General features: G+C 38.0%; 6 protein-coding genes, 1 long non-coding RNA gene, 2 other non-coding genes and 3 pseudogenes across 24 annotated transcripts; 6 read left to right on the top strand and 6 right to left on the bottom strand.

Annotated features, from left to right (window-relative positions):
* Positions 1–15,228: 15,228 nt before the first annotated feature.
* Positions 15,229–24,941, top strand: TOR3A (torsin family 3 member A). Its single transcript, XM_045547274.1, has 6 exons — positions 15,229–15,525; positions 15,994–16,107; positions 17,689–17,954; positions 20,021–20,199; positions 23,107–23,231; positions 23,704–24,941. Exons 1-6 carry the CDS (start codon positions 15,246–15,248, stop codon positions 23,952–23,954), a joined length of 1,215 nt encoding a protein of 404 aa, XP_045403230.1. The 5' UTR covers positions 15,229–15,245; the 3' UTR covers positions 23,955–24,941.
* LOC123635262 lies at positions 18,295–23,188 on the bottom strand. The gene is made up of 3 exons (XR_006734087.1): positions 22,948–23,188; positions 21,568–21,664; positions 18,295–21,330 (listed from the first exon to the last, which is right to left on the bottom strand). It is a non-coding gene; the product is annotated as an uncharacterized LOC123635262 (long non-coding RNA).
* Positions 24,942–32,774: 7,833 nt separating the features above from the next.
* ABL2 (ABL proto-oncogene 2, non-receptor tyrosine kinase) lies at positions 32,775–143,818 on the bottom strand. 6 transcript variants are annotated; one of them, XM_045547270.1, is made up of 14 exons: positions 143,397–143,818; positions 63,587–63,649; positions 62,093–62,263; positions 56,702–56,997; positions 53,046–53,318; positions 51,882–51,966; positions 50,694–50,871; positions 49,883–50,067; positions 48,360–48,512; positions 47,010–47,099; positions 43,054–43,227; positions 42,265–42,498; positions 40,592–40,692; positions 32,775–34,789 (listed from the first exon to the last, which is right to left on the bottom strand). In XM_045547270.1, exons 1-14 carry the CDS (start codon positions 143,551–143,553, stop codon positions 34,739–34,741), a joined length of 2,211 nt encoding a protein of 736 aa, XP_045403226.1. In that variant the 5' UTR covers positions 143,554–143,818; the 3' UTR covers positions 32,775–34,738. The 6 variants fall into 6 exon arrangements, with proteins under 6 accessions (XP_045403226.1, XP_045403224.1, XP_045403225.1 ...); XM_045547268.1 differs by having other exon boundaries at positions 32,775–41,955; XM_045547269.1 differs by lacking the exon at positions 143,397–143,818 and adding an exon at positions 69,062–69,200 and having other exon boundaries at positions 32,775–41,955.
* A 12,451-nt stretch (positions 143,819–156,269) lies between these two features.
* LOC123634659 lies at positions 156,270–156,708 on the top strand (annotated as a pseudogene).
* A 45,599-nt stretch (positions 156,709–202,307) lies between these two features.
* Positions 202,308–273,841, top strand: SOAT1 (sterol O-acyltransferase 1). Of its 5 annotated transcripts, none has more exons than XM_045547260.1 (16): positions 202,308–202,372; positions 216,792–216,914; positions 243,779–243,837; positions 257,913–258,064; positions 259,277–259,336; positions 261,588–261,695; positions 262,842–263,124; positions 264,584–264,662; positions 265,153–265,234; positions 265,889–265,934; positions 266,629–266,758; positions 267,854–267,951; positions 269,088–269,186; positions 270,575–270,710; positions 271,320–271,465; positions 273,446–273,841. In XM_045547260.1, exons 2-16 carry the CDS (start codon positions 216,800–216,802, stop codon positions 273,500–273,502), a joined length of 1,650 nt encoding a protein of 549 aa, XP_045403216.1. In that variant the 5' UTR covers positions 202,308–202,372; positions 216,792–216,799; the 3' UTR covers positions 273,503–273,841. The 5 variants fall into 5 exon arrangements, with proteins under 5 accessions (XP_045403216.1, XP_045403215.1, XP_045403220.1 ...); XM_045547259.1 differs by lacking the exon at positions 202,308–202,372 and adding an exon at positions 202,676–202,838; XM_045547262.1 differs by lacking the exons at positions 202,308–202,372; positions 216,792–216,914 and adding an exon at positions 242,596–242,657.
* Positions 229,168–229,900, top strand: LOC123634141 (annotated as a pseudogene).
* On the bottom strand, positions 230,226–230,332 carry LOC123636134. Its single transcript, XR_006734345.1, has one exon. It is a non-coding gene; the product is annotated as a U6 spliceosomal RNA (small nuclear RNA).
* Positions 241,787–241,927, bottom strand: LOC123636108. Its single transcript, XR_006734326.1, has one exon. It is a non-coding gene; the product is annotated as a U4 spliceosomal RNA (small nuclear RNA).
* Positions 273,842–281,601: 7,760 nt separating the features above from the next.
* On the top strand, positions 281,602–401,062 carry AXDND1 (axonemal dynein light chain domain containing 1). Of its 5 annotated transcripts, none has more exons than XM_045547251.1 (25): positions 281,602–283,303; positions 283,644–283,848; positions 285,239–285,411; positions 285,844–285,947; positions 295,644–295,764; positions 296,360–296,445; positions 297,906–297,962; positions 298,611–298,713; positions 299,590–299,711; positions 304,303–304,443; positions 305,129–305,233; positions 316,107–316,227; positions 322,951–323,126; positions 324,363–324,438; positions 326,384–326,618; positions 347,841–348,042; positions 357,961–358,054; positions 363,294–363,493; positions 364,322–364,418; positions 374,910–375,020; positions 379,229–379,345; positions 381,135–381,239; positions 386,423–386,505; positions 387,353–387,570; positions 400,784–401,062. In XM_045547251.1, exons 2-25 carry the CDS (start codon positions 283,752–283,754, stop codon positions 400,795–400,797), a joined length of 2,958 nt encoding a protein of 985 aa, XP_045403207.1. In that variant the 5' UTR covers positions 281,602–283,303; positions 283,644–283,751; the 3' UTR covers positions 400,798–401,062. The 5 variants fall into 5 exon arrangements, with proteins under 5 accessions (XP_045403207.1, XP_045403208.1, XP_045403211.1 ...); XM_045547252.1 differs by having other exon boundaries at positions 281,602–283,551; XM_045547255.1 differs by adding an exon at positions 321,616–321,717 and having other exon boundaries at positions 281,602–283,848.
* Positions 294,475–295,021, bottom strand: LOC123634140 (annotated as a pseudogene).
* Positions 397,255–422,117, bottom strand: NPHS2 (NPHS2 stomatin family member, podocin). 3 transcript variants are annotated; one of them, XM_045547256.1, is made up of 8 exons: positions 421,770–422,117; positions 417,885–417,988; positions 411,116–411,188; positions 409,161–409,243; positions 403,398–403,601; positions 400,754–400,809; positions 399,351–399,429; positions 397,255–398,164 (listed from the first exon to the last, which is right to left on the bottom strand). In XM_045547256.1, the coding sequence occupies exons 1-8, from the start codon at positions 422,041–422,043 to the stop codon at positions 397,886–397,888; spliced, it is 1,152 nt and encodes a 383-aa protein (XP_045403212.1). In that variant the 5' UTR covers positions 422,044–422,117; the 3' UTR covers positions 397,255–397,885. The 3 variants fall into 3 exon arrangements, with proteins under 3 accessions (XP_045403212.1, XP_045403213.1, XP_045403214.1); XM_045547258.1 differs by having other exon boundaries at positions 398,022–398,164; positions 400,750–400,809; XM_045547257.1 differs by having other exon boundaries at positions 397,255–399,429; positions 400,750–400,809.
* A 10,213-nt stretch (positions 422,118–432,330) lies between these two features.
* On the top strand, positions 432,331–511,812 carry TDRD5 (tudor domain containing 5). The gene is made up of 18 exons (XM_045547250.1): positions 432,331–432,435; positions 432,834–433,071; positions 433,589–433,996; positions 435,794–435,984; positions 447,545–447,628; positions 449,989–450,045; positions 459,775–459,928; positions 462,409–462,581; positions 463,862–464,082; positions 468,855–469,067; positions 469,589–469,655; positions 475,734–475,934; positions 476,431–476,589; positions 478,732–478,890; positions 487,697–487,879; positions 488,624–488,764; positions 499,351–499,561; positions 507,592–511,812. Exons 2-18 carry the CDS (start codon positions 432,840–432,842, stop codon positions 507,837–507,839), a joined length of 3,102 nt encoding a protein of 1,033 aa, XP_045403206.1. The 5' UTR covers positions 432,331–432,435; positions 432,834–432,839; the 3' UTR covers positions 507,840–511,812.
* Positions 511,813–524,760: the final 12,948 nt, after the last annotated feature.

The raw sequence follows: 524,760 nt of genomic DNA, 5'->3' as shown, positions 1-524,760 counted from the left end.
TGTCTCTGTTTCTAGAGAAAATACATTTATAACCCAAACACGATTTTCTTATGGAGACTAATATTTTTTCTTTTTGCTTAAAGCCGGCAAATCCTTTCTAAATTAACAAAGCAAACTGAAATAATACCTTGAATAACAGTCAGGTCACCTGTGATCTCTGCCATCCTCATTTCTGTCTTGAAATGAATTTCCACCTCTGCCTTTAAGGTATTTGGTCATTGCAAATTGCTGTTCTCAAGATGACGTTGGCCACCCTGTTTGTGCCTTTCTTGTGAGGAAAGGCAGCTCAGTCCTAGATGAGAATGTACACCCTGCTGGCTGGACGTATCTTGTGATTTGGGCCACACAGAAGACTGGAAACAAAGATTTTAAGCCTTCTGAGCCTTGAAATTAAGGACGTTACCAGGAAGAGCCTTAAGATTTTGGTGAGCACTTACCCACAAGCTTCTGAGAGCAGCTGGCAGGAGACAGTAGGAAGGGTATCAGCTCTGCATTCCTTAGTAAATCTTACTTGAGCTAAATTCTGGCTTCGTGTTCTTTCAGACACATGGTGTCTTTAGTATGCCACACTGAAATGAATAAGAATTGTTCTCAAACTGGGAACTTCATTCATAATGTTGAAGGCAGAAGATTCTGCTAAGGAAAAAAGCAGGAAGGAAAGCTGCTTTGAATATTGTCTCATCCTTTCTTCAAAGTGATTGAAGAAAATGTGTCATTTTATTCTCTCCCCTACTATTTTCAAACTCATGATTGTTTGTAAGAGATATTTTGATTCACAGCAGTTAGAGTTAGAATTAAGCTAACAGAGTGGCATGGTGTGGCACTGAGAATGTAAGGGAAAGTATGCCCAGGCAAGTCTTGGAGAAAACCAACCATTACGCTTACAGCCTGAAAATTCAGAAACACTAAATTCTGTTTGAAAACAGAGGTGGATATCTTTTTTAAAAAGTATTATAACACTGTTCTCTTTATTAGAATCTAAGGCTGTTACAATCAGGTCATTAGAGGGTTTTTGGTAGCTCTAAGTTAGGTGTGCCAACCAAACATCCAAAGGTAGATGTGGTTACATTTTTATAAAACTAGGAAAATCAGAACTGATTGCCGTTTCCTGCCTTCCTCCCACTTCTAAAAATGTTTATTCCAAAGTTTGAATGTAGAAATTTCTAAAACTGTTCTTGAATATGAGGCTGTCTTTTGGGTTTGGGAAGGGGTACAAATAATTTTCTGTGCAAAACAAATTAATAGGATCTGATTTGCTCAGACTATTGTTCAATAATGTATTACTAAGACATTTCTCCCTGTTTACACTCAGGGTTAATATATCAAGTGAAATTTAAGAAGGAAAGGGAAGAATTCAGGTCCACCTATTGCATACTATTTGGGGAAAGATGAATTCTTCACATGGCAATTTCATTGTCACCTGAAGTTAGCATTGTCTCCCAAAGAAATTCATCTTTTCCTTTCTTAAAAAAATGCCTCGGCTAGCCCTTCCCATCCACCATATTCCTTCAGCCTTCCTTCTCGGTCACCCGCGTGTTCTTGTGCGGTAGCTGAGCACGCGTCGTGGGAAGGCGGCACGTAGCAGTGAGCTATCTTACGAGTCATCCTGTGAGCTGAGCTTCAGGAAACATGAGTAAAGGTACATGTATGTATGTAGCCAAACACGTATTCTAGCAAGAAAAATATATTTATTTTGACACAGGGGAATGCTGACTTACGTTGCTGAGGGACTTGAAGCTAGTAAAAGGTTCTCAGTCTCTAGGAGTGGACCTAAGCGACATAAAGATGATTCGTTCAGCAGACACCTACTGAGCCACTCTGTGTGCCAGCACGGGCTGGGCACACCCGTGAGCCAGGTACACCTGACTTCATGGAACTCATTTTACAGGGGAAGGCCAGTTTTTCTCACTTCAATTCTGGGTGGTGAAAAAATAGGGGATAGGTACTATATTGCCACAGGTTTTTAGGAACTGAGATGTTCCTCACAAACACAAAATATTGAGGGAAACTGGGAATAACTTACTGGGAAACTAATTTATTCGTTGAAACAGGAGATGTAGGAACCCTCTGTTTTGATCTGCCAAGGATTTTGTCTCAGGACTGTTGCACAAATAAAGGCTGTGCTTGGTAAGACACCAAACAAGACAGATGTGCATCTGAATTTCTAATGTGTTCATTCTATGGGTTTCAATTCTGAAAAATTAATAAAGATTTTAATAAATATTGCTGTATCATCTTTTCCTTTTTTTCCCCCTTTCAGGATATTTCCAGGGTTCCCTGTACCAATTTCCCACCTGTTTTGTTAAGGGACAGAAGATTACATCTTTTGCACCCACTTAAATTTCAGCAGGGATTGTTTCACAGTATCTGATGGACGTGACCTTTGACTCCCCATACCAGGTTGTAATTGTACCAAAATTTTCCATAGGATCATTCTTAGGTGCTTTTTCTGTATTTAATGGTTAACTCCTTTCTTGCAGCTTTCTCAGAGATAAAGAATTATGAATCCTGAAGAACTTGTCAGCACAGTATCATAAAGGCAGGAGGAGAAAGCCAGTTGCCCTGATTATAATCCTTAGGACACCCAGGTTTTTAACTTTTGCAATGGAAATCCAGCATCATAAACCTCAACCAGACAACTGAGCAGAGTTCTTGAGATTTTTGTTTTTTTTACAACATATTTGTGCTAACTTTTGTCTTTTGTGCTTGCACACATGTGGGAGGCCAACTCGCATGTGTAGACCCTGCTCCAGGCCACATCGCAGGGCTCCTTTGCTTCTCAGCACACAGAACAACTGGTATTTGAGCTCGAAAAAGGCAGCCTGGAGTGGCGAGGGTGGGAAGTGGAGGGGAGTCAGTTACTGGGTAGTTTTGCCCAGTGTGTTTGCCTATAAGACTGATTTTTAGCAGCCCTCATTTTGTAAAATAGACAAGAATGCTCATCATCACTAGTTTTCCACAGGTGGGGTTTTGTAAGGTAAATCCAGTATAAATCCCAGGGAAGAATGGTGTCAAATCACAATTTGTGAGATGTTTGCTTTTTCTGCAGTAGATGTTTGGGCATTGTGCTGCAGGCTATGGATGCCACTGAGATGACAGTGACTGTCTCTTCCCTTAAAGAGCCTATAGTAGTCCTGGGAGACAGAACTGCTTGTGAGGCCCAAATGCCTCAGGAATGAGGTACATTAATTACATCACTAAGTGGGACTAAGGAGCAGGGAAGGATCACTGGGAGGGAGGGTAGACAGGACCTACTCTGAAGAAGAGCTTGATCCAGGCTTGACAAGTGGTGTGTAGAGAATCCTGACTCTGGAAAGGCAGAGCTGTGTGCTTAGAAGGTGCAGCGCCTCCTGGGCCTGTCCTCTGTTTCAGTACCTGGTCACCAGAACCATCCCTTCAGGGCTTTCCGGTGGCCTTCATCAGGAAACCTTGGTGTCCCCTGTCTCTTGAGAGGACATTCTCAGTCCACTGTGATGCTTCACATGCTCTATGGCATAGGTGTTAAAGGGAACCACTGGCACATAGCTGAGCTGTGAAACATTTATTTTGTTTGCACAGTTTTTGTTTTTACATGCCAGGTTTATTTATTTACTCAAACATTGTTTGCAAGGCAGAAGGTTCTGATTGCCTTCAGCAGGGTTGGGAAAGATGTCTACTGTAAAGCTAGGGGCCATTCAGATGAACCGCTATAAAGGTGTTATGTGCCTATTGTCCCTCACAGAGGCCTTCTTAAAGTGCAGGCTTTGATTCAGTAGGTCTGGGGCCTGATATTCTGTATTTCTAACAAGCTCCTGGGCATCGCCAGTGCCAGAGTCCTTGGACCACACTTGAGTAACACCGTAATGATGTTTCCTAAGGAATCATAGCTGCCTGTAGTTTCCCAACAGCCTCTAGATGTCCACGCTATCCATGAGATCTTGCTCCTAGAACTTTGCAGCTAGCAGCCTCCAAGCCCTGAGACTGAAACACCAGCAATTTATTGAAATATTCAAAAGACTTGTCCCGAAGCTGGTGTTTGGATTCAATGCTTCTATGTGGGACTGACTGGTGAAAAAAATGTTTACCTATATTTTTTTTTTTTTAAGGAAAAAAATGTTCTGAAATCAAGTTGGTTGTCTAAGAACTTCCCAGCTACCTACTTGATTTACCATGAAATGCTAAATCCAAATTAGAACATCTCGGAAATTAGCAGTTAGTCCTACATGAAGGGTACAAGTAAAGCGATAATTCTTTCCACCAAGTCTTAAAACTTAGATTGTTAATAAACTATTGTTACTATTAGTAATTTAATCACCATAAATTCACCTATAAACCACCAGTATTAACTAAAGCCATCCAAACCTCCTGTGTAGACCACACAGAGCCTCCTCCAGGGCTGGGCATATACAAAAATAAAAGCGAACCAGGGTAAGAAGGGCAAGTGCAGTGGCTCACCCCTGTAATCCTAGCACTCTGGGAGGCCGGGGAGGAAGGCCTGCTTGAGCCCAGGAGTTCAAGCCCAGCAAGAGCAAGACCCTGTCTCTACAAAAATAGAAAAATTAGCCGGGCTTGGTGGCACACACCTATAGTCCCAGCTACAAAGAGGCTGGGGCAGGAGGATCTCAGGAGCCCAGGAGTTTGAGGTTGCAGTGAACTAAGATGATGTCACTGCACTCTAGCCAGGGCAACAGAGCAAGGCTCTGTCTCAGAAAAATAATTAAAAAAAAGTGAATGTGTATTGTTTATGATGCACTCATTGAATTATCTCATTTAATCTTCACAGCATCCCCATGAGGTGGACTATTTTATTATTCCCACTGTCAACAGAAAAAAAAAAAACAAACTAAAATAATTTTAAAGAGATTTACTCTGAGCCAAATTTGAGGACCATGACCCGGAGCCACTGCCAAGAAGCCTTGAGCAAGTGGACTCACCGTGGCTGGGTTACAGTTTGGTTTTATACATTTCAGGGAGACAGGGGTTACAGGTAAAGTCATGAATCAATACGTGGGAGGCATACATTGGTTTGGCCCCCAAAAGGTGGGCCAGCTCAAGGGCGGGGGTGGGGGGACTTACAGGTTATAGGTGGGTTTAAAGACTCTTTGACTTGTGATTGGTTAAAAACATGAAGCTTTGTCTAAAGGCTTGGAATGTTTTAACATAAGGAGTTGTTTATCAGAGATATACCACCAGACATATATTTGTGGTGTAAACTGAGGACCTGTAATACCCTTAGGCCTGTTAATGGGTTAAAAACGATGTCCCCCAAAAGGGAGGGGGGCATCATTAGGCATGTCTGACCTCCCTCCTTCTGGCAGGCAATTTAGTTTTAGGATATTCCTTTGGCCACAAGGGGGGGGGGTCCATTCACCCAGCTGTTCGTGGGGGTGAGCCTTAAAATTTTATTTTAGTTCACAATTCCCCACTTTTGGCCAAGATTTGTCAGAGGCAGCATCTATGGCCAAGCTCTTATTTTGTCCCATCCGTTGCCAGGGTGGTGTGGCTACCTGCCCTGGGTCCATCCAGTCCCTTGGTGGGACCCTTGTGGCCAAGAGGACTGAAGAGCCCAGAGGGGGCTTGCAGTTAATTAAATACTTTAGGCCAAACAGGACTGGAGGCAGACAGGCACTCATCAACACTTTAAAACCTAGGTGGGCTGTGTGCGGTGGCTCACACCTGTAATCCTAGCACTCTGGGAGGCCGAGGCGGGTGGATCGCTCGAGGTCAGGAGTTCGAGACCAGCCTGAGCAAGAGTGAGACACCCCACCCCCGGCCGCATCTCTACTAAAAATAGAAAGAAATTAGCTCGCCAACTAAAATGTATATAGAAAAAATTAGCTAGGCATGGTGGCGCGTGCCTGTAGTCCCAGCTACTCGGGAGGCTGAGGCAGGAGGATCGCTTAAGCCCAGGAGTTTGAGGTTGCTGTGAGCTAGGTTGACGCCACGGCACTCACTCTAGCCCGGGCAACAGAGCGAGACTCTGTCTCAAAAAAAAAAAAAAAAAACCTTCTAGGTGACATAAGAGTAAAATCCAAAATGTCAAAGGCAAGGATACAAAACTAATTTCCCTATAAGTGTTGAGCTACTATATTTTTGGGTTTAGTGGTAGACTTGTAGCAAATATAAACATCATTAATATTTAAGCTAAAGGAATTTAGAGACTTATTGTGTCAAAATATTTTAGTCTCTTTAGTAATTTAAACTAAGGTGGCTAATAAGTTACTCATTATATTTCCTTTTGTATAAATCCATAACTGAGAAAAATTATACTCAGGAAGTTCTAAGTCTATAGGAAGCAGGAAAAAAAATTTCATGATTGGGATGGATATCTGCAGCATGTGGCCTGAAAAGACAAAGCATCTCAGTTAGTTTTCCTTTAGGCTGCTGTGTGCCCCTCGTTGATCTGGAGGCTCTAAACTAATTCCATCCCTTACAATTTCACATGCCCCCTCTTCCACGATAGTCCCTGGTCCTAGAGGGAGGATATTTGGACAGAGCTTTGGCAGATTCCATGGTTCTAGGTCCCAGAGATCAGGGAAACTTGTTATTTACTTAAAATTTGTCAGGACTCTGAAAAACACAACGAAAGAATTAGTAATATTTTAAATAAACAGTCTTTTTGTGAAAATTTAGTTCGGTCTCATGAGGTTAAGTTAGCTATACTGATGGTCATGTCAGTTTTCTGATTAAAATTCAAGTCCTAGAAGTTTGTTTTGTTTTAGTCCAATGATACAAAATGTCCAAAGTTATCAGAAACCAGTATTCAGGCGTATTTGTCAGTCCTTTCCGTGACTTTACTTGAAGAAGCCAACTTTGGACTTAGCCAGGAAGGACCACTTTCTGAGATGAATCAAAGTAAAATAATTTTCTAAAGATGATAAAACTTGGACTAGCCATGGTCAGAGATAATTGACAAACCAAATTGGTTATTTTGTGACATACAGTAATTTATATAATAACCATAATTATTACTGATAACACCAAGACATGTCAATATTTTACAATACTAGAGCTATATTAATAACATACTTATACAAGTATAGCCCAAAGAAAGTTAAATGCCATTTCATATTTGACAATGTTCCCTGGATGGTTTTGACATACTGAATAAATCTAATGTCTGCCTTAGACTTTCAGTGGCCCTAACGTATAAAAAGCTAGTTTAAGGTCAAAGTCTGGATTTAGAATTTAAGTTTTGGAAAGTTTGTCACATATCAAAGGCTTAAAACATTTGTTCAAATACAATCACAAACCACTATATAATAAGGGTCATTTATTTAACCAAGAGAGATAGTCATCAAAAGATTCTAAAGGTGATAAAGTTACATGGGTGTAAACCTTAACCCTTTCAAAGTTTAGTTTTTTTACTTAGTCAAAACCTAATAAAGAGAGTACAGAGATTATCTGATAAAGTATAAAATCTTTGCTTCTTTGAGGTCAGTTACCAAAATTAAAGAAAAACCTTCAGTAATGATATTTTTTAAATTAAAAAGGAAATGTTATTGAATCAAAATGAGTACATCATGTCATTTCATTAAGAGTAAATTATCTACAGAAATCTGTTTTAGCCAAAATATATATATGTGTGTGTGTGTGTGTGTGTGTGTATTTTTAATTATAGCCAACTGGACCACATACAAAATTCCTTAAATTCCCTTTCAGAAACTTTATCCTAACCTGCACGTACCATACACTATCTACAAACATGCCTTAAAACTTCTGTTTTGTCCTAACATTCTCTTTTCCTAAATAACCAGTCATTTTAGGATAAAAAATTCCATGCAAGATTCTTTCTTTACATTTTTCTTTCTGTTTAACCTTTCTTACCAAAAATATATTTCTATATTCATTGCCTTTTTACATCTTTTTCTTACTCACAAGTGGAATTTTGATTTTATTTTCTTTCTAAATTTATTTTGATTTAATCTTTAAATAACCCTTGAATTAGACAAAGATGTATATTTTAATAAGAACACATTCTTTTTCTTTTATAATTTTTCTTTTTAAAGACGTTATCTTATTCTTTGGTACACCTTATATATAGAATTACACGCATTGACTAGAATTCTTATTTTTTATTTTATTTTATTTTTTTTGAGACAGAGTCTCACTCTGTTGCCCAGGCTCGAGTGCCGTGGTGTCAGCCTAGCCCACAGCAACCTCAAACTCCTGGGTTCAAGCAATCCTCCTGCCTCAGCCTCCTGAGTAGCTGGGACTACAGGGATGCACCACCATGCCCAGCTAATTTTTTCTGTATATATTTTTAGTTGTCCAGATAATTTGTTTCTATTTTTGGTAGAGACGGGGTCTCGCTCTTGCTCAGGCTGGTCTCGAACTCCTGACCTTGAGCAATCCACCCACCTCAGCCTCCCAGAGTGCTAGGATTACAGGCGTGTGCCACCACGCCCGGCCTAGAATTCTTATTTTTACTAACTTTAAATTTTAGTGAAAGCTTAAAGAGCAGTAAGTAATGAATTGTTCATCATAAGACACTTGTTATGAAGCAAGATTGCAGGTTACTATAAAATTATAGCCAAACTGATAATTCAAATATTTTTTAAAACATAAAAATTCTATTTTTCTTTTTTTTTTTTTGAGACAGAGCGTGAGCCACTGTGCCTGACCAAAAATCCTATTCTTTGAGGAGACTCAGTTTCTCAAACAAGTATAAGACCTAATAGACAGACTGAAGTACAAGTTAATAAGGAGGCGGAATCTGTCTCTTTCTTTCCTTCCCTTCCTTTTTGCAGTTTATTAAAAGGTGAATAAAAAAATCTTTTGTTATTCCTATTTATATCATATGAAAATCTAGTTCAAAAGAGAAAACCAAATTTCACTACATTAGTGTATTAATGATAAAGTTAATTTTAATAAAATCTTATAAACAAATACATCTAATTTTAACCAATTTGACTGTAAGTTAAGACTTTTATAAATCTTTTATAACCTTTAACTTTTACATCCACTTAATTTTTAATGATCATTTACATATTGAATTTAAGTAGTTTCAAAAACCAATAAATTAGACAAAATTATCTTTTAACAAAACTAATAACATTTTTATTAAAAATTTTTGTATATAATTGTTTTCCTTTCATCTAGAAGTTTCATAATGTCAACTCTTAGAAAAACCTAGGAAGTTAAAGTAACTTTGAACTGTTAGTCACCAACTTTATTAGCATTCCTAAATATAAAAATAAGATATCAAGGTATAAGCTTAAACTTATGCTTAAGAACTAATGTTTTAGTGTTTCACCTTATAAATGACCCAGACATTTTGATTATCTTTTAACTTAACGACTTTAAGATTTCAAATTATATGAAAATTTCATTTGTATTTATATCTAACTAATTTATCTTATTTATCTTAGCAGTTCACTTAGATTCCAGCTATGAGTTTAAGTTACTTTTCTGTTAACCATTTTTATACCCTGTAAATTAGATATGTAACACAGAACAGAGATCAAAATACAGTTTTAGTTATTGGTTTTTTAATTTTAAACTCATAAATCTTACCAAGAAAAAATAAATATTTCAATAAGACTTGTTATTTTAAACAAATATAACCTCACTTCTAAATTTTACAAACATAGTACACATTTTAGAATATCCTGTTTGTAGATATTAGTTAATTAGATCCTTCCAAAACATCACATCCCAAAACAAAATCTATTGACATCATAGGGATCAAAGTGTCTCTGGCCCCCAAAAGTTTGGGAGGAAAGGCCCATAAAAACTTGCTGAAAATTTACTGACATGAAGATTAATAGGATTAATAGGAGAAAGAATTAAAATTTATACACGGACACCTTCAGAATGGACACTCAAAGATGCAGGGGAAATTGTCCATTTTTTTTTCATGTTTAAAGCGTGGACAGCCATGTAGAAATATGATTGGACAAAGAGGGTGTGAACTAATTCTAACAGGCTGAGTGGCAGAATCCCACATGGCTTTTATATTTAGATTCTGCTTGGCCTCTCTGAGTGTGCATTCCTCCCTTCTCAGTGCAGGGCAAGGCCCTTTCTGGAATAGGGTTTTACAGTAAAAGAAAGTAAAAATGAAGTAGATCAGATAATTACTTTATGGCCATTTTACATAGAATAATTTTAGGTTTTATCGCTAGCTTTCAGAAAAAGGGGTTCTGGCCTTTATGACACGCCTTAGGTCGAGGGATTCTTGTTTTTATGGCCAGTTTCAGGGAAGATTGGTACAAGAGGTAGGCAGACAAGGCAAGGTCAGAAAATTTTTGCTCCTGAAGCCTTCATTTTAAGTTAGTTTTCTGAATCTCATCAACCGGACTGTAGACTGAGGAAAAAACCTTCGGTGCCAAACCTTAGAACCTCAAACAATGATACACAGTGGTAACGTGGTTTTTACATGAGGATCAAGATTAAGCTGTCTTAAAAACAATCAAATAGTCTCAAAATAATTTTTTTTCTTGGATGTAAACTTGAGTACATGCAACATTTATAAGGAGATTCTCTTTGGATTTTAACCATTATTCACTTTTTATCTTAAATTACTACACAAAAATTAATAATTTAGAATTTTTTTCCCTAGGCACAAACTTTGTTATAGCAACATAATGTACACATAACTGGCTAGCTTGTAAAGAGTGGGACAGAAATGGACAAGACCAAGGGAAAACTGAAGCTTCCAATTTAAGTTCTTCTAACTACAACTTCTAGGACAACTTTGAATCCCTAACAGTACTGTTAATATCAGATGATAGTGAGTTAGAAACACTTTCTGTGTACCTCTCTACAGACATTGAATCGGTGGAAGTAAACTATATCTGCAGTTAGGGTTAAAAGACCAAAACCAAAATATTTTCATAAACCTTTGACCCTAAGTTTGGTTACTGTGCTCTACTTGGTGTTTTATTTATTCCAATTTGCTGACACTTAGGCACATTTGCATTTTTACCTTAAAGTTAAACACATAGGTATTTTTTGTTGGTAACTCAGATTTACCTTACTTATCAAAAATCACACACTATTTTGTCTTTGGCTGAGTTTATATTTTTGTGACCTTTATGTCAAATCTTGACACGTCAAGAACATAAAACGTCCAGTAAAACCCAGGTAAAAACAAATGTATGCTGACAATTTGAAAACATCTTTACTATTACTTTACTAATAACACCTTTTTAAAAAAAATAATAACCCAGTTTATTTACCAAAGATTACTAAATTCATGTGAACCATTTGGGTTTAATTTATGAGTGCTCTCTTATTTTTAAGCCAGTCCGGAACCATATGAGCACAAACATGTAATACATGACATACGTAAAACATACGTAAACATTTACACTCTCTCTCACACACACACAAAGTTCTCACAGATTTTACCCTAGAACTCTAGCCATGAGATGGTAACACAAACTCACCAGTCTGTAAAAGACAGCTGGATCCAAATTTCTTCTGACAAAACTGAACTTGTTCAGATGGCAAACTTTAGTTGCCCTAACAAGTAACCTAATTAGGCCCGTGGATCAAAGTTTTGGGTAAAGCAGTTTCCATGGCAGTTTGATTAAAAAAAAAAAAAAACCTTTACCCTTTTTTTTCTTCAGTTTAAAATGAGTTTTTAATGTTTGCATTTTAGCTACAACTGGCATCAGGATCTCCAGGTAGCCTTTCAATAGTAAATACCATAAACAATGAGTTATTTTAACATCAACAGAAAAAGCAGGTTTTAGAGTAGCCAGAAGAGAGAGAGAGAAATAGCTTGAGACATTGTAACTCTACAGTGGTAGGTCAACCATTTGAGCTCTGAATTTTCTTTGATGTAATTTGCCCTTTCGTAAAAATTTGTGCACAAGAATTAGCTATAACCCTAGAAAAACCCTAGAGCCCTGGAGCCCTAGAAACCCTGGAGCCCTAGAAAACCTGGCATGCCTTTGAATCTTTTCATTTACAAAAATACTTGCAAGTAGAGATGCCACAAACCAACTGGGGTGCCCAACGAGGGTCATTCTCCTTGTCTTTCCTCAATTTTAAAAGATTTCTCATTTTTCTTTAAAAGAAGCTACTGAACTGTAATACAGGGTTTGGTGTCATGGATCAGAGTGTGCCGACTGTGGGTGGGACTCCTCAGTGTCTCACCACTGAGTCGGTCCCACCCTCTTCGTGTCTCAGTTTCTCTCTTGGAGGTCTAGTACCTCCGAGAGGGTTCAAAACGCTGAGTGATCAGCTCCTATAAGCGTTTCCTGGAGGAGCCTTCTTTTAATTAATTTGTTGGGGGGTTCCCTATAGGGCCACCGGCGCCTCGGGGAATTGCCCCAGGCAACTCCCACTCAGTACCCCGGTCACCCAGGGCTGCTGAAGCTGGGAGGAGTAAGATACCCCTTCTCTTCGGAGATTAGGAACTCAGTTTCTCATTTATCTACAAACAAGACAGTACAGTTTCCTCTTTCAAAAATGTACAGAAAAGCCAACCAAGATTAATTGTAGGATAGAAAGACAATGGAGAAGACCCTTTAGAATGCACCTCCAAATCAAAGTTAGGATCCCAAACAACAATTCCTAGGAAAAGAACCAGCTCAGAGTAAACCAAGATCATCAACCAAAAACAGGAGGTCCAGAGCTCAGGAGGACTTACCAGTTACGCCAGAGGAGAAGCTCGGAGTCGGAGGGGCTAAAAGGGCCATGTCGGTACCTGGCGCCATGTTCGGGCTGCTCCTTCGGAGGTCCTGAGTCTTCTCTGAGCCCCACACCTGGGCACCAATCTTGTCAACGGAAAAGAAACCAAACTCTGTAAAATAATTTTAAAGAGATTTATTCTGAGCCAAATTTGAGGATCATGACCCAGAGCCACACCCAAGAGGCCTTGAGCAAGTGGACTCACTGTGGCTGGGTTATAGTTCGGTTTTATACATTTCAGGGAGACAGGGGTTACAGGTAAAGTCATGAATCAATACATGGGAGGCACACATTGGCTTGGCCAGAAAAGGTGGGCCATCTCGAAGGGGGGGGGGGCTTACAGGTTATAGGTGGGTTTAAAGATTTTTTGACTCGTAATTGGTTAAAGACATGAAGCTTTGTCTAAAGTCTTGGAATGTTTTAACAGAAGGAGCTGTTTGTCAGAAGTAAGCCACCAGACTTAGATTTCTTGAGTAAATTGAGAAGCTGCAGGTGTGTCTTGAATACCCTTAGGCCTGCTAATGGGTTACAAAGGATGTCCCAAAGGAGCGGGGCATGATGAGGCATGCCTGACCTCCCTCCTCCTGGCAAGCAATTCAGTCAGCTGTTGAGGGGTGAGCCTTAAAATTTTATTTTAGTTCACACTACTTTATAGGTAGGGAGACAGGTATAGGTCAATTAAGTAACACCCCCGGTTACAGATAAAACACAGCAGGGCCCATTCAGCTAATCACTGTACTACACTGCCATTCATGCTCAGACAACATTTGTTCAGCGAGTTCTCAGTTTTCAAATAAGCACAATGGTTTATTCATTGTTTACTGTCCTCTGGAGGATTACAGGAGCTTGGCTGCACATAACGCTGTACCGGGGCCATGGCCACTGCTCTACGAAAAGTTTGGATTCCATTTTACATCACCTTGAGTGGCTAAGGCACAATATACAAACATCACATTATTTTTTCATCTTAACTCTCATGGTGTTTTAAGAGAGGTGCTTATCTGGTTTCTGTAGCTGAGTGAAAGGCAGGGCAGAGTTGGTGAGCTGCTGAAGATGGCGCAGACCTGGCACTGACTGGGATGAGCACATGCGTCAGTTTGCCTGTGGTCTGTGAGACAGGGTGCTAGCATTCTCCTCACGGTCTGGAAAGCGTAGGGGGGAAGGGAAACTTGCTCTTTCCTCTGAAGTTCGCTGAAGCATCAACTCACAATTAAGGCAGATCAATGAGAAGGCTTCATTTACCACGTGCATGGGGAGAAAAATCACAGAGTGATTCCTCAGTATCCCAGTGCAGTTCACATATTGTTATACATGCCTTTCAGAGTGGAGGGAGGAAAATGAGTGTAGGTAATTTTGTTTAGGGGTATAAAGGGTTGCTAGGGAAGATGAATGGATAGGGAAAACAGATTGACCTATAAATTAACCTGAGACACAGGTGTTATGTTTTAAAGGATTTGGGCCAAGTCTGGGTGCCTTCTGCAATACATTGAAATAACAGGGAGAGGAAGGGAAGTCAATTGCCCCCTTTGATCTTTGGATGGGTAAGTCAATCCGGTTTATGCTGATAGAGGAAAAGCCCCCTCCAATGCTTTGTTGATCTCTAGGGGCCTGCAATTCAAAATACTCTTTATACCAAGGAGTCATATTTTGGGGTAGAATTTTCTGAGCTCCTTCAAAAGCCCAGCCTTGAAGCCACTAAACAGGGCATTAGTGAAGTTCTCTAATCTCTCTAGACAGCAGTTTCCTCCTAGGACAAGATGGCTCTTTGACCATTGGCTTCAGTAGCCCAGACGATTTGGAAACATGCATTTAAGCTCTTCTGAAATTTAACAGCCTTGTCCACGCTCTATGTTACGGAGAAGGGAGTCCGAAGAGGCCCTCAAGTCTCGCCAGTGGCATCTCATGGGCTGCTTACAGTCACAAGCACTTGAAAGTTGCAAACCTAACCAAGAAAGTCACACAGTAGTTAGCCTTTTTTTTTTTTAATGAGCTATAATTACATTGACATGAGACCTTACGACTTACTCATGACTGGGGGATTTCCAAATTCCAAATACTTCCAGACTGGAGCCCATCAGCTTCCTCTTGCTTTTGGCGGACTCCCAGCTATGGCACCCGCTGGTTACTGGCTGCTGTTTCATTTCCCTCAGCAGAAGAGCCGGGCCACCCGGCCACACAAGGGGCCCCGCCGCGCTGGCCTCCGCCGGCTGCTCTCCCGCCCACGTGGGGCTGCGCCTCCCGCGCGGCGGCGCGGGCTTCCCCAGCGTCCTCGGACAGGTTGGCGGGAAGCTGACTTGCAGACGCGGGAGGGGCCACAACGGGTGTCCTTATTTGGTAGCCTCAGAAGGGCCACCAGAGCTGCCCGAAAGTAACAGCGGAGTAACAGCTACAGTGGCCATTTCAAGACCTGGCTTCATCTTTGAAACCACAGTCACGCCCCAGACCCAGAAGAGACAGCTTCCCGGAGGCCAGCGGCGTGGACGGGGTCTGAGCCCGCCACCGGACGCCCTCCCAGACTCCACCACAGTGCCAAGCCCCGCCCCGGTCACGTGCCTGGCGAGCTCGGCCGGCTGCCGGTCGCCATGGCAACGCCCGCCCCCCCGGCGCAGGAGGGCGCGGCGGCCATGATTCCCCGGCGGCGGCGCCCGCTCGGGCTTTGCCTCCTCCTGCTGCTGCTGCTGCTGCTGCTGCCGCTCCCGGGCGCGCCTGGGCACCGCGGCGCGGCGAAGCCGTGGGAAGGGGCCCACGAACCGGGTTCGGCCTGGGCCTGGCCCGGCTTCCAGCGCCTGCGGGAGCGGCTGCGGGCGGCCGGGGCCCTCTCCAAACGGTACTGGGCGCTCCTCAGCTGCCAGGTGTGGCCGGACGACTGCGAGGACGACGGGGAGGCAGCCGCGGGGCCCCCGGGTAAGACCCTGTCCCCGCGGGCGACCGCCCGGCCCTCCAGCGGGGCGGGGCTGTCAGGCCTGCGCTCCTGCCCGGGGCCATCTCAGCAGCCAGCCGGCGGCTGGGCAGGGGCAGCCGGGCCGGGTCAGGAATAGGCCCGGCTGCCCTCCCCCCCACCGCTTCCCGACTCCTTGCAGACATACTGTGGCGTTATTCTAGGACGCTGCTCTTTCCCACTTTCTTGATGTCTTGAAGGAAATTCCGCTGTGGACACACCTGGTGACGGTCCCCCACCCTCAAGTGCCTTCTCCTTCCTCTGCTGCTTATGGAGGCAGTGCTTGACGACATGCCGTGGGCGGAGCGTGGGCTGGGAGTTGGGACTTGAGTTCTGATCTGGCTCTGTCCCTAACAAAATGTACAGCAGGGTTGTCACATCACTGTCGTGGAGCAGATGGTCTGGTCTCTGTCTCACAGCCCCTCCTTTTTCAGGCTGGAGCCTTCCCCTGTTGGGCCAGCAGTACCTGGATGTCCTGACCACATGGTACTGCAGCTTTCGGGGCTGCTGCCACAGCCGGGATTGCAGGATCTCCAACAACTTCACAGGTTGGACCCCACGAGGCCGAAAGGGACTGGGGATCTGTGGGGAGGGCAGGCCATTCAGGGGAAATGGCTAGACTGCAAGGGACCTTTCATCATTCTGCCCAACCTCACACCAAGCAGGAACTGCCACAAAAAGATTGAAGTCTGTTCTGCAATTATTTGAGGATCTTCTTTGGGCAAGACTTGGAACTTTTAGGTTTTCCAGAAATAACACCCTCTAACAAAGGGAACAATGTGACACCAATATTAAATTAATGGTGCCATTAATTCTGCATTCTTCCACCTAGGAACAGAAGCCAAAGCACCTCCATCCTGGTGTTTGAAGGAGCACCAAGATATTCGAACCAGGGTCTAGAAGCCCCTTTAGCCTCTAGTTGAATCGCTCAGGCAGACAGAACTTGTTTCATGGATCTTGGGGATCCATGGGAATGTCATGACCTTGTTACACCCAGCTAAGAGATGTAGGACAGGCTCCTAATTGTCACTGTCTGTCCCTCGTCTACACTGAGGTTTTCCGCTGCTCATTTGCCACCTACCCCCTCACCATGTCCTCCTGCCACCCCTTGGAGTATGTCCAAGGAGGAAAGAATAGCTCAGATCTGTTGAGTCCCTGCCATATATTAGGCCCTGTGCTAAGAGTTCTGCAGGGATTAATTCCTAATCCAACACCTACAACCCTTTAGGAGCATCAGGCCCAGAGCACCTTTCTTTCTAAACAGAAACAGCAATCTCTCAGAAGGTAGTTGGAGCATCTAGTGAGAGAACTGATCAGATATTGTAGAGGTTGTGATTAAAAGTGTCCCTTTCTAAGCTTTAGCCAACAAACGTGTTTGTGATGCAACATGGGCTTCCTGGTTTATCTGGGGTCAGTGGGAATGCCTCCGTGGCTCCATTCCCTGAGAGAAGTTGGAGACTGGTCCTGGTTATAAACTAACTCATATTAACCACCCAGGGATTGAAAACCGCATGCTAGTTCGATGTGCCTTCTGCCGCTGCATATTGCTGCAGCCGCTTCCGCATATTGTAGTTGATTTGCATGTTGCCTCTCAGAGGGTGATCTTTAGCCCCAAGTGCTGAAGCTATTCTGATAAAGGACCATGCACCCCATCCCCAATCTCCAAATCCTGCAGCCTCATGGCTGACAGGAAATAAGGCCTAGCAGAGGGTTTTGCACACAGTAGCTGCTCTCAAGTGTTTGCTGAATGGAATTAGAAAGAACGAACTGAGGCTTCTCCAGGAAGCTTTTAGAGAGCCCTGAAATGGGTGGGAGCAACCTAGGGTGCGGGGGAGGGGGGTTCCTCCTCCAGACAGGTCTGTGCCAGCTGTTCTGGGATAGCTTCAGGGTCTGTGGAAAGGGTGATTCCAATTCTCCAAGTCCAATCTTGATTTCTCAAACTCTTCAGAAAATAGTCCTTGAATCCGTTCTGCTACAAGTTCTGCCCTCTGGCTTTGTGGTCTAAGGCCAAACAGGATGAATAACTGATCCCACCTCCGAGATATTCAGAATTTTGGTTTCTGGGCTGTTGGCAGGGAATGTACCTGTGTGTCACAGTCTCACTGTGACTTTCTCTTTCCTACCCCTAGGCTTGGAGTCAGACCTGAATGTGCGACTGCATGGTCAGCATTTGGTCCAGAAGCTGGTCCTAAGAACAGTGAGGGACTACTTAGAGTTGCCCCGGCCAGACAAGGCCCTGGCTCTGTCGTTCCATGGCTGGTCTGGCACAGGCAAGAACTTCGTGGCACGGATGCTGGCGGAGAACCTGTATCGGGATGGGCTGAAGAGTGACTGTGTCAAGATGTTCATCGCCACGTTCCACTTTCCTCACTCCAAGTATGTGGACCTGTACAAGGTGAGGCCAGGCAGTGCGGGGCAGCTCTCCCCACCAGGACTCGAGGGAGGCCTCTGTGCTGGGGGCAGGGGCAAGCAGCTGTTACGACAGACACTGTCACAGATGGAGACGCGCTCCATGCACCCCTCACAGAGGAGGCCCTGAGCATCCAGAAGAAAGACTGATGTTCCAGACACCATCCCTGGCTCTGCCTCCCTAACAGCCACACACGAGAGGCCAGGTGCTAGGCTCAAACAGAGCAGCCGCGTGATTTTTCTGTTAGAGAAGTAGCAAAACATCGCAGGAAACATGGAACAGAGAAAAGCAAAAACTTTATTATAATCTCCCCACACAGACACAATCTTGTTAGCTAATAACTGCTAGGTCTGGAGCCCAGAGAGAAACACACACGACGCCTCACGTGTAGCAAATACTGTTTATTTTGAGCATCTGGGTGCAGATGGGTGGAGGCGAAAAAGTGTCTACGAGAGAAAAGGGGAGAGCCTTGGGTTTTATAGAGGGTTTCTCGGGGGGAGTAAGTGGCCAGAACAGCTGCTTGTGATTAATTCTTTTTCAAACCACCAGCTCCTAGGACCCCTGCCCCAGTGATGTCTATCCTGCAGCTCCGTTGTCGTCCTCATCAGGAGAGAGAGGGAGGGGTAAACTTGTCCCTACGGGAGCAGGGGAAGGAGTGCTGGCTGGAGCTGTCTGCTAGATTTACAATATCTGGGGACTCTCCAGACTCCTGCTGCTGTTGTTTTATAAGCTTAAGTTTTACATTAACTGTATTTTGTCCTATACATACTTTTCAGGTTCCCACCTGGAACTAACCTAACAATACCAGCATTTTTAGTATACTTCCTTTGTTGTCAAACTTTCCCCATGCTGTTTATGTCACTGTAATTATTATAATGGACAGAAAGTTGCACATCCTGCCTTTTAAAAAAAAATAGGCACTTCATGTCGTAAGTGATTTTCCATGTCCTCCTATATCTGCTGATTATATAGCAGCAAGCAGATGGACAGAAATTTCCTTTGCTGTTCCCCTATTTTGGGTTTCTTCCAATGCAGACACATGGTATTTAAAATTCTCCAGAAGATGACCAAACCCCCATTGCAGCATGACAGAGATGACTGCACCTCTCTTTGGCTTTCCAGAAGATTATACAAGCCTTTGAGGATGGAGTCTCCTGGCAGTTTCAGTATGGCCTTAGAGGGCAGGGGCCGGGGGAACTGCCCTGAAGCCCAGCTGTCTTAAAGTCAGGATGCCGGTCAGCTGGGCCTTCGCAGGAAGAACTGTCTGGCTCTGACGGTGGCAAAACTGCTGTGGATCTAAGCATCTCCACTGTGAAAAGTGACACACACACACTCTCATACTCAAGCACTTGGGTGCCTGGGAGCTGAAGTCAGAGTCCCTGGACAGGGAGTGTGGGCTCTGGGGTGAGAGTTGGCCCCAAGTAATATATTACTTGCCCAGTTCTGATGAACACTGCAAATAACCATGTTTTCAACGTTCAGTGTCTTTTCTGGGGGATTCAGCACAGCCCCCTGTGGGGGCCCCTAAGTTGCGGGTTGGCTGGGCCCCAGACAGGCCCTCAACAGGCTTGCTCCCCTGAGATCTCAGCCCAGCCACGGTGCCAGTGGGCACTTTTTGTTCCTGGGAGTTCAGGCCAGGGGACTGTGGCTACCTCTGGGCACATGAACCTCTCTGCCCATCACCCCTAGATTAAAGCCTGACTCCTACCCTCTGGGGCAGATGAGTTGGCAGTTAGTTCCGAGATGGGACCTAGTCCTGGAGAGGAGAGAACAGGCTGCAGCTGGGACCTTTTCCGAAGGCCAGAGGCCTTCTCCCTCCACCCAGGCTAGCTCCACCTCGTTTGGCTTTCAAACCTCAGAGTGCATGAGAAATCACCTGTGAAACTTGTTACATGCAATGGCCTAGCTCTGTCCCCAGAGGTTTGGATTTGGCAGTTCTGGGGGGGTGGGGTGAAACCGGGCCACTAGCAATCTGCTGCAGAAGCCACGCCCTCAGGCTGGGGGTGGAACTGTGTCCACCAGTTCCCAGCAGCTCCCTGTATCCCCTGCAGGAGCAGCTGCTGGGCCAGATGCAGGAGACGCAGCAGCTCTGCCCCCAGACCCTGTTCATCTTCGACGAGGCTGAGAAGCTGCACCCGGGGCTACTGGAGGTCCTTAGGCCATACTTGGAACGCCAGGTCCCTGAGGGCCACAGGGCCAAGTCCCCAAGAACCATCTTTCTTTTTCTCAGGTGAGATGAGGTCTGAGGAACAGCAGTCAGGAGGGCTAGATGAGGGGAGCATATTAGTGGGTGGGGGAGGGTTTCCATGCTCTCCCAGGCTACAGATGCTCTTCCTCAGGACAAACCAACACAAACTCTGATAGAGAAAATGGAAGCCTCGCTGCTTGGGTGGAAGCAGGGTGGGAAGCCTAAGGTCTCCCTGCTCCTGCCTAATTCTACCCCCAAGGCACTTTTGGGGGACTCTGACCCCCCCAGCACAGGCTGGCTAATTAACTCACAGGCCAGCCTGGAGCCACAGCAGTGTCCCTCTTCTCGCCCTCCACCCTTAGGGCGTGGCTCTGTAGGATTGGGAGGCTCCCCCAGACTGTCCAGGGAGGGACCGCTCATACACTGAGAGTTCCCCCTTCGAAGGACATTCAGTTTCCCAGTCAGTCCATTAGTTGAAATCAAGTGCCAACTATTGTTGGAAATTCCCAAGGAAGGCACGGTCTCCCACTAAGTCCAACATGGCCAGTTCTTCCTCCAGCCATAGATGGTCTGCTGCTTCTCTGATCATGAGAGGAAGTCACTGGCTTGAAATTCAGGGCATAACGTGTTGAGTGAATCACATTCTGAGTACCATAGTGAGATTGGCAGCACTACCACGGCAGACCCAGTCACTTCGCCACACTGCTTTTTCTGTGCTTTTGTTTAAATGGTTTTGCAGGAATTAAACTTAGAAGTAACTTGTCCAACTCCATCTTTTAATGGAGGCTTCACCTGGGAGAGCCCTACATCAGTCAGCAGTCAGGCTGGGGCCCCTGTTGGTCCAACTTGAACGCTTCACAACAGCTTGTTGCAGACTCGGTGGAAGTCAATTTCTTCCCCCACACCCTTCCCCAGCCAGCACTTGCTTGCCAGAGGGTTTCCCAGGCTGCAGAGCACACACTGTGAGGACAGGGAAGTGTGTGGTTGGGGAAGTGTTGCTGATTTTCATCCAAGCTTGGAGTGTGTGAAGGGGTGAGCTGTGGAAGGCAGATCTTGTTTCAATGTGGACCCGCAAAAAAGATGGCAGTCGGGTCTTGCCTCGGCTGATGCAGTTTTGGCCACTCCTGTGTGGCCTGGCAGGCCTTCCTGCAGCAGTGCAGAGTCGGGTGGCAGCTGCAGGAAGCAGAAGTGTTTTGTAAGCAGCTTTTCCAAGTGCACGTGTCAAAGGGAGTCTGGCTGAGCAACTGCCCTTGTCAAGGGGTGAGGACTGTTCTTGTTCCTGTGGGGCTCCTCCAGCTGGGGGCTCATGGCCATTGGTAAATTCTGGCTGTGAGGGACACACTGGCTCCTTCGCCTCCAGGAAGGAGCCATGGGACCACTTGGCTAGACAACTTTGCGTTCCTGCCTTACCTGCTTGGCCTCTAGACTGTGGAAGGAGGCAGGGAGAGAACCCACTCAGCTCTTCCCCTGTACTGGGGGCCTCCAGCTCACAGGATGCAGGCACATGCTAAAAGAGCAAAGACGTGAGTTAGTGTACCTGCGAGTGTCAGGGGGACTTGCAGAGCTTGGTGAGCGAAAGAAAGGGAGATACTACATCCCCAGCCCTAACGTGCCACCACCTTCCCCCTCTTTCCCCCTCCCTCCCCCATTCCACCGAATCTGAGGACGAAGCAGGGGAGGGAGTACAAGAATGTGGAGGTGGGCAAGGCCTCAGTTTCTGAAGGAGCTGGCCGAGCCGTGAGGCCAGAGCCCAGGAAGGGAGAGGAGTGCCAGGAGGTAGGGGAGAAGTTCGCACAGGCTATCGAGGGCAAGAGGAGGAAGAGTTCCCAGCTGCAGGTCTCTACCACCTCCCTCCCTGCTCCTCTGTTGGTGGCTCTACGATTTCCTCTTCCCTCTTTATCTGTGCTTTCCCTCATATCTCTAACCCAGTCTTCTTTCCTGTGCTTCGGACCCATAATTCCAGTTGCCTAATGATACTACAACCTCTAGAGAGAGCACAGGCAAGCATAAAACCAAGCTTTCATCTCTGCCCTTCTCCTACATTCCACCTGTGTTGAGGGGACAGCAAGCAGCTCAAGGCAAGCAAACACCTGTTCTCTTTGACCTCCTTTCCCTCAATTCTCACACTCATCAATTACAGGGTCCTCTCAACTGTACCTCCAAAACTAATTCTTAAATCCTCCTTTCCATCCTTTCTCCATTGCCACACCACCATTAAACACGGACTGTTGGCAAAAAGCTCTGTGACTAGCTTTCTGCAGCCATCGTGTGCCTCTTCAACCTCTGCAGCCCTGGAATGATCTTCTTGGGACATAAAGCTGATCAGGTCACCCCATACTGCCAAGCTCGGAACCCTCCCATGGTTCCCCATGGCCCATAAGCTAGAATCCATGTACATGGCAGACAAAGGCCTCCTCACCCAGCCTCGCCCTGTGTTCCTGTAGCCCCTCAGCCGCTGAGCCCTGCAAGCCTCTGGTGCATCTGTGCCTGGCACACACCCCTCCGTGCCTCGTGTCTGATGGTGACTACTCCGTCTGTGTCTGTCCAGCAGCCTCATCCTCCCTCTGAAGCCTTCTCCCTAGACCTTACTCGCTCCAACGTTAGCACTTGCCACACTGCCTGGAATCACACACATGCCTGTCCCTCTGACAACACAGAAGTCAAGGGAGAGACCATGTCTTACCATCTCCATGCTCCTTGCACCTAGCATAGTCTCAGTAAGTGTTTTCCAAAGGGAGCAAGAGAAGGAGGTTGGGTGGCAAAGCAGGACAGTGTCTTTTCTGCACAGACCTTTGGGTTATGACAAGATCTCCTGGGAGAGAGAAGGCCCAAGACCCTCAAGTTACATCCTTCCAGGCACCGATGCATCGGCTTCAGTGGTCAAGCAGCCCATTCGGAAGCTAAATATAAAAATAGAGAAATCTGTTAACAAGCTCTTATCTCTTTCAGTAACCTTAGAGGCAACATCGTCAATGAGGTGGTCCTAAATTTGCTTAAAGCTGGATGGTCCCGGGAAGAAATTACAATAGAACACTTGGAACCCCACCTCCACGCTGAGATTGTGGAGTCCACAGGTAAGTAACATTTCCAGCCACACAGAAAATAAGCCTCTGGTGAGAGCCATATTTGTATTTTTATGTTGGGTTTGTGTTTGCTTTGAAAGAGAATTGTTCGCACTGGCCCTAGAAGTACAGGCAGTGGTCTCCGAAGCCTGCAGAGACTGTGAGAACCTTGATGGTTCAGCCTCCAGCCAGAGGTCTGACTGCTCTAGCTTCTGCTTTCTGTCATCAAACCAAACTGTGAACCTGGCAGGCAGGCTCCCAATCGCCCTGCTCTACCTGTGGCTATTTCCATAGTTAACCCTGGCCCTCCTTACCTAAAGGACACACAGCTGTAGAGACACATGCTGCAGATAGCCCTCCTGGAGTTGCTGGCATACGAGATCAAGATCTAACCTTGCCCAGGCCTTAGGCTTGGGGACACCTTAAAACTCCAGCTGGGTTCAGCCCCAGGTCAGACTCCATGTAACTTTGCTCTTGATTTCAGACAGTGGCTTTGGCCACAGCTGTCTTGTGAAGGACAACCTGATTGACTACTTTGTCCCCTTCCTGCCGCTGGAGTACCGTCATGTGAGGCTGTGTGTACGTGATGCTTTCCTGAGCCAGGAGCTGCAGTACACTGAAGAGGCACTGGATGAAATCTCCAGGATGATGGTGTATGTCCCCAGGGAGGAACAACTCTTCTCTTCTCAGGGCTGCAAATCTATTTCCCAGAGAATTACCTACTTCCTGCCATGAAGGCTAGATAAAGACTTCTTGGAGCTACCTTACTTACACTAATGGGACCCGGGGACCTGTGAGAGCACTGCTTGGGACTGTAAGGTGTGGGAGGGGCAGACTGGCATCCAGCGATTACCAGGATACAACTGGTGTGTAAAAGGAAGTCCTTATGTTAGAAGCAGAGCCAATTCTTAAGCTCACTTGGTGCCTTAAAGACACACATTACAAAATGGCTAGGTGGTTGGAGCAAGCCTTATGGGAGATCAACAAACCCCAAGGGCTCATTACAACTCTGCAGATAGTCTCCTTTGCACCTCAGCTCCTCCTTGCAGATGCCTGGACTTGGGCTTCAGAGGCTGCAGGATTCTTGGGTTACAGAGCAGGGAAGAATGCAATTCTGTCACCTAGGAGTACAGAGTATACCTCAGGTTTGCAAGCTGGGTGGGCTGGCTTTCAAGTGGTTGCTCCCGGAGGAAAGTTGAGCAGCTTCTGTTGTGAGCAGATCAACAAAGCCTCAGGCTGAAGGGAAAAGTGCACAGAGGAAGATATTTTTAACATCAGGTCAGTGTTGGCTAAGACTTACTCTGCTCTACAGATTGAAAAAGATTTTTTAAAATTCAGGGTCTTGACATGACTATGTCATATATAGAGATTAAAATTTTGTATTTTTCTAGAGTCCTTGGCCTGCTTTCTGAGACTTAGTAATTGTGCTCACTTAGCAAAATTTCAAATGCCAGGTAATCCTGCTGGGGCCTGGTGGAGACAGGGTGAATGCTGGCACTCACGCAGCTGGCAGGGATGTGCTCGTCTTCCAGTTTACGCCAGTTTGGTTTGGGGCCACATCTGCTGAGCTGGGTTGCACCAGCTTCTTAACGAAGAGGCTTCCACAGCATATTGCTCTTCTGTATGAAAGCATTCACTCCTGTACTCTCAGCTTTAAAAAGGAAAGCAGTCATTTTGTGAATTAAATGGCATTGTGTAAACGTGAAGCACTGGGCTTATGCACATAGTGTTCATTATGTGTTTTTTCCCTTGCGTCTTTTCCTTCTCCCACACTTCTAGAATAACACATGGGTCTTTTTATTTGTCATCATCTAATGTTCCTCCTTATTTGTTTTTGAGACAGAGTCTCATTCTGTTGCCCCGCCTAGAGAGCAGTGGCATCATCATAGCTCACAGCAACCTCAAACTCCTGGGCTCAAGCAGTTCTGCCTCAGCCTCCCGAGTAGCCGGGACTACAGGCGCTTGCCACTATACATGGCTAATTTTTCTATTTTTTGTAGAGATGGGGTCTTGCTCTTGCTCAGGCTGGTCTTAAACTCCTGACCTCAAGCGATCCTCCTGCCTGGGCCTTCCAGAGTGCTGGGATTACAGGCACAAGCCATGGCGCCTGGCCATGTTCCTTCTTATTTAAAGCCCTCTCCAACCCCCTCTCCTTTAGCCCTTGCGAAACTGAACACTTCTGTCTCTCCCCCATTCAACACTTTACTGTGTTCATTTACTCAATTAACTGCCTCAAGGTTTGAAAGTATTAATACCTAGCCTGAGCCACATTAGGCACTCAAATAAATGAATTAAAGGAACTTAGTTTCATACCACTCATGGGACAAAAGTAAAGCTAACTGCACAAATGGGGGCTAGGTTAGCTGCTGTCTCACTGTCTGTCTAGAGCATCTCAAAAAGAATACGCAGGACACCTGATCTTCTTACACACCAGGTTCTAAGCTCTGTAAGTACACAGTATAAAAGGTATGTTCTATATCTTTCAGTGTCAGAGACACAGAACAGCTGACATTCTTTTAGCACTGGCCAGTCATGTTTGGCATCAGAAATATAAGATCTGAACCTCCCACCTTGGGAAGCAAGAGAAGCAGCAAACAACAGTGGTTCCAAACATGTTCTCTGGAGCCAGACTGGCTGGGCTGGAGTTGTGCCTCTGTCACTTACCACAGTGAGACTATGGGAAGGCAGTTCAACCTGCCAATGAGATTTAGAAAATATAATTAAGTGTAGAATTCATTTGCAGGCAAAGCTTGAGGATGGACAGCTAAGAAAGCACTAACTCCAAATGAACTGGGTTAGTGCTTCCAAAGCAGAGGAGTTAAGGTTTCACTTATATAGGCAGAGACAGACAACTTTTAGCAGGATTCCAACATTTTCCATACAAGACCAGGTGCACACACCACAGGGATTTGGTTGGTTACAGATTGCTACATTCCAAGAAAGATTACTTTGTTACTCCATAAGAAGCCCTAGCAATCTGAGGGGTCTTTTCATGTTAATCATTCACTGGTGGGAGGCAGAAGTTGCAGCTGCAGCCTCAGGTTGGGTAGCCACGCGTCTTTAAGGCTCAAGATAATTTAAAGTTCCAGTACCTTTAAGTCTGAGTTATAAAGATCTTTCAAGAAAGCATCCTAGATGAACTCAAACAGTTTGGGTCCCTTTATGTTCAGGAGCTTAGTCCCATGTCACTAGGAAGACTTATTTCTAGAGTGTCATGTCCTGTGGTGTGGGGAATTTGTCGGGCTACAAAGTTGATGGGGTATAGGCCGAAATTAAATCAGTGTAAGGGAAGTGGCTCAGCTGAGTCAGGCTACACAGCTGTATCTTCAGTTAATGTCATTCTCTGAGCAACTATTATTTCAGTTTTCTTAGCTGTATGTTGACTTCATTGCAAACAAATCCCACAAAAGCAGTGAAAACAAAAACAGGACAAAACACAATGAATGATTATAACTTCTGGAAAAGTAAAAGCTTTTGTCACCACATTTCCCAAGATCCAAACCAGCTGCTTGGCCAATTGTTTACAGATAGAGTTGGATCTGAAAGTCTATTTGGGTTTTCATATTAGCCATTAATTTAGTTAATATGATTCATTTGAGATAGAGGCATAACACTCAGTTTTTATGATAGCACAGGTTATTCCTTGGGCTGCAGTATGTCTAAAGCCATAGAGTTTTGTAATACAGCCTTTTTTATAGAAGTAACTTCATTGTTTAGTAACAAGACAACCAAGCAGCTATCATTTAACAGAGTTTTTTGTATTAATATAATTAGTTAGGGCCTCTACATGCCAAAGGACATCCTCAATACCCAGCTGTCACAAAAAGATAGCAGCTAAATGATCACACCAATGGAATACAGAACTACCCCAATGAGTTTATCAATGAGGAAGATTTGTGGGCTTTGAAAGGGTATGAATTATTCGACCTTGTGCCCAGGTATAACCTAAAGAACACCATCCTAACCATCCTGGAGGTAACCATGGCCATAGATTGGTGTTACACAGCCAAGACATTCCATTCGGAGCTGGCCAATAACCATGTAGTCCCTATGCTCGTTCAGGGGCATGCCACTCAGCACTTTGTAATATAACAATGTGGATGCACTGTTCTTTGGGTATCCATCCTGTATGTCTAATGCTATCGGCCCATGTATCTTTGGTGTGATATTTTTGTTCCCAATTCAAAGGGGCAAGCTAAGTTGAACAAAAGAAGGGTAAGCCAGATAAAACCACCCCAAATTCATGTTATACTGTCCCCAAATCAAGCTGTGTTATTTCTCAGTTGGGGTAGCACCAGTGTGAAAGCTAACGAACTAGCGTCTTTTTCTGAAAAGCTCTTTCCATGCCTTTTGCTTTGTAAAGTGTTATTAAAAGGCCAGTGATGCACACCATCCTTAGCTATACTAGTGTCAAGTACCAATGACTGTTTTGGAGAGGCATGGATATATTTCTGATATTCTATCCAGTCTTATCCTTGGAGAGGAGATAACCACCATGGTAGGCCAGAGCCACTGGAAAGGGACACAAGGCTGCACACCCAGCAAGGACTGTTTTGTGATCCATCGGCGTGGTCCTGAGCCCACTGTAAGAAGAGCTTTGTTTCATGGGCAACAGCTGGTAATAGTAGCAACAAAATAAGAACTAAGGACAAAAAGACATTTAGTGGGAACTTATAAAGGAAGATCTTTCCCATTTGTTAGCAATTATTAATATTAACTATTTGTTTAGGTACAGGCCTGGTCCAGCGTCTTGGGAAAGCTGATTACCTCACATGTCATTGTCTTCTCATCCTTGTTGGTTCTGAAGAATTTCAATTTCAGAGCACTAGTTTGAGATGAAGGCCTAATTAGTGAAGCAGCTTTCTTTAAGTGTATGAATGCATCCGGGAATTGATTCCTTTTAGTTTAGCAGCACAAGGGTTGATTAGGAGCACCTGATAACATCCCTTCCACCTGGTTGGGGAGAGTCCTTTAAAAGATGCTGTTCCAAATGGACAAAGTCTGGTTGAAATCCGTGGTCCTTGAGTTTTTTGTTTCCTGGAAGCCCACTGTGGAAAGAATCTTTTACTAAATTACTGTTTCTAGTTAGTTGCCTTTAAAAGTCTCTGCAATGATACAACATAGCCCCTTTTGATATCATAGATTCACAATTTCCTTGAGACAGTTTCATAGGTCTGCCTGTTGTAATTTCATACAGAGACAGCTGGTATTTACCAAAAGGGGTCAATCTTAGGTTAAGCAAAACCAATGGAAGAGCTTTTGGCCACAGAATTTTAAAAACTTCAGTTAATTTTGCCAGCTGAGTTTTGATTAGTCTGTTTGTTCCACTAGCCCAGATGACTGGGGGCAATAGGTACAACAGAGATGTTAGAGAAAGGGCCAGATTTTGCATACTGACTGGATAGCAGGAGGAGGGCTGGGGGAAGGGGAGGTAAGTCTGGACAAGGAAGTTCTGACAAAAGAGAGGGAGGAGCCCAAGGAGGGGAGAATTTTTGGCAGTCTTTTTCAATTTAGAAATTGCTTTAGACAATTTTTTGTTCTCCTCTTGCAAAGAAATGACTTTATTAGAACCTCTTTTATAATCTTGTAAGTGCCACTGAAAATAACTCTGTTATTTTATTTTAGAGCTGTTTTTTTTCTGCACTCAAATGTTCTACCCTGAGCTACACCCCCAGCGTTTTCTGATTGAGCAAGTAGATAAACTAGCTATTTCAAAGGTACCCCATTTTGGTCATTGTAATTTGGGGCCTTTGCAAGTTACGTGAGACTATTTTTCTAAATATTTGCATAAAGAGGTGCTTTAAGTATTAAACATAAATTCAGCTAGTGTTTTTAATGGTGGGTTTTTCCTTAAGCAGGAAGACTTGGTTTTAGAGATATAATTGCCCATAATTTAGATTTTCCTTCCTGAATGACCAGAAACCTACTGTGTTTTGGACTGAGTGTATTGCTTCTAGGAGTAGCTCCTCAAGGTGTCACCTTTGAGTAATTTTTTCCCTCCTATGTGTCTCAGTGATCCCAAGAAACTTGGGTGCTTAAGGGACCAGGTAATCAACCTTTCTGTGTGACCACCGGATTAAGCAGGGTTCCCTGTATGTTCTTCTTTCACATCACAAGCGAGGATAAGCTCCAACACTCCCTCAAGACCTTTGTCGCTTCTTTGGTCACTTGAGAAGAAAGTTTAGATTTGTCAATTGAACTGAGCTTCAAATTCTGGCCTTTTTTTTTTTTTTTTTTTTTTTGAGACACAGTCTTGCTGTGTTACCCAGACTAGAATGCTGTGGTGTCAGCCTAGTTCAAACTCCTGGGCTCAAGCAATCCTTTTGCCTCAGCCTCCTAAGTAGCTGGGACTACAAGCATGGGCCACCACATCTGGCTAATTTTTTCTATTTTTAGTTGCCTGACTAATATTTTCCTATTTTTAGTAGAGATGGGGGTCTCGCTCTTGCCCAGGCTGGTCTCGAACTCCTGAGACCAAGGAGTGATCCTCCCGCCTCAGCCTCCCAGAGTGCTAGGCTTACAGGCGTGAATCACTGCGCCAGGCCTCTGGCCACTTTTTAAGATAAATTTTTTTGGCTTAAGCCACAAAGATTCATTTCCCCCTTTCAGAAAGAAAATATTTTCCTCCGACCAAAATTTTGCAAACAAGAGAAAAGGCTGTAAAAATTCTAACAAGTAATTTGAAAAAAAAACCTCAGAGAAAAGTGAAAATCACAAATTTGCTATTAGTAAATCTCTAGAGAATAACAAACAAAATTCCTACCTTACAGCAGAGGTTCAATTCTAATCCCATCAAGTTATGAGTGTGTGTAGCTCGAATAAAGTCGGAATCCTCAACCAAGCCTGGGAAGATTCACACCTAGAGGGGCCTTACTAGAGATCCCGGTGGACTCCAGCAAGGCTGAAGAATGAGCCATTCCTGCTGGTCCAAGGCTGCTGGCAAAGCTACAGGGATTGTTGGAGGTCCACTTTGGTCCCTTCATTAGTTGTCAGAATGTCTTCCTTAAATAATGAGATTTAGAAAATAATGACTAAGTATAGAGTTTACTCTAGTGCAAAGCTTGAGGATGGCCACCTGGGAAAGCATCAACTCCAAATGAATGGGGTCAGCATTTCCAAACTGGAGGAGTTGAGGTGTCACTTAAGCAGAGGCAGAGAAGTTCCAGCAGGACGACGTGTTCCATACAAGACCAGGTGCAAACACCACAGGGGATTTAGTTGGTTCCATATTGCTACAGACCAAGGAAGATTACTTTATTACTCTGTAAGGAGGCGTATTTATCTTGGGTGCTATTTGGTCTCAATTACAGACAGGAAAAAAGGCAGAAGCTGCAGCGGCATGCCACGCAACTCAGGCTGCACAGCCACGTTCCTTCATGGCTCAGGATAATTTAAAGTCCCAACAGCTTTAAGTTTGAATTATTTTATTTTACAAACCTTAGTGTCTATTTGGCATAACTGTACCTACCTCAAAGGATTGTTGGGAGGATTAAACGAGTTAATCTTTATAAAGTGCTCAGGACACAGAACTTTAGATGTTTAAAAAAAAAAAGCTTTCCTCTAAACAGTCACATCAAATGTGTGAGTTTCCCACATCAAGCAATTCTCCAATTCTCTGCAGACACCAACTGGGTGTTCCACAATTCAATTCTGATATTACCTGGAGTTAATGCAAACTCCACTAAGGGCTCAGTCCCCCAAGACTACCCCACTTCTGACCAATTTCAAGTAGTGGGTCCCCAGGTTACCCACACTTACGTCCGACTTAGCTACAAATTGGGAATTCCTATGGAACTCAGGTTCCATAATTTGCACAGAACTCTGAGAAACACTTTACTACTACGGCTATATTGTCAAGGATACAACTCAGGAACGGCCACATGGAGGAGATGCGTGGAGCAGGGCACTCAGGCTGGGCGGGGGCAGCACAGAGCTCCCATGCCCTCTCCAGGCACGCCACCCCCTGCATGTCAATGCATCACCAACCTGGAAACTCTCTGAGCCACATCGTTTAGGGCTTTTGTGGAGGCCTCATTACATATACATGACTGATCAAATCATTGGCTATTGGTGATTAAGTCGGTCTTCAGCCTCTCTCCCCTCCCCAGAAGTCAGGGAGTGGGGCTGAAAGTTTCAACCTTCTCATCACAGGGTTGGTTCCTCTGGCAAACGGTCCCCATCCTCCAACAGTCACCACATCAGCACAAATGCAGGTGCGGTAGAAAAGGGATTGTGGGGATTGTTAATAACGTAAGATGCTTCTTTCATCCTTATCCCCAGGAAATTTTAAGGGTTTTAGAAGCTCTGTGTCAGGAACAGGATGAAGACCAGATATATACTTATTATATCACAATATCACAAAGATATAAGAATAATAAAATACAAACTTAATAAAGTGGCTGTTCGATTTCCTGTTCAAAGTCACAAAGCTAGTCAGTGGAGGAGTCAGGATTCAACCCCAGGCAGTCTGACTCCAGCCACTACACTTTAATGATTTCCTTGTTTCTAGAACTGACTTTCTCAGCAAATGACAAGAGTCTCAGGTATGGACATGGTACAAGTATAGATGCTCCTCAATTTATAATGGAGTTCTGTCCCTGTAAACCCATCGTCAGTTAAAAATATAAGTTGAAAATGCATTTAATATACCTAACTGAACACCATAGCTTACCCTAGCCTACCTAAAACATGTTTAGAACATTACATTAGCCTATGGTTGGGCAAAATCATCTAACACAAAGTGTTACTATCTCATGTAATTTACTGAATACTGAAAGTGAGAAACAAAATGGTTGTATGGGTACTTGAAGTATGGTTTCTAAAAGTAAAAAAACTGTAAGTTGAACCATTGTAAGTCAGGGACTGTCTAATACAATGAGGGAGATCACAATGGGAGAGTCTTCATGGAAGATTCTAAAAAACGAGACTTCATAAACTAAGTAAAAAATGGGTGGGAGGAAAGGTAGCGTGTGAAGAGGTATATAAACTGATCTCTAACAGCCATTCTAATTGGGCCTCTCGGAAGCACTGCTTACATATATTCTATTCATACTAAGTTAAGGTTACCTCTAAAAGCAGTAATTAATTTTAAAAAAAAACCCCAAAGACCAAACAATAGAATGTTTCCTTGTGAGGATCCATACTTACTCTATTAATGCTACCCTGACTCCAAACATTTTTAGAATTTATATGGAGTTGTCCTCAGCATGGATTTTGAGACTTTACACTCACCTCATGTTGGAGACACACACACACATATTTCCCACCTTATGTACAGCAGCCTGGGCTCCATATGATGCCTTTTGTCCATTTTCAAAAATGTAATTCTTCATCCCCAGAGAGGACATTCTAAAGAATTTGCCACAGGTATGCTTGCTAAAGCCAGTTTCTTCACCCTTACAGACATCTATTTTATGTAGCGATAAATTCTGTCCATTAAAACCATGTCAGAAACACTCCAATCTCAAGCCTACTTCACCAATAAAATATTGTAACCTTTATTTAAAACGAAACACAACTTGGCAAACCTTGTGAGACGACAAGCAGAGAGAACAGTCCCTTTCAAGGGCCTCATTTATTTACATCAAGTTTAACACTGTTAGCAGTTCACAGTCAGACAACAGAGTGAGAGAATTAAATTAGAAAAACAAAACTGAAAATATATTACAATAACATTAAGAACAAATACCTGACAACACTAGTAGTGTGACCCATGATTGACACATTTTCAGTTAAATCCCACATTGTCCCCTTAGCAATGCACACAGTGCCCGACGCACCAGGCCTCACCTCTCTGTGTACGACGCATACACCTGCAGTGCGTGACCTTTGGTATAAACGTTAAACGAGTTGTAAAGAATCTGAATCACTATGCTTTAGGACAAAGTTCTGTCAACCACCATGAAATGTTCAAACATTTTTAGGTGAGCTTTAATAAAATTGGGGTTTCTCCACTGATAGTCATTAGAGAGTTAGATTTTAAAGAAGGAAAAGTGTGAGGTCTACGAGGGAGATGGGGTTTCTGAGTGTGTGCCAACAGCTCAGCCTGTGCACGGCCAGCTTATCAACCACACTACTGCTTCTGGTCACCATACGCCACGAGGGAACTGACTCCGCTTTCACTTACTCCCCCTTGTGTTATGGGCACGACGACAGTGCATGTGCGTGCGGTTATGGATGTAAACATGTACCCTCTATACAGATCTGAGATGTGAGGGCTTTCAAATATATGCCCAAAACTATAAAATGAGTACCTCATTGTCCTTTCTAGTTTCTGAATACTAAGTGCCCTGAAGGACAATCAGCTTAATCAAGATGATTTCTCAAGATCTCAGAAAATTCCTCTTTAATGAGTCTGAGTGTCCACAGTGAGAAATGGCTGTCAAATGGAAGAAAGCTAGTTTGACCCTCACCTACCACAAGCATCTCTGTCTCCTGGCATTCTTGCTACTCACAATACTTGGTACAATACTTCTGAACTGTACAGAACAGTATTTGGGATTTACTACTGATGACCTTAATGTACTGCAGGGTCCTGCAGTATCTTTCAAAACAAGAATAAATTTATTTGGCATACCTTTATATCTTTTTTATTATTATAATTGTTGAAAATTAAGTATCTATATATTTAAAAATTTTATTAACCACACGTCCCATTCTTCAACTAAATTTTATGATGCCTAATTACACAATTTAAAACTCCTAGTCTGAGACTAGTTCCGACTATACAAACTCCCTGTAAAGCCTCTAGCATTTGATAGTTCACCTCCAGCATGTACTAGAGGGTTAAGTGGCATGCTCAGAGACCTCAAGCCTTGTGGAAAAGTGGAGTGTCACGTAGGACCCCAAAATCTGCTGTTGCGAGTACAAGGATGAACAAAGAATCTCACAGAACAGACAGAGTGCATGTATCACAATTCTTCTCCACATATGGTGCAGTCTAAGGACACTGCTGTGCCCAGCCTTTAGGCTTTAAAGACCTTGAATAGTCTGCAGGTTTGAAGACCCACTCAGCATGCTATCTGCTACCTCTGGCTGAGTTGACAGGGCTTTGCTACTGTGTTCAGGTTACCCAAAAATGGGGAGATTAAAAGATACATAATTTTTCTAGGAGAGGTGAACAATTTCAAATTTATAATTGTACACACTGTACATGGGAGCAAAGAAGCAAGTGCAATTGGAGGGAAGGATTCAGTGACAGCATCCTCCCCCAGCTCACCAAGTCGGACGAAGAACATCAACCTGCCAAATCAGCACGCCACGAGGGGAAAACATTTAAAGTGGGGGAATTCTCACCGATGAGGCCTTTGAGCTTCAGCCATCCACGAAGCTCATTTCTACCAGTTCTAGTTCAATGATCATGCAAAATTAACCCAGCTGATGTGTCTTTTCCTCCGCAAGACTCATGAAACCCATCTTTGAAGGTACAAATCTCCAGGGATGACCTCTGCCACTCCAAGCCAGCTTGGAACTAAGATGACATGCCACAGGCCTCCATACCTGGGTTGAAGTAAGAGATCTCACACCGATGATGCAGGGTGAAGCCTTCCCTCATTTCCTGTCCTGTGGATCTAGGATATTGAGTCAGAAATGAAGGTATCATCTTGCATACACTCCAGACAGAACATATATCTCAGGTGGGCAGCATGAAAAGCAGCAGCCCCAGAACAGAAACGCATCCTTCTGGACATTAAAATAAACTTCACAAAAGATAGGCTGGAGCTAAGAGAGTTACCTGGATGAATGCTCTGGAGCAGGATGCAGCTCATCCAGAAACCCACTTACCCACGCCTCCCCAGTAACAGAGAAGCAGAGGGGATGGCGAATAGTCTAGGCGAGCTGCAGCTGTGCTAAACAGAGCAGGGAACAGTAACTGTTACCCCAGGCATTACTGGCTTGCCAAAAAAAAGCAAGCCTTGTATTAGATTTTTTTAAAGTCTAATAGTTGGAAAACTGGAACTTTATCAAAACAATGCAGATATCCTGACTGCTAAGAGTAGGAAAAGTTTCAGACCAGCCTGAGGCCTCTGTTCTCTCACTAGAGGCTATGGCTTGCAGCACTTACCCTGGCTTATCACAGGTGCCCTTGGGCTGCCTTTGTCAGCTTGTGGCAGAAAGATACAATCTCCCTTGGAGCTTCCTTTCTCTAGTTCTCTCACCTTCCCACATATCCCCAACTGAAGGAGGCATGTACAAAGGAACTGAGCTACTGCCTTGACAGAGGCTAAGGGAGAGATACACAAACAGCTGGAATCTATGAGTACTTCAAGAGAGGAAACTTAAGCCCAGAGACCTACCTACCTTATAAAGAGGACTGACCATAACAGATACTTAGGGCACAGAGACGAACCCCAAATCCAGGTGGAGCAAGTTAATGCAAGCAAGATGATGAAACTCAAAAATCATCAAGAACAAAAATACAGATAACCCTGTCAACCCAATATGAACCCTTATAGGGACACAGCCTGATAATAACAATGACATCAGTAGCAAAAACAGAAGGGAGCGGGGGAAGTCAGAATGATGTATAGCTATAACTCCAAAGTGGACACCAATGCAATTTACTCTTGAGTATTTTATAATCCAATAGGTGAATTAAGTTCAGCTACTCTTTTTATTAAAAAAAATAAAGATAGACAATAAATGACAATGCCATTTATAACTGGTAGGAAATCCTAAAAAGTAATTCCCAAAGTGCACTGGCTCTACGGCTGTCCAGCAACCTCTGTCCCCCACCCTGCCCCCCAACAACAACCCCAACAAAACCACACAGGACATAGGTTTAAAAAGACACTGTCAACAGCAATAGGTAATGAGTCTGCTCCCACCACATTTAGGATAAGAAATGGCTGAACATGTAGGGGACAAACGAACAAATGTTCCAGAGTAAGAGGGCCTCATTCTTCTTGAGGTCCCTGGAAGAGCTTCTGTATTCTGGAGAACATTACACATTACTACTTTTTAAAGATCAAAGTTAACCAAAAAGTTGGTCCCTAGTTTTCTGAAGTTACTTACCTCTGAATTACAACTTTAGTTGCAGCAAAACACTTATTATACCTGCACATGTTCATTTACCAGTTTCATATTTATAAATGTGATAAATTACAGAGGTAATTATATATCTGCATTTTCAGGTCCCCCACAAATAAGTCTTCAGGTCAATTAGCATCTAATCATCTCTTTTATCTTCTAAACAGACATTAATAATACAACCTTATAGTTAGACTACATTTGATACTTTCTCAAAGTGCTTTCATATACATTATCTCATAGTCATTAAAATGATACAGAATAAAATTTTTTTAAGAAAAAGGAATGTTAGGACTAGTTTTTTTTTTTTTTCTTAAACTGAAGTTGGTATTTCTCTACTACAAAGTGCACATTGCTGTGTTGCTGAGGTCTGTCCAAAAGAATGACCCCATATAATTTTAATTATTGAGTTCCACAGAATGCTTGCTTTACTCGTGTTCAAATTATTCAACATGCAAGCCCCTTAAGGTCAGTGCCCGGAGCATGTGCTTTAGAAAGTGTGCAGCGCCAATGTGGGCTGATTGTCAATCTGAGCTACTTTTTTGCAGTGTCTCACAAGGCAGCAGGTATGGGGGAAAGACCCCACAACCATAAAGTCAGGAGACCCGAATTCTAGCCTTGGCTCTGCCACTAGCTAACTGTTCTGAGATAATGGGCAAGTAACTTAACGATCCCCTCCTCTAGTTTCCTAATCTGCAGATAAATGGGTTGGGGTATTGACAGTTTTCAGATGGCACTGGGTGTCTGAAAGACCTGGACAGATTATTGGAAAATACATCAGCTGAGACCCTACCCCACTGGGAATTCTGATCTGGAGTAAGGCTAATTCATTATTTTTTGAACTCCACCTCGGGGATTCTGTTGTACATCCCTGGACTAGGTGTTAATGATAATACTAATAGTTAACATGTATGGAGTGCTCACTGTGTGCCAGGCACTTGAGCTTAAGTCTCCTACAAACATTACCTTATTTAATCCTTACAGCAATACTGAGACAGTTACTACTCTATCCCTGTTTTACTATGAGGAAACAGAGGCTCAGGAAGGTTAAATGACTTGCCTTCTAGACTGGCATTAGAGCCTGTAAACCACTATCTATATCGCATCTCTTAAACTCAACAGCTCCGTGACTTTAGTTAAATAAACATGGGCTGTGCCTTAGCAAAGTCAGCATGTTTTATTAACTATTTTGCTAGCAAACATTTAATTGAATTGTAAGATAAATTTCTACTTTAAACCTTAAAATGCTACTAGTAAAGGGTCTCCACTATAATGACCTCTATGTACAGAGGTCATGTAGAAAAACACTGAATGAATTTCTTACGGTCAAATTTTTTTAAGGCTATATCTCTGAAAATCACGATGGAAGTCTGCAGGAGAATATACACAATTTTACACAAAGCCTTTTAAGAAAATACTTTAGATGTATTCAACACAAAACACTGCATTTTAAGGTAGGAAGTCTACACTGGAATCATATTACCTGTATATGAAAGGAATCAAGCTGTGGCAGCCCAAAGGCATGCGTGTGTGTACACACACACATATATACAGTTTAACCACTTTAGAAAAATTGTCAATATCTTATACAAGGGACTGTTCTCTTGCTATTTGCTTTGCTTTTAGACTAGATAAAATTAAACTATATTTTTAGTTTCTAGAAGTAGTTTTCTCTGCTTTGGATTCAAACCTTTTAATTTACATGAGGTTTTTTTAAGTAGAAGGAAAAACCTACATTATACTTGATAGTAAGTTGACAGTGCCTCTTTAACCTGAACCCTGAGCCCTCAACCCCTGAAATTACACGGTTCAAGCATCATGTTGATGGGGTGTGCTACAATAGTCAATGCTACTCCTGACAGTGTTAACAAAAATCAATTTAATGTATGTATTGAGCACCTACTGTAGGCAAGACAGAGCTAGGTGCTGCCCCCTGAGTAAGACACAGCCCCCACCCCCTACCCTTAAGATTACTGTTCAGTGAGAAAACCAGGGAGCTTAAATATACTCAGTAGTGTTTCTCCAATGCTTATTTTCAGAACTCTTGAGGAAAAATGGAGCACTTGCTTTAAAAAAAAAAAAAATTAAAAAAGTACTCCTAAAAAATAATTATAATCCCTTAACTTGCATCCCACAATGACAGGGATAAACTTAAAAAGCAGCATAATAATATTCTACAGTTTTAGCTGTCCCCTCCCCACCCTTAAAAGGCTAACTGCTAAAACGAATTCAAGTTTATGGACATGTATGATGAGGGGAGTGGCAGGGAAGGTGGGATGATTGTGGGTTTTTAAATCCAAGTTCTCTTCCAACCACTACAAGGAAATTCACCTGATCACTAATTCCCTGTGCTGAAGCTGGAGGTAACACACTGGCAGAAATCGCCCAACATCTGCCAGGAATGCCCAGTACTGTCTGCTCTCTTCTAATCCTTCTCTTAACCTGGGCCTCTTTTGGAGCAGCAGTAAGAATCAAGGTTTCCTTTCTTTCTAATGAAAACTCAATTTCCTGCTTGGTCAAAAATGCCAAACTCTATTCAAAACATAGCTTCCCCCATAGTATGCTAGCCCAATTAATATAATCTCAGCAGTTTTAAACTTTACTAATATCTGGTACTCATCAAAGAAGAGAATGAAAAACAATTCAACATAACAACACTGCACTAAAGAGCTTTCCAGAGACTCTCAAAGGGATAACTATACACTTATTTGCAAAACACCTTAAAAAACATGTACTATTACCTTTATTTACTAGCTTAAGAGATGGGGCTGTGGCTTGACAGTGGATCATGACAGAGCCAAGAAGAAAACTCATTGCTCGACGCTGAATTCCTGTCTTCCTAAGCTAATATTCCTTTGAGGGAAAAAAATATATTATGTATTGGGTTTTTCTTGGGGAGAGAGGGGGAAGTGTTCATAAAGTTTTAAAGTGTTCATGAAGCAGTAATTGAAATTAGACCTAATACCAAAAACATTAATAATATCTAACCCATTAGATTCACTTCTGTGTGATCCTAGTTTAGCTTCCATAATAATAAATGAGGAAGGAAGGAAAAGGCCTATTTTTCAAGGGCAAAACATATTTGGTGGTTAAGTTATTAGGTTTCCAGGGTCTAACTGGTGCTTCCTGAAAATGACCTACTCCTTCAATTATGCATTCTTAAAATAGAGGTGAAATGGCAAAATAAAGAATATTCCCAACAAGATCTGCAAAAATAAGCACAATGATTGGATGGGGGGTGGGAGAGGGAATATGTGAGAGGAGAAAAGCACGTGAGAATCATTTTGGGGTAATTCACTTCAAATCCACAGAGAGAGAGAGAGAGAGAGAATGCCTCTCCCTACTCTCTACCTAGATGGGGCTCAAGGTGATAAGGAAGGGGAAGATACAGAGAAACACCAATCAGTATGAGGCCAGCTTCTCCTCTCAGTCACAGGGCTCTGGGCCTGGCTATTAGGTTTCAAGGAAAGACCATCTCCTTGGTATTTTAGCTGATAAAGAAACATACAACTGCTTGAGTCACTGGCCAATATGCCAGCATGCATGGGCACTGTATCAGAAAAGGATTCATTCCCCGGTAAGAACCTGCAGGGACCACTATTTTCAAAATTAATGTCAGTTAATGCAATGAATGCTGCCAGAAATAAAGGAAACAGCCTGCCCAGCAAGGGACAAAGAAGAACCACTAAGGAGGCCTCCCTATACTATGGTTTACAGACAGCCACCAAGAAGCAGGAAGCTGATCCTGGTCCACTAGGAAATAATATACTAGACCGGGAGAAGTGACTTCTGCTAATCAATATAAGATTCAGGAGGAAGTTTCAATCTCCCTGACTAAACTCCTCAGCATTCTTTACTTCCTGCACCAACTAATACACCAATGGAAAATAGGACAAGAGCATACACATAGAGCCACACTTTCCAGTTGTTTTCTAGCACTTTGATTTGCAGTTATTTCAGCAGCAATGACCTTGTGGAAGCAAGGCTAACAGCTGCTTCCAACTGCCTGGAATACAACCTCTTCTGGTACATTCCCAGCTTTCCTTTTTTCTGTCCCACCAAATTCGTTAGGTAACCTGGAGCACAATCATCATGAGCACCTACCAGAGCCCCAGTCCATTCCCTTTCCCGTGGTGCAGAATGAGTGGCAATCCACTGTCCGGGCACAGTCCCTGAAGCCTTGCTGGGAGTGGCCCTGTCTAGCACTTCACATCATTCCAGGTAGGGATGGGCTGCATTTCTTTCTTTATGACACACACATGTTCTCCGATTCTCCAATGCAGTTTCCAACCCTGTCCACTACTGCCTCGCCCCCACCTAATTCGCCTCTCCTATATACTTACGTGGTTTGCTTTTGTTCTTTTTGAGATGAACCTGTAAACGTGAGAACTCAGGGATCTGACGTACTTAACATAAACACACTCAAGTATCAGTCTTTCATTATCTGAAAACAAGAACACAGGAAAACAAGTCCCTTTCCCTCTCCCCTCAGAAACGTGTGCATCTTCCCACTAGGCCAACAGTGGCTACCTCTGCACGACATCACTGATTTCCTGTACACATGACAGTAGGTTATTAAGGACAGGGTTTGCCCCGGGCACACCAGCAGCTGCTGAAGACACCTGTAGCTCCTGTAGGCTGAGTTCCAGTTTGCTCACGGCCTCGCGGAAGGCAAATTTGTTGCGAGTTTGAGGGATGCAGTCCACGTAGCCTGAGCAGTAGTCGAGCAGCTGGTGTCCAGTGTCTACCAGCTGGCTGTTGGGCACAGGTTCCGTGATTGCACTGGACAGTAGGTCAGCACATTCCAACAGGGCCTCTTTGCTGATTTTGTCTGCTGAGATTTTCTCAGCTGCCTGTTTAGTTTTTCTCAGAGCCACTTTAGTACCTGCTGTGCCATTGGCCATTTTGGCTGGCGAGATGGAAGATGTGGGCAGAGGCACTTGAGGCGGAAGCATCACAGGCCTCCCAGCTTTCCCACTGACGGGCACTGCCCCTGGAGCTGCCTTCTTCCCTCCTTCCTGCGTTTCTGACGTGGGCTGTCCTGCAGTTGGGGCAGTCGGCTCTTCTGTAGGGTCTGAACATACGGACGGATGCTGCAGTAGTCTCATCACTGGTGGGGGGGGTGGGGCACACTTTGGTTTTACCCGTCTGGGCCGATCCTTGTCTCCAGAGGATGTGACCTGATGCTCAGATAAAAGCTTGAATTTATTCCCCTGAGAGTCTGTGCCAATAAGCTGCACGTCAGCTGGAGTGTGTTTCAGAGTGGGTGAGATAAGGACGGGCACTTTGTGGTTGTGAGTGGTTGGGAGGACTGCTACAGCCTTGGCTGGAGAAGACCAGCCTGGCTGCTCTCTGTCCTCTGGGACTCCAGCCATTCCAAGTCGTGCCCCACCATTCCTCTCCTTGCCCTTGGGAACAGCTGCCACTCCAGCCACTCCCACCCCTGCAGAGTCCTTCTCGGTAATGGCTGGATCCCCAGAGGGGTTTCTGAGAGGAAGAGCTGGGGCTCCTCTGGGCAATAGTTTGGCTTTTGGTCTCTCCCTGGTTGGAGCAGCACCTTCCTCTGATTTTTTTGGAAGCATGTCATTGGCCCTGTCCACATTCTCTTCTGGCTGAGAAGAGGTGGACACTGTCCTTTCCAGCTGGAGTTTGGACCTCTGGCAGTTCCTGGGAAGGGTCATTGCCATTCTATCCTGCTCTGGAAGCCCTGAGGACATGGAAGATGTAGAGTTTGACCTTGGAAAAGGCTTGGAAGTGTCATCACTGGCTGTGGGTTTACCTGCTCGTAAGCCCAGTGTCTTTTTGATTAAGCGTGGCGTAAAGAAGCCTGTGAGGCCAGACCACCCACCCCCAGCAGTGCCACTGCCCCCACCCCCACCACCATCGTCATTACAGAGATTCCTCTGTGCAAAGCTCCCCCCATAGCACTTGGCTGGCACCAGATTCGCCTCTTGCTGGGCAGGAGTGAAAGAGAACCCATCAGCATGCTGTAGAGAAGCAACAGAGGAGAAGTTACCCGTGAGTTCATATTTCTTGTGGGGCTGATTCTCCATTTCTCGGAAGGAGCTGCTGCGTTTGGGGGGTGTGGGAGCATTTCTCTTTTTCATGAATGAGCTGAAGAAGCCTCCCTTCCTATCCCTGGTGAAGCATGTCTCTTTGGCATCTTCCAAGAGGCTGCTGGGTGACTTGTCTCTTTGCTTTCGAGGCAGTGCTGGGGACTCACTGGAGGCCTGTGCACTTCTAATGAACCCTGATGAGAAACGGCCAATCAGTAATGTGGAAGACACAAAGTGAATCCATTACATTTGAGCTGCATTTGAGCTATATTAAGACTGAATTATAAGTGTTTTTTTGGCATTTATTAAATGTCAGGTGTTGGTGGGACTCAGAGGGAATTAACAAATACATTGTCCTTTCAGAGTGATTAGTTTTCCAAATGCAATGTGGGTTATAAATGGGGCAAAGTAACCTGCTGGTTATTACTCAGCATTCACTCTTTCTTTAAAAATTTCTGCACAATCTGTCTCATCTATAGGGCTCAATGAAGTTTTTGCTGGAACTGTAAAGGTCACTATCTGGGAATCAGGGGTTGAGGAAATGGAACTGGAGGCAGAGTTGTGTGCTGGATGGATAGATCGAGACTACTAACTGGCAATGCAGAAGCAGGGACTAGAATGGTAGGCAAAACAGATGCCATACTTTCCCCAAAGAAGATGGGCATGAAAATGGCATAAAAGCATCATACTCCATGTTTCTTTCAACAAGGCAGTTTCTGTTTTGATTCTATCTGCGTAGGGACCCATACCTGGTGCTGAATTGGAAGCAGAGTTTTCTGTGGCATCTTGTAACCCTTCAATGTTCTCCTTGTTCTCCAGCTGTTTCTTCAGTGTCCGAGTCTTAGAAGGAAGCATAGGTAACCGGGGCAGATATGGAACGACAGACGATGACGAGGCTGCTCTCCCAAGCTCCTCAGCTACCTCTGTGAAGACAACAAGGAAACTGATAAAAAGAGCAATTTTGTAACAGAGAAAAGGACATTTTCTTTTCAGAAAAGGCACATAGCAGAGAAAGAACTGGAGAATAGAGTACTAAGACATATAAAAGGAATCATAATATATGTACTCTTTTGTCTGGCTCCTTCTGCTCAATGTTATGTCTGTAGATTCATCCGTGTTGCTGCATGTGGCAGGGGTTCCTGCTCATTGCTGTGTAGTATGCCAATGTGTGAACACACCAAAATCCAACTGTTCTCCTGATGGGTATTTAGGTTATTTCCCATTTTTGGAGTACCGATACATTGCTAGGAACATCCTGCTACGTGTCTTTTGGCTTACAACTGTAGGCACATGTGTTTGGTATAGATTTTGGAGAACTGGTGGGTCACAAGGTATAGTTTTATTGGGTCCTGCCAAACTTTCCCAAAATGTACCAATTTACACTCCCACTAGCAGTGTATGAAAGTTCTGGTTACTCTGCATGCTTGCTAAAATTTGATGTTATCATTTTTTTGTTTGATTCTAATTTTAGCTATTCTGGTAGGCACATAGTGGTATCTCACTGTGGTTTTATTTTCTCTGTCTCTGATGATCAGTTATGTTGAGCATGGTCTCATGCTCATTGGTCATTTGGATATGCCTATTTACTAAGTGCCTGTTCAGAGGTTGAACAAAGTGGACAAATATCTGCATATATTTTGATTTTAAGTTGCACTGCACACTAAGAAGGAGGGTAGATACAATTCACTCCATTTCATGCAAACAAAGCAAATTAGGCTCTTACAAATGTGTTCACCCGATTAGTAAGCCTTGGCTAATTAAATCTTGGCCAGGGGTTTTGTGGCTTTTACTGAGGCAAAGACATACTTTGCTATTCATTTCTGAGCAAAAATGAAGCAGGTAGGATCAATTAAATTGTGAAATTTTGTGATTATTTTATAACTTTTTTGGGTTTTTTGCAGGGGAGAATGGGAGGACAGGGTCTCACTATGTTGCTCAGACTGGCCTCAAACTCCTGGGCTCAAGTGATTCTCCCACCTCAGCCTCCTGAGTAGATGGGACTAAGGCACATACTACTGTGTCTGGATCCTTTTTCTGGTAATTATTTTAAAAATTAACTTTCCACAAGACTGGGTACATGACACATAACCCAAGCCATGCCAGTGAGGTTCCTTTCTTTTGTTTTCATTTTTCTTTTAAGAGATGGGGTCTCACTCTGTCACACAGGCAGGAGTGCAGTGATGTGATCCATCATAACTCACTGCAGCCTCAACCTCCTGGCCTCAAGCGATCCTTCCACCTTGGCTTCCTAAGTAGCACCACCACACTTGGCGAGATTCCTTTCTTATGGGGCTATGTACAGCAACTGGAGCCAGACATTCTCTTTTTTGGTCATGAGTTTTAAAGATATGACCTCAGGGATGCTGGCAACTGTGTCCCGTGCTACTTGGAGGATTCTGAGGATGAGGTTGATGCAGAAGTAAAGAGAAACTAGATAAGGATGGGTGCGGGAAGGAGGGAGGGAGAAAAAAGAGAGGAAGGAGGAAGACCCGAAGCTACAAGAGTCCTTCAGCTTCTGAAGTTAGCACCATCCCTGCTTACATGGTTTGGTTATAAATCTTCCTTTTATTGCTTAAGAAAGTTTGAGCTGGGTTTCTTTCCCATAAAACTGATTCATAAATACATCCTTTTAATTAGGGACTGTGTCTTATCTCTGTGTCTCCAGACCTAGTATAGTGCCTGACTCAGATTAAATGATCAATACAATGTGGGCTGAATGTTACGTTTCTTATTTAGCAATTTTGAATTGAAATTAGCTTAGATAAGGGATTGGTTTTCTTAAGGAATATATTTTCAAGAGAAATAGAAATATTAAAATAAGGATTCAAGAGGAGTTAATAATTGAAACAAAAGTACCAAAAAAGTGGACCCTACTCTTTGGCTAACACCCACGGCTAATAGCACTTTGATGCCATAGGAAATAAAGCACACAGAAGAAAGAAGAGTGCTATACAGACAGCTGTGCCCTCTCCAGCCTGTAGAAGCTCCATGTACCAAAGGTCTAGGAAGAAGTATTTTTCATTAAACTTCAGTGTTATACTTCCCTTTTCCCTTTCTTCCTAACTGATATGATAAATCACTAAGGGAAGTGGACAAAATCCAATCTGCTTGATTTTCTCTTCTAATATTTTAAAACTTGAACTTCAGTAGTCAACTCTATTCGATTATGAAAGAAAGGAAAAAATTGAAAAATATGTACAAAATTCCAGAACTATATCACAGTGTCTAATAGGCAGGTGAAACTAAGAATTCTGTATTTTTAGTTCTCTAGGAATAGGCCTCTCTCTCTTTGTAACAAATATATTGTTTGACTTTTGCAGATAATTATAGAGGCTTTATATACAAAAGTTAAGAAACTGCCTGTGGCCGGGCATGGTGGCTCACACCTCTAATCCTAGCACTCTGGGAGGCCGAGGTGGGAGGATTGCTCAGGAGTTTGAGACCAGCCTGAGCAAGAGCGACACCCTGTCTCTACTAAAAAAGAAAGAAATTATCTGGACAACTAAAAATATACATATGGAAAAAATTAGCCGGGCATGGTGGCACATGCCTGTAGTCCCAGCTACTTGGGAGGCTGAGGCAGGAGGATTGCTTGAGCCCAGGAGTTTGAGGTTGCTGTGAGCTAGGCTGATGCCACGGCACTCTAGACCGGGCAACAGAGCGAGACTGTCTCAAAAAGACAAAAAAAAAAAAAAGAAACTGCCTGCATGTATCTATACACTTGTTTTTTTTTTAAATTAAAAAAAGGGGTTTATCTCTATTGATAACTTAACCTGTTTATTCTAAACACCTTTCCATGTCAATATATTTGACAATATCGTTTTAAATATATTCAATTATATGGACATAATAATTAAGTCAACTAGATATCTAATTTGTTCTTAATTTCTCATTATAAACTACACTCTGACGCAACATACTTGCAGCTAAATCTCTGTATATACTCTTAGTTATTTCATTAAGATCTAGTTCCAGAAATGGAATTTCTAGATACTGCTTTTATGACTTGGTTTTGCCTTTGTATATGTGGTTCAGAGTTGGAATTTTTTTTTTTTTTTTTTTTTTGGAGACAGAGTCTGGCTCTGTTGCCCATGCTAAAGTGCTGTGGCATTAGCCTGGCTCACAGCAACCTCAAACTCCTGGGCTCAAGTAATCCTCCTGCCTCAGCCTCCGAAGTAGCTGGGACTACAGGCATGTGCCACCATGCCTGGCTAATTTTTTCTATATATTTTTAGTTGTCCAGCTAATTTCTTTCTATTTTTAGTAAAGATGGGGTCTCGCTCTTGCTCAGGCTAGTCTCGACCTCCTGAGCTCAAATGATCCACCTGCCTCAGCCTCCCAGAGTGCTAGGATTATAGGTGGGAGCCACCAGAATATTTTTTATATTTATTTTTTCCTTGTCTCTTCCTTGCATCATGAGTATTGATGTTTAAAGAACTACCAAATTACTAATTTTCTTTATGGAGAGATTAATTTCTAATTAAAAAATAATTACAATATTATAATAAATATGAGACACAAAGACACATTGAGAAATAGCAAAAAAAAAAAAGCAACCAATAATAATAAAGGCCAAAAATTAATTCAGTATCTTGAAATGGAGCCTCAAACTATAAGAATTGATCATTTTTGAAATGTAATTGCCATAATTACCACGGCCAGCACCCAGAACTAGCCACCAACAGTAAATCCACCAGATTCTCACCTTCAGAAATGCTGGAGTCATGGAACATGGTTTCAAAAGCTTGATGCGTTTCGGCAAAAGAGGGCCTATCAGCAGGGCTCCACTTCCAGCCTATGTAACAGAAGAAGAAAATATTAAAAGTTCTTTGAAGGAATTATATGTCTAGTGGCATACCTAATAATGAATGAGTCCCATGCATCATGATGTGTGCTTATTAAACCAGAGTTAAAGCATGTCTACAATGATAGTGATGCAGCCACCTCTCAGCTCTAGCTCAGAAGCGTAATGAACTGATTTCCCAAGCCTGGTCCTTCTATTTACCCTTAGCTCCTATTCCCTCTACTATAAGGAGAGACGGTTTAGAAAATGGCAAGTTTTCTTCCACTTGAAAAATGAAGTAAAATCTGTCTTCAAACTCAGTCAAACCTTATAAATAATTTTGTGTGTGTGTGTGTGTGTGTGTGTGTGTGTGTGTGTGTGTGTGTGTATACGTACGTATTTTTTTTTTTTTTTTTTTTGAGACAGAGTCTCACTCTGTTGCCTGGGATAGAGTGCCGTGGTGTCAGCCTAGCTCATAACAACCTTAAACTCTGGGCTCAAGTGATCCTCCTGCCTCAGCCTCCCGAGTAGCTGGGACTACAGGCATGCGCCACCATGCCCAGCTAATTTTTTCTATATATATTTTTAGTTGTCCAGCTAATTTCTGTCTATTTTTAGTAGAGACGGGGGTCTCACTGTTGCTCAGGCTGGTCTCGAACTCCTGAGCTCAAACAATCTGCCCGCCTCGGCCTCCCAGAGTGCTTGGATTACAGGCGTGAGCCACCGCGCCTGGCCATTAACTGTATATATTTAGAAATACAACAGGATATCAGAAAGGAGGAGCTTGGAGTTCACATTTGACAAAGGGCAGTAGCCAATGCTCAATGAGAAAAGAACACAAAGTCTTATGTTCAAACACAACTGCAATGTAATTTATGGCTCACCTTCCTACTTTCTCACCTTCAAGCACTCAAATGCTTCTGTTTATTCATCACAGAGGTTACTTTGGGGCATTTGCCTTAGTCTTTAAGCAATCATTCTTATCTAGCTGAAAGCAGCCCTTCCCCTACCTTAATCTCTAAACTATGTTCTTATTAAATACACAAATGTTTTTGAAAATTGGGTCAATGTTTAGGCCATGAAAAACTATTCTTGGGTTCCAGTAAGACTCAATGGTATGTGATATGAAAACTGGCTAATCAATGACAAACTCTTTAAATGTCATAAGGCTAGATTCAATCTAACAACACTGAGAGGAGAAATGTTTCTAATTTTAACTCTTCTGAATTGCTAGCTTAAACTTTCAAAATTAAAAAATGCAAAAATACTCACATGCTCTCATAAGTTCATAAACCTTAGGGGGGCATCCCTCAGGCTGTTCCATTCGATATCCTTTTTCCAGCAGATCATAGACCTGAGACAGGTCAATACCTGGATATGGTGACATTCCATACGTAGCAATTTCCCACAACAGTACCCCAAAAGCTGCATAAGGGATTAAAAAAAAGATCTTAATGTTTCCTCTCTGATTTATTATTTATTTTATATAATTAATTCTCTCTCAAATTTTGGATGACATTCACACAGTTATTAATACAATAACATTAACATACTCTTGTATTGATTCTTACCGCATGACTTGTCCTTCTAAGATATCTGCCACAGGAATGCTGCAGATAATCTCAAAACAGTTCTATTTAAAATTCCCAATTTTCATTTAGGTTTCCTTTACTACAGTGGGGGAGAATAAACTTTGACCATTTAAGGAGCGTGAGGAATAATCCAACTATTCTTAGAATACTCTTTGATCCACCCCAGTCCCTCCATTATCTGTGGTTTTGCTTTCTGTGGTTTCAGTTACTCAAAGTCAACCTCAGACCAGAAATATTAATATTAAATGGAAAATTCCAGAAATAAATAATTCATAATTTTTAAATTGCATGCCACTCACTCTTGAGTAGTGTGATGAAATCTCAAGCCACCCTGCTCCTTACTGCCTGGGATGTGAATCATCCCTTTGTTCAGTGTATCCACTCTAGACTCTACCTAACCCTTTAGTCACTTAGCAGCCCCTTCGGTTACCAGATCCAAACACAGTATATAAACACGGTATATGTAGGATTCAGCACTATCCTCAGTTTCAGGCATCCACTGGAGGTCTTGGAATATATTTTCTTGAGGACAAGGGGGAACTACTGTATTTAATGAGTTTAATGGTTTTAAAGTCAGCTAATATTATAGGAGTAAGATAAAAACAGATTTACTTATAATTAAATAAAATTCACATTAGAAAAAAGAACTTGCTTGATTATGTCACAATTATGTTATTTCTGAGTTTGAGATTTCTGGTTAAAAAGTGACTTAGAATCCTACAGCTATTTCTATTGGCACACAATCCAAATTTGCAGACTTTTTTAGTCTACTTAGCCTCTACCAAGTCATACTGCTTCTCAGGGCAGTAGAAACAAGATCAGTTACAAGGACAAATTCAAGATGAAACCTCATCATGCCTTCTCTGTAAAGAGAGCTCTCTATCACAGAGCTCTGGAAATGAGCAACAAAACCTACTGTGGAAAACAGGGAGCTTTACAGAGAGAGGATCATTAGAACTGCAATGCAATATGAGATCTAGACTGTGAGTTCTTTGAAGGCAGGGACTTTTAAAAATTTTCTTGTTTATACTTCTTTCTATGCTAAGCACAGTATTGGCAGATAGCTTGCTGTATGACTGAAGATGGATGAGGGTAAAGGCAGAGAATACTGAATATCATATAAAAGAGAAGCTATAAAGAATTAAGGGCATTTATAAAGAAAATAAAAAGACATACTCAGGACAAAGTGCCTTTCAACCTTACCCCAGACATCAGATTTAATTGAGAACGTATTATAGGCAAGACTTTCTGGTGCTGTCCACTTAATAGGAAATTTGGCTCCAGCATGAGCAGTATAGGTGTCTCCAGTCATCAATCTACTCAAACCAAAGTCAGCCACTTTTACCACATGGTTTTCTCCCACTAGGCAGTTACGAGCTGCAAGATCTCTGTGGGAAAGAGAATCTTAATGTGATTCCATTGAGATGGTGAAGAAAATGGTCATGAATGCTCTATTCTTACTTAGTTCTTTGTGCTACAAGCAGAGTTGATAAGTAAGTGCTGACAAATGTGGTAGTATTTTATGATAATCACTAACATGGTAGAAAGCCACTAATTACGTATCATTGATAGAGTACTCATCAAGAGGCAGTTATGTGATGCCAAATAAAGCAGTCTTTATAAAATGGGTTTCTATTTATAAGTACGTTGCGATAGGTTTCACAGGTAAGCAGGAGACCAATGCTTTTCTACAAGGCTTTAAGTTCTTTACTAAGACAGAAAGCTATTTTTAAAATTCAGCCGCTAGATGGAGCAAAAGGATCTTGGATACAGTGCTGGGCAAAATAAAGAGATGGTTCTCTGTTTTGAGACTAGCAAAGGCCCCTCATTAACATTTTAATCAGAGTACAGTAAATTTACAAGTTGAAAATGACATTATAATGGGCCCTGTGAAATAGAGAACTACTTTCTTGAATCATCTGAAAATTTCTGGGAAGGTTCTCAAATTATTCCTTTACATGTCAAGCAAGATGGCTTCACTGTTAGTCATAGGCAACAAGCAGGTTTTACACACCTATGGATGAAATTCTTCTTCTCTAAATACTCCATTGCAGAAGAGATCTGAGTGGCCATGTAGAGCAGCACAACTGCAGTCACCTCTTCTCGGTTGCATTCTCGGAGATAATCAAGCAGGTTCCCATACGGCATATATTCAGTCACAATGTAAAATGGTGGCTCCAAAGTACACACACCTGATAGTTGAAGAATAGAGTTTGTTTTATTAGTATACATACATTCAAACACTCCCAATCATGTCGGCCAAGAACAATTTGACAATTTTTTAGGTCTAGTTCAGCAGTAATCTTTTCCCTTCTTACTACCACATTCTCTGAAATTAATATAGCAAAACTTAAGAAGTTGGTTGATAAGGGAATCTTTGCTTCCATTATATTGTTCTCTGGAAATTCATATGCCTTTGAAGTATTTGCCTGTTTGAGCAAAAGCAAAGTTACCTGTATTAATTCCATAAGGGGCCAAGAAGACCAAAACTTCTAGAGTTCTCTAAGTGCCCATGATTCTCCTCCTCGACTGTATACTAACAATATGTACCTAAAAGTAACAGCCATTGTGCACATGCTGAAGACTATGTGAGCCCTGCAATAATGCTTTATCAAAAGATTTTGTTTCCAGAGCCAAATATTTAGCTGATATATGGCAGATTCCTTACAATGAACCAATGAGAAACTATTTCCTTTGGAATAGATTGGCTCAATTTGAACATTCAAAGAAACTGGTCCTATTTATAAAGGGAACCGGCTTTAGTGAAAAGTCTCTTTGTGACTTGAACAGGTGACAAGAATCTATCGTAGTATATATAGCATTTCCTGTTTGTAAAAAGTAAACTGATGGGTGTGGTCACAATTTTTAATCGCTTCTTTTCAATAGTCCCTTGTTTAATGTCTATTTTGTAAAACTATTTTGTGACAGTTTTTGGCTTGGTACCATTTTGAACATTTCTGAACTTTTAATCTGGGGCAACTACCACAAACTGAGCAGTTTTATACACTGAAATCAATCCAGACCACTGTTTCTTGGGCAGTTTTTAAACACAGTGCCTCCTCACTAAAACGACAGCCATTTATTGAAGTGGATTCACATTTGCAGGTTCCACCATGGTGATTCAAAAGAATGATCTGGTAACAAAGGATTGAGAGGTTAAGTATCTTTGAGGAAATCTATGGTTCAAGGCAAGCTTCCTCACCTAATAGTTGTACCAGATTCGGATGTTTGATTTCCTTCATCACTGCAGCTTCTTTTAGGAACTCCTCCACCTCCATGGTATCTTCCTGGAAAAAGGGAAAGGGAAGAAAGAAGGAGGAAAGGGACAAACCCCCATCTTAATCATTCAAGTCAACTCACCATCCTAAAACATCAGCTTTAAAAGTAAAAGAGAGTATCTTTTGAATATTTTAGCATATTATTTTAAGAAATTTTATCACAACTTAATACGCTCTATAGAAATCCAACTAAGAAAGAAAAAATGCCCTTGAATTTATCCAATATTAGAAACTGGAGTAAAAATTAGCAGGATGATAAAAATTCAGCAATCACGTCCTGTAACCAACTAAAACACAGGTGACTTGGATTGGATAATTCAATTCTCTGATAGTTTACTTCTCTAGATATCTCAGCCTTTGAACAAGGAGAAAGAGCAGTTAACTGTTTACATGTTTATCTCCCTGATTAGGCCATCAGCTTTTTAAGGAGCAATGCATGTTTGCAAGGCTTCATATATTGTTTCACATTCAGAATATACTTAATAAACAGAACTGACTACTACTCATAGCTTAAGAATAGCCCTTATGAATGATACACCAGAACTACTGAGGCTCTGAGAGAAGCTTCAAAGAATCAAATGAGTGAAAACCCTACAATCTGATACCAGGATACTTAAAGATGAGACAGAGTAGCATCAGGAAAAAGACTTCTGTGAATATCAAGAACAAGAAGAAGTGATCTAATTGCAAAGACATGGGAGGAGCAAAAAAGCAGGGAGATAAACGACAGAACGAGCCCCAGGATTCTCCGACAATGCACAAAGAATTCAGTCCAGCAGGGTCATTCTCAGGAAGCAAAACAACTTGTTTTGCTTTTATAACTTGCAATTTGCTTCTAACCTCCCACTAAGATTTACATCAACAGCCTCAAGAGACAAACCTTTCCCACACGTGGGTGTCACCCCACTGCAGTGAATGATCTGCCCCTGCACTGCCAGCAATGGCATGAGGGCTAATCATCACATTTGCTAATGTGCTTGGCACCCGTGGGTGGAAAGTGTTCCAAAGTCAAAGAAGGGCACACTGATTCCAAGTGACTAAACACAAAAGAAAAAGATGCCTGAAAACTGTAATTCTCAGCAACCCACCTTCAGCGTTTTCACGGCAACCGTAAGGCTGTACTTCTTCCAGACGCCAACGTAAACCTCTCCATACTGACCGCCCCCAAGTTTGTGCTTCATGGTAATATCTGTTCGTTCCATTTCCCATTTGTCATGGATGGGGGACACACCATAGACTGTAGGCTTATTACACTTGGGTGCTGGGTAGTGTAATGTTGTCACCAGCCCATCAGCCACTGTGGAGTGATGGTGAACAAGCTCTGCCAAGGTGCTGAAGCGACTCTCAGCAGTCACATATACCTGGTGAGAAAAGGAGAAAAGCTAAACAACTTGAAAATAGATCAAGATTTTTTTTTAAAAAAAAGTCCTTACCTCATTGGTCAAAATATATAAAGATAGGAGGTTTTCTTTTTTTTTTTGAGACAGAGTCTCACTTTGTTGCCCGGGCTAGAGTGAGTGCCGTGGCGTCAGCCTAGCTCACAGCAACCTCAAACTCCTGGGCTTAGGTGATCCTACTGCCTCAACCTCCCGAGTAGCTGGGACTACAGGCATGCGCCACCATGCCCAGCTAATGTTTTCTATATATATTTTTAGTTGTCCAGATAATTTTTATTTCTATTTTTAGTAGAGATGGGGTCTCGCTCAGGCTGGTCTCGAACTCCTGACCTCGAGTGATCCACCCGCCTCAGCCTTCCAGAGGGCTAGGATTACAGGTGTGAGCCACCGCGCCCGGCCTATTTTCTTAATTGAGGTAAATAAAAGAGTTCAGTGATGATGGCAAGGGGAAACACAGAACTTTAATCTTATTTAAACAACTCTTCCTATTCTTCCTAAATTAAATTAGCTCAGTGCTGGGGGGAAAGCTTTCAAAATATCTGTCTGGGCCAGGTACAGTGGCTCACGCCTGTAATTCTAGTACTCTGGGAGGCCCAGGCAAGAGGACTGCTTGAGCTATGGAATTCAAATCCAGCCTGAACAAGAGAGAGACTCTGTCTCTACTAAAAATAGAAAAATCAGCTATGCATCGTGGCATGCACCTGTAGTCCCAACTACTCAGGAGGCTGAGGCAGGAGGATCCCGTGAGCCCAGGAGTTTGAGGTTGTTGTGAGCTACAATGATGCCACTGCACTCTACCTGGGGTGACAGAGTGAGACTCTGTCTTTAAAAAAAAAAAAAAAAAAAAAAAAGGCATCTGTCTGGATTGTCAAGCTCATTGGTCTTCGAATATTTTTAAGCAACAAGACAGTGGAACTCAAATGTATCAATAGGCCAGGCACGGTGGCTCACACCTGTAATCCTAGCACTCTGGGAGGCGAAGGCAGGAGGATCACTGGAGCTCAGGAGTTTGAGACCAGCCTGAGCAAGAGTGAGACCCTGTCTCTACAAAAAACAGAATTAGCCAGGCCTGGTGGCATGCACCTACAGTCCCAGCTACTGGGGAGGCTAACGCAGGAGTATCACTTGAGTCCAGGAGTTTGAGGTTGCAGTGAGCTACGATGATGCCACTGCACTCTAGCCAAGGTGACAGAGTGAGACTCTGTCTATAGAAAAATACATACACACACACACACACACACAAAGTAAAAAGAAAGAGATGTTCTGATTAAAGTAGGCAAGCAGGGACTTGGTTCTTGTAACATTTTTAGAAATACCACCTCACAATCCTGCACAGAACATAATTTGAAAACCACTTATTTAAATTTTTTTGATAGGAGGAGGGTATTCAAATGTCTTATAATTTTTTATTACGATGTGCACTTGAGTGTCCAGGCCATTCTTTTAAAAAAGAGCCTCAATTTGATTTCAGAGAGTTGTTAACAAAATAGTTTTTAATTTGTGATAAGCAATTAAGAAGTATAAAGTAAGAGCAATCTTTGGCCATACCTCCTAAGGGAGCTTGTTATTTTTTAAAAAGAAACTTTTGTTTTATTATATACAGAAAGGTATGTGATTCATAAATGGAGAACTGATGATTTTTATAAAATAAACTCACCCATGTAAATATCACCCACATCAAGAATTATAACACACTACATGCCTCCCAGATATTTACCCCTGCAAAGGTAACCACTATTCTGACTTCTAATGCCTTAGATTAGCTTTGCCTGTTTCTGAACTATAGACAAATGAAACCATACAATATGTATTGCTTGTGTCTGCTTTCTTTCACTCAACCTTTTTTTATTGCAATATAATTCACATACCATAAAATTCACCATTTTAAGGTATACAATTCAGTGATTTTTAGTATATCCACAAGGTTGTCCAAACATTACAACTCCAGAACATTTTCATCACCTCAAAAAGAAACCCCATAACTGTCAGCAGTCATTCCCACTCTCCCCATTCTCATCCAGGGCAAATACTAATCCCTTTCACTCAACTTTACAAACCTTTTTTGTAAAGGGCCAGATAATAAATATTTTAGGCTTGTGGCCGTAGGATCTCTGTCACGACTACTCAGCACTGCCTAGTAATAAAAAGTAACCAAACAAATGGCTATGGCTATATTCTAATAAAATTTTATTTACAAAAGCAGGCAGTTGATAGGCCATAGTTTTCCCTCATGGTACTATGTGTGGCATTACTATGTTCATTTCTGTTGCTGTATGAGATTCCATTTTATGAATATACCATAATTTATTAATATTAATAGATTCTACTGTTGTTAGATATTTGGGTGTTTCCAGTTTTTGGCTATCACAAAATATGCTGTTATGAACATTCCTGTACATATCTTCTGGTACACATATGCACTCATTTCTGTTGGGTATATAACTCTCTTACATTATTATTTATCTTATTCTATTTGGTTTAGTCAAGAGACAATATACTATGTGTGTAAGGTGGTGCAAAAGAAAGAGAACTAATAACTTACTTATTTCCTACTTTGTACCAGCTATTATGTTTTATAGAAACTATTTCATTGAATCCTTACAACAATCCAATAAAGTAAGATTTAATTATAGACAGGGAAATTGAGGCTTATATAAGGTCACAAAGTTAATAAATGGCACGGTTACAAAGCAAACCAGGTCTACTTGCTCCAAAGCCTGTGCTTTCTCCCACTATGCATATCACATAGAGGGGAAGAATGGAAGAAATGATTCAACCTAAGTTCACTGTTCAATAGAAAAACAGCTGACATAAAATCATGCTTTACAGTTTATAACACATAACAGTTCCATTCTAACACTTCCATTCTAACTAACATGATTGGTCCTTCCAATATACAAATTGCTAAATCACTGAACAATCTATTTATATTAACATACATTAATGATCAACACCAGTCTCAGAAGTCTAAATTCTTACTCTGTAAACTTTCTAGTAGAGATTATTATAATTTTCAAAGAGGCAAGGTTAATTTACAAATTTTATGCCAAGGTAATGGGTACATATTTGTGTACTGATGATTAGAACAGCTAACTTACATAGTAGTTCCCTCATTCTTCACCTTCAAATTTAGCTTATCATTAAACTATTAATATAATACTGTTTTAAATTTCCATTACTGTATCTTTTTGAAAAAAGCAAGCTCTAACATGTCAAATAGTCCAAACCCACAAAGTTAGCAAATATTTTATGTCAGACATAAAACTATATTTCACTTCAGTCATTCTGAGTATTATTTCTACAAAGCAGCCAGTCTACACCTACAGGTGGTTACTGGCAAGTCTTACCTTGCCATCTGTGGTGGTATTGATCCTGTAGTGATACACACGCCCCTCGTACCTGAGTGAGATTGATAGCTGCCCAGGGCTGCTCTCACTTTCTCGCACCAGGAAACTACCATTGATAAGACTGCTGAGCAGATACTCTGCTGCACTGCGTGACACAGGTCCATGGTACCAGGAATGTTTTTCCAGGCTGTTCACTGGGGTGATGTAGTTGCTTGGCACCCAACCCTGTCCATTCTTAGAGCGAACTTCACTCCACTCACCATTCTGGTTGTAACCAAGGACTCGTAGCTTTTCACCTAGCCATGAGGTCATTACAGAATGAAAGAAAAGACATTAAGACTTTATTTCAAACTGAAGCAGTGTATTGTCAAACTTTAAACTCACTGAAAAATGAATCAGGAACTTTTATGTCCAAAAATGATTTCAAATAAGGAAAATAAACTTTGCTGCTCATCATATACTGTACTCGCTTTAGCCTGTAGCTTAAACCACAGAAGCACAGTCAGAAATGGTTTTTTGTCATTCACTACATTTTTTAAAGGTTTATACACTGTCTAAAAATATCCTTAGGAAACTATGTATGGTAGTAAAATGGTATACAAAGGTAGAAATGGCTGGAAAGGGAAACAGTGTTCACTATTCAAAAGAAAAATAAAATTCACTTTCCCACAAAACAGTTTATCAAGGAATATATCTTATATATGCCTGGTTCAATGTTAACGACAGTCAAGCATTAAGGATAAGACATATGAAACAAAGTTACTTGGCAAGTGAACTACAAATTTCACTTGGCATTTAGGCAACAAAATCATCCATGTAAAAAACAAACAAATAAAAAAAACCACCACAGGCCACAGAGTTTTCAGCAAGAAAACTATTTGGGGTGGGGGGGTTGGGCAGTCAGGACTTCCAAAGCACAATCTTTACCAAGACTCAAGTTTTAAAACAGTAATAGCTTTGTAATTTCCCTTCTATTCCCCACAGGAAGAATGAATCACTCCCTTCTATTCCTCTAAAATTAGTCTAAAATGGGAAGCTGACTCAGAAGTTGGAACCCAGAACCCAAGTCACTTAGTACATCTTTGCTATCAACTTCAATGTCCTTGACTTCTCTATTCAAGTTGTGAATATCAAGGTTAGACTTCAACATACGTCTTGCCCCCTATTCTTGCAACACAGATTAGAAGCTTCTTTGGCAAAACTAGAAAACTAAAAAAGATATCCTTAGTAATAGGTAAATGTTAATCTGAAGAATCGTTGTAGTACCTTATGCTCCTATCTCTAAGAGATGCAAGCATTCCTACAGAGTTCATAACTATTAATACTTCCTCAGCATCAGAAAGCAGCAGCCAAATCAATCAAAAGCACATGACCCAGAAATCATCAGGCAAAGACTATTGAGGAAAAACCCAAAATAATTATTGTGGTAACCATCTATCTTTTCCCAGTGGCCTACACAAGTGTTTACCACAAGATAGCTTTCTATGAGCCCCTACTATCTCACCTGACACACCTCCATATGAGACATTCAATGAGAAAAAATGTAGGAGTGTACATACACACACACATGTATTAAAACAAACACGTACAGACAAAGGAGTGCGTTGGGGTGGTGACAGATACACACACGTGCACAGATAAACACTCGACAACCATATTCACAGGGGGAAAAAGAATCTTGCTAGAAAAACTGAAGAAAACTTGTTGCTCTGTAGTTTTTCTCTTAGTCCAAAAGAACTAAAAGTAAAGACTAAGTACTTTATGTATTTATATATATATATATTTTAATATTTTTGCTTCCTTAAAAAGAACCAGTAATGACAGGCCATCATAATTAGGATACAAACACCCTAGTTTTTGTCTGTTTTCCTCTCTTTGTGGCAGTTATAAGGAGAATTTCCTCCTCTGGAAGTTTTAACTGCCATGGAAGTTGACAGAGGTACGACGAGCAGAGATATAAACACTGGCCCAACTGGCAGGAATCCTATGGAGAACTTTTCTTAATTCAAGCAAAATATCACCTTCAAAGAAAAAGGAACTAAAACCAGTACTGTTGTTTTATTTTTTAAATATATTTTCTTGTCTTTTAAAATAATAAAATGGCTTTAGCATGACATCATTTCATATTAATAAGAACCTGATTTTAATATAAAAATATGGCATTTTGTGAATTTTAAGAGACACAGCTGTCGGCCATAAGGTAAAGGGAATCCTAGTCCTTGAGCTGCACACTAGTGGTTGCTATAACTGGTTAACTGAGGGATCAACAGAATTTCTTTGTCAATAATTTCTTAGTGACTGAGCTATCTTAAAAAATATTAACAAGAAAATCATACTTACAAAAGAATGTTCTGAGTCTCTGCTTCACAAACTTCTCTACTGAAGAATCAGTAAAGGTAAAACAAAGTGTATTATAGTCCAAAGAGACTACTGCACAGTATAAACTTTCTTTGGAGTCTTTTGTTTTATCCTCAAACTCTGTGTAAAATTTTCCTTCAACTATATAAACACAACCCCCCCACCCAATATAGCACATATCATCCATCTTTAAGTAAAATTGACACTGGGAGATGATACCCTTTTACTTTTCCTATGCCTGTAACAACTCCTGACACATGCATATGTGCAATCACACCTACTCTGGGACATATCTATACCACAGTACAAGAAACTCAGTTTTAAGAACTACTGCTTTCATAGGCAACCAAAGCAAAATTTGACAAATTAAATTACATCAAGCTAAAAAGCTGCTGCACAGCAAAAGAAACTATCAACAAAATGAAGAGACAAACCCACAGAATGGGAGAACATATTTCCAAACCATCTGTCTGACAAGGGACTAATAACTAGGATATATAAGGAGCTCCAACAATTCAATAGGAAGAAATCAAATAATCTGATTAAAAAATGGGCAAAGGATCTGAATAGACATTTCTTAAAAGAAGACAAACAAATGGCCACAGGTATATGAAGATCAGTCATCAGAGAAATGCAATTCAAAACTACAATGAGATATCATCTCATCCCAGCTAAAATTCCTTTTATCAAAAAGGCAATGACGAATGCTGGCAAGGATGTGGAAAAAGGGGAACCCTTGTACATTGTTGGTGGGAATGTAAATTAATGCAACCACTATGGTAAACAATATGGAGGTTCCTCAAAAAACTGACAAAAGAGCTACTGTATGACCCAGCAATCCCACTGCTGGGTATATTAATATATCCAAAGTACAGGAATTCAGTATATCAAAAAGATATCTGCATCCCCATGTTTATTGCAGCACTATTTACAATAGCCATGATATGGAATCAGCCTAAGTGTCCATCAGTGGATTAGTGGATAAAGAAACTGTGGCACATACACACCATGGAATATTATACAGCCACAAAAAGAATGAAATCCTGCCATTTGCAATAACATGGATGGAAGTGGAGAACATTATGTTAAGTGAAATAAGTCAGCCGGGCGCGGTGGCTCACGCCTGTAATCCTAGCCCTCTGGGAGGCCGAGGCGGGTGGATCATGTGAGCTCGTCAGGAGTTCGAGACCAGCCTGAGCAAGAGCGAGACCCTGTCTCTACTAAAAATAGAAAGAAATTATATGGACAACTAAAAATATATACAGAAAAAATTAGCCGGGCATGGTGGCGCATGCCTGTAGTCCCAGCTACTTGGGAGGCTGAGGCAGGAGGATTGCTTGAGCCCAGGAGTTTGAGGTTGCTATGAGCTAGGCTGACGCCATGGCACTCTAGCCTGGGCAACAGAGTGAGACTCTGTCTCGAAAAAAAAAAGAAAAAATAAGTCAAGCATAGAAAGACAAATCCCACATGTTCTCACTCATATGTGAGAGCTAAATATTAAAAAACAATTGATCTCATCATGGACACAGAGAGTAGAATGATGGTTACCATAGGATGGGAAGGGTAGCAGGGATGGAGGGATAAAGTGGGATGGCTAAAGGGTACAAAAATGTAGTTGGATAGTTAGATAGAATGAACAATATTTGATAGCACAACAAAGTGACTATAATCAACAGTAAGTTAGGATATACTTTAAAATAACTAAAAGAGTGGAATTGGAATGTTCCTAACACAAAGAAAGGTTAAATGCCTGAGGTAATGGATACCCCAATTACCCTGATTTGATTAATTCACATAGTATGACTGTATCAAAACATCACATGCAGCCTATAATGATATACACTATTATGTACCCATAATAAATATTTAAAAAAATGTTTAAAGAATTCCTGCTTTTGATTAATCTGACTGGATTTAAAAATTGATACATATAAAAATTTTATATAAAGGTAATATTCCTTGAATGGAAGGTGGCTTGTCTTCCTAATTTGGTGTATCTACTCCTGCTTACTTAATTCTGAACCTTACAAATAAAAAGCGTCTGTGTGACAAATTAATCATTTAAGTTATGATTTCATTTAGTTAAAAATTATCCCAAAATACATTTTTTTCCAGTAGGAGGCTTTCACAGGTTCAAAAGGCTTAGGCAGACTAGCAATCCAATTTACGTACACAAGAATGTCCCCATACTCCTATTTCTTTCTCATAAAAGTTACTTTTGTTGCCCTTGCTGAAAAAAATAAAAAATGGGTGATTTTACTGGTCATGTCCTTAGTGTTCCCTTTTAAAAGAAAGAATTTACCACTCAAATAAACTAGTACTCTCTCGAGAATATTACTATAATAGAAACCGTTCCTACTATTCTTTTAACTAACCCATGTAAATAGGAATGATAGAAATTTAAGTTGTCTAGGCCAGTGCTAATCAAAGTTGGTCCATAACAAGATAAGAAGCTTATGCCAGAATGTTCAACAATGGACTATCTTCATGCAGAAAATCTTGATCCAAAAAAATGAAATATTAGCTGAGCTAAATAATAAATAGTATGCTTAGTGATGCAGCTGGTTTACATTTTGGGTACAAATTCTTAATCTCATTTTGGATTGGTAATGCCACAATCCTCAGATAAGCAGTCAAGCCCTCAGACAATACTTGTGAGTAACACTGGGGTCTGGCAACTTGACTCACTTAGCCACCGTTCACTTAGAACAGACATATAGTAAGTCTTACCTTTGTGGTAGATAAATGTGCTGGCAAATTACATATGGTACCGAATTCTGAGAATAAGGAAAGTTTGAGTTTTTCCTAAGGTACTTTATCTCATTTCACCTTTAATATACCCTAAAAAGTAGAGTTATACTTTATAGGGCATTATCTCATACATAGGTTAAAAAAAAGAGACAAGAGAACAAAAGTATCAGGGCTCATGTTATCTAGCTGACTTTAGTTAGTGGCAGATGCTAGAACAGGTACTTTATTCCTTAAGCATAAATGAAAACTGAAAAGTGAGAGGATATTACATAAAAGCCTCACCTTTAGTGATGCTGAGTGTGTTATCACCACTTGCTACAAAATCATAAAGTGCAACGAAGAGATTAGGGTCACTCTCAGTGGCTCCAAGCAAGTTCTCCTTGGAGCTCCACCTGATAGCTTCATTCAGTGCCTGGGGTTCCACATCACAACTGTAGGGGCGATGCAAGGCTTCTGAAAGACGTACCAAAAGAAAGGAATTCACAAGTTCAACAACTAAAACTTCATTTGATTTCAGTACATGCACAATTCAGCTGCTGGCTCCAGAATGAGACAGAACTGTACAGTTTGTGGAGTCAGGAAGAATGAGCAAATAGACACTGTATCTCCTGAGCATGAGAAAGCAATTTACTTGTTGAAAATATAACAAAGTAGTCAGAGAAAAGAACACAAACTGAGAGTGTACCCTAATTTATATGCAGTCACCAAAATCAGACATAAATGAATAGGAAAAGCACAGTTTTCTCAAAATGTAAAAAAAAAAAAATCTCAAAAAGAAATGGCTACTAGCTTTATAAAACATAAGCTATTTTGTTGTGGTGGTGGTGGTTTTAAAGAAGAAACGGTTATGTTTTATAAGTCTTCCCAAACTACCTGTCTTTCCTTACTCTCTTCATAAAAAAACAAATTATAGAACAGACAAGAGATTATTTTTCAGAACTATGTACATATTATATAAATCCAGGCCCTCTATTTACATGTAGAAAAAATTACAGAAATAGTGCTCCTGGAAAAAAAAACCCTATAATTATCTGCAAAGCAAAGGAAACCTGTTGCTTGCTTTTTTAAAAAACAAAAACAAAACAAAACAAAAAAAGGCAGAAGGAGCCTCACTATGGTGCCCAGGCTGGAGTGCTCTGTCTATTCACAGGCATGATCCATAGAGCACTGCAGTCTAGAATGCCTGGGCTCAAGCAATCCTCCTGCCTCAGCCTCTGGAGTAGCTGGGACTACAGGCTGTTCATTATTTCATTGACAATTTTTCTTACTCTATTTTGTTTTCCTGGGCAGTGGACTTTTGTAAGATATTAATAACTTAATTGAAAGTCCTAGAAAATATCACCATCATTGCACATTTATTGAGTTTCTGCAATGCGTAGTGGTTGAAGCCTTAAAGATGTTTCTTCCTCAAGGCTTTACAGTTCCTAATTCGTACTACATAAACAGGTGAACCCTACACCATCTTAAAGATCACCTGCTTCTCACAGCCCAGGTTGATTATACAAAAAATACACTGTTCTTCTAGTAGTAATTATTCTTGATCATTGAGACTATTTTTAATGGTTGTCTGCCAAGGCAAACTATCCAGTTGCCTATGCACATAACAACATCTTTCCATTATGTTTCTCTCCCTCCACTCATTTTTAATGTAAAATTGGTTTTATCATATATGAAGCAAAAAAACCTTGAATCTGTAGTTTTATTTTTTTTCAAATCCATTCCCTCTTCTCCATCTCTATTGCCAGTGACTTGGTTCAGATCCCCAGCATCTCTCACCTGGACTACTGCCTCCAGTCTTGTCTCCCTCAAAGCCATCCTCCACACAGCTGGCAAAGTGATCTATTTAAGAAAAGAATTTGACCACGTCACTCTTCTTAAGCCCCTTCAGCAGTTCACCATCAAGCTAAAGTCTCTTTATCATGACCTTCAAGACCTTTCATGATCAGGTCTCTGCCTACTTCTCCAGCTTTGCCTTCCCCCACCTCAAATTGAAAACTGTAACATACACCAGGCTGGCTTTCCCATCTTTTGGACTTTGTTCACACACTCTAGCCTACCTGGAATGGGTTCTCATCCCACATTTCTTTTGACTGGCTGACTTCTACTCATAATACTCAGCTCTGATACACAGTATTCCCCTTTATGCCCAGGGAATACATTCTAGGACCCCCCCAGTGGATGCCTGAAATTATGAATACTACTGACCACCCTACATACCATGTTTTTCCTGATACATACATATCTGTGATAACGTTTAATTTACAAATAAAGCTCAGTAAGAGGTTAATAATAACCAATAATAAAATAGAACATTATAACAATATATCATAATAAAAGTTACATGAATGTGGTCTCCCTCTCTCCCTGTCTCTCAAAATATCTTAATATTTTCAAACTGAGGTTGACCATGGGTAACCAAAACTGCAGAAAGTGAAACCATGGAAAAGGGGGGGAACAACTGTAATCTCCCCTAGGAAACCTAACATTCTCTTCTTCCCTCTGACCTCAAAAGCATTACACTGGCTACATTAACATCCTCTATCTCTATATTTATAATATACTCTATGTTTGTTTCCTAAACTTCATAATGTGCTTCCTGGAAATAAGAACTGTACCTTTTTCCTGTCAAGAGTTATATAATATCAAAAGAGAAGGGAAGAAGATAATAAAAAATAAAGTTAAATTTAAAAAAATTTTTAAAAGAGTTACATGTGTTCAATAGCTGTTAGCTACTAAATGAATGCCCAAATTACACAAAAATATAAGTGACAAGAAACAATGAGATGTATCTTAATCTTAAAATCATATTGAACAAGGTTTAAAAATTAGCTTCATGACTGTCTATATGACATGGACAGAAATTGCTGCTGTCGGCTAGACCTGTGATTCTCCTAACAGTTGTAGTTTCACTTCATCACATTCCTTCCTCCCCTCAAAAGAAATACATGTTTAAAATTCTAGTTAATTAAGTTTTGTTTTACACAAGAATATCATGATAAACTTCAAGATATGTCCAGACATCCTGAAAATTTAAAGCAGATATGCTGCTCCTTGTTTAAATGAAGTTATAATAAATGGGAACAGTTGTATTACATACCAGGATAACCAATTTAGGATTACCAAATAAACAAAAATCCACATTATAAGAAACATTCTTCAAATTTTGTCTTTATTCCAATGAAAAAATTATCTACCCTTACATAATTTCCACTGGGCTACAAAATACCAATCCTTTACTAAAATGAAAAGAATTGCCAAAAAGAAGTACAGAAAATATCCATATTTATTTGTGTCCATACTGAATACTGCTCAATCCACATTAGGTGTTTTTTGTGCCAGTGGCAGTGGTAACACATTACAATGGTTTGTAACTATTACTCTACTTAATGATTATCAAACAGTTTAAGTACATGTCACTCTTTTTAGACAGAGGAAGAATATCCCTCTTTTGAAATTGTAAGAGGAGGCCAGGCATGATGGTTCACGCTGGTAATCCCAGAACTTTGGGAGATCAAGGCAGGAGGATGGCTTGGGACCAGGAATTTGAGACCAGCCTGGGCAACATAGTGAGACTTTGTCTCTATCAAAAACAAAAAAGAGAAATAAAAACTCAATAGTAAGAACTTTTGTACTATCAACCACCAAGTTAGAAATAATATTAAGTAAACACTAAAGCCAACTTTTAAGCCCTACCAGGAAGAAAACAGCAAAGGCCATACATTTATATCTTACTTTGTGAAACTCAGTATATTAAAATTTAAGGTTTACAAACTAGTAATTTCCACAAACACCTATTGTATGTACAAGGCGCTGTGCTGGGCTTCAGAATATAAAGATAAGATATTACTAATAACACCATTTGGCCTTTTTTTTTTTTTTTTTTTGAGACAGAGTCTCACTCTATTGCCTAGGCTAGAGTGCCGTGGCATCAGCCTAGCTCACAGCAACCTCAAACTCCTGGGCTCAAGCAATCCTCCTGCCTCAGCCTCCCCAGTAGCTGGGACTACAGGCATGCGCCACCATGCCCAGCTAATTTTTCTATATATATTTTTAGTTGTCCATATAATTTCTTTCTATTTTTAGTAGAGACGGGGTCTCGCTCTTGCTCAGGCTGGTCTCAAACTCCTGAGCTCACATGATCCACCTGTCTCGGCCTCCCAGAGTGCTAGGATTACAGGCGTGCGCCACCGAGTCCGGCCACCATTTGGACTTAATATGCAAAACTACTCTACATCCTTCCCTCCAAACTTGCTTTTCCCACAGATTTCCCCAACTCAGTTAACAGCAAACCCATCTTTTCAGGTGCTAAGGCCTAAAACCTTGGAATCATTCATGATTCCTTTCCTGCTCTCACATACTACTTCTAATCTGTTCAGAAATTCTGTTGGCACTGCCTTCAAAAACATATCCAGAATCAATCCATTTCTCATCTACCTTCTCCACTACCACCACCCTGTCACCACCATCATCTTTCAGCTAGATTATTTCACTAGAGTACTAACTGGATTTCTATGCTTCTATACTTGCTCCCTATTGTTATTCTCCACATACCAGCTAACTTTTAAAGCATAAATCAAATTGTGTTACTTCTTTGTTCAAAATGTTTCAATGGCTCCCCATTTTAAAGTAAAAGCCAAAATCCTTAAAGGGCCTGCAGGGTCCTTCATAATTTGTCTTGCCCAGTTCATCTCCTCCTACTATTCTACCTCCAGCTTACCTCATTCTGGCCACTGGCCTCCGTGCTATTGCTTGAACATGGCAGGCACACTGTGGCCTCAGGACCTTTGTACGGGCTTCCCCTTCTACCTAAAATACTCTTCCCCATGACATTTCGCTCAAACGTTAAACTCTCAGTATGGCGTTCTCTGACGGTTCTATTGTAAAGTGCATCTATTCCTAGTGACACTCCCACATCCCCATGTCTCCTTTCCTGATTTATTTCTCTCCATAGCTCTTATTACCACCAAACATACTGTATAATTTACTTGTTTTTATATTCATGTTTATTATCTAAGTCTCCCCACTAAAATGTAAGTTTCATGAGAACAAGCATTTTTGTCTGTTTTGTTCACTGAACAGAACAATGCCTATATTTTAAGAGACTCTCAAAAAATATTCGTTGAATGAATGAATGAATCGTGCATACTGCCATACTCACAGAGGATGCTCTGAGAGAACAGAATGTAATACAAAACTCTGGAGTTAGGCAAGGTTTCAGACTTTAAATTGGATAAGCATTTAAACTGGATGAGCAGGAATTCTGCACTGATGACAGTAGAGTGACAGACTGTCAATGTGCAAGGTTATGTGTGTCCTTCATCTCTACTGAGGAGGAAGTCTAGCCCAAAGGAGGATTGCTAAAGACATGTCTGTGTCTTAAAAATCATGTTATTTTACAAAAGGAGAAAACAGAATGAGACATACAGCACAAGTTTACGTAAATTTAAAAGATATATACAGGCCAAATAATACTATATACTTCTGAAACAAAGTGATAAATGTAGGCTGAAAGTCATTTTTGAGGCCAAAGTACTTAAAGAACCACAACTTGGGAAACAATCCTTTTTATTCCCGACTCCCCTTCTTCCCATCCCTAGTTTTATGGTCTTTTTGGGTGAGTCAAAAGATCTTATTTCCTTCCTTTCTTCTTTTCTTCCCACTCCTCTTTTGTTCTCACAGAACTGAGGGTCAATTTCCTATACAATCCATCTGCACAGGATATCCACTTAAACGCCATCCTACCCACAAGCACCAAACAAAGGAACGGAAACTTTTTCAAAGAAAAAAATATCCTAACATTTTTCTGAGGCCAAGAATGAACATGTGTGGAATTACAGAGTTAAAGAACTAAACAGGGGAGAACAAGCTAAGCCATAAAGAAAAACAAAATGAGACCGGGCGCGGTGGCTCACACCTGTAATCCTAGCACTCTAGGGGGTGGATAGTGTGAGCTCAGGAGGTTGAGACCAGCCTGAGCAAGAGCGAGACCCCGTCTCTACTAAAAATAGAAAGAAATTATATGGACAACTAAAAATATATACAGAAAAAATTAGCCTGGCATGGTGGCGCATGCCTGTAGTCCCAGCTCTTCGGGAGTCTGAGGCAGGAGGATTGCTTGAGCCCAGGAGCTTGAGGTTGCTGTGAGCTAGGCTGACGCCACGGCACTCTAGCCTGGGCAATAGAGTGAGACTCTGTCTCAAAAAAAAAAAAAAGAAAAGAAAAGAAAAAGAAAATGAAAATGAAAAAAAAGCCCATGGGAAGAACAAGTAAATGTCAAAGCATTACCCAGTGGGTCTAGTCTATGCCACTGTCCTCACCAGTTCAGATAGACATGTCTGGATGATTCAGATGTACTACACCCGCCCAAATGCAAGTGAGTAGGCTGAGAATGTTTTATTTTTGAACAAAGTAAAGTGACTAGTATATATTAGGTACCTTAGATAGCAAGCTAACTTATCTTCCATTAATCACTGCTATGGAGGTAGATCATGGACTTAAGATGAGACAATAAAAGACTCTGATTTTCACTTACAGTACGTAAAGGACCCAGGTAGCAGGTACATCTGACAATTAAGAAAAGGCAATTTTATTATTTTTTTCCTATTGCTACAGTTGTAGGATACGAAAACAAAAAGCAAAATAGAAATAGCAGCTTCTCCAAAGTAAATTATCATGATTAAACAAGTTAAAATCCCTAATAACAAAACTCAAAATCAGAGAAAATTCCTAAGTTTAGTGTTTAATTTTATTAAAAACTTTTCACCAATTACTCATTCAATAACTTTTATCAGTTTAATGAGAAATCTGTCAGGCAGTAACTGGAGAAATTAATATACAAAATTTTCAGTTTAGCTATTTTCAAGTATTTTATAAACCCATATCTTGTCAGAATTCTACTTTATCTGATTGCATATTCCCTAAGAAGCTAATAGCTTTTAATTCCTCTTTTAAAAACTATGTAAGGTAGTCAGATAAATTATTCAACAGTCCTCAATATAGCCTAAATTCTTCACATCAAACCATATATATCTTATTATCACAAAGTATTATATATTATTCATATATTCTTCTATTCAATAAATATTTATTGAAATCCTATTATAAAATACCAGGAAAAAAAGCACATAAACCTTGACTGACCAAAAATGAAAACAGTAACAGCAGTAGATAAGATTAATTTTTTGAAATCTCCATTCACACTTGATTAATATGGTTATCTAAGCTCCCCAAACTATCTACTCTGAACCATACCTGTTAGGTCCGGAAGAGCAGATTCCGAGGCCTCGCTGTACAGGCAGCAAAGTGAGGTGTCCTGATCTCTACCATAACTATTAGGTGGAAGCAGAACTGTCCCAAAGACCATACCTCTTCCCAGAAGCACAAAAGTTAAACTGTTCTATGGAAAGAGGAAGTCTTAGAATTCCATGCTCTGACAAGCAATACCACATGCATGTGACATTTACTCATGTACTCAGTGGCCAGAGGAAACCAATAAAAGGGTAAGCATTCGTAACTCCCAAAAGTGGGTGGAGAATGACCCAAAGGAAAATGTCCAGTAATCAGCAAAAGACTAAGTCAGAATGAAGTTGCTTCAAAAAACCCTGGAAATATTTTTTAAATATCCATAAATAAAATAAAAACCAACATATACATGAGTAACAAATGGTTTAATAAATGATGTAGGGATCAGTACATATAGTTCTCATTCCCTAAGGAGATGACCAAGTAAGAAAATGTAGAGAAAAGTTTCCTTGGAGAAAACCTGTTTACAATAAAACACCAAATCTACTTTTAAAAGAGAGGGAACGCCTAGCAAGACTCATCTTTTACATCACTTAAATAGTTCAAGAAACCACAAATCCAAAGTGAAAGAAATAGTTACGATCTGATTCATAAGCACAGAAGCCAAGAATAACTACATTCACTAACATTTTGGCTCTATAACTTAATAAAGGTTAAAAACATGGCACATAATGTTGAAAAAATTGAGAGTTAAAACTTTTAAAAACAAAACCCAAATCTCTGTTAATACATAGGAACAAAGTTAAATAAAATTTAAGAACCTGAAAATGAGTACCTATGAGAATTAAACTAGTAAAATGCACAAATAATACATAACTTTAGTGGTATAATATATAAAAATAATACAAAAGAGTGTAACTGTGTAGTGGAGAACATTCATTGACTCAATAAATATTTATTTATTAAGCATCTACTATGTACCAACCACTGTTCTTGGTCAATAAAAGTAACAGGGTAAAAGTACAGGATAGCAGGACTGAAATAACCATCAATAAAGTTGAAAAATAAAATGAGAGTTTAACTTTATTAGAGAAAGAGTAACTTTGATATGGGTAATTATTAACAGTTTAAAAGAATAAAGCTTATGTTTTCAAAGAGATTAACCTTTATAAAGCTAGTACTGTCAACATTATAGGGAAAGCAAGAACTAAATGACTAAAGGTTACCTCAATTATGACTAAGAGTTAAATACCAGATTGAATTTCTCATTCTCTGGATTAAAAAATGTATGGGAAAGGAACTCCATAATCCATGGTCTATCCATATGTAGATTCTATATCATTTGATTTATTATTTAACCAATAATCTGCTATTTAAACTACCAATATTAATAGTTACATCTTCAGTTGCTCTTATATTGTACCTTGGAGTAAAGCGGAGATAAATGGATAAACAAAGCATGGTATATGCACATAATGAAATATTACTAAGCCACAAAAAGGAGTAAAATTTTGATATATGCTACAACATAGGAACATTATGCTAAGTGAAATATTTCTGCAAAAGGATGGCTGTATAATCTTGTGATTTAATGCTACTGAAATGTATACCTAAAAATAGTGAAAATGGTAGATTTTATGTTGTATGTATTTTACCATAATTAAAAATTAAAATTACTGAGCTCTCTAAAGACCATTTGCTTATGTGGGTTATTTCTGTCATTATTTACTATATTTGAAATTAAAACTGATAAATTTTAAGAACAATTTAATTCTATAACAATAAACCCATTATGTTAATATAAATAACACATTAATTAACAAATAACTACTTTTCAAAAGAGAATTAAGAGATAAAAGTACCATTTTCATTTTTTGCAAATCTCTTTAATAACAGGTTGAGGCAGGAAAGTACATTACTTTAATGGTGACACTAAAAGAAGAATCTAGGCAAAAATGGGGGAGGGGGTGGCAAAGGGAGGGAGCATTCTGGACAGAGAGAATAAAGCAAGTGCAAAAACCCTGAGGTAGGAAAGAACCTGGTATGTACAGGAAATGAAAAGTGTGGCTACCATTAAGGAAGTCAGAAGAGGAGTGAAACAAAGTTAGACAGGGGGTGACAAGATCAAGTGCTGAAGGATTTAGGAATCTATTCCAAGTGCAATGGAAATCCAGTGAACAGTTTTAAGCAGCGAGGTCATATGGTCTGACTTCCATGACATCCATTTTTTAAAAGACCACTATTATGTGGGAAGAAAATGAATTACATGGAGAACAAATAAGAAACAGAAATGCAGTAGTTCACGAATGAGATCATGTTGGCTTGGAATAGAATGGTGACAGTGGAGACAAAGAAAAGTGGAAGAACTGAAAGATAAGGTTTAGAGATGGAATTGATAGGGTTTGAGGACTACTTGAATCTAACAAAAGAGAGAGGGAGAAAATAAAGAATAGCTGCCAGATTTTAGGCTTGTGTAACTGGGTAGATGGCCACGTAATTCACTCAGAAGCAATAGTAGCACAGGTTGAGTATCCCTTATCTGAAATGCTTCGGACCTGAAGTGTTTCGGATTTGGGATTTTTTTCAGATTTTGGAATATTTAAAAATACATAATGAGATTATCTTGGGGCTGGGACCCAAGTCTAATCTCGAAATTCATTTATGTTTCATATACACCTTATACACATTACCTAAAGATAACTTCATATAACATTTTAAATAATGTTCAGAACCATTCAGAACCATTTTGGTTATTTCACTACTGGTCAATAAATGAATAGAGTCCCATTATCAATGTCAAAAACTTCTTCGATATCCACTTATTCCTGCTTAATGACAGACTCTGAAGATATAATTTTTGCATGTATAAAGAAGTCAGATACCATTTTTTTCTCACTTCACATACAGAATCCTTCAAACTCACCACCTTGTTCATTATCATCACTGAACATAGTCACAGGCCACAGGCTGTGCCAGGCATGCACAACTGTGTCTGCAGTCACTATGTTCTAAGCACTGGCAACAGCACATATGGCAACCTTCATGCTAAACTCCTTTTGAAAACCCTCGACACCAACACTTCTGTTCGCTGCTGCTAACATGCTGTTCAAGAAAGTGTTTTTATGTTCACTCTTCATTGATCTAAGGATACCCTGGTCACATGGTTGAATTAATGAAGTCACATTTGCGAGAAAGTACATGGCATAAGCATTACATATGATAAGATTTCAGCTGGAGGATGGGCAGAACAGTTGTCAAGGCATAACAAAATCTTCCAGTCATCATCCAGTCCAGCTTCCCTGTAGTGAGAACGAGCCATTGGCACAAAATGTTTGTGAAACCAATCAGAAAAGATGTCCCTGTGATCCTTTTTTTTTTTTTTTTAAAGAGACGGGCTCTCACTAAGTTGCCCGGGCTGGGGCACAGTGGCTGATCACAGGCATTATCATAGCTTACCAAAGCCTGGAACTCCTGGACTCAAGTGATCCTCCTGCCTCAGTCTTCTGCGTAGCTTGGACTACAGGCATGTGCCACTATACCTAGCTGATCTATGCCTTTTTGTTAGCAAAATAATGGACTGGTAAGAAATTCACACCTTGGAAACAGTAGAGATGCAAGCTTTTGCCTATCATAGCAACTCTTACACGTGCCCACTGCACTAGCATATCCCACCACAGTTATTCTATCTGGCGCATCCTTAATTCCTGCAGGGGTTGCTCATCATCTGTATTCAGTGTCTTTCTGGGGCAATAATGCCAGAACAATGATGTTTCACCAGTATTATAGACTTGTTCTGGCATCAGATTTTCATCAGCGACGACCCTGGCAAACACTTCAATGAATTTCTCGGCTGCTTTGTGATCAGCAGATGCTTCATCACCACAAATCATTAAAGACTTAATGCTATGTCTTTTCTTAAATTTCTGCAACCAGCCTGTTGAATATTCACAATTCCCTTCAATTTTTAGTTTATCATTATAGATGTTTGCTTGTGTGGTGAGCTGCATACCATAAGGCACAGGTTCACTGTGATACTAATGGATCCACTCTCTCAATATAAGATCGAGATTTTCATTTGTAGCTTTATACAGTTTTCTTCTATTTTTCATTAACTTCTGTTCATCACTTTCAGCATAGAACTTCAACAGTTTATCCTTCTGTTCCTTCAGGTCACATGTGGTGGTCATTCCTATACCATACTCTTCTGTAAGACATTTTACACTTATACCACTTTTTGGTTTCTCCAACAGCATGGCTTTCTGTGCTGTAGAAAAACATAAATGCCTCCCGTTTTTCTTATCACTATCACTCACAGAGGTATCTGCAGGACTTTTTGGCATTTTTAACAATATCTTCACACCACAGAGCAGAGAATAGGCAAAAAAAACATAGGGAGTAATGCATTCCGGTCTTGGCCCCACATGGGGCATGTGGGAAACATGCCGTTGGTGCATCAGCCTGCACACGTGCCATTTCTATTACCCTTTGTAGGCATGCTTGCTGGGGGGAAATATGGGCATGCATGGAAAAGATATATCACAGCTGAAGGGGGCTGGATCTTTTTTCCCTTGGGTATGATGAATAAACCATGTTATAAGCCTGCATCTTGACTGCAACCTATCATCACATGAGGCCAGGTGCAGAATTTTCCACTTGCAGCTTCGTGTCAGCACTCAACACGTTTCAGACTGCAGCAATTCAAATTTCAAATGTTCAGATTAGGGATGCTCAACCTGTATAAGTTCCACCATAGAACTTAAATTTGGGAGCTATAATTAAAGTGCTTTGATATAAAAATCTGGAGCTAAGAGAGGATCCTGGGCTGCAGTCATCAGAATGTAAATGGTACATAAAACCATGGGTCTGGATGAGATCACTTAGTGAGAGAATAGTCAAAAAAAAGTGCTGGATGATACTTATAGGGGAACAATGGTTCAAATCACTGCAGGTTTCTCATCTGAAACCACGGAGAACAGAAAAACATTATCTTAAGTGCTAAGGAAAAAAAAAAAAAACCTGTCACAATCCAAAATTCTGTATCCATAGAAAATATCCTTCAGAAATGAAGGTGAAATAAAGAAATCCTCAGTTGAAGGAAAAACTTGTTGCCAGATGACCTGCTGTAAAAGAATTGTTAAAGGAAGTTCTCCAGACAGAATGGGAATGATCCCAGAAAAAAAAAATTGGAAAATAAATTTGAATAAAGAGTGAGCTACACAAATGGTCAATATCTGGATAAATAAAATAGACTATTCTTCTCCTCTTGAGTTCTTTAAAATGTGTTTGATAGTTAGAAGCAAAAGTATAACACCATCTATACAAGCCTTTCAATGTATGTAGAAATGCTATATAACTATAACAGAGAGTGAACCATATGATGGTAGAGTTTCCACATTTCACTTGAAGTGGAAGTAATGGGTGAAAACTTCAATATGTATATTGAAATCCCTACAACAACCACTAGAAAACCTAAACAAAGTAACATAGCCAAACACACAATAGATAAATTAAAATGGAACACTAAAAACTAATGTTCCAATAATCCTAGAGAAGGCAGGAAAGGGAAAGCAGAAACAAAGAAAAAAATAAAACAGTAGACCTAAATCTAAACATATCAGTAATTACATTAAATGCAAATGATCTAAACACAGCTATAAGACCGATTGTCATGATGGATATACAACACAATCCAACGACAGGCTGTCCAAAAGAAACTCACTTCAAATCATATAGGTAGCTTAAAAATAAAAGGATGAAAACACACACCCATCCACACAAAAACTTGTACCTGAATGTTTATAGTATTATTCATAAGAACTAAGAGTGGAAATAATTCAAATATTCATCAATTAATTAAAGTATAAATAAAATTATTCAGCACTAAAAAGGAATCAAGTACTGATACATGCTATAATATAGATGAACCTTGAAAACACTATGCCAAATGAAAAAAGTGAGTCCAAAACTAATACATATTGTGTGATCCCATTTAGATTAAATGTCTAGAATAGGTAAATCCACAGGGACAGAAAGTAGTAGCCTAGAGATAGGGTGGGAGAAGGAACACAGATGATTGCTAATGGCCATTAAGATTTGTTTTGGGGATGATGAAAATATTGTAAGATTAGAGTACGCTCATGGTTGAAGAACTCTGAGAATATACTAAAAACAACTGAGTTCTACATTTTAAATGGTTAGATTTTATGATATATGGATTATATCTCCATAAAGCAATAAAAACATTTATGTTATGTGAAAGAAAACTCTACATATTACATGATTCCGTTCATATGAAATGTCCAGAAAGAGCAAATATATAAAGACAGAAAGCAGATTAGTGGTTACTTGGGACTGGGGGTAAGAATGCTGACATACTACAAACTAGTACAAGGGATCTTTTGATCAAAGTGACAGAAATGTTCTAAAACTGGATCATGGTGAGGACTGCACAACTCTATACATTTACTAAAAAAAAAAAAAAATCACTGAATTGTACATGTTTTAAAACAGATAAATTTTATGGAATGTAAATTATAACTCAACAAAGCTGTTTTTAGAAAAGCATAAAAGGAAGGGAAAAAATTTTTTAAAAACTATAGCTGTTACTTCACATGCAAGGGTGGGGGTAGAAGGAAAGAAAAGCACAAAAGATGAAAAAAAAAAAAAAACAGGCCAAGTGCAGTGTAGCTCATGCCTGTAATCCCAGAACTCTGGGAGGCCAAAGCAGGAGGACCTCTTGAGGCCAGGGGTTCAAGACCAGCCTTGGCAACACAGTGAGATTTCATCTCTACAAAAAAAGAAAATTTTTTTTTAATTAGCCAGTGCAGTGACACATGCCTGTAGTCTCAGCTACTGAGGAGGCTGAGGCAGGAGGATCACTTTAGCCCCAGGAGTTCACAATTACAGTGAGCTATGACTGTACCACTGCACTCCAGCCTGAGAGACAAAGCAAGACCCTGTCTCAGTAAATAAATAAATAAATAAATAACGAAAAGCAAAACTACTCTTTTGCTTTGTGGAAGACACTGTTTAAGAGAATGAAAAGACAAGCTATAGAGTGGGAGAAAATATTTGCAAATTACATATCTGACAAAGGACACACATCTAGAATATATAAAGAACTGTCAAACTCAACAGTATGAAAATAGCCCAATTAAAAAATAGGTAAAACATTCTCTTCATTTAAGAGGATACAGGAATGACAAATAAGATGTTCAACACCAGCAGCTATTAAGGAAACACAAATTAAAACCACAATAATATACCACTATATATCTATTAGAGTGACTAGCATAAAAAATACTAATACCAAGTGCTAACTAGGATATGGACCAAATGAAACTCTCATACATTGCTCAGTGAAATACGAAATGGTACAGAAAGCTGGAACACAATTTGGCAGCTTTGTTGAAAGTATAACATATACTTGCCATATGATCCAGCACTCCCACTAGTGAGTATTTATCCTGGAGAAATGAACACTTATGTTCACACAAATGTTTGTAGCAGCTCTATTCATAATTACTCAAAACTGAAAACAACCTAAATGTTCTTCAACAGATGATCGGATAAACAAACTGTGGTACATCCATACAATGGAATACTACTCAGCAATAAAAAGGAACAAAAACTATTGATATCTCAAGTTATTAACACACACAACTCGGATGACTCTCAAAAGCATTATGCTTAGTTTCCCAAAGAAGCTAGTATCAAAAGCCTATGTTTTCCAAAAGACAAAACCATTGTGTTTGCCAGGGGTTAGGAATGGGGAAGGTGTAATGACAAAATGAGTCTTATGGTGTTTTATAGGGTGATGAAACTATTCTGTGTCCTGATTGTGGCAGCAGTTACACAAATTTATGCACAGGTTAAAATTTATAGAACTGTATAGCCAAAAAAGGATACATTTTACAGTATGTTAATTTAAAAAATAAAAATTTTTTAAAAGTGGAGAATCCAGGACCTAAGCCCTGAAGAACTCCCAAACAGAAAGAAGAACCAGCAAATGAGATTAAGAACAGTCAGCAAGGAAGGAAGAGAAAGCTACCAGAGGTTGAGAAGGATAACTATTTGAGGACAGAGGAAATGATCAAAAAAGTCAACTACTGTTGAGATGTTAATAAATGAGTACAAAAGAGTATTCATTGTTTTAAAAATTATATTGTAAAAATTTTCCCATTTCTTATAAATCTTCAAAAACTATTTTTATTCTATTATTATTATTACTTATGTTGTCATCTTGACTGGAGTGCAGTGGCATGATCATAGCTCACTGCACCCTTGAACTCCTAGGCTCAAGCAATCCTCCTACCTCAGCCTTCTGAGTAGCTGGGACTATAGGCACATGCCACCACGTCCAGCGAATTTTTCTTACTTTTTTATAAAGACTAGTCTTGAACTCCTGGCCTCAAGCAATGGTCCTGCCTCAGCCTCCCAGAGTGCTGGGACTACAGGCATGAGCCACCATGCCTAGCCAGAACTTTCATTTTTAATGGTTATATATATGCCATCTTGCAGAGGTACCATCATTTCCAACTTGGACCTATTATCAAATAAACTTTATATGTACTCTGTACCCTCAAATTTCTCTCAATTCAATATTACATCATTGGAACTAATTTCCAGATCAAAGGGCATTTTTAAGCTCATGATACATCTTCCTAAAAAATTTACCTCTTTATACTCATCAGCTATGTGGAATACTCACTTTACTAGGGTGAAGTACAATTTGAAGGGCAAACAACAGAAACTTGTTTAAATTCACAACTCACTGCTAGTAAGGTGAAAAAAACAGATGTATCACCCCAAAATATGCCTCTTTGACATAAAATTATTTTTGAGCTAAAAGCAACTAAGAAGCAACAAACAGGGGGAAAGCTCTCCATATCCCCCTGCTTTTCTGCCCAGAGACAGTATATAAATTCTCCTTTACTGGTGATAACTCGAGGCTTTTATCAATCCTAAGATGACATCAGAGGATTCTCTGGAAAAGAAACTTTACTCCATTGGTTTCCTTCTATATATTTACTTCCCACAGTTTCCCACCTTTGGAAGCCTACAATTGCTTTCCTTTGTCCTGTCATTTCACTACAAATTTATTACTCTCTATTGAAGATGTTATATAAGCCAGGTTCTAAGCCACTGCTTTGAGTTTTCACTGAGGTTTCTCCTGCATGATGTACGCTGTATACATTAATAAACTTGTTTTTCTCTTGTTATTCTGTCTTCTGTTACAGGGGTCCATCCCAATTTGTGGGGTCCGTCTCAACTTGTGGGGCTGAGCAAAAATTTTATTTCCTCCCTGACAAAGGTAAAATATTTCCCATTTCTTTTGCTAACTATATTTCAAATTATTCCTAGTGAGTGAAAACACTTTCTCATTTCTTTTGATGTTTATATTTCCTATTTTGCAAGCTGTTAGTGACATACGCAATAAATCAAAATCAACAAATGAGGCCAGGTGCAGTAGCTCATGCCTGTAATTTTAGCACCCTGGGAAGCCGAGGTGGGAGGATTGCTTGAGGTCAAGAGTTTGAGACCAGCCTGAGCAAGAACAAGACCCCCATCTCTACTAAAAATAGAAAAAACTAGCCAGGCATGTTGCACACCTATAGTTTCAGCTACTCGGGAGGCTGAGGCAGGAGGATCACTTGAGCCCAGGAGTTTGAGGTTGCTGTGAGCTATGATGACGCCCACTGCACTCCAGCCAGGGCAACAGGGTGAGACTCTGTCTCAAAAAAAAAAAAAAATCAACAAATGAAAAACACAAAATACAACTCCTAGTGGCACTCTTATCACTAGATACGACAAAGAAAAAAGTATGATTCTTCCCTATGCTGGTCCTCAATTTTAAATAGCCTCACAACAGAAGCTGCCATTTTTATAATGCCACGTATCTCTTGAAGTTGGAGAGTCATCTCAGATGAACTATCCCACCACAGACCATCTACCCCCTTTTCACCTCAGCATAAAACAGAGATCATTACTGAGATCTTGGCACAGAAAGGTATTTCTAAAGCAGGAGTCCTTTAATATTTCAGGATCTAATGGTAGACTTTAAAGTTATGTTCAACTCTATTATAAGTGGGACGAAGAAACACAGCTAGTGACAGAACAAGATGATCTCTAAGCTGGCAGCTGTCCTGTCCATTATAATCCTCCCCTTTGGGCTTCCAACATAGCAGCTGACTAGAATTCTAAAGAAAGCACCAATTCTGCATTGTGCTACTTTCTTTTCACCTCTTCCTTTCCTTTCCTGAACTTAAGACTTTAGGAATAAAAATTGGCTCTTCATTACAAAAAGACTATAATCCCTGATTTGTTAATAAGCCTTCTTTCCTTTTCCTTTTTTTTTTCTTTTAATATAAAAGCTCAGACTCTGTTAAGCAGCTCTGGGCTTTGCCCTTCAAAAAGTTAGGCATTTAAGCTTACAATTTCTATTTGTAAAACAAGAAAACAAATAGTAAGTACTTCATGGGGTACTTAAAAGAGATTAAATGGATATAAAGTGCTTAGTGGAGATCTAGACACCATAACTTAAAACCTTACTTCTTTCTGGAGCCTAAAAGGGGTGCCTTCCTACTTTGAAAATAAATCTATTAAGAGGTAAAAATAACCTTGTTGGGCTAAAGTTAGAAGAGCTGGTATGACTAAAAGGAAGTCAAAAGTAAAGAAATAGAAGGGCTGCTAAACTTTTGCAAGATTACCTCTGTTTAGGTTAGTCAATAATAGTATAAGCATACATCGTTTTATTGTGCTGTGCTTTATCATGATTCAAAGATACTGTGTTTTTTTTACAAACTGAAGGCTTATGGCAATTCTGTGTCAAGAAAGTCTATTAGTGTCATTTTTCCAACACATGTTCATTTCCTGTCTCTGTGTCACAATTGGTAATTCTCACAATATTTCAAACTTTTTCATAATTATCGTATCTGTTATGGTGATCTGTATCAGTGATCAACGTCATTATTGTAATTGTTTGGGGGTACCACAAACCATGCCCATGTAAGACAGAAAAATTAATCAATAAATGTATGTGTCAATGGAAAAGAACCTAAACTCTGTAAAATAATTTAAAGAGGTTTATTCTGAGCTGGATATGTGCGACCATGGCCTGGAGAGCCACACCCAAGAAGCCCTGAGTGAGTGGTCTGACTGAAGCTGAGTTACGGTTTGGTTTTATACATTTCAGGGAGACAGGAATTACATATAAAGTCATAAATCAATATATGTAAGGCGTATCGTGGTTTGGCCCGAAAAGGCAGGAAATCTCGAAGCAGGGAATTACAGGTTATAGGTGGGTTTAAATATTATTTGATTTATAATTGGTAAAAGAAATGAAGCTTTATCTAAAGTCTTGGAATGTTTTAAATTAAGATAAGAAAGTCTGTTAATCAGAGACAAGCCACTGGACATACACCAAGACTCAAGAAACCTGTTAAGTAAATTGGTGACCTGTAGGTGTGGTTTAAGCTTTGTCTTGCATAGCCTTAGGCCTGTTAATGAATTACAAAGGATATTTCCAAGAATGAAAGAGGGCATAAAGAGGCATGTCTGACCTCCCTTCTCATGGGCAGCTTTAGAGTATTTCTGGGGTCCCCTTGGCCAAGAGAGGTTCCATTCAGTTGGCTAGGGGGCTTAAGACTTTATTTTAGTTCACTTATATGTTCTGACCACTCCACTGACCAGCTATTCTTTTTCCTTAGGCCTTCCTATTTCCTGAGATACAACAATATTGAAATTAGGCCAACTGATAACTCTACAATGGCCTCTAAGTGTTCAGGTGAAAAGAAGACTTGCACAGCTCTCACTTTAAACCAAAAGCTAGAAATGATTAAGCTTACTGAAGAAGGTACGTCAAAAGCCAAGACAGGCCAAAACCTAGGCCTCTTGGACCAGTTAGCTAAGTTGTGAATACAAAGAAAAAGTTCTTCAAGGAAGTTAAAAGTTCTACTACTGTAAACACGTAAATGGTAAGAAAGCAAAACAGCCATATTGTTGATATGGAGAAAGTTTCAGTGGTCTGGATAGAAAATCAAACCAACTACAACATCCCCTTAAGCCAAAGCCTAACTCAGAGCAAAGCCCTAACTCCCTACAATTTTATGAAGTCTGAGAGAAGTAAGGAAGCTGCAGAAGAAAAGTTGGAAGTTAGCAGAGGTTGGTTCATGAGGTTTAAGGAAAGAAGCTATCTCCACAACAAGGAGAAGCAGCAAGTGTTGATGTAGAAGCTGCAGCAAATTATCCAGAAGATCTAGCTAAGATCATTGATGGTGGCTAGACACTACAGATTTTCAGTGTAGATGAAACAGCCTTCTATTGGAAGAAGATATCGCCTAGGACTTTTATAGCTAGAGAGAAGTCAATGCCTGGCTGCAAAGCTTCAAACAACAGGCTGACTCTTGTTAGGGGCTAGTGTAGCTGGTGATTTTAAGTCGAAGCGAATGCTCATTGACCATTCCAAAATCTCTAGGGCCCTTAAGAATTATGCTAAATCTACTCTGCCTATGCTCTAGAAACAGCATAACAAAGCCTGAATGATAGCACATCTGTTCATAACGTGGTTTACTAAATATTTTAAGCCCACTATTGAGACCTATTGATTAGAAAAAAAAGATTCCTTTCAAAATATTACTGCTCATTGACAATGCGCCTGGTCATCTGATACATGTCACGAAGTGTTGCTTTCATGCCTGCTAACACAACATCCATTCTGCAGCCCATGGATCAAAGAGTAATTTCGACTTTCAGGTCTTATTATTTAAGAAACACATTTTGTAAGGCTACAGCTGCCATAGATAGTGATTTCTCTGATGGATCTGGGTAAAGTAAATTGAAAACCTTCTGGAAAGGATCCACCATTCTCTATGCCATTAAAAATGCATGAGAGGAGGTCAAAATATCAACATTAACAGGAGTTCGGAAGAAGTTGATTCCAACCTTCATGGATGACTTTGAGGGGTTCAAGACTTCTGTGGAGGAAATAACAGCAGATGTGATGGAAAACACAAGAGAACTAGAATTAGAACTGGAGGACTGCTCTGACCATTTCAGATCAAGTAATCTTTCTTGGCCTAAGCTCTAAACACCTTTTGCCTAAAACAGCAATTGTTCCATTAACTTGGGACATTTTTTATACTGTATTTACTATAATTTACTACTTCCTGTTTTTAAGTCTTTTTTTCTCAAGATTAAGTTTCTACAGGTACAGAATATGCTTTTCTGTCTGATGAAACCAGCCAAGTGCTTTGCTAATAAATAATGATAAAAAGGATGAACTCATTTTAAAGTGTGACACTTTTTGCCACAAAAAAATAAAAGCTATAACAGTATCTTTTCTTTTTTTTTTTTTTTTTTTGAGACAGAGTCTCGCTCTGTTGCCCGGGCTAGAGTGAGTGCCGTGGCATCAGCCTAGCTCACAGCAACCTCAGACTCCTGGGCTCAAGCGATCCTACTACTGCCTCAGCCTCCCTAGTAGCTGGGACTACAGGCATGTGCCACCATGCCCGGCTAATTTTTTGTATATATATTTTTAGTTGGCCAGATAATTTCTTTCTAACAGTATCTTTTCTTTTTCTACACAACTTTTTTTTCATAATCACTACTCTAAGGAATAAAATTAAGCTTAAATTAATTTAAATAAATTTAATTGACTTTAATTCAATTTCTCCCTAATAAGAGAAATTAAATACCAAAAGGGTAAGATTTTTTTAGAGTAGCACAAGCTTTGGAGAATCACAATCCATTGTAAATGTCTAAGTTATTATCACCCCTGTTGAAAATGCAGGGTCTATACCTATCAAAATCATAGACTTGAAGGTGAAGTTCAAACAGGACACATTTGCTTCTGTCAGGAGTAGGAGCTTTTTCTGATTATGTAACCATAGCTATCAACCTGCTTTGGATTCAAACTGCTCTGTTACACAGAAAGGAAGAGCATATTTTGTCTCTTGATTAAGGCAATTTGAAATATTTGAGTTCAGCCAGCAGGAAATAGCTTGTAGTCAATACCCAAGTTTATAACTCTACACTGTATCACAATCACGTGGGTTTTTATTACTGTTATTTGGGGAGAGGAAATATTGCACAATACAGAAAAATACAAAGTACTATTACTTATTTATCTGACCCCACCCATTCCCACCTCTGTCCATCCACACTCCCACCCACTTAAAGGCAGGGATTACATGCCTTATTTATAGTCATTTTCCTAGCATATGTTGACACATCATTTTTTTCCTACTTATAGAAACAATATACTTGTCCATTTTCTAGAATCCTAAACACATTGTAAAGAGGACAATTAAAAGCTGTTATGATCCCACCACCCAGAAATAACTACTGATAATATTTCTGATATATTTTTATCCAGTCTTTAATTTGTTTTTAAAGAAGTTCTGTAATACACAGTCTTATAGCAATTTTTAGCCTTAAGGCTAAAATTAAAATAATTACCTGCTAATTCCTATAAAGCTAGCTTTAGAATTGGCAATAGAGGAATTTAGTCTAGATTGTTTGGGACATGCACAAATTTGATTATTTCTTGTAGCTTTTTGTTTTAGATATTCAGATTCCCAAGATCCACAATTTAGAAAGGTGATACAGTTTAAGAAATTCAAAGCAAACTCCATCAGTGGCTAAGTAGTTATTTCAACCATCTATCAATTTTTTAATGAGCAAAATTTTAAATAAAACATATGTTGTGATCCATCCCTAAAGTTATCTTACCCATGTTGTGGCCAAAATACCAACTGCCAAAAAGTATAAATAGTCCTCACATGTTCCCAAAGTCAAATTGCAAAGTTTTCAAAATTTGAGTATTTCAGAAATTTATTCTAATGAGCTTATAACTTTATTTTTAAATGTCATGCTTAATTATGTATTGGTCTCTATGAAAGAGAAGTTGAATGTCTCCACTCTTCTTATCTAGTTCTTCATTCTTCACAAGGTTAAATCAGGATCTTGTCTTTCAATTCTACCCTGAAGAGAATGAAGGGCTTGCTCTGATTTATTATATTCAGAGACACTGATTGGGCCATATTTCCTCTATTGTGTTTTCCTCCTGTGAAGTATGGTCTTTTCATGCAACTAGAGAGGTAAGATCTATAATTCGGTCCTAGCTAACTGTGTTTCTTCAATGGGACTTGACGCCAAACCTACTGCTGATGATAGAAAGTGTTATCCTGCCTTTCTTAGTCCCATATACAGATGTCATCCTTGAAAGAGGATCTTGGGTGAAGGAGTGATCTAGAGTGGGACTTACGAATTCTTGTGTTCCGGCCAAAAGAACCTTTTAATATCTTTTCCCTAACAGCACCCCCTTCTCATTATTTCTTCATTTTCCCTCTTTTTGAAGGTGTAGTTGTTCTGAGACATTAAGCTACTTGCATTTGGGAAGGACTTGTTTAGCCATTTGCAGATAAGATTCTTTACACAACTGTTTGCATTTGATAATGTGATCACTGATTTTCCTCTGCATTGATCACTGCACCTTGCATATAGCAGACACTCAAGTATTTTCATATATTATAATTTATAATACCATTATCTACAGCCCTGAGGGACAGGCATCATTACCACCGACGTACAAATGCATGGAGAAGTCAAGGAGCTTGTTCAAGCCCCAGAGCTAGTTGGTGAAACTAGCATTCAAAACTCTAGGTGTCATCTAACTCCACGGTTCATGCTCTTCTCACTATACCAGGTTGCCTCTCTAAGGAAATAGAGAGTGGTACTAAAAGAACTGAAAAAGTGAAAAAGTCCTTTTCTTATATTCTAGATAAGAATTTGAAGATTGCCAGGCTCCCAAAGTGGGCCGCTCTTGATTGATCTCCCCATACCTAGGATGACATTTAATACTCAAACCTAAGAGACTAATGTGAATGATATGCATGTACTTACCAACCAGTCTCTTCCATCACAGGAAACTGGAAATGTTTGCCATTTACTCCCAGCAGCAAAGCAATCACAAACTTTTCCAAAGTTGACGCACAATGACTCAGAAAAGTTTTTAAAAGTTTGTATAGGTCATAATACAACTTAAAATCCATCCAAAAAAATATAACCTTTTCTCTTTTTGGAAAAGAAGATTCATCTCTTCTTGGAAAAACCTTATTTGGATGAAAAATGGAAGAGACTGTGTCTTTCCCTTTGATTTTTCCTCAAAGAAAGGATGCGCTGAATAAAAAGTCTTCCCTGGCCCGGCATGGTGACTCACATCTGTAATCCTAGCACTTTGGGAGGCCCAGGTGGGAGGACTGCTTGAGACCAGGAGTTTAAAACCAGCATGAGCAACATAGCAAGACCACGACTCTACAAAAAAACCAGAACAATTAGCTGGGTGTGGTGGTTTACCCTTTGTATTCTCAGTTATGCAGATGGCTGAAGCAGGAGCATCACTTAAGCCTAGGAGTTTCAGGCTGCAGTGAGCTATGATAACACCACTGCACTCTAGCCCTGGCAACACAGCAAGACTCTGTCTTTCTCATTCATTCATTCATTCATTCATTCATTCATAAATAAATAAATAAATAAATAAATAAATAAATGTCTTCCTTAACGAATGGCTCATCTCACAAACATCTCACCAAAAAAAATGTATATGTAGGTATTCATTAGGAAATATTTCTTATGGTTATAAAGTTTTTCTAACTTCATTCTTTTAGGACACCTGTCATTGCCCTTTAGATAACTTAGTAACATAACAATTCTTTCATGTGATGCCAAAAATAAAAAAAGCTGGTTCTTTCAGTTTCAGACCAGTGGAGTTAGTTCTCCAATATCTACTAGGTTGGTGCAAAAAAACTGCAGTTTTAGTATTGTTGAAGTTTGCCATTTGTTATTGGAATACCTTCTTAAATAAATGTGGTTATGTTATACATCATTTTAATGTGCATTTCTCGCTTTATGTTTTTTTGCTAATGACTTGTTACTTGCTGGTTATTTTATATTTATTTTAGACTATGGAAATGATGCTAGACAAAAAGCAAATTCCAGTGATTTTATTCAAGTTGAAAATGGGTTGTAAAGCAGCAGAGACAACTTCCAACACCAACAATACATTTCGCCCAGGAACTGCTAATGAACATACAGTGCAGTGGTGGTACAAGAAGTTTTGCAAAGGAGACAAGAGCCTTGAAGATGAGGAGCGCAGTTGGCTGGTCATCGGAAGTTGACAATGACCAATTGAGAGCAATCATCGAAGCTGATCCTCTTACAACTACAGAAGTTGCCAAAGAACTCAACGTCGACCATTCTATGGTTGTTCGGCATTTGAAGCAAATTGGGAAGGTGAAAAAGCTCGATAAGTGGGTGCCTCATGAGCTGACCAAAAATCAAAAAAATCATCATTTTGAAGTGTCGTCTTCTCTTCTGGTACACAACAACAACAAACCATTTCTTTAGCGGATTGTAACATGCGATGAAAAATGGATTTTGTACGAAAACCGGCTCAGTGGCTGGACAGAGAAGAAGCTACAAAGCACTTCCCAAAGCCAAACTTGCACCAAAAACGGTCATGGTCACTGTTTGGTGGTCTGCTGCCGGTCTGATCCACTACAGCTTTCTCAATCCCAGAGAAACCACTGCATGTAAGAAGTATGCTCAGCAAATCGATGAAATGCACCGAAAACTGCAAGGCCTGCAGCCGGCACTGGTCAACAGAAAGGGCCCAATTCTTCTCCACAACACGCAACACATGTCATACAACCAACACTTCAAAAGTTGAATGAATTGGGCTAGGAAGTTTTGCCTCATCCGCCATATTCACCTGACCTCTTGCCAACCGACTACCACTACTTCAAGCACCGCCACAACTTTTAGCCAGGAAAACACTTCCACAACCAGCAGGATGCAGAAAATGCTTTCTGAGAGTTCGTCAAATCCCAAAGCACGGATTTTTACGCTACAGGAATAAACAAACTTATTTCTCGTTGGCAAAAATGTGTTGATTTTAATGTTTCCTATTTTGATTAATATAGCTGTGTTTGAGCCTGCTTATAATAATTTAAAACTCACGGTCCGAAACCACAATTACTTTTGCACCAAGCTAATATGAAGAGTTATGTCTATGTGTATGTATATACACTCCCTATATATACTTGGGTACTGACTCCAAGTTATTTCCTACTAGCTTATCTCAAATATTTCAAATGGCCTTAACCAAGAAAAATAAAGGATCTATTATTCATTACCTTTATTTCAGTGTCTACTGGCTACCCAAAGCAACAAAATCCTAACCCTCCCTACAGCATGTTAGAGGTAAAGAAGAAAAAAACATTCTTCAAATTACAAAATTCTTTTGACTTAGGACATGTTAATACATATTTTGTTGCTGTTGTTATTCAAATAACCTATAAAAGCATGCTCAGCATCCAATCCCTGTGCTTTTATTGCTAACTTTATTTTCCAGCTTAAAACAAGACTATCACTGAAACAGCAAAAGAACTGGAAAATTTCATGACATATCTTCGTTAATAAAGCTCTCTATTAAATTCATTTTTACTAGAAGATCTGTCAGTATCAAACAGTGAATGACTCATAGTAAAGTTCACTATTAACATAGGCTTAATTTATGATGTGAGGTGAAAACCATAGGGCAGTAAAAAGCTCTGCTTTAACTCCTCCACCACTAGGTTGAATATTCCCAATCCAAAAATCTAAAATGCTCCATGCTCTGAAATTTTTGAGCACTGACATGATACTCAAAGAAAACGTACATTGGAGCATTTCAGATTTTTGGATTAGGGATCCTGGACAAGTATACAAATATTCCAAAATCCAAAGCACTTCGGGTCCCAAGCATTTCAGATAAGGGAGACTCAACCTGTAATGTTTTTCCAGCACACTAGTCCATAGGTCAGGTGAGAGCTGTACGAGATTAAAAAGAAAAAAGAAAAGGAAAAGAATCCTTTAGAGATACCCAAAAGATTAAATACAGAATCCTTAAGAGAGGAGCTAGTAGGATTTCTTCACCAGAATAGATTGGCCCAGGCTAAGAAAGGAATGACTGCATGTATTTAAACCATCCCAAAAGTGTGATTCATTTCAGTCTTCCTAGATTTCCACTGATACTCTCTTAATGGTAGAAGAGCAGAATATTGTTTTTACAAATAAAAGGAGATTATAGGAGAGTCTAAGAAAGAATGTAAATCAGACATCAAAATTCTTCCTGAATGCCAGATTGTGGGGACTAGGAATAGGGGACAAGGATGAATAGGTAAGAAGTGAAAAACAAACATACAACAAAAAACAAAACAAAAACCAATGTGATACTAACTCCATAGTAGCAAAACTTAAATTTCTGGACTTTTGAGCACCACACCATCCAGGAGCAATTTAGAAGACAGAAAATGAGAGAGAATTAACATACAACAGTTGTTGAGTACTTGGTTATATAATCCAAGTACTTATATATGTTATCACTAATCCTTACAATAACTCTGCTAGAAAGATACTATTAGCTCATTTCTCAGATGACCAGACCGTGTGGTACGATACAAATAAAATTGCAGAGTAGGATTTGGAATTCTGCCTTTGGCACTTATGAGTCTTTAAATCCTGGGCAATTAATAACTCTGAAAACAACTAAACCCTCTGCTAACAACAGAGAAAAAGAAAACCATTAATAGTATTGTAGAAGTATACATGCCTTATTAAATATCTTCCTGTCCAGGGATCATTTGTCCTGAACTACCAAAACCAGCACATTTTAACGGCTCCCACAACCACCTAATTGTTTGGCTTTCTGCACTTAAGTAGTTAAACTGACCTCTGATCTAAGAGTAGGAATGGGTGACTAAAAGCCCTTTCCATGAGGAAGGAGTGGACGGTGAAGAATAATTTTAAGATAAGGCCAGATAAAGATATCACAAGAAAACAAAAAAAAAAACTATAGACCAATATTCCTTATGAATACAGATGCAAAATTCCTCAATAAATTACTAGCAAATCAAATCCAACAGCATATATATATATATATATATGTATTTTTTTTTTTTTTTTTTTAAGAGACAGAGTCTCACTATGTTGTTCAGGCTGGACTCAAATTCCTGGGCTCCAGTGATTGACCTTCCTGAGCCTCCCACATAGCTGGGACTACAGGCATGTGCCACTGGGCCCAGCTCCAGCAGCATATTAAAAAGATTATACAACATACAAAGTGGAATCTATCCCAGTAAAGCAAGGTTGGTTCAACATATGAAAATATAATACACTATATTAATAGAATTAATTTAAAAAAATATGATCATCTCAATATAACTCCTACTCTTATCATGTGGAAAATATTTTAAAGCATGCATTCCTGATTTAGATACGTAATTTCTAGTTTTTAAAAAGAGATGTTTAAGGCTGGGCATGGTGGCTCACGCCTGTAATCCTAGCTCTCTGGGAACCAAAGTGGGAGGATCGCTTGAGGCCAGGAGTTCGAGACCAGCCTGACCAAGAGCAAGACCCCCATCTCTACCAAAAATAGAAAACATTAGCTGGGCACAGTAGCACACAGCTGTAGTCCCAGCTACTCAGGAGGCTGAGGCAGGAGGATCACTTGAGCCCAGGAGTTTGAGGTTGTAGTGAGCTATGATGACACCACTGCACTCTACCCTGAGCAACAGAGCAAGACACTGTCTCAAAAAAAAAAAAAAGTTGATTTATTTTGTTGATGAAGATAAAAAAAAATGAGTGGAAGGAATGTACACCAAGCCCCATCTTCAGACCTTAACAATGAAGTTTCTGCCTTTTCCAACTATCAGACTGCACTGGATTGGAGGTAAGCTAAATTCAATTTAATGTGAATAAAATGTATGTTCTAAGTACAGATAACCACCCCCTACCCTTTTTTTTGAGACAGGATCTCACTCTGTTGCCCAGGCTGAAGTGCAGTGCCCTCATCATAGCTCACTGTAAATTCTTTTTTTTTTTTTTTTTTGAGACAGAGTCTCGTTTTGTTGCCCAGGCTAGAGTGAGTGCCGTGGCGTCAGCCTAGCTCACAGCAACCTCAAACTCCTGGGCTTCAGCGATCCTACTGCCTCAGCCTCCCAAGTAGCTGGGACTACAGGCATGTGCCACCATGCCCGGCTAATTTTTTTCTATATATATTTTAGTTGGCCAGATAATTTCTTTCTATTTTTTTAGTAGAGACGGGGTCTCACTCTTGCTCAGGCTGGTCTCGAACTCCTGACCTTGAGCGATCCACCCGCCTCGGCCTCCCAGAGTGCTAGGATTACAGGCGTGAGCCACCGCGCCCAGCCCTCACTGTAAATTCTAACTCCTGGGTTCAAGCAATCCTCCTGCCTCAGCCTCTTGAGTAGCTGGGACTACAGGCATGCGCCACCATGCCCGGCTAATTTTTCTATTTTTTGTAGAGACGGGATCTCACCATGTTTCCCAGCTGATCTCAAAACTCCTGGCCTCAAGTGATCCTCCTGCCTTGGCCTCCCAACGTGCTAGGATTACAGATGTGAGCCACTGCACCTAGTCCTAAGAGTTTTTTAAAAAATACTTCAATAATATTCTTCAGATTATGAGACTGACATGCTGCCTTCTGCGGTAAGAAGGCACTACTATAATATTCTTAATAATGAAACAAAGATTTTATACCTTATATGACAATTTACAACTTTTAAAATGTAATCATTTAGAAATCTGGCTTTAATATAGCTGACTAGAGGCATCCTGTATTCACCTCTTCCACTAAGAACTAAAATTTTGAGTAGATAATCACAGTTTGAGTAGATCATCCAAGAGAGAACACTGGAATTCAACAGAAAAATGACAAGAAACATCTAAAGCAAGGAGGAAGAGGGAACAAGGTAGCCTGCTTGGCCAGGATTGGCTCAGAATTGGGAGAAACTCCCCATTGCAGGGAAAGCATAAGTGAGAAATCTGTAGCAGTCCACATCCCCACCAAAAGCCCCTGTAATCCTAGCCACAGGAGAGCCCCCCGATCCCCCGCTGGCCCTGAAACTAACATAGGGAGCTGCCTGGATGGTACTGCCGCAGGGAGGGAGCTTATGCTGGGTCCCGTACTCCCCCCAAGTCCTAAGCAGCTATAGCAAGGCACCATTTTGAGAGTGCAGCTCATAACAGGCTGCACACTCTCCTGGGGCCCATAGGCCCTGGGGCTGAGGCATGAATGAAGGATGGGCTGCCAATGAGGCTGAGGCATAAGTGAGGCAAAGACTGCTGTGACAGAGGCTAAAGCACAAACAAGAAGCACATTCCCCACCTACTAGCATAGGCTGCCACCACTGAAGGCATTCCTGCCTTCCCCAGTGGCAGGGCTGCAGTGCAGCCACTGCTGCCTCCAACCCGAGCACTCTGCCAAGGGCCTGAGGATTCCCCAGCCCCTGTCTACCATGGGAGGTGACTGCACACACCATCAGGGTCTCAAATACAAGCCCATCCAGCCTGGCTTCACCACCACCCAATGACAGAGCATGCAATCCAGGGAATTGCCTGGAATTGTCCAGGCCAGTTCACAATCCTTGGCACCTGAGGACTCCTCCTGGGCACCTGCCACTACCACCACAGCTGGCATCAACCTACACATGCCACCTGGGGGCCTGCCCAACCCATCACAGCTACCACCAACAATGGCACACACCACTCAGAGCCCAGTGGATCATCCTGCCACTTCAAAGAGTCACTGTTCATGCCACGCCTGCTGCTCCAGGGCCTAATAACCTGCCTACCCACTCAGCCCACCACTGCTACTACTAGCATCTAAGCAAACCACATAGAGGCTCAAGAATTGGCTTGCCTGGACCTGCTGATGATACCAGTGCCAGCATATGTGGCCCTGGGCCCCAAGGACAGGCCTGTTGAGCAACCACTGCCACTAGGGCCCTCAAACAGGCCAATCCAACATCCCATTCCCCAGCAAACTACAGCATCCAATAACAACTGCACCCTAAGCCACTGAGGAAATCACAGATACCACTAATGTTTATAGCTGAAGAAATCATGCAGAGATTACACTACTGCACACACCCAGAATCAAAACCAAAGTGCTCTACCCTACCAATAGCACACATACTCTTCAGGAAAATGTCCTGCCCTGCAAAACCAAATCCAAAAAATTGGAAGAAGCAACTGTTACAACAGATGTGCAAAATCCACATAAGGACACAGGAAACACAAAAAAGCAAGGAAATATGACACTTCCAAAGGAACACAATTCTACAGCAACACATCCCAATCAAAAAGAAATTCATGAAATCCCAGAAAAAGAATTCAAAATATTGATTCTAAAAAAGCTCAGTGGCCGGGTGCGGTGGCTCATGCCTGTAATCCTAGCACTCTGGGAGGCCAAGGCGGGTGGATTGCTTGAGGTCAGGAGTTCAAGACCAGCCTGAGCGAGACCCCGTCTCTACTAAAAAAATAGAAATAAATTATTTGGACAAATAAAAATATATATAGAAAAAATTAGCCGGGCATGGTGGCGCATGCCTGTAGTCCCAGCTATTCGGGAGGCTGAGGCAGTAGGATCGCTTAAGCCCAGGAGTTTGAGGTTGCTGTGAGCTAGGCTGACGCCATGGCACTCACTCTAGCCCGGGCAACAAAGTGAGACTCTGTCTCAAAAAAAAAAAAAAAAAAAGGCTCAGTGAGATAGAAGAGAATTCTGAAAAATAATTTAGGATATGAATGAGGAATTTACAAAAGCAACAGATATCATAAAAAAGAACAAAATAAAAGTTTTAGAACAGAAGAATTAATTGAATGAAATAAAAAATACATTTGAAAACTTCAACAACAGACTAGATCAAGCAAAAGAACGAATCTCAGAACTTGAAGACAGGAGGTCTGAAATAACCCAATCAAACAAGAATAAAAAACCCAAAAAGAATGAAGAAAGCCTTCATGACATATGGGATATCATGAAGCAACCAAATGTAAGAATTTTCAGCATCACAGAAAGCAAAGAGAAAGCAAAAGGGGTTGAAAGACTACTTAATGAAATAATAGATGAAAATGTCCCATAGTCTTGCAAGAGATTTAGACATCCAGATACAGGAGGCTCAAAGATTCCCAAATAAACAGAATGCAAAAAGGCCTTCACAGCACATTATAGTCAAACATTCAAAAGTCAAAGACAAAGAGAAAATTCTGAAAACAGCAAGGAAAAAATGTCTAGTCACCTCTAAAGGAGCCCTCATCAGACTAACAGCAGATTTCTTAGCAGAAAGCTTACAGGCCAGGAGAGAATGGGATAATATATTTACAGTCCTGAAAGGAGGAAAAAAAAAAAAAAAAACTGCCCACCAACAATAGTATACCCAGCAAAGTCATCCCCTATAGGAGAAATAAGGTTTTTCCTAGATAAGCAAAAGCTGAGGGAATTCATCACCATTAATCCCACTCTACAAGAAATGCTTAAGGGAGTCTTTTACTCAGAAGCAAAAGAATAACACCATGAAAAGACATGAAAATATAAAAACCACTGGTAGAGCAAGCACACAAACAAGGAAAAAAAAACCCCAAATGTCACCATGACAGATTACCACCAAGCCACAATGATGAACAGTAAGAGAGAAAGAAAGCAATAAAGGACATACTTAACAACCAGAAATTGAGTAATACAATGACAGGATAAGCCTTCACATATCAAGGACAATCTTGAATGTGCATGGATTAAACTTTCCACTTAAAAGGTATCAACTGGCAGAATGGATAAAAAATGAAGACCCAATTATATGCTACATATGAGAACCTCATCTCACCTGTAAAGAAACATATAGACTAAAAGGGATGAAAAAAGATATCCTACGTAAACAGAAACCTTTAAGTGAGCAGGAGTAGCTATACTTATATTAGATAAAACAGATTTTAAATAAATAAATAGTGAAAAAAGAAAAAGGTCATTATATAATGATAAAGGGTCAATTCAGCAAGAGGATATAACAAATCTAAAGATGTATGCACCCAACACTGGTGTACTCAGAAATATAAAGCAAATATTATTAGACCTTAAGTGAGAGATACACACCAATAAAATAATGGGGTATTTCAACATCTCAGTCTCAGATTGTGCAGATTATCTAGGCAGAAAATTAACAAAGAGGCCAGGTGCGGTGCCTCACGCCTGTAATCCTAGCACTCTGAGAGGCCGAGGTGGGAGGATCGCTTGAGCTCGGGAGTTTGAGAACAGCTTGAGCAAGAGTGAGACCACATCTCTATCAAAAAGAAAAGAAAAGAAAAAAAAAAAAACCCAGCAGGGCATTGCTGCATGTGCCTGTTGTTCCAGCTACGAGGAAGGCTGAAGCAGAAGGATCGCTTACAGCCCAGGAGTTGGAGGTTGCAGCAAGCTACAGAGCTACAATGACGCCACTGCACTCTACCAAAGGCAGCAGAGTCAGACTCTGTCTCAACAAAAAACAAAGCAACTGAGCACCCCTAGGACACAAAACTCAAACCCTTCGTTAAAAAAAAAAATATATATATATATATATATATATAAAAACAAAGAAACACTGGATTTAAGCTATACATTTTTTTTTTTTTTTTTTGGAGACAGAGTCTCCCAGGATAGAGTGCTGTGATATCAGCCTAGTTCACTGCAACCTCAAATGCCTGGGCTCAAGTGATCCTCCTGCCTCAGCCTCCCTGGGACTCCTGGGACTACAGGCATGTGCCACCATACCCAGCTAATTTTTTCTATTTTTAGTAGAGATGGGGTCTTGCTCTTAATCAGGCTGATCTCAAACTCCTGAGCTCAAGTGATCCTCCTGCCTTGGCCTCCCAGAGTGTGAGGATCATAGGCGTGAGCCACTGTGCCCAGCCTTAAGCTATACATTAAACCAAATAGACCTAACAGAAACTTATAGAACATTTCATCCAACGGTAAAGAAAATAAATTCTTCTCACCAGCACACAGAAATTCTCCAGGGTAGACCATGTTATGACACAGAAAAAGTCTCAACAAATTTAAAAATACTGAAATTATGTCAAGTATCTTCTCAGACCATAATGGAGTGAAACTGGAAATTAATAACAAAATGAACTTTGGAAACTATACAAATACATGGAAATTAAACATGCTCCTAAACCACCAGTGAGAGAATGTACAAATTAAGATGAAAATAAAAAAATTCTTTAAACAAATAAAAATGGAAACACAACATACCAAAATCTGTGGGATACAGCAAAAGTATGCTAAGAGGAAAGTTTACAGCAATAAATGCCTACATCAAAAAGTAGAAAGATTTCAAATAAAAACTAACAATGCACCTCAAGGAACTAGAAAAACAAGAATAAACCAAACCCAAATTTAGTAGAAGGAAAGAAATAGTAAAGATCAGAGAAGAACTAAATAAAATAGAGACTACACACACACACACACACACACACACACACACAAAATAAAAACCGGGTTTTTTTAAAAGATAAAACAAAATCAATAAACCACTTGCTAGACTAACCAGAGTTGCTAGAACAAGAGAGAAAACGTAAATAAACGAAATCATAAATGAAAAAGAAAACATTACAACTGATACCACAGAAATAACAAAGGATCATCAGAGACTATTATGAATTATATGGTAAAAAACTGAATTCCTGGACACAAACAACCTACCAAAATGGAATCAGGAAGAAATAGAAAATCTGAACGGATCAATAATGGGTAATGAGATTGAAGCAGTAACAAAGTCACCCAACAAAGACAAGTCCAGAACCAGATGGCTTTACTGCTGAATTGTACCAAACTTTCAAAGAAGAGAACTAACACTAATTCCCCTCAAACTGTTCCAAAAATTTGAGGAGGAGGGAATTCTCCCTAACTCATTCTCAGGCCAGCATTACCCTGATACCAAAACCAGACAAAGACACAACAAAAAAAAAACTACAGGCCAATATCCCCAATAAATTACCAGCAAACTAAATCCAATAGCACATCAAAAAGATTATATACACCACAATCAAATGGGACTTATCGCATGAACACAAGGATGATTCAACATAACAAAATCAATAAACATGATATCTCACATGAACACAATGAAGGGCAAAAACCATATGATCATCTCAATAGACACAGATAAAGTATTTGATGAAATTCAACATCCTTTCATGAAAACTCTCATTAAACTAAGCACAGAAGGAACATAGCTGAACATAATGAAGGCCATATATGCCAAACCCACAGCTAACATCATACACTGAACGGGGAAAAGCTGAAAGTCTTTCCACCTAAGAACTAGAACAAGACAAAGATGCCCACTTTCACCACCCCTGTTCAACACAGTACTATAAGTCCTAGACAGAGCAATCAGACAAAAAGAAGAAATAAACGGCATTCAAATTGGAAGTCATTAAACTGTCTCTCTCTGCTGATATATCTATAAAAACAAAAACATGAAAAAATGCTCAAAATCACTAATCATTAGGGAAATACAGATCAAAACCACAATGAGACATTATCTCACTCCAATTAAAATACCTTTTATCAAAAAGACAGGCAATAACCGATGCTGGCAAGGAAGTGGAGAAAGGGAAACTCTCGTATACTGTTGGTGGAATTGTAAATTAGTACAGCCACTATGGAAAACAATGTGGAGATTTCTCAAACAGCTAAAAATAGAACTACCATAAGATCCAGCAATCCCACTGCTATTTATCCAAAGGAAAAGCAATCAGTATAACAAAGGATACCTGTACTCACATGTTTACTGTAGCACTATTCACAACAGTCAAAATATAAAACCAGCCTAAGTGTTCATTAACAGATGAATGGGTAAAGAAAATGTGGTATATATACACAATGGAATACTAGTCAGCCAGAAAAAAAGAACCAAATGATGTCATATGCAGCAGCATGGATGAAATGGGAGGTCACTATGGTAAGTGAAATAAGAAGACACAGAAAGACACAGAACAACAAATTTCACATGTTCTCACTCATATGTCAGAGCTACAATAGGTGAGTCATGAAGGTAAAGAGTAGAATGATTGACATCAGAGGCTGGGAAAGGTATGTAAGTGGGTGGGCGGGGGAATGAAGAGAAGGTGATCAGTGGGTACACAGTTAAACAAAAGGTATAAGGTCTAATGTTCAATTGCAGAGTTTGACTATATTTAATAATAATGTACTGCATATTTCGTAGTAGCTAAAAGACAGAACTTGAAATGTTCCTAAAACATAGAAATGATAAATACTCAAGGTGATGGATACCTAAATACCCTGATTTGATCATTACACATTCTCTGCATGCAACAAAATATCACATGCACTCAATATATACGTAAAATATCATGCACTAATAAAAAAATTTTAATGTGATCATTTAATCCAGGGTTTTTCGGCCATGACACTACACTAACATTTGGAGACATTCTTTGTTGTGGGGAGCTGTCCTATGCATTGGAGGATGTCACAGCATCCCTGGCCTCTCTACCCACTAAATACCAGTAGCTTCCTTTCCCAGTGTGACAACCAAAAATATCTCCAGACTTTGTCAAATATACCCTGGAGTGCAAATGGCCCCTGGATGAGAACCACTAATTTAATCTTTGCAACAATCCCATGATATATATGAATCTGACAGAAGTCATAACTGACTGGCACTCAAACTCACATTTTTAGACTTTGAATCCAGTGTGTCTTCCTCTATAATATATCTGTGTTTCCTAATATGCCCCTAACCCTATCCCACAGTAAGAAAAATAAGTGAAATTACGACTCTGCATACAAATACATGCAAAGGAAGATTCATAAAACATATTCTTACTACATGTGATACATTCTTATACTCTCTTTCCTTTTCCTCCCTATATTCTCCACTGCTGATGGCTTCCCACTGAATTGATTTCACAGCCTGCAATCTGAAAACTACTAAGGCAATAAAATGATCAATCTGTTACATTAGTGTTCTAATGTATTTTATAAAACTTTTCAACATCAACAGATAGTATAAAAGGTATTCTGGTTAACCCTAGTCAGCCCTAGATGATCTGAACCTTCTCTTTCCAGATGCTTTGCTCTGCTAACAAAACCCCAAATTGAATTGATTCCCTAGACTGGGTTCTCCAACGTTCTCCAACATCAGAATCATCTAGAGGTCACCTGTTGGAAACACAGATTACTGGGCCTACTCCAAATTTCTGATTCAAATGGTCTAGGGTGGGACACAAGAATTTGCACTTCTAATGTATCACTCAGAGGTGATACTGATGCTTCTGGTCTAGGGACCAAACTTTCAAACCACTGCCTAGAACTTTCTTTAAAAATGGGGATAAGTAGTCACAAACAGAAGACATTTTTTTTAAAAAAAGAGAATGACTTGATAAGCTACATACCCATCTCAAGATAAAAGTTAAAATATTTTTTAAATGCTTATTTCAAGACTTAAAAACTAACGTCATGCATCTATATGTTTGATAAATAATGAGTATTTATCATGTGCCATACTATTTGAGGAAACATACTGCTATGGTTTGAATGTGTCCCCCAAAGTTCATGTGTTTTTATAGAAACTTGATCCCCAATGCAACAGTGTTGGAAGGTAGGGCCTAATGGAATGTATTTAGGCCACGAGGGCGCCACTCTCATAATGATTTTTTTTATAGTCCTATTGGATAACTACTTTATTTTTGTCTAGAATTATACAAAGTCCAAATAGGAAACATTTGCTATATTCAAATTACGATAATTTAATAAATGTTTAATAAAGAGACTATTTTTAAAAGTGTAGGTGGATGCAGGGGAACCACAATATAATAACTCAGGCTACTAACTGCAGAGCTATCCTGACTACTATGCCCATAGGGATGGGGACAGCACGATTACTCAAACTAGGAAACTAGGCTATTTTGAGAGGTGTGTGATATGGCCAGAAATGACACCTCATGAAATGTTGCTAAGGGAATAAAGAGTCTAACCTTACTCTTTTTTTTCTTTTTTTTTTTTTTTTGAGACAGAGTCTCACTTTGTTGCCCGGGCTAGAGTGAGTGCCGCGGTGTCAGCCTAGCTCACAGCAACCTCAAACTCCTGGGCTTAAGCGATCCTACTGCCTCAGCCTCCCGAGTAGCTGGGACTACAGGCTTGCACCACCATGCCCGGCTAATTTTTTCTATATATATTTTTAGTTGGTCAGATAATTTCTTTCTATTTTTAGTAGAGACAGGGTCTCGCTCAGGCTGGTCTCGAACTCCTGACCTCGAGCAATCCACCCGCCTCGGCCTCCCAGAGGGCTAGGATTACAGGCATGAGCCACCGCGCCCGGCCTAACCTTACTCTTATACCTTCCTCTGATCTCATGTAGGTGCTTGCTCCCTATTGGCAGAACCCAGTGGGAAGCTAAGGGGCAATGCAGCCTGATTCTCATGAATGATTAATGCCAACTATAAAAAAGCTTGAGGCTGAGAGTTCAATCTTTTGTGCTTTCTCTCTCTCTCTCATCCTCTCTTTGCCCTTCTGCCAGGTGATACCTCCTGCCATGTTATGATGCAGCAAGAAGGCCCTCATCACATGCCAGCCCCTCAATCTTGGACTTACCAGCTTCTAGAACTGTGAGAAATTAATTTCTGTTCACTATAAATTACCTAGTCTCAGGTATTCTGTCATAGCAGCACAAAATAGAATAAGTCACATTCCAAGTAAGTCAATGTCTCCCAAAGTGTGTTCTATAAAAGCAGGTTAAATAGATGTCACAAGCCAAGCATTTCACAGTCAAATAAGATTTGAAAATGCTAAATACAAGTCCTACAACAAAGAAATATCTAACTTACTAAAGCCATTAATATACTGATGTTCATAGTTAACTCCTCAAAAGGCAGCTACAGAATGTAGCATATCTCAGATTTTTTTTCTCACAGACTCTCCTTTCACTGATCATCTCAAAAGGCCAAAATTCCAGGGAATGGACTCTTGAGATATGAATTGAGAGAAAAGAGAAAGGTTTAGATATAGCTATGTGTCAAGGACTTCATATAGACAGATTAAAATCATCTAATTCTCATAATAATACTGTCAGGTAACTAACTTGCTCAAGATCACAAGGTGACTTACAGAGGAACCCACATTTAACACCTAGCTAACTGTCTCTGAAGTCCTGCAACACTATCTTTTTAATAAGAAAATATCAAGCAGAATCCTATGAAAAAAAGTAACAGGAAAAGCAACGAGAACAAGAAACATTACATGATATACAAAGGCCAAACAAAAATGGGTTGAGGCTGGGCGCGGTGGCTCACACCTGTAATCCTAGCACTCTGGGAGGCCAAGGCGGGAGGATTGCTCGAGGTCAGGAGTTCAAGACCAGCCTGTGCAACAGCAAGACCCCATCTCTACTAAAAATAGAAAGAAATGATTTGGACAGCTAAAAAATATATATAGAGAGAAAAAATTAGCCGGGCATGGTGGCGCATGTCTGTAGTCCCAGCTACTCGGGAGGCTGAGGCAGGGGGAACGCTTCAGCCCAGGAGTTTGAGGTTGCTGTGAGCTAGGCTGACGCCACGGCACTCTAGCCCAGGTAACAGAGCAAGACTCTGTCTCAAAAAAAAAAAAAATGGGTTGAGGCACTAAGAAACCAACCCATTAAAAAAAACAGAAGAGAACTTGAACAGATATTTCACCAATATGCTACTGTTCAACATCAGCAGCCATTAAGGAAACACAAATTAAAACCACAATGAAATACTACTATACATCTATTAGAACAGCTAATATAAAAACTACTGACACTATCAAGTGGTGATGAGGATGCAGACCAGTTGGACCTCTTAAACATTGCTGGGGGAAATGCAAAATGTTACAGCCACTTTGGAAAGCAGTTGAGCAGTTTCTTACAAAGTAAAACACTTACCACACAACCTAGCAATCCCATTCCTGAGAAAACTTAAGTTCACACAAAAACCTGTACATAAGTATTTATTGCAGCTCTATTCAAAACTGCCCCAAACTGCAAGCAACCTAAATGTCCTTCAATAGATGAAAGAATGAACAAAGTGTGGTATGTCCATACGATGGAATACCACTCAGCAGTAAAAAGGAATAAACTACTGATATACATAACTTGGATGAATCTCAAAGGCATGATGCTGAGTTTCCCAAAGAAGCCAGTCTCAAAATGTTACATACTGTATGATTCTATTTATACAGCATTCTTGAAAAGACAAAACTATAGTTGTGGAGAATAGATCAGTGGTTACCGCGTGTTAAGGGTGGACGAAGATGTGACTAGAAAGGGACTGCATGAGGTAGTTTTTTGGTGTTATGGATCTGTTCTTCTGATTGTGGAGCTACATGAATTTACATGTGTTAAAATTCATAAAACTGTATAGTAAGCCAAAAAAGTAAATTTTACCGTGATAATTAAAAAGCAAAAATGCATTGAAGCACATTTTCATACCAGTTATATGAAAATAACAAAAAGTCATGCCATAAATATCACATCACAGAACACCAAATTTCAGTAATACCTATAGGATGAGAATTTACAGTTTAATTTAAATTGAGTTTCCACACTTATTTTAGATCTAAATAAATACCTTATGTTCAGAATTGTGACAAAAGTTTGGTGAAAGTAAGGTCCTTCCTAAACACATAAAATTTGTGGAATCTGGCATTCCAAGATCTTTGCATGTTAGCAGAAACACATCATTACCTATGTTGTTTAGGCAAAAAAATATGAAATATCTAAGGGATGAAAGGAATGTGCCAATCCTCCTTTCTTCATGGAATTCCCAAAGTTAATGTACTAGCACCTGGTACAATGATTTCAATGCAAGCTCAGAGCTGACATTCCTGGAGAGGGACTCTCAAATAAACCTAGATAGTTCCGAAAAATCTACAATACAATGCTTTGTAATCCAAGTAGTCAGCTGTTTGACTGAGACTATGGAAGTATGCAACAACTGCTTACACATACACTACAGTTTCTGTGCATGAAATGTATATGAATGTGTCTATGTATAGTAGTCTCCCCCTTATCCTTGGGGGGTATGTTCCAAGACTCCCAGTGGATTCCTGAAACTACGGATAGTACCAAACCCTATATATATGCTTTTTCCTATACATATATACCTATGATAGTTTAATTTATAAATTAGGCACAGTAAGAGATTAATAAAATAGAACAATTATAACAATTACAATTTATACTATATTAAAAGTTATGTGAATGTGTTCTCTCTCAAAGTGTACCTTATTGTACAGTACACACCCTTCTTGTGATATGAGATAATAAAATGGCTATGTGATGAGACAAAGTGTGGTGAATGACAGGCATTGTAACGTAGTGTTTAAAACTTATAAATTGTTTACTTATGTAATTCTCCATTTAATATTTTCATACCATGGTTGACCACAGGCAACTGAAACCACAGAAAGCAAAACCAAGGATAAGAGGGAGATTACTATATGCACACAGAAACAAAATAACTCAATCCATAAGAAAGTATAAAATGCATAACTATCATTAACTCATCAATGTATCAATTATTCAAATATTTACTGAACATCTACTTTGTGCCAAGCACTATAACAAGAATCAGGGACACATCACTAAACTAGAAAGATGAGATCTGGGCCACCACGTGTCATCTCTAGTTTAATGACACTAGCAAGTCTTTATAGCAACCATCTGAAGCAGGCAAAGTGGATGAGAGAGAAGGCATTCAGGGTGAAGGGTGACTAATGACAACAAAACCACATAGTATATTTTGGAAACAAAAAAAAAAATTAGTATGCCACCAGGGTTTCTCTTTGTCTGGTTTTTGTACAGAGGGAGTGTGTGCATGAAATGATGTGCTAAGAAAATGCAAGTAGGAGAGGTAAGCAAAGATCTGACCTTGGAATGCCTAGAATGTCACACTAAGAAGTTCAGATTTATCCTGCTGGCAATTAGAAGCTATTAAAGAACAGTAACAATATCAAGAATCTTTCCTTCAAATAAATATGTATTTTTAATTTTCTGGATTATAGGGGAGGGGACAAAATATAACAAAATAACAAATATATTAATGTAACAACATATTCACTTATAAACTCTTTTCCCAAGGAATTAAGAGAACATCCTGGTCAGGAACAGTGGCTCACCCGTATAATCCTAAGCACTCTGGGAGGCCGAGGTGGGAGGACCACTTGAGACTAGGAGTTTCAAACCAGCCTGGGCAACATAGCAAGACCCTGTCTCTACAAAAAAATTAAAAAATTAGCCAGGTATGGTGTTGTGTGCCTGTAGACCCAGCTACTCAGGAGGCTGAGGCAAGAGGATGGCTTGAGCCCAGGCACTGGAGGTTGCAGTGAGCAATGATGATGCCACTATACCCTAGCCCAGGCGAAAGAGTGAGTCTCAAATAAAATAAAATAAATAAATAAAGAAGACAGAGAGAACATCCTACATAATATTAATAATTGGCATTTGTATTAAACTTTACTCTTGGCTGGGCATGGTCACTCATGCGTGTAATCCTAGCACTTTTGGAGACTGAGGCAGGAAAATCACTTGAGGCCAGGAGGTCAAGAGCAGCCTGGGCAAGAGCAAGACCCTGTCTCTACAAAAAATAGAAAAATTGCCTGGATGTGGTGGCACATGCCTATAGTCCCAGCTACTCGGAAGACTGAGACAAGAGGATCACTTAAGCAATGATGATGCCACTGCACTATAATCTGGGTGACAGAGAACCTGTCTCAAACAAACAAAAAAAAACTTCACTCTTGGCCAGGCGTGGTGGCTCACGCCTGTAATCCTAGCCCTCTGGGAGGCCGAGGCGGGTGGATTGCTCGAGGTCAAGAGTTCGAGACCAGCCTGAGCGAGACCCCGTCTCTACTAAAAATAGAAATAAAAATTATCTGGACAACTAAAAAAATATAGAGAGAGAAAAAATTAGCCGGGCATGGTGGCGCATGCCTGTAGTCCCAGCTACTCGGGAGGCTGAGGCAGTAGGATCGCTTAAGCCCAGGAGTTTGAGGTTGCTGTGAGCTAGGCTGACGTAACGGCACTCACTCCAGCCCAGGCAACAAAGTGAGACTCTGTCTCAAAAAAAAAAAAAAAAACTTCACTCTTTACAAATCATTTTTAAGATACAATGCTAACATTCACATTATTTTATAAAGACTGAAGACGTATGTTGATTGAAAAACTGCTCCTATTCTAACATTCCAATTATATATAAATAAGGGAATATGACTAATTTACTCATTAGCCGAAAATAGTTCAAATTAGTTTTCTGTGGCTCAACATCTCTTTTGGCTCTAATTCCATTACCTCAGTTTAGGTCACCTTCACTCCTCACCTGGGTTTTTCGCGACAGTCTCCTCTTGGCCTCTGGTCTTATCTAACATCACTCTAATATGCATAAACAGCCAAAGGTGATTCTTTTTTTCTAGAGCAGAAGCACATCTGATTACCTTACTACTTTGCTGAAAACCTTCCAGTGATGTCCTCACTGTATTCAACCAAGTTAAAGTCTAAACTCGCTGATATGGTTTAAAAGGCTCTTTTGTAGTAGTAACCTCTGCATTACTTTCCTGCCCATTCTCTTTCTAGTAAACACTTAATCTCTCCTCACCTTGTGCTTTCTACTTACTGAACTCTGCAGGTCACCAAATCCTGTCTTATTTTCGCAAATGTTCCTCAGCCCCAAATGTTTTCTGCCCGTTGCCTCCATTTCCACTTTGCCTACCTAACTCCTACTGCTTTAGATCTCAATTTAGAAGTCTCATTCTACTAAAATCTACACATATAAGAAAAAATATCTCATTAGAAATGCACAGGATAAGTTAGATTATTGTTCCTAATTTTTCAGTTCCTCCCTATTATCAAACTACATACTTAAGACTTTGCAGTACTACCAGTGAATAGGCAAAGTTATTTCCCTGCCCCACTGATGTTGAGCTTAGTCATGTAGCTTTCTTTGTCAACAATGCGGGCAGTATGCCAGTTTCGAAACTAGGCCTTAGCAGGCTTCACGTGTGTGTTTTTTCTTACCCCTATTGTTCTTCTGCTATCTCCATGAGAAGATTATGATACAGAGAACATACCTGTGAGCCTGGAGCCAAATCCAGCTGAACCCCACCAAGCTCAGCTGAGATCAGCCAAATCCCAGCTGACCTAGAGACTCACGAAGGAAAAAAAAAAAAAAAAAAAGAAAGAAAGAAAGAAATCTTGTTTTAAGTCACTGAGATTTTCATATTATTTATTATATAGCATTATTATAGCAATAGCTGATATGATGCATTTCTAATAAAATTTTACCTTTAATTATTAAAAAACCATATTATATTGTTTTGACTGTGAACTAATAGGTCAAAATCCAAAATCAATAATAACAATTTTTAACACTTAACAGAAACTAAAAGAATTCAGTTTCAATATATACATCTATTTACCTATTTTAGGTACAGAAAATTATAATATGGTATTTCAGTGGTCAATAAAAATACAACATTAGGATAAAATTCTATGAGAGAAGCAGAACAGAAATACAAAACCAAAGAAAAACAGGAATAATTTACAACTTTCAGCTATTAAAAAAGAACCTATTCATATATATTTTAAAATGGATAATAGTAAGTAATAAATTGCTGTGGTATTTAGTTTCCTGGATATATTTAAAATAATGATGTAGCAATTTTATTTTAAAATGTCATTACAGTCATCCTTTGGTATCTGGGCGGGACTGGTTCCAAGACCTCCAGCAGATACCAAAATCCATGGATGTTCAAGTCCTTTATATAAAATGGCATAGGATTTACATATAACTATGTAAATAGGTTCCCATATACTTTAAGTAATCCCTAGATATAATGTAATACAAAGTAAGTTATATGTAAATAGTTGTTTTACTATTTTTATTTGTATTATTTTATCTGAATTAATTAGTTTAATTTTATTAGTTTGTTTTGTGGAATAGTTTCAATCCATGGTTGGTTGAATTCACAGATGCAGAACTTGTAGATATAGAAGGCCGATTATATAACACACTAAAAATGATAGAATTTGCAATTTTTTAAGCTTGTAATGAAAAAAGTTTCTAGATGTCATCCAAAACGTGCAAGAGAATATATTGCTATTTTCTTTCTTTTGGTGTACAGTTCTACGAATTTAATACATGTATGAATTTATGTAACCACTACCTGTTTGTACAGGACACAGAGTAGATACCCTTGTGCTATCCCTTTACAGTCACATTCTCTTCCCACCTATATAGCATTTAGAAGTTCTTTTAGGAAGTATGTGAACAAAAAATTATGAACACTGCTATATGACACTATTATAATATGACTTACTAGTCCAATTACTGAGGCTTTAAATTTTCAACCAAATTCTAGTTCACTTAGTAATATTAATAATACCAAAAACATCCAATAAACAATGGTAGAAATCTACTCTGTGAACTAATACATTCAAGTCAATCAACAGAGCTGGCTAATATACTTACTGATTCACAGTCCATTGCAATTAAAACTTAAGTTTCTCCACAATATCCACAGAGAATGCTACAGCCTAATTTCATCTGAAAACTAGTTATATTTTTAAATAGAAATGCTTGGTTATACTATTACAGATAGTATTAAAACACCTGAGTTGAAATTTTCTCCCATTTTCTGCTTGCCTTAGTTTTTTTCAGAAAGTTGAGACTCAGAAATGAAAATCATAAAATAAAACCATAAAATAGAAATGAAATTATGTAAGTGTAACACAAACAAGAATAAACCCTTTTGGACAAGAAAGGGTTTTAACCAGTCTTCCTCAAAAGACCAGGCATATCATCAATAGGAGAAGCATCAAAAGTCAAGACCAAGGGACTTTAAACAGCTATGAGAAATATAAGTGGGGAAAGTCAAATACAGGAAATAACCTGAAGTAGTTCTTGTTGAATTATTTAAGAAAATAATTTTACTGGTACCTAGATTCTATGGAGAATACTAAGCTAAAAGATACAGAAACTCTGCTTTCAAGGAGCTTAATGTCTAAGTTAGAGATTTGGTTAGAATAAGTTGATTTATACTGTTATAAAGTAAAGTACAACATGTAATTAATTATTTATGCTATACCTATTATAGATACAAGAAAATAGAAATAAAATTCTGTAAGAAACTCTGAGAAACCTCAAAGAATGACTTTTCATATTCATGTTTTCATGTATCCAGAAAACTCTTGACTAATTTATTTTCTCATTTCTGGGGAAAAAAAAAAAACCACGATAAAATCACTGGGAGAAAAAAACTCAAAAGTAACTATCATTGGTCAAAGACGTTCTTTATTGATTGTTATACTTCTCCAAGAGCAAGAGAAAAAAAAATTTTTAATCCTAATATAGGACATAAATAAATACCTTTGTCCTTACTAACTAATCACAGAGCCGCAGTCCAAAATAATTCATGGCAAGGTACAGAGCAAATTAATTCACTTTAAAAATCATAAATAATAGTTCTCCTCCACTCACAGGGCATGACCCATTCCTTCTCTAGAATGTACTAAAACAAACCAACCAACCAACAAATAAACAAATAAATAGAAAAAAAACATAAATAACAGATTATCAACCTTTTCGAATAGCAAAGACTAGAATTAAAAATTGGTATATGCTACACTTTAAGAAAAGGAAACTCCTTAATCAGGTTTTGTCCTGGGGAACATTGTAAAGTAGGCCTTGATTTAATAGAAGTATAGATATTCATATCAAATTTTATATTCATATCTAATGTTATATAAAGAAAAAAAGAAGGCAATTTTCGTTTTTTTTTTTAACATACTGACATACGTAATATGCCTTTCAAGCAGCTGCAGAGCCTCCTTTACTACTAACAGGTTCTCTTCCTTTCTTGCCCTCTGACTTTCCATTCCCCGACCCTGCATGCTCATGCATATTATCCCCCACACCTGTGTCCTCACCTTGGCTTAAAATAGAATAAGAAATTTACCCCACCCTCATACCTGCAGACCAGTGCCTTTCCAGGACTACATAGTTGTTCTTTGATACTCCTCACTGATACCACCTATATGCCTGAGACTGAGTTTGAAATACTCTGAAATACATATATATGAATATTACTTCACTTGGTTCACAATACAGTCTTTAAATCTTCTATAAACTTTTTATAGCCCTCAAATTTTCTATTGATTCTAAGCAAAAAGGAGAAGGTGGAGAAATATAAAAGGGAGCTTATCCCCTAACCTGTTAGTGCCTTTCCCCTGTGGAAATTTCTTAAGAGTACTTTTTATTTCAAAAATAAGATATGAGACAGTTTTGTGAGTTTTTTTGTTTGTTTGTTAGGGCACAGATGGGTAAGGTAGAAAACATACATGGCGCTGCAGCAATAGGATGTCAATGCCAGAGAGAGAAAATAAAGAGGAGCAAGATGTTAGACCAAGCTGATAGCTGTTCGGCTAACTCCTTTACCCTATTCCCTGGACCCCTTGAATGGACCTTCTATTCCCTGCCCTGCCTCTGAACAGAAAATCTACCACCAGTCACTTGGAACTGGTAGAAACCAAAGTTCCACTGCCAAAAATGTTTCACAACAATAAAAGCTTAGAAATAACTGAAGGTTTAATTAGAATATTAGAACAGACAAGTTTGAAGCCACCTAAAGGAAATAAATTAGCTACTTGAGAAGGGAACTACTCTTCTTAAATGGCTGTCCTTAAGGGATAAACATCTAGCTCTTAATTTTAGCCCCCTGGGAGACAGATACCCTAGGAGATTTTACTACCGTCTGGCATGCCACTGTCCGATAAGTCTAATAAATGAGAATGTGAGCTCATGCCCTAGGCAGTGAGACCAAAGGCTGATGAAAGGGAATGATGAAGCAAACTTAACAAAGGAGAATACATGCTAGACAAATTCTTACCATAGTCTCTACAGTCAAGTTTATAAGAAATTGATCAAAATCAATCATCACTCCTTTTTAACCATATGCATAAAAGATTTCTTAAAGTTCTATCTACGAATATCTCACTTTGGGAGATGAAGGCTAATATCTGATGTATTCAAGTGCTATTCAAGAAAACAAATAATAAGGCTTTTATTAGCAGCAGTTTCAGTTTTTAATGTTCTTACATTTTCCCATCGTAAGAAAAATATAAGCAGTTTTTCAAAAGTAAATCCCTGCTTTTGATGTGTAAAACTTAGGAAACAATGAATCAATAAAAAAAAATAAGCTTTAATTTAATACCCTAGCCTAGGGAAGAGATGGACAAGTGAGGAGTAGCAAGTTCCTATGTCTGACAAGAACAAGCATTAAAAACAATGTGAGAGGCCGGGCGCGGTGGCTCACACCTGTAATCCTAGCACTCTGGGAGGCCGAGGCGGGTGGATCGCTCGAGGTCAGGAGTTCGAGACCAGCCTGAGCAAGAGCGAGACCCCGTCTCTACTAAAAATAGAAAGAAGTTATATGGACATCTAAAAATATATATAGAAAAAAAAAAATTAGCCGGGCATGGTGGCACATGCCTGTAGTCCCAGCTACTCGGGAGGCTGAGGCAGAAGGATTGCTTGAGCCCAGGAGTTTGAGGTTGCTGTGAGCTAGGCTGATGCCATGGCACTCTGGCCAGGGTGACGGCACGAGACTCTGTCTCAATAAAAAAAAAAAAACAAAAAACAATGTGAGAGATAAACAAAAAAACATTATCAGAACACTGAGCCCTGGGTTGCAAGCCAAGCTGCTACACTAAGCATCCTGATTATTCCAAAGATGCCCTGAGATCCAAGAGATCCAAGAGCCCTTCTGGGTCTGCCAAAGAGGCACAGAAACAGCCAAGTCAAGTTCCAAGAATAGTCATGGCATACCATCCCCTCCCGACTGTAGTCGTCCTCAGGGAGACTGTCTTTTGGACTATCTTGTAGGACGAATAGAATTCAGGACAGTGATTTGTTATACTGACTTCCTTCCTTATCCACTGAAACCGCAAGAAACAGATTAAAGAACCTGGGATTTAACAGCAATTAATTCATTTAACTTAATAGCAATTAACTCATTTAATTGGGGGGTGACAGGGATAGGCTAAAACAGTTACCTCTTTCATAAATTTAGTATTTCAAGAGCTATTTGGAAAACCACAGGTACTAAAATCAACGTTTAAAATACTTAGGAATAAAAACTGGCCAGCCCTTTTCCTGCAAAGTTGAGGCAGACTATGTACTAACAGTTTTTATAGCCAGTTTAAAAGTAGCTTTTTGGTCAGAGAATAAGAACCTCTCCTAGTCTTCCCTCCGTTCAGTCATCAGTAGCCACGGAACAATTACTACCAAAACTGTTTTTCCTTAACAAATTGTGGTCTACTGGGACATGATGATCTTCTAATAGAATGCCTACAACATGGGATCCAGGACTCTGGTCTCCCTACTCATTGTATTATATGTTTAAATCATTCTGCTATGTATTTGAGGTGCTATAAAAATAAATTTGTACTAATACATCTTCAGGGACATAATCACATAGAATGAAATACACAAATTTTGGTAATACAAGGTTCAAGTTCCAACACGCCCAAATTCTACCAAAAGTTATTAATACAACTATATTAAGGCTTGTACTGACTTAAACCTTTGTTTATATGCCAACTAAATACACTTCTATCTCAAATTTTTCATCTTTTGCTAGGAGAACTATTCCTCTTTTAAGTTTTTTTTGTTTGTTTTTTTTTTTTTTGAGACAGAGTCTCACTCTGTTGCCTGGGCTAGAGTGCCATGGTGTCAGCCTAGCTCACAGCAACCTCAAACTCCTGGGCTCAAGCAATCCTCCTGCCTCAGCCTCCCGAGTAGCTGGGACTACAGGCATGCACCACCATGCCCGGCTAATTTTTTCTATATATATTTTTAGTTGTCCAGGTAATTTCTTTCTATTTTTAGTAGAGACGGGGTCTCACTCAGGCTGGTCTTGAACTCCTGACCTCGAGCGATCCACCCACCTCGGCCTCCCAGAGGGCTAGGATTACAGGCGTGAGCCACTGCGCCCAGCCCCTCTTTTAAGTTTTTAAATTTACAGTAATTCTTGATTGCTTTTACTTCAAGTTTTCATTACATATCTAGAAATAAGTATCTTTGTGCAAATGGTGCTACATTCTTAAAAACAACCAGCTTTCTTATAAGTGCTAAGTATTTTATTTACTATGCTTTTATATATAATACCACTAAGCTGGATAGTGTATAGCAACATCTTTTTGACATAGATCATGCAAAGGATAAATTTCTGCCCAGCTTATGATTTTTATAGCCACAGATTATAAATTAATGACAGTTTATGATATTTCAATATAAAGGGACCTGGAAAAGGTTTTGATATATTAACTTGTGGACTAAAATAAAATTTTAAGGATTACCCCCCTACCGGCTGACTGAATGGACCCCCCATGGCCAAAGGAATATCCTAAAACTAAATTGCCTGCCAGGAGGAGGGAGGTCAGACATGCCTCATCATGCCCCTCTCCCTTCTTGGGGACATCTTTGTAACTCATTATCAGGCCTAAGGGTATTCAAGACAAACCTGCAACTCTTCAATTTACACAACAAATCTATGTCCAGTGGCTTATCTCTGATTAAGAGCTTCTTATCTTAAAACATTCCAAGCCTCCAGACTTGTATTGCCAGGCATATAAAAGTTCTGTCTGCACTATACAGTTAAACCGCTCTTTAAAAAGAGGGAGAGGGGAACCACTGCAAATGTAAACATCATGGCAATTCATTGTAAAGCCAGAGTCACAGAATTTTAGAGATAGGAGAAACTTCACAGATTATATAATTCAAGCTCTACTTTTAAAGATAAGATGAAAAATACAAAGAGAGGTTAACAGATTCATCCCAGGTCATATAACTAAAGACCCTATATTAATAGATAGAATTATCTCCTAAGAATGAATGCGTGTACACTGCTGGTGGGCATGTAAAATGATGCAGCCACTGTGGAAAACAGTTTGGCAGCTCCTCAAAAAGCTAAAGAGAATTACCCTATGACCTAGCAATTCCACTCCTGGGTATATACTCAAAAGAATTAAAAACAGGGACTCAAACAGATACTTACTTGTACGCTAATGTTTGTTGAGGCTTTATTTACCATATCCAAAAACCGGGAAACAATCCAAGTGTCTATCAACAGATTAATGGATAAACAAAATGTGGTATAAACACAGAATATTATTCAACTATAAAAAGGAATGATGTTCTGATACATAGATGAACCCTGAAAACATTATGTTAAGTGAAATAAGATAGACACAAAAGGATAAATATTGTATGATTATACAAAATATCTAAAATATGCAAATTCATAGAGACAGAAAGTAGAACAGAGGTTACCAAAGACTATGAGGAGGGAAGAATAGAGAGTTATTCCTTAATGGTGACAGAATTTGTCTATCTTGATGAAGAAGTTCTTGAAATAGATAGCAGTGATGGCTGCACAACACCGTGAATGTAATTAATGCCACTGAACTGTACATTTAAAATGAATACAATGGCCAGGCGCCATGGGTATGTGCCTGCAGCCTCAACTATCCAGGAGGCCAAAGTGGGAGGATCTCTAGAGCCTAGGAAGTTCAAGACCAGCCTAGGCAATATTGTGAGACCCCCATATTTACATAAATAAATAAAGGATAACACATTTCACAACAAAAAAAATTTTTTTGCCACAGTGAATCTCATAAAAGCTGATCTGCTGTAGGCAAAAAGCTGGCCTATAGAAGAGCTGGCCTATACCAGGAAAAAAGTGATCAGATATGCCCTTAATCCCACACCCTAATTTATTGAGGTAATTTTAAAAAACTACCTAAATAAATCTAAATAAATGTCAATTTTCCCACAATTGTTTGTTTACTAAATCTTTACAGTACTTAGATTCATGCTAAAAAAATCCAAGACATTTTTAGTATGCTTACAGTTTCTTTCACTATTGTTTCACCTAAATGATACAACAACTAAAATTAGGAAAAGAGAGAAAACTTACGGTAAATGATTAAGATTCTGGATTTTCAAAGGAAGAACATCTAAAATAAAGCCTTCCTTTAGGAACAAATAATGTATCACCCACTGACTAAGTCATTAATTCTAAGAAATACCCAGATTACACAAATTTTGACGTCAAAATATAAATGAAAAGCCGCATCGATAAAAGATAGTGGAAATTAGGAAACACAACTGCATAAACAATAGTTACATCTTAAGTAAGAATATAATTTAATGAGTCACCAGTTTAAAATGTGCAAAAACTCCAGATGTACTGATCTAGAAGGGTAAGGCTTATATAATCTTGGCCGATTATTTAAAGTGCTCAGATAATTCCTCCACATGAGGATGAACTCTGCAATTCTCCTCCTACTCAACACCCCAATCCTAGAACAGGCAATCACATTATGGCAATTATGAATGTCATGATATATACTTATTGGAATACTGATTACTTCACCAGTCAAGTGTCTAAGCCATTTTCACCTTGAAAAGGCAAGGAAATGAAATTAAAAAGCCAGGAATATTCCACATGTAACATTATATAATATAAATATGAGGAAACAAGAACTACAGCTATCTTAAAGGTTTTTTGTAATAGAAAGTGCTTTTCAAGGCTAGAGCTTAGGGAGCATGTATGAGACCGGATGACCATGCACCAAATTACAAAAACCCTGGGTGCTCTACTAAGGAGTTTGCAGCTCATTCTAAAGATGCTAAGAAATCAATAAAAGCAGGTAAGAAAGGAAGTAACAAGATCAGAGTTACAAACATTTCCTCTGAGGAGCTGTCATGAAGGCTCCAGAGGGAAGGGAAGGAAGGAGTTGATATGCCCCATGTTTCACAGATACTGCATGAGGGAGGATCAGCGGCTAAGGTCTACCAACTTTCTACCACCTTGTTCTACCATCAGACTCTACTAGTGGAATTTAAGCTTCAGTACTAGTAGCAAATAGGATATAGAAGAGTAACAGAGAAGAAAGGGGAGTTCCTCTGGCCAAACTGCATAAGGGTCATCTCCAGGGAACTATTCATATTTTAAACAGAATATTACACTAACAAAATAAAACTAGAGATATTAAAACACTGTCTGATAAGATGGTAAATTTTGTTATGTATATTTTACCACAATTTATAATAACTTTTTAAAAAAGAAAAAATTATCTGAAATTAGGCATAAGATTTTTCTGCTCTGGCAAACATTAAATATGGTAAATATTAGTCTATATTATACTTACTAATTCCCTCATTCTTCCCACACATTGAAAGAACTCTTCAAAGTCTACCCCCTACCACAAAGCTAAATGTGTATGAATGCAAAGAAAAGGCACAACAATTATTATTTCACTGGGGAGAGAGGAGAATCATAGCCCAAATGGATAATATTCAATAGCCAACTATTCTAGAGACTTGCAGTGGTGCAAACTGCCACCAAAAGGAATGCACGTGGACTTGGGCAGATGCGTTCTAACAGTACAGCTATCTGCCTAGGCATGCTGCTGAAAGAACAGTACATTCCTACTTGTCTGTCCTCCCCCTTAGGAAAGGGAGTTTAAACAAAACTGTCACATTTAAGCCTCTAATGTGTTTTCAATAAGCTCAGCTAGGTAATAATTGTTAGCAGTGAACCCCTCTAACACTGCCCTTAGATAATCTCTGAAGATTTATGAAGAGGAGAAGTCTTGACTCGAGATTGCCATTTAGGTTCAAAGATAGGGAAATAACAAGTCACTAACTTACAGAAAATTGATATATTAATAGTACAGTAGAGGACTACTAAGATTCAGATTAATGGAGTCTGAGTCTTAAATAGCCAACCTATTAGCTCTGTGACCTTGGGAAAATTGCCCAACCTTTCTTAGCTTCAGTTTTCTCACCTATTAAGTATGAATGATAATGTTTACACCACCTACATCATAGGATTGCTGTGAAAATTAAAGAACTAAAATGTAACCCTACCTCAGCACACACTCCAATGCACCGCATCAATAATTTCAATTTCACACAACCCCTTCTGAATACTATCTTCTATGTTTTCTAGCTCATTCCTTCTAGTATATGAACTCTTAGTAACATGCGACCCCACCAGCACCTCCAATCTACTGACCCAGCTATCTTTTCACAGTCTCTCACCCCTTGAAATCCTCGTTTCTTTCCTTACCCAGCTTAAACTCCTCAATTCATCATTATAATCACTTGCTTCTCCCACACCTGAACGTAACTCACTTTGCAAAACCACAAGCCTGGTTAAATTCAACTGTCTATGCTGCTACTCCTAAAGTGACTATGGCTAGGGGGAAAAAAAGCACAAAACCAAGCTGACTGGCCTCACTTTTAACTCAGGACCTTTAACCTCAAAGGAGCCCTTAACACTGCCTGGTAATCATACTGTATTATTTCCCTAGTCCATTCACTCTCCCACTTCTCTAGATGACAATTACACGCACTCTCCTCTCTTTTCAAACTTCTAATACCTTCTTCCAACCCCCTTTTCTTACTTAGCTGAAGAACTGATTTAGGGAATTAAAGCAATCAGAAAAGAACTTCCAGGGATTATCACTATATCCATCTGCAGTACCAGCATCTATCTGCATCTATATGCTCTGCCTTCCTTCTTGTTATAATAAATGAACTACTATCTCTTTTCTCTAGCCAATCCATTCTCTTGTGCACTAATTCCAATCCCTATCACCAACTTGATATCAGCTCCAGCAATTCTTCCCTGCTCTTCTGTATCATTAATTTCTCTTTCCCTCTTTCCCCACTTCCATCAACATATAAAAATGCTGTAACTTCTCCCATTACAAAAACTGCACTAACAGAAACAGTGCCAGTCAATCGAAAAAGCACAGACAGTACAAAACAAAAAGGGGCCTTTTCATCCCCACATTTCTATGAGGAGGAAACAGGCTGAGAAAATGACTCCCCTGCAAACACAGGTTACATTTTCCATTCATAGAAAATGAAGACTCAAGAGGACTGAACAAAAAAGCTAAGAGGGTTAAATAACTTTTACAAGGTCATACTACTAAGTAAGTGGTAGAGCTGGGATTTGAATTCAGAAAGTCTACATTCTTAACCAGTATCTACTATCTACTATATGCCATCCTGAGCAAGAGCAAGACCCCATCTCTACCAAAAATAGAAAAATTAGCCAGGCGTAGTGGCATACCTATAGTCCCAACTACCTGGGAGGCTGAGGCAGGAGAATCACCTGAGCCTAGGAATTTGAGGTTGCAGTGAGCTATGATGATGCCACTGCACTCTGGCTAGGGCAACAGAGTGAGACCTTGTCTCAAAAACAAACAAAAAATCTACTGGCTTGAATCTGATAATACACTAAATAAGACTACTTATTAAACCCATTTACTACATAACTAACAATTCTTTTCAGTTTCAAGAATTTCTGATTGGTTGTTCATTTTGTGTTACTTTTATTGAAAACTATATAAATATTTTTAAATATTTAATATTAAAAATATTAAATATTAATATTTCAAAAAATCTAGTGCTGGGTGCAGTAGCTCACAGCTGTAATCCTAGCACTCTGGGAAGCTGAGGCAGGAGGATCAGTTCAGGTCAGGAATCTGAGACCAGCCTGAGCAAGAACAAGATCCCCATCTCTACTAAAAATAGAAAAAGTTAGCCGTGCGTGGTGGTGTATGCCTGTAGTCCCAGCTACTTGGGAGGATGAGGCAGGAGGATCATTTCAGCCCAGGAGTTTGAGGTTGCAGTGAACTATGATGACACCACTGTAGTCTAGCCCCGGCAACAATGCAAGACCCTGTATCCAAAAAAAAAAAAAAAAAAACTGTCTTTCAGGTAAATGAGACAGGCACTGATGTTTCCTACAGTAAGTTTTTAAAACTCAAATTGAATATGATTAATTACATTGTATAATTAATATGTAATGTATTACATTATGAGTGCATCACCTTAAAGACACACATACTGTTGCTTAAGAAGTGAGGTGTTCTTTCTTTTGTCATTCATGGTTGTGACTTTTCCTGCCAATTACTTATTTTATAACCAACTGTTAGTAGAGCTGGCTATGCCTGCCTCTGATCAGTATCAAACACTGCTCAGGAAAGCAGTTTTTTTCACAACTGTTTCACAAAGAACACACTTCGAATATAAGCTTTAATTTTTTCCTCCACTTTGGTTAGAATTGTGTATGTGTATCAATTTATACACCAATATGCTGCTTTACAGTTCAACATTTATTGATAGTATAATAGCCTCATTAATTCAAAGTTTTGGAAACTATTCTTTTGTTAGGAACTAATAAAGTCTTTCTACAAATCTGTAAAAATCAGGCTCCCCAAATAATGTCAGTAAGAGCTCAGTTTTGTTCTACATTTTTTAAGACCCAGCCATGCTTAAGGGACTTTTCTGGGTGCTTGGGAGGGTTTAAAAAAATGCATATGACACAGTGCCTACTCTCATGGAATTTATAATGTGGTGGGAAATAAGAACATAATAAAAAGGTGAATATATGGAAAGTGTTGTGATTAGGGTACAAAGTCCTTTGGAAGCACCTGACGGAAGCATTTCCATCAACTTATTGATGGAAATGACTGATTCCTGTTAGAAGTTAGAAAGCATTTTAAAATTATTTAAAATGTTAAAATTATTTTTACAGATACTTTCTCCACAACTTATTTAAACTATTACGCAAATTAAAATGCTATGAAAAACATCCTTAGCTATTTGTTAATCAGGTTCCCAATGATTCTTACCAGCAATACTATGGTAATACACTTTCAGTTTTTTGTACCTCAAAAAAAATAGTGATGAATATCCTAAAATATTCTATAAATCAGACATCCTACAAAGCCAAACTAGTCCTTCTTATTAAAATAAGGATTAATAAGGTTCTATAAGCTTTTAACAGAAAAATTTCCACTTGCACTTTTCATCCTTAATGCTCCTAAATTTAAATATGAAAACTGTTAATTCAAATCAAAATAAATAAGAAAGCAGTAAACACAACTATAAAGCTGGCAATAAAGATGGAAAGGTTTAGATAATTTCCTAGAAATTATAGATTGGCTTTCACTTGGTGAAAGACAATCACAAAACTGTTACCTTTTCAAATAAAGAACATCTTTCTCTGTATGCATAAATCACTCAAGTCAATCAAGTCGATTAATTATAAAGCAGATATGTAACAAAAAAGAAAAACTCCTGTCTTTGTCAACATAAAACTGAAATAATAAAAACTTATAATACAAAACCAACAAAACATAAGGCAAAATGGTATAGAGCAGCGAGAGGTCCCCAACCTTTTTGACACCAGGGATCAGTTTCCTGGAAGACAGTTTTTCCACGGATGGAGGTGGCAGAGCGGGGCACCTCAGCTCCAACTCAGATCATCAGGAGTTGGATTCTCATGGGGAGCACGCAACCTGGGGTTCACGGTCCTGAGAGGGTCTGATGTCCCCACTGATCCCTTTGCAGGCTTGCCGCTCACCTCCTGCTGTGGGCCCAGCCCCAGGTTGTAGTTGTAGAGCACTGAGCCAGAAGTCAAAATACCTAAATTCTAGTCTTTTGTCTACCATCATTAGATAACATAATTTACCACTTATTTTCAGAATTTTTATTTTCAGAATTCTTTTTGAGCATGTATGTATGACTATGCTAGCCATTTCAACATCAAACTTGACTGAATCCAGCAAATCCGTATTTAAAATTTTTCTTAAACTCTCACATCCTGGGCTTTTCCCTTTAACTTTCATTTTCTATTTCTCTTCTCCTTCCAACAGTATTTATGTTTTAATGTGCTTCACAGTGTCTACTTTGTTTTTCTATTTCCTACATCTTTACCATGTCTGGTCTTTTGTCTCCCTTATTCATGATTTCATTTTTGACTCAAAGTGCCTCCATTCACCCAGATATTAAGAGTTTTGAGATCCTCAAATTTCAGGTTTATTTTCTATGTTGCACCTCCTTTTCCATAATATCAGACATAGGAGATTTGCCAGCAAATTCAGACCTATTAATCAGTCACTGGAAAGGTCAAATTTTACACGTTGACATGTTTATATTCCATTTACTTTCACCACTAGCAACCTGTTTGCTTAAAATCTAAGGATTTTGCCTTTTAAATTCTTCTTAGCATTTTGATATATACCAGAGAAACTAAAGCAGTTTCAAATTCAAAATGTCATTTAGTCAAAATGGGCAGGAAAAAATAGCACCCAATATTTAATTTGTCACAGCTGTGGAACACAATTTTTGGAAGGCCTACAAAAATAAAATTTATTGTATGCTTTAACTATAAAATGTATTAGTTTCTTTTGGGAATCTTACCATATTTCTTCAAGATGCAAGTGATACTTGGGAGATCTATACAAATTTAAATCACTACAGAGTTTAACTGTAATTCCTAAAGTTACTACTTAAGAATATAAATATTTATTAGGAATTCATTTTTTTCTTAACCCCATTTTTCAAGGGTAGAAATCAAGTCAAGTCAAATAATGTTCTCCCCTAACTAAATTTGATAAAGCTCACTGTATCTAGTACAATGTTGTATATTCTACGGTTATTTTAAACTCGTAACTTGTCTTTCTGCTTTCCCTCTTGCCTTCAAGAGTTATTCTTCACCAAGCAGCCAGACTGAACCTTATAAATCTAAATCCTCCAACAGATTCCCATCCCCCTCAGAATAAAATCCAAATTCTTTATGATGGTATACAAGCCCTATATGAACTGGCCATCAGCAATCCCCATCACCACCCTACACAACTCTTTCACCTTCTTTCTGCTTTTATATATTATCCCCTACCATCCTCCCCAAGTCAGTCCTCTCCAGCCAGTCTAGCTTCCTCCACCATTCTGGAAGAATACACACCTCTGATTTAAACACACTGTCCAGAATTTTGCCCTTGATGGTCCTCTCCTTGGAAGGCTTTTCTCCCCGAAGTCACAAGTCTGATTCCTTCAGATCATAATACTCTGCTCAAATGTTACCCTACCAGAGGCTTTCTTTGACCATCCTATCCAAAACACCACCTCTACTATTATTCCATCCCTTTGCCCAGCTTTCTTTTTCTTTTTTCAAGACAGAGTCTCACTCTGTTGCCCAGGCTAGAGTGCTGTGGCATCAGCCCAGCTCACAGCAACCTCAAACTCCTGGCTCAAGCGATTCTCCTGCCTTAGCCTCCTGAGTACCTGGGACTACAGGCAAGTGCCACCACACCCAGCTAATGTTTTCTATCTTTAGTAGAGATGGGGGGGGTCTCACTCCTGTTCAGGCTGGTCTCAAACTCCTGACCTCAAGTGATCCTCCCATCTCGGCCTCCCAGAGTGCTAGGATTACAGGCGTGAGCCACCATGCCTAGCTCCCAGCTTTATTTTTCTTCCTAAAACTCATTACCACATTATACAATAAATAAATAGTGTCTATCTCCACCCAATACAGTGTAATCTCCATGAAGGCAAGGGCTGCGACTTATCCACTGCTATATTCCTAGTGCCAAGAAAATACCTGGTAGGTGCCCAATAACTGTTGAGTAAATGAAAATTTAAAATGTCTGACTCTAGGGCCGGGCGCGGTGGCTCATGCCTGTAATCCTAGCACTCTGGGAAGCCGAGGTGGGAGGATTCCTTGAGCTCAGGAGTTCGAGACCAGCCTGAGCAAGAGTGAGACCCTGTCTCTACCAAAAATAGAAAGAAATTAGCTGGACAACTAAAAATATATATAGAAAAAATGAGCGGGGCATGGTGGCGCATGCCTGTAGTCCCAGCTACTCGGGAAGCTGAGGCAGGAGGATTGCTTGAGCCCAGGAGTTTGAGGTTGCCATGAGCTAGGCTGACGCCACAGCACTCTAGCCTGGGCAACAGAGTGAGACTCTGTCTTTAAAAAAAAAAAAAAAAAAAGTCTGACTCTAGAATCCATGCTATCAACCTGAATTATTCATGACCAAAGAAGTCTTTTAAATAATAAATGTTAAAAGTATACTTAAACTGGGAATATTGATTGCCTCTAAGGAAAACAACTGGGCAACTAAAAGAAGAAAGAGGGATATTAAATGTATACCTCTTAAATCTTGAATTCTATGTATTAACTTTTCAAAATTAAATACAATTTAAAATTTTAATTTAATACAAAATAAGAATGATTGAATTACATAAATTTACCAGTTCAATTCTTCATTCTCAAGATGTGGAACACTAATGGCCAAAATATGACAATCTTCATGTCATATTGTTCTGAGGTGTTTCAACAAGATTCTTCAGGAATTTCTCAGAGCCCAAAAAGTTAAATGTTCCCTTCTTAAATGTTTCCTTACTCTTGCATCATATTACATCTTAACCAGCAATCATCTTGTCACTAGGAAGCTGTTAGCGACATCCATTAGTTCATTCATCTAGGGTAAAACAGCCACCAAACAGCCAGTCTTAGGATAGGAAAAACAAAATCCCAAAGTGATTTTCCTTCTTTCATACACCACTCAATACAATTCTTCTGACACCAGATGCATGGGGGGTATTTCCCCACATAACAAGCAAACAATTCTGCAGGTTCTCCAGTGGACACTAGCTGGCTGTCCTACAATTCAACTCAAGTCTGATACTATCTACATGGAGATAGCATCAGAGCCCTCAGGTTGCAGGCTCCCCCCACTTCAGATGCCAGATATGATCAACCAGCTATAAATTGGGGTTCCCATATCTTCCTCCTTAGGTTTGACTAATTTGCTAGAGCGGCTCACAGAACTCAGGGACACACTTTACTTATGTTTACCCATTTATTATAAAGGATATTACAAAAGATACAAATGAACAGTCAGATAGAAGAGATGCATAGGGCAAAGTATGGGAGAAGAGGTGCTGAGCAGCACTTCCAGGCCTTCTCCAGGAGCACCACCCTCCAGGAACCTCCATGTGTTCAGCTATCCAGAAGTTCTCTAAACCAAGTACTTTCAGGGTTTTATGGAGGCTTCATTACATAGGCGTAGTTGATTAAATCATTGGCCACTGGTGATCTGCTCAATCTTCAGCCATTCTTCCCCCTCCCCAGAGCTTAGGGGGTGGGGCTGAAAGTCCCAACCTTCTAATCATGCCTTGGTCTTTTAGGTGACTAGGCCCCATCCTGAAGCTATTTAGAGGCCCCAGCCACCAAGTCTTCTCATTAGCATACAAAAGACACTCTTATCACCCCAAAGATCCCATGGGTTTTAGGAGCATTTTTTGTAAGGAAACAAAATAAAGACCAAATATATATTTCACATAAAAGTTTCACTGTTATCAGAAACTTTGTCACCAAAGATAGCAATAACAAAGAACGTTCTGGGATATGTTCCAATATATCCAGAGCTTAAGGTCCTAGACCTGGTAATGGGAATGGTGGTAAAAGGGTTGAGAGAAGAGGAAAGTAGAAGTAGCCAACCAGGCACTTCCAGAATTATCCCTTCTGACCATAGCTAGTCCCTATTTGGACAGGAAGCCACTCCCACTTCTCTTGAAAACAAGGTCACTTTCAGAAGAGGAAACCCAAAATGATAGTTATGACATCCTTTATGGAACCACACCAGACCTAATGGCCTTCCCAGTACTTTATACTCTTACTACATCACAAGGATGAGAATTATAAAACCATAATTAGAAAGAATAAGCACTGACTATAAGCTATAAAAGGTAATAGACTATTGTACTTAACTTTCAAATTCAGATAATGCTGTATATTTTCCAGCTCTTCTATATTAAATTATTAGATGCTATATGATGATGACAACTTTAATCTTTCTGAATGAAATTACTTTACATACACATATTCTCTCATCACTTAAATAAGGTACTCTCTGTTAAGATTTTTAAAAATCATTAACAAGTTTTGCAAAAGAATTACTAAGAAAGTCTGTGTCCTGTTAAATCAAAGACAGAACATAGGTCAGGCACAGTGGCTCACACCTGTAATCTCAGCTCTCTGGGAGGCCAAAGTGGGGGGATTGCTTGAGCTCAGGAGTTCGAGACCAGCCTGAACAGGCTTTTTCTACTAAAAATAGAAAAAATTAGCCAGGGGTGGTGGTCCACACCTATAGTCCCAGCTACTAGGGAGGCTGAGGCAGGAGGATCACCTGAGCCCAGGAGTTTGAGGTTGCTGTGAGCTTGGCTGACACCCCAGCACTCTAGCCCAGGTGACAGAGCGAGAATATCTCAAAAAAAATAAAAATAAAAATCACAAAGAGGACAGAACAATTACTCCCTCAACTGAAATTAGAGAGAAAATGTGACAATCAGTTGGAAACTGTCATATAAAAATCAACAGTTTGGACCTCAACAAAAGCACTATAAATGGTCTTTCTTTTGTTTTTATATTCCCTTTAAGAAAAATACATTTTCTTGCAAACAAAAGAAGTATAAAAGCAGAAGAGTAACTGGCCCAAACCAGCCCTAAAAGTCTACTTTTTTTCATATAAGCAAATAGGAAAGCAGTGATTTTACTTAGTGGGAGATAATTTTTAAGCTATAGTGGCAACCGGATTTTCTTCGTAAGTACTGGAGTATCCCCTAGTGGACTGGTAAGGAACAGTTTTATGGCTTACTGAATCAAACTTGTAAGTCTTTGATCATAATAAATTCACCTAACAAATCTCTTTACAGTCTCACCTAATAAGTACCTTTTTTCCCATAGTCAAAGCAAAGTTAGCCTTGGTTTTCATAAATTTCATAATTTTGAATTCAATGGGGGCCCTGTAAGATAGAAATGCATCTGTTACTTGAATTTTGTTACATGCAATGGGCATGAATTTAGAAATTGGAAATCTTCTTTAATAGTTCCTAATAATATAATTTAAAGCAAAGGAAGTTATTATGGAAATTAAACTACCTCACTAATCTAAATGTCAACAATCAAATCATGAATATTAAGCAGAGTGCTTTCTAAAGAGCCAGTATCAAAAATGAATTTGAGAAACTAATGATAGAGGCTTGGAAATGATTTTTTTACATATCATATAATTTCTGCTAAGATGCAGAATAACTAAAAAACAATTTTTAAGGCAGCAACACCCTATACATAAAAATAAAATAACTCTTCATATTTCTGCAAATAATTAAAATCTACTGAAGAATACAAAGGGTAAAAAGGCCTTTTAATCATACTTAACACACTGAAAATACTCCCATACTCCCTCTATCCAGTCTTTACATGCTCTGTTCTACCCATCTGAAACACCCTTTCCATTCCTATTCACTGATACTATTTAATCCTTCCTTCAAATCTCAACTAAACCAATAAACCTCCCTAAGTAAAATTTCACTATCATTGCCTCTCATGGCACTATGTATCCCACTTATTCTTCATTCATTTAACCAATGGCTGCTAATTTTATTAGAGGGCTACTTAGAGGATTCCATTATCTTACAGGGTTGTTATGAAGATTACATGATAAATGTATAAACCACAATGCCAGTCACCATGTAAATACTACTAGAATTGACCTCATCAAAACCTGTCAGATGAAAACATGTGTTTTTGTCACCTAAGATTATTCCTTAGATTAGGATTTTATCTTGTTTTTAAAAAAAACCTTATTATCAAGCACTTTATTATCAGCATTAACACAGTACTAGAGTTATTCTAAGGTATTTCTTGTCAAATTCTTTGACACTCCTCCCTTCAAGAGGTAGAACTCAATTCCCTGCTCTTTAAATAGAATTAGGAATTCACTACTAACAAATAGAATAAGATGAAAGTAAAGTTGTGTGACTTGGACACTAGGTCATAAAAGACATTCTCTAAGGCATTCGATTCTGTCTCCGTGAGATCACTTACTCTAGGGGAAGCTAGCTACCATGTTGTGAGGACACTCAGGCACCCCCGCAGAGAGGCTGTTGTAACAAAGAACTGAGGTCTCCCACTGGCAGGCATGTGAGTGAGCCCTCTTGGAATGAACAGATCCTCTAGCAGCAGACAAGCCTTCAGATGACTGCAGCTCCAGCCAGCAGCTTGACTAGAACCATATAAGAGACCCTGACTGAGCGAGAATCACCCACACCTAAGCTGCTCTCAGATTTCTGACACTCAGAAATCACGTGAGATATAATAAATAAATGTTGGTTGTTTTAAGCTGCTAAAAGTTGAGGGTAATTGGTTACTCAGCAACAAATATAACTAATATATTGTGTTTAATATGCTTAAAGGAAAAAGGGTAATGATAGTAAATGAAGAAAACAAAAGACACTATTAAAAAAAGACCAACTCAACAATAAAAAAGCAAACAACTCAATTCAAAAATGAAATTGAAAATTTTTCCAAAAAAGATATACAAATGACTAATTAGCACATTAAAAGATGCCCAACATCACTAATCATTAGGGAAATGCACATCGAAATGACAATGAAATATCACCTCACAGCCATCAGAATGGTTACTATTTAAAAAAAAAAAAACAGAAAATAACAAATGTTGAAATGTTAGGGAGGATGTGGAGAAACTGGAACCCTTGTGCACTGTTGGTGGAAATGTAAAATGGTACAGCCACTATAGAAGACAGTTAGACAGTTCCTCAGAAATTAACCACTGAATTGCCATATGATCCAACAATTCCATTTCTAGATATACTGTATACCCAAAAGCATTGAAAGCAAGGACTCAAAGAGATGTTTGTACACCCATGTTCATAGCAGCATTATTCATAATATTCAAAAGGTGGAAGCAACCCAAAGTAGTCCATGGACAGATGAATGGATAAAGAAAATGTGGTAGATATATACAATGAAATATCATTCAGCCTTAAAAGAAATTCTGACACATGCTACATTGATGAACCTTGAGGCTATTACATTAAATGAAATGACCAAGTCACAAGAGGACAAATATTGCATAATTCCACTTATATGAGACACCTACAGTATTCAAATTCGTAGAGACAGAAAGTAAAACAGTGGGTTGCCAGGGGCCGGGGGAAAGGGGGAGTGGGGAGTTATTGTTTAATGGGCACAGAGTTTCAGTTTGGGAAGATGAAAAGCCTTCTGGAGATGGATGGCGGTGATGGTTGCATAACAAAATGAAAATACTTAATGCCACTGAACTATACATTTTTAAATGGTTAAAATGGTAAATTTTATGTGTATTTTACAATTTTGAAAAAGACCAGATAGATTTTAAAACGATTCAAACAGAACCTGCAGAAATAAAAAATACAATAATTGAAATTAGATCAATGGATGGATGAAGTAGATTAGACCAATTGAAGAGCACTCTGAAGAGATAAACAAAATGTAGCAAAGTGATACGAACACTGAAAATATGGAATAGAGGTTCTGTGACATGAGAACAGAACAGAATATCCAACATACATATGTCTAAATAACATTCAAGAAGGAAAGAACAGAAAAATAAGAAAAGCAATATTTGAAGATATAATTGCTGAGACTTTTCCAAAACTGCTGTAGTTCCAGGAAACACAAAGAATTGCTAGCATGATAAATAATAAGAAATCTATACCTAGTTACTTTGTACTGAAAATGCAGAACACTAAAGACAAAATAATTTATAAAACAACAAGACTTTGTCTCTACAAAAAACATTTTTTTTAAATTAGCCAGGTATCGTGGCACATGCCTGTAATCCTAGCTACTTGGGAAGCAGAGGCAGGAGAATTACTTGAGTCCAGGAGTTAGAGGCTGCAGTGAGCTATGATCCTGCCATTGCACTCCAGCCTGGGTGACCAAGCAAGAACCTGCCTCTTTAAAATAAATAAATAAAAAATACACACCAATGAAAGATAACAAGAAACTAAACTGAGAAAAATAGATTCAATTCTAATCTTTCTGTGCTCTATGACTAGGTCCAAGTCACACTACTTCAAAATCCAGCACCCTGGCATTTGAGAAAACAGCACAAGAAAGGTCTCTCTGACCTCCTACGCTTCTACTCTAAAGCAAACCATAAAAGAATTCTCTGACCTTCCTCTCTGAAGTAGGTCATAAGACCCTGGTTCCAGAGATGCCCTCCCTACACCTGGAGGAAAAGAATGTCCTTATCTTTGAAGACACAGGGACACTGAGAAGAATCTGAACAAACAGGACTTGCAAAGTTCCCCCAGTTTATTACCATTAGATCCCTTTGTCTAATCATTTCTCCACAGCTGTCCACTCTTCATCAAACATAAGCATATCAATATAAGGTCTCCCTCTCTCTTTGGGTCTTCATTTCTGAAGGCTCTCATGTCACATAAAACAAACAAATTTGTATGCTTTTCTCTTGTTAATCTATCTTTTGCCATAGTGGTCTCAGCCATGAACCTAGCAATGGTGAGGAAAAGATATTACTTTTTCTCCCCTACATGTACTGCTAAGCTATGTGTCCAAAACTTGTTTCAAATCCCCCAACTTATCAATTTACCCATTTGTAAATAAATACATGATTTCTAACGTCTCTTCCTGTCCTAAACTTTACACTTATGTTTGGCAGCTCCCAAAATCAAAAATTTTACCTTAAATAAAACCAGTACCCTCACACATATGCACACACTCACCCTCAGGGAAAAGAAAAGGAAACCAAACCAACAAGAGATTCAGAGATTCAGAGAAATTGGCAAGCTCTACAACTCCAGTCGAAGATTTTAAGTAATAAGAAACATGTTAATAGCACATATTTTAAAGAAGAAAAAAAAATGATTTTACAAAGAACAACCAACAATTATGAAAAAGTGTTACATTTATAGTCTGCCAGGCTCACAGTGATTCTCCTGAAATGTCCTTCTCACACAGTCGTAGGCCCACAGCAGCTGAATACATTCCAGGTTACTGGTTCTCCACCAAGGGTGATATTATCCCCACAGGCAACATCTGGAGACATTTCTGATTGTCACAACTGGAAAAGGAGTGCTACTGGCATTTAGTTGATAGAGGCCAGGGATGCTATTAAACACCCTACAATACACAGGACAGTTCCACAACAAAGAATCAATCAGCCCCAATGTCAATATTACAGAGGTTGAAAAATCCTGTAATAGGTGATGAGACCACCAATCACCATGACACTTCTGGAAATCTGAAACTGAGACTAAGAAATTAACATGTGTTATAGACTATCCTCTTGATGACAGCAGAGAGTAAAAACAAGGGGAGAGGAGTATGATATAAAGTGAATGTCTGAGAGAACAGAATAAAATGAGCAAACAGAAGCCAAAACAAGTGACAGAAAATAAATACTGCCTGAATTTCTATCAGCTTTCCACTTCCTGCTTCTGGGCCAGCCTAGCTGCATTCCTGTCCTTGAGTTCCCACTATCTCCATGTAAGTTTTCTATGTATAGTGTTATTTAAGCTGAAGTTGGTCTCTACTACTTACAACCAAGAGTTCTACCAACAACTGTTACCCACAGAAAACTGCTAAGGTAGAAGAATCAACCACTACAGAGTATGTAATAGCTCAACACAAGCAAATCAGAAATAAATTTGATGAAATTTGATAATAATGAAAAACCAATTGTGAGGTCTAGCAAAGAGATCAATGAGAATTAACCTATAAATATAAGGACATTAGAGGAAAGAGAAAAGACAAATTGTATGGAAACCAGGAAAGTATTAGCCAGGCATGGTGACACATGAATCAAAATTTTCTAAACTTCCTAGAAAGAACAAAAACCCAAAGATATAGGTGCAAAGATTCAGAAATAATCCTTTAAGACAGACTTCTCAAACTATCAAGCTCTTAAGCTTTAAAAGGAAGAATTTTAAAGCATAAAAATAAAAGGATTTCATACATTGCCAAGAAGAAATACTTAAATATAAAAGGGTAAGTATGACCTCAGACTTGAGAAAGAACAGCTTAGTGAAATATTTGCTCAGAGCTGAAGCCATCTTGACAACCACAGCGCATCACCAAGATAACTTTTCTCTTTGAAGACGGTTAATAATTTCAGGAAACAGAAGACTTAAAACATTAGAACAAAGAATTTATAAGAGAGTTCGAATTTTTCCAAACAGCAAGATTAACGACAGAACAAAATAAAATAGAAAATGAAACATATAGTGATAAAGATAGGATTTCATAAGGTTTTCCTTCTAAAAATTAAAAGTTCAATTTAGATAAAAACAGGGAAATCAAAGGAAAAACACATACTGGAGAATAAAGCCAAATTTAAAATAACTGCTTACCAATCAATAACTACAAAGAAAACTGAGATTAGTTCAAAGCACTTACATGGAATAAAATCTGCATCATTAACATGCCAAGTATAATACTCCTGAGTGTACAATAAAGAAAATACTCTCTCCCTTACTTGCTGAATGTATCAATTCATTTAAATATTTGAGACTAGAAAGATGGCGGAGCAAGAGGAAAGGAAAAAAATCCCTTTGGTTCCAGAAAATCTCCTGAAAAAGAGAAAGGCTTACCAAGCCCTCAAAGCCACCCAGGCAAAGCAAGCACTTTTGGCAAAGAAAGAGCAGAGGAAAGGAAAAGGACCCAGGTTTAAGCAACTGGAATCATTTCTACATGATTCCTGGCGGCAGCAACGCAACAGGGTGCGTCTCAGGCGACTAGAAGTGAAACCTCATGCCTTGGAATTGCCAGATAAACATTCCTTGGCCTTTGTTGTACACATCCAAAGAATTAATGGGGTGAGTTCACTGGTGCAAAAGACCATCGCAAGACTTTGCCTAAAGAAAATTTTCAGTGGCGTCTTTGTTAGAGTCACCCCGCAGAGCCTAAAATTGCTGCGTATGGTGGAACCTTATGTGACCTGGGGATTTAAGTATCTTTAGAGAAGATTATTTTCTGCTCTATCTTCAAAAATGAAGGGAAGCGTCAGGGAAAAGACAGTCGGTTATGCTCATGGCAGGAATCTCTCATCACAGTCCAGTTCCAAGGAAAAATTCCAGTGTTTTCCATTTTGGCTGCTGCTACCTCTGAAATCACATGCCATGGAGAGAGGAGTCCTGCTTTGTCAGATCTTCTATCCTGCGGTTAAATGTTGGTGAATGAATGACTCAAGCATGTGTATGAGGATCCCTAAGACTCCTGCAACAGTGGACCAAGCCCAGGGGCATACTTGAACCTGGGTATTCCCAGGGCTTTGTTTTGAAAAGACTCGAAATACAATTAGGAAGGAGAATGCAAAAATAAATAAATAAATAAATAAATAAATAAATAAATAAATAAATAAATAAATAAATAAATAAATAAATAAATGAATGAATGAATGAATGAATGAATGAATGCCTGGCACTGTTAAAGGTACAGCACCACAGTGGTGAATAAAACCAAGTTCCTGCTCTCACAGAGCTTACCATCTAAAGCAGTACTGCCCAACAGAAATCTAATGTGAGCCACAATGCCATTTTATATTTTCCAGTAACTACACTAAAATTTTAATTCATAAAATTTTAATAATATATTTTATTGAATCTGATATAGCTAAAACATCATCTCAACATGCAATCAATATATAATACATTAATGCAATATTTTACATTCCTTTTTTCATACTAAGTTTTTAAAATACAATGTGTATTTTATTACAGTACTTCTCAGTTACAACAGGGACATTTCAAGTTCTCAATAGCCACAGTGGCTAGTAGTTGCCATACTGGACAGTGCAAATTTAGGGAAGAAACACAGGTGCTGCTGGTTTGGTGGAGTTTTTTTATTTTAAACTGTCTCATATTCTTTGACTTTTTAAATTGTCTGCATGTATTTACTCTAATAAAAATAACCAAAGTTTTCTAGTCATAGCAAATAGAAACTCCAAGTATCAATTTTTTGCAAAACTAGAAACCATATCATCAATATGAAAAATTCTGAATAAACCATGGTATAGTTTAACAATGTAATACTAGAAATACATACATTTCAACACAGCTACATCTCATAAACACACAGTATAATAAAAAAAGAAAGTTGCAAGGTGGCCAGGTGCAGTGGCACGCACCTCAATCCCAGCTACTCAGGAGGCTTGAGGCAGGAGAACTGTTTGAGCCCAGGAGTTCAAGACCAGCCTGAGCAATATAGCAAGACCCCGTCTCAATTTAAAAACAGCAAAGAAAGTTGCAAGATGATATAGATGGTATAGAATTTATGTAAATTTTTCAAACACAGAAAGTTACATACTAGGACACACATATATTACAGATAATTACATACAGTACATACAGCATAACATGTTACTACAGAGAGGGGAAGGATAAATACTAACATCTGGGTAATGCTAACCTCAGGATAAGAAGGGAGAAAAATGGTTTGTGAAGGCTATTCAACTGTTTCCATAATGCTTTATTTCTTTTTTAAAAAGGGACAAAACATTAACATTTATTAAATCTAATGATGGGTATCTGGACATTCTTTTATGTTACATGCTGCACTTTTCTGTATGTTTGAAACATTTTCTTTTAGAAATACACTTTCTTCACACATTAAGGATAGACTTTAGAGTTTACTGGTTTTAGAAAGTTAATTTCTGATAACTAAACATTTTTATAAAATATTATTCCTTGAGACCTCCTTAAAGTTAAATATCAGTTTCACAGCACTAATCATTCCACACTGAATCTGGTCTTTAGAGTTAGTTAATGGGCTATCAGCAGAGTTATAAAAACATATGGATTCAAAAGCTAAATATAAGTCCAATCTGGAGAGAATCTGGAATTCCTCCACAGTATCCACAGAACATACATTTTCCATATGTTTGCAAACCCATGCTCAGAGTTCTAACCAAATGGTCTATGAATTGTCACCAAGCTCATCAACATTAGAAATGTATTTATCAAACTCAACATTCCCCCCAGTTCGAAAACACAAATTAATTGGTAATTGTATGTTTTATCCTAGATGATAACCACCAGTAATGACATTTCTTTATGCAAAATGTGGAGAAATAACCATAATTCCTCTAGCCCTACTGAAATATTTTAGTGAGTTTCTCTGAAGATACATTTGTTTTACACAAACACACAGGATGAATAAAGATCTCTTACCCAAAATGCTCAGTACCAGAAGTGTTTCAGATTTTGGATTTTGTCAAGATTTTACAATATTTGCATTATATTTACTTACCGGTTGAGCATCCCTAATCTGGAAATCCAAAACCTAAAATGCTCCTGTAAGCATTTCCTTTGAGTGTTACGTTGGTGCTCAAAAAAGTTTCAGATTTTGGAGCATTTTGGATTTCAGATTTTTGGATTAGGGATACTCAACCTGTGCATATATGTTTTTATATATATGTACATCTGTTATATATATAGATTTTAGATATATGGACTATATATACTTTATTTTACAGAAAGTAAACGGACAAAACATGTGTTGTTTCTACTGATAATAACCAGAATTCATTAAATAACAAGGATAAATGATCTCTTTCCCTGCAACCCACCCCTCCCTCTGCCATGCTTCCTCTCAACCAAGTGTTTTATAATGTATTATGTATCCATAAAGTATGATCAGAATGGATAGTAATAATAGCTCAAACACTCCCTCAGAATAATTCTTAAAATTAAAAAAGCTCTCTAGAAATGTCAGTTTTAAGAAAATAAAAATGTTGCTACAAAGTTACCACTGCAGACAATAATGACTGCCTACCTAGAAAGATAATTAAATGAAAATTTATTAGATGTAATACAAGTACTGTAAGGCAACCAGACCCAAGACTGACATACAAAACTCACTAGTCTTCCTATGTACTAGCAATAAGAAATTAGGAAATGTAATGCAAAAAGATTGCACTTACAACAACGAAAATTATAAACTGTCCACTAATAAGCCTAACAAGAAATGTCTAAACACAATATGAAGAAAATGAAAAATCTTTTACTAAGGGTCAAAAAAGATTTGCTTGGATGGCAAAAGTATGCCATGCTCTTGGACATAAGAACACAATAATGCAACAATAATGCAACCTCCAAATTAACCTATAATTCAATATAATCACTATCAATATCCCATCACGATTTCTATGTTTTAACAACATAATCCTAACGATCTTTGGAAGATATACGATTGTATTAGTCCATTTGCGTTGCTATAAAGCAAATACCTGAGGCTGGGTGATTTATTTAAAAAAGAGGTTCATTTCGCTCATGGTTCTGCAGACTGTTCAAGAAGCGTGGCACTGGCATCTGCTTCTCGTGAAGGCTTCAAGGAGTTTCCAATCAAAGCAGAAGGTGAAAGGAGAGCAGCCAGGTCACATGGTGAAAGAAGAAGCAAAAGAGGGAGGAGGTGTACCGGGCTCCTTTAAACAATCAGCTCTCCCGTGAACAAATAAAGACGGGAAGGCACCAACACTTTCATGAGGGATCTGCCCCCATGACCCAAACACCTCTGACAAGCCCACCTCCAACAATGGGATCAAATTTCAACATGAGGTTTGGAGGGGCCAAACATCCAAACCATATCAACAATGTAACAACATCCAAATAAATTTTGAAAAGGATATAATGATTGGGGGAGCTAGCCAATACACATACACACTACATAAATTTATAACAATAATTAAAACAGCAAGTTAACAATGTGCAGAAGACGACAAAGATCAATGGAATGACAGAATTTTAAAAAGACCTATGTATATATGAGAATTTAACATATGATTGGCTGGGCGCGGTGGCTCACGCCTATAATCTTAGCACTCTGGGAGGCCGAGACGGGTGGATTGCTCGAGCTCAGGAGTTCGAGACCAGCCTGAGCGAGACCCCGTCTCTACTAAAAATAGAAAGAAATTATCTGGACAACTAAAAATATATATAGAAAAAATTAGCCGGGCATGGTGGCGCATGCCCGTAGTCCCAGCTACTCGGGAGGCTAAGGCAGGAGGATTGCTTAAGCCCAGGAGTTTGAAGTTGCTGTGAGCTAGGCGGATGCCACGGCACTCACTCTAGCCCGGGCAATAAAGCGAGACTCTGTCTCAAAAAAAAAAAAAAAAAATGATAAATACAGCTCTTGAAATCATTGGGAATTGATAGACTATCCACTAATTAGTGCAATGGAAAAACATTAAGTTAGTTCCAACCTCAAACATATATAAATTTCAGATAGATTCAAATTGGAAATATAAGGGAAAAAAATACCAGAAGGAAAAAGAGGAGTTTTTAAAAAAGCAATCTTTTAAACAAATATTAATCAATAAGGAAGAGGTTAAATATATAGCTAGAATACGGAACACTACAATGCTGTCTAAAAGGATGAGTAATCCACACATACTGGCTTGGAAAGGTCTTGCAGACATATTAAATACAAAAAACAAATTTGGGAGGAAAATTCATATAGTATAATGCCATTTATGAAATGGCAAGAATTATTAATATGTATACTTGTATAATATGTAAATATATAGAAAGTTCTGGTAAAACACGCATCCAACCATGAACAGTGGTTTCCTCTAATAGGAGAGTATATATTAGGAGCAAGGATGACAAAGGGGACTTTCATGTCTAGTCTATATACTTCCATATTGCTTAGGTTTTTTTTTTTTAACATTAAGATACTTTCATACACTTTTATGCATTTGAAAAACGCAAATTTAAAATTTAATAAAAGAAAGCTACACAAAAACCTTCATGTATCAACCTTTTTTTCCTATAAGGAACAAATGAGTTATACAAATTTTGCTTGTTAGTATTGTCAGTTTTAAGAAAATATTTTCTTAGCAATTACCTGGAAACACAAAATGCTAAGTGGCAATCTTTAATCCTACTCAGTATTGTTATTTTAATTTGCTGGAATTAGCATAGAGAAAGGAACATGTTAACAAAGTTGTGTGTGTACATATTGTTTATCATGACAAGCTCCAAAACATTTCTTTGATCTTGACCACATCAAGTGAAAGGTTTCTAAATCCTTCCTCTCCCTGGAAAGTAAACCAGGGAATACAAATGGTCTGGGCTTGCTGAGCTTTGTTTTCTGCTGATCATACGCCAATACTGGCAGAGTTCACTATGGAAGATCTGGCAGTACCACCCCTGCAGACTCAGCATATTTAAATCATGAAGCAAAGTGGGGAGGAAAGCCCAATGTCATTCTTATTTTTTTAAGCAACCAAGACTCAATTTTGTATAGTATTCTATTTAATGCGTATTTATCCATGCATTTATTTGAGTGAAATTTCAACTGAAAAAAGACTGAGAAAATTTTCTATTAATAATTAGTCTAATGACAACAAATTTACATACTAAAATTATACACCCACTCCAAAAAGGCAGTGATTAGTAACCAAGAGTGATTGTATAAAATATTACACTTTCACACACATGGACACATAAAACTATCTTTTTAGTTGTTTCATAAGGATATTCATCAACCTCTATTTGAGCAGCAACATTCTTTTAGACAGCAGTTATCTAAATTATACCTAAAAATTCTCTCAGAGCCATTAATATTGGCAACTAATGTAGACTAAATAAAGAAATACAGAAAATGCTTTGGAGTGTTAAGCTAAAAAAAATTTTTTTTAATTCTCCTTCCATATTACCTGGGGAAAAAAGGTCTTTATAAGTCACATATTGCACTAATAAACTAAATATATCACTTTAAGTTGCTACATAGATTTAATACAAGATCACTGGAGTACTTCATTTTTAAAACTAACAGTCTGTAAGATGATGTGCTCCAAAATTATTTATGTTTAACCTCAAAACACTCTAGTAGATAACATCATACATCTAGATATTCTAAAACAAAAATACCTATCTACAAAGTTTTATCAAGCAAAACTGTTACTAATCAGACATACTGTCATTTAAAATGCTTTTAATTGACATTGACTATTATAGAAATATATAAAAGGAATTATACATATAAAATAAATAAGGAAAAAATTGTTCAATTACTTAAGAATACCTACTATGTGGCATGTATTTTACCTACTGTGTAGAAGATATAAGATAAAGAAATCAATTCTTGCAACCTAATATCTTAGAATCCACGAGTCATTTACACAAATATTTACGCAATCTGTACCTCACTGCTTATACATACACGATACTATCAGTCAGGAGTTCTCTAAAGACTTTGTACCAGTATGGTCAACTACTAATATTACAGGGTATATATGTAGCTAATATTTTATACTCTTTTCCACACTCATAAAGAAATATGGCTTGGTACATTCATCCTCTAACAGTAGTCCAATAATATTATCACTGATATCTGTCAATATTCTTGATAATTTTCTAAAAAGCCAAGAGGAGAAAAAGAGTTATAGTAGCCTATCAACAGAGGGAGGGGGGAATATAAAAGTCTTTAATAAGAAATATTACTAACACTAAGCCTAGAGATCAAGACAGTAAACATTACCATGAGATTCCAAGTGGCATAATGAGTGCCTACTGCTCCCTTCACTAGACCATCATATATATCTAAGTCTCAATCCATAACAGACCATATAAATCTGACCCTGGCATACCATTCTAAAAACTTCATCACTGGTCCCAAGAAAGATGGGGTAAAACAGCCTAAAAATCCTTATATATACACATATACGTAAGTATATACACACATACCCCAAAAGGTAACTAGGCACCATCATAGATATTCAAATTTCTTTGGTCTCTAACCTTTTCCAATTTGGGCAAGTAAGGTTTATGAGGTTTAAAAAAAACAAAACAAAATAGATATTAAGTACTTAGAACATGTCTGGCACACAACACTCAATAAATGGCAATTATTTCATCATCCAATTCTTCCAGGAACTGAAGCCCAAGCTACTTTAGCACAAGTCTGTCAGCAGAATCCTTCCTTATATGTTCCAGGCCTCCCTTTTCCCTGATTACTCCAGATTTTTTCAGAACTGTATCTCTCAAGAGACCTCCAACATATTAACTTACAGAGATAAAATACCAAAAAAACAGTATAAGACGGTGGTCACTTACATGCGGACACTACTAGACTGGGAACAAATGGGATTTTGAACTAGTTTTAAGAAGAGTCACTATGTTTTCTGACAATCCTGAAATCACCTTTGATCCATTACTTTTCTTAATCTCACATGACCAGGGGTTCTCAGAGAATGGCCCCCAACCAGCTGCACCAGCAACATCTAAAAATTTGTCAAAAATGCAAATTCTCACACCCCTTGTCAGACCTAATCAGCAACTCTGGAGGGAAGACCCAGCAATCTGTGTTTTAACAAGCTCTTCCACTGAAGTTTCAGAACTGTTCCATATGATTTGAAGTATCTATGGTGAGACTCCAAATTTACCAATTCCAAAGGACACCTGTTAAGACTGATGAGGTTCTCAAGTATTCCTAAATCTCTTTATGAGAAGTATCATATTGAGAAAAAGTCCAATTTGAGTCACAACTTCAAGAATATAAAAATCCGGCCGGGCACGGTGGCTCACGCCTGTAATCCTAGCCCTCTGGGAGGCCGAGGCGGGTGGATCGCTCGAGGTCAGGAGTTTGAGACCAGCCTGAGCGAGACCCCCATCTCTACTAAAAATAGAAATAAAAATTATCTGGACAACTAAAAATATATATAGAAAAAATTAGCTGAGCATGGTGGCACATGCCTGTAGTCCCAGCTACTCGGGAAACTGAGACAGTAGGATCGCTTAAGCCCAGGAGTTTGAGGTTGCTGTGAGCTAGGCTGACGCCACGGCACTCACTCTAGCCCGGGCAACAAAGTGAGACTCTGTCTCAAAAAAAAAAAAAAAAAAAAAAAAAAAGAATATAAAAATCCTACTAAAACAAGCTATTAAGGAAAAGCTTTACAACCAGAGATAAAAATAATACAGGAAGGCAAAAAAAAGGTCTTAAAGGATGTTAGATGAAGAAGGTTACAATAAATTGTCTGCAAAAAACAGCTATTAAACATTAACTAGCAAACAAATGGGCATGCTTAGAATGAGGTGTCTATCAACTTTACATAAGCATTGGCCAGTGTTTCCGGTTCAATTTCTTTGAAGGAAGAAGAATGTCTTCAGGAATCATGCACTATGTACCCTCTGACGCCTAGTTCCTAAGACAAATCATCCAGAGAGGATATCATTTTTACCTTCAGAGGAAGGTACACCTAAAATGATTTCAGATTCAGATCCCAAAATTCCCCTCTTTGCTTTCTGAAAATCCTCCAATAATCAAGAGAAAATAAATAAAATAAAAATGCTAAGGAATTCTACACTTCAGCATGCCATCACAGTAACAATAGCAGTGCTTTAGTTTATAAAACATTTTCACATATAACTCATACAATCTTCACAATCACCTTGAAGTAAATAATGACAATAAAACTGCTATTTATTGAGCACTTAGTGCCTAGCACTTCCTTAAGAGCCTTACATAAATTTATTATTTAATTCTTTCAACAATCTGTTGTGAGTGGTAAATCATGTACCAATTCAGACACACAAGGCAAGATTTGAATCCAATTCTGATTCTGAAACCTATATTATCTACACTATGGCAAGACTCAGACAAAAACTTGGGTTTCAGTCTCAGCTCTATCACTTAACAGCTATGTGACCTTGGAAAGTAACTTAATTCTCTAAACTCTTCTTCGTCTGTATAATGGGAAAATTAATACCTGCTTCATCTATTTCAGAGCAGCTGTAAAGGTCAAACGAGATGAAAGACATAAAAGGTCTTCACAAACTTTTAAAAAACTACACAAATATTATTATTATCATTCCCTATTTTGATAAAGAGAAAAAAACAACATACAATTGGGGGGGTGAGGAGATTTCTTTTGTTTGGTTTTCATTTTCTTTTTAAAGCAGGCTGAAGACACTTACAGAAAAACTTCAGGTTTCATAATTATACCTGGGATCCTACTGTCAGTTGAGATGAATAACAGATTCCGATCTGTACCACAACTTATTTTGTCACTTTGCTAAAAATATGGACACCACCATATGTGTTAACTTACAGATTTGGAGGTTAATAAAAATCTAACAGTTGATTTCTTTTTTAAAAAGTTTAGTTCTCATTAGAATCAGTGATGTCCTGGGCACGGTGGCTCACGCCTGTAATCCTAGCCCTCTGGGAGGCCGAGGTGGGAGGATCGCTTGAGGTCAGGAGTTCAAAACCAGCCTGAGCAAGAGCGAGACCCCGTCTCTACTAAAAAATAGAAAGAAATTATCTGGACAACTAAAAATATACAGAAAAAATTAGCCAGGCATGGTGGCGCATGCCGGTAGTCCCAGCTACTCAGGAGGCTGAGGCAGGACGATTGCTTGAGCCCAGGAGCTTGAAGTTGCTGAGCTAGGCTAACACCACGGCACTCTAGCTCAGGCAACAGAGCAAGACTCTGTCTCAAAAAAAAAAAAAAAAGAATCAGTGACCACTATACTAGGTCACCATAACTAAAATTATCATCAACAGCCTTTCTGTTCTTTCTATAATATCATCTTCAACCTGGGGTGCTTATATCCTTTTTCTGCAAAGATTAAAACTCGAACTATAAATCTAAAAGAAAAAATAATAAATCAGCTCACTTAAAATAATGAGTTTAAGGGAAATTTTTCATTATTCAAAACTTCATAATTTAAGGTTAATTTTTAATAGAATTTTCAGAAAATAAGTGAGAGAAGGAAGTAAAGCTGAAGTGAAATCATTCAGTTGTTGAAACGTATGTCTGATATTTAAAGACAAGTAAGTATTCAACACTAGATGACTAGTCACAAAACATCAGCTTACCAGAAAGGTTTAATAGCAGAGTTCAGAAAAGTCACACAGCACTCACTTCTTTCATACCCGAAATGGCCCATTATTTGTATTCCTTCTAAACTACATTCACAAAAATCACCTTTGGCAAGGCAACTTATTATAACAGCTTACGTATATTATTAATACATTGACTGCCATATGAGTTGTATTTAACTCAGGCTAGTTTTGAGCTTGGGGCCTCATGAAGCAAAACTCTGCAGTTGGTTCCTGAAAATCTTACTTGTTGATGTTCTTATTGTTACAATTAATATTGACAAGTTAATTCTAAAAACGTAGATTGAGTTGCATAGAACTCATGCACAGAAAACAATAAAAAATAATAAATTTGAAAGGATTGTTTTGTTTTAATAAAACACCGTGGCTCCAGGGAAAAAAATTTTTTTTCTAGTGTGGCAGTCAATTTGTTAAGTAAGTAAAAAATTACAATTTTTGGCTAAAGAGAGAAAAATGGATTCTGATAAACCATTTCTGTAACATCTGTACATTTTGACTGATTAAATATGATATTTAACTTACATTAAAACCCATATGTAAACTCAAGAGCCTAACAGACCTAACTTTCATATATGAAATTATGTGCTAATACCTTAATATCACCAAGACAGTGATTTGTGCACTAGTTCCAGGATCTAGATTTTTCATGTAGATGTCAAATGATATTATCCATTGAGGAGTTTTTGAATCTAATTCATTTATTCACTGAATTCCGAAAATACCACTTGCTTCTAAGCAGTAGTTCTCAACTTGGCGCAATTTTGCCCCCTAGGGGACCTAGCAATGTCTAGAGACATTTTTGATTGTAGTAACTAAGGGGCAGAAAAGAGGGTGCTACCGGCATGTAGTGGGTAAAGGCCAGCAATGCGGCTAAACATCCTACAAGGCACAGGACAGCCCCCCACAACAAAAAATTGTCAATACTGCCAAGGCTGAGAAACTCTGATCTACAGAAAAGTCTTTAAACACTCATACGTCTAAAAATCATTACTCAATTCACCTTTGTTTCCTATACTTGCTAATTGTATTATTTTCATGCTTGTCTTTGGCAACAAACTTGCCCTATTCCCATCCTTTCAATCAGCTTTTAACTTCCAAACTTGTCAATAGAATCATCATCATCCCTTTTAGCCAAGTTCAAAATCCTGGTGTAATTTTTGACTTAACCTTATTTTTAATAATAATGGTAATAGTAGTAATGGCAGCAGCTAATACACATTTAACTCATACTATGTGCCAGGCACTATTCTAAGTGTTTTACATGGATTAACTCATTTAATACTAAGTACTTTTATTATCCCCAATTTATGAATGGAGAATCCAGGCACAAAAAGGTTAAATAACTTGCCCAAGGTCACATAGTTCCTAAGTAGCCAAGCTAGATTTCAAATTCAGACAGAATGGCTCCAGCACATAAGTCCTTAACAAATAGTCCAAAGTGATGTCTCTTCTTTCATCTTCTTTATCAAATTATGAAGTCCTTTAAGTTCCACAAGGGCAGGGACTCCTGTTATGGTCATAGCAACATTCTCAAAGCCAGGAACACAATAGGTTCTCAAAAAAACTTCTGTGTGTTGAATGAATGAAATGTCCCCTGAACTTATCCCTATTTCCGCTGCCTCCATTCAAGGCAAGTCTTTCAGCATGTCATGCTTGGATTTATTGATATAGCCTATAAAATAGACAATCAGGTAAACTGATATAAACTTCTCTGCCAGATTCAAAGTTTTCTTCCCACTGCTTCTCAATTAGAATCATAAAACCTTAAAGCAAGAAGGTATCTTAGAAATCATCCAGCCTAACCTCATTTTACAAATAAAGAAACCCAAAGATGGTGACTAAATCACCCAGCCAGGTGGAGCCAGGACCAGAATTTGACTCTTCCAATTTTTGCTCTAGGATTTTTTTTTTCCAATTCATCATGCTATTTCACTCCTGAAAGATGTCTCCTCACTAGCACATCAACAAATTATAGCCATTCCCATTGTTCCTGGTCAAGTTGTTTCTCCTGCCCAGCCTGCTCTCTTTTTCTTGCTCCATAGATCCAAATCTTATCCATTTTAATATCTCTTCCTATTTCATTCCACATGACTTCTTTATTCTCGGAAAATCTTATGTCCAGAGTCAGATACTAGAGAAAGAGGATCAACTGTTGCCCACAGGTCCAAGTTTAATGCACAGTAACACCACAAAGCAAAGCTACTTGGATGATTTCTTCCCTGAAAACTATTAATCCATTCTTTTCTTCTATGTTCTAGGAAGTGATTCTAATAAAGACTATCTCATATAGCACCTTCATAAAATGTTCATATCCCTTAAAGAGACACTCAAGCACATCTTTAATAGTAGACATGTAAAGCTGAATGGCCCCAAATCATCTGTATGTCCTCCATTAAGAAACAACTCAGCTTATTTATAAAGTCCAAACTCAGAACTCTCTGACACAACTCACCCAGTGGGTTCATCTATTCCTTTGCATGCTACCATCTATTACTACTTCCTTCAAAATTCCACCTCTGATGAATAGTTTACATTTCTTTTTTTTCTTTCCTTCCCTAAATTGTGTAGTATAAAACACCCTTTCTCTTTTATCCTTGTTTAGTTTCTATATGCATCATCAGTGAAACTCCAGCTTGCTACCTCTCATCCCATTTCAACTATCCAGTCCTTTCTATTGAGTTCACATCTGTATCTTCGTTCCCTTGCTGGACTTAGGGTATCTCAATCCTATGAAGGTCAATTTTGTTTCTTCCCCTCTCTACTCTTCCTTCCACTAAAAAAGTGGTCCCAAAAGTACCGTGAGTACACCTCTGAGAAAGTGCAAAAGTAACCACTGGGCTGCACGAAAAACACTATTAGAATGCTAATAACACATTATTTTCACCTCATCCTTTCTTAAATTCCATTTCTGTGTATGTCTATAAATTGCATAACATATAAGTGCAGTAGTACATATATATAATTAATAAAGATACATAAATTATTAAAATACACGCTCACAATTTTTAGTGAGAAGAATGTATGGTAAGAGTTTGGAGACAACTATTCTACAAACACATAATGAGACCAAAGTAACAGATTCCAGACCATATAGAGGATATATACGTGTAAGTACATATATGCAAACACATATACACACTGTACAAAGAAAAACTTGTTCATATCCAGATAACCATGCGTACCAACCTCTAGCCCCTGCTAGCCATCACAGAATTGTGTCCTACTCAAAAGCGCATTACTGAGGTTTTGACAAAGCCCTTCATTTCTAGTTTGAAAAAAAAAAAAGAACACAAAAATGCCAGAAGTCATGAGATCCTATCCTTATCTTTCCTGTAGAAGGGTATCTTCACAGTTCACTATCCTGACACTGCCCATCACCTGCTTTATACATACACCTTTATACGCCACCACCTCCTGAGATTCAGTTCTTATTTCCCAATCCCCTGGGGTACAACTCATGTTCCCTTCACTAACAACCAGTTTATACTTCTACCTCCCGGATCGAGCTGACACCTCCCTTCATCCTCCCTCCTCTGGGGATAACATCCACTGTCCTCCTCCAGCCGCCCACTCCTGTCCCAGGGTAGAGGATAGTCATCCACGGTCCCTAAGACCACTTCTCTTTCCTTCTACGCCCCCGAAAGCTGCCAGCCAGGCTGGAGACAGGAGGGGGAGGGGTGTGACTCGCCTCCCGTGACTGGCCCAGATGGCAGCAGATTACGCCCCGACTCTCAGGCACCCCTCCACCCCCTCGACCCCCTAGGGCTTCCTGTCCACCTCCTACCCCGCTCCAGCCCCACCTCTGGCGTCCCCTACGCCCTCATGCCAGCTCCGGAACACACTCACCATGCTGGGTGAAGATATTGAAGCCGGTCTCTGTGGTGCGCCCCGCCAGGTCCCGCCTGCGGCCGGAGGGCCTGGCTGCATTGCTGCCCCGGATCCCGCGGGGCTGAGGCTGCTGGAGCCCCGGAGCCTCCCCGACGCGGCCCACCTGCTGCCCCATCCCTGTGCTCGCGTACTCCCGCGCCCCCGCCGACCCCTGGTCACATTCCTCTCAGGCTCCGGCCTCGGACTCCTGGCGCTGCTCCGGCCTCTCCTTCCCAGCACAGGCCCGGGCCCCGGCCCTGCGGGCAGCTCCGCACCCGGACTCCTCACAGCAGCCGCCTCGCTGCCTCTAGGCGACTCACAGATTCTCCTTTTCCCTCCTCCTCCCGCGACTCCGCGCCCCCAACGCCGCCGCCGCCGCTGCCGCCATCTTTAAACCACCGAGCACTGGGAAAGCGTGGGACAGAGCGTCTCCCACCCCCCCGCCCCACCAGTCACCTCCGCTACTCCGAGGGAGGGCTTCCCGGCGGCCCCGCCCCGGCCCCGGGCCCCCGCTGCGCGCCCCCGCCTCCTCACAGGATGGGTACCCCTGTGCCCACCTCTTTTGAGGTCTACTGCTGCTTCAGGTCTTTCGTTCTGTTGGTCCCTTCGCCGCACCTCGGCCTCCCACGTCTGAGTCCGCCTTATTCGACCTCCTCCCATGTTCCGCTCCACACGCCTACCGCCTTTTGGGGTTGGTCGGTCTCCAACCTTCGCTGTTCCACCTCCACCTGTCAAATCAGTCAGTAGAGGACCGAGTGCCACCAAGTGTGCAGCTCAGTTGCAGGCACAGTTGGGGCAGAGAAGCAGAAGGCATTTGGTCCTTGCCATCCAGTTGAGGATCCCTACAATGCCTTTGTCTGCGGCAGACCTAGAGTTAAAATTGTGTAAAATTCACATGAAGATAGTAATTATTACTACATTATTAGCTGCCGGGTAGAACTAGAACCAGGGCTACATTATTATTTCCTTTTAATTTTTCGAAATTATTTTGTGATGTTAGATTGCACTCACCTGGTTTGTGTGTCCTCTATAATTTTGTTGGCGAAGAACTGTAGCCCCATTCCTAGTAATATATTACCATGAATTCCACATGTGTTTCTGTTTCCTTTACAATGCCTGACAGTAAAGTTATTCTTCCCACTGACATGCTTTATATACTGTGCACGTGGTCAAGTCTTCTTTTGATGACAAAGAAGAAAAAATATATACCTTTGACCCTGTTTCTGAGTCAGAACTTACTCATCTTTAGCTTATGTTGTCTAAAGAGGGTGAATTAAGCGGAAGAGAAGCATTGTATACACATACACACACTCCCATACTATATACAATTCACTCACCATTCCCCCCACCGTGCATTCTTGCATCTTAATATTGATCCAGTTTTTTAAATTCTCAAAAAACCTGATTATTCTCCTGCTATTCCTTTGGGTTCTCTATTTGCTTTATAAAAAGTATCAGTTATTGGAGGTACCACACTGAAATTTTGCTTAAAATTAAAGTAGACAGGATGGGAATTGTTGCAAAGAAGGAACAAAACAACCACTGGGAATATAGGGTTGGAGGAAAAGGTGGATGTAGCTCTCCATTACATGTCTTTCATGAGCCACACTGACCTTAGATGAACCAACCACTGACATAGATGTTCACTATTATAACAGCATTATGAAATTATTCCATTGCCATCCAGGATGTGGCCAGAAATAACTGAAATTATCCCCCATAGGAACAGAAACACTATAACACTGGATAGAATATGAATTTTCCATTTGCATTAAAGTCTTCCTGTTTTTAAAATACTTTTTTTCTTTTACTTCCCAAAGTGTTTTCAACCACTGAAAAAAACTTATTTGCAAGTGATAAAAATGACCATAGAGCCAGAATTTGGTTTATTGTTTGATTTTTATTATCTGAGAGAATTTCAGTTTGTGGATAATAGTTTGATTTCTCTGCTAATTCATGCATGGTATATAAAAATAGATAAATATACAGATTGAGCATCCCAAATCTGAAAATCCAAAATCCTAAATGCTCCAAAATGCAAACCTTTCTGAGCACCAGCAAAGTGCCAGAAGTGGAAAATTCCACACATAAGTAGTTATAATAAACTTTGCTTCATGCAAAAAATTTTTAAAATACTGTGTAACGGTATATTCAGGCTATGTGTATAAGGTGTATATGAAACAAACAAATTTTGGGTTTAGACTTGGGTCCCATCTCTAAAAGATATCTTATTATGTGCATCCAAACATCTCCAAATCGGAAATACTTCTGGTCCTAAGTATTTCAGATAAGGGATGCTCAGCCTATAGTATAACAGTGATTAAGAGCAGGGACTCTGAAGCAGACTGTTTAGGTTCATGATTTTTCTCTGCTACTTATTAGCTATTTGTTCTTGGGCAAAGTACTTAACCTTTCTGTGTCTCAGTTCATCATCTGTAAAGTGATGATGATAACAAATAGTATTATACCTGTGGTATAGGACTATTGTGAGAATGAAATTAGTATATATAAAGTACTTAAAACAGTATTTGGCATTTAATAAGTGTCATTTACGCATATGCTATTAGTATAAAAAATATAATGTTTTCAGAGTCCAACAACTTTTACAAGCCTAACTTCTTCAAATAGTATACATGGGGCAAATTCTACAGTATTTATTCAGGTGAGCCCACTCCACTACCACCCTGCATATAACCAAAACCAAAAACAACAACAAACCAAAAATATATGTAGAATCATATATCACTTTATTAGTCATTCCCATGTGGTTATCCACTGGCTACCTGCATGTGAACTATTACATAATACCTTTGTTTTACATATGAATATTCCCCTACCATTGATTCTTAAGAGCCAAGTGGAAACTTAGGGCACATGCATGATATCTTATAAATATTTTCCACTCTTCTGTTTTCAAAGTGAAATAAATGGGAAATTTCAAAATGGAGGTGGGGAAACAGATTAGAGAGAGACCTAGTTAATTAGCTTTGGAAAACCATTTCACCTCAGTATAACCAAGCCAAAGTGATTTGCTTGAGAATTACTTAAGGTTCATTATTATAAGCAGTGGTTGCTGCCACAGCTCAACATTTAAAGCAATCCCAAGTAGTACCATCTCAAATGGAATTGAGAGCGACTGGGAGCTCTAGGCAGGGGCAGAAACCAGGCAAAGAAAGTAGCAGGGCCAGTGCATGTGGCACTGGGACAGCCTTACCTGAGTAATGGCAAGGGGTTGGCATAAAAGATGAGACATCGCACCAATACCAACGCATGCTGAAGACACAGATACTCATCATCCCTATAAAAGGAGAAATACCACTCTTTCCAGAAGCAAGAAGTTTGGGAGCAATGCCTCACTAATCTCCACCTTTACCAGTCTGCATTTCTGGACTCTTGCCATATTTTCTACAGTTTTTACAGTATCTCCAATATCTATCTCTTCTCTACATCTGTAAGAACAGTGTGATATAGGACACAGTTTAGGCTCAGGTCATCTCTCTGCTGGATTCTCATGCTACCAGCCTTTTCTTCCTAGATTCCTCACCTTTAGCACCTAGCAACTCACTAAATAGAAACTATTTATTTCTCTCATTGCTTTGACCATGCTCCCCTACTCCTTCGTTATGTACAAAGGCCAAAATTTTCACCTGTTTCCAAGTTATTTTCCAGGATACCCTGGATTATAATTGCCTAATGTTCTTTATCTGCTATTCCTCCAACCTCTGCCCTTCCTATGGCAGGCGTACATGGTTTATCCAATTAGCCTACTCCTGGGATGTCTCCTTTTTACCTATAACTTTTGCAATAATCATACTCTCCCCAATATACCTCCCAAGTAACTTCCTTTATAGTATTCTACTGTCCCCTTCAGAATTCTACTCAGATCCTGCCTCCTTCATAAGATAATCACAGATTTATCAATATAGACCTAACAGTTTCCCTGGGCTCCACTCCGTATATTCCTAAAATAAACACAGCTGGTGCAATTCTTCGCCTATAAAATTCATTTACTTTCTTCTACATCCCTCAAATATGTTTAATTTTGACACATGACTCACTCAGTGTCATAAAACTGGAAAGAAACTGAGAGGTCATCTAGGCTAATCTCCTGGAATCCCCTCTACAGTATTCTATTAAGGGAGTCTATTTTGAAGGGTTCTAATTATTAAAAAATTCTTCCTGAAGATAAATGGAAACATATCCCCTTGAAACTTCCACCTGTTTCGTTCTGGTTCTAGTTCTACCCGGCAGCTACACAGAACAAATCTAATCTTTATTCTACACAAAGTCTTTCAAATATTTGAAAGCTGTCATGTTTCCCCAAATCTTTTACTGCACACATGCATATGCTTGTATAGTTATACTTATCTGCCTATATATCTACATGGGCTGAAAATGTTTACGTAGATAAACTGAAAGAAAAAAATTTTGTCATTTTTTATAGCATTTAACTTAAGCTGTTTATGTATGCACTTCTTCAGATTTTATTTATGTGTGGTTTGTCTCTGCATTGTTGTATTAAATCTTTAAATGCCTACAGAGTGTCAAATACAGTTCCACTTACAGATTGACACTTTAAAAGTTTTTTGGATGACAATAATGAGGGGGAGGATTCTTTTATGGCTAGGTAGAATAAGTCATTCTCTTTGAAGGTAGGGAGATGGATTAAACAACTTCTTGTTGGTCCTTTTAGCCCTAAGAGTCTTTGATTTGATATTTCTTTGATTGAAAAACCTTATCAATTATTAAAAGACTATTTCAAACAATTGGCCAAGTGCTATATAAATGTTACCAGTAGCAATATCTATTCACTTAAAATTAATAAATTAGTACTCATTTCCCTTTCAATGGTAATAATGAAAAAGCTGATTAAACAATCCACTTAACATGTAGTCTATCACTAACTGTGGTTGGTGGACCTGGGCCTGATTTAGAATTTGTGTGAAATGGGGTCATTTCAGTTATCTGTTGCTGCATAACAAACCATCCCTCAAAGCCTAGTGTCTTAAAACAGCAGTGATTTATTGCTTTGTACTATTCTATGGATTGGCTGAACAGTTCTGCTGATCTGACATTGGTAACAGCACTCAGGGTTGTCTGGCCTGGAAGGTAGGTGATGATCTCGTTCACATACCTGGCAGATGGCACTGCTGTTATTGGAGTGTCTCAGATCTCCTCCATGAGGGCCCTTGTTAGATCCGAATTGTGCTCCCCACCACAAAATTCATATATTGAGGCCCTAACTTCCAGTATCTCAGAATGTGACTGTATTTGGAACAAAGTCTTTAATGAGGTGATCAAGTTAAAATGAGGCCATTAGGGTGGTCCCGAATGCAGTGTGACTGGTGTCCTTATAAGAAGAGGAAATTTGGACACAAACACAGTATATAGCTAAAGCAACCACAGATGGCAACAATTCTTTGTGGGTTCTGAAGACACAGGGAGGAGACACGGGGAGAAGACAACTATCTACAAACCAATGAGAGGTCTTAGAAGAAACCAACCTTCATCTCAGACTTCCAGCCTCCAGAACTGTGAGAAAATAAGTTTGTTGTTTCAGCCACCCAGTCTGTGGTACTTTGTTACAGCAGCCCTAGTAAACTAATACAACCAAATTACAAATAATTTGACAAAATTACTTGGAGAAAAGATAGAAAACAGTGATTTCTAATGTTCTATTTTATTTAATAAATATTTAATGAGCACTTTGCATACACCAGACACTGTACTAGTTGCTGGGGATACACTAGTGGTTAAGACCAACTCACTGTCTGCCCTCATAGGGCTTAGAATCCAGTCAGGAAGACAAGCATCAAACAAGTAATCACAATAACACGTTAATAAGTGTTGATAGGTAACAAGGATTGCTATGGAAACACATAGGCATGTGAAGGTGAGGTAACTGAGGTGGGAAACTTCTCCCAGGCCAAGGCTTAGGCTAAGAGGTAAGAGATAAGTAGGAATCAGCTAGGCAAAAGGGGAAGGGAATTGCATTTTAGGGAACACTGAGAAATAAATTGAGCTTGCCTTTTTTGCAGATAAGTGTCACAAGACATACAGTTATGAAGTTGGAGAGGAAGCAAGGGTGCTGAGGAAGATCTGTAAAGCCATATTAAAGGAAAACATGTCTTTGCACCTTCTTCATCTGCACTTGGCAGCTTTCTAGATAGCTTGATGGAAAATGCAGTGGTTCCTGAAGACACTAAAGTACTTATTCACTAACAGAAGGCCCTTATATTCACAATAAAGAGTGGCACTTCTGCAGGATTTTCAACTTTGTTTTTCTAAGTCTTCATAAATTGCTAAAGTTTTCTCTTTCTCTTTAATTGTGAGAAACCTTATTATTAATCATTTCAAAACATCAACATGCTGAGAAATGTCCAAATGAAGTAACACAACTTTTTTGTTCTACTGACACCATTCTCCAGTTTACCAATTATGTATGAGTAATTTGCATTAAATAAACATGGTCGTACCAGAGTGTTTGTAGCGATCGTATTGATTGTATGGACTATGATTATGTCAGAAAATCAGCTCCAACTAGCTTAAACAAAAAATGAATTATAAATGTTATTTCATCAAATCTCAGATGTCTTTAATTCTAATATGACCCATTGCATAGGTTGAATTGTGTCCTCCAAAAAGATATGTCAAAGTCCTAACTCCCAGTACCTCAAAAAGTGAACTTATTTGGAAATAGGGTCTTTACAGAGGTAATCAAGTTAAAATGAGGTCATTCAATGTAACTGGTGTCTTTATAAAAAGAAGAAATTTGAACACAGACATAAACAGGGATTCTGGGGTGCCAGTAATGTTCCACTTTTAGATGCTGATGATGTGGATGTGCTTAGTTTGTGAGATTCATGAAGCAGTAAACTTATGAACTATACTTTTTTTCCTGATATGTGACATATATATACAATTGTCCCTCTGAACACTTGGCGGATTAGTTCCAGAACTATAAGTTGGCCCTGCAGAATCCACCTATACAAAAAGTTGACCCTCTGTATATGTGGGTTTCACAACCCTAGAATCAATCCAAGTTTGGTGGAAAAATCCACATATAAATGGACCCTCAAACCCATGTTCAAACTCATATTGTTCAAGGGTCTACAGTACAGACATGTATACTTTTCTTTTTAAATTATTTTTAATTGACACATAAAAATTGTACATATTTATAGGGTAAGAAATGTACTTTGCTATATAAACACTAAAAGGATGGGAAATAAGGAGGCATTGGATTTCAAGTCAGAAGAAATAGCATAAGCAAGAGCACTGAGGCTTCATGAGTTCATCTAGGAACAGCTCATAAAATGGAAAGAGAAGAGGAACTCAGGGGTGGCAGGGGACAGAGGCAATTTATTCAGCAGTGAGAGTTAAAATTGGCCTGGTTCCCTTCTAGTTCTAAGAATCCATACTTTTATGATTAGCCCAAGGCCATACAGCTAGGTAATTATTTTTTATTTTTATTTTTTTTCTGAGACACAGTCTCACTCTGTTGCCCAGGCTAGAGTGCCATGGCGTCAGCCTAGCTCACAGCAACCTCAAACTCCTGGGCTCAAGGGATCCTCCTGCCTCAGCCTCCTGAGTAGTGGGGGCTGTAGGCATGCGTCACCATGCCCAGCTAACTTTTTATATATATATTTTTTAGTTGTCCAGCTAATTTCTTTTTTTTTTTTAGTGGAGATGGGGTCTTGCTCTTGCTCAGGCTGGTCTCGAACTCCTGAGCTCAAACAATCCTCCCGTCTTGGCCTCGCAGAGTGCTAGGATTACAGGCGTGAGCCACCACGCCCCGCCTATAGCTAGGTAATTATAAAAAAGTTTAAAACCCTGTGGTAGATTGAAAACATGGCCATAATATTTTTTTGGTCTTTCAAGAGGTAAAATCTATTTCCCCATCCTTTAAATCTGGACTGGTCTTGTGACTTGCATTGACTAATAGAATATGGTGGAGTGATATTGTACAAGTTTTAGAGCATAGGCCTCAAGAGGCCTTATAGCTTTTGCGCTTGCTCTCTTAGGACCTAGGACCACCATACTATGAAGAAGCTCGAGTGGCAGGTTGAATTGTGGTCCCCACAAAATTCATATGTTGAAATCCTAACCCCTAGTACTTCACAATATGACCTTATTTGGAAATAGAGTCCTTATAGAAGTAATCAAGTTAAAATGAGATCATTAAGGGGGACCCTAATATTTCTTTTGAAAATTTAAATTGAAAAATCATCAGAGGCCAGGTGCAGTGGCTCATTCCTGTTATCCTAGCACTCTAGGAAGCTGAGGCTGGAGGATCACTTGAGGTCAGGAATTCAAGACCAGCCTGAGCAAGAGAGAGACCCCCCCCCACCATCTCTACTAAAAATAGAAAAATTAGCCCTGCACAGTGGATGCCTGTTGTCCCAGCTACTCAGGAGACAGAGAGGCAGGAGGATGGCTTGAGCCCAGGAGTTTGAGGTTGCAATGAGCTATGATGGTGACACTCTAGCCAGGGTGACCAAGTGAGACTCTGTTTCAAAAAAAAAATCATCAGAGTAATAAATTCCCATTTTAGGAAATTTAGAAAATGCAGAAAATTATAAAGAATATAAAAGCTATCTATAATCCCACTACTCAGATATAAATATTTTTGGTATTTTTCCTTTCAGTATTTTTAATTTTTTGTGCATATGTACACACACATTTAAATTTTTGTTAACTTTTATTTTTTAAATAATACGTATCTTACTCTCTCATAAGAATTAAAGTAATACAGAGCATAGATTAGAAAGGTGAAAGTTACACTATAATCTCTCCTTCCCCCATTAAATGTTGGTTCATTTTTTTAAGCAAAATTAGGATCATACTATATACTCATTAGTGGTTTTCAAACTTTATTTTACCTTGATCAACTTTAAGAAATACATTTTACATTCCAATTCAGTTAATCCAATTATATATCCACACAAATGAAATTTTTAAAGTTTCGAAAAATAATCCTTACTCATACTCATACCTTCTATTCTATCGTAGTCCGTATTCTTTGGTTTATCTGTTGAGCACTATACCTGCAGAGGGACAAGGTGGAACAGGCTCTGAGAGCCCAGGCAGGGCAAAGCAGAATCCGTGCTGGGAGGACAGGCAACCAGGAGGAGGGAGTGTCAAAGCCCAGTAGGGCGACGAGGGCATCCCCACAGAGCAACAGTCTTGCACGAACTTCTGGATAGGGTGAGAAGGCAACCGTGTGGAAGGAGTGGCCCAGCATGAAAATCCCAGGTACTGGGAGACCCCTTGCCAGGACAGGAAAGCTCCCAGTGTGGAAGGTTAGGGAAAGGTGCAAAAGGCATTTGGTGTTCCTAAAAATAGAGGCTGAAAGCAACCCTCCCTCCCTCACTCCCTCCCTCCCTTCCCTCTTCCTTTCTTTCTAGACAAGGCCTCTTTGTTTCCCAGGCTGGTCTTGAACTAGTCTCAAGGGATCCTCCCATCTCTGCCTCCTGAATAGCTGGGATTACAGGCATGCACCATCAGGCCTGGCACAACATTGTTTTTAGTGTCAAATGGATTTGACATAAATTATCTGCCTTCTGTAGTCTCTGGTTGCTACCTCCTAGCACTCCGCCTCTACCAGGCTGATGTTGACCACCTTGATTATCGGTTCACAATAATGAATCTTCTCGTATTGCTTTGCTCTGAGGGATGCAATTTAAGTGGACAATTTACATGCCTTGAAATAATCCAGCTTTGACTTTGCCTGCGGATTGTGCTTTGTATTAAGATACTGCTAGTTTAATTTTTAATATTGTGACCATGTTTTTTTCCTAAGAGTTCAGATAATAAGTTGAGATTGATAGTTAGATAGAAGGACACATAGCACAGGATTAAGGAGATACATAACAAAAACAGAGCATACTGCACAATTTGCAGGCAAGAACTTGGGATTGGGCAGTGAAAGTACTAACTTAAAGACTCAAAAGGCACTAATGCTCCATCTAAAATAGTTGCTGCTGAATGAGCTTGAGCAAACCAAACAAACAAACGTGGATTAACATGCATTATATACCCAGGCTCGGTGGCTCACGCCTGTAATCCTAGCCCTCTGGGAGGCTGAGGCGGGTGGATCGCTCGAGGTCAGGAGTTCGAGACCAGCCTGAGCGAGACCCCCCGTCTTTACTAAAAAAAAATGGAAAGAAATTATCTGGCCAACTAAAAATACATACAGAAAAAATTAGCCGGGCATGGTGCCGCATGCCTGTAGTCCCAGCTACTTGGGAGGCTGAGGCAGGAGGATCACTGGAGCCCAGGAGTTTGAGGTTGCTGTGAGCTAGGCTGACACCACGGCACTCACTCTAGCCCAGGAAACAAAGTAAGACTCTGTGTAAAAAAAAAAAAAAAAAAAACATGCATTATGGTATCTATTCCTTGATTGTTCTACGAAACTGAGTAAAGTTATATTTCCTAATTCAGAGGTTGCAACTAAAATATGTTGTTGGCAAACAAAAGGGGAAATTTTGATGACAAATGGGTTGGCCCCTTATGAAGGAGAGCTGATTCTGACAGGCCATTACCAACAATCATGCTTTCTACAATATATCAAGGGATGCCTCAAATCACAGGAACAGCAACAAATAAAAATTCTTCCTAGCTCATAGATACTTTGGATTTAAAAAAAGGAGTTTCAAATCATTTTCTTAAGACCCTAGAACTGTAGAGCCATCAGCATGCAACTGCAGCTTGGAAAATCTATAGGCACAAGACTCTAATCTGTGAGAACTGCTGCATAGGCTGAATCCAGCAAAGCCATAGGGATGGGGCTGCATGAGGCCTTGGGGACCCAACTCCGACCCCAGTGTGCCCAGGATGTGGGACATGCAGTCAAAGGAGATTATTCTCCAGCTTTAAGACTTACTGCCATGCTGGGTGCAGTGGCTTTATACCTGTAATCCCACTATTCTGGGAAGTGTAGGTGGGAGGATTGCTTAAGGTCAAGAGTTGAAGAGCCGTCTGAGCAAAAGAATGAGATCCCGTCTCTACAAAAAAAGCCCCGCCAAATTAGCCTGGTATGGTGACACGTGCCTGTAGTCCTAGCTACTCAGGAGGCTGAGCTACTCCAGGAGGATCACTGGAGCCCAGGAGTTCAAGGCTGCAGTGAGCTATGATCATGCTACTGCACTCCAGCCTGGATGACAGAGTGAGACATTGTCTCAAAAAAACAAAAAAACAAACAAACACAAAAAGACTTACTGTTGTTTTCCCTGTTGGATTTTGGACTGACTTGGGATCATTTACCCCTTTCTTCTTGTCTATTTCTCCCTTTTGGAATGCGAATGTCTATCCTATATCTGTCCCACCACTGTATTTCAGAAGCGCATAGTTTATTAATTTCATAAGCTCGTAATTGGAGAAGAATTTGCCTCAGGATGAATCATGCCTTGAGTCTCACCTACAGGTGATTTAGATAAGCCTCTGGACTTCGGACTTTTTTTTTTTTTTTTTGAGACAGAGTCTCTCTTTGTTGCCTGGGCTAGAGTGAGTGCCGTGGCATCAGCCTAGCTCACAGCAACCTCAGACTCCTGGGCTTAAGCAATCCTACTGCCTCAGCCTCCCGAGTAGCTGGGACTACAGGCATGTGCCACCATGCCCGGCTAATTTTTTGTATATGTATTTTTAGTTGGCCAGATAATGTCTTTCTATTTTTAGTAGAGACGGGGTCTCGCTCTTGCTTAGGCTGTTCTCGAACTCCTGACCTTGAGCGATCCACCCGCCTCGGCCTCCCAGAGTGCTAGGATTACAGGCGTGAGGCACCGCGCCAGGCCTTTTTTTTTTTTTTTTTGAGACGGGGTCTCACTCTGTTGCCTGGGCTACAGTGCAGTGACATCATCATAGCTCACTGCAACCTCTAACTCCTGATCTCAAGCAATGCTCCCACCTCAGCCTCCCAAAGTGCTAGGATTACAGGTGTGAGCCACCATGTCTGGCCCAGACTTTGGACTTTTGAGTTGATACTGGAAAGAGTTAAAACTTCTGGGATGGAATGAATGAGTGTATTTTGCACTGTGAGAAGAACATGAATTTTGGGGGCCGAGGGCAGCATGCTTTGGTTTGAAAGTGGCCCCAAAGCTTACATGTTGGAAACTTAGTCCCCAATGCTAAAATGTTGGGAGGTGGGGCCTAATAAGATGTGATTAGGTCATGATGGCTCTGACCTCATGAATAGATTAATGTCATTATCACCAAAATGTGTTAAATATCAGTAGAGTGGGTTTGCTAAAGAAAAAAAAAAGAAAGAAAGAAACAAGTTCAGCCCACTCTTGCTCTCTCGCTGTTGCCCTCTCTTGCCCTTCCACCTTCCGCCATGGGGTGATGCAGCAAGAAGGTCTTCATAAGATGTTGGCCCCTTGATGTCGGACTTTCCAGACTCCAGAACTATAAGCCAGTACATTTATATTCATTATAAATTACTCAGTCTGTGGCATTCTGTTATAGCAGCATGAAATGAACAAAGATAATATATGACTTGTTTACCTGTGATTTTGAGGCTTTCATAATTGCTATAGTTTGAATGTCTGTGTACCCCCCCCAAATTCATATATTGAAACCTAATCCCCAGTGCAATAGTATTAAAAGGCTGTGCTTTTGGGGGGTGATTAGATCTGCTATCATGAATGGAATTAATGCCCCTATAAAAGATGCCTGAAGGAACTGCTGGCCCCTTCCACCAAGTGAGGACATAGCAAGAAGGTGCCATCTATGAAGCAGAAAGTGAGCCCTCAGCAGATACTGACTCTGCTGGCCCCTTGATCATGGACCTTCCAGCCTCCAGAACTGTGAGTAATAAATTTCTGTTGTTTATAAATTACCCATGGAGCGTTGAGTGTCCTGAGAGGTCAGATTGCCGACAGGTAAATTAGGGATTTGGTGAGAGACCTCTTTATAAGGAATCAGAGACATGGCCCATGGACATGGACATGAACATGAACATGGACATAGTAAAATGGAACTTCCAGATTATAAACAGTGGAAGATACAAGGGACACCATTAGAAACTATCCAACAGAAGCTGGCTGCGCGAGGACTAAGAGATCCATGGGGCCGCAGTGAAGCTTGGAGATACATGGGTAGCTTTTGCAAACAATGTTTCGTTTGTTGGTGTATTATTAAAAGGATTCAAATGGGGATTTGCTGCATTTGTGGTAGCTGTAGGGGTTGAATATTTCCTGAAGTCCCTGGATAAAGATAAGAAGCATCACTGAAGATAATACCTGGAAGTATCTTAGTGATTTCATAACTCTCTTATAAAAATAAGATTTCTTCACTGTAGCCTACTTGTGTCTGTTTGTCCCTTAAAGAATATAAGTAAGATTTTTTTTTTTTTTTTTTTTGGAGACAGAGTCTCACTCTTTTGCCCAGGCTAGAGTGCCGTGACGTCAGCCTAGCTCACAGCAACCTCAAACTCCTGGGCTCAAGCGAACCTTCTGCCTCAGCCTCCTGAGTAGCTGGGACTACAGGCACGTGCCACCAGGCCCAGCTAATTTTTCTATATATTTTTAGTTGTCTAGATGATTTCTTTCTATTTTTTAGTAGAGACGGGGTCTCACATTTGCTCAGGCTAGTCTCGAACTCCTGAACTCAAACATTGTCCACCCGCCTCGGCCTCCGAAGTGCTAGGATTACAGGTGTGAGCCACCACGCCTGGCCAAGAATATAAGTAAGATTTAATTTAAAAAAGCATATGCCAGTTAAAAAAATAAAAAAATAAATTACCCAGTCTGTGGTATTTTGTTATAGCAGCCCAAATGGATTAAGACATGATAAAACTTTTTGGTGGTTTTTAGTTTCCTTAAAACATATAGAAGCACTTAATGAAATTTTTGACTTCACAGAAATGGAAGAAGATAGCCTATTTAGATATGTGCCTATAAGATGACTATCCTTGTTGCCTTCCATGGAAAAGATGTTGGCATGCCCTGGCATCATGTTTTCAAAGTGTGGGACAAGAGGAATCTCTATTTTTAATTTGCAAATTACATTGAGTATGAGAATGGAGAAAAAATTACAGTAAAACAGAAATTTATATGCTGTTCCTCCAAAACTGTGTGATGATATGTAAAGAGACCATAAGGAACCTAAAAAGGGGAGGATTTGAACTGACTACCCGAGTTGCTCACTGTTACGTGTAGGTTGCAATAAAAAAAAATAACAGTGAAGAAAATGACTCATTTTTTGGAAATAAGACTGCTTCAGAACTTACAAAAAAATGTCACCAGGAAAGGAAAGCCAAGTTAAACAAGACTTTTTCAATTTTTGGTACTAAAACTGTAACTTATTTGCAATCCAACTTCAATTTCACAAGTTCTGCGCTTTGAAACCATTTTCCCTAAGAACGAGAACTTATGACATTCATGTGCTTCAGAGTGTATAGCTTATTTCTCTTTTCCTTGAATCTAAGCTGATCCTGTGGTTTGCTTTGACCAATGGATATGGCAGAATTGACTCTGTGATTTCAGAGCCTAGGTCATAAAACACCTTTCATCTTCTACCCTGAAAACCTGGAACCCACACTCTTGAAATGCAGCTGGAATGTATTAAAACCAGAAAGTGTCAGCTGTAAAACTTAAGAAAGAAAAATTGACCAACAGTTTCATAATTATTTCCTGGATTAACACAATTAGCATAATAATCTAGGTCTATAGGAATCTCTTTTACAGAAATACAAGCTAGAAATGGAAGACATTGATGAGAAAGTAAGTAACTGTAAGAGTTAGGCAAGTTAAATAGCAAGTAAAAAGGGACTACTGAATGCTAATAAAAAAACTTCAGTTTCTTTATACAATTACACATTTAAACATTAGAATTAAAAATTTTTAAGAAGTCCTGGCCTCAAGCAATGCCCCTCCCTTGGCCTCTCAAAGTGCTGGGATTACAGGTATGAGCCACTGCACCAGGCCATCAAGTATTCTTTAAAGGCAGAAAGAGAGTGGCTTGAGGGACAGAGAACCAAGAGAGCTGCTCATCTGAGACTCCCTAACATAGGGCTCTTTAGAACTGGTGCCACACCCCAAATATTAGCGTAAGAGAATGAGACCACGAACTCCAGCTGCTTCTCCCAACAGTGTCTGTCCAATAGGGGGATTTGGCGCACATGCATTTGTATGCTTACCCATGTGGAGAGCACCCAAAGGCTTACCATCCACCTTTAGACCTACCTGAAGTCTGGTTCACAGGCTGGCATGCCTCAGCAGGACCTCTGGAGCACCTTCCTAGTTACTGCTCTGGCCTGGAATCTTGGTCTCCTCCATCCCATGTAACTTTCCTATTGCCAACCCAAGGGTGCCAGTTTTTAGTTTGGCTAAAAATCAACACCAAAAACTGTTCAGCCACATCCTACTTCCCTGATCAGTGGCTTTCTCCCTACTCTCCTAATGAGTGTTTTATATGTATATAGGAGGGTTCTAGTTTGGCTGTAATCCAGTTTGGCTCTTTAAAACCCTGGTCTCCCAGTGACCAATCATTGGCCAATCATTCAGGGAGTATTTTTTTAAGCTCTTACTGTGTGCCAGCTACTGTACCAGGGACTAGACTTACAGCTGTTAAAAAAAAAGCAGACAAAATTCCCTTCTCCTCAGGGAAAGTGTAGTCTAGTCTGGGAATTCAGTCAAGAAAACAGACAATTAGAATATATTGTGCAATAAGTGCTAACACAGGGGAAATGACCAAAGTGCACAGAAGAGGGCAAGAAGACTTCCCCTGGCCTGGGAACCTGGAGGATAAATATGAGTCAGCCAGGGAAGCTGGGGGTGAGGGAAAAGGAGGAAGGAAGCACCCTCCTGGCTCCAAGTAAGAGCAAAGAGAGCCATAGCACAATTGGAGAGTTACAAAGTTTTCTATCACTTTTATTCCTAGCATCAGCAAATATTTGTTTGTTACATGTTGTATGAGTAACACAAAGAGCAGAGGATAACCATGTGAGTGATTACAATATAGTGGGAATGGAAGACATAAAAAGTTAAATTTCAGCCAGGCGCGGTGGCTCATGCCTGTAATCCTAGCCCTCTGGGAGGCCGAGGCGGGTGGATCGCTTGAGCTCAGGAGTTCGAGACCAGCCTGAGCAAGAGCGAGACCCTGTCTCTACTAAAAAATAGAAAGAAATTATCTGGACAACTAAAAATATATAGAAAAAATTAGCCAGGCATGGTGGTGCATGCCTGTAGTCCCAGCTACTCAGGAGGCTGAGGCAGGAGGATTGCTTGAGCCCAGGAGTTTGAGGTTGCTGTGAGCTAGGCTGACGCCACGGCACTCTAGCCAGGGCAAAAGAGCAAGACTCTGTCTCCAAAAAAAAAAAGTTAAATTTCAACACAAGAACAAAACAGTGTAATAGGTCACAACAGTTGAGATACAAATTCAGATAAGATTTTAAGTGACTTTGCTTAATGCTTTTGCATTCTAATTGTTTTTATTTTGAAAAAAATTAAATTTGCAGAAAAGTTGAAACAACAGTGTAATGAATACCTCCATCCTCCCCACCTAGGATTTACCAACTGTTGACATCTTGCCACACCTGCTTTGTCACTGTACGTGTGTGTACACACACCTCCCTTTTGCCAAAACATCTGAAAGTAGGTTGTAGATGTCCTCCTACATCATCCTTAAATATCTCAGCCTGCATCTCCCAAGAACAGGAACATTCTCCCACACAAGCACAATGTCTTAACCATACCTAAAAAACCAACATTAACTCAATCACGTCAACCAACATTGAGTTGACAGTCAAATTTCTCCAACTGTCCCCAAAATGCCCTTCAAAACTATTCTCCCCACTCATTGCATTTATAAGTTCTTCTGCACCCTGTAATGTACTGCTTGCCTAGAAAGTAAATGTAACCTCCTTAGGTTTGTTTCTTCCCTTAAAATTAGCTATACATTAATATTTATTCTACTTGGACTTGTTGGACCTGTATTTATGATGTCTGATGGGATCTGTGAAGATAACAGTTTGGAAAACATTTCTGGACAGGCTACACATCACAATTAGCCTCTAGATGTCCTCCTTGGATGGAGGAAACCTGTAGCTAATAGCTAACAAGAACTTTCCAGAGCAGTCACTATTGAGAAGATACATTTTTCTCTAGTCAACATAGATCACAGACTCTAACAAATGTCTCATAATTCTAACCTGAGCATAAATAAGGTCAATTTATATGGTTCTCCAAGCCTTTGGCACACATGAACAAGGTTGCAAGCTGGGAGAGCATGAGCATAAGAAATGAAGTTGACGGGGCAAAAATAGGCCAGTGAAAGAATTCACAGACTTGTTTCCACTGCTTCCAGCCCCTTTTAAAAGGATCTTTTCATTGTTCCGTATTGTGCCTTTGTTGTACTCATCAGTTAAATGGGCAGAGAAGCAGAATGGAACAGGCCTAAGTAAGAATCCATATAGGAGAGGCCTGAAACAGACCCAGAAAGGGTGGGAGTTTCGGACAAAACAAAGAAGAACAATTTGGGTGGTAATTACTATGACGAGTGGGACTTTGGGGAGAGATTTATAGAGGATTATAGGGTATTTTGCTGTGTTGGGTGGTACCATTCTCATTTAACATCTTTCCTCCGATTTATTCCAGTTATAATAATTATAGTTAATTTACTGAGTAGTGATTATGGTGTGTCAGACACTATGCTAAGCACTTTGCACACATTATCTCATATAATCCTAATAACAAACCCGTGAACTATTATTATCCCCATTTTACAGATATTAAGAAAACATGCTTAGAGAAGTTAAACAAGTCATCCAAGATCACCCAATTAGTAAATAGCAGAGCCAGCAGAGTTAGGACTCTGCTCTCGGCTGACTCCCGAGCCTGTGTTATTAGGTGTTTCGCTGCAACACAATCATTTGTCACTGTCACATGTGATCTGACTGCATCTGCAAAAGGATAAATTGGCCGTGCAGCCCACTTCCAGGTTCTGGGTTGCTGCTTTCCAAAATTCTACTTGTCTTGGGAGTTGCTACTGCGACTTTAATGTCATCAAACCCTTAACATTGCAGGGTTTTAGACAGTCCTTTCTTATTCTCAGAAAGTAGCCATTCCTATCACCACTTCTCCATTCATATAAGAGAGATAGTATACCTCTCTCTCTCTCTCTCTCTTTTCAAAGGCATGGCATTTAGGTTGCCCCTGTTATTCTTTGGGAAAAGAGCATCAGTGAGAAAATGGCCTACATTACCTGTGTATAATTCAGAGAAATGTGTCCACCACAACTAGGACAAACTACTTGCCCAGTGTAGTAAGCAAATAATGACACCCGACTCCCCACCCCAAAGATACCTACTTCATAATCTCTGGAATCTGAGATTATACTACCTTACACGGTAAAATGGATTTTGCAGATGTGATTGAATTAAGGATCTTGAGATGGGAAGGTAATCCTAGATTATCCGGATGAGCCCACAATAATCACATGGGTCTTATAGGGGGAGGCAGGAGATTGAATGTAGGAAAAGGAGATATGATGATGGAAACAGAGGTCTGGAATAACAAACATAGGGCCACAAGCCAAGAAATGCAGGCAGCCTTTAGAACTTCAGTCCCCACCCCTTGGGCTGCAGACTGGTACCGGTCTATTAGGAACCGGCTATACAGCAGGAGGTGACGGGCAGGTGAGTGAGCAAAGCTTCTTCTGTATTTATAGCCTCTCCCCATCACTTGCATCACCACATAAGCTCCGCCTCCTGTCAGATCTGACCGGTTTTCTATGCCAACACACTCTCCCTCTTCCTCTTCTGTGTTGGCCTCATTTTCCTATGTGGAAAAAGTAAACTAAACTTTTTCTTCTTTCTATCCTAACCTTTGCCTGGAAAAATCTTTCTCAAAACCTGTGTGCACTAGCTCACACCCTAACACATTTGAGTGCATTTTAGAATTTCCCTCCCTGTGTTGGTAAAACTTCATGTCCTGTATATGGGCCTGAACATTAAATAAGAATTTAAAATAGGGTTGATCCCCAAATCTGAAGTTGGTCCTTGAACCAACCCTGGCTTTAAAATATGTATGTATTTTATTGACAGGGTCTCACTCTTTTACCCAGGCAGGAGTGCAATGGTGTCATCATAGCTCACTATCACCTCAAATTCCTGGGCTCAAGCCGTCCTCCCACCTCAGCCTCCCAGGTAGCTAGTACTACAGGTGTGTGCCACCATGCCCAGCAAATTTTTTATTTTTTATAGAGACAGGGTCTTGCTATGATGCCCAGGCTGGTCTTGAACCCCTGGCCTCAAGCAGTCCTCCCACCTTGGCCTCCTAAAATGCTGGGATTACAGGTGTGAGCCACCATGTCTGGCTCGACTCTGGCTTTTTAATGAGTCTGAAGCAGGCAGGATCTAAGGCCCAGGTAGCACCCCTGTGCTGGCTCACTGAGGGAAAGGGCTCCAGGAAGGCAGCAAGGAAGGGGTACGGAATAAGGCAGAGTTGGTTGAACTGCCATCTATCTGCCTGAATTCATTCCCTTATTGATGAAGATATTTTAAAGTCAAAAGTAAATTTTAAATTTACTAGATCTGAAGTCAAAGTAATAAAATACTTTGATCCATGTTTCTGTGTTAGAGGAAAGAGAATAGGCAGACTTCAGAACTGGGTTGGCTCCAGTTTCTATCCCCATCTCTTTCTCACCTATCCCTCTCTCACTTAGACACTGGTCCTTTCGGTTTGTTTCTATGGCATTGTGAACAGGATACAAGACAGAATCATCTTCTTTCTGGAAAAAGGCATCTGTATCATTGTTTACATGGAAGCATACAATCAATCACATTTTCATCCCACACTTGACAATGCCAGTGCTTTCATTCATTCATTCAACAAATATTTATTGTGTGATTATTAGGTGGCAGGCACTATTTACGGCAGCTGGGATATAGCAGAACAAAGATCTGTGCCTTCATAGAATTGTTTTCTGTTTGTTTTATGAGTGCTAGTTACACTTATGGGTCCCTATTGTTCAATTTCTTTCTGATTGTTTCTTTAAAGTATATATGGAAAATGTGTCTTTCTTTAAAGCATGTATCTAAAATGTGTCTTTGGTGAGATGGTATTAAATTGTATTTGGTTTTATTTATATCTATGGATTTTGTAAACCATATCTAGCCTTGCTATAACATAACCATGGGCAATTTCGCCTTCCAGGTGAAATTGGGTTGCCAAATTTAGCAAATAAAAATGTTCTTGTCCAGTTAAATTTGGATTCCAGATAAACAATGAATTTTTTTTAGTATGATTATGTACCACATATCGCACATGTCCCACATATTGTAGTTTTTCTGGCAACCGTACATCCAGGTTTTATATTAATGATACCCAGAGACATTTTTGGTTATCGTAATAGGGGGAAGGATCCCACTGGCAGCTAGTGGGTAAAGGCCAGGATGCTGCTAATCATCCTACAACACAGCCCCCACAACAAAGAATTATCAGACTTAAAAAGTCAATAGTCCTGAAGTTGAGAAACCCTGCTGCCATACCTTGATTAACAAAAGAAAAGGGACATCAAAATCACCTGAGCTTTTTTCAAAACATAGATGCCCCCCCTTCAGGAAATTAAAGGAAAAGTAATCCTTATCTTTCTGTTTCCTGAATTCTCATTGTATGTTGTTCATTCCAAAGTTAAATTTGACCTTGCATCATAAAGCCAGGGTACATGTCCTACCCTCTAAGCAGGCTTCAATACTTGGGGGATGTTTAAGTGGAAGATGAGGGTCCCGCTCCACCCCCATACTGCACACCCTGCTTTGGCGAGTTGTCTGAAGTCACCTTCCTCACCTTCCCAGGGCGAATCATTCATTGGTGCTGAAACTCGCCTTCTCAACAATCACACACCCACGAAAGGGAGCATGCAGAGACCCCAGGAGGCAATCAAGCATCTGGCTTCAAAGGTGAGTGGGTCAACTGTCAGGGAAAGACGGTATAATTAGAACTTTTGTGTTTGAAAGTTGAAAATAAAAAGTCGCCTGAGCTGTTGAGCCATGGACCAATCTTGTGAGGGAAAAGGGTCTGGTCACAAGGGTGAACATTTTAACCAACACTGACTAAGGTGACCAAACATCCTCAACTGCCTGGAACTGGGTGGTTTCCTGAAACGTGGGACTTTCAGTGCTGAAACCAGGAAAGTCCCAGGCACACTGGATGAGTTAATCATCCCAATTCACAGAGTCCTTCTGTGGTGTGTGGACTATGAGGTCATGCATGGCAAGATCTTGGAAAACCAAGTACTAATAGAACTCTGTTGAAAAGCAGCCTCAAATGAGCTTATTACTAAGTGAAAAGAACCATTCTCCCTCAAGGGTCTACCATGGCCTGTGCTTAGATCAGGGTCAGGAGTGTACAAACACCTTCAGTCCGTAGCATTAGACCAGTGGTCAATAGCATCACCTTGAACCAGTGAAAAACAATAGCAACAGTGGACTGACCAACTTTAGGGGTTGCCTACTTGGGTGTTTCATTAGTTAACACTAGCTATTTTCTTAAATCAGTGGTTCTCAAACTTCAGTGTGTATCAGGATCACCCAGACAGCCTTATCCCCATGGTTTCTGATCCAATAGATCTGAAAATTTCGCTAACAGGTTGCTGGGTGCTACTGATGCTGCTGCTCTGGGGGCCGCATTTTGAGAACGCTGCCTTGCATGAATCCTCAAAATCCCAGTGGTTTAACATAATCTTCATTATGTTAGTATTCATGGTTAAGTGGTTCTCTTAGGTAGCTCTCTGCTGAGTGGTAATGTAAGTACCCAAGTTCCATCATGTGGTTCTGCCATCTTTAATATGTGGTTCCCAAGGTTGCTTTGGAGATCATCACCTTCCAGCCATCTGAAAGCAGGGAAAAGCATGAAGGATCACTCCTGGAAGGTTTTACGGACCAGGCCTGGAAGTTACTATATTACTTAGAGGCATGGCCATACCTAACTGCAAGGCAGGGTAGGAAGTGTAGTCTGGTTATGTGCCGAGGAAGAAGAGAACTCTGCACAGTTTACTCTTCTGGTGATGAAATACCCATTTCACCCCTTTACCATACATGGAACATATTCTTCTCTCTTTCCACCGAGGGAGACAACCCAAAGCCCGTTCTAGTCATTGCACCAAGCTCAAAATTTAGGATCTCTGGGTGACATGCAGTCTTCTCCATGTAGGACTGAACATGGCTCCTCATGGTCCAGTGACATGAATTGGGAAAATAAGTTTCCTGTGAATTATCTTTCTCCTTTCCCTTATATCCAATGGTGGAGCTAGGATATACAATCCACAAAAAACAAACAACCCCCCCCAAAAAATATACACAAAAAACCAAACCTCATTAAGAAGAAAGAAGAATGGTAGACACACACAGTTGCTAGTCCTTAGCAATTATGAAAAACAGCTGTGCTGACATTGTGACGACCTCTAGGTATCTTGGAGGGGGAGAATTCCTTGATTACTCCATGATCTTACCTTTTGGGAGAACTCCTTTTACCATTTTTCTCTGTGACTCCTGGCTCCATCTTTTTTTTTTTTTTGAGATGGGGTTTTACTCTGTCACCCAGGCTAGAGTGCAGTAGCATGATCATTGTAGCTCATTGTAACCTCAAACTCCTGGGCTCAAGTGATCCTCCCGCCTCAGCCTCCCAGGTGGCTAGGACTATAGGCATGCACCACCACACCCAACTCATTTTTAAATTTTTTGTACAGATGGGGTCTTGCTATGTTGCCCAGGCTGGTCTTGAACTCCTGGCCTCAAGCAATCTTCCTGCCTGTCTCCATCTTCTGAGAGGCTCTTCCTTATTCATTGTCCTTTATGGCCACATCTGCAGTAGGCATTAAAGAGCATGTTGTCCTGGAGACTTTCATAGTGTGCTTCTTACCCACGCAAATTTGGAGACTTGAGGTTATTTTTAAGTTTCCTAGGTAGGCAAAAACTCTTATGGTCAAGCTTGTGGTTTCTTTATCAAGACAATTCCCTCAAAAACTTGGTATGTTTCTGATCTTTGCTGTCAGAAAGATTCAGGTGCCAGTAACTACTCCCAAAGTTATCTTCAGGACATAAGGTTGCCAGATAAAATATTGGGTGTCCTATATTTTCATTTGCTAAATTTGGCAACCGTATCTAAATCCAGCTGTCAAGCCTATCTTACTTCTTTGTTTCTTCACCCCCATGATATGCTCTTTCACCTAAAAGGTGGTTACCTTATGGCTTGGCAGGTAATGGATCATCCTTAATCTAATTGCTACATGGCTGTGTCATTTTGTTTACTTAGATGACTTACTGCATCTTTGTCAGTCAAAGCTTTTCCAATCTTATCCCTTAATATTTGGGGTCCTGAAGAAATAGGATTTTCCAGCCCTGTAAAATCCATGATCTCTGAGTTTTCTTTACCCTTTTTGATCTCTGCTTGAATTAAGCCCAGCTCAATTCTAGCCTAAGCTCACCATTCTCTTATAATTTGCTGAGAGCAGACAATTAAACCCCAAACACACTAGCACTCATACTCTTTCCAACCACTTTCCCTAGAGCTGGGATTCTTGACCTAGGGAGCTCCGTCAACATGGATGGTGTATTAAGTAAGCTTCTCTGGAAGCGGACCTTGAGATGGGGATTCACGTGCAAGTAAGATACTAAGGAGTAACCAGGAATGAGGGAAAAGCAAAATAATGACAGGGTGCAATTTTAGACAAAGTCCCAACGTCAGCTTGATCCCACAGGGGAACTCTGGAGCAGAAGTTATAACTCATCGTTGTGCCCTCTCAAGGCAAAGAAGCTGGATTTTCACACAACCTTACCAGTCAGTCACCTGCTACGGGCTGCCTTTGGTGACTTAGATACAGAGATTAAGTCTAGACAAAGGACTGCAGTAGCCCAAGGGTAGTCCTCTGAAATAAGTCTCCAGGGAGAGCTGACAAAAGAAAGCTGGTTGAAGCTGGGGGATGGGCCCACACAGAACCCCTAAAAGAGATCTGACGGGGTCAGGCAGAGCACTAACAGTGTTCACAAGATGGGGAATAAATTATATCTTTATTTTCACTAACCTGTAGCTGAAATTTAGCATTTCCTTCATTCAGTTATGAAAGTGGGCAACAAACCACAGTAGTATTAGCAGTTCTGCAGTTCTTATGACTTTGTCACAGTTATAAGTCACGGCTATTTTCATATATTATAGTTGTTGCACACATATTGTAATGTATCTCAAGATATTGTTTTCACTCATATGTTATATCAATACTCTGAAATTATGATAGCTTTTGGCCTTGCCCTGCATCAGTCAGGGCTCCCCAAAGGAACAGAAGTAATAGGACTGCTTGTGTCAACTTGGCTGGGCTCCGAGGTGACAGCAGATTGGACAAGGCCCACCCACAACTGGGGAGAGAAATCCGCTTTCTCAGTCTACCAGTCCAAGTTTTAATCTCATCCAGAAACACCTCACCTCACACCGAGAATAATGTTTAGCCAAACACCTGGTCACCTGTGGTCCAGTCAGATTGACACATAACTGTGAGTTTGGCTGATTTCATTAAGAAATGCTTTTGAGATCCACCCATGCTGTTGCCTGGATTAGGATTTTGGACCTTAAAACTAAACAAACAAACAAACAAACAAACAAAAAAGACTTTTGAGAATATACAGAATCATCAAAACTCTCTGATAAAAAATTTTAAGACTAGACTCCAGAGAAAGGGGAATCCTCAAATTTTGAATCTTTAAGACATCATATACATCTAGAGGCTTTGCTCCCAAAACCTATCCCCAATGGATGCTATAGAAAAATCAAGTCATTAGACATTGCTCTTTTTTTTTTTTTTTTTGAGACAGAGTCTCACTCTCTTGTTCGGGCTAGAGTGCCGTCGTGCATCAGCCTAGCTCACAGCCTAACCTCAAACTCCTGGGCTCAAGGGATCCTTCTGCCTCAGCCTCCTGAATAGCTGGGACTACAGGTGTGTGCCACCACACCCAGCTAATTTTTTCTACTTTTACTTGCTTGGCTAATTTCTTTATTTTTTTTAGTAGAGACAAAGTATCACTCTTGCTGAGGATGGTCTCGAACTCCTGAACTCAAGCAATCCTCCCTTCTTGGCCTCCCAGAGTGCCAGGATTACAGGCGTTAGCCACCTTCCCTGGCTAGACACTGCTCTTAATGAAGGCAGACCTGTAGGCTAAAGCTGTGAAAACTGCCTCCAAAATTTTGGATTTAAGGAGACTAATTTTGAAGGAGGAAGAGAAGAACTAATCCTTTTGAAAGAGCCATCAAGGCCCACTTTCAGTTCTTAACAGCCAATTGGGAATGTTAACTACAGCCCAGAATTTTATTTGGGAATAATCTCCAAAGCCTCTTAAGGCCAGAAGGAACTATCTAGCTATGGCCATTGTTAGGTCCAGAGCCAAGAGAAAGACACACAGGAAGCCTCATGTGTAGCAAAAATGCTGTTTATTTTGAGCATGTGGGTGTAGATGGGTGAAGATGAAAAATAGTCCACACTGAAGGAAGTGAGAACCTTGGGTTTTATAAAGGGTTTCTCAGGGGGGAGTGAGTACCTGGGCCAGAATAGCCGCTGCAATAAAACTATTTTTTTTAAACAATGAATTTCTGGGACCCCTGCATCAGTCTCATCCTGTAGAGATGAGGGAGGAGGGTAGTTCCATCCTTATCAGGGGAGATAAGCATGCAGGCTGCAGCTGTTAGGTTTTACAAACTCCGGGGACTCTCCAGCCTCCAGTGGCTATTGTTTCACCAACCTCAGTTTTCTATTAACCGCATTCCACCTGGAACACAGCTAACAGCCATGCATATTTTTGCTCTGAAAAAGATGGGGTTTCATAGTGGGCTGCACAAAGGAGAAACATGAAAACCAAGGTATGTTTGGAAATTTTCAGGAAACAAGGGCAAGCCCAGGAAAAGGAGGATCCCAAAGCTGATATGGGCTCTCCCTCCCTTCACATAGGTAGATGCTCACAAGATATTAGAAAATGGGCAGTGTAGGGGCTGGCCACATACAAGCTAGATCTTTTCTCCTTGGCTGCCTAAAAGGTAGTTACTGCATATTCTTTGAACCTCATGGCAGGAAGGAAGGAATGTGAGAAGGAGGGTTCATAAGTGTAAACAATAAGCTGTTCCTTCCCTTCTGTGGGGACCAAAGACTTAAGGGATGGTCATGGCTCTGAGGATGAAGAAGGCTTGACTGGATATTCAGGCTAGAAAATTGGTGTATCTTTCTGTTTGGAGCTAAATTTGAAAGTGGCTTTCAGCCAAAAGCAACTAGTCACCTGCCAGGCTCCCAAGAGGAAAAGAGAGAAATTAGCCAGAACCCTGGGTCCATGAAGCGGCAAATTTCTGGGCACATCCTGATTGGGGTCTAAGGCCAGCTGTGGTCCATAAGGCAGCCATGCATGAGAATGGCGGAGACTCAATGAGTGTTCTGCCAGTGTCTGGGCAGAAGCCAGAACAGAGGACCAGCCCAGCACTCTGCACAGCCCAGCTGCCATTTTGCTGCCAGAATTCCACAGCATGATAGCAGCAAGAAATTCTGTGCATCTAGCTTGGCATGGTAGCTCACACCTGTAATCCCAGCACTTTAAGAGGCTGAGGCAGGAGGATATTTTGAGTCTAGGAGTTTGAGACCAGCCTGGGCAACATAGTGAGAACCCCATCTCTACCAAAAAAAAAAAAAATGCCACAGTACTTCAGCGTGGGTGACACAGTGAGATCCTGTCCCCCCAAAATAAATAAATAAATACAACTTTTTAAGGAAAAAAAAAATCTGTGCACTGGTGACTATGGAGACACCAAGAGTCCTAGACTATAGGGATCAAATATCCACATTCTGGGGAAAAACTAAAGCATGAGTAAATCCCAAGCTCAGGGACTAGGGAAGTAGTCTCTGGTCACTGGGATTATAGCCATGAGCCACCATGCCCAGCCTAATTTCTCATTTAATTAAATATTTATTGAATGCCTATTGATATATAATTGTTGGAGGGGGTCAAGTTCACACATTAGTCCCCTTTGCCCTAGTCTTTTAAAACACTACTACTATCAGTAGATAAGATTTATCAAGTACTAATCACAATGATCTATTCAACAAACCATTCCATAATTTCTTTAAGAATAATTTAACAGGGCCAGGCACAAAGGCCTCACGCATGTAATCCTAGCACTGTAGGAGGCCAAGGCAGGAGGATCACTTGAGGCCAGGAGTTTGAGGCGAGCCTGAGCAAGAGCAAGACCTCATCTCTACAAAAAGTAGAAAAATTAGGTGAGTGTGGTGGCACGTACCGGTAGGCCCAGCTACTCAGGAGGCTGAGACAGGATCACTTGAGCCCAGGAGTTGGAGACTGCAGTGAGCTATGACCACGCCATTGTACTCCAGCCTAGGAAACAGAGCAAGACCACATCTCTAAAAGAAAAGAAAAGAAAAGAAAAAAGAGAAAATAAGAAAAAAGAAATATTCAACAAAGATTTAATGAGATCCTACGTGCTAAGTGCCAGGCACTGGACTAGGCTCAGAGGATAAAGTGAACAGGTAGTCAGTCTTTTACCTCAAGGAATATGATATATCATATGTCCATTCTCTTTATATTTATATGAAATTTAGAACCTTGATTGTAAACACTGGATTGGCTTTATAAAAAGGAGGAATGGATATAGTAAAAATAATGAAATGTGTTCATGCACATTTTAAACTAAATAGTGGCCGGGCGCGGTGGCTCACGCCTGTAATCCTAGCCCCCTGGGAGGCCGAGGCAGGTGGATCGCTCGAGGTCAGGAGTTCGAGACCAGCCTGAGCGAGACCCCGTCTCTACTAAAAATAGAAATAAAAATTATCTGGACAACAAAAAATATATACAGAAAAAAAATTAGCCGGGCATGGTGGCGCATGCCTGTAGTCCCAGCTACTCGGGAGGCTGAGGCAGTAGGATTGCTTAAGCCCAGGAGTTTGAGGTTGCTGTGAGCTAGGCTGACACCATGGCACTCACTCTAGCCTGGGCAACAAAGTGAGACTCTGTCTCAAAAAAAAAAAAAAAAAACTAAATAGCACAGTGTCTGACACATAGTAGGTGTTCAGTAAATACCCGTTCATCCACCAAATGATTATATTTAAAGATATTCTAGTAAAAAAAATTGTTAGAGGGATGTTTGCTGACTGAAAAAAAAGCACAGATTTCAGCATGCTGTGGAAGGGATTTATTTTATACTATTTCACATTTTACCTGTAACAAGGTTTTACATGTGCTATCAGAAAGGGCAATTCTCATTTACCTCTGTAATTGTGGGGAAAGTTTTTTACAAGGGCAGGCCAGTCATGCTTATATGAGGGACTGGGCTGCCAACCAAGTAAGTGTCTATGTGGTGAGATCTCTTGGGTAACTGTCTGTTCCAAAATACCCTGATCACAAAGCTGCCAGAGTCCTTAAAATCACTCTTAGTAGATTCTTGCATTTCAAAAGATGCTATTTCAAAAAATTCCCAGAGTGCAATTTTATTAGGAACATTGAGAAACCTACACCTGTTAAAACATTAACAGTGATTAATTTATCAGATCAATTTACAAGGTAATTCAATATCTCCAAAGAGAAGGGGCAGGAAGGTGAGGGTTTGTTGGGAAAGCTTTTGCTTCTTAGGGAAGGCACAGAAAGAGGGGAGAGAGGAGACACTGAAGACAAATTATATACACTTTATGATTTGGTTTGGGGCTGTTTCGTTACTGAAGGAAGTAACAGGCAATATGTAAAGTTTATTAAGAATTCGTACTATAAATGCTGTTTCTTGCAATGAAGTAGCATTTTAAACTTGGGTTGACTTTTTGGGATTTGTTTTGTTTTTTCTGATCTGTAAGGAATTTGAGTAAATGCAAAATATCTCTTTCTCTCTTAATTTTTTCCAAATAACTATTGCCAAAAATATTTTAGGATCTGAATATTGCTTTCATAATCAGATGGTTTAAAATGTAGTTTAAATGAATTATTGACATAAGAAGACTACTCTGAGGCCAGGAGCGGTGGCTCATGCTTGTAATCCTAGCATGTTGGGAGGCCAAGGCAGGAGGTTTGCTTGAGCCCAGGAGTTTGAGGCTGCAGTGAGCTATGACTGCACCACTGCACCCCAGCCTGGGCCACAGAGTGAGACCCTGTCTTTAAAAAAAAAAAAAACAATAACAAAAAATTCAGAGCCAAATTTGATGTTCAAGCATAGTATAATAGCGATGCTGGCCGCTACCATTGGCATGTGTTCATTTTCCTGGTCCTGACTTTCTACTTCTATTCATATATTTCATTGTCATTTTATGTTTTTGATATAAAGTTATCATAGATCTTCCACTCAAGAACATGAATGAATATGAAAATAAAAAATAAATAAAACATGGTTTTGTGTTTACTGGGACAACTGGATACCCACTTGTCCCCCAAAATTTATTTATATGTTGGAAATTTAGTCCTAAATACACCAGTGTTCAAAGGTGGGCCTAATGAAAGGTATTTAGGTCCTGAGGGTTCCACTCTAATAAATGAATTAATGTCACCATACAAAGGCCTTTCAGGAGTAGATTCTCTCTTTTACTATTCTCCCACATAAGGACACAATCTTCCTCCTCTCTCAAGGACAGAGCAACAAGGCACCATCTAGGAACCAGAGACAGAACCTGCCGGTACCTTGATCTTGGACTTCCTAGTCTTTAGAACTGTAAGAGAATAAATTTCTAATCTTCATAAATTGCTCAGTTTCAGCTATTCTGTTATAGCTGCACAAATGGGCTAAGACAGACTCCATACCTCATACTACACAAAAAAATTAAATCAAAATGGATCAAAGACCCAAATACAAAAGCTAAAACTATGAAATACATGGAAGAAAACATAAAGGTACATCTTTATGACTGTGGCTTTGGCAATGGCTTCTTAGATATGACACCAAAAATACATACAACAAAAGAAAAAAATAGATAAATTGGACTGCATCAAAATTAGAAACTTTTGTGTGTTAAAGGATACCATCAAGAGAGTAAAAAGACAACCCACAGAATGGGAAATACTCTCAAATCATATATCTGATAAGAGAATTTATTCAGAATACACAAAGAGCACTTAGAATTCAATAACAAAGGCAAACAACCCAACTTAAAAATGGGTGAAGGATTTGAAGACATTTCCCCAAAGAAGATATACAAATGGATGACAAGCAAATGAAAAGATGCTCAATATCATTAAGGAAATGCAAATCAAAACCCCCGCTGAGATACTACTTCAGACCCACTAGGATTGTTATAATTAAAAAAAAAGAAAAAGAAAAAAAGGATCTCAGGCAAGGAGCACACCTATAGTCTAAGTTACTTGGGAGGCGGAGGTGGGAGGATTGCTTGAGGCTGGGAGTTTCAAGCTATTGTGTGTGATGACTGCACCTGTGTAGAGACAGTGCACTTCAGCCTGGGCAACACAGTGAGACCCTATCTCTTAAAAAAAACAAAACAAAACAAAACCCAGGTAAATAACAAGTGTTGGTGAGGATACATTGCTGATGGGAATGTAAAATGCTGCAGCTTCTATGGAAGACAGTTTGGCAATTCCTCAATAGAGTGAATATAGAATTACCATAAGATCCAGCAATTCTACTCCTAGTTATATACCGAAAGGGATTAAAACAAAAGCTTGTACAAGAATGTTCATAGCAGCATCATTCACAATAGTCAAACGGTGGAAACAACTCAAATGTCCATCAACAGATGAATAGATAAACAAAATGTAGTGTATCCATACAATGGAGTATTTTATAGCCATAAAAGTTCTGACACATACTACAACATTCATAAATCTTGAAAACATCACACTAAGGTACAACTGACCACATATTGTATATTCCATTTATATGAAATATCCAGAATAGGGAAATTTACAGAGACACAAAGCAGATTATGGTTGTCAGGGGCTGGAGGGAGCAGGGAATGGGGAATGACTACTTAATGGAAAGGTTTCCTTTTGAGATGATGAAATGTTCAGATACTGGTGGTGGTTGTGCAACATTGTAAATGTACTATATGCCACTGAATTGTATACTTTAAAATAGTAAAAATGGTAAATTTTATGTTGTGTGTATTTTACTGCAATAAAAAAAGAATAATCCATCAATTCATAAAGGGATAAACAAATTGGGGCCTACTCATGCCAAAACATAGGTACTGAGCAGTAAAATGGAATGAACCACTGATGTATGAAACAATATATTAATATATTACCCTCAAAAGCATTTTGCTATGTAAAAAAAATCCATGTCATTTATAAGACATTCTAGAAAAGGCAAAACTATAGAAATCAGATCAGTAGTTACCAGTGCCCAGGCGTAGAGGGTAGACTGAAAAGGGAGTTGTTCAACTTTTTTAGACATGTAGAAATGCTTTATATTGCTATTGTGGTGGTGATTATCCTTTGTATTTGTCACAATTCATCGAGCTGTACACCCAAAAAATGCGAATTTTGCTGCATGTAAATTAAATCTCATTAAAATTGGCTTAAAATATCAATATCAAGAAAGTATACCCACACTTTTAGAGAGATTCAGAAAATTATTAAAACATTTTCTTGAGCTAAGGAAAAAATAAGAATAAACTTAAAACAACATTTCTGGGTTTATCTAAGGCCTTTCCTCTGAGAAATGAATGTATATGTCTTTATTATTCTTACTCATGAGCCTCTAAGCTAACCTATATAAATATATGAAGTTTAAACAGAAATCCTGAAGACTTATTAAAAATTATTATCAGGAAGTATTCCAAATAAAATTCCACTGAAAAGAAAGTTCTGCTAGTGTAACATAAACCTCAGCTCTATTGTATTCAGGGAATTCCTTTTAAAAAGTATACTCTTGTTTTCAGAAATGTGGGCTAAGTATATCACATTATAGACAAAGATTACCCAGTGAACTAGCCTTCAGGTATAGGTATGTGATCTATTCCCACATCTTTCCAAGAAATACACAAATGAAAAAGTCACAAACCCCAAGGGATTATATTCTTTAATTTCGACTTTAGCACAGGCATAGCCACAAAATGCTGATTTTCCAGTATTTATCTTCTTATTCTCAAAAAATTGATGTCACAAACAAAATAATTAAAAATCAGCCAGGAAACAAATTCTGTAATTTGAAAAACAACACTTATATTTCATATCTTTCTCTCTATAGTGGGACTCTTAAGTTGAGACACTATATCCAAATCAGCTCCTCACTTCATTCACAGGCACGCATGATTATAACCTGAGTGATCTAACTGGCTATTCTGGTTTTTCTTTGAAGCTGTCAAAGGTCAGTAGTTTTTCAATGCCTAGCCCATACCTTATCTGTATTAAATTAAGGGATTTTAAATAATGATGCAACATGGTTGACATTCACCCTCTACTTATTTTACAATATAATTCCCAGGCTTATTAACATACTATGTGCCTTCTCTTCTAGGATCCTGGAAAAAACTACATTCTAGTTTTTAAAATTTTATTTCTTTAATTGACAAATAATAATTGCATATATTCATGGGGTACATAGTGTTGTTTTGATACACATAATATACAATGATTAGATCAGGATAATTAGCATATCCATCATCTCAAACATTTATCATTTCTTTGTATTGGAAACATTCAATATCTCCCTTCTAGCTATTTGAAACTATGTAACATATTATTGTTAACTATAATCATCCTACAGGGGTATAGAATACTAAACTTATTCTTCCTATCCAGCTGTAATTTTGCATCCTTTAACAAGTCTCTCCCTGGCCAGGCACAGTGGCTCACGGCTGTAATCCTAGCACTCTGGGAGGCCGAGGCGGGAGGATCGCTTGAGCCCAGGAGTTCGAGACCAGCCTGAGCAAGAGCGAGACCCCATCTCTACTAAAAATAGAAAGAAATTAGCCAGACAGCTAAAAATATATAGAAAAAATTAGCCAAGCATGGTGGTGCAAGCCTGTAGCCCCAGTTACTCAAGAGGCTGAGGCAGGAGGATTGCTTGAGCCCAGGAGTTTGAGGTTGCTGTGAGCGAGGCTGATGCCATGGCACTCTGGCCCAGGCAACAGAGTGAGACTCTGACTCAAAAAAACAAAAAAACACAAGTCTCTCCTTATTCCTCCCTTCCTGTGACCCTTCCCTGCCTCTAGTATCCCCTGTCCTACTTTTTACCCATGTGGTGTTTAACTTTCTGTCACTGGCTCATTTTGTGGGACCATATGGCAGCTCTATTTGTGGTTATCTGAGGAACTTCCACATTGTTCTCCATAGTGGTTGCATGAGTTTACATTCCTACCAGTAATGCATAAGAGTTCCCTTTTCTCCTTACCAGCACTTGTTATTTTTTGATGATAGCCACTCTAACTGGGGTGAGATGATATCTCATTGTAGTTTTGATTTGCATTTCACTGATGATTAATGATATTGAGCATTTTTTGATATATTTGTTGGCCAGTTTTAGGTCTTTTGTTGAGAAATATCTGTTCAGATCATTTGCCCATTTTTTAATCAGACTGTTTGTTTGCTGTAGAGATGTTTGAATTCCTTGTGTATTCTGGATATTAATCCCTTGTCAGATGAGTAGCTTGCAAATATTTTCTCCCATTCTGTAGGTTGGGAGAACCTACAGAACTCTATAGATTGCTTTCCTGTGCAGAAACTTTCTAGTTTGACAGACTCCCATTTGTTTATTTTTGCTGCTGTTACCTGTACTTTTGAGGTCTTATTCATAAAATCTTTTCCCAGATCCATGTTCTAAAGGGTTTCCCCTATATTTTCGTCTAGTGGTCTTATCATTTTGGGTCTTATGTTTAGGTCTTTGATCCATTTTGAGTTAATTTTTGTGTAGGATGAGAGGTGGGAGTCTAGTTTCATTTTTCTAAATATGGATGTTCAGTTTTCCCAGAACCGTTTGTCGAAGAGACTGTCCTTTCCCCAGTGAGCATTCTTAGTACTTTTGTAAAGAATCAGTTTGCTGTAGATATGTGAATTAATTTCTGGGTTGGGTATTCTGTTCCACTGGTCTATGTGTCTGTTTTATGCTAGTACCATGTTGTTCTAGTTACCACAGCTCTGTAGTATATTTTGCAGTCCAGTAGTGTGATGCCTCCAGCTTTGCTCTCTTTGCTTAGAATTGCTTTGGCTCTTCGGGGTCTTTCGTGGTTCCAACCAAATTTTAGATTTTTAAAATATTTTTGTGAAGAATGTCATTGGTATTTTGATAGGGATTGCATTGAATCTGTAGATTGCTTTGGGTAGTATTATGATTTTAACAATATTAATTGTTCTAATTCATGACTATGGGATGTCTTTCCATTTGTTTGTGTCTTCTTCAATGTTTTTCATCAGTGTTTTGTAGGTTTCCTTGTAGAGGTCTTCCATCTCCTTCATTAAATGTATTCCTAGGTATTTTATTTTTTTGTAGCTATTGCAAATGGGGTTGCCTTCTAGATTTCTTTTTTAGCTAGTTCATTGTTCATGTATGGAAATGCTACTGGTTTTTGTATATTAGCTTTGTATCCTGCAACTTTACTGATTTCATTTATCAGTTCTAAGAGTTTTTTTGTAGATTCTTTAGGCTTTTCTATATATAAGATCAAGTCATCTGCAAACAGACACAATTTGACTTCCTCCTTTCCAATTTGTATACCCTTTATTTCTTTCTCTTGCCTAACTGCTCTGTTTATGACTTCTAGTACATGTTGAATAAGAGTGGTGAGAGTGGGCATCCTTGTCTAGCAGGGTTTTTTTTTCTTTTAGCATGTTGAATCCCATTCTCTCATTTCTTGTAAGGTTTCTGCTGAGAAATCCAGTTATTCTAATGGGGATTCCCTTATATTTGACTTGATGCTTTTCTCTTGCTGCTTTAAAAATTCTTCCTTTGTCTTTGACTTTTGATAATTTGATTATAAGATGCCTTGAAGACAACCTGTTTGGATTGAATTAATTTGAGGTCCTTTGAACTTCTTAGACCTGAATGTCCATCTTTCTTCTAGGACTTGGGAATTTTTCTGCTATTATTTCATTAAATATGGTTTTCTCAACTTTTCCAACCTCTTCTCCTTCTGGAATGCCCATAATACAAATATTTGTTTAATGGTAAATTCTGTAAGTTTTCTTCATTATTTTTCATTCTTTCTTATATCTGCCTGCATTATTTCAAAAGACTTATCTTCAAGTGCAGAGACTTTTTTCTTCTGCTTGACCTAGTCTGTTGTTGAAACTCTTGGTTGTATTTTTTATTTCATTTATTGAATTCTTCAGCTCTTGAATTTCTATTTGGTTCTTTTTAAAATTATCTATCTCTTGAATTATTTTCTTGATTTTTCTGAATTATCTATACATATTCTCTTGTGTCTCACTGAGTTTCCTTAAGATCATTATTTTGCATTCTTTTTCTGTCATTTCATGTATTTCTTTATGATTATGGTCTGTGACTGGAGAATTATTGTTTTCCTTTGGAGGTGACAAGTTGCCCTGCTTTTTCATGGTTGATGTGTCCCTACAATGATTTCTACACATCTGGCGAAAAAGTTGCCTCTTCTAGTTTTATGGAGTTGGTTTTGTAGGGAAAGACATTCATATGAATAAGTCTGGGGTGTCATTTCAGTGGGGGTGCATTGGCCTTGTTTCTAGGTGAATGCAGTAATGTAATCTCCATGGAGTTTCTTCACTTGTAATCCACACTGGTGGCATTTGCATGTTTCTCAGTGTCCTAAGCTGAGAGAGTTTGTTGTAATGGTGGTGTGGTTTTGCTAGGGGTGGACTTGCCAGGCTCTTTCTCAGATGAGGGGAGTGTGTATGGACAGGGAATTGGCCAACTTGAGGTCTGGCTTGCTGGGGTTGGGGCCATGGGGCTGTTACTCTGGCAAAGAGTGTAGACTGCTCAGCTGGCCAGGTGGCATGCTTGCCGGCTGTGACTCACAGGGCTTTTTCTCAGGTCTGGGACACAGCTCCATGGTTGTTCAGTTGGCCTGGGGTGTGCCTGCCAGGGGCAGCCTGAGCAACTGTTTCTCAGGCCCTTATTGGGGGTACAGAGTCATTGAGCAGACCAGAGGTGTGTATGCAGGGAAACAGGGCACCGTAGGGCTATTTCTCAGGTCCTGAGTGTTGGCACATAGCCATCTGCTGGCCTAGGGACATATCAGCTATTCAAAGGCTCAGGGGCCTCTCCTCAGAGGAAGGCATGCAGCAGTTTGGCTGGCTCAAGGGTAGGTTCACCCTAGGTGAGACTGGCAGACTGTTTCTCTGGCTAGAAGTGTGGTGGTGGGGTTGGTTTCCCTGCTGTGTGGGACCAGAGTCACAGCCAATCCTGGGCTCAAGCTCTGTGTAGCTGGGGTTGTGGCATTCAGCATCCTGAGTGGGCTTGGCATAATGAGGATGGAGCTCCAGTGCCAGAGAGGTGCAGTGGCTACTGGCCCCCAGAGGAAGGCACACTGCAGAGGTGGGTCTGGTCTCAAGATGGTGCCAAGCTACAGTAACTTGGCTCACAGGAGTGGGTGGGGGGTGAGGAGCACACACCTTGTGCACCTAATCTGGGGTGCAGCTGCATGAATTCCCAGCAGCTCTCCAAACTGGACTCAGGGTTTTTGAGGACTATGGGATCCTCCTGTAGTAAGGAATGTAGTTGTTTTGCAGTGGCAATTGGAGCTGGTGGTGATCTTCTGCTCACCTTTTCCACACAATGGGAAGGCCCTCTTGTCTCTGGGCTGATCCCATCTGGGTGGGGGAGACAGGGCTGCAGAGACTGCTGCCTCCTGCTGCCTTCTGGACTTCCAATCACCACAGGTGTGTCTCCATTCCACTGCTCGCTTCGGCACTCTCCTGTCGACTCTCCAGCCAAATCTTAGCTGTTTATTCATTGCCTTGGTCCTTTCTTGTGGGGGAGATGATTGCCAAATGTCTCTAGTGAGCCATCTTGCTAAGTCACTCTCTGCTCTCTATTTACACATGTATTATACAATATATTTATTTCACATTCAGCAAAGAGGAAAGGTAAAGATCATGGTCATGACTCGTGATAGGATTTGTTCCTTGACCTTGGTGAGGATAACTGCAAGGCTGGGACTTTTCTCCCCATGTGGTTTCCCATCATTCAGCAGCCAGCTTAAATTTCTTTACAGGCAGCTTTGTTCCCCAAGAGCAAAGGCAGAAGCTGGCAAGGCTCTGGAACTCACACAGCGTCACTCCCATCACATTCTGTTGGTCAAAGCAAATCACAAGGCCATCCAGGGTCTAGGTGGTAGGGTAAAAAACTCCACCTTTTGATGGAAGGAGAGGCAATATCACATTGCAAGGGCTATGAAAACAAGGTATGATATTTTGGGAGTCATTATTATAACAAACTGCCACAGTTGGAGAGTGAAATTATTTTGCTACCTAGGGATTTGATCAACTAAAGATAAAATAATCTCTTTATTAGCATCTGGTTTTTCTTTTAAATTATTCAAGAAAATTCTTTATAATAACTCTAATAAATCTTTAATCAGTATAAAATATACCCCTAAGCCAACTTGAACCATTTTCATTGGACCTGGAATGCAAAACTGCTGAAAGTTCATCGAGAAATTGGCAAGAACTTTGCATTTTTCTTTCCCATTTGAATTCTGTGTCTAAAGTATAAGATTGCTGGTTGGAGTCTCAGCACCGTAAGCATTATTCAAAAACCAACTAAAGAGAGCACTTAGAAAAAAAAAGACACGATTTTTATCCTTTATAAGGCCCAAAATAGTATGAATATGAATAGTATGAATTTTCCACAGATCTGTTATTTTCTACTTTTTATTGAACACTGGCTCATCTTATACTTTGTGATTTCTTAGGAAACAATACATGTTTCCATGCAAATATTTATAGCTTCTCTTCTTATTTATTTATTTATTTTTGAGACAGAGTCTTGCTCTGTTGCCTGGGCTACAGTGCCGTGGCATCAAGCTCACAGCAACCTCAAAGTCCTGGGCTTAAGTAATCCTTCTGCCTCAGCCTCCTGAGTAGCTGGGACTACAGGCATGTGCCACAATGCCTGGCTAATTTTTTTCTATATATATAATTTTAGCTGTCCGGATCATTTCTTTCTATTTTTAGTAGAGATGGGGGGGGCGGGGGGGGGGTTTCTCACTCTTGCTCAAGCTGGTCTCGAACTCCTGACCTCGAGCGATCCTCCCATCTTGTCCTCCCAGAGTGCTAGGATTACAGGCATGAGCCACCACGCCCGGCCTATAGCTTCTCTTCTTAATTGGCCCAGCACCTGCAGATGCCTATGATTAGTTTATTTATACTCCCCTTAAGCAACGGTGAAGCACTATTGAATTCTGTGTAGCCAATTCAGTTTTAAGGTGTCTTAGCTCAGCTGATGCTAAATTCCAGAAAAGAATGAAAACAGTCTTTGCATTAAATGGTTATAAAATTATCTATAAATGTATAGGATGAAAACGATTATAGGGCTGTAATAAACATGAAATGCAATAACTGGGATATTTCTCTGGGCTCTGACTTCTTTTTCTTTGTTATGCTTTCCAAAGATTGTTTTTTCCCCCTCCTCATTTCATTAATGGCAAGACATTAAGTATATGAGAACATAAGGATTAATTTCATCAGCTATAAAATCCAAGTTTGTGTTAGGTAATCTCTTTGATTCTATGATTTTATTAGCTATCATGGGAAATATTTGTGATTCATCCAGGCAAGTTTTGACTAATATTTGATACCAAAGGGTATTTTGTAAGCAGTTTTCTTTCCTAACTTCAACTACAAAGTTATGAGTTGCTAATTAGGAGATTCCAATTCTGTTAATAACTCCTGAAGAATAATACCCATGAAGTGACATCCATCTTCCCAAGATTTCTATGACACTATAATTGGAATGCCAGAATAGTCTGTTCTCTGCTCAGTGTGATTTCAGGGGTTCTAGAAAGCTTTTCTATCAAAACAATACTTTCTTGCCCTCCACAGCAATGGATAAGCCTGGAGACACTGCCTTTCTGTCACTCTTAGAGAAGAACTGAAGTATAAGATCCAAATTATTTTAGAAAATATAATAGAGTTAAATTCACACTAGAGTGTAAAAGTCTGATATCATAATATGTTTTTTATAAGGGGTAAGATGGGCCCTGGGAAGGTAACATATTAGTTTGTGCCATTCCTGGTAATAAATATCACTGCTCTATGACCTGCAGGATGGCACAGTATTCAGTATTACCTTTCATTTGTTCAATATTTACCTACTAGTTGTTTCAAGGTGTGCCCTAGCCAAATAGGTAAAGCTGGCAGGTGGGGTAATATTGCAGGTCAGCATCACAGGTATATCTCCTTTGGCTCTAGCTTCTATTTCACATCTGCCTTTGCCGTCCAAATCCAGGCATGGAGTGTGTGGAAGGTAGGTGGAGAAATTTCAAAAGAAAAACCAGGCTTATTTTCAGGACAGGTTTCAAAATAGGTTCCATTGCTTCTCAAAGAAGGGCTTCAGGTGACACCTGGAATATGTTCAGAAAATAAATTGGTTTATTTCAGTTTTGACCTTATAAGTAATAAATTGTATGGGTCTCCTAGAAATGAAAACAGATCCCATCAAAAAACAACACTATTCCAGTCAGATAGGGTCCATACAAAAAAAACTAGTTGAACCATTAAGTACAAGATCACTAAGCACAAAAATGCTTCCATACATTTAGAAAAATAACTCATTGAAATTGAAATGTAAAGTCTTTTGGGAAATGTTAACCTGGATTTTTGAACTAGCGTGTAGTATTACAGAAACCACTTGATTAAGAGTCAAAAGTCCTGGTATTCAAGTCCAAGCCATTTCATTAACTACCTGGATGACATTGAGTAATCCATTTAAACCTACTTGTTTTCAGTTTCCTCACCCATAGGATAAAAAGGCTGGGTGAACTGCAACTCATTTCGGCATTAACATTCTGTGATGTCACTCATCGATCTTTTAGCCCTAAATCCTGTCTTAGGATCCTTAATTTTTATCAAAGTATATTGCCTACAGTCTCAGCTGGCTTGTGCATTTAGCAAAATGACTTCTTGCATTTCACAACTGCATAAGCAACTTAAGAAAAAACAATGAATCTTTACTGACACATACATGTATCTTATTATCTTTCTATAAAAGTTAGAAATAGACTTTGTTTTATTAGGATCACAATATTTCCTCAGACCAGCTTGAGGCAAGGTTTCTAAATCTGTGAGGTTTGGATAGGTAGCCTCTCACCTCTCTTTGTTCACCTCCTCTTACTTCCTCATAGTGCCTTTGCCCTGACCCCAAGTGTCTCTGCTTTCATAAAACTCTAATACCCACTTTTCCTAACCCTCTTATGCCCACCTCAATGTTCACCCTTTAATACAGTGCCTCATTATTAAAATTCTTTCTTACCTGTAAGAAGCAATGTCCATTCTTAAAGTTCCTAACTCAGTAGATATGATGAGGAAAACTATTTGATTAAAAGAATTAAGTCTGCAGCTTGTTTCACAGAGGTATAATTGGTGGAATTGCAGACTTAATAGCAATGTAAAAGAATTTTAGGGAGTGGAGGAAAATTTAGGGAGTTACAAGTCACAGAAAGGGCCTGTGTGCTTTATAGCCCTGCTACTTAAAGTTCTAGGACCAGCAGCCATGGAATCAGCTGGGAGCTTGTTAGAAATGCAGGATCCCAGTTTCACTTGTCAGAATTTGCTCTTTAACAACATAGGGGCAGGTGGTAGTAGTTTGTATGCACATTGAAGTTTGAGAGGCACTGGTTTATGGTATTCCAGGTAGTGAATACCTTCTTCCTCTTTAGGTTAAAGTGGAGTCAACTGTTGCTTATGAGAATCTGTAGTCAATGAAGACCAATTTTGTTTCTAAGCAGCCTTCCTTCTAATTATTGACCCAATGACATAAGTGCCACAAATAAAAACTCCATTGTAATTTAATACGTTTGGAGAGGTGGAGGCATTACAAAATGCTTTCATTTAATACAACATGGAAGGGAAGTACACCAACTGGAAATTAGAAAACTATCTAGGATACACAGGTGCAGCAGGGAGAGCAGAAGGCAATGGTTGAATAAAAGATTTCAAACAATATGACAATCAAAAGAAAGTAAACAAAATATATGGGAGGCCATTGTTTTGGACTGAGTTCCTGCACTAGGCCCAACACACCAGACCAAACCAGAATGGAGCACTCAAGCTAAGCACCACACAACAAAACTGAAGTTTGAAATGGGCCAATTAAGAAACAAACACGGGCCAGGTGTGGTGGCTCATGTCTGTAATCCTAGCACTCTGGGGGGTGGCCGACGTGGGAGGATCACTTGAGCTCAGGAATTTGAGACCAGCTTGAGCAAGAGTGAAACCCTCGTCTCTACTAAAAACAAAAAATTAGCTGGGTGTGATGGTACACACCTGTAGTCCCAGCTACTCGGGAAGCTGAGGCAGGAGGATTGCTTGAGCCCAGGAGTTTGAGGTTGCTGTGAGCTAGGATGATACCACGGTACTCTAGCCCGGGCAACAGAGTGAGACTCTATCTCAAAAAAACCAACCAACCAAACAAAAAACAAAAACACAAATAGGAGAGTCATAGCAACCAGTCAGAAAGGGTTCTGTTTACCTGAGTGAGCATGATAAGAAAGTTTCCTCTATTTTAATCCTTTAAGGAAAGTAACTGAAAAGACCAACCTGCTTTCTGTTTCGTTTCTGCTTTCCTTCAGCCCTTTTCTGCCTATACAGCCAACCCCTCTGCTCAGCTCAGTGGAACAACCATCCTTTTTTATAGAATAAAATGTTGCCTGATTCTAGAATTGGCAAACAAAAGCCAATTAGATCTTTACACCATTTTTTGGGTAACTTTGGTTTTTGACACAAGAACAGAATTACTATACAGTTGCTAGCCCTATTATTGAGGAGTGAAGGAGGAGATTCATTTGTATTTGTGTTAAATGTATTAATGCACATAGCCAGTCTAACTAATTCAGCAAAGTCTTTTTCAACTTCCATCTCCTGTCCTCTGTGGAGCCTTCTCTGGCTTTCTATATTCCTGTCTTTGGTAGGTGACCAGCTGTCCTGGTTTGCCCAGGACTATCCTGGTTTTCTAACTGAAGGTTCTGAGTCCCAGGACACCCCTCAGTCCCCAGAAAATCAGGACAGTTGGTCACTCTAGTCACACTCCAAGCTGGAAATACTGCTTCCTACTTTGAACTTCTTTAGCTCTCTGAACTCTCACCATTTATTTGGCACTTGCCATAGTTTGCTTTACATGGTAATCATTTGTGCACAAGAAATGTTTTTGAGATTTGCTTATAAATTACTTAAGGACCAAACTGTGCCTTTTATCATTTCTTTTATTCTATACAGTGTTAACACAGCATCAAACACATAGGAATCACTCAATAGTTTGAATGAAGAAACCAATTTGAAAAAAATAACTTTGGCAACTGGAAGTATGTCTGCCATGGAATTTCAATCTATTAAATCACAAAAGTGACAATTTGGAAATTCAAATATTCCTACATTCCTAGTTTTGCATTTAAGACTGTTTTAAATATGACCTCAATCTGATCTTTCACTCCTCCACTGTGTTCCTTAAACCATAATTGATGCAAGAATATCCAGGTGCTAAAAGAAGTGACAAGATAAGCATGGTACGTTTCCCAGAGAGTAGTGTTTACTTAAAGATTTTATTTTTTAGTTGGGATGTGTGAACTTCTGCACAATAATATGCTTTGTCAGATTTTTCATTTTGGGCATTATGGCAGAGTAAGTGTCTAGAGAAATCCTCCAGGCACAGAACACCTAAAAATGATGGACCCCCCCCCCCCCCACACACACACGTAGATATAAATACAAACTGTTAAATAGGCACATTACAATTTTAATGAGTTTATTTGAGCAATTCATGAATTGGGTAGCACCAGGGCTAATGTTCCATCGAGTGGTTTAGTGTTCCACTGATGGGGAGCAAGAGAGGGAACTTTTATGAGGTATTTGTGGAAGTAAGACAAAGAAAATTTATTTCATTGGTTAAAGCAGAAAGTCCTTAGTTGAAGGTTAGTTGATAGTTCTGATAGGTTAAGCTTAAGTTTTGTTTTACTGTTTATACTGGGCTTTAGTTTGCTTAGGTGGGAACCCAAGGTGCTGAAGCCATCACCAGCATACACCCAAACACACACATACACACACGCGCACACAGACACACACACACGCATCCATATGTGCACACACATGGAAGTTTAAAATGTATGGCTGAGTTGGTAGGGAAGTTTGAAATCAACAGTGCACTCAAGGCCGGGCGCGGTGGCTCACGCCTGTAATCCTAGCCCTCTGGGAGGCCGAGGCGGGTGGATCGCTCAAGGTCAGGAGTTCGAGACCAGCCTGAGCAAGACCCCCATCTCTACTAAAAATAGAAATAAATTATCTGGACAACTAAAAATATATATAGAAAAAATTAGCCGGGCATGGTAGCGCATGCCTGTAGTCCCAGCTACTCGGGAGGCTGAGGCAGTAGGATCGCTTAAGCCCAGGAGTTTGAGGTTGCTGTGAGCTAGGCTGACGCCATGGCACTCACTCTAGCCCAGGCAACAAAGTGAGACTCTGTCTCAAAAAAAAAACAAAAAACAAACAGTGCACTCAAATGTTGATATTTGCTCTGGAGGCATTTGTTTCTGTGGGTGGCATAAAGCTTGAGTTCTAATAGGTGCAGCAAACAGGGGAGAAAACAAAGTCTTGGCCCCTTACAGTGAAAGAGCATATGGAAATCCTTCCATGGATCTGGGAAACCCCCAAAAGATACTTCACTTCAGCAGGTAAACTAGGAAAAAACACCACACAAAAGGATTTCACAGAGCCCCTTAGGTCTATGTCAACCTATCCTTTGTCAGAAGAGAAATGTGTCTTTATAAAAACATGCAAAACAAAACAAAACACCCCCAAAATTCCTAGGTAAAAATTTAAAGTGGTCTTGGATTGATACTACTCCACCTGGCAGAGCAAATTCAAACATTCTCTGGAAGAATGCACTTTAAACCTGGACCTCAGAGAAATCCCAAGGACTATAAGCATATATATGGTAACCCTGTGTTTCACGTTTTGAGGAACTCCCAAATTATTTTCCAAACGCACTACATCATTTTACAGTCTCACCAACAATGTAGGAAGGTTTCGATTTCTCTACATCCTAGCCAACACATATTATATTTTTCTTTTTATTATAGACAGTCTAGTGGGTATAAAATAGTATCTTGTGGTTTTGATTTGCATTTCCCTAATGACTAATGATGTTGAGCAACTTTTCATGTGCTTCTTGGTCACTGGTATATCTTCTTGGGAGAAATGTCTTGAATAGACTTGAATAGATTTGAATAATCCTTAGCCCATTTAAAAATTGGGTTATTTGTATTTTTATTGTTGAATTGAGCTCTTTATATATCCTGGATACTAGTACCTTTTGATGAAGTACAATTTATCTATTTTTTTCTATTGTTACTTGTGGTTTTGGTGTCATATCTAAGGAACCATTGCCTAGTGCAAGGTCACAAAGGTTTAGGCCTATGTTTTTTCTAAGTTTTATAGTTTTAGCTCTTACATTTAGGTTTTTGTTCATTTTGAGTTTTTTTTTTAATACATGGTATAAGGTAGGGGTTCAATTTAATTCTTTTGCTTGTGGATGTTCTGTTGTCTCAGCATCATTTGTTGAGAAGACTATTTTTCCCCATTTAAGTAACTTGGCACCCTTCTTGAAACCAATTGGCCATAAATTTAGGGTTTGTATTTGGACATTTAATTCTATTCCATTGATCTATATAACATTATGTTACAATATGTTTCATAACCTAATCTAATGACATATCATCACTTCTGCCATATTCTATTGATTACACAGACAAACTATGGTACAATGTGGGAGGGACTACATAAGGATGTGAATGCCAAAGGCAGGAACCATTGGGGGCCCTCTTGGAGGCCAGGTACCACACGACAATAACCATATAATCACCTCAGTATATTTCCCAAAACATGCTCTTAGTAATCTAGTAATACAGGAGAACTTCTTAATCTGATAAAGGCTAGTTTCAAAATACCCCAAACATCATGTTTAATGATGAAACATTAAAAGAATTTGCTTTAAAACCAGGAACAAGACCAAAAATGCTCACTATCTCTACTCTTACTCATTATCGTGTTGTAGACATTAGCCAGTGTAATAAGGTAAGACAAGGAATAAAATATATAAGAATTTGAAAGGAACATATGACTCTGGAATTCTTTTTTTTTAAGAAACAGTCTCAATATCACTCCATCGCCCAGGCAAGATTACAGTGGCGCAATTGTAGCTCACTATAACCTCAAACTCCTGGGTTCAAGCAATCCTCTCTCCTCAGCTGAGTAGCTAAGGACTACAGGCGTGCACCACCACATCTGGATAACTTTTTTTTTCCCTAATAAGACTAAATTTATTCAATACCCTAGTAAAAGTTTTGATTATAAGTATCCAACAGTATAAAAAGTACAAAACAGATCTGTAGATTTCTAATATATTAATACAAAGTGCATGACTACATATAGTACATCCTACAGGCAAAGAGAGGTGGAAGGGAAAAAAAGAAGACTGTGGTTGAGGTCTAGTAATAAATAAATAAATACAGAAGTAGAGATGATCCATATTATAGTATATTCTACCACCAATACTGCAGCCAAAATGTACAAAAAAAAAAAAACATTTCAAAATAACTCAGGAGGATGATAATGGCTGGACTCTTGTAATTCACCTCAAAGGCTGTGAGAGAGCCGACCCCACTAGCTGTGTAGTCTGGTGCATATGGTGGCTTATAGCACACTCCATTAAAAACGTTAAACTGTCTGAAAAATAAAATGTTCAAGTATTCAGGATGGCACAAAACAAAGGTTGATTCTTTTAGGGGCATATTTCTTAGAGGGCTTGCCGAGTATGTAAATAATTGACTTTGTGTTACGTGACCATTTGATGACTTCATTGAAAATCTGCACAATTCAGTTTTAGCTCTGGATTACTTCAGTTGACCTTTGTGAAGGTTTTATCTGTGTGGAGTGGATGTTTGACTTGTTTTAACCTATTAGGGTTTTCATTGTTTTTCATTCTATGTTTAAAGTAAAATTTACTAAAAGAAAAGAGGTGTGTGTTAATGCTAAGTGGGTTGGTTTTGGTTTGGCTTCTTTTAGTCAGGCTTTCTGAACATTGAGATATCCTGAACTTGGAGTTCTTCAATTCTAAAGTCCTCATTAAAAGCCTCTCACTTGAACCCAAACCAAAGTACCCTTCTTGCCTCTTTTCTAAAAGTTCAGGAGAAAAATATCACCAGTTCAGACTTATTTTCATAATGAGGGAAGAGCATTTGCCTGCCTTATGATGACATGACTCAGTGCTTATTTTTTAAACTGGATTTTAAAAATTGGATGGTATAACAATAAGGAGTGAGCCACTTTTTATGGACACCCTATAGTTTTATAGTTCTTAATCTAAACATTTTATATTTCTTCCTTTTTTTTTTTTTTTTTTGAGACAGAGTCTCACTCTGCTGCCTGGGCTAGAGTGCCGTGGTGTCAGCCTAGCTCACAGCAACCTCAAACTCCTGGGCTCAAGCGATCCTCCTGCCTCAGCCTCCCAAGTAGCTGGGACTACAGGCATGCACCACCATGCCCGGCTAATTTTTTCTATATTTTTTAGTTGTCTGGTTACTTTCTTTCTATTTTTTAGTAGAGACGGGGTCTCACTCTTGCTCAGGCTGGTCTCGAACTCCTGAGCTCAAGCAATCCTCCCACCTCAGCCTCCCAGAGTGCTAGGATTACAGGCGTGAGCCACCGTGCCCGGCCTTGGCTAACTTTTTTTTAATTTTGTAGAAATGAGGTCTCACTATATTGCCCAGGCTGATCTCAAAGTCCTGTCCTCAACCTATCCTCCCACCTCAGCCTCCTAAAGCTCTGGAATTACATGCGTGAGCCACTGAGCCCAGCCTGACTCTGTAATTCTTTAGAGAAAATACGATTTTCTACATGAAAAACTGAAAACTTGTCTATGAACAAGTTAGTAAGAGCAATTAGGAAGGTTTCTGGATATAAGATTATGACAATAGCAAATTTAAAAATTTATTTTTAAATGATAGCCTTATTATAGCAACAACTTCTAAATATTTAGGAACAAATCTGGCAAAAATGTGTAAGATCTTGGTGGAAAAATTTACAAAAGTTTATTGAAAGGCATTAAGGGATACCAAATAAATAGGGAGACATGGCCTATTTGTGAATAAGAAGAATCAGGAAGAGGGTCTTGCCCTACTAGATAGAAAATCTTATCGTTCAGTTGTATAATTGAAAATGTATTAATAAAAAGATGGACAAATAAACCAATGGAACAGACAAGAAGCACAGAAACAGACCATGCTATGGGAATTTGATATACAATAGAGCTATAAGTTGAGAAAAAGACACCCAGTTGAATATATTAATAAAAAAATCCTTACTTCATTTCTAACAAAAATAAATTCCAAATGGATGATTAAAGATTCAAATGTGAAAAACAAAACTTTAAAATTTCTAAAATAAATTGTAGGGGACCTTCTCCTCTGAGACATCATGGTGGAAGGATTTCTTAAGACAGAAAAGCTCAAACCATAAGGGAAAATATTGCTACCCTTTGTTTATCAAAATATACTATAAAAAGACTGAAAAAGGCAAGCAACAACCTAGAACTAGCATTTGTTTCATACACACACACCCCCACACACTGTGTGAAAGAAAAGACACAAAGGGTCACTAAATATATGAAAATGCTCAAAGTCACTGGTAATCAGGGAAGTTCAAATGAAAACCCAAATCATATTTCCTGCCAGGTAGACCAGACAGGAAGAACTAAAGAAAGAGCGGTGAAGATGTGGAATAATGGGTGCTCCCATTCACTACTAAGGAAAGCTGGTACAATCACTTTGGAAGGCAATTTGATATTGTTCTGGAGTTCTGTGGCTGTGTACAAAACACCCCAAACTTAATGAATTTAAATAATATCCCAGTTTCTATAGGTCAGCAAATTGGAAAAGACTTGGTTGAACAGTTCTTTAATCACTCCTTTCACTGCAGTCAGACATTTGGGGGTTGGATCAGCTGGGGGCTGGCTGGGATCTCTATTCCTGTTGTCTGAGGATCCTCACAGGTGACCTCTCAACATGAGCTAGGTTGAGCTCACAACATGGGGTCCTCGGGTCTCAGGCTGGTCAGAGTGCTTACAAGGGAGCTGAGGTTTTTTAAGAGCAAGTATTTGGGCTAGTAGAAGGTGCATGGCCCTTTATGAACTAGCCTGGAAAGACACATGGCATAATTTCTGCTATCCTCTGTTGGTGGAAACAGTTGCAAAAGCCCACCTAGTATCAAAGGAAAGGGACATAGATTCCACCTCTTAATGGGAGATATGTCAAAATCACATTGTAAAAAGTACACTTGAGATGGAAATTATTTTTGTGGCTATCGTCTGAAAATACAAGTATTACTAAAGGTGAAGCTTTATATACCCTATGACTTTTCATTTCACACTTGGCTATCTGCCCTAGGGAAGTTATTTCCCACACACACCTGGAGACACAACACTTTGTAATTACAAAAAACTGAAAACAACCAAGATGTCCAGAAACACTAGATAAATTTTAAAAAGTATTCCTCATAAATAAAAATGAATGAACTTCAGCTATACACAGTGACATGGATGAATCACAAATAATGTGGAGCTGAAAAAGCAAAGTATAGAATACATATGTCATTTATATCAAGGTCATAAATAAGCAAACCTATTTATACTACTTTATGTGATATTGCTTGTAAATATCTACATTTGTGGTAACCAGTAAACTAGAGAAAAACAGAAATGATTAACACAAAATTTGAGACAATGGTTTCAGGCAGGAGAAGCAACGTGGAAGGGGCAAACAGAATTTTAAGGTTCTAGGATGCTCTGTTTCTTAAGTTGAATGGTAGTTACTTAGTGTTCAGTTTATTAACAATCTTTAAAACATATACATATGTTGTATACGTTCTTATATTTATAATAATTTTCACAAATTTTGAAAAATATGCATTTATATTATATAAAAGGCTTGGTCATATGTACGAGTAAAACCAGCAGGGACCTTTTTCCACAAAAAGTCTACTAACCAAGAATAGAAATAGGAAACTTGTATTCTCCTCTAATGACAGACCTTTAAAACATTATTTGTATATAGTACCATTAATGATAGACTAGAATATTCTATGTATGTCTCATTACCACACATCGGCCAACTCAAACCTGAGTGAGTGAACCTCTTACCTGGATAAATGCTCATTGTGCCAAAGGATGCACTTGAGGGAAGCAGATTGGGTACACTTGCTCTCTAATGGTTATGCTTTCTATGCCCTGAGGACAAAAGACTTGCATTTCAACACCTGTTGAATTTCCTAAATCCACCATGTTTAGGAGAAACCTCTTGAGGTGTACCTCCCACTTCCCATGTGACTTCATGAAATGTAAACCCCATTTATTGAGTGCAGTGCCTACAATCACTGTGATAGACACTGCACTGGGAAACCAAGAATGGGTCACACCATTTCTGTTCTTCAGGAGCTTTATAGTATTGTGTGTGTGTTTTTGTGTGTGTGCCCATGGGAGGATGAAGACGGGGTTAAAAGCACATAGAGAGCTCGGTGAGGTGGCGAATACCTGTAGTCCTAGCTACTCGGGAGGTTGAGGCAGGAGGATTGCTTGAGTTTGAGAGGCTGTGGAGAGTTATGATGACGTCACTGCATTCTAGCCCAGGCAACAGAGTGAGAACCTGTCTCAAAAAAAAAAAAAAAACGTACATAGAGAACTGTAATATAAGGCAGAACATACATGTTGTATGTAGGCCCACAATTATCATTTGTGGGATTAAGAACAAATTGAGGCCCACATGCCATATATTTAAATCTTTATAGGTTATAAATCAAGTTAACACAGACTATCAAATAAAATATACCCTCATACCTCAACATTTAAACCTTCAAAACAACAAAATGGAAAAATATGTGATGTATCTTTATAGTTTTTATGTGATTGAAAGAGAAGTAAAATGTCAAAAATAACAGAATTTAAATGTTATTGCACATGTCTAGATTTTTGGCTGATGATCCAATGATGTTTGGATGAGGAATAAAATAAAAACCTATGTAATTCATACATCATCATATATTGGGTAACTTTATCTTGCTATCATTTCAATAAAATCACTAATTATGCTATCATTAAAGCTTTCCTTTGTGTTCTACCTACAATTATCTAGATGTAGTAAAATTTAAAGCATACAAAAATTGAGTATATTGAATATATTTTCTTTTCTTTCTTTTTTTTTAAGACAGAGTCTCTCTTTGTTGCCCTGGCTAGAGTGAGTGCCATGGCATCAGCCTAGCTCACAGCAACCTCAAACTCCTGGGCTTAAGCGATCCTACTGCCTCAGCCTCCCAAGTAGCTGGGACTAGAGGCATGAGCCACCATGCCCGGCTAAGTTTTTCTATATAGATTTTTAGCTGTTCAAATCATTTCTTTCTATTTTTGGTAGAGAGGGGGGTCTCACTCTTGCTCAGGCTGGTCTCGATCTCTTGACCTCAAGTGATCCACCTGCCCTTGCCTCCCAGAGTGCTAGGATTACAGGCGTGAGCCACCGCGCCCGGCCTGAATATATTTTCATTAAGAATGTCAATGTAGGTCGGGTGCGGTGGCTCATGCCTGTAATCCTAGCACTCTGGGAGGCCAAGGCACGAGCATTGTTCGAGGTCAGGAGTTTGAGACCAGCCTGAGCAAGAGCGAGACCCCATCTCTACTAAAAATAGAAAGAAATGATTTGGACAGCTAAAAAAAAAAATATATATATATATATATAAAATTACCCAGGCATGGTGGCACATGCCTGTAGTCCCAGCTATTCAGGAGGCTGAGGCAGGACGATTGCTTGAGCCCAGGAGTTTGAGGTTGCTGTGAGCTAGGCTGATGCCACGGCACTGTAGCCCAGGCAACAGAGCGAGACTATGTCTCAAAAAAAAAAAAAAAAAAAAAAAGAACATCAATATAAAAAATGTAAAATAAAAATTATTTTAACATATTTTAAAAGCTATTTTATTTATAAAATATTCCTATCCATTAAAGTTAAATGGAAAAATAAAATTGTGACTAATGAATAGCAGTACTTTAAGTCAAAATTATTTAAGTAAAGCTGACATTTAAAAATGTTTTTCTTTTCATCTGAGGTATTACATATAGTAAAGTATACGTATCCTAAGCATATAGTTTGAAGAACTTTTAAATTTGCGTATACCCATGTAATCTCCACCCAGATCAAGACATGAGACATTTTGGCCGGGTGCGGTGGCTCACGCCTGTAATCCTAGCACTCTGGGAGGCCGAGGCAGGCGGATTGTTTGAGCTGAGGAATTCGAGACCAGCCTGAGCAAGAGCAAGACCCCGTCTCTACTAAAAATAGAAAGAAATTATATGGACAGCTAAAATATATATAGAAAAATTAGCCGGGCATGGTGACACATGACTGTAGTCCCAGTTACTTGGGAGGCTGAGGCAGAGGGATCGCTTGAACCCAGGAGTTTGAGGTTGCTGTGAGCTAGGCTGACTCCACGGCACTCTAGCCCGGGCACCAGAGTGAGACTGTCTCAAAAAAAAAAAAAAAAAAAAAGACATGGGACATTTCTAGCACACCAACAAGTCTCCCTCATGCCAGTTCTCTCAGTAACATTTTAGGAGGCTGAGTAGGGAGAATCACTTGAGGCCAGGAGTTTGAGACCAGCCTGAGCAACATAGTGAGACCATGTCTATACAAAATAATTAGCCTGGAGTGATGCACACACCTGTAGCCCCAGTTGCTTGGGAGGCTGAGGCAGAAGGAGCGCTTGAGCCAAGGAGTTTGAGGTTGCAGTGAGCTATGGTGATACCACTGCATCCCAACCAGGGCAATAGCAAAACCCTGTTTTTAAAAAAATGTGAAATGCACATGAGAGAATAGAATTATCCAAGACACAGAGCTGAGAAATCATGGTATTCTCATTCTGACTGGATGTCAGTATGGGGATAGTGGAAGTTATAAGTGAGAAAATATATTTGCATAATATTTTAATCTTTTTGATTTTATAACCATATTATAAAAGGTTTCAAATGCCGTTCTCAAAAATCTGTGCCTAATTAAGTAGGTAATGGCTAGTGTGTTCATTAGAACTGACTTCAGCTGCATTAAAAGGAGATCCATATAAATGACTAAACAAAGTTAGGATTTCTTTCTTTCTCACATAAGGCAGTCTGGAGACAGACAATCCAGGACACTATTAAGGCTCCACAGTCATCACACTCATTCTACCTTTCTGTTTCACTCTTCTTAGTCAACTTTTCATCCTCAGAGTTTCCTAATGGCTTGAATTGGTGGCTGGAGCTCCAAATATCATGATATCAATATATCATGTGAATTTCCTAGGCACAAATGAAAAAGTGTTGGAGAAGCAAAAATGTGCAATTCTCAGATGAGTCATCACCCCTTTAAGGAGTTTTCCTGGAAACCCATTCAATGGATGCCACTTGCATTTCAGTGGACACCTCAAGTTGCATGGAAAACTAGAAACTGTGATCTTTTAGCCAGGCATACTCACAATAGTCCAGAATAAAATCAGAATTCTCTTACTAAAAAAAAAAAGGGAGAGATGGATATTGAGTAGGTAGCTAGCAGTCTCTGATACAGGGAGCTATAGAAGCTTTTTGACTAGGTAATAATAATCACAGCATCATTCTAGGGAGACTGGTCTGGTTGCAGAGGAAAAAATAGATGTGTGGATACTTGTTAGAGTGCAATTACACCTGCAATTATTGGTGAGAAGTAAGGATAAATTTAACTAGAACAGTGGCAAGTGAGATTGAGAGGATGTCCTAGAATAATTAAGTCTGGGGAAGGGAATCACAGATAAAAACTTGTTTTTCGGCCGGGCGCGGTGGCTCACGCCTGTAATCCTAGCTCTGGGAGGCCGAGGCGGGTGGATCGCTCGAGGTCAGGAGTTCGAGACCAGCCTGAGCAAGAGTGAGACCCCCGTCTCTACTAAAAATAGAAAGAAATTATCTGGCCAACTAAAAAATATATATACAAAAAAATTAGCCGGGCATGGTGGCTCATGCCTGTAGTCCCAGCTAGTAGGGAGGCTGAGGCAGTAGGATCGCTTAAGCCCAGGAGTTTGAGGTTGCTGTGAGCTAGGCTGACGCCACGGCACTCACTCTAGCCCGGGCAACAAAGTGACACTCTGTCTCAAAAAAAAAAAAAAAAACAAAAAAACTTGTTTTTCAAAAAGTCCTTAAAAGACTTCTGTAGGAGAAACTATTAAAATTGCTTTTCCATAGACAAGAAAAAAAATCTTAGAAATAGAAAATAAAACATAATGTTTTCTAGGCCTAAGTTTCATCTAACATTTTAACATATGATATATTAATATATATAGAAATACATAGAGAAAAAGTTGGGTTTACACATCACCGTAAGTTTTCTTTGTAGAGAAGTATCAACCTGATGGAAATAAAAAAAATAAAGCAAATAAAAAAATAAAAAAAGGAAAAAGCTCAAGAGGCCAGGTCAGTGAGTAAAACATAAGCCTCAATGTAGAGAAGTATGAGTTAGGATTAAGGGAAAATTATACTCATAGTAGAGATAGGCTCTGAGATATAATTTATAATCCTTGAAAGATACCTTGGAGTCATTATCAACTAGCTCAATGTTTTTCTGTGGCCTCAAGGGACCCCAAAGCTAAGGAATATCGGAAAGGCACAAAAAATAAACAGAAAGAAAAATCTGATGCTACCATTGCACTATACTTTTAGTGAATCAAACCATCTGAACCTTAAAGAAAACATAATTGCCTAAAGATATGGAGACAGTCAAGAAAGGCATTTATTGGTCATGGAGGTAAAAAGAGAAGCTGTACTATGATAGTCTAGAAAGACTGGGAATTTTCTTTTTCATGCTTACATTAGCTTTTTATTGCTACATGTCTGTATTTTTCCTAATAAAGCTCTATGGAGAAAGACAAATTCTAATAAAATATTCTCAAGGTTAGCTTACAAAAATGATTCATCATCAAATACTTCCATTCCCTGAAGGAAAGCAGTTTATGACAATTCTCTTAGAAATCATGCTTATATTTGCCTTTTATATAGCTTCATATGTAAACCTGTGTGATTTGAACCAATTAAGAAAGAAATGTGTTCTAATAACATATTCTCAATGCTTGCTCACAAAGGTGTTTCTCTGTAAGACTGGGAATTTTCAATACTGAAAGAATGAAGATTTAGAAGAATGTAATTAAAGTGTATAAAATCATAACACAAGTTTACTAAATATAGAAAATTGGCCAGGCATGATGGCTCATGCCTGTAATACCAGCACCTTGGGAGGCCAAGGCAGGAGGATCACTTGAGCCCAGGAGTTCAAGACCAGTCTGGGCAACACAGTGAGACCCCATCTCTTTAAAAAAATTAAAAAATTAGTTGGGAATGGTGGCACACATCTGTAGTCTCAGCTACTCAGGAGGCTGAGGCCAGAGGATTGCTTAGGTCAAGAGTTAGAGACCAGCCTGAGCAAGAGTGAGACCCCATATCTACTAAAAATAGAAAAAATTAGCAGGGCATGGTGGCACATGCCTGCAGTCCCAGCTACTTGGGAGGCTGAAGCAGGAGGATTGCTTGAGCCCAGGAGTTTAGTTTGAGGTTGCTGTAATCTAGGCTGATGTCACTCTAACCAGAGTGAGACTTTGTCTCAAAAAAAAAAAAAAAGAAAAGAAAAAGAAAAGAAAAAGAAAATTGACTAACGTATACCTTCTGAACTCAGAAAGGGGAATACATTTGGACGAAACAAAATCAAGTTCTATTTTGCTCGGTGTAATAAATTAATACCTCAAGAAGAGCTATAGGTCACCAAAAAAAAAAAAGTGCTTAAAAAATAATATCAAGAGTGAACCCTAATGTAAACTGTGGACATTGGGTGATGATATGTCAACACAGGTTCATCAATTGCAACAAATGCACCACCGCTCTCAGGCCAAGGCAGGAGGATCACTTGAGACCAGGAGGTCAAGACCAGCCTGGGAAACATAGCAAGACCTTGTCTCTGTAAAGATTAAAAAAAAAAAAAAATTAGCTATGTGTGATGGCACGTGCCTGTAGTCCTAGTTACTCAGGAGGCTGAGGCAGAAGGGATCCCTTGAGCCCAGGAGTTTGAAGCTGCAGTGAGCCATGATCACCCCACTGTACTCTAGCCTGTGTGACAGAGTAAGACCCTTTCTCAAAAAACAACAAAAAAATAAATGTGCCACTCTGGTGGGGGATGTTGATAATGGAGCAGGCTATATGGATGTGTATGGGGGCACAGAGTATATGAGAAATCACTGTACAATTGTCTTTCCTGTGAAACTAAAACTGCTCTAAAAAATAAAGTATATTAAGAAAAATTCACAAATGTAAAATCCACAGTGAAAAAATCCAATATTTGTATGTGTCTATACACATAAAGAATTTTATGAAAGGATGTGTTACCAAAGCTTCACACTTGTCCTCAAGGTTGCATCAGAATGAGAACAAATGGTTTGAGGAGAAGGAAAGGGAAGTGTATTACTTTGCTGGCAAAGGAAGAAAAACGGTAGAGCTTCTGGTTTCAAAATCCAGATTTCCTGAACATAAGCAGAAACACAGAGCTTTCGAAGGGAGTGCTCCTCAGTTCTAGGCTATTGTGGTTAACCATTCTAATCGTCTCATCTCTGCCAAAGACAAAGCCCCATCTGGGCCCACATGGGGGGCTGGTGCTGACCTGGGATGACTGAGTTATCTCTTGTAACACAAAGAACAAAAGACTTAACCTGCCTCAGGGATGAAAAAGAGTAGGGAAAGTTTTAAACAGACAGAAAATCTTTTTTGCCATTTTTTTCAGGCCATTTCCTCTGTTACAGATGAACACTAAAATGTTAAAGGTAGTTATATCAATTTGGGGTGATTTTTATTTTCTTCCTTTACACTTTTACATATTATTTGAATTTTTTTCAACAAGCTTATGTTACTTATCTAATAAGGAATAAATCTGTTTTTCTCATGGAATTAAAAAATTCACATTAAACTATTAAAGGAAATCAGCCCCTTCCTTTTGGAGAAAATCATGGGAAACAACCTCTGGTAGTAATGTCAGAAAAGATGAGCTGGGTCATTAGCACAGCTCTGGGGCAGCTCTTCCACTCTTCCACTGGGCAGCCAAATGGTAGCAGTACTCATTCACCAGTGGAGATCCAGAAACTCTTAATGCTGTTTCCTCATGTGTGTACATCTCTTGAACTATTATCACATCTATGGCAGTGCCTGGAACGCACTTTGCTATGCAGAGCTAGAGAAAATCCATGGAGGCAAGCTGGCAGCCTACTCAACTGGCACAGACTGCTTTCTCCCTTGGATGTAAAGACTTTTGCTCATAGAAAAATAAGCAAAGATGCAGTTTGCAAGATGACTGAGTCACTGAGAGAAGGAATGAAATTGTGTCTGACCTCTGTTGTCTTTGAGACTAACCCACACCTAGGAACTCAGGGCTTCAGTTGGCTTCATTAATTCATTCAATACACTTATCCAGTGACCCATAAGTATTGTGCTCAGTGCTTCAGAAATACATGAACAAGATAGGATTCCAGTTTTCCAAGAGTTTTCAGGAACATTCCAATCAAGGTCTAAGTTCTGGTTTATACTCTTGCCTTACTGTTTTACTCAATCTCAAAACTTTAACTCTAGATGGATCTGTTTTTCTATGCCTATGTGCCAATGGCAAATTATACATACTTAGGATGGGATAAAGATTTATTGCCAGTTTGGTATCATTATGGAAGATGTGGCCCTTTAAAGAACTGAGATGTTTGTGTTTTAAACCTGGCTTGGTGTCTGTTCAGTTTCCCTTTTTGGCTTCCCTGTAAAACCCAGTGCCTTTTGGCAGTGGGGCTCAGTCCCCAGGCTCAGGCCATTGTTCTTTTCCTGCCCCACATCAACATTTAGCTACATCTCTGGGTAGAATATTAGATGGCTTTTATCTTTGTACTTTTCTGTATTTGATTTTATGTTCTGCAGTGTGTGCATTTTTGATATGACCAGAACAAGGTGAAAGTTATTTTATTATAAAAACAGAACAAAACTTGATTGCTTCTTGTTCAGTTCCTTCACATCTCAGTAGGAGGTAGACTGATGCAGCTTAAATATTAACCCAAGTAAAGCTTATTCTGCTTATTTTCCAGGATGTATTTTCTTATCTCAGTCAGCATTAACTCCAGCCACCCAGCCTGCTAATTCATAAATCCTGGATATATCCTTAACACCCCCACACATACCCATACAAATTCTGTCAATTGTCCCTTTAAACATCTCTCAAATATGCCCCTTTCTTTTCATCCTACTTGCTACTGCCTTAGTTTAGGCCTTTGTCACCCCTCACATGTATTACCAACTCACTCTTCTTATTGATCTCTCCACCTCCAGTTACATAGCTCCTTCCAGTACAGTCTCCTAAACCATGACTTCCCTAATTAACATCTTTCACTGGCTCCCCACTGTCTATGAAAGTATGAATCAGAATGTTTCAGCGTGGCCTACAAACTCCTTAAGTCCTGACACCAGCTTCACCTCTTGTCGCTTTAACAATACTCAACAACATAACTAAGCTCCTACTTAATGCTCTAACCTCAGCCTCATACCCCCTACTCACCATGCTCAAGCCTCCTAGCCTTCTGTTCCTCAGACAAGCCAAGTTTGTTCAGTATCAGGGCCTTCAGTCTAGAATGTTCTTCCTCCCCACGGTTGGCCTGGCTGGTTCCTTCTGCTCATTTAGGTTTTAGTTCAGGTCACATCCTCAGAAAGTCTTTCCCTGACCACTCTGTTCTGTTTTCTTCTCAGCAGTTATCACTACCTGCAATTATTTATGTGTTTTATTACTTATCTTCTCCACTAGAAACATAAAATTCCAAGTGCAGGAGCTTCTTCTATTTTATTCATTGCTCTATTTCTAGCACCAAGAACACACAGTAGATATTTTTGAATTAATACATGCAACAGTGAAAACGTAAGTGTATTCTTGGTGCACATACAGGGTGGCCAGCAGAGTATAGAATTGATTCCCTGTGTTCCTATTATTCTTTAACTGGTGGGAGGGGAGAAGGGAAGCACAAAAACAGCTGGGATCCAACAGCCCCTATTGCCCACCAGTTGGCAGAAGTAGCAGTCACAATTGTAGAAGAGGCAAAACTGGACAGGTCTGCCAATGACAGCTAGTACTGAACTCAACTGATTGCTGAGGCCGGTTCCACTTTAGGGTGAACAGTGCAGCCTGCTGTGGGAGGCCAGGGGAACTTGCACAAATCCACTTTGTTAAAAGGTCTACTTTGTTAAAAGTCAGTTCCAGTAACTCTGATCCACTTGTTCAGGGCATCCTGACCTGGAGAGGCGTGTCTACCTGTTTAGAGTAGGGATCAAGCAATTAGCCAGGCCAGCTTAGCTCACACTGGTTTGCAGGCTGTGAGTGCAACTCTTCAGTCTCTGCTCCTCTCGCATGCCCTCTTCACCTACCTTTATCCTAAACTCACCTACACCTTCGCCTTTTTAAAATCTAAGCGATTAACTGTTGTACCTAATCTATGTCCTAAATCTCTCTGGGTCATTTTTCCTTTGATTATGAAGTCCCAAGGACCTTTTAAATTACTTAATTGTCCCATTGTTTCATGTATTTTTTTCTGTTTACAAAGCATTCCATGACAAAGGCATGAGTCTTCTTGGTGAGCATACAAGCATGCTAGCTTCCGGCTAGCAGGTCTATCTCGTTCCTAGACGGTCAGTTCAAACTGCAATGATCCACAGTTCCAGAAGCGGCTTCTGTGAGTCTGCAGAAGAGCCAGACTCCTCAGTTCCATGCTACCGCGCAGGGTACTGTTTTGGACTTGCAGGAAGTTGTCACGGGCCCGTTTTTGCCGCTGGGGGTGGAAATGGAAAGCAGGATGTTGCTGCCTGTGTCAAGGCCCGCGGGTGTCACGACCCGCGGGTGCAAACTTCCCCCGCAGGGCTCCAGGGCCAGCGGGGGGAGCCAGAGCCTAGGACCCGCGCCCGGGAAGGGGCGGGTCGCCGTGGGCGGTGGGCGGAGCCTGGCGGTCGCCGCGACCACCAATGAGGGCCTCAGCCGGCGCTGGCCGTGCGCGTGACGCAGCGGAGCTGGGAGGTTTGGGGCGGAGGGGCCGGGCGGTCGGGCGCTTTATCTTCCTCTGCGGCTGGGAGGGCGTCGCTGTGGGCCCTGGGCACCGGGAGTGCTGCCCGGAGCCGACTTTTCCGCCCGCCGCGCCGGCTTCCCGGATCTGCCCTCTTTGCGGGGGTCCCCGCAGCCTCGTTCGGGCCCCAGGTAACGGCCGTGCTCCCGCTCCCTCCCTCTCCTCCCTAGGTCCGCCCTCCTTAGCCCGAGAGGAGGGGAGAGAGGTGGCGGCTGCGACTCCGGCCCCGCGGGCCTGGCCTTGTCCGGGGCTGTCCCGCGGAGGACGCGGCCAGCGGCCGGGGGAGGGGAGGCCCCGCGCGTCCCGGGGAGTTCGGGAGGGCGGGAAAGTTGCCGTCGGGCGCCCGCATGCCGGGCAGCCTTTCAACCGTGCACGCGAGTGTGGTGTTCCCCAATCTCAGGGCATCTCTTGAGCGGTAGTAAAGAAAGTGATGGATTAGAAGACATTTTATTCTTTAAAAAGCGAAACCAAAAATGCACTCAGGAAGTCGGCTTCTTAATGATGTAGGGAAAAAGTGTGTAAAGGGAAGAATGGCACTAAGAAGATCAAGCTCATGTTTTATTTTAATATATCAGGATGTAGTTAAGTTTCTTTCGTTGTCCTTGACTGTTAATGGCCGTGCAATTTGTGATCTGTATATTTAGAAGTTTTTTATGAGGAGCAGTTATAAACTTCATTCTCTATATTTACATATAGGTTAAGTTCCTTGGTTACTTTTTAATATTTAAGTGGCCACCTGTTTAAACTACCTTCTTTCTCAGAGTACTTGTGTTCTCCCTTGAAGTAGAATTTAGTTTGAAGCATTTTTTCTTTTTTAAAGCTGGGCAGTATCGATGAATGGCTAGTTAAGGAAGCCTAGGTGTTGTCGAGACATGAGAGTGGGTTTTGGAAGGAACTCTGACGCACTGAAGAGGAATCGTTCAGAAACGCACGTGTCTCAGTGCATCACATGCTTAGAACCCTTCAAAGATTTCAGGTTCTCTGAGGATAAATACCAGAATACTGAGTAAGCCCACTCATCTTATCTCCAGGTCATTTGGGCCACTTTTCTCCTGGCTTTCTAGGCTGAAGCCAGCTGGCTTTATTTTTGTTCTTGAAAAGCTTCATTCTCTTTCCTGTCTCCTGGCCTTTAGGGGTTTCCTCCACCTCTCATGCTCTATTCTCTCCCTTCTCGCAACTCCTGCTTTCTCAAAATAATCAGCCTAAATACCTTTTCCTCTGGAAATCACTCTGTCCAGGTTAAGCCCTCCGAGCACTCTGTAGTCTCCTTAGCAGCAATCTTTACTTGTAATGAGTTGTTAATTAGATGTTTGTTTTTTTGAGACAGAGTCTCACTCTGTTGCCTGGGCTAGAGTGCCATGGCGTTAGCCTAGCTCACAGCAACCTCAAACTCCTGGGCTCAAGCAATCCTCCTGCCTCAGCCTCCCGAGTAGCTGGGACTACAGGCATGCGCCATCATGCCCGGCTAATTTTTTCTGTATATATTTTTAGCTGTCCATATAATTTCTTTCTATTTTTAGTGGAGATGGGGTCTTGCTCTTGCTCAGGCTGGTCTCAAACTCCTGAGCTCACATGATCCACCCGCCTCGGCCTCCCAGAGGGCTAGGATTACAGGTGTGAGCCACCGCGCCCGGTCTAGATGTTTTAATTTTTCCCTTTACTACTAAATTTCATGAAGGCTGAGCTAGTCTATCTTATTTATATCTTAATTGTCAGAATCTGGCCCAGCACTTGGCCCAGTGAAGAATGAATGAGTTGGAGGACAGAAGAAGGAACTTTTGGATGAGGAGTACAGTAGTTCTTCCTTACCCACAGTTTCTGGATAAGTTACCAGAGGTTGGAGGTCCAAAACAGTAAAATAAAATTTTGAGAGAAAGACCATATTCACATACCTTTTATTATAGTTTATTGTTGTAATTGTTCTATTTTATTTATTGTTGTTTGTCTCTTACTGTACCTAACTTATAAATTAAACTTTATATATGTATAGGAAAAAACAATATGTATAGGGTTTGGTACTATCTGAGGTTCCAGGCATCCGCTGTGCGTCTTGGAATGTATCCCCTCTGGGTATGGGGGAACTGCTGTATTAACGAGGAAAGAGTGCCTTTTTCCTATGTGAAAGAATCGGAACATTACTCAGGCATAAAATAGAATGAAATCTTGTCATTTGCAACAACGCTGATGGAACTGGAGGACATCATCTTAAGTAAAATAAGCTAGGCACAGAAATGGACATTTTTTTTTTTTAAGACAAGACCTGTTGGCCGGGCGTGGTGGCTCACGCCTGTAATCCTAGCACTCTGGGAGGCCGAGGCGGGTGGATCACTCCAGGTCAGGAGTTCGAGACCAGCCTGAGCAAGAGCGAGACCCCGTCTCTACTAAAAATAGAAAGAAATTATCTGGACAACTAAAATATATATATAGAAAAAATTAGCTGGGCATGGTGGCGCATGCGTGTAGTCCCAGCTACTCGGGAGGCTGAGGCAGTAGGATCGCTTAAGCCCAGGAGTTTGAGGTTGCTGTGAGCTAGGCTGATGCCACGGCACTCACTCTAGCCCGGGCAACAAAGCGAGACTCTGTCTCAAAAAAAAAAAAAAAAAAAAAAAATTTAGACAGGGCCTGGCTCTGTCACCCTGAGTAGAATGTAGCGGTATCATAATAGGTGACTGCAACCTCAAATTCCTGGGCTCAAGCGATCCCCTTGCCTCAGCCTCCCAAGTAGCTGGGACTACAGGTGCACACGAGTGCGCCTGGCTAATTTTTCTGTTTTTTTTTGTGGAGATGTAGTCTCCTTCTTGCTCAGCCTGGGTCTCAAACTGCTGAGCTCAAGCAATCCTCCCACAGTGCTAGGATTACAGGTGTGAGCCAACAGGCCTGGCCTTGGAAAAAGTTTTTAACAAAGGCCAGTTAAGCTCCATTTGCCAAAGAGGAGGCCTTTGTTTTGGAATTTGCCACACTGGGTAGGAGATTATACTAACCATACAAATGTAAATGAGGATTTGTCTGTGTTCTTCAGTTTTGCTAATTACTTCATGACTCAGTTCTGCCATATGTAAAAGTTGTAGGGTTGTACTGGGGCAAACCTCTGGAAGAAGAGGGAGAAATTTCATGCTTTGTATTGTATATTCTAACCCCAATTTGTTTTCCTTTTTCCCCCACTGAACCATAGGGTGATGTAGCAAAGTTCTTCACCTGGAATAGGCAACTCACATTTTGTGATAGGCTCTTTTGAAAGTTCTATTAATGGGAACACTGCAGGCAGGTGAAAGTTGACACTTCTTTCCACCATAGTTCATTTGTTTTTCAAACTAATTCTTTTTGTTTTGCTTTCTTAAGAAAAGTTAGATACTTATCACACTGAACATTACATAGCTGCACGTACAGATTAGATTCTTAAGAAATTCTTCAGTGTTGGTGTATTTTTAAATAGCTACCTAGTCAGCGTTAGGTTACCCAGAGGGGAAATATTTCCACTGCCACTTACTGGCTGTGTGACTTTGAACAAGTTTCTTTAAATTTCTGAATCTCCTGCATCTTTAAAAATGGAAATGTTAAATGAGGCGAGTGGTGCACCCCCCACACCTAGCACTGTAAATGTTACTGGCTCATAAACACTAGTGGTCCTTCACTGCTGGACCTCTTGAGAGACTAGTCTTTTTTTTTTTTTTTTGAGACAGACTCTCACTTTGTTGCCCGGGCTAGAGTGAGTGCCATGGCATCAGCCTAGCTCACAGCAACCTCAAACTCCTGGGCTTAAGCAATCCTACTGCCTCAGCCTCCTGAGTAGCTGGGACTACAGGCAGGCGCCACCATGCCTGGCTAATTTTTTCTATATATATTTTTAGTTGTTCAGATAATTTATTTCTATTTTTAGTAGAGATGGGGGTCTCACTCAGGCTGGTCTCAAACTCCTGACCTCGAGCGATCCACCCGCCTCGGCCTCCCAGAGTGCTAGGATTACAGGCGTGAGCCACCGCGCCCGGCCGAGAGACTAGTCTTATGATCACTGTTTTCACTTCCTCAACCCATGTTGCAGCCTACTCCAATATATTTCTTTGTCCTTCTGAAACTAACTGTACATGTAGTTAAGTAAGTCGAGCTATTAATGTCCCCAGATTGTGAAATTCCCATGTCCCACCATCCCTTTTTTCCCTCCATTTTTGTCCTACTTGCATTTTTCATGTTTCTGACCATAGATTACCTCTTCTTGAACCCTCTAATTTGGTTTTCAACATCACTTGTCCTAGATTCTCCTCTAATCTCTTCTAGGCCTTGCTTTTTTACTGTTTTTTTAAATGCCCCATAATATCGGGAAATTAACCATCTGTAAAATGGGATAACAGTATTTTCTGCATAGGTTGTTGGGAAGATCAAATGAGCCATACATAGTAAGTGCTATGTAAATGTTAGCTTTATTATTTCCTGCTCTGGGGGATTTCCTTCATGTGCCTTTGGCCTTAGCTACTGCCTGTACACTGATGGATCCCCAGATCTCTGCCTTCAGCCCAGACTGCATATTCAATAGCCTGTTGGTCGTGATTACTTGGGTGACCCACAGGCACATCATATTTAATTATCTATGCTTTCTCTTCCACCTGTAATTACTTATTAGCATAATGGTACACCTATAGCCAATAGCCTTAGTGAGTTAGAAAACTCACTTGGGATCTATATTTTCAACTGCTTTCTGCATATAGGCAGCTGGATACCTCACTGACTCCTCAGCTTAATGTTTATAAATTTATCTCATCTCCCTTATCTCGTCTGTCTTAATTTACTTATTCATTTAATAAACATGTTATTTGAGCCTGCCTTCAGGCCTTTAATGTTTTTTTTGTGTGTGTGAGCTCATTATTCTCCCTTCTAGTCTTTCCTTTCCTTAGCACATCCTCCCCATTATTTCCTGAGTTACCTTCCTAAAGACAAATATCAATTGACTTCTCATTTAAAAACCTATATTAGCTCCTTATTTATGTGATGAGTTCCTCCTTACAATGGCCCCTAAAGGCCCTTGACCTTCTGTCTTTTTCCTTTTCTTCCTTTATGATTTAACCTTGGCTGCGTTGGTGGGTCAGTTTGGTGGGTAACGCCTGTAATCCCAGCACCCTGGGAGGCCGATGTGGGAGGATCAGGAGTTTAGGTCAGGAGTTCGTGACCACCCTGAGCAAGAGTGAGACCCTGTCTCTTTAAAAAAAAAAAAAGATTTAACCTAGATTTTTACCTTCAGGAAACCTTTCCTAATTGGTCATAAGTTCCGTTGGGCACCAGGCTTGTGTTCCCTTCATGTTCTACATACATTTCAATCACTGTTCTCTAACATCACTGGGTGTTATAATTATGTTTTTGTGTCTTTTTCCCACTAGATTTCCACTCCTTGAGAGCGCAGATTGTTGTAATCATCTTTGTATCCCTAGGGCCTGGCATATAGTAGATCTCAATAAAATATTTGATTTAATGAATCAATCAGCAAGGTCTGTTCTTTTTCATACGTTCTTCATAGAGTGCTCCCTTCCTCACATCCTGTTTTTATGCCTAGCAAACTTCTGTTCCTTCTTTGAATCCTGGCTCTAATTTTACCTTCTTCATGAGAACTTGTTTGACTCTATAAATGATTAATAATGCCGTCTTCACAATGTATTTTTTTTGTGTGTAAAGAATACAATGGAGTAGACCTCTTTATTATTACATATTTATCTAATATTGTAAAATGAGATGCTTAATAATGTGTGAATTTTCAGATAGTTGACACATACTTTGTACCAAAACTGAAAAAAAAATTGATTTGAATGCAAATACATTTTTCCTTGCATTCTATGTTTACTGTAGCCTTTTTTAGATGTGCTAGGGTCATTAAAGCATGAACTTCGGGTAAAGTCTGCTCTGATACCCTTATGTGTTGGGGGACTGAAACAATTCCTTTGGTCTTATACTAAGAGACCTATTTTTTTTTTGTTTTATGTTCCTACTTTTAAAGTTTTCTTTCTTCCTTTACTGTCATCTATAGTTGTGTTTCTGGCAGTCACTAATTTTTCTGTTGGAAAATGGGAATGAGATTACCCACCTCATAGGATTATTGTTAGGATTAAAGGAGATAATGTATAGAAAGGTCTTACCAGAGAGTTTAGCAAATAGTAACTACCCACTAAAGAATTTACCTATGCTAATAACATTTATTATTCTGATTACTTGAGTTGTTTCAGGAGAACAGTCTCAAATTTGAGAGATTTTTTTCCAGTAAAGGGCAAATTGTTTTTCAGCATCTCTTAGACAACCTAAGTTTAGAATTGGGTCCCGAATGGCTGATGTTGATGAAAAATCTTAAACTCTAGAACAGATCGTTTTAGTAATTCCTATATATATGAAATTTACATCCCAAATGAGGTAAATGTCCTCATTAATTGTTTTATATTTATCTTTTAATATTAACAAGTAAAGACAAAAATGAAGAACATCAGTTCCAACTCTCATGCTAGCCTTTTTTTTTTTTTTTTTTATTTTGGAGACAGAGTCTTGATCTTTTGCCCTGGCTAGAGTGCCGTGGCGTCAGCCTAGCTCTCAGCAACTTCAAATTCCTGGGCTTAAGCAATCCTCCTGCCTCAGCCTCCCGAGTAGCTGGGACTACGGGCATGCGCCACCATGCCCGGCTAATTTTTTCTATATATATTTTTAGTTGTTCATATAATTTCTTTCTATTTTTAGTAGAGATGGGGTCTCGCTCTTGCTCAGGCTGGTCTCGAACTCCTGAGCTCAAACAATCCCCCTGCCTCAGCCTCCCAAAGTGCTAGGATTACAGGCGTCCGGCCTCATGCTAGCCTATTAATGATTGCTTCATGAACATGTGATGAAGTCTTATTTCCTTAATATATGTGAAAATACTTGGTGACTATTAATTCATCCAACAAATTCTATTAAGTGCAGAATGTGTTCCAGGCACAGCTGTAGATATTTGGATGAAATGATGAACAAGAAAAAATTGCACTTTTCATGGGGATTACAGTCTTATCAGGTAGATAGAAAATAAACAATATAATATATTGGAGGATAAGTGCACTGAAGCAAAATAAAAGCAGGATAAGGGGATAAAAGAGGAACAGGGCTCCACAGTGTTTTTTTTTTTTTTTTAAAAGATAGAAGATGAAGTCCCTGAGGAAGGGACATTTGAGTAGAGAACTTGAATGAAGTGTAAGAGAGCCTTGAAGGTATCTGGGAGGAGATGCTCCAGGCAGAGGGAAAGCAAAGGCTTTTAAGTGGAAATGAGCCTGGTTTAAGAAATAGCAGAAGGCTGAAGTAATTAGGGAATTGTGGTGGGAAGTGAGGGAGTTTGGGTGGTGGTGAGTGGCAGGTAATACAGGAGTTATTAGACCATGGTGAGGACTTAGAACAAAATCCAGTGTTCGAAGGTTTGAATAAGGGAATGACTTGATCTGACTTATCCTTTAAAAGGATGACTCTGGATGCTGTGTTTAAGAAAACAGACCAGAGTGGAGAGCAGTGGGATGCTGCTGCAGTGAGCGGTGGGTGTGGTGGGAAGGGGTTAGAACTGGACTGTTGGACTAGATGAGGGAAAGTAAAGAATTGAAGTAACACCTAGGTTCTAAAAATCTGGGCAAAGAGTGACTGCTAGTTTCATTAACTGAGATGGGGAGGACAGTGGGAGAAGTGGAATCGGAGGGAATGTCAGTAGTTCAGTTTTGGTCATGTTAAGTTTGAGATGCCTATGAGACATGGACATAAATATGTCAGATAGGCTAGGGGTCCCCAACCTATGGTGAGTTGTATAATTATTTCATTATATGTTACAATGTAATAATAAACACAGTAAATGGAATGTGCTTGAATCATCCCAAAACCATCCCCACGTCCCTGTTCTGTGGAAAAATTGTCTTCCATGAAAACAGTCCCTGGTGCCAAAAAAGTTGGGGACCACTGAAATAGGCTGTTTATGAGTGTGGATCTCAGGGAAGTCTGGGACTGATGTGGGGAGAGGGATATGAAAGAAGTGGTATGGAAGTATCAGAGTAAGTGTGGTGGTCAGAGGGTTAGATGCTGGAAATCAGAATTATGGACATGGTGGATTTATTGGTAACAGTAAGTTCTAGGGGAAGGTGTAACTGGGTTGTAAGAACAGCTTGTTGGAGACAGGAAGAAGGCAAGAGACTTAGAGGCCAGGGTGTTGGAAGGATCTGTGTACATGGATATTGAAGTAAAGGAAGTGCGACAATTAGTGGTGGGGAGAGAGGTGTTCAAATCCTCACTGAGAGAGGGCAGTGAGGAAGAAAATGGTATATACCTGCAACAAGGGAAGTATCAGGTGAAATAATCTGGCTGAGGTATTTAAGGAAGGAAAGGAGAAACAGTGTTGACTTGGAAGGATAACTCCCCCTTCAGCTCCTGTCTTAATGAGAGGATAAGAAAAAATATGATATTCCTTATATAGGGCAATGATTCATATTAGCACTTAGAAACCATTTAGTTTTTTTTTTTTTTTGAGACCTGGTCTCACTCTTTTACCTAGGCTCCAGTGCAATGGTGTGATCATAGCTCACTGGAGCCTTGAACTCCTAGGCTCAAGTGATCCTCCTGCTTCAGCCTCCTGAGTGGCTGGGACTAGGTGTGTGCCACCACACCGGCTAATTTTTAAATTTTTTGGAGATACTGGGTCTTGCTGTGTTGCCTAGCCTGGTCTCAAACACCTGGCCTCAAATGATCCTTCCACCTTGGCCTGCCAAAGCACTGAGATTACAGGCATGAGCCACTGTGCCTGCTTTATATAGCTTTCTTTATGTGATAAACATAGAATTGTCTATTTCAGTTATTGAAAATATTTGAAGTTGTGCATACCCTCAAGAGACTCCTCAGCCCCCAATTAAGAACATTTGAGTAGATATAAAGCTGTTAACAATAAAGATATGTCCATTGGCATATTCCTAGCGTATATTTTCCTTTTGATTCTGCAAGTGTAGAGCACTGTATCCTATTACAGATGCTTCTCAATTTATGATAAGGTTACATCTCAATAAACCCATTGTAAGTTGAAAATGCATTTAGTCTACCTAACCTATTGAACATCATAGCTTAGCCTATCTTAAATGTGCTCAGAACACCTACATTAGCCTATAGTTGGGCAAAATCATCTATCACAAAGCCTATTTTATAATAAAGTGTTGATAGCTCGTGAAATTTATTGAATTATAAATTCAATATAGAATAGTGTACCGAAAGTAAAAAACAAAATGGTTATAAGGGTACTTGAAGTGCAATTTCTACTGAATTCATATTGCTTTCTCACCATTGTAAAGTTGGAAAATTGTAAGTCAAGCCATCTTAAATCAAAGACTGTCTTATATTTAGAATAATTGGTTATGGTATTAACTATTAAAACTGATACGTTTACTTTCTCACCTACTGTGTGCCTATCATGCTCCAAGTACTCCCCACTAGATTTGGTGGATTCAAAGAGGAAATACTACATAGTCCCTGTCTTTCCGAAGCTTAAACTTAGTATAAAAGGCAGATAGTATTGCCCTGTGATTATAGGGTGACATACTGTGTGATAGGATGCACAGAGTGTTGTGGAACTACAGAGAGGGTAAGATGAGAAATGGTGGCCAAGGAACCCTTAGCAGAGGAGGTGAATTGGAGGTAATCCAATTGGTAGGTTGTGGAATCTGTTAGTCCTTATTTTAAATTCTAGTTATGTTGCTGGAGAATTATATAATTTGCGACAAGTTAAATCACCTCCCTAAACTATATTTTTCTCATCTGTAAGATGAGGATAATATCTATCTAAGGTTATAAAGATTAAATAAGAAAATGTGAAGAGGCTGGTGGCTCACGTCTGTAATCGTAGCACTCTGGGATGCTGAGGTGGGAGGATTGCTTGAGCTCAGGAGTTTCAAGACTAACCTGAGCAAAAGTGAGATCCCTTCTCTACCAAAAAGAAAGGAGAGAGAGAGAGAGAGGAAAAAAAAAAAACAACCTAGCCAGGCCTTGTGTGGCGCATGCCTGTAGTCCCAGCTACCCGGGAGGCTGACGAATAAGGATTGCTTAGAGCCCAGGAGTTGGAAGTTGCAGTGAGCTACGATGATGCCATTGCATTCTACCCTGGGCAACAGAGTGAGACTCTGTCTCAACAAAAACAAGGCAGATGAACACCCCTCTTCACAACACCCCACCTCACAAAAAATAGAAAATGTGAAGAGCTTAAAAGCATAGTACCTGGGAGGTACATATAGGTGCTCATTAAATCACAGCTGTTGTTGATGTTCATCTTGTTTATTCCTGCTGCTACTATGACTCTTTGAAGGATGAGTTGGTGTTAGCTAAACAAAGAAGGGACAGAAGAGAAATAGGTTTCTGTAGGGTAGAGTATATGGAAAGACATGGTGGCCACAGAATATTTGGGGAATAACAAAGATTCTATTGAGATTGACATACTTACTACACGTAAGGCACATAAACACTCAAGTTAGCTGTTATCTAGTTTGAGAAACATTGCATTGTTATACTGTGTCATAGAGCTTAGGTAGTAAACTTTAATCTGGCATTTTAAAATTTTATGTTGCTGTCTTTTATTAATTCCACGTTATTCCTTGTGAAATTCCTTCCTTTTGAAATATCTTTATTCCTTTTGTATTTTTTGTCATTTTCTTATATCTTTTCTGCTTTCTTTGAGGGCTTCCCTGAAAGTTTAGTTTTCAGTTCTCACTTCTTTAATCATTTCTGTTGGAGAGTTAGATGCTCTTGTGGCTTCCTCTGTCACTTTTATGCAGATTACTTTGAAATATTTATCAGTAATCCTGACTTCTTTCCTAGGTTCTTCTTAATCATATCTTATTGATCTCCTAAAATTTCTGCTTAATATATTCATCTACTGCTCCACAATTCTGTTGCATTTATTTGATTTCAGAAAAAACTAGAATAGGATTGATCTGGATTTGTCAGATTTTCGCTTTGCCAAGCTGAGATAGTTGAAAAAACAACCAAATTCACCATGTACTATATTTCATCATTTCATACAGAAAAGGACATTTTCTTCCCTGCCCTGCCCCCCAAGAATTCCAAGGACAATCAAAGGAAAGGATATATTTTTTTTTGTTTTTTTTTGAGACAGAGTCTCACTTTGTTGCCTGGGCTAGAGTGAGTGCCGTGGCATCAGCCTAGCTCACAGCAACCTCAGACTCCTGGGCTTAAGCGATCCTACTGCCTCAGCCTCCCGAGTAGCTGGGACTACGGCATGCGCCACTATGCCCGGCTAATTTTTTTCTACATATATTTCAGTTGGCCAGATGATTTCTTTCTATTTTTAGTAGAGACGGGGTCTCGCTCTTGCTCAAGCTGGTCTCGAACTCCTGATCTCAAGTGATCCACCCGCCTCGGCCTCCCAGAGTGCTAGGATTACAGGCGTGAGCCACCATGCCCGGCCGGAAAGGATATTTTAATATAAAAATTTAGGAAGTATTTTTTCACATTTTAATTAGCATGATCATTTAATTAGGAAGACCATAATCTCACAACTTAAATATGTGTAGCTTTAAGAATAAGTACTTCATTATTTTTCACTTCTTGTTTTAGACTAGTGAAAACTTCATCACACAGTGAAACACTGCTTTAAAGTAAACCTTGTACTATCTTGATATCTATCTTCCTAAAATTTGACTTTGATCCTGTTTTTCAGTGCTTACAATGGCTCACCCCTGCCTTCCTGAAAAAGCCTTTTAATTTCTTAGACCTTTATAGTTTGACTCCTGTTCTCCTTTCTAGTCTTTTTCTTCATCACATTTCTATTACTGACTTCTTTTTAAAATAGTTAGTGGTATTTGTTGGATGGAGACTAATACAGGTTCAAATTTGGCTCTGTCATTAGCTGAGTGGTCTTGGGCAAGTTAGTGTAATGAAAAAAAGCAACTTTTAGCTTCCTGGAGCCGCCCTGGTATCAGTTAGGCCTTGGTGTTGCTATGAACTAGCCTGGCATTGAACAGCTAGGTTGATTAACTGAACGTCAGCATGAGACAAGGCCATTCTGTGACCTTGGTAGATCAAGACAAAAACAAGACCATGCCATGATTGTATCTGAACACAGATGAAACATGTACACTATCCAAACCCCAAATTATCAAACACCTCCTTCTCCAGGCTAATGTGAGTGATTGCTTTTGCTTTGCCAATTACAGCTTTAGCCTCCTTATAGTCTGCTCCCTTATAGAGAAGAATTATTGTTATACCCAATCATAGAATTGCCCCCACTTTCTGACAGTACCCAGTCTGGAGTAAACTGCTGCTTCTTAAGGACTCTTCAAAAATCACCTAGTCAAATTCTACTTCTATCTTTAGTTTCCCATGATGTGTGTTCCTAATAAACTCAATTTGTTGAACTGCAGGTGTGCTGGTACATGGGTGGAGGACATTGATAATAACTACTTTGAGCCATTGTTTTCTCATATGAAAACTAGGGGTAATAACTTTTTTTTGTGGAATTGTTAAGAATATTAAATAAGAAAACTTAAAGCACCCAGAAAGGTCCTTGCGTTTAGTAGATACTTAACAAATATTTCTTTCTTATTCTCTAGTAAAGTATTCTGATTCAGTCATGGTCCCCTGAATAGGTTTCAAAAAGCTCTTGTTTTAACTCTCACACATGGGATACTCATCTTTCAAGACTTAGTTCAAAATATCTTTTTTTTTTTTTTTTTTTTGAGACAGAGTCTCGCTTTGTTGCCCGGGCTAGAGTGAGTGCCGTGGCATCAGCCTAGCTCACAGCAACCTCAAACTCCTGGGCTTAAGCGATCCTACTGCCTCAGCCTCCCGAGTAGCTGGGACTACAGGCATGCGCCACCATGCCCGGCTAATTTTTTCTATATAGATTTTTTAGCTGTCCAAATCATTTCTTTCTATTTTTGGTAGAGACGGGGTCTCACTCTTGCTCAGGCTGGTCTCGAACTCCTGACCGCGAGCGATCCACCCGCCTCGGCCTCCCAGAGTGCTAGGATTACAGGCGTGAGCCACCGCGCCCGGCCTCAAAATATCTTCTCTTGTATGAAACCTTTGTATCTTCTACTGATCTCTCCTGTCTTTGAACTTAAGGTATTTATTGTTTTTTATTCTCATTTATTTATTTATTTAGGACAGGTTCTTTTTTTTTTTTAGACAAAGTCTCACTCTGTTGCCCAGGCTAGAGTGCTGTGGCATCAACCTAGCTCACAGCAACCTCAAACTCCTGGGCTTAAGCAATCCTCCTGCCTCAGCCTCCCAAGTAGCTGGGACTACAGGCATGTACCACCATGCCCGGCTAATTTTTTCTATTTTTAGTAGAGACAGGGTCTCGCCCTTGCTCAGGCTGGTCTCAAACTCCTGACCTCAAGCGATCTTCCCACCGTGGCCTCCCAGAGTGCTAGGATCATAAGCATGAGCCACCATGCCCGGCTTGAGACAGGTTCTTGCTCTGTCGCCCAGGCTGGAGTGCAGTGGTACAATCATAGCTCACTACAGCCTCAAACTCCTAGGCTCAAGTGATCGTCCTGCCTCAGCCTCCTCAGTATTAATATTTGGCACTACAGACATATGCCACCCCACCTGGCTAATTTTATTTTTGTTTGTAGAGACAGGGTCTCACTATGTTGTCCAGGCTGCCAAGGCCTTCCAAGGCGCTGGGATTACAGGCATAAGCCACTGTGCCCCGCCAGTATTTGTTTTTACCATTGACTCTGTTATTAATTATACTGTAACTTGTGGCATCTTTGTAGTTATCTTTTGCTATTTAATCCTTAATTTTTCATATACTTATGCCTTGTTAAACTAAATTGTTCTTTAAGAATGGTTTCCTCCCATCGTCAGGGAGAAGAAAAAAAAATGGGGGCTATGTTTAAAAAGGGTCTTGGAAACTAGCCAATTACTTTATAGGAGCTAATTTCTTCAAGTTTGCCATCTTGAGTATCTTGTACTTAAAAAATGCTTAAACATGATTAAAGTAACACAAAAGGAAAAATATATTATCAGATTTCACCTCTCTTAAATATGGTGGTATTGGGAAATTCACCTCAGCCAGATACTTGGTTCAGAGCTTTTTATATCTTTTTTCCTAGATAATACAATGGTGGGCAAAGAGATGTCTCTAAGAAACCGGCTGTCAAAGTCCAGTAAAAATTCTGAGGAAGATGAAGACCGGAGAAACCCTACAGAGGAGTCCTTACAGATACCTAGCAATGGTGAGGCTTTTAATTTGAGGTGAATTAATGAAATAAAGAACAAATTTAGTGTACTAGATCAGAGATTGTCATCTCTTTAGTTCTCATTATTGTAAATGGGTATTAAAATTTTATATAGCTGGTAACAAAAATTAGAAAATAAGTCCTTATTAATTCAGTGAACATCTGTTGGGTATCTTCTATTTTAGACACCATTCATTCAACCAGTTAACCTACCAATAATTATTATTATTTTTATTTTTATTTTTATTTTTTGAGACAGAGTCTCGCTTTGTTGCCCGGGCTAGAGTGAGTGCCGTGGCGTCAGCCTAGCTCACAGCAACTTCAAACTCCTGGGCTTAAACGATCCTACTGCCTCAGCCTCCCAAGTAGCTGGGACTACAGGCATGCGCCACCATGCCCAGCTAATTTTTTCTATATATATATTTTAGTTGGCCAGATAATTTCTTTCTATTTTTAGTAGAGATGGGGTCTCACTCTTGCTCAGGCTGGTTTTGAACTCCTGAGCTCAAACAATCCACCCACCTCGGCCTCCCAGAGTGCTAGGATTACAGGCATGAGCCACCACGCCCGGCCAACCTACCAATAATTATTGAGCTGTCCTGCTGGATGCTGGGGCTATAGCTATAGATCAGTACAGACATGTTTGTCATTATCGAATTCCACGTTGAGTGAATGGCAAAACCTCCAAAATTATACATATAATTGGATTATTGCAAATAAGCATATCACATAATTAATTACTCTCACAATAGATATATGAGTAAAATGCAAATAATTAGTCGAGTACCTACCCTGAGTACTGAGCTATAAATCTAGTGAGGGGGGGGAATTAGGGAGTTTTATTAGTTTTTATATCCAAGTTTCCTTAATGCCCGAATAAAAAGAGTACAATGCAGTGCTTGTTGTTAAGGAAAAGGTTTATGGTTATGAATGATAGACTTGTAAACACAACACTAATTGATGTCATCTATTGCATCAGGGTATTTTTGCGGTGACATTTGCATAGGTTTGACTTCAACAAGGATTTGAAATTTGAGACTTGTTTGGTTAACAAATAAGGGTGGAACTTTCCAAGACAGGTTGTCTTAAGCATCTTGACTTTTTTCATAAAGAAACATTGTTTTTCCTACTTAAACTTAGTGTAAATGGCAATAGCTGAAATCCCACTAGGACTGTAAATATTGCTGCTCAAGTTGGCATAATGAAGTTTATTAATGTGTTCTCAATTAGCTGTATATGACATAGTTATATTGCATATGTGCTAGTGTTAGTGTTATATAAAATGTGAAATTTATGCAAAGGAGGATGAGCCAACATTGGGGAGAAACCTTCCCCTTCTGTGAGTTAGGGACTTTATAACCCAGGTTGTCTCCTTTGTTTTCCCACATATTAGAAACTTCATGTTCGTTTGTTTTTCCCTTCCAGTTCTTGGAGAAAGAAAAATTGTTATAATTGAAAATTTCTGTCACCAGGTATTGCTCTCTTTACATCTCAATTTTTAAAAGATTTTAAATTACTCTAATTTCTATGTATTTTCAGTACTCCTTATTGTCTTAGTTCACTAAGTTTTAATCACTCCAGGTTTTAGTGCAGATTTTTTTTTTTTTTTTTTTTGGGACAGAATCTCACTCTGTTGCCTGGGCTAGAGTGCCGTGGCATCAGCCTCGCTCACAGCAACCTCAAACTCCTGGGCTCAAGTGATCCTTCTGCCTCAGCCTCCCAAGTAGCTGGGACTACAGGCATGCATCACCATGCCCAGCTAATTTTTTCTGTATATTTTTAGTTGTCTGGTTAATTTCTTTCTACTTTTCAGTAGAGACGGGGTCTGGCTCTTGCTCAGAGCTGTTCTCGAACTCCTGACCTCGAGCGATCCTCCCGCCTTGTCCTCCCAGAGTGCTAGGATTACAGGCGTGTGCTGCCCCGCCAGTGCAGATGTTAAAAATTGAATTGTTTATGGGTGTGCGTGGTGGCTTGCACCTGTAATCCTAGCATTTTGGGAGGCCAAGGCAGGAGGACTGCTTGAGCCCAAGAGTTTGAGACCAGCCTGGGCAACATGGCAAGACCCTGTCTCTACAAAAAATAAAAAAATAAAAAAAACAGCTGGGCATGGTGGTCTGTGCCTATAGTACCAGCTGTTCAGGAGCCTGAGGCAGGAGGATCGCTTGAACCCCCAGGAGTTTGAGGTTGCATTGAGCTATGATGATGCCACTGCACTTCTAGTCCAGGCAACAGAGCAAGAACCTGTCTCAAAAAAAATTTTTTTGAATTGTTTGGTTTAAATGAAGAAGTATGACAACCTCCTTGGTTAAAATAAGTAATGCTGATCTGAAAATGTGTTTTACTTATTTTAACATTGGTTCACTTTGGGGAGCAAGTAGATGGGTAAATTGAGTACCAAAGGCTTGAAGAATGCCAGGCCAGTAAGGTATTGCCCACCAACCAGAACCACTTGGGGGAGCTTGTTAGAAATGTCCTACCTCACATTTTTAGAATAAAAATTGTATTTTAATAAGGTCCCCAGGTGATTCAGATGCAGGTTAAAGTTTGAGACATAGCTCTTAGTGTGGCAGTTCTCTCTCAACTGCGGCATGCATGAGAATCACCTATGGAATGAAAATAAATCATCCAATAAACAAAAGCAGTTTCTTGGACCCCATTATATGGTGTGTGGTTTTGTTTTGTTTTCTTTATTTTTGGAGACAAAGTTTCCCTCTGTCACCCAGGCTGGAGTGCAGTGGCGTGACCATAGTTCATTGCAGCCTCGAACTCCTGGGCTCCAGTGATCCTCCCACTTCAGCCTCTTTTGTCTAATATTTTAAAGAAGTTTTTTGTAGAGCCACCGTGCCAAGCCTCGGACCTCATTATAGATGTACTGAATCAGAATCTCCAGGAGGAGGGCCCAGGGTTGTGAAGTTTGTAAAAGCTTGTTGGATAATACTTTTGGTGATCAAAAATTACCCCTATCAAGAACTTTGATACCCACCTTAAAACTTAACCTGTATAATTCTTGGATTCTTATTCTGTGATTCATAATTATAGTAATTTATGGGTAGGAAGAGCTTATGTCCTAATTTGCCCAGTATAGTCCCACTTTTCACCTGTGTCCAGTTTAATTCTTTATAGTCCTTGCTTTCATTCTCAGAAGTGTGCCAGTTTGATTAAATTAATTATAGGATCACCCAACCTTTGGGTTATTGAATTGTGACTGCCATAATAATTTGCACAGTATTTAGTTCACATTTTCACAAAAGTATCTCTAGTTTATCCAGTGCCTACTAGGTGAAATTATGATTCATTAGCTTTTTTATATTTTGTGGCATTTATTTGAAATAATACCAGTTCTGAAGATAACAAATTTTTGCCCAAATTGAAAATGTTATTATTTGATTTTAAAAATAATACATGCTCACCAATAGTTTTTATTGTGGTATGATGTACATAAAGTGTTCGATTAATTCAAAATATGCAGAAAAGGATAAAAGTAAAAATGACCCCCAATTCTGTCTTTGAGTAATGAATATAAGTCTTACAGGAATATGTGACATTTAGTGTAAATAGGATGTTTTACCTGTTGTTTAGTAACTTGGACTTCGACAATATATCGTAGACATCATTCTATTGTCATGTGATAGATGAGTGACTACAGAGTTGTTATTTTATGTATGTCATAGACAATGTACTTTTTTCTTGGAATATATAAGTTGTTTCTGTTTTTTCTACTATAAACAGACTGTGGTGAACATCTTTACATATTTGTGAGATTCCTAAAGAGGAATTGCAGGGTCAAAAGGTGTTATTTCAAAATATTGATATGTAATACCAGATTGCAACATTTACCTCCATACTCTACAAATGTGCCCTGCTGTGTTTTTGTTGTTGCTTATGCCTGTTTAAATTTTTTAAATATTTTTTTCTTACTACCTCTTTTCATGATTGTTTGCATACCTAGCTGTTGTTTCTGCTTTTACTTTCTGATTTGCATCTCTACTATTTTTTTTTTAAGTTTTAATCACTCCAGTTTTTAGTGCAGATGTGTTTTTTTTTTTTTTTGAGACAGAGTCTCACTCAGTTGCTCAGGCTAGAGTGCCCTGGCCGTCAGCCTAGCTCACAGCAACCTCAAACTCCTGGGCTTAAGCCATCCTCCGGCCTCGGCCTCCCAGAGTGCTAGGATTACAGGTGTGAGCCACTGCACCCAGCCCTACCTCTCCAGTAATTTACTGTGGAATGGTTCACTTCTAGAAGAAGGAAATAGAAATGAGGACCCTGCATAAATTAACAGGAAAAGCTAAAAATGGCAGTCTGATTTAGACCCCATTTACTAGTTCTGTCTTTATACCAAATGTGAAAATATGATTTGAATAGATTAGTCTAGGTACCCTTTCTTTTTTTCTTCCTCTTTCTTCCCCCCATTCCTTTTTCCCTCCCTTCTCCTCTGCCCCCTTCTCTTCTTCCTCTTCCTTTTTTCCTTCCATTCTTCCTAATTTTTTTTTAGTGATAATTCACATAGCATAAAATTCACCATTGTAAAGTGTATAATTCAGTGGTTGCCAGTACATTCACATCACCACTGTTTAATTCCAAAACATTTTTGTCACCCCAAAAAGAAGCCCAGTACACATGAATAGTCACTCCTCATTCCTCCCTTCTCTGAGCTCCTGGCAACCACTAATCTTCCTATCACTTTGGATTTGCCTGTTTTGGGCATGTCATATAAAGGGATTCATAGAATGTGTGGCCTTTGTGACTGGCTGTTTTCTCTTAGCATAATGTGTTCCATGTTCTAATATGTATCAGTACTTCTTTTTTTATGGCTAAACAATATTCCATTGTTTGGCTATAACACATTTTGCTTATCTATTAATCAGTTGATAGTTGGTTGTTTGGGTTATTTACAGTTTTTGGCAATTATGTATAATGCTACTATGGACATTTGTGTACCAATTTTGTGTGAATGTATGTTGTCAGTTCTCTTGGGTATATACCTAGGAGTGGAGTTGGTGAATCATATGGTAAATCTATGTTGAGAAACTGCCAAACTTTTCCAAAGTAACTGCTCCATTTTACATTCCCATCAGCAATATATGAAGGTTTCAGTTTCTCCGTATCTTCACTGATACTTGTTATTATCTGTCTTTTGATGATAGCTATCTTAGTGTATGTGAAGTGGCATTTTATTGTGGCTTTCAATTGTGTTTACCGGATGGCTGATGATGTTGAGCATCTTTTCATGTGCTTATTGGCTATTTATCTTTTTTTTTTTTTTGAGAAATGTCTATTTATATCCCTTGCCTATTTCTAAATTGGGTTATTTGGTCTTTTCTTAAATTGTAAGATTTCTTTATTTTGGATATTAGATTCTTACCAGGTACATAATTTGTCACTCTGGCTAGAGTACAGTGGTGTCACCATAGCTCACTACAACCTCAAACTCCTGGCTCAAGTGGTCCTCCTGCCTTAGCCTCCCTAGTAGCTGGGACTACAGGTGTGAGCCACCACACCCAGCTAATTTTTCTATTTTTTGTAGAGACGGGGTTTCGCTCCTGCTCAGACTGGTCTCCAACTCCTGACCTCAAGTGATCCTCCTGCCTTGCCTTCCCAGAGTGCTAGGAGTACAGGTGTGAGCCACTGGGCCTGGCTGTCTTTTCACTTAATTCATGGTGTCCTGTGCTATACAAAGTTTTAAAATTTTGATGAATCTAGTTTATCTGTTTTTGTCTTTGATTGCTTATACTTTAGATGTACTATCTAAGAAATTATTACCTAATCCAGGATCATACGGATTTTTTAGATTAATTTATTTTTAATTGTGGTAAAATATACATAACAAAATTTATCATCTTAACCATTTTTAAGTGTGCAGTTCATTGGTTGTACATTATTGTGCAACCATTACCACCATTTATCTCAAGAAGTCTTTTCATCCCCCAGGCCCTGGAAACCACCATTCTACTTTCTGTCTCTGTGAATTGACTACTCAGGTATCTCATAAGTGGAATTATACAGTATTTATCTTTTTGTGACTGACTTATTTCACTTAGCATAATGTCCTCAAGTTCATCCATGTTGCAGCATGTGTCAGAATTTCTTTCCTTTTTAAGGCTGAATAATAGTATTCCATTGTATGTGTATATCAAATTTTGTTTATCCATTCATCTGTCCTACACACTAAGGTTGCTTTTACCTTTTGGCTATTGTAAATAGTGCTGCTGTGAACATGAATGTTCAAATATCTCTTCAACACCCTGTTTTTACTTTTGGATGTATACACAGAAGTGGAGCTGCTAGATAATATTGGTAGTTCCATTTTTAACATTGTGAGGAACTGCCATACTAGTATGTTTTCCATAGTAGTTGTACCATTTTACAATCCCACCAGTAGGGAACAAGCATTCCAGTTTTTTCACATCCTCACCAACACTTGTTCTGTTCTTTTTTTTTTTTTGATGGTAGCTGTCCTGATAGGTGTGAGGTGATAACTCATGGTTTTGGTTTGCATTTCTCTAAATAATTAGTGAGCATCTTTTCATATGCTTGCTGGCCATTTGTCTATCATCTTTGGAGAAATGTCCAAGTCCTCTGACCATTTCTAAGTTGGGTTATTTGTGTTTTTTTGTTGAGTGTGTCCTTTGCACAATAGTTTGTTTATAGTCCCATTTGTCTATTTCTGCTTTTGTTGCCTGTATATTTGGTGTCATATGCAAGAAGTCATTGACAAATCCAGTGTCATATATCTTTCTCCCTATGTTTTCTTCTAGGAGTTTTTTGGATCTTATCTTTAGGTCTTGAATCCATTTTGAGTTAATTTTTGTATCTGGTGTAAGATAAGGGTTCAACTTCATTGTTTTGAATGTGGATATCCACATCAATTTTAGGAGGATTGCTATCTTTGGTAGGTTGAAAAATGTCCCCTTCCCCAAAAGATATACATGTCCGAAAACCTGGAATCTAGGAATACTGCTTTATAGGGAGGAAAAAGGGAGGATCTTTGCAGATGTAATTAAGTCGGGAATCTTGAGATAATGTCTTTTTTTTTTTTTGAGACAGAATCTCACTCTGTTGCCTGGGCTCGAGTACAGTGGTGTCAGCCTAGCTCACAGCAAACTCAAACTCGCGGGCTCAAGCAATCCTTCTACCTCAGCCTCCCTCGTGGCTGGGACTACAGGCATGCGCCACCATGCCCAGCTAAGTTTTTCTATATATAGTTTTAGTTGTCCAGATAATTTCTTTCTATTTTTAGTAGAGATGGGGTCTCGCTCTTGCTCAGCCTGGTCTCGAACTCCTGACCTCGAGCCATCCTCCCACCTCGGCCTCCCAGAGTGCTAGGATTACAGGCGTGAGCCACTGCACCCGGCCTTGAGATAGTGTCTTAGTTCATTTAGGCTGATGATACAAAATACCTTAGACTGGGTAACTTATAAATAACAGGATTTTTTTTTCTCATAGTTCTGGATGTGGGAAGTCCAAAATCAGGGTGCTGTCAATGTCTGGCAAGGGATTGCCTCTCCATAGCTGACACCCTCTTGATGCATCCTCACATGGTGGAGGGGGCTAACTAGCTGTCTAGGATCGCTTATATGAGGGCACTAGTACCATTCACAAACAGACTGTAACATTCCACACCTGGCCCCTCAAAATTCCTGTCCTTCTCACATGCAAAATATATTCATTCCATCTCAATAGTCCCAAAAGTCCTAACTTGTTCCAGCATCAACTTTAAAGTTCACAGTCTCATCTAAATATCATCTGAGTCAGATATGAGTGAGACTCAAGGTGGGATGCATTCTGAAGCAGCCAAATTCCCCCACAGCTGTGAGCCTGTGAAATCAAACAAATTATATGCTTCTAAAATACAGTTGTGGGACAGGTATAGGATAGATGTTCCCATTCCAAAAGGAAGAAACAGGAAGGAAGAAAGGGATAATAGGTAAGTCTAAAACCTGGCAAACAACATTAAATCTTAAGGCTTGAGAATAATCTTTAATTTGATGTTCTGCCTTCGGGACACATTAGGGAGGGGTTGGGCCCTTAAGGCACTGGGTGGCCCCACTCCCAAGGCTTTGCTGGGCATAGCCCATGTGACATTTCTCCTGGCTTGGAGTCACTTGCCTGGGGCTCTCCTGGGCTGTAGTTGCATGCCCGTGGCTTTATCAGTCTGGGTTCACTTCAGTGGCCCTGCCCCTGTGACTACACTACGCATGGCCCTAGTGGGGGTTCTCTACAGTAGCCCTGCTCTTGCAGCAGTTCTCTCTGCCTTTGCCCTCTAGAGGGGTACCCAGTGTGGCCTGTACTATATGTGGGCCCACTGGAGGAGTATTGTGCCATAGTGCCAGGAGCACTTCTGGGCCCTAAGCACTGAGGTCCTGCAGGTGCCTAAGGCCCCTCTTTTGACCTAATACTGTGGGTCTTGGCACCCTGGGCTTGTGATGTACTTCTAATCTAATCTCAGAATGTCTTCAGGGTTAGTCTTCCATTGTCTTGATGAGTACCACTTGACTTCTGCTGATCCTGACCAATCTCCTTTTCAAAGGGTCACTAGGGTCTGCTCTTGGTGCTCTCTCTAGACCGTGCATTTTCATTCTTTATAAGAGGGCCAGGCTGAGAATTTTCCAAACCTTTTAAATTCTGCTTCCCTTAGATGTATTATAAATTTCATCTTTAAATTGTTTCTGTCTTCTTGCATTTTACTATAAACTTTCCAGAGAAGCCATCCTGCTCCTTCAACATTTTGCTTAGATATTTCTTCAGCCAAACATCCAATTTTATTGCTCACAAATTCTAACTTTAACAAAACACTTAGACATGAACACAATTCAGCCATATTTTTTTGCACTGTTAAACAAGGATTAATAATTTCCAATAATGTGATCTTCATTTTTGTCTGAGGCCTCATCAGATTGGCCTTTACCATCCATACTTCTACCAACATTCTGTTTCCAACCACTTAGGTAATCTCTTTGAAGACTGAGGCTTTCTCTTCAGCTCTTCTCTTCTGAGCCTTCATCAGAATTGCCCTGAATGCTCTGTTCATGGCAGCACAGGCTTTTTCTAGCATGCACTTCAAAACTCTTCCAGCCTGTATCTATCACCCAGTTCCAAAGCTACTTCCACGTTTTCAGGTGTTTGTTATAGCAACACCCCTGCTTCTTGGTACCGACTTCTTAGTCCAGTCTGCTCTTTCCTCATGACCTAATCATCTCCTAAAGGCCCCAGCTTTTAATATCATCATGTGGGGGATTAGGCTTAAAACTATGAATTTTAGGGAGATACAAACATTCAGACCTTAGTAGATGGGATTATCCTGAATATCTGTGTGAACCCTAAATGTAGTTGCATGTATCATTATAAGAGGGAGGTCTCACATACAGAGGTGAAAGTGATGTGTGAAGATGGGGCACAGAGAAATTTTTAGATACTGGCCTTGAAGATGGGAGTGCTATGACCACAAGCCAAGGAATGCTGGTTGGAGGACACCAGAATCTGGAGGAACAAGGATTGGATTCTACCTAGAGCCCTCAGAGGGAATGCAGCTCTGCTGTGACACCTCGACTTTAGCTCAGCCTCCAGAACTGTGAGAGAATAAACTCCTTTTGTTTTAAGCCACCAAGTTTGTGGTAATTTGATACAGCAGCCACAAGAAACTAACTCACCATCTTAACAATAGTAGGTCTTCCAATCCATGAAAATGGGATGACTTCCCATTTATTTAGGTGTTCTTTAATTTCTTCCAACAGTATTTTATACTTTTCAGAATGAGTTTTGTACTTTTGTTACATTTATTTTATTCCTTTTGGTACTATTATAAATGGTATTATTTTCTCAATTTCATTTTCCAGTTGTTTGCTACTGTATGGAAATACAATTGATTTTTATGTATTGATCATATATCCTGCAGCCTTGATGAATTCATTTATTAGCTCTGATATTTTTTTTTGTGTGTGGGTTTTATAGTATTTGCTGTATATAAGATCATGCTATCTGCAGTCTTAGGTTTTACTTCTTCCTTTCCAATTTGCGGCCTTTTATTTCATTTTCTTGCCTAACTGCTATGACGAGGATTCTAGTACAGTCTTGAATAGAAGTGAGAGTGGATATCCTTGTCTTGTTTCTCTAAGTTCAGTTAATATAGTTTAGTGCTATTCAATTTCAGTATTCTTTGATATTCCCATAAATATCTGAACATGGGAAAACTTGCCTTTTATAACAAATTTTGAGAGTCTGAGGGCAAAAATATGACAAAAGGTTAATATCATTGTTATTCTGCAATCATGCCCTTTCATCTAATATATGTGTCTAGTGGTTAAACTGACTGGTCTGTATAGAGTTTTGGTATACTGAGTAGGTGGACAGTACCTTGTTTTTTCCTTAGGATAAAAGTAATACATGTTTATTTTAGAAAATGCAGAAAAGCAAAAGTTTAAGTGGTTATGATTTTTCCATGGATACATTCCTAGAAATTCTTTTTAGGTCAAAGAGAATGAGATTTTGGTAGGTATTGCCAGATTATCCTCTGGAAATAATCATACTCCAGTAGCAATACAAGAGTACCTGTTTCTCCAAACTCTTTCCAGTCATGGCAGATGTGACCTTTTAAATAAAATATATGGCATTTTGATAGGTGAAAAATTCCACTTGAAAAATGCTTTGTACAATGAAAAATAACATAATTATCAGCATTAATAAAGTTATAGAATATTAAGTATTTTTTATAGCTTTTAGGATCGAAGAATGGGTTTGAATGTCTTAGTTCATTATGGAGAGATTGGTCAAAAGTAATGGAAGACACCAGCTGAGAGACTCTTTGACAGCTTTTAAACCTTTATTTTTAGAGTCATGCCAAAAAAAATCCTGAAAAGATTTAAAAATCTAAAGAAGGCAAACAAAATGTTCATAATTTTTTTCTGGAATATAATATATCTAAGGTAAATTTATGTTTTAGGAGAATTATTAAAAATTTGGTCCAATTTTGCCTAGACATGATGGGTACTTTATTTATTTATTTATTTTGAGACAGGTCTCACTATGTTACCCAGGCTGGTCTTGAATTCCGGTGCTCAAGTGCTTCTCCCACCTTAGCTTCCCCGGTAGCTGAGACCATAGGCATGTGCCACTGTAACTAGCTTGTATCAGTGGGACATGAAGCATAACTTGACTATTTTGAAAGAAAAGGCAGCCTGTGTTTGTATCTTTTGCTTATTGCTTCTAATGAGATGTTCTTCCTATTCTTATTTCTATGTTGCCAGGCCTTGGAGTGGGAATATAACCACAAATTCTAGCAGTGTTCTATTGGGGAAAATATACAATCAGCTTATGACAGTGTTGAAGGTATAGTTTCTAGAATCTGTAGGGATGAAAAATATGAAGGAAGAGCTTGTATTTTTTTTTTCCTTACCTTCTGAAAGAACATTCTAGAATCTAGATATTTTTAATAACATTATCAAAAGTTAAATCTTAATTTTGGGCTCCTAGCATAAGAATTGCTCTTAGCAATCACTTAATTATGACCTTTCCTGCAATACATGCATCTGAGTTTAAAGTTTAGCATACTGCTTTCCAGCCAACAGGTATATCTAGTGTCAGTTAAGCACCTTTGATCTCTATATAAGGCGGTGTACCAGGTTTGTTAGTAGGGAGCATGGGGTTGGGGTGAATAAGATACTGAAACAGAAAACAGTCCTTTGTTATAAAAAAAAGGAGTTGATTTATAGTAACCAAATAGTAGAGGAGACCAATGGGAGAGGGGGAACAAAAGAAAACCCAAAACCCTCGCTTTACAATGGAAGAAAGTCTCACAGAAGTAAAATTTGAGTTTGGCCTTTGAAAGTAGGAAGACTGGGAGAGGACTTTCAAGCCAGAGGTATGAGTTTGCAAAGAAATTGAAATTAAGCAGGATAATGCGGTGTGTGTGGTATTTTGTTTGCTTTTAGAGAAGATGAGGGTGGGTAGTACAGATTGATTTGTAGTTTGTTTCATGGATAGAAAGAAAATTGGAAGGGCAGGAGTAAGTCAGATGATAAGGATCCAGGGGCCTCTGAGAATGCCTGCCTGAGCACCCGAGGAGCTGGAATATGGCAGCAGTCCTCATTGGGTCCTATCTCTAGTATGCCCAGCAGGACAAAAGTGGCTCTAAATCTAGCATGTGCTCGCTGAAGCAAGTTAAAGGATTTAACAATCAAAAACAGATAGTGCCAACTAACAAGCAGTAGTTGGTACACATTTGGTGAGGAGGGCGGCCTTTCCTTCTGCTGCTGAGATGGAGGAAATCAGCTGAATTCAGTACGAAGTGGAATACACCAAAGGTATTAGTCAGCAAGTGAGTGTCCTAGAAAAGTTAAAAGTAGCAGCACCAAATGTTGACCTGGAACAGGATTTCAACAAGGAGTTCTAAGTGCTAGTGTGATGATGCAGGTTCCAGAGAGGATTGTTTAGCAGGAAATAAGGAAGACATTAGCATTTTCAAGACTAGCAGATCTTGACCCTTTTCAGTCAACTCTCTTTAAACCTCTGGCACTAAAAACACTTCCTCTTGTACTTACGCTAAGTGAAAGACTGCTCGATTGTCTGGATTTAGAAAGACCTCCTCTAAATCTTCAAAATAAAGAAATCTGTGCAGTTGGCAGGCTAAAAAAGAACATTCTGTGAGTTTAAAAGGCTATTTGCCAAAACAGATAGCAGGTCAGTAATGATTCCTGTGTTGTGTGGTGGGTCTGCTGCCACCACTTCTAATCATCATGGCAACGTCAGGTGTAGCATTTCAAATATAAATACACACACACACACACACACACACACACACATATACATATATAATTGAAGGAATGTCAGATGACATAACAGTTGTAGGTACAGCTTTATTAAGATGACAGATAACCTAAATAGATGTTTACAACTTCTAGAAGAGGAAAACAAAGTATGTGCTAAAAAAGAAATGGTCATGTATTACTGTAGCATTCTGACTGCTTAATAGCTGGCTCTGGTTTTGCTGATAGAGGTAATGTCAGCGCCTAAAAATACCGTCTCAACATGCTGAGCGTACACGCCTGTAGTCCCATCTACTGGGGAGACTGAGTCAGGAGGATTGTTCAACCCTAGGAGTTGGAGTCCAGCTTGGGCAATAGCAAGACCCCATCTCTAAGAAAAAATATATAATCTCAACAGCTGGAAATATAAAATATTGCAAACTTAAAAAAAGATAGGGCTTGAAGTCTTACTGTGTATGTATATGTAGTCATGGACTGACTACCTACTTGTATGGGATGATTTTGGGCAAATCTTATTTTCTTACTTTTACTTTTTATTTTTGTTTTTTAAAAATAAAATGGACGCTTCATGAATTTGCGTGTCATCCTTGCGCAGGGGCCATGCTAATCTTCTCTTTATTGTTCCAATTTTAGTATATGTGCTGCCGAAGTGAGCACAACTTTGGGCAAATCTTAAAGCTTCTCAGTGCTTAGATTTCTTGTTATGTAAAGGTAAGGATAGAAAATATAAAAGTACTCTTTGAAGTTATATAGCATTGTGTTTGTTAAGGTATTATCTTCTTCTCATGGATGGTGCTGGTTCCAGATCCTGAGGTAGGTTTATAGTTCCCTGCTGTGTGTCAACTGAGAATTATAGTCTACATGAAATCCTCTAACATTTCTATCAGAAATTGTGCCTTGATTCAAAATAAGATCATACATGGGCTGGCTTTAGCTCAGCAGTTCCTTCAATAGTGTTTTAACAACCTCTTTGCAGAGGCAGAGCAGTTCAAGACCCGCGGGCGCTCTCCAGCCCTTTTTTAAAAAAAAAAAAAATCATATGATGTTATAAAAGTTTAGTGGTAAGAGACATATTGCATATGTGGGCAGCCTACACAGTTGATACAGGTGTGGCGATAAAAGAAAAATAAACCAAAATTACTCTAGTTCAGTAATTCCTGGATTGTGATTATAGAAAAGAAATCTGTTTATAGCTTTCAAAAGGTTATAGACCAATTGTGATTTGTATATCCATTTAAGACTTTTGTATATTATCCATGATAAACTTTAAAATCTTAATCTGTTGTCCTTACACAAGATAATTAGCAGGTATTTCCTCTTCCATTAGTCCTTATCCAAGAAATACAAGTCAGTTTGGTTTTATTAAAAAATAAGTTTCTGAAATATGCTTATAAGTTTTAAAAATTTAAAGTAGTATATACTCATTGAAAAAATTCAAACACTATAGAAAGCCATAAAGTAATACTTATTCTCTCAAGTAAATGTGTTACTTTTTTCTACATTTGGGGTCATATTTAGGAACTCTTCTGCAATTTGTTTTTTCTATACTTGGTAACACTTGGATGTCTTTTCATTTAGTATATTAAGTATAATTTTTCTACATACCTGTGTAGTATTTCTGTTGCATGGATGCTTGATGATTCATTTAACTTGTTCCTTATTGATGGACATTTAGGTTGTTTACAGAGTTGTGGTATTACAAACAGTGCTACAGAGAACATTACTGAAACAGTATCATTGCTTAATTGTGCTACTATACCTGTAGGATGCATTCTTAAAAGTGAAATTGCTTGATCAAAGAGTTTTTGCATTTAAAATTTAGATATTACCAAATTTCCCTTAAAAAATGTTACTCTAGGCCGGGCGCAGTGGCTCACGCCTATAATCCTAGCACTCTGGGAGGCCAAGGCGGGTGGATCGCTCGAGGTCAGGAGTTCGAGACCAGCCTGAGCAAGAGTGAGACCCCCGTCTCTACTGAAAATAGAAAGAAGTTATATAGACATCTAAAAATATATAGACAAAAAAATTAGCCGGGCATGGTGGCACATGCCTGTAGTCCCAGCTACTCAGGAGGCTGAGGCAGAAGGATTGCTTGAGCCCAGGAGTTTGAGGTTGCTGTGAGCTAGGCTAACGCCACGGCACTCTAGCCAAGGTGACAGAGCGAGACTCTGTCTCAAAAAAAAAAAAAATGTTACTCTAGTTTATATTCCCCTCTATGTCATTTCCCCACACTCTTGGCAATAAATCTTACCAATCTTTTTTTAAACTTTGGTAATTAAACAGTATAGCATATAGCATAAATTTGTTCTCATAAATTATAAGTAAGGTGGGGAACTTTTTTCATATTTATTGACCATGTATTTTTTCTTTAACAACCCTATTTATATCCTTTGCTCATTTTTATTCCCTATCTTAAAGAGCTTTTTCTATAACATATGAAGGAAATTAATCCTTTGACTATGATGCACTGTGAATATTTTCTAACTAGTTATTTGTCTTTTATGTATTTTTTTATTTTCTTATTTTTATTTTTGAGAGACAGGGTCTCACTGTGCTCAGGCTGGTGTCGAACCCCTGAGCTACAGCTATCCTCCCGCCTCGGCCTCCCAGGAAGCTAGGACTACAGGTGTGAGCCACTGTGCCTGGCCTGCTTTTATGTATATACCTTGCTATGTTTAGTTTTTATGTAATTAGATATTTTATTGCTTATAGGTTTTGTCATGCTTAGAAGTCATCCAAGATTATGAAAAAGGAAAACATGAATTTTTAAATTTATGTTGTTTTATATTCAAATATTTGATCCATTTGAAATTTATTTTGAATAATGAGTTAGGGATCTAATTTTATAGTTTTCTAAAATGGTTAGCCAGTTTCAACATTATTTATTAAATGTGTTTCTGTATGAATATTTATATTCTAGCCCACATTTCTAGTTCAGATTCCATTTCTCTAAAGTAGTGTAGATGTGATTAGTTGAGAATTTTATAAGTTTTTTTGAGGTCAGTGGAGCAATATAAGGTGACAGATGGATTATACTATCTTATCTTCCCTTTTAGGATAAAGATTGATAAATGATTGGCTTTTTCAGGGAATACTCCTAAGCCCGACCATCCTATGGATCTAAAGGTGACCTTTTAAGTGACTCTTCTACATTACTTACATCTGTTTGTGGAGAGCAAGGTGAAACTGGGATGAAGATATTCTAAGACTTGGTCTATGAGAGTTTTTTAGAAAATAATCAGGATTTAAAAGTGAGTTTGAACTTCTCTAGGCAATAAAAATCTGCTAGTCAGTGCCTACGCATCAGCTAATTGTGTACCTGCCACAAGTAGACAAAGAAAATGTTTGTTAAAAGAACTGAAACTGAAATTTGAAAATTGGTTATTAGTCACTGCTTAGTTCTCCTTAGTCATCTTTAGGAATGTAATCATTATGAGTCTGCTGGCCTTGGTTCCCCCTCTTTTCTTTTAATGATGCATGACTAGGGATCAGAAGACGGATTTTTTAGACGCAGTTACTGGTCGTGTGACAGTGTGCAAGATATTTAATTTCTTTGAATCTTAGTTTCTTTATTTTAAAAATAGAAATGATACCACTGTCTTGCCTTTCTCAGCATGTTTTTATAAAGAATAAATGAGTTGATGTATGATATATACTTTATATATGTTAAAATTTGTAGCAAGCTTAATGAGGGTGGGGACTTAGAAGTTTGGAGGCCATAGTGACCTTAGAGAGAGAAGAGTTGCAGAAATGGGTTAGGAACAAATGGCTGCTGAGAAATCGAAGATAGGAAGTACAAACCACTTTTGCAGGACATTTTATATTAAAAGGAAAGCATGGTTGGGTCATGAGGGTTAAGTACATCATTGAAAAGGGCTGTTGTTTATTTTAAAATATTGTTTCCCAAATTTTAGCTATTTGTAATTTTGCCATTATAGTATATCTATTATATAACTTAAAAAAAACCCACTTAAAAAAAATCCTTGTTCTCATCCTAAACAATAAATGCTGTTAAATCATAGGTTTGATGTTCAGTTACTAATTTTTTTCTAAAACATTAAATAGGTAACACTTGACAAATAAATGTTTGTAGAACCAGATTTTATTTTGTGTACTACTGATGATATCTATATCATAATTTCAGAAACATGATTTTTAAAGAATAGATTGGCTCTAAATGTAAATGTGAACAATAGAAATGATTAGTGGGTTGAACTTTGTGAACAATTTCTTAAAGGATATGTGAAAGATCAAGATAATAGTTTCCAGAGATAGTCTTGAAAAAGAGATGGGCTACCCTTTCTTCTGACACGGGAACATTGGAGAAGAGGATTAAAGATAGTGAAAATTAAGAAAGACAGAAGACATTTAAGCATCTGGTACCAAAATTCAACAACCAAAGGTTGCTTGGCAGGGCTGGGACTTGAAAATGGAAAAGGTTCTGAACTACTGTTGTGAGGACTGTTACAGAAATTCATCAAGAGGCAAAGACAAAGATTACATTTTTTCATTATGGGACTGGTTGAGAACCGACAACATCAGTTTAGAGTGGACCCATTTTCTTAGTTATTTCTGTAGTGTGTGGCAATTTGGCATCAGAGAAATCAGATAACAGACAATATCTGGGGTTGGCATATGGTATGGTGGGTCATGAAATTGGTGGTGCGGAGAGAAGGATAGAAATAATGATAGACGGTTAGTAAGTCTATGCTGGGTAAGAAAACTGGTAATCCAAGATAGTAATCGAATAGAAACTTGTCTTTTTCCCTGTGTTTCTCTTTAGAGCAATGAAATATTTCCTAGAAATTCCCCAATAGACTTCTCATGTCTGATTGGCCAGAATTAGATTGGAAGTTATGCTAGCTATCTTCCTTTTGTCACTCCATTATTTTCTACCTTATTTTGTGCCCTGGGAGGCTGACCTTAGGTACTGTATCAATAGTCTCCCATACACACTGTGGTTTCTGATAGGGTTTGGCCAGCAGAGGCACTGGCAGCAGATCTAAGGCAGAGAGTCCTGTCTAATAGTCTCCAAGGAGTTCTCTCTGGGTTCCACTAACCATTTCCCTCCTTTGTCCTTTCAGGCCTTAGGATGGTAACAGCTTTCTCCATGTTTGTTACTAGCCCCAGAATTCCACACCATCCTTTGCTTTTCTTAAACCCTAACCACACACTTATAAATTCTTCTCAGTAAACAAGCTTGAGTGGGCCATCTTTTTGCTGCCCACACTCATGCCCATTCTTAAATCAGCTTCTGGCAAGGGAATGAAACACATGCCCTTTTTGGGGAAGCAACCAGCAATGTTAACCATAACTATGTTACATTATAAAAAATGTGTACATACTTGTCAGTTTTATTTGCCAGCCAGATTTACAGTAAACTCAGCCATCTAGAACAGGTTGGCAAACATAGGCATGTTCATTTGTTTATGTTGGTGGTGCTTAATTGTCGACTAACTGGCTGGCAAAGCCTACAATACTTGCTATTTGGCCCATTATGGAAAAAACTTTTCTGAACCTTGTTGTTCAATACGGTAGCCACTAGAAGTACACTGTTAAATATCTGGTTGAGCACTTGAAACATGGCTAGTTTTGAATTGAGTGGCATTATAGTTGTAAAGTACACATCAGCTTTCAGAGACTCACTTACACCTGTTTCTTTTTGCTTTTTAATGTGGCTCTTAGAAAATTTATAATTACACGTGATTTCACATTATATTTCCATTGGACAGCACTGATCTAGACTATAACTAGTAGCCTAGAAAGTGAGTAGGTAAAAGCTGCCCTTAGGCAAAAACCTATTAAATACAATATTGTAAAGCAGGGAGAGCAAGGCATTTGACCCAGATTCAAGTTCCAGAAAACCCAAGTCTTCATGGCTGTTTCCTTTACCTGAAATAATCTTTCTAGCATTTATTCACCATAATTTTTCTTTATCATTTGAGACCCAGCTCAAATATTGACTTTCTCTGCAAAAGCTCTGTCCACCCCCTCATTCTCCCACAGGCCTTCTATGTATTGTAATTTTCTATGTTTGCATTTGCCTCCTGAAATCCTAAAGGCAGGGTTTCGAATATATACTTAGTGCCCTGCATGAATTGCATCCTCTGTGGGTTTTTATTTCCTGAATGAATATACAAATTAAGTGAATAAATGAGCTACCAATTTAACAAGATTGATGGTTTGTCTTTTCTTCTGGATAGCTTTAGCAATATTGGTACAGTAATTAATAGTAAAGGATTGTTACAGGGAGCAGATTTGGTGAAAAGCAATTAGAAGCAGCCTTAAGTAGAAAGGCACAATTGCCTGGGGCTGTTTAGTGTAGGTCTACTTGCTTTCCACATTTCAGTTTTTACTAAAAATTTCACTATAATGCAGTAGTATGATAAATGATTTCTTTTACTTGTCCCAAAGATTATGTCTGCATGTAGTCTGTTTTTTTTTAAGGTGGTAAAGCATGCAATGATTTCAGAAAGATCTTCATCTAAACTGGTTAAAGTAAGATTTTTGACATGTAAAGAAATATTAAACATTCCTGTTAAATGTAATATATTTTAGAAGTGTTAGGGAACATTTATTCACGAAGACAAATACTGCAAGCCTGACTCCTTGGAGTTAGGAAAAAAAATCTTGAGTAGCTTTTCTTGAGGATTTATTGTTGAGTTTTGTTAAGTTTCAGTTGGAAAATAATTGATTCCTAGTGTTGTCAGTTAGTGGTATTAGTAGACCTAGACAGATAATTCAGAAATTGCATGACCTGGCTAATCACTATTTCAGGATTAATGTTTTAAGAATTTAGAAGTCTTGAGTTGACTTATATGGTTGGGTAATTTATACATAGTTCTTTAAATCATTGGATGTTAGCTTTTAGACATTCTTTTGGCTTTTATGACATTTAATTTTTAAATTTTTTGTAGCAAGAAAGTAAAGAATTTCTTTTGAATATTGTACCAATAGTTTACCTTTAAGGTAAAGGAAAATGAATTGCATTGGCTTTTTAATATATTTTTCTTCCACTTATTTAACTTTAGTGTCATTTTCAATGGGGTCTTCAGATACTTTAAGTGTGAAAAAAAACTTTTTTCTCACTTCCCAGTCCCTGCTTCTCAAAACTCCTTTGTAATGATGGTTATCGTGTTACTTATGGATTGTCAGATACTTTTTGGAAGTGATACATCAATATTGAGAATTAATGTTTTACAATGTCTTCTTCCAATCCCACCATGGTAGTTGAATTAGTTGAAGGGAATAAGCTTCTATAGTCATTTATTTATGAAATGCATAGCTTATTTATGAAACCATGGTCTGGTCATAGAACTAAATAAAATATTCTTATATTCTTACAATGTATAGAAAAATCAAATGGATATTTGTTTTACCCTTATATTTTTTACCTAATCAGTTACTAATTTGTGAATATCTTAAATTCATCCTCTGCTGTTCATTCTGATTGCCATTGTTTTGATTTACGACAATATCATTTCTTGTCTGGATTTATTGCATTTCTATCTTATGTAATCCTTTCTACCTTCCAATATAAGACCAGTTATTTTCCTGCTTAAAATTCTTAGTTTCCTCAAAGCCCTTGTTATGATACATAGATTCTTGATGACATGACCTCTAGCCTCCTTCCCAGCGGTAAACTCTGCCACTATTGACAATTGAAGATATTCCACTATTTTCTGGCTTCCATTGATGTTCAATCAGGCATGCAGTATAATTGCAGTAATTTTGTAGGAGATGTTTTCTTTCTGACTGCTTTTAGGAGTTTTTTTATTTTTATTTTTTATTTAAACCTCTGTGTCACACAGTTTCACTATGCTATATCTAAGTAGATTTTTATTATCCTGCTTGGAATTCTTTGACATTACTTTATCTAAAAATTGGTGTCTTTCAACAGTTCTGGAAAATTCCCAGCCATAATCACTTCAGATATTGTCCCTCTTTATAGAGCTCTGATTAGATAGATGCCTTTTGGATCTTTTCATTCTCCATGTCTTTTTTTCTGAGTGACATATTGTGAAAAGATATAAATAGTCTAAATGTCCAATAGAGGATTAAATAAACTGTTTCTCCATAAAAACAGAATAATAGGGCAATAAAAATAACGTAGAAGAATATGTAATGACATGGAAAGATGTTCACAGTATATTAAGTGAAAAAAAGCAGGTTACAAAATAGTGTGCATGTGAGTCTGGTTTTTTTTTTTTGAGACAAAGTCTTGCTCTGTTGCCCAGGCTACAGTGCAGTGGTTTCAGCCTAGCTCACAGCAACCTCAAACTCCAGGGCTCAAGTGATCCTCCTGCCTCAGCCTCCCGGGTAGCTGGGACTGCAGGTGCACATCACCACGCCCAACTAATTTTTTCTATTTTTAGTAGAGATGGAGTCTCACTCTTGCTCAGGCTAACCTTGAACTCCTGAGTTCAAACGATCCTCCTGCCTCAGCCTCCCAGAGGGCTAGGGTTACAGGCATGAGCCACTGCACCCAGCTATGAGTCTGTTTTCTTTTTAAATAAACATATTTATATTTGCCAAAGGAAAAGGACAAAGGATATTTACTAACGTATTAGTGTTAGTTACTTCAACACTAGGATGATGGGTTATTTTTGTTTGACCTTTTTTTGGGAAGTAGCTTGGATTTTTGAATTTTCTATAAAAGATTACTTTTAAAACTGGGGGAAGGTGTTATTAAACTTAAATTAGCCCAAATATGCCTCCAGAGTTTCTTCTGGCAAAGTATATATTTCTGTTCAGTGTGTTTTTTTTTCTGGGAAATTACTTATAAATTTGAGTGCTCTTCAATTTTCCTTTTAAGCACAATAATACATTAGCAGTGGTTAATATTGAAATAAAAATCCTGAAGTTATTACCAAGTAGAATAGATGAGAAAATACAAATTCTCATTTTTAAAAATTATGCTGCTAAAATGATACATTACATTATCATAGTTTTTTACAAAGACAAACTAGGAGTTATTGTCTTCTGTTTCACATTTTTCAGCACTATTCTATTTCATTCATCTATGTAGGTCAGTACATGTGATGTTGTCTTATGTTTCTTGGTTCTCATATAATAGGTAATTTGACATTTCTATTAAAAAGGTAAAATAAGGACATTTAGTATCAGATTATAAAATTTCTTTTCTGGAAGATATAGTATTTGAAGATGTGCTTTGGAAAAAAAATGAAAGGGGTACCATTTCAAGATGACTGTCTTTCTTCAACTTAAACAATTTCCAGCAGGACTCTGTAACTCAAAGACAAATGTAATCTTAACAAGAATTCCCAATAACTAAGACTATTTTAGCAAGCAAAATGAACAATGTAAGCACTGTCAGTAGACACTGAGTTTAATAGGGTGAACATTTATTTTTGCATTAATAATTTTCTCAGTTATATTAAATGTTGCTTAAGCGATAATGTTTTGCCAAAGGAAAACTTTAGAAAATTTTAATACATGGAAAGGTAAAATCTAGTTAGGTTATTATGTAAAACACTGTGCTTGAAGATAAACTCATTTATAGATAATGGCAAATAGCAGTCAGAATTAACTCTACGTATATTTTATTAAAAGGGCAGATATTTATTAATCCACCTGCTTACCTCAATTATAATATTAGGTCATTAAATATGAAATGTCTGATTTTGAATCAAAAGTTTATTATATCTCAAGCAAGAAGCAGTACAATTAATTTATGTGCCTAATGTATCTACACAGTTTTGCCATCTTAATTAATGGTAGTTTGTTTAGGCCAGCAGCAAAGAAGCCTGGAGAGTGAGTGGCACTGAAAACTCAAAAAGCTTTTCCCACAGCTTGTTGAGAATTCTGAGTATTGTTCTTTGCAGGAAGTGGTCCAAAGCCTGGAAGAAGTGGTAGTCAGTTGGTGCAAGGTCTGGTGAATATGGTGGATGACAGAGAGTTTCCAAGTCCAGCCTCTGTAGTTTGAACAGCCTTGTTTGTGCGACATGTGGTCGAGTGTTGTCTTGCAAGAGGATTTTCCTGTCTCCATTAACCAATCTTGGGTGCTTAATTGCAATCATCCTCATCATTTTGTTTAATTAGTTGCAGTAGACATCACTGTAGTGGATTGACCAGGTTTCGTGAAGCTATAGTGGATAATACCAGCGCTGGACCACCAAACAGACACCATTAGGTTTTTTTTGATGAATATTCAGTTTTGGACTGTGTTTCAGCAGTTCATCTTTATCCAACTATTGTGCCAAACGCTTGCAATTGTCAAAAAGAATCCATTTTCCATCACATGTAACAATACAATGTAGAAATGGTTCCCTTTTATGTTGTGACAGCAAAGAAAGGCAAGCTTTGAGATGATTTCTCTTCTGACGTTCATTTAATTCATGCAGAACCCATCTGTCCAGCTTCTTTACCTTGCTGATTTGTTTCAAATGGTCCAATATTGTTGGAATAGTAATGTCAAATCTTACTGCTAATTCACGCGTATGGATTCACTTCCACTACAGCTTTCAGCTCATCATTATCCACCTTGGTGTCAGGTTGCCCACCTGGCTCATTTTCAAGATTAAAATCACCAGAATGGAACTTCTCAAACCATCAATGCACTGTGCGTTCATTAGCCACATCCTTCCCAAACACTTCGTTGATATTTTGAGCTGTCTGTGCTGCATTGGTTCCACGATGGAGCTTATATTAAAAAATAACACGAATTTTTGACTTATCCATGGTTTCACAAAAATTGCTCTAAAAAAAGTTTTGAAGGATAATCACAAGCCAAATCATGCATTTAAAAGACTGAGAATGTACCTTCACAATAAAAATAAAACAAGAAGTGTCAAAGTGAAATGCCAGAGATATCAACTGTCAAACTTAGTATTTAAGGAAATCAGACATTTCATACTTAATGACCTAATAGTACCATGATTCAGTGTGAAAATAAGAAACTGTCTACAAACTTGTGACGATAATGAAGCACAATATGCAGTGTACACAGGAGTTATACACAGCAACAAATTCTCATAAAAATACTTCTAATACCTTTAAAATCTGATTTTTTCTTTAAAAATTATGAAAAAGATTGTCAGAATTAATACCTCAGTTAAGTTAAACACCAAGCAGCTACATTGCTGTAATTTTAATATACAGAAAAGAATCTTTCAGAACAGAGAAATTAAAATGAAATGAATTTTAGAATATGTTCACCACCACTCCCCAAAACCCCTGTACCCATTAGCCGTTACTCACTTTGTGCCACACCCCCTTTAACTCCTCTTCCCCTTAAGTCCCCTTCTCCCTAATCCGCCTTAACCCCAGTCTCTAGGCAACCACCAGCTTTCTCTCTCTGTAGAGTTATCTATTCTAGATATTTCATGTTAATGGCATCATATAATATATAGTCTTCTGTGACCAACTCTTTTCACTTAGCAAAATGTTTGTTTCTTGCATTTGGTAGCATGTATCATTGTTCTTTCCTTTTATTGTTGAGTAATATTCCATTATGGATATCCATTAAATCCATTATATAGATTATTATATTCATTATATGAATAGGCTGCATTTTATTAATCTATCAGTTGACAGATATTTGAGTTGTTTCCACTTTGTTATTATGAATAATGCTGCTATAAATATTCATGTACAAGTTTTGGGGGTGGGGATGTTTCTTTGTCTTGTGTATATATTAATAGCTAGGAGTGGATTTACTGGGTCCAAAGGTAGCTCTGTGTTTAATCTTTTGGGGAACTTCCAGACTGTTTTTCAAAGCACTGTACCATTTTATATTCCTACCAGCAATGTTGGATGGTTTAAATTTTTCCACATTCAGACCAACATTTGTTGTTGTCTTTTTGATTATAGCTATCCTAGTGGGTGTGAAGTGATATCTTGTGGTTTTGATTTGCATTTAACTGATGCCTAGTGTTAAGCATTTTTTTATGTCGTTATTGGCCATTTGTATGTCTTCTTTAAAGAAATACCTATTCAGACACTTTGCCTGTGTTTTATTTGGATTGTCTTTTTATTGTTGAATTGTAAGAGTTCTTTATATATTCTAGATATAAGTCCCTAATCAGATGTGCAGATGTTTTTTCCCATTCTGTGGGTTGTAGTTTTTACTTTTTTTTTTTTTAAATTCAGTCTCTGTAGAGACTGTCAAAAATTGCCAATGCCTACTGTATTGCAAATCGTCATGGCAGGATATTGGGAAAACTTTCCCATTAGCAATAGTCATGCTCTGCATAAACCTAATTGACTATGATTCTGCCACTGTGCAAAGCTTTTTTTTTTTTTTACTTTCTTGGTGGTGGTGTCCTTTGCAGCACAAAAGTGACTTTTAAATATTGATGAAATTCCAATTTATCTATTTTTTTTCTATTGTTGCTTTTGTTGTTTCATCAAAGAAGGTATTACCTAGTCTAAGGCCATTAAGATTTATACCTCTGTTTTCTTCTATAAAATTTATATTTTTATGTATTTGATCCTTTTTGAGTTACTAATAGTTTCTATATATGGTATGAATTCAGGACCCATCTTCATTCTTTTGCATGTTGCTAACCAGTTGTCCCAGACCATTTGCTGAAATGACTTTGTTCAATCAGTTATCTTGGCACCCTTGTTGAAAATCAATTGATTACAAATGTGAGTGTTTATTTCTGGACTTTCAATTTTTTTCCATTGATCATCTGTTTTCCATTTTTAAAATTGGAAAGTGTGAGTCTTTGACTCTGTTTTCAAGACTTTTCTTGCTATGTTGTGGCCCTTAAATTTCCATATGAATTTTAGGATCAGCTTGTCAATCTCTGCAAAGAAGCCAGCTGAAATTTTGATGAGGATTGCTTTGAATCTATAGATAAATTGGGGAGTGTTGCCATCTTAATATTCAGTCTTCTCATGAATGAATATGAAATATTTCCATTTATTTAGTTCTTCCATTTTCTTCATGGCATCTTTTTTTGCTTTAGATATTATAAAGTTGATGGTTCATCCTTTGCAGTCTTTAATGGTTGAGGTATGTGGCACTTTTCATTATTCTTGGCACGTTGGCAAACATCTTGTTCTGAGACTTTCTTTTGAACCGTTATATCTTCATGATCATTAGTGTTCATGCTAAGACTGTATAGCGTAATGACTCCCTCCAGTAGAGTCTGCAGAAATTCTACGTCAGAAACGTCTGTTGTGGAACTGTCACCATCCTCCTTTAGTGCAGCCCTGGTTGGCTCCTATCTCCACTTGGCTGTTTGGTTGGACAACTTCTATGTCTTTTAACTTCTCTATTTTCTATCACTATTTCTCTGGGTTATCTTCTGGCTAATATCTTTTGATCTGTAGTCCCATTTACTAGTACTCTCTTCATACATGTTTAATCTCCTGTTTAATTTATCTATCTGTTGAGTTTGAAATTTCAGTTTTTCATTTTGAAATCTATTTGGTTCTTTTTCTTATCTACATGGTTATTTAGTTTATTATTCCTTGTTTCAGGTTTCACTTTTATTTTCTTTAACACGTTAAACATTCTTTTTTAGCCCATAGCTGACATTTATATGGTGATGTCCTGTTAGACTTCCCATTTTGGGCAGGCCCTAGATTTGATCATTCTGTAAAGTACTGTACACTGTGTATCATTCTATAAAAACACTGTACTCTGTGTTGCTACCTGTGTAGAAAGTTAAGGTTTCTAGAGTTTGGCAAGAACATTTACATTTATCACATATCCCCTAGAGTTCTAATTTCTTTCCTTTTTTTTTTTTTTTTGCCTCTGTAGATTTGTACCAGCTTGACAATAAGTTTTAAGTGTTTTAGTTTTAATATTTTATCCAGCATCTTAATAGTCTCCATTGCAGAATCTAGTCAGGGAATCTAATTTCCCATACTATCAGAATTGGATCTGTAGCATTGCATGATTAATGTAGTTGTAATTACTGTGTGTACATTTAGTATTTTTATTTATGAATTTCCATCTGTTTATGTTCTATTTCCTTCCATTGTACTGCCCATGCTTCATTTAATAGCTGTATCGTGTTTTGTGGTTGTACCGTAGTTTACACAGTCATCTTTGTATTTGCTTATTTTTCAACTTCATGACTTAAATAGTCCATCAACTTAAAAGTCATGTTTTTTTCCTTCCCTTAGGTCGGATTGAGATAAAATGGTTGATAGCAAAGAAGATGCAGTTGACAGCAGAGGCAGAGGCAAGTAACTCCCCCTTCCAGAAACAAAAATGTAGAGTTTTAGATAGTTTTGTTCAGTAACATTTTTAATGCTAGATTGCTTAGAGCATTATTTAAACAGTTCATCAGTTGACATTATCCTATTGTGGAACAGGAAAATAAGATCTGCCACCTTGTCATCCTGTATAAGAACCCACATTGCCTTTTTCTTTCTTATTCCATCCATCATTGTCATTTTCTGGCTTTACCAGCAAATCTTGGCTTTAGTAAACCATGTTAATAGTTGATATAGTTGAATATCTACATGAGTGCTTTATGAAAATATCTCTTACGGCTCATAATAAATATTGAATGTGAATCTAAGTAGATTCCCTGTCAGGGAGGCAGAAATAGCAATTCAGAGAACAATGTAGAGTCATTTCTAGTGGGGACAAATGGTTTTACAAAATTAGAATTCTGCAGTACCCTCAGGAAATTATGGAGAACAAACAACACTTTTTTTTTTTTTTAAAGAGATGAGATCTTACTCTGTTGCCCATACTGGTCTTGAACAGCTGGGCTCAAGATCCTCCCATCTCAACTCCTGAGTGAGTGGAACTACAGGCCACTGTGTCCAGCTCAAAGAATACCGGTTTTTTTTTTTTGAGACAGAGTCTCGCTTTGTTGCCGGGGCTAGAGTGAGTGCCGTGGCATCCGCTTAGCTCACAGCAACTTCAAACTCCTGGGCTTAAGCGATCCTACTGCCTCAGCCTCCCGGGTAGCTGGGACTACAGGCATGCGCCACCATGCCCGGCTAATTTTTTCTATATATATTTTAGTTGGCCAGATGATTTCTTTCTATTTTTAGTAGAGACGGGGTCTCACCCTTGCTCAGGCTGGTCTCGAACTCCTGACCTCGAGCGATCCACCTGCCTCGGCCTCCCAGAGTGCTAGGATTACAGGTGTGAGCCACCGCGCCGGCCAAGAGTACCTTTTAAACATAATCCAATACTGTGTGTGATTGAGTTGTAAATTGACTTCAAATCTAAGGCAAACTCCCATTTTCCAAAGACATCACTTCCAAAATTTATTGGACAACTTGAATATATAAACATCCAATGATGTAGATGAAATAGCCCTGTTTTATTTGCTAATTTAGTTATATGTATATGTGCATATACATATGCATTTATAGAATAATTTAAATTTAGAAATTTTTATAATTTCATAAAATAATATATGCCAGTTTATTTACATTCACTTTGCTATGAGTGCTTTGTTATTATCAGAGCTAGTTTTTCAGTTGTCATCCAAGGCCAGGGGCATATCGTTGTTACTTTCATCTAATTTGTTGGAAATACAGTACTGTTTTAGTCCAGAGATGATGCTGTCACTAAAAAATATTTTACAAGAACCTATTTGCTTAACATTAAGAGAGCCCCCCCCACCACCGCCAATCATCCTGTAGGTATATTTGTGATGTCTACAATGTAACTTCTTATTATATTGCTTTATAAGGTGGTGATATTCAAAAGGTATATTTACTATACTTGAAACTGTGAGTATAGGCTCCTAGTTAATAGGGTGTTAAATTTTATGTATCTCTCATTCCTGATTCCATTAGGTTACCTGCATAAGCCTCCAAAACTACAATGATCAAGGTCGTTTCTGGTGAATGTCTTTTCCAATTAGTACTTTTTTGCTCCATTGTAAGGGACTGTTTACAGGCTTATTAGTCAACTTCAACGTATCTGAGTGCTAGTAATTTTGGCCAAGAAAAGAAAACTATTTAATATATAGGCATGAGCTATTTAAGGGCTCATTCTTGCAAACTTAGTGATTAAAATAAAGAATTTCTGTTTTTATGATATACTAGACTGGTTCTGACCTGTCTTATTCCTCTAGACAAGCAGAACATCTAGGTTTGTCTTTCATTCTTTTTTCAATTTTTCTCTGTCCTCTTTTGTTCTTTCTCTCCTTCCTAGCAAGAACACAAAGCCTTATTGTGCTCCATTTGTGAGGGAAAGTTTCACAAAGGTGAAAGGTCAGTCTGTCTCTGCTGTCATTGCTCTGTATTTAAAAAATCTAAAGTGGAAGAGGCAACCTTTTTTCATACAGAATCACAAACCCAAAGGGGTTAGAATGTGGAGTGGGAAGGAGAAATATGTGGGAGAAGTAAAAGGGTTGGCAGGAAGGGAGGGATGGGGGAATGTTTAGAGTATCTAAGTTAAAACTTTTTAAAAAAGAAAATTCTACTTACCTGCTTTATATATTAATAAAATTATTAAATTCTTTAGCTTGATCAGTTAGGATTAGAAGGAGAAAGAAATGAATGACATTGAGGGAAAAGAAGCCAAAGGACAGGTGGATATTGCTAGTATTGCTAGTAATATTGGTAATATTATTTATTATGTGTATTGCACAGACTTGTGCAAGACTTGTTCCCTGCTATTAAGGGAGAGAGCGGCCTGAACAAGGTATCAAGGTAGAAAACATATGTTGTATGTGTCTTGGAAATAGCGTTTGATGGGTGTATGGACCCCTGTTGGGGCACAATGGAAAGAAAAATACAGTTGGAAAGTTGGAACTAGATTGTAAAGCATTTTTTTCTCTATCTTTATGCCCTTGTTCATGTAGTTCTTTCTACCTAAAATTTCCTTTAACTTCATGCCTTCACCGATCACAATACTGTGTATCCTTCAATTTCTAGCTCAAATACTGCTACTTCTATAGTTTTCTGAACACTCCACTTTGAAATGTCCTCCCTGCTCAAGACTCCTAAGTACTTAGTCTATACCCTGAATATACACCCTATATTATATTAATAAGTGCTTTTTTCTGAATGAGTCACCAGATATCATTTGGTGAACTTTGAGTGATTAGATGTAAAAGTGTTTTTATTTTTTTATAAATGCAGTCTCTCTATGCTGCCCAGGCTTCTCTTCAACTCTTGGCCTCAAGCAATCCTCCCATCTCAGCCCTGCAAGTAGCTGGGATTTTAGGTGTGAGCCACTGTGCCCGGCTGCAGAAGTGTTTTAATTGCCAATTATTTGGTGTTCAATGAGATTGAATATTTTACCCTTCTTACTTGGAATGTTTTTGAGTGGGATGTATTAGGACTACTATTCTGATGTCAAAGTTCAGGATGATGTATAAAGAGAATTTGGAGACAATGAGACAAGATAGGGAGCTATTGTAATATTTTAGTATTCTAGACTGAGTAAACAGATGAGCAAGTAGCAGAAGGGAACTACATTGGGAAGTCCTATTATGGGCCAAGCTTTATACTAGGTGCTTTATTTATTCATTTATTTTTAATTTTTTTAGACATAGTCCTGAATCCAGATATATTATAACAGATGCTTTATATATGTAATATTTCTTACTTAAATCATCCCATTTATAAGAGATCTTTAACTGGTTACCTTTTTTGTTATTTTGCTTTATTGGTTGACATTTACTAAGATGAAATGACTGGAGATGACAGGTATGTGAACATTGTTCAAAGCCATGAGATTTGCTTGTTTTGTCATACACTAATTCCTTTTCTCTTGTGGGTTTTTAGAAATTTTTTAAAAAGGAAAGTCAGGAATTGTTCAGGAATTTGAGACAGAGTAAGAATCTGTCTCAAAAAGAAAGAAAAGGCTTCCCATTTCTACTTAAAAATACATAGTTGTTGCAACATTCTGTTTGCAATTTATGTAGCATTTCAAGTATTGTTTTTTCATATCAGTACCTTATGCTTTTGCCCAGCCAATAAATGATCAAACTAAAATGAATAAGAGTCAGATGGAATGTCTGCAAATGAGGGTTTCTCTTCATGTTTTGTCATTCGTTCATATAACTAACTCCTTCTGAAGTTTTTGGATAGTGCTGGTCTATTGACTTATTGGCAAGGTGCTGGAGAGGCAAGTCTAAGTATTTTCTGCCCAGAAATTCTTTAATTATTATATAAGTTAAGATCAGGTTTTGCTATAATAGTAAGCATAAAAATAATAGTGGCTTACACAAGATAGAAGTATACTTCCTTCTCAAGCCAGTGATCCAGAGGTAGGAAGTCCAGAGCTGGTCTAGTTGCTCCGTGGTCCTCAGGGACCCTGGTTCCTTCCAGCTCCCAGCCTTACCATTCACAGGCTGTGATCTCCTGTCTCGTTGTCCACATGGCTCCAGCCATTCCATCTGAGTTCCAAGCAGCAGAATTGAGGTAGGGAAAGAAGGTGGAGCAAGGAACAAGTACCAGCTGTCTTTTAAGAAGTTTTATGGAGACTTTGAAACACCAGTTCCCCCTGTATCTCTCATGGGCACCTTGGGTGCAAAAAAAGACTGGAGAATTTATTCATTCTAAGTAGTCACATGCCCAGGTAGATGTCAGGGATTCCAGTATTAAGGGAGGGTAGGCAATGGTAATGTTGACAAATAGCAGTCTCTGTGATAGCTGCCCACTTTACTTTATTGCCCTTGATCTTCTGGTCAAATTTTACCTTTTTTTTTTTTTTGGCTATGCAAATGTAAACATATTCTTTCTGTCTTTTCTCATTTTATTTAAATGCATAGATAAGTCTATAGTCTACTTTGAAGAATTTTGGGAAAATCAGTTTATTGTTCTTTATGATTTTATCACTTACAAAAGGTAGAAAGGTACCTGCCCTATTGCCCTCTTAGGAATGTTTTTATTAGTTCAGTTTCATGAATACCTACTTGGTTCCTTTGTAAGGCACTATGTTAGGTGCTGGGATTTTAAAGTGTTTTTTGTCTTCATGCTAGCTGAAAACACTGTGTATAAAATGGATGAGCAAGAGAAACAGTGACTACATTAGATACCTTAAAAATGTGTTTTGAAAGTTGTTAAAGTGGTATCAGTGTAAGTTTATATTTGTGATAAGGAATTACATAAATTTAGAGCTGTTGAAGACCTCACAGGTGATAGTTGCTCTATTTTATAGTTAATGAGAATCTACCACCTCAAAACTAGTCAACTGGTAATAATCTGCATATCATTAAGAAACACTTTTTTCAAATATTTTATTTAATATCTTCAAAGTTAGGGTATATATTATACACTACAATAAATCACTGTGCTATGTAATGTAATTCAGTTGGCAGCTTTTTTTTTTTCTTAATGCCACACAAATATCAGTGGCATCTTAGATAAAATACATTCTTTTAAAAAAGTATGCCAAAGATTGGTTAAGATTTTATTTTAGTGTTGTGCTGTCACATAGGATTACTTTAAGAACAGGAGGGATCTATTTTCTTACATAAAGTATTTTTTTCTGATTATAGAAGCAATATTGGCTCAGTGTAGAAAATTGATAAGAGAAAAAGCATAAAAAGGAAATAGTCACCACCCATATGTCCACCAGCTAGAGATAACATTTTGGTTTATTTTCTCCCAATAATTTGTTTTCCTTTTTCCATCATACATACAGATTTGTGTAAACACATGCAGGCCCGGGCATGCATAGGTACTTTCAACAAAATCAGCAACAATTTATATGTTCAGTTGGTATATTTTTCTTAACATTATTTTGTATTTGTGTGTTATGTAATCTTTGAAAATATGATTTTTTAAAAAAATGACATTTATAGTCACTTGAATGGATATATCATCAGTTAACTACTAGGAATGTATTTTTACCACTTTCTGTTTTTTTTTTTTAACATTTTAACAATGGCTAGTAAAGAAGTGAAGAGGTAGGTGAAGATGAGAAAGGTAAGATATACCATTTGGAAGATAAAGTTGAGGGAGCTACCTAAGTGGAAGATTAAGATAGATGTGTTTTGTCTCAGTTTAGACTGATAAAAATGTGATATCTTATTAAGAATATTGTAGTCTAAGTGGGGTAACAGCCCAGGATGAATTTTATTTTTATTTATTTATTTACTCTTTGGGGAACAGTGTCTTGTTCTATTGCCTGGGCTCGAGTACAGTTGGGTCATCATAGCTCCCTGCAACCTCAAACTCCTGAACTCAAGTGATCCTTCTGTCGTAGCCTCCAGAGTACTGGGACTACAGGTGCACACCACCACACCCAGCTAATTTTTAAATTTTTTACAGAGATGAAATCTTACTGTGTTGCTTAGACTGGTCTTAAACTTCTGGGCTCAAGCAATACTTCTGCCTTGGTCTTTCGAAGTGCTAGGATTTGCTAGGATTATAGGCGTGAGCCACCAAGCCTTGCCATGAATTTTATTTTAAATAAAAAGGGATTATAATTCAGAGATTTCATTTCATTGCTGGTTTATCTTAAGCCTTTGGCCTCCCCATATCAAGGGTTATTTCCAAACAAATTAAAAAAAATATGTATGAGGATTTTATTACAATGCACTATTTAGATCTGTAAACCTCTTCTATAATACATTGATAGCTTCTAGCAAAATTGTTTGAAAGTAGAGCAAAGCTAAACATGGCCTTACTTTTATTAGATGATCAGTTATTATCATGCTACACATGTATCATTGACTTTTTAAAAGGTTTTTCTTATTTGGCTTATGGTGCTAATTATATAGAAAATATTTCTGATAGCAGTGGAAAGCAATATAGTGTTACTATAAGGTCATTAAGTATGAAATGTTCGATTTCCTTAATTACTAAGTTTGACAGTTGATATCTCTGACATTTCACTTTGGCACTTCTTGTTTTATTTTTATTGTGAAGGTACATTCTCAATCCTTCAAACACAGGTTTTGGCTTGTGATTATCTTTCACTTTTTTTTTTTTAGAGCAATTTTTGTGAAACCATGGATAAGTCAAAAATTAGTGTTATTTTCAAATATGAGTTCCATCATGGAACCAATGCAGCACGGACAACTCGAAATATCAACAAAGTGTTTGGGAAGGATGTGGCTAATGAATGCACAGTATGTGGATGGATAGTTTGAGAAGTTCTAGTCTGGTGATTTTAATAGTGCAAATGAGCCACGTGGGTGACCTGAGATCAAGGTAGATAATGATGAGCTGAAAGCTGTAGTGGAAGTGAATCCATCTCAACTTACACGTGAATTAGCAGCAAGGTTTGATGTCACTATTCCAACAATATTGGACCATTTGAAACAAATTGGCAAGGTAAAGAAGCTGGATAGATGAGTTCCACATGAATTAAACGAGCTTCAGAAAGAGAAATCTCCTCGAAGCTTGCCTTTGTTTGCTGTCATGATGTAAGGGTGAACCATTTCTATACCATATTGTTACATATGATGAAAAATGGATTCTATTTGATAATCGCAAGCATTCAGCACAATGGTTCGATAAAGATGAAGTGCCAAAATGCATATTCATCTAAAACTGCATATTCATCAAAAAAAGCTAATGGTGTCTGTCTGGTAGTCCAGCGCTGGTATTATCCACTACAGCTTCATGAAACCTGGTCAGTCAATTACACCAGATGTCTGCTGCAACCAGTTGGACAAAATGATGAGGATGCTTGTGATTAGGCAGCTGAGATTGGTCAATACATAGGCCAATCCTCTTGCAAGACAATGCTCAGCCACATGTCAAACAAATGACACTGCTCAAACTATAGAAGATGGATTTGGAAACTTTATCATCCACTGTATTCACCAGACCTTGCATCAACTGACAACCATTCATTCCAGGCTTTGGACCGCTTCTTGCGAGGAACAATATTCAATTCTCAACACACTGTGGGAAAAGCCTTTCAAGATTTCATTGCCACTTGCTCTCCAGGCTTCATCAATCACTGCTGGCATAAACAAGCTACTGTTAAGATAACAAAACTTATGTGCATACTTTGATTAATTGTACTGCTTCTTGTTTAGGATATAATAAACTTTTGATTTGAAATTGGACATTCCATATTTAGTGACCTAAAATGTGAACTCTGGGGTCATATAGACCTGGGTTCTCATCCCACTTACACAGCTTCCAAGTTCTGTGACCTTGGGCAAATCATATCACTTGACTTGTTTAAGCCTAGGTCTCCCATATGTAAAATAGAAATTATAATGCCTACTTCAAAGATTGTTTTAAGACTAGAAATAGGCCTGGCGCATTGGCTCACACCTGTAATCCTAGCACTTTGGGAGGCCGAGGCAGGAGGATCACTCAAGGTCATGAATTCGAGACCAGCCTGAGCAAAATCTGGACAACTAAAAATATATATAGAAAAAATTAGCCGGGCTGGTGGCGCATGCCTGTAGTCCCAGCTACTCGGGAGGCTGAGGCAGTAGGATTGCTTGAGCCCAGGAGTTTGAGGTTCCTGTGAGGTAGGCTGACACCATGGCACTCTAGCCCGGGCAACAGAGTGAAACTCTGTCTCAGAAAAAAAAAAAAAAAAAAAAGACTAGAAATAATATATAAAAACCCTTAAAAGAGATCTAGTATATACAGTCATTCACTGAATAACAGCCGTTACCAACAATAGCAATACCGATTATTAGTCCCTTTCCTTCATAGCTTCTAGATAGCTACTTTCTATTTTATAATAGAGTTTGAATTAAGCCAGCAATGGTATGAATAGGAGTTTTGGTGCTAGGTTGTTTTTAAAAGCTATTTGGAAATAAATTTAACACCAGTCTTGTCAGTAACTTTGAGTACTGGATGTACGGTTAACACAAAGACATGATGTTTAAAGTTAGTTAATGGCAGACAGTAAGATGCCAAAAGGTAGTAACATATAGAATTTCAAATTGGATTAAGTGCAAGGAAGGAAAATAATTAAATGTGATGATAGAAAGAACTTTAGAGTGAATTGTTAGGAGACTTACCCTGACCACTGAATTTACCTGTTCAATTGTGTTACTTGTTTTGCCTGGAAAGGTCAGGTTTCTGGTTGCATGCCACTATGAGGTTGAAAGATTCTCTGTGCCAGGCAGTGAATCAGAGAAACAAGTAGTTTATGGACTAGCAAGATGACCATGTTGAGTTAGAGTATAATACAGCCATTTTTGAAGAAATTATAATCAAATAACTTAAATCTTTTGAGAGGCTGAAAGTGCTATTATATACTGATTGGTTTACTTTGTGTTTTTCTCAGCCTACTTTTTTATTTTTTCATGCCTCTGTTCCTTTGAAAGGGTTATCTGGTTTATCTGTAAGTGACCTTGCCCTTTTCTCATTTTTAAAACTGAGTTCAAAGTAACCTCTGCCTTTTTAGAAGAGTTATCTTTCTTTAAATGCAGATCTGAACACGTTTATAAATCATGTGCTTAAAATGTCATTGGCTTCCGGTTGACCTTAGGATAAAATTTAAAAATGCTGGTTTAAAGATCCATCATGATCTAGTCCCTATTTGCTTTTCTAGTCTTACCTCTTATCATTTGTGCCTTTCTTCTGTTTGCAGCCCTAGGGTCTTTGCATCATGGTGGTGGTTTTCCATTCTTGGACTACTAGAGGTTATCTAATTCAGCTGCTTATTTAAAATAAGAGGTTTCTTTGAGCTCTAAAATACAGTGATTCTGTTTACTAGATTATCTGAGCACCTTCCATTTCTGGTTAACTGCCTCCTTCCTTCTTTCCTTTCTCCCTTCTGTCTGTCTATCCATCCTCTGTCACGATGCTAGGGCGATAATAGTCCACTGGCTGGATGAAATTAATATTAATAGCTATGACCTCAACATCCTTTTCTGGTTACTGATATTAGACATTATTCAGATTTGTTATGGTCATGTATTGAAGTTCTAATTAACAGTTTCATGTGATGGAAGAACTCAGAGAAGGCAGAAGTGGACCACTTTTTGTACTGTACTTTTTGTATATTCCTCCTTACAAAGGGAATGACAATAATAAGCAGTCACTCTTTATTGTCATCAGTACTAGGATCTAGGAAAGGAGTGTGAGGAAACTTAATGGTGTCCACAATACAGAGCTCTTCCTTGTGTCCCAGTGGCAGCAGTTTCTATCAACTTCAGTTCCTCAAAGAGGAGAAAGGCATAAAGAAATGAACATGAGGGATCTAATTATAATGCTATGTATAGGAATATGGTAGATTTAAATAGTTAACTTTTAACAGTAACAGCACTAAAAGATAGGATTTGCTTAAATTGCAATTTTTATTGTACATCATCTTAATGTTTTTTCTTCGTAGATTAGCTCAGACTGAAGGGGAGGGGTTGGAGCAACAAATTGTCTATAGAGTTATGATAACCGTCAGGTACTGTGCCGTGGGGTTTTGTGGGTTATTTTGATTTTGGTTCACACGACAATTTAGCAAGTTAGGTGTCATTCATCCTGATTTTGCATATAAGTAACTGCTTAGAAAAGTGAAATAGCTTGCTTGAGGCCACACTCAAGTGGTGGATCTAGAATTGCCACCTCTGCCTGGCTGAAAGCACATATTTCTTTCACTACGTCATTATTATTAGCACTAAAGACATGTTTTTCCTTAGTATTGTACTAGCTTTGGTATGGACTCCTGAAGTACCCACATATAAATTTTTCTGCAGGAGAAAAAAATACATGAATTAATCATATTAAAATAGGAACATTATAAGCTCAGCATATCCAAGCAATGTTCTGCATTATCTGAAGAGACACAGGTTAGGGTCATAGGTGAGGGAGGGTGTGAAAGAAATTTATAAGAATAGTGAAAACCTAGCACCACATTATACTGGCCCTCACACTGTGGAGAGCTGTGTGATTTCTACTCTTTTACTTTCTCTTTTCTTTCTCTGTTCTCCTGTCAGTCTAAACTGTCCTTTATTTGTGCCATTCACTGTACCATTCATAATTTATTTAATATCTTTCCTCATCAATAGCAGCAAGCTCAGTAAGAGCAGGGCTGTGCGTATCTTGTTCCCCACCTTAGGTGCTGAATAATACAAGTGCTCCTGCTGTCCATATCTGTTTGGTCCCTGAGATCAGATAGCAGCTTGGGTTAACAAGAGATATACTTACTTGTAGACTTAGAGGAAAAGAATAAAATATAGGCGTTCCGAGTATGGGGAGAAAAAGAAGGGAATAGAACGAAGAAAAGGGTACAACTGCTAAGGAGAGTGGGTAAGGAGAGTGCTATAGGATTTCTTACTGACATGCCTGGGAGTTGCAAGTCTGAAGTTGAATGTACAGTAGTCTCTCCTTATCCTGGGACATGTTCCAAGTCCCCCAGTGGATGCCTAAAACTGCAGAGAATACTGAACCCTATACATACTGTTTTTCCCATATTTACATGCCTATGATAAGGTTTAATTTATAAATGAGGCATAGTAAGAGATTAGCAATAACTAATAATAAAGTAGAACAATTATAATAATACACTGTAATAAAAGTTATATGAATGTGGTTGCTTTCTCTTTCTCTCAAAATATCTTATTCCTGTACCACAGGAAACTAAAATTGGGAGAAGTGTTCCCATAGGTAAGGAGAGACTACTGTGTGGCGAAGGCTCATGTATGGGCTAGTAATGAGGAAGGCCCGAGAACATGTGGCACAAGAAGTTGACTACTCTTCAGTTTAAGTTGCATGGATTAGGACCTGATTTTAGCAGCTTTTACTCACTTTTATATAACATTTATTACTTTTTTTTTTCATGCTTCTAGTCTACGTATTTCTAAATTAAGAATGGACTGGTGCCAGAGCATGAGGAATCCTAGCTAAAAGAAACACCTTGACTCCCTTTGCCACATCTCAAGATTCCAGGCTTCTCTTTTAATGTTGAGTACAATTTTAATGGGCTGAGACATGAGTAGTAGAAAAGTGTTTGAGCCCTTATGTGGTTTTGTCCCCCTCCTGTCCCTCTCCTCCTTTTTTTCTGAACTTAATTCTTATCAGTTTTTCGCTTCAATTGTGATGGCCTCTTTCCTTGCTATTTCTTGAACATGCCAAGGACACTTCTGCTTCAGGGACTTTTTACACACATGCTTCCTTCTTCCTGGTACTTACCCCACAGATATCCAAGGTAACTTTCCCTCTTACCTTCTTCAGATCTTCTCAAATGTCATCTTATCTTTGAGTTTTTTCTCTGACCTCTTTGTGAAAAATAAGAGCACCTCCCACAATCCCTCTGCTTTATTTTCCTTACGTGACACCATCGGGAATACTATATGTGCTGTCTACCCCCACAGGGATTATCAATTCCACGAGGACAGGAACTTGGTTTTCACGCCTTGTTGGATCTTCAGTGCCTAGGAGAGTGCCCAGATGGGACATTTGTGTAGCTGGAAAAAAACCTTTATTCTTTTTTAAATTTTAAATTTATTTTTCAGTGAAAAATAATTGTTGAAAAATTCTTTATTTATCAGTCTAATTCCAGAGATTAAATGAGAAAAAAAAAACCTTTTTTTCTTTGTGTTACTTTGGGGTTTTTAGATATATTTGTTGTTGGTTGGGGTACTTGCTTCCTGTTGCAAACAAATGTCAGAATGAAGATTGGTATATAATTGAAATGGAACAAAGGAACTAAAATAAAACACTATCAGTAATCTTTTTTTTTTTTTTAAGAGACAGGATCTCACTCTGCTGCCCAGGCTGGAGTGCAGTGTCAGGATCATAGCTCACTGCAGCCTAGAACTCCTGGGCTCAAGTGATCCTCCTGCCTATGCCTCCCACTGGGATTACAGGTGCGTGCCACCGCGCCCAGCTAAATTTTCTTATTTTTTGTAGAGATGGGGATTTGCTGGGTCACCAGGCTGGTCCAGAACTTCTAGCCTCAAGCCATCCTCCCGCCTTGGCCTCCCAAAGTGCTGGGACTATAGGCCTGAGCCACTGCACCTGGCCAGATAATATGAAAAAATAATTTTGTAAAAACGCCTTATTCCTCCAGGGAACATAGGCCTTCTATATTTTGTTCCTAAAACCTACCTCCTTATTTGCATTTTCTATTGTGGCTAAAACTTCTCATACTTTCCTGTGTCTGCTTTTCACTTCACTCAATCTAAATCCTGGTTCTTTGCTATTTCAGCTCAAAAAAGACCTCCAGTTCCAATTATCTCATCTCTGCATTGCTTGCTAAACTCTTATGTGTTCTTTAAGTCTTTATTGGTTATACTGCTCAGGTAATCTTTGTATTGTTTGTATACATATGTCTTATGTTTTCCAACTCTGTTAACTAGCCTGTGAGAGCTGGGACTTAGTGTTTTCTCACTGCCCAGGACCCAGAAGACATTTGGGAACTGCAGGCAACAGAGTGGTTTGAGAAGCCTTCCTATAGTTCTGTTACATACATTGATACTTATAGGTTTTACTTTTAAAGGATTTGGTAAAAGTCAAACCTTTTGGGTATATTAACAGACCTAGAAAAATGCTATTTCATATCTTTTGAGTTCAACTTAAATAATTTAGTCAGAAAAAAAGCATGTTTTTCTTTTGAAGAATTAGTAAATAACATTTTTTTTCCTTTGTGGTAAGTCCTGCCAATTTAAAAATAACCAAATTTATAATTTGGACACTTACAGTAGGTGGCCTATTATAACCTGAAAAAATATGTTTTGCTTCATACTTTGCAAAAACTGAAAGTAGAAGTTAAGTAGATGTTAAGAATTGTCTGAGACCAAAATGCATAACATTTACAAATACATTTTTAAGAAAACATGTATCACATAATTTTACCTTATGAAAATGTGCATATGTGTATATATGTTTACATATAACACATATATACACTTATGCATGTTTCATGGTTATGTAAATATATAGCTATGGACGTAGAAGTAAACATTGTATAAATGTAGGTATGATGTAGAAATGACATGCTCCAAAACATAAATGTTAAGTACTTGGGATGAAGGGATTGCTTCAGAAAAAAGGGGACTTAAAACTGTGATAGTTACATGATGGGAATATAATACTGATTTTTTTTTTACTTCGTTTTCTAAATAAAAATTTGAAAAGAATAGTCTTTTTAAAAATCATTTCTGTAATTTTGATTTTTGTATATCGTTTGTAGGAGTTCATTTAGTAGGTGATTACTTTGATATCTTGATTTATGCCTAAAAAGGGCATACATTTTTGAGAGCATATAAATCATGTTGCTTTTTTAGTAGCCGTTTCTGAAACTTCAAGTCGAATATGGGAAGTGCTTTTCTGCTTCTCCTCCTCTGAACTCATTTAGTATGGCTTTCTTTTTTGATCCAGCTCTGTTTAAGAGAGCCCGTTAGGAAAATGTTAATGAACCACAAGCATGTCATAGTTCCTTATATTTTTCTTTGTTTTAAAACTCTAGGAATTGAAACCATTTTTTATGAAGGAAGTTGGCAGTCACTTTGATGATTTTGTGACCAATCTCATTGAAAAATCAGCATCATTAGATAATGGTGGGTGTGCTCTCACAACTTTTTCTGTTCTTGAAGGAGAGAAAAACAACCATAGAACAAAGTAAGTATGTATACCATTTTCTTTTAATACACACATCTACTCAGTATAGCTCAGTGGTCAGAATGTGGACTGAAGTAAAAATTCCTGATTTCATACCCTGCCACCACTTTTTATTGGCTATGTGTTGCATTGGGAAAATTCTTTAACCACTTAAAAGGTGAATTTTTTTCATTTTAATGTATGGATTATAACATACATGCATACTTCTTTCATTCAAGACTGTTGACTAATAAAATAGTAGAGCCAACACTTGCAAGTGTGCTTTATGGATTAAGTCATTTAAACCAACAATGACCCTATGAGGCAGATACTATAACTCTCTGCATGTTACAGATTAGAAAACTAAAGCACAGAACCCTTAAATGTTGCCCAAGATTACAAGCAGGGATTTGAACCCACAATCTGGCTCCAGAGTTCTTGTTTTTAGTCATATCGGGTTATATGCCTCTCTATTGTACGCTAATACTTGTAATAAAGTGCAGTGACTATCATACAGTTTTCTGATTGGTCAGTCATCCAGAATAAGAGTGAAGGCTAGCAAAGGCTAATATGTAATTTGCCATTCTGTGCTTTTCTCAGTTTTATGCCCTTGTGGTCTCCCTGGCAGACTCTCAGGTTTTTGAGAACCGTTTTGACCAGTAATAGTTGACAGAAGTGCTGGTGGTGCTGCAAAAAGCCCTAAAGAAGATGATAATGCAAGATGTTAAAATTCACGATTTTAGTAACTGGAGGAAACCTTTAATATCAGGAGGTTGTCGCAAGTCTTTTGACATTAGGAATAGTATTATAACCATCAGTGCAGTTTCAGAGGATAGACCAATAACAATATATGACCTGGAGTAAAGTATGGTTGGAGGCCTGTCTTTGACCTCAGGGGATCTCTACAAGAAGGAAGAATGGTTGCTAATGTGTGAATCACTGCAATTCCTTTCCATAGGGGATGAGTATGGGGAACTTTTTGCATGTTGCTCAGGTTAGGGGTGTTTAATATCCCTTTCATCCTTAATAGTTATCCATGCACCTACCTCATAGCATTGTTTAAATGAATTAACATACACAAAACCCTTAACACAGTACCTGAATCATAGTGAAAAGGTAGTTAATTAATGTTAGATGGTGTAGTTTGTAATATTCTTTCTCTTCTCCATGAGATTAGATTTCTTATAACACTTGAAGTACTTATATTTTGTTTTAATTTTTTGTTCTTCCCAGAGATCTGAGAGCACCTCCAGAACAAGGAAAGATATTTACTGCAAGGCGATCTCTCTTAGAGTGAGTATTTTTAGTAGTTTTTGTTTATTTTTAGTTTGAATTTAAGAAAGCTATCGTAATAGAATCACTGTGACTATGTAAGGAGTTTGTTCTGTATCCATATAAATCATTAGTTTTGATATTTCTTTTTGTACATTTTCTGTTTTTACTCCTTTCTGATTTTTCTGGTTCTATATCTGGTTTCAAAGGAGGAGTTAGGGACCAGTTATCTGTCCTCTGATAAATTTCTTGAAGTTGTCCTGCAAAGAATTGGTTACCCAGTAGAGCTAGAACAAAAGTTTTCTAATTTGATAAACCACTTCGGGAGACTTGGAAGTTGCTGCCTTCTTGATACATAAATTATTTTTCATCTCTTCTTTGGCCAGTTTAGAGACTTGATAGTTTTCTCAATGTCACTTATTTTAAAACCCTGATTGCTTAATATTTTTTTCATAAAATCCACAGCGTAAATTAATTGTAGCAACTTCATTTGTGAATTAAAGGTACATTTTGGGTAGGTGATGAATGTCATTTATTCATTAGAATTCTGCTGAAATTTAACCTGTATTAGTATAGATCATCTGAAATGGTTGAGCTGGTAAAAAAAAAAATTACCTTAAGTATCTCAATGTGCTTTTGTGTGTTTTTTCTTTTTTCTTTTTTTTTGATGGGGTCTTTCTCTGTCGCCTGGGCTAGAATGCAGTGGTGTCATCATAGCTCACAGCAACCTCAAATTCCTGAGCTCAAGCGGTCTTCCTGCCTCAGCCTCTTGAGTAGCTGGGACTACAGGCACATGCCATCACACCCAGCTAATTTTTTATTTTTTGTAGAGACGGGGTCTTGCTCTTGCTGGCCTCAAGTGATACTCTCTCAGCTTCCCAAAGTGCTAGGATTACAGGCGTGAGCCACCTCATCTGACCATTAATGTACTTTTCTTTAAAAATGCGTCTTATGCTTATCAAATTTGTTTTCATTGAGCCAAATTGATCTGTGCTACTTAACCTTGATAAGAAGGTGGGAATTTTCTAAGCATGTAGTGTAAAATTTTGTTTCAATGTTTTGCCACACTATTGTTTGAAGAGATCTTTTAAAATTTATATATGGGAGAAAATGTAGGCTTTTCACACAAAGGGAAAATAAAAATTATTTTGAACATTATAATTTAAATTTTAATGATGGAATTTGTATTATAGGAAAAACAAGCAAAATTAAAATACAGTTTAATTAAAAAAAATGTTTTAACCAAGGAAATAGAACACAAATTCTATGGCCCAGATGGATTTTTATTAGAATCTGAACATTGTTATTCCAGAGATTTAATATTATTTTAAATTCCTCAAAAAGTCGTTTAAAAAGTTAGCATGCGTCTTTCTAAAAATAAGATTTAAAAGCTTGTTTTAGTAAGATATGAAAGATCTGTTTAGGAAAAGTCTTCTTGAAAGTTATGGCTATATTTTAAAAGAAAAGTAGCCCAATCTCAAATATAAAAGTAAATGAGTATCAAAAAAGAAGGGGAGGGGAGTCAGTGAGGAGAATGTAAAAGTATTTGTAAACCGTTAGGTTTTTTTTTTTTTTTTTTTTGAGACAGAGTCTCACTTCGTTGCCCGGGCTACAGTGAATGCCGTGGCATCAGCCTAGCTCACAGCAACCTCAAACTCCTGGGCTTAAGCGATCCTACTGCCTCAGCCTCCCAAGTAGCTGGGACTACAGGCATGCGCCACCATGCCCGGCTAATTTTTTCTATATATATTTTTAGTTGTCCAGATAATTTCTTTCTATTTTTAGTAGAGACAGAGTCTCGCTCAGGCTGGTCTCGAACTCCTGAGCTCGAGTGATCCACCCGCCTCAGCCTCCCAGAGTGCTAGGATTACAGGCGTGAGCCACCGCGCCCGGCAAACCGTTAGGTTTTATATACTTGTAGGGTGGTGGTGAGTTATCATCACCGTGAAACTTGTGTCAATTTTAACATCTTGGAAATATATAGTGCTTAATATATATTAGTTAAATGTAGGGAGTAGAATGTATGAATAGGATTTCTAAAAACTTCTTAGCATTTGAAATAGTTTCTATGTTCCCTGTTTTCTGTGAATGGCCTTTGTTTACCTAGAAAATCCATTCTGGTAGGTTTTCAAGAATATAGACCATTCTTTTTTGAGATATTTTCGGATAGTATATTAAGCATCTTCTAAACTGCTTTAAGGAAAAGTCTTTGTATGGTGTTTTAAAATTAAACATAGATTATTAATTTGATTTGTTTGAACTACATTTACAGTGAGCTGCTTGAAGTGGACCACATCAGAACAATATATCACATGTTTATTGCTCTCCTCATTCTCTTTATCCTCAGCACACTTGTAGTAGATTACATTGATGAAGGAAGGTAAGACAACAAAAAGGAAGGTTGGCTAGTTGATATGGGAGAAGCTGGGATTTTCCACTAAATTTTGGTAAAGAGTAATATGGCTAAATTTGCTTCAGAAACTCCCAAAGCAGCCTATTTGAGGGTGATAGTCTTCTCCCCTGAAGAGTATAATTAGAGAGAAAATTAGAACTTTCATTACTTTTATTTTTAAAAATATTTTAAAAATAAAATCTATTTTATTTTTAATAGACTGTGATTGGCAGTTTCTAGGCAATTTTTCCAAATGGGAGAATTTTGTATACAGTTGACCCTTAAACAACATGGGTTCATGGATTTTTTCAAAATAAGTGCAGTTAGCCCTTCATGTTGGTGGGTTCCACATTTGCAACCAAACTTGGATTGAAAAGATAGTATTCCTGGATATGGAACTGCTTGTGCAAGGGCTGATTTATCATATCTTGGGTTCCATAGGGCCAACTACAGGACTTGACTGTGCATGGATTTTGGTATCTGCACGTGGTCCTGGACTCAATCCCCTGTGGGTGTGGAGGGACAGCCATATAGGATTTATCAATTTTTTTGATGGTATTCATTTAAGATTATTACTTAGAACAAGTAGCTTCTTGGAACTTAAGGTTGAAAATGATGTTTCTAATATAAAAATCAAATTGTAACTTAAAAAATGCCAGTGTGATAACCATAGATTGAATTATGTGCTTTTTTTGGAAAATTAAATTTTGAGATGATAGTATATTAAGAGATTTTTTAATTGTACCTATTTCCTTCTGAAAAAAATTATCTTTTGCACATAGGAATGATTACTATTTTTTAGACTTTATTTTGCCATAGAATATTTGAATTTAAAACTATTAACGTGAGAATCTGATTTTTCAGAAGTTCAAAGTCCAATTATATTGGGTATCTTAAGTTCAAAGACTGTATTATCTTAGGGCTTTTAGAAAACTAGTTGTTGAGATATATTGTGAAGCAGAGGGTTGGAAGCAGATCTCTTATCTATCAGAACTATTACATTTATGACTTCAGTGTATTAATATTGTAGTGTTTCCTAAGGTTGAAAGTTTAGAGTCTGAAAGTTTTGAATTCTGTCAACTCAGTGCATATTAAAAATTCACTTCTATGTTCTTTGGTGCTTTTTCTCCCCAGGCTGGTGCTTGAGTTCAGTCTCCTGTCTTATGCTTTTGGCAAACTTCCTACCGTTGTTTGGACGTGGTGTATCATGTTCCTGTCTACACTTTCAATTCCCTATTTTCTTTTTCAACGTTGGGCCAGTGGCTACAGTAAGAGTTCTCGTCCACTGATCCATTGTCTCTTCCATGGCTTGCTTTTCATGATCTTCCAGATTGGAGTTCTAGGTTTCGGACCAACATATGTTGTGTTAGCATATACACTGCCACCAGCTTCCCGGTTCATTGTTATACTTGAACAGGTAAGTTTTGAGTGTTACCTAAAGTGATGCTATACTTAGTTAAAATAATAATAATAACAACAATAATAATGATATAATACTAAACTGTTATTTTTAGCTGTATTAACTTGAATAAATTTCCATATATCATTCTTTAGGACATCTGTAAAATTAAAATGTTAAACTAGATTATCTCATCTCTTAAGATTCGTTCTAGCTTCAGTGTTCTGAGTCTTGATAAATGAAATGAATTATATTGAACTGCTTGGGATGAATTAGATTTTTGATCTCAAATACTTTTTGTAAAAGTCACTTAAGTTATAAAATATTTTTGTATTTAAAAACTTCAACTTTTAAGGTATCAGATTCATTGTTATGTAATTACTGACATCTAAATAAAGGATTTATTTCTCTTCTTATGAAGATGCCATGTATAAATGATCAGTTATTCAATTATTATCAAATTAATAATCTATATTTAATTTAAAAACATGATATAAAGACTTTTCCTTAAAGCAATTTAGAAGATGCTTAATATACCCTCCAAAAATATCTCAAAAAAGAATGGTCTACATTCTTGAAAACCTACCAGAATTGGTTTTCTAGGTAAACAAAGACCATTCACTGAAAACAGGGAACATAGAAAGTACTTCAGATGATAAGAAGTTTTAAAAAGTCCTTTCCATACGGTTTGGTGTTCTTGGGGGGCAGGGAGATGATTAACTGCTGGAGGATTCTATTCAGCTGTCTTGTTCTGCCTCCTCCCAGCTGAATTCCAAATGATTTATTTTCATTTGTTTCTACACCTTTCCCAATTTTCTGACTTATATTGGCTGTCTATAATCTGTTTGACTAATGGAAAGGGCCCTTTCAGAGGACTTTTCTCTGAATAGACTTTTTTTTTTTTTTTGAGACACAGTCTCGCTCTGTTGCCTGGGCTAGAGTGCCATGGCATCAGCCTCACTCACAGCAACCTCAAACTCCTGGGCTCAAGCAATCCTTCTGCCTCAGCCTCCCGAGTAGCTAGGACTACAGGCATGCGCTACCATGCCTGGCTAATTTTTTCTATATATATTTTTAGCTGTCCAGATCATTTCTTTCTATTTTTAGTAGAGACGGGGTCTTACTCTTGCTCAGGCTGGTCCTTGAACTCCTGAGCTCAAATGATCCGCCCACCTCAGCCTCCCAGAGTGCTAGGATTACAGGCGTGAGCCACCACGCCCGGCCTGAATAGACTTTTAATTTCTTAATTTGTAATATACCTGTACTAGATAATGCTGTTAGATGCAAAGTAATTTGAGTAATTACATGTCCTTTTTTGGAGTTTTTTTAAAATTTTCTTTATTGCATAAAAGTAAACTTGGTTTGGTATATGCAAAATTAAGTTCTTTTGTGTAAATATAATCTAATGCTGTTCTGAAGTTGCATATAGGAGACAATGACAGAAAATTCATCTTTTTTTCCTCCCTTTCTTTTGTAGATTCGTTTGATAATGAAGGCCCATTCATTTGTCAGAGAGAATGTGCCTCGGGTTCTAAATTCAGCTAAGGAGAAATCAAGTATGCACTTTCATTAAGTTAAAGGATTATTGACAGGATATTTCAACCTTTGGTGTTTACTAGGATGGCACATTATATAATGTAGAGATTGTGTTTGATTTTTAAATATATATGATCCATATTGATTTGGAAGATCATCTCAGTGTTTCCTGACTATTCCTGTTTTGCCCTAAACCTATAATTTTAAAAAACTGATCATTAGACTCTTTTGTAACTTTGCCTTATTATACCTATGCTTGCTTAATTTTTGCAAACTGTTGAATAATACTCTAGAAGTTATCTCAGTCATAGGAATAACTTAGTTTAGATAGATTGGTAATATTCAATTAATACAAGAATAGGAGGTCATTTTAGGAGATCAGGAAGAAAGAATGTGAGCTAAGAGATGTCATTTTATTCTTTCCTGTTCTGTGCTTCCTTATTTTTCTCCTTTAGTTTTACTGAGAGAATTCAAAGAGGTTCTGATCTAAGTATAGTTTTCCTTTTCTAGGCACTGTTCCAATACCTACTGTCAACCAGTACTTGTACTTCTTGTTTGCTCCTACCCTTATCTACCGTGACAGCTATCCCAGGTAAGGGCAGTAAGAAATAGGGATGTAGTGAGCAATGAAGTGTGGCATGAGCGAGGTGGGATAGTAGGCAGGGACCACCAGTTCCTGTAGGAATACAGAGAATATAGAAATTTTCATTTTCTGTCTGGCATGGGATGCCTCTAATGGTGATTATAGCAGTCTAATTTGATTATAGTAATTCTTTTTTTTTTTTTTTTTTGAGACAGAGTCTTGCTCTGTTGCCCGGGCTAGAGTGAGTGCCATGGCATCAGCCTAGCTCACTGTAACCTCAAACTCCTGGGCTTAAGCAATCCTACTGCCTCAGCCTCCCGAGTAGCTGGGACTACAGACATGTGCCACCATGCCCGGCTAATTTTTTTCTATATATATATTTTAGTTGGCCAGATAATTTCTTTCTATCTTTTTTAGTAGAGACGGGGGTCTCACTCTTGCTCAGGCTGGTCTCAAACTCCTAACCTTGAGCGATCCACCCGCCTCGGCCTCCCAGAGTGCTAGGATTACAGCCGTGAGCCACCATGCCCGGCCTTGATTATAGTAATTCTTGACAGAATTACATAAGTATTTCATATGGTTATAAGTGATCTGTGTGCAAAAATATTGTGAGAATATTTAAGTATTTATTTAGAAAACTTATTTCATTTCTTCCTTTTTTAGGACTCCCACTGTAAGATGGGGTTATGTTGCTATGCAGTTTGCACAGGTAAATTTTTGACTGCCTATGGTTTGTTGATTGGAGGGAGATATTTATAATAACATTTATAATTTTTAAATAATTTATAATAATTTTATAATAATTAATTTCTTTAAATCTACTGGAAGCCCTAGAATGCTTTCTGTTGAGACTGTGAATTCTTTTAAACTATTCCCAGTACAGTAAATGGTGTTTGTTTTTCCAGCGTCAAAAGTAATTTTCTTCAATAAAAGAAAGTATTATTTTAATTAAAGGAATTCTACTTGGTTATTTCAGTAAGCATCCACATTAATTTCCTCCTGTGTTCCTGGCTGTTTTTGTTTTGGAGGGGTGGGTATACGTGTGTGGGTGTGGTCTGACGCCCCCATTCTTCCCCCATACCACTGTCAGAATCATAAATCCAAGAAGATCCCACCTTAAATTCTTGTCTCAATCAAATATCCATTTATAAAATAAGTTCTTTTTTATGGGTTTTATGTAGGAAGAAAAACAGGTTCTAAGAGTATGAACTTTTAAAAATGTCATTTAGTAAAGGATTGGGAAAAGGTGTGGTAGAAACTAGGCTTGAGTAATATCTCTGAAGGATTATAGCAATCCTGCATACTAATGTTAAATGAAATATGTAAACATTGAGGGTTTTAAGATCATCCTCTGTCTTTCCTTATCAAGCCATCATTATAATTGTATCTTTGTTATGTTCCAGGTTTTTGGTTGCTTTTGTTATGTATACTACATCTTTGAAAGGCTTTGTGCCCCCTTGTTTCGGAATATCAAACAGGAGCCCTTCAGCGCTCGTGTTCTGGTCCTGTGTGTATTTAACTCCATCTTGCCAGGTAACATGGGTGCTTGTTAATTTGGTCATGCATAAGTTCACAAGGAAAATAGAAAACGATTGCCTGTGAACATCTTTTATTTACCTACTTTTTCCTCTAAACTTATTTACACATCTTTACTCACCCTGACCTCTTTACCATCTGTTTTAGAAATGAACTGTCCTCCTTCCAGTCTCAGGACAATCTTTCCATTCATCTTCTGGCTTTTGTTCAAGTTTTGCATTCTCTGAGGGTAGATGGGCCATATTTATGCTTTACATTGCTGTTCCCTATCCACTTCACTGTAATCTAGCTCCTAATCTCACCAGGCCACTGAAATGCCCTTTGTTAAAATCACTAGTATCCTCCTGATTCTAAATCCAGTACATGGTTTAGCCCTTATCCAACTTGACCTACACGAAGCATTGGATGCTGCTGACCACATCTTGAAATCTCTCTTGCCACTATTTCTTATTCTCCTCCTGTCTTTCTAGCCATACCTCAATCTCTTAACTTCATTCATTCCACTTATTTTTTTCTACAGATATATGAGTACCTACTGTATGCCAGGTGCTCAGCACTCAGCAGCGAACAAGACATGCATATTACCTTCTGGGAGCTTGCACTTTAGTTATAGTTTACTTACTCTTCCTCTTTACTCATTAAATGTTGGTAATGTTTTCTGTCATCACCTTCTCTCTTCCTTTCCCCCTCTCTCAGACTTTATCCAATAACTGCCCCCCGCCCCCGATGGTCCCCAAGACTTATTCTAATAAACTCTGTATCTGTCCCTAAAATAGGGTATGTGTTACATACTTGGATGTCTTCCTCACTGGAATGCAAATTCCTTAAGATCAAGGATTGTGTTTTATAGTCAGTCACAGTCTCTCCCATATTGTCTGGTACACAATAGATAGATGCTCTATAAATAGTTTTTGAATAAGTGTAAAGGGGTTGACACGTAAATGGGTATTTTACAATATAGTATAATTCATACTAGAATAATAACTTGTATTTTATGAAATAATCCCAGCTAAACAAATGTTGACATATAACTAACTGCTTGATATGTGAGCTATTTGGAAGGACTCTTAATACTGTTAATCTTATTTTTAGGGGTGCTGATCCTGTTCCTTACTTTTTTTGCTTTTTTGCACTGCTGGCTCAATGCCTTTGCTGAGATGTTACGCTTTGGTGATAGGATGTTTTATAAGGTAATATAGAATTAGACTCATCTTTCCTTTCACATTTAATGTATTTCCTCATTAAGTGTTTGAGCATTGTTGGCTAATATCACCAGCTTTTTGACACAAACATTGTGAAATTTCTTTTCCACAAATTTTACCAATATCAAGTCTGAAATTCTGATACAGATATAATTAGCATAGTCTTGCCTTTTACCTCTAATTTCTGCTCCCTTAATGCAAGCTCATGGTTTCTACTGGATCCTGTGAGATATATTGGTGATTACAGCAGGAAAGTTTCCAGAAGACATGAGACTTCCCTGAGTGTTCATTCATTTGAAATTGGCTATCTATTTCTGTAGGAGTGACCTCAGCAAATTATTCCATTTAAGACCATTGAGCAGTTCGTGAGGGAAATAACTTTTCTCTTCTTTATTTTGAAAGGTATTAATTCAATAGTATCCTTATACCTCTAATGTTGGAATTAAGTTCTAGACTGGAGCCAGAGTGGTTCTATAGTGTTCTGTAACCCTACCTAAAGCCCTCTTTTAGTTTTTGTTGTTTTTTGACATCACTGCAAGTCTCCCATTCTTGTCTCAAAGAAACATTAAGTGTTGATTGCAAATTTTAGATATCTGATTTTATTAGTCTGATCTTAAAATTGGGAGTGAGAATTATATAAAGGAACACCAGAACTTGGCGGTAGCCACCATCTCACTCTGGTGTAACTTAAATTTTGCCATTTATGATACCACCAAATAGCTCTTTAATGTTAACACTCTAGTCTTAATGACCTTAGAATTTTCTTATTAGGTTCTAGCAAGGTGATGAGCTGGCAGGGGGCAGGGAGAGTTTACTGATAGCTGTTTAGATGATCATCAGATTTAAATGATTCTCTATATTCTGTATCTTCCATCATAACTTGTTTGATGAGACAAAATGAACTTGGCCATACATAGTACTAGAATTCATGTCATATCAACACTAATAACCAAAATGCCTTTTAAGAGTTTTCTGACATGAGTGTATGGACTAACAATTTATCATAATATACTGTGGGTTCCATGTTATGTATGTATCTTCTTTGGGAAAATTTAGGGGGTTTGGCTTTGGAGGGTGTGTGTGTGTTTGTGTGTGTAGTTTTATACCTTTACTTTTCCCCTCAGGATTGGTGGAACTCCACATCATACTCTAACTATTACAGGACATGGAATGTGGTGGTCCATGACTGGCTGTATTATTATGCTTACAAGGACTTTCTCTGGGTAAGCAGCAAGATTTAGTTGATGTCGTTTAAGAAATGGATATTTGGCCAGGTGCAATGGCTTATGCCTGTAATCCTAGCACTTTGGGAGGCTGAGGAGGAAGGATCACTTGAGCTCAGGAGTTTGAGACCAGCCTGGGCAACATAGCAAGACACCGTCTCTATGAAAAGTAGAAAAAATTAGCTGGATGTGGTGGTGCGCACCTGTGTTCTGACTAGCTACTCAAGAGGTTGAGGTGGGAGGATCACTTGAGCCAGGGAGTTTGAGGCTGCAGTGAGCTATGATCATGCCACTGCACTCTATCCTGGGCAACAGAGCAAGATCCTGTCTCAAAAAAAACAAACAAAAAAAAAACACAAAAGAAAGGAAAATGGAGATTCTTTTCCAGAAAGTATTAGTATTATGCAGCTGGAAGAAGTTATATTTAATTGCTCATGAAGAAAGGGTGATAGTATCTTTTCAATTTTCCTATGGGACATTTACGTCTAAGAACCTTTCTGCTTTGAATAGTGTTGCTTAGAAACCAGCATGTACAGTACTAGGTCTAATACTCTGTGTTTGCTCTGGGTTTTATTTTATATGATAACAAAGTAAGAATGCATGGAAGTCTTTGGAAGAATTGAAATGATCCACCAATAATGGATCATTTCTTATGAATGTCATTGCCAACAAATAATCTCCTTTCTAGCCTTTTTTCCTTTTTGTTTCTTTGTTAAAAATAGAGAAACACTTTTTGTGGATTTATGTCTTTCTAATCAGTGACACATGTTTTTGAGATGTTCTTTAGAACAGAATGTACTTAGACTGATGGAATGTAATCTTGAATTTCTCGGTTGACACTGGTATCTCTGGATTACAGTTTTTATTAAGAAATGGCACCATCTGACCAAGTGACAGCATCTTGTGGTGGAAACAGTGTTGTATTTGAGTGCTAGTTCTGTCCTTTAAGTGCAGTTTCACATAGGGAGGAGGCAAATCTCTTCTCCTTTCTAAATCTTCATTTTGTTACCTGTAAAAATGGAGAGGATGCCTGCTCTATCTACCATACTGCGTTACTCTGAAGATTGAAATTAGATATGTTTTGTTTATGTATGAAAATTATGATTTGTCAACCACAATAACTTTACATATATAAACTATTAATGTTTTTAGAAATACACCTAGATCTTTGAACAATAATGCTTTAGGAAAATGCCTCATTTTAATAAAATAAGGGTTTATGAGTATATATGTTTTTGTAATTAACAGACTTGGATTAATGCAAGGAGTAAACTTGGAAAATCAAGCATAGATGTCTAGGTGCCTTTAGCATGTCATAATTATAAATCTTATAAAGCTCATGCTTACTTTAAAATTTTTTAAAATTACTTTTTAATGTTTTCCTTTAGTTGTTCTCTAAGAGGTTCAAATCTGCTGCCATGTTAGCTGTCTTTGCTGTGTCTGCTGTAGTGCACGAATATGCCTTGGCTGTTTGCTTGAGCTTTTTCTATCCCGTGCTCTTCGTGCTCTTCATGTTCTTTGGAAGTAAGTATCTTGGCATGCTGTGAGTACTGGGGATTATGCTAAAAGAGAAAATGAGACAGAAAAGAAACTATAAAATCAGTGTAGAAAAACTAGGTAGTAGTAATACCATTTCAAGGTAGTGTTTATCAGATGGTTAGAATATTGACTTTGAATAATTATACACAACTGTCTCAAGATGTTTACACTTTGAATTAAGGAAATGAACTAGGTAACCTTGTGAAGACCTTTAATAACACTGATTTGGTAGGTCATGAAGACTATATAAACAGCTTCTCTGTTCATAAATACTGTCAGTATGCACCCCTTGGAAAACTGACCATTTTTTGGTCCATTTGTGGAGAGGGACAAGTTAGAATATGAATAATTTCATGAAATATATTCAGCTGTTGTGAATACTGTTGATTTCCTATTAATTAGCGATTAATACATTACCACAATGAAACTTCATTGTTATTTATACAACCAGTGACCAGAATAAAATATATATATATATAAACAGTTGCTGCTCACTGTGATTATTAAACGATGACAACAGATATCTGAGGGCCCTTATCTCCTGATAGATTGTTTTGATAACTGTATTTTTTTTTGTTATCTTCCTAACTCTAGTGGCTTTCAACTTCATTGTAAATGATAGTCGGAAAAGGCCAATTTGGAATGTTCTGATGTGGACTTCTCTTTTCTTGGGTATTGGAGTCTTGCTCTGCTTTTATTCTCAAGAGTGGTATGCACGTCAGCGCTGTCCTCTGAAAGATGTGAGTTGCCAATCTGATTAGAGTGCAGAAGTTACCTGTTCTGCCTCCTGATTGTGATGGTTGGTAGGCAATATTAAGGAGGAGAATAGTGGTGGAGATTATGATGAATTAGTGTTAAAGTGAGGGGAATATGGAATAAAAGCATTAGCTTATCAGCTTTTACTGTACTGTCCTTGAAATTCTTTCTTTCTTTGGTTTTCTTCACATTTAACTCTCCTAGTTCTTGGTTTTCTTTTCTCTTTTACTGCTTTTTTTTTTTTTTTTTAGCCCCTTCTAATTTTCTGTCTCCTGAAAATGTAAGTGTTCTCCAAGGTATTCCCAGTGTAATGTATGTGTCCCTATCACCACCACCTAAACATAGATATTTTTACCTCTTTCTTCCCAAAGTAATAAACTCTTGTAAAAATGTTGGACAACACTGATATGTCCAGGATTCCATTATCCTTGATTCTTATTTTTTTGTTTTTCTTTTTTGTAGTTATGTTCAGTAAGAATTTTATTTTCAAGTAGCATAGTATGGAACATAGACTCATGAGTTTTCCAGCAAATATTCTGGTTAATTTAATTGATATGGTCTGGTTAAGTGGGTCTACTAGCACTAGCTGAAAGCACTACATATAGTTATAGGTAGAATTTCATGGGTGGAAATACCCTAAGAAATAGAGTTTCCAGGCATCTTTTTTTTCCTTTTTTTTTTTTTTTCATTTTTATTTTGAGACAAGGTCTCACTCTGTTGCCCAGGCTAGAGTGCAATGGCATCATCATAGCTCACTGCAACCTCAAACTCCTGGACTCAGATCTTCCCAGCTCAGCCTCCTGAGTAGCTATGACTACAGGTGCGCACTACCATGTCTGGCTAATTTCTGGTTTTTGTAAAGATGGGGTCTTGCTCTTGCTCAGACTGGTCTCAAACTCCTGAGCTCAAACAATCCGCCCACCTCGGCCTCCCAAAGTGCTAGAATTATAGGCGTGAGCCACTGTACCCAGCCTCCAGGCATCTTATATACAGGGCATGTCCTATATTTAATGATTTTGTCTTGCTTTCTATATTGGCCTTTTCAGAATACCCTAAATGTCCTGTATTCTGCTTTTTTTCAATAAATTACAAAAATTCAGCAGTTAGAGCTATTTATCATGTTTATCTGGGCATCCTGTACTTCAATTTGCTAAATTTGCATTTGGCAAATTTAACATTGAATGACTCCTTACTAGGGAGTCATTCAATGTCTACAACCTTCCAAGTTTGGAGGGGGTGCCTTCTTGATATACCTGCCTGGGTGTTTCCCACAGGCACTTGTAAGTGAAGATGTCCACAATCAAATCAGTTTCTCTCCAAAGCTTCTTTGTCTACCCTCTTTTTGTTATGTTGCCTCAACCTCCCTCCATATTTCCTATTAATCCGCTTTGCGCATCTGAACTAATTACTCGTAACTCTGTCCCTGGTCATGCTGCTCTTTATACTCAGATTCCACATGTCAGATTTTATTCTCCTTTCAAAATCCAGTTTGTTATGTTATATCTTCCATGAAGCTTTTCCAAATTCTCTCTTCTTTCCTTTTCTGAACTTTTATGATAACTTCACCTGCTCTTCCTTTAGACAATTCAGTAGTTTTAAACCTTGTATTGCAGTCATTTGCACACATATTTTCTCATCCTTAACCCACCACCATTTAGATTTTAGCTAAAAGTAGAGCTGTGTTTAGATAAAAAGGCAAGATACAGAAAGAAATAGTTCCTATTTAGAGTTTGGTCAAAAGTCCATGCAATTGTGTAGAGTTTACCGGACTTGGAAGCTTCATGGGAAGCTTCTGTAGATGAAGGTACTGAACATCTTTTGAATTAGTGAGCTGCTTATAGCTTGAAGGTTACTGAAATGCTGAGAGGCATTGTAGAGATGTACAATACATAACATTAACATCTCTTGTTCCCACACTTCATGTACACAAACTATTCTTCCATTCTTTTTATTTCCCATTGTAGCCCACATTTCTAGATTATATCCAGCCACGTTCCTGGACTTGTCAATACGTATTTTAGAAGCTTGGACTTTATTTCCTTCTTGTCACTGAAGATTCGGTATTCTCCTTGACTTGGAGCCAGCTGTTACTGAAGTTATCTGTTATTCGGACCACTCCAGCCTTTACAGATGGCTCACTCCATTCCTAGGTCACTTGAAGCAGAATTGTTGGAAGTTCACTGGAGGTACACTTAAGTAGGACTTTGTTGTTGTTGGGGTGAGGAGAAGAGAAGGAAGACTAATGGCTGAGGTAATGACAGATTCTTGCTGGGTCATATCCGCTTTAGCCTTGGTAATTATACTGTTTTGTTTTCTTGACTCCGTCCAATCAGAGACTAAACATAATACTTTCTTGGCCACTGAACTAGCCAAAACACTTATGAAGAAACTGTTTACCTCTGGCCGGGCGTGGTGGCTCACGCCTGTAATTCTAGCACTCTGGGAGGCCGAGGTGGGAGGATCGCCCGAGGTCAGGAGTTCGAGACCAGCCTGAGCACGAGCGAGACCCCCATCTCTACTAAAAAATAGAAAGAAATTATCTGGATAACTAAAAATATGTAGAAAAAATTAGCTGGGCATGGTGGCACATGCCTGTAGTCCCAGCTACTCGGGAGGCTGAGGCAGGAGGATCGCTTGAGCCCAGGAGTTTGAGGTTGCTGTGAGCTAGGCTTACGCCATGGCACTCTAGCCCGGGTAAAAGAGCGAGACAATGTCTCCAAAAAAAAAAAAAAAAGAAAGAAATTGTTTAAGTACCTCTGACTTACAATTTTTTTTCATGAACACTGTTGGAACATATGCTAATTAAACATGCAATTGGGGAAGAAAAGAAAAGAATGTGCCATAATTTTTGCTATTTCCAGTAGAAAGAGAAAATATTTTCTAAAGATAATCTTGTTATACATCCTATTTTATAATTTTTTGCAAAAAAAGTTCAGTTCTACTGAGTTTTTACCTTGTTTTCTCTGTAGGTCATGAATTCTGTGAAGCAAAAAGATGCCTTTCACCTTGAATTCTTAAGTTTATGTCAATAATATTATATATTGAGGGGATCAGAAGTAGGAAGGGAAAAAGAAAGAAGTAGCACAGGAAAAAGAAAAATATTTCCTCTTATAACTTCCAAAGTAATTTTTAAAAAAGATTTGTAGAGTCAATCATGTGTTTAAGTTATTTTGTTTATCATAGAACTTAATGTAAAAGATGTTTTTTTAACTGTAAGGTAGTAAGTTCTTTGAAGTTATTTAGAAGTATCCTTTAGAACAATTATTATCTAAAAAATATGGCTTATCTTGAATTATTCTGCAGACAAGTGAGTCTGTAACATGTAAGTATTAATTATCTCCGTTAATATTAATGTGATCATTAAGGATCCAGAAGCTGGCTTCTGCATTTGCTCAATTATTATACTTTTAACAGTAATAGTTTTTAGGTGAAACAAATTAATATGTGATTGCTTTTAAGGAAATGTACTCAATTATGCAATATTTCCATTTTATAAGATGCCCATTACTAATACAGTGTGGTGTGAAATTATTTTGTTTGTATATATGAGGTGTGATTATCTTTGTGAAGATTCAGCATTGCAAAGGATGTCACAGGCTGACCTTGTGGTTCTGTTTTCCACCCAAAGAAGTGAGACTTATGAATCATTCAAATGGTTATTATTACTTGGAGCAGCCACTGTTTAGAATTTGTTTTAAAGTCAGTTTTGAATCTCATAAGAAGGTAAGTAGAGTTTCTTAATAGTCACATCCTAATTTGAGCCACAAGTACCTAGCTTAATCACCTATTTCATTCACCATCCTTGATCCAGATGAGTTTAAGCAGATTTCAAATCTCAAATTCAACTTCAGCAAACACAAGGATACCTCAAAGGAGGTTACTTGTAAACAGGTATTCCACGTGTTCCCAAGCAGTGATGTTCTGCATGACAGGACTGTAATTGTAATGGAGCCATAACCTCTTAACTAGACTGCTTTAATAAAGCTTGTCATTTCTGGCATTTTCCTTAAATATTAAAATGAATCAATCACTTGAATGTAAAACTCCATTTTAAAGATAATGAGAACAGATTGGTCTATGACATGGTTATGAATAAGCCAATCTTTCAAAGCAAGACAATGGAATTCCTAGGTTTATATTTCTAAGAAGTACTATAAATGTGTACTCTTATGAGAGGACTTCGTTTTTCTGTTGTGTTTCTGAATACTGTATTTGTTGGACTGATCAAGGCTATTTTTTAAAAAGCTCTCCACTTCCCTTTATTATTATTATTGATTTTTCTGCTCTAGATTTACAACAAATGATATGTAGAACTGTAGACTGTTTAGAATGCTAAGACTATCCTAAGAAACTTTCAAAAACATGTAACACTTAAGAAATGGCCACTTTCTGAAACTGGTTTGATAGCCATGATTGCTGTCTGCTTTTAGCAAAAGTCTTTTCTTCAAACCATCTTTACACTATTTAAACAAATAAAAAAAACTAATACCCCTTGCTAATGTGTTTCAGGAAAATTGATTTATTTTTCCCTATTTTGCTAATAGTGAAAATTATTTTCAATTACAGGTTGATACTTTTTGTCTTCTGAAAAGTAATGAGCTTAGAATTTCTTTTCTGTATTAATGATAGTAACCATGATTTGTGGTGTGTATTATCCAACAGAACAACTAAGTAGTATGTGTTTCCCTTTCTCATTGCCTCTCTGTCTTGATCTTCTAGTACCTTTTGTATGTGGGACAAATTTGTTAAGATGCTTTTATTCTCAATCCTGGATAATGAAGCAAAATGGAATTTTGTTTTGTTCTTTGGTAGATTAATGTGCTGTAAATGCCCAGGTAAAGCTGCTTGCTTCATGTTGTAATTTAATTAGAAAACAGGCTGCTTTTAACTTGTCAGTAACCATAATGTTTGGAAGCAAAAGGAGTGGGGAAAATGTTTTGTCCTTTTTCAATTGTTGCAAGGTAAAAGTGGGTGATAAAACAGGGTAAGAAAGTGTGATGTATAAATAATCTATATTGGCAAATATAAGTTATGTTGTAGAACTAATTCATTTAGTATAGACAATTTTCATTGTAATTTAAAAATACTTGCCTGAAAAATGGAACCTTGAAGTCTTATAGAAAACATAACATCATGTATTTAAAAGTTGGTCATTTGGACTGCATAGCCTAAAAAGATATAATTTGTTAATTGCTGAAAGGTCTTTTGTGCAAAAAAAAAGGTTTTGTATGGGTATAAGTACTTTTGAGCAAATTCATTTGTGTGGGGGAAAAATAATGAAGGTAAAACAACTCTGTAGTATTGAGGTGGCCTGACAGTGCAGTAGTTTAAACTTTTGGGTTAGTTATGGAACTATTTTTTAAAATATTACACTTAAGCCCAGCCCATAAAACAGATAAAATATAGCTACTTTTGGTCAAGATAGTGATAGGGGGCCTGAAGCCCTTCTTGCTTGGTATACCCATTCTCACCCCCAAAATATCCAGTTCAAAAAATTACTGGTGCAGTCAAAAGAGCATGGGCTTTTGATTAAGATAGCTCCACATTTACTAGCAATGTGACGTTGGGCAAAATTGCCTAATTTATCAGAGCCACAGTTTTCCTCATCTGTAAAATGGGGGTAATAACTACCTCATAGGATTGTTGCAAAGCACTAGCCCTGGCAGAATAGGGCCTATTTTCTTAGCCTCCATATCCTAAACCTTAATCCTCATTATCTGTCTCGTTGGTATCTTTTAAAAATGTGAATGTCTCAAATGCTGCACACTTCCAAGAATATATACTTTTAAATGGACTCTCAGGATGATATAAATTGGAATTGCACCTTGATATAATAGGCTATCCCACAATGGGATTTACCTAGTCATTTTTAACAAGATTGTTAAAGGAACTCACTCATGTTGCCATCTTTCCAAAATTACTTTCACCTTTATCTGCTTTGGCATTAGGGCAGGGTAGCAAGCTTCTAAAAAGAAATAGATTTCTGCTGTTACCTAGGTTTTTAAGTCAAGTGTGTAGAACTAGTGTGTATGCTTAAGTTTTAGAATTTATGGAGGGTATGGAAACTAATGAGGCCTTATTTCTGCCAGTATAAAGAGAATGCTTATATTAATAATTTTGGAAGGCAGAATAGATTTCTTAATGGAAGATCGTTCATACTTTTGTTACAAAGTTTAAGTGACATGCTTACTAATCTTGGGCAAAATTTCATGTAATTTATGTAATACCATATATTACATAATGCTATATATAATATGTGTGTGTGTGTGTGTGTGTGTGTGTATACACACACTGGCAGTCCCCAGTCTTTTTGGCACCAGGGACTGGTTTCACAGAAGACAATGTTTCCATGGATGGGGGGGGTGGTTTGAGGATGATTCGAGCGCATTACATTTATTGTGCAGTCAAACTTCTCTGCTAATGATAATCTGTATTTGCAGCCACTCCCCAGCACTAGCATCATTGCTTCAGCTCCACCTCAGGTCATCAGACATTAGATTCTCATCAGGAGCCGCAACCTAGATCCCTCGTATGTGCAGTGTACAGTCGGGTTTGTTCTCATGTGAGAATCCAGTGTCACCACTGATCTGACAGGAGGCGGAGTTTATGTGGTGATGCAAGCAGTGGGGAGCGGCAGTGAATACAGATGAAGCTTTGCTCACTGGCCTCCTGCTGGCCTCCTGCTGTGCAGCTCCGTTCCTAACAGGCCACTGACCGGTACCAGTCCACAGCCCAGGGGTTGGGGACAGCAGATATACACTATACATATAGTCAAAGTAAGATCTGTCTCGGATATTGTTTTATATATATCTTTAGGCTTTATGTTTATGTCTGAAACTGAAGGAACTGGAACATAAAAGTTTTGAGGAATAAAATGAATGTTCTGAATGAAGCTTATATAAGGATTTGTTAACATCATTAAAGTTTTTATCAGGTAATACAGTGTTGAAACCCTTTGTTGAAATAAAATGTTACATATAAGCCCAGTTTCAAGAGAAGATTAAAAAATAGCTGCTCTGGGTGAAACAGGGAGAGAGTAGTGCCTTTTTCCACCCTAAATTTAATGCCTTGTTTGAAAATCAGTAGACAATAATAATAATAAAATTGATAAGCTTAAGGTTAGGAGGAGACCTGTGTAACCTATACAGTCTACTAAATCCTTAGTAAAGTTTCCCTTTTTTGCATAAAATATAAAGACTGTAATAACTAATTTGGACTTGAGAAACTGGGTTAATTTCAGAAGTGATGTAGTTTACAAAAAAACCCACCTCAAACTGCCTCTTTACTTTTATTTTCTTAAGTGCTCTCTTATTTATAGTAATACATTCACATTTCTGCTGTCAGTAAGCCCTTCTCAATGGAGTGCTAAACTTTAAGCTAGTACATAGTATACCATGCCTTGTGGTGTTGTGTTTTTCTTAATGAAGCAGTAGCTATACTTTGTTTTAAATAACTTTGAAACAGGCAGTTCATGTACCCAGTCATGCACCCTCTCATTTAGAGATAGTTTGATTCCCGTGTGCAGATGTGCCAGTTCTTGGGTGGGAAGAGAGCTGAACCCCCATTCGAGGCTCTGCCATTGGGATAGAGCAGCACCTTCCTGTGCCTGCACCTCTCTAGTCTGTATGTTAGTCCATAGTGTTCTGAGAGCAACAGGAAGGTCACATAAATCTGAAGTTGTTTTTAAAGGTTTTCATTTTAATTAAAGATATCTTTTCTAATTCATTCTTGTTTGCTGTTTTCCTGAATTCCTATTCTGTCCTGCAAACCTTGTTTGTCTAATCACAGTGGGTCCCAATACTTTGATTAGTATGTATTGTATTAGCATTAACTTAAACATTTTTAAATTTCTATACACACAAAGTGGCAAATTACTGTATATATGAAGAATGTGGTAAATAAATATATTTGAAAAAAAACTTGTAAATTAACTTCAAGTGTATTCAATATTAACTCTGTGGTTCATGTTCATAAATGGTTTTCATCTTAATATCAGGCAGCTTGATAATGTTCAGTATGGCCAAGAGAGAAGGCAAAAAAACTGGACTTTGTTGTCCAGGCTAATGGAGGGGAGCCATGTTACAGATTACAAAGAAATAGTGGGGCCCAGTTTTGACTTTGCACCAAGAAAAGCAGTGACACTGACTCTTCAGCCTCCTTTTAAAACCTGTAAGTGGGTCTAAGGAAGCACTGGCCCCTGCCCCCACTCCAGTGGGTAGAAAAGGACTTTAGGTTTCTAATGAAAGGTAAAAATCTGTTGGCCAGGAAATGTGCCTTTTAAGACAAGACTGGGGGAAACCAGATTTGAAGCAAGATAGGTTGCTTCCACTCTGTTATGGTTGGAATGTGTCCTCTCTTAAAACTCTGGTGTTGCCGCTGTGATAGTATTGAGGTGGGGCCTTTAATAGGTGATTAGGCCATGAGGGCTCCTCCCTCATAAATGGGATTAAGGCCAGCCCTTCACACAGCATTTGGCCCCCTTGCCCTTCCTCCTTCCACCATGTAAGGACAGTGTTCCTCCCCTCCTGAGGATGTGGCTGTCACCAAACAACTGAACCTGCTGGCACCTTGTTCTTGGACTTCTCAGCCTCTAGAGGTGAGAAATTTCTGTTCTTTGTAAATTACCCAGTCTCAGGTATTGTGTTACATATAGCAGCACAAAATGACACCCTCTCTCCGAAGAATCTACTCATAATAGGGACCTATTATGATTGATACTTGTCATTGCAACATTCTTCCCATAAAAGCACATGTTATAGCTACAGTCAAGAAGTAGTACTCTCTAGTTACCATTGATGGCCTATCTATAACCCACCTGGTTCTGCCGTGCAAGAGGAGTAGGAAGGGAGAAATGCCTTCAGAAATTAAATGTACCCCTGTTTCTTGGGCCAATTGGCTATTCATTGCCACTGGGGGCAAAGCCACAGTGACAGTTTTGCTTGATTAATTTATGAAAAGTTTAGGGCCTTGTCCTTTTAGGTTTGGATAGCTTGAATTTGTACTCAACTAAGTTCATGCATCTTAGAAAACTGGCATAACAGTTTGTGAATTTACTGTGAGAAAACACTCATGGAGTAGCATACTCCATGGAGTAGCATACTCAAGATTGGCATGATCATTGTGATTTTGCTCTCTGTATGATGAAGAAGATGTGTTCTTCACAGACTGCATAACATGTGCCAGATGCTGTGCTGTGCACTGAAGATAAATGTGAACAAGACAAAAGCACATTTTTTCTTGTAGGCACACCCGTGTGTGAATCGAATGACACAGAACTAAGTCTGAAGCATCATTTCAGTTTTAGGGATGCCCTTCTTGTGTGGAAGCAATAGTAGAAGCTATTCTTTCCCTTGGGAAGCATTTGGCTGAGCAGTGCCTAGATTTCCTTCTTAGTGTCTCCTTTTAAAAATTTCTAATTGGCACCTTTGTTTTTTAGCGTGTATGTATATATATATATATATATATATATATATATGTATTTAAGATAGTTGCCTCTTGTTTCCACCCTGATGTCTCAAATGGTACTGCAAACTCAGTATGTCCATAAGTCCTACATCTCCTCCAAGCCCCTCCTCTAACCTGGTCTTCCTTCTCTGTTCCCAGTCTCAGTAAAGGGTATGTATCATCACCATACCATTGCACAGGATAGAAAATGAGAAGTAACCTTTCATGTTGTCAATGGAAAAAAGCCAAACTCTGTAAAATAATTTTAAAGAGATTTATTCTGAGCCAAATTTGAGGATCATGACCCACAGCCAAACCCAACAGGCCTTGAGCAAGTGGACTCACTGTGGCTGGGTTACAGTTTGGTTTCATACATTTCAGGGAGACAGGGGTTACGGGTAAAGTCATAAATCAATATGTGGGAGGCATACATTGGTTTGGCCCGAAAAGATGGGCCATCTTTAAGGGGGGGGGTCTTTATAGGTGGGTTTAAAGATTCTTTGGCTTGTAATTGGTTAAGGACATGAAGCTTTGTCTAAAGGCTTGGAATGTTAGCTGGGCATGGTGGTGCATGCCTGTAGTCCCAGCTACTCGGGAGGCTGAGGCAGTAGGATCGCTTAAGCCCAGGAGTTTGAGGTTGCTGTGAGCTAGGCTGACGCCACAGCACTCACTCTAGCCTGGGGAAAAAAAAAAAAGAAAGGCTTGGAATGTTTTAATATAGTTGTTATCAGAGGTAAGCCACCGGACATATATTTATTGTGTAAATTGAGGACCTGTTGGCCACGAGTGGGTCCATTTATTTAGTCAGCCAGTGTGGGGGTGAGCCTTAGAATTTTATTTTTGTTCATAATGTCTTTTTCTTCATACAACAGATCTAATCACTTCCCAAATCCTATAGATTTTACTTTCTGTGTATCTCTTAAATGTGTTCACTTGTTTCTGTTCTATCAATACCCTAAATTTTTTTTTAAAAAACTAGGTTAAGAATACAAAAGATGAGTTACTTCTTCCCATACGTAGAGACTTGATAAGCCATGTATGAACTGGCACTGGAGTTTGTGGACTCTGAAGTTAAGTCTCATGGTTACGGTTCCAACTATAACATGACAGCAGTGAGGAGGGAGAAAGGCAACTTTGGGGAAAATGACCTTCCACCTACCTTTGCATTGCCTTGCTTCTGCTCATCTCTCGTTTTGATGTTTGCCAGTACTTAAAATGAACTGTATGTGTGCTCTATGATGCTTTATGTGTATTTCTTTGAAAAACTAGAGTGATAGGGGAGAGGGCTAAAATGCCCAAAATGTATGACTAGAGGAGTTCAAAGGGAGCAGAAAGATTCTGTTTTTGTTTTGAACACTTTGCCCATATTTCCGTTATTATTCTGGAAACCAGAGCCTTAATTCTGTCAACATAAAACTGAACTATTCAACTGATCTTCAAACATCCTATCGAAGGCTTTTGCCCAGGAACTGGACATGGCACTGAGGAATATGATGACTGAATAGTTTTCTTCCCTTCTGAAATTTATTTTCAAAAGTAAAGGCATCTAAAAGCTAGGATTCCACCGGCGATCCTTATTTGGTGCTAAATCTCTGCCTTATTACGAAATGATCCCGGTGGCAGTTCGGAGCTGGGTCTCACTTCAGTGCCAATAAGCCCATCGAAATCTTTCCTGAGAGCAGGTTTTTTCGTAAGAAGACGTAACGATTTTACCTGAGTTGGTAGCGCCTAACGTGCAATCCTCCTTCCCTGCCTCTACCAAAAACAACAAAACGAAATAAAACTGGCCCCCTGAATGCCTGCCTTTGTTCTCTGGGGAGCGGCGTTTAAGTGTCCCAGGAAGCCGTGATCGAAATGCCAAGGACTGGGACAACTTACGCAACAAGGGAACTCAGAGTTTTTGATTACCCAATTTTCCCTTGAGTTCGGCTTTTAGAAAAACATGCAAAGCAACAAAAATGAGGGATAGATCAATGGAAACAACTCTCAACACATGCTCACATCCCACGGCGCCTCAAGTCGGGCCACAGAAGCGGTCCCTGTGGACAACCTCCGGCCCCGCTGGCGCCTGCGCACTGGCCCCTTCCGCGGCCGGAAGCCCCGGAATCCAGACACTTGGATTCTGTGACAACGGCCCGATCGAACATTTTCTTCTCTATTGCTACTGAACCTATGCTGTGACTTAAAACACATCGAAATTACGAGAGATAGTTTCTTAGCTTTCTCCCTCCTCCGCCGGCACCGCAGAAGGCAGCCCGCATTGAGGGTTTCTTAGGCTCGGGGTCCTGGGTTTCCTTGACGACAAAAAGCGTCCCGGGAAAGGACGAGGTGACCAAAAGCCAGGCGCGAAACACAGTTTGCAGGACAGAGGATTGCAGGTATCCGTTTCTCGTGACTTTTCAGCAAGAAGCGGTGCGAACCCTGCCTAACTCCCGAGTCCATGGAATCGGCGTGCGCGAGAGCGCTGCCTGCAGGGGAGGCCGGGATGGGCCGAGCGGCCGGCGGGCGGCTGTCTGTGGGGCGGCCAAGCGTGTCCTTCCCTGCCCGAGCCCCGGCCCTGACGCACCCGCAGGCTTCGTAGTCGCTTCAGGTGACCTGGGAGAACACAGAGGTCTCTCCAAAGAAGGTAAACCATGCTAGATGAATTCTAAACTGCGATCTGAACACAAGCACGTAATGTGTCTTGCTTTTGGGTAGTTGTTTTTGTTTTGTCTGCAGGACGATGTGGCAGGCTGCAAGTCCCAGTATGGCGCCAATGTGTTTATAAATGAGATTTCTGGAGAAATATTTCAAATTACCAACGAGTGATAAGAGGCATTGTTTATTATGTCTCTCCCGAAAACTCCCTCCAAACGGATAAACTCTGCCTCAACATCTGAGGGCAAAAAGTCAAAAGTATCTGTGGCCAAGGAAGATTCAAGAGGTAAACTTCAAGGATCCCGCAGACATGAACATTCATAGGCATAGACAGAAATCACTATCCATTCACCATTTTTCTTAATCTGAGATTTTAGAACACCTTAATTAGCTGTTTTTTAATACATGTTTAAACAAAACCAAAAGCCATTCCTTTTACAGTGGCTTTGAGTCAGAGACCTGTTTCACTACTCCATGGTGTTTATAGTTTTTTCACATGCTGATGAATTGTATATTGCTTTAAATTCACCCTATTTTAAATACCAATACTTATATGAAACAGCACTGTTTTTTTTGTCTCTGACTTTAAGGAACTTTAAAAACGTAATAGTGGAGGTAAGAGAAACACATGCAATTTAGTACAACATGCCAATTTGTTTTAGTAATTTTTCTAAATGAGAGTAATTCCTTAAGATTTTCATTCATATAGAGATAAATGCAGATCTGTACTAGAATAAGAATCAACTAGTGTTATCCTTACCCCTATTATGCTGAAGCTTTCTAGAGCTTTACCTTCACCTTGTGTTTAGGGGAAATTGTAATGAAGCCCCACCCAACATTTTTTTCCTAGTTTTTTTTTTATCATCCAGAGAGAGAGAGAGAGAGAGAGAGAGAGAGAGAGATTCATTTAGTAATATAAACCATAAGAAGTTTCTATGGCACATGATACTTCCTTACAGAAATAGATGCATACCATATTATGTGAGGGGCATAGATTGAGGACAATGATAACCCAACTCTACTTGACTGACTTCATAGGAGAACTTTTCCTATGTTAGCCCTACAACTCTCCTTTATAACTTCTCTGTTGTAGTTAAGCTGAGTAGAACACTCTTTTTATGGTTCTTACTCCACCAATTTGTTCAGATTGTTCCGCTCTCTTCCTTTCCAACAGTCCCAGTTCCACTTTTACTTTTAAACCCAATTCAGTTCCCTTCCACTCTAAAAATGCGCCAGTTTAATGAAATTCTCACCTTTGAGTTTATGTAAGAAAAATTACTAATTTGACAATTTGGGAGAGAGGAGGTATTTTTTTTTTCTTTCATTTTTTACATCAAAGGGAAAACAGTCATTCATTCCTATCTTAAGGGCATCCCAGTTAACTGAGAAAATGAAGTGAGTTTGATTTTCAACTTTTAATTTGGAATAATGAAGGTTCATCTTTGTACCTGAGTTTTTGAAACTGTATGATGTAATGTGAGTAGAGTGGGCAATATGTGTTATTTCTCTTGACTACATGATGTTCAGTGTTTTAAGTATTATTTGTTACTCTCGTCAACTAGATGCAATGTTTCTCTGTAAGAAACATATAAATGGGATTGATGAGGCAGTCTGGGAAGCTCCATCTAACACCACAAAACTGTAGTAAGAGCTTTTCTTTTCCATTACTTTCTTAGGACTTCCTGAGCTAAGGGAGAAAAAAAATATGGTGGATCGTTCAAAACCCCTTCCTACTTTCCTTCAGAATGAGTTCATTCCTCAGGAAGTTCTTCTTTCTTTGACCTATGCAGCTAATGCTGGTCCTTGTCCTGAAAACATACTGCCTCCTAAGAAAATTAAAACCCCAAAGGTGTGTATATACATATGTAGAGTACTTGGGAACATCTTTTTGGCATCTGGTTCATTAAGTATTTATTGAGCATATGTTACATGTTCCAGATAGCCTTAAAATGTTTGTTAAAGTAATTTCCTAGATTGAAAACTCAAATCTTTTGAATGAATATTTCCAAGACTCTTGAGTATTTCTATTAATCTGTTTTTATGCAGATTTATTAAAATGATCATTACTACTCTCTTAGTCTTACTATTTTTCATTTACTGTAGAATTGTTCTAGTTTTAGTCTTTCTCTGTTGTTGAATAAGAATTCTACTTTCTTTTCTTCCTTAGAGTATCCAAGTGTCCTTAATATAAATATTGTACTTGCTCAAAACTATTAAGAATAGATTTCATTTGATTAGAGCACCCTCTGCTGGATATTCATTTGTTTTTGCTTTTTCCCAGGGTACCCTTCCACGCTCTGTAGACCATGTCTGGCACAACCCTATTAGAAGAAATAAATTTAAATACCTGATTGACCATCCTGTCTCTTTAACAGGAGCTGGAAGGTAAAGAAGGAAGATAGTGGGGGTAGATGCAGATAAATAGAGTTATTGTCTCATTTTGTATGGTTGCTTTGGTGGGGATCAGGATTGGAAAAATCATAGAATCATAGATTATGAAACTTGCAGTACATTTGATGAATTAGAAAACAATCCTAAAGGGCCAAGGGCCATCATTTTGTGTAAGATTATTATCGGTAGGATGGCTATAGGTGCTGGCTTTACATACTTTTGGCTTGTTTAAATTTGTTTTTTGCATGACATTGTATACTTGTCCCTGTCCTCTCCTGTTCCCTATTGTACGCTAGTAAAAGGGGCAAGATCCAACTGGTAAAATCCCTTTAGAGCCTCCTTTATCTATATGTATATCTTTTTGTGTACATTTTAGAAGAAAGAGCAAGGTAACATAACTTCATGATCTGGAAAATCTTGAAAAACAAAAGCTTTAATTCCTGGTTCTTGTCAAAGGGAACCGTTAACTTTTACACTGTTTCAGATCAAATCAGTAAATAATATTTGTTGTTTTTATATTATTTCTAAAAAATATTCTAAATGTCAACATTTCCCTGAGAGGATTGAGAGCTGCTCATTTTCTACATATTGTCCATTAATCGGTTTACTCCATGCATGCCCCTTATTTAAATGTCACTTCTTCTGAAAGAAATGTTTAATATAATGTTTAATATAATATTTGGGTAGGTTATTTAGTCTTTCTGAAGTTCCATTTTCTCATCTATAAAAAGGGAATAATATGCTTGCTCAGTCTTGTGTGCCTCCAATGGACATTGTAAAGCACAAATGAAATAATGGCTGTAAGAGCACTTGTAAATCTATAAAGTGCTATTTAAATATAAGATGTTATTATTCATCTATGTCTCAGTGTAAGAAAAAGTGGCAGAAACTTGTCCTATTAACTTTTATATCCTGGGGCTTTAGTGTTATAAGGTATCTGTACTTTATTTTGTGCCTTCAGATCATGGTTATAATTATTAGTGATAATTAGTAGTTATGAGTTTGAAGTACTTTGAAAAATTAATTAGCTATATCTGAATTTGGCAATAGCTGATATTAAAGTTTTATTGTCAACTGAATTCTGAGTTGGAGTTTTTAAAAATGTGAAGATCAAGCCCTGGCTTGGGTGAGGCAAACAGCATTACATCTTACTAAAATATTTGTACCTCCATAATATCCCAAATAAATTAAAAAAATGTAAAAATCAGGTAGACAGGATAATACCTCCTTCCCCCCTCCCCACCCCCAAACGTCCTCACTGTAACCCCAGAACCTGTGAATACATACCTTACATGGCAAAACGGACTTTGCAAATGTGATAAAGGTTAAGGACCTTGAGATGGAGAGATTATCCTGGATCATCAGGGTAGGCCCAGCCTAATTACCTGAATCTTTAAAAGCCTTGAAAAGGAAGGCAGTCAAGTCGGTCAGAGAGATGAGACAGAAGGAGACAGATTTGAAGTATGAGAGGAGTTCACCCTCCCATTGCTGGCTTTGAAGATGGAGGAAGAGAGAACACAGCCAAGAAATGCAATTGGTCACTAGAAGCTGGGACTTCTTGTGACAACTCAGCTGACAACTATCAAGGAACCAGTGATCTCAGTCCTATAATTGCAAGGAACTGAATTCTGTTAACAACCCGAACGAATGGGATCTTCCTCTAGAGCATCTAGAAAGAAAGACAGCCCTGTCAACACTTTGATTTTAGCCTTGTGAGACCTGTGTTGGACTTCTGACCTTCAAAACTGTAAGATAATAAATTTGTGTTGTTTAAGCTGCTGCTAAGTTTGTGGTGATTTGTTATGGCACCAAGAGAAAACTAATGCACATATGCATAACCACAAGTGTTTGTAACAAGAGGTAACTTGTCTAGCAACTTCAACTATACAGAACCCAGCAGTAAAATACAAAACAACAAAACAAATAACTTCTGAGTAATATTTTTTCATGGCTCTATCAGTCAGAGTTCATGGCAGAAAATCACTCTAGATATTTTAAGCAGGAAAGAATTGAATGCAGAAAATTGGGTATTTACAAAATTTTTAGAAGGGCTAAAGGAGCTGGTATGAAGAGGTACCTGTGGGAATAACTCCCAGAACAGGATTGAATTGACCTCCCAAGAAAGCTACTGCCTCCAAGGTTGTCACAAGAGCTTTGAGTTCAAGAGTGTGCCCCTTGAATAGACATTTGTCCAAAGAACATAAAAATAGCCAATAAGCACATGAGAAGATGATTAACATCATTAGCCATTAAAGAAATGCAAATCAAAACCATGAGATACTATTTCACACCCACTAGAATGGCCATGATACAAAAGGTGGACAATAACAAGTTTAGGTGAGGATATAGAGAAATTCGATGTGTCATACATTTCTGGTGGGAATGTAAAATAGTGCAGCTCCTTTGGAAAAGCAGTTTGGCAATTCCTCAAAAAGTTGAATACAGAGTTACTTTATGACCCATTAATTCTACTCCTAGGTGTATACCCAAGAGAATTGAAAACATGTTTGTGCAAAAACTTGTCCATGAGTATTCACAGCAGCATTACTCATACAGCCAAAAAGTGGAAACAACCCAAATGTCTATCAATTGATGAATATATAAACAAAATATTATGTATCCATACAAGAGAATATTATTCAGCCATAAAAAGGAGAGAAATACTGGTACGTGCTACTGTAAGAATGAACCTTGAAAACATTACACTAAGTGAAAAAAGCCAGTTGCAAAAGGGCACATATTGTATGTTTCTATTTATATAAAAGTCCAGAATAGGCAAATCCAGAGAGACAAATTAGATTACTGTTGTCAAGGGCTGTGGGCGGAGAGAGTAGAGAATAACTATGGGTATGGAGTATTTCTGGGGGCTGAGGAAACTACTCTGGAATTAGATACTGGTGATATTTGTACAACTTTGTGAATATATTAACTTGCAATTTGTGAATATACTAAAAACTTGTAAATTGTATCCTTTAAAGGAATGAATTTTGTGGTATGTGAATTATATTTCAATAAAGAAAAATATACCCTGTGAGCTGTGATCCAAAGATTAGGAAGCTGAAATCAAGAAGTTGTCACTGCTGCTGCTGTTACTGCACTGACTCTCCAGACCTGGGTATCTGGAGGATGGATTCTAGAATGTTGCTTCAGAAAAAACACTTACATGATACTGTCAGGAGAATCAGCTAAAACGTGGCAGCAAAAATGGTTTCTGCCTCACTTCAACCTCCAAAATCTCACAAGAGTGCATCTAATTTGTGGAACTTAATTCACACCCAGAACCTTAGTTGCAAGGGTGTCTGGGAAGGTGCTTTTTAACCTCTTCAATCCAAAGAAGGGTTTGCTGTATATACAGCACTATTCTAGATTTTAGAAATATAACCAGACATTCCTCAAGAAACTTCTAATTTTACAATTCATATTACCCAAATTATCAGGAAAAGATATTATATATAGTCTATTTAAGAATCTTGCAAAAATTTTAAATACATTTTAGAAAGACTCAATGTTTTATTTTAAAAAGTTATTTGGAAAATTGATCATTCCCTGACAACTTCAGACAAAAGGCATGCTTATCTATATACCTAACTCAACCAGTGATGATTTGGAGAAAAATTTCAATCATGAACTCAGTTTAATAATCTGAGGGCTGGAGAAAAGGACAGGAAGAGGATTTCTTAAAATCTAATAAAATCCAGTTATTGTGTTATGGCCAAGAATCAAAGTTTTTTGGTTTTTGTTTTTAAATAAAAATAGATTTCCCAGAAGAGTAGAAGCTGGTGATTTACCACAACAGTTGTATTAAGAAATAAAACATATCTTTATGGTTAATGAAAAATTATATTTCAACAAATAAAAGGTGTTTCCTCTAAAAATAAATCAACTAATCACCTCTTAAAGGTCCCATCTCTTAATACTGTTACAATGGCAATTAAATTTCCAATACGTGGACTTTTGGGGGACACATTCAAACCTTTGCAATACCCAGTAATTCAATAATGTATAGAAGTACAAAAGTCTCCTAAAATGGCTTTTTGAGAAAATTTGACTGATAGTCACCAAACCAACATTTTTTAGAAAGGGGTGGGTGTGTATATATGAAGCATTCATTATTTTTAGCTAATAAAGCAAAGTTATATTGGCCAACTTCTCCAGCATTTATTGGTGTGATAGAAACTGATGATCCATCATACTGTCAGCAGGTTTTTAAGTGCTTTTTTGTGACTATGTCAAACCTGTAAGAGGGTGGAATAAACAAAGAATCATGAGGACTGGGAAATAAAGATCTAACATTTTCCCCCTGGACATATCCAAAAGAGCCAGAGTATCACAGTGCAACCCATCAATAGCCACCATGCCCGGCCAGAAATGTTTTTTACTAGTAATATTTACCTTTAAAAATAGTTTATGGTCAATATGGGGCACTAGAGTTGGCCTGTTGCCAACAGCCTTACAGGCCACATCAGCTGCCAGCTGACGTTGCTCTCAAAGCACACCTTCTCCCACAATTTCACCATATTGCAAACATTATAGTCATTCTAAAAGACAATTATAAAATGTCATTTCGTCCCTAAAATCTTCCTAGCTTCTCTTGGAATAAAGTCCAACCTTTTTAGCATTCCTTGCAAGGCTTTTTCCATGATTTGGCCCCTGTTTAGTTCTTAAATTTCAATGCCTTTGATCTTCACACTTCAACTAGATATACAGTCATCTCTCAGTATATGTGGGAGATTGGTTCCAACCCTGCACCCCAACACCAAAATCCATGCATACTCAAGTCCTGCAATATACGCAAAAAGTTGACCCTCTGTATGAGCAGGTTTTGCATCCAGCAAGTACTATATTTTCTGTGGTATTTGGTTGAAAAACAATCCATGTATAAGTGAACCCACGCAGTTCAAGCCTGTATTGCTCAAGGATCAACTGTACTGAACTTCTTTTGATTCTTTGGAGTTGTCCTGTTTCAGGGCCGATGTGTTTGCTGTTCTCGCTACCTGAAATACTTATGCTTTTTAGTTGCTTATCTAAATCCAAATCAGTTTTTTTGTTCTAATTGTCACTACCTCCTGAGGCTTTCCCTGACTCAGTCTAGATTGTAGTTAGGTGTTATTATTATTTAATAGTTATTCCCGTAACATTCTGTTCTCAATCATAATAGTTTCCATATTATACTTTTTTGTTTGTGAATCAACCCCTGTATGTTGAAAGCCCCACAATGGTAGGGACTGTGTCTTTTTTTTTTTTTTTTACAGTTCTATGTCCTTTTTATCTAGCATATTTTCTGTCACTTATAATATGCTCAATAAATATTTGCTGAAAAAAATTAATAAATTTTAGGCATTTCCATGTACAATCCTAGAAGCTGATATATGTAGTTTTGTCCTGGTTGTAGACATTGGATACACTCTCTGGTCTGGAATATCCTTGAATTTTAGCTCATACCAAATATGAACTCAAAAATTTAGTGTCTCTAGATTTGTGGGTTAAGTTTGGAGCCTTTGGACCTCAGATCAAGTTACAATTTCCTCAAATGAATGGCATTCCATAAGGGGTTTGCAACTCACCCTCCAGAGAGTCTCTAGATTTGTAATCAAGCAGACCCTTTAGGATGGCTTTGGATCACACTATTCTACCCAGTACCAGATATCTGCTTGCCTTATATCCCAGTTTATCTAAGTCAACACCAAAGTTAATGTCTCCAAACCATTCATCACTATCAAGATTGCAATCACCTCATATGGCTAGAGTTTTCTTTCTGTTTTCCCCACCTTTTTACTGGACTGGAAATGGATGATAAAACTGCAAAGAAAATTAAGGAAGAGATTAGCATAAGTCAAGACAGCAGTCACTCTTAGGGAGTAAGGGAGATTATGGGAGGATCATGTGAAAGACTTCTGGGGTAACTGGTAAAGTTTTGTCTCCCAACAAGGATATTCATTTCATAATAAATCTATAAGCTATATATTTATTTTATGCAGTTTTTGAATTTTATCAAATAAAACAAAAACATTTAAAAGTAATCAAAAGGAGAGCTTAACATGGTTGCTAGATACATGATCAACATATTCCTATACACTGGTAATCATCAATCAAAATAAAAAATCTCACGATAGCAAAGACAAAAACACTTAGATACGCTCAAAGGTATGTAGAAATAAATCTATCAAAAATCTATGAGACCTTTATGGAGAAAATTATGTGTCTTTGTTGAAAGACTAAAAGAAGACCTGAGTAAATAGAGAAGTGTGCCATGGTCATGAGTAGGAAGTATCAATTAAATAAAGATGGCAATTATCCTCAAATCTATAAATTCAATGCAATTCCAGTTAAAATTTCAACAAAGTTTCTCATGGGATTTGACAAGCTAGTTCTAAAATTCTCATGGAAGAAAAAAGGAACAAGGCGAGTTAGGCAATTTTGAGCAAATAAAGCACATTGCTGGTGATTAATACACTATAATACTGTTTAAGATATTAAACATTCAAAATTATGTTGCATATTTCTGAATATATCTATGTAGTAAACATAGATAAAACCATGCATGGTAATGATAAATACCAAATTCATGATAGGGAGGGAAGGATGAATATTTTTTAATCTGAAGCAATTTGGTTATGTCTATCAAATTTAGAAATGCATACATTTTGACCTAGCAATTTCACCTCTAGGAATTTATTCTGCAGATATACTCACATGAGAAATGGCGTATTGGCAAAAACATTCATTGCAATAGCAAAAGAATGGAAACAACTGAAATGTTTAGCAATTAGGGAATTAATAATGATATATCCATACAATGGAATACTACATGATGAGCTTTTTTTTTTTTTTGAGATGGAGTTATACTCTGTTGCCCGGGCTAGAGTGCCATGGCATCAGCCTAGCTTACAGCAAACTCAAACTCCTGGGCTTGGGCAATCCTCCTGCCTCAGCCTCCCAAGTAGCGGAGACTATAGGCATGTGCCACCATGCCTGGCTAATTTTTTTTCTATATATATTTTAAGTTGTCCAGCTAATTTCTTTCTATTTTTTTAGTAGAGATGGGGTCTCACTCTTGCTCAGGCTGGTCTTGAACTCCTGAGCTCAAACAATCTGCCCACCTCGGCCTCCCAGAGTGCTAGGATTACAGGCATGAGCCACTGCGCCTGGCCTACATGGCGAGTTTTTAAAAAAACTCATTATGTACTGATATGGGATGATCTCTATGATAGTTAAGTGAAAAAAGCAAGGTTTAGAACTATGTATAACTACATAAAAAGGGAGAAGGATACATATATTAGTTTATATAAGATGAACATAAGTGCCTGTTGCTCCTTGTCAATGTAGTATTTTATCAAACATTTTTTTATCCTTGCCAATTTGATGGTTGAAAAATGGTATCTCTGGTTAGTTTTAATTTACGTTTCTCTTACTATGTACAAGATCTACCATGTTCTCATTCATTTAAAATCTATCTGCATTTGTTTTTCTGTGAATATGTTTTTTAATGCTTAAGAGTTATTTGTATTTTCTGGGAATTGCTTAATTTTCTATTCAATCGATGTTTTTTTCTTATTTATAGGAAGACTTTATAGGAAATTGTCTTTTTGTCAGTGATATAACCTGAAAACTCTCAGTTTGTGAGCTTCCTTTTGCATTTGCTTTTGGTGGGTTTTGTCATGTAAAAGTGTATGCAGTTGAATCTACCAATCTTTTCTATTATGGCCTCTGTGCATAAAATCTTTTCAATGTAAATGACCCAGGTCATTGCTGTGACTTTAAATAGCAAGATGACTGTTATAGAAGTTTCAAAATATGGGTGATGATATGTGAATATTCCACAAATTTATTCTACAAATATTTAATTATGTCTGCCATATGAAAAGCATGGCTTCAGGTATTCTGTGAAACTCCAAGTGCTAAAAAGAGGGAGCTCAGAGGTAGAGGAGACTTATTTTGACTGGGAATGGCAGAACTATTTTCATGAAGGTAACACTCGAATTAGACATTGAGGATTTGGATATGTGAGTCTGGTGAAGAAGGCCTTCTAATGCTTAATGCTCGAGTAGGAAGCCATTTAGTTTATGAAAACAGTATTATAGGAAAGTTGAAGGTGAGAAGTCACAAAATTGAAGGAAAACCTTTAGTACTCAGACTTCTGAAAAATCTGAATTTAAGGCAGCTCTGGGGAATCCGGTAGAAGGATCTAACAGTCCGCAGGGGCATCATTGTGGGGATGAATTAATGCCTGCTGTTTTCTGTCTTGGAAATCTTCCCTTAACATTCAGTTGCTCGAGATTCAGTCTCTCAGTATTTATTTGGCCCAGCTTAGAACACTTGCCCATATCTTGGTTACCAGAGCCTTTTTTTGTTTTTTCACTTTTCACATTTCTTTATTTTGTTTTATTAAACTTCTAAGTTTGAAATAATCTTAAGACTTACATAAAAGTTGCAAATGTGATCAACTCTGGAAAATATTCCAGGGAAGTGTAGTGGAAGATAACTGATATGAGATTGGTTGTTTTTTTGAGCATTCTTAAGTTTATCTGGGCAAACGGGGGTGGGGTGGGGGGGGTGGAGCGTGGTGAGAGGGCCTTTTGGTGGTGGAGCGTGGCCTGTGCTGACGACGCAGCACCTGGCGGGGGCAGCAGGAACTTGATCTTGGAGTCGTGGAGCGGCTCGACTGCCCGTGGGCATCGCTTGCAGGCGGCGCTCTCCTCTGCCTCCACGATCTGCACGCGTGGGCACGAGGCGGGCGCCTGTGTCTTGGCAGCACTGGGTGGCGGTGCCCGCCGTGGTTAGGTCCCGATATTCCCAGTACATATTGTGGGTGCCGCCGCGGGAGTTGTAGCGCAGCCAGATGCCGAAGTTCTTCACCCACAGGGGGATTACTTGAACACCTGCCCACAGTAGATAAATTCCCCCGAAGACTTAATCTCCTTTAGCTGAGACACAAAGTATCAGAAGCAGGACTGGGCGACAACATGGTCAGGCGCAAAGATCTTCATGCGGTAGAGGGGCGGTGGATGGCATTTGGGGGTGGGCAACGTGCCGCAGGACTCCAGGGCACTCTCCGCGCCCGCGGGCCGCCCCCCACAAAAGATAAGACATTGTTAAACTGGCAGTGGTATGTCATCATTAGCTTTCTGTATAATGGTTTCAGAAGAGAGGTGTGGATGGAAATCAAACTGCAGGGAAGTTTCAGGAAGTTTGACATTTAACAGAAAGTGAGAGATGATGGATGGATTGATCAAAGGTTGATCATGATAACATGACAGCAATGCATAGTTAAGGGAAGATTTTTAGAAGGAGAAAAGACTTGTTATAGACCAAGGGGAATGTTCCAATAGAGTGAGAAGATACACAGAAGTTATAATTGATGAAATGAGATTCCTGAAGATACGGGCAAAGATGGCATCAAGGACCTAAGTGGAGGGAATAACCATAGGTAAGAGAATGTGTCTTACTTAACCTGAGATCGGAGGAAAAGAAAGCTTGTGATGTGAATGAGAAGTTTCAGGTGGAAAAGGGGAAGAATGTGGTGGAAACTCATGTTTAAATGCCTGTCTTAGTAAAGTATTCGGTAAGGAGATAAGTTTTGCTGACACAAATGAGCATTTTACCTACTAGAAGGACATGTGTGGACCTTACTCTTATTTAGTAGCCAGACAGAAAATTTATTTTGTAAGTATATTTTTCTTATTTTTTTAGGGACATTTCTTTTCTGTATGATGTTAAATATGTAAGAGGAGAGACTAGGGAGAATACAGTTTGTCCCCCACAGTTGGACCGTTCATTACAGTCAAGTGATGGTGTCATTGTGCCTCATAAGGTAAAGTATTTTACAAATAACCTTTTCTCCTTCTCTCTCCTTTTAAAAATCATTTCCCCGAAATATAAACCAATGTCATACTGTAACAACAATCTGCATTGCTTACCAGTCTTTGTAGCACTTTCCAATTATTTATTAAAAGGCTATTTAGCCAGAAAAGATCAAAGATACCTTATTTTAAGCCATTTTCCTAACCACAGCTGTCCACTTTAGAAAATACTGTATGGGAGACATTTTCTCCCCAAGAAATCTACATTTAAAGTAGAATTCTTATCTTTGGTATTTTGCTAAGTTGAGTTTTAAATTTCCTGCTGAATTTAAAAGAAAATAATGAATAAATTTCTGACTCTATGGGATATGTGTAACTAATACTAGAACCAAAGTTTTCTGATTCATGGTTATTTTGGAGATTTGTGCTCTACTTCATTTTTTGTTGTTTGCTATGACCCATATTACTAATATTGTTATTTCTCTAATCAAAACCTCTCAACTTAATAAATAGTATCCCTTTGGGTTAGGAGTTAGGACTTGTGGAACTCAATTTTTTTCACCTATTAATGTATTCATTCTTTCCTTTTTGTTTGTTTTTTTAAAGCCAAAGACACTAACAGATACTTTAATTCCTGAAGAATTTCATATTGTGTCAAATACAGGAGTTTCAGGTTTGGAGTGTTATGATGAGTGAGTACTGTGATATATATTGAATATCTGACAAGTTGATACCGTTTCCTCCTTCCCAGACGTAGAAGACTCTGAGGACAGTGTACTCATGTTCCTGGGCAGTAGCTACACTGAACTGAGGAAACATTTGGGCTAGCCATCCTAATACAATTTAAGAAAGATACATAAAAAAAGAATTAGTGAAAAGGACTTAAAGAGTTTGGGATTTTAATGATTAAATTGTTTTCTATCTTTTCGTGCCGTTTAATTTGGAATTTTTTAAAAAATGGAAGTTTGTTCTTAGTGCTTGACTATGCCCTTTAGGAATGGTTTTGAGCAATGACCATGGAGACAAAGGGAAGAAGACTTTTAAGCCAGAATCTCATAAGACAGCAGTCCCTAACCTTTTTGGCACGAGGGACCAGTTTCATGGAAGACAGCTTTTCCAGGGATGGGTGGAATAGGGGTTGGAGCTCTGAGCCTGATCCTTAGCAGGCCACCAACTGGTACTGGTCAGTAGTCCCGGGAGGCTGGGGACCGCAATCATAAGATAAGCTTCAGGCCTTCGCTTTACACTGCAAACTGATTATCTTGTTTTCTTTGATTCTTCTTTATGGGATTGAAAATGGGATCTTACTTTTATTTTCTGAAATAACACTTGAATATTCATAGTTTAAAAAACTAGAACTTTAGACTAAGTTTGTATAATAAAATATCCAGAGGCTGTCACTGTTTTTATCTTATGTGATGTGTATGTTATGTGTCATTTCCTCATGATGGTGGGTTTCAGAACAATATTTTGCCAAAGAACTAAATGGAACCCCTTTTGGGGTAACTTTTTATATAATTTCAAACTTAAAGTTGCAAAAATAGGAAAAGGAATGTCCATATACCCTCTGTCCTGATTCACTGGGCGTTTACATCTTGCCTCATTTGTTTTTATATACACACACACATACACGCACTCATGTACATATTTTAAAACATTCAACATGGCCCTCCATTACCAAGTACTTTAGTGTATATTTTCTAACAACTACTGAGTTACAGATCTTTTGATGACTTTTTTTTAGCTTCCTCATTTCTTCTATATTTATTAGTTGGCATTTTACCCTATGGACTCATGGATTTCTATTTTATTTGATGGGTTTTAATTCTTTATTATTATTTATTTTGATGCTCAAATTTTTCCAGATTTAGCAAAGGGAAGCTCTTTGAGCTGGCTTTTATGTTATTTTGACATGTCCCCATCATTATTTGAACACTTCCTTATTTTCTGGCTCGATAAGATTTCTAGGTTCAGCTTGTATTTCCCAACTCCAGCCCTGGAATGAGCCAGGAGTCATTTTTCTAAGAAGTACTAATTCCTTTTAGTGGATAATGGTACTTAGAAACCAAGATTCTGGGTGATAAGTGTGCTAATTGGTAAATGGGCCAGAACATATTTTGAAAATAACATTTACCTGTCTTATTTATTGCAGCAAATATACTACTCTCCTCACAGACAGTGAGAACAGGCTATTGCTGTTCCCATCCATGTAAGTACAGCTTATTTTCTAAAGTGTATCTCAGAAAGAACAACTATGTACATATATATTACTTTTCCTTGGTACTTTATTAAACAAAAATATTAAAATTAAAGCAGAAACCCAAGACAATAATTGCCCACAATTCCACATCTAATCAGTGTTTGCCTTTGTCTAATTGTGTGTTCAATTTTACAGATTTATGCATTTACATATATAGCATAATATTTAAGTACTATCAAATACTTTTATATTATACATTTAACCATTAGTATTTCTCCATTTTGCTACAGTTTTTTTCTTCTTCTTATCTTTTTCTCTCTTCTTCTCTCCATTATAAGGCAACCAATGTTAACATTTGGTGTTTCCTTCTCCACATTTTTTTTTATGTTCTTGCAATCCTGTACAATAGGTATACAGAATTTTAGGGAGGAGCATTTTTTTCTTTTCTTTTCTTTTTCTTTTATTTGCATTTTTCTTGCCCTTTTTCACTGTATTACTGATGTCCCAATAGGTTAATGGATACATATCTAATACTTTAAAATACAGTCAATATTCTATGGTATATATATTCTCTTTACATGTATTATATTCTTTTTGCCACTTGAGGGTGACCTGTTATAATGCTGATTACATAGGTCTGTCACCTTAATCTTTTAGGAAACCTAATAAAAGAGTAGAAGTTGTCAAGCTGAATGATGTGATGGATACTATGCTAGAGAAGGCTGGTATGGAAATTCAGGAATATACAGGACCAACCAAGGTAATTGCAAAGATCAGGGTAACCTTATAACCTAAGCATGCCCTCTGGAGCAGAATGCCTGGGCTGGAATCCTGACACTGCCATTTATTAGCTGGTGACCTTGGGCAAGTCATTTAATGCATTTGTGCCTCAATTTCCTCATCTATAAATTAGAGATAATAATAGTATCTACTTCATAGAGTTTTTGTGGAGATTAAATGACATAATAAATGTACAGTACTTAGAACAGTGCCTGGCATGTGGTAAACACTGTAAAATTAATTGTATTTGTTATTTCATTGAACAGAAGGTACTTTCTCTTACCTATACATAATAGAGTTATCAAAATCAAGAAATTTAATGTTAATATGACAGTATTATTTAACATAATCCACAATCAAATTTCATATTTCATCAATTGTCCCTATAATGGCTTTTATAGCTACTTTTTACACCAATGTAGGATCCCAGGATCACACAATGCTTTTAGTTGCCCTGTTCCTTTAGACAAAGTTAATCTGAAACAGTTCCTCAGCCTTTCTTTGCTTTTTTTTGACCTTGATATTTTGAAGGGCACAGGCCATTCTGTAGAATGTTCCTCAATTTTGGTTTGTCTGATATATACTTGTGATTAGATCAAGTTTTGTATTTTAGCAGGTATAACATAGAAGTGATATTGTGACCTCAGTGCATCGTATAAAAAGGCACATGATTAGACAAATCATATATCACCTTTGTATATGTGTGTGTGTGTGTGTGTACATTTACATGAAAATGTAAGTGAAATAAATTAAGGTGTTTCTAAAACTTACTCACATTCAGGGTGCTTACCTCCTAAAATGGTTTTTACTGATAAGACTTTAGTAGGTACTGATTATGTTACTTATCTTCTGCCAGATGCACAAACTACTACACATGTTGAAGAAGGAACAGACCATTTACAATACAGTATTTCATGAACTTATTAGACAAGTCAGTGTGGACTGTGCAGATAGAGGAGAGCTACTGTCTAAAATCAGGTTAGAGCTATTATTGGGAATAGTCCAGTTTTCTTTTGAATTTTATATTAGAATTTTGTTTATATCTATTTTTGAGAAAGCCACAATAGTATACTTCTCTATTCTACTACTACTAAGGAACCTAATTGCATTTTTATTAAATTCTCTATAGTGAAAATATAATATAGTAGTCGAGAACTTCCTTAAGATGATTTCTATTTGGATGTTTGACATTATATTTTTTTATGATTGGGAAATAATGTAAAAAGTATAGGTTCTGAAGTCAGACTGATCTGGTTTCAAATCTTCATCGAGGTGTGTGACCTTGGTAAAAATCTGAGCCTTAATTTTTTTATATGTGAATGAAGATAATAGCTACTGTGTAAGTTTTCATTTGTCTATTTGTTTATTCATAAATCAATGATATTTGTTGAGTATCTACTCTGTGCCCAGCATTGAGATGCTTCATAGGGTTGAGGTGAAGTTTAAACAAGAACATAGAAGTAGGTACTCAATAAATATAATTATCCTCAATGATGATAAATACTATTTTTACTATAATTCTTTTTATGACTATTTTACTTCCCCAAAAGCTGAACAAAATAGTAGAATCAGACTACTTGGGTTCAAATTACATACCTGTAGCTCACTTGCCATGGAACCACAGGCAAATTATTAGATCTCCCTAATAATATCAGTTTCTTCTAAATGGGATTTAATAGTATCAGTTTGCTTGATTTGAGAGAGAGCAAGAGGGGGTGAACCCATTCCCACAATAATAACGAACCCATTCCTGCAATAATGGCATTAGTACATTCATGAGGATGAAGCCCTCATGACCTAAATGTCTCTTAAAGGTACTATTTCTTAATACCATTACAATGATAATTAAATTTTGACGTGAGTTTTGGAGGGGACAAACATTCAAACTATAGCAGTTATTTTGATTGGTTGGTAGACATTGTGAATTCTACCTTACTGTATACTGTATATTTTGGGACACAATTAAGTTATTTAAAAAGAGTTCGATCCTTTTAGGTCTGTAGGTGGGACTAGAACCATGTTTAATTTAGGGCTAATTAATTCTGAATAACAAGGTACAACCATATCTAATTCCATTAATAATGAGTTTGTATAGTCTGGTTGTTTGGAAGAGGCACTATATCTAGCCCTTTGTGAGTGCTGTGCACTCTTACCTCTGATTCTTTCAGGTAATTCTTTCTCTAATCTTATGTAGTTTCTTCACTTCTAATGCCTTGATCAGTACTTAGCTGAACCCTTGAGGGGGACTTTCTGTAGATCCTGTGCAGCTCTTTTCTTTCTGGTACTCTGCCCTCAGGACTCTGGCCACTTTCCCCTCTGTAGTCTCTTAGCTCTGTCTCCTTAACTCATGGAAGCCACTGGGGTCCTCCTGGATTTCTTCTTGCGCTATAGCCTGGAAACTCACCGACAACACTTGCAGTGTTCACCTTATTTATTTCTGGTCTCTCAGGAATCACTTTCCTTCATTGTCTGATATCTAGTGTAGTAAAAATGATTTCATATACTGTGTACTTTTCTTGTTGTTCTTTCAGATAGGAGAGTAAATTTAGTTCCTCTTGATTTCTTGTATATTTCCTGTACCAATATCTATACCACAATTCTATATATAGATTAATGTCTTTCATAAGTTTTGGAAAATTATCAGTGGTTATCTCTGACTAATGTCTATACTGTACTCTCTCTGTCATCACTTTCTGGAACTTTGATTAGATTTATATTAGATATTCTCATTCTATCCTCCTTGTCTCTTAATCTCTTTTTCATAATTTCCATCTTTTCTCTGTGATACATTCTGAGTAATTTTTTCTAGGACATTACTGCCTTCTTTAGCTGTGTCTGTTCTGCTGTAACCCATCTGTTGTTAATTCAGCAATTATATTTTTTCTCCTAAGATTCTATTGGTTTGTGTCCATATGTGTCTCATCATATATAATAATTTTTAATTGCTTATTTTTGGATTCCAACTTCTATTTCTCAAATATTTCACACATAGTTTGACATTCCAATTCTGATAATTTTAATATATGGAGAACTTTAATATCTAAATCTACTGTTTGTTGTTTCTTCTGAGTCTCATTCATGGTTGATTTACATTAGTGTTTTGCAGTCTTTGTTTGTGGAGCTATTATTTGGCTGATCTGAACCATAGAATCCTCAGGGTATAAATCAGGGATGCTTTCCTGAAGACAGCATTTGCATTTGCTCCCTTCTGGAATCTGGCCTTCATGCAGTAGTCCTATTCTTGCCCATGTTTCTCATGTTAAAGTGGGTCCAAGTCTTAGTCTCTCAGTCCTAGTGTTATTAGGTTGGTGCAAAAGTAATCACAGTTTTAGCATTCTTGAAATTTGCCCTTTGATATTGGAATATATTCTTAAATAAATGTGGTCATGTTATACATCATTTTAATGCGCATTTCTCGCTTTATTTTTTTTCCCAACACAATTACATTTCAGCATTTTTCACTTTATGTTTTTTTGCTAATGACTTGTTACTTGCTATTTATTTTAGACTATGGAAATGATGTTAGACAAAAAGCAAATTAGAGCAATTTTCTTATTCGAGTTCAAAATGGGTTGTAAAGCAACAGAGACAACTTGCAACATCAACAATACAGTTCGCCCAGGAACTGCTAATGAACATACAGTGCAGTGGTGGTTCAAGAAGTTTTGCAAAGGAGACAAGAGCCTTGAAGATGAGGAGTGCAGTGGCTGGTCATCAGAAGTTGACAATGACCAATTGAGAGCAATCATCGAAGCTGATCCTCTTACAACTACATGAGAAGTTGCCGAAGAACTCGATGTCGACCATTCTATGGTTGTTCTGCTGTTGAAGCAAATTGGTAAGGTGAAAAATCTCAATAAGTGGGTGCCTCACGAGCTGACCAAAAATAAAAAATATTGTCGTTTTGAAATGTCATCTTCTCTTAATGTATGCAACAACAACGAACCATTTCTTGATTGGATCGTGATGTGCCACAAAAAGTGGATTGTATATGACAACCGGCTATGACCAGCTCAGTGGTTGGGCTGAGAAGAAGCTCCAAAGCACTTCCCAAAGCCAAACTTGTACCAAAAAAGGTCATCACTGTTTAGTGGTCTGGTGCCGGTCTGATCCACTACAGCTTTCTCAATCCCAGCAAAACCATTGCATCCGAGAAGTATGCTCAGCAAATCGATGAGATGCACTGAAAACTGCAATGCCTGCAGCAGGCATCGGTCAACAGAAAGGGCCCAATTCTTCTCCACAACATGCAACTGCATATCACATAACCAATGCTTCAAAAGTTGAATGAATTGGGCTATGAAGTTTTGCCTCATCCGCCGTATTCACCTGACCTTTTGCCAACCAACTACCACTTCTTCAAGCATCTTGACAACTTTTAGCAGGGAAAACACTTCCACAACCAGCAGGATGCATAAAATGCTTTCCGAGAGTTCGTCGAATCCCTGAGCACAGATTTTTACCCTGCAGAAATAAACAAACTTATTTCTCATTCTCAAAAATGTATTGATTATAATGGTTCCTATTTTGATTAATAAAGGTGTGTTTCAGCCTCGTTATAATGATTTAAAATTCTTGAACCAAAACCGTAATTACTTTTGTACTAACCTAAAAAATTTTCCTGGGGGCAACTCTGACCTTGGGTTTGCTTACTGAATACTGCTTACAACTCCTGTTCCATTTTGAATTTATTGTCTTTTGTTTGTTCTTTTTGTTTTCCATCATTAGAGGCTTCTATTTCTTCCTGCATGTTCAATAATGCTTTGAAAAACATGCTGTCTTATAGATCTAGTTGTGTTGTAAATGGGAGGGCCCTTCAGAGTATCTACTCCCTATGTTGTTAAGAGGAGAAATACTAAATGGATGGCTTTCCAATGTATGAGCTGCATATGGAGCTGATAAACTCCCTCTCACTTTAAATGTTTATAATTCTTTCTCTCAGTGGGTGAGAAATTAAACTAAATGACCAGTCCAACTCAAAGATATTGCAATTCAAGGACCTCAGGCTTAGGGTATAACACCTAGATCACTTTTAATACAAATGAATACTACTCAGGTATAGTATTTATAATTTATCATCTATCATCACTTCCAAATATTTTGTTTGGTTTTATTCAGAAGCAAAAGAAATTACCTCTTGGCATTACATTTTGGGAAAAGTAGCTTTATTCAGAACTGAACTATTTATAAAAATCTCACTATATTCAAGGCACTCTGTTAGATGTTGTAAAGATAAAAATATGTAAGACATGGTTTCTGTTCTCACAGAATTTATAATCTAGAAGAAGAAATAAGACAAGTCCTTATTTTTGTTTTACATCTCAGATATGTTATTCCAAATAATTTTGGCTCTGGTTACAATACTCCACAATTGTTCATTCATTTTTATGGCCAGGCGGAAAAACACAGCCTAGATCCCTTTTTTTTCCCCTCCTATCTGTTCTTCCTACATATCTTTTGTGAATGTCTATTTATTATTTATTTCCCTAATATTACTTTCTTGCATATTTTCTGACTCCTTTTTCTTTTCCTTTTGCATGATGTCTTTTTTCCCTTCTTTCTCACACAGAGAGAGGTATGTACAATTGCTTGACCAGATTGCTCGGCAGATGACTGATTTCTACAAAGACTTGGTAACTCAGCGAGTAATGGACCAGCGCATTTTAGAAGAACTGTGTAATGTTAAGCATGTTATTGAAGAACTGACCAGGTAAAAACTGCAATTATCTTAAACACAAAACAAAATGCAAAGTCATTTGTTCAGGGAAAGTTGAATGATTAAAGGTAAAGGCTTCTTTCATGTTTAGTAAGAGAACAGAAAGAACTGGATATCATTGTAGATACAGATGTAGAGCAATGCAGGTTAACACAAAACTAAGGTTCTCTGTATATTTGACAGGGAAAATATTCTTACTCTTCCTTCCAAGATCCAGACACTTATCTTAATCAGGTTTACAGAGCAGTGTCATGATTATGGATATTAAGGTTCAAATCTCAAAGAGAATAAGTGCTGCATAATAGTCAAGGTTAGTGATCATCTAACCTTGAGGCGAGATGATTAGTGGTGAGAATAAAGAGGACAGGAGAGGCACACCAGAGAGTGGGGTAGAGCAGCATGGAGGCCTGTCAGTATCTGCCTCCACTCCATTCTAGAGGATCCTCCTTCCCCCATCTTCTTTCTGCTTTTTCTTGCCAGCCTGATTCTGTAGCCAAAACTGTCGAGATTCCATCCAGAATGTCCACTAGATTTCTGGATTTGGTTTATAAGGTGGAAAAACTAGGAAGGGAAGAACACATAATAACTGAGAAGATACATCAGTATAAATCTGATTTCCTGAGTAGAAACTTTTGGAAGTTTCCAACTATGAATTTAAATTTTCTTTGCTTTATTTCAGAGAACTGTGTCTGGTTCGGGCACATGATGTGAAATTAACAAAGGAAGCAGAGAAGGCCCACAAGGATTTGGCACAAGCTCTTTTAGATGCCGAAAAGAATGCCAAGTGAGTTGCTTAGTTTGTGAAGCATATATAGGGGAAAGAGGAAAAGCTTATATAGCTTCTGAAATGATAAATACGTTACTAACTTCTTGAATTCTAAAAACACATACAGCTTACTTTATCTGAATTTAGTTGGTTTCTCATTCTGGATGGAAAGAAAATAAAAGATGATCTTTCTCTTAGAGACAGACTATTGGTTTCAGCATTAATAATTTTTTTGAAGGAGGTTTGCAGCCTATTACTTTCTGGTTTTCTAGAAGAAGGTATAGAGAGGCAGTATGCATAGCACAGACTCTGGAAGCATACCACTTGCTGTGCAACCTTGGGGGAGTTGCTTAACTTTTCTGGGCTTCAGTTTGCCCATATTTTTATGAAATTGGGATTATAATATAACCTACCTCATAGGGTTATTATGAGTATTAAAGGAATTAATATAAAGAAAACAGTTAGAATGGTGCCTGACACCATAGTCAGTGCTATGACAGTATGAGATATTATTCTTATTCTAGTTCCTTTAATGAAATTTTTTAAGGTATGAAGTATTCCAAACATTCAGAAGAAGAAAGCATTATAATGAACACTCATGTACCCTCCATACTGAATTACCAAATGTTAGCCATTATGTCATACTTACTTCACCTTTTATTGGAAAATGAAATTTTATAGAAACATTTGAGGTTTTCTTTCAAAATCTCTCTCTCTATTCTCCTTCTTCCCTCTTCAGAGTTAATCATTAGTCAGCAGTTGTTATGTAACTTTCCTGTCCATGTTTTTCTATTTTACTACATATTTACTTATCAAAAACCATATATGTTATTGTTTCATATATTTTCAAAATTTGCTTTTACCAACCAAATACTATTCTTTTGATATCTGTCCATTATGATGCATATAGAACAAATTAGTTTATTTTTACTGTTATATAATATTAAAATCATATAGTAAGTATGACATAATGGCTAACAACTTGAAACAATGTCTTTCAGTATATAGTTGACCTTGAAAAATGTGGAGATTAGAGGTACCGACTCCTGTGCAGTCAAAAATCTACATATAACTTTTGACTCCTCCAAGACTTAACTACTAATAGCTTACTGTTGAGCGGAAGCCTTACCAATAACATAACCAGTCAATTAACCCAGTTTATGAATTATATAATGTATTATTATAATAAAGTAAGCTAGGGAAAAGAGAATGTTATTAAGAAAATCATAAGGAAGAGAAAATACATTGACAGTACTGTACTGTACTTACCGATACTATAAGTTTATATCATCTGTTTATAAGGTCAGTCATCTGTCTGAAATGGCAGCAACTGCAGCTGCAGACCTCATTCTATGGTACATATCAAGCAATTCAACTTTTTCTTGTAATATTATGACTTTTTCCTTGGAGTACTTCTAGTATCACTAGTGGCACTTCATATTGGTCCCCTGGTGTTATTCAGCATTTACAGTATTGCACTAACCATGATGAAAAATACATGAGAACTGTGTAAGAGATCACTTTTTACTGTTATATGCAACTTACTGGAGAGACAGACTGCTCACGTATTTTAAGCATGTACAACACTTGAACTCACTGCAATAGCACCAACAGGTAGCTACAAAATTATTACAGTAGTACAGTATGTACTACAGTTACTTTTTAAAAAAATTTCAGAATATTATGGGGGTACAAACATTTTGGTTACATAAATTGCCTTTATACCACCCTAGTCAGGACTACAAGCATGCCCATCTTCCACACAGTGCAAGCTCCCATTAGTTGTGAGTTTACCCATCTCCTCCTCCCCCTCCCACCTGCCCGACACCGAATGGATGTTGCTCCACATGTGCACTTAAGTTTTGATCGATTAGTACCAATTTAATGGTGAGTACATGTGGTGCTGGTTTTTTCATTCTTGTGATACTTCACTTAGTAGAATGGGCTCCAGCTCCATCCAGGATAATACAAGAGGTAGTTTACCATTTTTTATGGCTGAGTAGTACTCCATGGTATACGTATACCACATTTTATTAATCCACTTATGTATTGATGGGAACTTGGGTTGTTTCCACATCTTTGCAATTGTGAACTGTGCTGCTATAAACATTTGAGTGCAGATGTCTCTTTATAGAATGTCTTTTTTTCCTTTGGGGTAAATACCCAGTAGTGGAATTGATGGATCAAATGGTAGTTCCACTTTTAGTTCTTTGAGGTATCTCCATACTACTTTCCATAGAGGTTGTACTAGTTTGCAGTCCCACCACCAGTGTATGAGTGTTCCTATCTCTCCACATCCATGACAATAGTTGTTATTTTGGGACTTTTTGGCAAAAGCCATTCCCACTGAAGTTAAGTGATATTTCACTGTGGTTTTGATATGCATTTCCCTGATGATTAGAGATGTTGAGCATTTTTTCATATGTGTGTTAGCCGTTCATCTATCTTCTTTTGAAAAGTTTCTGTTCATGTCCTTTGCCCACTTTTTGATAGGGTTGTTTGATTTTTTCTTGCTGATTTTTCTGCATTGTATATATTAATAAATTATAGTTGTCAGCCTTTTATTGGATGTATAGCATTGCAAATATTTTCTCCCATTCTGTAGGTTGTCTATTTGCTCTAGTGATATTTCCTTGGCTATGCAGAAGCTTTTTAATTTGATCAGGTCCCATTAATATATTTTTGTTTTTGCTGTGATTGTTTTTGGGGTCTTCATAAATTCTTTGCCTAGGCTGATATCTGTAAGAGTTTTTCCAACATTTTCTTCTAGCATTCTTATAGTTTCTTGCTTTATGTTTAAGTCTGTTATCCACTGTGAGATCCTGTTTCAGTCTTCCACATGTGGCTATCCAATTTTCCCAGCACCATTTATTGAATAGTGATTCTTTTCCCCAATGTAAGTTTTTGTCTCCTTTGTCAAAGATCAGATGGCAATATGAGATGGTTTTATATCTGCGTTCTCAGTCCTGTTCCATTGGTCTATGTCTCTGTTCTTGTGCCAGTACCATGCTATTTTGGTTACTATAGCCTTGTAGTGTAGCTTGAAGTCTGGTAAATTGATGCCTCCAAATTTGTTCTTTTTGCTTAAGGTTGCTCTGGCTATACGGGGTCTTCTCTGGTTCAAGATGAAGTGTCAAATTATTTTTTCTAGATCTATGAAAAATGATGTTGATATTTTAAAAGGGATTGCATTGAATCTGTAGATCACTTTGGATAATATAGACATTTTAACAGTATTGATTCTGCTGATCCATGAGCACAGTATTTCCATGTGTTTAGATCCTCTGCTATTTCCTTCCTCAGTGTTTCATAGTTCTCCCTGTAGAGGTCTTTCACCTGTTTAATTAATTATATTCCTAGGTATTTTATTTTCTTTGATGCTATCATGAAAGGTATTGAGTCTTTGATTTGGTTCTCAGCTTGACTGTTGTTGGTGTATATGAATGCTACTGATTTGTGTACATTGATTTTGTAACCTGAGACTTTGTTGAATTTGTCGATCAATTCCAGTTGTCTCATGGCAGACTCTTTGGGGTTTTCTAGATATATGATCATGTCATCAGTATAAAGCAATAGTTTGGCCTCTTCTGCCCCCATTTGGATGTGCTTGATTTACTTCTCTTATCTAATTGCTCTGGCTAGGACTTCCAGCACTATGTTGAACAAACGTGGTAACAGGGCAAGCTTGTCTGTTTCCAGTTCTAAGCAGGAATGCTTTCAGTTTTTTTCCCCATTCAGTAGGTGTTTACTGTGGGTTTGTTGTATATGGCTTTTATCATTTTGAGGTATGTCCCAACTACATCTATTTTGTTAAGCATTCTTATCATAAAGGGGTGCTGAATTTTGTCAAATGATTTTTCTGCATCTATTGAGAGGACCATATGGTCTTTGTTTTTACTTCTATTCATGTGGTGAATTACATTTATAGATTTGCATATGTTGAACCATCCCTGCATCTCGGGGGTGAAGCCCACTTGATCATGATGAGCAGCAGACTTTGGTTTGCTAGCATTTTGTTGAGAATTTTATATTCATCTATATTCATAGGGGATATTGGTCTGTAGTTTTCTTTTTCTGTTGAGTCCTTTACTGGCTTTGGTATCAAGATGATGTTGGCTTTGTAAAATGTGTTGGGGAGGATGCCTTACTTCTCGATGTTGTGGAATCATTTCTGCAGGACAGGTACCTGTTGTTCTTTGTATGTCTGATAAAATTCAGGTGTGAAACTATCTGGCCTTGGCCTTTTTATTTTTTGGAAGATTTTTTATTGCTGCTTCAATGTCAGTACTTGATTTGGTCTGTTCAGGAATTCTATTTCTTCCTGATTAAGCCTAGGGAGGCTGTGTGTTTCCAAGAATTTGTCCATTTCCTTCACGTTTTCAAGTTTATGTGCATAGAGATTTTTATAGTATTCAGAGTTTTTCCTTACTGATAGAGCTTATTAGAGTCCTTTCTTTTCTGCTTCTAGTTAGTCTAGTGAGAGGCATATCAATTTTATTTACATTTTGAAAGAACCAACTTTTTGTTTCATTGATCTTCTGTATTAATCTTCTTTTCTTCTGTTATAGATTTCATTTAGTTCTGTTCTGATCTTAGTTATTTCTTTTTTTCTGCTGGATTTGGGATTGGTTTGGTTTTTTTTTTTCCAGTTCTTTGAGATGACTCATTAGACTGTTGATTTGTGATCTTTCTGTCTTTTGGGTGTAGGCATTTATGGCTATGACTTTTTCTCTCAGGACTGCTTTAGCTATATCCCACAGATTTTGATAATTTGTGTCCTTGTTATCATTTAGTTCAAAGAATCTTTTGATTTCCCTCTTAATTTCCTCCTTGACCTGACTATCATCCAGCAGTAGGTTGTTTAGTTTCCATGAGTTTGCTTAGAGATGAGTGTTTCTGTTGGAGTTGATTTCTAATTTTATTCCACTGTGGTCTGAGAAGATGGATGGTATAATTTCTATTTTTTAAAAATTTGTGGAGACATGTTTTGTGGCCTAGGAAGTGATTAATCTTAGGAAATATCCCATGAGCTGATTAGAAAAACATATATTCAGTAGTTTTTGTGTAGAATGTTCTGTAAATGTCTGTTAGGCGCTTCTGTTCTAGAGTTTTGTTTAAGTCCATTGTTTCTTTGTTTATTTTCTGTTTGAAGAATATATCCTGTTCTGTCAGAGAGGTGTTGAAGTCCCTGGATATTATGGTACTATTGGTATCATATTGTTTAGATCAAATAGGATTTGGTTTATGAATCTGGGTACACCTGTGTTAGGTGCATAAATATTTAGAATTGTTATGTCTTCTTGTTGAATTGTTCCCTTTACCATTATATAATGACCATCTTTGTCTTTCATTACTTCTGTTGATTTGAATACTATGTTATCTGATATAAGAACTGCTACAGCAGCTTTCTTTTGGTTTCCATTTGCATGGAATATTGTTTTCCATCCTTCACCTTGAGTCTCAATGAGTCCTTGTGGGTTAGATGTGTTTCCTGGAGACAGCAGATACTTGGCTTAAATTTATGTTTCCATTCAGGCAGCCTATGTCTCTTCAGTGGGCAGTTCAAGCCATTCACATTTGTTGAAAGAATTGAGAAATGGGGTGGATTTCTGTTGATCCTGTTGAGTAGAACTTTGTTGCTTTGTTTTCTCTCTTGAGCCATTGTGGTATCTGGCTTTTGACCTTTAGCTTTTAGGTAGTTTTACACTGGTGGATGTCTGTTGTTCTTATCTGTATATAATGCAGTTCTGAGTACTTCCTGCAGAGCAGGTCTTATCTTGACAAATTCTCTCAGTGTTTTCTTGTCTGAGAAAGACTTTATTTCCTCCTCATATAAGAAACTTAGTTTTGGAGAATACAAAATTCTAGGCTAGCCATTATTCTGTTTGAGAAGACTGAGAATGGGCCCCAATCCCTTCTGGCTTCTAAGGTCTCAGTTGAGAAGTCTTCAGTTAGTCTGATGGGTTTTCCTTTGTAAGTTACCAGCTGCCTTTGCCTCATGGCTTGCAGGAGTGCCTCTTTCATATTTGTCCAGTCTGAGGACTGTGTATTGTAGTGTTTGCCTCTTTGCAATGAATCTCCCAGGTGTCCTTTGAGCTTTTTGTACCTGGATATCTAAATTTCTAGCAAGGCCAGGGAAATTTTCCTCAATTGTTCCCTCAGTAAGGTTTTCCAACCCTTGTGTATTTTCTTCTTCACCCTCAGAGATGCCTGTGATTTTTATGTTAGGGCTCTTTATGTATTGCTATATTTCTTGTAGGCTTTGCTCATTCCTCTTATATGTCTGCTCTCTGTGACTGACTTATTTAATTGAAAAGTATTGTCTTCAAGCTCTGAGATTCTTTCTTCTGTGTGATCTAACCTATTCTTGAGGCTTTCCACTATGTTTTGTAATTCCTTGAATGAATTTTTCAGTTCCAGAAGTTCTGTTTGATTTTTCTTTAATAATACAATTTTTTAATGAATTTTTCATTCATTTTCTGTATTGTTCTTGTGGTTTCATTGTGCTGGGTTTCCATTTTATCATGTGTTTCATTGACCTTCCTTACAATCTATGTTCAAAATTCTTCATCTGTCATTTCAGTATTCTGATTTTGGTTGGTATCCATTGCTAGAGAACTGGTGTTCCCTTTTGGGGGTGTCATTTCACTTTGATTCTTTATACTTCCAGAGTTCTTTTGCTGATTCCTTCTCATCTGGAGCAGCTTTTGCTGCTTACTTTTCGTTTTTCTTTTGTTTAGATGTAGAGCTACTTTTATGCAGCTATGATTTAATATTCATCTCTATGTTTATTTATACTTGTCTTGACTGCAAATAATGCCTTGTATGGTCTGTAAGTGTTTGTGTGCCTAAGTTTTGATATTAACTTTTTATGATATATTTGTTTATATTTTATGGTATTAGATGATCAAATAGACTGGTATCCATATATATATTTTATGCATTCATGATATACCTTTTTCTTCTTATTTATTTATTTATTGGTATTTCTAGATTATGTAGTTCATTTACAGGTTTTCTCAAGTTTTCACAAAACTCAAAAAAATTTTCAAATGTATTTATTGAAAAAAATTCTTGCATCTTGTCAATAAATGCCACTTGATCATGGTGGTTTTTTTGTTTGTTTGTTTGTTTGTTTTTTATGTGTTGTTGGATTCAGTTTTCTAGTATTTTGTGGAGGATTTTTGCCTCTTTGTTCATCAGGGATATTGGCTTGTAGTTTTCTTTTTTGGCAATGTCCTTGACTGATTTTGGAATCAGGGTAATGCTTGCCTCATAGAATGAATTAGGAAGAATTTCCTCCTCCTCTTCAGTTTTTCAGAATAGTTTGAGATGAATTAGTGTTAGTTCTTTTTTATAAGTTGGGAAGAATTCAGCAATAAAGCCATCTGGTCCTGGGCTTTTCTTGGTTGGGAAACTTTTGACTACAGATTTAATCTTGTTACTTGTTATTGATCTGTTCAGGTTATCTGTTTCTACCTGGTTCATTCTCAGTACGTATGTGTCCAGGAGTTTATCCATTGCCTCTAGATTTTCCAATTTGTTGACATATACTTGTTCATAATAGTCTCTAATTATCCTTTGTATTTCTGTGGTATCAGTTGTATACAGTAGCTGGGATTACAGGTATCTTCTTGTGTTTCTGATTTTATTTATTTTGGGTCTTCTCTCTCTTGGTTAGTCTATCCAGTGGTTTATTGTTTTCTTTTATCTTTTCAAACAACCAACTTTTCATTTCATTGATCCTTTGTATTTTTTTAGTCTCCATTTTGCTTAGTTCTGCCCTGAGCTTTATTATTTCTTTTCTTATACTAATTTTGGGTTTTGTTTGGTTTTGCTTTTCCAGTTCCTTGAGGTACACTTTTAGGTTCTTTATTTGAAACCTTTCTACTTTTTTTTGGAGATGGGGTCTTGCTGTGTCACCCAGGCTAGAGTACAGTGGTACAATCATTGCTCACTGCAGCCTCAAACTCCTGGACTCAAGCAATCTTTCTGCCTCAGCCTCCCAAGTAACTGGGACTACAGGTATGCACCACCATGTCTGGCTATTTTTTTTTTTTTTTCATTATTTTTAGAAACAGGTTCTCACTATGTTTCCCAGGCTTGTCTTGAACTTGTCTCAAGTGGTCTTCCTGCTTCAGCCTCCTGAGTAGATGGGATTACAGGCATGAGTCACCATGTGCAGCTCATCAAAGTTTTTATTTTCTCCTTAATTTCTTCATTGACACAATGGTCATTGAGGAGCATGTTGTTTAATTTCTACATATTCATATAGTTTTCAGAGTTTCTGTTGTTATTGATTTTTAGTTTTAATCTATTGTGGTCTGAAAAGATACTTCATATGATTTCAGTTTTTAAAAATTTGTTGAGACTTTTGTGGCCTAACACATATTCAATCCTGGAGAATGTTTGTTGTGTGGATGAGAAGAGTGTGTATTCTGCAGTTTTTGGATAAAGTATCCAAAATGTTGGATAAATGTCTGTTAGATCCATTTGCTCGAAAGTGCAGTGTAAGTCCAATGTTTCTTTGTTGATTTTCCATCTAAATGATCTGTCCAATTCTGAGAGTGAACTGTTGAAGTCCCCAGCTATTGTTGTGTTACAGTCTATTTCTCCCTTTAGATCTAGTAATATTTGCTTTATATATCTGGGTGCTCCTGTTATTGGGTGCATATATATTTCAAATTGTTATATTTTCTTGCTGAATTGATCCCTTTATCCTTACATAATGACCTTCTTCATCTCCTTTTACAGTTTTAAACTTATGTCTATTTTATCTAAGTTTAGCTACTCCTGTTTGCTTTTAGTTTCCATTTGCATGGAATATTATTTCTATTCTTTTTTTTTAGTACTTTCATAGTTTTGGGTCTTACATTTAAGTCTTTAATCTGTTTTGAGTTAATTTTTATACATTGTGAGAGATAGGGGTCTAGTTTCATTTTTCTGTATATGGATATCCAGTTTCCTCAGCACTATTTATCAAAGAGACTGTGCCTTCACCTTGAATGTTCATGGTGCCCTTGTTGAAAATCAGTTGGCTGTAAATACATGGATTTATTTCTGGTTTCTATTCATTCCATTGGTCTTTGTGTCTGTTTTTATGCTGGTACCATGCTGTTTTGGTTACTGTAGGTTTGTAGTATATTTTGAAGTCAGGTAGTGTGATGCCTCCAGCTTTATTCTTTTTGCTCAGGATTGCTTTGGCTATTTGGGGTCTTTTGTGGTTCCATATGAATTTTAGGATTGTTTTTTCTATTTCTGTGAAGAATGTCATTGGTATCTTGATAGGTATTGCATTGAAACTGTAGATTTCTTTGGGCACTATGGTCATTTTAACAATATTAATTCTTTTAATCTATGAACATCGTATGTCTTTCTACTTTTTTGTGTGTCATCTTTAACTCTTTCATCAGTGTTTGATAGTTTTCCTTGTAGAGATCTTTCACCTCCTTGGTTAGATTTATTCTTAGATTTCTTGGTAGCTATTATAAATGGGATTGTCTTCTTGATTTCTTTCTGCTAGTTCATTGTTGGTGTGTAGAAATGCTGCTGATTTTTGTATGTTGATTTTGTATCCTGCAACTTTACTGAATTCATTTATTAGTTACAAGAGTTTTTGGTGGAGCTTTAGGGTTTTCCATATATAAGATCATATTGTTTGCAAACAGGGCCAACTGACTTCCTCATTTTCAATTTGGATGCTCTTTATTTCTTTCTTTTGCCTAATTGCTCTGGCTAGGACTTTCTCTATATATTTTTTATAAAAATTAGTTTAAGCAATATATTTTATCATTTGGGTTTTTTCACTTTATATCATAAAGAATTTTCCTTAATACTTTCCAAAGTATTAAGAACATGGTCTTTAGTTAGTTGCAGAGTGTTTTTATCATAGAACTACATAATGTTTTCATCTGGCCAATCTCTTATTGTTGGACATTGAGATTGTTTCTGGATTTTTTGCTTTTGTTGTTATAAATTAGGGTCATTAGTTCCTTTTTTAAAAAAAATTGAGAGGTCTCATTTTCAGACAGTGAAGTGCACAAATCTTAAGGGGACAGCTCAATGAGTTTTTCCATGTATATTCTCCTGTATGAATTTCTTCTCAATTATTTTGAACAAATGGAAGCCTCCAAATAGGAAGAGGCTTCAAGAACTGATGTGGTGGTTCCTGACTTTTGCCAGATTGGTAGAATTCTACATCATTGGCCTTTAATTCTCGTATCAAAGTTAACATCCCTTAGGAGGAAGGGTTTTAAAAGATTTCTGAAATGCTACTTGTCCCTTTACAATTTCTGTGTTCATCTTTACCTCAGAAAGGCTTTTAATTTTAAGAGAAGCTTCTGTGTAAATTAGAAGGGAAAGTTATGTCCTGGTAGACATAAAGAAATAATAGTTCAGAAAAAGCTGATTAATTATACTTAAGCTTTTGGATTGTTGGGAGAGAATTTTCTTGAATTATATCAAATTATATATAATTTGAAATTTTAGTGGCTCACAATTGTTGAGCTTTGTGCTGTCAATAAAGAATCCTAGGTCTATGAGCAAAAAAGCTTAATAATAAAACTACTACTTTACTGTTACTTGTATTCTGAATTTTTCGTTAGATATGCTGTTGTTATACCATTGGAATATTATGTTCTGAAAATGCTAGTGAATAAATAGAGAACAGGAAACAATATATTGGATTTCCACTTTCATTAAGACTATTGTAAGATTTATAAATAAATGTGAATTTTTTCTTTTGACTATATGTGTTATCAATATATTCAGCAATTATGTCATAATTACCTTATGATGAGTCTTAAAGGAACAAATTACCTATTCTAGAATAAAGTTCTTTTATTTATAAAAAATATTTGTTTATATAGCTGTTTCGCAATTTTTCTTATAGAATGGTAGAAGAATACCATGACTTATATACACTACAAAGAGGCAGGATGGAGAATGATATTAGACAATTAATGGCAGAAAGAGATATCTGGAGTTCAGCCACATATGAATTGGCCCTAAAGGTTAGTTCATATGGATTCACAACTCAAATTTATTTTTTATAATTTTCAATAATCTAGACAAAAACTTTAAAAAATGAAGATGTATATTATTAACAAATAATATAGCTTTTGTGGGCCTTGAAAAGGGAAAGTTAAACTTTTTCTTTGTTTCTTTTCTTATTTGGCACCTAGCTATTGCACAATTAAGGGCTCTTTTTTTCATCAGAATCTATGAAGTATGAAAAAGAATTCCTTTTCTGTTGTTTGGGAACATGTTAAAATCTTCAACTTTAATTTATACTATTTTGTAAGATTTATACTATTTATAATAAGTTTATACTAACTTATACTATTTATTATAACTTATAATAAAGTAGGAAAGGTGGTTCTTGCTTTTTTTCACATAACATAACCATATTAGAATCACTGGATATCATACTCTATTACCTTGGTACACAAGGTAACAAGTCTGACATCTGGGACTTACTGGTATTAACAGTGAATTTTGACCCTAAACAGATTAAAAAATTGGTTCAGTTGGATTGGTTCATTGCTCCACTGGTGGCAGGTCACAGAGTTCTCCATGGAGATATTCTGTATTAATACATCTGCATTAGAGTTCTGTATTAGACCCTTCCCCATGTAGTTTGTTAATTATTTAGATGAAAATGTAGAAGGCATCCCTGTCAATGTACACATATGTCCCAAAGCAAGAGAGAAAGGTAATACACTGGATGGTGGAATGAAGACATGTTTATTTAGGAAATTTCATTTACTTGACAGAGATAATTATTATAAATGTAGAACATTAATGGGGACATGCTAGAGCCATTCCCATTCAAGAAAGGTGAAAGGATTTCTGCTATCACTAGAAGCCCTAATTCACTAATGAAATGCAAATAAAATCAAGAGGTATAACTACTGAAAGGAACCTACAAAATCACTATTGTTTGCTTATTATGCAATTATCTACCCAGAAACCTGGAAAAATCAATTTAAAGATTATTTAAGTAAATTAGCTTTTGATAAGGTAGCTGGATACAAGATAAATATGCAAAAACTAACAGATTCCCTACATACCAATAATAAGCAATTAGAAATGCAAAGAGGGAATAAACTTAACAAGAAAGACAAGACCTACATGTTTAAAACTCTAAAACTATATTAAAGAACTTAAAACTAAATAAAAGGAGAGCTATATAATATATCACTGGTTGAGAACAATAGTCAATATTATATAGATGTCAATTCTCTCCAAATTAATTGATAAATTCAATATAATTCTATTAAAAATCACAATATCTATTATTTTTAGGAGTAAGTTGGTTATAAAACACATCTGGAAGAATCTGGACGTGAGAATAATAAAACATTCTAAAAGAAGATTAATAAATAACTTGCTCGTTATCAATCTCTAGTGTTTAAAAAAAGGAAAACAAAGAAAAAAATAACTTGTACTTCTAGACATTAGAATGTATTCCAAAGTTAAAGTAACTAGGATGTGGTTCTTGGGTAAGAATAGATAAATGCAACAGAACAAACTAGAAAGTTCAGAGATAGACTCATGTGTATATGGGATATTCAAATTGGTTTGGCACAATTTCTTATCCAATTGTTAAAAAATTTAGATCTCTACTTTATAAAAAAGTTTACATAAAAGAGTAAATCCCAAAAGGGATAAAATATGTAAAAGTAAAAACAATGAAACTATAAATACATTAGAATCAAATATATGAGAACTTTTTATAATATTGAAATGAGGAAGTCCTTTCCAAATATGATATGAAAACTTAAAATTATAACTTTCATGTGATGACAGTCACCAGGAACAATAGCAAATAACAGACTGGGAGAAAATGTTGGTACCTTATATTACAAACAGTTAATATTACTAGCATGGTCTAATAAATAAATTTTTAAAATAAAAATAATCTAGTAAAACAATGGGAACAGAATATAAACAGATAATTCAGAGTAAGAAATTCAAATGGCTAATAAATATATGAAAATATTTTCAACCCTACCAATAATCAATAAGATGGAAAATAAAAAATAATTAGATAACATTTTTAGCTTAACAGATTAGCAAACTTTAAACAGATGATAAACATGGACACTTTCATATACTGTTGATGAGAATATAAATTGGTACAGCCTTTTTGGAGATTTTTATATGGGCTAACAATATTTTAAACTTTTATCTCTTTGATCAAGCAATCCCACTGGTAAAAATCCGTTCCTGTGAAATACTAGTACAAGTGAATAAGGATGTGGATGTTCATTTCAACATTGCTTATGTTTACAAAAATAAATTAGGTTATTGAAATAACCTACATATCCATCAGTAGGGGAAATAAATTATAGTTATCCAAACTATATTAGAATACTTAACATATTAGAAACTAAGCAGTCATTTAAAAGAATGTTGTAGGTATACGTGTGGAAAGAGGGCTATGATAAGTAAAAGAAACAGCAAGTTTCTAGCATTCTGGGAGGCCAAGGCGGGAGGATTTCTTGAGCTCAGGAGTTCGAGACCAGCCTGAGCAAGAGCGATCCCCCGTCTCTACTATAAATAGAAAGAAATTAGCCAAACAACTACAAATAGAAAAAAAATTAGCTGGGCACAGTGGCGCATGCCTGTAGTCCCAGCTACCTGGGAGTCCGAGGCAGAAGAATCGCTTGAGCCCAGGAGTTTGAGGTTGCTGTGAGCTAGGCTGACGCCACGGCACTCACTCTAGCCCGGGCAACAGAGTGAGACTCTGTCTCAAAAAGAAAATAAAAGAAAAGAAAAGAAACAGCAAGTTTCAGAATAATATAAAATGCTATGTATATTTAATTACAAGTATCACAAGTATAAAGTACACAAATTTAATGTACTTTAAAAAAAGGAAAAAAGCATCACAAGTATATAACAAACTAGGTATGTGGAGTTTGTATATGCACGCACACATAAAATCTTCACTCAATGGACCAACAAACCAATAACACTATCTTTAGTGAGGGTTGTGTGGGCTGCTGGGAATTTTGAATTTTTACTTTATACTTCTGTATTGTTTGACTTTTAACAATTATGCCTCAATTATTTGACTAAGAAAGGTAATTTTTGGCCGGTCACAGTAGCTCACATGTGTAATCCTAGCACTCTGAGAGGCTGAGGCAGGAGGATCGCTTGAGCTAAGGAGTTCAAGAGCAAGAGTGAGACCCATCTCTACTAATAAAAGAAAAATTAGCCAGGTGTAGTGGCACGCCCTGTAGTCTTAGCTACTCAGGAGGCTGAGGCAGGAGTATTGCTTCAGCCCAGGAATTGGAGGTTGCAGTGAGCTACCATGAAGCTACTGCACTCTAGCCAGGGCAACAAAACGAGACTCTGTCTCAAAAAAAAAAAAAAAAAAAAAAAAAGAGAGAGAGAGAAGAAAAGAAAAAGACAGATAATTTTGAGGATCTATATATACCTTTTTTTTTTTTTCTTTTGAGACAGAGTCTCACTCTGTTGCCCGGGCTAGAGTGCTGTGGTGTCAGCCTAGCTCACAGCAACCTCAAACTCCTGGGCCCAAGTTATCCACCTGCCTTGGCCTCCCAGAGTGCTAGGATTACAGGCATGAGCCACCGCACCTGGCCAAGGATCTATATATTCTTTTAAGAAAACTTTGAGCACCTGTTATGTGTGAGACATTATGCTATGTACTGGTTAGTGAAACAAAAATAATTAAGACAAAGTTCCTGCTCCTAAAAACTTAAGGTATTCAAATATCTCAACAATTTAGAATTATTGACTTATCCAGACAAATGAAATATTGGTGGGATAAATGTGTAGATTAATCTTATTAATATGGTTAACATTAATTATTACCATAATTAATATTATTATAAAAATGTAGCAGCTGTCATTTATTCAGTTATTACTATGTGCCAGATATTTTGCTAAGGGAATAATTAGCATAGTTCTTACAGTAATCCCAATTACCCACATTTTTCAGACAAGGAAATAGATGTAATTTGCTTAAGCTCACATCGTTAGTAAATGGTGAACTTAGCAAGTCTGACTCTAGAGCCTGAACTCCCAATTATCATGCTATACGACCTTCAGGGACAAATAGACAAACAAAACTCAGGACAACCACCTAAAGGAGGAGAACCCAGTGTAAGAGCAGTCCATGAGGAAAAAAAAAGATCTGTGATGTTGAAATGACTGTGAATTCACTATAAGGCAACTGTATGAAATGATTCTTAAAACATTTCTAGACTCTTACAAGATTAAAAGTAAAGAGACTAAATAGAAGGAGATAACTCTCCCTTTTTCCTCTGGAATGGCCAGACTTCATCTAGAACACAGTGTTCTATCCTGATGCAGAATTTTTAAAGGGACATTGACATAATTCAGAACAAATAATCATGACAGTAAATATGTAAGAAACAAATATGAGTTAGGCATGTTCAATAAGAGGAAAAAATACAAAAGACAAATGAGCTCCATCACACTAAAAGTATTTAAAAAGTAGAAAATTGACCCAATTAGGGGTTTCTATAGAAGAGTATCTTGCATTGATGGGCTTTGTGCTAGATCATCCCTAAAATTCCTTCCAACCAGAAGTGACAGCTAGAATGTCAACTCTCTGAAAATAAGGACTTTATCTCTTTTGTTGATGGCTATGTCCACAGTGTCTAGAACAGTCATTTTTAAATGACTATACAATTGATTAGATATATGAGTGGTTCTCAAAGTGTGGCCCAGAGACCCTGCTGCAAGTCTATGAGACCCTTTCAGGAGCTCCATGAGATCATAACTAGTTTCATCATAATACTAAGATGTTATTTGCTTTTTTCACTCTCATTCTCTAATGAGTACACAGTGGATCTTTTGAGTAGCTACTTGGCATGGGACGTTGCAACAGATTGAATGGAAAAGCACACGTGAGAATCCAACTCTATTCTTTTAAGGCAGACATTTACATTTGTAACAATGTAAAACCATGGCACTTTTTCACTCATGTTTTGAAAAAATATAGTTATGTTTTCATAAAATGCTGTTTATGTTAATGCAAAATGGGATTATTAATGTTTAAGTGAATTAATATATACATATTTTAAATAATTTTAATTTCTAATACAATAAGTATCAATAGATATAATTCATACAAATAAAAACACTTTGGAGTACTCAATAATTTTTGAGTGTAAAAGGGTCTTGAGGTTAAATTGTTTGAGAACTTCTGCTATCTACTGTAATTTGGTTCCAATTCAGTAGTTTTAGAAAATATGAATTTGTGATTCACATTAGTTAATGATTTAAACAAGAAATTTTGGTTGAGTTAATGATTCAGTGAAAAATAGATATATTTAATCAGTATAATAAATTATAGTGGTTTGTTAATGTTTTAGGTTCTTGACTATAGTACATTATTTTTATAGGTAATTGAAAGAAACAGAGTCATATTGGCTAAAAGACTTTACCTTAATGAAAAAGGCTGGAATAAATACACTAAGCATTTCATCATACTGCTTTCAACTAAGGTAAAGCTCAATTCATTTAAGTTATGGGAAGAAAAACTCCAAATGTTGAGGGTTGAGACTATAAGAAATTTTTGCTAAATTTACAGATTTTTAAGCATTGCTTTATATTTGTACTTTATTGTGGGCAGAATGAAAAATCTAAGGAAAGGTGAATAAAGGCTCTCAATTCCTTATATTTGTTTTCTACCCTAATTAAAGTAATTTATCTAAGTTTATCAACATTACAAATTGTTCATAGAATTATGGTTACATTAGTGCTTAGACTAAAGAAAAGTAAGTAGCTATGTTTATTTATTCATTTATATTTTTTGGAGACAGAGTCTCACTCTGTTGCCCAGGCTAGAGTGCCCTGGCATCAGCCTCACTCACAGCAACCTCAAACTCCTGGGCTCAAGCAATCCTCCTGCCTCAGCCTCCCGAGTAGCTGGGACTACAGGCATGTGCCACCATGCCCGGCTAATTTTTTCTATATATATTTTTAGCTGTCCAGATCATTTCTTTCTGTTTTTAGTAGAGACGGGGTCTCGCTCTTGCTCAGGCTGCTTTCGAACTCCTGACTTCGAGCGATCCTCCCGCCTTGGCCTCCCAGAGTGCTAGGATTACAGGCGTGAGCCACCGCGCCCGGCCAAAAGTGAGTAACTATGTTTATTGATAGTTGCATTATTGATGCATTCTATGCAATTTGATGGGAAAATTCAGTGAACACACTAGGGAAGAAAAGGAGGGAACTGGCATCTAGTGTTTTTCTACTGAGTCAAGCCATGTACACTAGTCATTGCACTTAATTCTGAAAACAATCCTATCTGTGATATAGGCATTAAGTTCTTTATTTTATGGATAATAGAAATCAATGATGAATAGATTAATAGATTAATGTCACCCAAGGTTACACAGCCAGTAATGGCTATGATTCACATGTGGTTCCATTTGGCTTCGTGGTTCCTGTTCTTCCCAATGTGCACCACATGGCTCCTGTGAAAGTCCTCTGGGAAAATTGGGTTTGTGTTGCAAAGGAAAAAAATCTTGTCCCTAATACTTTATGTACCTTGGAAAACCCATCACCAAATGAACTGTGTACTGATGATGTTTTGAAAGAGGAATATCTTCAATTTTTGATCAATTCCTTATGGATTTCTCTGTTATTACAATATAAATAATGGCCTGGTATATATTAATGAATATTTGTTGCATAAGTTAAATGAATAGGTTGTTTGATTCATGCTTTTTATCTAGGACACTGCAGACCTTGCACAGTTGCAGAAGTTGACACAAAAATGGAGAAACTCAGTGAATAAATTTAAACTGGAGATAGAACATACTGAAGAGACTACAAAGGAGAAGTTGCAAATTGTTAAGGACAGCCTTATCAAATGGCAGCAGTTCTTCGGAAATAATAAATGGATCACAAAGTATTTTGTTTTTCTGATTATACTATATCATGTCTGATAACTCAGTCCAATTCTGTTTCTCTCTTTTACCTTATGATTACTCTAACATTAATTTGGGGGAGGTAATCAGCAATCCTTACAAAGACACAATCCTGAAAAGGATCTTGAATAGTCTTGTGGTTTCTAGTGGTTAGTATCTTTGGAGTCCATCCTGACCATCCCCCTCCATCCAGCTGCTGCTGCCTCCATTTGAGTTCAACTCTTTTTCTTGACTTTTCTCTCTTTTAAAAATAAAGTCAACTTATGTCATTAGTATTGGCAAAGTTGAGTATCTGGATCCATGTGCAAATTCATGTGTGGAGAAGTAAAACCAATGGGTGGCAATTACAGGGAGAGTAATTTTGATTGGTTGTTATGCTTTGTAATGATTAGAGAAATCTGACAATGGAAGAAGCTTCTAATAAAGTAGTTAATTTGAGGCCAAATACGTAAGTCATAGCCAAGGTTAGTGAGAATCTATACTTTGGATGCAGCCTGGACTAGTTGATTTCTAAGGTTCTTTTAAACTTTAATATACTTTGTTGAGGAGACACATTTGGGTGCCATTTCCATTTTAAATTGAGAACAATGGTTTCAGTTTTTCATACCCCATAAAGGGTTTCCCACTTAGTAGATTTGGAAGTTCTAGAAGCTGAAGCTGGTACATCTCCTAGCTGTTTGCTGCTGCCATGTGCCCATTTCTATTGTATGTGATGCTTAGCTGGGCAGGGAGCACAGGTGGCCATGGTTCTCTTCTCTCTTTGTCTTCAGGAACTTTTTTACCAATAGCTTTCATCTTGTGAAACTTCATAGACATTAAAGGAAACTCTTTCTTACCATAGTTGGGACTCTTGTCTTAAAAGTTGAGCCTTAATTACTCAGCAGGCTTTCTTTCTATTTATATATTGTTTTGGGAGCTGTATTTAACAGGAATTCTCATGATGATCTAGTTTTGAATTCTCAAAACTCAGAGACCACTCTTAAAAAAAAATACTGTCATGGCCCATGGCCCTGTAGCTTGGTTACTCAGGTCTAATTGAAGCCTGAATTTATAATTTTAAAGATAAATACCTATGGAGAGAGGGGCTGGACCTGGAACGCATGCTTAAAAATCATTGAGGAGAAACATAATATTAATTGTTTAGTGTATGGACTTATGATTTTCTTTGTTTATACCTTGTTATGAAACCTTTCTCTTGTTGTATTTTCTTCTTTCAGTGGAAAAGGCATTTTATCCCCGAATAGGAGAAATACATTCGATTCAGTTCTTTCAGACTTCAAGCAGTGGCAAAAAGTAAGACTTTCTATTAGTAAAAAACAGCTTGGTAATCAAAGCGCTGGTTGTCAACTTGACATTCCTTCGTACAACTGAGGCATATCTTATCCTTTAAAAATGACATATAAATATTTATGAAAGGCAAGGAAAACATAAGACCATGGAGGATTTTAAAAATATCTTTAATTTTTTCATTTCTATTTCAAATTTTAGGGCCAAATAAAGTTAGGCTGCTAGAAAAGAAATTGGGAAAAGATACTTGAGTGGCAGTGAGGGTAGTTCTGATTCTCTTATCTAATTGTCAGACATAAGTAACATTTGTGCCTCTCCTGTATCTGGCTTTTGTTTTAAGGACAAATTGGACTTTTAAAATTAATAACGTATTTTTTATTGTGGTAAAATATACATAACATAAAATTTACCTTTTAACTATTTTAAAATGTACGGTTTGGTAGCATTAAGCACATTCACACTGATATACAACCATCACCACCACCATCCATCTCCAGAACTCTTTCATCTTCCCCAGCTGAAACTTTGTACTCATTAAATAGTGACTCCCCATTTCTGCCTCTTCCTAATCCTTGGCAGCCATTATTCTACTTTCCGTCTGTGAATGTGACTACTCTAGGCACCTTGTATAAGTGGAATCATACATATTTTCCTTTTGTGGTTGGCTTATTTTCCTTGGCATAATGTCCTCAAGGTTCATCCCTATTGTAGCATATTTTAGAATTTTCTTGTTTTTTAAGGCTGAATAATATTCCATTATATGTCTATACCACATTTGCTTTTATCCATTAATAAAATCTTTCTAAAAGGGTTTGAGCTTTGAAAATAGGTTTCATTAATCAGATTACATTCATGTTATAGTAATTTAACAAAGGAAAATATATGACACTGAAATACTTCCAAAGTGAATATCAAAGCCGTGACTTAATGAAATTTTGTTCAGATCCCAAGAAATCATTTTTTCTTTCAGAATGACTTGAGAATACTCTCAAAATTGAAGATGTTTGCAGTTCTACATACAATATACCTAGTTTAGTGACTTTTTTCTGCTATTTATCTAGCAGTTTTGATATGCATAGATAAAATTTAAAAAATAATGTTTTTTAATTTATTAGGACTAATAACTCACTTATTAAGCACTTACTCTGTCAGGAGCTGAAAATGTTTTACGTATATTATCTTTCTTACTCTTCATGGCAGCAATATGATGTGGATCTTATAATCCCCATCTCACAGGTGCAGAAACTGAAGCTTAGGGATGTTGAGTAACTTACCTAAGTTATCTATAAATGGTAAGTGGCAGAGTCAGAATTTGAGTCCAGGTGTCTCCAACTCAAAATTCTTATGCTTAATTGCTCTTCTCCACACCTCCCTACACTGATTACTCTTAATGAAGGATGAGTGATATTTCCATTATCTGAGTCACAAATAATGGCAAACTTTATGTATATAAATTGTACTTTATTTTTTCCATAAATATTTATTGATATGTCATGTTCAAGACTTGGACTTGGGGTTAGGCAGATAAATGAAACATGAATAAAATATAACCTGTACATTCTAGGAACTTTCCCAATCTAGTGGGGATCCTGTAAACAGATATATTACAACCTTACTAAAGCAAATAGTAATTAAATATGCTCATCTCTCTAGGACTTAATTACCTGTCACTAATTTTTTACCCACATGGGATTTAATAGAATGATTTTTATTCTGGTAAACCGTGGGTTATCTCATAGAGTATCAAAATTAATTTAAATTTACTTTAATTTTAAAAATCAAATATATGTCACATACTATGTCTTTGAAGAAAAAATGGTATGTACAATAATAATAGGATATGCAACTCCAAAATAATTGGGAGTCACTGGGGAATAAGGATCTGAGTAGACTTTGATAAAATTATTACTGAACAATATGCAATTTTCTCCCCTTCCCTTTCACTCTCTAGGTGCTGCGTGAGGAGAAAGAAAAGTTTACTGGGGATTTTCTAGTGTCAAAATATGATACTCTCAAGATTATTAAACATTTACAGGAAAACTGGTCAGATATTGGGCTTGGGATATTTGGTCGCCATAAAAGTTTGGAGGGAGAGATGCCACCAGAGCAACAGTACATGGAGCAGATGATCAAAAGCATAGGAAGACTCTACAAAGAATACGAAATAAGAATAAATGGGGACAATGGTAAGGAAAAAACCATGATAGTTAGATTTCTTGGCATTATAAAGCATTTCAACAGTAATTATTTTTAATACAATTAATATTTAAAATAAAAGTCATACATGCATACAGTATTAAAAACAAGCAAAACTGCAAAGCATTGAGAATCACTTTATTGAAACATAATTTATTTACATTGTAATTCACCTAAAGTGTACAATTCAATGATTTTTTAGTATATTCACAGACATGTGCATCCATTACCACAGCCAAGTTCAGAACATTTTCATCAAAATAAACCTCATACCCTTTAACTTTCACCCTCTTATCCACCCCCATCTGTGCCTCAGTCCTAAGTCTACTTTCTGTCTCTATAGAGTTCCCCTTCTGGACTTTCCTATGGATGAAATCATATACTATGTGAACCTTTGTGACTGGCTTCTTTCACTTAGCTAATGTTTTCAAGGTTCTTCCATGTTTTAGCATGCATCCCTATTCATTCATTTCTATGGCCTAATATTCCTTTGTATGTATATATCACAATTTTTGTTTATCATTTCATCTATTGATAGACATTTGTGTTTCTAGGTTTTGGCTATTATGAATAATGTTAATATAAACATTTGTGTACACTTTTCTGTGTGGACATTTATTTTCATTTCTCTTGGACATATACTCATAAGTGGAATTCCTGGTCATTTGATAACTCTATCTTTAAGTTTTTGAAGACTGCTACAATGTTTTCAAACTGCAACAATGTTTCATAAATGCATCATTTTATTTTCCCACCAGCAGCGTATGAGGGTTATGATTTTTCTGTATACTTGCTAGCACTTATCTTGCTTTTTAATGCTAGCCATACTAGAGGGTGTGAAATAATATCTCATTGTGATTTTGATTCATGTTTTCCTGATGACTAATGATGTTGAGCATTTTTAAAGGCTTACTAGCCATTTGTATATCTTCTTTGGAGAAATGTCTGTTCAGATCCTTTGCCCATGTTTTTTTATTTTTTCTCAGTTAGACAAAAATTGATATGTATACTATTGGTTGATAACACACATAGAAAGAAAAGCAATATTCTAAAGTTGCATACTACTGGAGAATAGACACCATTGTTCAACATTGATGGATATTGTTATGTTATTATGCACTATGATTGCTTGTGTTAGACAAATGTTCACCAGCTGACAGCATAACTCTTTGAGAATTTCAAATAGAGTGAGACTGTCCGGGATATTAGTCCGTGAAATAACATTCTACATCAGTGATTCTCAAACTTTAGTGGATTCAGAATCACTTGGGGATTTGGCGAAAAATGCAGATTTCTGAGCCCTGCAATCCAGTCGTTCTGGTACACTGTGTCCAGAGAGATGCCCACAAACTGGCAATTTTAGCAAGCATCCCAGGTGATTCTGATGCAAGTGATCCAGGTACCATAATTTTAGAAAAAAATATTCTTTTTTTTTTTTTTTTGAGACAGAGTGTTGCTTTGTTGCCCAGGCTAGAGTGAGTGCCGTGGTGTCAGCCTAGCTCACAGCAACCTCAAACTCCTGGGCTTAAGTGATCCTCCTGCCTCAGGCTCCCGAGTAGCTGGGACTACAGGCATGCACCACCATGCCCGGCTAATTTTTTCTATATATATTTTTAGTTGTCCAGATAATTTGTTTCTATTTTTTTTTTAGTAGAGACGGGATCTTGCTCAGGCTGGTCTCAAACTCCTGATCTCAAGCCATCCACCTGCCTCGGCCTCCCAGAGTGCTAGGATTACAGGAGTGAAGCCACCACGCCTAGCCAGAAAAAAATATTCTTTATTATGAGCCAGTTAGTAACTTGCTCTAATATAAATGTAAAACACCCTCCCCTCACATACTGTAATGATTCTTTGCCCATGTCTTAATTGGGTTATTTGTCTTTTTATTATTAAGTTATAAGAGTTCTTAATATGTTTTGTATACAAGTTCCTTTTCAGATACATGAGTTGTAAATACTTTCTCCTATTCTGTGGGTTGCCTTTTCATATTCTTGATCATGTCCTTTTAAATACAAAAGTTTTTAATTTTGATGAATTCTATCCAATTTATCCATTTGTTTCTTTTTTTGTTTGTGTTTTTGGTGTCACATCTAAGAATTATTTGCCAAATTCAAAGTCATGACTATTTACCCTTATGTTTTTTCTAACAGTTTTATAGTTTTGCTTTTATATAATAGCATTTGATTCATTTTGTGTTATGAGTAAGGTTCCAATTTCATTCTTTTACATGTGGATATTCAGTTGTCCCAGCACCATTTGCTGAAAATACAATTCTTTCTCCATTTAATGGTTTTGGCACCCTTGTTGAAAATCAGTTGACCAGAAGTATGGGTTTATTTTGTATCCTCCAGTCTATTCCATTGATCCATATGCCTGTCCTTGTGTCACACAGTCTTGAATAGCATTGCTTAATAGTAAGTTTCAAAATCAAGAAGTGTGATTCCTCCTGCTTTATTTTTTTCATGATTGTTTTGGCTATTCTGGATCCCTTGCAATTCTACATGATATTTAGAATTAGCTTATCAGTTTCTAGGAAGAAGTCAGTTTTGGATTTTGATAGAGATTGTGTTGCATCTATATATCTGGGAAGTACTGTCATCTTAACAATGTTAAGCCTTTCAATCCATAAACATGGATGTTTGTTTTTCAATTATTTAAATTTTCTTTAGTTTCTTTAAACAATATTTTATAGTTTTCTGAGAAGTAAGTTTTGTGCTTCTTTTGTTAAATATTTTCTTGAGCCTTTTATTCTTTTATATGCTATTGTGAATGGAATTTTTTTTCTTAATTTCATTTTCATATTGTTCATTGAAAGTGTGTAGAAATAGAATTGATTTTGTATGTTGATCTTGTATCCTGCAACTTGGCTGAACTCATTTATTAGTTCTAGTATTTTTTTTGTAGATTCCTTAAGATTTTCTATTTATGAGATCATATCATTTATGAATAGAGAGTTTTACTTGTTGTTTGCCAATATGGATACTCCTATTATTTTTCTGGCCTAATAGCCCTGGCAAGAACTTTCAGTACAATGTTGAATAGAAACAGTGAGAGCAGACATCCTTGTCTTTTTTGTTTTTTACAAATAAGAGTATAGGTTTATTTAATTACAATAAGAATATAGATTTCCAGGGTATACACACCTAGATCCACAATATCCACCCTGCTACTTAAGATATTCCCCAATTTCTAGCACCTAGGTTTCTAGAAAAATGGATTATTTGGCAGAGGATTTCTTGCATGTTGTGGAATAAGAGCAAAGGGACAGACATTCTTGTCTTATGCCCTGGCCCTTGAGGAAAGCATCTAGTCTTTCCCCATTAAATATGATGTTAGCTGTGAGTTTTTCATAGATACCTTTTATCAGGATTAGGAAGTTTTGTTCTATTACTAGTTTATTGAATGCTTTTATGTGAAAAGGTGTTGAATATTTTGAAATGCTTTTTTTCTATATCTGTTAAAATGATTGTGTAGTTTTGTTTTTTTTTCCCTATTGATCTGATATATTATGTTAATTGATTTTCAGATGTCAATCCAAACTTTCTTGACTGGAATAAATCCCATTTGGCCCTGGTGTATAATTCTTTATTGCTAGGTTTGGTTTATAAGTATTTCATTGAGGATTTAAAATTTTTTTTTTTATTTTAGCATATTATCGAGGTACAAATGTTTTGGTTATGTATATTGCCCTTGCCCCACCCGAGTCAGAGCTTCAAGCATGTCCATCCCCCACATGGTGTGCACCACACCCATTAGGTGTGTACATACCCATCCCCTCCTCCCTCTCCGATCTTCCTGACACCCGATTAATGTTATTACTATATGTGCACTTAAGTGTTGTTCAGTTAATACCAATTTGATGGTGAGTACATGTGGCACTTGTTTCTCCATTCTTGAAATGCTTCACTTAGTAGAATGGGGTCCATCTCTATCCAGGATAATACAAGATGTACTGTATCACCATTGTTTTTTGTGGCTGAGTAGAACTCCATGGTATACATATACCACATTTTATTAATCCACTCATGTATTGATGGGCATTTGGGTTGTTTCCACATCTTTGCAATTGTGAATTGCATTGCTATAAACATTCTAGTGCAGATGTCTTTTTTATAGAATGTCTTTTGTTCTTTTGGGTAGATGCCCAGTAGTGGGATTGCTGGGTCAAATGGTAGTTCTACTTGTAGCTCTTTGAGGTATCTCCATATTACTTTCCACAGCGGTTGTACTAGTTTGCAGTTCCACCAGCAGTATATGAGTGTTCCTATCTTTCCGCATCCATGCTAACATTTATTGTCTTGGGGCTTTATTTGATAAAGTCCATTCTCACTGGAGATAAGTGATATATCATTGTGATTTTGATTTGCATTTCCCTGATGATTAGAGATGTTGAGCATTTTTTCATGTGTTTGTTGGCCATTCATCTATCTTCTTTTGAAAAGTTTCTGTTCATGTCCTTTGCCCACTTTTTGATAGGGTTGTTTGATTTTTTCTTGCTGATTTTCCTGAGTTCTATATAGATTCTAGTTGTCAGCCCTTTATTGGATGTGTAACATGTGAATATTTTCTCCCATTCTGTAGGTTGTCTATTTGCTGTCATGATAGTTTCCTTGGCTGTGCAGAAGCTTTTTGATTTGATCAGGTCCCATTTATTTATTTTAGTTATTGCTGTGATTGCCTTTGGTGTCTTCTTCATAAATTCTTTGGCTAGGCCAATGTCTATCAGAGGTTTTCTATCATTTTCTTCTAGAATTCTTATATTTTCATGTCTTAGGTTTATGTCTGTTATCCACTGTGAGTTGATTTTTGTGAGAGGTGAAAGGTGTGGATCCTGTTTCAGTCTTCTACATGTGGCTATCCAGTTTTCCCAGCATCATTTATTGAATAAGGATTCTTTTCCCCAGTGTATGTTTTTGTCTGCTTTGTCAAAGATTAGATGGCTATATGGGGATGGTTTTATATTGGGGTTCTCAGTTCTGTTCCATTGGTCATTGAGGATTTTTAAATCCATATTTATAAGATATATCTGTCTGTAGTTTTTTTTTCTTGTGATATCTTTATCTGGTTTTGGTGTTAGGGTAATACTAGCCTCATGAAATGGGTTGGGAAGATTTCCTTCCTTTTCTGTTTTTATAAGAGTTTGTGAAGAACTGGTGCTAATTCTTTGAATGATTAGTATGATTTTGCAGTGAAGCCCTTTGGGCCTGGGCTTTCCTTTGTGGGTAAGTTTCTGTTTACCGATTTAATTCTCTTGTTAGAGTTCCATTTATATTGTATCTTTTTTCTCGGATCAGTTTTTGTTGCCTGTATATTTCTAGGAATTTGTCCATTTTATATATGTTATCTAGTTTGTTGGCATAATTGTTCATGGTATTATTTTATGATCTTTTTTATTTCTGTACAGTTGGTAGCAGTGGCCCTGTTTCATTTCTGATTCTAGTAACTTGAGTCTTCATTTTTTTCTTGGTCAAGCTAGCTAAAGGTTTATTAACTTTTTTGATCTTTTCAAAGAACCAGCTTTTGGTTTCATTGATTTTCTATAGAAAATCGTTTTTCTATTCTCTTGGTTTTCTATTCTCTTTCATTAGTTTTCACTGTAGTCATTATTATTTCCTTCCTTCTTATTGTTTTAGGTTTAGTTTTCTCTTCTTTTTACAGTATTATAAGGTGAAAGGTTAGTTATTGATTTGAGATCTTTCTTCTTTTGTTCTTTTTTTAATATAGACATTTAAAGCTATAATTTTTCCTTTCAGCGCTACTTTTGCTGCATCCCATGAGTGTTGGTATGTTGTATCTTCATTTTCATTAATCTCAAGTATTTTCTGAGTTCCCTTTTGTTTTTCTCTTTGACTCGTCGGTTATTTAGGAGTATGTTATTTAATTTCCACATATTTTTGAGTTTTCCAAATTTTTTCATTATTGATTTCTTATTTCATCCCATTGTGGGCTGATATTATTTCTATCCTTTTAAATTTTTTTGAGGTTTATTTATTTATTTATTTGAGACAGAGTCTTGCTCTGTTGCCCAGGCTAGAGTGAGTGCCGTGGTGTCAGCCTAGCTCACAGCAACCTCAAACTCCTGGGCTTAAGCAATCCTACTGCCTCAGCCTCCCAAGTAGCTGGGACAACAGGCATGCTCCACCATGCCTGGCTAATTTTTTCTATATATATTTTTAGTTGGCCAGATCATTTCTTTCTACTTTTAGTAGAGACAGGGTCTTGCTCTTGCTCAGGCTGGTCTCAAACTCCTGACCTTGAGCGATCCAACCGCCTCAGCCTCCCAGAGTGCTAGGATTACAGGTGTGAGCCACCGTGCCTGGCCTTGAGGTTTATTTTATGGCCTAGCATCTTATCTTCCTGGAGAATGTTCCCTGTGTACTTAAGAAGAATGTGTTTTTGTTGGGGTAGAATATTCTATAGCTATCTGTTAGGTCTGGTTGTCTGATAATGTTGTTGGAGTCTCATATTCTTGTTGACCTTCTGTGTAGTGGTTTATGAAGTAAGATACTGAAGTATCCAACTATTATTTTTATCTACCTTTCCCTTCATTTCTCTCAGTTTTGCTTTTTATATTGTGGTGCTTTGTTATTAGGTACATGTATGTTTATTATTGTTAAAGCTTCTTGATGGATTGACCCTTACTATTATCATAAAATGTCTCTCTTTGTTTTTAGTACTATTTTTTGTTTTAAAGTCTGTTTTGTGGTATACTTTTATAGCTACTCCTGCTTTCCTGTGGTTGGTTGCTATATGATAATTTACTTTTTCCCATTCTTTTCCTTTAAATTTATTTATGTTTTTGAATCTAGACAACATATAGTTGGATCACATTTTTTTAAATTCTAGTCTGCCACTCTGTCTTTTGATTAAATCATTTAATGTATTTACATTTAATGTTTTTATTGATATAGTTGGATTCGCGTCTGCCATTTTACTTTATTTTCTATGTGTTTTATGTCTTTTGCATTGAGTGAAAAATTTTAAATGTAGCATTTATTTTCTTTAATAATTTTTTCACTACATTTTAAGTTTTTTGGTGGTTTCTCTAGAGTTTACCATATATATCTTAATTTATCAGAGTCAGCTTCAGACTGATAATAGCTTAATTCCAGTATTATATAAAAACATTACTTCTATATAGACCTCTTCCTTTTTCCACCTTTTGTGGTATTATTGCTAAGCATATTATATCTCTTAATGTTATAAGCTCTGGAATACATTGTTATAATTATTACCTTATCATCTATCATTATTTCTTTAGCTCATTTGAGTTTTGCTCCCTTATACCTCCTCTGTGCTGCTTTTATTTTTGGCAAACATATACATACATTACATTTCTAATATGTTATTGTCCCCAAAGTATAATATACATTAGTTTATACAATTTCTTTTTAAATCAGTTAAAAAGGTAGGAAATACACATTTATACCTTTTGATTTTCTTTGTCTTCTTGTTTTTTATTGAGGCACAGTCTCATTATGTTGCCCAGGCTGGTCTCAAACTCCTGAGATCAAGCAAACCTCTTATCTTAGCCTCCCAAATAGCTGGGATTACAGGCACGTGCCACCATGCCTGTCTAGGAGTTTGAATTACCCTCTGGTGTCATTTGCTTTCAGCTTGAAAAACTTCCTTTAGTATTTCTTATAAAGTAGGTCTGCTTGCAATAAACTCAATTTTTGTCTATCTGGGAAAGTCTTTATATCACCTTCACTTTTGAAAGATAGATTTGTTGATTATAGGATTTTTGGTTGACAGGTTTTTGTTTGTTTGTTTGTTTGTTTTGAGCAGTAGGAATATGTTATCCCACTGCTTTCTGGCCTCTGTTGTTTCTGCTGAGAACTCAGCAGTTATTCTTATTGAGGTTCCCTGATAAGTCCCTGCATTGTTTTTCTCTTACTACTTTAATATGTTCTCCTTGTTTTTTACTTTCAGCATTTTTACTATAATGTATCTGCGATATCTTTGTATTTATCTTACTTGGAGTTCATTGCACTTTCTGGATGTGTAAGTTATTGTTTTTGAGTAAGTTTGAGAAGCTTGCAGCCATTATTTATTTGAATATATTTTCTGTTCCTTCCTCTCTCTCTCTTTATGGTACTTCCATTATGTGTATATTGATGCATTTAATGATATTCCATATTTCTCTGAATGTCTATTCATTTTTCTTCATTATTTTTTCTCTCTGTTCTTTGTCTTTCATAATCTCTATTGATCTGTCTTTAAATCTGCTAAGCCACTCTTCTGCCAGTTTTAAATATACTATTCAGTCCATTTAATGGATTTTTTTGTTTCAGTTATTATACTTCATAACTACAAAATTTTCATTTGGTTCCTTTTTAAAAAATGATTTATATCTTTTTATCAGTATTCTCTATTTGATACAAAATTGTCATCAAGCCTTCCTTTACTTATTTAACCATGATTTCCTTTAATCCTTTGAGCATATTTATAATGGCTATGTTGAAATCTTTTCTTATTAAATCTGACATCTGGTTGCTCTTATAGGCAGTTTAGGTTTCCTGCTTATATTCAGATGTATGTGTCTTGCTTTTCTGTTTCTTTGCATGCCTTATAATTTTTTGCTAGAAACTGGACACTTAGATAATAGACCTCAGCACTTTTTGGTACTGGTCTCCTCCACACCCCAGTTCCCTGGCCTGACTGGGGCTTATTATTTTCTTGTTTATTTGTTTAGTGACTGGCCAGATTATTTTAGTGAAGTCTATTCCCACACAGAGTTAAGCCTCTGTTATTGCTCCTCAGGGAGGTGCAGCTTTGAGTATGCCTACAGTTACTCTAGGATGACAACGGTATTGGTAGGGCTCTCTTTTTCTCTTTCTCTGATCACATCCAACTACTAAACTCCAGTAACTGCCTGACAATTTTTATTTTGTTTTCAACAATGCGCTGGGCACAAATTCCCCCGCAAACTTATCTGATGAAAGTGTGGCCTCTTCAGTGGAATAGTTTCTGAGGTCAGTGTTTGATATTTGTTCTGACTCCAGGATGACTCCTCTCAGCTGTCTTATGTCTGGTTCTATCCTGCAAAGTAGCCAGTATATAGCCTAGGCTTTATCTTCATTAGATCCACAGTTCTCTTCCCAAGTGCCTTTCACTACAGCCTCCATTGTTCTTGAAAGTGGCTTAGGTTTAAACTCTAGCTCTCTTACAAATGAAATCAGTTAGTGAGGCAAGAGATTAGAAGCTATCTGCTTTTTGGCCTGCTTTTCTCCCCAGGCAAAATCACTGAACTAGCGCTTCTGAATCTGAGGTCTGTGAAAAGGGAAAGCTTCTCTCTTGAGTGACACCCTGCTCCAGAAGCTGAATGCTCTGTGAATGGAGTGCAGTAACCTGAAGCCCTCCTGGTTTGCCTCTGTTCTAGTGGAACCACTGCCTCATGAGCAATCAGGGCCCAAGTATTCTCAGTGCATCACACCCAAGTTAGAGCCTTCATACCACAAGTTAGTGCTAGGTGTTAGAAGGGAGCCCCCACCTCTTGACCACAATTATCCCAGACATAGGCTCAGAATCCAGCATGTGGGGCAGGAGGAGAAATGATGAAGTTCTGCTCTTCCCAGAAGCAGAAGAAAGCCCTCTTAATGGGACCTGGGGTGAGAGGGAGCCCTGTGTTCTTAGCTGCACTAGGTGGAAGTGGAGTCTCTGCCTCACTGAGCTGGGAGTAGGGAGGGTGCAAGTGTTCTTTGTTCAAATACCATAGATTGTCATAATTATTAACAAATTTTCATAGATTTTCTTGAATAAATGTTTCTTCATTTGCTGTATACCCTGAGGATCATTTCCAGATGCTTTATATCATTATTTAAAAAATAATTTTCACCAGTTTCATTGGGTAATGGGTCAGCAGTGCTCTTCACACTGTCATGGCATAATTCAATCTCTTTACCTTTATATTCTGCTTTATTATCCATAGTCGTTATCTCTTGACTCCCTAGTTTGTGAGATGAGGATATTAGTATCCCTAACCTTCTTTCCATGTCTTCTGTGATCTGCTACCTCCCAGCTTCTATCATTTGGGATTTTTCATTTTATGTTGTGAAAGTTAATAACATTTATATTTTATTCTGTATCTATAATTAATACTTCCATGCTTTCTGTATAGGCTAAATCTAAACGTTCAAAATAAATAGTAATTACATTATTTGGCAATGTAATTTCCCTGCATAGCTAAATACTATAACTACATTTTCTTTCTTTTTTTTAAAAAAAATATGGCCTTTTATTTTTACTGTGGCTTTTTTTTTTTTTTTTAAATTTCAGCTCTTCATGGGGTTACAAAAGCTCAGGTTATATACATTATCTGTGTCCCGCCCATCCCCCTGAGTCAGAGCCTCAAGCGCATCCATTCTCCAGACAGTGAGCCTGGCACTCACCATGTAGTCATACCTCCATCCCCTCCCCCCACCCCCCACCTCCCCGAGTCAGCACCTTCAAGCATGACCATTCCCCAGATGGTGCGCAACGCACTCATCATGTAGGCATACATCCATCCCCTCCCCCCACCCCCCATCTCAGTCCGATATCCAATTGGTATCCTTCCCTGATATGCATTTAGGTGATGATCAGGGAAACCAATTTTCTGGTGAGTACATGTGACGCTTGTTTTTCCATTCTTTGGATACTTCACTTAATATAATGGGTTCCAACTCTCTCCAGGAGAACCAAAGAGATGTCGTATCACCGTTATTTCTTATAGCTGAGTAATACTCCATGGTATACATATACCACAGTTTACTAATCCATTCGTGGATTGATGGGCACTTGGGTTGTTTCCACATCTTTGTGATTGTGAATTGTGCCACTATAAACATTCGGGTATAGGTGTCTTTGTTATAGAATGACTTTTGTTCTTCTGGGTAGATGCCCAATAATGGGATTGCTGGATCGAATGGTAGGTCTACTTGAATCTGTTTAAGGTATCTCCATGATGCTTTCCACAGGGATTGCACTAGTTTGCATTCCCACCAGCAGTGTATGAGTGTTCCTGTCTCTCCACATCCACGCCAACATGTGTTGTTTTGGGACTTTTTGATAAAGGCCATTCTCACCGGAGTTAAGTGATATCTCATTGTGGTTTTGATTTGCATTTCCCTGATGATTAGGGATGTTGAGCATTTTTTCATGTTTGTTAGCCATTCTTATATCTTCTTTTGAAAAATTTCTATTAATGTCATTTGCCCACTTTTTGATAGGATTGCTTGATTTTTTCTTGCTAATTTTCCTGAGTTCTAAATAGATTCTTGTTATCAGTCTTTGATGTGTAGTATGCGAAAATTTTTTCCGATTCTGTAGGCTGTCTGTTTATTTATGTGACTGTTTCTTTGGCTGTGCAGAAGCTTTTCAATTTAATCAGGTCCCATTCGTTTATTTTTGTTTTGCTGTGATTGCCTTTGGGGTTTTCTTCATAAATTCTTTGCCTAGACCAATGTCTGTAAGAGTCTTTCCTACATTTTCTTCTGGAATTCTAATCGTTTCCCATTTAAGGTTTAAATCTGTTATCCACTGTGATTTGATTTTTGTGAGAGGCGAAATCTGTGGGTCCTGTTTCAGTCTTCTGCATGTGGCTATCTAGTTTTCCCAGCACCATTTATTGAATAGGGATTCTTGTCCCCAGAGTATGTTTTTGTCTGCTTTGTCAAAGATTAGATGGCTATATGAGGATGGTTTTATATTTGGATTTTCTGTTCTGTTCCATTGGTCTGTGTCCCTGCCCTTGTGCCAATACTAGGCAGTTTTAAGACCCACAGCCTTGTAGTATAGTTTGAAGTCTGGCAAATTAATACCTCCCATTTTGTTTTTATTGCTTAAAATTGCTTTTGCTATACAGGGTCTTCTCTGATTCCATACAAAGTGTATAATTATATTTTCTAAGTCTGTGAAAAATGATGTTGGTAATTTAATAGGAATTGCATTGAATCTGTAGATTACTTTGGGTAGTATAGACATTTTAACAATGTTGATTCTTCCAATCCACGAGCATGGTATGGTTTTCCACCTATTTACGTGTTCTGCAATTTCCTTCCTTAGTGTTTCATAGTTCTCTCTACAGAGGTCCTTTACCTCTTTAGTTAAATATATTCCTAGATATTTTATTTTCTTTGTTGCTCATTTGAAGGGTATTGAGTCCTTAATTTGGTTCTCCGATTGAATGTTATTGGCATATATGAATGCCTCTGATTTGTGTGTATTGATTTTGTAACCTGAGACTTTACTGAATTCATTAATTAATTCCAGGAGTCTCTTGGTTGAGTCCTTGGGGTTTTCCAGATACAACATCATATCATCAGCGAAGAGTGAGAGTTTGATCTCTTCTGTCCCTATTTGGACACCCTTGATTATGCTCTCTTGCCTGATAGCTCTCGCAAGGACTTTCAATACTATGTTGAAAAGTAATGGGGACAGTGGGCAGCCTTGTCTTGTTCCAGTTCTGAGTGGGAATGCTTTCAATTTTTCCCCGTTCAGTATGATGTTGGCTGTGGGTTTGTCATATATGGCTTGTATCATTTTTAGGTAGGTCCCATTTATGCCTATTTTATTAAGCATTCTTATCATAAAGGGGTGTTGCATTTTGTCAAATGCTTTTTCTGCATCTATTGAGAGGATCATATGGTCTTTATTTTTGCTTCTATTTATGTGGTGAATTACATTTTTAGATTTTCGTATGTTGAACCACTCCTGCATCTCTGGGATGAAGCCTACTTGGTCGTGATGAATTATGTTTTTAATAAGCACTTGGATATGATTTGCTAGGATTTTATTGAGAATTTTTGCATCTATGTTCATGAGAGAAATTGGTCTGTAGTTTTCTTTTTTTGTTGCGTCCTTTCCTGGTTTTGGTATCAATGTTATATTGGCTTGGTAAAATGTGTTGGGGAGAATTCCATCCTTCTCGATATTGGAGAATAGTTTATGAAGGATGGGCACCAGTTCATCTTTGTATGTGTGGTAAAATTCGGGTGTGAACCCATCTGGACCAGGGCTTTTCTTTTTGGGAAGGTTTTTTATTGCTGTTTCAATTTCAGTTCTTGATATTGGTCTATTCAGGAATTCTATTTCTTCCGGATTGAGCTTGGGAAGGCTGTGTGTTTCTAAAAATTTGTCCATTTCCTCCTCATTTTCCAATTTGTGTGCATAAAGATTTTTGTAAAATTCATAGATGATGTCATGTATCTCTGTGGCATCGGTCATGATTTCTCCTTTTATGTTCCTTATGGAAGTTATTAGAGATTTTTCTTTTCTACTCTTGGTTAGTCTAGCCAGTGGTGTGTCTATTTTGTTTATCTTTTCAAAGAACCAACTTTTTGTTTTATTAATTTCCCTTATCATATTTTTGTTGTCCTTTTCATTTAATTCTGATTTGATCTTAATAATTTCTCTCCTTCTGCTGGGTTTGGGGTCAGTCTGTTCTTCTTTCTCCAGCTCTTTGAGTCTATTCATTAAGTTGTCTATTTGTAAGTTTTCTGTCTTTTTGAAATAGGCATTTATGGAAATGAATTTTTCTCTCAGGACTGCTTTAGCTGTGTCCCATAGATTTTGATAAGTTGTATCTCCTTTGTCATTTATTCAAAGAATGTTTTGATTTCTGACTTGATTTCTTCCTTTACAAAATAGTTGTTCAGGAGAAGGTTGTTTAGCTTCCATGACTTTGAGTAGGAATGAGAGTTTCTGTTAGGGTTCATTATTACTTTTATTCCACTGTGATCTGAGAAGATGCATGGTATGATTTGTATTTTTTAAAATTTTTTAAGACATGCTTTATGTACTAGGATATGGTCAATCTTAGAGAATGTCCCGTGAGCTGATGAGAAGAATGTATATTCAGTGGATTTCGGGTAGAATGTCCTGTAGATGTCAGTCAGGCCCATTTGTTCTAGCATTCTGTTTAAGTCTACTATTTCTTTGCTTATTTTCTGTTTGGAGGATCTGTCCTGTGCTGTCAGTGGGGTGTTAAAGTCTCCAGCTATTGCAGTATTGTTGTCTATCATTTGGTTCAGATCAAGTAGGGTCTGCTTTGTGAATCTGGGTGCGCCTAGGTTGGGTGCATATATATTAAGTATGGTTATGTCTTCTTGTTGAATTGTGCCTTTCACCAGTATGTAGTAACCGTCTTTGTCTTTTATTACTTTTGTTGGTTTAAAGACTAAGTTATTGGAAATTAAAACTGCCACACCAGCTTTCTTTTGGCTACCGTTTGCTTGAAATATCAATTTCCATCCTTTTATTTTCAGTCTAAATGCATCTTTGTAGGTTAGGTGAGTTTCCTGAAGACAGCAGATACTTGGTTTGTGTTTTTTTATCCATTGGCCCAGTCTATGTCTCTTGAGTGGGGAATTCAGGCCATTGACATTTATTGAGAGAACTGATAAGTGGGACAGATTTCTGTTCATATTGTTGGGTAGAACTTCATTGCTATGTTTTCTCTCTTGAGCCATTTTGGTGACTGCAATTTGATCTTTAGCTCTTAGATAGTTTCACATTCGTGGGTCTTTGTTGTGCTGATCCGTGTATAACTCTCTTTTGAGTACTTCTTGGAGGGCTGGTCTTGTCTTGGTGAATTCCCTCAGTCCTTGTTTGTCTGAGAATGTCTTAATTTCTCCTTCATATAGAAAGCTTAGCTTAGCTGGGTAGAAGATTCTAGGCTGGGCATTATTCTGTTTCAGAAGAGTGAGAATGGGGCCCCAACTTCTTCTTGCTTGTAAAGTTTCAGTTGAGAAATCTGTCCTAATTCTAATGGGCCTCCCTTTGTATGTTACTTGTTTCTTTCTCCTTACAGCTCGAAGAAGGGTCTCTTTGGTGCATATTTTGTTCAGTCTGACGACTACGTGGCGTGGTGTTTTCCTATTTGCCATGAATCTACCAGGGGTTCTTTGAGCTTCTTGAACCTGTATATCTAGAGTTATGGCAAGGCCTGGGAAATTTTCCTCTATTATGTCTTCAAATAGTTTATCCAGCCCTTGCTTATTATCTTCTTCACCCTCAGGGATGCCGATAACTCTCACATTAGGCTTCTTCACATAATCCCACATTTCTTGTAGACTCTGATCTTTTTTCTTATTTCTTTGCTCTATCTCTGTGACTGACTTATTTAATTGGAAAGAGTTATCTTCAATCTCTGAGATTCATTCTTCTGTTTGATCTACCCTGTTCTTGAGACTTTCCACTGTGTTTTGTAGCTCCCTGAATAAATTCTTCATTTCTAGGAGTTCAGTTTGGTTTTTCTTCAATATTTCAATTTCCTTAGTGAATTTTTCTTCCAAATCCTGGATTTTTTTTGTGGTTTCTTTGTGTTGGTTATCCTTTTTTTCTTGTATATTATTCAGCTTATTTATAATCCATAACTGAAATTCTTCCGGTAATATGTTGGTATTTTGAATCTGGTTTGTTCCAATTGGAGGGGAGCTGGTATTTCTCTTTGGGGGTGAGGTTTCCGTTTGTTTTTTTGTGCTCCCCATATTTTTCCGCTGAGCCCTTCCCATCTGGATCTATCCTTAGATCTTTTCTCACAGCTTTAGTCTGGCTAACGGCACGCCTTGTGCTCTGTTCTTAGGCTGTGAAACAATCTAGGTATGTTGCTTCCTTTATCCAGAGGGGGAGACTATTGTGTGTTGTTTAGAGTTTTTTCTATCTCAGTTTGGGGACTGCTTCTGATGGGTCCACCCCCCAGAGAATTGGCTTGACCTAAGACCGGTTTGGCAAGTTAAGTCAATGTGTTGTGGACTTTCAGTTAGCAGGCAGGATTCACACTATTTGCAAGCAGAAAGTTTCTCTCTCTCTTTTATTTTTTTCCCCTGTCTTTTGGTTCTTCCTCTAGATGTGTGGTTTCTGTCTCTTTCCGCAGGAAAGACACTGGCTAGGGGGAGGAGGCGGTGCCCTCGCTCACTCAGTGCCCCAGCTGCTGCAGCTCCCACGGGCAAAAGTCTACCCTGTCCCAATGTCCCCAAGGTCCAGACTCCACACTCTTGCGCCTGGGGAAGCACTCAGTGTTCACACCTGGGAAGGGGACCTGGAGAGGGTCCATGGACCAGGGGATGGAGCCCCCTGGGGAGCCACCTGGCACCCTATGGCTCTGCAGGAGCTAGGCCTTGGACCCCACAATGGCGGCTGCCCACCCGCAGATCACCGGCACTGGGGGGGAATGTTCAGGGTCCGGTAGGAACCAGAGCTGGGGGCCTGGAGAGCTCAGGAGTATACAGTAGCTCCCGGGCTAGAGGGCCACCGAAAAGGAGAAAAGAAAAAAAAAAACACTAATAATAATAAATAATAATATTTTAAAAAACCAATATGAATAAAAAGTAAAAGAAAAAGAGAGAAAAAAAAAAAACAAGCCTGTTATTCCGCGACCAAGAGTCTTAGCTCTTTCCCGCTGATGTCTCCCATCCACAGAGTTTACACAGAGCCACAGCTCTTGGTGTGGGGTCACGGACTAAAAAAGGGAGGTGCGCGGGGACCCGCGCGGCCCCCTATGGATCCGCAGCGGCTACGCTGTGGGACCCAAGATGATAACGGCGCGCCCACCGGTCGCTGGCGCTGGGGGGGAATGTTCAGAGCTCGGCAGGCGCCAGAGCCCACAGCAGCTCCCCGGCCAGGGGGCCGCCGAAGAAGAAAAAGAGAAAAAAAAAAAAACCCGCTTTAATATTTCACGATCGCAGTCCCTCGCCTCAGCGCAGCTCGGCACCTGTTCCTTTAAGTGTTATGTCGCCATGGAAACCCCCCAGAGTCTAAGCTCCTTCCCGCTTATGTCACCTGTCCTCGGAGCTCCGCGTCTCCCGTAGTGATTCTGCACCAATTTCAGTCAGATCCCTGATTGAGTGGGTGTGGAGGTCGGTGGGGAGAACAAGCCGCTTTGCTGTGGGGCTGAACCCGCCTCACTCATGGGTGAGGCGGGTACAGCCGTCTGGCACTCCGCTGTCTGTTTTCCGTCCCGCACTCTCCAAATTATCTCGGTCTGATTTCCCACTGGCCTCTGTTTTTTCTTGTTCTCTGTGTCCCACGCTGATTCTCCGTGGGTTCACACCGCCGTTCCTGCGGGGGAGCGATCCTCTAGTGTTGTGGCAGGTCGAGATCCATGCCTTCCTCTCCGGGAGCAGGAATCCAGGAGGTCACCTCCACTCCGCCATCTTCCTCCGCAACCTTTACTGTGGCTTTTAATTACATTTCTCTTTTTTTGTATTATCCATTTTAAAAATTATTTCCTTAAGTTATTCTGAACTCTTAAGAATCATATCAACTCTCTTTAATTCTTTTATTTGTTTGTTATTTTGGCCAAATTTACCTCCCTCCTGACACCTGTCATCCTCTTGCTGACTTTTAAGGTCTGTATACACACTGCTATCCTAGGTCTTTTTAAAAATTATTCTTCTGGTTTGCATTTATTGTTTCTTGCCTTCTATATCTTTCTCTATCATGTTTTATTACCTCATTTTGCTGAAGCATATCCTCAAGTAATCTCCTATGAAAGTTGTGGGAGGGCAAAGTTTCTTAGTCCTTGAATGTCTCAAATTGTTTATTCTACCATCTCATCTAATTGACAGTTTGACTTGGTATAGTTCTCTAGGTTGAAAGCAAAAACTTCTCCTAGAATACTGATGGGAGGTCTTCTGTCAGTCTGTTTCTCCTGTTCTCATACATAGTATTTTTTTCTTTCTTGAAGTTTTTAGGATTTTTTTATTTTGAAATTTTACAATGATGTGTTTATGTGTGGGCACATGGTAGAGACCCAGTTAATATGTTCTTCAACTTTATGAAATTCTATTATTTCTTTAAAAATTTCTTTCCCTGAATTTTCTCTGTTCTCTCCATAACTTTTATGCTTTGGAGGTTGAACTTCCTGAGTTGATATTCTATAACTGTCCTGTTACCTACTTCTATATAACAAACCAAACTTAATAGTATAACACAACAATCTTTTTAATATGTTTCACAGTGGTTCTGTTTATCAGGAATTTTGGCAGGGCATAATGGAAATGGCTTATCTCTGATGCAACTAGAGTGGCTCAAATGGCTAGAAGATGTCTAGGATGGCTGTCTATCAACTGGGTTCCTCAACTTTGGAACTGAAATACTGGATCTGAAAACATCTAAGATGACTTCTCACTCACATTTCTGATGTCTAGGTGGGATGGCAGGACCAGGTTAGGGCTGTCTGGTATTTTTCTCCATATAGCCTTTTCATATATCTAGATTTGGCTTTCTCACAACAGAGGATTCTTAGGGTAGTCAGATTTTTTATATTGAAGCTGACTTTCCCCAAGAGCAGAAATTGCTAGGCCTCTCAAAGGCTAGAACTTATGCAGATCACTTTTATGGCACTTTATTGGTCAAGACTGTTAAGGGGCCAACCCAGATTCAAGGAGACGTGAAAAAGACACAACCTTTTGATGTGACTACCTTTTATCTACTGCACTGACTCTCATCTTTTTTTATCATTTTTTATCTTCTGAATTCTATTTTCTAGAAGATTTCTTTGACTTTATCTTCTACCTTTTATACTGAATTACTTATTTTAAGTTATAGTTTTAATTTCAAGAGCATTTCCTTGTTCTCAGATTGCTCTTTATAACATCCTATTATTGTTTTATTGATGATATATCTTCTTATCTCTCTGAAGAAAATTAGTTTAAAAAATTTTTAAATTTTCTCTATTTTCTGAATTCTTTCTTTATTTCCCCTACTGTGGCTTATAGGTATCTTTCTTTCATGTTTCAGGATTCTCCCAAATGTTTGAATACCCTGGTTATCTATTTATATTTTAAAATGAGGCAATAAGAATCTACCTGGAAGTACACTGATGTACTCTTATCTTTTCCCTTTCTATGTCTTTCTCACTTTCTATATTCCTCTGTTCCTGTCTCTGTCAGTTTCTCTCTCTCTCTCTCTGTCTCTCTCTCTCTCACACACACACATGTGTGGTTTGTAGATTAGTGGTCTTTGCTTTAGGATAGTTGGGTTATGGTGGGCAAAATAAATGCTACAATTTGGAGTTCTTTGATGTAGATATGTCTCATTTTAAAAAGAGAAGTCTGTGTGTGTGTGTGTGTGTGTGTGTGTGTGTGTGTGTGTGTAGCATAAATGACTAGCTGTCAAACATTACTAGTGAGAATGTTGGGATGGGTGGATGATCAATTATTTAATCTATAGATTTTCAGTTAGTTACCCTGGTTTTAGCTCCATGTCTCATTCCCACTCCCTGTTGTACTTGATTTCTCTAAATCAGGAGCCTCTTCCTGATATTTTAGGGAAGTTTAACTACTTCCTTGTTAACTTTTAAAATTCTCTTCTTTAAATTTGCCCCTCTCCCATTATGTTTAACATTGTCAGTTTGCATTTTAAAATTCTTTATTATATTGATAGACTCTAAGAGAGAAAGGAGATTTTTTCAAAAGTGGTTAGTCTATTCTCATTAATCAGAAGCCAGTAATTATTTTAAAATTCTATTTTTATAGATAATACAGTGAACATATGTAGTGTAAATCAGATTGTGTACTCTGGCCCAAGCAGCTGTCTCCCAAATGCATGTTAATGGTCTCAAAGGGGGACTGGGTAAGAAAACAAAATCTACTTTTACTAATAGAAAAAAAAATGCAGAAAAGTATTCTGAGGAAGAACCAGTGCTATCATCTGTATATACCAAATACAGCCACATTATTATTTTTAGTTTTCTTTATTAGCCTAATTGTTAGAGGTACACTTCCCTACCTGATCTACCTGCTCCAACTATTAGTCATCCTTTAAAATCCTGTATGGTCATCACCTCTGTAAAGTTTCTTTAATAGCCCTTTGACAGAATTACTTGCTCCTTCCTCTCAACTCCTTTTGTACCTCTTCAGATACTTTAATTTTTGTCCATATTTTTCTGTCTTATAGCCTCATATCTATATATAGTGACAGAAAGTAGTTTAGTGTTTGCCAGGGCTGGAGTGAAAAGCAATGGGCAGTGACCATGAATGAGTACAGAGTTCCTTTTGGGGATGATGAAAATATTCTGGAATTAAATAGTAGTGATGTTGCACAGTTCTGCAAATATACAAAAACATTGCGTTATACACTTTAAAAGGATGAAGTTCATGATATCTGAATGGCACCTCAATAAATCTGTTAATCTTTTCTGTTACAGTGAAGCCAAACTTACTATCATCTGAAAGTAGTGCTGATTGAAAATATTTGGGGAAAAGATAATAAAAAAATGACAACAAAAATAATACAAATAAAAAACCACAATACAACAGCTATTTACATAGCATTTACATTGAATTAGGTATTATAAGAAATCTAGAGATGATTTAAAGTATACAGGAGGATATGCATAGGTTATATGTAATTACTATGTCATTTTATATAAGGGACTTGAGCATCTGTGGATTTTGGTATCGACAGGGGTCCTGAAACCAACCCTTCCTGGATACTGAGAGATATCTGTATATAGTGGGCAGAGAAAAATAAGGTAGCAAATAGAAGTCAAAATGATGAATGATGGTAAAATTAACATATCATTCTGAATATTTCTAAAAGATCAAAATTATCTGATGAAGGCAATGAACATATTTCAATCAAGGATAGGAAAAACATTTTGCTTTTTAATTATTTCTCTTTATTAAACTCTGAGATAGGAGCATTTTCATTTCTTATTTTGCAAATGAAATACGACAAAAAGAAGGTATTTTACCATGATCTCCTGGTGATTCAGTTCACTGGGTCCACATTAGGGTCCAAACTCAATCTTTTTCCAGACCAAAAACTACAAACTTCACGAAAACCTGATCAATGACCTTAATGATGACTCAAGACCTATGATGATCTATTTTCATTTCTGTTATTAAGTATCCCATAATCATGAAAAAGCTGTTTATCATCATTGTCCTCTTAACAGAATAACTTAATTAATGCCTATTACAGAAGACTGTAGTTGAATGTTTCGGGTTTAATGCATTTGATTATCAGCTGAGAAGACAAGACATATAAAATATAAATTTTCATTGAATAAATTGTCCATTAGTCTTAAAAGCATGAATTACACAGTGTTTATTCACTAAACATTTATTTAGGAACTGCTCTCTGTAAGGTTTTCTGCTTGGCAGGCTATAGGATAATAAAAAGTTGAAAAAAGGTATATGCCTTTGCCCAGTAGGATTTTATGGTGTTGAAGTAGTAATCTTGAAGTAGTAATCTAAAAGTTAATGCTTTTCTCACTTTTCTAGGTATCTCTAAAATTCTTCTGTATTTGATTAGTTCTCTCGAATTCTGTACTTTCAAGTTGGAAACCCTTCTGGATTTTCCTCAGATGGCTCTCGAAGAATGGGAGGGAGTTAATGAAAAAATTAATGAAATGAAATCAAAGTTGGACTCATCGTTAAACATTATTGGTACTGTGCCACAGTACTTAGACATGGATTCTGGCTTGTAAGTTTCCATAGGTTTTTTTTTTTTCCTTTTGAGAGAATTTTTTAAAGCTTTATTGCAATATAATTCACATATGATACAATTTGCCCTTTTAAAGTACACAATTAAGTAGCTTTCATTATATTTATAGGTATAAACAACCATTACCAGTCAATTTTAGAATATTTTATCACTTCAGCAAGAAGCCTCATATTCTTTAGCTATCACTCTGCCATCCTTCATCCTCTTCCACCACCCTGCCCCAAGCCCTAAGCAACCACAAATCTTTCTATCTCTGTTGATTTCCCTGTTCTGGACATTTTTTTTGAAAGGAATCATATACCATATGGTCTTTTGTGACTAGCTTCTTTCATTTAGCATAATATTTTCAAGATTCATCCGTGTTGTGGCATGTTTCATCAGTATTTCATTCATTTTTATGACTGTATAGTATTCTATGTATAGATATACCACATTTTATTTATCCATTTGTCCATGGCTGGACATTTGGATTATTTCCTTCTCTTGGCATTCATAAGTAATTGGGCTATAAACATTCATGTACAAGCTTTGTGGACAGAGATAGGTTTTCATTTCTCTTGGGTATATACCTGGGAATAGAATTGCTGTGTCATATGGCAATTCTATCTTTAGCAATTTGAGGAACTGCTAGACTGTTTTCCAAAGTGCTTTTGGAAGACATACACCATTTTATATTCATACCAGCAGTCTATGAGGGTTCTGAATTCTCCACATATTCGCCACTACTTGTTATTTGACTTTTTGTTTTGTTTGTTTTGTTTTGAGACAGGGACCCGCTCTGTCTCCCAGGTTAGAATGCAGTGCCATCACAGCTCACTGCAGCCTTGAACTCCTGGGCTCAAGTGATCCTCCCACCTCAGCCTTCCAAGTATAATAACTAGGACTACAAGCATGCACCACCATGTCAGGCTAATTTTTTTTTTTTATTTTTTGAAGAGATGGACTCTGGCTATGTTGCCCAGACTGGTCTTGAACTACTGGTCTCAAGTGATCACGCCTTGGCCTCCCAAAGTACTGGGATTACAGGCTTCAGCTATTTTCCATGGCCTGTCATCTGACTTTTTGTTTCTAACTATACTAGTGATGTGAAGTAGGTATTTTGGTTGTGGTTTTGATTTACATCTCCCTAATGACTAATGATGTCAAGCCTTGTTTCATGTGCTTATTGGGTATTTATTTATTTTCTTTAGGAGAATATCTATTCAGATCCTTTGCCCTTTTTTTTTTTTTTTTTTAGACAGTCTTGCTCTGCTGCCTGGGCTAGGGTGCCGTGGTGTCAGCCTAGTTCACAGCAACCTCAAACTCCTGGGCTCAAGCGATCCTCCTGCCTCAGCCTCCCGAGTAGCTGGGACTATAGGCATGTGCCACCACACCTGGGTAACTTTTTCTATTTTATTAATAGTTGCTCAGATAAATTTTTTCTATTTTTAGTAGAAACAGGATCTCGGTCTTGCTGAGGCTAGTCTTGAACTCCTGACCTCAAGCGATCCTCCTGCCTGGGCCTCTCAGAGTGCTAGGATTACAGGCATGAGCCACCATGCCTGGTTGTGAGTGTTCTCTATATATTCTGCATATAAGTCCCTTTTCAGATATATGAATTGAAAATATTTTCTCCCATTCTATTGGTTGTATTTTCACTTCCTTGATGGTGTTGTCTAAATGATCATAAGTTAATTTTTATGAAATCCAACTATTCTTTTGTTGTTGCTGTTGTTGTTGCTTATGCTTTTGGTATCATATCTAAGGAATGACAAGGAATCCTTCGCCAAATCCAAGGTCATGAAGATTTACTCCTATGTTTTCTTCTAACAGTTGCATAGAATTTGCTCTTATATTAAGGTCTCTGATCCATTTTAGTTAATTTTTGTATATGGTATGAGGTAAGGGTCCAACTTCATTCTTTTACGTGTGGATATCCAGTTGTACCAGCACCATTTGTTGAAAAGGCTATTTTTTCTCAATTTAATAGTATTAGCACCTTTGATGAAAATCAGTTGGCCGTACACATGGATTGATTTATGAACTATCAATTCTATCACATTGGTCTATATGTCTAACCTTGTGCTACTACCACTCTGGCACAATGTCTTGATAGCGCTTGCTTTGTGGTAGGTTTTGGAATTAGGAAATGTGAGTCTTACTGCTTGACTCTTTTGTTTCAGGATTGTTTTGGCTCTTCTGGATACCTTGCAATTACATATAAATTTTAGAATGAGCTTTTGTCAATTTTTACAAAGACCTCAACTGGGATTCTGAAAATATTTTGTTGAATCTGTACATCAGAATGGAATTATTGCCATCTTGAAAATGTTAAGTCTTCGGATACCTGAACATGGGATATTTTTTCAATTATTTGGATCTTCTTTAATTTGTTTCCATATTGTTTTGTAGTTTTCTGAGTTTAAGTTGTATTTTTTTTTTTTTTTTTTTGAGACAGAGTCTCGCTCTGTTGCCTGGCTAGAGTGAGTGCCGTGGCATCAGCCTAGCTCACGGCAACCTCAAACTCCTGGGCTTAAGTGATCCTACTGCCTCAGCCTCCCGAGTAGCTGGGACTACAGGCATGCACCACCATGCCCGGCTAATTTTTTCTATATATAGTTTTAGTTGGCCAGATAATTTCTTTCTATTTTTAGTAAAGACGGGGGTCTGGCTCTTGCTCAGGCTGGTCTTGAACTCCTGAGCTCAAACAATCCGCCCGCCTCGGCCTCCCAGAGTGCTAGGATTACAGGCGTGAGCCACCGCGCCCAGCCTTTGTATATTTCTTTTGTTAAATTTATTCGTATGTATTTTGTTTTTTGATGTTATTGCAAATTGGATTTTTTTAAGATATTATTTCAGATTGTTCGTTGCCTGTATGTAGGAATACAATTGATTTTTGTATATTGCTCTTGTATCCTGAAACCTTTTGAACTCATTTATTAGTTGCAATAATATTTTAAAGGATTCCTTAGTATTTTTTATACACAAGATCATGTTACCTGTGAGTAGAAGCACTTTTTAAAAAATCTGGATGCTTCGATTTCTTTCTCTTGCCTGATCGCCCTGGCTGTAACCTCAATATAATAATAAATAGGTGGTGTGAGAATGGACATTTTTGATTTGTTCCTATAATTAGGGGGAAAGCATCCAGACTTTCACCATTAAGTATGAAGTTAGCTGTGAGTTTTTCACAGATGCCTTTTATCAGATTTAGGAAGTTTTCTTCTATTCCTAGTTTATTGAATGCTTTTACATGAAAAGGTGTTGGATTTTGTCAAATGTTTTTTCCAATTTAGCGAGATGATCATGTGATTTTTATTTTTTATTCTATTCCTATGTTGTATTACATTAATTTTTTTGGACATTAAATTAACCTTGCTTGCCTATGGTAAATCCCACTTGGTCATGGTGTATAATACTTTTTATAGGTTGCAAGATTCTGTTTGCTAGTATTTTGTATTTTTTGAGACAGACTCTTGGTCTGTTTCCCAGGCTACAGTGCCATGGTGTCAGCCTAGCTCACAGCAACCTCAAACTCTTGAGTTCAAGCAATCCTTCTGCCTCAGCTTCCCCAGTAGCTGGGACCATAGGCATGCACTACCATGCCTGGCTAATTTTATACATATATTTTAGTTGTCCAGCTAATTTCTTTCTATTTTTAGTAGAGATGTGGTCTTGCTCTTGCTCAGGCTGGTCTTGAACTCCTGACCTCAAGTGATCCTCCCGTCTTGGCCTCCCAGAGTGCTAGGATTGGAGGTGTGAGCCACAGTGCCCAGGCTGTTTGCTAGTATTTTGTGGAGGATTTTTATATCCATATTCACAAGAGACATTAGTCTGTTTTCTTTTCCTGTGATGTCTTTGTCTGGTGTTGTATCAGGATAATGCTGATCTCATGAAATGAGTTTGGAAGTGTTCTCTCCTTTATTTTTTGGAGGACTTTGTGAAGAATTAATGTTAATTCATCTTTGGCTCTTTGGTAGGATTCTGCAGTGAAGCCATCTGTGGGTAGATTTTTGATTACTGATTCAATCTCTTTACTTGTTATAGGTCTATTCATATTGTCTATTTCTTCTTGAGTTAGTTTTGGTTTTTTGTAGCCCAGGAATTTGACAATTTCGTCTATGTTGTCTAATTTGTTGGCACAATTGTTCATAGTATTCCCTTATAATCCTTTTTATTTCTGAAAGGTCAGTACTAGTGTCCCCTTCTCTCATTTCCTATTCTAGTAATTTGAGCCTGCTCTCCATTTTCCTTGATCAATCTAGCTAAATATTTATTATTAATAATATTGTTGATCTTTTCAAAGAACCATCTTTTGATTTCATTGATTTTCTCTAGTGTTTTTCTATTCTTTATCATATTAATTTCCATTCTAGTCATCATTATTTCCTTTTTTATGCTTTCTTTAGATTTAGTTTATTCTACTTTTACATTGCCTTAAGGTGGACTGTTAGGTTATTGATTTGAGATCTTTCTCCTTTCTTAATGTAGGTTTTATAGCTATAAATTTTCTTCTAAGGACTGCTTTACCTGCATCCTACAAATTTTGACATATTGTATTTTTATTTTAATTAATCTCAAAGTATTTTATTTCTCTTTTGATTTCTTAATTGACCTATTTGTTATTTAGAAGTATGTTATTTAATTTTCACATATTTGTGAATTTCCCAATTTTTTCCAGTTATTTATTTCAATTTTATTCCATTCCATTGTGGTGTGTGTATATAGTTTACATTATTGTAGCCTTTAAAATTATTGAGGTTTGTTTTATGGCCTAGCATCTTGTCTGTCCTGGAGAATTTTCCATGTATACTTGAGAAGAATGTATTAATATATTCTGTCATTATTGGAGGGAGAATTCTATAAATGTCTATTTAATATAGTTTATAGTATTGTTCAAGTCTTCTGTTTCCTTGTTGATCATCTGTCTAGTGGTTCTATTCATTATTGATAGTGGAATATTGAAGTCTCCAACTATTATTATTTGTCTCTTTCTGTCTTCGTTTCTCTCAGTATTTGCTTCATGTATTTTAGTTCTCTGTTATTAGGCGCACATATGTTTATACCTGTTATATTTTCTTGATGGATTGCCCCTTTTAGCATTATAAAACTTCCTTCCTTACACCTAGTAACATTATTTTTTTAATTTCAGAGTATTACAGGGGTACAAACACTTTCATTACATAAATTGCCTTTGCATCACCCAAGTCAGAGCTACAAGCATGCCCATCCCCCAGACAGCATGCACTGCATCTATTAGGTGTGGATTTACCCATCCCCTTCTCTCCACTTCCACCTGCCCTACACCGATGAATGTTACTTCTCATATGTGCACGTTACTGTTGATTGATTAGTACCAATTTAATGGCGAGTACATGTGGTGTTTGTTTTTCCCTTCTTGTGATAACTTCACTTAGAAGAATGGGATCCAGCTCCATCGAGGATAATATTAATACAAGAGGTAGTTCACCATTTTTTTATGGTTGAGTAGTACTCCATGGTATACCTATACCACATTTTATTAATCCACTTGTGTATTGATGGCCACTTGCGTTGTTTCCACATCTTTGCAATTGCGAATTGTGATGCTATAAATATTCTAGTGTAGATGTCTTTTTGATAGAATGTCTTTTTTTCCTTTGGGTAGATACCCGGTAGTGGGATTGCTGCATCAAATGATAGTTCTTCTTTTAGTTCTTTTAGGTTTCTCCATATTACTTTCCACAGAGGTTGTACTAGCTTGCAGTCCCAACGGCAGTGTATGAGTGTTCCTATCTCTCCGCATCCATGCTAACATTTATTGTTTCGGGACTTTTTGATAAAGACCATTCTCTCTGGAGATAAGTGATATATCATTGTGGTTTTGATTTGCATTTCCCTGATGATTAGAGATGTTGAGCATTTTTTCATATGTGTGTTGGCCATTCATCTATCTTCTTTTGAAAAGTTTCTGCTCATGTCCTTTGCCCACTTTTTAATGGGGTTGTTTGAGTTTTTTTCTTGCTTATCTTCCTGAATTCTATATAGATTCTAGTTATCAGCCCTTTATCAGATATGGAAATATTTTCTCCCATTCTATAGGTTGTCTATTTGCTCTAATGATAGTTTACTTGGGTGTGCAGAGCTTTTTAATTTGATCAGGGTCCATTTGTTTATTTTTATTGTTGCTGAGATTGATTTTGAGGTTTTCATTTTTTTGTTTTAAAATCTATTTTATCTGATACCAGTACAGCCACACCAGCTTTGTTCTGGTTGCTGTTTATATATAATTTTCCATATTTTACTTTCAATCTATTTGTATCTTTGAATCTAAAGTGTGTCTCCTGTAGAGAGTATACAGTTGATTCATGTTTTAAATACAGTCTCACAATCTCTGCCTTTTTATTGGTTTATTTAATCCATTCACATTTGATGTTATTATTGATATAGTTGGATTTACATCTGTCATCTTACTGTTTGTTTTCTATGTTTAATTTCTCTTTTTTTTGTTCCTCTATTTTCCTTTTACTGTTTTTATTTGCATTAAGTGAATATTTCCTAGTGTAGCATTGATTTCTTTACTGATTTTTCACTACAATTTTAAAGTTTTTTTTTTAGTGGTTGCTCCAGAGTTTATCATAAACCTTTTATAAGAATGAGCTTCAGATTTGTGCTAGCTTATCTCCAGTGATATATAGAAATGTTACTCCCACATAGTCTTGTTCTGTTTTCTACCTTTTGTGTTATTATTATTATATATTATTAATAAGTGTCTTAATATTACAAACACAAAAGTACATTGTTATAATTATTAATTTACCATGTGTCATCATTTCTATATCCTGTTAGGAGTTTGCTCCCATCTGCCTTCTCTGTGCTACTTTGCCAAAAACATTAGACACATATTACATTTTTATGTTATAGGTCTAACTATACATTATAGTACATTATTTTATACAATTTTTTCTTAAGTCAGTTAATAAATAGAAAAATATGCATTTATATTATCTTTTAAAATTATATAATTATCTTTACATATGCTCCTTGTTTTTTCATGTAGATTATAATTCCCATTGCTTTCAGCCTGAAGAACTTCTTGTAGTATTTCTTGTAAAAAAAGTCTGTTAACAACAAATTTTTCAGTTTTTGTTTATCTTGGGAAGTCTTTACTTCACCTTTATTTTTGGAAGATATCTTTGCTGGATATAGGATTCTTGATTGACGGTTGCTACTTTAAGCAGTAAGAATATGTTATCTCACTGCCTTTTTGCCTCTATCATTTATTCTGAGAAGTCAGTTCTTAATCCTACTGGAGTTTCCTTGTAGGTTATATGTTGTTTTCCTGTTGCTGCTTTCAAGATTTTCTCCTTATTTTGATTTCTGGCATTTTAACTCTGATGTATCTGTTTGTGGATCTCTTTGTGTTTATCCTTCTTGGAGATTTTTAAGCTTCCTGAGTGTTAGTTGTTATTTTTCAATAAATTTGAAGAGTTTTCATCCATTGCTTCTTTTAATATTTTTTTCTGCTCCTTTACCTTTTTTCTACTTCCAGTGCTCCCTTTATGTGTTCTTGGTTTGCTGAATATTATCCCACATTTCTCTGAGGTCATATTCATTTTTCTGCATTGTTTTTTCTCTTTGTTCTTTGGCTGATATAATCTCCATCATATTATCTTCAATTATTCTTTCTTCTGCCGGTTCAAATTTACTGTTGAGCCCTGCTAATGATTTTTAAAAATTTCACTTATTGTACTTTTTCACTCTAGAATTTACATTTGTTTCTTTTTTCCAGTCTATGTTTCTATATTTATATTCTCTATTTTCTGCAACATTGTTATCATACCTTCCTTCACTTCTCTAATTATGGTTTCCTTTAGTTCTGTGAACATGTTTATCATGGCTACTTTGAAGTCTATTTTTGAAAAATCAAATGTCTGGTCACTCTAACAGGCAGTTTCTATTGCCTGCTTTTTTCTGATGTATATGTCATACTTTCTTGTTTGTTTGCACACCTTATAAGCTTTTGTTGGAGATTGAACATATTAGATCATGTACTGTTACTGCCCCCCTCTTCCTCCTATTAAGCCTCTGATGTGTTCTTAGGGAGCTGCAGCTTTGGGTATGCCCACAGTCACTCTGCAATGACAGTGTTTTGTCAAGGCTCTCTTCCTCTTTTTCTCTGTCACGCCCAGCTATTAAACTCCACTAATTTCTGTTTGATTGCTCTATTGTTTTCAGTAATTCTCTGGGACATATGTTGCTCTGCAAACCAATTTCATATAATTCTGGCTCCTTGGAAAGAATAGTTCCTGAGATTAGTGTTTGAAATTTTCTGATTCCAAGTGACCTCCTCCCAGCTGTCTTGTTCCCTGGTTCTTTCCTGCAAACTATTAAATAGTTTACCTATAGTTTAGGAGCTGTTTTCTTGGCTTCTCCCTCCAGGCAAAATCTCTGAGGTAAGACTCTGGAGGCTGGGTGTAGGAACAATGGAAACCTTCTCTATGAGTGACACTCACATTATAGGAACTGAGCACTTTTTATAGGGGAGAGTAGCAGCCTGAGGTCCTCTTGGGTTGTCTCTCCTGGAGTGGAACTACTCCCTCACAAACCCAAGAAATCAGGCCCCAGTATTCTCAGCATGCTATGCTTAAGGTAGAGTCTCCATTCTATGATGTAAGTATGGGCTGGGTGGAGGAAGGGAACCCCTACTTCTCAACCGCATTTGCCTAGTACCTAGACCAAGTAACAGATAGCTGGGGACAGGATAAGAAACCCTGATGTCCTCTTTCCTCTGGGATGAATGTTATCTGGGAGCTGGAGGGATAGGGAGCCCTATGTTCTTGGATGCAGCATTCTGGAGTGGAGTTTCTGCCTCAGTAAGCTGAAGCAGAGAGGGAGAAGGCTTGTTTTAAATACCATAGATTCTTGCCTTTCTTACTGAATCTTCAAAGATTTTCTTCAGTAGATGTTTCTGCCATTTTTGTTTATCTTTAGCGCCATTTCCAGAGGCTTTAAATGGTTTATTAAAAAATAATTTTTACCATTTTCACTGGGGAATTGGCCAGCCTTGCTTCTCACGCTGCTCACACAGTTATGCTGGAAGTCAATCATCAAGAGAATTTTAAAATTTCATTCTTATTATGTGAGAAGACCCTACTGGTCTAGAAGTGAATATAAAGGGCGTTAGGTTTTTACAGTAGAGAGCTAATGTTGCAGGTAAGATCTACTTTGTCCAAAGTGCATAATCCCAGTTGCTACCTACCTGGGCGTTAGGAAAGCTATGTCAGTGACTAAGCCAGCATACCAGATAATTCAGGGCTTTTACTCACCTTTTCCTGAGTTCTCAAGAAATTGTCACACCTAATTTTACTATGACTGGCCAAATGAAACTCTTTCTCTTAACTGATAATTACTTTTATACTCTAAGCCAGTGATCCCCAACCTTTTTGGCACAGGGACCAGTTTCACGGAAGACAATTTTTCCATGGACTGGGGGTCGGGGGGATGGTTTTGGGATGATTCAAGCACATTACATATATTGTGCAGTCAAACCTCTCTGCTAATGATAATCTGTATTTGCAGCCACTCCCCAGCACTAGCATCACTGCGTCAGCTCCACCTCAGATCATCAGGCATTAGATTCTCATCAGGAGCTGCAACCTAGGTCCCATGCATGCTCAGTTTACAGTGGGGTTCAAGTTCCTATGAGAATCTAATGCTGCTGATGATCTGACAGGAGCCGAGCTCATGCGGTGATGTGAGTGATGGGGAGCAGCTGTAAATACAGATGAAGCTTCACTCACCTGCCCGCTGTTCACCTTCTGCTGTGTGGCCCGGTTCCTAAAAGGCCACAGATCGGTAGTGGTCTGTGGACCAGGGTTTGGGGACCACAGCTCTAAGCAAATTATTTATCTTTATTTTACTTGATGTTTCCTTCAGGGGACTCCAAGAAAATATATTTAACATGATGCAACAATGGCTTTTGAAGATAGGCAATGAAATTAACAATGGTAACGTTGAACTTCAGCGCCACGTATGTACTTATAAGGATTTGTGAGGTTATATTTTGCTTTGTCTGGGAGTTTTCTTCAAGAAAAAACCAGGACCTCCCTATCCAATTGAGGCAGGAGGGGAAGGGCAAAATGGAAGCTTATATAATAATTTCTCAGGTGATTTTCAGTGGATTTTTAAGTGCAGAAAGTTCTTGCCTCTGGAATGGTGTTTTTGAGATGATCAGTAGTTAGTTTTTGAGTTCTGATTATTATCTTTACTCTTTACTTAGTATGCTGAAATTTTTTCCTTGATGAAGTTAATCTGGGATGTGACCATTTTAATGATTTATGTCAGATTATGTTTCTTCCATCCTTTCAGCCAATAAGGGCAGAAACATGTTACTAACAGGAAAGAGAAGATGCCACAATACTATTGGTCTGTAATTACCAGAACAAATAGAATTATTCCACAATTCTGAAGAGCTGAACCTGTGGACTTCTTAACTAGCACAACATGAAATAATTTCCAAAGGATGTCTTAGTTTACTTCATTTATTCCCACTTCCTATTCTTGTTTATAATCTAAATTTACACAGGAATCTTAGTATAAGTAAACTTCACATGCAAATATTTTATCTTACAAAATTGATAACATGAATTTGATTCATTTTAATATTTCTTAAATTAGAAATTTGAAAGGCAGAGACATCATGTTATATGGGAACACTACTGATGAAACATTATATTATATTACAGTTCTATTAGCATATTATAAACCTACAGTTACCAAGAGTTGAGAAGTAATTATGTTAAGGCTGGAAGTATAGATCCAGGGGATCCCCAAGCTTGGGAGAAATTCTTATGACAACCAATATGAAGAAGAAAAAGGATAGAAGAATACCTGTCACATAGTGGGACTCAATAGATATTTGTTGAATGAAGTTAGGAAGAACATTCCAGCATTGTTGGTGTCTCATACCTCTTCTTTGGCAAAATACCATCAGGAAGTTATCTCCATGGAATCATATACTTAATTTTTGGTATACTAGAATTCAATTTTTATGATAAGATTATTTAGAAAGTACCTTTATATATGTCTATTTTAATACTGAATTATTATGGTATAATGAATCTGTGTAGAAAGCTTGCAAGATTGTAAACTCTTAGAGGAACTATGTGTATCCATATATACTGGTATAAGTATTTAAAAATGGAAAAGTTTGTCTTTTTCTCATCTACCATTTATTTTCCTTTCTGATCCATTTTCTTACCTCCAGTTATTGTTTTTCTTTTGTCCCCTTACTCATTTGTACTGCATGGCTGTATAAAACAGCAGTCTCTAAACATTGTTGATCCAAGTACCACTATCCCCAAAAAATCTTTGAGCAAGTCATTTCTAGCTTACTATTTATAATTTACGTGCAAGAATTACTCTATTGACATGTTTTGTACATTATAAAACACATACAAAATGTCAAACAATAAAATAAACAGTATTTTAAAATAATTTTTAGTAATGGTTCAAAAAACTAATGTGATTGAACAAGTTTCATAATTTTTATAATCACAGGTTAATACTTAGTGATAAAGCTATTCGAAGATCTGCTTCTAAGTTCTGTTTAATACTTGTTTTTAATGACTGTCATAGCTGTCATTGAAATCCATGTCACAAAGAAATATGAATCCAAATTGAAGAAGTGCATCATTGGCTGTATTTATTGAGTGATAATACTCATTCTTCAATTCTATCAGTCAATTATGCAAAGGTTTTTTTAATTGATGAGTAAAATTGCCTATATATCATAATATCAATCAGTTGTTCTTACAAACATTAGACAGTAGAGCATTTCTGTATTTTAACAAAGTATTTTCAGACCATTGAAACACTTTATTTGTAAGATTTTAAAACAGTTTGGAAATTTACTTCCAGATTTTTGAGTATATACATTTGAGACTTTTATTTTTTTAAAGTTTAGCATATAATCTTTATTATTTTAGGATTTTCCACCAGTCATGTCAAATTTCAGTTATGGTTTAAATATAGTGAACTTTGTATTTCAATCAAAATATTTATAGCTTCTAATTCTAGAGGAAATAGATTTGAAGTAGAAATAATATATTCATAGGAATTATATTAAAATCGTCTATATTTGAAAAACACTATCTTAGGCAATAAGAACAAATGTAACATCAATTAAATAACAGCAGTTAAACGAAAAGAAAATAAATCAAATTACTCCTAAAGAGAGAAACACAGATGTCCTGCTGTGTTTGGGGTTGTCCAGGGGTCATCGGCAAATCTGGATCAAACCTGCAGGTGACCTGGACCCCTGAGCCCTCACGGCTTACCCCTCCTCCTTCCTCAGGGACCTGATGTCCTGATCCAGGCGATTCCCTGACACTCTTGGGCCTCTGCCTAGGGCTGCATGTGGAACGGCCGGAGCCACTTGGTGAAAGCTAGAATTTAAACTCTGCTTCAGCCAATTTTTGCCTATTGTGACCATCTTCTTTTCTTTGCTAATTGAGCTGTCTCTCAGTCAACAGAGCAGCCAACCAACTTTCTTGTGCTTTTTTCCCCTCATGATTGATGGATAATCTGTCTTTGAAGGAAGGAAGTGGTTCTTTCTACCCTCTTCCAGTAGGGTCACACTTCTGACGCATATGGCTGGTTTTCATGTACTTTGGGAAGTTTCTTCTCTAAGGCGTAAACTCCCTCTTCAATTGATTATCTGCAAAGTTACCTTATGTTCTTTTTAAATTTTTTTTATTTTTTTTAATTTCGTAATATTATGGGGGTACAAACGTTTTGGTTACATAAATTACTTTTGTGCTGTTTGACTTTTAAAAGGTGAACTATGTATCATTTTCAGACACAAACTCACACCAAGATGGTAATATTTCCAACTATCCATTTTCAAAATGATCTCTCCATAGCATAAGTTTCTTTTACTCATTGTTAAACCTCACTTATATTTTGAAGGGACAAATATGCTTTTTAATTTTTTTAATATCAGCTAAAAAGTGGCTAAGTAGCCACTTGTCCCTGAAAAGATTAGTAAATTTGGAGCAAGTCTTTTCATATGTGAACTAAAAATAAAATCCTAAGCCCTCTGCTAACTGAATGGACCCTTCTTGACCAAGGGGACCCCAGAAACACCTTAAAACTGAGTTCCCAGCCATGTGGGGATGGGAAAGGTGAAGAACAATTACATGCATGTGAGATACCTTCATAAATATTCATGCCTCCTCCTATATCTTACTGAATATGTATATTTGACCACCGGCTAAATATAAAATCTTGTTTCCTTTTGTTCTGTGAAGCACATGTGCCTGGCTTGTGGCTGGGGCTCTGCTTCCCAACCTGTGGAAATGGCCACCCAACAGGCTGCTACCCTTTATGAAAAATAAAGCTCTCCTTTTTCCAAAGTATAAACCTTGTTAATTAATTTTTTAAGTTAACACATAAAAGAAAAGCACTTAATTCATCTTAAAATTCCCTTTAAGAATTTTATATCAGAATCATAGTAAATCTCTCTTTTAGTATAAAAATTATCATATTCACTTTCCATCTCATTAAAAAGAATGATTATATATCTTTGTGAAAATAAAAGATACTCTTCTGTTTACTTTGATTTTAATTTTAAATTTAAGTATGATTTTTTGCATAACCTTAATTCTTTTTTTTAAATCACCCAGACTCTTCTGAGCATGACCTTGATTCTATCATTTAAACTCTCTAATATAATTTTGAAATGAAGATAACAGCATCTATTTGTGTTTATTTCATAGGGATGGCCCAAGGATTGATTAATATTTTATTTAAGCAAAAATGAGTTATTTCAATGACAGTATAATCTAGGCCATTGCCATATGAAAGAACAGTTAGGAATTTATTTACTCTCATTGAGAAGCAGTAGGAGCATAGCTAGTGGAATGTATGGGGGAAGTATCTTTGATTTATGAAAAAGACTTGTCTTTTTCCTCAGGAAAACGTTGCCCTTTTTCCAGATATGTTAATTCAGATGTAAAATACATTAATCAACATTGCTTTAGGTCATTAACAACTTTTCCTTCCAAATTAAGAGGCAGGAAGTTTGGATGTTTTATTTTTATTCATTCATTCAACAAACATTTATTAATATTAAGCATTTACTCCCTACTGTGTATGGTATTGAAGGATAAAATGATAGCTCATTCCTTAAAAAGAGACACACAAGCTAATTGAGGATACAGATTTGCAAATGATTATAACAGAGATATGTAAAAAGTACTATCAAAACATGGGAAAGGAAACAAATTAAAGCCAATGGAAATTAAAAAGTCTTCTCAGAGTGGATAATGTTTAAGCCTAGAGAAATACTTAGGAACTGACCAAACAGAGAAAAGAAGGTAGGGCATTTGAAGAGTATGATGTGTCTGATGTTTGCATTTTATAAGTTTTCCTACATTTTATTTCTGGGACCCAGAGTCAGCAAACGCTATAATGCAGAGGTTTCCAAACTTTCTCTATTCATGGTACCCTTTGGGTTCTAGCATTTTCATACTCCTAAGCCAAAAGAAATACCTCACAGTCAAGTTTATTAAGTAAATAAGTTCAAACAACTTGCTAAATATTTAATGTCCTAACAATTTAGTAACTGTTTGGAAAAGTAATACACATATATTGAAAGAAAAATACATTTATTTTATTCTTATTTAATCAAAATAAAAATGAAATACATGTGCTTATTGGACATCGTGCAGCTTCTCTAACGGTGGAATCAGATCGAGCACTACCACCTTCATCTCTTGTTCCACGTTACCTTCACAGAGTACTTGTTTGTATCATACAACCACCATTCAAACCAGCTTCAAAAAAGATATGTCACTGAAAGTGATGTAGTACATCTAAAGTTGAAACTGTGAACTATGTTAAGTTCATTCTGTGTCCAGCAGATGTCACATATCAGTATTATTTCCCTCCATTTAAGGTCCCATGGTATCCTTGTGAGTTTGCTGTGGAGCCCTGGAATGCCTTGGCGCACAGTTTGGGAACTGCAGCTTTAATGGGTTAATACCCTTAGCCAATCTAAAGAAGGGGGAGTAGTTTAATGTGATATGGTGAGCAAAAGAAAATAAGGCCTCACTAGCTGAGTAGTGATGATTTGATTTCATTCAGAATTACAGCGTTATTGAAAGTTGGACACAGGTATGATCACTTCTATTTTTAAATTTGGTGTGGTTTTTACTGTTTGATTTATTTAAAATTCGTCATTTGTATTGTAATCATTTTTTTAACAGATGGATGAGTTGCATATATCTATGATCCAGTGGATGGTAAATTTGCTGATTGTAATGATACCTGACTTTACTGATCAAGACACTCTTCCAAAGTTAGAGGAGGAAAGTGCTGAGAAACGTGATATAGGAGTTGCACAATTAGAGCTGGATGCAATTGCACTGACAAAAAAGTTGTCCCAATACTCCAGCTATTTGAGCAGGTGAAACTCTGGTTATTTAATTGCTACTCTTTTGAAGATTAAATGTGACATAAAGCAGGGAAGAGAAAAGCAGTGAAGTAGCAGCAATAAGAGTTATTTTAAAACCTTGAAAGAAATATTAGTGTGATTTTTCAACTAACTTCAACACTATACTCAGTTAGAATATGAGATTTTGGTGTTCTCCCAGTGGCCTTAGAATTCTTTTGAAAACAGTGTTAACATTGGAAAGATGGGAATTGTATGTATATGGGATGAGAATTAGTTTAAAAAAAACCTCACTTGCTAAATAAGATGACACAACCTGTGCTTTTGCACATAGTAGGGGGGCATTTAAGAAGAAGCTTATAGTTTCCTGTATAATCACATGCAAAGCGAATGTATGCTTTTATGTGCTTCACTAAATACCAACCAAAACATCTCTTTTAAAAAATGAAAAAAACCCTTATATCTGAAAAGCTAGTAGATTCCACTGAATAAAGATGAAGTCTAAAAAATTATAATCTATTAACTAAGATGCATACTGTCACTATGATTACTTTAAATTTGGGAAGTAGCTTTTACAATCTAGATAATTTTTCCCTTCATTTCAATTTAATGTTACCAATGGTCAAGAGTGAGAGAGGTGGAGGGGAGAAACAGGGGAAGAGTGAGAAACTGATAAAGGGACACATTATTCTTCTTGGTGAGGCAGTAGCTGAATCATTATGGTAAACTTCTGCTACGTGGATTTTTGGATTTTAAACAGAAGAGGAGCCAACAATAAGCAGGTCATGCTGAGTGTGTGTATGCTTTATAAAACAATTTCAATTTTTATCATTTCTTTTGCAGTTGTTGCAAAGGGCTGGTAACAACAGTGGCTCTGAATAAAGTATTTCACTCAGAAAAAGGTGCTGCTAAGGAACTTCATGAGCTAGATAGGATGATGGTAATAATTCTGTCTTCCCCTTAATTTTGTTTTATTTGTTTTTAGCAGATTTTTGAGGTTTAATAGATATAAAACAAACTGTACATATTTAATGTATATAATTTTATAAGTTCTAAAATATGTGTATACTTATAAAAATAATCACCACAATAAAAATAGAAAACATAGCCAACCTACCCCAAATTTTCTTGTAATTCTTTGTCTCTCTCCTTTTAGCCTTCTCCTGTCCCTAGGCAATGTCTGATCTACTTTCTAATACAAAGATTATTTTTCATTTTCTTGAATTTATATAAATGAAATTATATAGAATATACTCTTATTTTGTCTGACTTCTTTGACTAAACATAATCACTTTGAGATTCACACATATTGTTACTTTTATCAAAAGTTTATGCTTTTCAGTTCTGAGGAGTATTTCATTGTAGGGATATATATATATAATTTATTTATATATTCTCTATTAATGGGCATTTAAATTGTTTCTTGTTTTTGATTATTACAAAGCTTCCCTGGATATTCACGTACACATCTTTAAATGGACAAATCCTTTCATTTCTCTTTAGTTTAATATTAGGAATAGAACGGCTGAGTCATATGGAATGTGTGTGTTTAACTTTGAAAGAAACTGGCAAACTATCTTCCAAAGTGGTTAATTGGTACAAAAATCCAGTCGGATAGAAGGAGTAAGTTCTAATATTTCAGAGTACAGTAGGGAAATTATAGTTAACTATAATTGATTGTATATTTCAAAATAGCTAGAAGAGAAGAATTGTAATGTTCCCAATACAAAGATAATTGAAGCGATGAATATCTCAATTACCCTGATTTGCTCATTACCCATTGTATACATGCATCAGAATATCACATATACCCCCCAAAATATGTACAACTATGATATGTCAATATTTAAAAAGTAGTTAAACCATTTTTACACTACTTCTAGCAGTGTATGAGAGTTCCATTTGCTTCATATCCTCACTGACACTTTGATATAGTCAGTCTTTTTAATTTTAGACTTTCTAAAAAGTGGGTATTCGTATGTCATTTTGGTTTTAACTTACACTCTTTAATGACCAATGATGTTGAACCTCTTTTTATGTGCTTATTTGTCATCCATATATCTTCTCTGGTGAAATGTCTGTTCAAATCCAAATCTTTGGCCCATTTATTATTTGTTTATTTTCTTATATTGAGTTTTGAAAGCTCTTTGTATATTCTGGATACCAAGTCTTTTATCAGATATGTGATTTTCTCTCAGTCTGTGATTTGTCTTTTCTTCTCCTAATAGTGTCTTTCAAACAGGGAAGTTCTTAATTTTGATGAAGTTCAATCTATATTTTCCCTTATGGATCTTACTTTTGGTATTATATCTAAGGAAAATTTTACATAATAACATCACAAAAGTTTTCTCCCATGTTTTCTTCTAGAAGTTTTATAGGTTTAGGTTTATAGTCAAGTCTTTGACCCACTTTGAGCTAACTTTTTTAATATATGGTGCCAAGTATGGATTGAAGTTCATTTTTTGGCATTTGGATATCCAATTGTTTTAGCACAATTTGTTGAAAAGACTGTCCTTTCTCTATTGAGATGCCTTTGCATCTTTGTCTTAGTTCATTTTGTGTTGCTGTAAAGGAATACCTGAGGCTGGGTAATTTGTAAAGAAAAGAGGTTTATTTGGCTCACAGTTCTGCAGGCTGTGCTGGAAGCATGGCATCCTCCTCTGCTTCTTGTGAGCACTTCAAGCTGCTTCCACACAGGACAGATGGCAAAGCAGAGCCAGTATGTGCAAAGATCATATTGTGAGAAAAGAAGCAAGGGGTGGGAGATGCAAGACTTTTTAAGAAATTATTATCTCTTATGGAAATGAATAGAACAAGAACTCAGTCATTACTGTAAGGATGGCACCAAACCATTCATGAGGGATCTGCCCCCATGACCCAAACATTTCCCATTAGGCCCCTCCTCCAACACTGAGGATCAAATTTCAACATGAGATTTGGAGGGGTCAAATAAACTAAACCATAGCAATTTTTATTGAAAATCTGTTGACCATATATGTGTGGGTATTATTCTGGACATTTTGTTGTGTTCTGTTGATCTATTTGTCAACATTATCACCATTACCAAACTCTCTTGATTACTGTAGTTTTGTAATAAGTTTTAAAATCAGGTAGCATAAATCCTGTACATTTGTTCTTTGTCAGGATCAAGTTATTCTAGGTCCTTTGTTTTCCATATGAATTTTATTATCAGCTTATCAATTTCTCCAAAAAAGCCCACTGTAAGTTTGATTGGGATTATATTTTATCTATTGATCAGTTTGTAGAAAATTGACAGCTTAACAATATTGAGTCTTTGGATCTGTGAACATAGCGTATATTTTTATTTATTTAATTCTTTGTTGTTTCTTTAAGCAAAGTTTTATAGTTTTCAATGTATAGGTCTTACCCATCTTTTGTCAGATTTATTCCTAAGTATTTCATATTTTGGTGCTACTTAAATGGTATTGTTTTGTAATTTCAATTTCTGATTATTCATTGCTAATATACAGAATTACGGTGAATTTTTTTAATACACTGGTCTCTTGTCCTGTGACCCTGTTAAACTCACTTATTTCTTCTAAGAGTTTTTTTTTTCCAGATTCCTTGGGATTTCTACGTACATGGTCATGTCATTTACAGATAGGAACAGTTTTATTTCTTCTTTTCCAATCTATACATTTTTTACTTTTCTTGCCTTATTGTACTAACTAGACTCTCCAGTACCAGGTTGAATAAAAGTAGTGAGAATAGACATCCTTCCCTCATTCCATCTTATGGAAAAAGTGTTTATTCTGTCATTTTAAAGTATAGTGATAGCCATAGGTTTTCCATAGATACCCTATTTCATATTGAAAGAATTCCTTTTTATTTCATGTTTGCTAAAAAAGAATTATTTTTAGTCAGGAATAGGTATTGGATTTTATCAAACTCTCTTTTTTTTGCATCTATTGAGATGGTCATGAGTTGTCTTTTTAGTCTGTCAATATGGTGAATTACATTGATTGATTTTTGAATTGAATGTTAAACCAACCTTGTATTCCTGTGGTAAACTCCACTTGATCATGATGTATTATCTTTTTTATATATTGCAAATTCAATTGGTTAAATTTTTGTTTAAATTTTTGCATTCATGTTCATGAGGGATATTGATTACATAGTTTTGTTTGTTGATATCTTTGGGTTTGATACCAGAGTAATACTGGCCTCTTAGAATGAGTTCTTACTCTTCTATTTTCTGGAATAATTTGTGTAGAATTGCATATTATTTCTTCTTTAAATGTTTGGTAGAACTCGCCCATGAAGCCATCTGGGCTTTGTGGGAAGGGTTTTAACTAACAAATTTATAGAGCTATAGGGCTATCCAGTTTCTCCAATAGTCTTAAGGAAGTTCCTTTACCAGATATAGAGCTATTATCTCTTTCTTCTTGAGTGAGCCTGGTAGCTTTTGTCTTATAAGGAATTCATAATCTCATCTAAGTTGTCTAATTTATTGGCATGGAGTTGCTCACAATATTCCCCTGTTACCCTTTTAATAATTATAGGATATCCACTCTCTTATTCCTATTATTAAAAATTTGAGTCTTTTCTCTTTTTATTTTCATTGATCTATAAAAAGATTTATCAATTTTCTTTATCTCAAAGAATGAGCTTATGGTTTTATTAATTTTTTTCTACTATTTTTCTGATTTCCATGTCCTTAATTATTTCTTTTTGCCTACTTACTCTGGATTTAATTTGCTCTTCTTTGTCTAGTTTCCTAAGGTATATCTGAGATTATTGATTTGAGACCTTTTTATCCCTCTCATATAGACATTTAGTACTACAGAATTTCTAAGTACTGCTTTAGTTGCATCTCACAGATTTTGATATGTTATATTTTCATTTTAATTCATCTAAAATATTTTTTAATTCCCCTTTTGGGTTCTTCTTTCACTCATAGGTTATTTAGAAGTATATTTAGTTTCCAAATATTTGGATATTTTCCAGAGATATTTCTGTTATTGACATACTTGGTAACACTTGATCCTTTTCAAAGTACTGAGACTTGTTTTACAACCCAGAATCTGATCTGTCTTGGCAACTATTCTATGTGTAGTTGAAAAAAATATTGTTATTTGATGGAGTGTTCTATAAATAGGGTTGATAGTCTTATTCAAGTGTCCTATATCCTTGTTGATTTTCTGCCTATTTGATCTATCAATTATTAGGAGAGGGGTATTGAAACCTTGACTATAATTGTGGTTTGCCTATTTTTTTGGAGTTCTGTTAGTTTTTGCTTCATGTATTTTGAGGCTCTGTTATTAGGTACATAAACATTAGGATAAATTGACCCTTTATCATTATGAAATGACTCTCTTTATCCCTAATAATATTTTTTCCTTGAAAACCCACTTTGCTATTAACATAGCCACTCCAGCTTTTTAAAAATTAATATTAGCATGGTATATCTTTTCCAATCTTTTATTTTTAACCTATTTTGTGTCTTTATAATGAAGTAGGTTACTTATAGGCAGCATATAGTGTGATCTTGCTTTTATATCCAATCTCAGAATCTCTTCCTTTTACATTCAGTGTGATTACTGATACATATCCATGTTGTAAGTTCTAAGACAAACATTAATAAAAGTACAAAAATAGAGTATATAACTTCTAATATATAAGGGGAAATGAATGATAAAAAAAATCCAAAAGAAGGCAGTAATGAATAAAAATAATAGAAAACATGGGAGAACAGAAAGCATAAAATAAGATGGTAGATTTATATCAGTCATTTCATTAAATTAAAGGAATTTAATACTCCAGTTAAAAGACAAAGAGTGCTAGATTAAATATAACAAAACACCATATGCTATTTATAAGTGATACATTTAAAATATGAAGATAAAGAAATATTGGGGAAAAGAGGATGGAATAAAATTACACAAGGCAAATACAAAAATTGACAAAACTGCAAGGAGAGCTAGATGAATCCATAAACACATTAGGAGATTTTTCTGCACACCGCTCAGTAATTGATAGAACAAGTAGGTAAAGGTATAGTATAGAAGATTTGAACAATGATTAAAAATAATTGACCTATTATACATATATAGAATACTATAGCCAACATCTGTAGAATGCACAATATTTTTAAGCACACCTATGCTTAAAATGACATATTATAGTATAATGTCATACCGTATAATGTAGTATTATAGTATTAAATATAATGTCATATAGTATAATATAATATAGTATAATGTAATATATAATAGTATATATGATATTATATAAAAATTGATATTATGCTATATAAAAATTAACATTATACTATAAGAAATTATAATGCAAGTCTCAACAAATTTCAAAGGACCAAAATCATAAACAGCATGTTCTCTAACCACAATGCAAAAAAGCCTAAAATCAATATCAGATAACTAGAAAATATTCTAATGTGTGTAAATTAAGAAACACACTTCTAAATAATGGATCAAAGAATAAATTGCAATGGAAGTTAGAAAATAGTTTGCATCAAATAATAACAAAAATATTACATGTCAAAACTTGAGGAATGCAAATAAAGGAGAATTTATTGGGAAATTTATAGCCTTAAATGATTATATTAGGAAAAAAAATTGATAAAGCCTCAATCTCAAGATTTCAAAAAGATAAGCAAAATAAACCACAAAATATAGAAGAGTGGACATAATAAAGATAAAAACCAAAATTTAATGAAAAGAAAAAGTCATATAAAAAGAGGTAATCATCTTAGGTATATACTGAGAGAAATAAAAACATATTTCCACATAAAAATTTGTACACAAATATTCACAGTAACATTATTCATAATAGCCCCAAAGTGGAAACAACCTAAATGTACATCAACTGCTGACCGAATAAACAAAATGTAGTATATCTATTTAATGGAACATTACTCAACAATAAAAAGAATTGCCAACACATGCAACAGCATGGAAGAACCTTGAAAACAGGCTAAGTGAAAGTCGACAGAAAGTGAAAGTCGAAAGACCACATAATGTATAATTGTATTTAATGAAATGCCCAGAATAGGCAAATCTGTAGAGACAGAAAGATTAGTGGCTGCCTAAGAGGCAGGAGAAATAGGGAATGAACAACTGCTAACAGTTACAGGCTTTCTTTTGGGGGCGATAAAAATATTCTAGGATTAGATTGTAGTGATGGTTGCACAACTTTGTGAACAACTAAATATCATTGAATTGTACACTTTAAATGAGTGAATCATATATTATGTGAATTATATTTCAAAAAGTGTTTTTAAAAACCTAGCTAAAAAAGAGATGATAAATAGAGCCAAAAATTGGTTTGTCAAAACAATAAAATTAACAAGCTTTTGGCAAAATTAATGAAGAGAAAAAAACGCAAAAAAATTATATCAGGAATGAATAACTCAGATGATGCAGATATAAGAAAGATAATAGGAAAATATTATGAAGCACTTTATCACAAAATTTGAAAATTTAGATGAAATGGATAATTAAATATAACCAAAACATTTAAGAATAAATAAAAAACCCAAGTAGTCGTATAACCATTAAAGGAATTAGTCAAAAAACTTCCCCCAAAAGAATTCTCTAGGTATAGGCTACTTCCACAGCAAGCTCTATCAAACATTTAAGAAATAAATAATTCCATTATTATACAAACTCTACCAGGGTATAGAAAAAGAAGAAATACTTTTTATACAAAGGCCCAGAAAGGATGGTACAGGAAAGAGAAATTATAGACCAGTCTCACTCATTTGAAACACAAAATCCCTAAACAAAATATGGGCAAACCAAGTCCAGTAATAAATGAAAAGAAGAACATATTATGAACTTGTTGACTTAATTCTAGGAATGCAAAGTTAGTGGTATAACATTAATAAATCAATGAATATGGTCTACCACATTAACAGGTTAAAGAAGAACTACTTTATCATCACAATACAGTTAGAAAAATTATTTTCATAAAATTTATTATCTATTTATTATAAAGACCTTATCAAGTTAGGAATAGCAGAGAACTTCTCTAATCTAATAAAATATATCAGCAAAAATATAGTAGACATCATATTTAATGGTGAAGCATTAAAAGCAATCCCTTTAAGATCAAGAACAACATAAAGGTTCCTGATAATACTATTTCTGTTCAAAATTTTTCTAGAGCTTCTATTTGGTGCAATAAGAAGGAATAAAAGGTATAAGGTTTGTAAAGGAAATCAGAGTGTCATTATTCATAGTTGATATGAATGTAAATATAAATACAAAATATAGATACATTATTAGAATCCATAACACAGCTTAGCAAGGTTTCTGAATACAACTTAATTGATAAAAATTAATGGCATATATATATGGCATCATTAAGTAATTTAAAAATGAAATAAGAAAAAGATAACATTTACAATAGTTTCAAAAACATAAAACACTTAGGAATTAATCTAATAAAAATTGGTCACTACCTTTCTGGAGTATATTTGAAACTTTATTTGAAAGACATTAAAAGACCTAACTAAATAGGGAACAGGAACACTCGGTATTGTAAAGATGTCTATTCTCCTAGTAATGCTGTACAGTAGCCACTGGCCACATCTTGCTATTTAAACTTGCATCAATTAAAATGTAAGATTCAGTTGTTCGGTCACATGAGCCATAGTTCAAGTGCAGGATAGTAGATGTAACTGGTAGCTACCATATTGGACTGTACAGATCTAGAACATTTCCATCATTGTGGAAAGTTCTATTAGACAGCATTGATCTAGAGAGTCACAATCAAGTTTTCAACAGTTTCTTTTTTATTTGACAAACTGTCTCCAAAAGTATGATAAAAATTTACAAGCCAATAGAACAATAGGCAAAAAACTTGAATGTATACTTCATAAAAGAGAAAATCCAAATGGCTAACAAACATATGAAAAGATGCTCAATTTCATAAGTGCTTTGCGAAATATATTGATACATTAATGTCATTACATACCAAATTGGCAAAAATTACAAGTTTTGACAATGCAAGTGTTAAGAATGGGAGAGCAACAGATACTCTCTATACTGCTGGTGAGAATGTAAATTTGTACATTCACTTTGGAAATCAGTTGGCAGTATTTATTAAATTTGAAAATTCCCACACCCTGCAGCATAATAATTCCATTCATCGGTCTATACACTAGAGAAACTCTCATATAACTGCACTAAACTCAGAGATATATAAGGGAATATTCAGAGAATATTTCTAAACGTATCTCCAAAGTGTCCATACACTGTTTATATCCATAAATAGTGGGATGGATATTATGAATATTATAGTTTATAAGGATTGGCATATAGGGTGCTGGCAATTTTCTGCTCTTTGGCCTGTGTGATGTCACTATACATAGGTATTTTATACTCCTCTGCATGTGTGACAGATCTCACAATTTTTAAACAGTGTATTATAAAAAAATTATGTACAGCATCTTGCTAAGAAATTTAAAAATATCTAGGAGATGGAGACTTTTTAAGGAAAATATAAAGTAACATTACCTCTAGAAGGAGAAAATCTGCCAATTTTCAGGGAAGAAATAAACAGATGCATTAGGAAAGGGGAAAAAAAAAGATAAAACTTTTGCCTGGACTCCACATACAAGTGTTTTTAGACTTTCAAGGAGCAGGTAATCCTCATGTTATATGAGTAATTCAAGAGCATAGATAATAACTGAAAGTTTTTCCTGTTTATTTCATACAGCTAGCAAAGTTCTAAAAAAATCCCAATAAGTTCCCAGTAAGGGTGGAGGAAATAAGCCTCATAAATAGATGCTAAATCCAAATTTATAATAGCAGATTTCATTCAGTAGAAAATGAATAAGAATAAAACGCTATGAATAGTTAGAGTACATGTCAGGGGAGTAAGAATATTTTGCTATTTTGAAAATGTGTTATCATAGCTACATATATATCACTTACCAACTAAGCGTTTAATGAAATGTCTCAGTTTTAGTTTGGGTTCTGGGAAGGCTTCAGGGGTGTCCTTCACAGCAGACTAATGTGCTTCTGAACAGAGCAGTCTCTTGGAGCTTGCAGCCTTCACTCTACATCTGGAGATGTGCTCCTATCTTCTCCAGCCTGCTGTGACCAGCCCCTCCTGCTACACACCCCCAGGTGTGGTGGGGATCTGGATTTTGGCATTCTGGACCTGCCGTAGATATTGGTGGGAACCCACTGGCTAGCCCCATGACACTTAGTCCTTATTTACTTAAAAGGGGGTAGGCAGAGCTCTGTGTGGTGAGACCATGTTTCCAGGTAAAGGCAATTTTAGAATGAGGATTTCAGGTTGCTTTGAAGTATACCTCCCTATAAAAGTTAAGGCTATAGCAATATGGGGGACACTATTGTGAGGGGCCCTTCCTGAAGGAACTCTGAGGATCTATATAAAACCATCATATTGGGAGATTTTGTGGAGATGGGGTCTTGTGATGTCCAGGATGGTCTCAAACTCCTGGGCTCAAGCAATCCTCCTGCCTCAGCCTCCCAAAGTGCTGGTATTGCAGGTGTGAGCAAGCCACTGCGCCCAGCTCGTACAGTTGTTTTAATAGAGTAACCAGATCTCCTTTCCCAGAGAAGACAATGTTTTCTAGTTCTCACTGCTTTTACTCGCCAATAAGGAATAATGTACCTTTTAAACATTAAAACTAGATCTTCACTGTTGGGAGACCTTGGTAAAGTAAACCTAGTTTTACTATTTGCTTTAGGTGGATGAGGCCTACTGTAGACCTTTTCTGTATTTCAGTAGATAAGGGGTGAGCACCTTTTCCAAAACAGTCTCTCAAATCTTTATTTATTCCCTTTATTTGGGACAGAGGGAATAATATAATTATAGTGGTTAAGAGTACAGACCACCTAGAGTAGAATCCAAGAATCATGCTTAACCGTATGTCTATATCTATGTATGACCTTGAGCAAGATATTGAACTGTTCAGTTCCTCATCTAAAAAGAAATGAGTATCATAACAGTTCATATCTCATATTAAGGATCAAATTAGTTAATAATACGCACAATGGTTAGAACAGTCTGGCATATAATTAAATACCATGTATTTGCTATTTCTATTATTATTATGCAAGCATAATAATATTGACCTGCTTGACCTGATAACTTGCATAAAATTTATTAGACCATTTAGGTGTTAGTAAATCTAGCAATCTTTCTCTAGTTTTGTGGCATTTTTGTGGCACTTCACCTCTCCCTGTCCCATTACAACCCAGACCCCAAACCCTGTCAGTAAGAGATAACATGATTTAGTTCTTTGTTCATAGTAAGTCACCTCTCCAAAAATCTTTGAACTGAGCTGATACAAAGAGAATTGAATGGAGTTATATTTAGAGGACTATTTAGGAGCTATTCGGTAGGAGTGAGTGAATGAATGAGTTGGTGTAATCTGATTTTTTCTGCTTAGTAATTTTTTATCTCTTCTCAGAGAGAATGTTATGAATGGATCAACACATGCTCTCACCTCCTTTCTGATATCAAAGGCAGAAAAATAAAGTTGTTTACATATGAAGAAATAGAGCACCTACTTGGAGAAGAGGTATTTGCACTGGTCTACTTGGAGAAGATGTTAGCACTGGTCATTCATTCAGGTTCTTCCTGTGTTTCAATAGATAGGTTCAGCAACTTTTTCCAAACAATGTTCTTAATCCTCATTCCTTTACTCTAAGAGAAGAGAGTTTTGGTTCTGACCAAGAGTATTGACAGCTCTTCTCCCCTTTAAGGAAGAGAATCATCCACCCAAACATCTTTCCTCACTTTCTTAGCAGATGATTTTATAAGAGAAAGAATGGCTTTCAGGTGGGAGTTCCCTGCCACTTCCTAAAGCAGATCCTCAGACTTCTCTGCTTCTGCTCTCATGCTTCTTCCTTCCTTCCACTTTCAGTCTTCCCACCCAAGGTTATTTCTTCCTTGAGCACTTAATTCCATGTCCAGTGTCCTTTCTCTTTTTTTTTTTTTAAGTTTCTAAGTTTTTTTGTTTTTTTTTTTTTGAGACAGAGTCTTGCTCTGTTGCCAGGGCTAGAGTGCCGTGGTGTCAGCCTAGCTCACAGCAACCTCAAACTCCTGGGCTCAAGCAATCCTTCTGCCTCAGCCTCCCGAGTAGCTGGGACTACAGGCTTGTGCCACCGTGCCCAGCTAATTTTTTCTATATATTTTTAGCTGTCCAGATCATTTCTTTCTATTTTTAGTAGAGACGGGGTCTCACTCTTGCTCAGGCTGGTCTTGAACTCCTGACCTCGAGTGATCCTCCCGCCTCGGCCTCCCAGAGTGCTAGGATTACAGGCGTGAGCCACTGCACCCGGCCAGTGTCCTCTCTCTTTTGTATCTTTAATGTCTTCCTCTCTAATAGTTCTATTTTTATGAATCTTAAAACAGTGTAAAACATGGTCATTGCTCCCATACTAAAAAATATGTCCCTTGATCTTGTCTCCTTTGATACTACTACTTTTTTAAAAATTTTGTATTTTAGATATCTGAATCTCTGGTGATACCAGGGAAGTTTTCCATGTTTTTTACTTTTTCTTCTTATCCCTCAGGGATACCTATAATTCTTGTATTGGCTCAATTCACATAGTCTTGTATGTCTCTGAGTGATTTTCATTCTTCTTTGTTCTTTTTTATGCATCTTTGACTGATGAGTTTAGTTCAAAAGCCTTGTCTTCAAGCTCTAAGAGTCTTTCTTCTTCTAGGTTTGGCCTTTTGTTCAAGCTTTCTGATATATTTTGAAATTCCCTAAATGACTTTTTCTTTTCTTTAAGTTTTGTTGTATCTTTTCTTATGTTGCCTATCTCTTTAGCAACTTTTCATTTTTTTCACTGATGTCCTGAGATTTTTTTTTGGCTTCTTTGTGCTGGTTTTCAACTTCTTCTTCAATTGCATTCATCTTATTTGCCACCCATATTCTGAATTCCATTTTTGACATTTCAATAATTTCCTTTTGGTTGGGGTCCAGTGCTGTGGGTCTATTGTGATCCTTTGGGGGTGTCAAACTAGCTTGTTTTTTCCTGTTGCCAGAGTTCTTTTGGTGATGTCTTCTCATCTGAAACCTCTTTTCTCAGCTCAGGGCAGATAGGTTTCTGTTCTCTTTTGCTTGGAACTCTCTACTTAGTGAGAAGGAGAGGTCCCTAGATGGGGCTTTTGTGGCCTACTCCAGAAGACTGATGCGGCAGGAGAGGGACGGATGCACTGACAGCCTGTAATGTAGCTGTTTTCTGTTGTCCCATTCCCCTGTGATTGTCACAGTCTAAGCTGGTGATGGATGATCTTCATGTGGAGTGGCGGGTTATTCCCCAGGCCACTGTTGGAAGCTCAGGTTGGGGGCTGGGTGAGTCCCTCTTCACGAAGGTGGGCATTATGGGAGATTGCTCTGCCTGGGTCTCGCCACGGTAGTGGTGGTGGTAATGGCAGCTGGGCAAGGGTATCTAGGCAGTGGTTGCAGTGGGTGTCAGGGCTGTGGGCATCCACTCCACCTGGGTCCAGGTGCAATGGCGATTCCTGGATAGTGGTTCCTTGGCAGAGCTTTGGACCATGGGGGTGGTTCCTACCAGTCAGTGTGTGGTGACCATGGGAATGTAGCCAGGGTCCAGGTGGCAGCACAGGAGCCACGGGGACAGTGCCATGGGGCCGGGTGGCAGCATAGAGGTTTTACGGGCAGAGCAGTGGGACCCGATGGCAGTTCAGGAGTTGTGTGACTGGCACCGCAGGGCATGACAGCAGCACAGGAACTTAGAGAGTGGGGCTGCAGTTTGGGAGCCTCAGGGGTAGGGTTGTAGGGCCACCAGCATGGGAGCCTTGGCAGCATGGCCATGGGACTGGGTGGCAGCACAGGAACCATGTCGGGGGAGGGCATGGGGCCAGGTGGCTGGGCAGCTGGGGCTTTCTCCCTGCCCATGTCCCACTGAGGCAGCCACCACAGTGTTTGTCAGGCAGGAGTTGGTGGTGGTGCCCACTCCATTCCAATCCCCTGTGGGGTGCAGGTGTGCCCAGTTCCCAGTCATGGTGTGCACGAGTGCATCTGTTTTCTCTGATCTCTCCCCAGCCCAGCTGGGGCCATGTGGAGACATCTGCAGCAAAGCTGAGTCCTGTGTAGACCAGATGCTCTGTACCTCAGAGCTCAGAATAGTGTCAGTTGCAGCCACCCAGGAACGGAAGGTACCAGGTCCCTGCTGTGCCCACTCTCTGGTGCCCTGTTGCGGCACAGACTCCACTCAGCTCCTTGATCAGTCTAAAGGTCTGCAGTGGTTTGGGGCCCCCTCACAGCTTGGCGCGCAGTGTCCGCAGGGGGACATGGAGCCCAAGGGTTCTGTCCTCTTATTTTTCCTTACGTGTGGATGCCTCCCCTAGGTACCTTTCAATCTTGCCAACTGGATCACCCTGTCACCATCTCCTTTACTCTGAGTGTGTCCCATTGCTTCTCTGATGATTCACCATGCTCTCTCCAAGAAGTTCCATCTGTAGGCGAGCATCTACTTGCAACTTTTGACCCTCTCTTTGAGATCGGTGTGTGCCAGCTGCTTCTATTCTGCCATCTTGCTCTTGCTCAGTCAATATTTGAGTAAACTCCTTTGAGGCTTTCAATACCGTTACTTCTCTGTTCTCCTTTGGTTTCCTGGTGGCTGTCTCGTACTTCTGAGGCTACTTTTGGCCTCCTTTGCAGGTTCCTCTTTCTTCCCTGGTGCTTTATGTGACTACAGTCCTATCTTGAGGTCTAGTCCTCTTGCTACTTCACATGTTTGCTTTTGGGATATAATTTACTTTCTTAACTCTAAACTAAATGCAGATAACTGTCTAGTCTCTATCTTTAGCCCAAATCCCTCCATCTAAACTCCAGATCCATATATTTGGCTACGTGTGAGATACTTCCACTTGGGTATCTCAGTGGTACCTCAGACTCACACAGCCTAATTTGAACTCATCCCTCTCCCCAAAGCTGCTTATCTAACTTTGTTCATTATCTTTGTAAATGACATCATCATCTCTCTAGTGGCCTAAACCATAAACCATGTGTCATTCAAGATGCACCCTTTCCCAACCATCCCATATCTAAGAGCTACCTCTTAAATATCTCTTCAATCCTCCTCCTATTCATTCCCACAACCACGGTGTGGTTCAGTCCCTCCTTGTGTTTTGCTTCTCTTTCTTTCTTCTTCTCTCTCCCCCTCCTTCCTCCCTCCTATCCTTCCTCTTCTTTAAACATACTCTCTTGTTGCTAGAGTGATTGTTTAAACTTTAAAGCAGATCAATCAATTTATTGATGCCTTCAGAATAAAAACCAACCTCCCTGGCATAACACTCAAATCTTTCCCCTATGATTGTGCCCTGTTCATTTGCCTCTCAGTTTCTGTCCTATTGAACTATTAATACTTTTATTCTCAGAACCAATCATATACATAGAACATCTTCTGCCTAGAGGTCCTTTGTGCCTTCTTTTTTCCCTTCTTAATTCTTCAAGAAGAAACTCAGAATTATCTCCTTCTGGAAATATTCCTGACCAACTCCCTCTTTCACCCCTGTCCACTACCTGGTCTAGGGTAGGTGCTCCTACTATGGGGCTATATGAATCCATAGCATTTTCTTGTCCATGAAATTGTAAGCTTCTTAAGGGCAGGGAGAATTCTTATTAACCTTTGTATCATTACCACTAGCACAGTACCCAGTTATAGGATTAGTGCTCATTAAATATTTTTGAATGAATAATTATTAATTTTTATATACACTAAGCTATGATCATATTGTTTCATTTCACAGGAAGCTATAAAGTTATTCATTGAGCCTGAAATAGATATATCTTTTAAAGAGAATGAAGAAGAAAGTGAGGAGGATAGGAAACTTCAGGAGGAAAATGAAGAAGAGAAAGCAGAAGAGGTGAGATTATTTAGTAGTATTTTTCCCTTTATCTTTTTAAAGTACACACACACACACACATACACACACACACATTGGAAAGTAGAAGTAGGTCATCTGAGCTGGGCACAGTGGCTCACACCTGTAATCCCAGCACTGTGGGAGGCTGAGGTAGGAGGATTGCTTGAGCCCAGGAGTTTGAGACCAGCCTGGACAACATAGTGAGGCCCTGTCTCTACTAAAAAGTTTCTTAAAAACTTAGCCAGACATGGTGGCGCATGCCTGTAGTCTGAGCTACTTGGGAGGCTGAGGCAGGAGGATCGCTTGAGCCTGGGAGTTGGAGGTTACAGTGAGCTATATGAAGCCACTGTACTCTAGCTTGGGTGACCAGAGTGAGAACCTGTCTCAAAAAAAAAAAAAAAAAAGAAAAAAGAAAAAAAAGAAAAAGAAAAAAAGGAGATCATCTGGAATGAACTCTTCAGTTTCCTTTTTTCCCCCTCATATAGATTTAACCATACCTATAGACACACTTATCTTTGTCATTTTATTTTCCTTTCTAAATCCTGCCATTTCCCTTTCATCTCTTTTCATCTGTATTCCTATTAACTACACAATCTACTTCTCACCCTGGTGCTATTTTTTTTATCCCTTCATTGCCAGATTTTTCAAATAATAGTTTAAAACTCCATTATGTTTACTTCGTCAGCGCCCATTCTGAACTGTCTTTCCCCCTCCTTCCAGGTCATCTCCACACCTCTCCTTCCCTTACTCTGTCTTCACAGCTGCTGGGATATTTGTAATAATAACAACACTTCTGGGGGCATTTTAAAAATAATAATAATAAAATAATAACTACCAATAATTGAGTGCCTATCATGAGCGATATTCTCTGCTCATGTTATTTCTGATCTACACAACACAGCTTTGGTGTGTGTATTATTGCCCCCATTTTACAGGTAAGAAAACAGAAGCTCAGAAAGTTTGAGTGACTTACCCAAATTCATACAGTTATATGTGGCAGAACCAACATTCAAGCCCCAATAAATCTGGCATAAAAGCCCTTGCTGATTCCTAGATTGACTGCCACTGCCTTTGGCTTCCAGAACTCATGATGGCCTAACACTCTGTACAATGTCTTGGTTCACATCCCTGATGTGTTTCTTCTTTGCATATAGTTTAAATGTTGAGCATGATCCCAGGCTCTGTCCTAGGCCTCCTACTCACTGTACAGGCTGGACAACAGAACAAAAAACATTGCACAACACCCAAGCCTCTTTTGACCAGCATTTGCTGTTTTATTTCTGGTAAAGTGCTTGGCATACAGAAGGCACAGAATAAATAGAAACCATTATTATTGTTGTTGTTGTTGTTGTTATCTGTGGACTTAGTTCAGGCCTTTTCTTCTCTATTATACAAGTACCTGTTCAGCCTTCAAATATCATTTTCTTTGTGAACACTTCCTGGAGTGTTTACACAGAATACAGGGCCTTTTTCTGGGTGCACACAGCCCTTGGAATACACCTGAATGCTAACAGTAATCCTGTTATACCATAATCATTCCTTCTGTTGTCGATCTCCCCTGATGTACTGTGAGTTCCTAGAGTCTGGGAGAAATACTCTTTGTTTTTCCCATAGTTATAGCCCCTTATCACCACTCTCTCACCTCCATCCATTTCCCACAGTGTTTGCTGTGTATAAGTCTTCAAAACAAATAGAAAACTAAAGTTTTTGACATGGCAGGAGGTAACTTGATGGGCCACCATGCCACACACCAGCTCGCTAACAGGTCTCTGGTGTTTCTCTGCTCCAGCAACTTTCAACATCTGCAGAGAAGGAAAAACTCATTCGATTCATTGAAGAAGATGAAAATATTCATTCCAAACCTCTGTTATGTACAGATGAGTTGTTTTCCTGGGTATGTATCTGAAACCCAACTAGGAAATTCAAAATTATTTAACATTATATGAAAAGTATATGGCTCTAACATAACTTTTAGCTCTTCCAAGAGGACCAGGAGCTCCTAAGTAAAGTAATGTATTTTACATATTTTTTTCTTCCGGCATAATCCCTGGAAAACTGTTATTTTTTTACCTTGACTTTACAAAGACCTCTCATTCTCATCTTTAAATCTCATTTTAATATCACTATTTCATCCCTTTACTTAGTTTTACAATCTCTTGGTCAATATTTGACCAATTTTTAAATATTAAGTAGACTTCATTGAGAGCTATGATAAGCACATACATCCAACCACAAGAATTATTGGGAAATTGGAAACTTAGAGACAATGGCTATGGAAATACATCAAGAAAGCAGATTTAAAATTTCTCCAAAGAAATTTCATTCTAGGGCCATGGTAGGCTTAAGTCGGCTCTGGATTAATATCTCACTGCCTACATAATGCCCTGACTTTAGGAGTCTATGGATGGGCTGTATCTCATTAATCCCCTGAAATTGTGTGCAACATTTTGTGCATGTGTTCATATGGTGCATTTTCTTGGATTGAGGTTGGGGGAAGGAATTAATTTCATCACAGTTCTTGATCCTAAAGTTAAGAACCATTTGATTGCTAGGGGGTCTGATTCATTTGAGTAGGCGTGTTGTATGCAGTGGAGGTGACGGGGCTTTGTGGGAGCTAATTGTGGATGGCAGCTCGATCTCCAAGGTGGAGGCATGGCTCAAAGTAGAGGCAAATTGCAGGGATGTATATCCAGGGAGGTTGCTAGAAACAGGATCCAACTCTGGTAGGAAGAACTGGAAGAAACCATGTGGAGAGTCAGGTGGGAGCTGGCAAGATTACGGTGAGTGTGGTGCATGGGGTGAAGGGTTATATGCACATTCTCCCGAAGTGGTGCCTTTTCAATAAGTTTTAAAAATGATACCTTGATATGTCAGTCATTAAAACTGTGAGGCAAGGTTATAAGAGGAAGCAGTGGGAATAGAATACAATGTCATGAGACATGTAAAAAAAAAAAAGGAAACAAAAGATAGCACCTTTTTATCTGCTAATTTCCACCAGTCCCAGCCACAAGCCCTATTGCCTTAGACTTGATTCCCGAGGTAAGAACCCTCCTGTGCCACCCGGGATAGGCATTTGGGTCAGGCCCTAGAGCCAGGCAGGAAGCGGGCAGGAGACCAGGAGCCTTCAGCCACATTGTTCCTATGGAATGGTGTCCGGGGTGCTGCACAGGTAGGAAGGGATCACTGGGTGCTCAAACAGAAGAGGCTTGCTGGCGCTAGGCTGGCTGGCGACAGGGTTGATATTTGGAGATATTGGTACCCAGAGAATAAAGTTTCTTTGAACTGCTTGTGATGTTAGAGCTTTGGACCAGGGAGCAGAGCTGGGGAAAGCGTGTCTTGGTCTTAGACGGCACCGCAGGATCCTGGCGCAGGCAGAGGCTGCGCGCCACGTTTCTCCATCCGCAAAGATAGCTGGGCTCCTTGTGGGCAGTTTAAGGTTTCAAAACTTTCACTGTAAGTTTTTGTTTTGTTTTTGTTTTCCTTTTGTTTGCTTGTTTTCCTTTATCGTTTTTCACAAATACTCAGCCTCTGGTCCTAAGAACAAAAACAACCATTTAGTAGGGGTACAAGCACCAGACCTAATGGGTAGCTGCACTCTTCTCTTCCTGGTCTAAAAACACAACTCTCAGGAGGCAGTACGTGTGAATGACATTAGGGAAAGAAAGAAAAAAGGAAGGAAAGGATAGAGAAGCAGAAACCTTGTGGTCTGCAGGTGTAACTTTTGCCATGTCTCTGGGAGCTGAGTTGTAGAACATCAGAGCTCCGAGAGATAGCTGGGTCCTAGCTTTCAGGTGAGAAGTAGCCCCAGACCACGGGGCTAGGGACCTGAGCATGGAAAATTTCAGCTACTCCTTTTGTCCCCTCATGCACATGACTACCGTAGGGGATTTTCTAGGGGCTGAGATATGAGTGATGTCTCAACAGGAGTGGTAGTAAGTCACCATCCGGCTGGGCAGGCTAACTGCTTGGCCTGATTAATCAGGGCCTCATTCATATTGTTACCTGATGCTCTAGAGTCCTCCGTAGCAGATGTCTGACAATCCGTCATTCAAAGCTCTCCTCAGTTAGCCGGGAGATAGGGCTTCGTGGGAATTCCTGGGGCTTGTACTGAAAGCCGGCATCTTGGTGCAAAGCAGCCTGCTGTGCCACATACGAGCACAGCTTCTCAGTCTGGCACTGGGCCTGATTCACCGATCTCATTGAGCAGCACTGACTGTGCCTGTGCCCTTCTAGAAGAAGACCAGTCTGCCTTCAGATCTGGCCCAGTTTAATCAGTTCTGAGAACAGAAACCCTATGGTCCTCTGGAGTCAGTCATTCCAATACTGTCCCTGTAGGGCAAGCAGCCTGAATTCTTTAGCATTTCATCTGACCAGTGGAAATGTGGGTTGACTAATTCAGCACGCTCTCCCAGAGACTACTGAAAGTGTTTAGAGCTACAGGGGATCCTAAATGCAGGTGCTCAGCTGCATGAAGAGGTTGCCTTTAGCTCAGCTACCCTAACAAGCAGACATTAGAAACAATCTCTTTCAGGCTCATCTGAAAATGATGGGTCCTGACTGTACATGAAGAGTTATACGTGTGCGGGGAAGACCAGGAATTCTGCTGGATCCCCTACGAGCTCCTTTGGAAAGGAGAGCAGGGGCCGGACTTGGGGGATTGGCAGTATTTCCAATACAAGAGTAGACATTTTCCCTTTGCCTCTGTCATTTGGGCTGAAAGAGACCCTTAGAGATCTGTGTTTTCCTCATGCAATACTGTGTACCCCGGGCATAAAAATTAAGAGCAGTGATTCATTTACCCTTTTTGTAACAGCAACAGGGAAGGTCCCTTGAAATTGGTGACTCTAGAAAATATGTCAAAAACTGGTAAGAGCCTTAAGTCCAGCTAGGAGTTCAGTGCTGGGAATTGGATCCCAAGGAGCTGAGCCTGGAGTCAGACCTTCCCTGAGGCACTCCCAAGCAAAAGAGGTTAGTCCAGTCCCAAACCCATTGGTAAAGTCAAGGCCCAGGAAGACCAAGCCAAAAAGGCCAAAGACAGAATTGGAGTCAGACAGAAACTAGCTTGAAGCTACAGCAGATAGGCCCAAGCGAAGAGGGTCTAATGCAAATGATACCAAGAGCCATGTTTGTCTCATCATACAGTGGGTGAAAGAACGTAACAGGCGGAGGAAGGGTAAGAATATGAGAAGAGGGCCCATGGCAGTACCTGCGATTAGCCTCGAGGCATCTGCATTAGTATATGGGTGATACCACCTGGCTCCCATCAAAGATGCCAGCAGCCCAAAGTGCAGCATTTCAGACCATGGGAATTTCCCATGAAGGGTTTTAAATGGACCACAAAACATTAATCTATACTTGCCAGTCCCAAAGCAGAGGGGCACTTCCCTGGCACATGGTAACTAAATATATATTTATTGATAGAATGAGAGAGAGTCAGAAGGCTCAAATGTAGTTAACAGTGTATAATCCTGGCTTACCTTGGGTTCCACCTATAGTTATAATTGTTTCACAGGGCTGTAAAACCATGTGTGGAATTCCAATTCTAGAAGCCTCTGCTCTGAAACCTTTATTTTGTTAAAAATCAAATAGGTCAGTAGCATGTTACTGTGTGTATAGGCACAGCCACATCACGTGCTGCTAGTTCAGGCTGAGAAATGACAGTATTTACATGCAAAACGGAAAGAGAAAAATATGTGACAGAGAAAATAAGAGAGATACCTAGAATAAAAGTGAAAAAGTTAGCACAGTTTCTTTTCTCCGATTTTCTTTTAGAAAGATGAAGCGTAGTGTGATAAGATGTGTGTGTTATAGTGCGGACTATGAGAAATGACTATCTAGAGACCAAATTGAGTCAAGTTATGAGTTTTTATTAGCTGGCTAGTGACCACCCCCTGCCCTGTTAGGGTACAGGTACAGAGAATGGTGTTGAGTCAAAAAAGTAGGGAGGTTTTATATTATTTTAAGTTAGAGTTACATGACTTTAGGCACAGTGGTTGAAATAATATTATATTATTTTTTTTATAGCTGTGGGGTCCAGGACTAGTCTTGGACCACCCGTTTCAATTACAATCTTTAAGCAAGCAGGTTTACAGAAGCAGATAGCATCTTTTAGGTGTTAACCAAGCACAATAAATTTTCACTACAGGCAGTAGGAAAGTTTAAACAACCAGTTACAAGTTAATTGCTTTGATTTATCTCTGTGGGGTACTTTTTCCCAATTACAGACATAGGTCAAGTGAACATAGGTCACCTATCGAGTGGGCCTTTACAGTGTGGTTGAGGATGAGAGGCCTGGAAGACCCTGCTTTGGCGCACTGGGCAGTGCTGTGCTGGGCAGGCTGCCTGCCCTCTCACTCCTCTCTTCCCATCTGTAATGTAGAGTTTACCTTGTGCTCGCTTCTGATTGGGAAATATGGATAAATGAGATTTCTAAAAGTATACGCTTCTGGGAAAATGTCATAATATTCATTAGAAAATATGCTAATAATTTTTGTCCTCTAAATTTCCTCTCTCACCTTCCTTTTATTTTGTTTTGGGGAATATATCCAGAGTCAAAATAAAGAGGTTCCTTTTTTTTCATATTTTCTCTGCCTGGCAAGATTTATACTTTTAACTGATATTTATGAAGTTGCCTAAGGAATTTAGAGATCTTATTGGATTTTGTAGTGTTGTATGTTTAGTATAATGAAGTAAATTATTAGTAAGATAGATACACAAGTTAATTTCCTTGATTTTTAACTTGATTAATTAGAGAAACATGTTGGTCCTTCTCTTTATTTTTTAGATCTCTTTTCTTTCTCTGTTTCTTTGTATTGTTATTATTTTCCCCGCCTCTCCTTTACAGCTGTGATCAAATTCATGTCCACCTGGAGCATGAATAATTTGGAAGCTGCTGTGCTATGGCCACAGGCAGTCCCTTTTCTTTTTTGGTATTAAAGGTGTGTTTAACCATCTACTAGATAAATATAGGCAGTAGAAAATGAATATTCCAGAAGGCTTGATCCAGAACATCCTGAAAAAGTAGAGTATTAATTATTGGAATCTCAGTTTATTTATATTGCATATTTCCTTTGTCAGAGAAAAGAAGCTAGCCAAGGTACACTGGCCCAAAAATATCTTGAAGCAATGGCTGTAATTGAATATATGCAAGATAAGTTAATGTAAGTATAAGGCACCACAATGGTGAGAGGATGAATGCTGTTGGCCAGGGGGGTTGGCCGAGAAATCCTCACCTCTGGGCTTACTTTGGCTCTTCTACTTCATCCTCACTAGTGGGACAGGGATCTCCAAGTTTTCTGCTAAAGGCAATGAACAACACTGGTGTGATAGGAACATCCATCCTTACCCACAGTGGGGATGGAGGAAGTCAAAGAAGTGTATGTGTATGTGTGGGGGGAGGTTATTAGGAGTGATCCAATTCAGTATATTTCTAAGAGATGACTTAGGGAAATAAATGGAACTGGGAAAAACTATTGTGCTTGAGAAAGAATGTTACATAACCCAAAGAGTAGGAAGGGTAATATAGTTGAGATGGCTGAGGATACCAAGAAAAGACCATAGCCTTATAGACGTATCATATGTGTGGTAGTAAAAGGCACATCCCAAACTAGTTTTCTTGATTGTAAAGTTTGGTTTTAGAAGTGCTAGAAAAGAAGGGATGCTATTGGATTTTTTTTGTTGGATCATATCAATTAAAAAAAAAAACAAAATTAACTCTTAAAAGGGGGTTTCCAGGAAATTGATAGAAAATTCCCAATACCCAAAAGTCAGATTTTACTAAGAAATGATAAATATGTTGTATTCTTAAAGGACAACATAACATCCAAAGTAGTTCCTGGGCCCCCAATTCTTGGTTAATTATTGATTCTTTTGCTTCCCTTATTTCTCCCCTTCAGACACATTTATCTAATCCTATTGCCTGTTTTAGACAATGAGTTTCTATGTCAAAGATACTTTTTCGACCCTTTTCATTTTGTTGTGTGTCTCTGATGCGTTTGTCCACATCAGGGAGGTTGAAAGCAGAGCCAGACAGGCAGAGGAGAAGTTTGAGGATGCAAATGAGAAACTCCATTATACCCTTATAAGAAATAGTGATCTGGAGAAGGAACTAGAGGAAAAAGTTGGGACATCTAGAAAAAAGGAATCTGAAAGAGAAGAAGAAAATGAAAGAAAAAGAGAAGGAGAAGGCAGGCCAGCAGAAGGTTCCTCAAAATCTCTAAAGAAAGGTAAGGCGTACTTTCTCATCTTGCTTTACTTAGGTTATATTTATGAAAGAAAACTTGACAGGGCCGCAAATACTTTAGCAGGGTGTCAATGTCTTTAGTGCTGACATACCGGTTTATACTTCTCATAGGAATGCTCACCCATTTAATAATTGTCTTATTCAGACAAGTCACAAAAAAGAAAACCAAATGACTAACAATTGTGAATTAATAAACTAACATCAGATACAATTTTTATTTACAAAATGGCAAAGATGTTTTGAAAATAAAAGAAAACACAATGCTGATCAGAAGTGGCAACATACAGTAGTTAGTTTTACAGATAATACTTGTAGATAGATGAACAAATATAATAGCTGTCTTAGAAAATAATTTGATAGTATGTATGGATATTCCTTAAAAACATTCATATATTTTGACCTAATAATTTCACATTTGAGAATCTAAGAAATTATCCTAAATACAGAAAAAAACTAATGCACAAATATGTCTAGTATATTATTGTATATGATAGAAAAAATAGAACCAACCTACCTGTCCAATCATGGAAGAAAGATTAAGTAAATTATGCTATATCAATATACATGAATATTATATAACTATTAAAATGTTTAAAAAGAGTTTGTAGTGATATGGGAAATTTTTATGTTAAAATATTAAATGCAAGAAACAGGGATATGCCACAATTTTTTAAAGCTAGAAAAAAGACTAGAAAGAAATATGTCCAAATATTGACAGACATTGTCTCTGAGTTATGGAGGTTTATGGAGATTTTTGTCTTTATTTTATTTTTTGATACTTGGATTTTCTTTGATTAAAAATATCTTCTTGAGGAAGAGGGATTTAACTTTTCATTTTCTTACTTTTAATTAGTGCTGTTATCTGCCCACAAGTAGTTCTCAATATTCCCAACACTGGAGGCTATTTCTTCATTTTGGTTTCATCTCCAACATGTGGTCTATTCCCAGGACAACTCCTGGTGCAAGGGATAGCACTGGGAAGATGCCTCCTTAGTGGTGTTCTCTGTTATCCCTGCCTCTCTCTGCTACCTCTCTGGCAAAAACAGCAAAGTTCGTCAACCTTTCACAGCGCCAGACCCTGGATATAGGGGCATCAACACTGTTTAGAGGAGTCTGAGCTCATTTTCTCTACTTCTTTCAACTCTGAACTGGTAAAAATGTTATTTATTCCAAGTGTGACAATCTGTTAGTTTTAGGTTTGAATATGTAAGAGATAGTTTTCATGAATTGTAAAAATTTCATCCTCTCATATTCTGGATATAGTTTTATCCCAATAATTTGAAAACTAGACCTTTTCTAGATTTAGAAAGATAAATATGCAAACTATACGAAAGGCTTACTTACTAAACTAAAGAGGTTACTTCAATATGGAATGAGGGTCCTTAGTTTTGTCCACTCTCATGAAGGTCTTGAGGATTAAATTAAATCCAGAACTGAGAAGTTTTAATGATTTAAGATAGGGGATAACTATTAATATATGTAGTCCCCAACCTGCAAACAATAACCTACACAAACACATAGCCACCACTCTCTCCCTCGCTCACCCTTCTCCCCACCTTCACCACCATTAAAGTCATTGCCAGGAGCTCAAAAGTGGAGCATAGAAGCCTTGAGAAGATTAGGAGAGCTGGCTCCTAAGCAAAGCAGTCCTCACGCCTTGCAGGTGACCTGAACAGAGAGTCTCCAGAAAATCCATAAGTTAGACATTTCTTAGGGTTAGTAGGTAGCCCCTTGAAAAAATGCAAACTCCTTTGGAGCAATCTGATGCTAGCATATTTGTAAGAGCACAAAGAAATCACTTTTTTTTTGAGAATCATGAAGCAAAGGAATGGAAAATTATATTATGGTAAAGGAAGGAGCCTTGTGAATGCTGAGTAAGGAGACTACCCAGGCAGAGTAGAGGGACATATTTATTTTTGTTTTTATAAAGTCAGTATTTTTAATAATTAGCAAATCACTGTGCTCTGAATTGCGAGTGAAGGAAGGAATGGAGCGAGGAGTTTACAAAGGTGAGTTTGGCTCAGGCCCTGATCTCAGTGGGGTCTGCAGCTGGGTGTGGGGTGATACACTAAAAGCAACACAAAGTGTGAGCAAAGGCAGCCAGATGTAGGATGCAGGTGGCGGCAGCCAGTCTGAAGAATTCAAACTGGGAAGTTGGTTGTCATGGAGCCGCTTTTCATGTCATGTCAGGGAGAGCAGCCTCGATGGCCAGAGCCTCCCGCACGCGTCCCAGGGTGGGGCTTGTGTGGGGTCCGTGCATGGGAGACGGGGGGGATGGGGGGTGGTGGTGGTGGTGGGGAAGGGCTGGGAAGACAGGAGATGGGCGCAGGAATAGATAAGGGAGGATTCTGAAGAATAACTCTATTAGAAATTTTTTTCCCACCAAGCTTGGGATGTGTACAAGAAAGAAGGAAGAAATGTTCTTGGTCTTTTTCTTCTTCACTCCTTGACCACATAGTCTCCTGCCCCAAGACCCAAAACTCAGACAATTAACTGACCACATTGAAATTTTGGGAAATGAATTATGAATCCCAATAACCAATCTGAGTCAATTTTTTGTGCATAGCTTGTTTGCAGCTTAGGCATTACTTAGGCAGAATGAGATTTAAAAACTACTTTGTAAAGTTAAAAGCTCTTAGTAAATATACTATTTCTACAATACTCTAAATATTTTGTCTTTGTAGAGGTACCACACAAGAAGGGTGCTCTCAACATTAAATCCAAAAATCCAGACCAAATTCAATCACAGTATGAAACCTAAGTAACATCCACAGAGCACTGGGGTTTACAATGGCTGTATCCACTGAACACACCCCAGATATAGCTATGCCATAGAGCTAACCGCATGGCTCAATTTGAGAAACTCCCTTTGTAACGGCTACTAGAAAAGCCACAGCATACAACCCAAGAGCATTTTCTCTTTAAAAGTCACAGTGATGGCGGTAGGGAATCAGTGCACTAGCCTTACTTCTCAGTTTAAAAATAGGTTGTGCAAGAGTTTGGTAGCCTCTTCAGTTGATTTCCTAACAGAAGTCTGTGAGAAGTTTTAGTTGCTATCAAGAAAATAATCCTTTTTGAAGACTGAACTCTGCAGAGAAGACTGGCAAATAAAAAGCATTGATTTTTCAATTTACAAGAGAGGATTCTGATGATACCCTTAGGCTCTTACAGCATTTTTGGATTTCTTATCATTTTGGGCATTCTTATGATTTATCTGATCTTCAGAATTACCTTACAAAGTAGGTGGGGAAAATACTGTTATCCTCATTTCTCAGAAGATGAAACAGAGGACCAGAATGGTTTAAGACTTCCAGCAGTCACAGAGCTGATCAGTGTCAGAGCCCCCAGCTCGCTGGACTCATGTCTAGACTGTTTGACAATGGTGAAGGCCACCAGGCCATTGCTCAGACAGTCTCCTTCATAGGCGCCTATGTTACTGAAGATTTACCCAGAATCTCCATTTTTTGCTTTATTGCCTTGTTTGTCTGCTCTGTTTCTGACCCTGAATCCATCTAGGCTCAAGCGATAGACTCTAACCTGCAAAAATCAGTTGCAAATGACAAACGGATGTTCTGGGCAATCATTCAGCAGGGGTTCCCTCCTACCTCACTGCTCCTGGACCACTTGCATTTGCTCTTATTTCTAAACACCTGTGGGGAGATTTCAACACCTGCTTTGACTCCACATATTTGGTTTCCTTTGGATTTATCTCCTGGAATTTTAGACCTTTGCCTGCACTTTCAGCCTCAGAAATCCCCTGACTTCTGAGCCCCCAGCAACACCCTGTGCAGGCCTGCTGTTAACCATCATCAAAGCATGAGGGATGGGTTTCAACGCTGCTTAGGATATACCTAAGCCTACTGGATGACGTCTGGTCAATTCCACTCTTTATCTCTGGGGGAAGAAAACATGAAATTCTTCACACACTGGCTATACTCATGACCCAACTAACAGACACAGCTGAAGCTATTGGCTCATGCTTACAGTTGCTGGAGCAGGGACAACTCTACCTTTTCTATTTTCCAAAGAAATTTCTGGATGACTACAGCAAATTTGGGGGCTTTTTTGTGGGGTTGCAGAATAATCTTTATTAATTTTCCATTTCACAGGAATGAATGGTCATTTCCATACAAATAAGTAGCCCCCATCCATGAACATGAGAGCCTTGTACCTCAGAATGTGTCAGATACCATGTCAGCTCCTTGGGTGGAAGGCTCAGGCTCTAAATGCCAGAGTTATGTCTGCTGCCACTACAATTAGAATGACATGCTTAGTATCACAGACTTAAGTTAGTTGAGGTGGTTTGGTTACAAGCCACAGAAACCTACTCTTGCAAACCCAAGTAAAAGGGTAATTTATTGAAAGGATGTTAGGAAGCTCAGGGAATTGAAGGGAAGGCTAGGAACAGACAGGGACCAAGTAGCTGTAGATGATCTCAGCACAGTAATTGCTTCACCATTTCACCTCAGGCCACCACCAAACAGACCCCAGCAATTTCTTCCATCCTTATGTTATTCTGCCAAAGTCTCAAAATCCCAAGAGAAAGAAAGTGTATCTCGTGGTCACAAACCACCCTATCAATGTGCCAGGGATGGTGAGAAGACTTCAGTGATCTATCTAGCTTCCTCAAAGAGCAAGAAAGACATCTTGCTGTACTGTTCTACTAAGATGGAACACAATATGGCGAAAGAAAATGTCCCCCCAAATCAGGGTTGTGTCAGGAAGGCATAATGAATGCCTAAAGGTGGTTTAAAAAACGATGTGCTACATGGAGGCGTCTGCGCTGTTGCTCGCTGCAAGTTAGCCTGGCAGCTCCACTCTGCCAAGTAATGGTTGTAGACAGTTTTAGATAGTCCCTGAGACCCTGCCACACCTTCTCAGGGTGACCCTGAGGTGGTTTCCCAAGCAGAGTGGAGGCAGGAACTCTTGGTGCTCATCGCTAGCAGTCAGGCTGCGAGGGGAGGCTGTCGTGCTTGTGTTATGGGAGACCAGCCACTCTGTGCTCAGATGTCCAGACAGAGCCGTGCTGATCTCATCTCCGGAAAGCTGCCCTGGCTCTCCAGTAGAGAAGAAACTGGTTGGCCTAATTACACTCTTCTGTGTCCCAGCCCTCAATCTCAGTGGCAGCACGTTCTATGTCCCTGTGAAGCTGAAGTGGTAGTGTTTCAAGGTGCATACCATAGTGCACTTAGGGACCTTAGGAAGTTTGGTGAGCAAGCCCCTTGCCCACCAGGCCTGGATCTTCACCACACACCTGTGCCTACTCCATGCACATGGGCACCACGAGAGTCTCCACTGAGAGATCTGGTCCTACTCACACAATTGGTCACACAGATTTGACCATGGTTAGGCAATGGTCTAGGAAACCTACATGTTGCATTTCACTTGCAAAGACTGCTGAGAATTGTTTGCAGGCCTGCCCATTTCTAGACTCCAAATAAGTGTCCCATCTACCAGCAAGTATTTTCCTATGTGAAGCAGAGAAATTTTTCTAAAATTAGTAATATAATTGTTGTAGCCCTGCTTACCTATAAAACAAATGTTTGCTAGCTGAGGCTGAGGCTGAGGCTTGAGACACTCTGTAGGTATACTGATATGAAGTAGTGCCTAGAATTCATCAGGGCTTCCATCTCTGCCTCAGAAAGATGGAGAGCTCATTCTAGCTAGGTCTACCACAGCCTCAAGGCAATCAGTCTCCCATTCAGAATTGCTAAACAGGTCCACTAATCTCTTTGACCTCCGAGAGTAACTCTGCAGAGTATAGATTTTCAAGAAAATGGTGCATCTAAGAATAAGACCAATGGAAGGCAGCCTTCCTGAAGTTCCTTAAGTAATCCCAGTATACAGCAGTGCCGTTTGGCCTGGACAGTGCTCCTGTTCTTGAATGTCTGATGAAAGGGTTCCTGTAAGACTGCAGTGGCTTGGGTTTGTTTGGAGCATCCTCTTGTATTTTCAGGGTTTGAACCCCATGAGCACCTGATCTGGCAGAGGCACACTTTAGGCTCCCTCCAGGCCAGCCATGAGAGATGATTTCGAAAGTCTGAAGATAAGATTAACAGTTCCCATGATCTGTCTTGCCAAGGCAAATGGCTTTTTGGCAGGCAAGATACTCCCACTCCCACTCCTAACCCAGATGTCCAAAAGATCATGGAGTTTGCAAGGTACTCTTAGTAATATGTCTCCCATTTTCTTCTCTGCCATCCGCATAGTCAAACCTTGGCAAAAAAGAAAGAAGGAGAGTATATGATTTGGGGCTGTAACTATTGCCTACCAAGAGGAAAAACTCTTCTGTTCTACTTTTGCTCTACTATGATCCCAAACAGGTGTGCACTTTGAAACAAATGCTTGGACTATCACAGTGGGATTCAAACACAGGAGACCACATGTGCATGTTCTGGTTCAGTCCCAGAACCACCCTGGGAGCAGGCACCCCTGGCCATCGGGGCTGCCTTTGAAGTATGAAAGCAACGTTTGGAGGGGGCCAGGCTCCTGTTTGAATGCAGCCTGATTGCTGTCATTTATTGCCACTGGGGTAAAACCAGAATAATAGTAATAGCCATTATTTATTAAACATTTACCTTATGTAAGCATTGCATTAAGCATGTCTCACACATTATCGCATTTAACTACAACTCTGTGAGGTGGGCTCTACTTTTATCCCTATTTATATTCAGGATTACTAGCATGTCCTAGGTTAAACAGCTAGTGAGAGATAGAACCTGAATCAAATCTAGGATGTCTGACAGCAGAGCCCAAGCTCCCAGCTCCAGTGCTATAATGCCTCTCCATGCTCAGCAACAGCTGGAAATATAGCTGATGATCCCTGTTTCAAAGGACTTGACTTTCACATCCTCTACTTAATGTTCAGCTCAAATACTGATCAAATGCACTGGCACAAAAGCCAGAATTTTAGGGGACATTGGAACCCTCATAGTTCCAGTAAACCCTCTGGCAAAGAACACTGTAGTGGCCAGGATCAATGACCACTGAGCCTTCCAGGTAGGGGATTCCAAACTGCAGAGCCCCAGCTCTACCCTGATACTACTGGTGAGCTAGGGTGGCCCTTGAAATTCTAAAGAGGGCCTTCAGAGCCTCCTTAGGGCACCTTTCTGGTGATTTTGAGTCCAGCAACCTGCAATCCACCAGTCCTTAAGCCATCTGCCTGCAAAATAAATACAGGTCTAGACTGATCAAAGGGTTATCACATCACTGTCAACTCCCAAATGCCCCGGAATGCCATTGTCATAGAATGTGCCATAAACTTGTCCCACTCTCATGACCATGTCATTTTGGTCATGGTGGATTCCAACACCAAATTGGAACCTCTTATTCTCCTTTATCAGCTTACTGCCACTCTATTAATATTAAATTAAATACCAGAAAAAAAATATTCCCACAACATATCGTAGTTTTGAATTTGTACTGTCTAGCTTGTTGTCCATCCCTCATTTCAAGATCAGCAGTCAGCTGGAATGCAGCACTGGGGCTCAAGAGAAGACCTGCCACTGAGACCTTGCACACAGCACTATCAACTCGCCTCGCTAGTCTCTGAAGAACTTGCCTTTGACTCTTCACTATACCTTTTCACCCAGAACACAGTTTCATAGCAACTTATCCCTGTTATTTATTATTTCTGTCCCATCAAGCCCACCCACCCCAACAACTGGTTAACTTGAGAAATACCACAGGCCACTCAAACAGACCTGAAAGGGGCCTTTTGGCATGCCAGTGAGAAATGTAAACATTGACCAGTGCCAGACATCAGAGAAGACCAACCAGTGGGAGATACCATAGGCACTCCCCAGATATATTAGTGAAATCTGACTTTGACAAAATGAACTGTGCTGTAAGGAACTATGAAGACTCATAAAAGCCATTATTACCCTGGCATTCACTGCCAACTGTTCTATTTCTGGTTTCTGTTATTTCTGACCCAATGTGACTATCTCCTTCTTCATTAATCATGCCAAAATTTGCTAACTTGAAATCAGGAACCGTTACATATGGTATAAAAAGTGACCAGCAACACTTGATGTTGTCTTAACTCCATTTACCAATAATGCCGGGATGGGTATGGGCCAACACAGTGGTAATGAGAAATACTTCCCACTTCAGTGATGTTCTAACTGCCACTGGCACTTTAAATAGGCTGAACCATCTATGACCATGCCCTGGGGCTGGTCCATAAAAGTAAGCTGCAAACCCTAATAGATTAGACTTTCTAGGAAATCACCCATGAGTCCCCAGCCCACATCCTGTCTAGTGCTGCTTCATCAGTGTTGCTTTCCTCTTTCTGACACCATATTCCTGGGTCTGGCAGATTTTGTTACCTGCCTTTGGCTTACTTGGATATGACAGTCTTTCAGATTCCACATTTTGTATTTGTCACTTCTGCACAGTTTAGAGCTTTGCCTGTTCCTCTGGCTTCAGAATCTCCCATTGCCTCCAGCAGAGGCTACTCAATGTATGGGTTTCAGCACTCTCATACCCCAATGGCCCAGTATGGTCCTTGGGAAAAGGAACTGAGAAGATTTTTCTTCTAATAAGATATGGAAATATTTTCCAGAACTGGATGAAGTAGGCTTTTGAAACAAAACTGAAAGTTATCTCAATATATAGTAATCTCATAAGTAGATTGTTATATCAATAAATGAATTTGGCATGGTTATATGAAAATGTAGGTTTTAAAATTATCTGATAGTCCTAGGTTTTCCCAGCTGTGGATAGAGGAGGTGCCTAGAGACATATGACATAGAGGATCCTAAGACTGGCATCATTGCACAAGATAATGGCAGTGATTTCCCCCCTTTTTTTAGAGGGAGGGAGAGGGAGATGGCAAAGAGAAGGAATGTTGAGGTGACTGAGAGATAATAGGATAGACCAAGCACGCATATCTTGGGCCTTGTTACTTAAACATAGTGGAAAACAGTCTGTGTTCAACAGACAAAATGCTACAAAAGTTCCTAGGTTCATTGCCAGGAGCTCAGTTGCATTTTCTCACTGAAATCGTGTTCAGCAGAGTTTTATGGGATAACATTCATAAATAAAAATCCTGTATGGGTGTTTTATGGAAAATGTTTTAAGTTCCCACTGTGGATAGCAGGAATACATCTCCAATATGAAATAATAACATCAGATGACATGAGAAGTACAGAGGCAGTTTGACGGGGAGAAAACCAAACAAAGAGGCACCAGGATAAGTAGCCACCGTCTGTCTCTGTGCTGGCAACATGGAAATTCCATTACAAGTAGCATTTTACTAAGATTATTGCAGTCATATTTTAGTCATGTTAGTACTGTTTTGTGATTTTTTTAAGTTTATAGAGAATCTGCTGTAAACTTAGATATGCTTTTTTATTTACTTGGCTTATTTTTTCTTTAGATATACATTTCTAATTGTATAAGGCAAATTAATGGCAATAAGTCTTACAGGAATGCATTTATATTAATAAATGTACAAGAAAAAGAATACATCAGGGCATGTGTAGATTACACAGTGTTGTTACTATTTGAAGAAATAAGCAAGCTGGTAAATTCTATACTGAAAATACATTACTCTTAGTTCCCTTTTTGTAGTAATTCTTGTTAGATTTTAAGCAACGTGTATCAGATAAATGTTCTGTCCTTTTATTTCTTTATTTTAAAAAAGAGGTCTCCATAAAAAGAATTCCTTTTAAATTCTTTAATTAGGTGTAAATTACCTGAGTACATCTCTTTTTCCTTCCATTCACTCAGGAGCATTTAAGTGTCACTGTGGTGTAACTATCAGGGTTAGGCATGAGGATACAGGTGGGACAAAAGGAGTGTGGTAAGGGATACATGACTAGGGCGTGTCTTTGAAGAACTGGCAGTGTAGCTGGAGAGAAGCCTGCTTCTTAAGCACAGGAATACAACAGAGTGTGACAAGCCGAGGAAAGGATCTCAGAGGAAGGGTGGTGGGAGCTGCCAAGACCTTGCCTAAGGGGCATACGGTAAAAAGGCCATTTGAACTAAATTCTTCAGAAGCCAAAATTTAACCACATCAAGACTAAAAATCTTTTCCAAAGTAAAATGTTAACTAAAGCTCTTTCTCATAATTGCTCTCATAAGGTGATCTATCTAAACTTGTCACATGCCTTCTCTGTCATTGCGTCCTCGCTGCATGTTATGTTGCTGCATTGTGACTTCACACATTCCTGGGCATGCCCTATGGGCAACCATAGGAAGGGCAGGAAGTGAGGACAGAGGACTTCACTCAGGAATGTGGCTTTTCTATGGCAGGCCCCTTCATACTCACAGTATCCTTTGCCCCATCCCCCCTATAACATGGGAGAGTCTTTCTTTTTAGGATTTAGTGGTTCAACGGGTTTGGAAGTATTTGGGAAGGGGAGGCTTCCCTGAGTTCTATTGCTGGGAGAAGACAGGCAATTGAGCAGGTCAAATGGCAGGGGTAGAATCACAGTGGAAGGTTTCTCTGTGGACAAAGACTGAAGGGTGTGGAGGTATCGAAGCTGAACAGCAGCTGGGGTGCCTGACAGAATCTCAGCTGCCATCCTCAGGGACTCTGAGGCAGCCTTTTCCCCTTCTGCAGCAATCATCTAGAAAACAGATGTGGAGAAAAGCAAAGTCATGGTTCTTCATTCCATGAAGGTCATAATCACTGTTCAGTGTGACTCAGCAGACAAGCACTGAGCATCTACTGGGTGGCGGGCATTGTTGCGCACAGAACAGGTTGGGCCTTTTTTCTGAAGGGTCTTGAGCTAGGGAGACAGATTAAATTATTAATTGTAATGTAAGGTAGAAGCTGTTAAGGGCCATAAATGAAGGAGACTTATTAATGCCTGGTGGACCTTGGAGGATTAGTAAGATTTTGTCAATATAGAGAAAAAGTTGGCCAGCATTCCAGGCAAAGGCATGGAAGTAAGAAAGGGTAACTCCCAACTTGGGCAAAGTGAATGGGTAAACACTTCTGGAGAGAATGTGCCGGTGTCATCACCGAAATGCCACCTGAAAGTAGGCAAATCCTCGAGGACTAGGCCCAGAGACCTAAAAGTAACTTTGCCCAGGGGACCACCTTTCTCCCTTTCCCCTTCCCTATCTCCCCTCATTGTCCCAAAGTTATTGATCCTCTTAAATGATTAGGATTTTTTCCTTCTCTCCGTTCTTTGAGAGAAATCTGCCTCCCTTCATTCCTCATTGTCCTCTTCCCGACACCCCACCCGCCCATGCCTCAATCATGAGAAGCTGCCGGCAGCCAGATCTGTTTCTCACTGGCTGGCCTGCGTGAGGCCGTGAGCAGCGCAGCCTGCTCTTGGCTCTGGCATCACGGGGATTGGGCCGTGATCATGGTTGTCCCTCCAAAACTTGCACTGCGCTAGGAATATAGTTCTGGGCTAACCTAGAGGTGATAGGTGACTGAGATTATTATTCAGGGGACAATGCCAGCACTAGAGAAGAGGGATGGGATGATGTTTGGGGAAGAGATGCCTTTAAGGGGAGAGAGTGAAGGCAAGGGTCAAGGAGGAGGTGGTCTCTGTTATCACCAGTTTCAGAGAGAAGGAGAGATGTTGCATTAGTCGGTTGGGAAGCTACTAACACAATTTAAGAGAGCAATTTAGCAGAATGGTAAGGGCACACGCCAGATTCTGCCCTGTGTCTGGCTGAATAAAAGGTGAAAGAAGCAAAGGGGAAATGTTCTCCGTGAGCAGGCCTTCTTTTGGATTCTCTGGTGCTCCTCAAAGGGCAGTTTCGGTGGGAAGACAAGAGTGCTCAGCGCTGGCTCACCCGCACTTTGGCCTGTCTTTGAGCTTCGGCTTCCACAGCCAGGGAGTGCTGAAGCCCAGCCGGCAGCCTCACATCCTTGCTGAAAAAGAAGGAGCATGGGCGTGTTGGTGTGAGCAGTGGCACAGGGGCCAGGGCTTTTGCACACACTCGCAACTCTCTCCACTGCCGTCTTGGGATGAGCAGCAAACTCTGAGTCAGCAGAGTGTGCTGTCCCTAGACCTGGGAGGTAGAAGGTGAGCAGACAAGAGCATCTCCAGTGCTGAGGCTGAGATGCAGGTTTGTATTATTACTGATTACAGTGCAGCTACGATTTTCTCTTCATACGCACAGCAAAGTTTGTGTTGATGAGTTGTGCTCATTTTTCCCACTTAGGATTTAATCTAAACCACAACTGTTAAATTTGAACAATGAAAAACAGCTTTGAAGAGCTATACTATTAAATAACAAAGATAAGAGGAATTCATCTAAGTTTATAAGGAGAAGAATTGATTTTGAAAAGGGTAGAACTGACCAAACAAGAACAATACTTAATGCATTGCATAAAAGATATAAACTTGTCTTTTTACCCTGATTATAACTATGAAAAATGTATATATGGAAAACCATTTAGTAGTTCCTCAAAAAGTTAAATAGAGTTACCATATGACCCAGTAATTCCACTCCTAGCTATGAACCCAAGAGAACTGAAAACATATTCACACACAAAAATTGCAAATCAATGTTCATTGTAGCATTATTCATAATAGCCAAAAAGTGGAAACAAAGCAAATGTCCACCAACTGATGAACAGATAAACAAATTGTGGTATAGCCATACAGTGGAATATTATTCAGCCATGAGAAGTAATGAAGTGCTGATTCATGCTACACTATGGCTGAACTTTGAAAACATCCTGCTCAGTGAAAAGAAGCCAGACACAAAAGGCCATATATTGTATGAGTCTGTTTATGTGAAATGTCCACAACAGGCAAATCCATTGAGACAGAAACTAAAGTAATGGCTGTCAGGGGCCCAGGTGCTGAGGGGTGAATGGGGGTGTCCCACTTAATGAGTACAGGCTTTCTCTGGGAATTAATGAAAATGTTATGAAATTAGATAGTAGTGATGGTTGTACTGCTTTGTAAATATACTAAAACCATACTTTAAATGGTTAAAGTTGTAAATTTTATCTAAAATATTTTTTAGATGCATAGAGAAAAAAACATGAGAGTAACTTGCCCAAAGGTTACAGGGGTTGTGTTAGGGCTATGAGATATTAGGTAATTTTTTTCTCTTTTTCCAAATTTATGCTAATGTAGCCATAATTAATACTCAGTAAAAATAACTTTTCAAATGAAAAATTTTATATTAAACCAAATATTTTCCTTTATCATACTGTTCTTCCCAGTTAATTTCCTACCCACATTTCTGTTCTTTCCACTTTGATTCCCCAGATACAGGTCACTGAATCCAAGGCAACCTGTGGAGGGAAGAGTTCAGATGTCAGTGAGAGCCTCCAGGTGTGAGTAGAGCGTGTCTAACTAAGCCCTGATGGCCACTGTTCTGTACTAAGAACATTTCCTTTCAAAGGACATTATTTGCCTGCTTTCTTTTGTTTAACTTTACAGTCCCTTGTGAAGAGCTGTTTAACTTGCATAATGCCACTCAATAAATATTTGTGGAATTCAAGATGGTGTGGTAAATTGAATAATGGTCCCCAAAGATGCCCTTGTCCTAATCCCTGGAACCTGTGGATGCTACCCCAAGAAGGACTTTGCTGATGTGATTCAGTTAAAGAATCTAGAAATGGGGGATTATCCTGGATTATCCAGGTGGGCTCTGAATGTAGTCACAAGTGTCCTCACACAAGGGAGGCAGAGAGAGCTCTGACTGCGGGGCAGGAGGGGGTGATGTGATGATGGAAGCAGAGGCTGGAGTGATGTAATTTGGAGATGGAGGACGGGGCCACAAACTGAGAAATGCAGGCAGCCACTAGATGCTGAAAAAGGCAAAGAAACAGATTCTCCTCTCAGAACCCCCAGAAGGAAACAGGTGTCCTGCTGACACCTTGACGTTGGCCCAGTGAAAATGATTTTGGATTCTGGTCTTCAAAACTGTAAGAGAATAAATTCTTTTGTTGTTGTCTTACGCCACCACGTCTGTGGTAATTTGTTACAGAAACAATAAGAATTAATACAGATGGCATATTTGTTGAATCTGTTTTAAAATGCATTGATTAGAGAACAAGAATTTCTTGCCTCTCTTCCAAATGGCTTTCATTTATAGGGTATTTTCACCTCTTTACTGCTGGTAGCATCAGTTTCCCCTTGCTTCCCAGCCTCCTGACTCCCCCATGGAAGTTGGGAACAGGAGAGGGAAGAAAATGAACTGTGGGTTCTGGAAAAAAGGAGCAGGGCACGGAATTCTCCATGTCAGCCCAAACTCTTTTCTGTTTGAACTTATTTTCTGATGATCTCTTAGTGGCTAAATAGTAAGATTAGTGCAATGAGAACGCTCAGAAGAATGACTAATTTGGGGGATTAGTGAGAGTAAGGAAAGTTGACGAAAACATCACAGAGGAGGTAGTATCTTAAAGGATAAATAAGATTTTGCCAGTAGAGAAAAGGGAAGTATTCAATGCAGAGGAAACAGCTGTAGAGGAGGCATGAAGTATAAGTACAAGTGCTGAATGCTGGAAAAACATGACATAGGGTGGAGTTCTAGAGTCAGTGGGGGAAGGATGGCAAAAGGTGAGGCTACAACAGTTGGGTCATTTATTCATTCATCCAAAAAACATTATCTGTCTGCTGTGTGACAAGTCCATGTTGAGGACAAAGAGATAGACAAAATATGGCCTCTGCCATTATGGAGTTTATAATCTGAGAAGACTAATGTGTAAATATAGACAGTCCTCAACATACGATGGTTCAAATTATGGTTTTTTTTTTTTACTTTATGATGGGTTTATTAGAACATTAAATGCATTTTCAACTTATGATATTTTTTACTTTACAATGGGCTTTTTGTGGCATAGCCTTGTTGTAAAGTTGAGGAACATCTATATATATATATATATATATATATGTATACATATATACATATATATATATGTATACATATATATATTATTAATATAATTCAGTGTAACAAGGGCAAGCCTGAATGTCAAGCATCTGGACTTTATCCTTTAGAGGAGAGGGATAAATAAGCAAGAGAGGGTGAAGGGGGGTGTCCTTTATGGGACAGAATCATTATCAATGCCTATAATTCTCAGGGTCCCTCCAGTTGAGGTCCTCCTTCCCGCTAAACATGATTCACAACCTCCTAGCCCAGTTCTGCACCTGGGTTCCCCCCTGGCTCCAGTGCTGCTGGTAATTGCCACTTGACTGGCTGCCTGGAATCCTGCTTTCTTCTCACCTCTCTTCTTAATATGAATACCTTTTGCCAACTTGTCTTGGTAAGAATCAAAGATGCCTACCCTGGCCATGGATGAGATTGCTGGGCTTGCTGCCTGTGGGCCACATGAGGCGCCTTGCTCCTCTCCCCTGTCTAATTCCAAATCAATTAAATCTAGACAATTGATTGGGTAATTAATCATGCAAGGCTCTGGGACATCTTACCTCTTTTTATCTGAAAGTTTCATTTGAACTTGTTATTTAACTTTGTACATACTAAGCTTGTGTCCTCAGCTAGAATGTAAGTTCCCAGGAACCATGCCTTCTCAGCTTCATGTACCATCAGCCCCTCCTGTCCATCCCCACCAGCCCCACCACTCCTGTCAACAACCATTCCCAACACTCTGTACTATGTGAATACTTCACAGTGAATTCAAAGTTACTTGGGGAGAGTTGAGAGCTAAAACTGTGGCAATGATTGACTCACCAGTACCATACCAGTGACTATAATTGACTGAGGGTCAATTTGGCAACCTCTGAACTAGCTATAAGCTCCCTAAGGAATGGTACCTTGAACAGTGAATGCCTGGCACATAGAAGATTTAATAAATGGCCAATAAACAAATGAACAAAATATATTTCAGCACGTTCAATATTAAATTTATGTAAGTACCTTCACATCTTGGGCAATGCTTTTCCTCTCAAGAAGAATTTCAGTGAGGGATCGATGTGCTAGGAGACGCTTCATGGTGGTTTGCACAAGAAATTGGACAGCTTTGGACACATGAGCAAGACTGCTTAGGAGAAGGGAGGCATTTTCCATTCGGTAGTAGCAAACAGCATCTATCTCCATTATAAACATGTCTTTGGTCACAACCTAGGCAGAAAAATGTTTGGATGACAGGCTTAATTCTTGGGCTCCTTTCTCATGAGAGGACAGAGGAACTAAATGTATTCAAAGATAAATTTCTCAGTGTAAGATTATAGCAAGGAAAAAAAAAAAAGAATAGTTGACCTGCCCTTTATTCAAAATAGACATGTTTTTGAAAATTATGGAATTTTTTGGGTTTTCTTTTTGTTGTTTTTTGAGACAGGGTCTCTCTTTGTTGCCTGGGCTGGCTGGAGTGCAGTGGCATCATCATAGCTCACTGCAGCCTTGAACTCCTGGGCTCAAGCGACCTTCCTGCCTCAGTCTCCCAAGTAGCTGGGATTACAGGCATGCACCACCAGGTCCAGCTAATTTTTCTATTTTTTGTAGAGGCAGGGTCTCTCTATTGTCCAGGCTGGTCTTGAATTCCTGGGCTCAAGTGATCCTCCCACCTCGGCCTTCCAAAGTGCTAGGATTACAGGTGTGAGCCACTGTGCCTGACCTGAAAATTGTGGAATTTTTATTAAATACACTAATGAATTCACAGTTTAAATGAATCCTGTTATAAATCCTTTTGTTAGAATATTCAGGATTTTTTCTTCTCTTTCTTATATTTTTCTTCTCTTAGAACATTCAGTTCATTCTGTATCAGGTCTTTGTAAACCGATGCCAAAAAAAAAAAAAAAATCTACTAGAAGAGAATCATGTTCTAGGAAACAAGCAATCTAATGCATTGCTTGCCAGACTATACACTAGGGAGCTATTTGGTGATACATATCAAAAGCCCTAAAAATATGCATATTCTTAACATTTCCATTTTCCAATACTTATCAAAAGGTCATATTTTAGGGATTTAGCTAGAAGGACATTATTCACGGTATTCCTTATTGAAATTAAAAAATGGGAAGAATTTAACATCAACAATAGGGAATTGGTTGAATAAATTGTGATACAGCCACACAATGAAATGCTATGTGTCTCTTTAAAATAAAGGAGTAGAAATATAGCTAATATATGAAAAGATAATCACAATATATTGTATAAAAAGGCATGTTACAAAATAGTATATATGGTATGATACAATATATATGTGTGTATATGTCACACACATATATGTAAATATATAATAAATTAAATATTTTTAGTTGTAAAATATATTAAATATTTATTTAATGTAAACATTAATATAACCACATACATAGAAAAGTCTGAAAGGATACACTCCAAATATCAAGTTATCTGTGGGTAGTAGGATTAGGGCTCAGATTTTTTCCAATTTTTAAATTGTGTTAAAATACATATAACATAAAACTTACCATCTTGATGGAAGTTATTAAAGATTTTTCTTTTCTGCTCTTGGTTAGTCTAGCCAGTGGTGTGTCTATTTTATTTATCTTTTCAAAGAACCAACTTTTTGTTTTATTAATTTCCCTTATAGTATTTTTGTTGTCCTTTTCATTTAATTCTGATTTGATCTTAATAATTTCTCGCCTTCTGCTGGGTTTGGGGTCAGTCTGTTCTTTCTCCAGCTCTTTGAGTCTATTCATTAAGTTGTCTATTTGTAAGTTGTCTGTCTTTTTGAAATAGGCATTTATGGAAATGAATTTCCTCTCAGGACTGCTTTAGCTGTGTCCCATAGATTTTGATAAGTTGTGTCACCTTTGTCATTTAATTCAAAGAATGTTTTGATTTCTGACTTAATTTGTTCCTTTACAAAATTGTTATTCAGGAGAAGGTTGTTTAGCTTCCATGACTTTGAGTAGGAATGAGAGAAACAGTCACGAAAATAAACAGACAGCCTACAGAATGGGAAAAAATTTTTGCATACTACACATCAGATAAAAGACTGATAACAAGAATCTATTTAGAACTCAGGAAAATCAGCAAGAAAAAAATCAAACAATCCTATCAAAAAATGGGCAAATGACGTGAATAGAAATTTTTCAAAAGAAGACATAAGAATGGCTAAAAAACGTATGAAAAAATGCTCAACATCCCTAATCATCAGGGAAATGCAAATCAAAACCACAATGAGATACCACTTAACTCCGGTGAGAATGGCCTTTATCAAAAAATCCCAAAACAACACATGTTGGCATGGATGCGGAGAGACAAGAACACTCATACACTGCTGGTGGGAATGCAAACTAGTGCAACCCCTATGGAAAGCAATATGGAGATACCTTAAACAGATTCAAGTAGACCTACCATTTGATCCAGCAATCCCATTATTGGGCATATACCCAGAAGAACAAAAGTCATTCTTTAACAAAGACACCTGTACCCGAATGTTTATAGCAGCACAATTCACAATTGCAAAGATGTGGAAACAACCCAAGTGCCCATCAATCCACGAATGGATTAGTAAACTGTGGTATATGTATACCATGGAGTACTACTCAGCTATAAGAAATAACGATGATACGACATCTCTTTGGTTCTCCTGGAGAGGGCTGGAACCCATTATATTAAGTGAAGTATCCAAAGAATGGAAAAACAAGCATCACATGTATTCACCAGAAAACTGGTTTCCCTGATCATCACCTAAATGTACATCGGGGAAGGATACCAATTGGATATCAGACTGGGATGGGGGGTGGGGGGAGGGGATGGGTGTATGCCTACATGATGAGTGCGTTGCACACCCTCTGGGGAATGATCATGCTTGAAGGTGCAGACCCGGGGAGGTGGGGGGGGAGGGGATGGAGGTATGACTACATGATGAGTGTCTGGAGAATGAGAATGGACGTGCTTGGGACTCTGACTCGGGGGGATGGGCGGGACATGGACAATGTATATGACCTGAACTTATGTACCCCCATGATGAGCTGAAATAAATAAATAAATAAATAAATATACATATATAAAAAAAAACTTACCATCTTACTCATTTTAAGTGTACAGTTCAATGATATTAAATACATTCATAATACTGTGACTACTGTCCCCACCATCCATCTCCATAACTCTTTGTATCTTGTAAAGCAGAAACTCTGTACCCATTGAGTTGTAACTCTCCATTTCCCTCCTCCAGCCACTGGCAACCACCACTCTACTGTCTGTCTATGATTTTGACTACTCAAAGTACCTCATATATATGGAATCATACAGTATTTATCTTTTTGTGACTGCTTATTTCACTTAGCATAATGTCTTCAAGGTTCATCCATGTTGTAGCATGTGTCAGAATTTCCTTTTTAGGGATGAATAATATTCCATTGTATGTATATATGACATTTTGCTTATTCATGTATCTGGTGATGATCACTTGGGTTGCTTCCACATTGTAGCTATTGTGACTAATGCTACTATGAACATCTGTGTACAAATATCTCTTTGAGATTAGGAATAAGTTTTATTTCTTTCATTTATCTAAATTAAGCTTTTTAAAATTTTTTTATTGATACATAATAATTGTGCATATTCATGGATTACATGTTACATCTTGATACAAGCACACAACATACAATGATCAAATCAGGGTAACTGGGACAAGATTCACCTGAAACATTCATCATTGCTTTATGTTGGGAGCATTTGAAAACTTCTAGCTATTCTGAAATATAATAAACTATTGTCAATGATAGTTGCCCCATTGTACCACTGAACATCAGAACTTCTTCCTTCTATCAAACAGAATTACCCCTTCACCAACATCTCTTCATTACCCCTTCCCACCACCCTTACCAATCTCTCTCTAGTAGCCACCATTCTATTCCCTACTTCCTTGACATCAATTTTTTTTTAGGTCCCATATATGAGAGTGAAAATGAAATATTTGTCTTTCTGTACCTGGTTTATTTCACTTAAAATAATGTCCTCCAGATCTTCTATTTACCCAAAGAAAGAATGAGAAAGAACCTCGGACTAAAAGTGGGAGATAATTTAGGAAAGACTTATAATTCTGAATCACTGATAGAAAAATCTGGATATTATCTCTATTTTTCTTTTTAAAAAAATTTTAATTGTAGTAAAATATAGATAAAATAAAATTTACCATCTTACGTGTACACTTTGTAGTGTTAAATATATTCACATCGTTGTGCAACCAATCTCCAGAACTCATTTCCTCTTGCAAAACTGTATCCCATTAAACAACAATTCCCCATTCCTTCCTCCCCCATCTCTTGTCAACCAGCATTCTAATTTCTGTCCCTGTGAATTTGACTGCTCTAGGTATCTCATATAAGTAGGATTATACAGTATTTGTTCTTTTTTGTGTGTGCAACTGAATTATTTCACTTAATATAATATCTTCAAGATTCATCCATGTTGTAGAATATATCAGAATTTTCAAGGCTGAATAATATTTCATCATAGGTTATATATCACATTTATCTATTCAGCTGTCAGTGGACACTTGGGTTGCTTCTACCTTTCTGCTATGAGCATAGGTGTACACATATTTCTTCAAGACTTTGCTTTCAATTTTTTTAAATATATATACAGAAGTAGAATTGCTGTGTCATATAGTAATGCTATTTTTAACTTTTTGAGGAGCTGCCATACTGTTTTCTATAGTGGCTGTACAATTTTACATTCCCACTAGCAGTGCACAAGGATTCCAATTTTTCTACATCCTCTTTAACACTTGTTATTTTCTGAGTTTTTTAAAATAGTAACCGTCTTAATGGGTATGAAGTGGTATCTTGTTGTGGTTTTGATTTGCATTTCCCTAGTGATTTGTGATGTTGAACATCTTTTATCTGTTTGTTGCCCATTTGTATATCTTCACCTTCTTTGTATGTCATCTTTGGAGAAATGTCTATTGAAGTCTGTATGAGTCAGTGTTCTCCAGAGACACAGAATAGAATGTGTGTATGCATATATACTTATTAATATATATGGCACACATATGCCCACACATACATACCCACACATGTAGAGGGGGGAGAGGGAGAGAGAGAGAGAGAGAGAGAGAGAGAGAGAGATTGATCTTAAGGAATTGGCTCATGTTATTGTGGGGGCTGGCAAGTCCAAAATCTTCAGGCTGGAGCCAGGGAAGAATTGATATTGTCTCCTGGCAGAATTCCCTCCTCCTCAAGGGGAGGTCAGTTTTTTTTCTTGAGGCTTTCAACTGATTGGACAAGGCCAACCCACATTATAGAGAGTAATCTGATTTACTCAAAATCTACTGATTTAAATGTTAATCTTATCTTTAAAAATACCTTCACAATAACATCCAGATGTGTTTGACCAAATATAGGTCAAATGATCATGGTATAGCCAAGTTGACACATAGGATTAACCATCACAAAGTCCTTTGCCCATTTTTAAATCAGGTTGTTTGCTTTTTTGTCATTGAGATATATGAGTTCTTTGCACCTCCTAGATATTAACCCGTTATGAGATATATGATTTGCAAGTATTTTCTCCCATTCCATAGGTTGCCTCTTCACTCTGTTGATTATTTCCTTTGATGCACAAAAGTTTTTAATTCTGATATAGGCCATATCTCCATTTTTCTTTCCTACTTTTGAACATAATCAGTTATTTTGCTCTGGGCCAGTGTTGGTAGGTAGGCCATGGAAAATGTAGAGAGAAAGTAAAAGCCACCCTTTGGCTTACCTCATGAAAGGGTATCTCCAAAGTTTGGACACGAAGGTCAACCTTGTGGTAGGTATCCAGGCAGGGCAAAAAAAAGAAAAGACCTAGAGGAAGGGGAGGGGGAAGTGACAGGTGAATAGCTAATAGCTAGCATGGAGATGTTTGGGGTTCACTTTTTCAGGTCAAGTTGCATGCTACATTGCTGTTTTTGGCTTCCAACTATACACAGACCATTGGACAATCCCACCTCCACCCCTTTACTATCTTTGTTGTATCTGAGGTTACCATATAATTTGTTGCTCAATCTGAGACACTTTTGAGGGTAAAAGGAGAAAGAACACTATTACAACTTGCTCTAGGATAACAAGTGTAAAGAGGGATTATCCCCAGCAGACTGGGCTGTGTGGTCACTTTAGTCATGGTGCTGGGCCCTCCAGATCTCAGTTACATGTCTGTCCCTTCACTAGGAGCTCCCTAAGTGGAATGTCCTATGCATTATTGTTAGCCTTAGTGTCTGACTTAGTGCCTATTAGGTGCTCTTTAAAATTGTTTTTGAATCTAGGCGTGTACCCAGGTGTCAAATTTTAGAGCCAGCAACTTCTACGTGGTATTTCTTAAAATGTGAACTTCTGTTTGTGACTAGCCTGGGCAACACAGGAGACTCCCATCTCTACAAAAAATAAGAAAAAATTAGCTGGGCATGGTAGTGTGCGCCTGTAATCCCAGCTACTCAGGAAGCTGAGGCAGGAGGATCACTTGAGCCTAGGAGTTTGAGGTTGCAGTGAGCTATGACCAGACCAATGCACTCCAGCCTGGGTGACAGAGTGAGATCTCATCTCTTAAAAAAAAAAAAAAGTGAACTCCAGAATTAATTAGAATAGCAATATCATGATACCAGCCTTCTCACTGGCTAGTTAGTCCTCACCCAGCCAATATAATGTACAGGGTCAATGTGTAATACACATGTATAGATTAATTTATAGAGATTTTCTGAGAGCCCATTGGTTGCTGTGGGCTCCTGCAAGAGCCAAAGCTTTGTTGGAAGAAAGAGAACCTCACAGAGCACAGGATCCATCTGGGGAGCAGCCCAGCTACTAGCCTTTCTCAGCCCCAATCAAGAAGGTTCCCAAAAACCAGGGACAAAACAAGACATCCATGTCTTAGAACTACAGGGTCTGGTTCCACTTTTGTATGGACCCATCTATTGGTTCTAAATATTCAAACTCTGATTTATGTGTCTTAGTCTGGTCTCTATTCTCTACCTGGTTTTGTAGGTCTGGCTTAGAACTCAGACCCACTCCAATACATGCACAATGGGACTTTGTTCCTTCTCATACCTTCCTGGCTGGCTTTGATCTCCAAACTGCAATTACTAGACTTTTCAGACTAACCATACTACTCTCTGTGCCCCATTAACAGCTTGGACTTCTGGATAGCAACTCCACTAGGTTTTAAGGTCCCAGAGATCAGAGACTGTGTCTTATTCATCTATATTCGCATCCCTGATAGTGCAGTGTCTGAAACACAAGAAGTGCTCAATCTATGTCTCTTAAATCCCACCAACTAAAGACCAATTTGTTACTTAGATGCTGAGCTTTGCCTATCTCCCATGATTTGGTCACCCCCAGGTTTCTGAAGTAGCTAAGCTTTTCTCTGAGAATTCACAGGACTCTGACCATACACACATTGTATTCAAGCCAGTCCCCAGCCATGGGTCCTAAACTGACTTGCTATTTCAGCCAGCATGGCCCTAGCATGTGGCTGTCTTTATTTCTCTTGGCCACCCGTGACCTGGTAGTAATGCTCTCTGAACAACTTCTTAATAACCTGTATTATAGGTAACAGATTGGAAGATGCAGATATCATGAATCAAGTCACTTCATGTAATCTGAGGTCCATATCACAAATATGCATGGATCGAAGAAATTGGCAAGTCAGGAGGTGGGTTGTTAAAAAAAAGAAAGGATGTTTCTTACCAGGGCCTTTGGCTCTTCCAGGAAGCATATGTCCCAGTCGGAATATAATTACCCTTTCATGCTCCTGTACAACCTAAAGAGAAATTTAATACTTTCAAATTACTCCAAGAAAGAAAAAGAAAGTCTTCAAAAGGTCTTGGCACAAGAATGATCCTAGGTATCAGAAATATTTTGTTTTGATAACCAAGAAAAAATTTCTGTTAATACTTAAAGTTCTAAAATCTACATTTAGTAAGAGTAGAATTTCAGAAATCAATGAAAAAATATATTGGTCTTGTTAATTTTTCAGCACAAGGATGGAATTTTGATTAAAGACTCATGATTATCTAAAAACTAATGTTTCTACTATGTCCAACTTTCCGTATCAAAGAAATCTTATCAGGGCATGTTTAATCTTGTATTTTACAATGACTTCTACATTATTAGCTTACATATATATATATATATCAATCATATCACTCATTAGCTATTTAACAGAGGGAATATATTTTAATACCACTTGTGATATTTTATTTTAAACTGCAATTTTTTCTCAGGCTGCTTCAAAGTGATTCTATTGGATTTTAATTTGTCAATTCTCTCTGGTGATAGATCTAGAAAAATTGGGTGTGTCTTGAAAGTGTGTAGAGGTATTTTTAAGTTACAAAAAAAGATCTCTGTGTAGAAATGTCTGTCTATTAGAAGAGAACTAGGAAAATTTCTGCATACTACTTTAAAAATAAACTCCACTTTCTGGCCCAGGATCAAAATCTGAGTTCTATTGCTTGTTTATCATTAACTTGTTGGTCTGTTTATTTTTATATATATTCTACCAGACTATGAACTCCTTGATAATATGAAATAAATCATTTCTTCTCAATGCCTAAAAAAATGCCTGATAATAGTAAGTATTCAATAAATAATGAATGAGGAAAGGAATGATTTGTGACTGTAGACAGTCATTTTTGTTCCTCATCCTCTCTATACTTTAAAAAGCTCCATTGAATAATAACTAGCCAAATATAAAAACATAATAGAGGCCAAAATAAACACACTTTGTAGTGTGTTTCTTAAGGTAATGGATTCTACTACCTGTAAGTCCCTTGAAGTTAGGAACCATGCCTTGTTTGTCTTTGAGGTTTACAACTCCTGTGCCAGAACACTGCCTTGCTTGTTGAAACAATAAGAATAAATGATAAGGTTTGGTTTCCAGAGTATACCCCAGCAATTCCCAGTTGCTTCATTTCCTAGCAGTACTTATTTCTTTTCTGCTTGTATTGGAAGAAATAAATCTTCCCAGAGATAAAGGGGGGAGTCTTACTCCTTCAAGACCTTGCTCAAATGTAACTGCCTGGCTCTACTGCTATGTCTTTTACTCAGTTGGATTCTTAGGCTTTACCATCTTAAGTGACCATATCTGAGAGCCTTTTTCACCACCCATGACTGAATCAGTGTTGGATCTTGTGGCAGTCATACAGGTGCTCAGATAACCCTTCAAGAAGAGCCTCCTGCCAACTATACACTGTCTATAGGAGAGACACACTTTATATTCAAAGATATGAACAGACTGAAAGTAAAAGACAGATAAAGATATATCACACAAACAGTAACCAAAGGAGAGTAGGAGTGGATAAACTAATATCAGGCATAATGGACTTTAAAACAAAGAAGCAAACATGTTACTGGCAATAAAGAGGGACACTGTATAATGATAAAAACATCAATGCATTAGGAAAGTACAGCAATGATGAGCACGTATGTACCTAAAAACAGAGCTCCAAAATACAAGAAGCAAAACCCAAAAGAATTGAAGGTAGAAATAAGAGTCGGAGACTTCAGTACTCCACTTTCAACAATGGAAGGAACAACTGGACAGATCAACAAGAAATAGAAGACTTGAACAACACTATCAACAAATAGAACTAACAGACATCAATACATAATTCCACCAGCAACAGCAGAATACATATTCTTCTCACGCATACATGAATCATCTCTAGGACAGATCATATATTAGGCGATAGAACAAACTTAAAACAGATTGAAAAGGACTGAAATCATATAAAGTATATTTCCTGATTACAATGAAATTAAATTACGGCCAGGCGCGGTGGCTCACACCTGTAATCCTAGCACTCAGGGAGGCCGAAGTGGGCAGATCGCTTGAGGTCAGGAGTTTGAGACCAGCCTGAGCAAGAGTGAGATCCCGTCTTTACTAAAAATAGAAAGAAATGATCTGGACAGCTAAAATTATATATAGAAAAAAATTAGCTGGGCATCGTGGCACATGCCTGTAGTCCCAGCCACTCGGGAGGCTGAGGCAGAAGGATCGCTTGAACCCAGGAGTTTGAGGTCTCTGTGAGCTAGGCTGATGCCATGGCACTCTAGCCCGGGCAACAGAGTAAGACTGTCTCAAAAAAAAAAAAAAAAGAAATGAAATTAGGAATAAATAACAGAAGAAAATTTGGAAAATTTACCAATATATGGAAAGTAAACAACACACTCTAACCAATGGGTTAAAGAAGAAATTACAAGGGAAATAAGAAAATATTTTGAGATGAATGAAAATAAAAATATAAGATACCACAATGTATGGGATGCAACTAAAGCAGTACATAGAAGTAAATTTATAGCTATAAATGTCTATAATAAAATAGAGGAAATATCTCAAAATAATACCCTAATCTTCTACCTTAAAACACTGAAAATAAAAAAGCAAGCAAAATCTAAAGCAACAGAAAGAAGAAAATAATATAGATTACAGTGGAAATAAATGCAATGGAGAATAGAAAAACAAGAGAGAAAAATCAATGGAACCAAAAGTTGATTCTTTGAAAAGATCAACAAAAGTGACAAATATTTAGCTAGTCTGATGAAGTAAAAAGAGAGAAGACTCAAATTATCAAAATCAGGAGTGAAAGAAGGGATCATTACTACTGTCCTTACAGAGATGAAAAAGACTATAAGAGAAAACACTATGAAAAACTGTCTGCCAACACATTAGATATCTTAGATGAAAAGGACAAATTCCTACAGAGACATAAACTAGCAAAACTAATTCAGGAAGAAAAAGAAAAACGGAAAAGACCTATAATTAAAAGATTGAATTAGTAGTTTTAAAACTGACCACAATGTGGAGAAAAGGAAACCCTTGTCCACTGTTGGTGGGAATATAAATTGACACAGACATTATGGAAAACAGTATGGAAGTTCCTCAGAAAATTAAAAATATAACTACCACATGATCCAGCAATCCTACTTCTGAATATATATCTGCAGGAAATGAAATCAGTATCTTGAAGATATATTCAGCCCCATATTCACTGCAGCATTATACATAATAGCCAAGATATGGAAACAACCTAACTGCCCATTAATAACAGACAAATGAATAAAGAAAATGTGGTGTATGTATATATACATATATGTGCAGGGGTATGTATATATACATGAATATAAATATTATTCAGTCTTTAAAAAGAAGGAAGTCCTGCCATTTGCAACAACATGGATGAACTTGAAGGACATTATGCTAAGTTAAATAAGCCAGACACAGAAAGACAAACACCACATGCTTGCACTTTTATGTGGAATCCGAAAAAGTTGAACCCATAGAAGCAGAGAGTGGAATGGTGGTTACCAGGGGCTGAGGGTGGGGGAAATGAGGAGATGTCGGTCAAAGGATACAGGTTCAGTTATGTAGGAAAAGTAAGTTCTGGAGATCTAACGTACAGTATGACTGTAGTTAATAATACTGTATTGTATACTTGAAGTTTGCTGAGACAGTTGGGTCTTAAGGGTGCTTACCACGCGCGCACACACACACACACAAAATCATAATTATGTGAAGTGATAGGTTAATTAGCTTGATTATGATAATCATTTCACAATATATGTATATCAAAACATCACATTGTATACCTTAAATAAATATAATTTTTATTCGAGTATACTTCAATAAAGCTGGGGAAAAATTAAAAATAATTAAAAAAATTAAAACTTCCCACAAAAAAAGCTCAGGACCAGATGGTTTCAATGGTGAACTCTGCCAAACGTTTTACAAGGAATTAATCCCAATGTTCTGAGGCGGCGGTGGAGCGGCGGGCTCCGCCGTGCCGCGCGCCGGCCCGCAGGCGTCCCCAGGGGCCGTTCCACTCCCGGAGGGCGAGCACGGAGCGGGCTGTAGGTGGGGACTCTGAGGCCGCGGGTTGGGGTGAGGCGCTGGCGCGGGGCCGGCTGCCCTCGGTGGCCAGGCGCTCGGCTCAGCGGCGCTCGGCGACGGGCAGACACGCCGAGGGCTCGGTAAGGCGGGGGCGCGGGAGGGCACCGGGGTAGACTGCAGGGCCCTTCTTTCTTTTGTAGAAAAAATTGTTTTCAAAGTAAGGTTCGGGATCGAATGTTCTTGGAGGCTCCTCTCGGGTTTCTGCCCCGCCCCCGGGGCTCATCTCCCGGCCTCCCAGGGCTGGCGGTGCTGCGGGCCCACCGCCTCCTGCACCTCCCCGCGAGCTGGGCGTTTGCATGATTTCTGGCTGAAGGCCAGCCGGGACTCCCGGGAATGGCCACGTGCGGGCTTTGGGGACACAGGCGCTCGCAGAGGAGCCTCAGCGGGAGCGTTTCCCTTCGCCCCCTGCAGGCGACACCGCAGGCCCGCCCACTGGTGTGCGTGGGGGCAGCTGAACAAGACGTCTCTGCTCCCTGGGACTCCCGTGGGGTTTTTCCTCTCATCTTTCTAATTGGCTGAAGTTGCCGCTGCATGTTGGACGACAGTGGTGACTTAGTGCCTTTTTTTTCTTGCTTCCCCCGCCACCTCTGTATCATGCCTTTCTCATTTTTCGTTGGATTTAATTAAATATTTATGTTAAAGATTCTCTTAAATAGCACACAAGGAATATTAGGGAGAGAAAGTCAGACCTGATTTCTTAGTTTTAGCCTGCCTTGGACCCTTTATGGCCTCACCTCTGTAGCTGAAACTTGAAAAAGGTGGAGGGGAGGAGGAGACCCACGGCAGGATGCTTGGGATGCAGTTTAATAGTCACCTTTTAGGAAACAGAATTTGAATAATTATAATTTGATCTGAATGCAGAATTGCAATCTGCTTTTAAAATGCTTGGGGCACTGTGTGATTCCACATGGATAGCTGGCAGCTGGGCTGTAGCACTGTTGTCAGCATTTCTTTTATTTCCCATTCTTTCAGAGTTTTGTTTGGCACAGATTTAGACCTTTTAAGTCAATCTGAATGGGAATAACTTTTCTGATACATTGGTTGCTTTTAATAAACATTGTCTGCATTTATATTTCTATTGGAAGAAGAAGCAGCAAATGGTGCAGGAGTACAGTGGCTCTTAGAGTCCACAACAGGTGCTATAATAGTTTGAGCCAGTAAGTGAATTTGTGTTGTAATATTTTTTAGTATTGATATATTTTTCCTCATTGGGTACATTGAAGTCTAACTTGGAATCAATATTTGTTTCTTGGATTTGAATGTGAAGGAAATAGAAGCTTTAATTGCTGCTGCAACATGACCTCAAAGTTTTTCAAGTAAAAACAAAAGGAATTAGTACCAATTTTTCACAACTTCTCCCAAAATATAGAACATAGGGAAATTTTCCCAACACATTCTTTAAGGCCAGTGTTACCCTGATAACAAAACAAGACAGAGCCATCACAAGAAAAATACAGACCAATAACTCTTATGAATATATTAATAGATCCAAAAATCTTCAGCAAATTATTAGCAACTTGAATCAAGTAACATGTAATAAAGATTATAGAGCATGATCAAGTGGGATTTTAATATCCCAAAATTAATGGATATGTAGACCATATCAATAAAGTCCAAATACTATGTGATTATCTCAATAGATGCAGAAAATGCATTTGACAAAATTCAACACCTTTTCATGGAGGAGCAGGAGGGGAGGAAAAGGTGGAGGAGGAGTGGTAGGGAAGGGAAGAGGAAGGGGAAGAAGCCTCTGCCTACCATTGAGGAGTACTACCAACAAGAGTCCCAGCAGCGTCTGTAGTGTTTCATCAAGAACATGCTCTTCTTGACAGCTCTAGGCAATGACTAAGAATGTCATTTGCTGGAGTCATTTGTAAGACTAGGTGGGCTGGCCAAGACTTTCTCAGAGCTGCACCACAGTCTGAGGCTCTTTCTGCACAATCTTTTCTTCCTCTTCTCACATCACAAGTGTCAGATCTGCATCATTGTCTGAAGACTTCCCCAGCCTACTCTTGTTCTCTCTCCCCTTAATCTTTCACAGGCAATGCCTCCCAGTAAACCCCTTACTCTTCTAATTCTATCTTAGCATGTGCTTCCTGAACTGACACAGGTCTTCATTTACTTGGGGGCAGTCATGTGTAACCACCTGTGGGCCAAACATAGCCATCACTCATGGTCTATAGAAGCAGCCAAAGAAGTTTCCTGGAAGTGTGAGGAGAGGATTTTATGAGCCATTCTGGGCCAGTCTTTGTGTCACAGAGTGCAAATGAACTAGATGTAGCCCCTGCCCTGAAGTGCCTCTCAGTTTAATGGGAGAGATGGGTGTCAACAAATATAATAGACACAGGAGCACAAGGAAGGGAATGATAGTCTGGAGGAGTCAAAGAAGGCTTCACAGTTGCATTTGAGCAAGGTATTGAAGGAGTAAAAGCTCTCCTGGAAGATGAGCTGGGGGTAAAGGCATTCCATACAGAGCAACATGTACCAAAACACAGAGATGAGAATGAGCATGGTGCAGTGAGTGAGAGGCACCAGGAAATTACCTCTTGGGTCCTCATGGAATCTCACCTTTATGCAGAACCAGACGGAAAAAGGGAAGGTCACAATGAGGAAGAGCAGGGAAGTGAGGACAAGAAGCCACTCACAGGCCCCTAAACCAGAGGTCTTGATGCCTTAAAAGAAAAAAAATAATTATATTGAAACTTCACCATATTCATTGACTAGCACTTGTTGGTCCAGTTCTTGGTACTGGGGTCAGAGCAGCTTGGAGATTTTCCTGGAAATATTAGAATGAGCCAGATATCAGAGTAGTCAGAATTCCCAGGGCTTGGGGTGTTGTCTGTGTGGGCCTACAGAAGGTGGAACAGGCTCCTAGAAAGGTAGTGGGGTACACTGCAACAGCACAGAGTCTGGGAAGAAGGTCTTGGTTCTAGTTCTGCCTCTACCATTTCATATCCATATGACCTTAGGCAAGGCACATGACCTTTTCAAACCTCAGTTTCCCCAACTATACAATGCAGATGTTAATATTTCATAACTATCTCATAATAACTGGCTCATGAGTTATATCTCCGATCTCTGGCATAAGGGTAAAATGACATACACACATAAAAAGCCCTGAACTGTGCTTTACATCTGTCAGCTTTGGTATTTGAAGTGATTTGAACCACATGTGTCCAGAGGCTCATCTTTCATGAAATAACTTCCCCTTCCACTACCTGCCCTAATGTCTGAAATAACTCCATTAGAACCCCTCTTTGGATGAAGGTCTTGATCTCCAGACAAGTCTTTGAAAATCATGTATATGGGGTAATATTAGCCGACTAATGTCTGTAAAAAAAGTTATAAGGAACTGGGATGGAAAACATCCAGGATGCTTGGGTGATAAATGAAATGGTATCAAGGAAATTCAGCCTCGAGAACACAAGCTTCTTGGGGGCTTGTCTTGTTGACATTGTTACCCAGGGCTTAGAATAGTGCCTGACATAATATAGATGCTCAATAAATCTTTGTTGAACGTGGGAAGAAAGGAGCAGTAGATAGTGACAATGATTTAAGTGTAATAGTTATGAAAATCTCAAGAATTTTAATCTCCATGTACTAGAAAACTGGCCAAAGTGATACTATTTGCCAGTTGAAAAATCTCATAAATAAACCTACGGTCCCCACCCCCCAGGATGGGGCCATAGAGCTCCACTGTGCCACATCCCCTCTCCAACTCCCCCCAACCCCTGCCCATGTCTTCTATGAAACTTAGGAGAACCCAGCTGCACAGCAGGAGGTGAGCGGTGGGAGGGCGGCGAGTGATGCTTCATCTGCATTTACAGCTGCTCCCCATCACTCGCATCATTGCCTGAGCTCTGCCTCCACCACCACCACCCCCATCTGTAGAAAAATTGTCATGAAACTGGTCATGAAACTAACATGAAACTGGTCCCTGGTGCCAAAAAGGTTGGGGACTGCTGTAGAGGACTAGAAGGTGACTAAAGATTAGGAAATGGTAAAAAGCCTATTTTTAAGGGATGGGGAGGAAAAAGGATAACAAACTGTTAGGCCTGAAAATTTGATTTTCATGCTTGGAAAGGTCATCACCAAATTGATGTGCAGATCACTTGAAGAAGACAGATATGTAAGCTGCACCAGCACAAAGTCAAAATCAGCACTAAATGTCATAGTATGGCAGTTCCAAAGGCTGTCCCCACAGAATACTAATCCCATAAGGTGCCCCACAAAGGAAAAGTTTCCTGGGCAAATGAGTTTAAAGAATACTGGGCACTGTATCCCATTCCTGAAGTTCCCAGTGCTCGTCAGTATATTGAAGTTATGAGAATCTCTGCAGTAAAGAATCATTCTTAGCTTTGTTTACTCTAGTGTTTTTGAAGCATTGGACCAGGTAATATTTTCTCTAAGGAATATTCACTGATGTTCTATGGAACTTATTCCCCTTGGAACCTACTTTGGGAAATGCTACTCTACCAACATCATATTAATTTTTATAATCTTAAGATACTAACAGTAGCACTGCCATTTTTAGTTAGTTATAAGTGGTAGCCATGGCAAGTAAAAATAAATGCACATACAGACTGAATTACATTTAATAAGTGTAGAAAGGCCTCAAAAATTCTTTAGTACAGTAGTTAGGGATGTGAGAAAACTGGTTTCTATACTCAAACCTAACTTAAAGCTTTACTTACAAAATATTCTCTTGGAATAAGTTGCTTTAATATCCAATTTGTTTGGTTTAATACTGAAACATTAAAAGTTGAAGGAGGAAGAGCCTTTAGACATAGTCCAAGGATCCCCTAAATTTTAGAAACGTGACACCTGTCTTAAGTAGCCTGCGTATGGGGGAGTGGTGCTAAGTGAGAAAAAGGAGGCGCTGTTGCTCCCTATTCCTTGGAAACAGGGGAAACCTCCCTGACACAAAGGCTGCCTCATCCTTAGTGGGACTTCTCACCCATTTGGGGGGGCCTCTTGCTCTAGTAACTTCATAGCTGGAGAGGTTGAGGCCCACAAAGGTGCCCAAGACCACAGCTAGTTGGTAGCTGGGACCATGGCCAAAAATCAAGGGCAGCACCATGTAAGGGAGAGCATTTTAGTGAGACTGTCTTACTCCAGCATTCTGGCTTTCCACTTCCCAACTACGGGACTTGGGCAACTTACTTAATGTCTCATCTGTAATAAGAGGATGATAAGGGATTAGATAACTCAGTAAACACCCAGTGTGTTCTTGGCACATAGCAGGGGTTCCATAAATGGCAGTTCCCTTCCTTGCCTACCACACCACTGTGGTCTGCCACACAACGGCTATGAGCCCCCTAACCTCAACATTGCTATAACGTTGAACATAACAACTCTTTAATGACTAGAGGTTTCTGACTGATGAAAGGGCATCATTTGGGCAAAACAGTATTAACATGGTCCATTTAAACTACATCCCAACTGCAGAAATCTTTCTCAAATTGTAGCTTTCAGTGATCCAGCATGTACCTCATTACTGGTAGCCAGGAAATGTTAAAACTTTATAGTCAGCAGAAAGCAATATAACACACTATTCTTTATTTACTTTCTGTTAAACATCTGTCATCCTACTACTTAAGTTGTAATGATTTTTTCCTTCCATTCAAAAGGACTGGAGGTAGATAAATATATTCCTAAGAGCTGCTTCACCTATAGAAGCAAAAGAGACGCCTTTGCATTCCCTCCTTTGATCTAACTTGCCTCTTTTAGCTTGGAAGGATTCTGCTAAAATGGAGCATGTTTTTTGCTCCAGGCTTTGTAAAAAGTGCTTTGGGTGCCTTTTCTAATTTTATCCTCACAAGTACCCTCTGAGGCAGCTACTGTTGTTATTTGATAGATAGTTAAGGCCCTTCCTGTGATCACATGGCCAGCAACTAGTTAAGCTGTGATTTAAACTCAAGTCTGGCTCTTCCACTTGGCTTTTCTGCATCTGCTTTTTTTTTTATTTAAAGAATTATCATCTCCAAAAATAGTTTAAAATATGCTTAGGTAAGACTGAGGGGTGAGGAAGGGGAGAGAAGAATAAGCCACATAATTGTCCAGAGCGCCCTGCTAATACATGTCTTTACTTAAATTAGGCGCCCGCCCGTATGCCCTTCCAGGGCCACAAAAACCAACTTCATGGTTCCTTTACTATGTTGATCGGTCCCCAACCTGGACCACACTGTCTCCCACCTCCCATCCATGGCTGGCCCCTGAGACCAGAGGTATTTAGTAATGTTACTCGGATTTCTTCTGATTACTTTGTATTGCACCATAGCAGATAGCTGGGTTCCTAACTCATGCCTTTCTTTTCCTGGCAACGCGAGCGTCCAGCAGTCTGCTCTGGCTTCGGTGGCTCTTGGTGGTGTGACTCATTCCACCTTATGACATCCCTGGGGCATGTGGGAAGGCGGCTTCTCCGCCCGGTGCCCGACCTGTCTGCAGCCGTACCTTCCTCGGGCCTCTCGCTCTCGAGTAGCGCCACCACCTCGGTGCCCTCCTCGCCGGAGCCGCGGACTTCATCCACGTCCACCACGGTGGCTGCGGGCGTTCGGGGCTCCCCCGGCCCCCCCGCCCGTCCGGAGCCCGTCCGCTCGGGCCTGGCATCCCGGCGCCCGCGGTCTCCACCGCCCCTCTCGGCCTTCGCCCTCTTGTTCTCCTTGTGTGGGGACCGGCCGCCTCGCCCGTGGGCCTCTCGGGAAGAGCTCCGCGCCCTCCTCTCCATGCTTGGAGCTGCCGGGTGGCCCGAGCCGCAGGCGCGGACGCGGCTGGACCCGGGAGGGCAGAGTCGCTGGCAGGTGGGCTTGGTGCGGCGGGGACTATAATGACCGTCAGGTGGGGGCGGGCCGGGGCGAGGGGCGGGACGCGGGAGACCAGCGGAAGGCGGAGGCTCTGCTCGCCGTGAAGCCAGGGGAGCCCCAGACCGCGCCTGCCAGCCCCGAGACGGGACGCGACGCTAACGCAGTGACAGTGTAGCGTGGGAGCCCTGTGCCAGGGCATGGTGCGTGGTGTTGGAAAGCGGGTTTCTATAGATGAAAACTTGAGCTGTAAAGAAGATTCAGTTACTTGAAATGCCACGGAGGCCCGCAAATTGCTGAAGGGGCGATGGCACTTTGTTTTATGATTTGTAAAGTGGTATGGAATAAGTTATGTGTTCCTAAGTGTAATAATGCTAGAGAGTTGAGGGAGATACAAAAGGCCATCAAATTAGGGTGACTTTAAGGTAAAATTAGAAATTTCTCCTCAACCTCTCCCTTTCTTCCTTGGAGTCCTTTCAAGGGTGACTTTCCCTACTTTTTTTTTTTTTTCCTACTTATTTCTTTATATCCTGGCAGTACTTTTTCTGCTAATGCACTAACAGGCAATGATGTTGCCTGACTACTCCTGGGAGTATTTACGTTTTAAAAGGAGAGAAAGAAAACGCTCTTTGAGATTAGTTCTCTCTCTCTCTGTCTGTTATTATTTGTGTTCCTTTATTTTTATTAATGCTTAAACCTGTTGTTGACATAAGGCTTCTTGAAGATTATAGAAGGGAAGGGATCTGGTTTAACCTCTGTTTTTAGGAAAGGGACTTTTGTCCCTGCGTAGGCCCTGTTCCCTTGCTTCCTTGATGAAAGCTGGAGTTTTGCTCTTTCCAGGTTCACTGGCCAGGCTGGATCTAGCAACAAACTAGGGAGCTGTCTGTCCCACCTGCTTCTGAGGGACTTGAAACATTGAATAGGTTTCTCTTTTACTTTCTGTTAATAGTGTCTCACTGAATGGAAGGGTAGTCTAAATAACCGATCACACAAGATTTATGATTCCACCCAAATAGTTCAGATCACACAATGGTAATAATGTTTCACTTATTTTTTATTTTTCAATATTTATTGAGCTCACACAGTAATAGCTTTTTTTGTTTTTCCTCTCAAAAACCTTATTAAAGAGTGAAGACCTGAAGTAACTCAAATGGGTCTGGAAAAACTATTCCACTACCTACTTTCATGTGTTCCAAGTTAGGCCATTGGGAATAAAAGATTAGTAATAAAGTAATTTAAATAGTTTAACTCTTTAAACCTGATTATAACATGGGCTTCATGAGGGGGAGGGCAAATGTTTCTTCTCAAGTGCCTGCCTCAATTAATAGGTCCTGCCTAAAACCCTACAAGGAGACAAATTCTGAAGCTGCATTTGGCCCATAGAGGGAAAAGTATCGTGATTATTTAGTATTCCCCCAAATTAATTTTTGCTATTTAACATAACTAGTTTATCATCCTGTAGAGATTTCCCTGTTAGGAAAAGCATGAAATTATTCATAGCATTTATTGACTTTTTTTTCCTCAGCCTTTCATGAGTTAGCTTGATCTATGCTTCTAGCTATAAATTCTTATACCAAAGTTGCACCTCAATTTTTACTCTAAGAATGAATCAGGGTATCTGGCCAAATGCTATTCTCCAGACTGTACTCTGTCTCCCAATAAGGTAGAGAAATTTCTTGTAGGAGAAAAACTACTGAGAAAAGGCCCTACTGGGTTTTGGAGCCCATGCTGGGCGCTTGTCCGCAGTCTCCTTTGCTCTTTTGACCACTGACAAGTTACATAATCATTCTTCATTTTCTATCTCCATATATAACAGCAATATAAGTACCTGCTTATCATACAGGTCTATTGGGATTATGAACGACAATGACAACATCTGAGGAGGCGTATCACATTCCATGGTAAAAAGGTCAACATCGCATGTCTGGAAGGTGGAGGAGTTGGGGAGGGGAGTGCTGAGTTAGCATATGAGTCTAGCTGGTTGGCCTCAGCTACTCTTAAATGATGCTGCTGTTTTCTTTTAGATTCTTTTTTAATTGAAAGTGTTCCTCATCCCTTTGCTGAAAATATTATATGCACATATCTTTAAAGTCCTAATGCTTTACTCCTTGTTTGGTTTTAAGAGACTGACGTTTGTAGGAACTGGGTTACTAGAAGAAGGGGAAGATCAATTAAAGTTGTTAACTTTTGAGTTTGTATTTCCAAGGTGAAAGGTCATGAAACATTGCAGGGCTTTCTAAATTATTATACTTATTTCCATATAGTGTTGACATTTTATATCCATATGGATAAATGAAGGCATGAGCACTGACTTATATGGATTATTTAATGGAAAAGCTAAAATTCATTGGCACTAGATGAAATTGCCAATCTCACCATTTTAGAGCTGGAAACTCTAGGGACTTATTAAATTTGACTCTCTTAATTTGTAGATGGCAGAGAGACCAACTAGGAGGACACAACAGGGACAGAATCAACAGAATTTGATGATCTTGTGGGGTTATGGAGTGGGGACCTTGAGGGGATGGAGGAATTGAGAAAGATGGAGATTTTGGCTTTAGTAGGCTGACCAGTTGGGCATAACTTCAGCTCCTCTGGCTGATCCACTTCCCCTAGCTGTACTCACCCTAAGCCTCTTATGTTCCTGCTCTTTTTGTCTGGAGGTGCAAATGTTGGCCTACTTGGTGCTGGGGTGAGATAAGACTTACTTGACTTTTGTATCATTAATTCACCCCACCAATACTTAGTGAGCACCTATATGTTTAGCACTGCTCACATCTGAGGACATAAAAGTAAGACATGGTGCATGCCCTTAAGGAACTTATAACAGGGAGAGACATATGTAAACAGATAGGTGTGATAAAGTGTTGTGCATTATGGTTTCTCAACTTCAGCACTATTGATATTTTGGACTCAGTGATTCTGTGTTGTTGGGGGCTGTCCTGTGCATTGTAGGATCTTTAACAGCATCCCTGGCTCCTACCCACTAGATGCCTGTAGAACCCCACCCTTAGCTGTGACGACCAAAGATGTCTTTGACATTGCCAAGTGTCTGTCTGGTGGCATCAAAATCACTCCTGGTTGAGAACCACTGATTTATATGGTATACTGTAAGGTTGCAAAAAGGGAGTAATTCTACATGAGCAGTGTTAGAGAAGATCCAGTTTGGGCAATATTAAAGAGATGAATGGGTGATCCTTCCGGGAGAACTTTGAGAGCTGGGCTTTCCAGCCAGAGGGAGAAGTGCAAAAGATAGCACCTTATATATGGCAGGTCAATCAGTGGTTTGACAAATTGGCAAAAGAGGAGACGAGAGGTAACCAGCTCAAGAAATGAGAAGCCTTTTACACCACATAAGACAAATGGATTTCGTCTTACAGGCAAAAGAAGCCATTGAGGCATTGTAAGCAAGGAATTATATGGTCAGATTTGCAATTGAAAAGAGCCATTTTGTGAACAAGGTGGAATAGGAAGAGAATGGAGAGAGACTAGCGAGGAGATTCTTGCAACTATCCAGGTGAGAGGGAGGATATTAGTTATGTTCAGAGGAAAGGGTGATGAACTCGGGACTCTGGTCAAAGTGACTGGTGAATGAGGCTGACATCCAACTGAGGGAATACAAGAGAAGAAACAGATTTTGTTTAAAGATAGGTGGGCATAGTAAGTTCAGTTTCAGAGGTATTGAGCTAGAAGTGTCTACAAGATATTTGTCTGGAAATGTACAGTAGGCAATATTTAGGTTTGAAGCTCAGGAGGGGTCGGTCATGTTTTTGTGGCCAAGATCCTGAATCTTTCACTAGTTTCTGACACTGGCCGCAGCATCCTCTCCCCAGTCTTCAAGAGAGAAAACCGCACATGGGAAAGTGATCCAGGGCAGCTTGGGCTCCAATAATTCATTTATAATCTCCCTGTTCTCATCACTAAAGATACATTTTCTATTTCTGGTGGCTTGTGTGACCCTGAGTATGCTACTTTGTCCCTTACCAGTTTCAATGTTATCAAGGGGCTTGGGGTGGAAGAAGGTGGGGGGAGAGGCTGGAGTAGGTGCACAGATCCTAGATCAGTACTTCCAGTCTTTCCCATTAAGGCAAACACAGAAAATGATACTATTTGAATGGCATACTGGGGCAAACTTAAGGGGATTTTAGGGCATCTATATAGGGTTTAGTGAGAAAATTTCATTTTTGATATATAATTATGGTTTTAAAAAGTATTAGGAATTCAATATTAAGAAACTAAATTTGTATACAAGTAAAATACTTTTAAAATTTAAAGTGGAATCTTGAGTTTGCTTCCACAAGTATAAATTTTATTTTTGAAATAGCAACATGAAGTTCCTAGTCAAGACTTTTTAATGATAAGCTCTTTAAATTTTTATTACCATGGATGAGAAAAGCGTTTACACAATTTAAAAAGTTTTAAAACCATTTTTACAATCACTTAAAAATTTACAGCAGTTGAACTTAAAGAATCTAGTATCTTTTCTTTCATCAACAAATGTAATTTTGATATTTCTTGTGATAATAAGAATGGGTTTCAAATCCAATAAACTTTTTCGTAACAAAATAATGACGAAGCGCTAGACAGCCTAGCACGTGCATTATTAAGAGTGGCCGGCTGCAGTGCACCTGGAACAGATGCTACTGCAAGCGTGGGACAGGTGCCCTGCAGGAAGCCTGCCCCGTGAGTGCCTCCGCCTGGCTCTGCCCTGCGCATCCTCCGTGCGCAACTTCACTCGCGGATCTTCCCGGAAGCGGAAGTTGATCTTTGGCAGTTTCTTGCCCGCAGATCAGTGATTGTTGGATGGCTTTTTTTTTTTTTTTTTTGAGACAGAGTCTTGCTCTGTTGCCTGGGCTAGAGTGAGTGCCGAGGCGTCAGCCTAGCTCACAGCAACCTCAAACTCCTGTGCTTAAGCGATCCTACTGCCTCAGCCTCCCGAGTAGCTGGGACTACAGGCATGCGCCACCATGCCCGGCTAATTTTTTCTATATATATATTTTAGTTGGCCAGATAATTTCTTTCTATTTTTAGTAGAGACGGGGTCTCGCTCTTGCTGAGGCCAGTCTCGATCTCCTGACCTCCAGCGATCCACCCGCCTCGGCCTCCAAGAGTGCTAGGATTACAGGAGTGAGCCACCGCGCCCGGGCTCTTGGATGGCTTTTATCAAGCCACCTGGAGGCCTGCGGACATGACCGCTGACCCCACTTGGTCGGCTTCTGAATTTTCTGGGTAGTCTGGGTGGGGGCTACTTTGCGCTGAGGCTCTCAGCATCTCGGTTATCCCCAAGCTGGATCTATAGGCTGAGAAAAATCACTATTAGACTGCCCACATGTAATCTATTCAGGGCAGGAGAGGTGGGAAACTGCTCTAGAGCACGGGCCAGGATCACTTGGAGTGCTTGTGGAAGCACAGATTGCTGGACTCCATCCCCACAACCGCACTTTCTGATCCAGCAGGTCTGGGATAGGGCCTGAGAATTTGTGTTTCTAACAAGTTACCAGGTGATGCTGTTGGTCCAGAACCACACTTTGAGAACCACTGTGAGACAGGTTAGACAAATGTTTTCTAAATACTCCATTTAAAGCAGCCCCAGTTCACTGTCTTATCTTACTTTATTTTTCTTAAGAGCACTTATCACTTGACATTATATATTTTATCTGCTTTTTGCTTGTCCTTGGCAAGAAAAGGAAAACAGGAACTTTGTTTTGCTCACTGTTATAGTCCCATCTTCTAGGACAATGCCTGGCACATAGTAGGAGCTAAATGATATTTGTGCTTGAATAAACAACTTTTGGAAGGCATCAACTAAAGCTGAACCCATGAGTGGAAAAGGTCACCCAGGAAGAGGGTGGAGAGTAAAAAGAAGAGCCAAGGACAGACCCTCTATTAAATGTACACAGACAGTTGACAGAATAACAAAAGTAGAGCAGACAGCTAGGAGCCAAGCTCAGTGCAGCATCATAGAAACTCACAGAGAAGAGATTTTCAGAAAGGGAGGGACACCTACAGTAAACAGCAGAGATCATCTAAGATGAAAGACCAAAAAGTCCATGAAATGCATCAATTAGAGGATTCGTCATTGATGATTTTGGGAAAAGTAATTTAAGAAAGATGTCCTGAGTAGCAGGCCAATTGCTTTGGACCGAGTAGTGGATGGTGGATGAAAAAGTGGAAAAAACTGAGTGTAAACAGTTGAATCCAACATTTGCTACAAAGGAAAGGCTAGAGAGTGATGTAGGTCCAGAGAAAGTGTTTCTCACTCTTTCTGTCTCCCTGTGTCTGTGTTGTGCGTATGTGAGAGAGAGAGATTAAAAGGATCAGAGGATAATTTTTTGTTGTAGGAAAGGAATCTGTAAAGAGTTGAGTATACAGGATTGTGTCATAATAACCAAAGGGCAAAGTCATGGTCCTAGAGGAGTTGGGGGATAGAATCAACAGTAGGGTGGATGACCCCTCACCCACTGAGACCAGAGGGAAAGATGGGAGGGGGGCTAGTTTAGAGGCCTGGGCTGGAAGATGAGGGGATTCATGTATGACAACCTCCATTTTCTCTGGGGCTGGGAACAGGAGTTGGGTAAGAGTTGTAAGAGTGATGGCAAAGGCTCAGAGTTATTGCTGGGGGAAATGGACCTGAACAATGGCATCACATGGCCCCAGATTGGGCATAATTTTAAAAAAAACTTCCAGGAGGCAGGAATGTTGTATTGGTTCTACCACATGCTTATAACTCACCATTCCCAATCTTTCTTCAAAAGATTCTCTTATCCTTGTCATAAGGCTCCAGAAGTTTTAAACACACACACACACACACACACACACACACACACACACACACACACACACACACACACACACACACACCCATTACTGGCTGTTTTCTAAGGCAGGAATGCTGGTGGGAGCAACTGCAATTAAAATACACTCCCAGATGCAAGCAGGGAACAGAGGAGGCCATGTGGAGGCAGTTAATTACCAGAAGAAAAGTGGGCTCTGGTCATCAGAATAGGCAGCAAGGTGGAAAGCACATTGGTCTGCCCCACAGAGCTTGCTGGTTGTGGTTAATTAATTGTAGGATCTCAAGGAATGAACTCAACAAACAACCTGCTAAGTTTTTTTGATTTGTGTAACAAAAACAAACCAACAAAAAACACAGCTCTAGGTCTGGGGAACAGAGGCCTCTTACGAGTGAGAGAGATAAAACTTATTACCATATTCCCAGCACTAAGTCAGATCCCAGACCCAGAGACTTCTGAGCATAGCCCAAATATTCTTGAAGAGAGATGCTGTAGAAATGCTGTACCTAAGAATGCATGCAAACTTTCATCTCAGCCTTTCCCCCAAAGCCATGTGATCCTTAAAGGTAACTACTAGGGAGAAAAGGAAATTCCTAAACTTTTTAGTGATTATCACTTGCTAATTCCAAATGAATACTGATGTCTGGGACCTAAAATGTCACTGCCTGCCATTAACATTTTGAGCTTATAGAGTTTAGATGACACATGAACTGAATTCTGGCCCAAGTTCACCCTGGGGCAGGGCTAGAGGGACTATGAATTCATCCTATAGTTATGGACCCGAGTTGCCAAGTGAATAGTTGAAATAGGAATCTTAGTGAATAGGAATTCCTACATTGGCACACTCACGCACAGAGTAAGGGCTATTCTGGTAGGAAGCACCAAGTGGGATGCCAAAACAGTACATCAAAAGCAGTGATCACAACCCTGGAGAATTGTAGAGGTAAGTGTCACAACCAAAGGAGAGAAAGATGGGGCTGTGATGGTCCCCACCTCATTCCCATTCACTTCACAGGTCAGCCACCACAGGAGACGGGATGGGTCATGGTTACTGTAAACCCAATCAAGTGGTGACGCCAATGGTAGCTACTCTTCCCATTGGGGTTTCCTTAATGAAGCAACTTCAAAGAGCTCCTGACACTTCATTTGCAGTTACTGATCTGGGATTTAGGTCCATAATATCTTTTAAAAATCTTTCTCTTTCTCATATTATGTACCAATAACTTTTTGATTTAATCATAAATTTTATATTTTTATTGCCTATCGCTCTTTCTTATTCCCTTGTTCGTGTCTGTATATGTTTCTTCACTTTAAAGTGGGGATCAAACCAGATGCAGTGGCTCACACCTGTAATCCTCGGGAGACATGAGCCAAGGAGTTGGAGATCGGCCTGGGCAATGTAGCAAGACACTCTCATTTATATATATATATATATGTATATGTATATAAATGGGGATCATAATTGTACCTTTCTCAGACTTAATGGGAAGAAAACTAGATACTCTATGTAGAGAGCACATAGTAAGTGCTCAATATCTGTTGCCTGTTATCTGAGATAACAGGGATGAGAATCTGGGATATCTTTTTTTCTGATTCATGTTCATTTTGTAGGATTTATTCTCAAGTCATTAGTTGATAAACTTTCTGATTTCTTGCATGTCTGAAAATGTTTTTACTTTCCCCACTATAATGCTGGTTTGCCTAGATAAAGGATTCCAGGTTCAGCTTTGAAGATGTTGCCATTGAGAAGTTCAGTGGCAATCTAACTTCCCTTATTTTATAGGTAACATTTCTACATAAAATCTTGATTCCCTTTTTCCTAGGCTTTGTCTAGGATTGAATCTTTTTTCATTAGTCATTCTAAGGACTCAAGTGGGCCCTTTTCATCCGAAGACTTGTGTTTTTGTTCAAACCTAGGACATTTTCTTATATTTACCGCCCCCCCCCCACCCAAGCCCTCACCACCATTCTTTCGGTTGTTTCTGTTAACTTTTGTCATTCAGATGTTGCAATGTCTGGATCCATTTTCCATGTCTTATAATTTTCTTTTTTGTTAATTTGTAAACTCAGCTCTGCCCATTCTGCTATAAACCAGTCCACAAATCTTGTTATTTTCTGTCTTTCAGGGATTCCTCAATATTCCTGGCTCACTGATGGAACATTTTGTTCCCTTGGGCTTTTAAAAATGTTTTTTGGTATGTCATGGGATTTTAGGCAGAAGACACGGTAGATGTGTGTCCTCAGTTCTCTTAATTGATTCAGATTCTTTGGTTTGTCTTGTTTCCTTAATTATGCATTTTAAGGTAAAAGTCTTTATACTATGCCTCCGTATTCTCTATCTTTTAAACTACTGTTTTCTGGGTTTCAAGGATTTTATAAATCTGGCTCATTCCACCAAACTAACAAATACATCCTCTTCTTTTTTTTGAGACAGAGTCTTGCTCTGTCGCCCCGGTTAGAGTGCCTGAGTGTCTTGGCGTCAGCTTCGCTCACAGCAACCTCAAACTCCTGGCTCAAGTGATCCTCTAACGTGGGGCCTCCCACAATTCTAGGATTACAGGCGTGAGTGACCACGCCCAGCCAATCCTTTTCTTTAGTTTCCCAACTCTTTTATCTCCAGTGGCACCTGGAATGTTCTCCAGTCATTCAAAAAGTCCTCCTAGCCCCACTCATTCCTCTCTTCTGGGAGCCAAAGTGCATCTAGCTTTGTAGTGATTCTCAACCAAAAATCAGAATTGCCTGTAATTCTCCCCAAATAAACCTAGAACCTACTGGATGGGAATCTCTGCTGATCAGACCTGGGCATCCGCCACCCCCCCCACCCCCGGTTTAAACAGCTCCACAGGTGATTCTGAGGAACACTCTGGTTAAGAACCACGCGGCCTCCTTCCCTCCCCACTGCCTGCCCCCAGGCGGGACGCCACAGTCCCCGGCCCCAGTCCAGGGAGGGGGTGGTTGGAGAGGTCCACGTGCCGCGGCCCCACCTAGCATCTTTGAACCGCCTTAGAGGAGGTAGGCGCGGGTGATCCCAGAAGGTGGCCCACGCCTCCTAGGAGCCAAGCCAAGCAGTCGCGCGGCTAGAAGGGGGCCCGCACTTCATCCCCAGCAGCCAGTCCTGCCTAACCGCCCCACTGGCCACGTGCCCTCGGGGTGGAACGCGGCGCCCCGGGACACGCCTGCGGAGCTTTCGGCGCTGGTGCGCAGGCGCGCGGGACGTCTTGGCGGCTACAATTCTCTGCCGCTGGCTGGGAGAGCGCCTCTGACTCACCTCAGCGCGCAACGGCAGCGTCGGCGTCTGGGGGCTACACGGGTTAGGGACAGCCAGGCAGTGCCGGGCCGAAAAGGGGTACTACCTGCCCCCCTGCCGCCTGCCTTTTCACCTCAGGTCTCGGCCAGCCGCGGGGGCAGGTGGAGGGGGCAGTCCCCACTCTCGCCAGGGGCGGTGAGAGACGTTGGGGGCGAGGAAGGGGAGCTCCACCCCGGACACTGGGGAGAGGGCGGGCGAAGACCGGTTGTTGACTTCCGGTAAGAGGAAGTGGGGAGCTTTCCCGTCGGTTTGGGGTGGAGAAAGCGTGCAAGGGGGAGAGTCTTTACGTTGGGCCTTCTCCTTACATTGGCGTAGGTGGTATTGTGTTTGCCTCATTTCTTTCTTTCCAAAGAGTGGACGACAGTTTGTCAGTATCAAAGTTTACATTGGAGAATAACGCCTCACAGACTAGCTAGTGGCCCTGCTTTCTCGAGACATATGTAGGGTAATCAACACAGGGTTTGAATTGTGTGGGGGCCACCCTCACAGTATTGCTTCTGCCTTATCTTAAAACTCTCATCTCAGTTGTTTACATTCCACTATAGGTTGTTAAAGAATTTTTTTTTCTCGTGGGTTTGCCTGCTTATGAGCAATGTTTCTGTCTTAAATCCTGTAGGGTGCAATGTCGGAACAAGAGCGTATACAAGAATGCCTGAGGAAAGAAATAAGGTCACTTCTCATTTCCACCAAAGATGGTTTGACTGCACAGCAGTTGGAAAAGGAGTACCTCCTGATGGTTGGCAGCCATCTACCACTCCGAGTCCTTGGGTATCGGTCCACTATGGAGCTGGTGTTGGACATGCCTGATGTTGTTAGTGTCTGCACCTGTGGGGATGGTACTGTAATATTGAAAGGTAGGTTTAAGATATTTTTGAAGGTCTGTAAACTTTGTAATAAAAATAATCACTAAGTAGAGAATTGTTCTAGTTTTGCAGTTGTCCCAGGCAGAGGATTTTAATTTGCTGGGAGAGGAGGAATTCATAGGTACCTTTGAAATTGTGGACAAAGTAAGATTAAGAAACCATTCCCCAGACAAATGTGCATTCACAAAAATTACATTTGCATGTGATTTCAGGTTATTGTACCTTAAGTCAGGAGAGACATAACAATAGGACTTCTCAATTATAAGAACATATTTTAAATTCCATGAAGCACAAAAAAACCATTGTAGGGATGATACATGGGTTCTCTGTTCATCAGCTGGTAGTGGAGCTAGTAAGCTGTTGCCCAAAATGCAGTAAATGGAGGAGTCATGGGTTCGTGTTTGTTGTGCTACAGTTTCTTGGAAAGTTAACTGTATAAGCACAGATACAAAGGACAAAGAAGGGAATATGTTTTTCATCTATGATTTCTTTTTTCACATCTCCTTAGCCATTCCAGATGAATCCACCAAAGGAATAGCAAGTTTAGTTGCAAAACAGAGGAGCAGCCATAAAGTTCGAAGCTCCATGCAGAAGGGAAGGGCCAGTGTGTGTTCTGGGGCAAGCTCCCGTCGGCGAGTACCTTACCGAGGAAGGGTTCCTCCTATTCTTCCCGCTGTTGTGAAGAGTGAGTTGAAAGACCTGTTGGCGTTATCTCCTGTTCTCCTTTCTGATTTTGAAAAGGCATTTGCCAAGAGATTTGGACGATCATTCCAATATGTGCAATATGGATTCCTCTCTATGTTTGAAGTGCTGAATGCAGCTTCAGATATCATTTCTGTAGAGCAGACCAGAGCAGGTTCTTTGTTGACACTAAAGAAGAGTGTACCAGAGGACAAGCAGAGAAGATGGTCAGCAGGTAAGCATGTTAGTGTTAATAATTGTACTGTGGATCAGCAGATGTTGGAGCAGTCTGGCACATACAGAGGTGTGTAATGGCCAAGCTCCATGAGTTTGTTAAAATTGAAACCTGGCCCTACCACTTACTAGTTGAGTGATCTCAGGCAAGTTACTTAATTTGTCTAAGCCTTAGTTTCCTTCGTCTCTAAAATCGAAATAATAATACTTGCCTCTTGGGGTTGTGCTGAGGACCTTACATGAGACGAAGTCTGTAAAGTGCCTAGAATTTAGTAAGCTTGCAATAACTGGTAGCTATTATTAAAAACACAAGTTCAGCTCTCAAACACCGTAAATGAACTGTACATGACTATATGTTCACGTAAACAAGATATAACGTGGAAAACGAAATATTAACTAATAAAAGAAAAACGTTATTAGCATTAGCCCATCTGATCTTTGCTATCACTGGGTATATTCTAGGGGGCACTTAAATAATTTATATAGTGCAATGGTAACCACCTTATGTGTATAGCATTTTATCTTGGATTCTTATTACCATACTACGTAGCGTGAGTAATCCTCCCTTATATTAATAGATGAGGAAACCAAAGCTCAGGAAAGTTAAGTGTCTTTTCCAAAGTCACATGGCTGGAAAAGTGGTACAGCTGGGGTTAGATAGATACCAAGCTCTTATTACTGCTCATCAAGTGCTTTTTGACCTAATTGTTGTGTCTATTAAAGGCTCAAAAGACCAACATGATCATTTGTATAGTATCTCCCTATAGATAGAGTGTATACATTGAGCATATGGGGACCCTATTTGGGAGAATTCTATGCCTATTTCAGTGATTTTTTTTTTCTTTTTCTCCAAAATCTGCCTTTAGAGGAATGTAGGTGAACTATGAGAATGTGTCACGAGTTTATAAACCAATATTTACACTGTGGTGGGTAATGAAGTTTGAAGATATGCTCTGGTCAGGGAAGGCTGTGGAGGCCACTAATTGTTTCAAGTCTTGACTTCAACCTTGTCAGTATTCTTGATGTTTTCAAATTTAGGGGAATGAACTCATACTTTTAGACTTGCAAGAGGTTGATTTTTTTTTTTTAATAAGGCAGTTTGCCAATTTATTGAATAGTGAGGGTAGATATTCCTTCAAGTGACTGGACTGCTCATGTTCCCCATCCATGGTCCCTTCTTCCTATCATCAGGATACCTTGGAAGTAACCGCTTTTTTTGGTGAACTTGACCTTAGGGTAAAGAAAGAGCTAGGCCATGATGAGTCCAGTGATACATCTTTCATGTCGTGCAAAAGAATACACCTCTACAGTGGTATTCCCCCTTCCTGTAAATCTTAAAGAAAGAAATTTATACTCTAGAACAATATCCTTTTATCTGTAGCTTTTCATCTTCCCTCCCTCCATACTAGTAGGTAGTTGTCCAGTTTGAGAAGCATAGTTCTGAGCAGACTCATTGCTTGGAGACTTTTTGGTCTCCTAAGTGGGACACAGCTTTTTAGGTTTTTACCGATTAAAGCCCCACCGCTCTGTAATTATGTTCAGGTGACCTTAACTGAGTTTTAGATAGTCCCAACTTTTTCGGTGATAAACATATCTCTTGGCTTTCTGTGGCTGACTAATCACTGACACTGTATGTAAGTTTTATTGGCTTAATATAAAAATGTAAGCTTTCTTGCCTTAATTTTTATTTCTAGGTTGAGGGCAGTTAGTACACAGTAGCCTTTATAAATGACCACCCGAAAATAAACTAGAACTTGCTAGTGACAAGTTTTCTTTCTTCTTCTATTACTCAAAAAAGGTAAAATTTTTACCCAGCCACTTAGAATGAAACAAGGGCCATACTGCACAGGCTTCCCGGTGGCAAAGGCATGCTTTTCACAGCCCACCGCAAACGTGGGGCCACCGAAGCAAATACTGAATGTGGAGAAGACTTCCAAGTTAAATGTAGTGGAGACTTCAAGACTGAATCATACTGCAAAATTAAACCAGGTGAGGATCTGAGCTTAGGGATATAAATATACTTAAAATATTTTTTTAAGTTCTGTGGTGTTGTCACTTAGATCTGATAGAAAGGCTGACCTTCTAAAAGTTGAAGTCATTCATTTATTACAGATTTGACTAAGCATTTCCTATGGTTCTGTGGATTAGTAAGAAGTGAGAGGTGTCAGTGAGGGAAAAGTACAATTTTATCAACTCGATGGTTTCTACTATTTTCTGCAGATGACTCCTAAATCTGTATCTCTAGTTCCAGCTAATCACCAAAGTTATAGAAGCACATTTGCAACTTACCTCATGAATATCTTCATCTGAATGGCTGGCCCTGAGCACCACAATCCTGGTATTTTTTTGTAACTATAATGCTGAAGGACTTTGACTAAAAACTAATAGAATATGGCCAGTAAAGTCCTGATAAAATTACTATGTTAAATAGAACTCAGAATAAGCACATGGAAATTTAGTTCAAGACATAGAAGTGCCTTACTTCTATAACATAAAATTAGCTTCAGTAACATACTTTACATGTAGTACAATTTACCCATTTTAAATGTACATTTGAGTTTTGACTAATATGTAGTCATATTATCACCATCAAAAAAATCCAGAATGTTTCCATCATCCCCCAGAAGTTCCTTCATGCCACTTTGTAGTCTTTTTCCCCAAATGCAGCCACAGACAACCACTGCTTTTTGCAACTATAAGTTTGACTTTCCAAGAATTTCACGTAGATAGAATGAAACAACATCTATTTTTTTTTATTTCAGCATATTATGGGGGTACAAATGTTTAGCTTACATATATTGCCTTTGCCCCACCAGAGTCAGCGCTTTAAGAGTGTCCATTCCCAGATGGTGCACACTGCACCCATTAGGTGTGAATATACCCATCTCCTCCTCCCCCTCCGACCTGCCCGACACCTGATGAATGTTACTACCATAGTGCATATAGGTGTTGGTCAATTAATACCAATTTGATGGTGAGTACATGTGGTGCTTGTTGTTCCATTCTTGTGATACTTCACTTAGTAGAATGGGCTCCAGCTCTATCGAGGATAATACAAGCGGTGCAAGATCACCATTGTTTTTTGCGGCTGAGTATACTCCATGGTATACATATACCACGTTTTATTAATTCACTCATGTATTGATGGACACTTGAGTTGTTTCCACATCTTTGCAATTGTGAATCTTTAACTTAGTAAGATACTTTTGAGATTCATCCAAATTGTGTATGTTAGTAGTTTGTTTCTTTTTCTTGTTTAGTAGTAGTCCATTGTACTGATACACCTCAGTTTGTTATCCATTCCCCATTAGATGATATTTGGGTTGTTTCCTGTTTGGGCCTTTACTGGTAAAGCTGCTGTGCATACACTTTGTATGGATGTAGTTCATTTTTCTTAGGTAAATACCTAGGAATTGGATTACTGGGTCATATAGTAAGTGCATGTTGAACTACTGTTTTCCAAAATGGTTGTATGATTTTACTTTTTTATGAGAGGTCTAGTTGCTCCATCTCTTTAACATTTAGTATTGTCAGTCTCTAAAATGTTAGCCATTTGAGTGGATATGTATTACTATCTCATTTTGGTTTTAAGTTGGATTATAATAATGATGGATTATGAACATCTTTTCATATGCATACTTATCACTTGTATATCTTTTTTGAAGTGTCTATTCAAATATTTAGCTCATTTAAAAACCTTGGGTGGTTGTTTTATTGAATTGGAAGAATTTTTATATTCTGGATCTAAGTCTTTTATTAGAGATATGTTTAACAGATATTTTCTCCCTGTTTGCCTCTTCATTTCCTTAATCTTGTTTTTTGTGGAGAAGTCTTTTTTTGATGAAGTCTAACTCATATGTTTCTCTTTTGGTTCTTGACTACCTAATAGATCTTAATCCAAAGTCACAAAAACGTTCTTGTATGTGTTTTTCTAAAAGTTTTATGGTTTTAAGTCTTATATTTAAGTGTATTATCCATTTCAAGTTTATTTTTGTATAAAGTACAAGGTATGGATCAAAGTTTTCTTCATGTATTAATAAATAGCCAATTATTCCAGCACTACCATATTACTTTGGCACCTCTATCAGATCTCTGTTGACCTCATATACGTGTTGTTCTATTTTAGAATTCTATTCCGCTTCATTTATCTCCGCGTCTGTCCTTTTTCCAATACCATGCTGTCTTGATTACTGTAGCTTTATAATATCTTAATTGTATACAGTTATGTGTCACTTAATGACAGGGATACGTTCTGAGAAGTATGTCATTAGGCAATTTCATTGTTGTGCATACATCATAGAGTAGTATACTTACACAAACCTAGATGGTATAGCCTGCTACATGACTCATTGCTCCTGGGCTACAAAGCTGTAGAGGGTGTTAATTGTACAGAATACTGTAGGCAGTTGTAAGACAATGGTAAGTATTTGTATATCCAAACATAAAAAAGGTATGGCAAAAATACAGTATTATAATCTTAAGGGACCACCATCGTATATGTGGTCTGTTGACTGAATTGTCTTTATGCAGTACTTGGCTGTAGTTAAATCCTGTGACTTTGTTCTTTTTCAAAAGTGCTTTGGATACTGTAGGTTCCTTGCATTTCATATACTTTTAATTTGATATAAGTCAGCTTGTCAATTTCTACCAAAAATTAAGCTTGTGATTTTTATTAGAATTGCATTGGGTCTGTAGGTAAATTGGGATAGGGGGATGACACCTTAACAATATTGAGTTTGCTAGCTCAAGAGCATGGTATTTCTCTTCATTTATTTAGGTCTTTAAATTCTCTGTGATGTTTTAGTTTTCGGTGCATAAGGCTTGTATATATTTATGCCTTACATCTATAATAGTGATAGACATGTATTGATAATCCTGACCCTGTGTTAGCCTAGGCTAATATGTGTGTCTTAGCTTTTAACAAAAAAGTTTAAAAAGTAAAAAATTAAAAAATAGAAAACTCATAGAGTAAGGATATAAAGAATATTTTTGTACAGTCTATAGTCATACAATGGGTTTGTTTTAAACTAAGTGTTATTCCAAAGTCAAGGCTTATAAAGTAAATTTATAGTAAGCTAAGGTTAATTACTGAAGAAAGATTTTTATAAACAGCGTAGCCTAAGTGTATGGTGTTTATAAAGTCTACAGTAGTATACAAGAATGTCCAAGGTCTTCACATTCACTCATCACTGACTCACCCAGAGCAACATCCAGTCCCACGAGCTCCATTGATAGTAAGTGCCTTGTATCATTTTTTATCTTTTGTACTATATTTTTACTGTACTCTTCTATGTTTAGATAAGTTTAGAAACACAAATACTTACTGTTTATTACAGTTGCCTACAGTATTCAGTACAGCAGCATATGCTGTTCAGGTTTGTAGCCTAGGAGCAATAGGCTATACCAAATAGCTTAGGTGTGTAGTAGGCTGTACCATCTAGGTTTGTATAAGTATGCTCTATTATGATTGCCTAATGATGCATTTCTCACAACATATCCCCATGTTAAGTGATGCATGACTGTATCTTTCAAAGAACAAGCTTTTGGTTTTATTGATATATTTTTCTTTTTCTGTTTACTAGTTCATTGATTTGTGTGTGTGTATGTTTTACTTATTTTTATTTTCTTCCATTTACTTTGGGTTAATTTCCTCCTCTTGCTCTTAAGGTAGAAGTTTGGTCATTGATTTCTAATATAACCACTTAAGGCTATAAATTTTTTCTAAGTATTGCTTTAGCTACATCTCACAAATTCTGATATGCTGTATTTTCATTTTCAGTTCAAAGTATTTCAGTTCAAAATTTACTGATCTCCCTTTTAATTTCTTCCTTGTCTCATGGATTATTTAGAAGTATGTTTAATTTCCAGATATTTAGGAATTTTTCAGATGTTTCTGTTGAGTTCTAATTTAATTTCATTGTGGTTCAAGAATGTAGATTTCATTCCTGGTAAATATATTGAGACTTGTTATATAGCTTAGAATGTTCAGCTTGGTAAATGTTTCATAATCCACTTCAAAAGAATGTGTATTCTGCTATATTTCAGTATTGTGTTCTATTAATGTCTATTGAGTCAGATATAGTGTCGTTCAGGATGTCTTTATTTTTACTGATGTTTTCTTTGTTTTTCCTAAATTACTGAGGGAGGAGTGCTGAAATCTTCAAACATAATTGCCAATTTGTCTATTTTACCTTTTGGTTCAGTCAGTTTATGTTTTGTGTATTTTGCATCTGTTAGCTGCATACACATTTAGGATTATGTGTTTCTTGTGAATTGCCCCATTTATCACAATGAAATGCCCCCTCTTTACTGCTCATAACATTTCTTGTTCTGAAGTCTACTTTGTCTGATGTTACAATAGTCATGCCAGTTTTCTTTAGATATAGTGTTAGCATTGTATATCTTTTTTACATTCTCTTGATTTTACCCTACTTATTTTATACTGAAAATGAGTTTCCTGTAGGCAGTGTATAGTTGTCTTGCTTATTAAAAAATCTAATCTGACAATCTCTCTCTGATTTAATGGGAGTGTTTAGCCCATTTATATTTAATGTAAAAATTACTAATGTAGTTGAATTTAAATCTACCATCTTGCTATTCTGTTTTTTCTTTTCATTGTTTTGGATTACTTTTTAAAACTTTAAGAGAAGTTTTAGGATCACATAAAAATTGAGCAAAAACTTGAGAGTTTCCAAGTAACCCATTTCCTCACACATGCATAACCTGCCCCATTATTGACATTCTACACCACAGTGGTACATTTGTTACACTTGATAAACCTACATTGACACATCATTATTGCCCAAAGTCCATACTTTACATCAGGGTTCACTCTTGGTGTTGTACGTTCTATGGTTTATGACAAATATGTAATAACATGTATCTACCATTGTAATATCATACAGAATAGTTTACTGCCCTGAAAATCCTCTGTGCTGTGCTTATTCATCTCTCTCTCTCCCTTTTCCCCTGGCAACCCCTGATCTTTTTACTGTCTCCATAGTTTTGTCTTTTCCAGAATGTCATATAGTTGGAATTGTACACCACGTAGCTTTTTCAGAGTCGCTTCTTTCAGTTAGTAATATGCATTTACAGTTCCTCCGTGGCTTTTCATGGCTTGATAGCTCGCTGCTTTTTAGCACTAAATATTCTGTTGTCAGATGTACCACAGTTTATCCATTCACCTGCTGAAGGACATCTTTGTTGCTTCTAAGTTTTGGCAATTATGAACAAAGCTGGTATAAACATCCGTGTATAGATTTTTATATGGACATAAGTTTTCAGATCACATGGGTAAATACCAAGGAGTATGGTTGCTGAATTGTGTGGTAAGAATACGTTTACTTTTGTAAGAAAATGCCAAATTGTCTTCCAAAGTAAGTGGTACCATTTTGCATCCTCACCAGTGGTGAATGAGTGTTTCCGTTGCTCCACATTGCTTGTCAGTGTTTGGTGCTTGTCAGCATTTTGGATTTTGGATATTCTAATAGATATACAGTAGTATCTCATTGCTGTTTAAATTTGTAATTCCCTAATGACATAGGATGTTGAACATCTTTTAATATGCTTATTTGCCATGCATATAGTTTGTTTGGTGAGGTGTCGGTTCAGGTCGTTTGCTCATTTTTAAATTGGATTATCTGTTTTCTTATTGTTGAGTTTTACGAGTTCTTTGTATATTGTGGATATACATGTGTCTTTATCACATGTGTCTTTTGCAAATATTTTCTTCCAGTCTGTGACTCGTCTTCTTTTTTGATACTGTCTTTCATACAGCAGACGTTTTTAATCTTAATGAAATCTAGTTTATCAATTATTGCTTTCATGGATCATGCCTTTGCTGTTTTATCTAAAAAGTCATCACCATAGCCAAGGTCATCTAGGTGTTCTATGTTGTTTTCTAAGAGTTTTATAGTTTTAAATTTTACATTTAGGTCTATGATGCATTTTGAATTAATGGTTGTGGTTTTTCTTTCTTGCAAGTTGATGTCCAGTTGTTCCAGAATCATCTGTTGAAGAAACTATCCTTGATTCATTGTATTGCTTTTCCTCCTTTATCAAAGATCAGTTGACTATATTCTAAATCTGAGCTCTCCAGTCTGTTCCTCTGGTCTTATTTGTCTGTTCTTCCATGAATACCACACTATCTTGGTTACTGTAGCTTTTTAGTAAGTCTTGAATTTGGGTAGTGTCAGTCCTCTGACTTTGTTCTTCAATATTGTATTGGCTATTCTGGGGCTTTTGATTCTCCATATATACTTTAAAATCAGTTTGTTGACATCTACAAAATAACTTGCTGGGATTTTGATTGGTATTCAATTGAATCTGTAGATTTAAGTTAGGAAGAACTGACATCTTGACAATATTGAGTCTTCCTATCCATGAACATGGACTATTTCTCCATTTATTTCTGCTTTGATATCTTTCATCAGAATTTTGTAGTATTCTTTATATAGATCTTTTACTTACTTTGTTGGATTGATACCTAAGTATTTTATTTTGGGGGTACTGATGTAAATGGTATGTTTTTAATTGCAAGTTCTACATGTTCATCACTGGTGTATAGTAAAGTGACTATTGTACATTAACCTTGTATCCTACAACCTTCCTATAATTGCCTATTAGTTCCAGGAGGCTTTTTTATTCTTTCAGATTTTCCACATAGATGATCATGTTATCTGTGAATAAAGACAGTTTTGTTTCTGCCTTCCCAATATGTATACATTTTATTTCCTTTTCTTGTCTCATTGCATTGGCTAGGACTCCAGCTAGATATTGAGAAGCAGTAGTGAGAAGGGACATTCTTGCCTTGTTCCTGATTAAATATTTTTTAGGATTCAAATTTATCTTTTATTTCTTAACTATACTTCTTTGGTTTATATTTTTAGTGGATACCTTAGGGTTTTCAACGTATATTTCTAACTTAGCGCAATTGACCATCACATATTATTTTTATTTTAATTTATTATTTTTTTATTTCAGCATATTACGGAAGTACAAATGTTTAGCTTACATATATTGCCTTTGCCCCACCCGAGTCAGAGCTTCAAGCATGTCTATCCCCCAGACCGTGTGCACCGCACCCATTAGGTGTGAATATACCCATCCCCTCCTCTGCCCTCCCACCTGCCTAACACCCGATGAATGTTACTACTATATGTGCACATAAGTGTTGATCAATTAATACCAATTTGATGGTGAGTACCTGTGGTGCTTGTTTTTTCATTCTTGTGGTACTTAGTAGAATTGACTCCAAGCTCTATCCAGAATAATACAAGAGGTGCTATATTACCATTGTTTTTTGTGGCTGAGCAGAATCCCATGGTATACATATACCACATCTTATTAATCCACTCATATATTGATGAACACTTGGGTTGTTTCCACATCTTTGCAATTGTGAATTGTGCTGCTGTAAATATTCTAGTGCAGATGTCTTTTTGGCAGAATGCTTTTTTTTCCTTTGGGTAGATGCCCAGTAATGGGATTGCTGGATCAAATGGTAGTTCTACTTTTAGTTCTTTGAGGTATCTCCATATTACTTCCCATAGAGATTGTATAGTTTGCAGTCCCACCAGCAGTGTGTGAGTATTTCTATCTCTCCACATCCACGCCAACACTTATTGTTGTGGGACTTTTTGATAAAAGCCATTCTCACTGGAGTTAAGTGCTATCTCATTGTGGTTTTGATTTGCATTTCCCTGATGGTCAGAGATGTTGAGCATTTTTTCATGTTTGTCTGCCATTAGTCTGTCTTCTTTTGAAAAATTTCCATTCATGTCCTTTGCCCACTTTTTAATGGGGTTGTTTGATTGTTTTGTTTTTTTTTAGACAGTGTAAGAATTTTAGGACAGTAAATTTAAATTTCCTCTCTTCCATCTTTTGCATTATATGTTTTAATTCTCATGTGACATGTCTCTTGAAATATTGTTTTTGCTTCAAAGGTATTTTGTTTTTTATTTAGTTACCTTAAATAAAAAATACTTATTTTAATAGTAAAATAATATTTGTTGAAAAAAGTCATTTTTTTTAAAGAGACAGGGTCTTACTCTGTTGCCCAGGCTGGAGTGCAGTGGCATGATCATAGCTCACTGCAGCCTCAAACTACTGGGCTCAAGGGATCCTCCTCCCACCTCAGCCTCTGAAGTCCTCCACCATACCTGGCTAATTTTTTTTTTTTTTTTAAGAGATGGAGTCTTGCTTTGTTGTCCAAGTTGATCTCAAACTCCTGACCTCAAGCAGTCCTCCTGCATTGGTCTCCCAAAATGCTGGAATTACAGACATGAGCCACTGAGCCTGACCAGAAGTCAATTTTTAAAAGATTAAAAATGAAAAACCTGTTTACCCACATTTATTATTTCTGATGCTCTTCAATCCTTAGTGTCCAAATTTCCCTTTAGTATAATTTTCTTTCTGCCTGGAAAATTTTAACATGTCCTCTAAGATAAATCTGTTGGTAGTGAATATTCTCAGCTTCTATTCATCTGAAAGTCTTTGTCTTAATTTTTGAAATATAATTTTGCTGGGTATAGAATTCTAGTTTGATAGTTCCCCTTCCCTTTTAGCGCTTTAGAGATGTTATTCCATTGTTTTCTTGTTTGCATGGTTTCTGACAATAAGTCTGTAATAATTCTTCTGTGCATAATGTGTTTTTTTCCCCTCTGATGCTTTCAGAATTTTTCTCTTTGTGATTGGTTTTCTGCAATTCTATTCTAGTGTCCTTTGGTATAGTTTTATTTTTATCCTGCTTGGGATTCATTAAGCTTCTTGTATTATTGAGCTTCTTATATATGGGTTTATAATTTCCATGAAATCTGGAAAATTTTTCTCTAAATATTCTCTTTTCCTCTTCTAGGGTTACAATTACACCTATTTTAGGCTGCTTGTTATTTTCTTAGGGGTCACTGGTGCTCTATTTCTTTCTTTGTTCTCTTTTTCCCCACCATGTGTTTTATTATGGATAGTTTCAGTTGCTAATTTCAAATTAATCTTTCCCTCAGAATCTAACCTCCTAATCCCACCCAGATTATTTTTCATTTTGGATATTGCATTTTTAATCTCTAGATGTTCAGCTTAGGTTTTCTTGTTTTGTTTTGTTTTTCCTGCAACCCTCAGTATCTTGGTAACACTAGGTCTTTTTTATATCCTCAATTTCTCTCCTCATTGTATTCATGCTTTCCTTATATATGTGATCTTATTTATAAGATTTATAATAACTGTTTTGATGAGCTTGTCTAATTTTATCATCTGTGTCATTTCTGGGTTTTTTTTTTCCTGTTGATATCTTTTTCCTCCTCTATCTGATCATATTCTTTTACCTCTTTGCATGGCTAGTAGCTTTTGATTGGATATTAGACGTTGTGAATTTTTCATTGTTAGTTTTACATAGTGAGTTACTTGGACTCAATTTGGTCATTTTTAATTTTTCTTTTTTAAGCTTTATCAGGATGGGTGCTATGACTGAATTGTATTCTTCCAAAATTTATATGTTTAAGCCCTAACCTCCAATATGTTATTAGGAGATGGAGTCTTTGGGAAGTAATTAGGGTTAGATGAAGTCATGGAAGTGGGGTCCTCATGATGGGATTAGTGACCTCATAAAAAGAAACACTAGAGAGCTAGCTTTCTCTCCACATGGACACACTGAGAAAAGGCCATGCGAGCACACAGCGAGAAGGTGACCATCTATAAGTCAGGAAGACAGTCCTCACCAGGAACCAAATTGGGTAGTACAGATTGAATAGCCTTTATCTAAAATGCTTGGGGCTGAAAGTGTTTCAGATTTCAGATTTTTTGAATCTTTTTGAATTTTCATGCACATATCTTGGAGATGAGAAAGGTTCAAATAACCTTTCACTTATGTTTCATATACAGAAAATTGACAGATCTTTAATTTTGAAGAAATGGGAAGGTGTATTTTTTACAAATAGGATTATGTAGGGTCTGATAATTATGTAGAGTCTATCCTGCTAGAAATTAAAATACATAGTTTAGGAATTAGAGCCCACGTCTCAGAACAAGATTTAAATTGTTCTGGTGGCAAAAACTTCAATTCAAAGTGAAATGTGGTTAGTAGGTTGCATCTCTGAGGAATTCTTGCAGCTGCAAAACAAGATAAAACTCAAAAGAAAATATAGAAGAAAGTACATCTACTACATCTGTCACTCCTCACCTTGGAACCATGCCATGACAAAATATCTTAAACTGTGCATTTGTTATTGCCTAGCTCTCAAGGCTTTGTAGGCCAAATCGTCTCTGTTGTAACTACTCAACTCTGCCTAATAGTGCAAAAGCTACCATAGACAATATGTAAATGAACGAATGTGTAATTATAGATATCAATCTTCTTCTTAGTCCCAGATCCACATGGGAATGCCCAGAAAAATGCGAAAATAGGGAAATACTTAACCTTAAAAGCCAGATAGGGAGCCATTCACCTGCCAAAACTTTGAGGGATTTCTGCTGAATGTGGCGCCAATGATATTGGGTGAAAAGAAGAGTAGTGAATTGCCTGAGAGAATCCTGCCAGGTTGAGCGCTGCTTGCCAGAGGGGCAGGCAAGGGTCATGTTGAGCTCACATGTGTGCCAGGCACCACAATGTGCATTCATTGTGCCTCACCTCACTAGTTTCACATCACATCAACCTCATGAGAGATTGAGATTATCTTCATTTTCAGGGGAAACTGAGACCTAAAAAGTCATACGGTTTGTAAATAATGACAGGCCAAGTGACAGCAAGATGAAAGACCAAAAGGAAAAGTTTAGAAGGAAAAAATATTAATAGTGATTGTGTCTGGGTGATAAGATTTTAGGTAATTTGTACTTTTCTTTATACTTCAGTGACTTTTCTGATTTCTATATCAGTTATCAACTTTAGGGTTTTGAGTGAACCTAACTCCAGGAGGATCTTTCACTCCAGTTTAGTTCCCCACTGTTGTGGCTATTCACTGGACCTTCCTTATATGGATATGCTTCCTGCTGCTTTCTAATGATAACCTCCTGTGTTTCCAGCTTATTTTTAAACTATTCCCATGCATCAACTTTTTACTTTACTGGGGCCTGTCTGTGCCTTTGACTTCTCTCTACTAAAACCCTCAGATACCTGCTATCTTAACTCAGACCCCTTCTGTCTTTACTTCCTACCAACTTTAGATTATCATCCATTATTTCTTCCACTTATTTTTCCACTTTTTCTCTTTTGTCATATCTGACCTCCCTCCTCTTTCCTTCTACTTTTAGGAGTGGGCTTTGCTTCTGAACTCAGAGAATACTGAAGCTGTCAGCTAGTAACTCTCTCTACCTTCTGACCCTACATTCACAGAGCCTTCCCATGTACTCCTATCAGCTCTTTTCCTTTTCTTCTATTACAACAGAAGAGGTTTTCCTTGCTGCCCTTTTGGGCCAGTCATTCCACCCATGCCACACTCACATTCATTCCCATCCCCCAGGGACCTTCCACATCCCCTCTCTTCCCTACATTAGGCATTCACTAAGTATGTCTTTAATAAACATTGAATACTTATGACTTGACTTTTTTCTTTTTTCATAGTTGGAGAATACATTCAAATCAGTTATTGCACAAATTGGACCTGGAGGAACTATCAATCCAGAACTAAAGCATAAGATAAAATTTGTAAGTATTTCCATTCTGGGACACAAGAATATTTGATTATAAATTTAGATATCATTTGTGCTTTGAATTAGTTTGCAAGTACTTATTAGTTTTATATTTGTATTAATCATTTTTAATATACTGCAAATGAAATGGCATTCTGTTAAAATCAGAAAAAAATAAATACATACTCTTAAAAATTTTTAATGTAAAATTATTTAGAAAACAAGTTTTTCCATAAATACTCTCTTCCATTCCTTCTTCCGCTCACCCCAATAAATCACTGTTGACAAACAGTTCAAGACCTTTTCAATTTTATATACATGCACATCAAATATTCCAAACAATATGTGGTATCCCATTATGTTGATGTACCATGTTTCATTTATGAGATCCATGATTGATTAAAATTTGGGTTGTTTATACTCTTGCCTACTGAAATGTCCATGAATATTTATCTAGAAATGGAATTGCCAGGAAAGATATTAAATATTTTATGTTTTGATTATAAATATTACTAAATTGCCCTCTAAAGGTTTGAACAGATTAGTGTTACTGTCCAGTCATGTTGTTTTAATTTATTTCTCTTGATTTTTACATGGAGCATCTTTTCATATGCTTAGTAGTCATTTATATTTTTTATGTGAATTAGTTGTTCATGTCCTTGGTCTCATTTATTTTGTTTTACTAGTATGTGAAAGCTCTTTGGTTGTTATATATTGGGCCAAAGGGTATGTATACTTAAGTTTTTGGTGGGAGCTGCTAATCTTGATTTGAGTAACTGGGGTGCCATTACAACTCGTACTAATATTATTCCATTTCAACCGTCATGATTCTACTAGGAGAAATGCAAAAACCCTGATGCATTCAGGTACTGTTATTTTGTTTGGACACTTGAGCAAGTGCCCAACAATTATTTGTGAAAGGATGCTTAATATGACTTTTTTTTTTTTCTTTTTTTGAGACAGAGTGTCACTTTGTTGCCCTGGCTAGAGTGAATGCCGTGGCGTCAGCCTAGCTCACAGCAACCTCAAACTCCTGGGCTTAAGCAATCCTACTGCCTCAGCCTTCTGAGTAGCTGGGGCTGCAGGCATGCGCCACCATGCCCGGCTAATTTTTTCTATGTATATTTTAGTTGGCCAGATAATTTTTCTATTTTTAGTAGAGACGGGGTCTTGCTCTTGCTCAGGCTGGTCTCGAACTCCTGACCTCGAGCAATCCACCCGCCTCGGCCTCCCAGAGTGCTAGGATTACAGGCGTGAGCCACCGCGTCCGGCCAATGAGTTTTTTATGGTACTAAAAAATTAGAGAAAAATTAAGCATTCATTGATATAAAGGATTGGTTAAATTATCCACCCAAACTAGGTAATATGTGACTTATAAGAAAGTTTAGTTACATTTCTATTAGTTTACATGGAAGTATCTTTTTGACATATTGTTGGACTTTAAAAACAGGTTTTATTGTATAGCACATTTAGTATTGTCCTTGCATATAAAACCATGAATAATGGTGAGTGTATGCCTGCATAATGAGGTTTCTGAAAGGATGTTTTTTGAAATGCAGCAATGGCTGTCACTGCGTCACAGGACTTTGAAATAACTTTTACTTTATATTTTTCTGAAGCTCAAATTAGAACTTTGTATAAAATATATCTGAAAAACTCTAGGAAAACAAAGCTTTTTATACCTTATTGGGGTAGAGTAAGTCCCATTCTAGAAATTTATCCTAGTAAATCATTGGACAAGTGTGCAAAACTCAAGAATGAGGATAATTATTGTAATATTTGTGATGAAAAATAAAAGATCAGATAAACTTGGGCATATTGATTATTTTGAAAAATCTGTAGCCAGTAAAAATGTTGATCTGTATTTACTGACATGAAAAGATGTTTATGGTATGATCTTTAAAAACTGGTTATAGAAATATTGATCTTATTTTTATATTAAATATAGGTATTTTATATACATATATACAATAAAGCTATTTATGGATTTTTCTTTGCTTAACTGTATTTTCCAAGGTTTTCTGTAGTGTTCATTGCTTTTCTACAATTAAAATGCTTGAAATTACGCTGTAGAATATTAATTTTATGTGAGCTGAAGTTAAATGTTAGCTGAGTTAAAGAAGTATAGGAATTTGTGAAGAGTTGTGGGATTACAGTATCATGTAATAATTTCTCAACTCTGGAAATATTGTAAATCACTTTTTTGTTATAATATTTTTTAAAACTGGAAACTGATTTTTTTAAAATGTGACTATAATTCATTCAACAATGTTGTTTTTTGCCTTTGTTACTATTTAAGTTTGTAGTATCTTATTTTGATAGTGTTACCCAGTATTCCCATTATGTCTATATTGTATTTTACTTTCTATTTATTAGGTTGTATCTAAGTTTCCAGAGGGTTTGTTTATTTCTAAACTGCTTAGAGAGTTTGAGGTAAGTGTTTTCTTTTTCAACAACTGATTTTTTTATGGCTTATGTTTTTTGTAATAGACACAAATTTTATTACTACTCCTTGGATCCTCTAAATCTATGCTTTGCACATCCTGTTTTGCAATTTAGTATATTTTTTCTTTATTAGGAGAGTTAAGAATATTGTCCTTAACAAATACTTGATTATGCATAAGAGAAGTTTTTAATCACTTACTGTTATTGGAATAGATTAACTTATTTTTAATGTCTGATATTCATAATACCAAGTGTCAGTGGGGATTTGGAGAAAAAGAATACCTCATAAATTGCTTGTGGGACAAAATCCTTTTGGAGAGCATTTTGGCATTATCAAGTAAAATTGAAAGTGTGTACTCCCAGGAGTCCAGCAGTTCCATTTCTACATATGCACTCTAGAGAAACTCTTGCACGTGGACACCTGAAGACATGTTTAAGACATACACATCACAACACAGGAAAAAAACTAAATGGCCATCAATAGGGGAATGGATAAGTACATTGAGATTGACCATTTAGACAATGGAAATAGTATGTGGTAGTGTAAAACAAATGAATTAGATCTGCTATATGCACCATGGGTCATTTTTCGAAACCAGAATGTTGAGTAAAAAAAATCAAGTTGCGGAATGATAATTTATATAATGCCATTTATCCAAATTTTAAAAAGGTAAGTACTATATACTATGTTAGCTGTGTGCCAGGCCTTATTCTGAGTGTCTTTGATGTACTTATTCATTTGATTTTTCACAGTAAATGGAGACACAGGGAAGTGTAACTTGCCCAAGGATCTGAAAGCTAGTAGTGGGTAGAGCCAAGATCTGATGTGGGGCAGCCTGGCTTCAGAATCTTAACTCTTAACTACTATGCCATGGAAACTATAGTATATTTACAGATACAAACACAGATTTTGTGAGATAGTATAGTGTAATGGTTAAGATACATTACCTCTATATGGTATTTTATAGATGATAGACATAGACAATGAAAGCATTTCAGAAATACATGCCCTTAATACAGATGTAAACTGAAATCTGCCATTTCAAAAAGATATAATAAAATGATGCAAGACACAAAAGAACAGCATAAATCTGAATTACATGAATTTTGAAATAAGGTGACAGACAGGACTTGGGAAAGAATTAGAAATGAAACCTTTGCTACAAGCATTACAAGAGCAAAAAACTACAACAGATAGTGCCTTAAGAAAAAATAGTAGGTAAAAAAGAGGAACGATCCGAAAACCAAAAGGAAATGAAGGAGGTGCTGAGGATCCAGGCATAAAAGTCTATCTAAGGTTTTTGAAGTATATTGAAAAACTCAAGCATGCAAACATATTAAGACAGTATTATGTCTGAGTAGCCTATATTAGAACAATCCTATAGTTAACCATTATAAATTTTTGATAAAACATAAGAACCACTATCTGTAGAAATTGGCCAAAAGCAGGCAGAAACTGGAGGGAAGTCAGAACCTGAAAGAGAGAATGGCACCTTATTTGTTTGCCTAGATCTTGGTCTGATGGCAATCACCACCCAATGCCTGGCACTGGGGACTTGAATTGAAATCAGAAGGTTTACTGGCTTGAGAAACCAGATGATAGAATTTGGAGCTACCTAAGCAGCTTAAAATTGAGGGGAGAGGAGAACATTTTAGGATGGAGAAAATGTATCAGTACAAAGAGGGAGCAGTAAATTTTGCACATAAAATCTGCCCAGATCTCTGGTTGACCTCTGAACTGCACATGCTTGGGGCAGACTCGGAGCAGCCCTTGTTCTTTTAAGGCTAAAAGAACTTATTTCAGTTATTGTCCATCAAAGGGTGGCAGATTTGGGGTTTAAGTTCAGCCAGATTAACTTCCTGCTAAAATAAAGCAAAAAGCAATACTCTCTGAAGGAGTATAAAAGATTCCAGCATCTCTACAACACATCTATCATGATGCCCAGAATACAAAACAAAATTACTAGTTATAGTAAAGAAGAAAATGTGACCCTTGGTAAAGAAAAAAAGAAAAATTAATGGTAACTGACTCTGAGATGGGGCAGATGTTGAAGTTAGCAAAAAAGGTTGTTTTTTTTTTTGTTTTTGCTTTTTGAGACAGAGTCTCACTTTGTTGCCCAGGCTAGAGTGAGTGCCGTGGTGTCAGCCTAGCTCACAGCAACCTCACACTCCTGGGCTTAAGCGATCCTACTGCCTCAGCCTCCCGAGTAGCTGGGACTACAGGCATGTGCCACCATGCCCGGCTAATTTTTTTTGCTATATATATTTTTAGTTGGCCAGATAATTTCTTTCTATTTTTAGTAGAGACGGGGTCTCACTCAGGCTGGTCTTGAACTCCTGACCTCGAGCTATCCACCCGCCTCGGCCTCCCAGAGTGCTAGGATTACAGGCGTGAGCCACTGCGCCCGGCCGCAAAAAAGGTTTTAAAGGAACTCTCATAACCACATTAAAGGATTCAGGATATCTTAGTGGAGAAAAACTATAAAAATCAAACAATTTTCTAGAACTTAAAATACCTGAAGGAAAAAGTACACTGAAATATCTTAATTTTTCTTCTGCCATTTCCAATTTATCAATAAACTTCAAGACAGATTAACAGAAATTATCCAATCTGAAGAACAGAGAGAGAGAAACAAAAAAACTAACAGAACTTGAGAGACCTGAAACTTGTGGGACAATACAAAGTAGTCTAACATATATGTAATATAAGTCCAAGAAAATGTAAGCAGAGAAAATATTTGAAAAAATAATGGTCCCTGCTTTCCTGAATCTTGTAAAAGAAGCCCAGAAAACCCCAAGGAATACAGAGAAAGCCTTACATAGGCACATCATAGTCAAACTGCAGAAAACCAAATGTATATAAATTATGAAAGCAGCTAGAGAAAAATGACACATTTGCATGTAGGGAAATAGTGATACCAATGATGGCTGACCTCTCTCTTATCAGAAACAAGGTCAGAGGATAATAGAATGACGTTTTTGAAGGGCTCAAAAGCAAAACTGTTAATCCATTATCTTATATCCAGTGATAACATCAAAAATGAAGGTAAAATAAAGACATTTTCAGATAATCAAAAATAGAGAATTGTAAACAGAGCTACACTACAAGAAATGCTAAAGAACATTCTTCATGCTAAAGGGAATGATGTCAGGTTGGAACATGAATGTCTAGGAAGGATTGAAGAACAAAGGATATGGTAAATATGTGGGTATTTATAAAAGACTGCTTTCTTTCATCAATTAAAATATGACCGTTTAAAGCAAAAATTATAACATATAATTGGGTTTATAACATGAAGATGTAATACGTAGAAAAACTATTGCATAATTAGTAGAGGATTAGTACATGGAACTTACAGAGTTATAAGGTTCTTAAATTTTATGTGAAGTGGTACAGGAAGACTGAAACATTTAAGGATGTATATTGTAATGCTTAGAAAAACCATAAATGCAGATTTATAGCTATAAAGCTAATAGATAAAATAAAATCATATAAAAACACAGCAAACTCAGAGGAAAACAGGAAAGGAAGTACAGAGGAATAAAATACAAATGGGATGACAGAAATTTAATAACAAAGAGTAACTAAATCCAATTATATTAATTTCATAAATGTGAGTGGGCTAAATATGACAATTCAAAGGTAGAAATTGAGACTGGATGAACAGAGATGCAATTATATGCTGTCCACAAGAAACACATTATAAATATAAAAACATTTCATTCAAAATAGAAGTTGAAAAAGGTATAGCATACAAGGAGTAAGCATAAAAAAACTGAAATGACTAAAATAACATTATGTAAAACAGATATCAAGACAAAATGTATTAGACATAGAGGGACATCTCATAAGATAAACGGTCAATTATTCAGAAAGACACAAGTCATAAAAGGGTACTAATCTAGCAATCATGCTTTAAAATAAATCATCTAAAAATTGGCAGAATTAAGAATTAATTCCACAAATTTAGTTGGATATTTTTTAACTCTTCCCCCATAGTTCATAGGATGGTTTAAAAAAACGAATAAGAACACAGAAAATCTGAACAACACTCTCTACCATCTCAATCTATTTTGCTCTTATAGAACACTATGTCCAGCAACTGCAGACTGCACATTATACTCAACTACACATTGAACTTTTGCCAGGATAGATCATGTAGCTGGCTATAAAATAAGTCTCAACAAATTACAAAATACTGCAGTCTTTATGTTCTCTGGTTAAGATGGAATTAAATTACAAATCAATACAATAAGTTAACATAAGAATTAACAGATATTTGAGTCAATGCGTTTGTAAATAACTTAGAGGAGAAATCACAAGGGAAATTAATGAAAATACAACATATCATAACTTGTGAGATATAGCTAAAGCAGTACCCAATGAGAAAAAAGGTATAGAATTATCATTGACCTAAAGATCTACCTTAAGAAGTCTGAAAAAAGAGAAGCAAAGTAAACTCAAGATGTTGGAAGAAGGAAACGATAGAAATCAATAAAATAGCAATCAAGAAAAATTAAAACCAAATGCTGATTCTTTGAAAGATCAGAAAAACAAATAAACCACTAGTTAGTCAAAAAAGACACAAATTACTAATTATCAGGAAAGAATACATTATTATAGATCCTACAGATATTAAAAAGGACAATAAAGGAATATTATAAACAACTGTGCCTATCATTCAACAACTTAGATGAAATGGCCAACAAATTCACGTTACCAAACTGAGGCAAGCTGAAGTAGAAAATCTGAATGTCTCTATAATTATCAGAGAAATGGATTTTGTTGGTTTAAAAAAAACAACAAAGAAACAAACCAAAATCCCCTGCATACAAAGGAGAGGATGGGAAACAAAACAAAAACTCAAGGCCCAGATGGTTTCTCTGGTGAATTCTATTAAACTTTTAAAGAAGAAGTTATATTAATCACATACAAATTCATTCATAAAATAGTACTATCCAACTTATTTCAGTGAGTACATTATCCTGCTACCAAAGCTTGACATAAACATTACAAAAAAAGCAATTAGATAGTGTTTCTTATAACATGCACACAAAAATCTATTACAAAACAGTAATAAATTGAATCCAGCAATATTTAACAAGAGTAGGTTTATCCCAAGAATTCAAAGTAGGAGTAACGTTTCAAAAGAAGTTAACGTAATTCACCATGTGAACAGAATAAAGAAGAAAAGCCATGTGGTCATTTTGATAGACACAGAAAAAGAATTACCAAAATTTAATACCTATTTGCTATCAAAACTTTCAGAAAACTAGGAATAGAGTAGAAATTCCTCATTCTGATAAAGGGGCATCTGTGAAAACCTAACACTTTTCATACTTAATGGTGAAAAACCACTTTCCCTTTAAAGTCAGGAATGAGCCAAGTGTGTTCAGTCACGCTGCTTTGGTTCAACATTGTACTGGAAGTCCTAACCAGACAAGAAAGACAAAAGGCATGAAAACTTGAAAGAGAAGTAAAACTGTTTGTATTTGCATGAATAGTGATTGTTTTTGTAGAATATGCTGAGGAACCCATGAAAAAACTACTAGAACTAGTGAATTTATTAAGGTCAAAAGATAAAAGGTTAGTATACACAAAAAATGAGTATGCCTATATATAAGTAGCAAACAGAAAATAATTTTTAAAATTCTGTTTACAATAATTTTGACTTACGTCACTTCGAAATAAATAACAAAAAAAACACAAGGTGTCTACCCTGTTTTCAGGTAAATGGTGGTGAAAGAAGTTGAAGAGTACTAATAAATGGAGACCTATAACATTCCCATGGGTGAGAAGACTCAATATTGTTATTAATCTACAGATTCAGTATAATATCCATCATAATCCCCTCAGACTATTTGTAGATATTGACAAATCCATGAATTTGTCCTTACAGAGTGTTCATAAGGAGATCCACCCATATGTACTCAAGTGATTTTTGATAGAGGTGCCAAAGGAATTCTATGGGGATAGGAAAGTCTTTCCAACAAATGATGCCAAAACAACTGAATGTGAGAATAAGATTGAATACAAGAAAAAATGAACCTCAACCCCAACCTGACACCTTGATTCAAGAATTACTTCAAGATGTGTCATAGATTTGAGTGAAAATTAAAACTCTAAAACTTCTAGAATTAAAATATATTTATGACTTGGACAGGAAAAAGTTTCTTAGGATGGAAAAAGAAACATTTAAAAGAATAGTGGTAATAAGACTTCATCAAAATTAACTTCTATTTAGCAGACTCCATTTAATATTGAAGAGGCAGACAACAGGGAAGAAACATTTGCAGTCACACATCTAACAAAAGGACTTATACCCAGAATACATAAGGACCCTTCTGTAGCTCCGTATTAGAAAGCAAATGACTCTATTTTTTTAAATGGCAAAACGATTTGAACACAACACAAATGAAGATATGATTAATAAACACAGATAGTAAACTTTCATACACTTTTGGTACAAGTATAAAGTGGTACAACTCCTTTGGAAAATGTACTAACAATTTATTATAAAATAAGTACATATTTATGCTTTGTCACAGAATTATAATCCCAGATATTTACTCAAAGCCTGTGTCCCCAAAGACGACTTATATGATATTTATAATAGCTTTGTACATAATAGCCCCAGACTGGAAACAACCCTATTACCCATCAGTAGAACAAATAAAGAAACTGTGGTATATTTGTACAAGACATTGCTCAACATTAGAAAGAGACTGCTAATACATGAACCGATATGAATGAATCTGAAAAACACTTGCTACTGAAATAAGTCTTGTGCAGAAGAGTACATACTGTAAAATATCCTTTATATGAAATAATACAATAGCCAAAGCTAATCCATGGTGGGGTAAAAAAAGATTTGTTTGCCTCTAGGAGTGACAGGGAAAGGGAAAACTTTGAGGTACTGGAAGTGTTCTGTATCTTGAGTAGGGTCACACAGTTACGCATTTATCAAAACTATTCGAATGGTAGACTTAAGTTGTATGCATTTCATGGTATGTAAATTTTACCTAAAAGAGTGAGTTAATGAATATTGAACTCTAGTTAATGACATATTTTGGGGAAAAGGATAATGATGTCTTCAGCTCAGTTTGAAATGCATAAAAAAGATAAGATGGATTGGTGGATTGATACATAGATCCACCAAATATAGCAAATATAGCAGAATACTAACAATTATTTAATATATAATCTAGGTGGTGGAGTTCACTGTTCAATTATTTTACCTTTGTCTGTGTTTGAAATTTTTCATAAGAAAATGTTAGGAAAAAAAACAAGGAAAGAAAAAGGATTCAAAGAGAAACTGTGAAAAATATTGAAAACAGGCAAAGAAGAACCAACATGTGAATAATAAAACTAAATGGAACAAATATACTGAAAACTATAATTCAAGTAAATTTTACTGAAATGGAAGAATTGAAACTAAATGTTGAAAGAACACACTACTTACCTGAGAATATCAACCCAGAATGACCAATACCAAATTACTAGACTTTAAAGAAAAAGGAAAAAACTCCATTGAGCGTTAGGAAAAAAAAAAAGCAAGTGACTTAGAAACATAATTAGATTATTAGAAATTTTTACAATACCGTTTTATGCTAGAAGAAAGGGGAGTGGTGTATTTTATATACTCAAAGAAAATGTGAGCCAAGGATTTTATAGCCAAGAAGACTTTCAGAGAGTCAGACAAGCTAATGTCACCATGCAAGAATTCAAGAACTATGAAGCCCTTCCAGAGGAATCTACTAGAGAATAAACTCCAAATGACCAAAATCACTAGAGACACATCAGCAAAAGGATGAAAAGTAATTTATTTCCTCTTACAACTAAGACCAAATGAGGGCTGGGAGAGAATATAATGTATAATGGCTATATATTCTGACAATGTAGATAAAGTACAGTTACACAAAATGGTGGAAGGAGGAGTGAGCATATGAAAAAGTATTTTGTTTTTATTGGTGATGGTAATAGTGATAGTAGAATTCCGAGACTGTTGTGTAATTTGGTATAAGCAAATGAATAATGGGATAATTCTAATTGTATTTAGAAGGATATTCTAATTATATAAATTGAGCCTGGAACATCTTGTTATACCAGACCAGCAAGGGAGCTATTAAAGACTAGACTCACATGAAAGGGCTTAGGGATCCACTTGAAGAGTTATTTCAGGCCTTCAATAAGGATAATAATTGCAATGGTTTGAAGTCCACCAAATATATTTAATTCCACAAGTTCATATGATATTTAAAAAACTAATAGGTCAACATGGAAGATGATAGAAAACATTTCTTTAAAAATGTTAGTGAGAAAGAATCAATCCCTTATCTTGGCTTTCCCAAATAAACTGGTATGACTGGATCACCAAATAGATGAAGGAAAGCGTACGTCTGTAGTAGTATTCCAACTAAATAATAAAAAGGAGTTGATAGAATTAGAATGTTTCTGTGTTAAAAGCCTCGATAAAGTAATGGCTCCTAACAACACCAGAAAAGAAACAACCAGACATTATGTGCCTCCTTTTAGAATACAGCATCAGTTACCGTATTGTCCAAGAGATCAAACATGAGTCTGATCAAGCCTGTGGATCCAGTTCCCAATTTGCAGGAAAAAAGTGTTTGCACTATGCATTTATTTATCTGCAAAATCCAGACTGGAAGGAAGCAAAATCATATAAGAGGAATAGATACATATATTTGAAGGTATAAAGCTAAACTCTAAAGAAAATAATATAAGTAAAATTGGGCTGGGGTTGGAAGTAAAGTAAGAGTGGGAGTAGAAATACATCAATTTCTTCATGACACATAGTTGGGAGTCAAAGCAGAAAGCATAACAAAGGAATTAGGATAAAATGTACCTGACATACCAATGAATTAACTCACCTTTTAAAAGAAACTGACTTTCAGGATCACAAAGCAAAACAACTGTGTTTCATGTATGATCACGTACTGATATTATTAACTGGAAAAAGCAAAATATGTATAATATATGTAGTTTGTGTTGAAGTATGTTTGAATTTTGACAGATTTCTGGAAAGTTACAACAAGAAACTGGTAATAATGGTTACTTCCAGGTGGGTGATTGCTGAGTGGGTGACTAATGAATGTATTTCATGTATCTATCCTATATAGATTATCTCCTATCTTTATTTGGTCTGACTTTTCTAAGGCAAGAAAATCAAACTGTATACTATAGGAAATACACTGCTAGACATCAGTTTGTTCAGCCCAACTTTAAGGTGAAATACTAAACAAAATTTAAGGAAATATTTTTAAATAGTATCTTTCTGCATGTTGGAAGTGGTAGTGAATATTGCCATTTTTGGGAATTAGAGAACTATCAATAGTTCTATTATGATTTTTGTATTTTGTACATTCCCCTCTTATTTTTTTAAAGATTTTTGCTTTATGGTCAGACATTGTTAAAAATGAGTGGTTAAAAGTTCCTCTAATTTTCACTTTAATTTACCACATTCTCTAAAAGGAACTTGATGTTGTGCTAGAAATTTTATGGTAAGGGATTATTGGTCTCTTGGTTTGTATTATACTGGTATGGAAGCAAGCCTTTATTTACTGTAATACTTGGGTTGAATGACCCTTAAAGAGTTTGTTTAGGTAAGTTCAAATTTAGAGCATTGTCCAAGTACCTCTTTACATGTTATATTTCTGTTATCTAATGTTCCATGTAATTTCTAATTTTTGTGACAGCTAATTTTTAAAGAGCAGCTTTCACCAAAAAAATTGGGCTTCTTAAATGTGACAGAACTTGTTGGAGCTCTTAGTGACATTCTCCACGTTGAATTCAGGGAAGGAGAACAAGACTTAGTAGTGTTTGATGCTGATATGAAGCCTCTACCACCTGGTGAGTTGAACCATAGTATGACAAATACCTCATTTTTATTTGTCCCTGTAAGAGAAAAAGAAAGCATGGAATAATGCTTAGCCATGAAATGTTTTATATAATGACCTCCTTTCTGGTGGATTTATTGTAATTAGGTTAATCTGTATTCATAAAAACTATCTGAGTTTTTAAAATTACTTTCTTCATTGTCCAGATTTCTGGATAATTCTGAAGGAAATAAACTTTCTAAAATGGTGGTCTGATAGTTCAGTGCTTCTTAACTCAGGCTGTGCATCAAAAAGTTTTTAGAAATACATGGAGATTCAGAATAAATAGGCATGTGTTGGGCCCCAGCATTCATATTTTTTTAAAATAAACTTTTTATTTTGGGATAATTTTAGGTTTACAGAAAAGTTATAAAGGTAGTAGAGCATTCCCACATATCCTTCATCCAATTTCCTCTAATGTTAACATCTTACATTACCACAATAACATTTGTCAAAACTAAGAAATTAACATTGGAACATTACTATTAACTAAACTCCAGACTTTATTCTGATTTTACCAGCTTTTCCAAGAATTTATTTTTCTATTTTTGTTTCTGCCCCAAGATACCACATTGTATTTAGAGCACTTGATTTTTGTTTTTCTTTTGTGAGGCTTAGAGTTTTTTTCTTCTGAAGTTTGTATTAAGATAATTGTATATTCACATGCAGTTGTAAGAAATAATACAGAGTGATTCCATGTACCCTTTACGCAGTTTCCCCAAAGGCAACACCATGCAAAACTATAGTGTAATATGGTACTTGTATTTTTACAGGCTTCTACAAGTGGTTATGAGGGACAGCTATTTTTTTCAAAAACATAAATGTCTTTTTCTTTTTTTATTTTTTTAACTATTTCAGCATATTATGGGGGTACAAATGTTTAGGTTACATATATTGCCCTTGCCCCACCCAAGTCAGAGCTTCAAGTGTGTCCATCTCCCATCACGTTTGTATATTCCCACCCCTTCCTTCCCCTCCCATCTGCCCAACACCCAGTGAATGTTATTACTATATATGCACTTAAGTGTTGATCAGTTTTCTGATTATTAAAATAACTCATGTTCATTCTAAAAATATGTAAACAGCACAGATGAGTAGAAAGTGAACATTTCCCATCATTTTACCCCCCACCCCCTGAAACAATGCTCCTAGAATGTTTATATAGCCTGCCAGACTTTTTTCAATGTATATAAAAGACATAGCTCAATTTTCTTTTTAAATCACAAAAGCAGTATATGCCATTTAAACAATTCCAGCAATACAGAGGTAACTAGCATTAATAGTTTTAATGGACCTCTTGTATATTATATAGTTAATCATCACATACATAATTTTTCCTACAAAAAAACAGTAGTATATAAATATAGATGCTCCTCAACTTACAATGGGTTTATATCCCAATAAACTGATTGAAAGTAGAAAATGCATTTAATACACTTAACAGAACATCATAGCTTGGCCTAACCTACCGTAAAAGTGTTCAGAACACACGTTAGCCTGCAGTTGGGCAAAAGCATCTAACACAAAGCCTATTTTATAATAAATTGTTGACTAGCTCATGTAATTTATTGAATCTTGTAATGAAAGCGAAAAACTGAATGGTTGTGTTGGTACTTGAAGTGTGGTTTCCATTGAATGCATATCACTTCCACACCTACAGTAAGTCAAACTATCTTAAGTCAGGGATGTCTGTATTGTGTACATCCATGTTTTTATACTTCATAGATTGAGGATATTTTTCCATGTACAAGTTTATTTCATATTTTAAACTACATATAATTTCCTGTAATTATAATTTATTTTGATAAATATTTTTAGATAAATAAGGGAACATTTAGATTAATTCCAGTTTTCATCATAAAAAATACAGTGATAAATATTTCTGTGCCTACATCTTTGTGTACATATGACTTTATTTCTTTAGGAGCCACTATGGTTGTAGGTCTATTTAGAGTCTGTCCTCTACGGACTCTACAAGAGGACATCCTCTTGTAGTCATCTTACACGTGTAAATTTGAACAAAATGTGATTGATTTGGGAATTCCCTGAAAATTAAGGAATCATTTCATGGAATATTAAGTAGTCGTGTACATTGTATGTTAAGCAAAATGAATGTTCACTGCTTAATTTGAACAATAAATAAACTGAAATCATGACACTGAAAAAGTAAAGCCTTTTACCAAAGTTTAAGAAGGCTTACCAGACTGCAAGCCTTCCTCTCCCTACCACAAATAATTTAGGGTTTGTTTCTGTCTAGGACTTCTCTTATCTCTCTCCACACTGAAAGGTCTGCAGGAATAGGTTCATTATCTCTCATTTGTCATTGTCTCCCCAGTGCCTGGCATAAAGAATGTGCTTAGTAACATTTGAACAATTATTTTAACAAATATGTATAGGCTATTCTATTGGACATTTCAGATGGAGCTGTTTCATCAGTCAGAAATTTGTGTTTAGTTCAATCAGATAGGAAAATAGAAGCCAAAGCTTATGTCTCCAGTCCCCCTAGAAATTCACTGTCTACTGCTGCTATCAAGGAGACTTCATGGGATTTCCCTTCAAAAAACCATAAAGAGCCACAACAGAAGATTTGCAAGAAGCCTAATCTTGTGGTGAAGCCTTTACAGCTGGTGAGTGAAGTTTAAAGACTTTCTGCACTGGAGATTCAGCGTTGTGGAAAGTAATTGAATGAATATTTCCTTAAACTAAAATTCCTTTTAGAAAAGTTTTATTTCTAGATTTATCATTTCTTGGAAGACACCAGATCTTTGAAGTTACCTTATATAGCATTTGTTCTAATTTTCAATATTTTATGTAACTAGCTTTTTCCCTCAAGGCTCATTTTAAAGTTTTCAAATGGTTTTGAGGTTTGATAGTTCCCTCATGATGACATTGCTGATTCTCTATCCATGTGTTTCAAAGTGTAGTCTTGAAAACCCTCAGGGGCTTTAGAGGGAAGAATTGAGGAGCTCTGTTTTGGCTTTGTGCCTCAGCAACTGTGGCAAATTGCCTCTACACCCATCCTCAAGTATAGGGTGCTTTTAGTTTTTTCTCTTTCATTATATCTCCACACACAATTCTCCCTTTTTGTGTTCTCATCTCTCATTACTTATTTTGCTGTTACCAAGGAATCAATTGCTTATTCCTCTTTCTTTCTACTCTCTATACCTGGCTTCTTTTATGGAAGGAAAAAATTTTGTTTGGAGAGCCTGCTATATTTTCTGGAGGACAAGGGGAACGCCTAGAGGCAAATAATATATTTTAGAATGAGAATATTTGAGAAACCCTATTTTTGGTAGGAATACTAATCTGAAATTTAACCTGTTCCTTAAAGTTACCTTGGGCAGTTGATATGGTTGGGTAGGATGAGAATCTACCTTAGTTCAACCTGAATATATATATTTTTATTTCAGGTTATTATGGGGATGCAAAAGTTTAGGTTATGTATATTGCCCATACCCCCCCACCGCCCCGAGTCAGAGCTTCAAGTGTGTCCATTCCCCAGACAGTGTGCATTGCACTCATTATGTAGGTATACACCCATCCCGTCTCCCCCCACATCTGCCCAGTGTCATATTTTCAATTTTGTATAGTGCAGTTTTAGTAAACTGTAAAAAGTAACATTTTTAAACTCTTTACCTAATATCACAAGGCAGTAGTTTTCTTATTTTAACACAGGTAAGAGTCACTTGGGGAATTTTTTTTAAATGCATAATTGTGGGCCCCATTTTCAGGTATTCTGAATCACTAAGTCTGAATCACTAGAGCCCAAGAATCTGTGTTTTATGATTTTCCAGGTGATTCTGATAAAGGTGATTCATGAAATATACTTTGAGAAACATTGTCATAGGGTTTGAAATGTTTCCCAGAGATTTATTATGGTTTCTTTGATTTTTTTTTTAACTTGTAGCAACTAGAGATAAACAAATCACAGCTCAACCTGCCGATGGCAAACCCTGATATCCCACCAGATGCTGTACGGGACAAGAAATTATGCAGACTCCCACCATTAGATACCAGTACGCTTGTAGGGGTCTTTGTGGAGTATATCATCTCTCCTAGTCAATTCTACATCCGTATCTATAGCAGGGATTCATCAGAGTTACTTGAAGACATGATGATTGAAATGCGGTAGGAGTCTGTTTTTCATGTATTTTTCGCTCTTAATCAGCATTTCTTAGACATTTTGTCTTAGGACTCTTAAAAAGTTAGGAACGCACTGGGTGCATTGCTTTATGCCTGTAATCCTACCACTTTGAGAGGCCAAGGTGGAAGGATCACTTGAAGCCAGGAGTTCAAGACTAGCCTGAGTGACATAGTGAGACCCCCATCTCTACAAAAAATAGAAAAATCAGCCAGGCGTGGTGATGCACACCCGTAGTCCTAGCTACTAGAGAGGCTGAGGCAGGAGGATCGCTTGAACCCAGGAGTTTGAGGTTGCAGTGAGCTATGATGACACCATTTCACTCTAGCCTGGGCAACAAGAGTGAGGCCCTGTCTCAAAAAAAGAAAAATAGGAACCCCAGACAACCTTTGTTTATCAGTATTTATATAGAAATTAAAATTGCAAACTTTAAAAACCCATGTGTAATATGAATAACATTTTATTAACTATTTTCCAAAAAAATTTAGAGTTACATTGTTTTATATTTTAACAGATCTCTTTAATATCTGGCTTAATAGAAGAAAGTTGGATTTTAAGATTTGCTTCTGCATTTAATGTGTTGAGCTATGTTGTTTTGGTTGAAGGATATGAAAACATCTAATATGTAGTTTGGGAAAAAGTATTTTAATAGCCTTTTTAGAAAATTATGGATATTCATTTTTGATATTATGCCAAAACTTGACAAATGGTAGTTTCCTAAAGATTAATTGCAATGTGGAATTTGAACTTCTTATACTCTGTTATATTGAAATCCATTGGTCTACTTTTGCACTTTGAATGGATCTAAGACTGGTTATGTAATTGTAGACCCTGGTGCCAAATTAAAATGCAGGGCTCCTTGTTTAAAAATTAAGAATTTCAAGATAGCAATAGCAGAGCATTAAAGCAAGCATAGGGCTCTTCTAAGCATAGACTCAAATGAAAACAGCCCTGAATGGATCTTTTACCCACATATAACTTTATACCATCACGTACTGGTGATTTAGAAAATAACTAGTTCACTGAGTTATGCAGATCTTCCAAATGTTGACACATTTAATCATGCAATATTTTTTAAAAATTACATTCATTAATATTACCACTGATCTCCTCAGAGAAGTATTAAGTATTAGAAAGCTGTCAGGCTCATGGTAGTAGATGCAAGATTTCCCAAATCCTAACTTTTATTTGAAAGTTTGAGTTTTATCATTGATAACATTTACTGTAAGTTATTTTCCTTGAAATGATAGGCTCACTTCATTTTTGAAAAAATGTGTGTCAGATACCTGAGTCTGAATAAACATAGTTTGCTAGTGGTTCTTTCAAGCAAAGATGATATATGGTAAAAAAAAAAAAAAAACGGCTAGTTCATCTTCTAAGTAAAAATCATGTTCTATAAAATAAGCAGCTAGTTTAGTTCACAACTCACACATTTTTCCTTGAAATAACTTGGGAAGTGCTTTACGTATAATTCTGCTTCTTATCACAGAGTATTGAAAAGACTATCAGTTGAACTTTAATAACCTTAATAAATGTTACTGCTTTATTAAGGATATTTTTAAGTGAAACTGGCTGCTTTTTTCTTTTTTAATGTAAATGCATGGCAGTGACAAATGCATGACTACAAATCAGTGAAGTTTGGTACCATTGCTTTGATTTAGCTAACACACCTGGAGATTTACTCACTGTTGCTTTTATACCAGCAATGCAATTATCAACACAGTGAAAAGGGCAAATACTTTAGTATTTATTATGGAAATAGTTTTAATCTTGTGGATGTGCTGAAAGGGTATCAGAATCCAGGGGTTCATGGACTATACTTTGAGAACTACAGCACTAAATTATCTCTTTCTCTCCTAGAAACTGTGTCCTTTGTTAGGAAACAACATGTTAAATGTGGACATTTTCAATCACTTTAGATTTACTCATGAACAACAATGTCTGGTTTTTATATTGGTGTCATATATAAGAATGATTTATTTCATTTTTTTATCTCCAAAAATATTCCTTGTTTTTTTTTTTTAACCACATTACATACTCATCTCCCACCCCATCTTATCTTCAAAGTGGGATAATACAATAACAGTACCTACTTTAGAGCTGTGAAAATTAAAGTACTTACAGTCTAGCTCAAATGTTGGCTGCTGTTGCTATTAACACTGTAACTGCCATGTGTTTGGTGTTGGGATGCTGAGGGACTAGGACTATAAGGATAAGTAAGGCATGGCCTTTGCCTTTGTGAACACCATGACTAGCTTGGGGGAAGAGGTAGAGGATAAGTGGGATATTGTGGAAGGAAGTAGGTCTGTCTAAGGTTGAGGAAAGCTTCACAGAGGAGATAATTGAGCTGGGCCTTAAAAACAAGTTAGAATTTGCCAGTCAAGGTGTGAGTAGGTATAGTCAGGTCCTGTCACTAACACCAAGGCCAACATTAACAGAGGAGTGAGTAGTCTGCTCTGGGAACAATAAATTGGAAAGCGAAGTTAGCACTAGGTAAGGTTGAGGGCAGTGACTGAAAGTGAAACTGGAAGACTAGGGAAGAACCAGATTCTGAATACCAGGGGAAAGAGTTTTAACTTATTCTGTAGACAGTGAGAAACCACTGAAGGTTTTCAGAAAGGAAGGATATCAACGATTTGTATTTTAGAAGGATAATTCTACTTGTAGTATAGCACTGTGGTCCCCAACGCCAGGGCTGAGGACCAGTACAGTCCGTGGCCTGTTAGGAGCCGGGCCACACAGCAGGAGGTGAGCAGCAGTTGAGTGAGGGAAGCTTCATCTGTATTTACAGCCACTCCCCATAGCTTATATCACCACATGAGCTCCGCTCCTGTCAGATCAGCAGTGGGATTAGATTCTCATAGGAACTTGAACCCTACTGAAAACTGTACATGTGAGGGATCTAGGTTGTGCTGCTTATGAGAATCTAACACCTGATGATCTGAGGTGGAGCTGAGGCAGTGATGCTAGTGCTGGGGAGTGGCTGCAAATACAGATTATCATTAGCAGAGAGGTTTGACTGCACAATATATGTAATGTGCTTGAGTCATTCCTAAACTGTCCCCCTGCCCCCAGTCCATGGAAAAATTGTCTTCCAGGTCCCTGGTGACAAAAAGGTTGGTACAGAAGACGGATGGAGTGAAGGGAAGATGATCCATTAATAGGCTAGTCTTGGTAAGAGTGAGAGTAGAAAGGAAGAGATAAATTGGAGAGAAGTTAGGAAAGTGAAATTGTCAGGTGACAAGAATGGAGTTGAGAAGAGTAAGGCAGAGGAGGAGACTATAAAAACTGTTGGCTTTAGAGATTGGGTAGGTTTGAGCTGGGGTGAGAAGTTAGAAGTTTGCACATCATGCCTCTAGGAGACTGTGAGGTAGTCAGTTGGCAATGTTGAATAAACAATATTAGTTTGGATTAGGTTTAGCCACTGTTACAAAGACATACTGTAGTAGCATAAAGAAGATAAAAGTTTATTTCTTCTTACCATAATAGTCCAGGTATAAGCAATACAGGCTTATATAGCAGCTCCATCCCTGTTAGGGATGCAGATGTTCCCTAATCTTGCTACCCCAAATAATGTGCTGTCCCTATCCCCGTGGTCTTGGGGGTGGCTCACCACCACATTCTTCCACCAGGAAGGAGAAAAAGAAGTGTGTGTTGGTAGATATGCCTTTTTTAAAGACACAAGCTGGAATTTTCACACTTTTTAGGACATGGTGGTAAAATACACATTAAAGTTACCATTTCACAATTAGACTTTATTTTTTCTCATATGCCATTGGCCAGAACTTAGTATTCATGTAGCTACACCTAGATGCAAGGGAGCCTGGTAAATCTGAATGGCCATAGACCCTGTTAACATTTGGGCATTCTGTTATAATGGGAAAAGAAAAGAGGAGAATGGGTTTTAAGGGACAATTAGCATGTCTTCCATATAGTTGGAAATATAGTTTTGAAGCTGGAAGGGGGATGCAAGGTCTTCTAGAGATAAGATTGGGAATCATGACGTTTTCAGTAGTGATATAAGACATGAAAGTAGATGAGACAGTGTACAGGAAGAATAATAATAAATAGCTAATACTAGCTATTAATGTTTACTATATTTGTACACTATCCTAAATATTTTAACTAAGGTCTTATTCCATCCTCAACAAGGAAACTGAAGCACATAAAGTCACAGAGCTAGTAAATGATGGAGTCAGAATGTGAACCCAGATTACTGGTTCTTGAGCTCTTATTGTTAATACTTCCTAAAGACAGGATCCTAGTGACCCTAAACTTTTAAAGCAACACAGAGCCAATAAAGAAATAATCATTGACAAGGAAGGAGTAGGAGAAAATTGTCTTAGAAACTAAATAGGAAAGAGTTTGAAAGAAGACAGTGTAATGCTGCAGAGATCAAGTGTATTGAAGGCAGAGGAGAGAGGCCATTAGATTTGGGAATTAATGGGTCATTGATGTCTTAAAACTAATACATTTTAGGAGTGCTGGGGAATGAAGTCAGATTACATTCTATTCAGCAGACAATGTGAGATAAGAAAACGAGGATGTAAATTTTTCTTTGAAGAAGTTTGTTAGTGAAGAGAAGGGACTTGGATAAGAAAACAGAAAACAATTGACGTTAATAAGCATTAGCAGATTGAAAAAGGCAAGATTTTGTCTTTGCAGTTTGCCAAGACTTTCCAGCTCTTACTACATCAATAAAAATGATCTTTAATGTTTTCTTCCCCTATGGATTTCTCTGTATTATGGAACTCTACAGGCGCTGTTATTCTAATCAGCTGGTTTCTGATCGCTATGTCATGCCCGAATATTTTATCCAACCGGGACATCTCTGTTGTGTAAGGATTTCGGAGGATAAGTGGTGGTATCGGGTCATTATCCATCGAGTCCTTGGGAAGCAGGAAGTTGAAGTGTTCTACCCAGATTTTGGAAATATTGGAACTGTTCAGAAGTCCTCTCTGAGGTTCCTCAAGTGAGTTGAATATAATAAGAACAATGGACTAATTAAATTTTAATCACGATGTTGAAGCTCTGTGGGGTGGTAATCTCTCTTCATTTTCTTTTGCCTTCCTCCATCCCTCCATCCTTCCTCCTTTCCATCCCTCTTCTCATAGTGCACATTTGACAACTGGTTATTTAGTTTTGTGGTTGGATTATAATCTCTTGTGTCATCTTTCACATAACTGTGAATTTCAGTGGACTACGAGACTAAATTTCAGTGTCTTATGAAGAAAATGATTCTTTGGCTCATGCCAAGAGGTGCATTTAATATAGCAGGAAAGTTGAACTGATAATTGCATGGTTCTCAAAAACCATTATGTTTTATAGTTTTATTTCTTAGACTGATTTAAAGTATAAGACATTAATTTTAAATTTGATGAATAAAAGACTCTGAAATTGTATGAATAAATAAAATCAAGAAATGGATTAGACATTCCACAAAATGTAGTTTTTAAAATATGAAATATTTATATATTTGGTTCTCTATTGCAGGTGCTGCTACACAAAGCTTCCAGCTCAGGCCATCCCTTGTTCTTTGGCTTGGGTGAGACCAGTAGAGGTATGTTTGCTTGTTTTCCACTTAATCAGCAAACATTTGAGGCCTTAATAGGTATCAAGAACAGTTTTGAGTTTTCAGGATACAAAAATATAACATAGAACTAGTCCTCAAAGAAATCATTATATATAGTATGGAAGATCAACACATAGAAACAAACTGTATTGTGTCAAATTTGCTATAATAGAGGTTTTTCCTGTGTATGGTAGAAGTACAAAAGGAAGACTACTTGTCTCTATCCAAGGTAATCAGGAAGGGCTTCATGTGCAATCTGAGAGGAACTTTGGAGGAAGATTAGGAATATAAATGGACCAAGAGAAGGAAAGGCATTTTAGGCAAAGAGAGAGTAACATGAAACATCTCAAATTTGAAAAATTTTTAGTAGTTCTATGGCTACAGAATATAGGATGAGCTGGAGTTGTGTGCATGGCATATGATGTCAAAGAAACAGGCAGCAACCTAATGTGGAGACCCACAGTCAGAAGTCTGAACATTGTCCCTTAGGGTGCTGGGGAGCAACTACAAGGTGTAAATAGGAACTACCACAGTCGTGTGTGTGTTTACGAGAGTTCTCTAGTAATATTGTTTGGAGTGGCACAGAGCAGGAGGCATTTTCATCCACATAGGTACATTTGTTATGTAGTTACAGTTATACACCTAACTTTATATTTTTCCTTCAGAACTCTTACTAACACATATCTACATGTTCATTACACCATATTTGTCTTTTTAATCTAAACAACTTATCATTTGCTTACATGTAAATGGATTATTACTTTTAAAATGTTTTTATCTGAAAACTACAGTAAAGAGGACAGGAAAAAAAAGTTACCAATAATCCTACCACTCCAATATATCCAGTTTAGAAATTTGTTCTGTGTTTCTTCTAGTTTATTTTTATTGGATATTGGTGGTAAGAGTTTTTTAATAGGATTTTCAGGGTTACATAAAATAGTAATCAGAGTGTATTATTTTGTATTCTGCTTTTTCACTTAGCATTATACCATAAATACTTTTTTCCCATCTTATTTCAAAATATTAAGGGGATACAAATGTTTTTGTTACATGAACAGCTTTTATAATGCTTTAGTTAGGACTATAAGTGTGCCCATCACCCGAATAGTGTTCATTATACCTGTTAGGTAGGTTTTTACCTCTTCCCTCCTCCCTGCTTCATGATTTCCAATGATTTTTACTTCTTTCTGTGCCCATCAATTAGTTCCAAAATATTAGAGTACATGTGATATTTGTTTTTCCATTGTTGAGACACTTCGCTTAGGATAATGGTCTCCAGTTCCATCCAAAATGCTGCAAAAGACATTAATTCATTTTTTATGGTTGAATAGTACTCCGTGGTGTGTGTGTGTGTGTGTACACATATACCACATTTAGTTAATCCACTCATACATTGATGGGCACTTGGGTTGATTCCACATCTTTGCAATTATGAATTGTGCTGCTATAAACATTCCAGTACAGTGTCTTTTTGATAAAATGACTTATTTTCCTTTGGGTAGGTATCTAGTTGCAGGATCAAACGGTAGGTATACTTTTGGTTCTTTGAGAAATCTCCATACTGTTTTCCATAGAGGTTGTACTAATTTGGAGTCCCATCAACAGTGTGTAAGCTTTCATTTCTCTGTGCATCCATGCCAGCATCTGTTGTTTTTGGACTTTCTAGTAAAAGCCATTCTAACAGGGGTAAGGTGATATTTCATTTTGGTTTTAATTTGGATTTCCCTGATGATTAGTGATGTTGAGCAATTTTTCATATGGTTGTTGGCCATTTGTCTATCTTATTTTGAAAAGTTTCTGTTTGTGTTTTTTGCCCACTTTTTAATGGGGTTGGTTGTTTTTTTTCTTGCTGATTTGTTTGAGTTCTTTGTAGATTCTGGATATCAGCCCTTTATCAGATGTATAGTTTGCAAATATTTTCTCCCATTTTGTAGGTTGTCTACTTGCTTTGTTGATTATTTCCTTTGCTGTGCAGAAGCTTTTTAAAAAAAATTAATCAAGTCCCATTTATTTATTTGTGTTATTGCTATAATTGCCTTTGGAGTCTTAATCACAAATTCTTTCCCTAAGCCGATATCTAGAAGAGTTTTTCCTACATTTTCTTTGAGGTTTCATACCTTACATTTAAGTCTGTTATCCATTTTGAATTAATTTTTGCAAGTGGTGAAAGATAGGGGTCCTGTTTCATTACCTTGCCTGTGGCTATCCAATGTTCCCAGCACCATTTATTGAATAGGGCCTCTTTTCTCCAGTGTATGTTGTTGCCTGCTTTGTGAAAGATAACTTCATTGTATGTAGATGGTTTTATATATGGGTTCTCTATTCTGTTCCGTTGGTCTCTGTCTCTATTTTTGTACCAATCCATGCTGTTTCGGTTCCTATAGCCTTGTAGTACAGTTTAAAGTCTGGTAATGTGATGCCTCCAGGTTTGTTCTTTTTTCCTAATATTACTTTGGCTATTTGGACTCATTTTTGGTTCCAAAAAAAGTGTAGAATTATTTTTTCTAGATCTGTGAAATATGGCGTTGGTATTTTGGTGGGAATTATGTTGAATTGATGAGTCACTTTGGGCAGTAGGTATATTTTAACGATGTTGATTCTGCCAATCCATGAGCATAACATGTTTTCCATTTGTTTGTGTCATCTGCAATTTTTTTCTTTCTTTTTTTTATTTCAGCATATGACAGGGATACAAATGTTTAGCTTACATATATTGCTTTTGCCCCGTCCCAGTCAGAGCTTCAAGCATGTCCATCCCCCAAACAGTGTACCCATTAAGTGTGAAGATATCCATCCCCTCTTCCCCCCGACATGCCTGATACCCAATGAATGTTACTACTATATGTGCACATAAGTGTTGATCAATTAATACCAATTTGATGGTGAGTACATGCAGTGCTTCTGTTTCCATTTTTGTGATACTTCAGTTAGTAGAATGGGCTCCTGCTCTATCCAGGATAATGTAAGAGGTGTTCTCTCACCATTGTTTTTTGTGGCTGAATAGAACCCCATGGTATACATATACCACATTTTATTAATCCACTCATGTATTGATGGGCACTTGGGTTCTTTCCATATCTTTGCAATTGTGAATTGTGCTGCTATAAACAGTCTAGTGCAGATGTCTTTTTTGTAGAATTACTTTTTTCCTTTGGGTAAATACCCAGTAGTGGGATTGCTGGATCAAATGGTAGCTCTTCGAGGTATCTCCATATAACTTTCCATGGAGGTTGTACTAGTTTGTAGTCCCACCAGCAGTGTATGAGTATTCCTATCTCTCCACACCCACGCCAACATTTATTGTTTTGGGACTTTTTGATAAAAGCCATTCTCACTGGAGTTAAGTGATATCTCATTGTGGTTTTTGATTTGCATTTCCCTCATGATTAGAGATGCTGACCATTTTTTCATGTTTGTTGTCCATTAGTCTGCTTTTGAAAAGTTTCTGTTCATGTCCTTTGCCCACTTTTTAATGGGATTGTTTGATTTTTTCTTCCTGATTTTTTTTGAGTTCTGTATAGATTCTAGTTATCAGCTCTTTGTCGGATATGTAGCATGCAAATATTTTCTCCCATTCTGTAGGTTGTCTGTTTGCGCTCTTGATGGTTTCCTTGGCTATGCAGAAGCTTTTTAATTTGATCAGGTCTCATTTATTTATTTTTGTTGTTGCTGTGATTGCCTCTGGGGTCTTCTTCAAAAATTCATTCCCTAGGCCAATGTCTATAAGAGTTTTTTCAACATTTTCTTCTAGAATTCTTACAGCCTGATGCCTTAGGTTTAAGTCTGTTATCCACCATGAGTTGATTTTTGTGAGAGGTGCAGATCCTGTTTCAATCTTCTTCATGTGGCTATCCAGTTTTCCCAGCACCATTTATTGAATAAGGATTCTTGTCCCCAGTGTATGTTTTTGTCTGCTTTGTCAAAGATTAGCTGGCTATATGAGGATGGTTTTATTTCTGGGTTCTCAGTTCTATTCCATTGGCCTGTGTCTCTGTTCTTGTGCCAGTACTGTGCTGCTTTAGTTACTGTAGCCTTGTAGTATAGCTTGAACTCTAGTAAATTGATGCCTCCCAATTTATTCTTTTTGCTTAAGATTGCTTTTGCTATATGGGGTCTTTTCTGGTTCCATATGAAACACAGAATTATTTTTTCTATATCTGTGAAAAATGATGTTCGTATTTTAATAGAGATTGCACTGAATCTGTAGATCACTTTGAGTAGTATAGACATTTTAACAATATTGATTCTGCCCATCGATGAACATGGTATGGTTTTCCACCTGTTTAGATCTTCTCCTATTTCCTCCCTCAGTGTTTTGTAATTCATCCTCTAGAGATCTTTCACCTCCTTAGTTAAATGTATTCCTGGGTATTTTATTTTCTTTGTTGCTATTGTGAAATGTATTGAGTCTTTGATCAGAAACTTTTCAAAAGAAGATAGACTAATAGCCAAGAAACATATGAAACAATATCAACATCTCAAATCATCAGGGGAATGCAAATCAAAACCACAGTGAGGCCACGGCACTCTAGCCCAGGCAAGAGGGTAAGACTCTGTCTCAAAAAAAAAAACCACACAGTGGGATATCACTTAACTCCAATGAGCATGGCTTTTATTAAAAAGTCCCAAAACAACAAATGCTGGTGTAGATGCAAAGAGATAGGAACACTTGTACATGGTTGGTGGGACTGCAAACTAGTACAACCTCTGTGGAAAGTAGTGTGGAGATACCTCAAAGAACTAAAAGTAGAACTATCATTGGATCCAGCAATCCCACTACTGGGTATTTACCCAAAGGGAAAAAAGACATTCTATTAAAAAGACCTCTGCACTTTAATGTTTACAGCAGCATAATTCACAATTGCAAAGATATGGAAACAACCCAAGTGCCCATGAGTGAATTAATAAAATGTGGTATATGTGTATCATGGAGTACTAACTACTCAGCCATAAAACAAAAAAATGGTGAACTAATATCTCGTGTATTAACCTGAGTGGAACTGGAGTCCATTCCTCTAAGTGAAGTATCACAAGTATGGAAAAACAAACACCACATGTATTCGTCATTAAATTGGGACTAATTGATCAACACTTATGTGCACATATGGAAATAACATTCATCAGAAACCAAGCAGGTGGGAGCAGAGAGGAGGGGATGGGTAAATTCACACCTCATGGGTACAATGTACACTATCTGGGGGATGGGCACATTATAACTTTGACCCAAATGGTACAAAAGCCATTTATCTAACCAAAATGTTTGTACCCCTGTAATATTCTGAAATAATAAAAAGAATGGTTGAATAATATAGGCTGAGGTTGCCTACCTCCAGAGAGGATTTATATTTGCTTCTGCCAGGTGCCTAGGAATACTGGCACTATATTATAATATAGTCTGGAACTATATTAATTTAAATTAACAGCTTGAGGATTTGTGGAACACCCTGGTGATGTGAAAATTGAGCTGCAAACTCATATGAGGACTAGTTTATTTCTTTTCCCTCTTACCCTGAAAGTGTACCCCCATAGGGACTCAGCTTGATGAAGGAAAGTTCTCATTTAAACTCCCTACCATGGATGGACCCTGGCTTTGATATCCACCCCTTTGACCTGTTAGACTGTCAGAACCAAAGTTCAGATTTGCCTGGATTAGCAGATACCCTTAAAGCAAAAGTAGTTCCCACTTTCCCTTCAATTTTGGCCTGATAATTTGTTACTAGCTTATCAGTTATTTGATGCTTTTTGAACATATTTTAAAAAGTATTTTACTAGAATTTTTGGTTGTTTTCTCTGGGAGGAGTGGTCTAATAACCTAACTCACCATTTCTGAAAATAAAGGTTTCTCATCATTTAATTACATTTTTTTCCATGATCACATTTTCATCATTTTTCCTTTATTTTTACTTTTCTCATCCCCAAATCATAAATATCTTCCTATATGTTATTCTAATACTGTTGTATTTTTCTACTTAAATGTCTAGTTCATCAGAATTCATTTTGTATGTGGCTACTGTAATGCATGTTTAAATCTGTCACCTGAAATCTACTATCTTGATTATATTTCAGGAACACTGGACATGCAGAGCTATTTTGCAGTTCCAGAAGTTGTGTGGTTTGAAGCCTTTAGTGGGGGTAGTGGATGAATATGTAGATGGAATCCTTAACATTTTTCTATGTGATACATCCTCAAATGAAGACATCTATTTCCATCATGTCTTGAGAACAGAGGGTCATGCTATTGTATGCCGAGAAAATGTCTCTTCTAAGGTAGAGCAGTCTGGATGTTTTTGGTAATGTATTTTGCTTAATCTCAATATTTCCAGGTATAAGAGAATTTAATTCAGAAGGTTATTTGGTTTGTTCTTTAATCTTAAAGATATCCATGAGATTCCTGTCTTCTTAATGCAGAGCATTCTCTTAATTTTCAGAGGAACACAAAAAAACTACATTTGGCTAAAGTGTCCTTTATAATGTGAATACTTTTATTTCAAAAGTATTCTCTTACCCCAAAGTATTTAGTTATCTTTTCCTAGAGAAGAACAACATTATTATTTGCAATTATTGGTAGTGATATCTACATCACTGTTAATGTTGATATTTTTGTAACTATCAAAAACTGTCAATATGGAGAAACTTTTTAACTATTAAATTTGGAAGATAATATACTTCCACAGCATTTGAAAATTATTAACTGCTAACCTTTTCACCTTTTCTCTCTTGATCATAGAAAAGTAAACCCTTTCTTCTCTTGTTTTAATCCTAGGGTTTCAGAGAACTCAACCCTTTAGCTTTATACACTAAATCCAGTGGAGGGCCAGAGGATGTTGTTTTGACAGAACTGGGTTATCCTTCCCAGCAGCACTATTTTAATGAAGACCGAAAGATAAGTCCACAATCAAAAGAGAGTGAGTTACATACCTTGGTAAGAGGTTTTTGCAGATACTATAATTCTTTTTATTACTATGATCCTTATTTTATAGATGAAGAAACTGAGGCTTTTAAAACTTAAGAAAGTTTCAAAATTTTGCCCAATGATCTTAAAAATTACTTTGTCTCATTATTTGCCAGTCACGCTTCCTCCTGAATCATTTCTTTCTTATGCTAGATTCCATTGCTGTGTTTGTGCAGTTGTGACTTCCCCTGCACTGAATCTGAATGCTGTTCTTCTTCCCTCAACACACTCAGGTTCTTCAAGTGTTGTCATTTGTTATATTCTTTACAAACATTTGTCAACTCCCCCCTTACAGTAATAATAATATTATTGCATAATATTATTCTAGCCCACAATAGTAATAATGTTATTTGTTGAACTTGTACTACATGGCAGGCACTGTTAAAAAGCAGTGACATGTGTTAGCTAATTTAATCTTTACAACACATTACCAGTTTGGTACTTTCATATCATCGTTATAAATATAGGTTGAGCATCCTTAATCCAGAATTCCAAAATGCTCTGAAATCCAAAACTTTTTGAGGTGCCAGCATACACCACAATTGCAAAATTCCACACCTGACCTCAAATGATGGATCACAGTCAAAATGCAGTCAGAACTTTGTTTCATGCACAAAATTATTTAAAATATTGTATAAAATTGCCTTCAAGCTATATGTATAAGGTATATAGGAAATGTAAATGAAAAGTTATTTGAACCTTTCCCATCCCTAAGATATCTCATTATGTCTGTGCAAATACTCCAAAATCCAAAAAAATCCAAAATCCAAACCACTTCGGGTCCCAAGCATTTTGGATAAAGGATACTTAAACTCTATAAAAGGCATCTGAAGCATATAGTAAGAACTTAATGTTTCTTGAACAAATAAAAATGTCCTCTGAGATTATATTCCTCATGACAACTGGTACTGGGATAACAGTATAGGATGTATTTAATTTGAGGGCCAAAAGTGTTTTATTGATATGTCTATTTTTTTTTTAATTCATTTTGTTTTTTTTGTTTTTTGTTTTTTTTATTTCAGCTCATCATGGGGGTACATAAGTTCAGGTTATATACATTGTCCATGTCCCGCCCATCCCCCTGAGTCAGAGCCTCAAGCGTGTCATTTCTCCAGACAGTGCGCCTGGCACTCACCATGTATTTTTTGAATAAAATATAAAAATATTATTTTGTTTAGTATGTTTTATATATTTGACTTTTAAAATAAAATTATAGAGATGATTTTTTACAGTATTCATTGACTTATTATTAGAAAAGATAAAAAGGAAAGGCCAAAGGCCATTCTGACTACTGGGAGATTAACCTGTGATGAAAAATATGTATGAATGTTTCCTGTTCCATGTTCAAAACAAAATAAGGATTTTAGATTTCTAGTTAATATTCAGATTAATAGAGCTTGTATGCCCATAACACTTTCTGAAGTCTGAATTTTTCTTAGTCATTATTACTGGATTAGAAGAATTACATTTCTTCATTCTTAGTGAACTGAATTCAACCTTTAAAATTTTTAGAATATTATATCATCACTCTGTTGATGTCTTCACATAATCATAGTTCAGTCCTGGAAATGAAATAAGACCATCTTCCCTATGAAAGAGAAAACTCTCCTACCCCACCACAGTCTGTATTTTGACATAGTAAGACTCCTACATGATATGTACACACATACCCCTACCTCTAATCACCCATCCTCTGCTGATTCCTACTTATCTTTTTGGGATCCTAACAGTTTGTGTTAACCTCCTTCATTGTGTCTTCTCAGAAATCCTCCTCCCTCTGTCATATTTTGGTCATAGCTCTGTGATGGCTCTGCTCAGAAGACTGCACCGGATTGTTTCTCTTCCCACTATTCTTTTTTAGTTCCTTTAGAGCTGGAACCTGTTGCATTCATCTTTGTATCCACAGAACTATCCTGCAGATATTTCATAATATATGTGCTCAATTAATGCTTATTGGCCTGAACTAGTTTAGCAGAATGGGAAGACCTAGGGTTATGGATAAAGCTGTAAAATAATGTAGCATTTGTATGAAAAATCCCTCCCAAATTTATAGGCATATAGCTTTTGGAAATAGCATTAATATTGAAAAAATTTCTCTTTCATATCTACTAGCAAAATATTAATGATGAGAAATCTGCAAGTCACCTTAAATCTGAGTCAAAGGAGCCATTAAAGGATTCTGAATTCAGTTCTTTGAAAACCCATAAGAGCTGTGAAGACGATCCAGAGTGGTCCATCCCAGAGCCAAAGGATCTGAAGGAAGAAAATGAGGTAGGAAAAGGAAAGATAGTTTTGTGAATATGTAATCAATAAATTCATAAGTGAAGAGAACTGGAATAAAATACTTCTTTAAACCCCACTGCTTTCAGTATTACAAATTCTCTTTTCAACGGTCACCAAGACCAAAGTTGTAGCAAATAGCTGTGATCACGAAAAAGGCATTATTTGGCTTTGATAGGTTGGTGACTATCCCATGGCTTTGGGCAATTTTTAAAAATTATGCCATGTTTAGAACCTGGTATTGAGAAACAGTATTAGGAAAAACCCATTAGGAAAAATGTTTATAACTTTCTAGAGGATGTATTTTTATATTAATCAAATGGTTATATACACATAACCTACAGTCCTCCCCTTCTCCTACATTTTCTATTTCCCAGAGCAACTATTTCATCTCTTTTAGCTGCTGCTCTTGGAATTTACCTCTGTTTCTTTCATTAAATAACATGCTTATATTATTTCCTGATTTTTCAGTTTCAGTATCTATGGATTTCCAACTATGAAAGATGAGGGTTAGTTCTTTCATCCTTTCACCCCCACCACACACAAACATATCCTTTCTGTCCCCTCCCCTACCATCTCACTAATATATTAATAGTATATCAAAATTTCTATTAGATTACCATTCAGTATTTACATTATTATGATTATGCAAATGCAATTCATGGCTTAGCCAAGTAGTATGCCATGACACATTTTTCTTTCCTGCATAATTTTTCTTTCATGTTAATATTTCTTTCTTTTTAAATTAACATACAGTAAAATTGATTTTCTTTTGGTGTAATGTATCAATTTGAATACATGCTTAGATTTCTGTAACCAATCTGTAACAGTTCTGTAAAAATTCTGTAACCAATACCACAATCAGGATGCAGAACACCTCCATCACCTGAAATAACTCCTTTGTAATCACAGTCTCCCCACATCCCTAACCCCTAGCAACTGTTGATCTGTTTTCCATTAGTCTAGTTTTACTTTTCAGGACTGTCATGTAAGTGGAATCATACAGTATGTAACCTTTTGAGATTGGCTTCTTTCATTCAACATACCTTTGAGATTCATCCAAGTTGTTTTGCATGTATCAATATTTCATTTTGATTGCTGAATTCTATTTTATTGTATGGATATTTCACAGTTTGTATATCCATTCACCCATTGAAGGATTTTGGGTTGTTTCCTGTGTGGGGTCATTATGAATAGAGTGGCTATAAATATTCATGTACAGGCTTTTACATGAACATAAGCTTCATTTATCTAGGGTAAAAATCCAGGAGTAGGATTGCTGGCTTATGTGGTAGGTGTATGTCAAAGTGTTTTCCAGTGTGGCTGAACCATTTTTCATTCCCACAAACAATGTACAAGTTCCAGTTGCTGCATATCCTTCTCAGCACTTGGTATTGTCGGTAATTTTTATTTTACCTATTGAAATAGGTGTGTAGTGGTTTCACAGCATGGCTTTAATTTGCATTTCCCTAGAGACTAATTATGTTGAACATCTTCCCATGAGCTTAGTTGCCATCAGTACATATTTCTTGATGAAATGTCTGTTCAAGACTTTTGCCCTTTTTTTGATTGGATTGTTTGTTAGTATTGAGTTTTATGAGTTCTTTATATATTCTGGATACTAGTTCTTTGTCAGATATGTGATTTTCAAATATATTCCGCCACTTGGGGCTTGTCTTTTTATTCTCTTAACAGTGTCTTTCATACAGCAAGGTTTTAATTTTGAGAAAATCCAATGTATCCATTTTTTTCTATTATGTACAGTGTTTTCAGTGTAAGACACCTTGAGTTAATTTTAATACAAGGTGTAAGATTTAGCTCAGGATTTATTTTGTTGAATATGTATGCATATGTTCCAATACCATTTGTTGAGGAGACTATCCTATCTCCATTAAATTGCCTTTGAAGGCTTACCAAAAATCAGCTGTGCATATTTCTAGACTCTGTATTCTTCTCCGTTGATATATATGTCTGTCCTTTCATCCATACCACACTGTCTTGATTACTATAGCTTTATAGTACCTCTTAAAATCAGGTAATATGGTTCCTCCTACTTTATATTTCTTTTTCAAAATTATTTTCAATATTTTGGTTCCTTTTTCTTTGTAGATTTTATAATCAGCTTATGCATTCCTAGGACTTTGGAGTGTTAAATGTATAGATAAATTTGAGGAAAGTTGATATCTTTAATACAGATTATTATATATAGCCTATTTTTCCATTTACTTAGATTTATTTCTTCAACACAGTGATACAATTTTCAGTATATGGAAACTGAATGTGTTCTGTGAGCTTTATACCTAATTATTTATTTTTGGAGCCATTGTAAATGATTTTTTCCTCCAGTTTCATATTTTCAGTGCTCATATATAGAAATTGTTTTTGTGGGTGTGTTTTGACCTTGTATCTTGTGGACTAGCTGACCTCACCTATTAATTCTGGGAGGTGTTTTGTAGATTCTCTTGTGATTTTTCTACATAAAGTTGTCTGCAAACTAATACAGTTTTATTTCTTCCTTCCCAAACCATACATTTTTATCTTTCTTTCCACCTTGTTATTGCACTGGCTAGGATCTCAAATATGACGCTGAACAGGAGTGTGAGAGAGGACTTTCTTGTCCTGCTAAAAGGTTTTATCATGCATGGATGTTCAATTTTGTTAAAGTATTTTTCTGCATATATTAGTATGATTTCTATTCTACTAGTATGTATTACATTAATTTTCAATTATTGACTTAATCTGGCATTCCTGGTATAAACTCCAAATGGTCATGGAGAATTATTCTTTTTATGTATTGCTGAATTCTATTTGCTAGCATTTTGTTTGAGATGTTTATGTCTGTTTTCATGAGGGATATTGATTGGTCTGTAGACTTCTTGTACTGTTTTGTCTGGTTTTTGTACCAGGGTAGTGCCTCATAAAATGAGTCTGGAAGTGTTGTCCCCTCTTCTGTGTTCTAGAAAAGATTATATAGAATTGATTTGATTTCCCTTTTATGGTTTTTATAGATCTTTATTTTCCTGTTTTTTAATTGACAAGTAAAATTGTATATATGTGTGCAATGTTTTAATATATGTATACATTGTATATATATATATATGCATTACCTCACATATTTATTTTATTTTATTTTATTTTTGGTGAGAACACTTAAAATATGCTCTCAGCAGTTCTGGGGTACACAATATGTTATTAACTGTAGTCAACATAATGTACAGTAGATCTCTTGAACTTATTCCTCTTGCCTACTGAAATTTTAAGACCTTTAACCAACATCTCCCTAATCCCTCCATCCCTTAGCCTCTGGTAACCACCATTTTACTCTCTGCTTCTGTGAGTTTAACTTTTTTAAATTTCACAGGTAAGTGGGATCATGTGTTATTTTTCTGTGCCTGGCTTATTTCATTTAACATAATGTTTTCCAGGCTCATCTGTTTTGTTACAAATGACAGGACTTTATTCTTTTTAAAGGATGAATAGTGTTACATTGTGTGTATATATATATATAAAACACATATTTATCCATTCATCTATTGATGGACACTTAGGTTGATCCATATTTTGGCTGTTTGTGTATAACACTGCAGCAAACACGGGAGTGCAGATATATTTGGAGATACTAATTTCATTTCCTTTGGACATACACCCAGTAGTGGGATTATTGGATCATACGGTCATTCAATTTTTAATTCTTCGAGAAACCTCCATACTGTTTTCTGTAATAGCTGTGCTAATTACATCCTCACCAACAGTGTGCAAGGGTTCCCTTTCCTCCAAATCCCTGCTGATACTTATATTTTGTCTTTTTTATGCTAGCCGTTCTAACTGATAAAAGGTAATTATCTCCTCGTAGTTTTAATTTGCATCATTCTGATTAGTGATTTTGAGCATTTTTTCATATACCTTTTGGCCATTTGTATACCTTGTTTTGAGAAAGGTCTATTCATGTCCTTTGGGCATATTTTTAAAATCAGGTTATTTGTTTTCTTACAATTGAGTTGAGTTCCTTTGGATATTAACACCTTATCAGATGTATGGTTTGCAGATATTCTCCCATTCTTTAGGTTGTTTCTTCACTCTGTTGATTGTTTCCTTTGCTGTGAAGAAGCCTTTTAGATGGAGGTAATCCCATATGTCTATTTTTGCTTTTGTTGCCTGTGTTTTGGGGGTCATATCCAAAAAATCATTGCCCAGACCAATGTCATGGAGCTTTTCCCCTATGTTTTATTCTAGTAATTTTGCAGCTTTTAGTCTTACATTTAAGTCTTTAATGCATTTGAGTTGATTCTTGCATATGGTATAAGATAAGGGTCTAATTTCATTCTTCTTCATATAGATATCCAGTTGTCCCAGTACCATTTTTTGAAGGGACTGCTTTCTCCATTGTATGTTCTTGGCATCTTTGTTGAAAATCAATTGACTGTAAATGTGTGGATTTATTTCTGGGTTCCTTATTCTGTTCCGTTGGTCTGTGTGTCTGTTTTTATGCCAGTACCATGCTCCATGTTTAAGCTATTTTAGGTTCTGTGCCTTTCCATATAAATTTTGGAATAAGTTTGTCTATGTCCACGAAAATACCTTGCTGAGATTTTGATAGGAATTGCATTAAATTATTTGATACATTTTAGGGGAGATCTTTATTATGTCGTCTTCTGATACATGAACATTGTATATCTCTCCATTTATTTAGATTTTCTTTTTCTTACCTCAGCATTTAAAATTTTTCAGTATATAGGTTCTGCACATGTTTTAATAAGTGTATACCTAAAGTTATTTGGTGTGATTATAAATAATGTTTTTAATATCAGTTTCTGCATGTTCATTGCTTGTATATAGAAATGCAGTTGATTTTGGGGTATGTGTGTCAATCTTATATACTACGATCTTTCTCACTTAGGAGATTTTCTTGTAGATTCCTTGGGATTTTCTACATACACAATCATGTCATCTACAAATATGGTCAGTTTTATTTTTTCCTTTCTGATCTGCATGCCTTTTATTTCTGTTTCTTGCCTTATTGCAATTGGCTAGAACTTCTAGCACCATGTTGAACACAAATGGTGAGAGACAAACTTGTCTTGTCCTTATCTTGGGGGGAAAGCATTAAGTATAATGTTAGTTCTAAGTTTTGTATAGGTATTTTCATTAAATTGAAGTAATTCCCCTCATTTCTATTTTTCTGAAAGTTTTTCTCACAAATTGGTGTTTATTTTGTCAAATACTTTTTCATCAATTGATAAAATCATTTTTTCTTTGGATCATTCATATGGTGGATTACATTGATTGAGTTTCAAATTTTGAAACAGTCTCACAGATGTAAAATAAACACCACTTGGTCGTGGTATGTAATTCTTTTATGTTGTTGAATTTGGTTTGCCGATATTTTGTTGAGGGTTTTTCCCTCTAAGTCCATAACAGATATTGGTCTGTAGTTTTCTTTCTTTGTTGTAGTATCCTTTAATATCAGGGTGGTACTGACTTTATAAAATGAATCGGGAAGTGTTCCTTTTCTATTTTGGGGGAGAGATTATGTAAAATCAGGTTCTTTTTTGGGAATTAATCCCTCAATTCCATAAATATTTGGTAGATTACTTTACTAAAACTGTCTGGGCCTGTGATTTTTTTTCAGGAGAATTTAAACTATGAAGTCAATTGCTTTAATAGATACAATATTATTCAAATTCACTACTTCATCTTAGGTTAGTTTGGGTATTTTGTGGAATTGAGGAATTAGTTCATATTATTTAAGTTATTGAATGATGAATTGGTTCATTTCACCTAAGTTGTCAACTCTATGTATGTAGAATTGTATACATTAATAGTATTTGCTTATAAGCCTTTTATTATCTGCAGGTCTGAAGTGATAACCTCTTCTTTCATTCCTAGTGTTTGCAATTTGTCTTCTGTCAGTCTTACCAGAGACTTATCAATTTTATTGACTTCTACCTCCTCACCCTGCAAATAAGTGTTTGGGGTCATTGATTTTACCTGTTGTCTTTCTGTTTTCAAATTCATTGATTTCTTCTCTTTATTCTTTTACTTTTTCTAATTTTTTAAACTGGAAACTTAGATTATTGATTTGAGACCGTTTTTTTTTCTTTCTTCTTTTTCCCCATAGAAGTTTGTCCTGTGGAAGACCTTTCTTCTTTTCTAATATAAGCATTTCAGGCCACGAGTCTCTACATATCACCTTAGCTGCATCTCACAAATTTGAACAGTTGTATTGTCATTCAGTTCAAATATTTTCGAATTTATTTTGGGATACCATCCTTCACTCATGGATTATTTAGAAGTACGTTGTTTAATTTCCAAGTATTTGGAGATTTTCATGTTAACTTTCTGTTATTTAGTTACAGTTTAATATGGTCTTAGAACATACCTTTAGTTCTTTAAATTTGTTAAAGTTTGTTTTGTCAACAGAGGGTATGGTCTAGCCAGGTAAATGTCAATGTGCTTTTGAAAAAAATGTGTATTTTGCTGTTGGGTGGAGTGTTCTGTAAATGTCAGATCCAGTTGATTGGGGGTATCATTTAGTTCTTCTATTTCTTTGCTATCTACTAATTTTATTGATTACTGAGAAGAATGTTGAAGTTTCTACCTATAATCTTAGATTTTGTCTATTTGTCCTTTCTGTCAGTTTTTTCTTTGTATATTTTGAAGCTCTATCCTTAGGTCTCATCCATTTAGGATTATTATCTTTTCTTGGTGAATTGACCCTTTTATCATTATGAAAATGTCTTTCTTTATCTGCAGTTACTTTTTTGGCACTGAAGGCTACTTTTTTCCCCACTGACGCCTATATTATCTGATATCAATATAGCCATTCCAGCTTTCTTTTTCCTTTTTTTTTGTTCTGGTGTTTGCGTGGTATATCTTTTTCCATACTTTTAGTTCTAGCTTACTTATATCATTATATCTGAAGTAATTTTCTTGAGATAGCATATGGTTTGGTTATTTTTTAATCCATCCTGACAATCTGAATTTTAGTGTGTTTAGACCATTTACATTTAATGTGATATACTTTTATTTTAAATCTACCATTTTATTATTTTATTTGTTTCTCTTATTTTCATTCCTCTGTTTCCAGTTTCCTGTCTTGTTTTAGGTTATTTGAGCATTTTTAGTATTCCATTTTAATTTATCTATTTTTATTATATCTATTTCCATAGCTTTTTTGGTGGTTGCTCTAGGAATTACAATATGCATTCTTGACTTCTTACAGCAGACTTAATCAGTATTTTACCACTTTGAGTGGAATGTTGATATCTTACCACCATATAGGTCTTTTACCCCTTTCTGCCTCCTTTATACTGTCCATGTCTATTATATTACATCTACTGACATTAAAAATTTATGGTGTTGTATTTTTTGCTTTCCACCTTTCGACACATTCTATTATAAAAAAAAATCCAATAGGAGAAGAATAGACTATTAAATTTAAGCAAATATTTATCGTTTCTGTTGCTTTTCCTTTTTCTGATGTTCCAGGTTTCCTTTTGATATCATCATCTTTCTGTCCAAAGAACTTCCTTTAGCACAGGTCTGTGGATAAGGAATTCTCTTAGTTCTTCATTGAAAATGTATTTATTTCTTCATTCTTAAAGGATATGTTTGCTGGACATAGAAATCTGTGTTGCTGGTTCTTTTCTTTTAGCAGTTTAACAATTTCATTCCACTTCTTTTAGGCCTTACTGGTTTCTGATGCAAAAATTTACAGTAATTGAAATTGTTCTACCTCTATAAATAATCTGTTATTTTTCTCTGGCTATGTTCAAGGTAGTTTCTTGGTCTTTAGATTTCAGCAGGTTGATTATAACCTGTGTAGGCATGAATTTGTTTGGATTTATCTTGTTTGGAGTTTGCTAAACTTCTTGAATCTGTAGGTTTATAACTTTCACTAAATTTGGGGTTTTCAGTCATATTTCTTGAAATTATTTTTCTGTACTGCATTCTTGTTATTCTCCTTCTGAGACTTTGATGACACAAGTATTAAATATTTTTCTTATTATTCCACAAGTCCCTGAGACTCTGTTTTGATTTTTTCGTTTGTTTGCTTTTTGGGGTCTTTTCCAATCTTTACTTCTCTGTTGTTTAGATAATTTCTGTGACTCTGTTTTCAAGTTCATGCATGCTTTCATTTCTGTTTTACTATTGAAAAGAGGACCAGGAATCTAGCTATTCAACATAAAAAGCTTCACTTAATTTTTAAATAATTTTTACTGTGCTTGTTCCACCCTCAGTTTTACCCTGCATAATATCCCTCCGGTCCCTCCAGAAGACTATCTGCTCTTCTTGCAGGTAGAAGAAGTATAGTTGCCTGAGTCCTTGGAATAGGTTAAGGTATCTGGAGATCTAACTCCTGTTCACACAGACTTTCAACCAGTGTTCTTGTTTTCATTCCCATTTACCCCTTCACTTCCTTAAACCTTGTAGTACCAATTTCTGAGTTTTCAAGATATGTATGGCATAAATTTGGGTTGCTTTTCAGTTTTTCGCACTACTGGCTCAGGATTCCACTTTCTCAGGACTGCTTAATCAGTTGTCACTTGTCTGCTTTCCTGTATCCAAAATGTAGATGGTGCTTTCTCCTCTTCTGTTCTTTTTGACCATGAAGTATATACCTTAAATCTCTTTATTTCTATGTTGGTGACATTTCAGGAGGCAAAGAGTAATAAATTCTGTATTCAAATTACCAGCAGTACCTGGAGTCAGGAAAAAATTCTAAACCTAAATTTTAAAACATGCTAATATAGGAACTGTAAATTATTGTTTTTCTCTGTATTCTGATACATCATAGGATGATATCCCCACTGGAATGCCATGCCTGGAGTCAGTGACCATAGGTGATGATATTTGGGATGAGAACTGGTTACCTCTGCAGGCTAAGATGGGAAACAGAGATGATGCTGCCTCCCATCTATTTACCTCAAGGCTTGGTGGAAAGAAACAGTATCCATCATGTGAAGAAATGCCACAGAAGGTTGGAACCTTGGAAAATAGAAAGCAAATCACCACTGATCAAAGGAAATTTAAATTTAATTGTTCAGGCCTCAGGAAAGCTATCATTCTAGAATTCAAAAGGACTTATCAGAGCATAATTAAAAGAATAAATGATTTTTTAAATTGGTAGTGGTAGGTAGGGGGACAGAGGACTCTGTAGAGAGGAATAAACCATGGGCTTATTGTACATACCTGGCTTTTCAATCATTATGATTTTTGTCTTATCGTTGGCCCCTAGTCAAGCCCTTAGGATCTATAAATAAACTAAAGAAACTATTTTCTCTAATTTTATTTTTGTTGTATTAGCCTTATAATATAACCTCTGGATTTCTGCAGACAGATATTTGCTAAGTTGGGCCCAATTATATATATTTAAAATTTATTTTCCACAGTTTTAAGAAAGAAGAAATATCTGAAGTTGCTCCTTAGTATTTGTGTTGTTTAAACACTACATGATTATGGAAATCATCTAGCCATGAAAAAAGTATTAAAGAAAATACTACAAGAGAGTTGTATTTATTTTTGAGATCCAGGTGTTTAAAGGAGTTCAAGATGTTGGGTATGGACCAATAAAGCAAGGAGGAAAATCACACCTATATAGAAAATTAATATCTTTTCTTTTTAATATGCATTGCCTCCTTGCCTTTACCTTGCCCAAGTTATCCTCTTTTAGGACCATGTGGCACCATATTTCACATTATTGATGCAGTTTTTTTCTTCATAGGATTGGTGTTTTTCTACATCTGAAGATATATGGGGTGATTCATGGCAGCCTTCAGGCCCTGTGAATGGAATGAAAGTAGAAGTTCAAAAACCAGGACTGGGTGCTCAGGAAAAACATACTGGCACAACTGGGATTCAAAAGGTAAATATCTAATGAATGTTATTGTGACAGGTTTGCATGAGAAAGTACTTTCATTTTTAGAAAGTAAAATTGTGGTTAATAACTCTTCTCTTAGCAGTTGGTAGAATACATATACATAAAATGTGTGTTGATTTTAAATTATTTCAATTAATTTAATATAGTTATTCATCTCTTCAGAAGAAAAACCTGAGCCTAGAATTAAAAGAATGATTAAGTCTGTGTTAGGGAAAGAAAAAGTTGGTATTTTCCTATAACTTAGCCATAAATATTAAGCTCTATATCTGTCCTATAATCTAGACCCATTTATTTTAACACTGCCTTGGCAGAAAGCAGTAACCTTGGCACAAAATCCTTTTTTTCCCCATGTTTCTCAAATATAGTATAAGCATCCTGAAAACAACAGGACAATTTGTGTGAATCATGAAATTTGGCTACCAGGCCTCTTTACTTTTATGAGTTTCATTGAAAATAAAGACCTTAAGTCTAGAAGACTTGTGGAAAAGCAGATTTGGGGAATATGAATCTTCTAAGGGATACATTTCCTTGCCAATATGGTTACTTTGTGTGACAGCAATGATAAAGTCATTCTGGATTACATACAACAGTCGGTTCCAGAAATGTAGGTTCCTTAAGAGCATAGATTTAGTTTTAGGCTATAATAGGATTTTATATTTTGTTTCTCATGTAGCTTTTTAAAAAATAACAGCTTTATTGAAATATAATTCATATAATATTATAATCCACTATTTAAAGTGTGCAATTCAATGTTTTTCATATACACAGAGTTGTGCAAAAATGACTATAATCTAGTTTAGAACATTTTCATCACCCTCTCAAAAAAAACCTCATACTCATTAGCAGTAAAACCCTTTCCTCATCCTCCCACAGCCTTAGGCAACTACTAATTTGCTTTCTAAATCTACAGATTTGCCTATTCTTAAATGTTATACAGTATATATGGTCTTTCGTGATTGTCTTCTTTCACCTAGAATGATGTTTTTAAGATTCATCCATATTGTGGCATGAATCAGTACTTTCTTCCTTTTCAGGGCTAAACAATATTACATTGTATGATATACCACATTTTGCTGGGTCATACGGTAACTCTATTTTTAACATTGTGTGGAACTGCCATACTGTTTTCTAAAGTGGTCATATCATTTTATGTTCCCACCAGCAAGTAAGAGGGTTCTAATTTCTCCATATCATTTATTATCTTTCCTTTTGATTATAGCCATGCTGGTAGTTATGAAAGGTGTGTCATTATGGTTTTGATTTGCATATCTCTGATGGCCACTGATTTGAGCATCTTTTCATGTGTTTATTGGTCATTTGTTTATCTTCTTTGGCAAAATATCTATTCAGATTTTTTGCCCATTTTTAAGTTATGCATCTTTTTAATATTCAGATATAATAATAAAATATTATATTACAAGTCCCTTATCAAATATATTTTCAAATTTTTCTACTATTCTGTTGGTTGTCTTTTCACTCTTTTTTTTTCTTTTATTTTAGCTTATTATGGGGGTACAAAAGTTTAGGTTATATATATTGCTCATGCCCCCCCATTCCCCCGAGTCTGAGCTTCAAGCGTGTCCATTCTCTAGACAGTGCACATCGCACTCATCATGTAGGTATACTCCCATCCCCTCTCCCCACCCCCATCTCCCCGAGTCAGAACTTCAAGCATGTCCATTCCCCAGGCAGTGCGCATTGCACTCATCATGTAGTTATACACCCATCCCCTCCCCCCACCTCCATCCCCCCGAGTCAGAACTTCAGGCATGTCCATTCCCCAGACAGTGCGCATCGCACTCATCATGTACGTCTTTTCACTTTCTTGATGGTGTTCTTTGCAGGACAAAAGTGGTTTTTTGTATTTTTTTAAATGAAATCCAATTTTTTCTTTGGTTACTTGAGCTCTTAGTATCATGTCTAATAAACCATTGCCTGATCCAAGGTTAAAAAGATTTACACCTATGTTTTTTCTAAGAGTTTTAGCTCTTAAATTTAGGTCATTGATCCATTTTGAGTTAATTTTTTTTTTTTATGGTATGAGATAGGAGGTCCAACTTCATTCTTTTGCATGTGGACATTCAGTTGTCCCAGCACTATTTGTTGAAAAGATAATTTCCCCATGAATTGTCTTGGCACCCTTATTGAAAATCAATTGACTATAAATGGTTGGGTTTATTTCTGGACTCCCAATTCTATTTTCTGTATGTCTGTCCCTACACCAGTGCCACGTTGTCTTGATTACTATAGTTTTTTAATAAATTTTGAAATCATGAAGTATGAGTTCTTAAACTTTTATATAGTTTTATAATATTACTTTATACTCCATAAAGAGTATTTATTTACAAAGATAAAATAATTCTTTACTGTGTCATAATGCACCTCTTAGGGTATATTTTCTTTTTCTATCCCTATTTTAAAACAACAGAGTACTTACCATACAGGTTGACTATCCCTTATCTGAAATGCTTGGGACCAGAAGTCTTTTAGATTTCAGATTTTTGGGATCTTGGAATATTTGCACACACATAATGAGATGTCTTGGGGATGGGACCCAGGTCTAAATGTGAAATTCATTTATGTTTCATATACACCTTATACAGGTAGCCTGAAGGTAATTTTATATAATATTTTAAATAATTTTGTGCATGAAACAGTTTCGACTGTGTTTTGACTGCAGCCTGTCACATAAGGTCAGGTGTGGAATCTTCTACTCTGTGGCATCATGTCAGTGCTCAAAAAGTTTTCGATTTTGGAGCATTGCAGATTTTGGATTTTTGGATTGGGGTGCTCAACTGTGTTTCAGTATGAAAATAGAACTAAGTATTTAAATCTATTAAGTCATTTGACTTTTAAATCATTAGCCTGTTTCATAGATTTCATTATGACATATTTCATAAATTTAAATTGTATCATTTATGGTCTTTGAAGTTCTAGTCTCTGGCAAGATTGAATTCAATGTGATTTTGATGGCTGCTGAAGATTCTGTCTTAGATTAACTGTATATACTTTTAAAAATATTGAGAAGACTTTGAAGTTTATGTTTCAGGCCCTTTTTTTTCAGCTTATTATGGGGGTCCAAAAGTTTAGGTTATGTATATTGCCCATGTCCCCCCACCCCCCAAGTCAGAGCTTCAAGCGTGTCCATTCCCCAGACAGTGCGCATTGCACTCATTATGTAGGTATACACCCATCCCCTCCCCCCAACCCCCATTCCCCCACATCTGCCCGACACCCAATTGGTGTTATTCCCAGATATGCACTTAGGTGATGATCAGGGAAACCAATTTGCTGATGAGTACATGTAGTGCTTATTTTTCCATCCTTGGGATACATCACTTAGTAGAATGGGTTCCAACTCTTTCCAGGAGAACAAAAGAAATTCTGTATCACCGTTATTTCTTATAGCTGAGTAATACTCCATGGTATACATATACCACATTTTACTAATCCACTCATGTATTGGTGGGCATTTGGGTTGTTTCCACATCTTTGCAATTGTGAATTGTTTGCTGCTATAAACATTCGAGTGCAGATGTCTTTTTTATAGAATGTCTTTTGTTCTTTTGGGTAGATGCCCAATAATGGGATTGCTGGATCAAATGGTAGGTCTACTTGTATCTGTTTAAGGTATCTCCATATTCCTTTCCACAGGAGTTGCACTAGTATGCAGTCCCACCAGCAATGTATGAGTGTTCCTGTCTCTCCTCATCCACGCCAACATGTATTGTTTGGGGACTTTTTGATAAAGGCCATTCTCACTGGAGTTAAGTGATATCTCATTGTGGTTTTGATTTGCATTTCCCTGTTTCAGGCCCTTGTAGATTTACATTGAGCTTATGTAGACGTATGTTTTTGTAGCATTAACTACTTAGCACCAGTTCCAGAGACTATGGCTGAATATGAATACATTTCAGTATGAAATATATATAGTAATAGTTAAGTATAGAAAAACTATCATCAGTTGCTTGTCCTGCCAAGTAGAGTACTAGACTATAAGTAGAAAAACTTGGATTCTTGTTTTCTTATGAGCAACTCCATTTATAGCCACAGAATAAGGTTTACTTTGAGTGTGCATGGGAAGTTAAAGATTGAATGTCGGAGTGATATTTGGAAAAGGAAGAGGAAGAAAAGGGCACTCCTCTGGAGACCTACTTCTTGTAAGGCAGGAGATACAAAATGAAGATACTCTACTTTTAATCTTGAGAAACAGGAATCAAATAGCATCTCTAAAGTGAAGTAAAAATCCAGGGACTAGAAATCTTCCTTTAAAAGGAAAAGGGAAATGTAGTGATAGATCAACCAGTAATAAAAATCTATAATAACAAAGGACACCTATAGTTAAGATTGGGTTTTCTCATCTCTATCACTGGTTCTGACATTTCACTGTACCTATAGTGAAACTAAATATGTTCGTGAACAGGTACCCTTTCTTTATATCCTCTTTTTACTTATGGCAGTGATGACTTAGGGCTCTAAAACAGGAATATGAGAAACATTTTTTTAGGTAAGGTACCATAGGCTTACACTAACTCTGAATTATTACATTGGCAGACATAACTCATGCATTTTTGTTTCTGCTTGGCATTAATGGGAGTACTTACGGCTTGTTAGAATACAAGTAAGTAAGAGATTATAATGGCCATTTTACATAAAGTTTAAACCAGGAAACTACAGGGCAGGTACTCCAAAACTTACCAGTTGATACCAACTTCTACCTTGCCGCTTTTCTTTAACAGTACAAGGACCATCCCTTTGTTTGAATGTACTTCTAGAATAACAGTACAGTGTTCAGTAAGTACCAGACACAGTTCTAAGGCCTTTTATGTGTATTAACGCATTTAATCCTTACAGCAATCCTGTGAGGTAAGTATTATTACTTTCCTGATTTAACACATGGCAGAAGTGAGTCACAGAGACAGTAAGTGATTAGCCTTCATACATTTTAAGATCTGATTTTGTCCAATGTTTATAGTGTTTGAGGGGAGAGGGTTAGTTGGATTCAAGTTACTACGCCATGACTGGAACTGGAAGTCTTACTACCACACATTATTTTTGATAGCTATACATATCTTTGAATCAAGAAATCACAGGGTTTATCCATCTCTGATTCTAATGTATTTGTAGTAACTGCATTCCTGTTCAAATAAATGTGTTCTGAGCCTTTCAGTTGATAAAGTTAATTTTCCCATTGGTCCACAAGAAGTTATAAACTTCATGATAATTAGGAGCCCCATCTCTGGAGTCAAATTCCTGGTTTAGTACTGGGCTTTTACTATTTAATATCTCTGTGACCTTTGCAAGTTGGTAATAAAGATATTATTAATTACTGACGTTTCTTAAATACTTACCATTTGCCTGCCACTGTTCTAAGCACTTTATATACATCTAACTGTTACCTCATTTAATCCTCACCATCTTAAGAGGTGCTGCTATCCCCATTTTTAAAAGAGAAAATTGACACAGAGATTAAGTAACTTGCCCAAGGTCTTCCAATAAGTAGGTTGTTGGGTATAGTAAGTGAAATGAAGCTCTTAGTATATTGCCTGGCATATAGTAAGCACTCAGTAGCTGATAGAAGTAGTAATAATGGTAGTAGTAATGGTAATATTATTAATATGGTTAATATGGGCTTGGAAATCACGTTGAAGTTTCAAAAAATTCATAATTTTTGTTATTGAGGAACTGTAACAATTTGGAGATAGGCCTGGATATTAAAAATGGGCAATTCTGTAGTTTTTCCAAAATGGAGAATAAGTTGGATTATATAAAATCAGACTCAAGGTTCTAGGATTGATTACTATAGATGTCATTTATGGAAATCTAGAAAAGGAAGCAGTGATTACAATTTCTGACTTTGGAGGGTATTCACTAAGAATAAATGTCAATACTATCATTACTTTCTTTGATAATTACTGGGTTCATGTGTTAGGGGAATGTGTGGTATATCCTATGTACTTGGATTTAAGTAAGCATTTGAAAATGTTACCCATTATTTCCTTGTAGAGCAGAGTAGATGAAAGGAGTTAAGTAAAGGAGCTATTTGACCGTACGTAAAGGGTATGACTAATGGATTGGCATCAACTTAAAGGGCTGTTTCTAGTAGAAGGAAAAATGCTCTGTTCTCAACCATATCCTTTCACTGTTTTGTCAGTTTCTTGTTCGAAGTTACAGAAGTTCTACCAACAAAAACTATCAGGGATGTGAAGCTGGGAGGAATCATCCATCTTTTAATATCTTGGATGGGAGCTTTCTTATTACCCTTCAACTAGTCATTCCATCCATTACCATGTTAATGGTGGTTCTGATTCATTATACAGTTATTTTATTTTGTTATTTTATTTTATTATTTTGGAGACAGGGTCTCACTTGGTTGCCCAGGCAAGAGTGCAGTGGTGTCATCATAGCTCACTGCAAACTTCACACTCCTGGGCTCAAGCCTCCTTAGCCTCAGCTCCTCAGCTCCTGCCTCAGCCTCCCAAGTAGCTGGGACTACAGGAGCACACTATAGCACCTGGCTAATGTTTCTAGTTTTTGTAGAGACAGGGTCTCGCTCTTGCTCAGGCTGGTCTTGAACTCCTGACCTTAAACAATCCTCCTGCCTTGGCCTCCCAAAGTGCTAGGATTACAGGCATGAGCTACTGCACCCAGCTTATACAGTCATTTTATATATGCATGTGTATGTATGAGTATGTATATGTCCAAATGCATGTTATATACATGTATATATTATATAGTCATTTACTTATATATATAAAACAATCATGTAAATATTATATATGTAACATTTTCTGTTAAATTGTGTCTTATTTATTCATTTTATTGCTTTGGTCTGTCTTCCAATTTGGTTAACTGAGGTTTTTGCATTTGAATTTACAGAAGTGAAAGCTAACTGAATAACTGTAAGAAGGGGGCAGCATATAGCTCAGGATGAGTACAAAATGTGTTCATGTCTCCTCCAAAAAATGTCAGTGCAATCTTAGAGTTCAGTAAATGATGAGCTTAGTAGTCTTGTTTTTCTCTACATCCACTGAGAGTATTGCATTTCTTTCTGGGAAATGCACATTGCAGATACTGGAATAAGTTAAAACTTGTTTACTGGAAATAATCCATCCTTTCTTCTTCCTTGTCACCAAGAAAGAAGTGTCTGTATTTTCCTGTGCTTAGGATTCAGTCCTCTCCTTCCCTCTGTATCTTCAACCTCTTTTCTACTGGCTTGTTCTCATAAGTATTTTAAAGTGTTTATGTACCTTCCAGGGGAGGTGGGGGGTGGGGGGAGGGGATGGAGGTATGACTACATGGTGAATGCCAGGTGCACTGTCTGGGGAATGGACACACTTGAGGCTCTGACTCAGGGGGATGGGCGGGAGATGGGCAATGTATATAACCTGAGCTTTTGTACCCCCATGATGAGCTGAAATTTAAAAAAAAAATTAAAAAATCTTTAATCCCATAACCCTATCTAGCTACCACCTTTATTTCTCATCCCCTATGCAGGCAAACTTTTTTTGCCTTTAAAAATTATTATAGAAGTACTACATATGCAGGATTAAAAAATTCAAATAGAGGCCAGGTGCAGTGGCTCACACCTAATCTCACCTTGGGAGGCTGAGATGGGAGGATCACTTAAGGCCAGGAGTTCAAGACCAGCCTGGGCAACATAGCAGGACCCTGTCTCTACAAAAAAATTTTAAAATTAGCCAGGCATGGTGGCATGTGCCTGTAGTCCCAGCTACTCCAGAGGCTGAGGTGGAAGGATCGCTTGAGCCTAGGAGTTCAAGGCTACATGCAGTGAGCTATGACTGCACCACTGTACCCTAGCCTAGGTGACAGAGCGAGACCCCCATCTCTTTAAAAAATTATTCAAATAGTTCAGAAAGTTATAGAAAAAATAAAGATTTCCCTGCCTCTTACACTCCGATGCTGCTCCACCATAAGCAGTTTCTTGTGTATCCTTTCAGAAACTAAACATGTATGCAAAAACTTAATATACATACTATTCAATCCCTTTCCACATTAGTACATATAAACCTACTTCATTTCTTTAAACTCCTACAAAGTACAGATATGCCACAATTTACTTAAATGGGCTTACTGATGAACATCTGTTCCTATGATTTTGTATGATTATAGGCAGTAGTACAGTGAATATCCTTCAAGTTGCAATCTAGGAGTAGATCTATCCTTCAAGTCATCACGTAGGAGTAGATGTTGCCAAATCAAGTTTCAACCTTATTTTACCTAATTTCTCAGCAATATTTGACATTGTTGACCCTGCATTCCTTCTTGAAACATGATCTTCCTTTGGCTTTTGTGATACCATGATCTTTTTCTTCCTGTCTCTCAAGATAATTTCTACGCTTGCTTCCTGTGGTGTTCCCTGGAATTCTGTCCTATGCTTTTTTCTTACTCCTTGTCATATGTTTTCATTTATATTATGTACATAACTAAACATATGATAACCCTATATTTAACATTTTAAGGAACTGCCAGGCTATTTTCCAAAGTATCTGCACCATTTTATAATCCTACCAGCAATTTAAGGACACTCTAATTTGTCTACTGCAACACTTCTTGTCCTTGCCAATACTTGTAATTATCTATATTTTTATTATAGCCATTCTAGTGGATGTAGAGTGATTTTCAGTAGTGCTTTTGATAGCATTTGTTCATGTTTCTTGAAACCAACCTCTGGTTCCATCATGGTATATTACTAAACAACTATGAGGGAGTCAATCATTGATAACTACAAAGGGATAAATCTTGTAGAGCAGTGTTCCACAAACTATTGTATAACATGCATACATATCACCTGGGATTCTTATTAAAATGAAGATTTTGATTTAGCGGATCTGCGGTAGGGACCAAAATGCTTAATGTCCAGCAAGCTTCCAGATGACGCTGATGCTACTGATCAGTGAACAGTATTTTGAGTAGCAAGACTCTGGATTACTGTTTGGAAGAAGAGACTCTTATTTTTCAATTAATTGCTTAAATTGACTCCAGGGGCTTCTTTCAAAATGTCATACAAATTTAGAAAGCATTCACCTATGTTCTTTTTTTTTCAGAGTGAAAAGCTATCCGAAAGAAAAAAGATACAGCTTTTTAAAATGTTTCTGATTTTTAATGTCCCTTAAACAGGGCATAGTGTAAAAGCACTGGTCCAGGAGTTGTATAATCCAGGGCCCAGTCTCTACCACCGACTAAACTTGCAAGTTTGACAGTTACCTTTTGGGGCCACAGTTTGCCTGTCTGCAAAGACTGATTTGAAATAGTGATCTTTCTAGCTTTAAAAGTTTGATATTAATAAATATTTATTTACTTAATTATCATTGCAGCTTTCTTGAAAGAACACACTGATGTTCAGCCTTATTTTAAATGAGGATAAACTTAAAAGGTAGCTAAACCACGTGTGAGTTGCATAAACCAAACAAAAATTTGAATCCAGGTCTTTGGCTTCCTAAAATAACATTGTATGGCCCAGTATAGCTACAGAATTTTATTTCTACTACCAGAAAAGGTTATACACACAGCCGTTTGTATATTCTATAATTACATAAGCCACATTCTTGGCCTCCATCTTTGAAAAATGAGCTGCTATAGATTTTTGCCACAGAAGGAACATTTACTGATACTTAAATGTCTATCACATAATGAGCCTGAAAAACATACAAGCCTAAGTTTTCTATTTATACAATATTGTTTCATTTTGCTATAGGCAAATCCCAGGCTGTAAGCTCCTTAGCTCAGTTTTTGTTACAGTTTGATCCTAACAGGCCCTCTTTGGTCATATTAATGCCCACCAACATCACAGATGATAAATGCTGTTAAATTACCATAGACACTACCTACTTTAGCAAGGATTATATGGTATGAAATAGGATATGCTTCCTAATGGTTAAAATTTGGCACTTCATTTACTTTAGCTCAAGTTCAACCTCTGGGAAGTCCATAACTCCATTTTGTCAATTCAGAGGAGGCACCTTTTGTGTTCTAGCATGTGGCTGTTGCTTCCTTTCATGGCTCACTTGCACATATACTGTTTCCCTGAGGACTCTGAGCTTCTGAGGAACAGGGATCACATCTTAGGGGTGGTGTGGGCACAGAGAACACAGGCTGGCCCCTGCTGCTTACTGATAGACATTGAATAACTTAGCCTCTCTGTAAAGAGCATTATGCTAAGTAAAAGACATAGCAACACCTTCCTAGAATATTTGTTCTGATGTTTAAATGAAGAAACACATGGAAATAACGAAGCACTGTGCCTGACAAGTGCTAAGTTAATGTCTTCTTTTGCGTCCTTCCCGCTTCCTTCACTGTGTATGGTAGCACTCAATACCATGTTTGCTCATAGTAGGTATTCAGCGTTTCTTGAATTGAATTTGTGTTCATTACGTTAGAGAAGGACTTGCTTTTTCTAGAAAGTATCTACATTCTTGAAAATGAAGAGTTTTATTAATTATATGAAAAATATTTATATTTTGGATATAAGGAAACATAAAGGGCTTATTTCTTCTTCTTATACTAACAATTATTTTTCATGCTTTTGCTCCATTTTTCCCATTCTGCAGCAACCAAACTCAAAGGGTTCTTCAGATTCTTCTACACTCCCCAAATTGGAAGAATTCTGCATCTCTCTCATCCAGTCACAGCAATCAGCAGAAGGGGGCCAATTTGAACCTAACAACATTCAGACTCAGCCAAATCAAATGCAGCTATCCACAGCAGTCCTAGATTCAACTCCTGCAGTGGTTGATTCCCCAGAAAAACAATCTGGTTCTGGTAGGTTTACGCTTATTGTATATGCTCACAATTGACAAATATGATGGTTTGCTATGTTGCTAAAAACCTTCATTTATCTCTTTTAGAACATGCCTTGAAAGATTGCTAACTTTAGCATTTGTCTTAAGACCTTATCTTATGTTTGGACTCAGTTGTGCTCTTCTTTTTTTCCTGCAATTTTTTTGGGGGTTCACATTTTTATGGAGTAAAACTTGCCAGTTTTCAAGTGTAGAATTGAGTTTTGACAAATGTGTGCAGTCTTATAACCACTGCCACAATCATGATATAGAACATTTTTATCAGTCCAAAAAGTTTCCTTGTGCCCCTTTGAGGTAAGTCCATTTGCTTACTTGCTGGTCTCTGGCATACCATTTTCCCTTTTCTAGAATTTCATATAAATGGAATCATGTAGTATATAGTTTTAATGTCCGTCTTCTTTCACTTACCGTAATATTTTAGAATTTCATTTATGTTGTTGCCAGTATCGAAAATTTCTTCTATTTATTGCTGAACAGTGTATGGATATACCACAATTTACCTGTTCACCAGTTAATGGACATCTGGGTTGTTTCCACATTTTGGCCATTATGAATAAAGCTTCTATGAACATTTACACACAGCGCTTTGTATAGACTTGTTTTTATTTCTATTTAATATATACCTAGGAATGGATTTGCTAGGTCATATGGTAACTGCATGTCTGACTTCAAGAAACTACCAAAATGGGCCAGGCGCGGTGGCTCATACCTGTAATCCTAGCACTCTGGGAGGCCGAAGTGGGCGGATCATTTGAGCTCAGGAGTTCGAGACCAGCCTGAGCAAGAGTGAGACCCCGTCTCTACTAAAAATAGAAAGAAATGATCTGGACAGCTAAAAATATATAGAAAAGAATAATTAGCCAGGCATGGTGGCGCATGCCTGTAGTCCCAGCTACTTGGGAGGCTGAGGCAGAAGGATTGCTTGAGCCCAGGAGTTTGAGGTTGCTGTGAGCTAGGCTGATGCCACGGCACTCTAGCCCGGGCAATAGAGTGAGACTCTGCCTCAAAAAAAAAAAAAAGGAAACTACCAAAATGGTTTCCAAAGATGCTGTACTATTTTGCATTCCCACTAGCAAGGTATAAAAGTTCCAGTTGTTCCACATCCTTGCCAACAGATGGTATTGTCAATCTTTTTTAATTTTGCCAAGGTAGTGGGTATGTAGTGGTATATTATTGTAGTTTTAATTTGCATTTTCCGTTTACCATGATGTTCACCATCGTTTTCATGTGCCTATTTGCTGGTCATCTATCTTCTTTAGTTAAATGCCTATTCAAGTATTTATTCACTTTTTGAATTGGGTTATCTTCTAACCTATTTGTCAAAGTTCTTTATTCTGGACACAAATTCTTTGTCATATATATATGTAATATATATAATGACTTGAAGGACAGATGGTTCATCCACTCCTAGATTCCAACTTGAAGGATATTCACTGTAGTACTGCCTATAATCACACAAAATCATAGGAGCAGATGTTCATCAGTAAGCCCATTTAAGTAAATTGTGGCATATCTGTACTATGTAGGAGTTTAAAGAAATGAAGTAGGTTTATATGTACTGATGTGGAAAGGGATTGAATAGTATGTGTATATTTATATATGTACATATATATGTATATATTTATATATAAATATAAATATGTATTTCATATATTCATATATAAATATATTTTTATATAATAAATATATATATATGTATCTGACATATAGAAGTTCCTCTAGCCTGTGGCTTGTCTTTTCATTTAACAGTGTCTTTGGAAGAGCAAAAGTTTTTATTTTGATTAAAGTCTGATTTAGTGATTTTTTTCCTTATAAATTGCGCTTTGTATGTCCTATTTAGAAATCTTTAACCCAAGTAATTAAGATTTTCTCCTCCTACGTTTTCTTATAAAATTTTTATAGTTTTAGGTCTTACATTTAGGTCTGTGATCTAATTCAAGTTAATTTTTGTATGTGGTATGATGTGAAGATCAATGTTTATTTATTTTGCTTACATCTGAATATCTAGCACCATTTGTTAAAAATATCTCCATTAAATTGCCTTGATACCTTTGTCAAAAGTAAGTAGGCTGTATATGTGAGGATCTGGTTTCTATTTTGTTCTGTTGGTCTGTCTTTAATCACCTTGGCTTTATAATAAGTCTTGAAATCATGTAGTGTTAGTCCTCCAACTTTGTTTTTCTCAAATTGTTTTAGCTATTCTAAGTCCTTGGATTTTCACATAAATTTTAAAGTTAGTTTGCTAATGTCTACCCAAAGCCTAGGATTTTGATTGGCTTTTTTTTTTTTTTTTAGTGTATAGATCAGTTTGAGGAGAATTGACATCTTAACAATATTAAGCCTGTAAGCATACTATATGTAAACATTTAAATCTTCTTTAGTTTCTAGCACCAATGTTTTATAGTTTTCCATGTATAGGTGTTATTGATCTTTTGTTAAATTTATCCCTAAGTATTTAATATTTGTGTGCATTTTTATTTCAATTTTTGATTGTTGCTAGTATATAGAAATACAGTTGATTTTTACATGTTAATATTATCATTATGTTCTGTAACCTCGCTAAACTCACTTGTTCTAGTAGCTCTTTGGTAGCATCTTTGGGTTTTTCTATATAGACAGTCATATCATCTGTGGGAAAAAAAAGTTTACTTCTTGTGAAAGTGTTTGCCTTTTTTCCTTTTGCTTACACTGGTTAGGACCTCCAATATAAGTTGAATAGAAGAGGTGAAAGTGACATCCTTGCCTAGTTATTAGTCTTACAGGTAAACCTCTAGTCTTTTATGAATAAAGTATAATGTTAGCTGTACCTTTTGTTGTAAATGCACTGGTTAGGTTGAGGAAGTTCCAATTTATTCCTAGATTTCTGATAGTTTTTATCATGAATGGATGTTGAATCTTATCAAATGCTTTTTCTGCATCTGTTGAAATGATTATGCTGTTGTTTATTTTAATTTTCTGTTTACAGGGTGGATTACACTGATTTTCAAATGTTACACCAACCATGAATTCTGGGATAATGCCTTTTTGATTATGACAGTGCTGTCCATTTTATATAATGCAAGACTGTTAAAATCTTGTTAAGGATTTTTATGTCTGTGTTCATGAGGGATATTTTTGTATAGTTTTCTTATAATGTCTTTGTCTGATTTTGGTATTCAGAGAATGCTCATAGAATGAGTTGGGAAGTATTCTCTCTTCCTGTATTTTCTGGAAGAATTTGTGTGGAATTGATACTGTTTCTTCCTGAAATGTTTGGTATAATGGAATTCAACAGTGAGGACCTCTGGACCTAGAGGATTTTTTTGTAGGAAGGTTTTTCAGCTAATGTCTTTGATAGCTACAAGGTTATTTAGGTTGTTAATTTTGTTTGGAGTAAACTTTGGTAGTTTTCTGTTTCAAGGAATTTATCCATTTTATCTAAGTTATAAAATTTATTAGTATAAATTATTCATAATTTTCCTTTATTTTAATATCCATAGATATTGGTAATTTGTGCCACCATTTTCCCCCTAATCTCAATGTGCCTAGGAGTTTATCAATTTTATTGATCTCAAAGAACTAGCTTTTGGGTCCATTGATTTTTCTGTTGGTTTTTGTGTGTTCTATTTCATAGGTTTCTGTGTTTTTTATTTCCTTCCTTCTGATTATTTTGGGCTTAATTTTCTCCTCTTTTTCTAGTTTTTCAAACTGAACCCTTAGGTCATTCATTTTATAGCCTTTTTCTTTTCTAATGTAAGTGTTTAATGCTATAACTTTCCCTCTAAACCCTGATTTAACTGTATCCCATGAGTTTTGATATGTTATATTCTCATTTTCATTCATTTCAAAATATTTTCTAATTTCCTTTGAGTTTTCTTCTTAATCCATTGGTTATCTAGAAGTATGTTGTTTAATTTCCAAATATTTGGTGGAGATTTTCCAGATGTCTGTTGATTTCTAATTTAATTTCATTGTGGTCAAAGAGCATAAATTTCAATCCTTTTAAATTTTCGACACTTGTTTTATAGACAAGAATATGGTCTATTTTGGTAAGTGTTTCATCTATCCTTTAGAACAATGTGTAGTCTGATGGGGGAAGTATTCTGTACTATCAGTTAAGTCAAGTTGCTGATTAATGTTTGAGTCTTCTATATCCTTACTCATTTTGTGTCTAACTGCTCAGTTATTGAGAGAGAATTGTTTAACTCTCCAATTATAGTTGTTGATTTGTCTTTTTCTTCTTTCAGTTCTGTCAAGTTTTGCTTCAAGAACTTTAAAGCTTTATTATTAGGGTTATTTTGCCTTCTTGATGAATCAATCCATTTATCATTATTAAATTACACTCTTTGTCCTTCATAATACTCTGCTTTGAAATCCACATAACTGATGTGAATATAGACACTGTAGATTTCTTTTGATTTGTATTCACATGACATGTTATTTCCATCCTTTTAACCTGTCTGTGTCTTTATATTTCAAGTAGATCTGTCTTGTGAACAGCATGCAGTGTGGTCCTGCTTTTATATCAGTCTTGACAATCTCTTCTTTTACTTGGAGTGTTTAGATAATGTAATAATTGATATGCTAATAATATATTATTTTTCTATTGTTTTCTGTTTTGTCCCGTTTGTCTTATTCTCTTTTTTTCTTTTGTTTGTTTGTGTTTTTTTTTTTTGAGACAGGGTCTCTGTCATTCAGGCTGAAGTGCAGTGGTGTGATCATAGTTCCCTGCAGCTTCAAACTCCTGGACTCAAGCTTCCTGTCTCAGCCTCCAAGTAGCTGGGACTATAGGCACATGGCACTACACCCAGCTCATTTTTTAATTTTTTGTACAGATGAGGGTCTTGCTATGTTGCCCAGGCTGGTCTCAAACTCCTGGCCTCAAGCGATCCTCCTGCCTCGGCCTTCCAGGCTACTGGAATTACAGGTGTGAGCCACCACACCTGACCCTCTTTTCCTACTTTTTAAGTGAGTATTTTTTTTATATTCACCTTTATCTCTTTATTGGCTTAGTAGTTTTGTTTTTGCTTTTTTAGCAGTTGCTTTAGGGTTTTAGTATATATCCCTAACTTACCGCCTTCAAATGATATTATATCACTTCATGTATAGTATTAAAACTTTATAATAGCATACTTCCATTTTTCCCACCCAGCCTTTGCGTTATTATATATTTTACTTTTTCTTAGGTTGTAAACCCTACAATCCATTCTTATTATTTTTGCTTTATAGTCAATTATCTTTTAAAGAAATTAAAAATCAGAAGAAGTCTTATGCTTACTTACATATTCACCATTTCTAGTGTTCTTCATTCCAATGTGTAAGTCAGGATTCAGCAAACTTTTTCTATAAAGAGCTAAAAAGTAAATATTTTTAACTTTGTGGGCCATAGGATCTGTTGCAATTATTCAGTTCTACTGTTGTAGCCACACACAATAGGCAAATGATGAGAATAGCTGTGTTCCAATAAAACTTTATTTATAAAATTGGGTGGATTTGATCCACAGGGCCAAAAATATTTAATTTTTTGTCATCTCCCCCCCTTTTTTAAACTGTAATTACACATGCGGTAGGCCATTTAGTGGCGTTCGATAGCTCACTGACACACTTCTTATTCCAGTCTTTGTTGTCTCGTGTTTCATTTTGCATAGTTTCTACTACTACGCCTCCAAGTGTACCAATCTTTTATGTTCAGTGTCCTATTCAGTGTATTTTTCACCTCAAATATTATATTTTTCATCTTTAGAGGTTGATTTGGATCTTTTTTATATCTTCCACTTTTCTCCACATCATAGCTACTTTCTTGAATACATACAGTATTCTTCTAACAAGTATTTTAACACCCTTGTCTTGTGATTCTGTCATATATATCACTTGTGAATTCTGTTATCTGCGTCATTTCTGACTTTGTTTATATTGATTTTTTTCTCTTGATCACAGGTCATTTTTCTGCTTCTTTGCACATTTGGTAATTTTTTACTGAATGCCAAACACTGTGAATTTTACATTGTTGGCTTGATTTCTTTTCCTCCCTCGCTTCCTTCCTTTTTGTCTATCTTTTTTTGGGGCGGGGGAGGATGCAATTAAATTTCCCAAAATTGGTTTTTATCTTTCAGTGTTTCTTTTAGGTTTCATTAGGCTGGAACAGACTTTAGTCCAGATCTGATTTGGCTCCGCTATTTAGGCAATACCCTTCTGGGGTTATTGATGGGACTCAATGTCACATATGTTAGGATGTCTTTCCATTATGGCTTGTAGAAACACAAACCATTTTACCCCAGTGTACGCTCTAATGATTATTCTGCCTACTCCTTTCAGGTAGCTTTCCCCCTAGTCTTGATAGTTTGTTCACGTGGGAGCCAGATCACTGCTCAGACTAAGACACAAGGAGACCTCTCTGCAAATCCCCAGCTTCCTCTCTCTCTGCAGCCGCCTCCTCCTGGTTCTTTATAGCCACAGATTCTAGACACCTCACTTCCCTGAATTCTGAACTCTCTTTTTTCTCAACTCAGTGAGATAGTTTGTTTCTCTTCTCTCAGGGGTCACTGTCCTGTGATGCTTGTTCAGTGTCTGAAAACTGTTGTTTCATGTATCTTGTCCAGGTTTTTAGTTGTGTAAGGCGAGAGAGTAAACATGATCCTTGTTGAATAACACCATGGCTGAAAGCAGAAATTTTGCTACTCTTTTAAATTCTTTGGTCATGTGATCCTGCTTTCATATATCTATACCTTTTAAAATCTGAGCTCATTTAAGATAATCATGTTAAATCACATTTTTAATTATAAATCATCTCTTTTCCTCTCTAGTGGGAATTAATTATAGTTTTATGATTAGAATTTCACTATTGATTGAGACAGAGCCTCACTCTGTCATCCTGGCTAGAGTGTAGTGGTATCATCATAGCTCACTGCAACCTCAAACTCCTGAGCTCGAGTGATCCTCCCACCTGGCCTCCCAGAGTGCTAAGATTACAGGCATGCGCCACTGTGCCCAGCCAGAATTTCACTTTTTAGAACACACTGTCAAATCCTCCTAGAACATATCTCATCACAAATATAGAGAACACATACCACATGCTACTCTACCAGATGCTAACAATGTAAAGATGAAAAAGGATTGGATTATGCCTGCTTTTTCTCTGAATTTTTTGAAATCTGTGTTCTTAAGATATAGAGCAGTACTACTCAAAATGTAGCCAGCATACTGGTGCCAGTCTGTGAAGTGTTTGCAATGTGGACAACACAATAAGGAGCTTGTGCCAGAATGTTAAATCAACTACATTGCTGAGCCCATTGTTGAAGGAAGTAGTGTATTGGCTTAGATGCCAACAAAGCTCCTTCTCATTGTAGGCAGGCCATAAACAGTTCATAGACCAGCTACTTTGAATAACAATGGTCTAGAGTACTCATCTGAGAATGCTTAGCATCCCCTTTCTTGGCTATTAGCCAGCTCCCAACTCTGGAGCATTGGAGTTCTAGCAATTTCATTTCAATTAAAGGGTTATTCTTAGTTAAAACTAATTCCTAAGGCATTCATTTTATGGCTGACAACTGGGTTATGGGACTTCTTAGCAACCACAATTTTGGATGGTTTTGTTTTTACACTGGCACAGACTTGGAATTGGAACCACTCTGGCAATAGAGAATGCCTATGGGACACCACTGTGCTCAGTGCTGCAAGGAAGTAGCAGAGCTTATGGATTCTTCTCCGGGATTTCTATTATATCCAATTTATTTTTATGGCATTACTAGAAAGAAATCATACCTTCCTTGTTCATAGGTTTATTTTTACCCTCTCTCTTACCCTCATCCTGAGAATTTATTTTATCTCACTGCATGATTCCCCATTTCCTTTCCATTTGTTGTCTAGTTTGAGTCTCATCCTCTCTGATTATTGGTAATTGTCACCGGCTAACAGAAAATGATTGTAACACACATTAGTGAAGAACTAGAATGGGAGAGAGAAGGCAGTGAATATGCGAACCCCTTGAAAAGACTCTTGTGTGTTCTTTTTCAGTGGAAAGCTCTCCAGGGAGCCTAAAGAATGAAGATTTTTCTAGTAGCCATGCCGTTACAGTGTTCAAAGACAAGAGTCAAGGAGCCATGGACCAGCTCTCTTTAATCTTGTCTCCTGAACACCAGATTTCTCAGAAGCTCTACATTCCTCGAAGCACAGCCACTGCTGCTTTAGGAGCTGCCGCACGGTTAGCTATGTCCAGGAGCCTTCTACACTGGTACCCCAGTGTGAAAAGGATGGAAGCATGAGGGAGAAAGGGAGAAAAAAATAAACCAGCTGCTTAGGGCTTGGTGATCTCCAAGCCAAAATAAGGAGGTATCGAAGCAAAAATAGTATTTGATGGTTGATGCTCTTGTCTTTCTGTGTGACTATATGTTAGCTTTATTAGGCTAACAGTCTGTTTTGATGTGTAAGTATTGATATTTAATTTTCGTTTTGATTTTATTCTGTTTAGTTTTGTTCACCTTTGTTTTTAATGTAGTCGTTTAAAGGAATTTTTGTTTTTTGTTTCTGTGCATGTTTTTCTTGTACATATCATGACTGATAAATGAAAATTAAAAAACAAATGTTTTGTGAGCCACATTTAGCAAGACAAAAATATATTCTCACATCCCTATCTCCAGAAAAAGTATGTCTGAATCTTAGGGCTGCTACTTTCTATATAATTTGAAATCTTTTGTATCATAGAGCATCATTATTTCTTTAAAATATTAGGATCAGTAAGAAAATTTACACCCTGATATTACTAGGTCATATAAATACATTTACATTTTTAAAAAATTAAGCTGTTTTCAGTATAGGCAATTTCTAAAACATAGCTGAGCCAGTTCTATGGTTATCACAGTTCCCAGGAGCCTTAATGTAGCAGCAGTTCAGCAGTGGTATTGTTTAAGCATTTAGATAACATGATGTTCTTTCTCTGAAGTCAAATTGTGTGAAATATTGTGTCAGTCTGTTGAGCTGATAGTATAAATCATCAAGAGAAAAGGCTGAAAGGTGAAATTTTAAAATGTGAGTGATACTAATTAATTTCTTTGTGCTAAAGTACCAGACTTATACCCAAACTTTAAAAATAATATTATTGTACCCACAGAATTAACCCCCAATACAGAATCATTTCTTAGAAGTAAAATCAGCAAGAGGTATAAATTGCTGGCATGTTGCATGTAACTAGGTTCTTACCTATCTAGCTGCTTTTCTGAGGCCTCCTATTTTGGCATTAAATGGCAGAGCTGGTCTTCTAGTTCCTCTCTCTTTTTATAATAAGGGACTTTTCCTCTTTCCTTCTCAGCTACTTAATTAGCAAAATATCCACTAAGGAAGGGAGTGGGATGGAAGTGCGTTTTGATTATTACTGGCTGAACCTTCTTTGAGTTATGTAATCATGAAACAGAATTAAACTCAACCTTTAATACTGATAAAATCCTTAAAGAAAACATTTAATGTAATAAAACTTAAAAATCTAGACTCACCTTTAATTACAATATATCTATAAGAATAATGATATACTAATTGAGAAAAAAAGACAAAAGTAATCTGGAAACATCACTGATAGTTGATCCAACAGATAGAGTAGATTTGGGCTTTTGTGATTTTATATCAGTCATCTTTATTGGAAAAGACAGGTGGAGAGTTGTATGGAGGGTCAGTGAACCATTAAATATCATATGATGGTTAAATATCATACATAGATGATGCTTAACTGATATGAACTAGTGAAGCTATTTTCATATAACTTTAGATAATTATCCATAATTTGTTTCTAAAGAAGAAAAGTCATTGTGAAATGATGCCTCTTAGTATTCTTCCTTTAAAAAGGCAGGTCTGAGTAATATACTTTACTTCTCTAGATGAGCACTTAAACTGGGTTTTAGGCAAGGTAAATCTGGTGGAAGCATATGTCATTAAGTGGAAGAGTTGATGGCAGTACACGTTTTAGTAGGTTAAACTGTAACCCTCTCTGTAATAACATCCAGATACCAGGAGGAAGTCTGCCAAAGCTAGGTAGCCATATTACAGGTTTGATAGTTGGTTTCATAACTTGACAGGGACTAATTTTTTACACCTTGCAAATTAGATGGGGATTAGGAAATAACTGTGCTATGGCTTTTTCAAAATCCCATCCATTTGCAAATGCCTGGCAAGAATCATTTAGACAAAAGCATACACTTTGAAAGAAGCCTATTTAGTAATTAATGGTTAACATCTTATTTGAGTTAGAATGAAGATTTGAGAGGATTGTACATTTTGACTTCTTGGCTTTGGGACAATCTACCTTCTCCCCCCAGAAATGGGCTTTGTTTAATAGTTGACCAAAATATCAGCCCCAAGCTGCAAACAAATTAAATAGATCATTTGAAAATGAGTAAATGGTTTTCTGTATTTGGGCAGGAGCAACAATGAGAAAAAACAGTGCACAAGATAAGCAGATGCTCTGTGGTTTGGGTTTAAATTTTATTGTCAAAAGATGGGGTTGACATCTGTGCTTTGAACAGCCACCCCAATGTTTTTGGCGTTAAGGAGCTATTAGCCGTAATGGAGGTCCCCAAGAAATGCTGACTGAGAAGTGGGCCCTGAGGTGTGTGAGGAAATGGGCGAAAACATACAGGAAAATCCTGGTGCTAAACTCCTCAGAGGGACTGGCTTTACTAATAGCCACTCAGGTTTCAACTCCAGTGGTTTATAGCCAATACTACCCCTCTCCCATCCAAAAATACCCCCATGAAGTATCAAAAGAGGAGCCATTCTAGCAGTAGTCAGCCTTCGCCCTCTAACTTTCACATGTTTGAGACACCAATTGCCCATTTTAAGGCATGAGAATAAGTAAAGGCTTCTGCCTACATTCAGCCTATGTCTAACCTAGAGACTTAGAATTACAGAATTTTGATCTATAAAGGGGCCTTAGAAGAGGAAATTCGAAGCCTAGAAAGACTGACTTTCCTACAGTCATACAACTTGAGTTCTCCTAACTGCTGACTCGTAGGTCTGTGTCCTTTCCATAGGAAAACACTGCTGCTCCATCTTGTGCACTTTAAATGATTGGATGGCAGAAGACACAGTTTCGGCAGCACAGTCCATAAGAATGTGGTTGTGACAGCTGAACAAACCCTTGGTGGTGGGGGGCAAGGGACTGATTTACAAAGATCTTATTCTTGAATGTGGATAAACATAACAGTGGGCCAGTGCTGTAGCATGAAGGATCTGAAAAGGGGGTATCATAAGGAATGAGAAACCAACATCTTACAAAGGAATCTTCCTGAAACTTTCTATTAACATTTATACTATATAGCTAGGTTTTCCTAACAAGTTTTCAATATATTTTTGGAATTTAGTTTCATGTATACAGTATCATGGACAGCATTCACTGTATGTCTTATTCATAATTTTGCAGGTATTATCACTAAGGCATTGAAGCTATTTCATTTCCTGTATCCCATTCAAATCTTGACCTTTTCCAAGATGCTAAGGTGCATAGCTGTGCCCACTCAGTCTGCCTTTGCAGTTTGAATTTAGCCCCATTCCTAACAAGTGCCATTTGTCTCCTGTAGGCAGTCACCAGCCTGCCTACCAAGTTTGTGGTACCATTGGCCTACTGAAGCCAGAATCCTTTAAACACGTTTGTTTTAACTTTGTGATGGAAAATGTTTTAACTGCTCCGTCAAGGACTTCTCTAATGTTGAGTATCATAATTGTTTGCCACTTTTCATGTGAAATTGAGTGTTTAACCATACCTCAAACTAATTATAGAATTTATTCACAGTTAAATTTTCTTGGTTGTAAACATAGTTTTCAGGAAATGCTTTTAGCTTTCTATTTTATGTAAACGTTTATGTTTCTGTTAAAATAAATTTTTTTAAATTATGGAAAAATGGTTATAAGAAACAATGTTTACTTGATTATAACTTTCTGGTGCAATTTAAATAACCTGATGAGGAAACCAAGTTTATGACTCCGTCTCTGCTCTCTAAACTTTTGTTACAGAACTAATGGAAAGTTGTTGGGATCAACAAATGATGATTAGCTTAGTCTTCGGAGTTTGTAACAGTATTTTGTTTGATTTAAATATCTGTGAAGTTGGAATTTGTTTTATAAAAAATGTCCAGGTATTTCTTTGTAATTAGTTTTTGTAGTGTTGATTCTGTAGGAATGCAAATTTCACTTAAATATGTGACCCAAAGAACTTAGTTGAGTAAAATATAAAATTCATGTAGTTGAAAAACAGATTTGACATGCTTTTTTTTTTCTTTCAAAATACTAAGGGGATACAAGTGTTTTTGTTACATGGACACCTTATATAATGCTTAAGTTAAGACTTTTGGTGTACCTGTCACCAGAATTGTGTTGATAGTACCCCAAAAGGTAAGTTTTTATCCCTTACCCCTGCCACCCTCCCCTCATCTTGGTTCCTTGTGTCCTTTCTATAACTTTGTGCCCATATGTACCCATCATTTAGCTCCTACTTGTTAGTGAGACCATATGCTGTTTGGTTTTCCGCTCCTGAGATACTTAGGATAATGGTCTCCAGTTCCATCCAAGTTGCTGCAAATGATATTGTATGTTATTCCTTTTTATGGCTGAGTAGTACTCCATGGGTGTGTGTGTGTGTGTGTGTGTGTGTGTACACACACATACAGACCACATTTTCTTTATCTGCTCATGAATTGTTGGGCACTTAGGTTGATCTCACATCTTTGCAATTGTGAATTGTGTTGCGATAAACATTTGATGACATGCTTCTTGACTAAACCATTTTTGTCTTCATTTTTGGCATGACGTTTTTATTTTTAAAGTACTTGGCCTTTGTAAATTTTTGCTATTTTGTAGTTAAATAATTTTATTCCCTGAAATTGGAAATTCATTATTGTTGGAGCCACTTTTTAAGTACCTGACAGCTACATTACAAAGACTTGTGTTATTTCTCTTGTGTATAGTGATGTGTTCATACCTGTCTAAGCCATGATCCAGGTTCTTAAATTCTCTTTTGAGACTGTTCCACACACCAGGTACCAAACCTAGTCCTGCAGCAGTAATTCAGCACTCTTTCAGCTGCCTCCTTAATTTCTTGATTACATATTCAGAGCCTTTGCTGCAGTCCAACTCTTCTGCCTAGAGCAGATTACTTCTTCTAGGTGGTTCTCAAATTCCAGAACTTTTCTTTAATCTGCCGTTCTGCTGGACCATAAGTAGAAGCCAAAGAGTAAGTTCAATTCATTTCTTACTACAACAAATGGCTCCCTGGCAAAAGTATTCATTACTGCAGTGATATTACTCTAATGGAAAATCTCTTAGACCATATGTATTGAAAACACCTTTCAGTTAGTTAAACAAGACTGTGTGCACCATTTAGGATACTATCAGGCAGAAAATATCCCCACAGGATGCTCCATATTTCCTCCTCATGATAATCTCTGTCCTAATGGATAATTTCTTCCCCTTTGCTTAGAAAGATGAAACTTAAACATACGTGATATGGGCCAGAGGCAAAAGTTTATCCTTTTCTGAATTTTAAAATAACATTGCTTTACTGTTCTGAAGTTGGACAGTTAAATTGAGTGTAGAGGGGAGGAACCCTTGGCTGTAATTGATGACATCCTTTTTACATATATTATCAGTTAGAATGTGTTTTGCAACATTTTCAGCAACTGATGCGGATGTCTTTGCTAAACTTTTAGATTCAGAAACGTAACTCCTCAAAAGATTTTGTTGGTATTTATCTAGTTTCTATTTGGAATTGTCCAACAGTTGACTTTATCCAAATTCATGAGTCTCAGCACCCTATACTGGCTTTGCTTTGGATCTTTTCAGATCTACAGAGTCATTCACCATATTGTGTAAATCAATTTGTAATATCAAATTTAGTTTTTGATAGCCAGGCTAAAGAGGAAGTCCTATGGTATTTTTGTCAAGTCTCTCAGCTAATTTGAAACAAATTATCAACTGTCACTGTACTACCCTGTCCTTGTACGAGATCATAAGCATAAGACACTCTTGAGACACAGCTTTATTCATGACCATTTGCTTGAGCAATTTGGTAGAACCATCTGTTTGATATGAGTGTAACATAAGAATTTTCAAGTTTCTATATGCTATGGCCTAGTGATCCCTAACCTTTCTCTTTGGGGTCATTAACTGTCACACACTGAGGACTGTCTCCCCAGAATGTACACATTCATACAAAATTATCCCCTAATTTCTAGGGGTTCATGCCTCCTGAAACCTACCCTAGACTTTCTTGAACAGAAACTCAGAAAAATCATCTCCTGCCCCAGCCCACCTCTGCCCCATGTTCCTCGCCACCATCCACTAGTTGTCCCAGATATTAACCCAAGAACAGAAACCTCCTGGGCTGCTCCCTGCCATTCATCCCCACATTCAATCCATTATAAAGACCTGTTAAATTCCACCTCCTAAGTATTGCATTAGTCCACCTATTTCTTTGTAGATCTACTGCTAACACCCTAGGCCAAGCCACCTTCACGTCTTTCCTGGCATGTGATAGCTGCTCTGTACATTTTATTGAGTGACAAAATGACTAGACAGGACAGAGAATAGGATATAAATAAGGTCAATTGAAATCTCAATCTTTTTTTTACAGCACTATTTTCTGAATATAAAGAGACTGGGAAGAGTCTAATCAAACATGAGTAAATATTCCATTTAAACTTTGCATTTAGAATTGAATAAAAAGCATATCTTCTAGTTGAGAGAACTGAGTAGAAAGGCAGGAAGTATTTTTTCTAGGTTATTCTTATGCACAAACCATACTTGATCATTTTTCTGGTTTGGTTTATGAAGAAAAGTGACCTTAAAAGAGGCAGCTGGATATTTGCTGCTTCTCAGCAATAGCCTCTCTCAGAAGAGCTTGGTTTACCAAAGTGGCTCCTCTTAGTTTTTTTTTTTTCTTTAAATAATCTTGTAAATTAAAGAATCTTGGAAGATAACCTCTGACTTCCCAGTTTATTTTCCAGAAAATCTTCCTCGTACCACACACCCCAGTTTAGTAGGCAAATAACCCAAAAGAAATTCATTTAAAGGTGCCTTTAGGGCTAATATATTATCCTGGACTTTGACTGCATTTTGTGGACCTTCTGGTGGCCTCAAGGTTTGTGGCTAAGTCAAGTTGTGCGTGTGAGAGAGAGCACGTGCAAGCACTAGTTATGTGTTGTGCTCCACAAATGTGGACTCCAGGGGCAAAAGCAAACTGAACGAAACCAAAGAATCTGCTCTTCTTAGCAAGAAACTATTTTTTTGCTGGCTTTTCTTCCATTACTACTCTTTAAGTACCTACTTTTAAGATTGAAATTTTGAGATTTTTATTCTGTTTTGAAATTCAGTGTAGTGCGAAAAATGTGATTTTAAAAAGCTAATGCAACTAAAGAAATGAGCAGGAAAAGTACCACCAGCTTTAAATTTGTTAGATGACAAAAGTTAAATTATGGATTCACACCAAAGAATAAAATACATTAAAATAGCCATTACCAAGACAGCAGGTAAGAGCAGCAGTTTGCAAGCTTTGCACTTTGATCTCCTGGGGGAGCATTCAAGAACTTCCACCACTTGGACCACATCCCCCAAAGACTCAGATTTGATGGTTTCCCTGTGATTCTGATGAGCAGCAAGAGCTGAGAACCGTGTAGGAAGATAACCCCAACCGCATACAAGAAAAACCATACACACTTGTCCTGACCTTTCTCACTGAAACTCTAAAGTCGTGATTGTCAAGGGAACGGGTTCAAGGTGCATACTACCTAGAGGAATCTCCTCATGCCACCCCCTCCTCCCTGCCTCATTTCCTCTGTCCTTCATTTCTGTCAAACCGAACTAAAACAGTTGAGAAGTCAGGGGAGAAAGCACTCAGGACACAACATTGCTCTGAAAACATAGAGCAAGCCTGGCTGCTGAAACTGGCTGCTGTAACCTGAAACCAGTTTTATCTAAGAGGTGCTGAAACCCACCGCCCTCACTCCCCAGCGAAAACCTGCCAGCTCCCCAGAACCTTGCTATGCTAGTCCCAGTGAACTTCCTCAAAGAGCAATACATAACAATTCTCTTTTTGATAAAATCTCCAACCTTCTGTTTGTTCTTCGGACATACTGAAGACCACCTAGTCTGCGCATATGCCCCAAACTGCAGTTCTCTCTTTCCAAATGGAAGTGAGAGTCACTGTGACACACCTGAGGGGTTTATCCCGTGGACACACTGGCCCGGGAACAGTAAGTTGAGAACTATCATTAGAAAGTCATCTTTATTTTAAACAAATGAAACAGGGTAGTAATAGATTACTTCAACTCAACTTGATCATCCACTAAGTTCTATATTCTTTTATCTCCCATGGTAACATTTTCCTCCTAAACACTATAAAGATTTAACGTGGACAATATCATGGACAGTGCTTGAATTGTGGTGACTTTTTTCCCTTCTCACAATAATGGCCAAATGTATGGCAACATGGGGAGGATTGAAACAACATTCCCAACAGTGGACAGCCAGTAGCAACTCTCTTATTGTTTATTAATGCAGTGACATGAGCAAGATAAACTGGTATCACTGGAACCTTCATAAGAAACTTAACAAAATTGAATTTCCTGTTGTCTTTGGAACAAGTCTGTAGGAATGTCAGGGTGGTCTGGTGTCACAAACAGCACTGGGTCAGGGTCCGTTGGTAATGCTGCCTGGGTGAAAGCAGTGTGTGAAAACCTCATTTGAGTTTTCAATTTGGGGATTATAAGCTCAGATTTCTCCACCTGAATTACTCCTCAGAGTAGACTTGGTGAGGGGAATATTTCACTAAAGCTGGATTTTTAAAAAACTTGTTCTGTTCTAAAAGTCAAATGGAGTTATTCTTTAGAGGGGTTTGCTTTTCCTTGGTGCTAGGTGGCACTCTAGGACGGGAATTCTTTTGCTGAGCAGGCTGCTAAAAACCCTTTCCTTGAAATACTTAGTATTTCACAGTAAGGTAGAGTTTTAGAGTTAGAAATGGAGCTAGGAGCTAGCTTCATCCAACCCCTCTTTTAACTTGAAAAAACAAGTTAAGTGACTTATAAGTAAATTCTTTGGGAAATACGGTCTTAGAGTAATTCTCATAGGGTGATCTCTCCACGGTTTAAAATTTCTTTTTTTTCCTTTTCTTTCTTTCTTTAAAAAAGATGGGTTCTCACTCTGTCACCCAGACTGGAGTGCAATGGCATGATCATAGCTCACTGCAGTCTCGAACTCCTGGGCTCTAAGCCATCCTTCCACCTCAGCCTCCCAAGTAGCTGGTACTGCAGGTGTGTACCACTACACCTGCCTATTTTTAAAAAATTCTTTGTAGTGGGAGAGATTGTCTCACTATGTTGATAAGGTTGATCAGTCCTGGCCTCAAGTGATCCTCCCGCCTCAGCCTCCCAGAGTGCTAGGGTTACAGGCATGAGCCACTGTGCCCAGCCTAAAATTTCCCTTTCTAATTTTACATACAGGAAACTGCCACAGAGCACTCTATTTGTACACTACCTAGACTTTAATAATGTATACCCATCTATTCCTTGAAGGTGATGAGGAAATGCCAACAAGCCCCTAATCACATTAGGAAGCTACAAGTACTAATTCTATCTTGCTCCACTGAAAAAGTTCTAAGGAAAAAAATCATCTTGCCATCTTTATTTTGGACTTTCCAAGCAGATGTTTTCACCTCCTTTATAAATTTGTGTTGTAGAAAAAAATGCAAAATTCTTATAATTTAGGTACATTTTTGAGTCTTTAAAAGGATTTTCTTATTCCAGGCCATTGAATTTTATGTTTGTATACTTTTCTGGAAGAAGGTCCTTGGCTTCCTCAGATTCTCAAAAATGATTAAGAATGCCTACAGGAATTCTGCATCCTCTTGATATAAAACTATTTGTTCACGGAGATGGAAAGCAACTGTTAACCCTTGTGACTTCACTCTCAAGTGAAGACAAGCAACTTCTGTGGCACATGTTTTAGCTCATATCTGGAGTCAGTTCTAATAATCACCACTTGCATAGAACTTTACAAATCGCAAAGCATCAAAGGCAGCTACCAACAAAAGTTGGCATGTTATTGCAAGCATAGTGTCTGAGACAGGAATTAGAAGTTTGACACTCCCTGTTCACCTCTGTATAGCAATGCATTTACAAAGGAGACAGACCGGCATTCACAAGAGAATTGATTGGATAATAAGAACTTTAGGGACTTATAATATGCCACAAGCTGTTTATTCTAAATGCTTTATGTAGACTATCTCACTTAATCCTTACAACACTATGGGGTAGATACTATTATTACTGCTGTTTTGTAGATAAGGAAATTGAGGCACAGAAAAGTTATGTATCTTGCCCACATCATGACAAATTAATATTGTTTCATAATAATGTTAGTATCCATTTACTAAATACTTACATGCCATTACTTTTACATATTTAATCTTCACAGCACCCCTATTACTATTCCTTGTTCACAAAAGGAGAAATTTGAGGATCAGAAAAGTAATTTACCCAGAGTCATGCTAGAAGTGGCAGAACCTAAATGTGAGATTTCTCCAAAGAGTTGCCATTGCTGTTTTCTCATTATGCTCCCCTATTCCCTCTTAAACCCAGCCCAGTGCCACCGGCGCCACTCTGCCAAAACTGCTCCTGTCCAGGGCTCTGGTGGCCTCTGTACTGCTGCACCCACTGGCCAGCCCTCAGGCGTCTGCCTCCCTCCAGCCTGACCACCCTCTCTGCTCCCAGCACGTCCCATTCCCTAGAGTTTCCTCTTACTCATCTGTCAAGCCTTGGCATCTTCTCATCTGCCTCTCTTTTCCCTGACATCTTAATGGTACAGGGCACCAGGGCTCATTCTCTTGGGAATTCTTAGTCTCATGGCTTTTGTTACCGTCTGTACGCTGCGGACCCTCCTGCTGTAACAGCAGCCCAGACCTCTTCCCGAACCTCTCCACTTAGATCTCCTAACAACATTTCAGACTTACTATGTCTAAAGTGGGGCACAGGGTCTTTGTTCCATCTGCACCCAAACCAGGCCACCTACATAGTCTTCTGCAACCCAGCCGATTGTAATGCCCTTCATCTCCCTTTGAAGGCCAAAATCCACGGAGCCATCGCAGACTTGTCTCCTCCACACCCGGCATCTGATTATCCAGGCCATCCTATAGGCCACACCTTCAAAATGGGTCTGGAATCTGCCTGCTGCTCACAGCCCCACTCGGCCCCCTGGTCTGAGTCACTGTGCTTGGCCTGGAGCCCGTCGCAGCCTCGTGCTGCCCACGCGCCCTCTCGCCATTTGCCCCAAAGCAGCCGCAGCGGCCTGGTCAAGCTCCAAGTCGGACGGCGCCCCCCTCTGCCCGCGGCCTCCCGGGCTCCCGGTCTTCCTGAGTCCCCACAGTCGCCCACTGTGGTGCTCCAGAGACAATGCGGGAGGCCCAGTTAAACTTGGATTTCAGGTAAATGGCTAATAATTGTTGATAAGTGTGTTTTGTGCAAGATTTGACACATTACTTTAAAAGCCATTCAATGTTTATCTGAAACTCAAATTTAACTGGCATTCCATATTTTTATTTCCTAACTCTGCCAAGCTCACCCTACGTGATGCCCCTGTTGCTTCTCTGACCTCACCTCCCATGATCCCCCCTTACTCGCCCCATGCCCCCCACACTGGCCTCCCTGCCCTCCTCCCTGCTGCCGCTCCCCGCCCTGGGCTTTCCCTCGGCTGCTCCTCCTCCAGTACCCGCATCTCCTCGCCCCCACACGGCCGGTGCCCCCGACCCTGCTCCGCTCTTTCCCGCAGCACTTCTGACACGCCGCGACGCATCCTTCCCATCACGCAATGTCTGTCTCCACCACCCGGAATCTAAACTCCACAGGGCAGGTATTTTTGTCCACTTTGTGCATTATTGTGTCCCAAGAGGCTAGACCAATACCGTGCAGGCGCACACGCAATGAATATCTGTTGAATGAATGAATGATTTCAGAAGCCATGCTCCTTTCCACTGCATTATATTCCTTCTGTTTCAACTTTGTGATACACATATGAAGAAACTGAGAGTGTGGTCTGGAGAAGACATGGGCAGAGGTGGAGGGAATGCCTACAGCTCGGCTGGCATCGTCCTTTTGTCTTGGGACATTCTGGGTCAAGGCACAGAACTGTTCACAGCTCTGCCCAGGCAGTGGCCACATTATCCACACCCTCAGTGTTTCCCTCTATTGAACAACAACAAAAAAGCTTGCTTGTTTCCTATGTTCCAGGCCCAAGGCTTAACTCCAAGGACGTAAGAATAAACAAGATCATTCCTGCCTAGAAGGACCTTACAGGGAGTTTGAGGTTCTTACCTGCCTCATAAAATGAAAGAGAACTGGGCCTGACCAGCCAGAATCACTGCAAAAATCAGAATCCCTTAGATCCTATAATCTCCCCCTAGGTTATTTCCTACTTTGGTAATCCCCAAGAGAAAACTGAAGTGAATACTAATCAGGAGCAGTGAGAAGAACATCTGCTCTAACCTCTCTGTGACCCCAGCGCAGTGCTCAGCAGAGATGAATTAAAGCGCAGGAAGCTCGTTGGCGTCAGTCTCAGTTGACGCCAACAGGAAGGTGGAGCAGAGAAGCAGATTTGCTGCTGAAAATCATTTCCCCCGAGAAAGTCCCAGGAGAAAAAAATCATTACAGCTAGGATAATAATGTTTACTCAACAGCTTTGTATACATTTTCGACCCACCTTATTTCTGCACTATTAGGTTCCCGAACTACTGATTAGACAAATTACCATCTTAATTATGCAACTGCTAGCTAGAAAAGTCTAGGGCAGTTTGCAGGGGTGTAGAGTAACATGGGTAAAACACATAAAATAGAAAATGGAGAAAGAAGTATCCTTGGGGGAGGATGGTTTCCAAAGCTCTTTTTTATTCTCTCTTTCCCTTTTCATTCCAGGTGGACTCTCCAGCATGTCCTAGTTGCTGAATTAGAGGGCTGTTATTTCCTAATTCAATGAAAATTTACTAGGGGACTGTTTGACTCTGGCTGTGTAACTTCCTGTTTCCAGGGTATTAACTTTACTAAACGAGCTCATCCTTTCCTGAAAGAGGACAGCTTTTCTAGTGCAGCTGTGACCAGACACAAAGGGGATAAAAAGTAGGCCTTGGCACCAACTAAATGCTCATAAGGAGAGCTTGTTCTTTCTTATTTTTTTTTAATTTCTTTGGTTTTTTTTTTTTTTTTTTTTGAGACAGAGTCTCACTCTCTGTTGCCCGGGCTAGAGTGCTGTGGCTTCAGCCTAGCTCACAGCAACCTCAAACTCCTGGGCTCAAGCAATCCTCCTGCCTCAGCCTCCCGAGTAGCTGGGACTACAGGCATGTGCCACCATGCCCGGCTAATTTTTTATATATTTTTTTTTTCAGTTGTCCAGCTAATTTCTTTCTATTTTTTTTTTTTAGTAGAGATGGGGTGTCGCTCTCGCTCAGGCTGGTCTGGAACTCCTGACCTCGAGCGATCCGCCCGCCTCAGCCTCCCAGAGTGCTAGGATTACAGGTATTCTTTCTTCTTTAAAAAAAATGATCAGACGTTAAAACTCAGGACACCTTGGATGATACCCCAACATTCTGGAGGAAAATCCTAGACCTGGCAGACCTTGTACGGCAGAGCTGGCCCAGCACAATCAGGAGGAGAGCACGTGGGTCCTCAGCATTCTCTGATTTTCATTTTCAGCTCTTCTCCCTCCAGCCATTATTTGACTCTGCCCCAGGACTGGCCACAAGCTCCCCCTTCCCTGACCTCCCCCATCACAACCCACCTGGGCCCTTGCAAGGTGGCGCTGACCCCTGTTCCACATTTTAGAGTCTGAAATTATTGCCTAGTCTTCTTCCTTATAAAAATTCCCTGGGAACTTCATAATCTTGCAGGAAAATGTGACAAAACCAGTTCAAAAGGAAAGAACTAATTACTGTCTAATAGTTTAGATAATTCTTCCTAGAGTGCTTGTGTTTGGGAGAGGCAATGAATGAATGAAAAAAACATGAGGCTCTAAACGTCCAGGACCAAATAGAAACTTCTTAGATCCTATTCCTCAAAGTAACAGGGGAATTAACTAAAATTCTGAGATTAATGCCAAGGAGGAAACATGACATTGACCCTAATCATAACTAACTATCAGTTCTGAATCAATCCTCTCTTTTTCCAGACAAATGTTCATGAGTAGGCCCCTAATTTCTAATTCCTCATCTATGGCAACATGACATGGCACAATTTAACTATGAAAAGATGTTAAATTTCTTCATCACTTTATCCAAAAATGTATAATTTAATCACATGTGAGATGAAAGATGGTTGTTAAAGATTTCTTCCAAGATAAATGTCTGTAGATCCTCCCAGACTCAAAGGACCCATGTTAAACTGATGAATAGGCTCTAAGATAAGATACTAAAACTAAGTGTGAACAAATGTCTAGACAATTGGTTCTGGATGGCTAAAGTTCAGCTTCTTCATTCAAACAACAAATACCTGTTAAGGACCTACTGAGTCCCAGGCATTGTGCTAGATGCTGAAGACAAAAGACTTCCTGTCTTTAAGGATCTCACAGTTTAGTGAGAGGATGGGACCCGGTGGAAGAAACTTACAATTAAGCAACTACAACAGGCTATGGTAAGTGCTGTTACGTAGCATGTACAGGGAACCTGGGAACACAGAATGCTCTGCCCAGCCTAGCATTGGAGAGAAGGGTCCATTGCAGGGAGATTTCTCAAAAGAAACCTGTGCTGGATTTTGAAGGTCATACACTGTCTCTAGTTTTAGTACATGGAAAATATTTCAAAAGCACTTAAAAGGTGTTTTAAAAGTACAAAAGAAAGTATGGGAGATATTAATATATTCCAGTTGGTTGAGGGAGAAAAGTAAAAAATAAGTTTAAGGAAAACTACTCAAAACTTGTAAATAAGGTAAAAGATAATTATATGACCTTTCATGTCATGCGTAGAGCATTTTCTAATGAGTCTGCCTATTTGCATAACTGATCATGGCTCAAACATTCTACAAGTCTGTAAAATTTTTAAGGTAATTTTCTTTTCTACAAATGTAAAGAAGATAACCCTTGAAGTTGATAGAAAGTGCTCTTTATATGCGTAGAAAAGGTTTATTTTCCTGGGGGAAAATTTGTAACTAATTTAGCAAGTTCACTGCAGAATTCTTTTTTTCTCCTTCACTCATAAAAATTCCAATTTCTCAAACTGTCTTTGAAACCAGCTTGGCCACCCTGCTTGTTTCATCATTAAAGAGGTAAATAAAACTTTCAAATGAGCTCACTATTTTTGTATAAGAATTAGGTTTTTAACATTTTGAGAATTGTACATTGATGGCATAAGTATGAGCAGAAAAAAATAGCTCATTACAAAAGCATGTATTAAATACTACATACAAACTGTTTAAATAAAGGAATTGTTTGGCTTGGTTTAAACAACACAAATTTATCTTCTCACAGTTCTGGAGGCTAAAAGTCCAAGGTCAAAGTGCCATCATGGTTGGTCTCTGGGGCGGCCCCTCTTCCTGCCTTATAGGCAGCTGCACTCCCTGTGCTCTCGCGTGGCCTCTCCTGTGCATGTGCCTGCAGTGAGGAAGATGGCAAACTCAGTGGCATTTCTTCCCCTTTCTATGAGGATACCAGTCCTATCAGATTAAGGCCCCATCTTTATGACCTCATTAAACCTTTATTATCTCTCCTTATAGGCCCTATCTCCAAATACTGGGACTAGGGTTCCAACATACGAGTTTTGTGGACACATAATTCAGTTCATAACAGACTGTTTTGAGGTTTGCAGGTCATGGATTTTTTTTTTTTTTTTTGAGACAGAGTCTCATTCTGTGTTGCCCTAGCTAGAGTGCAGTGGCATCATCAGCTCACAGCAACCTCAAAATCCTAGGCTCAAGCAACCCTCTTGCCTCAGCCTCCTGAGTAGCTGGGACTACAGGCTCGTGCCACCGTGCCTGGCTAATTTTTTCTATTTTTAGTAGAGACAGGGTCTCACTCTTATTCAGACTGGTCTCAAACTACTGACCTCGAGTGATCCTCCCTTCTTGGCCTCCCAGAATGCTAGGATTACAGGTGTGAGCCACCATGCCTGGCCAGAGCAGGACACAGATTATTCTCTGAAAATGGTAGCTCTTTTCTTCCCAGCTTTTTTGAGGTATGATTGACAAATGAAATTTGTATGTATTTAAGGTATACATGTGATGACTTATGAAGAAATTATGAAATGATTACCACAATCAAGCTAATTAACACATACATAGTTACCTTTTTTGTGACGAGAACACAAGATCTATTCTCTTAGCAAATTTCAGTATACCCTACCATATTATTAACTACAGTCACCATGTTGTGCATTAGATCTCCAGAGCTTCTTAATCTTGTAGCTGAAAGTTAGTACCTTTTGGCCAATATCTCCCTATTTCCCCAACTATTAACCACCATTCTATTCACTGTTTCTATGAGTTCAGTTGTTTTAGATTCCACAGTAAGTGAGATCAAGCAGTGTTTGTCTTTCAGTGCCAGGCTCATTCTACTTAGCCTAATGTTTTCCAGTTTTATCCATGTTACTACAAATGGCAAGATTTCATGTGTTTTTTTTTAAGATGGAATATTCGTTTTATACACACACACACACACACACACACACACACACACACCACATTTTCTTTATCCATTCATCTATTAATGGACACTTGGGTTGTTTCCATATCTTAATAGTTTTGTGTTTTACTCTTCATACTTAAGATATAAGTAGTTTGCTTGTCCCAAATACATTATTAGAGTATTCTGAATATGTCTGTTTTCTTTCTTTTACCAGGGAGTTTAATGTCTTTAGATGTTTTCTTGTTTCAGGTTAGCATCTACATCTTTCAGATTGAAGAACTCCCTTTAGCATTTCTTGTAAGACAGATCTGGTGCTGATGAATTCCCTCAGCTTTGTTTGTCCAGGACAGTCTTCATCTCTCTTTTATGTTTGAAGAGAGTTTTGCTGAAAACAGTATTCTTGGTTAGCAGTATTTTCCCTTCAGCACATTGAATGTAGCAGCTCACTCTCTCCTGGCTTGCAGAATCTCTGCTAAGAAATCTTCTGAAAACCATATGGGGATCCACTGAATGTGATGTTTCTTTTCTCGTGCTGCTTTGGGTGGTCTTTCTTTGTCT

The sequence above is a fragment of the Lemur catta genome, chromosome 3 (genome assembly GCF_020740605.2).
Source record: "Lemur catta isolate mLemCat1 chromosome 3, mLemCat1.pri, whole genome shotgun sequence".
NCBI classification, from domain to species: domain Eukaryota; kingdom Metazoa; phylum Chordata; class Mammalia; order Primates; family Lemuridae; genus Lemur; species Lemur catta.
Note: the sequence above shows the minus strand (reverse complement) of the source record. Positions and strands in the feature narration are given on the sequence as shown.

Excerpts from the sequence above, each read along its gene's own strand:
- TOR3A (XM_045547274.1), top strand. The coding sequence starts at position 15,246 with ATGATTCCCCGGCGGCGGCGCCCGCTCGGGCTTTGCCTCCTCCTGCTG. Across the intron at positions 16,108-17,688 it reads GATCTCCAACAACTTCACAG|GCTTGGAGTCAGACCTGAAT; the intron begins GTTGGACCCCAC and ends TCCTACCCCTAG. Across the intron at positions 17,955-20,020 it reads AGTATGTGGACCTGTACAAG|GAGCAGCTGCTGGGCCAGAT; the intron begins GTGAGGCCAGGC and ends TATCCCCTGCAG.
- ABL2 (XM_045547265.1), bottom strand. The coding sequence starts at position 143,553 with ATGGGGCAGCAGGTGGGCCGCGTCGGGGAGGCTCCGGGGCTCCAGCAG. Across the intron at positions 62,264-63,586 it reads GACTGGAGGCAGTAGTCCAG|AAGCCTTGCATCGCCCCTAC; the intron begins GTGAGAGATGCT and ends TACGTCTTTCAG. Across the intron at positions 56,998-62,092 it reads CACACTCAGCATCACTAAAG|GTGAAAAGCTACGAGTCCTT; the intron begins GTGAGGCTTTTA and ends CCTCATGGCTAG.
- SOAT1 (XM_045547260.1), top strand. The coding sequence starts at position 216,800 with ATGGTGGGCAAAGAGATGTCTCTAAGAAACCGGCTGTCAAAGTCCAGT. Across the intron at positions 265,935-266,628 it reads TTGCTATGCAGTTTGCACAG|GTTTTTGGTTGCTTTTGTTA; the intron begins GTAAATTTTTGA and ends GTTATGTTCCAG. Across the intron at positions 270,711-271,319 it reads GCTCTTCATGTTCTTTGGAA|TGGCTTTCAACTTCATTGTA; the intron begins GTAAGTATCTTG and ends TCCTAACTCTAG.
- AXDND1 (XM_045547255.1), top strand. The coding sequence starts at position 283,752 with ATGTCTCTCCCGAAAACTCCCTCCAAACGGATAAACTCTGCCTCAACA. Across the intron at positions 283,849-285,238 it reads GGCCAAGGAAGATTCAAGAG|GACTTCCTGAGCTAAGGGAG; the intron begins GTAAACTTCAAG and ends TTACTTTCTTAG. Across the intron at positions 386,506-387,352 it reads TATATGCAAGATAAGTTAAT|GGAGGTTGAAAGCAGAGCCA; the intron begins GTAAGTATAAGG and ends TGTCCACATCAG.
- NPHS2 (XM_045547256.1), bottom strand. The coding sequence starts at position 422,043 with ATGGAGAGGAGGGCGCGGAGCTCTTCCCGAGAGGCCCACGGGCGAGGC. Across the intron at positions 403,602-409,160 it reads TGGAGATACCCTTTCATGAG|GTTGTGACCAAAGACATGTT; the intron begins GTAAGCCAAAGG and ends TTTTCTGCCTAG. Across the intron at positions 400,810-403,397 it reads GCATTGCCCAAGATGTGAAG|GTTGCCTTGGATTCAGTGAC; the intron begins GTACTTACATAA and ends TTCCCTCCACAG.
- TDRD5 (XM_045547250.1), top strand. The coding sequence starts at position 432,840 with ATGTCGGAACAAGAGCGTATACAAGAATGCCTGAGGAAAGAAATAAGG. Across the intron at positions 469,068-469,588 it reads TCCTCTCTGAGGTTCCTCAA|GTGCTGCTACACAAAGCTTC; the intron begins GTGAGTTGAATA and ends TCTCTATTGCAG. Across the intron at positions 476,590-478,731 it reads AGAGTGAGTTACATACCTTG|CAAAATATTAATGATGAGAA; the intron begins GTAAGAGGTTTT and ends CATATCTACTAG.